Source organism: Rhopalosiphum padi, chromosome 1, assembly GCF_020882245.1.
Source record: "Rhopalosiphum padi isolate XX-2018 chromosome 1, ASM2088224v1, whole genome shotgun sequence".
NCBI classification, from domain to species: domain Eukaryota; kingdom Metazoa; phylum Arthropoda; class Insecta; order Hemiptera; family Aphididae; genus Rhopalosiphum; species Rhopalosiphum padi.
Window position 1 is genome coordinate 80049842 of NC_083597.1, and position 542947 is coordinate 80592788.

Consider the following 542947-nt stretch of genomic DNA (forward strand, 5'->3'; position numbering starts at 1 on the left):
TAATAGTATAATATACCTATATTTAATTTAAAAGTAAAAAAGGGTGGGCAAGTGGACATCGCTCTGCTGTATAGTAAAGATGAAGAGTATGTCACTATAATGGATGTGTTAAATTTGAATGTAATGACAGATATCATTGTATGTGAAAAACAATTCTGAACAGAAATGATTCGTCAATTTGTCAGTCCAAGATGATTATAGTAGGATAATATATTATATTATTAGCTATATTTAAATTGTAATATATCGTTATTTTACACGATTTCGTAAAAAATTTAAATTTCATACGCTCATAATATTTTTTCTATATTGACGCTAGAATTTTTTTTTACAGTTACTTGTAGGAAACCTTGTATTGGGTTTTTTAACCTTAGGTATAAATCACAAACATTTTACGAATTTTCAACTTCAAAATTCCTTGCAAATTTTCGCGATTTTGATATATTTCGTAAACATTTGAACTTTAAATGCTTATAAACAAAAATTGTGACTAACGATTTTTGATTTTTTTTTTTGCTACTATAAGTACAACTTATAATAAACTTTGTATTAAATTTTAAAGATTTTTTGGATTGCCAATTTTTTTATAGGCATTAAAAAAAAAAAAACAGAAAATCAAAAATTTCAATTGTCTATAAATAGATTAAAAAAAAAGTCAAAATATTTTTAAAATTTAATCGTAACTAGATAACGCTAATATAAATATATGGTGAAAATGTCAAATATTTACAATAATTCGTTTTTGAGTTACAGCAAAATAAAATAAAATAAATATATATAAATAAATAATAAATAAAATTTTGTCAAAAACTGATTATGCGTGAAAATTCCCGTTTTTCTGTCACTTTTTTAGGGTTTTTCCTAACACTTTTGAAAACTAAAAATTTTTACTTTTAACCGCCCAAAGTATCAACTAGACGAATTTCCTTTTCAAAGAGGAGCTGAAGTAAAAAATCAAAGCATTATTTCTACTCCATAACGTAATGAGAGACACATAAAAAAACATACACCATTGTAAAATCAATACATTGCTCACTTCGTTTAGAATCTAAAATGAGAGTTGGTCAAAAGGAAGTTATTGCCAGTCCAGGAAATACTAAGATTTTTTTCAACAGAAAAATGTACGAATGATGGCGTTCAATAATTCAATATTATATTTTTATATCTACCTAGCCACATTAAATAATTTAAATATACTAAAAGATGTGTTATTGTAACCCATAATTTATTTTGAACTATAATCAAGAATATCAAAATATTATAATTATTTATCAATATAATATTATTTTGATAATTTTGTTATTTTTCTTCTTTTTTTTTTCTAATTATTCTCATGTTTATTTCGTTTCATGTTAAATTTGAATATTTTAATGCTCACGGATTAAATGTGTGTGGCGTGTGAACATTATTTTTATGGATATTATTTCCGTAAATATTCTTTCGTTGGATATATATAATATATTATATTCTCATATTATAATACAAAACCTATACCTAATATAATATGGAAGCCGTGAGCAGAATTTAATAAATTATTATAAATCTGTTGACGGTTTAGTCATTGAGGTAATTATGGCAGATGAGCCAACCTACTCCCCTTGACAAACTATAAATCTGAAATTAATAATTATATTATACTATGATTGATTCTATTATAGTGGACATAATATTATAAATATGAGTAATTATAAAAATAGGAATATATATAAAACTATATATATTTGTTAATCGTTAAAATAAATCAAATTATTTGGGTTTTAATTATATTTTAAACTGCCGTGCTTTGCTTTCTTTCCGCTTCGATCGAAAATCCCCCTTCAATAATTTTTTTATAAGCTTAGAGTATAGAACCTTAGCTTAATAAAATTTAAATTAAAAATAAATATAAATATTATAAGTTAATAATTTATTAATATTTCTATATATTTAAAAATTTTCAAAAATATACTAATATTCGTTACCACTTTCTTTGGTAATTATTAAAACGGATACAATTAATTTTCAAAATTGTTTTGTGTAATAGTGAGAAATATGATTTGAAACAGTGCGTTATCGGTATTTTTAAACATCGTACCGATCCCGTCCTGTGTGGAGTTAACCTCTTACAGCTGATCGCTTTCACGCTTTTTGTATTTATGCGTAAACAAATAATATTCTGCAGAATGTGTACATCACTACTAACAACTACTTAATTTTTTCCGCCAATCAATATTGCCTATTAATTTGGCATGAATTTATTGTAAATTGATTTAAATTAAATTGACTCTTATCAAGATTATTTTATCTAATATAAAGCTTATCGACTTGTCAAAATAACTTAAATATAATTTTACTAGTTTCTTATAAATGTAATAAATGTAAAATCGGTAGTAATTTTTATGATATTGGAATTATATATTTGTAATTTAAGATATTGTATATTTACATTATTACAATAATTTGTTATACATTGCACGTATGTTGTTGGGTAGTCGGGTGTAGTCGGGTATAATGCATGTATTCTATAAAAGTTTGCGTAGTGTTTACATTAAATTTAAATAGAAGAACGATATTTAAAAATATTTAAAGATTGTTTTAAAGTAGGCGGGTGAGTGGGTACCTACCGTTCTGTTGTACAGTTAGTATCGAATGAGTCACTGTAATCGTAATGGATGTGTTAAGTTTGAATTCGTTGATATAATATTGTGTACGAAAAACGATTCTGAATGTAAAATAACTATCAACCTTTAATATCACTATAAACATATTTCATGTTAACATTTTTGATATTACTTTTAAAGTGGTTTATTTTAGTATTCGTTATATAGTAGGTAGAATTATTTTGTTGTCGAAAAAATTTTATTTGAAATTATCAATATGTGTATAATATACAATATACGTAATATAATAAAATTACATAATTGTATGTAAAAATTTTAGTCCCCATAAATAATTTTTTTGAATTATAAGAAAAAAATAAAAATCGTTTGAAGAGAAATAGTTATTTTGTGATCATAATAAATTAAAATGACTTTCCGGTAGAATTTTATTTTTAACATAGGTTAAACAATTTGTAAAAAATCTCGTATTTCTACAAATATTTTTGGCCGGTTATCATAACCACAACATTTTTACAAAATCAAACCGTTCAATACCACAGATGCTGATTAGTGATTGATATGTATTATTGTATTAATAATATATTTATCTAAAATCACTTTATTGTTTAAATAGTTTGGTACACCAGTTAATCACATATAAACAAAACCACAAAACCACGAGGAATAAAATGTATTTAATAGAATATTTAAAAACACAAGGATATATAAATTTATCCCAATCTAAGCATTATCGCCATTATTTACTATTATTTTGTTATACGTATATTGAATTTTTTTAATTAATATTAAAATTATAAGATCTTATATTATATTGAATTATTTTCAGGACAATTTGTTTAATAACAATAAGTAAGACATTTTTAATTTTTAACTATCAATAAAATGTGAATTATATACAGTTTTGAATTATCAATCTTCCAAATTTTTCTATTTGACAATAAAAAAACGAGTGAGGTAATGAACTTTTCTAGATGTTTTGAAAAGTACTGGAAATATTTTTACTTTTGACCTCAATGTACCAAATATAAACCCTATTTTATACTAAAAACCATCCTCAATGATGAAAATCGAAGAGTTTTTGCTATCCCAAAAGGTAATGACAGGCACAAAAAACACATATCATTGTAAAATCAATACATTCATCACTCCGTTTAGAATCTAAAAAAAAATGTAAATAATAGGTACATAATATTTGACTAAAATAAGATATTATAAATAAACGTATTAAAAAAATGCAAAAAGTGAATAGCCTATTTTTTAAGTAACATATTTATTAATTCATTATGTATATTATAAGAGAATATGTTATTATTAAAATGGTAAATTCATACTAAACAGATTATTTTAAATGTAACCTACGTAAAAAGAAATATATAAAATAATATACCGGTTTTACTTCCGTTTAATTTACATATTTCTCAAACATATAGCGACAGTCAACCAATAACACACAGTATAATGCGTACAATTCTGATATCGAGTATTTTATATTAATAAAAAGTACAACATAATTTAAAAGTTATATCCTTATAAATAAATACTTATATTTACGGTATGGATTAATTTAATGTAAGTTTAATTATATAGATATAGAACATACGACATTCTAATATCTAGTTGTAATCTGAGTTGACCTGATATTATCAATGATAATGTATATTATAATATTAACGTTTATTATTTTTTTACTTAGTTTTGCGCTATTACTATTGCAATGGATTATTTACCACATAATTGTAGAATTATTATTATATAATAATATGATGTAGGTAATGATATTTTAAATTGTACACAAGTACCTAACAATAAATCATGGACAGTCTTAAACTCTCAAATGGCCATAATGATTAACTGGTGCAGTCATTAGCTTGCGTACTGTATAGTAATTTCGAAACTATATTTATATTTGTCTCGAGTAAAACTATAGGCCTACCTATTTTATATTGTATCTGTCAAAAAATGTTAAAATGAGTCATATGAAGGCTTTCGAAAATCCATGTAAATAATATAAGCATTATAAATTAGTCAACATCTAGTTATATGCAGTAATATAATTATTACATTAATTATACAATTTTTAATTGTTTGATAATTGAGCTTTATACGTTGGTACTTACATATATTTTACAAATTACGAATAGGTACACATATAGTACATAGGATTATATTCCGTCATAATTTTCATTGCGGATAATTAAACTCATATTGTGGTAAAAAAAAACCCAGTAAAAATATGTGTATATAATTATTATTATTTATTTATTGTGTATTAGGACATTAGGGTGACGGAAAAAATACCTGCAGTAAATATGACCACAATAAGGAAATCGGTAATTCAAAATTCCACATCTTACTTATATATTCAAACTGAATCTAGTTGAAGAGAACTGTGTATCTGTTTATGAATTTGACGTGGATATAAAATTGTTTTACTTTACCCTTCCTTGCGGATGACTAGTAATAAAATAAATGAACATATTAGTTATTTTCTTAGCGATGCTGTAAATTAGTATATTGTGTTCATTAATTATATTTTAAACAATTTTATTACCCTCATATAAGTAAAAATGTCACTGGAATAGCGACTTCGCGATTTTTTAGCGACAAAATAGTGTCCCTATCCCAAGGCATGTAAATATATTTTAATCATAAATATAAGCCTAATATACCTATCACTATGTCAAAAAATATTGTAAAAGTTACGTTTAAAAAGCTGATCAATTGATATCGTAATTGTTGTTGTAGAATGTAGATAATAAATCATTACAAAAAAATTCAAAGGGGGGATATGACTCCCTGATCCCCCCCGTGAGCACGCTACTAAAATTCAATAATATTTAATTATTATAATAATAATCTATTATTTTCTTGTATTACATAAATTGATTATTGATTTGTATCTTCGTATCATCCGACTTCAGCCAGTAAAATTTTTATTATTTTTATTTCAATTTATTGGACAGATAACACTACTGGTATAGTGGTATATTTCCATTTTCGTATTTCACACGCCTTGACGTCATCTACTCTACAATACAATTCTAATGATATAATATCTACTTATAATACATATAATATTCTACTTTTTCTATTATACATAAAGGCTAAGTTAATAAAAGGAAAAAAGTTGTTTTTGTACTAATATCTAAATTTTAAATTATAATATAATAATTAGATATATACCTAATATATTTATTGTTATTACTTACATATTAAATAATTTATATCCATATAATTATTATATTATATATGTATTCCCATTTTTACAGCTTGTTCATCAAATAAAGTATTATGTTTTAATTTATTGTATTAGTAAATGTAACACTTATAATAAATTATGGTTAGGATGTTTATGATTTTGCATATTTTTTTATTGGTTGTCCAATAGCTTCCATTCATAAAAATGTGTTTCATGGTATCTATATTCAAAATATTAAAATTGTATTTTGTATATAATTACATATTTTACCATTTCAACTTTTTTTTTTTTGGTGCTAAAATTTTTGCAGGTCATTTAAAATCATTACCAGGCCAGTAGGCACCTTTTTTTGGCTGGGAGGGAGGTGGTGAGGGATTGTGTGGTGACTTAAACTATAGGGTATTTGTATAATTTATTGAATATAATGTCACTTATATTATTATGAAAATATAATAATATTTGTTTTAATTAAGTACTAAATAGTATAAAAATTAAACAAAATTAAAAAAACACATCTGGGTATATCGACGCTTATATTTATTGTTGGCAGGTCAAAAAAGGCGTTTTAAAAAAAAGTTGGTGCAAATGTACACCTTACACTCCCCCCCCCCCCCCCAATGATGCCCCTGTTAATAATTCAATATGGTTATACGCAGTTAAGGTACCTACTTAAATATAATTTTCGATAAGTGAAGATAACCCTCGTCAATTTTCACAATCAAAACTTATCTTAAAATTGCAAGTCATTACAATTTTGGGCGGTACTCCTTTCGCCCAAAAATGAAAAAATAGTTTCTTCTTTTCGCCTACAAATAATTGTATTCTTTTCGCCCACGGTTTCACGTTTTACATTTTGGAAACCACTGTCTCAAAATTTCTCGACTTATACTAGTTACTATTAATAATTAAATTTGTCTCTATAAATTTATTGCATTATTTTTGTCCGCAATTCTTTGTTTTTAATGCATATTTTTCAAATTTTTCATGCATATTTAACTGTTTTTTAGTACTACATAAGTGCATACATATTAATTATTCATACATTTTTTAGTGCATAAACATCCTAACTCTACTCATAATATTATATTATAAAGTTAATTATGTATCTATTTTATCGTTATCATTCAAATGAGTGCTTCTTTTTTAACAAAATATTCTTGCTTGTAAATCCGTTAAATTATTAGTGTTTTGTACAACAGCTATCTAACTGAACTGACAACCAAATATAGGAAGGTTTATAAATTATAATAGTTGTGTTGATATATTTTTTTTCATCGTAGTGTTTTGAAAAGCTATAGTTGACTTATTTTACAACTTTTGGTCACTGTACTCACAACTTTATAATATACCTATTACTTTAACAAAAATACCATATAGATAATCAATGAAAATTTTACCTCACCCAAAAAAAAAAAACTAAAATGACGTCCTAGAATGAATTTAAGGTAAAAATATTTTTTAGCTGCGAAGTAAGATTGTACATAAATGCATATTGCATTCATTTATATCAAACATATTATTCAGTTTATTAAAGTATTCGTAAAATGTGATTTTTATTTTTATATAATTAGAGTCAAGTCTCGATAACTCAACTCGAATCTTTAGAAGAATTTGAATACATTCAAATGATATATTGTCTTAGTTCAACATCTTTATTATAATTAACAATTATTTCAGAAAGTAAGAAAAAACTCAGAAATTTACGTTTTATAATGGTTTTTGAGTTATCGTGAATTGATTTAATAATAGTTTTAGATAATAAATTGTAAATTAAATTGGCCTTTTAGAATCAAGTTAATATTGTGTATTTAAAAAAATAATTTTTTCTAAATGGTTAATTAAAAATGCGTGTATAAAGTACTAATTTTATTAGCTTATCTATTTTAACTTAATCCTACTTAAATAGATATTTTACTCAAGAATTAAATAATAGTATTTAGTAAACTTTTTAAAACATCATAAACTATTAAATTAAACTGCAAAACATTGATTTTTTTTTAATAAATGAAATAACTATTTTCAAATGTATAAAAGTATAAAATATAAAGCTAATTAAAATAAATAAATACTTACCCGATGTTAGGTATATAAGTGATACATCCAATGATTAATAATTGATCGATTGATAAAATGATAATGATTTTATTAAATTTAATTCAATATATTCAATTCCAGGGCTTTACATGAGAAGAATTTATTCGAATTTTGAGTTTTTGCAGGTGCTATGTATGTAGTCTTGCTCAATACCTAAATAAAAAAAGCAACAGTAACGTAGTACGTTATGTGTTACTAGATATTTTCTCAGCTGCAAGGAATAATATTAAATCATAAATATGTTTTCAAAATTATGATGAAAAATTAAATGTATTAATATTATAACATTATAGTAAAAAGTCCATTACAATAATGAAAAAAAATGTTGTTTTTAGCCCGAAAACATATCTATGTATGTTAAAATTAAACAAACGTTTAGGTTGTTTAGGGCTGCGCTTCTCAAACTTTGTTGTCACGGGGTCCCTCTAAATCTAATGGAATAAGGCCCTCTTAATCAAAATCATTAATTATTTTATGACCTACCAGGATTAGGTTAGGTATATATTGTATATATTATATATTTCACGGCTCATCAGTCATATAGCAACGGCCCCCAGTTTGAGAAGCACTAGTTTAGGGGACCGTAACTGTTATTATTTGGGTTAATTGTATACAAAAATTAGTTTAAGAAAAACTTAACTTTAACGCTATATAAAGGTACACAATTTTTTTTAGATCATAGGATATATCTTAAAGCATTAATGATGGACAATATAACTTAATTTATGGATGAAAAGAAATATAATATATTAACACATGTTTATAACGATAAATATTTAGTAGTTAATACCAATTGATTGTAAGTTATAATTTTTGTCATAAGTTATTACATAATCAAACTTTTTTTATTTTTTACGTAGAATAATAAGCGAGGAGTATAGTTATAAGTGAAGCTTTTGAGGGAAGAAACCACCCATTAATGACATTATCTTTATTACATTTTAATTTTAATTTTTTGAATTAAGTTAGTTTATTAATTATTTAACAGATCGCGACACTATTTTCTATTAAGCCGTCTTGGCTCAAAATCAAATTAACCACAAAATATACACATAACCATGATATTAAATTTGTAAAATGAAAAATTGATCAGGTTTGAGTTAACTAGTTGCGATTTATTCAGGTTTTGATTTACTTGGGAGTTTTGAAAAAAAAAACATGCCAGTTTTATGGGTTTTGTATTGGATTATCTTTTAGGAGTGATATAAATTTCACGGTTAAGGAATGCGCAAAACAGAGAGTAGGCTGCTGATGCCTGATAGAGTTTATATAATTTTGTTGAGTACCTATAATATTAATATAACCATAAAAGAAAATCCTCGTATTTTCATATTTCATTAAAATATGAATATGTATAATATTCTTAAACTTAAGTAAGTAACAAATTAAAAATGAAATTTAACAGATAAACATAAAATTTTACACCACGCACACTCATCAATAAATTCTGACTTCATCACTGTTAAAACTTATATTTATATTATAATACGATGAATAGTTTTAAGAGCTTTTATTTATATATAATAGTCAATTATCACTCTTATCCAATTATTATTTATAATTAGAAAATTTTGAGTATGAAATAAAAAAAAACATATGAACTTCACCATAAATGAAAGGTACAAAAATAAACATAAATTAAATGAAAATAATTTTACTCACTTTTGGCATTTCTCGATAACAAAAAAAAAATAAAAAAATTGTCATAAACTATATATTCTAAATTGTTTTGATACTTTATTGTTAATTATTTATTTTATTATTAAATATTAGAAAATTATTACTATTTTTTTTTATATTAGACGTATACAAAAGATTCACTAAGGTACCCATTCAAATAAGTATCTATAATTAACGAATTGGTTGCTCAATAATTATTACAGGTTATTTCTTAATTGCCTTCAAAATATTATAATTTATCAGTAATGACTAACGTGTAATGTAGTATAGTAAGTATTATTGGAAATAATTAAGTGCTTTTGTTTACATTATATTGTTTTGTATCAACTGATAGTTATACATTGGTACATCATATTATTATTAAATAGTGTATTCACAATTACAAATTATATATTTTTTTCATAAGTTTGGAAGGTAAATACAATTTTTTGTTTTATTTATTATAATTATGGTATAATTAGAAGAATTAGAAGGTTATTTATTTAAACTGTAAAGTTATTTAAGAGAAAAACTAAAACAAAAGTTGATGATCAATATATTATTCATATAATCTGGTAATATTTATTTGGATATTTTTACTTGTAACGTTTTATTGCTCCAATACATTTTAATTTAATTTTTATATAATATATTGTTATTTTTTAATATATTTTTTTGGCACTTAATAGTTATTATTACTAATTATAGCAACGTTTGAAAAAAATCAGTTGTGTACGACTTAAATTATATAATTTAAGATTTGTATATGATGTACAAATAGAGAGATTAGAGTATTTTTGTGACGTTCATTTATAAATGAAATGATTTTAATATAAAAAAAATAATGAAATATAATATGGATGTACCATTAATGTTATAAAAATATATTTATGATATTAAATTCCATTAGGAAAATTAAACGATGGCACAGCTTAAAATAAACACAAAATTATTAACTACGCATATAATTAACTGAATAAATATCTTATAAATTGCAATAGGGAATTCCTGGCGACTTGTACCACAATTCAATTATGATTAAAAACATTTCTTATTTTAGGTGTGGTACTCAATAAGAAAAAAAGAAACCAATGGTAGACGGCTGACTGGACTGTGGGAAGTACTGAGTACAAAAATACCATACAGGAGAATTTATTACGAATCAGTGGTTAACAAACATAAAAACAAACAAAGGATTTAGGTAAATTTAATTTCAGTTTTTCATTAATTATAAAGGTATTGCTTAAGTTATCCCTCTTTTTATATAATATACTTATATATTATGTATTATAATATATTAAATGCAATTTTAAAAAGTTTAAATTAAATCATTGTTTGTTTGCTTTCTATTGGAATAGAATGATTTTTCTTAATGCATTTTTATGAAGAATATAAACTATTGAAAGAATGAGATAATCAATTATAATTTATAAACATTGTATATGTTGTGTTTAGTATATATGCTATGGATAAGGTACAAAAACGGGTAGTATACAATGTACATATCACTCGGGTAACGTATAATTCATATGAACAGTGTATATATATGTCGACATGTCGTAGGCATACATAGTCAAATCTGGCATTTAACTAAATTCCTAGTCATATATTCAAAGAATTTAATTTTTATGCAATTTCACTATCCGTCTAGACATTTAATTAAATGCCTATTTCAAGCCAGACAGATAATATAAAAATGAAACATTTTGTATTATTTTAAAAATTTAACTATATTTTCTATTAATTATTTATTGCTAATTTATGTATAGAAAAAAAAAACTATGTATTATTTATTAATATTTAAAATACGTAGTAGGTATATGAAATATGTTTAAAATTTTGTGTTTATCGATACTATTGTTTTAAAATTTAAATCATAAATATATATAAGTAATTACTAAATGTGATAGACGTAGACGATAGTACTATATATTATATACCCTATAGTCTATAGTACGAGTAGTGAGTACTATATATTCTTATTAAATAAAAATAAATAATGCAATGTCAAACCATTCGGTGTTTATGTTTAAAAAAAAGTGTTAAATGTTTCAGTAAATGCCACCAAATAACAACATGTAACAATAAGTAATAACTAAAAATTAACAAAAGTTTGTAATTATAATATAACTTTTTATTCATTTTTATATTCGTACTATCACATTTAATTAATAATTACTTATATATATTTATGATTTAAGTTATAAAACAATAGTACCGATGGACATGAAATTAAACACATTTCATATATCTACGTGTTTTACAAAGTAATAAATAATAAACATAGTTTAAAAAAAAATAATTAATAGAAAATAATATAGTTACATTTTTAGAATAATACAAAACGTTCCATTTTCATTATTTGTATGACTTGAAATAATTATAGCATATCATACCATTTAACTAAATGTCTAGGTGGATAGTGAAACTGCATAACAATTAAATTCTTTGACTATATGCCTAGGAATTTAGTAAAATTCCTGATTTGACTATATGTCTACGACATGTCGACATATATATATATATATACATTATCCTGTATATGTATACATTAACCGGTGTTCTGTGGTTAAAGTATTTGTATTACTTAATAATCGAAAACTAACAATGACCAACGCATCACTTGCACACTTCAAATGATTCAATTACAAATTTCATTCTAGTAGTTAATTTATAATATCATAATAATTAGAAAAATAGTTATTAGGTAATTAATTATATGATTACTATTAAATTATTAGATAATTTTAAATGAATTTGAATTTATTCTTTTACTGATATGATAATGTGATAAATCTAATTTATTTCTATATTGCAAAAATTAAATTTTACTGTCTTGGGTATTTGATGGATAAAAAAACCCAACGTATGTACTTGTAGTATGCAATTAATCAATTTAAATCCATGACGTAGAAAGAATTTTGTATCCCCAAGAAAAAAAACACGTTGTTTATCACTTAAAAACTGGATTCAAGGATTTCAAGTTATTTATGAATACCTACAAAAATATTATAAAATGTGCACATCATATTACTGTTGAGCTTATTGTTGATACGGAAACTCAAATCGCAACAAGTAGTTAGGAATTTTATGTGCATAAATAGGATTTTTATACAATTGTTATAAATAATATTATTTATTAGGTGAATACAAACCACATATTGTAGATAATTTTTTGTTTTTGTTACATTATCAGACTATAATAAATACATGCAATTTTTTATTTAATAAATTGCATTAATTATGGTAAGTAAATTGTGAAAAATGTATATAATATAATAAATGTATTAGTATTTACCAGTGTATAGTACCTACTAGTGTTGTATTTTATTTTAATTCATTTAAAAATAATTAGCATATAACAATACCATATTAAATTTAGGATCATTGGATGACTTATACTAAATATAATTATAATATTACAATATTTAAGTCTTTTGAAAAAAAAAACAAAATCTAGACGACTGAAATAATTTAATAACTTTATTTTACATTATTTCCAACTATAATATTATTTTATTACGATTCACAGAATTACATCATGCATATTTTTGGTTTGATTTTTTTTTACTGGAATGGTTTCATCATCAAACATCGTACCAGTACTTATTACACAAACAACAGTGATCGGTTTCTTGGCATCTGAATTGCATTCCGCATCGGGACTCCAGTCAACGACTATTTTGGAGACTTCAACTATAACAGATGAAAATGTTGATGACGATTGTATCTGCACACCTTATTATAATTGTAAAACTTATACACAGGCTGCTGACGGTCACGAGCTTATAGATATAAGGTAAGACCACACTAAATAGCATATTATGTTTTCATCAATAAAACGATATAGATATCTTGTGTTTATACGCTTCTTTGTATAACATTTGAATATATTGTAGTTTTTATTTTTCAATTCATTTTTCTTGTCAATAATTTAAACTATGAAGTATAGTAAACAAGTATGGTGGTTAATTCTTAGTACAGTTCTGTAATCATTAGATATGTTATATAAATATTATATATTTTAGATTATTTTTGATATGTTGATACAGTTTTTGTCAGTTGCATTATACGATTCGTATTACTTTAGAAATAAATGGTGTAATTAAGTGTATTTACAAATTTCTTCTGATAATTAACTTTTGTCATTATTATGTTTTGATAGTAAAAATTAAAAAAAAATAATAATTATTAGCAATCAGCGAGAAACTATAATATGATTATATATAGGTAGTAAAATAGTATAATAGTAAGAACTTACGTCATATGTAATTAATTATCTACGTAATAACTATTAAGTTATAAGCTATACATTTTATTTTAATCAATAATTATATTTATACGAAAAAAGATATTATGTAAGTAGTTAATTACGATTGTCAATTTTTTCTGATACATTCTATAGGTCAACTTTATTATTTAAGATAAAAAATATTTTATTTACTATTAGCTAAATCAAGAGAAGTAATTTTTACGATTAAATATATTTATATCGTTGTATGTCTATATAATCTGCAGTAATCATAAATATACTATTGTCTTTTTTCACATATTATGATTACCTAATTTTGTTAATTTCAATTAGAAATTTATAACTCATTAAATTAGTAATGTTGATTATATTTTATTTTAAATCTATACGTTTAGCAAACTATGGCTAATTTTAAGTCATGATTCACGGGAATGAGTATCGCGGTTTTCTCACTTACTTGTATTTTTAAAACCCTCCAAAACTGTACAATTGATTTATTTATATATACAAAGGTTCTTAAAATTATTTAAACATATCACTTGAAATATAGGCGTACTATATTAATAATGTATAGTTGTTTTCGTATGTCAACTAGATTTTAAATGCATGCATTCAAAAGTAAAAAGTAAATTATCCAAAGTAGCCTATGGCATACTATAGATCTTCCTAGATCTATTATTGAACATATTATAAAAATTGATAAAAAAAACTGTTGATTTGCATAAGAATTAAGAATTATTCATTTTAAGTCCTTGATTTTATATATATTGTAGATATATTTATTAATTTTAGTTGTAATAGATGATGTCATCAGGGTTAAAATTAACTTATCTTTCTATCGTCTTTAATACGACTTTTTTTAAAATAAAAAATGTAATAATTTACTTCGAAGTGCATATATTTGAACATAGGATTGCCTAAATTGCAAATCTGGAATTGCGATATACTTGGTTGTAAATTGTATATAAAAACATATACATAACACAACAATTTATTGTATTTCATTTATAGAAGGTAATATATTTAATAAAAAATATTGCACAATATTTGTTTGTTTATATTAGTTGTACACATTTACCATACTAATATGTATTATATACAATTATTATACATTTAAGTTTCCTAAAATTTTAATGTTATGACACATTTTAAGTGTCTTAAAATTCATTACATTTTTCAATTAAATTTTTATATTTTAGAATAAACATGGCTCCATGTCAAAGTTATCTTGACGTTTGTTGTAATGATACAAAAATAACCGAAAACTATCAGCCAAATAATCCAGATACTACGGAGAGTAACTGTCATTGCCCTAATCCCGAAGATTATAGTAAAGAACCCGATATTGACCAAATACATGTTACTAAAAATCCGTCTTATGGCACAAACGAAGATCATACTAAAGAATCATCTGTTGACCACAATGGAGATTATACTACGAAGCCATTAGATAGTCATACAAGTGATTATAATACTAAAGAACCATATGTTAACCATAATGAATATCACACTAAAAACCCATACGACAGTCAAACAGATAAGTATACTAAGACCTCGGAAGGCCCCAAAGAAGATTATACTACAGAATCGTTTGTAGATCTAGATCATTCGAATAATGGGGACAAATCGTTTACTCCTGAATTTACCATTTCAACCGAACCCGATTACACCTCTAATAATCAACACAAAAAACATAAATGTGGTACTTGGAATAAAAATGGAGCTGGTTTTAGAATTGGAAATGCACTTGATAGCGAATCACAGTTCGGTGAATTCCCCTCAATGGTGGCTATATTCAAAGAAGAATTGGCAAAAGACGGTGAAAAAAAACTTGTCTTGAATTGCGGAGGTTCGTTAATCGAAAAAGACGTAATTTTAACAGCCGCTCATTGTGTGATAAAGTAATTATCTATATTATTATTTATACATTTAAATAATAACTTACTTTTAAATAATTTTGAATGGGATATTCAGATGTGTAAACATTGTATACAAGTTATATACATGATTACCTTCTTAATAGTCTCAATAAAAAAACATAAACATATATAATTACGGTGAGATAAATATTCACGTTTGTAGGCATCTTAAATGATTCTTATGAAATCTGAAATATTTTTGAAACAACAATTTCTGATCAGCTCGTTTATATATTATAAATTTATATTTGAAGATATTACAGTAAAGATTGATGTTTTAATATTAGATTTTTTTTTTTTTTTAAGGAGCGATATTTCAACTGTGGTCGTTCGTGCAGGTGAATGGGATTTAAAAACAGAAAAAGAAATACTTAGTCACCAAGATCGTAGAGTATCAAAAATTGTTACTCATCCTGATTATTACGCAGGAGGACTTTATAATGACGTGGCTTTAATTTTTATCAATGATGCATTTTCTTTACAAGATAATATCCAACTTATATGCTTACCTACACCAAATGATATTTTTATAAATGACATGTGTTATTCGAGCGGTTGGGGTAAAACTGTTTCTTACAATAACTATACTATTGTTAAGAAAACAGAATCGGGAAAAATTAGTATGTCAATAAACTTAATAAGACAAAATAAATAAAAGTAATTAGTATCAATCATATTTTTAATATTTTATTTTGTAGAAGAAACAGGCCAATACCAAGTCAGTATATTGAAAAAGGTTGAACTTCCAATTGTTCCTCGAAGTCAATGCATGGACGCTCTCAGGGCCACTAGACTTGGATCCAAATTTGTATTGCACGACAGTTTTATATGTGCCGGTGGTAAAGAAGGGAAGGACACATGTAAAGTAAGATAATATTTTTTCAGTTTTTTTGAGCAAAGGGACTAATATAAATATTTTTGTAGTCAGTTGAATCATTTCAACTTAATATATATAATACAATTTAAAATTATACATTTATATATTACATATTATACACCTAACCTAACCTGGGTAGCTAATAATAATATTTTATAATAATATAGTATTATAATATTATTCAAGTTATTTTTATATAAAAAAGAAACAAAATCTTATTAATAATAATTAATAAGTTAAACTTAATAATACTGTTTTATTTTCGTTTAAAAATATAACAATATACTTTCTGCTAACTAATTTCACTAATGAAAATATTTTAGTTATGATATTATTTATATTTATCTTAGAGTTATTGACTAGTATTATTCAAAATCTTTTTTTAATGCAATAATTTGGTGGTTGTCGTACGCACATCACTATTATTAATTTGGCCTTTTTTTGTAAGACAGTTGCGTATCGTTCGATTTTTGGGTTATACACCGTTTGCGCATTGGCTGTTTAAAAGAAAAGTACATCATTTGCGTATCAATAATATTTATCAAACAATAGAACTAAAAAAAGGTGAACCCAAAAATGCTAGTTGTTTTTTTAACTTTGATCTTAAAATTAACACATCTCTAAATTTACTATCGTATTCTCGTAATATTAAATTTTAAAATATTACTATATATTATATATTTTATATATTTCTGTTTCAATATATAAATGTACCATAGTTATATTGTATAGTTAATTAGTTAACAACAATACGACGATATTAACAACTAAAATGTACTGACGACCAATCGATATTTATCGCATAAGTATATCAATCTGAATAGTAGATTACTTTAACGGACACTTGTCGAGACGTATGATTGTAAATATTACTATAATGTGCCTTTAATCCAATTTATTTTTAATTTTTTGTACATGTATAATATATTTATTGCATATGAAAATCATTGAATTTTTAATCAAAAATTATTTTTTGTACCGTTCTATTGTTTAGAATATTGATGTGCATTTGATGTACGATAAATAATTTGGTGCAGGTAAAACAGACAGTTCGCAAACGATGTACGATATTTTGGCACGGGTAAACTGACATGCGCAAAGCCGTAAATGATATACGGCTCAATAATTGATCATTACTAGTATAATACCTATATAATTGATAATAAATAGGTACTAATAAAATGAAGACAATTATTGATCGCTTAGTTTCTGTGTTCTGTCCGTACTTTATTATCATCAAACACAAATATTCAACTTTTATTTAAATAAAATTACATCATATTACTTATAAATAAAAATAATAATAATAATCGTTTAAAAATTGATTTTGAATCAAGTTGTTAGAATTATTATGAAGAAATAGGTATACATAATAGATTTAAAAATCTCTGGACTAACAGACTTAATAATATTTTTATGTTCAGGGTGATGGCGGCAGTCCATTAATGTGTCCGTATAAAGATGATCCTGATCATTTAGTTCAAGTTGGAATTGTAGCTTGGGGTATCAATTGCGGTTTGGCAGATATACCCGCGGCTTATGTTAACGTGGCCGGTTTCACGTACTGGATTAAAAACGAAATAGAAAAAAGAGGAACTGAAAATGTATAAATACAGATAGCGTGTAAGAATTTTATTTAAGATATATACATACATACATCCATATACACATATTATAATGTACAAACATTTTCAAATGAAAACTTCTATGAAAAATATATTTATTTATTTTTATATCAGATCTATTTAAACGATTTTATACATTTAATATTGAAAGTTTATAGGTATTTTAGTTTTTATAATTTAAAATTATAAAAATCATCATTCTTATTATAACTATAATTACATGGAATACATACATGTATTAATATTTTCAGTAAGTATATTTATGATTTTATTTTCAAGATTGTAAATTTTGTGTTATTATTACATTTTTGAAGTTTAAATGTTGAATACATGACACAGCATATCTCTGAAATATTTATTATTTTATTAAAGGCTTGCTTATATAAGTTATATTATGTCTTGTATAATATTATAAACAAACCTATGTTTCTTCGTATTTTTTTAAAACATCTGTGCAATATAATTCTTCTTTAAAGTACTTTCATCAGGTACACATAGATGAGTAAATTTTTCCAAAATGATCTGAAATTGGTATTTTGTAATTTATGCAATGGTATGTTAGAAGCAATCAAAGCTGAACAATGTTCTTGGAAAAATACTGATTGATTTTCACTTGAAGTTGACTATTGATTAACGTCAGAGTTTTCGAATATTATTCGTGTGAAAATGACTTAACGTGTTGATCAATTTGAAACTTTTTTCATCTACAATTATTTTATTACAAAACCTACTGACAAAAAACTGAATTATTATTTAAGGTTTTAAAAACTTCACCTGGTTTTTTATGCGATTCAAATCCATTTACTAAGTGATGGTAATTTTGAACATGGAAATTTTGGCATTGTAAAGTAACAAACACAAACAATTTTATATAAAATGAACACGGTTTTATAATATGTTTACTGTTGCCGAATGTACAGTTCGACTACAGTTGTCAGTCTTTCAGTCCGTATTCAATAATATTGATAATAAGCCGATAATGTTAGAAGTAGATAAGATAAAAATATACGATAAGAAAACCAGGTTGCATCCAAAAAATGTTTGGATTTGACCCTAAAAAGGTCTATAGACAAAAACCGCACAGCTTATCGGTCATTTTATAATAAATTACCGCACATTTAGAATTTTAGAATAGGTTAAAACCACACACTATTTTTAGTGAAAATAATGAAAAGATAAGATTATAAGATAAGTACTATACAATAATCAAGTCCTTAGTTGCCACTAAAATTGCCTATTGATTTTTAGGAACATTTTTTTCAATTTTAAAAGAATTTTTACATGATGACGATTGTATAAAATTTTTAAATAACGTTGGCAGTCGGTTTCAACCAATCAAACTTTGAAAGTTTTAAATTTTTTTAAATTCATATTTAAAATTTTTGAATATATAATTTTTTTTGATGAAATATGAGAATAATGAGAATAAATAATTAATTACACATATACATATGCGTTTTTGTTTATCAACCTTTTTGGGGTCAAAATCATAACTGTGCGGTTTTTGAATACAACAATTTTTAAAATTGTGCTGCAGTTTTAATCTACCAAAATTGTGCGGTTTTATCCTGTATTTTATCAAAAGTGTGTGGTTTTTGGAGTCAACGAAAAACCAGTATGTAATGAATTAGGTACTTATATCTACCTACTTACCAACTAATAAGAAATAATGATCTACGAAAACCTAATATTAAATTTTTAAAAATATTTTCGATGTTGTGTTGTGGAACAAATTTATAATATATATAATAATATTGTACCTATATAATATATAGAATTATGAAATAAAATTAAAATGTTTAAATGTATACTTAATACCCAAAATATGCAAAATAATAATTTGTAATATTATTTATTTAGGTATGATAATGATGAAAATTTATATACTACATGTATAATTGCTTGTAAAAATGTGAATATGCTTTATATGCAAAATCCTGTTTTAAATATTATGAGCATAAACATTATTTTGATATTTTTTTTTTATTGAAACTTATAATTAGTCAATAAAGAATCATAATAAATATAATTTATTTATTAATTTGTCGTAAGTCTCAACTATTAAAATTAAAATTCATGAACAATCATAACATCATTTTAAATTAATGTATTATAAATCATATTTATAATATTATGTTTCAGGTATCAACAAGTAAATACTGAATAATGAAACTAATGAAAAACTATGTATTTTATATAACATTTTTCTATTTTTATATACGGCATATTAGCAGGTTACCAATTTCAGCATTATGATTTATTTCTATGATTTAATATAATTATAGATTGAAAAAAGTATATATGTATTTGCCAAATTATGTGGTTTATCTTTTAAGTATATTATACAATGAAATTTTCATAAAATAGAAAAGTATGTATATATTTGCAATTCATGGACAAGATTCGTCTATTTCACATAATTCAATGCTATTATATCCACCTAGGTTTAACAAAATTTACGAATAAATAAATTCAATATTTAAAGCTATATTATAATATATATTATTATATTAATAAATTTATCAAAAAGAAAAAATGTATTGTATAAAGAACTATAAACCATTGAAATACAATAAAAATAACAATATTAGGTAACAAATTTTATGAAAAAAACAATACATATTATGAATGAAAATATACATAAACATATAATTTATATTGCCGTTGTTTTCAACAAATGTAAAATAAATATAAATATAAAATAAAAAAAGTTGAGCAAGTGGGTAAACTGCTTTGCTGTTGATTAGATGTTGAGTGGGTCATTATAAAGGAAGTGTTACATTTTATTCTAAGAAGAGGTATTATATTAGTCTAGACTCTAGATCATTGAAATTATGTATTAAATAATATTGATGAAAAAATGTTTATCATTATTATTTTAAGTATATCTTCAATAACTTATAACGATCGAACAAAATTTTACTAAAAACATTTTCAAAATATTTTGTAGCATACTTTTCTCAAAACTGTAAGAAATTTTTATTTTTTTCGTCCTTTCATTTAAAGGTGAAACCATTATCAAGTTTTGATTAACAAATGTCAACCTATATTTAAAATGTACTTAAATAATAAGAATATATATTTTTTTAATGAATTTTAACATTCAAATTAATATTTTTCATTAGTTTTTAGCGAGATTTTTAGCATATCAAAGTTGGCGGTTATCGTTATTATTTTTTTTATCTAGTTTTTTTTTTCAAAACTGGATAAAAATTATAGTAGGTTATGGGTTTTGTTTTCAAAACCATATAAAAATAGCAATGGGTTAAAGTTTTATTTTCCAAACTGAGTAGGATTGATAATGAGATATGGGTTTTGATTTCAAAACCGGGTAAATAGTCAGTAGGGCATTGGTTTTGTATTCAAAACTGGGTTGGGTTGTGGGTTAGGGTTAGGTAAAGTGTTTGAGGAGTTTAAGCAAAATGACGATTACGTATTTTAGTCTCACGTATTTTATGCATCGCGCGCTCGGGAATAAAAAATGCATATACGTCACCCGGCGGGTAGCAGATTGTCGGGCGCAATAAGTATGTATTTATTATATGTCTAAAAAAGTAAATTAAATCTCCAAACGTATAGAAAATCAAACTCACGTAAACATAGATTTTTTGCCGAAACTTTTGTGTCATATTTAATGTCTAAAAATGCAGTAACATCACCAACGAAGTAACAGCTTTCCTTCTTTATCGTGTTTCGAATTGAAGATATTGTGATATTTCATAAAAATAAGCTGAACGGAACAGCATGAGCGTGTAAAATGTTATGTATATTAAAGTACAATTAAACAATTTGTAAGTCTATTTTTTTTCTCTGTTGAAATTATTACAACCGTCAATCGTCTCCGACAAATAGCGATGATTGACGATTGCCATAGATGATAGATTAATATGATAAACTCATAGACCATAATATACTGTATTATTATATTATTATATTATTATTAGCCACTAGCCACACATTTAAACATTGTGTTATTTATTTTCGCCTGATCTTAATTACTCAGCTTAATCAATTTTCGTTCGATTTAAACTATTTAGTATTTGTTTTAACTGTATATTGTTTGAGTTTAAGAATTTTGGTATTATTAAATTAATGTGCTCAACTAGTATTTATTTATTGATTTTTAAACGGTTTCACTGAATAATTGTTGTTTTCAAGCACCTATATATATTATTGTGGGCAACCGTTATTGCATCATCATCAAGCACGTCAATGATCGCTACGGCGCGGCGGCGATTGTTATTATCGGAATATAAATTCCAGATAGGCAATTACAATTACATATTGACTTAGCGTGTTGTCGGCTTCTAGTGCCGTATATTCACATTGGAGTGTATTTTGTGAAATAGACAACCCTGTTTTCACGGTTGTTGAACGTGACGCGTATCGTTTATTGCTGGTGACAAAACTTAACGCCGTAAAAACTACAGGATATGCAATCGCCATAATGTGTGTCCGTGCCGTTCTGACGTGTTTTCTTGTATAAATACCATGGGATTCGGTGATGTCGACGATGTTTTAGTCGTCACCATCGTTTGTCGTGTCCATGACTTCTTATTTAGCTTTGAGGTAGTTTAGTAGTAGGGATCAGGAGAAGAATAAGAGCCGAAATGACTCACTAAATAAAACTATAGGCTACTATAATAAACGTATTATACTTGTACGTTGGACCTGATTAAGAAAAACTTTGCCTAAAGTCAATGATTTTAATCGTGTTTGAAATATTCACACAGACGATCCTTAACGAGCTTTCTGCTCCTTATTAGAATTGTTTTCCTTATATTGGCCATGGCCATCTATTGATAGTTTAAAAAAAAAACTTATTTTTATGAATGTAGATCGATTGTCAGACTTCTAAAAATAGGTAATATTAGAGACTAATGTTTTAAAATGATAATACTAATTCTTAGTTTCGATAATCTAAACACTTACAACAAAATTTATTAAAAAATCGGTTTTTGAAAATAATTCTACGCATTTTCTGGATAAAGGAATTAGTTTTGACTTTTGATACTTCATACAAATGATTAAGTAGATGATACGCTTCCGTGTGAAATGGACCTATAACATCGTCGTGACATTGAAGGCCGGAAATTTAACAATATATGTTGGAATTAATTATCGTGCGTGTACCTGTCGATGACATTGTGATAATTAATATGTCGATGGACCGTCTTCTGCTCAATAATGTGACATACTGACATGACAAAAATTAAAAATAATATACCTTTAATTTAAATTTAATAAAATCCATTTGCCAATGCGTTTTATTGTGTTTCTGATATCCGACTGATGAACACGACGTACTATGTGAAGGGAAAATGGGCGATTAATATTATGCTGTTTGTTGGCGTCATCCGTCCGCCCACCCGGTAACAGCTAAATTATACAATGGAATAGTCACTATTCAATAGTGTGATGTGATGATAATATAATGAATGAGCAAAAATAATTTTTAGATAACTGAAATGTTAAATTTATACACAAAATATCAAATACGTAGTTGTACACCATTATTTATTAGTTATTACCATTTTTCTGTATTTTCCTTACCGAAAATCGGGAAAATATTATACAACGACCTACTTAGTGTATACCTAATATTTATTATTTTATTTATGATTTGTATGTATTTTCATAATGCACATTTTTATACATGAAATAGGTTTTTATACACTTCCCAGTTTTAAATAATAATAATAATATAATAATAATAACAAAATGTTCAAAATGTTTACATTCACTTATGAAAACAAGACATTTCCGATCATTTTTTAAAATAATGAAACAAACAACATTAACGTGTATTATTATTATTATACATTATTTTGTTGTTACACGTCATCGAGTAACCGAGCGAGACTAACCACCGGCCCGCGGACGTCGTTTACTTAGATGAAGACACTGGTGGCTCGGCGGCTTTGGTCACGAGTGAAATGACGGACGACGGCGGTACGGGGGCTGGCGTTCCCGGGTGCGACGGACCAGCGTGGTAGGACCGATAGTAGTAGATACTGGCGCGGGCAGTGACATACTGACATGTTTCGGTATCGATGATGGTGATGAGTGATGACGAATATTGCAAGCGGTGGAGACGGTTGGAATCAAAATGTCACCGGTGCCGAACTGCCGACCCTGCAACGATTTCCGGATACGGTGCAGGTGTACGGCGTCGGCGGTGACCGGATGCAGACATATTTGACGGGGCAAATATCGATATTATTATAATATTTTTGGTAAATTATTTATTCAGTCCTTCTTTCTAGGCCACAGCTTTGACCGGAAGAGACTACGGCACATTTATTTTTATTTGTGTATACCCGTGATACCAATATTTTATTATCTATAATATTATATTGCAGTTTATTGATGGCCCTTTTTATTATATCTGTTGTCATTAAGGTTATGGTTCTAATATATTTATTTGTGAATATCAATTTTTAGTTTATTGCCTATATACTGTTGTGCGGCACCTACACATTTCATAAATATAATTATTGCCATCTTTAATTTATTGAATGCAATAGAATTATACTATAGTATATTAGTAGAGCTCAGGGCAACTCACATCAACTGAACTAAATGCATTTTAATAAGTCTAAAATATAATTTATTGCGTATATAATTCAATGCTTTACACGCATATACAATACACACAACACACGTTTATAATGCGGTGAATATTGGCATGCACTGTAACCTGGTTAATCGTCAACGAATATTATCCATTTCTAGGTCTAGAAATTAACCTATTATGTGCAATAAGTTTAAATTTCAAACAATTTTCCTTTACCCGCTATACTGTATTTTATCGTTTTTTAATAATATATTTTATGGACATATGCTTCATGAATATTTTTGCTGCACCAGACGTCACCACTGAAATATTTTGTAATAAACCTTAAAGTATTGTCAGAAGACTAGCGAATTCAAAATCATGACTTGTCATGTGGCCGGGATTTTCTCAGCTTTGTAGAAACCAGCTTTAGTGCAGACTCGATATCTTGATTTCTACAGACATCATAACTTCAATATTTAGCATAGATATGTAAAACTACCAAACATGTAAATATGTAAATATGTAACCGATATGTAAAATTAACGAACTAGCGTACTTATATGATATGATTATATAGGTAAATTTTAATATTTTATTATAAATTTAAAAATACAATATATTGTTTGTTGTAATAATAATATTGAAATAACTATATGACAAATAAAAATATTATAATATTTATATTTAAACACAAATACAACCATTTCTATAACGAACATTAAAAAAAAAAAATATCGAAATTATAATATATTTACCTGACCTGTTAAATATACTTAAGCAGCATTATTACAATTTTATAAAAATTCTTATAGTCTACAATTAAGCCAATTAACCTATTGGTGCTTTAAATGATTTATCTTGGTTTTATGATTTACTCATTTTTAAATTTTTTGGCATATATATTTTTAGGTTTAATATTATTATTTTTATTTAAATCACAATGTATTCTCAATACAAAATATATATTAATACTAATCCCCCCAAAATATGTAACATATCACATACCACATATACAATAATATTTATATAATTATTAGATTAGGTGTATTAACGTGTGTATAACCTATAAGTTAATAATAGCGATTTTCAATAATTCAAGAACCAAATACAGGTCTTACACACTTATTAACTGATTCAGTGATCCGTTACCAGTTTAATACGTTTGTACTGTGTAATGATATCGTCAAATACGATAGTAATTTTTTCCTTTTATATAAAAAAAAAATGTATTCTAACGGTTTCTATTTTACGATTATAATTTGCTTGAAATTAGATTGAAATGTGTATGTGATTAAATAATATATATTGAATAATATTAATTTATAGTTTATACCATCTCATAATTAGATACAGCGAATTGAACAATTAAAAAAAAACCTAAATCCATTACAAATCTAGTGGACTATATTAGGTAATTTCACAGTTACGGATGTATTCAAACAGAAGTTTATTTACAACATTTAATTGTTACAATGATAAATGAAATCATAATATATTTTTAAAATAATACATTTTATTCGTATCACAACAACTAATAAATTATAACCTATTTGACAATTGCCAACTGTATTCGACAATTTACGTCATATTTTTCATATAATCGTTGTACGCATACAAATGAGTGTTATATCAAACGCGGTGTCTGTTCTAATAAACTTTTCTATTTTGTAAATATTGCATAATATTTCCAAATTGATAGTTCATTTATAAAATATTAATTATTATGTAATGTACAATATTAAATACCAAGTATAAAAAGTTCCTATATAATATTATATGCTTTATCCATAGTAAGTTTGTTCTAGAAGTTATTATTTGGCATGTCATATTATAGAAACTATATTATCTAAATTCTAAGTTGGACAACCTTTATTCATGATGTAATAAGAAAAGACAAAAATTTAATGTATTATTCGTAATTTAGAGATAATATTAGTCAATATAAACAGTAAATAAACAATTATAGTTTAAAATAAATAAATTATTGATGATTGATAATAAATAGTATAAGTAAGTTATGGTAATTGTTAAGCTTAACTGCGCAAGTAAGTAAAAGATTACTGTTAAAATATGTATTTATAGTATTAGCTGAAAAATAGTTTTTAATAAAAGTAAGGTTTGCATTTGATTCGTACAAGTAATAATCCGAAGATAATGAAATGGTTTCAGAAGCCACGAGCCAATAAAATCAATTTGGTATGTTAACTATTCTAGTTAAAAAAGTCTAATAATATATTAAGATGACGCTACGCATATTATGTTGTCTATTTTTTACAAATGTAAAAAATAGCAAAAACTGTTTACATCGGAAAGAACCGACAAGGTTATAGTAATACAGTCTTTTAAGTTATAACTAAGAAACAAAATTTTCATCACATGAAAAAGAGAACTTTGATTATGAAATATCGTTTTTATTTTTTCATTATTGTAACTACAAAAAAGTGGTTCAAGTTTGTATAACACAAAAATAATAGATTATGAAACAATAAATTTTTGTTCGTACAAGTGATATCAAAAAAATAAAAAAGATATTATTTCACAGATAATGTTTACAACTCATAGAGTAATATTACTCTATGTCACAACTTTATTGTATATCAATTTAGAATCTTAACTTACTATCATTACAGCCTGAGTAGTTATATCCCTAGTAAAACAGTTTTTGTTATGTTTTACATATTTTGAAAGTCAGAGATAACACATGCGGATGTAATGTCCTCTTAAATATTTAATTTTTAATAGATTTTGGAATATCTAATGAATTATAAATCTAGGTAATTTAAAACTGTAATAGGTATACTATTATTAAAAACAAGAGCAGTATTAATATTATTTATGGTTAAATGTACTTAATATACTGTGATTTTATATTTGTATTATATACATTTTCAGTTTATCACCACTAACCAATAAAATTAATTATAGATAATAAGTAATAACCTTAGTTATTGAGGCTTTAATAAATAAATAAAAAAAAACTCATTATAAAAAAATATTATAATTATACTTATAAAATATAACAACATTTTAAAGTTTTTGTTGAAGCTATTAATTATTTTTTTTTTACTTTTTTTCTAAACATTTTTAGTTTATAAATAAGTTTGATAAGTTATATGGCGTTTAATTTACTTCTATAAATATTGACTATTAAACGCTGATATTATATTGTATTATGTATAAAGATACTTTTTAAAACGTTCTAAAAATGATAAAATTAAAAAATAAGCAAATAAATAGTGATTTAAAAAAAAATTGAATATTTGTCTCGCATAGGTACTCAAAATCATTTTTTAAATGTAATAATTGTCTAGTTAATTGGTTAATACTCATATTTAAAATTATTTTTACATAAAATTAAATAAATGGGATAAGTGCTCAACATGGTGATCGCATGTCGGACAACATTTCATGCTCGCAGTAAAGAGTTCGTAATGGTAATTTATTTGATATGGTATATAACGGGTCTGTTTAATTTGTGATACCGGTATTAATTCTTACATACAGCTCCATCCATCAAGTACCTAAGAGTATTATTATATTCAAACAGCAATCATTGGTCTTAAAAAAACAAAATAAACATTAGATTTAAAGCAACACTACATAATTAAATAATTTATCAGTGGTATTACTAAAGATGTCTAATAATCTGATATATTTTCTATTACGTTTTTACGTTTATTACTGTCTATAATGTTAAGACTACTGTAGTACCTATTGTTATTAGTTTATTACATAGTACCTACTACTTAATTATAAATATATTATACATATATCAATGAAAAAATTAAATGGCAATTTTTACTTTAATTGTTTAAATCCTTGCATTTTTTTAATCCTAATTATAACCATGTCATTGGTAAAAAAAATATTGTACTTTTTTCCTACATTTTTATGTACCTACATAATATATTATGTATTTCTGTTTCATTGATGTATACATTATTTTCAATTGTTTACATAATATAAAAGATCCTAAAGTTATTTAAAGGATCAAACGGTAGTATTTTCATTTTATTAGGGTTTAACCTATGAGGTACTTAATATACATTATAATATAAGCTACTTATATATTATATAAATATTATACACGTAATATGTTCAATAGATGGTCGGACAGCTGCTATCAATATCGATTTACATATGAGATAAAGAAAAAGCACGATTTTTCTTCTGTTCACTTTCAAGGACTAATAACGAACTCAGTTTTGGATTTTTGGTGAGTAGCGAATATGAAAACGATATATTAAGAATGTACTTATATATGTATAGCAGCTTCTATAGATTATACCGTATCTCATCAATTTTTGACATACTAATCAATAACCATTTGCATTTTGTTTAATATAAATACTCAGTATTTATTTCAGATCTTCTATCCAGGGGGGGGGGGTATCGTACATTTTCAAGGAGATATGCCATAGGAGTACATAATAATAAAGGGAAGTAAAAATATCGTATACATTTTTTTCCGAGAGTGGAGAGGGTATTACTCTCCTCGTAACTCCCCTGAAATAAATACTGTAAATACACCACTTAACCAATATATTTCCGCGTGTTGTATAATATTTGGTTAGGTGGTCTGGTGGATACAATATGTCCGTACGTGTTACGTAACACGATTATTGTAAAAACTAAAAACACAATTATAGAGGTACCCACATCAAAAGTGCATTTGAAAGGAAAAAACAACCGTCGTCGTATTTGGAAAAATACTCCTCATATCTATATAGTTACACAGGACAAGTTACCAAAACTAGTTTAGTTGTTGTTCCGTTGTGATGATCCGTTTTGTCGTTTGTAATTTTGTGGGCGTATACCTACCTAGTAAATTGACAAGGATCGTAATTAGAAAGCTGAGATGATTAAAACCTCATAAACCCAATATTCTGACGCACTACAGTCGAAGATAAATGCCCTCCGAGATTACTATAATATTATGTTCGTCGGATACTGACGGATTTGGATTGGATACATTTTTTGACTTCCAGTGATAGTTATCCAGCTATATTTCTGAAATAGTAAGTAATAGTATTAGTAGTATTACTATTACATATTTACATCGTTTGCTGAACTCGCAAACGATCTAAAATAAAAAAATAAAATCAACCAAAGCTATATTATTATGGATTTCTTTTCAGTTATTAGAAACTTCAATAATTTTAATCGATACTTTATGCTATTTGAAAAAAATATATTTCATTTGAATTTCACTAATTACATAAAGTTCAATCATAAAAGTTAATTCCACATTCCTGTTTTAATATTTTTTTCCTATAGCCCTATATATATAACCAGAAAACCTTTATAAATTATACCAATATCACTTTGGGTGATTATATTAAGTAAAATATGAATTGTTGAATTTTTTAATAATGATGATACAAATATACAATTTTTTTTTTTTTAATTAATATTTGATTATAACTTATAAGTCACTCTCATCATTTTTACTTATTATAATATACAATTAAGTTCATTTTTACAGTATTCATCATTTAGCTTTAATCTATTATATCACTTTACAGTTTATACTAACTTTAAAGTTTAGTAAAATACGTATAGTATTAATAAAAAAAAAAATGATATTAATACTTATTTAATACATATTTAATTACCTTAAAAAAATATTATAATCATAAATATTAAGTACATATTTCATTGACATATTATATTAATTAATTATAAAAAATCTTTAACTGATGCAATTTGATTAATTTGTATAATATGATCAATTATTTTTTCGTTTCAGTTATTTTAATATAATGTTTTGTACTTAAATAAATATTATTAAACACGGTACAGTACCTGTTAATAGTTGGGATAAACTAACAGTAAAAAATAAAAATAAAAATAATGAAAAACTATTAATTTTGGGGTAACGGATTACACTTAAAAAAATATTGTATTAATAACCTGTTTTGATGATGCCACATCTAATAGTAATAATATATATGTTATAAACTAATATGTATATTAACTATTAAGCGTAGATATGCATATAAAATAACGTGCTGTGTGTTCATCGCGTTGTATTTATATGCATACTCTACGCACATAATACTAACTGTTCAAGTTGTTTCCTCAGTTATAGCCCACAGGCCTTAGCCCTCGTCGAATGACTGCTTAATATATATAGGATCAACATACATTATTATGACCACTTCTCCGGTCTCAGATCTGACTTAGCGACCTACCACTCATACTCATTTCTGAATTCTTTCAACCGGTTAACGCCTCAGATGTATGTCTTATATGCTATATGCATATTATATGTGTGTGTATATATATGTATATTTATAATATTGTAGCCACGCCAAACAAGTTTTGTTGTAGGGTGATTTTTTTCAACCTCTGTATAAGTATACTTATGAAATGTAAACAACATTGACATACAATCTAAGCATAATGTCAAGTTCAGTGACACGGATTATTACGATGGTTATTAAAATATATTTAACGAAAAGCGTACTTAAACTGATTAACAAAAGTTATATTTTATTGCAATGTAAAAATACATACCTATACCTACATTACATTAATTAAAAAAAAAAAATGAGTAATACTGTTTTGATAACACATATTTTTGCAGTGGGCTCTTCAGCTTTGTTTGGCATCCTAGAGGAAGGAAAACAAAGTAATCGAGCCAGCCTATGATAGACCGACCTTATAACAATCGAAAACGGAAGAACAGTAAAATTAAGAAGTATATTTTGACGTAGTGCAGGAATGGCCAGCCTACAGACTTCGGAGTCCTTACACAAAATATCTTCCGCTAATGCCAAGATCAGGACAGAGCCCGAAATCGGGTTTTTTTTTCTCGAGGATAAAGATTAACCAGATTTTGTGCTAAATGAACCGTGTGCGTAAGTGCTTTGACGAAACAATAAGCAAATATTGAGCATTACCGAAGATAAGCCTTCGTTTAAGACGCTATAGCTTTACACGCCTATTAAATTAATGATATTATTATCATTACTATTATTATTGTCATTATTATTAATACGTGTGTCGGTCGTTTTATAATACGTGTTGAAGTCCCTACACGTGATGGTGGAAGAGAAAACCCGTTACGTGTCATGTGTGAACGCTAGCCGGGTCCGTGCCGTGTATCGTTGGTCAGTCCGTTCGGTACGTCTGCCGCAGTCGTACACGTGCGCGAAAACGTATCCGAAATCTCGCCGGACCGCGGTCGTCTGAATATAGTGACATCGTATCGCGTAAAACAATATACTTTATAAATATAATTATTATTATTGTCGTGTTTTAAAACCAATCGGTAGCACTTGTTCACTGCACGTTGTCGTTATTGTTGTACCTAAGGAATTCAAACGATCCACGGGTTAGATACTACGTATTAAACGATCCGGCAATCGTAATATTATACTGAGTGGCGGTAATCATCCCTCACATTACGATAAATTCTAAACTGGACGCACAATAAGACGGGATATACTCATTCTTGAGGTCAGTATATTAACAATTATTGCTTTATGTTAAAACATAAAATTGTTCCTATACTTACATAAATATTTTGTAAAAATAAATACGTATTTTCTTATTAATATGTTCTATATTATTTTAGATTTTGATAACAATACGCAATGTAATATTGTTAGGAATAAAATGCTTTCTATAAAAAAATATACTACCTCTATAATAATAATATAATTTCAGATACATTGAAAAAATCAACTATCGAGCTATTGATTTTAATTATTGTTAGATTTTTCTTAGAATTGTGTACATTGAAATAATACTACCGAAAAACTTGTATGTTAAAGTTAATTATCTACAATATAGAATAATGCTTATACATTCATCGTTTCTAAACAACAAAGAGTAAGAATATTAATTATATTTTTTAACTAAAAAAATAATGTAAATGGTTTTGTTGGTTTTGATTGCAAATAAGTGATATTAAAACAGCGTAATCGTATTGTAACAATGTAAACAGACCTAAAATTTTAAATGAATTAGTTATTATTTATTATATATTTAAACTTACTATTGACAAATATTATTTTCTAAAATCCATTAAAGTAATAACTATAAAATTTAAAAGATATTTATATAATATATAATTATTAAGTCTAACAAAAGTATGTCTATATACTTCAGAATTCTGGTTTAAACCACCTGTATTAAAAACAAATAATTTTAAGCAATAAAAGTTATTAGAAATTTTTATTATATACCTATGTCAAGTTATTTTAAGATTATAGCTCACTTATTTTGTAAGTAAACTTTTTTGTAAAGTATAAATAACAGTATATCATAATTTACGTATAATATTTGTACATATTTGTACAATATATATGTACAAATATTTTTATTTTTTTGAAAAATAAATATTAAGATAAAATTATTTTATGCGTAGATATTTAATATAGATTAAACATTTTTGAAAACAGCAAAATTACCTACTAATAAGTTAACAAAATATAATAGTATAAGAATTTTTAATCATACTAAATGGATAAAAAAAATATTAAATTAGTAAAATATAGTATAAATGAATTTATTATCATAAATCATCATACGTAAATACGTAATATAGGCCTACAAGCTTTATACATTTACAATATAACAAACGAAAATTCTAATATTATACTTAAGTGTATGTGACACAAATGCAACCCGTAATGTATTTATCTATGAAAGTAGTTTTTCATGAAACAAATTTACAGTGGTTATCTATATATCTATAGTATTCACAGTAGTCTTACCAAATTTTTATCTAACATATAATAGAAATATATTATAAACTAGCAATTTTTTTATATATATATATATATATACAATCCAAATTATTCATTCATGTGAATTACCTTTTTTTTCATTTGTTTATTAAAACTAACTAAGTAATAATATACAAACATAAAAATGTTTGACATAAATAAAGTTACTTTTAAAATTTGGTTAATCTACTACAAATAATGTACTCGTAAGTTTACCCTTCTTTTTTAAAAATAATTTCATTATTATAAAACCATAATCACTGATACTGATATATGACCACTTTTAAAATACGCTGAATTAGTACCTACTTTAATATATTTAAGATTAAATATTTCTATTCACCTTAAAATTTCATTAAAATTACTACCTACTTAAATAATGGTAAGAATCCTTTTGATAGAATAATATGTAATTAAAACTTATTAAATAATAATTATTTGAAATTATAAAGTAGAATTGAAAATTTGAAACATTTAAACCTATACTTTTTTAATGGGGTTCAACATATGTAATTTTTCTTTTAATGTGATTCACTACAATATAAACAGCAAAAAAATATTTTAAACACCTTAGTCACGTTAATTAATATCAATAATGCGGAGAGAACTTTCGCCCGGAGTAATGTATATTTCACTTTTGAATTCAACGATTAATAATAACAATGTAACGACGACTACTATACATTTTTCCAATTCGATTTTTATAGTAATTTGAGGTATTAATTTAATCTTGATTACAGTTTGTGTCTGAGAGTGTAAAATATAATAATAATATTATAATGATATTGTAGACCTAAGCCCTATTATATCGTAATTATGGTATATTGTATAGATCGCGATGACATGCGCTATGTAAACAAACTGCTACCATATTTGTACAATATATTTATAACAATCATACGGCAATCTAACAGAAGAAATATATAAATATAATACACATTATGTACCTATAAAAATATCATAACTCTTGTGCTCCATCCGTATTAGTTGATAATGGACTACCATCAATAAACGTAGGTATCCGTATACTTATATTATATATTATTGTACACGTGTATAATGTATATGATGTATATCATACGACCGTTTGTTGGCGGATGCCGAGACCCAAATCGACCGTAAAAACGGCAGTGTCGATTAGCCGGTCGTTGTAGCAGCATCATCAGCGTGACTATTATATAGCTGAAGATTTGGTGATCTGCTGTCTATAATTATACTCGGTTATATATAAATTATATTTGTGTATATGCGGTGGTCAATTTAATAACCTGCTACACTCGCCTCTCAATTGCGAATAAAAAAAATATATTTTTATATTTATACCGTATATGAAGTACTTCTATGTTCAATCACGACGTAATTTTGTTTTTTTTTTATATCATAGTAATTTTTATTTATAAACATTTAAAAATTATATGAGGCGAAGTATCACAGATGTATGCTACACCTAGATCAACGCAACCGAATGGATGTACCTATAATACATATTATAATATAGTCATATCAATATATATGTGAGTTTGTGCAAGTACCTACACGAAATGCTACTTGCTTTCGTCCATTTTCGGTTCACGAGATGAAAACGTGATTTTTACGTCGCGTATGACGTATACAATGTATATTGTATTTCGCTTGTATAAAATAACATTAATAATACGTACGTATAGAATATAATATGTTTTTTTATTATGCGTGCGTGTATTCGATATTCACACACGACAAAGTGACTACAATAATGATAATATGACGATGACCTACGTCTGCACTTCACTAAATATTATGTATACCTTCCTCGTCGGTGACCTTCGATATGCGTATTTATACTTATTATTGTTGGAGACTTCAACGAAAACAGTGTCTAGGTCGTGTTATCATTTAAATACTGTCACCCGAACTCTTAACTCGCGCGGTGTTCATTATAATATGACCTAAATATTATTATTATACACGCGATAACCGCTTTTTTCTCCGACCGCCTTGGTGTTCCGTGTGTGTAGCGCAAAAATTGTTGACATTACCGTTAGCTGTCTGTATACACCGGAATACTTAAAACGTCATTTAAAGTACAGTGGTAGGAAAAAAACCAGTCGCTTAAATTCAAATTGGAGATTTTAAACGATATTGAAAATATAATAAATCATTGACTATAGTTGCATAGGCATACCAATTATTTTGTTGTAATACATTTCGCTGGGTAAAAAAACCTTGCTCAGCAATGATTATTTTCGACTACACATTATTTATAATATGTTTATATTGTTTTTATTAATCTAAATATTACTTATCATAAGATTCTTCTTCTAATCATGTTGAGTTAAAGTTGGGAATGACTCGGGACTCTATAATAATAGAGATGCGCATAAAAAACGAATTGTCTTTAATAGTTACCTATATAGAAATATATACCCATGAGTCGGTGGTAGATCTAAACATTTTTTAGGGAGAGGGCTCAATTTTTTTCATATTGAATATTATATAATTTTGTAAGCACAATATTCAGGATTTGATATTAGGCCTTTCAAATATAATATAACTATCAAGGGAGAGGGCTGATCTCCTCAACCCTCGGGCCTGCCTTGAATCCGCTACTGCCATGGTTCGTAAACTATTTTTTCATTATAATTAACTTAAAATCATTATAGGGTCCAACAGTTTTGATAATTTATTATAAATTGTATTTAAATTATCATACTTAATTTTAATATTGTGAAATTATGAAACAAATCAGTGGATTATCATAAATTAACATTATCTAAGTTAACAATACAAATATCTGAACTCACAAATTTACATTACGTTATATTGTAATGCGCGGTTATAATATATTTAATATAATTAGTAATTTTAAACTAAAGTATTTTTTTTAAAACTATTTTGTCAAATTAGTTACACACATACGACATACTGTCGAGTACATTAAAGTTTAACAATTCATTATTTTCATTTTACCATGTAAAAATATCAATGTGTACCTCTTTTATTATCATAGCGATTATAGGTTTTTTAAATAACATGTTTAATAAATCATTCTATTGCTTATAAAATGTATATTGTAAGATGTAATAATTAATCATTAGAATCAGTTACAAATGCAAAACGATGCATTAAAATAATTTATGTTGGCACTGTAACCAGCGGTGAGAATTCATAGCGAATAGCGATTATGTATTATAATTTATGAATTATAGTTAACACGAACTGATTTAAAGATACATAAATCATAATCTTTAGAAGTAGATTAATGAGTTACCTGCTTAAATAGTTAAGGCTGAATAAAACCGGTAATGTAACGCATTTGCAGGACATTATTAAATAATATGTTTTAAAAATAATACACAAACAATTAAGCACAACAATCTAATAGTTAGTACTTATGACTATAATATACTTATTTATCTATATATAAACACATATAGTACGTAGTAAATATGATAAGATAAAAAAACAAAATGAAAAAATATTTTTAGTTTTTAGTTTAATATTATTATACAATATACATATTCAACATATATCTATATGTATATTTTATATTATATAATAAAATATACGCGAATATATACGCGTTATTCCGTTAGGTATAGGAATTATTATTATCGGAATAATTTTCGATAGGTGCGAAAACCGGATTAACGTATCAATATATATGTATATATTATGATTACGCAGACGAAGATAATTCAAAGAACGTGCATAATATTTATGGTATTCGCGTAGGATACCTATATTGCCATGTAATATATGCATATAATGACAATAACAATCGTAATACATATAAGTATATGTATATATATAATATTAAATAAAACTACAGCCTATAAAAAAAATATATATATAAGCAAGTACAATAAGTAATTGTATAACATATCTAAATTTAATATTAGTATATCATAGTAATTTATACTAGAAAAATATAATATTATATATAGCAATTATTATGATTATCAACGACGCGTCGTTTCCTCATTTTATTATATCAGGCTGACGAGAACCGGTCACAATTATTCGTATATAATATGCGTTATAAAATTTAGGTCGTATTCAGGATACGCGTACATCTTATAATATATTATAATGTTATTATATCAGTTATTAATGCCTTCGACGATGGGGTCGGCCGAGCACCGGTCCACGAGTAAACTTATCGCCGTATAGTCATCTGCATACCCGTCCGAATACAGCGGACGCGTGTGCCGTGTGCGCGTCTATAATTTAATATAATATTATCTTTAATGTGTTATTTGTGTGCGTGTGTGTGTGTGATTTCAGTATTATATACTTACGCGTACACCATTGCGGAGACGTGTTTTTGCGCTGGGAGATTTTAACGCGCCGGCATTCCGTTCGAATAATAGTAATAATAATACTAAAGCGTGTAATATACTACATACACATACGTTATAATATGTTTGACCCCGCTATTAGATTTTATTTCAATTCGTTTATTTATTTTTTTTCAACTTTTCATGAATTACCCATGAAACGTGTTGAATTAATAAATTTCTATTTTCTTAGATACAATTATATTATTATTACTGTTGTTCGTGTTCTTTAAACGTGTTATTAATTTTAATGTATTATTAATTACTTTGTTATACCTTATACATATAATAATTTAATAATTTGATTTTCATAAAAAAATAATTAAAACTGCGTATTCGAAATATTTGAAATATATAGAATTTTATTTTTAATTTAATACATAGATATTGAATACAGGTAATAGCTAAAGGTATATTATACGTGTATAGGTATTACAGGTTTATGTATACGTATTTATTGACCTACGTCTACGCACTACATATGTCTTTATATGACATGAAAAATCGAAATATTTATTAACTAAAACAACAGATATAATAATATATATATGTACTGTAAAAATTTTAAAAATTTAGATAAAAATGTATAATAATAAATTAGAAATAATTTCTTGCGAATAATTTGTCGACAATTAAGGTACTCTTTGTATATATACTGTTAAGACTATCTAACTTTAAGTCCTTGATGTCACGATATCATTACAAAACAGTTTTTAAGATTGATGCCTGTTGCATAGTATCTCTTATATTATATCATCGAATTCGTAACGATTGGAACGTTAAAAGTGTGACTACGTCAGTATGTACTAATTATGTGCCTAAGTACATCTAATGTAATTGTAACATATTGTTATGCTATACAATTATGACCTGCGGGTTGTCTTGGACACACGTCGTTATCTTAAACATTAAAGCGTAACATAATATGCATAGCCGATATGCTACTGCAAACGCAGTGTAATTAATCAAAATGCGTCTAAGTTTTCAAAACTTAACAGCTAACTTTTAACTTTTCTCTACCATTTAGTACAGGAATAATATGTCGACTAATTGTATGATGGTATCCCGTGTAGGTATCATTAATTCTGTTGGTCCGCTAGCTACAGTATATTACCTTGTTCGAAAAATATTTGTGATTTTGGTGGCTCAACATCAGATGAACAACAATTTTTCAAAACTCTTGAAAATTTCTATTTTAATAATGTGTTATGCTATTTTGTGATTCTACTCTACAGAATAATTCACTTGTCAAAAACCTCCTAAATTGTGCTCATGGTGTGTATTCAACAAACAATCATAATTTGTTGTAATTTTTTCTAAAAGCTAAATTTTTATAATCAGTATAATATGATATTAAGTCAATCGTATTTAGCCTTATGCTATATACTGTATATCCGTGTACGGATCGTCAAAGCACCATTCCCATTAATAATAATTCGTGTTGATCGCAAGTCGTATACCTAAGTATATTTTAATTTATTGTAACGTGATGTTTTTTATATTATACTAAAATGTTCATAGGAACGTCAATAATGGGAATGCAGTATTTTATTTTTCCCATCATCAGTGATTGTTAGACACTTTTACAGACGAAAAAACATCAATAAACCGCGATTTCATCCCATTAGAGCGGTTATGACCTGCACTGGTGCGCCACACACACGTCTATATAAGTACATACTACAATATATTATAATATATTATTATATGTACGCATTTTGTTTAACGGCAATGCATAATATTATGTTAAGACGTTAATAATAATCATAATCATTGTATAGACTATACTATAGAGCATACGCTGCGGTCGCACAGTACTTCACACGCACTCGAATTACTGTGTCCGTAAAAATACTTATCAACGATATACCTATATCGGGCTATAATACAACTGACGAATGTAGACCGAGACCAATTATTCAACTCGTACAACTGTTTTTGTCATTGATATTACTATTATAAGATAAATATTATATTATTATTATTATTATTATATATATATACATAACGTTTATTATTTTTTTATCCATTTTTATTCCGTCCTCGGAGACAATGCCCGTAATAACTGCACACAGCACGAAACATTGTATACACATGCACTCTGGTTAAGTATAGGCCATTATCATTTATATATAGTATATTAATATAATATATATAAATGGGATATTTGTCAGATGAAGTATCCGACTGCGAAATTCGTTTATCGACGTCTCCCCCGTAGCTACGGTGCAATTGGATCGATAGTATAAGATAACATCACAATGTAGTATACTATACATAATTATCCAAATCAAATCAAGTACCTAACTGCATCACAAGTCTACACAGTCATCAGCGTAAAAAAAAAAGAATAGCCTACTCATTGAGGTATCTCTGCAGTTTGCTCCCAACACAGATTAATACATCGAAAAACAATACGACAAAATTTGGTTACATATATAACTATGCATGTGACATAATATATAGTATATGGTGTTTTATCGTCGCGTCGTTTAAGATTTGTATTCGTCAGAAAACATTTTAAGAGAGAGGGTTACAGTCATATCCCAGAGACTTTTGTAGATATTATTTTGATTACCGGTCGCATAATCACATGTTGTACGGCCGTGGTGTCAGCTGCAGTAGGTAGACGTAGTTCTTTAAAACAGAATATTTCAGTAATTATATTGGTGTTTGAGAAAATTGAATGTTAATATACAAAAATGTATACAAATATAATATATTATACTATATTGATAAATAGAAATACGTGCTATGATGACATCTTATATCAAATTATTGCAGGTTATTACTTTTCGGTACTAATTATTTTTTGAAGAAATCGAAACGACGATAAGAGTTAACATATACGAAAAAAATATTTTTCACAACTAATATAATATGTCCTAAATAATAATTGCTCTCACGAAAGTTTTAAAAAATCTAAAAACACTTTTAATTGGATACTTAGTTTATTTATTATTTTTTCACAAAAAAAAAATGTTTTTATATTTTTACATAACTATATATATATTATGTGCCAAGTATACGTTTATGTATGATAAAATGTAGGTAATAATATCCACGTATAATTCGACCAATAAAAATTATTGGTATTAAACAGGATTATCTTTTCAGTTTAATCAGAAAATTAAATATTTTATGATCTATGGACACTAACTACCAGACTTGTTCTCACGATTATAACATTTTAATTTTTATGGCATCTTTTTTCACACGATCTAAAAAATATTTTATTGAATGTCTAAAATTTATTTTAAATAAATTAAACATCAATGTAAACATCTTACAGAACATTATATGATTTTCGATTTAAAGTATAAATTTATGATTTAGAAATATGAACATAAATAATATTACTTATAATTATTATAAATGACTTAATATTATTGTTTTATGCCAAATTATATGGTATAGATCACAACAATTTCAGTTTCTTAACAATATTAATAAGCATAATTTCACTATTGTACCTATTTGGTAAATATTTTGGGTAGACAAAATATAACTTTAAAACTTACGAAGTTGACAATGACTACAATGTGTTTTCGTCACCATCACTCATCAGTGTACATCAAATAGGCAGGCTTGCCAGGTTTATATATAATGTTAATGCTTCTGATTAACTTGTGTAATATTCAAAATAGCTAATATAAAATAAAAATTTACGGTTTCATATTTTAATATAAATTAAATAGTTAATATTTTTGAACACCTAATTAAGCTTGCATAATTTATTATTTTTTAATGCAATTATTTGTGTTCTAAAATACTATTGGTTTTCCTACACTATTATTATTATAACGAATTAACCACCACAACTAGTTTGTTGAATAATTATAGTGTAGTTTTATTATTTCGTGACTGAAAGGTGCTCACTTGTTAACCTACTCGTAAACGAACAACTATAATAATAATCACCGCTTATGGTATATGTATTTATGCTTTAGAATTTAGACACTAAAATATGTTATCAATTATTTTTGATAAAATACAATGTAATATATAATTTTCATACATTTTATGAGTTTATGATTGATAATATTTAATTAAATTTGTGCTTAATCCATAAAAAATGTCACATAAACAATTTAAATGAGTCGTTAAAAATGTATCTCTAACCATAGCCATTATTATATTATACTTAATTTTTAACTTAAAACAACTATTATCTACATTTTATTATTATAATCAGTTAGTAATTTAAAAATTATATCAGAAATAAGTTCTATATATTTCTATATCATTAAGAACTTAGGTAATTATTCTAAGTTAACTTGATAAAAAAAAAACCTATTTCATTATTATATTTTTATCAATAGAGCGTCGTTGGCGCTTCCTTAAGCACAAAATTTATCCAAAAATACACGACTTTTTTTTATTCATTATCATTCAGGAACTATAGGTAAAAGTGAACTTTCAATAGGTCCATATACGCAAAATTGTAATTGCATTCATACAATATCGTACAATATATTAGGCAATCATCTAGACCTTAAACACTTATTTTATTTCTAATAAAGTAATAAGCCATTTAAAATACATGTATAATGCACAATACATGAACATTTGATCTATGATTAAATTTTAACAGACATGGTTGGTATAAAAAAAACATGAATACTTAATAAAAAGAAGAATTGTTTAATATTTGATATAGATATTATAGTTTATAAATAGGTAAAGTAACTACCACAAAATATTATACATTAATATTTTTATAAAAATAAATCATAATTTAATGTCCTATAGTATACCATTTTAAATACCTAAAAATTCCACGATACAAAGAATAATAATAAAATAAAATACCTAAGTATTACCTAAGTAGCTGAATGCTTAAAATAAAAGTTAAACAAAATAGAATAATATAAATTATGCATTTTATTGAAATATAGTTTATAGCACTAAATTAATTTCCATAATGATGTATACGATAATCGGCATAAAAAATAAAAAATAAACTGCGTTTCTAGGACCTAGATTTCATAATTTTTTCAGAAAAAAATCAATTAACTGTCGTAATATTATTATGTATTGCTTTTATTTCCAAATATTACATTTAACTCAGTTAATTATTTTTATTTTTACATTCAACACTTATTATTCAAGAGAGTAGAGACAATGATTAGAACGATGCGTATGGCTAATACGGATGCCTCGCCACCTTTTTATAATTATTATTTAAATTTGTTTAATCAATTATAAACTGATTTCTATTTTTACATTATCATATTTTCTTGTTAAACCAATTTGATTATTATTAATTAAATTGTATATTTGCTTTGTTTGTTTTTGTTTTCTGATTTCAACTTATGAAACATTGACGTTCTGAACAAAATGTTTTATGTTATGTTTTAATGATGGTGATTCTAGTGAACACATTAATAGCATATATACTGTAATCGTTCCAGTGTTTGTTCAGAAACGTGGAATGACATCTAATAGCTTCGTGTACATCAGGGAAGGCGTATATTGATAAAGACCTTGCCCTGTTCACCGCTATTGCTTATATATCTATAACCTATAGGTATAGGTACTGATCTTGTATTAAATACGTAAATATACTATATATATATATTTTGTTTTGCAAGAAGATCACATATCATGGCTTTAAATTATAATTTGTTACTGCATTGCATTCATTTTTTACATTTTATCTATGAAACCAAATAAAGATATGTAGTTGTATTAAACGCGAAATGGTCATATCACGTGATGTGCGTTTTCCGTTATAACGATTTATTAATATTAAGTTATTGTTTATTTTCTTTACTTACAGACATGACTTGTGGCATAGAATGCATCGACAAATGGCTGACAAAAGCATTTTACAGACTCGGTCTAGTGGTCGCCAAACATCCCGGGTACTTTCTTATGGTACCTGTATTTTTGACAGCCATCTGTATCACCGGATTTCAGCGAGTAAAATTCGAAATCGATCCCGAATATTTGTTCAGTCCCGAACAAGGACCTGGCAAGACCGAACGGGCGATTGTTGAGAGCCACTTTAAGATGAACTATTCGTCACTTTTTAATCCAACGCGAATCACTAGACCAGGTACGGAAAAGACATAATATTTTACAATTTTTGTATAATAATGTAAGAAACAATAAGAATTTAAATATAAATCATCAGTATATATTTTGTGTGTATATATTGCTTGTTATATTTTAAAATACTTTAAGTAAAGTTGACTCAATCTTAATTTAATGTAATTAAGTACTTGTATATATTTATATTTATAATTTATAGCATTTATTACTTTACATATGAAACATTTCCTATGTCAGTTATTAAAAATAATTGTTTTTAAGTAGATAGAAAGTAATTAAAATAATAATTTAATCAATCAAAACTCATTTAAATCTATGATGTTTGTATAATAAAAACAAAAATTGTATTTTATTAAATCATAATAAACATTTGTAATATAAAATACTAAAATATAAAAGAAGCCTGTTCACAAGGTTCTAAAAGAACGAAATACGTAACAGTTTTGTAAATTATTTTAAATAATAAGTTTAATACAAAGCTTGTGAAATGAAAAATTTGATCTTACTTAGATAAAAAAAGGTCAAATAACAATACATTTTTAAATTAATAACATCTTTTTATATTAAATTATACAGTTATAACGGGACATTTTAATCATGAAAGATATTTATGTGATTCATATCAATCTCGTATAAAGTAAATAATAATAGCTGTTTCACAAACAGAAAATTAATTATTTTTTTTTTTTAATATACGTAATTTCTATTCAATGTATTATATTCTATAGAAATTGTTTATCTTTAATCTAACATTAAAACAACATTATTAAAACAATTTTTAAATTAATTTAGGGATATTTGTTTAAAGCATAAAAAAAATTATACTAAATTATACTACGAGTTTGTTATAATATGATTAAAAGTTTCATTAAAAATGAATTAGATGGAACGTTTGAATAGTTGAAGTTGTTATGTACATTCATTATTATACTTAAATTTATATTTACAATTTATAAGTTACTATTAAAATTTAACATTTATATTAGTAGGTACTTAAAACTTTAAATTTGTAACAAAACTAATAAATATTAAACTGTAAAACGATAAAAAAAAAGCACAGCATAATATAATTTAGTTTTAATTATAATTGTATATAGGAATTTAAAAATAATAAAGTTAAATGAACAATATAATGGTACTTAATATAGAGATTTAAAATCTACAAAAATTTAATATTTTGTTTTTAATCAAAATAAAGTGTATTTCATTAATTTATATAATATCTATAATTTATTATTATATTATATTTCAGGTCGATTTGGTCGAATTATTGTTATACCTAAACAAGGCGACACTATGTTATCAGTTGAAATATGGAAAGAATTACGAATACTTGATGATATTGTCCGAAATGCAACGATCACTTGGGGTCCAGAAAACACTGTATATAAGTATGATGACATATGTGCTCGGTGGATAGACCAGTGTTTTCCGAATGACATCTTAAACCTAGACTACGTGATGAACGATGTAGTCAATGGTAGTTTGAAGCTGACGTTTCCCATCATGTTCAATCCAGTTACGTGGGATGCGCATACGTTTCCTGTTTACTTCGGTGGCACTGAAATAGATGAAGATGGATTGATTACAAGAGTACCGGCGTTACAACTAGTTTACTTCATTACAGCTGATACTAAAGCACAAGATGAAAGGTAATAATGAAATTTATAATTAAAAGTTCAGTTAGTTTTTACCGAGTTCTGACCAAGTACGTATAGCCATACTTTAATGAATATAATAAATATTAATTTCAAGGTTATTAACAAAAACAATCATTAAATCGAACATGTGCAAAACCATAAATTTAATTATTTTACTAGCTTAAATTTACTATATCGTCTAAATCGTTAGTACATATTTATATTCTTTTTAAAGTAATTTAATGATTATACATTTGGAAATTTTAGTGAAATATTGTTTAGCGTTCTATTGTATGATAATATTATTATTTATGATTTGTATTCAATCGCTTTCAAAAACACTTAGACTTAATTGTTCTAACTCTCGTTAGCGAATTATTTTATGATGCTACGATGAGTTTTTTCGATAAGCTTAAATATAAATCTCGATAAACACAGCAAAATTGGTTCATATGATATATTTACATAATATAAATAACATTTATAACGCATGTCAAGTATTATGTAATTTTTAAAACAAAGTATTATTAAATAATTTTGTATATTATGTTAATACATTATGTATATATTATATACAATTTACTGTCTTACTAAATTAACTTGTGTTGAAGAAATAAAAAATTAAAATTTGAAGCTTAAAATAATATTATAATAGGTACTTATAAAATATATCATAGTAACAGCGTGTTTTATGAATTCATAAAACATAAAGACAAATAATTTAATTTTGTACTTTTGTTTTACGCTATTACCTTTACTAAGGTAAAAATCTATAAAACTCTCGCTGGTATATTATGACCTACAAAATCTTAACTTTCGTATTTTAACTTATTATCTATTCTAAAACATCTGTTTTTCTAAATTATTTGAAATTAGAAAGTACATTTTACAACACTACAATTTGCATGAACTTAAATCAGCTTTTTTAATCGCAATTATACTTATATACTTTATAAGTTCTAAAACTGACATCAATCATTCATTCGCGTTTGATAATACATAAATATTGACAAATTTTGACATATCTAGAACAATTTACTGCATCTATAACACATCAAGATAAGAGCTTTAAAATTTTACGATTTCGAAATATTCTAAATAAATAATAGTTTGAGATTACCAACGTACACACGTTAGGTAGGTATACGTACCTATCTAGTATACGTTGATAATTAAAACAGTCGTCGTGGAATTCAATGACAATGGACATGCAATATTATTGTTACATGACGGTAACAAGAAACTTGGATTTTTGACAGGGGTTCGGTGTGGGAAGAGGCGTTCTTGGACGCAGTTGGCGAGGCCGAAGACTCTGGACGATTTCGTTACATATCCACTGCGCGTTTTGGGTCCAGGACGTTGGACATCGAGCTGGAGAACAACACTAGAACGGTGGTGCCATACTTCTCATCCGCGTTCATCTTGATGGCAGTCTTCTCTGTGGTGACGTGCATGATGACCGATTGGGTGCGTAGCAAACCTTTGCTCGGACTCATGGGCAACGTGTCCGCCGCAATGGCCACAATTGCCGCGTTCGGTTTTGCCGTTTATGTCGGAATACCGTTCATTGGCATAAACTTTGTGTCGCCGTTCCTTATGTGCAGTGAGTACGATGAATAATCTCTATTACTCTATTACCAACGACTGTATATTGTTGGACTATTCTTGGTTGTATATCGTTGATTGGTCATGGTATTGATAGTACGCAGCCTGCAATATAGAGGTTTATAGGTCTCAGAGATTACGATTATCAAATTCTAGGATATCCCTAACGAGTTTTCAGGGAGAAAGGGTTGAATCCGTTTTACCTCTATATTACACCATTTTAACGCAATGGTAACAGTGAACAATTATTTTTATTTAAAAAATGAATAAGGAACATCTTGTATATAGTAAAACAAATTCAATCAAATCAATCATTATTATTTTAAGACAAAATATATTTATTTTTTAACTATAAAAATTAGTTATGGATTAAGTTACTTCCCGACTTCACCTTAAGGGACTCGTTTATATCAAACCTAGGTAGTAAGGTATTTAAATTGTGCCCCTAAATGGATAAAATATATGTTTATATGACGATGCATGAGTCTCGTGAGTAACCTACCTATATTTTCCTTCAGTCCTGTATATAATAAGTACAATTATTTACGGCTAGTGTATTATTAAATATATAGAAGTAAGAATGCCAATACATTGGGAAAGAGCTGATTATCTCAAGATAGAAATCCTACCAGTTTTTTTTTTTTATAACTAAAGAAGAAAAAACCGGATATTCAATTATATTCAGCGCAAATCCACAAAATTTCTATCGATTTAAATATACCTATAAGTACAAAATAAAATTGTATATTTGTTTTTTTTTTTCATTTTTATTATTGATTTATGTACGATAAATTGATTTTAAAGTAATTGATGGTTGACTATCATGACATAAATAGATATTAATAATCATATAATATAGAACTGTTTTAATGAGTTGGCATTTTTATCCGTAGAACATTGGGTTAAATTAATACCTATACAATTTAAAACATTATTTTTTAGCTGTACACGTTAATTTAAATAATATAGCTAATGCTTCATAATATACTTAAACGAGTTACGACTTACAAACTAATTTTATTAAATCTCTGCAAATAAAATGTAGTTCAAATAGGTAACGGAGTAGGTATATTTTAATTAGCTTATGTTTGTTTCTGTAATCACTGGGTTAGTCAGAACCATGAAAAGTAGGTAAGAATAAATTTAATCTAATTTTTCCGTGTTCTTAATAAGTGGTAGCAATAGTTAAAAATTCTGCGTTTTTTTCTCGTGTATAATAACTGAATTGTGAAAACTGAATATATTAAGCTACTTTTGATAATTAACGCGTTTCAAGTGAAAAAGTTTTAGAAAACATAATTGTTACCGGATAACAGCTGATTTTCTCATAATATATTTAATAGTAGGGTGCATTTTATGTATTATAAATTTATAACAATATTATAATTATTATGAATGGATTCTATTTTACATTTGATAATATTTATATAATATTAAAGATAAACAGATAATATTCGTTACCAAATCCATTATTTTTAACAATATTTCAAATTTAAATAATTAAATACTGATTTATGTATTACGTACGCATAAGCTATGAAAACAAATTAGTTTAGTAGGGTTCTATTTGTACTAATATTTTTAATCACTGAATTCAAAGAATTCAATGTTCATTACATATAAATAATGTAGATTTACATATTTATTTTTTAAATACCTATATTCTACACTATATTATATTAGGTATAAATGTATAATACCATAATAACTACTTATGTACTGGTTTTCATACACATGTATTATAGATACCTATACTATACCTATAACTTCATTATTTATTATTTGTTTTTAGTGTAACATGATGATATTTTTTCATCTAGTTTTCTAGTAACCTAAAATAGTCCTATATTAGTTATTAGAATTGTTCAAAATTGTTTTACATATCTATTATAGTATGAAAAAATTGAAAATAAAATAAAACTAACTGTCTTCTTATATATTTATATAAACCCATATTAAATTGTATTCCATTACTTCTCGAAAAATAAATGTTTATTATTTTTTAATTGTATTTGATAAAGTTAATAAGCTAACATACCTGCAGAATAATTATATTTTTTTAATAATAAATTTTGCATAAGACTATCATTTTAAATTCTATTAATAAAATATATTAATAACATAAAATAATAAAATTAGATATATACATATAAATAGGTAATAGCTAGAAATAACAATTAGCATACTATAGCAGTATAAAATAGCATTAGTTTATTTTAAATTTGAAATCGGCATTAAGTCCACATTATCCTATTTTATTTTTTATAATTTTATTTTATTATAACAGGATATAAGTTACTTATACCTAAGTTGTAACCTATTTTAATATTATATAAATTGTGTATAGTCGTATAATTGTTGGATTGTACAACAATGTAAAATCAACTAAAAATAATAATGAAAGAAACACGTGACTACAAATAATCCAATATGCGATTATTAGCCATTCCGTTGTCGTTCGTGGCACCGTTTTATTTGACACACATTCGCTGACATGCGCACACATCTAAACAGACAATTTTCACTTTTTACAGAAAGTATAGAATGCATTTTAACAATTAAGATTACATATGGTTTATTTCATTATGATTAATTAAAAATCTTTAATAATATAATCCCAGTTTCCATATGCACTATTTACAAGTATGCTTGTTTTTTTTTTATTTCATAAACTCGTTAGATTTTTATAAACATGCAATATATTTTATGACGTTATATTATTATTGATTTAAAATATTTTAAATAATACTTATAGTTAAATTAACGATGCGCTTAACCGAAAATCTACAATAATTTTTTTCTTAAATTATCTACTAAGCGCAATACGGTATAAGTCATTAACCATTGTAGTACATTTTTGGTGTTATCATAAAAACTAGATAATTATTAATTGTAAGAACAGAAAATTTGTTCATTTTGCCGTAAAAATATTAACTGTACAGTACACGGCTAGTAAGCAGTTAAATCATGTTTAATCCTTAGCGCATAAAGTACATACCCTGATTTATATCACAACGATCATTCAATGCGTGATTATTCTTCCATACCCCGTTCTCTGTTTTTAAGATTAAAATTATGCTCATATTTTTGTTTTTAACATTATGCTTTGAGACGAAGTGTTGTGTTAAAAAGTAAACTGTGTTAATTTAATTCAACAAGATAAAAGTTTCCATATTATGCAATTTGATTTGAATGCTTGTATTATTTTAATTTTTACTACGTTATACGTGCTGCACTGTGCTACACGTGATCCATTAAATGTTTAATTATTATATGTATATATATATACAATTCCGAAGTTTTATCTCAGATAGACATATTGTGGTTAGAACTTGTGCATATTGCTTTCGTGTATAATATACTGATAACTTTAGAGTAGGTATAATTGTTTAAATGTAGTTAAAATGTCAAATTGTCAAACATTTTTTGTTATTTTTATTCAATATTGGTGCACCCTATATATAATTTTAACCATGAGTATAACAGGCTGAGGTGCTTGTAGCAAATGTCCTCCTTAACACGATGGTTCTGATTGGTATGAAGTAGCTGCAGTATAAGTACGTCATATACATATTTTATATAACATATGACGTAGGTAACGTTACCTGTATATTGATATCGTCGTATTATATAGGTCGTGATATTGTATATTAATTGTATTGTATTATGTAAGTACAATACGTGGATAATAATCTTGTCTCACGTGCATTAATATCGTCTGCACTGCGCTTTTCAGGCATTGGAATCGATGACACGTTCGTGATGTTGGCCGCTTGGCGACGTACTCCTGTCACCATGGACGTGCCCGAAAGATTGGCGAGAACGCTGTCCGATGCCGCCGTATCGATTACCATCACTTCGGTCACGGACATAGTGAGCTTCTGCATCGGAAAGTTCAGCCCGTTTCCGGCCATCCAAATATTCTGCCTGTATTCGGGTAGGTACCAATTGTTTACGTATAATATACCTACATATACCTATTTATATAATGACGACATCATAATTATGCGATAATGTGCGTCATACAAACATAATTATTATATTATTATATATTATTATTATACGATTACGTTTTTTCCCTCCGCAGGATTTGCCGTTTGTTTTATATTCGTATGGCACCTGACGTTCTTTTCCGCGTGCATGGCTATCGCCGGATATGCAGAGCACAACAACCGACACTCCATCACGTGCGTTAAAGTCAAACCGGTGTCGATGTCAGGTAAATAAAACGTATATTATGATCGTTATTTAATATTCAGCAATAAAATATTATATAGGAGCGGCGCTGAGTGACACTGCTCTTTCTTTCCAATATAATATATTAAACACGTGTATAGTCTACACTAGGTAGACTAGATTTTGTTCAACTCGCCGTGTCGTAATTTTAAAATATTATTATTCATAAGAAATACAATAATGTAGGGTGATCTATTTAATATTAGATACAGTGTCGTATTTATGGTGGGTGGGGCCAAAGGAACCATTATATTACCATATAAAAATAAAAAAAGTATATTTTTTAGAAAAATGCTATAATTTTTAATGACTTAAAGTTATGTAAAAAAATAATATTTTTAAAAACGTTATTAATTTTTGTACCTACTCGATAAAAATAAAAATAAATATTATTACATACAGCAACGAGCGTGTTAAAGTGAATAAATCAAAATCACTACTTTTCAGGAAACGGCAATAACATGTCATATAATTTCATTTGTTTTCACCGTACCTTCTGATATAATATTAATAAAAGGTTTCGTATTTAATAGAATATAGATTAATCGAACAATTATTATTTATATCCATACACGAATGACAAGTTTTGCGAATTCATAGTTTTAACATTTGTACACACATAGGTACTGGGATTCTTTTTCCTTTTCCTTTTACTTAGTGTCAACTTTCAAACTCCTTTCTCTTTATTTTGTCTATATCCGATACATTATTAATTTACAACCCTATACAGTTCGTATTTCTATTTAACTTTTTTCATAAACGCTCCAAAAATATTATTTATAAGACTATTAAAATTTTTCGATTCACATTTTTAGTAACTATATATATATATATATAACTATAATATATAATTATCCTTTCATATTTTCCAAGATTTTTTTACTATAGCATGATTTCTTTACTGCAATTTATAATAGCATATGGAAAAAACGGAATTTATTAAGAGATTACTAACTATACAATAGAAATTAAAAACAATTGATAAAAAATGTTGTTTATGCATTATGACCTTATTTTTTTTACAGAATGGTCCGAATTTAGGTTCACTAACCTGTTGTTACTAATGGTAGTTAACCGGTTTGATGTCTCTATAGACTATAATATTAGTATATTTCTATTGAAAATTGTTTATCTTTTTATCGTAATTTAAAATTTAAAAAGTAGTATATAAAATTTAAAAGTTTTTAATATTTAAATTAAATAGGTACTGGTATAGTATCCAAATTAACTATTATGATTATAATACGATGTACGTAAAAAATTTACATTCTTCACGTATGGGTAGAACATTTTATATTTATGTGGGCCGTCATTGCGTACTGTAGAGTGTAGGGTGTGTTGTTTGAGGTGTGTATTGAAGCAATTATTATACTACCATAATATAAAAATTATTCTGGATAATTGCCATCGTTTTTTTTTTTTATTAAAAGTTTTCTTAAAATAATTCAGTGATACGTTGATTATCCGTACTTATTGGGACCGAGGAGTGTGGATAATTAAAAATATACAACGAACATAAATTTAAAATATATTTTATATAATTACAAATATAACTAATGTACTATATGTACTATATGTCTAATATGATAAAATAAATATAATGATAATATATATACGTAATATTCATATTATATTATTATGTCAGTAATAAATTGAAATGCAATGATGGATCATAAGAGGATTTGGTACATTCTGTGATTTAAAATGTATACCACTAATACTTCAACTAAAGCAATATTGTACAAATAGTTGTGTATTTTATATTTGCCGGATTAAATAGGAAATATACATGTTAAAGATACATATATTATCTATAATATGGATATACCATGTGCGGCCGTAAAGTCGAGTTAGTTAATAACAATAATTATTATTATATTTACTAAAGCTCAGATGTGTATATAATATATATTTCATTAATTTATCGTATATAGGTATAATATGGTTATACCGTTATATGTATGTTATACCTATTAATTTTGCGACGACTACCTACGCGGGTATACGTTTGGCCTTGAAATGGGCGATACGTGTATACACTATAGTGCGATGACCGAAGAAAGTCGCGGATCGGACGGATAATATATAAACCGATCGATTCTTTGAATTGACGATCACGTAAAAAGAAAATTAAATTAAGAATTAAAAAAAAAAATTATTTTCAGCGTAGTACGGTATAATTTATCATTTAGGAAAATTTAGAGTATTCTCGTGGTAACCTTAGTAGTCATTTTGTTGAACATACTTAATTAATTAACCGACGCGATACTTGTCCGTGCAGTATATTAGTATATAATTCTATATAATTATATAGTATAGTCTTGGACGATGCAAACGTTTTAATTAAACAGTTTTGACTACCGTTATCCATAATGTAAAACCTCGACAATTAAATTAAATAGTGTATTTGGTCCTACAGTGTTATGAAATGTAATGATTCTAAATGAACACTTCAGTACATTATTATATTTTAAGTTTAAGTATATTACATTATTCTTATTTATATAACATGGAAATTAAAATATTATGAAATATATACAATTAATACTAAATTGTGTTTTAATATTTGATATTTCTATACTTACATTATTACAATTTTTCGCAACTTCCAGTATAACGGCAGTAACCATATAACTATATAAGAACAACCATCATAAACAGAATAATATTTGAGATTTATTTAGTCAAGTGACTGGAACCGAATTTAAAATAACCGGTTCTGGAATTCAAAAATCCTTAAAATATTAGGAGTCAAAACCTGGTCGGAATCTATATTTTAAATTAAAAGTATCTGTTTTACAATGATATTAGTTTTATTTTTACTCTGTGATCATTTTTTCGGTTTTAAAAGTTTTTGATAGACCAATATAATATGTTTGTTTCGAGTCTGTTATTTCTCGATAAATTCAATGATTATTCATATAATATTGTTTTGTATACAAAATAAAACAAATATTAAAGTAAGTATAAATAAAAAAAAATTAGAATCTTTTAATACTTATTAATTATTATAAATAGAAATCTAACTCAATTTAATCCTTAATATACATTTTTCTAAAACCAGAACTTTGAAATATTGAAAAAAACAAAGGGCACCGCCGTCCTTGATTTATTCCTTTCAAAATATATTTTAAAATTGTAATTGATTTTTTTTTAATCTTATTTAAATTATATCAATACTACATATTTTAGGAAATAATATCATATTATTATGGCTAATAGTAGTTTCCGATAAATCATAAGGTTTTTTATACCTAGTTAATTGTTTATAATATATTCTGCTGCTCCAGCTCCATGTGTATATTTTAACTTTAAGTCAGAACCAAAGTATTAGATAGCTTACCTACCTATATTATATCATATAATTTATATGCTTTACGATTACACTAGGTGATGATAATTTAGTATATGTATATTATATAATATTATACTGTTGACAAATATCATATTTAGTAAATATCTAGCTGATAATTATTTTAATTAGTATGCAGACACGCTTGGAACTAGAATATATAACTGCGTACTGTTTAAAATATAATATAATAATACGTATATGTAATACATAAGACTTAAACCTCTACCCAGTGATTTTAAATCGTTATTTTACGCAACAGAAATAGTATACTTAGATATACTTACCTAACTACAATTTACAAATAACAATGCCAGAAACCGTTGTAATATATACGTATACAATAGTTTTATACATTTTCGAAAGTTATGTTAAACGATCGTCGTCATTGCTAAAGTTATAATATAGGTAGATACTTATTATGTATACATAGGTAGTATATATTATAATATATGCTTAAATAAAATTGTAACGTCACGTACACTGGACATCCGATAAGCGGTTATGAATTATTTTGAAATGATTCTTGAAAATGTCCAATAATATATTGTTTTTATAAATTTAAATGAGATATAAAATAACGTTTTACTATAAATACATGTTTGAACTTCAATGCATACACGTTTCACTGATAATCATTCATATAGCCATCATACAATATATTATTTCAAAGTTGACCGTCTACAATGAACATATCTATATATAGATAAGTATGGGTGTGAGATGGGCATAGAATGTGTACGCGTGAAAAAATATTAATAATATTATCCATACCACAATAATATATCGTGTGTCACGTATAACATTATACGGTAATTTGAATGCGTTTATATAAGAATGGGATGTCTGTACGACTGTACGTGAAGTTTATAACCACAGAGTGTAGCCGTGTTGGTATTATTGTATAGAATATAATATAGGTAGACCTATTGCAATATGTACGTTTTCGATAGAAGTGGTACCTACCTATAGGTAGGTACGTTACTTGCCATATCTATTTTTTACGTTTTCACTGTGTATTAGTTTGTGCATTCTTCCATGTAGAAATCGTGTAGGTACATATAGATAAACAAATTAAAATGCAAAAACAAATAATTACATTTTATAATAATATAATAGTAGAAATAGTACGAGTATTTTACCTATAGGTGGCTAGGTATTTAATATACCAAATAAAAAGTAATTACTATAATTATATTATTTCACAAAACGACAAAACACTATAAATTTATAAGTGCCTCACAATGCATATTACGCTTGTCGAGAGATCCACATTTAAATACGAATACATCGATGTTCCGCAAATGTCACTGATGTGTGCGGGAATGATAACAGGATTTTTGGCCTTTGGGACACATTAAATATTATAAAATCAATCACTGTAGCGATTGCCCGCGTGTATCCATATATATAAGTATCACACTTACCCTGATATTAAACAGCAGTGTGATTTACATTGTAGACAAAGAATCGTGGCTGTACAGAGTGTTCTGTTCGGGCGGAGTGAACCCCAAAGACCCCGGAAATCCACGGGACAACCCAGACAACGCCATCATGGTTTGGTGCCGGGACAGTCTGGGATGGGCGTTGAACCAGTGGTACGTTAAGTTGATGGTGCTCTTGGTGTTCGCCGGATACCTGGCGGGCGCGCTGTACGGCACCACCACCATCCAAGAAGGATTGCAGAGGAGAAAACTGTCCAGGGCCGACTCGTATTCCATCGAGTTCTACGACAGAGATGATTTTTATTTCAGAGAATTCCCGTACAGAATCCAGGTACGAATAACATACGTAAATTACTATTATTACTATCGATATTACATGATATATTATTATTATTATAGGTATACTTATACCTATAGGTACTAGAATTCAAAATCTAATTAAATTTATTTATAAACTGTAAACATTTTTTTCATTTTCAGTATTTAAATATTATAATGTTTCAGGAGGTACTAAAATTATATATAAAAAAAAAGAAACAAAAAACTATAAATTATTGAAATTTTAAATTATTTGGTCTAGAGAACTCGGGAGTATATATAGACTAATTTAATACCCGAGAGTGCAGTGTACAGATATAGACAATATAGTTATATATTTAAATATTATTATCTTAGAGCATGTATTATGTACAATAAAATAATCAATGGCGATTGATGGTATTATTCTACGTGTTTCCATTTGTCGTCGGAATCTCTTTTTCTAAGAATTTATTGATATAAGTACGTCATATTATAAGAACAATAATGGTCAATGGACTGTGGTTATTGATTAACTGTATTGTCTGTATTATATCCATCCGTTATTAGGTAATACTGAGTGTAATCATATAACCTCATGAACTAATATTATTATTAATATTCAAGGTTCCGGTTGACTAGAATGTATTCATGTGATGGTGATTGATGACGTACTGACGTATATTATTTTATATAGTCACGATGAGGGACAGTTGTATTGATATAATTATAAATTATAATTAAATATTACATGCTTGAATGTATAATAGTCAGAAAACGATCATTTTGTCGAATTGATTATTAGATATAGTTCAATTAACAGTAATAATCATAAATCTTGAAAATGAAAAAAATGCCAGGGTTGAATAAAATGTAATACGACGATTACGACCCCGAAGTAGACACGTATACCATGTTATTATTGTATTAAATAAACGACCAAATTTAGTATAAAATATTAGTATTAAACTTTGATAGTTGGTCGTTATATGACCGTTGCGGCGTTGTATTTGTATAATCTCTAAAAATAAACCGTTCTGCGAGAAGTCGCGAAGCAGCAGTTAAATATAAATATAATTAGTTCATACTTCATACATAATATGTATTCGATGGGAATGCTATAATTTTTTATTTCCGATAAATTAACATAATTAAACTAAAAATATAATTTAATTAGTAAGAAATGGCTTTAGAATACGGATGCGCGTTTTAAAAGTTTTTCCATAATATGGAATTTTATTAGTGCAAAGCTTCCGGTCCCCTCATAAAAGTGTCTGACGAGTTTGATGTGTTGAATATGCAACTGATACAAGTTATAAGTAATACAACCAACATTTTTACAATGAAGGATAGCGCGATAAAAACGAATCTATTGAACTAGTCTTGTTATCAGGTGTTGAAAAATACTAGTTTATCAAACATTTCAAAATTAAAATATTATTTACATAAAATAATATGTACAGCATAAACATAATACTGTTATATTTCTATTCAGGTAATAATTGCCGGCGAATTGGACTATTGGGACGTGGACATACAAAACGAAATAGAAAACTTGACCAAGACTTTTGAGAATTCAACGTTCATATCTAGTCCACTATACACAGAGTCTTGGGTACGATCGTTTGTGAATTATGTGAATCGAAACCAAGAGGAACTCAACGTGACCATCGATACACGTGAAACGTTTTTGCAGACACTAAACGACGTACGTTTAAAACATTTTAGTATATAATAATTTTATATGATTATATGCGGACAGGTGTGGCATAGTGGACGCACCAATTGCCTAAGAGAGCTGGTGTTAAAAGCTAGCGGCTGCTAGTTGCTAGTTTCTGAATGGGTAACCGACCACCTGGGAATTCAGTTACACACACGCCATGTCCTACCTAACCACAATCATCGAGATAAAAAATAATACCTATCTAACTAAAATCTCTTCAAATATATATATAAATAAAAAATATTTCATGATTTTGAATAGTTGACATACTTTTAATAAATTGTTTGCTCGTATACGCTTTTATAGCTGTGGCTGTTCAAACCGAATCCGTTTTCGTTGGATGTTAAGTTTAACGACGACGGTACCAAAATCATCGCTTCTCGATTTATGATACAGGCGGTAAATATTAGCGACGGAAACATGGAAAAAGATATGGTGAGAGAACTGCGGAAAATCGCTCACGAGTCTCCGCTAAATGTTAGCGTTTTCCATCCTTACTTCGTATTTTTTGATCAGGTAAGATTAGTAATTACGCATTACAATGATATTATAAACTAGATATACCTATATACAATATTGTCAATATTATATAATAATGTGTAATATTTTGATATACGAATAATCTAAAATTATATAATATTTTGTTTACTTCGGATAGTCTCTAAATAAACTGTAATTGCCAGTTGGCCTGTACCGAAATCAAGTAGGCGCATAAAACTTAAATGTTTCGTGAAGATCAATAGTTTGAAAATAGTCAGCTGATAACGTCGACATAAATGTCTTGGACTGCACCAAACAGTCGTTATACTATTATACTTGTAAAAAATGTGTGGTTCACAAAATTATTTATCCCCTTAAAAATATATTTTATAATACTTCCCATAAACCATTAATCATTTGATTACCCGATTAGAAATATGACACCAAAACAATATATCGTAGCTCGTAGCATCAAACGTGTATCTACTTTAAAACTAAAACAATAATCGATTTTTTTGATTCAGCGTGATATTTGTTTTTATTTTAAATGATTTCCGGAAGCGTTAAAGTAATATTAACTTCGATGAATTGCTTTGAAATGGCAATAGAAACATACCTATAACGGTAAAAAAGCTTTCGAATACATCCGCATCATCCACATCTACTTGTTTAGGGCCATATACCAGATACCTATAAAGTATACTTATGTATGTAACTAAAAGTGATACATTATTTTTTGTGTTTTCGGCAGTTCGAACTCGTTAGGCCTACGTCGATCCAATCCATGGTGGTGGGCGGGGCGACGATGATGCTGATTTCGTTCCTGTTCATACCGAACGTGCTGTGCTCCCTGTGGGTGGCATTCTCGATCGTGTCCATCGAGTTGGGCGTGGTCGGCTACATGGCCCTATGGGGCGTCAACCTGGACACGATATCGATGGTGAACCTGATCATGTGCATCGGGTTCTCGGTGGACTTCACCGCGCACATATGCTACGCGTACATGTCGTCCACCGCAACGCGTCCCTCAGAACGGGTCCGAGAGAGCCTATACGCGCTAGGCCTGCCGATCATCCAGGGCGCTGTCAGCACGGTGCTGGGCGTGTCGGCCCTGATACTGGCCGGCAGCTACATATTCATGGTGTTCTTCAAGATGATCTTCCTGGTGATCGTGTTCGGCGCCCTGCACGGCATGATCCTACTGCCGGTGCTCCTGTCACTGTTCGGTCCAGGCGCGTGCTGCGGCGGCGGCCAGTCGCGGAAAGCTCGACGCCCGTCCACCGTAGCGGACGATTGTAAGTCGGCGCAGCAGCTGGCAGGTGGCTACAACAACAACGGCGCTGCCCGTGGACCGTACTGCATACCACACCCATCGCTGCTGCAGCAGGACTTTGGCGAAGCGGACAGGCGGTACCGCGGCAACGGGTCTGCCAGCAAGCCGTACGCCGCCAACTCGAGGCAGGACAAGGACATGGGCCTGGGCACGTCGGAGGACTCGAGCGAGAGCAGTTCGTCGAAGTCGCAGCGACGCCGATTGAGGGAGGCGGCTGAAGACGAGGCGCAGCGCCGCAAGTATCTGGACGGTTGGCGGAAGGCCACGGGCCACTCGATGCCGATGGTGCCCACGAAGCCCACGGGTTACGGGGCACCCACCGCCGCCAGTAACGACACCGGTTACGGTCAACGGCATTCCGGTGGCGGCGCCGACGGTTACTACAACGGTCGACCGGCCGGGCCGGGTTATCATCGCGACGATCGGCCGTATAGAAACGACGGCCGATACCATTAGGACTTGTTCACGCCTGCGACCTAGTGTGTGCGGTCCAACGCGTCCGGTATTTCCTAGTAAGACTCCGGAACCAATCGATGTGGGTTTTTCTGCAAAACGCGACGGTTTTGTGTTTCGTGTGTAAATATAAGTTAATAACGTTGTCAGTGATTTCTCTTGCGCATAATATACATTCGTACAACGAGAAAGAAATATTATAATAACGTTCTAAATGAATCTAACAATGGATGATTTTTTTTTGTGAACGACATGTTCTCGTAGTCATTATTGTTTTTCGAATTGCTCAAAAGTAAAATTAAAAAATAATATAGAAACCTATATTGATAGGTTTTTTAGTAGGCGGTATGTACATAAATATAAATGGTATTATAAATTATTATAATGATCATAGTTATTTGTTAAAATTAATTTTTAGGCACATTGTGTGGACGTTACCTACAATTAGCTTAAGTTTGACATATTATATTTTTTATGTTTTATTATTTTATTTTGTAAACATTATTATATATTAAAATAAAAATTGTATTCATGAAAAGTATCTGTTATAAATTATATACCAGTTATAGCAGTGGCCAGTGGTAATCAAACTATGCGTCGCGATCCAATTTTGAGTCACTAAGCTTTAAGATTGGGTCGCGATAAGTCTACTGTTTAAAATTAAAAAAAAAAACATTTTTATATATATTATATAATATTATAATAAATAGGTAATGTATGTTAACCTTTAGGTATGACACAAACAAATTATTTCATATATAATATACAAATAATAACTTATTGGCTAATAAAGCTGAAATGGGTAGCAAAAGATGTATGGTAAGAAAATTGAGTCGCAATTCAAAAAGTTTGAAGAACACTGAGCTATCGTGAGCTTAAATTTATCATATAAGCATTTAAAAAAAAAAATTATTCATTAGTCGTGTACAGTAGTTCCTTGTCGAATTCGGATTTTAATCTTCCAACTATCTAAAATTTATCGTATTAAAAATAATACGAGTAGATAGTAGATACCTCTATATATATTTCGTTCATCTATGATTGTAACTCATGATTTATAATGAATTAATAGTAGAAATAAACCACTCAAATATATTTGTATTTAAAATAATATAATATTAAAAGGCATTCATATTTTTAATATAGAAATTAACATTATGATAACTTATTATCTAGCTACTTAAAACACGTTGAAGCTAAAAAAAAATATTTTTGAAGTAAACAATTCAAAAATATGAAATTTATTTACAAAAACTGTATTTTGATTTACTGTTCTTCTGGTCCGCTATAATTTGGAGATGTCGGAGAATAGCTGGGTGAAGATGGAGAATAATTTGGACTTCCAACACCGGGTGAATATGTTGGTGATGTAGGAGAATATCTAAAATAATTTTTTTTTTTTATAACTAATTAGTATGAAAATGGATTGAAAGTGTAACTTATTGCCGACTTTTATCTTACCTGGGACTTGTTAAAGAAAAGTTAGTAGGCGAGTAAACCGGTGAACTAGGACTGTAAGACTGGTTATATGATGTAGCTCCAGCATTTGGTGTATGTTGTACAGAAGATGGAGAGTATGACGCATTTGATGGCGAATACATTGGACTGGTTGGAGAATAAGTTGGACTAACAGCAAGAGAAGGTGAAGTGGGCGAATATTTATAATTGCTGGCACCAGATGCAGCACTAGGAGTATATGATGGTGAAGATGCTGTGTATTGCGGAGAGCTAGGGCTATAAGATGGTGAAGTTGGGCTATATGATGGCGATGTAGGGCTATACCTATTAAAGTAAAAACAATTTTAATTATTAATGCCAAGTAATTCATATCAGAATAATAAAAACCATATAAATAAACTAATGCCTTAGACTTAGAGTTTAGAAAGATAATTAAAATCAAAATTTATTATTTTTACATTTAAATGAGGTTATTAAAATTTTAAAATAATATATTATAATATTAAGACTACTTACGACGGAGAAGTCGGACTATAAGATGGAGATGTAGGGCTGTATGATGGAGACGTGGGACTGTATGAAGGGCTGGTAGGGCTGTATCTAAAATAAAATAAAGTTTATTAGATAACTTTAAACTTTTGTGTATATAAAATATACAATATACAGAATATAAGTAAAGAATAAAGGATAAAGTAATAATAATAAGTGTTAAGTTACAACACAAACTCAATAATAATTTTAATTGACTTACGAGGGAGATGTAGGGCTGTATGATGGAGAAGTAGGACTGTATGACGGAGATGTTGGGCTATATGAAGGTGATGTTGGACTATATGACGGAGATGTTGGGCTGTACCTAAAAGAAAAAAAAAGTTAGAACTTTTCATTTTGTAAAGTAATTTTAAATACATACGAAGGACTTGTTGGTGAGTATGAAGTATGAGAATAGGATGGACTAGTAGGTGAATATGATGGACTAGTGGGAGAATAGTTGTAGTTAGGTGACATAGAGGAATATTTTGGTGTGTTTTGTTGTGTGGCTGAATATTGTGGACTTGTTGGTGAATAATTAGTAGGAGTCATAGATGGAGACATAGAACCAAATTGTGGACTTGATGGATAATTGTAGTTTGGTGACATAGAACTAGGACTAGGGACATATGGACTGGTGGCCATTCCTGGAGATCCAGGGCTACCCGGAGTTCCTCCACTTGTCATCCAGAATGGAGATGTTCCACTGGCTTCACTAGATCCAGCTGGAGAAAATCCAGGCCCTCCAGGAGTCATACCAGCTTCCAAACCTTTAAATAATGTAATAACAATTTAATAAAAGAAAAATAAGTACTTTTAGGTTTTTAAGTATCTTACTTGATGACCAACTATTTTGATAAACTGGTGTAGAAGTTTGATCCCAAGGTGTCATAGCAGGAGACATTGATGGTGTTCCAGCAGCCATAAACATACCGCCACCACCCATACCCATGTAACCATTATCCATAGGTATTTCTATACCGTCCTTGGCTTTTTCAGAATCCAAAAGTAAATCAAAACAACCTAATGAAAATATTATAATATATTTAATTCTTTATTTTTATTAAATTAAAATAACTAAATAATTTACCTGTTCCCATTCTCGGCAATTGACCCATAATGATATTTTCAGACACTCCTCTCATTGGATCTACTTCTGCATGTGCAGCAGCATCCAATAACACATCAACTGTTTCTTCAAATGAACATCTAAAAAAGAACATTTTATTAATTAAGTTTAAAAACAAAATTATTACATAATTAATTGATATCATTTAAAAGAAAAATTTTACCTCATCAAAGCTCCCGTATCTTGTCTATTAATACCATGTCGAGTAATGGCCATCAAATGACCTTTGGCTGTCATTACATCACACAACAATGCCAAATGACGATAGTTTACATACAAACCATAAAACTGCAATACAGTATTCATTTCTTTTTCTACAGACTTACGTACAGCTTCAATACCCAAGACCTGATATTCAAGAATAGCTTTAATACCAATTTTTTTTTCATTATAAATTTTAATTTAGTAGCTTTAGTTATTATATTTACCGAAAATATTTCACAAATATCATTGGAAAATGTTCTTACAGGATCAACATCTCTTTCACTCAACACCTTCATTAAACTAGTGCCATCAGTTTCCAACAACCAATCAGCAATTGCTTTAAATTCTCCAGTATCAGTAATTATTATTCTTTTTTTTGAGTCTGTTTGAGGCAAATGCATGTATACTTTTGCTATGGCTTCTATGCCCTATGAAGCAGGAAAACAAATATAAATAAATAGTAAGTTAAATATAAAATTATACTAGTACTGTTATTTATATACTTGTAAGGTCATGTCAGACAACATATTTGCTTCAATACATCTAAGGAACATATCATCTTCCATTTTATCAACAGTGTCTTCATCATCACCTCCGTTCATTTTTCCATCTTCACCGTTCATTATGCGTATACGTAATATTAATTTATCAGCATTATCATCATTAAATATACAATTGAGATCATCGCCAAAACCTGCATTGATTTTTTCAGATATTGCTTCCATAGTTAATTTTTTATCTATAAAATAAAAAGTTTATAGATTGATATACTAAGAATTAAAAAATATATAATTATCAATTACCAGTCATTCTTTTTCTGTCTAATTCAATACGCAACAACCACGGTGAAATTCTTGATGGATCGAAGTCAGGCATTTCATAATAAACATTTACAAATTCCTGATCTTCTCTAATAACTGTATTCTGAGGATCAGGATCATAATAAATAGCAGTGTTGGCAGTAACTTTCCTCAATGTAGTATGTTCAAGACGACACAGTACATTTTTAGCTTTTTCTGCATCTCTAGCAGCTGCTCCAGTCAAAAATACAGTTAAAGATGGTGCTTTTGGTTTTTTACTAATGTTAATAATTTCCTAAAATGTATTCAATATTCATTATTTATTGAATATATTTCAAAAATAAAACAATTACCTTCAATCTAGGCACTCCAAGAGTTACATTCTTTGAAGATACACCAGCAAAATGGAAAGTATTCAACGTCATTTGAGTAGCTGGTTCTCCCAAACTTTGAGCAGCCAATGCTCCAACCATTTCTCCAGGTTGTGCCTAAAAAATGTAATATTATATGGAATGGCATAAGTAAGTTTATTTAAAAGGAAACATACTTGAGCTTGTTTAAATCTATTTTCAATTTCTCCAATTAACCACTCAAATGCTTCAGAAGATAAACGAAATCTTTCTGACACAAGCTTTGTGCAAAGTGTGGAACGCACCAAACATTGAAACAATAGTGTGGCATTTTTATTTGCTTTTTTGCTCAACTCATCTTGACCAGCAACAATAACACACTTGTCTAACAACTCTTTAACTCCTATAATAACATAAAATACAAATACAAATTACATGCAGTTTAAAATACATATTCAACACAATCATACCATTTATGACTTTAACTGGGTTCAAGTCTGTTTGCCCTCGTTTGTTAATATGAAAAATTTTTTGAACATTCCAAATCATACGTTTTAAATTACATGGTAATACCACTTTACTTTCTCCAGAAGGAAAAATTTCTCTAAGAGTATCTCTATCATTATTTAATTGTTCCCATTCTTTTTCTAATTCTGATACACTATCATTGCTACCCATCAAGTCTTTTAACACATCTTCAGTAAACATTTTTCTCATATGTCTTTCATTTGAAACATCGAATTTAAACTCATCCTCAAATTTCTTGTGTGATGGCTCTATAGTAGCAATACTCTGGAACTCTACTGCTTCACCGCTAAGACCATCTTCACCATATCGCAACTGAATCAATTGACCAACAGAGTTACGAACGGTTCCATCATAGTGAACCATAACAGACTCCATAGCTTTTATCAAACGTCTTTGAATATAACCTTGTAAAAAATATTATTACTAAAGCATAATGAGACATTTTTATACAAATATAAAAATTTACCAGTTTCAGCAGTTTTTACAGCAGTATCAATAAGACCTTCCCGACCACCCATAGCGTGAAAGTAGAATTCTGATGGTGTTAAACCAGCGAGATATGAATTTTCAACAAACCCTCTAGATTCTGGACCATAATCATCTTTAATGAAATGTGGTAGTGTTCGTTTACGAAAACCAAACGGTATACGTTTGCCTTCTACATTTTGTTGTCCTACACAAGCAATAACCTAAAAACCAACCAAGTTTGTGTAAAATAAAAACAATAATATAATAAGTTAATAATAATATAACATACCTGAGAAATATTAATATTTGAACCTTTAGCTCCTGACACAACCATAGCCTTGAGATTGTTGTATTCAGTCAAAGATTTTTTAGCAGAACCTCCAGTCTTGTCACGAGCATCATTTAAAATTCTATTTACTTGATTTTCAAAAGTTTGACGAAGAGTATTACCAGGTGTTGGTTCGAGATCCATATTATGAGCTTTTTGAATAACTTCAATTACGTCTTCCTTAGCTTTTTTAATAGCTTTTTGAATTTCCAAATAAGTTTGAGGATCAGCAATAGTATCACCAATACCAATAGAATGGCCTAAATTAGTAATAAAAAATGTATTTAAAAACATAATAATAAAAATATATAATATATTTAATATATATTTACCTTCATATAAAAGCCAGTTATTAACTACAGTCTGAATATTACCATAGAACCGTCCACACACTTCATGTCCCAATTCCAACATACAAATATGAAGCAATGACCCAGCTGAAGTACCTAAAGTTTTCTTACACAATATTCCCATCACTAATTCACCATGTTCAACCATTACCTAAAAATTAATTAACTAATTATTTTAAATAACAAATAAACAAAAGTGCAAAATTATAATAAATAATTAAATATATCATAGTATCACGTAAAAATAAATACAAAATAAGGAAACATTTAATTAATGAGAAAGATAACTATATATTTCTAGTGACAATATTATGTGTAAATTATCAAAATAAAATTACAATAAATAATAATTAAACCTTTGTATCACCGGGTGATATCCACTTATAAGGTCCATTATCTTCTTCATCGGGATGAGTAGAATGAGTACGTATCAAGTTGACGTTACCAGGTATAATCAATGAGAAAAGTTGTTTACCAGTCCACATTGGTTTAGGTTTAAGAATACATGGGGTAGGCATTTTTCCATCCCAAATTGGTAGATGCATTAATAAATTCATCATTTGTTCCTAAACAAAATTATTTAATAAAAAAAGTATATTATATGATTTGAAAAATATACAGAATTATATAATATATTATACACTGTTTCCAATAGAGTAACTACACGCGGTGCCCGATTTTTGTCCACAAAACACACCCATTAAATTGGTTTTCATCAACTTTTGTTGCCAGTTTTGATTTCAGAAGCAAAATTTCTTACCGCATTATTCTTATTAAAATATAAACTGGGGGTTGATAGAATAATAAAATTATGTGCTTGAAAGCATGGAACTTAGTATGTGTAACCATAGCAATTACTACTTCTTCCGTGTGTAAATGCTTAATGCCCAAGGCCTCTCTTATTTGAGACAGCGTATATAATTCTTATTACTTAAGCAATAATACTAAAATAAAAGGATTACTTTTTCAAGAAATACATCTCTTTTCGTCATTTTTCTGATGGCTGTCAAAGTGTCTTGCACAATTCCCATAACAGGTTTATTAGCTTGAGGAGTAATAATTTGTCTAGGAGTAATATGAATATTTTCCACTTCTGCTCTTGTTTCCATGGATTGTGGCACATGAAGATTCATTTCATCTCCATCAAAATCAGCATTATAAGGAGAAGTACAACTATTAAAAATAAGTATAAATATTACTTATTAGTAAAATATTATTAATTTATAATAATTTAAAAATATACCTTAAATTCATCCTAAATGTGGACCAAGGTAGAACTCTAACTCTATGACCCATCATACTCATTTTGTGTAAAGTAGGCTGTCTATTGAAAACTACTAAATCACCATCTTTAATATGTCTTTCAACTTTATAGCCACATTGCAAATGCAAATCTGAAGGTTTAGGATGAAAACGTAAATCAATTCTCTCACCATTATCACGTATAATGTACTTAGCACCAGGATATTGAGAATTACCACGGCGAACTAATTCCAACATACTAATAACATTAAATATTAAATATCATAATAAATTTTTTTAAATAAATATTAATAACACTCATGAATATAAAAAATATACTAATTCTACATACTGATCTATGTTAAATGGGGTAACAATTTCAGGAAATGTCATATTTTGAGCAATAGTACGAGGTACACCGACTTCATCAATTCTCAGATTTGGATCAGGTGTAATAACTGTTCGAGCAGAAAAGTCTACGCGTTTACCCATCAAATTTCCTCGAATTCTTCCTTCTTTACCTTTTAACCGTGCTTTAATTGCTTTTAGAGGTTTACCAGACTTTTGCATCGCCCTAAAATGTATGTATAATATTTTAGCTTAATTGTAAATAACAAAGTTTAAAAAAAAAATATATTTTTGCTTCACTATTGTATAAAAATAATAAAAACTATCACACTTATGCATTTAAACTGATAAATATTAACATAGTCACTGTGGATATTTTTTTAATACACGTAAAGGTGTATAGGAGAAAATCAAAATTTTTTTAGACATTCCCACTTCATACAAATTTTTTGATCAAATGTTGTTTGACATCAAATGGCATCACAATTGAAATATATTATACCAAATCATTGCTTTTTAATTCTTTAATTAACCTATTTTATTTTATAATGAATAATTCTTTTGTTTTTTTAAATATTATATTTGTGTAACAAATGAAAATAAAATTTAATGAAATAGTCAAAAAAAAAATTGATAGATCAATGATTGACTTAAAATTGTATTAATATAGTAAATAAAATAATGTCTACAATACAGTGAAAAATGCAGTGTGAATGCAGGCAATTTGTGAATAGGTGAATTATGTTGATTAGGTTACATAATATTATATTTGATATAGGTTTTTTCAGGTATAATATTATGGAAAATAATCTACCTACTGTAATCTCAATAAAGAAGAATATTATTTAATTGATTGCTATGAAGAATTTTCCAAGCTTACCTTGGTAGACCCGGCATATCATTATCTACTAAAGTAGCAACATGGTATTGTAACATTCTTATATTTTCTGCTATAATATGAGTAGCAGCACCAGATTGTTCATTGCGAATTAATTCATTATTACATTTTATAATATCTGATAATTTGTGAGTTAAATCATCCTGTAATATACAAATATTAATAATATAATAGCCAATAGGTAACTTTTTTTTTTTTTAAAGATATTAATTAATTTACTTGATTTCTCATAGATCCAAACATAACAATAGCAGGTCGAACTGGTAAAGGAGGAACAGGTAAGACTGTTAGTACCATCCAATCAGGACGTGCAAATTTAGGATCCATCCCCATGATTACAACTTCTTCGTCAGTTATATGTTTCAAAATTTCATGCACTCGTTCAGCAGTCAAAGGTATTTTTTTTTCTTGGGAATCTTCATTAACATGCTTCCATTCAGCAGTCAAATCCAAACCTACACGCCGTATAGTAGGTTGATAACGACCACAACCACCATGTCCTTGTTTTTTTAGCTAAAAAATCAGTACATATAAATTAATATAATCAGATTATTATTAAATAAATAATCTATCATAAAATAATCCTTTAGTTACAGGCATATTTGGATCATTGACATTATCTTTGTTAATATCTAGTTCATCACCGCCTTCACAAATATTTTTTCCTTTACATAGATCATATATAAATGCTAAACGCTTTCTTTGTTGTCCCTTTGATTTCATAACAATTTCTTTTACTTTGGGATGAGTCTGTAAAAATTAAAAATAAAAATAATATAAATATAATGAGTCTACTTTCAGTATACTTACTGGACTAACTAATAATTTGGAACAGTAAAAACAAACACAACGCAGAATTTTTATGGCCTTAGTTACAAAACCTACATGAAACACAGGTTTAGCTAGCTCAATATGACCAAAATGTCCACAGCATTCAGTCATATTACCTATAAGTACATTAAAAATTAATAAATAATACACATTGAACATGGGCATTCTCACAGAGGGGATATGGGGAAAGATCCACTCCGGCCTTTTTTTAGGTAATATAAAGTTTCCTGTTTACTTAGTAATAGGTAATATATAAATATAAAAATATTTTAATATATGTATTTTCATATCCCCCGCTCCCTCACAGTAAAATTGTTGAGAATACATTTGACATTGAAAACAAGTTACAATTATCTCGCTAACCTGCACATGTCTGACATCTTGAAAAACGATCAATAACACCTTGCCTAGGATCCATAAGTCCACCAAGCTTTGGACGTCCACCTTCCATAGTCTCTGCAAAACGAATGCCACCTTCCGTAACTGACATACGTCGCTATAACCATCAACAATTAATATTAGACATGTTCAACCATGAAAAAATATTAAACTACATTTAAATAGCAATATGTTCATTAAATATATAAATAAAATAGAATAATTAAATAATGTCTAGCAATAAATACAAATTAGGTACTTAGATATATTTTGCTAGATTAAAATGTCTGATCCTTACTGAAAATATAGTTTTTCAAATTTATTTTGTAGTCTTAATAATCAATTAAATTATACATGGTGGAATATATAATTAGTACCACGATGATATCTTAAGGCTAGTAAAAACTCTGATTTATAAGTTGATTTATGGTTCTTTTGATATTAATCAAGTTTTAAAGTTTCTCACATCTCACATTATAGTATGAAACTATTAATACAGACATGTCTATAAAGACTTATAGGTGTTATAAACAAGATTGTAATTGGGTGGAAGATCCTGGGTCCTTTTTAATAGTAGTGGTGAATATAGTTCAAGTATAAAATGTCAGTATTTATATTTAGAAACAATGTGGACACCCCCCCCAATTTTTTTTTCAATTATGGTCTTGTTATAAACCACTAATTGAATATCTGCTTGTTAGTGTTGGACAAAGAATAACTTCTGTTAAGATTTTAAGAATCTGAGACAGCAAATGTACAGAATAAGGTAAATTGTGTGAATATTTTAAAAGTGGAATTATTAATTTCATATGAATATGAATGTAAAATAACAAGTAAATATGTATTTATAAAATAATGAATTTTTGAAACAAAATAAAAACAAAGTTAAAATTTTAAATATTAGAATGAAATTAGTATCAAATTTAAGATGTAAGCTCATTGTCAATGTAGGTATCCTTTGAAAATTACATTAATGTTAGGTAAGTACTTGAAAAAAATTATTAGAAAAAACTAGACAAAAAAATATAAAAATAAATATATATATATATATTAATTTATTAGATTGTTTATTATTTTTAGATTTACTTTTTTTATTTAATAAAATAGTATAATTGAATATTATAAAAAATATTATTTGATTAAGTAATACTCAGTAACACTAAACAAATAATGAATACTTAAATAATTATGTAAAAACTCTTGATAATTTATAAAGGACATTGGACTAACATAGATTAAGGTGACTATATGTTTCATTTAAAATAGGATTATCCTTTTTTGAGCATCATGTCCCATTTTTCAATAAACTTGTGAATAGGATCTTTTTTGTGTCATTATCTCCAAATTATTATTTATGTATAAAAGAAAAAACCTGTACTTGAAATAAATAAAACAGTATTTTTTCTGTTTTATACTTAACTGTTATTGAAATATGCAATGTTTATAGGTATTTATTATAATACTTTAATAACAGTTCTTGTATAATAATCACAGAGAGCTGATTGTCAGCAATATGCATGACCCCATGAGACATGTCATATTGATTGTTGTATATTGCAGAGTATAATTATTATAAACTTGCAAACCTTATTTAACAACTAAATATTATCTCCAAAAAATATTTATTCATTATTTAACAATACATTCATTGAGGTCTTATTAATTATTTAAGCCAAAATTGTTTTTCTTTTTTTTGTATAAAAAGGTTACCTTTTTATAGATAGGTGATAGGTATTATGTAGATGCATATCATTATGTAATATGCATTTCATAAAATAGTCAACTGAATACTTTTTTACTTCACCAATTTATATTAATTCTTAATATCACTAAATCAAGTCTGATCATATTCCTTATTTAATATTTGTTTAAATAGATATTATAAAAATCATTGTCTCCACGACATGCCTATCTTCTGGAGACAATAATTTTGTATCAATATTAAATTTGTATAGAAAAAATAATTGTAATAATGTATATAATATACATTATATATATATATATATATATTTGTATACTGAAGAAATTTCAATGAAAATTTAATTATTGGTATATCTAAGATATACCAATTTTTAAATACACTTATTAGTGTTTTTTTAATGTCTTTCCCTTTAACACTTAGATAATTTTATTCTAATATAAGGGATAAATATTTTAAAACCAAATTGATACAATCAAACTTGAAATTATAAAATATAAAATATGAATAATAGCCGATTGGTAGGTATTTAATTATATAAAATGTGTACCTAATAATAACACAGGTACACAATAAATATTTTATTTTATAGATACACCAGGAACAAACCGAGTGCTTAAAGGTTCAAATTCCACTATTGCATCTAAGTATGAGAATATCCTACAATCATACTCATCATTACGTTGACGAAGTTAAACAGAGAACATCGAAAACACACCAAGTGTACACATGTACTTTCATGGTTAAGTACTTTTAAATCACACAAATAAAAAAAGTACATTTTGGTCGTAGTTTTTTGACTAGATTTGTGACAGGGTCGGTTCACATTGTTATGGTAATAGGTTTTCATTTTTTTTCGATTCCAACAATGTTTCATTAACTTATTATGAAACAATAATATATGTATAGTAATAAATGGTATGTGAATTTGTATGTATGTGTAATATATGCGAAATATGAATGAGGAGTTTCGAATTAAAATAAATTTCAAATTTTCATTATACTAACACATTCGTCCGCAGACAATATACCGAACTGTACTCGTTTGACACTTCGGATTGGAGCCTTTGAGTCACTGGCGGCCATTTTTCAAGTGTTGCGTAGTGCCGTAGCACAGTACTCAATTTTATCGAGTTCACTAGTTCAGTGGTTTAAAGTCGTCAAGTATGTATCAAAATTAAAATAGTTATGTCGTGATTGTCAATAGTAGTAATAATGAATGCGTGCACACAATACTTGCACGGGAACAGTAGATCATTCACACAGTTGAATAAACACTGAATACTGAAAACTGAAACGGCAAAAACGGAATGGCCTAACACTGAAATGGCGCTAAGTTAGAAGAAACAGCGCCTTGCGCGACAATCCAGTGTGACCAAAGCCACAACCACGCGTCCGATGTTTTTCTCTCCACCGCAGAAAACTTGACGATTATGTGATAATAATATTGTATTATCGCCATGAGATGGTTCATACTGGAAGTAATAATTGAAAAGTTTTAAATTATGTGTAAACTGTAAAGTTTACACTGATTAAAGGTAACTGTAAAAGTGTAAACATTTAAATAATAAACAATTAAACATTTAACACCATAAACACTAAAAACACATTTAACCATATTTTTATGAACAGACAATAATTACAAGAAACAAAACAGGTAAAATAATATGATTATCCTTTTTTTAATTTATAACAAAAACATTAGTTATTAGTTTCATGAACATAATATTTTTCTGAAATTTCAAATCATTATAAATAGGTAAAAATGTCTACCAATCCACGGAAACCCAGTCTTTTTGCTTTAAAAATGCAAAAACGAATAAGTCAACAAAACAATTTGTCTCTTGAACCCGAATTCTGCAAAAATTCATTTGGAGATACTAGTGTTATATTGAGTGGCCCTGAAGCAAGTGATATACACAAAGAAAATGTTCAAAAACTTACTAGTATGAGTGATGAAGAGTTATTGAATGCTAAAAATGAATTGATTAATAGCATGGATGGAAAATTAATTGAATTTTTAAAGTCTAAGCGAAACAATGACTGCACGCATGGAAAGTATGATCTCAAACAAAAGGACAGTGATAGAGTGAAATTAGTTAATACTCAAAATAAGATAAAAGAAGATAAAATTAAACATTTATCTTATATGAAAGATCTAGTTAACAATGGTCTAAATATGGATGTAATTGAAGAAGAGAAACTTGGATGGACTGGTGATGTAGTAGTTGAAAATGAAAACAAAGATATCTATACTGCTCGTTTTGGTCTTGATGGCAAATTGCTACCGTACATAATTGAAAATAAAACTACAGTTGATGGTTTACATCATCATGGTGAAGAACATCATCGTCCTGGATATACTATAGATGAACTTTATTCTTTTCTTCGTAAGAATCATGCTCCTCAAAGAATATTAGCCTTAGATGTTTTGTCAAAACTTATTAATAATGCTTGCTCTTATGATTCAGTTTTAGACAAACCACTTTTATGTTCTCTGATGGATTCTGGTATGTTTTTATTGTTGCGAATTGCATTAGATGACACTAACATTGCAATTATTACAAATGCATTGAAAGCTATGGGAAATTTATTTTCAAGAAAATCTGACCGTACAATGTTAACTGGTTTATCAGGGTGTAATTGTAATATTGCTTTACCTGTTTATATAGTTCCAGATGCAGAAATTAAGCAAAATGAATTAGAGAAATCCTCTGATTTTGATTTGATTGTATTAGATCTTGTACAAGGAGCACTGAGAACTGATTTAATTTTAAGATTGCAGTATATTGTTTTCAATATGAATATAGGATCTAGTTGTCTTTTAGACATAACAGAAATTTTAACTGGCATTGCTTCCAGAGGAGAAAAATATGCACTTTTAGTTATTGAGACAAATTTATACAAACATTTGTATTCTTTAGTTTTTACTAACTTACAATCTGACGATTTATCAGAAATCTTTATATTCCTCACTCGTATAATTTGTAGTCAGTCAGTTAAATGTGCTTTAAAACTATTAGAAATGAAAATCTTAGATTCTATATTTAAGTATATAAATAATCCGACAAAGACTCCATTACTATTACAGTGTTTATACTTGTGGCAAACATTTTTTGAATATAAGTTAGCTGGTCAAACAATTGCTGAAGTAGCCAATCTCGTATTAAAGTTTGTTGATCGCTCAGTTGGGCTTAGTGCAGATTTGACAAACACTGATTTGTCTTTAATGTCAGCAAGTTTAAGTCTAATTGACTCAGCTTTGAGAAATTTTGGTCAAATTTATATTGATCCAGTTTATCAACTTACAGAAATTATTTTAGCAAAACTATTAAGTAGCTCTGATCTACCAAATTTTGAAACTTCAAAACTAATTGGTAACTGCTTCTCTGTTCTCAGTTCTAAGAATTTAAAATTTAATTCTGTTTCGTTGAAAGCAGTTGAATATTTAAACAAACATTTTGGAAAAATTTGTGAAATACTGTATGATAAATCATGGTTAATGAGCAATTATGTGAACAATAGTCCAAAATGCTATCCCAGTCTTGGATACATAAATTTATCATTAAATGGAGGAGAGCCTTTATTTATGTTAATTGGACTTATGAAATTCTTATGCAATAATCCTAGTCATTTTAATATCCCTAAACAATTTTGGACATATTTAAATAAACTAATGAAATCATCTATTGAAGTTTCACATTGGTATTGCAGAAATGAAATACATTTTTTAATATATTTACTAAAAGCTTTAAAAAATATTGATTTTGAAGTTGACTCAACCCATAAAATTGCCATAACACTTATGTCATTTATACCAAAATATATGGCTGAAGAATTGTATTATACATTAAATTTGTATTTCAACAGTTATTTCAGAGAAAGTATCGAATACGAAAGCAATTTTGAAATTTTAAAATCATTCTATGAATTAATAATACCCAATATCAAAAGCACTTGTGCAAATATATTAATTACTGAATTAGATCCTATTTTACCAAAGGATTGGTTATTTTTACCAATTTTGAAGATTCACGAAACTGAAAATTTTAAAAGCTCAAAAGAAGGTGAAGCACTTCTTAAAGAAGCATTAGCTAATATATTATTTATGGAAATAAATCATCCAGAGGTTTGTGAACAAACTCCATTGGCTGCACGCTATTGCCGTGTGGCTTGTACATTTATGTGTGGTCGTCGTGGTACAATTTTTCATGAGGTAAAATCAACATTGAATCAGATTTGGCATGTATACGCAGCTCAAAACAACAATTTGGATTTTAAAGATCCTATACAAGGAGTTGAATCTTTCTATGATTTTTACAAAACACTATGTGAACATTATGTAAGTGTATCGTATTCTGACACAGTGTTTGGGGCATATGTATTGCTTCCTTTACAAAGAAAACACAATGTTGAACTAAGAAAACTGGTGTGGTCAGAAATTGAGTTGCCACAGACTATAAATATTGATGAAGAACATCTGAATCGAATACCACTGCATAATTATACTCAGCCAGTTGAAACAAATACAGAACTTCTAAAAATGTATACTCGAGTTATGAGTTTAAGACGAAAATTTATTATGTATCATATAGCTTTATCACATTTAAAACAAATTTAGTTGTTTATTATAATATGAATTTTTATTTTTACTTACTTTATGTTTTATTTCAAAGATCATCATGGGTGACCGATACAACATTCACAGTCAATTGGAGCATCTTCAATCAAAATACATTGGTACAGGTCATGCAGATACGACCAAGTTTGAATGGCAAGTAAATCAACACCGTGACTCGTGTGCTTCATACCTCGGTCATTATGATTTATTGAATTGGTTTGGAATTGCTGAGAACGAAGCTAAAGCAAGGGTTCGATTCAATTTAATGGAAAAAATGTTGCAGCCTTGTGGCCCACCACCAGAGAAACCTGATGAATAATCTTATGTACTAACAATTATTATTTTCCTCATAATGTCTTAATATTTAATTTAGTTAAAAATCTAAAATAATAAATTTATTAAGAATCACTTTTTCCAGTTTATTTGCAATGTTTATAATATTATACAATTTAAGAAATATATTTTGAATTTTTGAACATGTAATATTATGTACCTTATTACAGGGGCAGATAGGCATAATCTAACCGGCCCTCACAATCATATCCAAGATTCAAATATTTTCAATCCAGATATTTTTCATCAATATAAGTAGCGGTCTAACGGGAAAATGCCGGTACGCCTATCTGCCCTTGCCTTATTTAGTAATTTATATCCAGATCAAGTTTCTATATACTTAATTTTAAACAGAAAATGGGTATTACTCCTGTTGTACAGTAGGTGTTGAGCATTAATTATAGAATATTATTCTGTAATCAAAGGTATCGGGTGGGTATCATTGTGATGGATGAGTTAAATTTGAATTCAATGATATTGTATTTGAAAATTGCTTCTGAGTAAAGACTCAATTAGTCTAGTATATCACCAAGTAAATTTTATACTGCTATTACTCTTATTAGTAGGGCTCGGATTTTACAGCACTAAAAATAAATGAAATATGTGCTATAATATGCCCCAAAAATATGAAAAATAACAAATATAAAAATGTATTCTGTTCATAATTAAAAAAAACTTATTTTTATAGACTAAGGTCTAAGGATTATTTATGAATTAATAGATACATTTATAATTAATTAAAAACTAATGTTTGTTTACATTTTTTAATTACTAAAATTACTTGAATTAAGCATAGTGACTATTCAAAATTATCTGGAAATAAGAATAAAATAAAATAAATTATTATTTATTAATTAAATAATATATTAAATTATTTTACCTGAGTTATACTGTATGATTTAATGTTTTGCCAAAATTGAAAACATAAAATAAAACATTATATTATGTAAATTAGCAAAAATAGCACTAAAAACCTAAAATACTTCAAATATACAAAAAATAGCATTATAAAATTTCATATTGCAGTCCCTGGTGCATAAAACAAATTTATAGCTCACATTGATATTTTTATCTGTATTCTATAATAATTAGCAAATGCTATAAAATAAGCCCTGCTTATTAGTAAATAGTAATACAGTAGGTTGAAATGTTGAATTCATTTTTGCCCAAAACATTTAAAATATGATTGTGTGTATGAAATATAACAAATTTGAAATTAGGTAGGTATGTAAAAGAATGTATGTCTCCATGAATAATGTTTTTGAACTATAACAAAATACTGAATATTGTTCTTCTTAGTTTAAATATGCATTTTTTTTAAGAATTTTGAATTATGTTTTATAGACATTTATAAAAAAAAAAACAGAAAATTTCAATCATCTATGAATAACTTAAAAAGAGTCGTAATAATTTGAAAATTGTATCATGTGTAGAAAATGATCATACAAACATTTGGTAAAAACTTCAAGTATTTATGATTAATTGTATTCTAATTATAACATCAAAAATTGATGAGAAATAGTAATTTTACTGAGTAATATGCAATGATGTTAATTGAACTTTAAACACTTAAAAAAATAATCTGACTAGGTAAAATTATTTTTAAATATAAATTGAAAAATGTATTAAGAACTTTATATAACATTTCTTGGATATAAAATGAACATTTTTTTATGAATTTCTAATTATAGAATAATATTTGAGATTTTACTTATTTTTTTGAAATTCTAAATTTAAATGCTCATAAAAAAAATGTTTGATATTTTTTAATTAGCAAATAAAAACTTGGTATAAATGCATTTTAGTTCCCACTTGATGTTTTCGATTTTTTTCTTTCCAAAATATGTATTTTAAAATACTGAATACAAATTTTTCATCAAAACCACTTTAGATAATAATATTACAATAAGAAAAAAAAGTAATTACTAAGAGCCAAGAGGCAATCCAATACGAAAACATAGGAAAGCAAAGTATACAGTGTTTCGCGCATGCATAAAATCATTAACTTTGGAAAGATATAACTTCAAAAATAATGATTTGTGAGAATTTTTGGATTAGACTTTTGTATACAGTGCTTTAAAACACACATTTTGGGAAGAAAAAAATCGAAAAAATTGTGTGGGAACTAAACTGCATTTGATCCAAAAACTTATGAGGAACCTTCTAATACATTTTTGTCAAAAAAAAAAAATTTTTATCGGCATTCATAACAAAAAGGAAGGCAAATATGAAATAAGTACTGCTGCTCTGCTGTATCTATTCATTGCACCTGCTCACATGTCAACTATAACATAACAATATATTATTCTGAATGAGTGATTATAGTCACTAGTCATACATTTATTGATATGCACTGGCTACATAAAATTATTTTTTATATAAAGACACCAACAATTAAAATATACACAACATTTTAATTTAATTGTTGTGATAGTTTTTTAAGTAATAACTTACAATGAGAAAAATAAAATGATGTTTTGTATTTATTAAATTTATTTAAAAAGAAGACATTGTTAAACTTGTTTAAAAACAAGTTTTTAATTTTATTTAAATCAATGGTTATTTAACAAATACCAATGTATAAAATTAGAGATTTGAACTGAATACAATCTTTAAAAAAACATTTTATACTCCTATTATTGAATTTATTGTGTTGAGATTTTTAATCATTCTTTAGTTTCATTTTCAAAATATTCAATAACATCTTTTCTAGCTGCAGAGATCACCATTTTGTATAGTTTACAATTTTGATTAATTAATGTTTGTACATATTCTGGAAACATATTTACATCCATTGAACCATTCTGTGCAAATTCAGTAATTTGTTGCAAATTCTTCATATAAGCTAACATTACAGTGCCTCTGTTTTCTCCATCATCTGTCCTAGATGAGCACAATATTTCCTCATCATAAGTAGGATCCACTAAAATTTTATTTTTGTAAATTCCCTTTAAAAATAAAAAAAAAAGGAAATTTTTTTAATTACTAAAACATTAATAAGAAAAAAAATTTTTAATCATAGGCAAAACTACATTTTTATTACTTTACAACAATATCTTTAATCCTAATGAGTAATGGCTAATAGTTATAATATAAAATTTTAACACATATACTCTTAATCTTCACAATGTCCTTGATGTATAGTGTATAGACTACAATGAGATATCTTTAAAATAAGTTTTATAAATTATAAAAAACTTGTTATCTAGCTAGATAAATAAGTAATAACAATTAAATGGATGCAATTTTTTTTCAAAATATTTACTGTGGATATTTATTTTCTCAGTATTATGAGTAGTATATTAACTTAAACTAGATATTAAATAATTAAATTTTTAAAATCTGAAAATAAGTATTAAGTATAGGCTATTGACTTACAGTTTAAATAATTATTAAAAAAAAAAAATTTATTATCTTAATAATACCATATGGCATATTATGATAAGGTATCAATATATTATATTATAATATGGTATTATTAAAATACTATTAAACTAAAATTGTTCTGTTTATAAACAATATAGTTTAGAATATGTAATGGTTTAGGTAAGGGATAAAATTAGATATTTATAAAAAAGATAGGCAAAAAGTATTTTTATTTAAAACTTTTAAAAAATTCTACATATTATAATTATATTATTATATCTAATAGAATTACAATAATTAGTAATTAATTACTAATTATTGTAATACAAATAAATTATGGATAATATTATCAAATCCTTAGAAAATAGAGAGCTATGTTAATATATAATTTTTAATATGCAATGATTTACCATTGAATTTAAATTTAACATAACCATTACTGTGATCGATCTTAAATAAGATAAGTAATTGAAAAACATACTATCCACAGAGTGATTTTCCTTGGTTTTTAGTTATTTTTATAAAATATATTTTCAAACATGTGACCTTTGAAATAATAACTTAAACATTGTAATAAATATCACTCTACCAATATTTTTTTTTAGGAAAGTGCTATTGCTTGCTACATACATTAGTAATCATTGTATGTTTATTAATAGTATAAAAAAATAACAAACCAATGAAGTAGCAACGATCACATCGTACATAGGTATACATCCATCCATTAATGCAAGTCCTGCAGCTGTAATTGCAGTAGCCAAAACGGATCCATCATTTTCTAATACTAGAACATTAATATGAATTTCAAAATTTGCAAATTCACCCTAAAACATAATAATATTTTAAAATAATTTCACATTAATTTATTTGTTGATGTTTTAAGCATCAATCTTTAGATGTAAAGCAATTAAATACAAATTTATTTGTCTTGAAAACTATCATAAATTTAATATTTCAAGCTACACTTACTCTACAAATAGCAGGTTCTAAAGCTCTACGTAACTCATTGCACAATTGTCGTTCTTCGGAATCTCTTGTATACCCACGTCGTTGTCTACATGAAAATGTGGCAAATTTAAATTCACACTGAAGTTCTCCAGTTTTAGCATATTCTACTTTATTTGGAACTTCTTTTGGGTCAAATACAGAACATATTAATTTTGTACTACCACATTCTAAATAAGCTGATCCTTTAGCTTGTGTAACAATACCAGTTTTAATACCTTGATAAAAAAAAAAAAAAAAATACATTGAGTAAAACATTTAATAACATCATTAAGTATTCAAATCTTACATAAATTTCTATGAGCTGAAATATCTCTGCCATCATATCGCACATCCTTCATTAACGCTGTGGCATTTTCTACAAGTTTATTATTGCTTTTATCGATTAAATACTGCTGGTAAGGTATGGTGCCATCGGGCCCTTGAATTCTATAAATATTTGTGGGCATTCTTGTAAGTATCGCACGAAAGAGCTTAATATAAGTTTAGTAATATTAAAATTAAAAACAACAAAATCATCTATTATTCAACCGCATGGGTAAAATTTTGAATTTCTTATCACGGTAATATGATTATTGTTTGTATATACTTTGATAACAGTTTTCCTTATCTCTGTAAGGAGACCAAACCACCAAACTAATGATCGTCACTACACATTGTCTACACAAGCAAATAATGATAAATGATGATTGTGAAAAATATTACACGACACACAATCACACTGCGATCATGCTAATGCGAGTAATGTGACTGTGTGAGACGTGAGTTACTGAATTGAGACAAAAAAAAAAAAAAAAAATCACAGTTAAAATGACAGAGATTGCTACAAATCTACAATATAGCCATTAGCCTACGACTGCTACTTTTTATTTTTCACTCACCTAATATCCTAATTCCTATATATACCTAATCTATCCCACATTCATACAATCATAATAATAAAAATAAAAATATAAAACACGTGCATGAAATGATGATATTTAGCCATGAATCATGATTACTTTACCAAACATAAAATATGTAAAAACTAATAACAATCATTATTTATTAGCTATTACCTAATATCTACAAAAATATTTTTTGAATAATTAATACCTATCTAATTAGGTATAGTCGTAGTTATAGCTAATACCTATGAATTACGATATTATAATTTTGAGGAGATAATAATATTTGGGTTTGAGAAGTTTTTGCTGTCTCTTAGAAGCTCGATGTTAATTTTGATTCGCCAAAGCCAAGTAAGATATATTTATGATAGGTATCTAAACTCTTAAATAGAATTTAAGATTAAGAGGCCGTTCTAGTAGCGAAAAATCGACCATAAAAACATGCTTTCGTACTTCCCATTTTGATGTTTTATTATTGGTTTCTTGCAATATATATGTAAACATTTTAAATGTGACATATTATAAAATATGTTGTAGGTTTTTTAGTTACGCATGAATGGATGAATGGATAAATACATATAATATATGCATACGCATATTTTTTAGTTTAAAATGTATATTACCTATATTCAATGTATTATTAATATTATAAATAATAAATATTTAAATACTTAATAATATATATATATTGGTAATAATTGATCGTATTAAAAAACTAATCTCAGTATACATGTTATAGGTAAAACTACATTATATGTTTATGAAACAAGCGAATGATTATTAACTAATAACGTTATTGGTGTGTCAAAATAATATAGGATCATATTATTCGCATACAATAAGAAAAAAAAAATTGATTCATTTGATTCATTTTATTCTTCTTTATAAGTCTATAACCTACAATAATGTTTATATAATATAAACTATAGATGTACTCATAAATATATATTTTATTATTATTAATTTTTTTTTTTAGATCTCTTTATTAGTATGGGCCTTACTGAGACAAATTCGTATAGAGATCCAGTCCAGGGTATTCTAGAATATAATATTATAATGAAGTTACTCAAGTTCATCGGTTCCACTATTTCCACCAAATTTGTATCGATTCCGCCGGCAAATGGCAATTGTTTATAATCTATCTATAATCTACTTGGTGTATTTATCGACTCCGCCGGATATTGATTCTTCTAAATACAGTTCATAAACTAAGCACCTATCTATTAAGTATTAATTATACTAATTTTTTTAAATTATAAAAATATAAATTAATTTTTTAACTAGGTACATACTTATCAATGGAATAAATGGCCCAAAATATATTTGTACCTATGTCATTTTAAATAATAATATAGATAAGATACATGTTTAATACAGTTATTTCTTGAACTAATTATTACTTATTTTAAATTATTCATTTTTCGGGTTACCCGGGATTTTAGATTCAGGTTTTTTGGAAAACAAACCATTCTGCCCATTCTGGTTATGTGGGTTTCAAGTGTTTAATTTTTTAATGGGTTTTTAGAGATGTTATGACCGTTATGGCCTATGGGTTATTTCGATTACAAAGTCCTACCTATACTACATAATGTAGTTTTAGATATGAACATACGTCTGTTTGATGTTATAATCATACGTTTCATCAATAACGCCCATTACACAATTGTTGTCTGTTTCACTTATCGAATAACGATTGTCATTGTAAAATAATATATTAATTGTGTTAATGTTAACCTTGCGTTTTTGATCGTTATGCAGATAAAACGGTACCTATTGAGCGTCACGTCGATGATATAAAAAACGCATGTAGGTAATAAACGACACGCTATAGGTGTATAATAGCTGGTGCACATAAATATATTACGATGATAAATAATACCCCTCGTATAGAGCACTTATGATTTCGTTTGTTTTGACAATGTAGTAGCGTGTGGTTCGTTCGCGTCTCGACCATGTTGCATGATAATACCGAACCGGTGTATTTAAAGCGTCGGGATTTTGCCGAGTCCGCGTACGGACAGCAGCAGCCTCAACCAAGTGCGTTGCAGTTAGCTGATTCGGCGTTTAATTCAAAAGACAACACAGAAAAAAATACCAGTAGTTATACCAATTTTTGTATACATTTATGACTATAAATTATTAATTTTATATAGTGCATACAATGTAGGGTAGTCAATTTTAGTTATAATTTTTAAGTAATAAAAGTATTAGGTACCTGCAGGGTTTATCTGCCATTACATACCGTCTGTCTAGTACTGATAATTTGCGATTATGTTATATAAGCAATGTCATAATATATTATTTTTATATTTATTTATGTATATACTATTGTTAGTTACCTGGATTGACGCATTAAATGATTTTAAATAAAATAAAATGTTTAGAATAAGACTTTATGAACATCAGAATTACTTATTATAGTTTTACAGTACCATTTGTTGTTATTACATAAACACAGATTTGTAAATAAAAATAATTATGGTGTTAAGGTGTTAATGCGCTTTGTTAAAGTTAACAATAAATTATTATACTATTCAGTCCCGATAAAGTCTCTCCGGTACATTATACATGAATTCTCTTACCGGTAACGCCTAGGATTTTGACGGATTTAGGCCACAGGAGAGTGCTAGTAGCATAATAATAGTAATGCATCCTGAGGGCTATGTGATTATAACTGATGATGTTCTATGATATTAAAGTACCTCTAACTGCTTTAACTGGTATATTATATTTTATTTTTATTGTTAAAAATTGGCATTTATAATGATATAGTGGGTGGGCAAACGGTGCAAAATTGTGTACAAAATACAAAAAATGGGTATAGCCTCACGGGAAAACCAATGTATCTTATTGTATCTGTTAGTTTTATGTTGCTAGTTGCTACACAAATATTTGAAATATATATACTTAATAGTGTTTCTCTTTTGTCACAGAACTTGAAATACAAGACGAACTTGGCATGCCGGTAAACTACGTAAGAATTAAAGCCTTGGAAGATGATATTCGGATGAACATAATTAGCGATGAAAATTCATTGCACAGAGCCATCACTCCAGTTTTAATTTTAGCGCAAATTTGCGCTCTTCTACCGGTTCAAGGCATTTTAGGAAAAAATACTAGTTATTTAGTGTGAGTAAAACCGTGTAATTAATTATTATTCAATTGTATTTGCCAGTTGTATGGGTGATTTATCATACAACATATATGCTATTTTAAAATATGGTATTTATGATGTAATACATTATTTAGATATATAAAGAAAATATTTCACACTAAGTTATATATAGATAACATATATTATACATCAAGATAAACAGTAATAGAAACAATGAACATATACTTCAATCAATTTATTTCATCATGATATTACTTTTAGACTCTGATAAAAGGTACATATTGGTTTTATTTTTTGTTTTAGTACAGTCATTACTCATCACCATTTGGAGTTGCTTCGATTTTCAAATTTGAGGGGTTTTTTTTGTTTATGTACCAATAATGATGAAATTAATATTTGTAAATAGATAAAAATTTAAAATTAAAAAAATAATTCTTCATACATTTTTCTTACAAAAATAGAAAAAATATCAAAAATTTTGATCTCAAATTTGTCAAAATCAAGAAAATGTGTAAATTATTTGGTAGTCGAAAATTCATGAAAGTTTTAATTAGAACATCTTTAAAGCTTGATATTTTATTACAAAATTGCTCATAAGTTTTTAATTAGAAGTATTTAAAAAATAGTTAAGCATTAATTATTAAATTGTTATACTTTTAGGGTTGTTTGAACTTGAAATTTAGTTGACATTAGATATTCAAATGTTTGATTGATTCGATTAATAGATCAAACGATTTTTGTTATTTTGTTACTACTAAAAAATTCTTAATCGTACAAATTTGGAATATTTCAATATTAGATTAGACTATAAGATTAAGCTATGCTATATCAAGAATCTACATCGTTTTATATGGTACATTTTATTTACTTATGAAGTTATGAGTTAATAATAGCTATAAATTAATTTATAATAACTAATAATATAATATTATACTTATACATAATTTATATTTTTTTAAATAGTTCAACATATCGCACACTATTAATTGGAAAATAAACTACTTATAGTAATATAATGATTAATGATATTTTAATAAAATATTCTTAAAAATAAAGGCATATTTTCTTTGCTTAGAATCGTTTTATGTTTGCAAAATAGGTTATACCTATCTATTTCGTTTTATGTTAATAAATAATATTCTGAAATTGTCTTATTATATTATCACAAATATTTTATGTTCTTTTTTTCTTTTTTAGTTTCAATTGGTTCAGCTGTACAGTTATTTATGTCTTCATTGTGATAGCTGCGTCTCTCTTAATTCTTTCATTTTCTCTCATCAAAATATATATGACTGGACTGACGTATTACAGCACAGGTAATGATTGTGTTTCCAGAAAAAAATTATTATTAATTTTCTTTATATTTATACAATTATTTATATATTAATTCACTTACATATTGGAAGGTAGCGCAAAATCTTAGTGTTATTACTTATTAAATAGTAAGGTGAATGAATAATTATTATTTTCGATACACAAATTAAAACGATACTACAATAGTAATAATATATTCTTTTCGAGTCCTAAATTCTGAGTGCAACTGATAATCGTTTACTTTTGTATTATATTGTTTTACATAATTTTTCTATTAATCAAATCTAATGGTTTTACTATACATATAATGTTATCAATTTATCATATTTAAATTATAAATGTAAGTTTGTAGGTTATAATTTTAATTATGTAAATGTATTTTCTAGATTATTTGAGTTATTTTTAACAACTAATAATTTTATTTTACCGTGTAACTGGAAATGCTTTTTACGTAAATACATGACGAAGCATTGTACTCCTTAATTATTAGAAAATTTACAATGGCTGAAATTAGAATACCTGATGGGCATTCCAGTTTTTTGATTAAAATTTTGGTCTGTTTTTAATATCCATTATTCCGTACCAATTTGGACAACATGTAAGGTTCAATTTATAAAATTCTAAAACCCACCTTCAATATTTATTGATCCTCACTGACCGTACTATAAATGACCTAGATTATAAGTTTACGCAAATTGTAGGGCGCTAAAAAAAGTGTTTCATAAAAAAATTTAATTTTCAGATAAATTGATTAGAATGACGAAGGCCGAAGGGTTACCCTGTAAGGCTGTAAATGTTTGAGCACTATTTAGACCTAAATACTTAAACCTACTTAATTACTCTTTCGAAATTAAATTTATATGTATCGACATACTTACTCCAATAAATATCGTTCTTCGGTACATAAAATATATACGCATACATTCAAACAAATAAAACTTGAAAAATTTAATGATAAAAAATATTTTCAAAAAATTTAAAAATTCGTATAATATCAAATAGTAAAACATCTTTAAATTTATAATATTGTTCATAAAAATTTGTTTATATACCTACTATAATGCTATATTGTATATGTTATTACTGGGATTTCTATCCCAACCGTAATTGTTCTACAAAGAGAATGTCAGTCAGATTTTGCCCTATAACTTTACCTTTTTTGGTATTAACATTGTAGTGATTTACAATATATATATATTATAATATAATAATATTTATTTCATAGGAGAAATTATGTTTTTCGGAAGTTCACTGGTAATTTATATTCTATTTATTCATTTGGCAAGGGAATGGCCAAAAGTTATGGAAAAATGGGAACTAATGGAACGTGAAATGAGACAATTTGGTTATCCTCCCAAAATGGCTTTTAAGTTCAAAATTCTTACAAGTATTGTAATGGTGCTTGCTATAAGTACGTGCAATATTAAAATAATATTTATTAAATTAAATTAAATTAATAATAAAATTAATATGTTATTGAATAGTTACTATTCTACTGTAGACATAAGTTAACAATTATATGATGTTCTTCCCTGTATCAAGTTTACATTTATATTGAAATATTTTGGATTATTAATGATTATGACTTGCTTGGTAAATAGGTATTAGATACTTACAGTCGAGTTTTAACTCATAGGCATTAAGTTTATTCGTATTTATTAATCAATATAATACATGTTTATTAATATTGATTAAATTACATAAAAATGTCAAGAAAAAAATATAAATCAATAATTAATATTTTAAATTATGTTAATGTTATATTACAGTATTACACACTTTTAATAATTGATATAATTTATTATAACAAAAAAAAAAATGTGTAAATACTATTGTATTACATAATACATTTTAAAATAATAATAAAAAAATATATATATACTTAATGAATAATGGTGTATGGTATATTGGTTAGTATATGAAAATCCGATGATTGTGAATTTTGACTAAATAACCTAAAATAGGTTGTGTATATAATATTATAATAATACAATTAAATATTATTATGTTATTCTTTTTTTTTTAACCATATTTTGTCTACAAGTTGATTCACTAAGCATGTATTTTCTACTTATATCATTAAATAATGTGCATTTATTAAATTCGGGTTTTTAAATTTTTTAGTATACTAAAACCATATTTTATGTATATATATTTTAATGAGAATCATCATATTATAGTATTGCAATTGTTGAAGAGTTGATTTTTTTAAAATGTTTATTTACCTTTATAGTTCGAAAATTTAACGAGATGCTCCTGCATTACTAATCTTTATATCTTTAGAATATAATATATGTAATATAGTATATACAATCTAAAAGGTATGTATAGTTTTAAATACCTATTAGACTGTAATGTCAATCTTAAGTTAATTTTGTCTAAGTTGGAACTTATACATAGGTAGTTATTTTATTATTTTAACTATTTTATGGCATGGGCTATTGAATAAACATGATCTTATTATATTTTTTTCATATACATATTTATATACAAATAAAAGAATTAATAGAAATAATACAATTTTTAATTTTGTTTTGCTGTTGATCTGTGATAATTAATATGATAGTGGTACTGTGGTAGAAACTAATCAAATATGGCTAAACGCTAATAACTGTTCCGATATTTTTAAACAAATTACCTACTATACATTTTAATAAATTAATATTTATAATTTACTATAATTTTCATATTGTTGAGCCAATATGTATTATTAAATCTATTGTTACAGTCTTACAGATTATTATTTTAAAAATTTAAACTTTAATTACTCGTTCGAATTTTGATTTATACAGGTACTTTAACATTAAAAAATCATCTTTTCAACAATTGATAATGAAAAATGGCTAGCATGTATTATGTATGAATAGAAGTTTCAACAAATTAAGGACAATTTTAAATGGTATACAATTTAATTATTTTAAAATATAATATTTAATTTTTATACTCGAAAACTCCAAAAGTTAGAATTTAAAAAATGTATTATTTGAGAAAAAAGAACGAGGTTGAGGCATGCAACTATGCTGAATTTTATGTTTTTTATTTTAAATTTTACAGCTGAACACTCTGCTTCCGTTTTAACGGGAATAATGAAAGCAATTCCTTGTTCGACGGGTGGACTTGATATTTTTCGAGCTTATTTCTCCATGTCTTTTCGACAAGTCTTTACATTAATTAATTATTCACTTGTAATAGCAATACCTTTGGGACTTTTTAATTTTATGCTTGCTTGTGCTTGGAATTATATGGATTTATTTATTATCATACTATCAAGTGCTTTGGCCGATAAATTTAAGCAGCTTAATCAAAAACTAGCCAGTGTCAAAGGAAAGGTTAGTTAAAATTGAGTACCTATAGGTATATATTTATACTATTATTTTTATTTATTATATATATAAAATATGTCAGTTCATCGACTTAAAAACTATATGAACAGTTTTAACTAAAAAAGTTAATATATTTTTGATGATTACAATATATGACTTATGAACTACTGTACTGACAATAATAAGTTCCGTTTTTTTAAATTATTTATTTTTGCGGGCAGAGATACGCCGTTTAACTTATGATGTTATTTTACGTAAACCAAAATATACCAAGCATTGTATCCGTTATGTGGTGGATTTCCTACACTTGGTCAGATCTGTTCATGATGTTACTTACAATAAAATTGAGACATGCCTGTGTCTCTGTGAACTGAGATATACTAAGACAAGAATACACTGAGTGCAGTAATTTATAATTGTTCATTATTCTTGGATGAAGTCGTACGGTTATTATTATTTTATAAAATTAACCTTAGTAACATATTAATTATTAATATCATATTTAAGATCAAATTAATGTAGTTATACTATTTTAAAATACGATTTTCAATAAATTAATAAATAATTTTGTATATTCACAACATATAAGCTTTGAACAGATTTTAAATGATATTATGACATGATCGGTAACGAAAATATTGTTCATGGTTGATACTTAGTAGGGATACTTAAATGATTATAATATACAAAAACATTCAAGTCCACAATAATTATTGAAAAATGAAAAGTTTATAATTTTATTGATGTTTCAATATTAATTTAATATCCATTATCATTAATTATTTTGTCACTTTATTTTTATTCAAAAATTGTTTTTTAATTGTCTACAAGTTTAAACAAGCTCTATTATATAATAGTTTATTATAAACGATTTAATATAATATATTGTTTTAGTTTATATAATTAACATATTAGATTTTTTAAATTATCATTTGGAACACTTATGTATATTGTACATGTTTTAATGATTGAAATTTAGGTACTTCCAAGTACGTATTGGCGGAAGTCCAGAGAAACATATAACCTGTTAGCATCGTTAACTAAAGACTTTGATGAGTTTTTGTCACCAGTGATATTATTATCATTTGCTAACAATTTGTACTTTATTTGCTTACAGCTTCTAAACAGTTTGAAGTATGCAAATTACTATTATTTATGTAAATTATATTAAAGCTAAACGTGTTTTCAGACCAATGCACGATGTTTGGGAGGCTATTTACTTCGTGTTTTCATTTACATATTTGGTTGGAAGAACATGTGCTGTATCTTTATACGCCGCTTCCATAAACGATCAAAGCAAAAAACCAAAAGCCATCCTATTTTCTGTGCCGACTGAAAGTTATGGAGTAGAGGTAAATTTAAGTTTAGTTTAAAAGTATAATAAACATTAATTTTAATTATTAAGAATATAATATAATATAACGTATGTTACTACTTACTAATAAAATATAACTGTTGAGTATATTGAAGTAAATATTAAGAAAGTATTTATTATAATTAGTTGTGCAAATAAAAATAACACGAGATGCTTTTTAATAACATTGAAAGAAGAAATATTTTGAAAGGCCTATTAGAATATTTAGGCTGTAAGTTTTTATTTTTAGTGGAATTGTCTACACAAAAACTGTTTAGCTTGCTTAAAATTAAATATGGTACACTGATTTTAATATACAGAAGAGTGAAATATTAACCGTATTTGTCTATAAAAAAGGAAAAATGATAATTCTGTATTTTATTGGTATTTTTGTCATTCTACCACACCATTGTAATTTTGATTTAAATGTAAAAAAAATATAACTTTCAATATGATTAAGAGCTAAGTCGCTAAGATGATAATAGAATGATACACGAAAAATGATCAAATCCTAGTCAGCTTAGACATGTATTTATTTATTTCAAATATAATAAAAAGGTTGTGTCCTGAATTATAAAGGGTAAAAAAAAATAAATTAATAAAAAGAAAAGTATTTTTTTTTATCAATATTTACAGATAAATTATTATTTTTAATTTACAATTATTGACATATTAATATTTTAAATAACTAAAACTTAAAAACAGTATTAATTAATTAAATTAATAATAAAGTATTTTATACATTAAATTTACATATATATATTATATGTATATAAATATTAAAACATTAGTTTTAAAATATGCGATATTACTTTATTGGATAGTTGTATTAAATGTTAAAGAAGAATATTTAAATGATAGTTAAAAGGAAATTTTCTAACAAAAATTAATATTAAGGTTTCTTTTTTAATACCAGGTAGCAAGATTCTTAATGCAAGTGACATCTGATGAATTAGCATTGACTGGATGTAATTTTTTTTCAGTAACTAGAACATTAATGTTGACGGTTAGTTTAATTATGCGTTTTATTCATTTAGTTTTCCTTAAAATTATGTTTACTTATGCTTAAATGCTTTTTTGTTACAAATATTAAGGTTGCTGGGACCATAGTCACATATGAGATCGTATTAATACAATTCAACAGTGTGAATAGTGAAGTTAATGATCAAAATAAAACTATTATTTATTGTCCATAATTATTTTAATTTATATATAATAGCTTTAAATATTCAAGAAAAAAAGTATAAGAACCATAATAACAAGTAGTATTGTTAAAATCTCTTACTTAGTTTTGAACAAATTATCTATAATTTAGTATATGATCGAAAAATAAATAAAAGGTAATATTTAATAATATAACATAATATTATATTGTATTATAATCCTATTATAATCAATAACTATAATTTAAAAAAATTGAATATTATGAAAAAACAAAAAAAAATATCTATTTTTGTAATCTTCTTACATTATTTATTATTTATTAATTTTTTTTCCAAATTTTTTATTTATATAGTAATATAAGGTTTAGTATTTTAAGTTTTAAAATTATTGAAGTAAAGCTTAATAACATGTTATTTTGTGAATCTTAATTAATTGCATATACTCGTCTGTATGAAATATGAATCAATTGTATAATTATTATTATGTGATATTTTTGTTTTACTCAAGAAACAAAACTGAAAATGGTTTATAATTTATTTACGATTCTAATAAAGATTATATTGAATACAATGGTGATTGGTGGTATAAAAAAATACTTTAAATAAGCAGGATTATATTATTGGATATTCAGTGGCGGTCAAATGATTTAGTCATTGGGGAGGGGGGATGTGGCGTAAAAAACAAAACAAAATTTAATACATTAACATTATAGTACAATATGTCAATATAGTAATAAACATAAATTTAATTGTTATAAATATTAAAGAAAAAAATTAATGCGGTAGATCTATCCCCCTTACCCCCCTATTTGACCACCACTGTGGATATTGAACGATTAAGACCTTGGCTAATACAATTACAACGTATCTTAAATAGTATCTATCTTTCTAGTACTTATACTCAATACTGAAAAATAGCTGAAAATACTTGTTATTGTATTGAATAAATTATAGCATTTTGTTTAAAAGCTTTGTTTTTTTAGATTTATATTATGCATACACATGATAAAATAGTTTATTTAGGAACCATAAATTGTGTTATTTTACTCGATTTTATACATATTTTATATTTTACACCTAATGTTTAAATAACGAAGAGAAATATTATTAGTTATAACAAAACTAAAATTATTATTGTTTGACAATTATATGGAATATAGTGCAGTTCGGTAGTTATAATATATATTTGCATGTAAAATGTACGAAATAAAACGAGAATTAAAATTACTCTTGTATTTGTGAATTGATAATAGTAATTTTTATATCCTAAAAACATTTTATGTATATACTAGAAACGTATACTTTTTGAGAGGCGTTATCTAACCTAACATAACCTGTTTGGTAGATAGAACTTAAATTAAGTATTCATGGTGTGGATAAAATTACATTTCAAAACGTCGAAAATTACTATAATCAAGTATTCTAATAACGCGCGTGTTCCGTGTGTCAGATACTCCGATAATATCTCCTGGCACTTTATTTCAGCAATCGAATATATTTAACAACCCCGCACATTCAAAATCGGAAACGGCGTGTGTGATGAGTTTAGTTGTGTTATAGTGACGGCATCAGTTTTAATATTTTTGATTATGTCTAACGAAAACATTTTCCGGCCCGTTTATCTCAAGGACAGGAATTTCATTGAATCTGGATATGAACGGCAGTTTAAACAAAGTTCATTATCCGATTCAGCGGCCCGTTCGAGTTATAACATGTTTAGTTTAAAAGAAAACAAGGGAAATATCGGTAATATTGATTTTTAAACGTATTATTATTTCAACATTTATTATTACAAAAATTTAAATCTCAAGTGAAAAACTCAAATAATTTATATAAAAATGTATATTTATATTTTTACAGCGCTTGAAATACAAGACGATCTTGGGATGCCTGTAAATTACGTGAGAATCAAAGCACTGGAAGACAGTATAAGGAAGGACATAATTAGCGATACAAATTCAATGCACAAAGCCATCACTCCTGTACTTATTTTAGCGCAAATGTTCGCTATTTTACCAGTTCAAGGCATTAGAGGACAAAACACTAGTTATTTAGTGTGAGCAATACTATGTATAGTAAAATTATTCAGTTTAATTTTACTATTAATTGGATTTCCTTAAGGTCCATAATTTACACATTTTTTTTTTTACCTATAACATAACTATACATACTAAGAATTTTATTAAAACATTTTTTTTCACATTTTAAGCCAAGAAGTAGGATGACACTAAAAATATCAGCTTGACGATTTTGAATTTAAATGGGATTGTTAGGAGGTGATTGATGAAACAAAGTACCAAAATAGATTTACAATTTACAATAAATCTATGTATAAAGACATTTTAACCATATTAATTTTATATTTTTAAAGTATTATTTGTACACAGATAAGAGGTAAATAAACACTAATTATGTTTATTAGTTTCTTAAATAACAAAATCTTAATAAAGATATTAATCATTTGTAAATTTTTACAATTTCTTCACCTTACATTTTATTTGTATCTAATTTCACTGTTAAATTTTTTTCAAATGTATATTTTAGTAATCTCTTTCATCCAGAGGCGTTCTCAAGATTTTATATTGGTGGGGGGAATATGAAAATAAAATAAAAATATTTTATATTTACATATTATTACGAAGTTAAACAGGAAACTTTATATTACCTAAAAAAAGGTCATAAGGGGATATATCCCCCATATATCCTTCGTGAGAACGCCCAAGCTTTCATCTCATTTAAGTTCAAGGTTATTCAGCTGAATATTAGGTGGTACCTCTTAGCATGAACATATATAGATGCAAATGTATGTACGAGTATAATTACTACCAATTTAAAATAAATTAATATAAATATACTCATATTTAATTATATAAAATCTGAGATCTGCAGTACAGTAAACACTTTAGTTAACACATTTTCAACTATTTATAATTAATAATTTAATTAATGTATATTTTAGTTTCAATTGGTTAACCTGGTCAGTTATGTATAGCTTTATTGTAATTGGGATGTCTATCTTGATGGTTTCGTTTATAATCTTCGACTTGTATAATAATGGACTGACATACGACATTACTGGTAAAGCTTACAGTTTATTTTTATAATGTAATTTATATTTTATTAAATTTTAAGTTTTAATTTTAAATTCTAGATCATGACTTATAATATATGTTAATCAAAGGTTATACTAACGTAGTAACTATATGTATTTATTGATTATTGTAGATAATCACAAGATATGTTATAAGTTTATAACTGTAAAAAATTTTGTGAATTGTATAAATGTGTTATTTAGAATATGAAAATTTGAATAATAATTATAAATTGTAATACATTTAAAAAAAATTATTTATTTCGTTTAAGAGTATTTTAAATTATAAAATAATCATTAGTACAATTAGCTAAGATCCGCTTTAAATTAATTATTTTAATGCGATAATTTATCATTGTGTTCATTAATAACAATACCACCTTGTACCTACCAAATATTCACTAGATTTCTACTTGACCTAGATATTATATTATTTAAGGATAGAAAAAAGGGTTTTTAACACTCAGTAATAATTAATTAGATGTTTAGTGTTTTTAAGTTAATAATATTATTAATTATAATTTCATTTACACTTATTTTAATAAGTGAATATTCATATAATAATAATATAATCCAATAAAAAAATTATATTATTTTTTTGAAATATTACCAGTATTTTTAAATATTAGGTTATTTTGTTTATAGGTGATATAGTATATTTTGGAGGTTCACTAGCGGTTTATATAGTTTTTATCCATTTGGCAAGGGAATGGCCAAAAGTTATGGGAAGATGGGAACTAATGGAACGTGAAATGAAACAATATGGATACCCACTTAATTTGGCTTTTAAGTTTAAAATTTTAACAAGCATCATTATTTTACTCTCATCAAGTACGTAAATATAACAAGTGAAATAAAATGTTTTTTAATAGCTCAGAGCAATAACAAAACTCTAATACATACGTGCTGTTATGCAAACAACCATCGTATCTACTTTAAATACATGAAATTTATTGATATTGTGTATTATTGTAAGATATTAATAATATTAATATTATACATCTATCTTTTATTTTTACAGTTGAACACTTTGCTAGTATTTTAACGGGAGTATTAAGAGTTATACCTTGCTCATCGGATGGACTAGATATTTTTCGAGCTTACTTATTGACATCGTTTAAAACGGTCTTTACGTCTATAAACTACTCGCTCTTAGTAGCTATACCGTTGATGTTTTTTAATTGTCTGTTTTCTTTTGTTTGGAATTTTATGGATTTATTCATAATCATACTAGCTTGTGCTTTGACCAACAGATTCAAGCAGCTAAATCAAAAATTGGCCAGTGTCAGGGGAAAAGTTAGTTATAACTAATAACACAAAGATACGTAATTTTATTAAATTATAACTTGTTGATATTTTAATAACTAATAAATTATTTATTATTATATAATTACCATTATTATTTATAAGTTATAATGATACCCAATTTAATACAAACATTTATATTAATTTAGTATATTATGATAAATATATATTATATATTATATATAATAATATAATATTCTTAGAAATAAAATTTAAAAAATGTAATATATATAATTTCAGTTTATTGTTGGTTGATTATAAAAATCTAACTAAGTATAGTATAAATCAATATGTGTCTAAAAATATATTAATAATAGCACATATTCAAAAAATTTTAAGTTCATTAAATTACACATAGTTAATTAAATGTTGTAATAGATCTATTCTGGATCGTAAAAAATATAATTTTATTTTTCATTTTAACTGGTAGCTGGTAGGTACACATTAAACTTATTTAATTTTAAGTTTAAATATATGAAAGTCACTTTATAATTTGTTATGATTTAATTTTTAGGTACTTCCAAGTATGTATTGGCGAAAATCTAGAGAAACATATAATATTTTAGCGTCATTAACTCACGACTTTGATGAATTTCTATCACCAGTGATTTTATTATCATTCGGTCATAATTTGTACTTTATTTGCTTACAACTTCTTAATAGTTTGAAGTGTGTGAAATTATATAAATATAATTAAATATAATTAATGTTTTATTAAGGCTAATAAAAATATTTTTAGGCCTATGCACAGTTCTTGGGAAGCTCTATGTTTTGCATTTTTATTTACATATCTAGTTGGAAGAACATGCGCAGTATCTTTGTATGTCGCATCCATTAATGATCAAAGCAAAAAACCAAAAGGTGTATTATTCTCTGTGCCAGCAGAGTGTTATGGAGTCGAGGTGAATTTAAGTTTAGTTTGAAAATATAACGTTTATTTATCATTGAATTTGAATATCAAACTAGTTGTTTTTTTTAAATTGCAGGTAGAAAGATTTTTAACACAAGTGTCTGCTGACGAATTATCATTTACTGGTTGTAATTTTTTTTCTGTCACTAGGACGTTTATGCTAACGGTTGGTTGCAAAAGTTATTTTAATCTTTTTGAATGTTCTTTTAATATAAGTGCTAATTTTTCATTTTATTATGATTGTTTAGGTGGCTGGAACTATAGTCACGTACGAGATTGTATTGATACAATTTAACAATGTGGCTAGCGGAGTCGCTGATCAAAATAATACTCTTATTAATATTTGTCCGTAGTTATTAAATTATGCATAGATTGGCTGGAAAACGAAACGAAGTTAATCAACTCCTTAGTAATTATTAATGACTAAAATGGAAAATTATAATATGTATAGGAACCAATAATTTGTTTGATGCGATTAAATGTATATTAAAGTGTTTGTAAACATCAGGCATATTTCCTTAATTTCATAATTAAAGAAGTCATGTACTTCGTAACATAAATAATCACAAAAATATAACTGTCAGATAAAAATAAAAATATATATCTTTGTTAGTAGGCAATTCGTAATATGCAAATACTAATAAACCTTAGCAGAAAAGAGCATTATGAATTTAGACATTTTAATAATGGAAAGTTCTTCAAACAAATGAGTGCGTTGTGAATAATATCATAATACTTACTGTATTTTTTTTTTTAGTATGAATATATTTTTTTAAGTTACAAAATGTAGTTTTGTTATTAATTGTTACTTTGTTTTCTATTACATTATTTATAATAATTTACATTATACCTATTGGATATATTTTTATTTAATATTAATTCTTAAACATTTTTAATTAGTCACATTTAAGCAATATTATGTATCTTTAACAATTATTTTTTGTATTTTAAAAATAATTAATTAATATTTAATGAATGAAGATGTAGAAATGATGTATTTCTTTTACCAAGGTTTGTCTGAAATATTTCCAAAATTATTTGTTATATCAAGTTTTGGAATGAGCTGACTGGCATTTTGAATATATTCTTCCATTTTTTACGTTTCTAGTTAAAAATATATACTTCAACTTTCAACGTGTAAGACGAGTCAGGTCGGTCAAAACTATTTGATTTAAACCGATTTAAATTATACATATTAAAAATATGTATAAATTATTGTGTCAACATTTTTATATGTATGATTGGAAAAAAAGCCTCGTATCAACTAAATACATTATTCGTTATTTTATTATGATTTACATAATTAAATATAATCAAAACATTTATCAATGTAACACTTTTTTAACATATTTATAAGTATAGCTGCAATCTGCATTTGACATTGTCAATAATTGTCATTTGTCATTTATACCTAAATAGTTAATTTAAAAAATATTTAAAATTATTGTAATTTGTCATTTGTACCTACATAATTTTAAAAATGTTTAAGGGTAAAAATTTAAAATAATTAAAAAATATAAATTAATTTTCATTTGTATATAATATAAATAATTTATTTAACATTTTTTAAATTGTATAATACAAATGACAAATTACAATTATTTTAAATGTTTACCCTTAAATATTTTTTAAATTACCTATGGGCTATGTAGGTACAAAATGACAAATGACAATTATTGACAATGTTAAATACAGATTGCAGCTATACTTCTAAAATATGTTAAAAAAGCGTTACACGGATAATTGTAATGATTATATTTAATTATGTAAATCATAATAAAATAACGAATAATGTATTTAGTTGATACGAGGCTTTTTATTTTCTAGATTCGATAATAATATTATTACCTTATTGGACAGTTATGATTCATATTGTATACTTTGTTACATTTCATCATCAAATTTATAATTTTGTTAATTTATCATTTATAATAATTGCCATGTATGAAGTAATAGTAAATTTATTATGTTATAAACATGGCTTCGTTTATATATCTATTTTATCTAAATAGATAGTACTTATATTATTCTCTGTTGCACACATTAAAATAAATTACGTATGACAACTAAATGTACATGTATCCCTTTTTAAATGTTTGCTTATTTTGGGTAAAATAATACTATGTATCTATTTATAAAGAATTCAAAACTTTAGTTTCAGGTATTTATCGTAAATGACGTATATGTATAAGTTGTTATTTATATTTAAGTCATAATGTTCGTTACTATTTACAATTTATTTCTAGGTTTTATTATAATGAATAAATCATTTGTTTAAATAGTTATTTTTAACAACCACCGATGGTTTTACGTGTTCCACTTGATATTCTAAATATTTGTTGTTAGATATAAATTCAAAATTATTTATAAATGCACAACGGATATTTATTGAATATTAACATAATAATTATAATAATAATATTAATATTAATAATAATAATAATTTCTTAACAGTGTATAATAGTTACAATAACAACATTTTGATAGTTTAAGTTCACAATATTTTTTTTTAATTTTGTTTTTTTAACAGTGATAGACATTATACAAATATAATATTATAGATGCTACTTACAAAATAGTTTACAATAATAATAAATTATATATATATATATATATATATATATATATTAATTGCTAGTTTTTAAATATAAATAAACATAAAAAGGTACGAAAATTGTATTTACAAATTTTGGTAGTTCAATGAATATTTCATACAGTAAAATGCTTGCCTATCTGTCATTACACAATACAGATATTGATCGAGAACATAACAAACACCCAAATATTACATATAATATCAAAATATTAGTTAAATAGTAGCTATTACGTAAGGAATAGGTATCTAGCAAACTAATTTTTCTGAAAGAAAATACGCAATAAGTCATCTTTAAAATTAAAACAATATTCATAAACTTTATCAAATAATAATATTAAAATATTATGCATATCAATTAGTATTCTCGGAATATTGAAAACTACATATTAACTTTTAGTCAAAATCATTTCGACTGTAGAATGATTATTATAATACGAAAAGAAAACACTCGTTAAACTATTAAAGTATTTTAAATTAAAAATGCAATTTATTACACTCAACTTTAAATAATAAAAAAACTAATTTAATTAATATAGGTACAATACACCTATATAATATTGTGTATTATAATTTATAATATAGCGACGCGATTTCCATGTATGTACTTCAATAAATTATGCTCAGACATATTAAAAGTTTTCCGACAGCGTATTTCGCGAAATAATTTCAATATTATTATATTATCGTTCGGTTATCTACAATACGGTTAGCCATCTACCTGTCATAATACAATAAATATCGACAGGTAATGATAATATTATAGTGACACTATAGCAGCGGTTCCCAAACTGTGCACCGCGGTGCCCTAGGGGCACAGCAAGCACTTTCTAAGGGCACCGTGGTCTACGTAAAATTGGTTATCAATGAGTATTTTTTTTGTTCTGTCTTTCGTGTTATTCACAGCAGGTACTGTGGTTAAATTGGGTCGAAAAAAAGGCACCGCGGAAAAAAAAGTTTGGGAACCGCTGCACTATAGTAATACATAGGTAAACGGGGTTTTTTTTTTATTTTAAACTTAGTTCGTTGACACTTTGGGACGAGAACGTCATATTATTTTTGTTTAAGTTTTTATCGGGTTATTATTGTTTCGATTAAATACGTATTTACATAGAATTGGAGTCGATAAGATTATATTGAACAAATATATTTTTATAGTGTTTTGATGGCCGAATTTTAAAACAAAAAATGTAGTAACGTTGCAATAATAATTTATATTATTACACATTTATAATAATACATCGAATCGATTGCATGGATATTTGGAAAAAAAATAATTCAAAATATGTCTTTAAAAATTATTTGTTTAATGATTATAAATAATTACTAATACAAATGTATACGGTTTTCAACTGTTATTGGCTATGAAAGTCGTGATTAATAATGAAAATATAAATTATTAAACATAAAAATATCCAGGTATATTTATGTTGTTATAGTTATTATTACAAGATTTTTTTAGTAATGTAATATTTACACTATACAAATTTATGTACAAAAGTTGGTTATATTTATTACTTAGAGGTAATGTTTCATTACTCAATGGCATGAACTAAATTATTATTTTTTTTCTTAAATATTACCGTATATATTTATATTAAAAACCTAATTACTGCATGATATAATTTCTGAAAAATTCTATAAGTACCAACCACCATATTTTATACTTTTATTTAAAATCAATCAAATTTGTTTTAAATATATATTATTTTTATTTGATTCATAATGATTGTATAATAAAAATAAGAAGATAATATTATGTATATATATATAAATTTCTTTTTTAAAAGATTTTTACGTAAAAAAAATCACTTTAACCTTTCTGTTAAATAAATTATAACAAACTTTTAATACGGTCAAAGTAATAAGAAAAGTTTTTTGTTTTATTATTATGTTTGTAGTTCTAGAGAAAAAAACTTTTATACCGATGGTTCTGTAAAGGAAAAACCATAGGATAACAAGAATATTGTTTTTTTGTTTTCAATTTTACTTGTTCTTCTACATTATGTCATCAATTATCCACCTCCCATTTATTTAATTTTATGTTTTTTTACGAGCTTCAAAAAAAATCTTAAAACATATATACGAATATTCTAAAACGTATCTATAAGCGATAGATTAGTGGAATACGTTATTGAATCTGACTAAAAATTGTTATAATCATAAAATAAATCACTGCTGTAGAGTTTTTTTGGTGATAGTTTGTCGCAAAATTATTATACCTAATCATTGAAAATATTATGGTTTTAGATTTGGGCTCATAATATAATTGACATGTGTCGTGGTTGAATATCTAGTTATTTAATCAAAATAAGGCTAATTGTGTTTCGTGGATGTCGACAAATTCGGATAATGGTTTCCGTGATTCATTTAATTAAAATGTACATATAATTGTACGTGTGATAATAATTCACAATTGTTCAATCAATTAATGAATGTATGCCAAAACGATAAAATTACCTATCTTCCTGTTTAACATTTTATTTTTAGTTTTAGATCACAACGAAAGCAACATTTGTAACCACAAGTTTAACTATCAACAATAAATAATATGATTATTATGTTGTTTTTTGCGCATATACATGTGTATGTGCAAACAATTGTCAATAATTTGCTGTATGGAGCACAAATAAAAATGATTTAGTCATAAATTATTTTTAATTCAATTACAGTGTTCCACGATGAAAAAAATCGTTTAATTTCCGATTGAAATTATCATGATTCAAGTTGATCATAATGATTATAGAGTGCCTATACTATTATTATGATATCGTGAAATATCATAAATTCAAAAAATTATAATTTTTTTTTTACAAAATATGAACATGTACTCGTAGTATACTATTTGCTTAAAAAAACATCAAGATTTATATTCAAAATAAATAGTTATAAAATTAACTAATACGGTCATCACAAAAAAACAATATATAATAATACTAGATACGTATACAATATCGGCAATTTTGTCAATGACTGCTGAAGAATATTCAATTACGTTGATGATGATGACGAAACAAAATAAATAACCATTTATTATTCTGGTATGGCCATCAACAATAATTCATAAATCATAAAAATATAAAATAAAATAATATTAGTATATAATTAACAGAGTAGTAGGTGAAGTGATAAACTATTTGTAAAGTTAATAAGATATATTATTGACTCAGATATTATAGGTCTATGTCTATGTTTTTGATCAAATAGATAGCTTCTGGACTAAATAGCAGGGAATCTCTGACAACTAAAGATCTTTCCTCTTTGGTAGTTGAACTACCAAGCAAAGGAATAATCTTAGATAGCTGAACTATCTTAACTGATCTCTCAGACTCGCAACAGAAACATCAGCAATGAAAACTTGTAATATACTTATAGTATTATGTACCTACAATGAAACAAAATAGCCAGAAATATAATACGGCGCGTGAACTAGTATCCAGATTCAATGCAATTATTCTAATTAATTTTATAATTATTTATTTTTGGAAGTCAAATGGTTAATGTCAGGAGTCCTTCCGTCCGTGTGGCGCAACCGAATAACTCATTAATATAAATTATGTTTTTTTTTATGCTCGCGTTACTCTCGAAGTGAAATATAATAACAATGACGGTAAACATTGTTTTCTGAAAAATCTACTACGATTTGTATACTCGGCGGCGTAAAAAACTAAAATCAAATAATGTGAAGTGAATTGATATTACTTACGCTGTATGTCGATTGACTTTATCCAGTGCGCACTAATTACTACTATAATATAACATGATATTATATTTTAATCTAATAATGGGCCTATAATAATGATTGCGAACATAAGATAAATCGGAATTGTTGAATTAGATTATCTTCTTAAAATACACGCGTTGTTGCAGGCGTGTGTCTACACGTGTATATTATGTAATAATGTTTTTTTTATATATTTTATAGCAGGTATAGGAAGTTTTCTTAGAAATATATGTATAATTTTGACATATATGGAATATAGAGTGCGCCGGAAATGCGTATAGAGCGTGAAACTATAATATTATCTACCTAAAGTATTGATAAAACAGACGTAAACGTAACGGTAGACGAATTAAAGTCACAATAACAAAATATTATTGTTTTCTGTGGTACTGGCGGGTAGTTACAGGTTGTTATAATATTGTATCAGATTTTAACTTAAAATTTTAAATTCAACGTGAAATCAATAAAGTAAATAATACAACAATAGTTAAGACATTTTATTTGTTTACTTAAATATCAATTGAAAGCTATAATAATAAAGTTTAGTTGAATAGTTAAAATAAAGTTTATATTTTTTAAACGGATGTAAATCAGTTACTCTAAAGTTTATATCAACTGTCTATTTAACAATAACAAAAATATATTTTCCATATTTTAGTTCTTCTCGTTTTTTATATTAGCATTAATTATTTGTATTATTAATAAATATGTACTGTTCAAAGAGTTTTGTTATGTCGCATTTGTTGAGCAGCTTTTACTGTTTGATTTGATAGTAGGTACCTACATCAACATAAAATATTATGATGATTTTTTTTACAGCTTAACGATAAACCTACTAGAGTCATAATAAATCTCCTAACAAATGATGAAATCATCGGATTTAGGGGAGTTCTCTACTTCCTCGACATTACATAATATACGATTTAACAAACAACTTTTGTTTACCTATTTGAATTGTCTGCTAGAACTTATATAACACGATCGTTAGAAATCAAATCTTTGTTATCATGATATTTTTGAAAACGCGAATTATAAATAAGTCGAGACATGTTTAAATTGCAGAATAGGTACAAATATTATATCGTATATAATAATATCGTATCTGACGATCGGACTATATTAGCCACCGTCGCTCGTTCGGCATAAAACTCTCGACGTGGACACAAACATATTACAATAGGTAAGAATAAGACTACAAAACCGTTGGGTTTTATAGTTAAACGCGATCGCTCATACTAAATATATTCTATTAGAATAATAACATTATAGTGCTATATTCTATTTAAGACAAACGAAACAATATAATAATAGTACAACACCGTTTTCTATATTATATACGACAGAGACGAATCATCTGCGTAATATGATATTATAATAACGTGTATCGAAATAAACGATTAAATAATATGTGATATAATATTTATATTATTATTTACACGGTAATGATACCACCAACAGAGGTATACGGTATCATAAGAGCTCGCGGTACGAATACGTCATAAGCTCGACACGCGTGTTGACCGGCGAATCGCGTCGGAGGAGGGCCATCCGGAAGTATGTTTGGCCGCGGTATTATTTTTTCAAGCCGGAAGTGTTACGTCATATCTAATGTCAAGTTATTATGATAATCGCACGGTCGACCACAACCGCAACAACGACACGACGATGACGTAGTACAACGACCGCCGTACTTCATAACACACCGCGGACTGTGCTGATAGGCATGCGCAGAAGAAGCGACCTGAGCGACGGTCAGACCCTCATCTCGCTCATGGCGGCCACGGGCATCTTGAGCGTACCGGTTTTGGGCATCTGACCAATGCCCACGCCCTGCTGCACGAGCAGCGGCTGCGACTCCTGCGACTGCACTCCCACCGACGACCTGGGCGGCGGCGGCGGTTTGGGCAGCGTGCCGTGCACCAACGACCCGTTGGGCGGACAGCCGCCCCCGCCGATCATCTGGTGGTCGTGCAAAAGCCTGGACGACGGTTTGGCCGCATTCGGGAACGTCATGTCGTGCCCGGCCGCCGCGCGCACCGCCGCCGTGGCCGCCGACAGCTGCTGTTGTTGCGCCGTCGCCGCGGTAGTTGACGTCGCAGACGCGGTCGTCTGCGGCGGCGGCACGGAGTGTTGTGCGGTCGGCACGTGGTGGTGATGCATGTGGTGGTGCTGATGGTGGCCGCCACCGGTGCCGTGATGGTGGTGATGTCGCTGTTCCATATCCACGGCCACTGCGTCCGCGGCCAGGTGCATCTGCTGCCCCGGTGGATGGTGATGGTGCTGCAGATGATGATGGCGCCCGTCGTAACCGCCCGCCTTGTCCACCGTCACCGCGGCCGACTGTCTGTCGTCCGGCACGGCGGCCGCCTTGTACCTGACCGAGTCCTCCTGGCCGCCGGCCGTCTGCTGGTGCTGGTGCTGCTGGTTGTGTTGTAAGCATTTGAACCTGTCTTTCTGGTAGCATATGATCACCAGCAATAGGCCGTTGAGCACTAGCAGCGACACGCCGAGCGCGATGGTCACGTGCAGCGCCGTCGAGTAGGCCGCGTAACCGGCCGCGCCCAGCGTGGCCAGCGCGTCCTCGGCCGACGTGGACGCGTTAGCCGCGTTTGAGCCGCGCGCCGGTGGCAGGCAGGTGGTCGCTTCGGCAGCTGGCCACTGCGGCCGGCCCGTGGTCGTCAGCGACTGCACCACCTCGGCCACCGTGCCGTTTGCCGTGAATCGGTTTACCGTGGCCCGCTGGGGCGCGCGCCTGGACAGCGGATCCGGCCGCACCACGCCCTCGTACAGTTCTGCGTCGTCGTGGTTCCGGAACAGGTTGTGCCGCAGCATCACGTCCTCCATGCCGGCCCGGTGCAGTTCCGGTATGAGTCGCAGCCACACGGACAGCTGGTGCGCCCGGAAGTGGTTCTTCATCCGGGGCTTCATGCCTGTAATCATTTGCGAATAGCTGCATTAGCATAAACCGAACGTCGTGGTCTACATTGTTATTGTGTAGGTATTATAGCTTTTTATAAACGCACCGGCATATTATGCGGGCAAAATAATTCAATATGATATAATATTTAAAAATTTAAATGAATAACTCTACTCTATCCTTTTAGAATCTAAAAAATAGGTTTATATAATATATTATGTTTGTGTATTTTAAAGTGTATAAGCATTAAAACAATGTATGAATTTTAAATCGCATCATCACCGTTAAATAGGGAAAAAAATCATATAAATAATAAATTATGATACATAATATATTATAATATATTGATAAGTGAAAATAATAATAATAATTAATAAAACTATTCAGTGATTTAAATATTTTATACTGGATAAAATATATTCTAAAAAAAAGACATTAATATAATCTTAAAAAAAAATATAATCCTATTAAATTTATTAGGTAAATATAATAATAACCTATTATTATTATCAAATATAATTGGGTTTTAATCCAAATTTTAAATATTTTGTTTTTTATTATAATTTACTATATAGCTGAATAATTGTTAATATTGGTATATAAAACTTGATATAATTTCTAACGATTATTGTAAATTTATAAAGAATTTTTTGTCTTTAGGTTCTAGACTCGTATCAAAAGTTCATGAACAAAATTATAAAGATTTCTGCTGCTACTGTATCATATGTGGTACTTGCAATATGGACGTGCTATTTTATTTATTCAATGACTGAATGGTGGAAAATGTAATTTATTTAAATGGTATTATATGCTAGACAATATGCGTGTACAATTTATTGACAAACGTCTAAAACGAAACTATGTAGAAAGTCAGTTTGTATTTGTATTGAAAGCTACTCAATGAAACTTTTGAACGTCTTCGTCTACTTCATATAACAATAAAAGGTTTTCTCATTAACAAAACTTTTATATAAAATAAACCACAATCGTCGTTCACATAATTAATTATGCGTAAGTATAATATATTTTTTAAATGCATCAATGTTACATTGTAAAAATATTTATATTCAAATATTAACCTTTGTTTAATACTATCAATATTCAGGCCCTGTAATCAAAATATCATTTAATTAAAAGTTTCGGAGAAAATCATGTATTGTTTCATCGTATTTAACGTAATACTAGTTCTAATTAAATTGAAATTACAAGCGCACGTAGTATTTAGTTAAAATACTTAAATACAATATAGAACTCGATATAATTCCATGCATTCCATCTTGACTAATTGGAAAAAATATTTACACGCCAAAAAATATAATATAAGTTTTGTAATTTATATCCACAGATGGTCTGGTGACGAAATGTTTAAGTTAAAGTAAAATATCAATATTATGACTTTATGTATTTTCATTAGTGTATACGGTTATTGAATAGACATTGCACTAATGTTTAAATATTATTTTGTTAGGGTTTCTATGTGAAATTGGAGCTTAAAAAATATTTATGTGTATATTTTAAAATAAATATATAGCTAAAATATGTACTTCTAAAAATATTATAGTAAATAATATACTTTACATGTACGATGTGTCCCTAGTTAAACTTTAAAGATTCATTTGAACAATTTTTTCAATTTTTCTTCGTGGCATGTTTATTATTACATAAAAAAAAATATCGATAGCAATAAGGTAATACTAACATATTGTTAACAAATTTCATTAAAACAAAATAGATTGAAATAGAAAATGCATTGTATTATCTCGTTATATTTTTTCGGATATTCCCACAATTATATAATAATATATTTATTAAAAAAAAAAGTAAATACAAAATACACAAGGAGTACAATTTTAATGTAAAAAATATATAATTATTATATTTATTATATTTTTATTTACTTTACTCCTTGTGTATTTTTTATTTACTTTTTTTTTTATAAATATATTATTATGTCATTGTGGAAATATCTGAAAAATATAACGAGATAATATAATGCATTTTCTATATATTTTTTTTATTGATGCTCATTGAGGTTTTTTCTTTTAAACCATTCAACATTTAGATTAAATGCTACAGAGTTTAATTTATTGGTTGATATGTTTCAAAAACTTAATTCAAAATTATGTACATATTTAAATAATTTTTGTTATTTGTATTTTTTACCGACTTAATTGGTTATTAGAATACGAAGGCATTATATATGGATTATTTAAATATAACTTCACTAGTCAATGGGATTTAATATACCTATTCTATGGAATATTGTTAATCGGTAGGATAGTTTTTAAAAATGGTTTTGCAATTAAATTTAAATATAAAATATATTATTACAATATAAATTATGCTAAAACTAATAATAATTAACATATTTAAAAAAAAATAAATGTATAGATAAACTAAACAAAAATAGAAACGACAAAAGCAGTGAAATAATAGCTCGACTTGCTAAATAATAAACATAATGTTTCATAATATTTTATAATTAATAACTATATGATAGAATGTAATGAATTTTATCAAGGAAATAGTAAAAATGTCATGTTTACATTAATATATAATTTTGAATAAGAATGGGAAAGAAACTGTCAATTTTAATTTTAGGAAATTGACATTGACGTACACAAAAAATGTTTCTTTAAAATTAATTAACAGAACTATTGACATGGAATTTATTAAGTAGATGAAATATTTAAAAACGTCCAAAGAGTTTATATTTATTGTACGTATCGGGTACCAAATGAAATTTCAAAACTGTCGATATTTACAAACAGCTATAAAGATTATAGGGCACAAGACGTTGAGGATGACAACTAATAATACCTAGTCTCAGTCGAAATAACTTCGTCGATCACACAAACTAATAATACACACCCACTGTTCAACTGACAAACTGTATTCAATTATATATATATTAATAACTGCGTATTCGTCTTTGGGTTGTAGTAGTAAATGGTAAGTTTGAGTTTGGTATCAGGTCTCGGGGCTGCAGGTGCTCTTTTAATGTGTATCGAGGAACTTCAAAATCAATACTTTCGTTCTAGGTACTATATCGTTGTATTTATAGACATGTATGATAATTAAATTTATAAGTTAGCTTTTACGCAATAGTTATACGCGGTTATAGGAGCGTTAGCAATTAATTGTCCTGGTATAACCCAAATATATTATTATAATAGAGATAAAAACAAAATAATTATAATATAAATTGAAAATATGATAAATTATTATGTATTATGTAAAAATAAAAAACGATTTAAGATATGAATATTTAGTTGAGACTATTCTCTGAAAAATCCCCCGTTTAATTCAAATAATAATAAAACATATTATACTACGCATAGCTACATAAGGCGTAAACACGATGAAACAATTCTGTGTGCCTTAATGGTAGTAATCTCACTCGTGTTGGCTTTATAGGTTAGAAATATAGTTGCAGTTAATCGTCTAAACAATTTCGTGCCAGTGGCAATAAATATTAAATCTCTTATTTAACTTACCAAAGCAAGAATTATTTTAGGAAATAATGTTAGCTGAAAACATTAGAGGAAACCAATTACACACTGAAAATTGCGTATAAAAGAGATTTCTGATCTCTGACAACGCTACGTTAGTTCTGTATTAATATATAATAATGTTAGATGCACGGAAAAGCAATAGCGCTGGATTCGTTTTAACGTGAGCTTCACAATTTTGAATGGTATTTCGGTTTGTTATAGTGTAAAATTGATGAGAAAGTGAAATGATAAAATAAATAAATAATTATAGTTTTCTTCAAACACAGTTTTGGGAAAACCAAATGAGAGATGAGTAAATAAGACAAGTATAACTACATTTCAAATTTTCAAATGGTAAGTTAACGAAATAATAATCTTAATGTCTTATAATATCTAATTTTACTCACTTATTTCTAAATACTTTTGATGCACCGGATCATATTCATCCCATGTGACGCTCCGAAACCTGTTCCGCTCTTTGGATCCGGAATCTGGCTTATCATCGTGATCGTTGGGATCCCTGGAGGGAGAAAAAAAATATACAATTTTAAAAATAATCGTGCAAGAAAAACGAATGTCAGGAGACAAATTTATTCACCATGGATATTATTCGTTTACAAAGCACATTTGTCTTTTAGACAACCGATAAGGACATTTTTTCCCATCTATCCTCCCCTACAGCTTTTACTGGAAACAAACAACAAAATCCCAAAAGCGTTTTCTAATTTCAAGGCCTGGGGTATATTTCAGTATTATCCCGATCGTAACCCTTCTACCACTAGCCTCAAGTGCAAGCCGATGTGTCCAGTGTATTAAAAAGAAGTAGGTTGGACACGCCCAAATGAATGAACATTTTATTATGTAAAAGGTCCATTTATCATTCAGTATAACATTTGCAAAGGATCTTCGTATTTTTTACTACACTGTTTTCGTATTAAACACGTACAAGAAGCAAATCGACAATCGGGACGGCTTAAATATGTCCAACGACAATATTAATCGAATTTGATTGAAATCATTCGAGATAATGATATATTTAAAATGCTAACAGCTATACATTTTTATTCAATTAAATTTTAACTATCAAGAAAAGGGATTTCATTTTGAATAACATGAAACATTTTCGGTCTTGAATATTGCTTTTTTTATTGTCTACCAAAATTGAACGCAACTGTTTTCCTCGCACCGGAAATTAATATTTAAAATCTACAGTAAAAGACATCAAACCTTGCTATAATAATATAATAAATATAAGTTATCATTTTAATTTTATTTATTTATTTACTTATATAGGTATATATTGCATGTAATAGTATAAGTATCAATAAAATTGTCGGTTCGTAAACATATATATATATTATATTTTTAGTTCGTGAGACATTTTTTTACTTACAAGTATTTTTGTTAATTTATTATTTTGATAAATGTTATAATTTAATATTTCAGTATCTTAAAAAAACGTATTTGAAAAATGCAATTATAAAATAATTAATTTTTTAATTTTTACATTAGGTCAGTACTTAATGGGTACTTGACGTAAAGTAATTGTTACCTTAAGCTATACCTTTAATGTATCTAATTGTTAATATAAATAGATTCAAAACTTTTGTGAATTGTATACCATTTCAAAACCGTGTACCTATATATAGTATTATGTATAAATAAATATAATTTTTAAAAGTGTATAATTTACTAAAAAAAACTATGGTTTTATCCAATAAAGGATAAACTGCATTATTTAAAGTCAGTGAATTATAGTAAAAAGCCTATTTTTATCATACCAAATGAATTATTTTATAACTGTTTTCAATCATTCCAAATAAAATTATAATTGTCTTAATTCGGTAAAAACAGAAAATACAAGTAAAACCATATTTGTACGTCTAATATTACATACTTTTAAACTGATAGTCTTAATAAATGTATACGTATATAAAAAACTAATAATTAATACCTAAGAATAAAAATTTATATTATTAAATACATTTTTTCAAAGTTAAAAATAATTTTAAGAGCATTTATTTAGCTAAAAAAATGTTCTATTATAAGTGAATTAAATCGTATTTTTTTAAGGTATTTTTCTTGTTTTTTAGATCATTTAAATCCGTTCCCTAAATTTTTAATATAATACGAGTATGTACTACAAATTAATTTACATTAATATGATTACTTCTGACTTCGTAATGGTTGAAAATTAAGTTCGTTTACCTTGTCTAAAAGTTTATTTAATGAAACTAAACGATATTAAAACTGTCAGCGTTGTAGATAGTTCTGAAATAGAATGTATGAAGACGACCATACAAATGTATAGTTAGAAATTAAAATAAAATCTATAATTTATTCAAAATTTAAAATTTTAAAATTAATAAAATGTTTACTTGTTGCCAAACTATTCACCTATTTGATATGATGATAACGTGTCATATAGACTTTAAATTTAGATACTATTGACAGTGAGTATATTCACTACTGTACATAGTACTTATATAACATACCTAGTTGCGTGTCGAAGTAAGCTTTTTTGAGACAATTACCTGAATTACCTCAAATCCAAAATAGATAGGTGGAAAAGTGGGTATTGGGTAATGAATTTAGTGCGATAAAAAGTTTTTAATAACAATATTTATATTATTAAGTAAAAAAAAAAAATGTAGATTAATAACTGTGGTCAAATGGTAGTTTTCCTTAGGTCTAAATTTGTTCAGCACGATACTAACTGATTAAGTCTCTTAGAACCTTAGAAACTAATTATTCATTGTTGACTTTAAACTCAATTGGTCTTTAAAAATGATACTAATAGTCGTTGTTTTGTATAAATTAAATACTGATTTTTTATGTCAATCTGTATGTGTTATTTTAGTTTATATAATTAAAATAATATACTATTTTGATTTATTAATATCGAATAACGAACAGATAATTATTAATTTATAAGAATTTCAAGTTTAAATGAGCAGGGTAGACAAACAAAACTTTTGTTGGTTATCTGCACTTAGCCTTTTACTCCACTTATACAATTATTTTCAATGAAAATCCATTACAGTAAAAAATAATAAGAAATTATATTTCTTTCGTAAAAACTTAGTTTTATAAATATTCTAAATTAAAAAAATAATCTTTATAAAATATAAAAATTTTCATAAAAAATTGGGCAGTTATAAAATATGGACTATTCTGTATAGATTACATACATAGTATACACATTATATTTTCATAAGTTCCCGAGTATTATACACTCGTCGCTGATTGTTATTTTACTCCATTACGTTTTTATTTAAAATTCTTATAAATCCAAATGGTGCGCGAAGTACTTACGATGTGTGACGACCTCGGTACAGCCGCATTGATTAATAAACAGCTTTGGTCGGGAAACTATTTTCAAGGATTGAGAATAGAGTAATATAATATCGATTATTCGTTTTATACGCTTACATTATAATAATTTACAAAAATGATGGAGGTGATGACGTGTAACCGTGCAACGTTTTTGTGTAAATACTAAATACCCACGTGAAAGTGCGCAGTTTTAATTCCATCGTCTTATTCGCGCATGATTTAATTCAATGAAAAATTATTTCATCGCAACATGTCGCGGATTAACAAGCTCATCACGATCGGTGTTACGAGTTTATCTTGTACAATCGCTAATCGCCGTTGACGAAAACAACCGTAAACTAAATTACACGTTTATATAATAATAATAGTCATCATTTACGACGGTGACGATTCCATGGCTGCAGGTTACTTGCGTCCCAAAAAAGGTATGTTTTTCGAGTAGTAAATTTGACCGGTAACCTGCGTCCTGTTTTGGGGACGCAAGTTGGTTGTATAATAATTATCATCGATATTATCTACTAAAATGACTAAAATCGATAGTTCATAAAATATACTGTATAATAAACTTCACTATTTGTGGGATGGGAACAGTTCAGTTTGTAGATACAATTTATCTAAACCAATCGTGGTATATCATAATAATTAGGCACATTATTTAATTAATAGCATTAATACTACAAAAAAATATTATAAAAAAATACATTTAAAATTAGAATAATTAAAAAAACAAATCGAAAGTTCTGTAAAAAAAGAAAACGAAATTTCTCCATTAAATTGTATAATAAACGTTTCATTTAAATGTATATACTATATTTGAATTGAACTGTAATTATTATTATCGTGACAAAATGTAAAACATATGAATTTTGTATATTGATATAAATGATATGACGAAAATATGATGTTATGAAACTTTTATATTATAAATTAAAATAAACATTATTGTATTTTTTTTATTAACATATTATTGATTTCGATATTTTCGGGACTCAAATAGGTTATAAAAAAGGTATATCAGGACATAAATAGGCTATGACCCTTTTTGAATATTTTTGTACTGGATGTAACTGACCTATTATAATAATAATTATTTCAACACAAGTAGTATGCACCGGATTCTATATTATGGAAAGATTATATATCTGCTAGGCATACGCATAGTCGATAAATTCCACGTCATGCCGTAGAAATCAAGTGTAAGTATATCGAATATTATTATCAATCGTGTTGAAGTCACTCGTAAGCGTTTGGTATAATATTATGAGTCGAGACTTATGAATGTCTAATACAGTTATACCTAATACAATGCGCATGTGCATAATACTTTATTCCACCGAATTTTGTCGTCAATTTAATATAGTTCTATATAATATAATGATAATATAAATATATAAATGTATGTGTGTGTGTGTGTATACGACTTGCCTTGTCGCCGCCCCGTTTAAAATAATTATTATACTCGTCGTATACAACCGTCAACTGCACAAAACCCTATTAAATTATTAGTCGTGTTTTATCTCATCAAACCCACCGCCGGCGCGTAATTAAGGTCAGCCTCGATATAGTATTATTTTCTCTGTCCTTAGTTTTTTTATATTTTTCACTTTTATTACAGGTTCGTTTGCCTCCCCTCGCGATATATATACGTATACTAACTATACTATAATATTATTATTAAGTACATATTATAATATATTGAACGAACCGGCGAAGACGGTCTTATAGGGTTCACCCCGTCGGGCAGGGTAATGTACACAGATCGAAATCGTTTTTAATTAACCGCAAAAATTGCCGTTCATTACGACGAGCCACAACTCCCGACCCGTCGTTGGTCGTCCGCTCGGGGGCGATTACGGGCGGCACATCCTGCTGCCGCTGGTCCCAACATTCGCGGACGTTCCGAAACGACTTCACGTACCCCTTATCGACCTCGCCATCACCCTCCACAACCCTCGCACGTCCACCGCAAACAATTGCTCCCGATGCTTTCGACTTGAGCGCTATTTAATATACTTACCGCTGTACAACGAATGCCAATCCATTAAGTTGTAAATTGTAATAATATATTGTAAAACTCAAAAAAAAAAAAAAAAACGTCTACCGTTGTGGTCGTCACATTGCGCCGGTTCCGTGTACGGCCAACATTACACGATGTAATCGTATACGCATACGAATAAGATAAATGCAACGCGTATCGGCCGGTTATAAAATATATCGCATTGGCGTGACTAGGAGATATCGAAAATAACGACGTGGCGAATCCGGGCAGTGGATTGAACGGACGGAGTGGGTGGTGTCCTGGGTCTGCCGTTCAACGGTCAAAATATTCGATCGATATTGTTCGCAGTAGTTGCGGCTTGTAATTTTCGCAAGATATTTTACATATTATATAAATAAGCGACTGTCTATAAAGTTTAATTAGAAATCTAAATAATATTATAATATCCGAGGAATATTTTTACAATGGCAAGGTAGGTACACCGTTCTGAATTTTTAATTTAAATATATTGATCAATCGTTGTATAGCTCATAAATTGCGAGATCTTCCAAATGGTGTGTGACAAAAATTCGGAAAACTCAGTTATTATTATTTTACCAACTTTACTGTAGATAATTGTTTAATCACTGAATTTAAAATGGTTGAATTACAAAATATTTTTTTACATTATTAAATGAATTATAGTTTAAAGAACAATATAATATATATTTTTTAAGTGAGTTAATTATTGAAAAAAAATTATGCAAAAGAATAAAATACTACTAATAAAAAATGTTATATATAAAATACCAGAGAACAATAATATAGGAGACAAGTATTATTCAAAATGAGCTCTGTCCAAATATTTAAGCCTAACCATAATGGAAATATGTTAAATAAAATCACGTCTGTAGGGATTAACGATAATCTCAATTTCTGAGGATTTGTAATGCGTGAAGCCTGACTAGTTTAATGGTTTTAATAAAATCCATAAAGGCCTAATTAAATTTAGTTTATAGATGCTTTGCTTTGCAATATATTATGATATAATCAGTTATAAAATAATATATAATTGCTCATCACTAGTGATAAATCATTATATGAAAGAATGCGAAATATGTGTTAAATATAATGCATGCTTATTAATTGTCAGAAAAAAAGGCCAAATAATTGGAAAATATAATCTTATTATCAAGCATAACTATAAAAATTATTATTTGAGATACCATCTTTCATTAAAAAAAAATAATTAAACTTGTTCACGCATCATAATGAAAATACATTGAGAAATGTTTCATATTATTATATATAAATCAATAATATTTAAAACCAATTTTTATTTATAGTGTTGTAAAAATATAATTTAAATTTTAAATAAAATGTATGTTAAATTTGTTCTATATTGCTTATTTCAATCAACTCATAAACTTTAATTTTCAATTTTTTTTTTATTTTATTCATTTCAGTACGTAAGAAATGAAGTTACAAAAGCATTAAATGTTGTCTCCGTTTTACAAGCGCGTAATATTGCAAATGTATGTTCAGAAGTTTACATTTAATTTTGTTAGTTTAAGTATATTAGAATAAATTGACCTATTATCAAACATAATGGCAACAACATAATTTGTGTTATGATGGAGTCACTGTTATTATATATAAATCTGAAATTAACCAAAAGTGCGTAAAATATTACAATAATTTAAAAATATTCATAATTCAGTTCACAATTAAAATTTATATTATTATATATTATAATATTACCCTAATTATTGAATACTATAATATTATAGAATATAGTAATTATATATTTTCTTTTTGACAAACTTGTTAGATAAAAATATATGATATGATGTTAATATGTTATAAATAATATAATTTATAATAGCTCTGAGATTTTTTTAATTACATCTTTTAGCATAGTATCTTTTACTATTAATTAGTTTTTATTTAATTTAGGATAAGTAAAGAGTTGAAATATCATAAGATGCTAGACAAGCACTGTTAAATAATTTGCAATTAGTATTTTAGTCAAAAAATATTTTAATATTTTTTTTTTTTATTTGTCTGTAAGAAATTTCCAATAATAAAACTTGAACATAATATTATGTATTAATACATGTATATATAAATATATACATGGTAAAACATTAAAAGCGATTCAAATAATTTAAAATCAGATAAAAAATATTTATTTTAATAAAATAAAATTAAAATTATTGTGTAGGCATATGATTAATTGTAACAATATTTCAATGAAGATGATGAATCAAGAATAATTAATATTTCAAAACGATAGTGGAAAACATGCTTTTAAGTTTTTTAATTTCAATAATAATTGCTTTATTAATTTTTACTCGGAATTCTTTTCGAACAGGTCTTAAGATGAAAATACATTTATTTCAAGATCAATTTATTTTGTTTTTTTCCACGAAAATGATGTAAAATTTTTATAAGTGAGTTTAAATTTATTAAAACTTGTGTGAAACATCACAGAGAAAACTTTCCAACCACGTAAGAGTACCACAAAGGATTATTTTTATATACACAAACTACCATAAATATGTCACCTATTCCGTTTATACAATATTTATTGAACATTTATACACAATACATACTTATTTATTTGGTATTATAATAATTATTATATACTTTTGCCAGTTACAACTTATACATATTTATGAATTCTTAGAGTATAATTCAAAAAGTTAAATCATTTCTGATAATTCTTAATGGAAACGTTCCAAGATGGTGTTATATTTTTTTGTCCCTATTTTATTTATTTTCTTTTGTTTTTTTAATCCAAAACGAGGCAGATGTTTTTGAACAAAAATATGATTGGTGTGCTCAGCATCGGTGGTATTGCCTTTGCCGCCGCGAAGGGAGCAAATCTCTTAATTTCCGAACACTCATAACTTTCACGGGTCCATGAAAATAATCTAAAATGTGTTAGTAATTGAATTAAAAAAATAAAATAAAAATACTAACAAAAAATAAAAATAAAGTATATGTAGTGGTGGCAAGACAGTGTATCGAAAGACAGTTTTTTCATTTAATATCCTTTTGGAAATTATGTTAAAAAGAATTCCGGCAAGTGAAGCATTGATTTTTTACCGGAAGGAGGGTGATGCAACGAGGGTATCCGACGTGTATTTATACTTATACTGTATATAGTACATACACATGTATGCATATCACATATTATACACAATATATTATTACATATATACTATATAGTGTATTGCTTTAATATTACAATCACCTGAGGCCTGCAGCTTGCGGAGCGACCGTTTTTCACCTTCTACCGCACAACCGCCACGATTCCACGTGAATCGCTAAACAATGGGAGATAATAATAACATGTTCTACAACAATGAACGATAAATCGCTACTGATGGAGGGACGGCAGGAGAGTCAAATTAATTTACAATGAAACTGTGCTAGGAGACTTGTGAGGCCAGAAAATATTATTGTTAAAAATTAATTTATAATGTGCACTTACAAGTTATACGTATTATACTTATATGGTAGGTTAGTAAATGATAGATGCGGCGGAATCGGTTGTATAGAATGGGCAAGTGTTCATACTTGATTGTGGAGTAATGGATTCAAGACGATACTCAAGTGAGTTAAGGTGTAAATATTTTATCCATCATATTAATACTCAATTAAGAACTCGAATAAATATGTGTTTCATTAGTATAAACATTTATTGCGTTGTATACTATTGTGGTTAATAAAAATAGAATAATTTTTATAAATTATTTATTAAGACTGGGAAATTTCCAGGTAATTGTATTCCTAATCTTAATCATTAGTTGAACACTTTTTTGAATATTTTAATCCGTTTATATTTTTAATTTTAATTTTGTAATAAAATTGAAGATTGCAAAAAGTAAAAAAAAATATTCGTTTCTGACGAAATGTCTATTAAAATGTTAATATTTTTATAATGAAAATCATTTCTATGAATAATTTGAATTTTTATTTCAAGTTAATTCGAATCCAGTTCGAATATTAATTCTGATCGGAAGCCATGTTTATTAGAGGCGTAACAAAGCTAATAAATCAAAATAAATATTTTGAAATCCAAATATTAATATTATGTTAGCATAATATAAATTAAATTATTTAAGAATGATATCAATCCTTATTATCTATTTTTTTCATCACCAATTATTTTTATTGTGTTGAGACTTGAGGTTAATTGTTAATATATAATTTATACTGGTGAAAATTGTTAATCGATTTGCACGAATATTGTAATAATATGAAACAAAGTATTAATTAGTATTTATTTTTTGTGTATAATATAATATTTTATTTACATCGGTTAAATTATTATAATATTTTATTTTATTTTGAAAAATGTTTTTACTAAATGCAATAATACGAATAAAATGTGTTTGTATTATATGTTTATATGTATATTAGACATTAGTACGTGACGAGAAACTTTTTGAGAAATTCTGGGTTGAAACTTCTAATGAAGTTCTCATGATTATATAATATTATGTACTTCAATACTGTTAAATAAACGTTCCTTATTAAAACTTATAGAATCATCGTGTATATCTTATAGCAAGTGATAATATTCTATCCTGTCAAATTATCCGCTTCTCTTAAACCGTTAAATGAAAATTATGGGACATTTTGAGAATACGCCATAACTCCTGATCAAGTTTCAGATGCCTTGTTAGTTGAGCTCGTTACATATATTACAGCTTTTAACTCCTCCGATCGGGTTACACGGTATCTTGTTTTTTTTTTAAGTCTATTAACAACGTCTCTAATATCTTAAATTCCTAAACATGTCATACCATTGAAATAATTTAAAACACATTATTTTCTTTTATGTTTTTGTATTATAAATTATAATTTTATTTGTATCAAATAAAATGAAATAAAAATAATAGTATATATTATTGATTAAAATGAAGCTTTAAAGGAGTTAAATTGTCAACTAAAATTGATCAGTCCTTTATAAAAGTTAATATATTGAATTTATATATTTTACTTGCAGATATATAATTTATAAATTGTCTTATTACCGTCATATCTGTAAATTATTTTATAAATTTAATTCATTCCCAAAGTTATATTATTGTATTTTTTTTACATTTTAAACATGATAATATTTGTGATTTAATATGATTGAAGCTAAAATATTATGATGTATACTAGTATTCGAATAAACCATAAATACGTGTAAAATTTAATAAAATACAGCTAGATTGGAATAAATGAAATGAAATTAAAACGTAAATAATGTAATACGCATTTAAAATGCAATTCGTTAATTATGATAATAACTGATCAAAACGTTTTGTTAAATGCAATTAAAAGTTAAAACATATGACATGAATAAAAAGTTTTCTCATCGGAAATTAAAATTAAATAATTTTAAAATAATTTGAAACTGTTTCAAATTATGCACGTTGTGAAATGAAAAAAATATGTACAATCGTATAACATGTATGTGTACACTGTTATTTAATAATTAACTACCTATAATTTATTGATACTCTATTAACAATTATTAGCTGTCAACTCATAATTAAGGTAAGATGAAAAGGGATGTTGCCATGCCACAATATTAAAGCCTAAAGGTATGATAGATTAAGTCATAAAAACATAACACAGTTATATGATACATGAAACTATTAATAAATCCATTTAAATTCTGGACAAACAATTCTAAAATCTAATAATATATGTTCTTACAGGATTTTCTTTAAACTTTTTACTTAGAAGTAAAAATATTGCCATATTTTACATGGTTTTACCAATGTCATTGTCATAATATTTAGTAACACTTTCATATTTTTATATTTTTTTTTCCGAAGAAATATATATTTCAATTTAAAAGTGTCAGCTGAATTTTTATTTGGAAAAAAAAAAGAAATTCAAATTTCAAAACATAAGAATTTCAATATTCCAACAAACATATTTTGTTCATGAAATTAAAAATGATTTTGATAGGAGATTACAAAGCAAGGGTACTTACCCGGTTCTTGCAAAATTTCCTAAGTAGAGTATCATAGCATCAGACAACAAAGCTTCTGATTTTGTAAAATTTCTGGAAAAATGATTCATGCCATCAGTTACCATTGGAGCACCGAACATATATGGAAGTTCTTCTCCGTGGGCAGTACCTATCCGCTGTAAAGAAAAAAAAAATGAAGTATTAATATTAATATAAGTATTAATCACAATTATTTTACTGAGAAAATTCTTTTCGAAGCATTTAATTTTACTTGTCCTTGTTTACGCGATTATAGTATGTCTAAAATATTAAAGTATATTTTTTTGTTATTTATACTACCTATAATACCAAATATTTTTACTAATATATTAAAAGTTATCTCAAGTTTAGGAATAATGATACATTTTTATTTTTAGAGTACACAAAATTTTATTATAATAGATGTACGTACATGTAATTATGAATTTAGTTATAAATCATAATTTTAAAAGACGTATTAATATCTGAAAAAGTTAATGAATGAAACAAACATAACAGGAAATTGTAATACATAAAACTATTATTATTTAAAACTAAAATATTGTTTTTAAAAAAAATGTAATGGATTTATTCACTACGATGATAAATATCCAAGAGAGTTTACAAAAATATATTCATAATTTAAAATTATATTGGTATTAATTTTAAAAAAAATATTAGAATATAACTTGAAAACAAAAATCTCTACATTTTTAAGTCATTTAAGTATGGTATTATAATCTAAAATACACAACATTGCACTTAGACTTTCCCCATTGCAACACTTATTCTAGTTATTCTTATATATACAAATATATGTAAAAGAAACCAAAATAAGGATTTAAACCACAAAATCCAACGATAAATTAAACTTAGAATGATTAAAATATATTAGAATAAGTACTGAGATGAAAAATTACACAGACGTAAAAGAAAAAACTCCAAATATTCATAAAAAGTAAGATTTGTTTTTATTTAGCATTTAGTTATAGGAAACTTGGGAGAATTTTAGACTATTGGTGTATTTTAATTTCATAAATCATCTTATTTTGTTAAAATATATGATATATATATATCATAACATTATAATGTTATAATATTATATATTATTTGATATTTAATTATATTTATTTTATATGAGAATGAACAAGGTAATCTACCGTAGAAAAATATCTATACACGTATAAAAAATTTTAAAAATTGTTCCACTTTAGGTTTTAAATAATATAATAAGTACTAAATAATTTTTAAAACCTAAGTAATGATAAGCTTTATATATTTTATAAATTTACTATTTATTGAATTTCATAAAAAGAAAAAAAAATGAAAATGAAAATGGTTTATGTTAGGAATGAATGTGAATGAGTCTTTTAAAAATACATAACTACTATTAATTATAATTCATTTGTTTTGTTAGTTTTAAGTTTATAACAAATTTTGATAACCATAATAGAAAATATTGAGTTTTTATAATTTTTTTTTAAAGGAAATTATTTTTTAGTATATATAAAAAGAACAATCAAAAATCTTATCTGCGAAGGAAAAACTCACGTCATTGTAAAATCAATATTTCCATTTCTTTACTTAGAATCGAAAAATTAAATCACTATAATATTATATTACAGCATTTTTAAGATTCTACAGAATATTGAGTATTTTATCGTACACTACACCATACTATAAGTTAATTTATTTATTTTTTTTAAGTTCTACATTAATGAGTTTTCAAATACCTTATATATATATTATAATTTATAATATATTACTTTACATAAACAAATGTATTGTATATTAATTTAATATTTTACCAGATATTAAATAAGTCATAATACAAACAATACGTAAGTTACTTTTTAGTTGTTAATTATTTTGTAGACTACATGACCTTTGTTTTATTTACAAGTATCGATATTATAGTTTTGACAAGAAATAAGAACGGTTTGTAAGCATATTTTAAAATATTAACCTAGATATTCAAATACAAATCAATAATATTAATTTAAATGTGTATAACTTCTAATTTTTAAGAATGTTTTTTCTTTTAGTATTAGTTATTAGTTATTACGTATTTAACACATTGACCATCATGAAATCTAATAAGGTACAAAGGATCATAATAATAATTAATGTAGTTATTATTGCAATATAAAATATAACTTAATATGAAACATTTTTGTTATTATATTAATAAAATCTCATACATAATAATAAACAAAAAATAAAACGTATAATAATTATAACTGTATATTTTCATACAATATAATACTAATAATAAAACATTTTTACTGTAATAATATTATTCATTGGCATATTATCAAACGAAAAATATTCGAATGATGAGTTAAGTAATTCATTTATATTCCTGAAATTCCTTTTATAAGATTAAAAATTAAGAAATACCTTTACTGCACTAACACTTGTAACTCGTGAAGACGATGAATAGCATTGTTATTTTGATGTTTTGGTTAAAATAAAATATAATCTATAATCCGTAATAAGTGATAAAAAACACGAGATAAAAATAATCAAATAAGCTAACGTTAAAAATATTAATATATTATAATAATAATTTTAAACGCATAATGAATATATAAAATGTATGATCCATTGTTTTATTATAAATTAATGCACATTGCAAATAGTGTATCAAGTAAATATATTATTATGTTAAAAAATTATGTATTTAATATTTTAATTAACAAATATTTTATTTTTTTTAATGCTAAAAAGTAAAAATTAATATTTTATAGAACTGATAACGATGTATTAATACACGTAATATATTAATTGCATATTATTTTGAACTTAATACAGTTAATAAATATGCGTAAAGATCTAAAATCTCAGAATATACATCAGTAAATAAATAATTGACCCATTGCTAAGCCGTCTAGAAGGGCTTGATCGACTACTAAATTGACTAACTTGAATCTAAAATTACTTGTCCCTTTCTAGTTTCAACAACAATAACAAACTCTACCAAGCCTGTGGCAGTAGTTATTGGGTAACCCTATTAAAACTCGACGTTGATGCATTTGCATGTTTTTATACCGAATAGTCTAAAAAGTAACTATGTAGATTAGCTACAAACTTAAATAACCAACGTTGACTGACATAGTTCACGTCTCTCATATTTTTTTTATTCGCATAATATTTTGTACTTTGAAGTTGTAAACTATGAAAGTAATCGGATTTGAAAGCATTTTATATATATACATACATATTGATGGTTATATATATATATATTTTTTTTTAATGGAAAAATTATAATACACTTGGTTTATTTTTATATTGAAACTGGCAAATATTCTTTTTACAGTTAATGAAAATGTATTTAACTTGAGTAACAATTTCTAGTAAACAGCAAAAAATATCGTTTGTTCAACTACTTTTGAATTCAGATTAAAAAATAAATCTTAAATTTTTAGAAGCATATAATACGAATAATATTTTTCTGTTGGACTTTAAATCGTGTTATTGGTGTATTGTTAACCCCCGTAACGGCTAACTCAACACGATGTATAACAATACCTAATATTATATAATACTCGTATAATATGTATTTTATTGTGCTCGCCAACGGTTTCAAAAGTCGGTAAGAGAATAATATAATATTATATTGTATGTGGAGGCGTTTGTATGTGCGTTTCGAGTACCTATATAATAATATCATACGTCATAATATTATATGTGTAGGTACAACGTACACACTCGACGGGCCGACTCGAGTGCAAGTCTTGGGCGGCGGTTCGCACGATTTTGTTGCGGCTAATTTCAAACATCCTCCGCCAACCGCGGCGGCGGCGAACCCTACACCCGGCACGACAGTCACAGCCACTCGAAATCGGTCGGCGGACGCGACCAGTTGGAAATCCCGTCGAGAGCGCGTCCCGCCAACGTACAACATCACACTATCATATTACTACAGTGTAATGATATTATATAATATTAAATCATCTGATCTGCGTCATTATTAGCATAAAGCAACGGTTTTACGGGCGCAGTATACATTTTGACACTCGACGTTTTTAATGCCTATTAACCAGACACTGGTGCCACACGCACACACAAACAGATATTTATATCGCCATAAACTATAGGTAGAGGTACCTGCTGGTGAATTATTACGGTGTTTAATTCGGACCCGCCGGTGCTGATTTTAGCAGTTTTCGTGTGAAACGGCCGTGTAAAATTGTTAAGCCCCCGGAAACTTGTTTGTACTATTTTTTTTATTATTTTTTGTTTTTTTTTTTTTTTTTGTTTCAAATACGTATCAGTGGTCGTCGTAATGTACTTGGCACTGTGCAGTGTTATTGTACTTGTATAAACGAGAGTGTCCGTCTCTAATTCGTTGGTCTGCCAGACCGCAACACATAATACGTATATACCTATATATATATATATATGTTATTACACCTATGTATATGAATTGGGCGTCAACGTACATACGCATAGCGATAATAATATAATATAACAGAAATGTTTAAGTACCTATACAACTGACTAACGTGATCCGTATATTTCTCTTTTTATTTAACAGAAAAAAATAAAATATATTTTCAACTCTTAAATATTTTATACGTTGCTGTATTTTATATTTTGTATGCCATATAAATGCTTTTTTTTTATCTTATTTCAGAAACTTTATCCTGGACCGTTAATCATAAAACTAAAAACATCATTTTATTTATTCTTATTCTAAACGTGCGAACTTTATTTTTTTTTAATTTTATTTTTTAACACTAGAAATAAGAATTGTTATAATATTTTCCGTTTGTTTAAAAATGTTGGAGATTATGAACAATGACACTGAATTAACTGTGTAGGATGTTTATACCTAAATTTAAATGTAGATATTAATGTCTAAACACACCATATTTTAATTGTGAGCTAAAATACACCGATTTAAATTCACTAAATTTTATCTTATTACAAGTGAGTAAAAAGAACTACATTTTTTCAAATAATCTACTAAATTGAATTATACAATATATAATAATTATCTAACTTTTGAGTAATAATACTGTATATTATTTAAAATTACATGCTGAAAACCGTATAGGTACAGTACTACAGTTATACTAACCCAATTTTATTATTCACGAATAGAATCAATTGTCTAATCATTTTCGTCATTGTACGCCAGTGGTCTTTTTTATTTGTTTCCTTTACCTTCATGATTTTTATACCCAAGGGCCGCCTTTGTGACAAATGATAATCCTATAGAGAATAGACACATATGCAATTTATTTATACTTAAATGTAATGACGTCAATAATTTTTATTGCGAAGCCTTTTTCTGTAGTTTTTAATTACATTTCATTTATAAAAGCATTAAAGTGTTCATATATATTTCTCATTACTATTTTAAAACCGCACACACACACACACATATATATATATATATAAATATATATCTTTACTATTTTAAAAATCACGTGCATTCAATTATTAATGAATTAAGTCAATGGATATGTGTTTACCGTGAAACGATTTCGTTTGTACGTAACACACATCTTTTATTTACTCATAATGGCAAAGGTTCTACAGTTTAATGTGTAAATATTGAATTTTAATTAGAAAACCATAGAGTTACAAAGTCATTGATCATTTAAATTTTTATTTTGTTTGAGAAATTTCCCAATTGGCCACCTTCAACAAAATTAAAATATATTATTTGATTTGATTTACGAATCGTAAATAAGGAAATATTTTAAAAATTAAATAGAAAATAAATTATTTGTAAGAAGAATTTACCTAAAATTCTATCATATAAATAATTTATCAACTCATCTATTTGTGACTTGTTTTAGATTAAAAAACGAAGTTTTTAATTAATTAAAATTGAACTTATTATATAGATTTCAATTTGTGGGTATATACACATTTCATTTTTAATTGAAAGCTGGTTATACTAGAATGAAATGCGGAATATATTTTGTATATCGTAAATTAATTTAGTTAACGATAGAATTCCATGTCATACCAATATTTTTTTTTTAGATATATTTTGTCGTACATTTTCAATTGAAAGTTAATGAATAATTGAATTGAATTCATTACTAAGTTCAGTTAATTTTATTTATTATTATTATTATTAAATGTGGTCGTTGTGACTTTGATGATGAATATCATTTTCAGATCGTTTTTAATTGTAAACTTTTGTCAAACGAAAAGACAGAAACAATTATTTCAAAAACTATAAAAATTAATTTTTTTTATTTTTGTAGTCTACTTAATATATAATATATATACAAATCTAACACCCACAAATTCAAACTTGGTATACTTACAATTAGTTGGACCAATCATGTTATTTATTTTATTAGTGTATTTTTTTAAGATTTTAAATTTTTATATGCATAAAACAACAAAATAATAAAATAAATAAATAATAATAATTAAATTTATTGTTCGTCTTGAAAATAATAAAAAAATATTAAATATTTGATAAATGTTTGCGTATAGGTAAATAAGTATTTCAGCGTGATTTTTATTTGTTGTTTTAAAAACACGAATTGTTTTAAATTAATTTATTATCACAAGATTTGTTTTGTATAAATCAATTTATATTGTTTAATTATATTTTACTAACTGTCTTGAATTATTATATTATTATTGTAATTTTATAATCAAAATTATTTAAAACATTGGGTATTTTAATATAGTACATTTCGGACTTTATATTGTTTGTATATATTAATTTATATTATTTGTTAAGGTAATTTATTTACTTCACTAAATCTTAAGAAAATAAATTTATAAAATCTAAACGGTATAAGAATTGTTGTAATTTATTTTTAATATAATAAGTAATTTAAAATACATTTCTGGATTAGTTTTATATTCGTTTGTCGCAACTACTACTATTAAGCTATTTATATGTTTCATTAAATTTGGATTAAAAAAAAAAATAATACTTTAAATATATTTATTGCTTGTTTTGCGCTATGAAAAATTACATTTTTGATGAGTTAAATACCTTAAGCGAATTCTCGTCAGTGAAGTTGGATTATACATACTGAGCGTCACAAAGGGCCTATAATGGACGTGCAGTGTAAGTCTCGAGAAATAAATAACCATCGAAAATCTATTCTAATCCATTGCAATGTCAGAGGGTTAAAAACATACGAATAAATCTATCTATAAGGTGTACAAGTGCGCGCGATATATATTATTCCCTTATCACATTTTCTTCTTTCTTTTGACCTGCTCGCACATGTACAAATGGCAATACTTCTTCGGTATTTTTCCCATTCCAATACATTTAATTTCACCATATCAATTACTCGTGGCTTTTCTTCTTTTTTTTCATCTCATTTGACGACACCGGTAAACTATAGGTACGTTGTATTTATTATATACGCTCTCGGAGGCTATCAGAAACCTCGGGCAGTAAAAATTCAGCGAAAATCGTTGTCGAACGGTATTGATGTTTGTTTTCGTATATTGTGTACCATTATTGTACGTAAATCCGGTTATATTTAAATTGGTCCGATGAACAACAACGCGGGTCTCTCGTTTAATTTCACCCGCTATCACACGCACAACATGTCCTATTGCGATTTTTAAAGAAAACTGAACCACACGTACCGACACGATGTTAATCCCTCCGGGTACACTGTTGCGTACACCACACATGCACACCACACATCGTTTTCATTATACACATATACACACATGAGATCGGTCCGTAAGTCAGAAACCTCGTTATAGTTAGACGTATTTTTACTCCTGACTCCCTAGCACGCAGTCACTTGGGCAGAAAATCCAAAAAGCCGTATATATAATATATTATCTAACCGACAGATCTAACGCGCGTATCACGCAGAAAAGCGAAATGATTATTCTTTTCTCTCGTTTTAGTTTTTTTTTTTTTTGTTCACGTCACGGCCACTCCTACCTAACTTAACTGTTCTTTACACGGTTACACAACGATTCCTATACCCCTCTCACCATTCTATATGTTAGTGGATCCATTCGTATAGGTAGGTGGCTACTATCAAAAACGTATACCACACCTATACGCGTAATGGTGCTGTGTTATGAACTTAGCAGCTAGAAAAGTTATTTGATTTTCGTAACTCCAGAAAGTAACCATTGTTTAAATTTTTAGCAAAAAGATGTATAAGGTATCAATAGATACAATATACCAATTTGTATTTTGTATTAACTCAGTAAATACTATATAATTAATTATACGAACATGTAAATTAACGCTTTTAATTAATAAATAAATTTAAAAAAATTGTGATTTGGCTTTGGGGACCTGTATAATTTTACGATTGTGTCATTCAAATTATTTTACTTCAATTTTAAATAATAGACAGTACATCATCTCAATGTTGAATATTTGTAATTACTCGCAGAGCAATTTTATGTGCTTCAGATCGCGAACGATTTAATAGAAACAAAATATTTTATTACACTCGGTTGTATTCATAATAACTAATATAATAGTCATAAACTCAAAAATACAAAAATTATCTAACCAATGTATATCTATAAAGTTATAATGTTAGCCACATTATATTTTAATAATACGTGTATTATACATTATGCTAGCTTTATAATATAGGTGCTACCTACCCGTGTATTTTCTGACATTTTTTCGAAATATTATATTGGCTTGCTCTGTGCCTCGCTATATAAGTGTGTGTAGCACGCGTTTTATACGTACCCTTCATACCCGATGTCATCAATAATAATAATACACGCACCGGTGTCTTCATATATATGCCATATATTACAAAAATATGTGCCACGTGTGTATGCGATTTGTCAACCTATTCATATTCGTATTATTTATACAATATGGTCAGCCGAAACAAAAAAACGTTGTCTTATGCCGTAACAAATCACAATGAGACTTGTCCGTATACGCATAATAATATACGTTACACGATGTTTATATAAAATGTTTGGAATTACAATTTACTATTTGTATTCCGGAGACTATACCAGCAACATAAATACAATACTGTGGTGTGTTGCAAAAAGTTCGATAAAATAATAATACACATAAAAAAATGATGTAGAGTGAAGTTAGTACCAAGTAATTTAACTTAGATGATATTTTTACGATTTTTTTCCTTTTCTATAAATGTAAAAATCTAGTGAATTCGACAGAAATATTCATATGGGTCTAAAGAGAAAATTCAGTGACACTAAACAACAATATTATAATATTATTATCAATTAAAAAATTGTTTATTTTATTAATTTTTAAAACATTATTCTAAAAAGTTGTGGTCTTTGTGATAAGTATGTAATTAGTATTAAGTATTTAACCTATTATTATCCTAATTTCAATCTTTTTAATCTTACACCATTTTTCTGATACTTAATAAATATTTTTTTGTGGGATGTTTAAATAATATATTGATAATCAATAATAATCTAGGGAAATATAATATTACAAAATAGAACTATATTGTGTTAATTGTATTTTCAATATAAATAAACATTTTGATTCATTAACATGATTACATTAAGTAGTAAATAAAATTAAAAAGAAAAAAAAATTAAAATATTAAACTCCTACATATTTATCAATAATATACTTTTTATACATGTTTGTATTATGATACAGTTCTAGTAATAATATTTTTGTTATTTTACATTAATGATCGTTTAAAATGTATTTTTAACTTAAAGTTAAGTCTTAAAACTTTAAGTTACATAGTGTTTGTATTTATGATAACCACAAATTTATATACTTCAAACTTTTGATGAGTTTTCTTAACATCAGTCACTTAAGCTTTAATTTAGGTACTTAATAATATCATATATAATTTTCCAACTTTAAAAGCGTTGTTCAATTTGTTTATAATACGTGTATTGGTTAGGTTACATATTATATAATATTTAACGAATCATGATTTCGAAAAATTGTATTTGTTTTAAATAGTTTTGAAATACAATATTTACACAATATAATCAAATACGTATAAATATATATACATATTTAAATATAATTTGTGTAAAAAAAAAAAACTATTAGGAAACTAAATATTACAATAATATTTTCAAACCATACATTTTTAGTACAATAAAAACTATATTTTCACGCAAATGATTGAGTTATGATTGAGTTTCAATAAATATAACCTTTTAATAAAATCAGATGTTAATATAATATTATTATTTTATTATTGTATTTCAATATTTACTATACAACTTGTATTTTACAATAATAATTTATACTTACAATTTAAAATAAAATTCATTCTAAAAACGATGAGATAAAACAATCTTGTTTTAAAAATAATGTTATTGTTATAGTTACTATATAAACATCTAACTCGTGTAGATTCAGTAAACTTACCAAAGTTGAAATTGGAATTGAAAGTATACACCGATTTGATTAAATTGTTGGAAATTGGTGAATTGAATAGGTAGTAACAATACAGAACACAATCAATTTCAACGAATTCACTAAATCATTTAAAACATTGTTCGAATAAAATTATAAATTTCAATAGAGTACGCATAACCTAGAGGAAATAAAATGTTCTATTTTTTGAATGTAAAACAAATATTTATTGCATTTTTAAACATAACAAAGAATAAGTAATTTTTAAACTGTCTAAAAAGAAACAAAATTAATATATTATAAAACATTTTGGGCATAACTACTTGAGGTGCTGAATTATAAGTTGCACATTTTTATGACAAATCATCTTTTTATATTAAATATTTACTACTACGAGATCTTGTATGCACCTATTTTAAAAGATGTATTCAATCATCATTTATTCAAAATCTAATCGTCTCTTTTCTAGACTTGTTCAATAAGATTGATTAAACCCAAGGGAGTGTAAACTTTCAATGCACCTACGCATTTTAAATTGATTCGTTATTTATTCATTAATTTCTTATTTTAATCGCATGAACAATTTTAAGTCGATTTAATATTGTTGTCTTATTTTATTGTAGTAATTAATTACGACTTAGAGACTAGTGTACAACACATTAATATAGCTTTATTTTTATTGTTGTAATATGGAAAAAATATAACTTATTTAATTTATTTTACTTATACATTTTGAAATTGAATGACTGTTATTGTTATTCATTAATAAAACGTTTAATAAATTAATAAGTTATTTGATTGAGTATTTCGATCATGCATTATAATAGTGATTTTGTTTTTATTTAATTTAATATTAATATTTCAAATCTCCTTTTTCAGTACACTGTATTATTTAATTTCATAATATTATATTCCAAAAATATTTCAAATATTGAGTTGTCAATTTGTTTTATTTGAAAAACTTGTAGTTCGTTTCGATGATTCGCTGTTATGCATTTTAATGGAACATCTGTGTACCGTGTTTCGTTGTCAAACGGCAGATAATGAATAATAATAATTACAACTTTACTTTTATATTGTTATTTAAATAGTAACATATTATTTTAACAATTAAAATAGTATATTATTATATAGTCGCATTTATTCGTGGTAAGTTGATTAAGTGAATTGAAAATTTTAAGTCGCCGAGGTTAGACAGTTACCGAGAGTTAGTATGTGAACATAATTATATTAGATACGTTGTTCTGAAGTTATGGTACGCAAAAATCTCGGAAATGGGCGGCGTATGCTCATTGTAGAATGGTTATTATTTTATCATTGTATTTTTTGAGTACCACTATATGACATTTGATTTCCAATGACGCCAAAACTACTTTCTATTGAAACTATACAATAATGAAAATATTGTGACGTTTGTTCACATTGTATTGTGATATAATTTAGTGCACTAACCTGTGGATAGTCACCGTCCCTGGTCTGATAGTCGAACACGTAGAAAAACGATTTGGTCCTCCGATCCTTGTTGAGGTCGTCGGCGGCCGGTGTCTTCGGCTGGCTGAGCATGTCACCCGTGTGCACCAGTGGTGCAACGTACTGGGCGTCACTGAGCGCCGCAATCGTCGCGTCCCTGGTGTTTATCGGGTGCAGGACAGTCCGCTCCCAGTCCGTGTACTCGTTGACGATGGTGAAGAATATCTCGGACAAGTGATAGCTGTATGCGTTCCGGACATACGTACGCAGGATCTTGTCTCGACGGTCACCCTCGAAGCCAGCCTAGAACGAGAGAGTATTAGATATATATATATATTAAGGAAATTATTGAGAGAGAGAAAAGAGGGAGAAAAGAGAAAGAGAGAGAGAGAGAGTGACAGAGAGTATAAGAGCCAAACAATGACATAGAGTTACAGTGGTGAAAATGGGTGAGAGAGGGAAAAAAAGGACTTTTAAGTTTCTTGTACGACTCGGCGATCCCCCGGGAACGAGAATCGGACGTGACAAAAAAACGTGGAAGGGTATTATACGCGTTAAAACGAAATTTCCCTCCAGAGTCATTTCAGAAACACCTAAAAGAGAAATTAAAGAGACCAAAGTTTTTGGTTGTTGTTCTACTCAAACCTCTGCTGCTTTTCGTTTCTACCATCACAACGTGGTGGTATCAATGATAATGTATTTCGTTTTCGGATTTATACGACATTAATATGCAAAAATAATCGTGGGAACGCTTATCATTAGAAATCGCATTATGCCGTGTAAAATAAAATGGTTTTTTAAATCGTATTCAATACGGGAGATAAACGTAGTTAAGACTACCAGAAAAGTCGTTTTATTCGATGATCAGAATCAAATGTTTAATTTTGAAATACTCAACAAAAGTAAATAAAAATGGAAAAAAACATCGAAACATGAGTTCCATAGGTATTATCTAAAATATTTATACCATACTCGTGATAATAATAATATAACCCGTTTACTATTAATTTTCTATTGATGTATTTCTGTGACATACATTTTAGGTCTTGAAGAATTCGATGAACTGGATACGATTTGTACGTATTCTCAATGTGCAATCAATTTATAGAATTGAATTATTTTATGTCATAGTTCCAGGAAGTCGTATAATATATTATTGCTTTATATAGATTGGAAATAGACAACTAGTTACTAGTGATTCACCGAGACTTTTTGAATAGCCTACTATTCTCTACTCGTATTATTAATTTTAATTTCTGAATAGTTTTTTTTTTAAATTAATTTGGTATATTCTCGATTTTTAACAAAAACAAATATTTAAATCGTGCAATTAATAATTTAAAAGTATATTTGGTTTATAAATGTATTTTATACAAATAACTTAAAATTCATTAGGTACCCAAGTAAATCTAGTAAAAACTATGTCTTAAAAATATAAATAAAATACTTCAAAAAAGCTATTTACATTGATCCAATAAAAAGTTTTGAACTAACATAATGAAAAAAAAAATAGCTTGAAATAAAGCAAAATTAATTTTTATAAGAAAGACACTATATGCAATAACTTTATTTTTTAATATAGTTTATTTAAACCTAAATTTACAAGGAGTAAAAACTGCCAGGAGTTAAAGATCTCTGGTATTCTGATTTTTATTGAGTTTTAAAGTCAAAGAATTTTATAATCTCTATTTTATTTTAAATTTTGAACTTACATTTTATTTTTTGAATTCAAGTCGATCGCGACAACCTTTCGTATTTTCTTGAATTTTTAAATTGTTTTCAGAAAACAAATAAAATATTCTTTTTTTTTGTAAATTTGTGTATCTTTGTATATATCCCACGAATATAAAAATTAGATTTAGAAAAAGGCAATAAATAACTATGAAAAACGAGATCATACACTGATATCGAATAAAAAAAGTGTAAAAGGCATGTACATAATATAATATTTTTTTTGTTTATTGACCTTTTTTTTTTTGTTTTTGGTTGATCGCGACAACCTAAAAAAACTCGAAGGTGGATCACAAGTCCATTAAAGTTGGCCACCCCTACTCTAAATCAATATATTTGGACTAAATTAAAGTTCCTTAATATTTCAAGGTAGGTACAACAATATTTGTATACAACCAACACATAAAATTGTCTTCTTTAACTTTAAGAATATTTTAATTAAGAACTAATTACGTTGTATTCAAATATATCGGAATTGGTCACAATTTTTTGTCAACAATAATTTTTATATAATACTTTTTAATATATTTTTTCACCATTGACGAAAAAACTTCAATTGAACAAAGGTAAGTCGTTAATTAAGTTATGATTAGGTCAAACGGGATGTTGGGACTCCTCGATTGTACTAAATGCAACGATAAAGGAAATAACGGAAATATTGGCGGGGCATGTTACCTGTATGTCATTGGAGCTGAACCTCCAGAGCGCCTCACTCGTGACGACGCCAAACAGCAGGTCATACTTGTTGATGCCACTACCAAATTCGAACTTTTGAAACTTGCGGGCGCCAAAAGCTACGCTGGATCCACTGTACCCGTCAAATTCGGGCAGCAGATTGGTGATAACGTCTTCCTGGTAGTTGCTCTTGACCACTACCCCATCGACGCTGGGACCAAACGCGCTTAGGTATGTAGGTAACGCAACGCCGGCGGACATCAACAGGTCTAGGGGCACTTCCCGCAGACAGTCCACAATTGGTTCCGGGTTGTTTCCGGTCCCGTCAGTTGTACAGTTCACCTGTTTGGCCAGGTCCAATGCGTATGACACGGGGTCCTCGACTAGAGCCCAGCTGCTCAGTGCAGAGCCCGACAGAAGTATCGCTCGACGGAAAAGTCCTATGAAACAAGCACGCAATTATTATTACGTTATTATTTTCAATCTATATATTTTAATAATTTATCTTGTATATTGCATTAAAAGAACGATTCTGAACAGGACAATTGTTAAATTATATATACAAGAGTATAAAAAAAAATTTAATTCACAAGTTTCAAAAGGTTCAATATTTAATTATAAAAATTTAAAACTATAAATATTAACAAAATTAGTCTAAAAAATAAACACGAAACAATTGTTCTGTTTCCTATAATACCAATTTGAAATTAACTAGCTAATTATACTCTAATTAGTTATATTTATATTATTGTAATTCAGATTAAATTTTTCTAAAATAAAATTCTTTATTGAAATATGCCATTAATTTTCACAATCTAATTTTTGGTTGTTTAACATTTTGCCCGTTATTGTTTATGTTTACTAATTATCATCACAGTATGCACTTAATATAAGCTCTATGTACGCCTTTGAAGATGGTGCAATATTTTAGATTGAAGGAATAATTTGATTTATAGAGTTGAGATAAATTATTTTAATTATTCTTGTAAATAAAATAAAACAAAGTAAATTTACGGGAAGTATATTGATTCTGTCGAAATGATAATTTTAGCTTTAAGATGCTTATCGAGTGCACCGATTATCAGCCCTAACATACTATAGGTATATTGATTTTTCTGGCTAATATTGTATTATATTATTACACACATAAACTTTGTAGTGAATTCATACCAAATTAAACATTGTTGAACACTCTAACATAGCATATTATATATATATATATATATATTCCAATTTAAAACACGTATCGCATAGAATTTATATCGTAATCAAGAAACAGATAAATTATACATATACATTAGTACTATGGAAAATTAAAGAATAAGTCTTATTGATTATATTATTTTTTCGTTTAAAGAAGATTCTAATATATTGTTTTCGTATGTGTTGATTTTAAAAATACAAATTTATTTATATAGGTTATAGGTATAAGGGTTCACCAAACCTTAGGAGTACTAAACACAAATAAAGTCAGTAAAAACAAAAATTATAAATTGAAAAAAAAAATTGTTGATGTTTATTTGAATTTTGAATTAAAAAATCTAATAGGTATTTAAATTATATTATTTGTTTATATGATATTTTATTGTATTATAAGCCAGTGGAATTTAAATCATACATTTTAATATAGGTTAAAATCAAACACCTTATAAATTATGGTTAAGTATATTTAAAATCCTATCATTTATTTATAATGAATGTAATTTAGTTTAGTTTAATTTTACAATATATAACTACCTACCTCTTTTAAGATACTGTATAAAGTTGGGATAATCTAGGATTTTAGAGAAGGTTCAAAAGCTTTGAGGTATCTAACTTTACAGTTTATCTTTTACATATTAAATTAACAAAAAAAAAAAAATGTTTTGTAATAGGTACTTGATTTAAGTTAATTTATTAATTATTTATCAAAGATGTTTTTGAAGAGACTAAACTAACCCTAGGGCTTAAATTATTATTATAAATTAATTATATTACTATTAAAATCAATAATTGAACCTATCTAATAATACTCATTTTTACAAAATAAAAATAAAAATATAATTTATAATTTATTTGCAATTAAATTTTTATCGTTAACAAAAACATAGTTTTATTTTTTTAATGATACAAATAATGGTTTTCCGATCAAAGGTAAATTAAACATAAAAATAAACAAAGATTTTACGTAATCTACACATAAAATAATATAATTTTTTACAAATTATGATAGTCGATATTGGATAATTGTATAGGTAATATAAATGTATGGGTTTAAATTAAATAAAAGGTATTTTAATGGTGCATTAAATTAAAATTAAATTAGAAATATTTTGGGTTCATTGCTTAGGAACAACATTGTAAATATAATGAATTAATATTCAAGTGTCGGTCTCAGAAAAGGGTGTTATTCATGAAAGTATAATGAGTACCCTTTGTTTTATTGATCTAGAACACTATTACCAGGAAAGAATATGGCATTATGTTTAAAAGAATTGTAACTCTGGTCCATTAAAATAATTAAATGCTTAATACTAGACAATTTTTCAATGTTTTCTTAAAAACAAACAAATTTGAATTTTAAAAGAAATTAATTTATAAATATATTCTTAAAAAATATGTCAGTAATATTTGTAAAATGTCTCATCCATATTATATTCAAATGTTACGTTTTTTATATATTTTTTTACGCGTCTATTTGTTTATGATTAAATAAACAATTGATTTATTTATAAAATAGTGTTTAATTACCATTTATTTTCTAAAATATACATTTTAATTAGTTTATTTTACCTAAGAAACTATAAAGGAATTTAATTTTAAAGAATTACAATCAAAGTATTATAAATAAAATCATGTCTATATATTACATACTATATATTACAAAAAGAAAATAATATAAATCTAAGTTATAATTAAATAATGAAAAAAATTGTATAAATTAAAACCATAAGTATAAATTATAGGTCCAAAACAATGTTTATACTAATCCTAAAATCATCATTTATAACGAATAATCAAATTAAAGATTTACATATTTTTGTATTTAATTTGAATCTAATTTTTACTAAAATCCTATACCTTTAAAAAATTAAAATATAAGTGTATTTATTATACAGTCATATGCGTATATACGCATGTTAGATATTGTAGATAGTAATAATATTGATTTTTATTGATAGCGTAAATTTAATATTCAATAATATACGTCTTTTACATTATGAAAAAAAAACATTGTCGACGTTTTTATTTATCATAATTTGGTGGAATACAAGAAAAGCTATCCGAAATATCCAAATCAAATACTAACTTAGTTTAGGATATAAATAATAATTATAATATTAATAATATTAATCTTTAACATTATTTTTCTGTAGAAGATGTTTAAAACAACGATACTCTTGAATGGTACGATTATAATATTATTATTAAATCAATGGGATTTAATTATTATTAAATCCATAGTTAATAAGTTTCAATTAGAAAAAGAGATTGAATTAAATCTCGGCCAGGTAATCCTTATAAGAAATAAGGATAAATTTCTTAAATTTCAAAGTAATATTGAAATACCTATGTATATTATGTATTTAAAAAAGTTATACATTAGATTTTGTATATAATGTAGAATATAAATATATACCAAGAAAAATAAAAAAAATTAGATTTATGTAGGACCTAACCCTAACCCTAAGTTGTGTACGTTTTTATCTCTAAGAAGCACAATTTTGAACATAGATGATCGGGCGTACCTACAAATCTTTAGTAAAAATAAATTATGGTAAAACACAATAAAGAAGGTGAAATCTTTTAAACGTAAACGTTTATATAATTTATATACTTGAATGTCTGACAACACGATACGGCACATCTGAAATCTCGATTAGTATTATTTTAAAAATGAAGTGCTCAAATCACGTTTGTCAGAATGCGTTCAGAATTATTAAAATAATAGTTAAACCGATACTTGTTCTAAATAATGAGTTTTACCTTTCAAATCCAGTAGAGCATGGCCGAGTTTATAAACCCGACGGTGTGCATTAAGTATAAGCAATTCAAATTTATTATAACAGACTGTATTATTCAAGGTCTACGAGCGGAATAGCGTGTATTTCCTTTTGTACCTTTGCCCTATAGTGTATATAAACGATTAGCATACGATTAATTATTATTAAATTAGCCCTCATTGAAAAAAGTTATTTAAATTATGTATTCGCGTCATTATTTTTATTTTATTTTCAACTCGATTTAATACAATCCGTACAAATGTACAATCCACATTATATAAATATAATATATACATCAAATGTATATATATATATATATACATCAAATGTATATATATATATACATTATTTAATCTTAGTGCTTTATAGTAAAAGAAAAAAAATATGTACCTACAGAAGGAAAAACATTTAAGAACCTAAAATAAAAATATAAAACAATTATTTTAAAAATTGTTACTTATCCATAATAAATATATTATTTTACATTTTCAAATACGCTAAAAAAGAATATTAATAATTTCATTTTTCTGCGAAGGGAAGCTTTTTTTTATTTCGAATTTTAAAATTTTCAATAATAAGATTGATAACATTTTGAGTATTTTATATTAATATCTTATAGACTGATCCATATACCTTTTTGTACCGGATAATTTTTTTTAAATATACATATAAAATATAATATTTGTATTTTATTAACATTATGGTTAAATTATCAAATATTTTCTTTATTACTTTATAAATTGCTTGATTTGTATTTAATTCATATTATGAAAACCTAATATGATATAAAATAATAATAGTTAATACTAATATAATTTAGTTATTAGCAAAATATAGTATTTATATTTTATCGATTTTCTATAAATATGTTTTCTTGGAGTGATTACCATATTATATTTACTAAAGTAGACGAACTCAGTTTCGAATAAATAACAAGGAATATTTTATTTTGAATCCGAGCTTAGGAAAATAGTTAAACGTTAATCAACTCAATAATTTCAAATACCTATACAATATGAATGTTAAATGAACCCATGTCAAAAATATTGTGTTATGTTAAATAAAAATATTGTTAATATGTCAGTACCTATTGCATTTAATAAGTTATTAATTGTATCAATAATTTGAGTGTGGGAATTTATATTTTAAATAGCCAGTAAAAAAATCGAAAGAAAAATATGAAAAACGGACACCAATTTATTAAAAATCATAAAGTGCCCATAATATATTAAAAAAAATAATAATTAATATAAGTCAGTGTATATTATTTGAACGTGTAGGGCACTTAATTCGGTAAAAAAGTTTTCAATAATTTTTCAAACAAGTAAATTTGGTTTTGATACGTTTTAAATAACGCATAATAAATTCAATCAATCAAAATACTAATTAATATTGTCATTGTACAATGCGAGTTTTATACAGACACGTTTATTTAGGAGTATTATAAAATGAAACGAGTAATAATAATAATAATAATAACAATAAAACACAAAAATAATGACTGGCACAAAAATATGTCAATAAATAAACCATATAATATACGTATCACGGAATATTTTATTTTGCTTTGGGGCAAGAAGTCTATTATACTTGGAAACGCTTAATATGTATTGTATGCGCTTGCTGCATGTAGACACATCTGAAGACACAGACCGTCTCACACACCAATACACACATACACATACACCGGCATTTTATCAACGTTATTAAAAATAACAACTTCGAGATGGGTCGCAGTGCGATTGTGTGCGATTGGCCTGAGCCAGGGCTGATGACGTCTCGCGAATGACGGTGTAGTAAAGTTATAGATGTTGAGACAAACGAAAAGCGTGACAAATTATAGTTAAGCTCCTAGGGGAGGTGGGCGAAGAAAGAGAACAGTCATCCAGACAGATTGGCTGTTTAAAGATAAGCGCGCGGACTTAATGCCCGGTTAAAATATGAGGATTTCATTGACAAGAAAGAGTGAGTGTCACGTCCTCTCGTAGACAGCAATAGACCCACACACATAATCACACACATCTACTAGCATATGCGCACTATATGTGTGTCGAGAAAAATTAAACAGATCCATGTGTGTCCACGAGACTGTCGTCGGATTCTGTGGACCTTGGGCTCACCGCGCTTGTTAGAATACCTGCCACCGCTCGTAATGGATACAAATGCGAAATGGGAAAATCGATACGAGAAACGCATCCTACAGTTTTTATTCGTGCTCAGGTTATATATTATAGTCGAATAATAATAATAGTAATAATATCCCTGGCGTAAGTTATTATTCATAACGTTCGAAAATTGAAACACCGCGAATGAAAATTTATTCGTATCTCACGTATACTGCGGTTGTTCACATTATCTTAGCCACCAAACACACATACACACACAAACACGCACACACACACCCATCATTGCGCGCGCACGTCATTTATATAATTCAAACGACTATTTAATTTAAATATAAAATAAGCTTATTATTATTGTTTTTTTTTCTCTCGTTCTACCGCTAGATTGTGGTACTATAATTATCCAAAAGTACAAAGATATTATATGTTGTGTTACTAAGAAACAATTATTTTCATATAAGTATCAGAACACATATATTTTATTACACCGTTCTTTTCTGAGTTCACTTAGGTTTTGAAATTACACAACAAAGCCATTAGTGATCATTACAGAATAATGTAAAAACACACATTTATCTGCAACGTTTGATTGTCAAATCATTATATGATTGTAATAAACATTTAAGTAATTTATTGAAGAGGAAACAATAACCTAATTAAAAACAAAAAAAGATTATGCAGAAAATAATTTAATTTTTTTTTCTCTAAACATAATTATGAATTTGTACATATATTTTTTTCCTCAAAAATAAAATAAAGTATTTAAGCTATATTATTTTTATATTATAAATTTATAAAATAGTGTTGTAAATATTTATTGACAATACTTATAGATTTCTAGAAATAAAAATAAGAATGAAGTTCATGACAAAAAAGTATTATATTGTTCATATTTCTTTTTAACAATTCTGAATCTTTGTCTAAAGGAATTTAAAAGAATTTTTTTAAAGACATACACATAACGTTTGTACATGGCTGAAGAGAAATACCTACGAGTATAATACGTATATCTATTTTTCTTTGATGTAATTTTAAAGTATGTATAAATGCCAGTGAGTAAGAAAGAAATATATATTTACAAACATTAAGTTATTTATAGATTTCTAATATTCCTTAGTTATAATGATTTAAAATCAGAAAAAAATTACCTAAATAAATGTTATATATAATTTATTTTAATTTTTATTATAATACATCAAACGGTAATAAATTACTTATATAGTTATATAATATATTATAATTATGGTAAAATGATTAAATTGTGTTCTTTAAAAAATATTTTTGTACATTACTACAGTGAAATGAATAAGCATTTTTAAATTATTTTTTAGTAACATTTAAAATAATTTTTCACTTTTTAGCTTATATATTAAATGTACAAAACTTTTAGTTAAAAGGAAACATAACTTTTAATAAAGCGCGACATCATTAAAACTAATACCCAAAGCTAACTTTATTTATAAAAAATAATTTAACGAGAATGTTGTACAATTAGTTTAGATATCTAAGTTCTGGATTGATATGTGTATACTGTATATAATTTAAGTGAATAAGTTAGAATACTATCAATAATTAATGTGTAATAAGACACTATGTAAATGTTTTACAATAAACTAGCTGTCATTAACAATGTTTAATAGAATATATTTAATTTTTTTATTTAATATAATTTATCACAGTACTTCATAAAAAATTAAATAAATAGTTTTTATGATCATAAATTAAAATATTTGTATTTTAAAACAAATTTAATAGCGTCCTAAGATTTTTTTATTGGGGAATTTAAATAAAGTTATTCAATTCATAAAATGTTTGTCGTAAATAAATAAACTGTGGTTTGTTGATCAAAGATGATGCAGAATGTTTATATAATAAAATATTGTTTTGTTTAATTAAAAGTTTTTAAGGAAATTTCAGGGTATAATATAAGACGATTAATGGTTAGCTAATTAGATTTGTTAGTAAATGTTGTGTACTTATATGAAGCCTGTGAGTAAATATTATAATACATTTGTTTTTATTTATAGTAAAAATGAATTCTAATTATTAGATACAGCCATTTTTTTACCACTAAAACCTATGGTTTTTAGAATATTTAATAAAAATTTTACTAGTCACATTGACAGTAGAAGTTTTCTAGCAAAAAAAAATCAACATCAATTTCACTAAAAAATGATTGATAAACAATAATTTACAATATTTCGTTGTTATACAATATATATATATTATGTTATTTAAATTTAAATGAATAATCAGATAATCATGTTAAGCTCTTTAAATAATGTTTATCATCTTATATTATTTATTTTTATAATAACAGTTTGTTTAAAGATAAACTAAACAAATCCTAGTACACACATGATGAACAATGCGGTCTCTACACGGTGCATAATTTTACAACGTCTGATCTTGATCCTTAAATTTTGGAAACGTCCGAATACACGGAAATTATTCGACGCACGTAAATAAAATTACTCAAGTGTACAGGTACTCCGGTTTAAGATGTAATGAATATGTGTATAAAGAATACCTACAGTCAACATCATCTTGTTACGTGGAACAAATAAATAGGTAGCTCGGATAAAACGTACTGTATAATCAACTGAATAAATAGAGAAAATAACTCTTGTGATCGAATTTTTAAATAATAATACGTAAACTGAGTCATCACAGTGACGTGATTATGCTAATGCACTTACGAATATTCTGGTTTGTAGTACACACATATTTACCTTAAGGTAAAAATAATACTCTCTATAAAATGAATATAACTATTAAATGTTTCGTTGAAAATGTGTATCTTTGATGAAGAAATCCAGGTTATTCCCAAACTTGATCAATTTGCTGAGTTAACATTTCCATGGTCATTCTACTGGTAATAATATTCTATGGGGTTTATACCATCGTAGTGGATAGTTAGAAATATATCCAGAGTGTGGTTTACCGTCACAATAATACACGTAATAATATGAATATTTTATAATTTTCGTACCTGGGACCACAGTCGGCGATATCATTAAGAAGTTTATACAAGCGGCTCCGGGCCCGTGACCCATCAGAGAAACATTCTCCGGATCACCGCCGAATAGAGCGATATTCTGCTGCACCCAATGGAGTACAGCTATTTGGTCCATGAGACCGTAGTTGGCCACTCGAGCTCTTGTGTTAGGTGAACCATTAGCATTCAAAAATCCTGAAAAAAATAACAAAAACAAATGATTATATTAACGTATTGACCATAGGTACCTACGCAAAAGAACACTGCTAATACATTTATTTTTTTTCCGTAAAAAATTCTTAAAAATTTAAATAACCTGGTCAGTTGAATTTTCTAGAATAATATGAGAGTAAGTCGGTTTAAAAATACTGATTTTGTCCTTTAAAGTACTTGCTAAACAGTAACTGAAGAAGAATACGGGTAACTGTTGTAGGAAACTAGGAAAGTAAACTAATTTTATGAATATAACCTAACTACCTGATGTTATTATAATATAAGCATGGAAAATTCCACCAATTACATTGTTTATTAATACATTAAATTAATTAATACAATATTATTAATCTACAAAATATGTATTAATTTGTAAAATATATAATTATTATACTAACATTTTTAAAATAAAATTAGTTAAATTTATTATAAATATAATATTAAATTATTATTATTTATAATTTTTGCAATTCATTGGTATTCGCGTCACACAATCAATAGGATGATTAAATTACTCTGTTTTCATTTTTTCGCAAACGAACGTTGTTTTAGAACAATCGTACGGAAATATAAGTAATCAATGGTGTGTAATAACGATGACGCGTGTAACGTGGAATTAATGTTATACGAATAATCATTTTAAACTTAATATTAACTACGGTCATACTCGTAAACCATAATCCGTATCCCGATCGATAACGATGCTTTAATTTAGTCAAAATGTTTTTTCCTGCATTAAGAAAACTTTACTTAACAACACTTATGGTGATTAAAAAACAAAAAATCAACCACAATCTCATAAAATAGATTATTATGATAATATAAAAATCATAATTATAATTTAATATTGAATTGTTATTTCCTAAAATGCAAATTTGGGAAAATAATATTTAATATTATATATTTTATGATTTGCAACTTGGAAAAGCAATAACTAGAAAAATATCAAAAATGATATTTTAATAAAATAATGTTAATTAAATTATTATGTATATAATTATTTAGCTAAAGTAAAACACAGAAAAAACGACTTTAGTGTCTAATAATTGAATTATAAAATGTCGTTTTACAAAAACCGTTTATTTCTTTACAAAAATGCAGTAGATAATGATTTCTACCGTTAAAAGTAGTATGTACACACAGTTTTTGCGTTAACATTTAATGCTTCTACTGAATTTTTTTCTAGTAATATAACAGTTAAGTTGTTTTTATTGTAATATCTACTGATATATAGAATAAGTTCGTTACTATGAAGTAATTTATTACATAATACTTAAGCTATTATTAATGATTTATAAATATATTTATTTATTTTTTTATTCATAGTTTATTTTCTTACTGTAGTTACTGAATTTTCTACTAGAAAGATACATTTTATTTATGATAATACATTTCACAATTGTTTATTAGTATATTTAATATTTGAGTAATGCAAGAGTGAAAATCAATAACTTCTTTCTATTTAAAATATTCAATTTATTTTAGAAAAATTTAAATAACCATTTATAATTAAAAATTAAAAATATTAATAATTATTGCTGCGTTCTCATTTATCTATAATACCTATTGTATTCAGACATTACTTGGTTAAACATATTCATATTCATATTATTATATTCTAATGTAAATCATACCTAAAAAAAAAAAGTGGGAAATGGAATAACTCAAAACGAAATTTTTCCCTTAAAGCCTATAATATATAAGTCTATTTATTAAATCCTCAAGCTTAATAATAGCCTGATAATACAATTAATTATTTTAATATAACTTAATTATATATAAAATAAAATAATCTTTTTTTTGTATTGAATGAAAAGTGGTAGATACTGTGCATCGATTTTGCCTATTCAAGTCGCCGTGTTACCACATTCGAATTTATAATAATAATATTATAACATAAAAACTAAAATATAGTATAATTTTTATCCCATTTAGATATATAAAACATTAAGCATAGACCAAACAAAAGATATCTTATCAAAATTAAATTATTAAGCTTAGGAAATGATATGAGTTATAATATTTTTATTTACTTATAATATTGTATAAGCTATAAGAATGTTTCATTAGATACCATTTATAGTAGACTAATACCAATTATATTATTCAATAATAAATAAGCAATTGTAGTGTTAATTAATTTAACTTATGCAATTTTGATTTAAATATTAGATTTTTTAGTAACATATACTATTCTATAAAAGTTAACATTAAATACTACGATATTTTAATAAAATTGATTATTATAAGATGTTAACCATCATCAGTTTATAAATTATAGTTGAGTAACTATCTTATATTTACAACAAACTTTAGAAACTAATATAAATAATAATATGTATAATATACAATCAATTATACATAAAAGTAAAGTTTTATTTGTGTTTAAACATGCAGCTATTAATATAACAAAATAAATGAATATCCATTATTTGTATTCTTAAAATAAATAATATATTTGACTTGTTTTTGAGTAGAAGGATTTCATTTTTTTGACATGTATTAATAAAAGTAAAACTTGGCTTATTTTATGTTTACAATGTTTATAAATTTAATTAGTATTGTTATTGATATATTTTAAAACAGAATGACAAGAACGGCTTTCAATGGGATTCTTCTGTTAAATTCCAGAAAATGTTATACTATATTAATCCATTTACAAAAAAGTTTTAATGAGATGTACTGAAGAGAAAAGTAATTAAAGCAAAAAATATATGTTTCAATTTTTTAACTTCCAGTTAAATCTTTTAAATTTAATATCAAAGTGCGAGGATTTCAGCTAGGTATTTTTGTCTTTCACAAATCAAATCAAATTTCTGAGTATATGTATATTTTTCATAAATTAACTTATTATTATTTGTATTCTTTTTATTGTGGTGACATTGTTGAATTTACTTATGTTAGAATAATATTAAAATTTGCGAACACGCGTTTGCTATAAATAAAGCAATTATTTTTCTATTGTTATTTAAATTGTTATTTTATATAATGAGTAAAAAATAAATAAAAACGGTTCACTTTAAATTGCAAGATAATAGGGTTTTTTTTTTTGTAAACACTTTTTGGTCACTTTATATCTTTAAATCTTAGAAAACCTCTTTATATTGGATACTGAACTCAGATTGAACTTTAAAAAGGGTATTTATGCAATTTCCAGTAGTTTTTGTGAAATGTAAAAAGCATAAAAAACATTTTCAAAAAAAAATGTATAGGCATATGTAATGGTTTTTGAAATTGACAATTTTTTGACAAAATTACATTATGTAATGGACAATTTTTCTAATTAATAAATGTTCTTAACTTAAATATTATCACTGAAACATCTTGTATCGCCTATTAAACAGTAAACACACATAATTGGCTGTTATAAAGACTTTTTTATGTTGGTGTATAGATTTAGAATATCTATATTTAATATAAAATATAACAAACCATTTGGTTAATAATAGGTAGGTATACAATTTGTCGTTTACTGGCACAAATTAAATATAAATGTAAGTCTATTATTCAATAGCCAAATATAGTGGCATTTATAGAATACATATTTTAGTAAATATCTTATCAGCATTAATATTTAAAGGTCATTCAACATATAGGCACCTGATACGAATATTTGAGTACTATTACATGCGTTTATGTATTAGGAAATACAATCTTCATCATACTAGGAACTAATACAATTTCCAAAGAACAGGGAGTGGTGACGAGTGGACACAACTTTATAACTTTATAAATATTAACAGTAAGTAACGAATACGCACAAGAAAGCGCATTATATAAATCCATACAACTCTTTAGGTTTTTCATACAAAATATTCAAGCCTTAAAAGAAAATATATACTTAATAATAAACCTTATAATGTTTTATGTTGACTTTGACTAGAGAATTTTTATCTTATGTTTAAATAAAAATAATGATTCACATATTTTATTAATAAAAGTCGGTGCTGATGTAAATTGAAATACTTTAAAACGATCTTTTCGATAAAACAAGATAATATTCAATATGAAAAAGGTAAACAAGTGGATACTGTTCTGCTGTACATCAGGTATCGAGTGGATAACTATTATGGTTATGTTAAATTTGGAATCCAAAGTGGAACCCAACGCTTATATGATATATTACATCTTATAGTGACATTGCATATTTTTAATAACTGAAAAACAATGTAAAATAATGGCCATACATTTCAATTTATTAAATTATTTATGTTTTTAGAATTCCTTTTGAATCGTTGAACTTTTATAACTATTTAAAATAACTCAGTGGAACGAAATTATAATTTATATTAAAGTCCAATATCTAAAATTATCCATTACATTTAGCTTATTTCGCAAAATAACATTTATCGGAATGTTTATAATTAACCTTGTAGAATCCTATTTTCTTATTTTTTATTTGAATATAAATTAAATTCAAACAAAAAATAAATACAATTTCATAAGAAATAATGTATGTAATGAAATTGTAATTAATAATAATAATAATATAATTACATAATGGTTTTTATAATTATGTTGTAGAATTCTTACCAGTTCATGGCGAATAAAGCTATAAGTCATAACGCAAAACTTCGACACAGTTTTACGCTTAATGTCAGGAAATTTGTGAGTTAAGAACTCTGTTGGACATACAAGGTCAATATACCTAGTGTAGGTTCTTATATTGTCTGGAGATTTAAAATCCTTCGTGGACAAGTCCCGTTCGCTTTGGCACATTTTAGACGTGTTCTTAGTCAATTTTAGGTACGTGAGTATTTTCACCAATTGTGCAATGTTTTTTGTGGCTTTTAAAGCCCACACGAATTACGCTGTGCTAAGAGATTTTTGATGTTTTTATACTAGTTTTCCGTAAAAACTAAATCCAAGAGCACGTCTCTAAATTTAATTTAATTAATATACAATTAAGACTGATTGAAGATTGATCAATACCACTTAAATATTTGAAACTGCGGGATTGATTATACGAAATAATATTTATCTCCAATAAGTATGTAATAATACTCTAATTTGTATGTGCATAACATATATATATAAATATATTATGTCATTATGAATTCGAAACATATTAAATACAACTAAACGATAGAAATCACAAACGATAATAAACGATTGAAACCAACAATCAACAATATTTTTTATTATTATTTTTGTAATTGATATTATATTGTACATTATATAAATTATGGTGAATGCAACAAGATAAATTTACAGTTGAATAATAATTACAGTGAATTCTATTGTTGTAAAGTCAAAGGTTTTATCCGGTAACCGCAGTCGTTACAAACTTTTGTCATATAAAACATTGATATAACCACTATTAAACAGGCGTATTGTTGCTCGGGAAGCGTAGTACACTATAAGCGTACAGCGTAAACGGAAGTTTGTCATCTTCAAAAGGAATAAATACAACGCAATATAATATGGGCCATATATAAACGGAAGAGAAACAAAAATAAATATAAACGAAGGAAAAATAATTTAAATTAAATGCATAGAAGCCGAACTATAGAAATCACACGATGGAACAAAAGTTGTAAAGATGGTGAGTAATAGTTAATAGAATGAGCAAATATTATGAGACTGAGTAAGTAGTAAATGGATTGACAAACTTAAAAGCTGTTAAAACGAATAATTTTCAAGTATTTGTTTGAACAGTTTGACTTGCAAATAATAATAATAAATATATCATGAATCATGTTTTTGATATTAAAACACTTCAGTATGATTTACACAAGAGCGAGATTAACGTTTTTATTAAATATAATTGAATGAATAATTTATATAGGAAGAAAACATCATTTTGATATGTATAGTAAAATATTTATGAGTGACTTTCACATAAATGACAATTATAGAGTTCAGCAAATTACAATATACCAATATAATCAAAAGCTTTTTTTTTATATAATATTCAGTGTACTACAGAAATATTTTTAATAGCACGATAAAAATCATATCATTTTATAATATATATATTATATATAAATATTTGTGTAAATTTAATATAAATAATACATTTATCTTACAGAATGAATTTATTTTACAAGATAGTATTGTTAAATATTAAGTTGTAAAATAGGCACTATTTAGGTTGTTACCTAGGTATATAATATCGTCTATGAACTAAAATTTAAAAGTTTACTATAAACAAAGAATACTAATTTCTATATGAAGTAAAATAATTTACATTATTTATGATACTTTTAAAAATATCAAAGACGGTATAAGCTAGTAAGTGATATTTCTAGTTCCAAGCTCTGGAGTAAATTAAAATCTTTGACGACCATATTATACTCACACACAATCTATACTGTATTGTTATTAATATAAAATTTATATAATTTTTGTTATTTGTGGTAAATCTAATGTGTGTCTCAATATTTTGAATATTAGATTATACTATATATGTACTATATGTATATAAATACAGAGATGAGCTGCATAAGAAAACAAATGTCTTGCTTTGGCTACAATTTTATTTTTTTATACGCAAACTTGCATAATAAAATATGAATTTGACCTTTAACTTTTCTCACCTCAATTTAAAGTATTTTTATACATTTTGGTTCTTTTTAGAAATTTATGGAAATTTTTGACAACCTAAAAACTTTAACATCGCCATAATATTATTAAACATAATAATAGAGAACATCGTGGGTTAAAACCGTAGGGATATGTATTACTAGTGATGTAAAAAAAAAAAATAGTGCATATTGTATATAACCATGTAATATTATTTATTTCAAAATTCCTTAAATCCTTTTAAGGTAATACATTAAATTTTATACATTTATGTGATGTTTCATAGTAATGGTTATTTTCAATTCCCAAGGATTTGTTTATTATAATAATTGTACAGTTAAGTAAAATATAAATAGTTATTATTATTATTTATTAAAAGTATACTTTGAAAACTTGTTTGTATTATTTAAATAAGTCATACAAAATGAAATCGTCGAATAAACTTTTTGAAACTGCATGTTATAGAAAAATTATAAATTAATAAAATAAATAAGCTGTTTATTATTAAAAAAAAATAAGGAATTTAATTTAAATAAAACGATTGGCTACTCATCGGTCAGTATAGATTAATCATTAGTTATTAAAATGATTGATTTTATTTTTACACGAGAAAAACTTTAGAAGAAATTATAGCTCTAAAAAGAAATCTAAGTTTATGATTATATTGTTCCAATACTAAATTATAAAGTTTAATTAAAAGGTATCTTAGTTAAACTAACACTTGTTCATTTAAAACATTGAATGTTAAAATTTTGAATCAACTTATTAAACTCCATTATATTATTTTTCATAAGCGCTAATAATTTTTTCTATTTTACTAATTTAACTCGTATCTTATATATATCTCTTAAGTCACTCGAAGATATACACTAGGTGTTTTCAAAATATAGTTTGATCTAAAAATCTATGAAATATAATTTAACAAATTATAAAACAAAGGAATACAAACAATGATGTAGCCTTAAAATTTCGCTTCACAAGATAATTAGGCCACTTTTATTCTACGAATGTCACATTTGCTTATACAATTATTAGATTACAAGATTGTAAATTAACGTGACACAAAAGTTTTAACAAACCAACAATTTTTTTTTTTATAATATTAGTGTATAGTATTCTGAAATGTTCATACTTTAATTGTATTATTATATTAATATGTGTTATGTATATAATTAATAGAATTGAGTAGCTAAGTAATTTGTACAGATATATATTTATATATCCAATTAAAAAAAAAAAAAAAAAAAAAACATAAATAATAACAATATTAAAAAATATGCAAAATACAAATAAAAATATAACGATATAAAATTTTAAATTTTAAAGCATACATTTAGTTCTAAAAATGGTAGTAAAAAATTGACTGAAATTGTGTTTGTTAAATTTTAAAGTTTAAATTATTAAATATTTACAAATAAACGTCATGGCAATAAATCTACATGAATAATGAATACAATGTAACATGTTTTATTTTTTCTTCTTTTCTTCTTTTTATTGTTTTTATTCTGTGTCATTATTGATAGATGTTAAATCTAAACCTGAATTGGTGGAAGACAAGTTGATTTGTGTTTGATAAAATGTCAAGAGAAAGATAAGAGAAAAATCTCATAAACACTTGAAGGGTCTTTTTTTCTGTTCATGAATCGAAACTGCCATTGTGAAATAAGAATACTTCAGGTTTATATTCATTGATATTTTGATTTTAGTTTGATTCACTAAATATTATATTAAACATATGAGGTGATATTATGAAACATCAAGGCAATATATTTCGCAATGTATTAATGATAAATGAAATTTTCATGAATTTTTGATTATATTTCTGTTGATGTTATTCAAAATAATAAAAAATATATAATAGGTTAAAGGTATATTATTTAAATGTTTTAACACTATATAATTTATATAATTTATATTATTATAATAAAACTAAATGGTAGGTATAGGTAAAATGTTTAATAAAATATTCCCTAACTTAACAAGTCTATTTAGTTGATAAAATTGCACTATTAATCATTCCTTTTTTTTTCAATGTATATAATATTATACCGGTGTATAATAGTCTTTTATATATTATTTGAAAGTTGTGCTTTTAGTTTGTTTTTCATTTAATGTATTGACTTGTATCTGATGTGAACTGTTCAGCAATAATATAATGATTTTTTATAAAAGAGGGAAAAAGAAGAAAATATATAAACGTCAATCTATGAAAAATTAAAGTGCAGTCAATTCAAAATGTTTACTGAATTAAAGATTTGAATGGCGTTACTTAAACAATACATCTTATATGATGTATGCTATTTAAGAGATCTTATTTAAATACAATTTATGTATGAAAGTAATAATACCTATACCTATATTATATACGTAAAATAAATTATTCGTTTTAAACTATGTTCCTCATTGGTATGCTTAATTGTATAAAAGTTTTATATTATATAAAGACTATTTTATTATTTTAAAAACGGCTATAGATGTTATTTCTAAAGTTAGTTTTCACACTATACGTGTTTACCCATATTATGCAAATTTTAAACTGAATTAATTATAACTAGAAAAAAGTATATGGGAATATATTTTCTACTTGTGAATTTGTTTTACTTGGTAAAATTGAACAAAGCGTATTCATTGTGGCTGATATTTAAAGTAATTTTGAAATTAAAACCACTCGAAATATAAAAGGTAAACAAGGCCAATATGGTTCTATAGAACAATTAAGAGAAAATTAACCTTCCGAAAATGTTTTATGTATTCTTGTGTTTTTTATTTTTATTTTTACCTCCAAATACTGTATCGAAACTTCGGAAAAAGAGTGAATACTCTGAATACATAATATAATTATATTATGCTAATACAGTTTTTAATCCAACAAATTTGAAATGTGTGTTTAAAATTTAAAATGTATACTTATTAGCCGAATAAAAATTTCAACATAAGAATGTTTTCGTAATATATTTTAGTATGTTATATTCTCAATTGTATCTTGTTTTAATTTTATGTAATTTTACTTGTTTTTCAAGCATACTTAGTGCCACAACTTCAAATCACATATCAATATTTTGCTACGAATTCACTACATTTTGCTATACTGTTTTTAGAGTTTTCTATATTCTAATTTAATTCGGTATATTCCGAAAATATATTAAATTTGTGACAAAATACCTATATACGGTTTGAAGTTGTTGCACTTGGTGCCGATATCAACTTGAAGGATTATATTAATTTAACTTATACATACACAATAACTAAAAAAGGAAAAAATAATTCTGAGGTTCTGTTAATGAATGGTTTCCTCTTCACGTGATTCATGTTTGTATATACTTTTTCTTCTATGTTATCATTATTTCTTATTGTTTTATTTTTAAACAAATTGAATATTTAAAAAAAAAAGCATACACAATACCGTATAAAGGTAAATGTTAAATGTAATATTTTATTTACATAAGTATATATCAATATATATCAGTTTTTTTATAGAAGAACATTAAAAAAAAAAAATTATAAAAGTTTTAAGATTAATAAATTTAATATAATTTAAGCAAAATATGATTGAATCAATCAGAAAGTATGCTGAACTTACCAGTAAATTCAATATGGATAAATTTGCTTGTCATAAAATAAATAAAAAATGAGTATATTATTGAGTAATCATATCATTATGTTCAAACATAATTATACATTTCAAATAGTTATCCACTCGGACGCTAAATGTTCAATTTTATAACTTAAAAACAATTACACTTTATGTAATTTTTGAAACCATTCATAACTTAAAAATCACTTTAATATACTTATAAAGTAAAATTAATGGAAATACTAAACGTACCTAATAACAATTTATTTATTTATAATATTTAAAAACCGGATAAGTCCAATTCGCATGATATTTAATTTTTTTTTTTTAATAGACGCGTACACAGCGTATTGTAAGTTGATAAATCATAAATGGTTCATTGTTGATAAAACAAATATAATTGTATATGTATAATATCCATTATAAAGTGAGCGCGTTTTATAGCAGTCACTATTTCAAATGTTTTCATATGAATCATTTCAGATATATTTAAATTATTAAATTGTCAGATGAATTAAACACATATATTAGAATATATTATATTATACTAAACAATTTAGAGCATTCCAAAAAAATATACATATTAAGCTAATCAATAATTACAATAAACCATTGTGTAAGTTTTTTCTCGAAGAACTCGAAACAACTATTTACTAAAAAATATTAATTTTGTTTTGTCTAATGAATAGTAACAACCTGAGTTATAATTATAACGTATGTTTAAAATTTTACTTTACTGAAATATTATTTAGAGTCATAGTACAATATAACATATTTTAAGAAAACATTTTACTTTTTCATTATATATTCATAGATAATTAAATAATATTGTGTTCATTAATAACATCCGTATCAAATAATTGCTTAATTCATACATTTTGGAATAAATAATCATTTATATATATATATATATATATATATATATATAAGTACATCATAAACTTTACATTACAATGGTATACTATTTTTTGTATATATCTTTGATGGTATGTATTTCTCGTATACAGAAAATAAAAATGTACAAACTAAAGAGAAAATTTTTAAAGCGAGTTCTGTAGAGAAAACCATTTTTAGTAAAAGAATTGAATATTTTCAGGAATGCAGTTACGGATGAAGGAAATGAGAATAACAGCTTTAGGCAATTCATCTTCTATACTTTTTAGTTTTTTTTAGTGTTTTACATAAACATAATTAAATGACAAAACTAATTACGTTTAAATTACTATATAAAATGTGTTTTTTTGTTTAGCTTTTATTTCAATTATTAGTTTAGATGAATATTTAATGAATTATTTTTATGGTTATTATGCTAGGAACACACTTAATCAAATGCCAATCTCAGAGCTATTACTATATGTTAATTACACAAAAACTCTGTGAATAAATATAATAATTAATTTTAAAAGTTATACCTTCTAAAATCTAAATAGCTGCTACTGACTAGTCCAGTTACAATAAATGTATAGACTATTTAATAAGTAAATTATTGAATTGAACCAATTTATGTTAAATTATTGTAATTAATCAATTTAATTATTTTGATAAATTTTAACAAAATTATATTATTAAATATTTGTTCATCGTTTTAATTACATTAAATTAATTTGTATAACATAATATAATATAGTTTAATAATTCAAAATTTTACATTTTTGATATCTAGTTTATATTTTGAGAACATTTAATATGATAAATAAATTTTATTATTTATTGAATGTAATAGTTTAATTTTTATCTAATATAAAGAAAAGTTTTATAAATGTATTATTTACTTGTATTATGTACACAAACATATCTAAAGAATTAAATACATGTTATAATATAAGAATACGTCACTCGTGGGTGGTTAAGTACAAAAAATATTTATATGAATATTGAATATTTAAAATAGGTTTTTAATACTATTTTTTAATGTTTAATAATAAAGTAATTTCCAATCACCACTTATGTTTTATTTTAATGCAAACGCAATATTAAATTATTTAAATGGCAATATTCGTCGTGACATATTGTATTATTTTATACATAATAACGATACGTCCGCCTAGACAACATATTATTATTATATTTTACCAGTTTCTAATTACTTTTTTTTTAAACTTACCTAATATACCGAGCCTGTAGTTTAACGTGACGACAACCAATTCCGCGTTGCTGGCTAACACTCGTCCGTCGTACGGGTTTCCGGAATTCCACTCGTACGATTCTCCGTGTATGAAAACCAGTACGGGATACTTGCGGACGATTCTACTCCCTAAAACAAGTAATTAACAAAAAGGTTATTGTGATTTTCTTATTTTTATGCCATAAATAATATTTTTTTACTGACAGTAAAAATAGCTCAACTCCCAGAGGAAGACTTAGCGAGCAATAGACCGCAGCCAAACGACGTTTTGGTCCAACGAGAAATTTACCATAAAACTCACGGTTTTACGATAATACCGGTTACAGCTATCGATCTATCGACGTCCGTCTCAGACGGTGGATGCGTGCGTATTTATTATTTTTCAATTTTACCTTTGGCTCTCTAACGAAAATAAGCTAATCTTAAACTCAATACATATAGATGTTATTTTTTTCTATAAAAAAAATAACTTGTCTAAAACTTTACGTCTATATAATACAGGTATATAATATATATTTACAAATTCATAAACCGTATACGTATTCGCTCAAATATTCTTAGATCGAGCAAAGCCATATTATATTATATATACCTACCCGCAGGTATATATTCATACGTTGAAAAACATAATATGAATAATGGGATGAATAAGTAACAGGCGGCAGACCTGTGAGTTTTGAGATACGGAGACGTATTTTACGATGATGGGTTTTTTCTACTTATACGCGTGTATACAGTGCACACTGCATCTAAGTAAGTCGAAGATGCTGAATATGAACTAGCTTTAAATGAATTCTACTCGAATACGACTCGGGCGTATCTCGCATAAACTCGTATAATATGTAAGATTTGAATATGAACACCCGAGACGAAGCCATCATAAAAGCAAAATTACTGTTTATTTAGGTCAAGTAAAATCCAAATACATTGTAATTCTATATTTTATGCCAATCAATGGTATATGACTGGATTTGGTATGTTAAGTTTTATGTTTGACGCACACAAAATAGTACTGCTGGTATTCATATGCATTGACGAAACGTGAAATAACACGAGTGAAGTCTCATACTCTCATTAAAAATATTTGAACAATTCCAATTACGTACTCAGGTCAGATTTCAAAACAGCCTCGTGTACCTATGTATACACACACGTACACACACACATATATATATATTTATAAGTTTCATATATTTACAGGTGGTTATATTTTGTTTTTCGTAAAGCTTTGACAGCATTATTTCAATAAATTATGAGTGCTAGCAAATTGATATTAACAAAACTTCGAAAGCCAACTGCTATTAATATATAGCAACTCTATTGCTTTTCTATTGCTTCAAGTGTATACCTAGAAACTTTTTTTTTCAATATCGTGTCAAACATAACTCGTATATACCCGTTGTGCACTTTTGCCTACTTCCAAAATTCAATATTGAAGTCATTGGAATAGTTTTCAAAACGTTCAATGACTTGTCCATTATTTATAGGCGTTCAACGAGGTCACGCGACATTAAGAAACTTTTGCCGTTTACGTTTTCAAACTTGTTACGTATTATGTTTAAAAGGATCTGAAACGTTCAAGTAATAATACACTCACATACTTTATAAAGTTTAGGTATAAATCTGTAAAAAAAATACCAAATAATTACATAGAAAAAAATTGCTGAGTTACAATTAAAATCGAATTGCATTAGGCGTTTTATACACACACATACATATATATACATATATAAATATATATATTATATTAAACTTAATCCACGCTATGTTTATATACTATTATATTAATGCAATACGAAATTTCACCAATATCAGGTCTATCGTGCTCAAAACGCGGTATATTACCGTATTTCATAATGTAATGTTTAAGTCTACTTAAACTCGGGCTTAGATCAGACTCGCGAATCTCTTATTCTTCTCCGCGCGCCGTATTTTTAAGTGTGCGGGATTACGACTGGGCGCACTATATACATTATACATATATTTATAGTGTCATATTATATATCATATTACGCGTATAATAATATTTATTATATCGCGCATTTATACACCGAAAACATCCGAAATATACGTAAAAAAAATTTTGCATTCGATCTCAAAGTCGTGATCCTACTATGAGATGATCGCATACGATAAAAATATATATAGATAATATGTAGCATAGTAGAGTTGTAGTGATCTTTCGAATTGTTGTCCGTCAGTCAGCCACCTTCGGGTCGGTCGTAGTCGAAATACGCTATTTACATCGACGTAATACCCGCGGGAAGCTTTTAAAAAAGGATTTTATTTTCGTCCCACCTCGTGGCGTATATAATGTATATATTTTCTATTGTACATAGTAGTTGCACTCGGCCTGCTCCAGACGTACAAGTTACCGGTGGTGGGCGGTAAGGTCTGCCGTCGAGGGTCGTCGAGGAACCACCGGCGAATAGGATTCCATGTCGGTAGGTATATAATATTATACTAGGTAACGGAAAGTTACAAGTGTATATACGTATTATACATATTATATGTATAGGTATACAAACATACGTCTCGGGCGATTTATTAATCAAGGGAAACGCTGGTAGATCGGTCGGTGTTCTCCGAATGCGGACGGGAAAGTGGTCGGAGAAGAGGTGAGATTAAAACTTTACCCAAAACACACTCTTCGCGAATACGGTATATATATACATATTATACACACAGTTTCGGGACGGGCTAGGCCCCGTGTCCATTTAGGATCGCGTTACGGGTGCGGCACACAACAATAGAACATCTGTTGCCGTACACAGCACAACATTAGGTCTGGATTGCGGTGGCAAGCGTGCGCCGCCTTAACCGTTGCGATCCAGTGTTTTGCGTTTTGTTTGGAAAACACTATATACACAATATACATTATACATGTATATATTTAATATGTATATTATATATTATGCTGACGGATTAACATGATACTAAACCGTGAAGACGTGCCCCGTGGACGTACACCGGCGCCGGCCGACGAAACAGTCGAGATTGACCTACGCGCGCGGAGTCCCGTGTGCGAGGGGGCGATCACACTCCCGCGCCGCCACAGTTCGTATAAGCCGCGCGAGGTGTCGGGATCGTGGGAACGAAATTCTGACACAAAGAGCTCAACATTTAAATGAACACCGTGTGGTTTTACCACGCATACGATAGCATGTTGTCGCACACGTTCAGAAATCGTACCGATGTCATAACGACAACCAAAATAATAATAATAATAATATGACATAGAGTATAATAGTAGAAATTACAGCGGTGCGATACGGACATACATATTATTGAGAGTGATTCGTACAAAAACGGATGTATCGATAACGATAATAATATAGTACCTATATAATGGCAGGCACATACACACACAAGACGACATACTATATTATTTTCGAATAACATTTTTATTGTAAACAGCGAACTTAAAGCAACATTAATGACTAATACTAATACATTAATTCGTATTCTATGAGAAAGATTACGTATGCCTCGCCGAAAGAAGTCTAAGCGTGTAACAGTGGGTGGGAAATAGCGTGGCGTCGTGATTACGATTTTCCTGTTAATTCGAATTGCAAACGAAATACGTAATACGTATATTATACTGAATATACGTAATTTGCAATGGAGGAAAAAAAGTATAAGCTTTGTATTATATATTCAGATATTCTGTAACGATAACAAATTTGCGCATTATTATAACGGTATAAATGTACAAACCACGAATGATTTATGTGCGAACGATGATTATGATGAACAGTTAATAATTATATCACAAAAATTACACAAAACAAAAAGATTTAAAAAAATCGTATGACAATAAACAAAAAAAAAAAAATTACTACAAATGGTTATGAAAAGTATTTTTAATATCAATATTTGTGACGCACAAACGATATATTATTATCGGTTTGCAGTAGGTATTTTCTCATAAAATGAATACCCGTATAATAATATAATGTGCAATTACAAATATGTATACGAATATAATATTATGCATGGGGAACGATTTATTTCATAATTATTCATCAGTGATATGTTACCGAGGTTTCTTTTCCTCTTTATCGACTTTATCGACATCCCCTTTTGAATATTCCTCACTTCTCTATTTTCTGGCGACGTCTTATCGACACTCGGGGCTGATTAATGGCTTCAAGAACATATCGCTGTCATTAGGAACCCTTCTCTCACTTTTCTACTGACAACACAATCTCGACATTAACGCGAAGTCTGAGTTTTATCGAAAACCACTCAAAAAGCTGTTAAAAAGTTACATTTTATTCGTATATAAACATGCGTCAACAACATCTTACAAACATTGAAACACTTCTACAAATTTAACAGACAACAATAGTAAAATTGCTGAAATGTTAGTTTTAAAGAATGAAATGTCATGTCTCCTTGGAAAATAATGTGTTATTTAATTAAAAAATGCATTATTATATTGAGTTGATGAGTTATTGTTATAATTTATAAAAACAGTTCTATGTTATTAGACACTGCTAAGGATAATGACGAACTGTTTTTAGTTCCTCAAGAATTAAAATGAAAAATAAAAAGTTTCTAGATGTAATGTCGGCTATATAACACTAAGCAAACAAAAAAAATAATTGTTATTATACATTATATAGTGCAATAATAATTTTAAGTTGAAAATTCACAGTCATAAATACATATTAAAATAAAATATTATATGGAAGGGTGCACGAGTAAGACAAAAACATAAAATATAATAATAAAAAAAAACAATACGAAATTACAACCGTCTTGAAGTAACTGTATTTATTTTTTTGTATAAACTGAGAACAAAAATTCATAATATAAGTAGGTGTAGCTCAATAGCTAATGTCTAAATAATTTTTAAATATTCGAGTAGTTAAAAATAATATTATCTTTTGCTTACATTTTCAAATTGATATAATGTTGTCAGATAACGGTTCGTATTTTGTGCATATGGATATATGGGTGACGGGACTTTGCTTAATGACTCTTGAACGACCGATATCGTTCTATCTACGAGAATAAACTTTTCAAATTGAATAATAATAATGTTTATACACAGAACTCGTAGGTAATATTATTATTATATTACCTATATTTTAACCGACATGAGGTACGTTTCCGGAACAATTATTTTAATGGATACCTATGTTTTTGTTTACTATGGTATACAATTCTTGGCGGATTGTCAATGTGTATACTTAACTAGTGGTTTTATTCACTAGATAGAATTAATTTTAATTTTCAGTCTCGTATAATCGTAACGGTATTTTAACACAACTAGAAATTTATATGACATTATGCATTCGTAGGTAATTTATACGTCAACAATTCCGGTGGAAATACTCGGATTTAATTTCATCGGTATCACTAAGGGGCGTTAAAAACTGAGAACAACGGTTGTGAATCATCCACAAAAACCTGTATGAAGTATAGCTGAAAGGTGTGTTTATATGTTTAGTTTGGAAAGGTCTTAGGTGTAATGAATTTTCCCACACACCATTGCCACTATAATGTATATGTATCATAACATTGCATTGAGTACATTTCTAACCGAAAATACAGAAAAAAATGAAAACGAAATAAAATATATCTTTCAGCCATATAATATAATTATATTCTGTTATATTAAATATAAACGCCGCATAAACGGTAAATCAAAAAAAAAAAATTGCTTATTTTATATTCCTGTTATGATAAATTGTGGATTTCACTTTTTTTTCCACAAGTTGGAAAACATTTAACACCACTAATAATAATACTTTTAAGATTGATGAATAATATTTTTTAACAAAGTACTTTGTAGTAGGAAACTCTGTAATATGTTATTGATATTTAGTTAAATTTTATAATAATAATAATAATTTAATAACTATTGTTATATACCAACAAATAAAAAGAAAGAAAACATTCAATAGGAAAATGTTGTATTTTTATAATGTATATAGAAACAGAGTAAAGTATATTATAATCGAAAATCGTGTTGAAACATACAGCATTTCCTTAAGATTTGAATAAAAATGTGTAATACATAAAAACCGTGGACTGATGCTCATAAATAATATCAAACAGTAAATAAAGCGAGGTGGACAAATAATAATTTCAAGATGAAAGAGAACAAAGAATTTAAATTTGATTTTAAGAGATATTACATGCTTCATTTTGGGACGACAGTATTTATGTGAACAGCAAATGAAACGAACGGATCAAGGTCCCAGCGTACCATACGTATATTGATGGAAAATACGGTAATGTTTTGAGCACGGGGAGCTTATTCGGGTCCGAATACATGCATCACGTTTCTCGTTTTAGCGAGCGGGAAAGAAAAAAAAAAGAAAATAATATGTTTCACCATGCGCGCGCGCGCACGCTTCTATTTATTTTATCTCGTATTTTATGATATATTGCGGTAAGAGTAGTTTTTCAACGGACGACGACCGTTTATTCCGTGTGAGGAGTAGCCCGAAATTCGATCAGCGTATAAAAGTATACGGCGCGGAACGGGGCGGCGGCGGAGAAAGCGCGGCGTGCACGCTGCGAAAACACGAAACGTATATATCGAGCAGAAAAGAGCCAGTTTACTTAAATAATAAAAATAAAAAAAAAAAAAGTGGAAAAAGTAGAAAAATAGAAAAATAGAAAAAAAAATCTAGGGAAAAAGAATAGAGGAAAACTGCCCATAAAACGGCGAACTCCTCCCCGACGTTATTTTTATTTCATTCCCAGGCGTTACGGAGACCGGCGGAATAACCCTCACGACACTTTCGAATTGAAAAATCGGTTTTCACAAAGTGCTCTGTTGAGAATCGTATAACCGGGTCGGCAGCTGCAGTACTGCGGTGGACAAATGAAATGAAAAAAAAAAAAAAAATACTGCGAAGAAGAAGGAAGAAGAAGAAGAAAAACGCCAACGTAATGGTGCCATCGCCCGCGATTCCGCGTGTGCGCGTATACACTACAGTTGTACATGTGTGTACGTGTGTAGGTACCTAACTGTATCGTTTCGGTTATTGGCCGACGTCGGATCGAACGTAATGCAGTCGAGAAAGTGATACCTATACGCATAAACAACTAACCTGAATGGCTGACCCGACTAACAATGACCGATACGAGGATGACTTGATATGGAAAAATGTCGAGATCGAAAACGATTATAACGACACAGAAAAACGTGGAATATGCTATTATTGTTATAAGTTTATAACATATATATATTATTAAAAAAAATATTTAATCCGACGGATGTATAACGATTGTGTCTCGTAGGTACAAAATCGTTAAAACGTTTCTGTCATCACAGCGGTGGAATTGCCGTTGATAAGCTCGAACGTACGATTCAGTTTTATGTATAATGCTTTGGAAACGGTTCCGGTAAAAAAACTGTCGTGCTTAATGCACCCGATACGACGATAATCGATTGTAATAATTATTATTCATTATTGTTTTGCTTCATTATTTTTCGAAAAGATATAAAAAAAATTCTTTCGATCTGTAAACGTACCTACTATAAAAAAAATGTTCATTATTATTTTTATTTTCACAACCAATAAATGTAAAATATACGATAACCAAATCGGAAAATATTAATGAATAAATGATTTATTATTTTATTTTCATTCGGTACTAAAGGGAGGAAAATTAAAAAAATCAAGACTTTGTTGAGTACGACGAAGAAAATGTTTGTTGATTGCGTCTGGGTTTATAGTGTTGACATGACACCAACTTTGTTCGAAATAATCAATTTCGTGGTACAAAAACTTTTAACTAATCGTAAGTACATTTATAAATATAAATATATACATAGATAGTATATATTCACAACACACAAAGTTTTAATTAATTTAAACTGTGCACGTTTATTTTATGCACCAAATTTTATTTCTAGTGATCATGTTAGCACAAAATCAACACCGAACGTATTATTATTAATAATAAATTCGCGTAGACGTTTATTAACCGCGAGAAAATGAAACAATCTGTCTGTCGCTATTATAACCGCGTTTCACGTACGGCGAGCAGCAGCTATCATTGGTTCTTCGAGTAAAATAACAATAAACGTGTATGCATATTGCTCCTGTAGTGCAGAAAGTCAAAATTACACAGGAAATGTGGTTTAATAATATTATTATTATCACACTAAATTGCGTAAGGGAATGGGACTATACGAATCGAGAAAATATTATTATGCCTATAACACGTGGCGGTGTTTGTGAAATAACGTACGATTTATGACAATGGGACCATAAACATATACTGCATATTTCAAAACCGAACATTATGCACACGCGTAAAGTTTTGCGTTTCAAACTACTGACATTTTATTTACTTAGACATATTATTATTATATTATACTAGTTGTATATGGTATTATAACATTATATTTACCTACTTTATACGGTAACCGAACTATTAATAATTTTCGTAGGACTACTCGCGACTACGCAAATCCTAATATTAATTTATAACTAATAATGTTATTAACCGGAATTACATTTATTATATGTATTATTATGTAAATTGAGCAGGTTTAATGCTTGGAATTTGCTAAAAATAAAATGTTATTTACATTCCAATCTCATTAGAATGTCAGTTTCAAACATCTATGTTCTATATAAACTAATAATTAGTAATTAGTATAAATTAAAATTTAAAATATATTAAATAATAACATGAAAGCAAATTTGGCGATGAAAACTGATTAACATTTTAAGTCAAAACAAGAAAGTACTTTTAATCAACTGCTGTATAAATATAAAATATATTTATTAAATTACATTTTCCTTTTATAAATATTTTTACTTCCTTAACGAACTAAAAAGAATATATATATACATTTTTGTATTTTCAAACCGCGTTGTTTTCTGGAAAGTACCTATATAATAATACAATTTCCATTACCATCTGACGGTCGAACAATATCGTATCTAAATCGATTTATTTTGGATAAATAATTTAAGAATTTAAGATAGAAAAATATTATCGATCTTTACATTGAAAAAAAGAAGTTTTTTCTACCGTCATGAACATGATACAAGTATTATATCATATTAAGTAAGCTCGATGAACTGGAGTACATGTCTGATTAAAAGAAACCAGATTTTTTTTTTCTATTATAAAAAAGAATAAACTATTTAAAAAATAAAATAAAAGTGGGTCACGTCCCGTGGGTAAGATGACATATTTATTTTTGACGTCGAGAATTTTTCTATACAAAAAAAAAAAGGATGAAAGAAAAGTTGAAAAATAAAATATTGTCGACCAGATATATAATATAATCGAATACAGTATTATTATAACCATTGTTTTCGAAAAACCGTTTCTATGCTTGCACCACTACAAGTCTACAACTATACTACAGCGATCCCTTCAATTATGAAACTTTTCCCTCGAGACTCGATTATGTATATAATAACAATATACGTATAATGTCGGTATACGGTGTATATATGTTTATACGTTACGATCTGCATTGCCAAATCAAATTTACAATATGGCCACTGCGCGATTTTACGTGTTTTTACGCTGTAGAGATCGATCGTGGCCACGTGGATGAGACGACGCGGTCGATAGAAGAGGAGTGGTAGGCGAGAAAACACCGTGTACAATACATTATAATGTTTAAGAAGAACATCCGTATATCGATATAAATAGTCTCGTATAATAACGTGCACACGACGTTTGGGTACAAATTGGCTTTTAACCGTTGTGCGTTTGTGACGACGACGACGATGACAATGGCTGTGATCATCACCAAAACGGGGTTTTCGGGGAGAAAAATGCTTTCGGTACGCGCAATTTCAGAGCCGTGTGCACGCGAGCTTGTTATAAAAATGTTCAGTACAAAAACGTTTCAAACATGATTTTTTTATCGGCTTAGTTGAGGATTATTTTTCTGAATTTTTTTTTCTTGGAATCTATTTATTCCTTCACATATTTTAGAGTTTTTTTTTTAGAAAAAGAGGATTCTGTATGGCTCATAAATATCGGTACCATAGATAAAACGTTCTGTGTTCCAATTTATAATTAAAACAAAATTCAATGTCTAATAAATCAATAATAGAGATATGAGGAAACACAAAATGCCATCGCAAATAAGTGTATACAATCATACAATAATTGCCATTGTTGTAAAGTACTTCACAAGTGGAATGCTTTTCAATAAAGTAAAATGTTTAATTAGTTGATAACTAAAATTAGTAGTTTTAATATTAATAATATTTCAATTTTATTTTTATTTACAATATTATATAAAGCCACTTTATTTTTATTATTATTATTTTTCTTTAATTTGAAATAAATATGTTTTATCAATAGAACGCTATGTTTTTAAAATATAAAATTGAGAAAAAAAAGTTCCAAGCGTTTTGTTTCGTAACTAGTAATTAATAATAAAAATGTTAGTTATTTAATATTTTGAATACCTTCTAAAATTAATATTTTTGTAATATACTAAATAAAATTAAATCGATGAAATAAAACTTCGTGAATTTTTCGATGCCAAATATTTCAAAATCACTTTGGCGGAAAGCACATTTTTTTTTTAATGTTTAAACCTAAAAAACGTTTGACTGAACAATTCTAATATCGTGGCATGGAACCCTTTGATTTCAAGCCCACGCAATGGCCAAATACACGAGAAAACGAGACGAGAACAGCGCGAGAAACGCTAGAAGAATGTAAAAAAAAAAAAAATTAACTCATATGGTCCGCGGCGAAATCACGCGGAAAAACGGTTGCGACAACCCTCCCCGGCGGTGCACTTGTATTTTATTGCGGCTATACAGTATGGGTTCGTGCTTTGTGTACTATCGTTGTTCGCCACGCCGCCGCCGCCGCCGCCGGACCGAAAACGAATAAGTCTCGAGCGGGCCACCTCGTACCGGTCAGGTACATATATATAGTGCACAAGACGTATAATAACTGGCGGATTATATTATGTTTCGCACGTGCCCGCCGGACGTAATGACTTTGCGAGAACGTTTTCATTTAACTGACGCGCCCCGCACCGGCGTATATTATTATTATTATTATTATTATTATATAATACCTGTGCAGCGGCGGCGTAGGTACGCGCGACGTTAACGACCGAGTGGACGGGTGTGTGTGTGGGGTGTGATATGATGGGTGGTGGTGGTGGGTCGGCAAATCGCGGAATACGCGTCATCATCAATCATCGGCGCGAGTGTAATAATAAGAACGTAGGAATAGGTATTTAAAGAAAAGAAAATATATTATATTAATTTAGAATGTTAAAAAAAAATAACGATTTTTCAATTTCTCGAAATATGAACTCGGGACTTTTGACGTTTTTGTTAGATAATCATAATAATATATTGTTATACGATCGAGTGTGAAATTTATAATATCTCGGAGGACTGCTGCAATGTGCGCACGACGAACGAAATCACAAACGCATTATTACTGCAACCGTCTTAAACAGATAAGAACAATAAACGACGGTAAAGAATTCCACAGAGTATTGCGCCGTACAACCGTAGATAAATATAATAATATATAAGATAAATACGAATACTACTCGGCAAACACAAGTATTGATTTATGTTGTTAACTACGTTCACATATGACTCGATTTGTATTGCTGATTATTATTGAAACTCTTTGACATTTTATAAACGATGCAGGTACGATAAACAGGAATTATATATTATAGGCGTTTTCTTTGGTTTCATACCGTACTTGGAAGTTGCGACTATTCGATTAAATTTTCTAAAATAAAATCGATTATCTGTACTATTTATTAGAACATATACCGTGGAAAAGACCTACAGCCGGTTGGATATCAATAAACGAGTTGAGAATATGTTATTTATAAATTTTAATCATGTATCAAGTACCGTGGATCAAGACGAGTTTTCATATGACTAAATGTTTAACTTAAAAAATGTCAGTGGATATTATTATTACGAGTGTTATCATCGTGTTCCTTATATACGTATTGAGTTCAATACTCCTGTGTTGACCAAACACAAAAATTACACAAATAATAGTTGAGCTTGTGATTCTGTAGAACATTATATGATTAATATATAAGTGCATTACCAGGTGTAGTGTTCACGTTACACCGACTGTTGAATAGTGTTGACTACGAAGAACTCCCTTCGGCAGTTTAAAAGCCTTACTGATCTTGAAAAATATTACTTATTTTCGGCGCCGCTGATATTAATACCATGCCTTGTTGTTTACACTTTTCGGTAGCAAACGATGATAAATATCGTCGAAATAAAATTACTTTGTGTAGTATAAGTTTAATGTAGGAAGTATTTACTGGTGCAATGGCAGATACCCCAGATGATGTAGTATATAGGTTTGACGGTAAAAATTCCGTTGGTTTTTTCGTTAATATTCATGAACTTGAAAATATATACTATATAATATACAAGTAGTCGAAATGCACGAATGCATTACCGGAAGACGGTTTTACAACACCTGCGCCGTCGACGAGCCGAGTTGTGTGCGCGCGATTCTTTTAACCTTTTTGCCAATTTTTTTTTTTTTTATTACTTTTAGTGGGTGGAAAAAAATGTGAACTTTGAAACTGCCACAGCTAATGGTCTGGAAACCCTTTTCTGCTTTTGTCGTTTTCTACTATCCTAGCTACAGGATCCTTTATTTATTTGTTTAAAGTTACAAGCGTAAAAGGGGAGAGACAGAGAAAATGTTAAAATAGATAAAAGAAGAAAAAAAAGTATACCTACCTACATAAAAAAGAAATTTGGATTTCAGTCTGTTCGATAACAACGTCGCGAACTGGTTGATAGTGTCGTTATACGACTTTAAACGATATTTAATATACCTACATCATAATATCACATGCATGCGGCAAGTAGATAATATGACGCGTATAATACAACATATATAGGTATAAGTATATAATATTTACTTTGTATGCATCGTGTGTAACTCTGATATTATTTGTGCGACCATTTAAAAGTTAAAAATAATCATATTATTTCACTTCATCATTATTTTTATTACGAGAATATATTTTATATTATGTATAATAATATATATATTATAATATTTATAAATAAAAAATAATAATATATTTTGGCTTATTCCTATAGTGGTTTTTTATAATATGTATATATCAGATGTACTTCAAAATGAAAAAATAAAGACATAGCAAAGACCTTGTTGTGCAATGAGCGACCAGATCATCTATTTAAGTCGACGTTTTAAATTATTTTTTCATTTATCTTGGAATTCATAAGCAAGCGAGTCAGTGGCGAGTAAAATTTTACGTAATACTGTTGCGCAATAATATTCATTTTATTGTAGCTTGGGTGAAATTGACATTTAATGGATTTAATAATTGTGTTCTTTAAAATTGTATCTATTAATTTATATTTTATTTACTGACTGTGTTTTAAATGCGGAATAACTGAATATAAATTCAGTCGCTCGAGTCTAACAACATGAGTTTGATTCACATTCACCGATTTACATGAAAATAATTAAAATATATTATCGTTCATCGAAATGAAGGGTATTTGTAAACTCCGCGAATTGTTTACTTTAATTTAAATCGAAACCCATACACATATACGTATAATGTACATATATGCATATATATACCTAAGTGATTTGGTTCAAAAATATGTGTATATACCTACGAGGCGCGGTTCATATTATATTGTACGTCGGAGCCCAGACATTATAAAAACAACAAGACAAGTATAAAACGTTCGAGTTTCCAATCATTTGAGACTGTTCTTATATTTTATGATAATATTATACTATTAAAAAAATTGCATTTATGCCAAAACGTTCGACAAACCGAGATGTTTAAAAGTATCCGATGCCGCACCGCCCCGGAAGCATTGGTATGATTATTTTAGATTGACATAGATAGATTGATATTTTCTATGGATAATATAATATTATACAATGAACCATCGTCACTGGAGTATACCACAATACACACAAGCGTACAACATCCCTGTATAGTACAAATAATAATATTGTTATGTTATATCGAGTAAAGTATATTTTTTTTAATAGTTTTTTTTTTTTTATCGGTCTTGAAATAATATAATTTCCCCTTCGGCTACTAAGGCCTATATCATTATATTTTATATGTACGAGTAAATTAAATTTTTTTTTAAAAAAAGAAGAATTTTATATTAAATAATTAGGTATTTATGAACATTGCAATAAAATAAATGTTGACTATATTAGTTTTAATAGATTTAGGTTTGTGAAAGTGAAGACGTTGTGTTGTTTTAGTAGGCGTCGGATTCACATTCAGTCTCTATTTGATTCGAGTTGGCTTCTTTGAAAATTGTATTTGTTAATCGTGCAATATTATTTTTAGTACCCACCAATTTTAATTCAAGTCTTATTAATTATAGAGCTTAGATTGTTAGCATGTCACCGATTCAATATTGTATCATGACTTTCAGTGTGGATGGATGGCCTTGAACATTTTCGATAAGGTATTTAAATCGCTCAAACTTTAATGGTATTTTTTTGTTTTACATGATAATCTTGCTGGTTCATTTATATTTTCGGAAAATTTGCATTTTTTTTTCGTTTGTGTGCCTTAATAATATTATTTGTTTGTCCATGTTTATATTCAGTTGGTGTAGTATTGTTTGTTCTTTCACTACTACTTTGTGAATCATAGATGTGGACTGATGAGTTGGCTTTTCTTTTAAGTCTTTTCCAGTTCTTTACAGGACTTATTACTCTATCACGTTCTTGAATTAATTGTGTATTATCTTGTATGTTGGATGTCTTGGAAATTTGACTGATTGGGATTGTGTCTTATTTATTATCAATAATAATTGATATGTTATTGCTTGTGACAGCATTGACTGTTTGGATATGTATGGTTTATTTCGTGTTTTATTTATTTGAATGATTTGATTAATAATGTGACTTTTTATCATTTAATTTTACTGCACTTTGAGGAGGTATGGTTTTTTCGATAACACGTTCATAAATATTCAATAATTTATGTAATTGTGAATGATTGCTACTAAAGTAGGTAGTTTTTTAAAGTCTTCCGGTATATTTGTCTACGATAACTGAGAATATTCTCGAATCCTACTACATGTATTCCGACTTCTAGATTAGAAATTAAGCCAACAGGTGTTATGTTGGCCTGATTATAATATTTGTAGTGTTATTTAATTGGGAATCGTTGGAAAGAAATTAGAAAATATAATTATTTTGTTTAGGTTAATCTTTGTATTTTGATTGGAGTATTAATTTTAAGAATAATTAAACACGTGAGTAAGTATGTAATAAGAAAGTATTGTAACATTTAAATTTAAATCGGTTATAGTGAAAGTTAAATAAATAGCTTAGTCCCTGAAATTAGAGTAACTTAGAGTTGGGAGAACGTCTACTATTGTTATTATTTAATTAATTAATTAAATAATAGATATGATGATCATATTAATAATAAAAAAGTTAAATTTTGAAATCAAATTTGTTCAATACGCATTTCGGTATCTTTGCGAATTGATCGAACCATTTCATCAGTTAACACTTTTAGAATTACTCAGAATATATGTTTTGATATGCTTACATATAAAATTTAGTATATTTTTAATAATGTTTTAATGTTAAGAAATATATTATGTCAACGAATTTAAAGTGATTCTGTAACACGATATTATAATATTATGTTATACTATAGTCTGTTATAATAATGCATAATAATATATAATATAAATGGTATTTATATAAGTATAGCTCGCTGTGGTTGAATTATACTTGATTTCGATTCATTACGTCGAAGCCACACGAAACAAAGTTGAGATAACAATGAAACGTATACATCGTAAAATTATGTATTATACTCGTACGGGCCGGGTCTTTTGCTTTTGTATCGATACAAAATGGCAAACTATTGAACATTGTAATCAACCGTAGGTACGTACAATACAAATATACCGTACAGATAGAAAGGTAGACACCGTTTAGGTACTTCGGTTCTAGTTACATTATTTAGGGCCTCTGAGTAGTGTAAGCCAAAGAGTGTATTATCCGGCACAGAATATACGCGGCTAACGTCGACATAATAATATAAAAATCCACTAACGATTCCGTGTTATTTCCGTAATACCACGTGTATATCTGTGGTATATGTATGTTATATATGTATATAAACACACGCGTTGTAACTGGAGTACATTTACGTTTGAAATGATAATATATGTTTACCCGATGCGAAAGAAAAGGAAAGGCCGTGCGTTACCGTAAACCCTTAAACCATTCGCAAATCGAGTTATCCATCTTGGAGAGCAAACGAAGAAACAAGGTCAAAAATTAAGTTGGTTTGTTCAAGAGTTCTCGTGTACCTACATACAACGGGCCGATTCTTTATTAGCACTTTTAATAAATGTGTACCCATACGTTTACTAGGGTCGAAATCAGACGTCGTGGTACGCGGGGGAAATGTAATTTCGTAGAGCTTTCGCGAACGGTATAAAAATACATAAACGCGTACCTACCTATACTCGGCTGTATACGTTCGGATGGGTTTTTTTTTTTAAATTTAAAACGTTGATATTTATCAATATCGCGGGAAAAATAAACTAGCAAATAATTACGAGAGCTTATATCGCTTTATTTTATATATTATATTATTTTTAATTTCCGATAAAAAATTCAATCACGTACACCGCGTGCCGCAAAATCCCGTAATAATAAACAAACGAGCACGTTTTGAATACGTAATTTTTGATAACAAAAAAAAAAATGAAAATAAAAAGTAAAAATAGGAAAAATAAAAATCGAAAATAAAAATAAAGTTGAAGAAAGATGAAAAATAAAAATAAAAAGAAGAAAAACAACAGTAGCCGAGTGTATATACTTTGTCGTTCACCCCATTCCATCACCGACTGCTGCCGCCACTGCCGGCTGACTGATGGTTGGCAATCGCATTCCGCCGAGCCTTACATAATTTCTCCGAGCGTGTTCCTCTATCTATATCTCTAACTCACTCGTTCCTCCACCTCACTCATCCGACCATTTCGCATGTACCTTTCGACGTCCATCTCTGTCTGCCCGTCTGCCTGTATATGTGTACGTCTGCAGTCTCTGCCTTCATATCTCTCTCCGGCCCGCCGCTCTCACACAAGCGACGACGACGACGACGACTACGGCGATGACTACGACGACGACGACGACGGCGACGGCGACTTACGCGCTGTTGTTATATTCTAGGCGAGAGATAAATTCACCACCAGGGACATTCCTAACAGACATGCGAAATGACTAGCAAAGTCACGGTAAATACTTTTATGGCGGTGGCCATACATTTTCGGGTGCCGCGCTACGGATGCAGTTTGTCCGTCATTATAGCAGGAACCGACTATTTTTATGCGCGTACATTTTTTTTCTCGTCTGTTTACGTGATTTTGTTGCTGAATAATGTTTTGGGCCGAATTGTATTTTTTTATTTGTTTAAAACATTAGGTACTTACGGATATCCCGACCCGGGTATTGTGAGATGCTACACGCGGTGTAGGTAAAATAATAAAGCACTGGCATGGAGTTCGGGTTAGCCGTACTTGGCCCGTCAGCTGTTTCAGGGAAACCCGTAGAAAATTTCTCCGAAACGCCTAAACTTTCTTCGTGTAATCCGATTATTTCATTTTCGTAAAATGCAATTATAAATCGAAGTTACTTCGAAAATTATTAACTATATTATATAGCTGGTATGATGGTACAATGTTAACGAATTATTAATATTATTTAATCTTATAGCAATCCCTTATATTAAGTTTTTCTAAGAAAAATGCTTAAATCGACCGGATTTCCACGTAAATCTTATGATGTCCAAAAAAAAAATTGATAAATTACGAAAAATATTAAATATAAAATATATTTTTTATCATTTTACATATTATACAGGCTGTCAAGTAATAATATGTAGTTGTATTATTATTTTATTGTTACGGCGAAAAACACGCCGACTTAACTATTTGTGTTTTAATACTTATATTCACAGGTGGTGGAAACGTATGTAACAATGTAATTATTTTAAATCTTTAAATATTATGTACAATACGTTTCGTATGAAGAATGGTTCACAATTTATAGAGATAAAGCTGTTGAATATAATATCATTAGGTACAATAGGGATTAGAATTAAATCGCTAGTTCTCGAGTACTGTAAGCCACTCAATGAAATTAAACAGTTAAAAAAAAAAAACAAAACAAAAACGATTTAACCCTATATAAAAAAATACGCGCGAAAAGAAATATCGAACTCGGCTCTATTTTGAAATATTATTAGTGAAACATGAAATATAATATAGTTTAATACTGCAATTTCTCCGTTCGTAATGTTATTATGGAGCGACGCGTAAAACGAACCGCGGTGAGCCGCATTCTTGCACAGGAAAAACACGTATAACACCGATCGGATTTAGAAAACCACAGTATATTCAGTAGCGCGCAGTAGTACGTGCGTGCGCGGTGTCGGATAAGTCGACGGGGATGGGATTTCGGAAAAACCACTAGAATATAGTATAGGTACTTCGCTTCGATATCGTCGTTGGATGCGAACGGTTTACACGGTTTACCTACGACAATCATCCGTCTGAGCATAAATCCTAATAGAGAGCGGAATTGAGGTCGGATACGGTTTTGGAAATATAATAACGTGTACAATTATGCATAACTACACGCGCGCGGTCCGCAGGCCAAAAAAAAAAACATGATAATATATATAACGATATACCATATTATATGTTATACGAAAAAACCGACCAAAATCTCGGTTAGCCGTCAGCAACGGCCGCTGCGCCACTTGTGTGGTATTCAAATAAATATGGGACAGTTTTTGGTCCCCGTCGACGTGTCCGTGTTTACACGCGCACACACGGTCCGGCATAAACCCTCGACCTCGCCGCCGCCGCCACCCACGCCAACGGTTCGGCGTGCGTGCGACACTCGCATATATTTATATTATACATACATACATATATAATATACGTGATGTGTATCCATTTCATTTATATGATAATGCGAATAACTGACACAGAACACCACTTGGCCATTTGTCCGACACGCGTTATGGCGTCAGGATCAGGAATGCGTTATTAGTTCACTTGTTCAATGTAAATTCCGACTGATTCTCCTCTCCCCGCACACGCACACGCACACACGAACACGCACATTATATTGTGTGCATGTACGAGTAACCGTGTGATTGTGTGTGTAATTTACGTTAGGTAGCTTAAATACACAATGTATATCCCATCCCTTCCACATATACACGCACACCGAACGCGCAATATACACTTACATATGCCAGATGTCATGTTTGATTAATGCAACTCTGCATGCTATTTCGACGACGGCGACGACGACGGCAACGGCGACGAATGACGGACTCGCACACTCCCGCACGCTATTAGTCAGAATGTATTTCCGCTCTAAACCAATATCGGAAACCGGTCGTTCTGTATAAGTATATGTATACGGCCGAGCTATAGTCACTCACAGCGTAATGCGCGCAAATAGACGCGATAGTGCGCCGTTCTCCTCAGGATATTAAAAAATCATTTAACCTAAATCCGTCAAGCAAACGACCCTTAGTCGCAATATGGTTTCAGTTAGGTATTTTTTTTCAAGTCCTATATTACGTTGTCAATATTAACATTTTCGTCAACTAGGAAATTTAATTAATTTTTTTCACTTAAAAATCTGAGTACTTTATAATATACGCATAATTTTCAAATGGATTTTTCTCTTCAAAAACCAATTAGTTTTTTTTATTTTCTGCAAGAAAACTCTGCTGGTAGAATTTATAAGTAATTTAGACGGGATTTTTTTTAAATACATTTATAGTATTTTAATTAAATAAATAGATCCCTTGGTTTCGAGTAAATAATAAACCATGAGTAATATTATTGTTAGTCGTTCTAACAATATATAGAGCTTGGAATGACGAATTTTGTTATCTAAGTACAAAATCGTTATTAAAAAGAGTGACCTATATATTTTGTATTTATGCCGTATTGTCTATTATTATATTCGATCTTAAAAGGATTACTCTTTTATTATAAAACTTTATTTTTTGACAAAATAATAAATCTTATTTATATCTTGAATTTTTTCTAAAGTTTGATTACGTGTTTAAGCTAACTTTTGATGTTTTATAGTTATATTAACTATATTATTACTAGATTACAACATAAAACTATAGCCTGATGAGATTTTGATGATACACTTGCACTGATGTTGCGTGGTTAAATTGCATACGAAGTTCCGATTTACAATCTTAACTATTTTAGAAGAGCTTATACTTTATCATAAATGTACAGATTGACGCTTTGAAACAATATAATATCGTATTGAAATATACGTCATACTATGTGTCTAATACGATACTGACAATAAATTTAATTAATTGTTAGTGTATCAAAATTAAAAAATTAAAACTTCACCGTGCAAGACATGTAGTAATTGATTTTTTGTTTCTCGTATCAGATATAAAAAAAAAAAAATAAGTAACAATAATATGCATCTAATAGGTACTTTATCTTATACCTTGCACCTAAACATAAAATGCGGAAGATATTTATTTTTTTGTAATATTATACGTCAGTTTTAATAAATTTTCCATGTAAAAGCCATTTGTTTTTGTGACGAATTTTAATTTTTCTTTATTTAAAGAACACTCTCAAGAGCCGAAGTTAACACGAATCGAATTACTAGACTTCAATTTGTCTAACACAAAATCTTCTTGGATATATTATATAATAATATACATTGCGTATATTTGTCGTCATAGGTGTGGCATTTAACTCCTCATAAAAAGTACACACATATTATTTAAATAACTTATATAAACATTATAATAAAATGCGATATAAAAAAATTAAGCAAAATCAATGCATATTATATGAATATTATATGCAAGTCGTATTATGGGACACTGCACAGTCGAATCAACGAAAATAAAATACAGGAACAACGCATTGTTTATATATTATTATATATTAAATATATTGTTTGTACTACTATATCTATATAATATAAAATATGCACATATAAACGATGAATTATTATATTTTAATGAATTCGAAAATATTTTAACATATATATGTCTCATTATATTAATATAATAATATTATAACGGCATGACACAAATAGTTTACCAATAGCTTAAACGTCCAATCATTGTCTGGTCGATATCACGTGATTCAATATCCTCTTGTTTTTAGAGCGAACGCTTATTATTATTTTTTTCGGAACCCGGAGCATCCGTATATTGGTCCACCACCACGTACATACTGCAAACGGCCTCATTCTTTAGGACAAAAGTGATAATGGGATCCCCGAGCGTTTCTGATATATTATTACATATACATTATAATCGGTCTCGTTCGACCAAATTCGTTTTAAAGTTATCACATAAAACTATATCTTATCTGTGTGCTGCGCCGCAGGCGGGACTTATATTATTGTTCGCCGACAACAAATTTTAAATCCGGTATCCACCCTCTAACCCTTTCGAGTGCCGCCCAACGGTCGTATTAGAAAACTATTTTTATCGGCCCGGTCGCGTCCTATCATAATAATATATATTATATTTTATACTATACAATAATGACGTAATGCGAAATATAATAGTCACAACCGTTGTCCCGTTTAAAGGGCAGCGGGCAGCACTTTACTGGTTTTTTCGCCCCCACCGCGGTCCGTAGCACCGGAAAAAGTTTCCACCGACGGTCGCACCGACGTCTCGAGGAAAACGATGAAGTTTACTCGCTTCAGCCGGCCGCGATTTACGGCTCTGCACATTGTTCGCAAAGTCCGACGTGCCGACACAATGCGCCGTGACTAGTAGTTACCACACTATACGACTTTCTACTGATTTTAATGATTGTTGCGGCGGAAAAAAAAAATGTGTCAAACTATAGCAAGTATTTTTCCGAAGACTTAGCGTCAGCGGCGTACTTGTAGGTAGAAAAGCACCGGATTTGGCGACAAACGTTATTTAGTGACCAGACGTTTATTACTATCGATAAGCGCTTTGCGACTAAAACACGCGATTCAAGTGGTCTTCACTCGTTTTAATAATTAATACTTTACCCATAGTCTTTGTCGACAACTATAAATGAATCAGAATTGAAAAAAAAAATTTAGTTTCACCGAAAAATGTATTATTATTGTTCAAATTTACGTTAGAACATGCACGTGTGCAATGCATGCAATTAAAAATAATTATCATTATTATTATTTTATATAATACATATATAAACCTAATCATAAATTGCGCTTCAGCTTATTGTAATTAATTTTACTTCATGAAATTGGCTACGTTCTGTGATTTATCTTCGATTCAAGATAATTAATAGTTATGAATTACCTAAGAATTTGATTTCTAAGGAGACATTTACATAGAATAGTGTCAAGACGGTTCTTACGCATTGAAAGCATAGACAAAGATGATGGAAGGGTACATGGGTTTTGCCTTTACGTTTCAGAAAGCTTAAATAATTATACAAACAGTTCACAATAGTATCTAATGCAGTAATGCATAATATTATATACTTAAATTTGATTTCGTACAATTATGAAAAATCAAATAATTTCCATATATTTTTATTCCTCATAAATTTACATTTGTAGTATAAAATATTATTTTGATAGTAATATTGTTAAGTAAAGTTAAAATATTATTTTTCACTATGTTATTTTATTAAAAATAGTTTAACTATTTTATTATAATTATCAGTATGACTATTTTATTTTTTTATCGTGATTACTCAAATCGAAGTAAAGACCGTGAAGCTCAAAAATGGCTTTGAACATGAATACATGAATATACTGTAATATTTATTGATATTATAAACACGTTCTAATTTTTTGTATGAAGGTCATACAATATATTGTTTTTCATCACGTCGTCAACTCTACATTGTTGTTTATTATCATATTATTGTGTATAAAATGAACTATTGTATCAGTAAATTGTATTATTATGATGAACTTATTATGACTTCACGATTTCCGTCTCTATATAGTTTAATATTAAAAAAAAAAAAATCATAATAATTTTACTAACTTCCAATACCACTCAGTTTTGTTATGAATACAAATACTGCAGGAAATAAACCTAATATATTATGTAATGACTTGAAGTGCTCTTATACAATATCCTCTCAAAAAATAATAAGTATCGTGCATATTTGTTTAAATTTTAGTTTAACTAGTAACTACATTATGATTAATATATCAATCATCCTCTAAGTCAATAAAAAATAATAATATCAAAAATGTATTTATTTTTTAAATAACAATATATTATACAAGATTTCATATGTGTATTAAATGATGCAAGTTTCAAGTTAATAAGTTAATACAACTGCCATTATAACTTTATTACCGTCTACTGTATAGGCACTTAATCCCATATATTATTATGTATATGTATGTTTGTGTGTAGCAGTGCACAAACGACATTTTACAAAAATATTACACTGCAATGAAGGATTTTGTTGAGGAATGAACGGTAAAATAAAATAATAATAATAATAAAAATAATATTTTATTTAGTTTCGCTGAAAAATATAAATTTAAGTGCGTACTTACAATGCACGACTAGCGATCTTCCGTGTGTTATAAACTTTACCAACAGTGAAGATAACGAGGATTTGAACCACGTAAAGATTATAAATGGATTTACACATATTATTATAAAAACCCCGTATAGAAAAATATAACTATGTGTTATGGACTTAGCTCGTACAAGAACTAGAGCTATGTAATTATTACATAAATTAAAAGTGTGATAAAACGATGCATTTGTCAAAGCGATCTGGAGTAGTAATTTTTGCATGGGTTTTAACGTTTTTTGAAGTCGTTTAATAATAATGACCTCACTTATAATAATATATTATTATGATGGACCTTCGATCTGTATACAATATAGGAAATTCATCAATTCTATTGTATGATACTATCGTATCTGAAAAACCAAGATAGTCTACACAAAAAAAAAAAAACAATAAATAAATAATTTGTAAACGGTGAAAAATGTGATTTTAGTTAACAAATACATATAATTTAATAAATTATACTTCTACAATAATTATTGAACTTTTTTCATAAATAATGATTGTTACAGTGCATAGTTGAATTAATTATTTTATTTCTTGACATCAACAAGCTGAAGAGATAATTTAACGGACGACATACGCGCTGATTATGATTATACGTATAACTTTTAATTTTTACCGAACAGTAATTTTAAGACAATTACTTACAAAATACAAAATAATTAAATTACAATTGTTGTAACGCGGATATGCTAATAAGAGTTCACAATAGTGTATAAATTATAATGAAACGAGTGTTATAAGTCAGTTACAATTGAATTAAATTAAATTACATCTGCGTTATAGTTTAAAATAAAGGAAAAAAGTGATTTGCACGTGAATACAGTTATGTACCCATATTGCAGATACACACCGCCGTGCAACAAATTTATGATAAGGTAAATTAATATGGGTGTTAGACCATAACCTTGCACTGTTCGCTTAAACAAGGTATAATAATGGTGTACGAGAATTAAAAATGTTTTATCATGACTAAATAAAAATTATATATTATAATTATTATATAGAATAATAAATAATTGATTGATATTTTTCTCAATAATTATTAATTTTTTATTAAAGTTTTTAATTTTTTAAAAAAATGTATTAATTTATAAGGAAATTAGATACTGTAATATGTATATAATAATTATAACGAATTCATCTCTAGGTTAACTGAAAAAACTGTAAAGTTATGTAAAAAGTTTTCCTCGAATTCCGAGTATCCTGAGTGTTATTGCCAAAACTGCGTTTTTTTTTGGTAGTTTTTCACAATTTCCTGATAAACTAAAGCTAATATTATAATTTTGAAATTCTGGCATATCTATGTTTCATTTTTTGGTAACTTTTAGAACATTATATTGTTTTCTCTAAAAAAAAATGCGTATAACATACATCATGCACAAAACAGCAACATATCATATCATATTGTGAGACTTAAACATTCATAAAATTAAATTAAAATAAATACATATTTATTAATTCTATCTTATCGATATTATACTGAAAATATTTTGTAATACAATATTTTTGAATTTATTGTAAATGAGTGACTATTAGTACGTTAGAAAATAAATATAATCTACGAATGAAACTCTAAAAAATGCGTTACAAATTATAATTAATATATCCTTATATATATTATTATTTACAATATATCATTTATAAGGAAAGTTTGTAGGCGTACGTTTATTTTATCTAATTAAAATTCAGTGTATTAACTGGACTGGCTGTCGATAATTTCTACATTAAAATGGATAAGTCTAATGAATATGAGTTTTATTTTTTATTTTAAAATTATCTCTGTGCTGAACATTTGTTCGGATTTAAATTATTATTTTCTTATTGAATTTCACGAGTACTAATTATGAACTTACTAATAGCTTTATTATAATATAAATGTACACCGCCAAACGTAAACTGAATGGTGTGAATACTCGTAATAATATAATCCACTTTTAAAAAATTATTGATTGAATCCGTTGCGAAAACCTAAATATTTGTAAATTTATACTCCGGCTTAAAATACTTTATGTTGTATTATATTCTGAAAACCCTGTAGATATTAAGCACGTGATCGTCTCATGATTCACGGCGAGCGTATAAATCTTTTGAAGACGCCAGCAAAGATCTCGTGGCAAGTATAAAGGCCTTTGCTTACATACACTTACATACACATTTCACACACACACAGAGCAACAATAAAGAAAAAAACAAAAATCGAGACATTTCACATTACCCACCGAAATACATTGCTGGCGGTTCCGGACGGAAATCCACAACAATGTTGGTTTATTACGAAAACATGGAGGGAGAAAAGAAATCGGGGCCAGCGGCAACGGTATTACTTTTTTTTTTTCATCCCCGTCCGACCACCCATTCGAAAACTCTCCCTTACCCGCACACCGAAAGACGTTAGGGCGTGATGTGTGGTGGACCACTGCCGAACGGGCGGTAAACGACAAAACCGTTTTGGCGCCCAAAACCCTGCGCACCTTTACTATATCCAAAAGCTCAGCTACACTCTTATTATGTATACTGTGATAAAATATGCATAATATGCCGCTTCCACCTACCCGTGTCCCGATTCTTCCGCCGTTATTTTCATCGCGCCCCCACAAAAGTGGCCACATTATTATTTCCACCGCTCAAATGATTTACGTCCGAATCACATTAATTGGACGCCCGCAGCACTGCGGGAATTTTATGCGTATTATTCTAGTTCCGCCGTCACCGATGTCACGACACGAATAATTTTAAGGACGTCCTTTAAAAATAAGTACGGACGTCACTATAGTCATCCTCTACACACTATAATATATATATATAGGTATACTGTATTGCGTAAAGTAAACGGTACGGTCAAGTCGAACAAACTGCAGACACAACACGGCAATTTGCGGTGCACGACAGCTCGTCGCGATTGTATGCGCGAGTTACGACGTGAGGCAAGCAACGCAGTGGACGAACGGGCGAGCGGGTAGGAGAGAAAAGGTTTTTTCGACGTCCAATTGAAACGGAAAGCGATTTGTTCGAATCGCACGACGTTTGTTCAACGCGTCCGCGTTTTAATGGCGATTAGAAGGGACGCCCGCACGATATAATGGTCGACAAAATTATATTATGCAACAATAATACCGTCTCATCGCTATTCGCAGCGCGACCGTATTAATCGAACTCCGGTGGCGATGAATTCGAATTAAAATGGAAACTCTGCAGATTGACGAGTGACGTTTGTCTGAAAGTGTGATGTTATTGCAATGCCACGTATTTCGACTCGCGGCAGACATGCCTCAAAAACTAAAAGTAAAACTTTTTAACGAATAATTTTTGTTAAGCGACCTGATTTCGAATCCGAAGATAAAAATTATACTCACTGCATATAAAAGTGACAAATCAAATGAATGAAAAACTTCGGTGTCAGTTTAAACTCTGACAAAATCTTGTATAAATAAATGAATTCATGGTTACTTTTCACAAAGTTTGAAATCAACTGACGTTCTCATAAAAATTAGATTTTAACATCATATTATTATGAAATTTAACAATTATTATATTATTTTTTTTTTCATTTATTCTCTAAAATGGAGAATATTTAATGTATTATTTTAAATACTACGTTTATAAATTATATTTATGTTTATATAATCAGTTTATAGTTTTATTATTTAAATTATATTCACATCCCATTAATATTAATTATTGTTGTGACGTTATAACGTTTTATATTTAATTGGTTCATAATTTATTTTAAGTTCAAATTATTTTCCAGATGCAGATTATTAAAACTAGCACGGAAGTTAATTATTTTGACATTGAGTATCTGTTCAGTTATGTTATACCAAAACAAATCACAATAAATAATAAAATTACATTAATAATATGATGTACCTTTATTAGATGTATGTAAAAATTTTAACTTAACTAATTGAATGGATATTTTTATAATTTTTTAAAATATAATAAATTTAATTTTTCCCATTGTGTAAAAAACAAAAAATACATTGCAATACAGAAAATAGTACTACTAGAGTATACGTCATATACGTTATACAACGGAAAAAAACAAGCGAATGACGATAATTAATAACTGGTACAACTGCAGAAATCGATCATCGCCATCGAATGGCTGCATTTTTTAAACCGTTAACACAAGTGTAGTAAATAATATTATGTTATATTGAAACTATTTATTAGGACATTATCCATTTATTTTTTGATCTAACCGGAGTAAATTTGAATTTATTTAAAATGTATCATACAATTAATTTTAAAATAGAATGATTTAATAATCACTACATTTAAGTACACCATATTATATTATATTTTAATGCTTGGGTTTTCGAAGACTGTGATCAATAGCATCACTCTGTATTTTATATAATGATATGTCTATATAATCTAATATATTTACTTAATAATTCTTGACTCAAATTTCTCACGGGGAACATAAGTAGTTGACCAAAATGGATTAAGACAATATAGTCTGTGGTGAATTAGAGTGGTTTTGGAATTTGACATGAAATGATATTTTCTATTACTATATATTAAGTTCACATTAGGAATTGTTTCAATCATAGGGTAGTGATAACATATATTCCGATGATGTGAGACTTATACAACATACTGGAGGATAGACAATACTAGAAATACACAAAAGTTTCATCGTTGGATGAAGTTAAATAATGATACAGCACGATTAACTGTAAGTTTATAGAAGATTTTTTTTTATTATTGGTAATTAATAGTTGATGAAATTACGTGAGTAATATAAAGAAAAACACTAATAATAGATGCTTATACATAAGCTTATGGTATTATGTTTAATACCGTAAAATATAATAGGTCTCATCTCAATCCATTTATAATATTAAGTTCATCGTTAAGACATTTTATAGATTTCACCTTGTTAACGTTATTAATATTGATGCAAGCATTTAATCTATTTTTTTATTTATTTTTTATTGTATTGTATATTAAAATAAAAAGGATTTTAAAATCATTAAGATGGTATTTAATAATAAACTAATACTTTTAACACTCAATACTAATTATAAAAAACAACGTATTAAAAAAATTAAAATTCTATAAATTGGATAAAAATTATCGTTATTATATTTTGTTAAATATATTACAATCACTATAAAATTATAAAATTATAAAGAATTAGTCATTAAAATATGGTTAATAAAAAGTTGTGAAATTATGCATTAAGTTTTCTCCCTCGTTAGCAAAAAAATCTGGATCTCCCACAGGATTTCGATAAGGTACTATTTCAGGAAATTTTTTATAGTTATTCTAATTTCCATTCCTGATCTAAATATTATAATCATTCCAATTTTAGAAAAAAATAGTTATGACTAATAAATCATTATAATAATATTGTAAAATATATTTTCTGGTGTAATATAAAAACAAATGATAAACTATTTATAATTTATAAACATATATTTAAATAATGAATTGATTTTTTGTTATAGTTATTAATAGTTAAATAGTATATATATACATTATACATTATACCTATATTTGATTATTTAATTATTATTCAAGTAAAATATTTCTTCAGATTATTTTGATTGGATTTACAATTTAAATGTAATAAATAAGCTGTGAAAGAAATAAAACTCAAAAGTTTGATACCTATAATAATGATGATAGTTATCTAAATAATGTATTATTCATTAATTGCTTTTCTTATTAAATTCCGTAATTTTATTTAAATAAATCTACAGTTTAATAATAACATACTTAATAATTGATTAAAATTTAAAAAATTAATTTCAATAAAAAATAAAGTAATGGTATAAAATGCGTTATCGATAACAACGTATCAATATGAATAATATAATCATAACATTTAATAATGTATTACTAATAAATAATAATATCTATAAAGTCAGCAAAATTCATAAAAAAAACTGGTACAAACTACAAATTGAAACAATAAATGTAACATTAATTAATAATACATTTTAACTGTGTGGCAATTACATACATTACATTACATTGTATTACATACATTAGTTGATACTGATAATAAGCTTACAAAAATTTAATTTTAATTGATAAATTTAATATTTAAATATTGATGAGAATTATGAAGTATCTAAATGTATACAATAATTAATTTACTAGTATAGTATATAAAATATTTGCTTGGGTAATATTTACGAAAATAAATAATATTTTTAGTATAATATAACATATGGCCATAAAAGCATAATATTATATTAACACGAAAATATCGTCACATATTTTTATCGTTTTAAAAAAAATGTTATAAATAATATACGATTAATTGTTAAGCTGTACGTTTAAAAAAAGTATATCAATGGTCAAATTGAAGAAGTTAGATTATTAGTTAAGTATATAACTATACTCTATTTTTTCTTTCCACTCTAGCATAATATGCTATTATTACTATGAAAATATAAAACTTAGCTGTGTAAAGTAGCAACAAAATGAAATTTGATATCAAAAAAGTTGTTACAAGAAACTCTCTGAGCACATTTTTCTTAAACAATGGCATTGCAAATTCCGTACCTATATAATCTAAAATTTCAGTTTGGAATTTAAATACCACTTATTTTAAATATATTATACTAATAATAAAATGAATTAAATGTCAAACATTCGACTTAAGTAAAATATTCCATTTATGTCAATATAAAAATTTAAATAGTATTTTAAATTTATAATGTTTAATTTAATAAAATGTTTAAGCGTGTCCTTTTATATATACATTTTTTTTTAAATAAAAATTTAATTTTTATATCTGATATCAGTTTCATAAATAATAAAACGTAAATTTAGTCAAGCTTTTTTTTAGTTTAACCATCGATTAATATTCACTGGTGTCTGAGTAGTAAAGAAATGAAAAAAAGCAAAATACGAATCAATGGTTTTAATTATTAAAAATATAAGCACTAAAATAATGTATTATGAGAAAAAAAATAGTCTCAAATTTTAATAAGAATAAAACAATCAAACCGTCAATTTACATACTAAAAAAGCGATTTAATAGCGATTCGATATTTAAATGTAAAAATAAATAATTAAAATAAATTGCATTTTGTCGAACGTAATGAAACATTATTACATCAAAATCCACATTAGGTATATTCTCTGGTCGACTACCCCTTTTTCGTGCAAAATACAATATAGTTAGTACACTAAATTAAAAATGTACAGTCGGGACGGAAAATACACAGACGTGACATAAATCGTATATAATAGTTTAACAAGCTATAAGTATATGGATGACCTAAAGGTGAAAATAACAACATATCTTATTATTTAATAAAAAAAATTATTGCGGTAACTGTATACGGCAACCAGCCGACAGCCTGGCGGTCGAATTATATAATATAATATATAAGACATCGGTGTGAAAACGGTGGTGAGGAACTCAACGTATAATGCAGTCACGCCATTTCTTGAAAAGTTCCCGTCGAACCTTCCGCCACGCGTGCTTTATTGATAACAACATATTAATATTTATGTAGTATTGGCATCGAAGCTGCAGTAACTCACAATAATTATTAGGAAAAAAGAAGATATTTTAAAAACATTTGATGAAACGGCGTGACGCTCGTAAATTATATCATACTAATTACAGTGTATATTTTAAATCGCTTCTCTGCAATATCGAAATTAATTTTATCATGGCTAGCGGACATTAAAATAATACGTATAATTTAATATTGCAGAACCATATTATTTATATAAACGCATTCGGAGAGCATAATATGTAAACGGTTGGTCGATTTACGTACAATATCTTTCGTAATATAATATAAACATATGTGTTTGTGTGTGTTATCTAGCTATAGCTCTTGATATGCCAGTGTCGTGAAATTTTTCCGGTTTTTTTTTGTGCGTTAACCGTCGTAGTGTCGCAGACCAAAACGACGATTTTTTTTTTCAAATTTTTTTGCAACGTAAAACGTTATAGTTCACGTTTACAATAACGATTTCATGGCGACAATAACGTCGTTGTCGTCTCGCCGTACGTAGTATATATTCAAATTACTCTACCACCTTATGTGCATGTGTGTGTATATATATATATTATATTATGGAGAAAAAAAAACTAATAATAAAAATCACAAGACGCTATACGCCTCGTACGCAGTATATAGCGGTGTTTGGTATGGCGGGGTGTTGACGACGACGGTTTCGGTGCTATAGGGGTCTTATTGTAGGGGTTGAGGAGAAGATAAACAATAATATCACGTTATAAATTTCGTCGGATTTAAAATCGATTCTACTGCAGCGTTATGGCAAAATAATAATGTTTTAATAATTCACCGAGGCTTGGTTTTTATACGCCGAGGGATTATGACGTGATATACCCGGAGCGATGACGACGAAGACAACGACGACGACCACGGTTTTAATATTGAACACGTCGGTGACAATTCGCGATCCCTCGACAAACCGCTTAATATAATACATTGAAACGTTTTTTTTAGAAATATTCTCGAAATCTTGGAGTTCATCGATTTAATACACTATTTATGAAAAGTGATTAAAAATAATATACGACCAGTTCTTTTTCCAATTCGGTTTACGTCACTTGCACCTGTATACGTATATACCTAACATAACAATATGGTACTCAAAGGCTACTTTTTTAAAATTATATTATTTGCAGTGTATATATTAGTGTACGTTAATCTCCCTAAAAAAGAGCAACAGGATACAATTAAAAATAAAATCAAAAACCTTGACATGAAAAACGTTGTTTTGTTACACGTATAATAGGTATTATATTATAGTAATTATAATTCATTGATTCGTACATTGATACGGGTAGTGTGTAATATTATTATATTATTATTTTCACGACAAGTTGAGACATAAATTGTAATGTCCGACCAGCCATATTTATTATTTCGTTATAATAATAATAAATTATTACACCTTATTAGCGAATGCTGTACGGCTCATATCGTACTGACATATTAAAATATTAGGTAAACGTTATATTATACTAATGTAAATTAATAATAATAATTATGTTCTCGAATTTATCCCATCTCGCGTTGTTTATTCTGTTCTCGTGGGATTAGTATAAGAAATAATTAATGTACGAACATTTGAGATAATGTAAAATTAGGTAAGGCAGCTAGGTAACCCGTGTATTATGATCAAAGGGGAAAAAATAAACATTAAAGAGGAAAAAAACCCATTTACCAATAAACAGGTTAATTAATTATTACTGACTTTGCGGCTATAATAATAATATACATTGAAAAAACCACCAACTTACGGAGTTTGCAGCAGAATTATTTAATGATTTTAAATACAATAAAATGCATCGTGTCAAATATTTTGGTTTACTCAAAACGAGTCTCACGTTTTTCATTTTTCCACTTAGCAAAAAACATGGTGTCCTGGAAGTCGGTAATATTATTGTGGTATATATCACATTGCTTAGTAATTTTTCTTTCGGGATAGCCACCAACATGTATATTGTACAATAAAATGTTCCTTTCTAAAAAAATATAAATAATGATATCTTGCTGTAGGTTGTGCAGATGTTTTTTTTAACAGCGTGAGTGGTTGTGGTAGACTATTAAGTACAGAAACGCCGCCATCATGAAGTTATAATTATACAAGGTGATGATCCATTTAAGTATCTACACTCATTATTTTGAAAAGTTCTAACTTAATGAAAAATTTATTTTTATAAAATTTGATGAAATACCAAAACATTTAAAAAAAATTATGTTTTATTTTTTTAACGCTAACATACATTTTTGATTTCATATTTCAAAGCATAATATTTTCGCAGCAATTCAATACACAAAAATCTAAATTTTGTACGAGTTTTTATTTATTTAAATCTTTATAAATACCTATTCAAGTTTATATAAGCGAAATAGTGAATCAATATTTTTCGTAATACCCTTATGTCACTCTACTCCGGTAGTCTAAACTTTAAATAGGTATTTAACAAATTCATAAATTACTTGTATTGAATTCGATTTTTATGTATAGAAATATTACAAAAAAACATTATATTTCGGAATATGAAATAAAAATTAACTCTGTCATCTAAACAAAGGAAAAAAATACTTGAAAAACGATACAAATGTTGCTTTGGAATAAAGAATGTAACAACACTTAAAAGGATCACTACTTTAGATAAAGTCTATTGCATCAACACTCATATATAATTACATAATATATCGACAGCTCTTACATTGAATCGTAAGCGCGCTCTGTATACAATGGTCATTATTGCTGCGTTATATTATGTATATATCATGACCTCAGAACATTTATATATTGTACATTGTATATGATATAAGATCATGACGGTGTACAATAAATGACCGCTAAACTCATAAGCACGTACTATTTCCGGTAGGTGAATACATATATATATATATATATATATATATATATATATAAACATTTCACCTGGTCCTTTGCGTTAGATAAGAAAATGTTTTCGACAAAAGACTTATACGATAGGTGTTCAATCGCAGAGTTGTTTCTTTGTTTGTTTTTTTTTTTGTGTTATATTATTTTTCACGTGTAGAATTCTTCCCTAAAGCAGCGCACGGTGTATTGTGAATATGAAAAAAAATATATTGATTGGTTTAAAAGTCGATCGAAAATAAAAGAGTTTCACGTACTCCACAACGAAGGTTCTGTGTATATTCTCTCGCAGCCCATTCCGTTATCACGGATGTATATAGACTACTATTCGTCGGGTACCAGCTTCGTCTCGTTTTCGCGATTATTTACAATATACATAATATATATGTACCCATATAACGGTAACATGGATTTTACGTGCCTGTAACGGTTAATCGACGTTTGGCAGAAACAATGTTCAAACAAATATCCTTGGAAAGATTTGCGATTAAAATAATAGCATAAATAGTATAATTGATATATACTCTCATAAGAACCGCTTCGTGGTAGTACGAGGCTTAACTTATATACGCGTATACGGCAAACAAATTATTATAATTATTGTTGTAACCAGGGGGGGGGGGGTGTTGTAGGTTATCATCACAATCCGTTTAAAGGACTGTACAAACGCGTTTTCTCTGCACAATTACTTTATCTGAAGAAAATATGTTCTCCCACTCGTTACCGAGACGTTGTTCATCATTATTTATTCGCAAAAGTACGGAGACGTCTGAAATAGCATTTCAAATAATGGTTTTTTCCCCCTCAGAAAGTTCAACAGTAGACGTGACAGGCGGACGAGATTCACGGGGAAATTACTCTCCGTGGAAAAATATTATTGGCCGAACCTTGTACAAATAATGAATGTGCGGTTTTTGTACCTCTGGGCGAAAACAAACGTGGAGAAATGCTATTATTAGTAGTTGTTGTTGTAGTAGTAGTAGTATGCGTATTATAAGCTATAGTTAATCACCACGTGATGCGGAATATTTTTCGTGCGCGGCATAACGAAAAATAAGATTTGACGCAGCCGGATGAATGTTGCAAACAATTTTCACAGTTACGCGAATTTTCATACACAACAATATAATATTATGTGTATTGGTTTTTAAATATGTTTTGTTGTCTATATCATTATATCGTTGGCTGCTGCACTGTACAAATCGTTTTAGTATTCATGAGGTTCGGATAAGACAATTGTATGTGTATGCACCAAACGCTTAGGCTACTGCTGGAATACGTGAAATGAAAACACGAAATGTCCGCTATAAAGCGATGGTTTACGATACACCGGATCTATTAGAAAGAAAACCAATATGTACACACATTTCGGTGACATAACTAGCTAGTTGCTTCAATTATTCCGATATCCGGAATACATAAAATCAAATTGTCCGTGTGAATATTGATTGCAGTGCATAGATACGAGTATAGGTATATGCTTAACATTGTAAAACACACACACAAACTTTTTAAAAGAATATCTCTCAATATCCATAATATGGCGGCGTGTGGCTCTCGGTCATCGTTGCCTCTCACACAAACGAGTCGCACTCGAACGAGTAAATATTTACGCGTACGGTACGTCGGATACGCCGAGAAACGATCGAACTTCTTATTTATATAATCTGGGAAAAGTTCGACATGAAAACACTTATCGCGGAGCAGTATGTATGACATCGGTAGTCGGTACCATATAGAGGTCGGAGAAAATTATTATCATAATAAAATAATATTTCGACGAATATTCGCAGTATAAAACGCGCATTATCCGAGTATATACACGCGTCAACGGTTTACTGCATAATAATTTATTATTATTATTATCCGGTGTATAGGTGTGAGTGTGTGTCGTCGTGTTGTAGGCACGCCGTGTTGAATCCATTGACGTCCGACGGAATTTCATGAAAACATCGTTGGACCGCCACCGTCGATCGATAAACAACAGTTTATAGTGTACAGTAACACTACGACGACGCCGGTGAATGTTTATAATAATAATAATTATTATTATTATAATATATATATATATCAATATCCGAACGAAATTTCGACTATCCCGCACACAATCGAAACGTCCCACTACAGTTATACTGGTGGCAAATGCCATAGTATATATATATATATATATACGTATCATATTATAATGTTATTGTTAATATCTATTTGGACACAGTCATGGTGGCGGCGGCGGCGGCTGTTTCGGCGTCGTCGTCGGTAGCGAGTGTCGATACGGGGCGGGGGGCACGAAGAGCTCACAAAATCGTATTTCGCATTCGACATAAAACGAGAGCGAGCGATACGTCCCCGGCCGGAGGAGAGGGTGAGAAAACGTCGGAGCGGGAGATTAAAGAGAGAAGGTGGAGACTATATAATACATTATATTGTAATGCGGCCGCGGGTCCATCATCGACGACGGCACTTGCGCCGAATTCGTATATAGAGCTGCAGTGGCACGTATTATTTATTACAATATCGTACAGTCCGCATCGATTGGGGTGCGACCACCGCCACCGCCGCCGCCGCATACTTGTACAATTTCATATAATTTATTATGTATATACATTGTAGTGGTAGTTTCTGTGTGGCGATTGTCCCGGGTCAGAAAACACCCACTACAACGTTTCGCAATTAAGTGCATTATACGCGTTCAGCTGCCGCACGGTGGTGACATGTTCTTTTATACACTTGTTATTATTATATGAGTTAAAATTAGCCGCTGCTGCTTGCACAACGATATTTACATAAAATAGATAAAAATCGCGAGACCGGTGCGATTTATTGTCACCAAGTTTGACACATCACGTATATATGAGCTACTTTACTACACTGAACATATTATAATATATATACATATACATGTATACATATGCACTGTACATAAAAATATATATATACACACGAAATAGTATATACCAATATTACAATCATGTCGTATGTAAAAGAAGTACCTACATCGGCAAAATAATTAATCCCGACTTAGCTCAGTCCGTCAAATAAGGTTTTTATTCTCTATTCTTCTTTCCTTTTCCCTTAGGATTTGTCTCAGCAACCCTACATCGCATGGGACACCCTGGGTTTTTCTCATTTGTTTCCTAATACACACACACACACACACACACATAAACATGCCTTGAAATTTAGTTTACAATAATATTAACTCGTTTCATAACCATAAAATTGAACCCAGTTCTAAAATTCATTAATTTTCTTTAAACAAACTACTTTGTACAAGTTTATTTGTAAATTAACTCTAAGCTCATCTTCTTTTTTTATACAAACTGTAGGTTTTCTTCATTTCAATAATTTTATTAAATTTGTTATTATGTGTTGGAACTTATTTTCATTGAATAGGATACTCGAGTAACAACGCTTTAATAAAAACTCAGTGTTGAAATTTAACTCACTTCATTTAACTTGTTGTTGTAATTTTGTTATTGTAACTATAATAAAAAGATAAAAAACTAAATTTTTTTTCATCACTTGTTTCATTATCAGATATTTGTATGGAGCATACAGTCAACATGTTAAAAAATATTTTATTTATACTAAAAATGATAAATTACTATTTTATATTATTTTTTCTCACCATCAATTTTTAGTGAAATGTGATATATGCACTTTGGATCAAAATCAACTTTCATAATGAGGTTTAAGTTTAAACAAATTTTATACTTAGTTTATTTATTTTCGTTCATATATTTTGAACACTGATCAATAAAGTAAAACACATATACACACATACATATACACACATATAAATACATAGTATATTTAAAATTTACTACAGGTTTATATTCAATATATGTGTGCTATGTAATATCGATTCTTGGTCGTGTTATTTTTTTCGGTAAAATTTCCGTGCAGTCCCCAGAGCTATTATAGACGTATACTATATTTTTTCGACCCGCTACCGAACGCAGACTTAGCGTTCGCGACATGACTCATGGAATATCAGTGAAAGTATATGCATACGGTGATTCAACACATGCGAGAAACGATAAGAAAACCCCCCAATTTGTTTCTATGTGAAGTAGAGATAAAATTTGAATTTAAATATCTGCTTTAATTTATTTAACAAACTACGTACTCAAATATTGTGAAATAATGATTTTAGATGACAAACATATAAATTAAATTGCAATAACTAGAGAATGGAATCTGGAATATAAATATTTTTTAATGAAATGTATTTATGGTAGATTACAAAAAAAAAAATAAAAATAGTGATTTTTATATTACATTTATTATTAATTTAATAAACAATTACATTTTTACAAAACGTAAGAAGTCTCTGTTGATTGAAATATAAAATGTGTTGATCTCGAAAATTGTTCTTATGATAGATGGTTTTAGTTACTAAAAATAAAAATTAACATTCACTTCAGTCAAAGGGTACACGTATGGCTAAGAATATTAAATCAGTGTGCATTAAATACAATTATGATAATTACATTAAACACTAATGTAGGCAGGTAAAAAGTTGTCGCATCAGCCGTTCATATTTTCTTCATTATATAGTTGTACCTATTACACCATACATGGACATTTTACGAATTTAATAAATAGTTGTATAGCTGCAACAATTGTAAGTTTATATTAATTACATTTAATTATGTATCTGAACAAATAAATGTTCTCTTCAAATGAAATAAATCATCGAAAACTTTAATCACTCTAAGTTGTACTTATACCTATAAATTATTCTATTAGAAACTTAAATACAGTTTCAGTCATAAAATGAAAATATGAACCTTTTTGTTAAATAACTAAATAATCGCTATGTAAGTTTTACATAAATGTATGTAATACTGTGTTAACTTTATTATTATAATAATTTATAAATATACATATGAAATTATTTTGTAGATTGTTAAAATATAAAAATTATTTTAAATAATGAATTTAACTGTAGGAAATCGTTATTATTTCTCAATAATAATATTGTTTCCAATTAAAACGTAAAGAAATGATTTATTACATTTTAATAAATAATTGAGAATAAATAACAATTATAAATGATCAGTCATTCTGAAATTTTAATTGAGAAGACATCAGTATATTTTTTCAAACCTATAGATCTGCTAACATTTTATATTGTGAATTAATTATAAATATTTACTCTCACGATAAAGATTCATAAAATTATTGGATTAATTTTATTATTATTATTATTAGATATTATTAATGTTTTATTTAAACGTTATAGGTACTTATTGCTAGTCGATTGAAAAAAAATATGTATTAATTAGGTTCAATACGTGTTTGAAAAATATGACTTGGTAATATGTGTATAATATAAATATTAAATTATTCCAAGAAGCCTTTTTAAATTGTATTATTTTGGGTAGTACTATCACTATTATCATGTGTATAAATATATATATTTTTTATTGCAATACACCTAGTATTACAGGTATTGTATTACAATTAAATTTATAAAAATCAAATATCAAATAAACGATTTCAATTATACAAAGCTTGTTATCCGTTGTAATTCAATTACATTTCTGTAAAATATAATAAAATACCATTATATTTTTTTAAAGAATATATTCTTTAGAAATTTACTATAATTGTTTTTATTACTGCTGTAAATTCTGTATAATGTATAACATAATAATAGTGTATTGATAATGTTCTATTTAAATGTATATTATGTAATAATCAAAAGTTGCTGCATAATAATATGTTAATACGTTATGGTTATCATAAAAATTAGTAACAATTACGATATAATGATCACAATATTTTTGCTTTAAAAGAATAAATGATTATTTTTATTAGTTATCTTATGAGTAAGATGTTTATATTTCCATGGGATTTGCAAAATGTAATTAATAGAAACATAATAAAAAGTAATATTAACATATACATATTTTTATTTAAACAACCGAGATACATTATATTTATTTAAATAATTATTAATAGATAAAATAATAAATTTATGTAATATATGTTACATTATTATATATTATAATAAAATAATAAAATATGTGATGTACACGTTGTTTGCACATTATTACAGCTAGGGATATGCAATTTTGGTATAATATAACATAATATAATATAAAAATATTATCTTCAGATAATGACGTATAACTATCCTGTACTATTACAACCGTAGCTTTATATAAGACTTACATTTTGAAATTATTAAAAAATATAAAATAATATAGTTATACTTATTTAAATAATCAAGAATAATAAATAATAAATCAAGAAACGCAAATATTTATGATAATATGTCTACTAAAAAAAAAAAAAAAATTATAGTGTCCTTTCTATTATGTCTTTTTAATTATAACCTTGGCATTTCCAAGAATTTCAAATCCCAGCCTTTTCAGAATTTTTCTCCAGAAATACAAACTCTAGTTACAAAGTTACACATACAGAAAGCTGTACATAATGTGAAATAAAAAATCAACACAGATTTATTGGTCACCTAACCTGAAGGTGATTAGATGTTAGTTTTGTTGAGGTTACTGTATATTATAACATTTAACGCGTTACTATGTATATGGTTGAAACTGAACGTTACCGGCAATACTCGATCATGAATTAATTACAATTTTGAACGGCAGCTTGTGTGTACCATTATTACTATGATACCCGAACCAAGGTCTAAATAATTCTATACCTTTTTACACGCTTGAACATCATAATATTTATGTACACTTTGTTTCTCCATCACATTATTCGCTATAGACGATACTTTGGATACAAAACACGCGATATTTACATAACACCTTTACTGTACTCATAACAATGTTAATTAGCGCAGTTGTAATATATTTTACACACCTAACGCAAATACGCGTTTCCATATATTTATGTGTATTTGCAGTTGGTACTAATATCGTGTTTGGTATAGATGTTAAGATTTATGTTTAAAGTGGAATTTTTTATTATTTTAGGTATATCGCCTACGTATAAATCATATACATATAATATACTTGACACATAGTACGTTTATTAGCAACGAAATGAAAATTATATTATTATATTGAAATATTTTATGGTATATTTTTTATTTTGTATTTGACATAGAATCAGATAAGTGTCCGGTGAGACTTTACACAGGACATCGTCATGGGAAAAAATAGTATTAAGGGTTCACGCCTTGAATTGATAGTGACTGGCAGTAGAGTACAGTGTTTTGGATAGGCCACAAATTACTTTGTTCACGCGAAGTGTGCAAGACAGAGAACCATTGAGGGATAATTTAAATGGATGAGAAGTGAGACGGTAGAATAGTCTACTCGACAGCGAGAAAAGTCGATTACGTCTTTTCTCGAGAGTTTAACGCGTCCGGGACGTTGAAAGCTATTTACAACAAAAATTTAAAAAAAAAGTAAAGTTTTAATGTGATTTAATATTATATACGAGTTTCTTTTAGACCTGACATAAAAAAAGAAAAGAAAAGCTATATACCTACTACCATTTTCTTTGCACAAATATTATATTAACGTAAATCTAAAAAAAAAAAAAAAAATACGTTAAGTCAAATTTAAATTATAGACCGGAAATTTTCTACTTTTTATAATAACAACTGTGTCTATATAATGTAACGGCCAATAAGTATACTTTGTAAAGTTCGGTCAATTACGTGTCAGACTTTTTTAAGTGTATTTACGAAAACCCGCACTACTTCAAATACGCACCTATACCTCTTAAAAATTTAACACAATGCCTTGTATATCATCGAAGCTTTTGAAGACTTTATAATAAATATTATATCATTATATTATGCCGTATTAAAGGGTCAGCGTACAGTTATGAATAATGTATATACAGTTATACATTGTTGTGTGTTCCCGTACAACGCAACATTTCATATTATTTCCATACATACGGCACAAACGACCCGCACGCAGATGACCTTTACTTCAATCAGTATCGACGTATCATTGTGATCGTTGACTGTGCGACATCCGTATAAGACGAGTTCGTAGTATTGCCGAGTACACACTGCATTATGGCCGTTTGATTAAATGACCGTTAGGAATCGAAAAAAAAACGCGATATCTGATGGAAAGAGCAGTAGTTATGTTTTGTTATGAATTTTTCGTATAAATTAAAAATTGATTTTTATCGAAATATTACAATATAAGTAATACAATATTATAAGTATGTATATTATTTACGCATGCAATACGCGTCATATTTTAACAATAATAATATTATAGTTAATGTTGGAAACTATATTTATATTTGAAATACATAATAATTCTTCTAAAACGTTATAATTTAATAATATCTTAGATATTTCTAAGTCGTCTACCTTTGTGCATATAACACATGATTTAAATATATCAGCTTAGCTGTACGAAAACAAAAATATTATGACATAATATTTTAATTACAGTTTGTTTCGTATAAAATATAAAAATAGTAATATTTAATAATAATTAATAGCAATATCATGGAATATCATAGATTATGATTAATTAACGTAAAAACATCTAAGTGACACAATTTCATATCTTAATAAACTATTATTACATTAACCTTAGTACGAATTAAAATTGATAATTATTCTGCGATGACTTCCAAATGGATTGTTAGTTATCAACGTTAACTTCCAGACAATATCATTAAAATTATCGGTATAATTTATATGGCGTTATTGTTTAAATATAAAGTGTATTATAACAATCAAAAACGATTAAAAATACTATTAGGTGGTAATATTATTGCGAAGGTAGCTTTTTATCACGTCGTGTGTTTATTTATCATATTTATTTTAATACTTCAATACTTCAATTTCTTACTTTCTATACATATAAGGTGATTCACCAAGTAGGTACGCTTATCTCTCATAATTTTAATTAATTACTATATAATATAGTAATCGCATACTCTACTTAATTCAAGTTCTGGACGTTCTGGGGTTTGGAATATTTAAAAAAACGTAAATTTATATACCTTGTTCTAGATTGTCCTATCTTAAACTAACTTTTTCTTTAATTGAGAATCATCCTTTTTTCCACGTGTCAAATTTGTTGTACTAAGGGTAAATTAATATATATATATATATATATAAATATATATATTTAAGAATATATGAAGAAAATAATTATTAATTTTAAAATTAAAATTATTATTTTATATGTATCCATTAATATTTTATCTTTTGAAAAAATGATATGACTATAAATATTATAATTTATAATTAATACAATATCTTATACTACATATTAATTATTGTGTACACAATATAAACATCATATTATGTTTTTAATTAATTACTATATTATTGTCCTTGAATTATATTTTTATAACTCAGAAACCGCTAATTCAAATTTTGTTTAGATACATACGATTTGTCAAGAAAAAAAATATCTGTTTATCAATTTACAAAAAAAAAAAAAAATTGGTTTACATTTAAAAAAATTATTTTGCATTACAGCAGTACTATCCTTAAATTATATTAAACAATCTGAATTACTAAAAATATGGCTAGCATGTATATTTAAAAATTTTAAAAATCGGAATTTAATTAATTGAAAAATTAAAATTAAAAAATAAATAAATGGGAATGAGCACGTTTGGAGAATCACTCTGTATATAATACATATAGCTATTATTGCGCATTGTTAAAGCTTTTTTTTTTAACTACCACTAAGAAAAAACGTTTTCCGATGAACTATATAAACAGCACACATCATTGGAAAAGTCAATAAATTTACCAATATACTCAGAATCCAAAAGGGAGAAAAAGTTTTAGTCGTTTTCGCTTTAAAACTTGAATTAGTTTCCCGTCAGCACCACGATGACGGCAATATGTAAAATATATACCATGTATAATATTTCTTTAAATAAAACGATATACATAGTATACGTCATATTACATATTATTATATTTTTTTGCCGATTTCATACAGTACATATATATTATGTTAGTTAATAATTATAACGAACCGTTGGCCGTTTAATCACACTATTAAAATAAATAAATATTTGTGTATTAAACGTTTTTAGTTTTTGAAATATATATATATATATAATAAAAAGTATAGATTAATACTAAAAAAATCTCTTTTCGTCGTTATAAGAAATAGTCTCCAGCATATACAGTACCTATTGGAAAAAAGTATATAAAAACGTTTTACATTAATCTAAAATTATCGTAATGTTATATTGATTACCGTTTTAAACAATTTTAACACGTCAGTAAACTTATAGCACATGACATAATAATAATGCTATAATTCGCTGATCCAACATATTTATTATGCTCATTAAGAATGAACATTGTGTACCTATAAAGTTAGAATTGATAAGAATAATGAATATTATATTTAATTTTATTACATTTATCGAATATTAGAGCAGTTATTTTACTCGACGTGATTTTGATTACGATTTTTTTTTCTTATCAGACATAAATTGCATTTACAGTTAAATATTATTGTCTTTCGCACAATGTTCTAATTTTGACTCGCGACATAAATTTTAATCGAAACTATGTCAAACTAATAGTAATATAATAAATTATTTTTATAAAATACGACACTTGCTTTAAAGATGTTATAGTTGAAGAAGGGATTGATAACTACATTAGTCGACATTCACAATACATCACATAAAAATGGAACGATACAGACAAAATTGTTTATACAATTGTTGTCACAACTGCTTGAAAATATTAGTTAAAAACTTAAAATATATAATATTAGTCATATTTTAGTTATGGAATCGCGTAAGTATATTTTAGCCAACGCTTGTTGACAGACTTACATTTGAATTTTGTCCTTTAACCAGTTTATCCTAAATATTTAACTAAGTTTTTTCACATCATTCGATCCTAAGTGTGTTTTAATGTATATTATTTTTCATTAAACCATATTGTATATATGTCTTAGAAAAAAAAGGTAATTTGTCAGGAATCATTATTGTATTATATTATAATATTATATGCAAATACTACTTTTTTTTATCGTTTAAGATCAGATTTATGTTTATAAAAAATGGGTTCGAAACTACGTTTATGAAAGAGCAAAAATTTGAGCTATAAAAAATTCATTATAATACTTTGGTAAAATTATGAAAATCTACGCAAAAAATAATAAGCGGTTTTAGTGGCTACAATATTAAATATAAGCTATGATTTGCATTTTGTACAGACGTTTTATTGTTATGTTAATAAAGTATATTATTATATATTTATTTAGACAGTTTTTACCTATACGTTTAGCCTCCACCTAACTGTAATTTTACGTATATATATTTGAATATTTTACTATGAAAATAATTATCAATATTTTTGAGTACATTGTATTAATTATTATAAATATTATTAAGTTACGATAAATTATTATTTTATTATTGTATAACATTAAATTATGATTGCCCACTTTTTGATAATGTAAATTTAATTTACATTTAAATTAAATTACATTTGTAAGCTGGTACTATTAAAAAATCGCTAAATTCCTATTTATTTAAATATTATTTTTTACAATTTCATGATACGAATTTGGTATACTAACTAGAACAATTGGTAGGTATAATTTGATTATTAAACCACCACATACAATTTATTCAAAATTATGAAAATAAATGAGTGCACGAAGAGATACACCATCATTATTGCCTTTACACAGAAACAAATTCGTTATTTTTTTTATGGATGATATTTCGGTTGAAAAAAACAATAACAAAGCTCCGATAAAGTATAAAAACGGTAAAATTTAATATTTGATTTTTAAAGGTGAAATAAATAACAATATTATAAAATTAAAAAGCAATAAATTAACTGTCAGTTATCGTGTTTTGGTTGACATAGTTGGTACAACGTGTGTCAGTCACTCAAACTTGTTCATCTTAGGCTTTCTTGGCATCAGCGATTTTAGCCTAAATCATAAAAATAAAACTTTGATTAATTTGTGATCTTAAAAATTATAATTTGATTTGTATGTTTATTTTATTCTACTTACTTGGACGCTTTTAGCTTGTTCCATAAGGAAGTCGATGTTTTTCTTGGTGAATTCCTTGATTTCCTTTTCGATGTCGGTGTTTCCTTGGGCTTTCTTTGTGATTTCAGTGGCATGCTCCACGATGTATTTAAGGGCCTGTTCGGTTTTTTCGTTAAAGTCTTTCAAGCTGACTTCCTTTGGCAAGTTCTTGGTGTATGTGTCGATGGTTGTTTGCCATTGTTTGGTGGCTTCCTTGACAACATCGGAGACGCCAGCTTTGCCTTCAAACTGCAGGTAAAAAAAAAATAGTTTAAAACAAAAATTTCAAAGATGCTAGTAACGAATTATAAGTGTAATGTACAATAACAGACGTTCGTTCATCATACATTATATTATTGATAATATTTAATGTTCAATCATACCGATTTGGAAAGGACTGCGAGTTCGGATTTGAAACCATCGACGAAAGTGTTCAAACTGTTCTTGGCAGCGGCGGTGTATTCGGAGTTATCGCCGACAACGTCGCCAATTTTTTTAGTGATGTTCTTGAGGGCTTCTTCGAACGGTATACCCCATTCAGTGTCGGTTGCGGGTTTACCACTGATCTAAATTGGCATTGTATTATTATTATTATTTTGGATATCATTTTAATTGTTTATTTTAGAAATATGAATAATTGTCCGTGACATCGTACTATGCATTTGTATTGGTGCGCAGTCGACGCGGACATTGTTTAGAGGAAAATACCAAACAATAATAATGTATTACACGTTAACCGTGTTGGTATAATATTTTATACTATAATAATATATGCTTACTTGAACAACAGCTACGGACACGACGGCAATGGCCAAAATCACTTTGCAGGCAACCATGTTGTTGTTGTTGTGTGTATTTGTACGACGGATAGATGAAATATTAAAATATAATATCAATGCGAATATAACGAATTGATATCTGTACCACTGCTGACGGTGTCTCGAACAATACTGATTTAGCAAACCGGCCGGGCCTTATATTTATATCAAAACGAACGGCTACATAGTGCATGGGAGGGACCTTTGATTTTTCCGTTATCGAAGCTACGATAAAATAACTTAACCATTATGATTAATAATTATACACCGTGGCCCGGTGTCCGGAAGGCAATAGATTGATAAGAAAAACAAACACACACATTAAAACGTTTGTCGCAGACTACGTTACATAAACGCGGAATAGTTGTTAAGGATTGCCGACATTCAATGTCGATCAAAGATCACATTTTAACAATCTCAGCCGCAGTAAGAACAAATTGAAACATAATAATAATAATATGTTGTAACATGTTGGCAAATGATCGGCGCTATATTATTACTTAGTACATACTTAGTAATATTACTTTGTATATGTTACTAAGCGTATACTCGATCAATGCCAACCAAGTGCATGCTGCATCTCTATTGCAATATTCAATTATCGCCGACTATTCTTTATATAATTTATTATTGTGAGCAATTTGACGAAATTTAAAATTTATTTGTTAGGAATTTTACGAAATAAACGAAATTATAAAATTAAAATTATCAAACATTCAAACGCTTAGATAAAATAACCGGAAACATATATTTCGTCTCCGACAAAATATATTATAATCGAATTTCCAACAATAAAATATAACAAATACGTAATATAGGCACCTATGTATATTTGTATATGTTTATTCAAACACACGTGTTTGTTGTGATGGAGTCGTTATTTGACATAATATAGTCATTCATCTCACTCACTTGTAAATAATATTAAGTCGTGTATACACAATGTACATTTAGGAGCGGTCGATTTAAAAATAAGTGTTTTCATCATACCTAGCAATCGGAATTTTACACTGTTTGATGAAATAACGATCAGCCGAATCAAAAGCAATTTTTAGGAGCGTATACGTATTTAGTGGAGCTTTTACATTTTGATATTGTTGTTTAACAACGACAATAGCATAATATAAAAAAATGAATTTGCTTTATACGTTTATTATAAACGCACAAGTCACACAAATTGTTAAGTTCCCTAGGTATTCATAAAGAGCTCAATTTTCATTTTGCTTATGCGTGTATTACATATAATATAATACACATAAAGAATATTATTTTTAAACCGCAGTGCAAAATGTCGGATTCATAAATTATCCATTTAAACTATTGTTCGTATTTATACGTTTACTGTGAGTATAATGTGGTACAAACGCCACGGAAATATGGTGATAAATTTCTTAAAAATGCCTGAATTTTTTCAGTGTCATTATAATAAAATATACCTGAAAAAAAAATGGAAAATACACGCGTATATGATTAAAGTTACCGCGCCATAATTCTTCGGTATATCTTATATTTTTCTTCTTATTCTTCGTTTTTTTTTTTTTTTTTACTTAAATGGTTACACATGATCATTATTCATGGATGATTAACGACAATAACTCGGAACACGCGTATATAACAACAAGAGTAGGTGTTATATATATATATGTATTGTCCCACTCACGATACCAAAAATCACGCAAAAATATTATTATATACAAGACCATTTTTCTCCTTTATCCTAAAAAGCGTATTTCAGTAAATCGTTGCATAGATTCCTAATATCATTCGATGCGCGATTAATTCGGATACCTATGGATTTCGTGTCCGTATGACAATGTGTCGTAAACACTGTGTGTCACTGTTTTCGTCAATATTTTCCAGTGTCATATTGTTATGACTACGAATAAAGGGCGAGAAGAGAATGAAGGGAGAGAGTAAATTGGCGACAGTGAACATTTTTGGAAGTGCCAAAATCTTTAACTTTTTTTTTTCTTAAGAAGGAAAACTTTTCTATGCTTAACAAAATCAGTTGAAAACAGAGTCCTCCAAAAAATGTGTCAAACCAAACAATATAATAATATTATAATAATTTTGTTCATGTCTTGTGCGCGTTTACACACGTTCCAAAATTATAATAAACGATATAGTATTACAACAATATAGACGCGTCAACATAATATAATATAATAAAAATAAGTATGTTTGTATATAGCAATAAGTTTCATATTTTATTTTTGACCGTAACACTTTCCGTCTGACGAAGCAATAACATTAAATAGCAATACATTTGACGAATACAATTATTCGTTTTACCGGCATAATAATATGTGGGTCTGGTACATTGACCGTCTGGTTATTTTGTATCGCACACGTTTAATTGACAACACAATGAGACTGTTAAAAAATATTTGCTACTTAAAATATTTGTCATGTGGCTTTTGGACCCTGTGACTGTTTGTGGTGGCCGACGGTCGATTGAGCCGTACACGCCACGAGCTACTATAGGTAATGTATACGGCGGCGTTCTCGTGTTATTATATATTAATATAGCTATTATAAAGACGAGAAACTCAGTGACGTTTCTACGCTGTCGTGGAATTTGATTTAAAAACAAACCTTAAACGTCTAGGATTCCGTGACAGGACATTACAGCGATATAATACATATATCTAATACCCGTAATACTCAAGTGCATATATACACACACACGTGTTGTCTTTCGAACTAACTTTTTATTTGCTCTAGTCGACAGCACAACAAATGTCAGGATATTATTTGTTTCCGTGACCGGTATATTATATTTATATATTATATATATATATGCGTGCGTGTGTGTGTGTGGAGGTAAATATATAGGTATGTATATACTATATATGTGTGTATGCGTGTATGTAAGTATGTACGGGTAATGTGTACGTATGTATACATAGTATATATAGATATATGAGTTTATGTGTGTGTGTACGAGTGCACCTATACAGAGTGGAAAACATTCCGTAGAGCAAAAAAAGTCTTAAGTCGACCGAGATGTTTCGACGGATTATTTTTTGTGGTTTTCTTTCTTTTTTCCTTTCTTTTCTGCCAATTATTATCATTGACATAAAAACAACCGATGCAGGTACACGTCCCGTAGACCCTGTCGGTACGGCGAAAAATAAATACATTCGACGAACCGTAGTCTAACCGTAGTTTAGAAATATTATAAGCTGCATATACCTAGGCACACACACACACACAAACACACATAAATATATAAATAGTATATAGCTAAATTTTTACACGTGTCTACATTCGGGTTGTCAGAATGTGTTGTAGGTACGTGCCGTGTTATACGCCAATATGTTCCATTATTTCATAGTCATTTCGAATCAAGCATCTGAATAAACGGAGAAAAGTTCAAAAACATACTACGCACAATGAAGTTTTTTCACGCAACGTCGTCAAGTTCAACAGCATTATGATATTCCTATTTTATTTGATAACATTTATCGTGTTATTAAGTTCGAATAATCGTACATTGAAAAAAACAAATATAATACATAGTATTTTTATTATTTATTATTATTAATATTATTATGTGTACTTAATCTATGTAAACAAAAACTGTTTACCTTTTGGTAAACAAAATTATTTATTTTTATGACGTTAACATTTTTATTATATACCTAATTATTTATCGAATATAATATTACAATAATATTCTTATTTAATATTAATTAAAATGTAGCAAACATTCAATATATTGAATAATAAGCATAATACAAGACACAATTTTATTGTTTTGATAAAATACGAAAATAATAAAAACATAAAACATTTTATTTTGTACAACATGTTATAAATTATAAAAATTATTTATTTCAGTTATTTTGTAGTTTTATTTTACGTTTCACCGGTATCAAATTAAAATTATTGTAAAGGGGAAGTTCATTTGAATACTTCGATGGTTTGTTTTAACAATCGAGGTTAATTGGACTCACACAAAGCCAAATTGGATGATAGTGAAAATAACAAAAGGTGGGACTGTAGAAAAAATATTTTTATTTTATAATCAATATAAATCATAGCACATTTTGTTTATTTTTTGAAGACTATACATATTTATGTTAAATATTAATATGCGTGATATAAGTGATAACTAGATAATAATAGTAATAATAATATTATGTGAAATGTAAATTTCAATTTAAATGTGATCAAATGTCAAATTTAAAGTAACTTGCATATTGTGAATTGTTTACTAAAAGCAATTTGTCAATATTTGTCATAATAAAAAAACTGTTAACATTTTTTAAAAGTGTTAACTAGTGTAACTCACAACTCACTAAAATACAAGATAGTTGGTAAAATACGTAACATATCAATTTTGTGCGGTTGGGGGTGTCAAAAAGTTTAAAATAACATAAACCACAAAACGTCATTGAAAATATCGAACGTCCCGACGAACATAAAATAATAAAATAAAAAAATAACACGCACACGCAGTATTATATATATATATATATTATGTTATTTTTGAAAAATAAATTGGATCGGAGAGAAATTGCGAATCCAATTAAATGCATGTAATTAATATAGCATAAACATCGTTTTTCCTACTAATTTTGTAGGAATAATGTATACATCAAATGAATAAAAATAATATTGATATATAAACGTAACAATTAAATTTTAAAATTGTCGTTTCATAACTATTCTTAGATTTCTCTCGTAGACAAATAATTATTGGTATCACAATGTTAAAAAAATCGTTTTTTTTATCTCGATCACCATTAGCTCGTTAGATAAAACAAATTATAAATATAATTATCAAAATAAAATTTTGTATTCCACGTTATACATATTTACATCTTTGACGCTTGAGCTATGTCTATCAGATTTATAATGTTTAATCAACAAATACATATTATATTAAGTTTGTGTAAACTGATAATCATTATATTTTGAAAAAAATGTTATTTTGTAATTCGTCTGACTCGGTATAGTACGATTTTCTCTGCATCAGAATTTATTATTATAACATAATAATTGTAATTGCGTATACAGCTTATGTCTTTAAGCGTAATATCAGTGGCTGAAAGTCGTTTTAATTATATGTTGTTTACGCCAATATCATGATTCCCGTTATCATCCACGTCGGCTGAACAAATATTATAGATTTTTCAATAAATTGTTGTTATAATTATTACATCCTACACAGAGATCATGCTTTAATATAGCAATGATGATCATTACTCTAGATTTTAATTATAAATTTTATGACTATTAAAATTTTATTTTAATATGACTATAGGTGACTTGATGATAAGTATTGTGATACCTTTATACTTAATAAACCTATGTAGGTACATATAATACATAGGTCATTATTATCCGACTATACGGGTTAAGCAAACAGAAGAGATATGAAATTTAAAAAATATATTATTATTAATAATTCTCCTTTTATAATATATACATTTCAATTATTTTCCTTATATCACGATTAATTAATAGAGACCGATAGTTGTTAAAAAAAACTTTGTTTGCTTGCATCATGTTACTATAACAAATTCAACTAAACACTATTAAACAGTGATTGATCAATATAATCATCAACATTCATTATAATATTTTGCATGTTATATTATATTTAGGTCAAGCTATTAAAATTATTTTATAATAAAATATAAACCTTTTTAGTTCCTGAAAATAACGTACTATAGGTCTACTTGGACACCTACTTTGTAACACACATTGATAATATACATTATAATTATTAAGCTTACATTTTTTTTCCACTAAAGCAAATACATTTATCTGTTTACAATGAAGAAATATTGTAAAACATACATTAATTTTAGTCCAAAAAAGAAAAATATTATTAAATTATTCATTTAAAAATATGTAACAATTAAGACAATAAGTGTAAAATTATCCAGAAATAAAAATGTTGTGATATAAAATGTATAATTAAATCGCATAATAATAAAATATATTTTTTTCGTTTTAAATTAAATAAAGTCCTATAATAATCAACAGATTGAAAATCGAATATGTTAAAATTTAAATTATATGAATTATATACAGTTTATAATGTTTATATAAACATTTTTGTAAGTTAAAAAAAGGTTATAAATGATTAGCAAAATACAAAGTAATCAAATACTTTTTGATTTTTTATTAATTGAGTTTACTACTGTATAGTTATATAATTGCTATTATAATAAATATATTGTAGTAAATGACTGTATAATTAATTAATTCTGAAAAATTATATTTACCTTATGTTAAATTCTAAATTAAGACGTCTAAAAAAATGGTGATTGTCCCATATCGATTTATGCATAACTATAAATAATAATAATAATAATAAGATTATTTTAGTATCTATTAAAAGGAATCATTTGACAAACTAATTAATTTTATCATCAAAAAATTGAGCAAAATATGTTTAATTCATCATCATACTAATAGAAGTTGTCATTATTTTATTTCGATCATGGACAAACAGTTAAAAACTGCAAAGTATTATACAAAATAACTATTAGAGATATAAATTTAAACGTAAACCTTTACATAGGTATTAACGAATAAATAACTTAAGTATGTTGAAGTAAATATAGTATACTTTTCAAACAAGAAAATTGTTAATAACACAACCTAAATATAAAATACCTATATCAAATACCAAATACGATATCGTAAGTATTGCCATATAGACAAATAAATAAACATCATATGATACTTTAAATGAAATACATAAATGGATAATTGACATTTTTCTAATGTATTCGATTTTTTTTTTTCATAGGAGTTTTCCGATATTTTTATATTTTATATTTAATTATGCCCTATATGGTTGTATTTCTATTTTATATACATTTTTTTTAAATAATAACCTACATATTTGTATAGTAGTAATTGGTCGATAAATAAACCCATCAATATTGCATTTGATTTATTTATTAAAATGTTATTATTAATATATTTACCCAATACACCTATTACATATAATTACAACCGTTCAGATCATTAATAATAATACTGTGGAAAACAATCGTTTTATAAAAATAACGTTGTTTATGTATCCATGGCCTAATCAATTGAGATAAGCTACAAACATTATAAAACCTCTAATAACATGATAATAATTTATATAATGCAGTTGTATTTGTACACAAGAGCCGTTACATAATGAAATATATTTTACAGTTTATTGTGAGATTGATGTAATTTTCTACGACAGTTTTTCTGTTTATGTATTACAACACAATAAGAAGTATGGATATTTTATGGTGGCTGTAGTATTTTTTTTTCCTTTTAAATTTAAATGCAATTTAATATTTGAATGTATTTAGCGTTTAATATTTTCCATGATATTATACCTACTTATAATAATGTTGGTAAATCGTGATTTATTAAATATTAAATTATATTATTATTTAATACTAATTATAATAATAAAAATATTAACGGCGTTAAAAATATTTTTGTTCTTTTATATGTTCAAAGCCCCCATGTCTTCTATGTCTTTTTAGTGTATTAATTTAATATATTATGTCATAACATAACATTATTTAAGTAATTAAAAATACTTAGTTATGTGTGTTATAACTTTATAAGTATTCAAAGTTTAAATAAGCATTGTAGCTATATAATAGATCAACATTTACCAGTATTAATATATACCACTTTACTCCACTCTATACTTAAAAACTAATATACAAATAAGTTACATAATATTATATTAGTATTAGTAATATTTTTGATTAATTTCATATTCAGAAGTAAAAGATTTTTTAGTAATAATTGATCATAAAAACTGATGATAATAAAAATATCGTTAATGTTTATTTAATCAAATAAACGATATTATAAAGAGTAAAAATGTTGTTTTAAATGATTTAAAATTATGTGAAAAAAAATATATTCGAAAAAGTTATTAATTATTATATACTATTAGATAATTATATAGGATATAATATTATTATACAATTTATGTATTATATAAAATATATTATTTATTATTTAAGGTAATGGAACTGTTAAATAGTTTATAACAGTGTATAATGATATGCGTCATGAACTATTTGTACCACATTTAGATTTCAGTGTAATCAGCACTAATCGTAGGTTTTTCGAACTGTTTTCACATTCTTGTATGATATGACATACGCTCGACTTAAGATTTGCGTCATCCACGTATTTCAATTGAACAAATATTTTACGAATGAACATTTATTCTATGTATTATTGAGGTCTCTGAAATTTTATTTTTATTCATATTTTTTGTTAACTTTATTAGCATAGTCATATTCCACCGGTTACAAACGATGAAAACTGCTCATATATTATGATTAGTAGTTAGTAATAACAATATTGACATAATTAAGTTGTACAAAAAAAAAAAAAATCAATAATCGTGCTTGTTGATTTCTATTTTTGAAATGCCTGATGAATTTACAGCTTAACAATAAAATGAATGTTGTCGAAAACAATGAAAAAAAAAACACTATTCATCGTATTGCAACTTATTATTTAATGTTCTTTCAAAATTGAGTAAATTATTTTAACATAAGTACATTTTAGTAAACAATATTAAATATATGATGTATATAATTTAAGAATATTTTAAATATTTCTTTAATTTAACTTAACTAATTGTATACGTAGAAGGTAAATTCAATATTGTACGATTATATTAATATTTTAATAACGATTTATAAACGGAAAATTTGTTATGTCGAATTCAAATACTAGGAAACGAATTATCGTAAACATATTCGAAAAATATAACGTGTATAATTGTATTATTTTATTGCATAATCGATAAATTCTATGTGACAGATGAATTCACTGAACAAAAAATATTACCCAAAAATATATTATTATGTGTCACGCAATTAATATTTATTTTATGCGTTTATTTTTGTTCTTCTCTTTCCTACATAATGTATTCTTAATTCTTGGTTGTTATGTGACTTGAGGTAATGCAATGCAATTACGTGTTTATTTATCAAAACTTTGTGGTTTTCCCTCGTCAAAGTAAATAAATAAGTGATCGGATTCAAACGTGCGTTATAATTCTGATTATTTAAAAACAATTATCAGCAAATATACGTATAGTATACAATGATATGGTAAATAAGGGTATGACACTGTAACAGTCCAAAAAAAATATAACACGACTTTTATATAATTACAAGTTCTAACTAAATTTTTAATAACTATTACTTCAATCACCATAATATATAATACAATATTTTTAGTATGATAAATACTACTATATATAATATTTAGTAGTTATTGTTACTATATACATGTACAGACACACACTCTGAAACGATGGTTAACTGACGGCTGTTCGATATAATTTCGTAAGTGAACCATAATAAATAATAATAGCGTGAAACGCTTACTACATTTTATAAAATTATAATAATATTGGTCATCGCTGTAATAAGTATGCGGTAATGTTTAGTGCGAAATAAAATGCAAGCAATTGAGTAGTATTATGAATAAGTTATACATCAGCTTTCAACCGGAGTTTTGTGAATACCGTGTAAAAATAATAATAAAATAATCACACTAGAAAAGAATTAAAATTGCATTTGAAAGCTATTGAATGGGTAATAAATTGTACATCTTCGCTTCTTATTAAATCGAATTTATCGTTTTGCCAAAATTAGAACCTTAATTACTTTGCTTAATATGCGATAAAAGTGCAAATCGGTCCGCCGTTTGTTTCGAAGCAATTGGTTTTACAATTATGGCAGTGCTTCTATTTTATGGGCTTTTATCGGAAAATGTTTTGTTTTTTTTTTCCGGAATTGTAAAAGCGTTCATAAAATGAAGCTTTATTCATCACTTCTCCGGCGAGTGGAAATTGAAAACAGACGGTAGATTTTCTGAATTTTCCAGTAGTATTTGAGAAAATCACAAACAATGACGACAAACGTTGATGGTGTTGTACCCGTTTTTTTTTTTTTTGACAAATCTCTGGCGTTTGATTATAGTGTTGTAACTCAGCACTACCGCTACATACGCTATTAAATGCGAGAAAAAAATTACAAACTTTTTATTTATTTTTCATCTTACATTTTACATATTATGTCTACGTTATCTAAAAATTAATAGAATTGAACATAGTAGATTCGAGTAAATTATTTTTACAATGACGTCAATGAATAACCAGCAATGAACTCGAAAGATGCGAATGAACTAAAAACATAATTATCAAACGAGTAGTAGGTATGTAACGTAATCATGTACTATTATTAATTGGCATGCTTATCCTTTAGGTTATACATATTATTTCGATTACTCTGCATAAATCGGAGGATTAAAAAAAATACACATATGCAACTTACTATACCACACGTCCACATACCACAGCTCATACCATTCGTTTTAAAAACAATATCGTCAAATTTATATATTATCCATATGAGTAACGAGATGGAGTGAACTAATTGTTAACTGAACGCCGTTAAAAACGAAATGTAAGTACATATTTATTTTATCATTTATAAATTTCCTAGCGGGCTTTTTTTTATTTTTATTTCATATAAGTAATAAGTAATTAAAAATTTACAAATGCCGATAACTAACTTAAAATAAAAACATCATAAATAACTTTCATTTAAATGTGATAATGGGTGTCAGTTATACACTCTAATATACATATATATTATAATATATCAGAGTAAAACGGATTATTCTGAACGTAAAATATTCTATAATATATTATAGACAATCTATATATACAAGTGTAATGTGCTCATGAGCGGTGTAGTTATACCCAAGGCACAGTGACCTAGGATACTACACCATCCATGTATATAATAAACATTGCAATACATTTATTATCGAAATATAAAATATACATATGACGTGTAGCGCGGCGTAACGCGCAAATCAAAAACACAATCTTCGGCGGTGACAGATTTACGGTTATCGTGCAGGACATTGATATTAATGAAATCGTATTTCATCCACGCATACAAACACACACACACACACATATATACACACACATATAAATATATATATTATAAATGTATGTAAGTGCAACATCACATAAATTTTGCAATTGTTATTAGGCATACGGAGCGTTGAATATCGAAAGAAACTGTCGGGTGGACGCGCATATATTATTTATTTTATATATTACGAGGTGTCGTTCGCGGATTTTAGGCATTGTATATACATATACTCATCAGATATATATATATATCTGTGAGTGTATATGTGTGTGTTTTATAGAATAAATAAGAAAATACAATACACACGCTATATGTGTATATTATATGTGTGTGTGTGTGATTGCTAATGCAAGGAAAAATAAATGTTATAAAACATTTGTGTGTGTGTTTAATTCAAGAGATATATATTTTCTTATTATCGCGCCGCCCGGATAGTGATACATATATATATATATATATATTATGTGCCTATCTATATATAAATGTGTTGCTGAAGAGAGTAAAAAAAAAAAAAAAAATAGAAAGAGAAAGAGAAAGAAAAGGAAAGACGAAAAATAACATTATAAATAACCAAAACTGTACTTATAACCGTGTCCTTAACTCAAATTGATCACCGACAAGCGCAACTGCCGTATATCATATTCAATTATATTAATTTTTTTTTTTAAACTCCTCTCTTAAGAATAAAAAAAAAACATTCCTGCCACACGACGGCCGTGTACTAAATCAACCGTTATCTGATATCTCATTTATAATAATACGAACGGCCAGAAAGTTTTGTTCTCGGATATTTTTTAAACACGTTTAAGTGTTATAGGTGTATTACGAGGGCTAATTTAAAATGTCTCGTTGTTCTTATTTTTTTAATCGAGCAATTTATCAAGTTTCTTCATCGCAAGCTTATGAGTCGTTATGAATATCTAACCTACTCAAGGTACTCGGGCTCTTAAGAAAACAAAAAAAGTTTTTTTTTTTTTTTTTAAATTAAATTTTCATTTTCTATTTTCATCCAATTGGTAATAGTATTGTCAGCGTTTACTTGCGTAATGTACGATGATTTTTTTCTATCTAATCAGTAAGTTTTACGAAACGATAAAACCAATTTAAAATAAAAATCAATACTTCAGGTGGATTTTCATCGAATATTAGACGGGTTAACATCTCGGAAAAATGGACGTGAAATTTAATACACAGCGCATACGGACAAGTCACCACAGCGGTCGAGTGTCAAAACCATGGCGATTTCCACCTCACCCCTTTAAGGCTTGGTTTGAATTCTTTTAATATTTTAGTATTAAAAAAATAATAATTTATAGCAATTTTTAACAGAAGTTATTGTAAATATTCTAAACTATAAAAATTATAATAATATGTATAATATGTAAAATACGTTTGTACAAAAGGGTAAAAACTGTTTTTTTCTATTATTTTGTTATACCGTGATACTAAATTCACCACTCTTTTACTCCTTTAAACTATGTAAAACAGACACTGTGTTTGAAAATAGTAATGCTTATAATACATGTTGATTTTTTAGCAAGTAAAATGCATCGGTAAAATATTTTTAAAACTATTTGTCCATTAAACCCTGCAGCCCATTGTCTGATGTCTGCAGTTTCATTCTCATTAATAAGCTTATCCAAACAGCAGGTAAATTTCATTTAATTGTTGTGCCATCGGAATGCTATTACATATAATATCTTATATTTTGTCGATTAGAATTTATTGTAGAGCCGTTATTTTGAACTCATATAGTTACCCAACCGTCGCGTTAAGTCAATTTAAAAAGGTCTAGGTCTAGAAATCAAATTTGTACCGATGTCTGCCGCTACTATACAGTCAGGTTGAAAAAAATATTATTTCATAAATGTCAATCAAAACTGTATTCGACAGAATCGTTTAAAATACTGGCGCTGATATACAATCATTTTTTTTTTTTTTTTTTTTTATCGAATCGAATATTTGTTTTAACTGATTTGTTTGTTGAATGTACATACTTCAACCTAATATTTGTAACTGAAGTGTTACAAGAAATTGAACGAAGGAATTTGAATATTTGAAAAATATTTCTATCCCCGAACGCCAAAGATGACGTGTGGGTGTCCCACTCACCGTCCCTGCGTGGTGCACATTTTGGAAGTTTTCAGCCGTTGACGTTCCAAAGAGTGGGCGGTGAACAAACCAAGTACAATAGTTAGTTACATAGTTCAATGTTAAAACCACATATATCTACACGACTGTACTCAAAATGGGTAGGAGTCGGTTGTATAGTATATTACATATTAATATAATGTACATGTGGGATAGGTTTAGTATTTGACAAACCACTAAAATGAACCTTTTTTTTTTGTTTTGACTGTTGTTCAGCAACTGATAATGTTGCTAAAATTAACCTAAATCTATCTAGCAGTCATATTTATTATAAAACAGTTTATATCTATGATGATGCCATTTTTGTAATTACTAAATTTTATGGTATCTATATATAGTTTACATAATAATATATAATATTAATTTTATTTTTATTATTTATTAATACACATAATTTATTTATAGATGAATTACTTTTGCAAATATCAATTTTTAAAAAAGATTTGTAGACAATATTATTATTGTGCTCTGGTAATTCTACATAATAACTTGAAAAATAAAACAATAATAATTATAAAAGTTAGGTGTTTTTTCAGTATTAGAACTCATGAGAAATTGAATAGCTGTTAAAAATTCTAATAAAACAGAGTAGTACTGTTAGATATAATAGGTATTAAAATGAATACATATTTATTTACATTCAAATAAATAGAGAGTCGAATCGATGAATAGACTACTTCTCTAAAAGAAAGAGGAATGATGGGCTTACAATGTTAAAAAAAAAAAATAGTAATTTTTAAGAACCTATTGAAAACAATAAAGGAATCATGTAAAATATCTCATGGAATTTTTTTTTTTTATGGTCTTAGAAGTTTTTTTTCCAATCTATTTCTTTCGGCTTTTCTATAGACGATATACTATCATCACAATACTTTTAACTCATCAATACCTATAGCACATCTGTGGGAACGCAAACCCTTTGCATATTATTTTGGCGCGTTTATGAATTATAAGTCTACCTACTATATTTTTATCTCTGTACAACGCGTTGTAATATTGTACATGTAACCACGTGCATAGACAAACGTGACAGTCTTCAATTGTTCTACAAATTATTCATGTTACTTATTTGCACATGACGTGTAGGTATAAAGCAAACAACAATGATAATAAACGTCATCGTGTGATATAATACATATAATGTTGTGATTCTGTGAGATACGGGCATATAATAATATAATCCGTTTTATCATTTATTAATTATTATCAATATAATGCGAAATGGACGACAGTCCGCAATCCAAATGCACAATACACCAAAGTAATATTATGTACGAGTGTCTTAGCCTATAGGTATAATATTATATTATACATCAGCTGATGTATTCTACACTGACGAGACGTGTACCTGTACTGACTGGCCAATGTGTTATGTACAGTTCTCAGACGACAGCGTAAACTAAATGCTTAAAATTCTGTACAAATATACAATGGTGACACAATGAACATGCAAAGGACTTCATCATAATATAATAATGTTATTGTCATATTCCAGTCGTATTATATTATACCGTTTTCCATCATCCGAACAACTGTCCACTGTTACAATGACATGTTCACTGTTATACAGGCTTATTATATATTGCTACTACGCTATGATATTTTATTGTAATCGCGAAAAACAAAAAATGAGAAAAACATCATAAACGTACTATTATACTCTCGTGTAGGGCCGTAACATGTATAGTACGACACGACAGCTATACAAATAATTAAATGGTAACAATACAACTACACTCATCTGCACATACTCGCACTATGCACTATCGTTTATTAATATTATATTATTATATCGTTATACATTTTTACCGAACTACGAGAGCGTGATATTTCGAAATTGGCGTGTATCGATAATCCGGGGTATAAGTATTCTGGTCACCATTTCGGCTACACCACCATTTGGACGACAAAATATATTTTTAAAGATAATTCTAAACCTATGTACACTGTGTAAATAATAGTGTTAGTTTTCATGACTTATACACAGGTACCCACCATTCAATCTAAAAATTACGTTATTATTTCAATAAATCGTAACGGGAACTAATAATATTTACATAAATAATTAGCTTTACAATACAATATTGGTGGCCGTGATGGGTGAATTTTTGTTTCGGATGTAGTTTTAAATCAAGTAAATAATATACTCTATAATATACTATGTACTCAATGCATTCTGTTAACTGCAATAGTCTAATAAAGTAATCGTTTTCTAAAAATATTCATGAATGATATTCAATATTATATAAAAATAAAACGTGAATACCATCAATGCTTTATTATATCCAGCGTAATTATTATTTTATGTCATATCTTAGTTATTGAAGGTTAAGTAGTGAATACGTAAGGTATTGAATACTGGTTTGTGGACTGCAGTCGGGTTGAAAGTAAAAACGTAAACTCTATATTAGTATAATGGTCTATGGAAATTTCAATTTCACGCGATCGAAATTGATTTTGATGGATACGACGTGTTGTATTCACACGAAATAAACAAGCCGAGTGAAATCAAAACACTATACGTACGCAATAATATTACTGAACACCCTATGGTCTGCAGATGGTTCTAAGGCATACGAAAAGTTATAACATAATTTTGGTTAAACAAAAGCTGTTTTAACATATTATATTTATATATATATATATATAACAATATTATCCACATGTCACCGTGTGATTACAGCTACAACACAAATACGTTTTGTCCGTGTTTATAAAATTTATATAAATTTATAATGAATTAGGTACCGATACTGTGCATGCTTTTATGTACTGTAATTTACCGAATTTAAAAATGAAAACACACCATTTTTATTTCTCATTTTGTGTTTGAAACAATGGGGACGTTTTAAAGCATTAATACACACTCTACGTGATAATCGCGTAGTCTATACTCTATAGTATTATTGTACGAGTTTCGTTTCGAGCGTATTCATAACAATATACGCAGCATTTGAACAAAGAGAAACGTTACCAGGAAAAGAACTATTACCAGCCTGAGCGATACACTTTGTTCGTTTTAATATTTAAAAAAAGTTTGCGGCGGCGTTCGGGTCTTTATATTATAATGTTGTGTATAATTTGACATTTCGACGTAGGTACCTATAATATAATATTCACATACAGCTTTAAGTTCCTGCACTACAACGGTATCCACACCTTTGCTCGGCCGACGACCGCACATTACACGATTACACAAAACGAATATCTGCCAACATCCATTAAATTTTTTTCATTTATATAGAATCGTAATGTATAAGACATGTTTATAGGCAATACAAATATCGTAATACTTATATACTTATACTAATACGATTCAAACGGGACTGAAGAAGGCAAAAGCCATCTTGCCCTCCCCCCTGAGTTCTTGACGATTGGAAGTGATGGGATACGAAAATGTTTGCATACACATGTACATCTAACTTGTATATCGTTGACGTGGTAGATAAGAAATAATTTTGTGTCATATGTTCACTGTACAGTATGGTATACCTACCCAAACATGAATTATTCTTATTGACCTGTAATAAATTAATTTATATTTTGATGATTATGACTTTTAGAGTTTCCACATATTTTACATATTATTTACACTAGCCAAACGGAGGAGAGATGTACAGGTAGATCGATTTACACGTCACGTTACCTATCATAAAACCACCACACTGATTGGAGAACCGTTACCTTCAAACAATTTTTATAATTACATACTTACAATATCACACATCATAATAATAGTACCTACATCATAATAAGTACATTGAAGGTAAATAAATACTTTTACAATTTAAATATAACCATAATATTTTATGCATTTATTTATCGTAACACGGGATATGATTGTATCTATGAAAATATAATATATTTCAAACTTTAAGTTCAAGATATGTCTAGAATAAAAATAACCATATAATAACAACGTTATGATATCTTTTAGCCATTCCACTACAGACCGATTTTAATTTAATAAATATTTGTATAACTATTGTGTAGTGTAATGATGATATATCTAAACATAATATACTGTATGAAATGTAATAATACATCATTCCCAAAATAATATAATATCATATAAAAATATTATTCTTGAAAATATTAGCTACCTACCTACATATAAATGCGTAGGAAATTCGTAAACAACGAATACTGTTATTATTACTATTATATATTATTCTGTAGACGTCTGTTGAATTTTGCAAACATCTAAAAAAAAAAAGAGAGAAACGACGAATAAAAAATTATTGATCCGTTTATGAAATATGTATTGGGTAAATACAATCGAAAAGAATAAAATAATGACAAACATGACGGGGTCGTGATCGAAATTCCTGAGCTTTTGGCGTAAAAATTGAAATACTATTTTCGAAGACCATTTTCTTTATTTTTGATTTCAACCTTTTGCGGTCGGGGAAGACAAAATTTACGGTGACATCGTTTTTTTGATTTTTTTTTTTTTCTGGCGAAGGAAAAAAAATAAAAATATAATCTCGATTTGACCATATTTTGTATTTGTACAGAAAAAAATAATTTTGTCATGCGAGTTAGGTACGCAATAATATGTAAATATTTGTTTCTTTTTACTATCGCTACATAAGACAGTTGTTTCCTTTTGCAAGTAAACAAATATATAATATTATCATATATATTTGTGTAAAAAACGAATGGTGTCTTACTTCATAAAATATATCAATACATTTTAATAATACCTCCATGTTTCGTTCCTATATAGCGTAATCGTCATTCTTTTTCCGTTCTATTGTCTCGTTATGATCAAATTAATCGAATACGTCATTTGGTCGTAATAACTAACACATAGTTTTGTTCAAACGTAAATACATTAATCAATGACATATCGACAAATCAATAATTTTCAATTGTTATGCATACAAGTTTTGTATCTATTGAAGTACCCGGCGTATTTCGCGCAGGAGTGCATGTGCGTTAGTGATCATCGTTGATGGTCGTATAATTATTATGCCGAAAAAAACTCAGTGTTCGAACCAAATAACATATTAATATTATAATATTGTATTTGTGAAATTTCGCGCACCAACGGAAAGTTGAATCAAGTCACGACCCCACTATAATATACCAGCGCTCCTATTGTATTGAGGCGGCTAAATGATGATAAACAACGCCCGATCAGAACAGTGACGGCAGCACACACACACATATATATATATATATATTATACTATTAATATAGTCTAAGACACCGAGGTAAATAAAACAAAAATAAAAGTGAGATTGGACAGGAAAACTTCTGCTTGTGAGTGGGTAATTAATGAAAAATTACGATTGTTTAACACGGATTATTTTAGCGCAATAATATTCATTAAGATGCTTAAATCGTCAATTTTTTTTCGATAGCCTAAAAGCGCAAATTTGATTTTCGTTTCTTTACCTTTGTAATGGAATAAAAGCTCAAAAATAAATGTTATTAGAGGGTACAATATTTTACCGATTGCACTATAAGTTTCCACTAAAAATTAAATGCTTGTTATATTTAGTAATGGACTGAAGCATATACAATGAATTTTTTATATTTCGAAGACTAAAGTAATCGATTTCGGTTGAGATTTCGATTCATTTTATCGTAAAAAATTGCGATGACGGTTGATATTCGTTAAGATGACTATAATATTACAATTTAATACCACAAAAATGAATATGAAAGTATACTTATTGTATTTTTTCAGATTGGCTTTTTTTCTTTTCCACTGACATTGTATTAATTATTTACTATTTTTTCTGCCAAAGAAAAAACATCAGCATTTTCTGATTCAGTTTTCTTAAATATTATTGAAAATAACAGTAGATATCCACCATTTATCAGGTCACTTTCGAATGATCCAACAAAATGATCAATATTTCATAATCATATCCATCAAACAATTCCCATTATTATTGAGTACTTAAAAAACACTAAGCAAAAATTTTATTAAAACTAAATTGCAGTTCTAGAGTTATAAAAAATATTGATACATAAAACGTACCTATACATAGAAATAAAAAATCCATATTATACTACTTACTTGAAAACTGTGGGCTTCGAAATTAGAATTTAATTTTAAGATATTCATTATAATATCACTGTAAAAGTTCTTTAAACAATAACTATGATTATAATGAAATTAACTTTATTATTATTTTATTAAAATGTATTTGACCTTATAAGTTATATTCGACACTTTAGATCATATTTTGCTTTTATGGATTTCAGCCTTTTTGACGTTGTATAGATTACCTATATAATTATAGATAACCTGAAGGTATTAATAAGATGATAAAGAAAGGGCCGTTTCAAACGCAGAACGTTAGTATATTATTACAAGATATATTTAGTCTATACAAAGTGATTTTTGACAAAGTGATCATATACCACTCGTTGTTTCAAAAACTGTTAATATTTTTGAAAATATTTTTTTTATATAATCATAAAAATATATTTATTATTATTATAAGTTTTTTATTTAACATCACTAATCAGAATATTTTTTGAATATTTCAATATATATAAATCGAAATTTAGATGAACAGTTGTAAGTATTTAAAGTTTATATAAGTGGAGCGAGTGGTACGGTGATACCTTGCAGAATACTGGCCTACTACTCCGCTCACCCAAACTTTAAATACTTATAACTGATATAAACTACTCATCCAAATTTCGATTTGTATGTATAAAAATATTTTGCATCAGAATATAAAATTAAAAATATGTTGTCATTAAAAAAAAGTAAAAACTTAAAACGATGTAACGATAAACATCAAAATGTACAAAAATGTGTTTAATGTTGTTTTATTTTGATTGTAAATTATATACAAAAGAAATATTTTCAAAAATGTTAATGGTTTTTGAAAAAATGATTGGTTCGTGATAAAAAAAAGCCACCTTGCAATTATGTAAAAGTCTTATATCTGACTATTTTGTTAACCGAGACTGGGTAAATTAATAGCATAATATAGTAGACGTAGGTTTTGAAATCTCTCAAAAATGAAACACATATCGATACCGTGGTATAATGTTGTTTAATCGGATAACAGATTTCACGTGCGTTGCGGTTTCTCGACCGAGAATATGACGTGTACTGTGTGTCTCTATATTTATTTTTACGTAGATACACAGTTTATAAACAGAGCGGATTTTATTTAGTGTACTATGTACAGCTATGTAGTTTTTCATCAGTTAGGTGAGCACTAAACTTCTAAGTGAACTGTTATAGTGCGAAATGTATTCCCGACCGTTTGGAGCTACGCTCTTGAAAATAAACGATTAGAAAAAAAAGATCGTTTTTAATCCGTTCACTAACTATACATAATGTTATACTTATATAATACAGCGCGCGTTGTGTATTCGTACACGATGGGGTTGAAGAATTTATATTCTTTCCGTATACAGTTGACACTGACTGAAGGCGTCACCGGAACGACCATTTCGAAATACAAATTGAATTTATATACATACATATTATTATATGTGTAAAAGTTTATTTTTTTATTTATTTCATTTGTTTACGTTCCAATTTATTGCTTTCTCTCTCACTCACTCTATCTCTCTCTCTCTCTCTCTCTCTATGTCTCTTTGTTTTTTCGCGTTTCAACGGCGCCGTATATAGTGTGGGTGGAGAAGGCGGTAAAGCGCGGAGCGATTTATAACGACACACACTGCCACCGATTGATGATGAAAAATTGGCTATACGTATATCGAATTCGCATCAGATATAAAAACGTATCCGGTCGGGGGCGTAAAAAATAAAAATAAAAAAAATAGAGGATATTAATAAAATGAAATTCGAAATCACCAAAGTCGGAAGTACACTCGATGGGCGTAGGTCATAAACGGGTCAAAACGATATTATAATAACACATTTTATTGCGAGCCGTACAGTAGTGCAGTGCATTTCTGCAGCAGTTAGCACTTTAAATAACACGATACGTACGAGCATAATACCCATCTATATATATATATATATATATATATATAGGTACTTTATTATATTATATTGTGTATAGGCAAGTGATAGTTTACAACTTTACAAGTCGTACGACAAATATTCACCATAAAATGTAGATAGAGAATATTAAGCGAATAAAATATTGTTATCATTATTGTCATTATTATTGTATTTTATAGAATGTAAAATGTCAACAGAAAGGTAATTAGTGTACAGTTTTACATTCGACTTCATGACTACACGATTTATAATTTAGAAAATAATAATAAAAATATATTTTATATTTAACTGTTTCAGGTGCACTGTTAATTGGCCATGTCAAATGATTCATTACATCGTTATTATGTGATCTATAATGGTACTTTTATAGTATTGTACCTAACAAACTTACGTCTATACCATGACTACAAGATGCCCATGGGCAAGTGACGGATGAACCGCAATCTGAATTTTAATCACGAAGGGAAAAAGACAAGACAGTCCTAATTATTTATTTAACACTAACATGATCAACAAGTAGTTGATTTAATTTTAATTTCGACATTATTTGTTTAAAATACTAAAAGTTTGAATCGAATGTATTTATTAATTAGTATTATATGTTATTTACAATGCTAATGCTTTATTTTATATGTAATACAACTTGCTATCGCTAACAAATTATTTTCTCCTTGGACCTCAATAATTTTTTTTTTAAGTACCCGGATTTGGATCCCATTAGATATTACTTGCTGACCCGTTTATGACGTTAACTGAGTTATATTATATACTACCGTGCAATGATCGCCGCTTCTGCCTCGTTCATTTTATTGAGTCTATCATTTTTTTTTTCAACGGAAATGTTCATTAACTCTCACGTTGCACACACACACGCATACACATACATACATTCACATGATACACTACTTAAATGCAGTTTCAGTATAGGTACACGCGAACAATTTATAAATCGCTTCAAATTGCCGCGTGTCAGTGACGCATACGTGTTTAATTATTACTAAACAACTTTCATTCACTTCGTATGCTTTAGGATTTTAATCAATTACTTTAATCCATCGCTATTGTATAGGTAATAATATTATATTTTATACGTACACATTAAAAAAATAAAGTATGTAAAAGAAGTTACGTGTACGTTACATCAAAATTTACTGGATATCCGTTTCTGTGCACAATAATAATATATTGAAGAAAGAAAAAAAATACTTTCGCGCAGCGGATCGATCATATAGATGATTGGGGAAGTGATTTTAGAACTGAAACGCACCCGTTATAAAAATGAAAGACAATAATAACATTCTCGAGGGCATCATTTCAGATCCGTAGTTTTTCATTATACCAATAACAATAAAGGTTGATATTTCACGTAAAGAAATTTCATATTTTTTTCACTTTTTTAACGATTGTATTTTTTTTTTAATAAATAAATACGACTCAGAGATCTTCTCAAAGTTTTAGTTTGAAAATCACTTTCTATAATAATAATAATAATAATATTGTCATCGATCTGCAGATAGAATGTATTATTATAATTCACTATTTATTTACACGCGTGAAAACGGATTGTGTAACGATTTCGAAAAACGTTTTAAACATTTATTTGCATTCACAAAAAATAATCGGTATAGATTCTTACACATATATAAATTTAGGTAAAAAAATAACGCCACATCAATTGAAAAATGTGATTTCATTATATCACACAATTGGCTTTTGGTTATTACTTTTTATCATTATTATTATTGTAATTGATATTATTATTTATTATTTGTATTGTGCAACGGATATTACATTGTTATGTTCACAATATTTCATTCAAAATCAGAGGACAAACGCGAAACTATAATTTTGTCGTCGTTTATAAAATGTCCGTTTTTTTTTTCACCAAACTTAATCCCATTGGTTATTCAATTAAATATTATCCACTAATTTGGAATATTTTAATAAGCGATAATAAAATGCTAAATACCTACTAAATTAATGAACAGTTTCAAGGCATGCTTAATATTGGTTATCGCAGAATTCTTATAGGCACGAGAAGCGCGATCCTCTTTTCATAATAACAATAATTTATACTACTACAAAATATAATTATGCATCTAATACAATTCATATAATATTATAATAACATTAAATGTATTTACCGTTTCAACATTAAAACATAATAAGAACATAAAATATATATTTTATAGACTATACACTTAGAACGTTCGATTATTATCGTTTACAAAGAACAGCAGTATTTTGCTTCATAAATAATTTTTTTTTTTAATTAAAACGTATTTTTATTATTACTAATAAGTTATAGCGTGGTAAAAAACACCAACGGTTATATAACGGAAGGTATCATAATTATCATAATTATTATGAAAATAATTAAAATAAAATGACTAACCAAATATTATGGAAAATCAATATACTTAAGAAATAAGTAATACACAGACGCACATTATTTATATGTTTGAACATATTCATATTTATTATGTACATTTATATTGATAAAATATGAACACAAACCACTTTCCATTATTCATATATTGTTTTAAATGAATCACTCCGTATAGATAAAATAAAATATTAAATAAATACATAGTTTTATATTAAATAAACTGAGCAATGTTCTAACAAACAAAATTAGGAATAATACCAAAACACATAAATACTTAATAATATATAAACTACGTATAATGTCAATGTCGTAGCAAACAATTATAACTGTTATTAAAATTTAAATAAATTAAACGTAAAAATATGAATAATTACAGATTAATGATTTTATGATATCTTAAATTGTTTTTTCCTAATAATATAATATTATTTATTTATTTTATTAATAATGCCACCATTATACTTTGGTTATGTAGTCGGACACGTGTGTATGAAGTTAACAGAACATGCAACTATGTAAGACGTGAGTATATTATTCTGTTTAAGGATTCTTTCTTATAATTTATCAAATCCTAAGTTAAAAATAAATTCAAAGCGAATGATAATAAGTCAATATCAATTATCATCAAATGTAAACTACAATAATATTTATACGTACGCATATGGCTTTTGACATTTTAGCAATGAGCTTTTTTTATAACAATATGTAAGCTATTCTGCAATACAATCTTAAAATTGTATTAATGAGAATGAGCCTGGGCGAAAAGAGATTATATAACATGATTACAATATGTATTCATCCGTATATATAATATATATATATATATACATATGCATCATATTATTTGATAATAACGCGATTCTTAACCTGAAATAAATCTTTTGCTAAGTACACTTGATGATAGTTTCAATGGAATTTTCGGCGAAACTCAGTTCATGGGGGGTTCCTCTCTCTCGAAAACACGATTCCAGCTGTAATAACGACCTTCGAAATGGCAAGGTGTAGGAGAGAGAGAGAAAATGAGAAAGTGAGAGGGAGAGTTATAATAATACCCATCATTAATTACTGTGGAGGACTTGTTTTTTTTCCCTTAGGTCGATTGTTGTTTTATGATCACACTCTAATTTTAATTTTGTTACTTTGTGAACTGCTAATTCACAATGCTTGTCAAAACTATATACATATTATTATAATAATTCGCCGAATGTTTACCGTCCAAAGCTCGGTACATGACACGTCAAGACTTAGTACATATATTGTTCGTATCGCGATAATAACATCATATCGACAACGACGGATCGCTGTACAATTAAAATGTTAAAATCAATAATGAGCGTACCAATATAATATCAATATCATCGTAGTAAAGTCTTAACATATGTTTAAATCGTAGTATATACTATTATATTATGTGGGAGGTATTTTGTATATAATATTATTGAATAGTACTCGAACTATGGGAAAAATCGTCGTTGGACTCAATTTGAGTTTTATACACCTCAATAGTCATAATAATATCTATGTAATGATATTAGTATGCTCAATAATTATTGAACGTTTTTATCGAAAAATAATGGTATGGAGACGCACTGTCCTATTTTTGCGCTTGCGTGACCCGGTTTATTCATGATTTCATTAAATTATGATTTATTTTTACTATTATAATTGTTATCATCATAGCGTGTATATAAATTAAAATATTTATTCACAAACAATCTATACAGAGTTTCGATAAAAAAAATATAAATGCGTCCGTCGACCTCGCATCAGCAACGGGTGTAAATACATGCGCTTCTCTTTAATCTTCGTCCGACGTTAACCGCAATCTCGTACAGCTGTTTTTTTGTATGTTATCTGATGCATCGAATTTTGTTTTTCGTATAAAATAATATACTAAATCAAATTTAAAAAATAAATAAACGCTAAGAGTATGAAAAAAAAAAATGTAGGCCTCGCCGTGGCCGCTCTACCAAACGCTTTATCGTATAAACGGATAACATTATAACGTTAAATAATACTTGTATTGTGGCGTGTCAAATGTTACAGGTCAAAATAAAAACAACAAAAATGTACGATATAGGTTATTAAACCAGGCTGGCATAGGGATTCGCAGCGTTATTACGTTATAAGTATTGTTATATTAGTAATTATAATACTATACGAAAAACGACCGATTTAAACCATGCTTCCATCAAGATGCCTTGATGCTTTCTGTTTCATCATCATTATTGAAATTAACCTAATTTTGTATAAATATTGCCATTAATATAACTACAATCTTATTATAATATTGTGTTATGAATATGTTTTTTTTTCAATTTTCTTGTACCTACCTTTTTTTAAATTGAAATTGTTAAAACACAAACTTATGTTGAAAAAATTAAGCAAACAATAAAAAAATAAATAAATCAATAAATTAATTCATATTATTAATATATACTTCCTGATGCAGACATTATCGTTGCTGGTATTAATAAAAAAAGACACCTGTGCCATACGGTATACTAACTGATTAATATTTTAATCGATGGATTAAAAAAATGGATTTTGCTCTTGGGTATAACAGTCAAATATATGGTCAATATACATATATACATATATATGTTAAATAAGTGGTTGAAGTGACTTGAATTAAGTGGAAGGGGTTTAACATTTTGTAAATATATTCTATAGATAATATGTGTTTTTACCTCTTAAAACAAATATATTTGTTTGTAATATTTTTTTACATATTAAATCATGATTTTATGAAATATTTTGAAGTATTTTTTTTTATAAAAACTTAAATAGCAAATACTTTATTTTTTTTTATTATTATAAAAAAGGTAGAAAATAGAGTACATACTTTTGCAATTTTAATTTTAATTTTATTTTAGCGTATTTACTATTATATGTATAAAAAGAAAAAAAGTAGAAAAATGAAAAATATTTATAACTTTAAAAAAGTAGTGGTCTAATATCCTTCTGTATGTAATATTTACATGTCCCATGTTGGGGAGAGCAAATCAATCGTTTTGTATTATATATTTATATGCATACTGTATACTGTATATTATTCCTATCCGTGGATACGACGAAATCATGACTTATATAATATTGTAATAATTTATTATTATTATGGCACATAATATATGTATAAGATGTGTATAACAGTACAGTACAAGGTGTATTATATTATTATGACGGTTGCTGAGTATCATATATATTATTACTCTACTGTATTGTAATATCGGACTTTGCGTTATAGCTTCACGCACACACACAATTTTAAACAATTATATACAATTCTAAATCACTATACTCGTTGACCCGAAACCCAAGAGTTGGAGTGCAATACTATTTGCTTTTTGTTCTTATATTGGTGTCGGTTGACCGTCATAACTCAAGAGATAATACAACGCGTTTCGGTCTGCCAGTAAAATATAATTAAAAAAAAAAAACTAAACGATAACGTATTTAAAATATACGCGTATTACTTATATATATATATATATATATATATTATAGTTTAATTTGTACACATTTTGTTTGTTTGTTTGACTTTTCCCATTTAAAAGTATTTTTTACGTGAAAAAATAAATGCATTCCCTAGTGCCTAGTGTACATAATCATTATTTATATTTATAATAATAAATATATGATACACACAAAATGTAAATATAATTTAATATTACATAATCTTATTATAATATATATATATATTTATTTTACTTATAAAATTGTATAACGTAATATTTTTTTAATAAAAAATCAAAAACATTAGCTTCTGAATAATATGTATAAAGGTTATTATTTAATCCATTAATAAGTGCTTAAAAAGCGGATGCAAAATCTCGCTCATAAATAAAACAATATAAATAAAGCATTCAATTATATTATACCTACTAAACTCTACAATTTATATACCTAATACAATTCTACAAAATATGAGTGTAATAAAATTGCATTTGTAGCAATTCGGTAGCTTTTTGGTTGGATTTATAAAATAGATTTTATTTTATTATACAAATAGTATATATTATGCTATACTAAGTGCGCGCTAACAATATCACTTCAATTTTAAAATAAATGGTGTTGCAGAAATCTGCAAATGTACATCGTCAATCGTCATGATATTTTATAGAGGTATCGTTTTTTTTAAGTAGCTACTAGTATATTATATCCGTTAACTTTGTATAATATACTGCATACTGAAGTTATATTATTTATAATACTCTATCGACGTATTTCGTTTCTTTATTTGACTACTTACTTGCGAACTCAGAATAAAATATTCTCAAATATTATGGTTATAGTGATAAGTGGTGTCAGAGAGTGAAAAATTCACCTTGTATTTTTTTTTTATCAAAATTCTCATAAATGTGGACAATTTGTGGCGTTGAGTATAAAAAAATATGATAATCGCGCTGCAGGCATAATGTAATATCGCAGCAAATGGTTCTGTACTATATATAATATTGTTATAATTATATAACTAATGCGTTGAACGCCAAAAATCAGAATTTAAGCACATTCAAAACATATACATTTAATACGTATAACGACTTAAAATATATTTAAATGTTTCGGAAGTTCGATGAAAATATTTCAATGGTCACGTGCACAATTTTTGAAAAATATAAAATTGTGCTTCCGAAAATGTTATATTTATTTTTATTTATATAATTTTTCTCAGAGATTTGGAAGGAAAACGTATTTTTTTTTTTTTGCTGCCACGTGACATGTGCACATGCAATTATGCACGGGTGAAAAACTTTAGTGATTTTCCACGATACACAGTACCATCATTACTAAGTACTAATATAGTTTGTATATGAATATATATATATATATATATATATATATATATATATAGATTCGTGTGTAAGTTTTTTTCTCTATACGCCACGGGGAGCTTTTTTCATAGTATATCCCCGGATCCTCCATGTGTAAGGTGTATAATTTTATATGCAGCGAGCGTGTTTCGTTAAGGTGATGTTCCCCGGTATTGTATTACAGATGTTTTCACAACTTAACCTACAGTTTAATACTCATACACCTGCATTGTATATAATATACATAATGACCTAACCTAAACATATTCATGCCCATTTTTCATTTAATCACGGGTGTATTAAAATTATTATTATTATTATTATTATTATTATTATTATTATTTGTCATAATAGTTACTAGTCATATTATTTTCAAATACTTATCATTTTTTTTTATTTAAAGAGTACCCCTAACCTGCGAAATTTATTTATTTTTTTCCAATGAAAATCACCCATGTACTTATAAATTATTAATATGACAACTTTTTTTTTAAACAGTTTTATTTATTTAAGTACAGTTTTGAAGTTTTTCGGTATTTAACTTTGTTTACTGAGGATAGTAAGTCTCCAGGATAATATGCTGGATTTAAAATATATAATGGGGCTATGATGTTCGAACATCTTTATTATTTATATGAATCTATCAATATACTATAATTTACAAAAATATTCCTTGTAATACTAGATCTAATATTACATAAGTATTTTTAAATTATGTTTAAGCTGATTATTCTTAGTATATACCATGTTGAGAAGTGTTGCGTTGTGATAAACTTATTATTTTTTTGAATAAATAGTGTTAAGTAATATTTATTGTTATGTCATGGAAATTTATTTTTTTTTGTTAACAAAAATACAATTAAATAAAATTATAGTAATTTTGAAAAAGAAATAAGTGGTTTTCAAATGAATGATATTTTACGAATCTTCTGCAAACCTACAGCAAGGTTTTAGATAAACGACAGCTAAAGTTTTGTTTACTGAGAATTATAATTTTGAAATTTAGGTTCCCTCGATAATTATTCGCGTATCAGAGATTGCGAGATTGGATATCAGTGTATAAGAGAGGACTTCATCGTCACCCGCTTTCTTGTGGCACACATATAAATATTATTAATACGATCCCGAGACGACAACCACACGTCGTCGCAGATTTCCCGGAACCAACCCTATACCTAACTGAATATTTAGATAGTACATGGCACAAGCAAGACACGTGAGGAGTATATTATAATCTATACGTTCGGATTCACAAGTCTAAAATAATATCATTATCGGTATATATGTGTGACGTCAGTAGTTTTATAAAGTAAAAAATAACACCTACCGCTTAACAACTTAACGACTATTAATATTATACAGGCTAATAAATGTAATACGTTAAACAATATAAATTGTAGTTAAATAAATAGTAGTATTATTATTATTTTTATTAAAAGTGCTTAAAAACTATCGAGTAAAATTTTGGCGAGAGATACTCGGTAAATATAAACTTTAAAATGTGTCTGATAATACAAATTATACTCGGTTTTTGATATCAGATATCAATATATTTTTGCTTTTGAAATAATGTAAATTAATCATCATTTAAAAAAAAAACCTGAAAAACAGATGACTGAATTATAAAAAAAATGTATAATAATAGTACTTCAAGCTTCGATTGAATTACAATGACCTACTTCATAACAAATTACTCTCGACACCTATAATGATATACAGACTTCCCTTCTCTGATTTTCTTAATGTTGACTTTAAGAAAACTTTATTTCTTGATTTATCATTACTTTTTTTTTTAAATTAAAATATAACGGTTGTTGAATATTTAATTGTTTTATTATATTTACATTAATACATTTTTCGTGGTCCACATTATTTACTCATATCTACACTACCGTTTATTCGGCATATCACTGAAACACTCTGATATCTGACATAATTTTATTATAATATTATATTATGTATATTATAATTCTCGTCGCTGTCGAAGATTTAACGAAAACGGATTATAGTATTTCAGGCATTTTCCCTCGTCAAAAACTATTACTATACACGAGTCGTTAACAGTTAACACTATTATAGGATCGCTCTCTCGTTTACGTAATTAAATTCATTTTAACTTAACTAAAAATAATTATATTCCGCCTTTACGCACACCAATAGGTTAGGCATCACTTTTCAGCTAGCATACGTGTGCATAAAAAGTTTTAACTTTTTGCGCACACCATTATCGCTTCTTATAAAATAATAATATTATATAACATATATGCATGTATATTATATATTATAATAACGTCCATCTCTTTTAGCATTTGTAGAATTAATTAATACGATGTACACGCGCGTCCTTACCTGACCGTTATCGTAATAACACGCTAATCAAACTAATTCAATCGCATCGCTAATGTGCATTGACGTAAATTAGAATTGTTTATACTCTTTTAGTCTCTTTAAAATCAAAAATACATCCATTATAATAAGTCCTGAAATACGAACAAAGAAAATAAAATTGTACGCAGAAAAAGCACCAACAAAACAGTGGCAACAACATTTATAGCTGTACGGTGTATAATATATAATATAAATTATTTTATATATAGCATATATAGAGGTATCGATAATAATGATAAACTGCGGTCTCGACCGTTTCCTGTGGGTTTTTTTCGTGTTTCTTTTTTTTACACATCATTCCGCGTAAACGGTCCGCCCAACAGATTTTTTAAGCACGACAATATTTCACGACGTACGGTGTCCCGCGCATTGGCTTACATAATATTGATTAATGCGCGCACGTCGTCCTCCGAACAAAGTGTGTGTGTGCGTGCATTGTATGTGTGTGTGTGTGTGTGTGTTTACGGCAACGAAAACTGTTACCGGTAAACAGGTATACACCCCCACACCGCTCGGCGCGTGATTTCGGGATCAGGACATGACCGGAAGTTGAAATTAAATTTCAAAGGGCGGATATGTGCAGGGACGGTTGACCACTACGGTTCAAACTGAACAAATATTTCGCACCGACATCGGACTACCAATGACCGCGGGGTAGGTACACACGGACCTTTATGCACCGTCATATAATAATAATATATACGCCTATATCAGGAAACGCGTACAGACGAAAGACTATAATACGTAGGACCTGTGCGCATCTATAGTTGGCCGTTATTGGGTTTGAAATGGTTTAACTTTCCTGAAACACTTCACGCCAAACTGAATAGATCCGGCGGTAGATTTTTTAAATATGTTTACCATAATATATTAAATGTTAATATGTATAATATAATATTATATTAATTAATAATCATATTATGCATATACAGGCAGATGTGTCCAAATGGCTGACCGAGTAGCGCAAATACATGTGTTACGGTGAAGAGACGCAGTGTGAGGGAATGTTCGGATCATTTTACTTTAACGATATATATTTTATAAGACAATTCATTGCAGTTAACTGTACGCGTACATTATAGTATTCTTCGTCATACCTTTAGGCTTTAATCACAAATCGTGTAAAATTAGAAAATAACATACTGTGAAACGGTTTATTAAATTATTTTAGGTAATATATATAGGTATACATAATGTTTAAGTTTGGGCGGATAAAGTTTTGTTAAGCTTAATGCGTATCCTCAAAAATTCCCTCTGCTCGACATCATAGATACACTCGATCGAACTGTGTGTAATACATAATGCGGGGAATATTCTACACACGTCGAACCGCGTAATTATCACAATATACCAGATAGGCGATAACCATAGATTACGATTGATTCGGATGATCAAACACGGGCTGTTAAAATAAGACGCCGTTTCAATCGTTGGCCGATTATAGACATTACGCGCGGCGGACGTGCGAGAACTCGGCAAAACGAATTTTCCGTTCAGACAAGTGTTCTACAAAATATACTGCTCGTAATACGACGTTGTATCGATATATTATACAATGTGTAGGTAGGCGTTTATCCGATAATTAATCGAAAATATATGAGGGTTGAAAATATAACATTTTAAAATAAAATACAACGTAGCATGTCGTTGAAATGATCTCAAATCTCTTCAGTGATCATATTATCATTAAACATTTCAATGTTTAAATATCGTTTAAAATATGATGATTTTTTAGGTACGCGAGATTTAAAGTGTCTATAATAGTAGTACGTAACCCAACATTTTTTCTTTTACGGGCCATTTTGGTAAGCAATTATCTTCAAGCGGGCCACCAAATATATAAGAACGTATAATCTAAATCTTAATCTAATAAAATTCCTACCAGATTTTTTATTATTAGCAAACGAAACACGAGTTCAAATTCCACATTAAAAATAAGTGTAAAACATTTTTTAGTTTTTTTTTTATTATTATTATTATTATTATTATTGTTGTTGTTGTTGTTGTATTTTTGGAATACCTATATTTTAGAGAACTTATAAAAATTTAAAAAAAAAATCGTATTTTTTAATAACTTTACTTTTTTTTGAATATTTTGTTTTATTTTAAAAATGTTAACGGGTCGCGAGGAATTCTACCTTCACGCGCCGAGGGTCGGGCACCACACTGGTCTGTAGTGCCGTTCGTTAATAGCGTGGAGCAGACCACCACCACCACCACCACCACCACCACCACCACCACAACCACCACCACCACTCTCCCCGCGCATACTTTGTCACGAAGTAATACGCCTCAGACGAAACGATTTGATCGGCGCCCGTACTCGCGCGACCGACGAACATTCTGCGTGGACATCAAACGTGCGCAGCCCCGTCCGAAGGTGTACACAACGACGCGTGTCACCGCCGTCCACAGAGTCTCGTTAATATTACAAACACACGCCCGTCATCTATAAATCAAGGTTATGCTGTACGCATTATGCCTGTACGCGCGCATTATACGGCGGCGCGTTGTGGAACTTTCGGCGCGTGTGTATACAATATAATATAGAAAGTGTATAGGTGTAACGATTACAGCACACGCCGGTCCGCGGTGCGGAAAACGTCGTGAATAATTACGTGGCGAATTTCTGATGAAAACGCCGCGGCGAGACGGTATATAGCCAGGTACACAGGCGACGACCGGATACACAACGACGACGTACATAGGTCTCGACTATATAGCGACGAAGTATTACATAAAACATACACACACACACATATATGCATATATATATATATATATATATATATATATATTATTGTGCGGAACGCGTTATCAAATTTTCAACACGTGCGGCCGTCCGAACGAAAATCGTACACAACTGTACACTGTTTTATACACACACACACACGTATATGTATATATATATATAATACATATTGTATATTATACTTACATGCGAGCACCCACGACCACACACACACACACACACAGTGCCCGCAAACAAACAGCTACACGCACAGCAAACAAACGCGCGCCGGTCGTATGTGTGTGTGTGTATAGGGACCCTTAATTAGCGTGTTCCGCAGCAGATCCCAGTCGGTCCAGCTTTTGTGCGGCCCGAGCTATGGCAGAGCCCGAGTCCAAATGGCGTAAACCTTTGCCGATGGTCCCACGCCGCGTGCGGCGTGTATTGTTCGCGCGCGCCGGTTACCGCGGTTTCCGTCGGTATTATTATTATTATTATTACTATCGCTCTGGCCGAAATTTCGACTTTGGGTCATTTCGAGTACAATGCACATCGCCGGCGCTCGGCTTTTATATACATATAAATGTGTGTTATATGTATATATATATATATTAATGTCCGTATATAGTGTATATAGCGAACACACGCCGCGGCTACAGACCGGCTGCTGCTGCTGCTCTTGCAACGATATAACAGCGACACTTGCACTTATATACAATATATATTATACTGTTATAAATGCGTGTACTGCACATAATATATTACGCGGATATAACGTAAATCCGATGTGTACGTTAAAACGATGTGTACAGCAGTGACGACCGACTGTTTCCGATACACTGCGTTATAATATTATATTATATAATAATTGCGGGAAATTCGTACCGCCGTTTTTTTTTTAATTATTATAATTATTATTATTTAGTTCGAATACACGAGCCTATATATTATATATATTGATCATTGATGATAGTTCACTGTAACTGTAGTATACTTATATTGCTAGAATGTCGTCAGTCGTCACAACTGTCGAGAACAAGACTCTGGGACGATGATAGCCCGTGGTTAAAGTTTTTTTTCTGCTCACGAAGTCACGACTATTAATTTATTGGTTGTACAGCATCATTTTTTATTTTTTGTTTATTTATATCGTGTTTTAACCTTCTCGGATAAGCTAAATATATAATATAAATAAAACGTATCGTAAATGTCGAGTAGGTATAACTAATCAAATATTATTGGTAATTTTAAGAAATATTTCAAACACTATAAAAGAAAACCAAAATTCGAAAATTTCGAATTATTTTCAGATAATATACTACCACCGAAGTGAGAAAATATTATCTCGATAAATATATTGTGTAGATTTGTAACATGTATTTTCAAACACATCAAACGTCAGCGCTATAACCCAACGTATATAGACTACAGAAAGAAAATGCTTCAAATATAAGCTTTTTATAGAACGATTGAAAGGAATAGCGGAAAACTGAAAACGAAAGAATACACTAAACAAAATACGTTTCGGTATATAAAAATTAATACAAATAAAAAATACCTAATAGATCATTATTCGATCATAATTCGAGCTATAACTGAAGATTATCTTAACATACTAATAATACGTATGTCTATTTAATTATAAATTGTATGAAATCGAATAATGTTTACATTTTATCATATTAATAATATTATTTTGTCATCTTTTATCAAAAATTAAAAATTACAAACAACGTATACTTAAGTTAAACATGATATCTCAATTGAATGATATTATAATAAAAATTACAATATAATGCTATATAAAGTTCTGTGGAGTATGGTAATAAGTAAAATAACTTATAATTAATATATATTGGCAACTACTGAATCTTAGTAAAAAAATAACACATAATAATATTCGGCTATTTGGTACAAAAATTATAACATAAAGTTTTTTGAAATGTACCTTTATTTGAAAATGATACATTTTATTTATATTATTTATTTTATAGGGTATATTGTTTTGTTTTTTAATTGATTTTTTATTGAAATGTAATTATTGAAGTGGACCGACTACGAGGTATATATTATTATTTATTATATTTTAAAACACAGCAGACATTGGTATTTTCGTTAAATCGTATGTATACATATGTATATATTTAATTAAAGACTAATAAAAATATACTCAAGTGTTGTTTTGGAAACTGAAACCGTTTTAATATTACTGAAAACGTTTTTGTAATAAATGTACAAAGTTTTCGTTTATTTGAATGCGCTCGTGTTTCGGTTTCGCTTTAATTTATGAAAATCTTCGACAACAGTGTTCATTATTATAGTGTTTAGTGCACTCTTCATTTATCAACTAAAATATCTGTCACGTCATGAGAAAATTTCATATATACCTACATGTGTTATGCATTATTTTTACTCGTGTCTCGAAAATATGACATACGAGACACGAGTGTAGAGAATTATAATTATTTTATTTATACTCTGGAAAAATTAAATAGTTAAACCATTCTAAATGTTAATCAAAAACTATTTTTATATTTTATATTTTTATACCAAATAGTTTCATGAATGTTTTTATTTTAAATATTCTTTTGCCCACACAATGTTCCCTGCACATAAAGGTGAAATAATGTGAAAATTGTATTATAAAAATTCATTTTATGAAAATTGTTAAATACACAAAAGAATGAAATTAAAAAAATATTGATGATTGTATTATACATAGAATTATTAATGAATCACGATGGTATTATGAAAATCAAAATGAAGTGTTTTTAATTTTCTTATTAAAATTTTCAAAACATTATATATAAATAATTTTGTAAATATATTTTAAATTATATTTTAAATCCACTTTTAATCAAATATTAAACTTAATCCTAAAAATAAACAATATATTATATTATTATCCCTTTAATAATTTGATATACAAGATAATAAAAAAATTATAATGCTGCGTTTTTCACTACACATACATTATATTGATATTAATAATTTTACTTTTAACAAATAATTTAATAAAAATAGTTTTGGTTAATTAATTTTTGTTTTTAGTCTTGATTTATATATTATTTTAATATAATTTTTTCTGTAGATTTTTATATCGTCAAATATTTTTTTCTCAATAAATAAATATTGGTGACTGCCTGCAATTTGGTAAATTGGACAGACGACAGCGTAGGTAATAAAAATAAATATGATTCAAATTTAAAGGGAAAAATTGTTTTCATCATATAAAATATTATTTAAAAGGTGTAAAATATTAAATTTATATTGGAAATAAAATTTGTTTATAATGTTAATTATGCATACAAAAATACATACTTTTACCTAAACGTTCGATTAAAAAAAAATATTGTGTTATAATACTAATTGTTATCAAATTTGCGTTGTCAATAATTTTATTATACTACATTATTGGTGCATTTAATTTTCAATAAAAAAGTCATTATTTTTATTTTAACATCCGTTTATATATTATTTTTCTGTAAATGTTAAATAAGCATTTTGAATAAAAAAAACATTAATTTCTTTATTTAAATGTTGATTACTTTTATGTATTTTTTAAACGGAACGTCGTTTTGACATTTTTGGAACTCGATTTATTTTATTCCTTTAACTACGCCGTTAGAATCTTGTACTCGTGTACCATTTTTTTTTTTTTTTAAACCCAACGACTTCGTGCAGCGGCCACGTCGTGTTGTGCTAACACGCGTATTTCAATAACTCAATCCGTTCATATTGTTACATGAAACCCTTGCAGTAAAATATGCGACAGCGGAGAGGAACTGTAGAGCACGATCAGCGTTGAATGACAGTAAGGCAAATGCATCACATAATATATCATAATATAGTAGATGTAGGTACCTTCCTATACAGATAATATGTCATATTGTAATTATTGTTACCCACCTCCATTATCTTATGCTGATAGTCGGTTAATTATTATGTTATATATCCGTGATGTCTACACACTATTATAATTCGGTGAACGATAGCATTTCACTGGATGAAACCCGTGCAATCCGAATATAATCAAAGACTACCGAGCCACTATCGTAATTGCATAACATAATTTCTGGCGATCGAAGATTTCTGCTATTAAGTCAAAGCGTATGGTACAAAAACTGAAATAATTATTGTTTCATAAAATTATTACTACGGTGTAAACAACCGGAAGACGAAAAAATAACACACGGCAATCCATTTTTACACTGTCGAAAACAACCAGCAAATCACCTAAATATATTATATATATATACAAGATACTCGTTTTCGTTGTATACATTATAATATTATGGGCTCTAGTGGCGCGATTTCACACCATTCAACGCGACGTGAATAAACCCAAGACCACATATTGAATTTGGAAAATTATTTAGATTTTTTTCCGACTGCATTTATTCTATTATAACAACAATACTTATGCATACGTATTGCGTATATATAAATATATAATATAATATATAAATATATATATTTATATTTTTCGTTTGATAAACTAATATAAAACTATCATACAAAAGGCTTCAAAATCTTTTTTTTTAAAACGATCAAATTGTATGTTATCTTTTATATCTATTATTATTAGGTTAAGTAGGTATGTACTATGTACATCTATATTTGAACCATTGTTCCTGTATACATATATTGTACATTTTATATCATTTTTATGCGTTGTATTAAAATAAATGTGTATTAATATTGTATTTTAGTTTTAGTTTAGTCAGCAACAAATCAGTGAGAGGCAATCCTGAATAAATTGAAAATTTACCTCTTCACCCTCAAACAAAAGATATTCCGGTGCAACATAAACATATTATATAGAATATAGATGATAAATCGCAATACCTGTTCTATATAATCATAAAACGGCATTATCGATACGCCAACAACGGAATTATAATAACGCACATCCGTTGGTCGGCCGCGGTGGAATGTTTAATTTCGCGGGATGTGCACACGCACGATAGTGGCGGTTAAATATGTCTAGTGAAGTGTACCGTCGCTGTTGCACCGGTTTAGAGCGGCGGATGGCACGTCAAAACGCAATGGGCGCTGCGTCATTTCGGGGGTTGCGTTCCTGCGGCACCACCGCTACCTCCGCAGGTCGAGTTTATTCAATCGGCAGATTTCAATTAAATGGCGTTCAAAAACAGTGTTCGAAGAATTGTCGTCGTCGTGGGTTTATATATTATTATAATTGATTTTGTGACCTCGGATCGGTGTATATATAGAGTGGTCAGAATATCAACTCCCGAAGACTTCTGATCAACTTTGTGACCGGTCGTACAATAATATGCATTATTATTATATATTATGAAGGTACAACTTACACACCTGTGCCGACGACTGGGACGTGATATAAATAAAACGGCGTGTATAGGAAATAATAACTATGGATAGGATTCCAATGTTTTTTGTATTGAAATCCAAAGCTATATCTAAGTGATGTTTGTTCTGCATAATACAATGTGTATTTTTAAATCAGAAGCCTATAATTTGTACTTTTTTTTTACAATTTTCAATTTTTGTTTTATTTATTGCCTAGGACATTCAACAGTAAAATCCGTTTTTTTAAATTTTTCATTAAGTTTTTAACTCTATCAAAGTATTTACCTAATTAAATATTATTTTCATAATTTTTCGTACGAACGCGTACGACGTAAAAATTTAGATTATAAATGCTAATAACAGGAGCATATAAATGTAAATGATTTTTTTTAGATAAAAGTTCACTTAGAAAACTTGAAATTATGCAGTATTGCGGTAGACTTTATTTTAAATTTAATAAACAATATTTTTTGTTCAAAACTTAATTAAAATTTTAAAAAATGCGTAAGTGCATTTGTTTAGAATTTTTAAGGCATTTTTGTTTTTTTTTAAGTTTTTAGCCATTATATTCCCAGCCTTAATAATAATTATACTAGTTTGAAATATTAAAATAAAGCATATATTACTCGACCTACATCATTTCCATCGTCAAAATATATTCCACAACTACATCGGACAACGGTAGAGCGTCTGACCGGAATACTGCAACCACTCTCATAAGTCGACAACTTACCGGTGTCTTCGGCAGTTTACGGATTTTTACGGGGATAGTATTTTAGTTCTTACGGTGAAGTCAAAATTTATACGTATTAGTGTTTACTCAACCCGTAGCAGTTAGGGTCATAGGTGTATATTTGCCATTTGGTACTAACTAACCAATATTGATCTGTCATTTTTTTTAAATTTTTTTTTACTTGACTAAAGATTTAGTAAAACTTTTTTTCAATTCCAACTCCCACAGCGCCATCCAGTTTGTTATATTATATAATGCTGGTTTTATGAACTGAAAATAATCAGATGGAGCTACTAACAGTTATCAGTCTACCTCTCCCGTATAACACACTGGTAGAAATATAATACGCAGCATATTATATGGTGTACCTATGATAGTTAAAATGTAATATGATTTATTAAATTATATGAATTTTTCTATACAAAATTAGAAAATTTTAATCGGTATGTGAAAAAATTCGTGAAAATGGTTGTCTAAAAATGGTTTCAATAATGAATTAAGTGCCCGCGAATTAGGGTATATTAAATAAATATTATTATTTATTATACTTCAAGAAATATACCAATATATACTATATATACATTTATACGCACTCACCGGAGACGAAGTCGTTTTGAATTTCATGATTAAAAAATCTTCGTAAATAATTCATTGTGCATGCTTACCTGAAAGAATAAAAAGTAAACAAAAGAATATTAATATCATGTGTGTATAGAAGAAAATAATTGTAAAACTTTTATTACAAAAGGGATAATCGCTTGAAAATTATTGATATAAATAAAATTGGTATCCTATAACTATTTAAGGCGATTAAAAATAATTAACTTTTTTTTCTCAATTACTACAGAATAGTGATTACACATATGCTTTAAAAATGACCACAACTTTGGTTCCAAAAGTTTTAAGTAATTATGTGGCCAGTTTACCCAATTAACCCTTTTAATAGAGTAATCGAAGAACATTAAACCGTCAGACCTAAAACAAAAGAATACAATGGACACGTAGCTTAAAGGCACAGTTTATAGTTAAACTATACGTTTTTAAACTAATGAAAAAATAATTTACGAAAACCAATAAATCTATAGTAAATCACAAACTAAATGTATAAGTTAGTAGAATTTATACGTATAAATTATGTACACTATCCTTTGCTATATAATAGCTATCACTTTTTTCAACAAACATAACAGGTATGCATATTATATAAAATATATTAACTATTTATTTGATATATTATTGTAAGATTATATGTACATATTCAATAAGAATAATACTGCTACTCTCTTTACCATAATATTTTCTGTACTTATGTAATTTTTTTATTGAATGTCACCACATATTTTATTTTACAATAATAACAAAAACTGTGAATCTTAAAACTAGTAGGCAGTTATATATTTCAAGATAGAATCGATGATTTTAAAGTTTAAATACGTTGTAATGGGAAACATACAGTATATATAAAATTTCAAATATGCAATATGGATTATGAATAACACGTTTTAATACGAAATCGTTTAACTTAAATACATCTACTTTTATTTTCCATATAATATTTACATATTAATTAATGATTTAAGTTATAAAAGTTACGACTATACATATACTTTATCAATGAACAAATAATATGTACGTTTTTATTTTTTACTAATTAATAATTATAACAATATAAGAACTTTAATAACTCTTTAAATACTTTTTTTTTATGAAAACTGAAAAAAAATTGAAGAAATATTTATAATCATATACCTACTCAAAGTTAAAACATTTCATTATTTTATTTATAATCGTTTTCTTAATTCAAACATCAAACATAATATTTTGTTTTAAAAAAAAATGTATAATAGCAAGAGAAATATGCGTTTAGCAGTTTTGTTAACTCTTTAAAAGCTGTGTAAAATTTCTCTGTGAACCAAAGTAAACCTACTCAACTGTCAAGTTTTCGTGGAACGTTACTAATGAAACGTTAGTCATCAGTTAGATGTAATGTCATAATATTATCCGTATAGTATTAATTATTATATTACAATAATATGGCATACATGTTATAATAGAGCTGTACAACTATATAGCTTGGGTGCTTCAGCATAGCTAAGACCAACACAACCTTACCAAAAAATAACTAAGCCATTAAGTGTTTTGTTTTTAATAATTATTATTTAGATGATACTAAATTTACTATTTTAGATAGATCCATGAAAATTACAGAGACATCATTTCTCATTCAGCTTTATAAAATGTCCACAATACTTAGTAGAACACTTTAGACAATCCAAATCATTCATTTGTAAGAATTTTGTTTTCGTATATTTATTACATACTAGTGAGTAGCGAGTATTGATATAAAAAAATGTAAATACAATACGTATCGTACATTGTGATATAGATAATGATTTTTCTGTATTGTAATGTGAACATATTTTATAAATCTGTTGTAAATATACTGTACTTGTAGCTCGTAGGTATCTCCCGCGCGAAACCATTATCAATACAATTTATTTATTGCATATAAAGACCATTGGTGGTACACTGGTACCTAACGACATGAGACTATACTTTTAAGACATTTTGGATTATTCCACATTTATTATTTATTTTATAATTTTAATTATTCACTAAAAGTTATTAAAATTGCCTACATCACAATCATGCCCATTTTTAATAGCGGATGTGTGGCGTCGTCTTGAGCGTAATTCTATACATATTGTATCCTTTGGCCTTTGCAGCAGGTGCCGTAAACACCATTTGCTGCAACGTCCCACAACATTGTATACACGGAATGTATTATTGTTATTGCATAAATGTGTACATTTTATAGATAGGTGTTCGGCTAACAAAATTTAATGGCGTATTTTAAGGGTATCCTTTGTAGTAGAAGCCCGTTTCTGGCGTTTTACGCTCGAAGGCCCCAGGTCAGTCGTACACAGAAGGACAGATCCGAGATAAAACTTAATTGGTTTTTTTCTTGCAACAAAATGGAATTAATTTGTTTTTAATAAACACCCGCTCGCCATCGCTCCAGTAGCTCGCTGTTCATCCGATATCCCGCACGAATGTTGTATACTCTCGTTCTTTCGTTTCAATATATACATTTACACGATAAAAAATAATATTATTTGTGTATTTATATATAAACATTATTGTTGGCGGTCGTCCGGGTCGCGTGCTATCCCCTAATAACCACACAATACCATCTTGTTTTATTATTTACACATGCCGGAAACGTTGCTTTAAAAATAATTCGCATTTTAATACCGTTGGAAATAATAAGGAATTAGAGAATCGGTTAAATTCTAGGCTGAGAGAGATCTCACAAAACAAACGATTCATTGTGCGCCGCCGCTAAAGAGAGAGCAACAGAAAAATAGTTCTGTTTCAAGGGACACTGTTTGCATACCTATGTGTGTACGTGCATGGATGGCTTCAGGTTATGCTCAGCTACATTCGGGACCTAGAAATGACTGCTGCAACGAGAAAATAATCGTGTTTCAGTCAACATCAGAAATAATGTTGTTCAAAGTTTTTACAGCCGATAATGCTCGCGAAGAATGAAAAATCGCCGTAGCCGGTTTCAGCATACAAATATATATATATATATATATATACGTATTACATACATGAATATTTCAACAAGCATATAAAAAAAGTATATACTATAATATATATATATTATATATGTATATATGTATATAGATCAAGAAAGAGAGAGAGTGATAGGAAAATCTCACCGACATTAATTACGTGTTTTACTTTTTTTGGAAACAATTAAAATAGTAATAAAGAAGTATAATAATATAATATAACCTCATAATTGTGTTAGAAGGATGAAAGGTGTTTGAGTAATCAAAAAATAAACTTTTCAATGATTGTAATTGGATTCGGATTTAACGACCCCCCCCCCCCTAAAAAAAAACAAAGGTATTGGTATTGAATAATATTATTGTTGTTCGAATCGATGTCTTTACCGTGGATAAGCGCAAAAAATGTTCTATCTTTTTTACTCGTTCGTTGATTGATAATATATTTAGCCGCCCACTAAAATAAAATACTCAAAATGCAAATTTATATACGATCGATGAAAATATGATAACTCATTATAATCCGAGTGGAATGGAATATCGTATCGAGTTTGTTACAGTCGTTCAAATAACACTGTCACCGCACGTCAATTTTCCATTACACACATTATAATGTCGTTCGTATATTTTTACAAATATTAACACTCTGAAGGATTATGTGTGCTATAATTTTTGAGCACATTAATTAATGTAAGCATATTTGTGATACAAACCAAAATATATATTATTTATATTAAATAATTATTCAAATTATTATCCACATAAATTCCCTTAACATACATATACAGCGATGATTATATTTTATTTCATCCATATATAATTTGCTTTTTTAGTATAATTGTCATATTTTAATCTATTAAATCTTCTGAAACATAAATATAGTTTTTTTCATTTTATTCAAATATTTGATAAATTACGAAAAATTTAAAAAAAATCACTTACCGATTTGTTTTGAAAACAAATCGCAAAATACCTTTTGAATTGATGTAAACAAAACAATACCGAACACATATAGGTAGGTACTCACTATTCGAAAAATTACAAAAGTTTTATCAATTCTTTTCGGATTCCCCATTTATTTATTTTTATAGGTATATATCATTATTTATATAATATGGTTGTTTATATGTTTTGGTATACACTTCCAAAATTAAAACCATTATAAAGCGTTATCTTAAAAACTATATAGTTTTTGAGTAGATTATTACGAGAATCTCTCGAGTACACTCTTACCCCTCAGGTAAGATAATTAAAAGATTATTATTTTAATGAGATACCTTAAAAGCGTAGTATAACTCAATTTCTATTTAGCCATATAATATATTATAATAATATAATATTATAAAATCAATACAATACGGAACAGTTATTACTTTATGTTTATACAATTTCTTTGACTTTAATACACAGTACGGTGGCCATAATATTATCATAACATAATCAAAATACTAAAACCTAATAAAATATAATGGCAAATTAGCTATTATAATATTATTGAATTATAGACATTAATGCAACACGCTTGCAACTATTATTGTACACCGTGCATTACATATTTAATAGTATAAAATAAATGGTATAATAACGTACCAACCGCACTTCCAGCTATATGCCTAAACTTACGTATATGCGAGTACCGCGCCGAATACCTTCGTTCTACATGTATTTAATCCGTTTTACGTCTTGCTGGGTACTTTTGGGTGTTTGGGAAATTAACGACCCCTAAAAGGGTGGTCGTAGATCGTACGTGTAATATACTAACAGTTTTCGCGAGTCAACGTCTGCAGAATTGCTAAAAACAATACCTACGGACGACGACGCTGTAACAAGTCGTCCGTAATTATTTACTACCATAACGCTACTGCGTTTAATTATGTTTAAGCCGTAGCGTCTACGAAGCGTAATTTTAATTTTTCTCTTGCGAAAGCGTACTTAAGAGGACACCATACCCGCATACTGTGTTGTATACGTCTTACGAATATACAAAAATTCAAATTTTCGTTCAGTAGAACCAATTTTGTGATTAAATATTAGAGGGTTATGACACGAGTGATTTCTAGATATAAATTAAACACTAAATTAGTATCTAATTGGTATTTAAGATTTAAATTTTGTTGTGTAATGCACGTGAATTTTTTTTCAATAATCTTTACTCGTTTAATCATTTTGCATTAAATATCTAATATTACCACAATACTATATCTGCATAGTATATATTATTATGACTGTATGAGTACAAAATAATAATAACATTTGCTGGGCTATTTCCCGTAATAATTTGATTCTATGCTATTACGATAATTTTTAGATTACAATATTTTAATATTCGGTAGCAATAGTCGATAAAACACCCGTCTGCCCGTCACGGTCGTATATCGTTACACGTTATAACACCGTGTAGGTACCTGTCCCGTCAATTGGTAAATAATGTGGAAAATACTGAAAATAGTTCTCGTACGGCAATATTGTTATTATTTATATTTGGACGAGTTGCTATGTTATTTTAATTATTTATGTAAAGGAGCAAAATATGTTTAATAAGTTATTAATTTATTGTGCTTATTTTAATTTCTTATTGATATTTTATAATTTATAATTTAATATAATATAAAAGGTTTATGTTTCATTTTTATTTTAAGTTTAAACCTTAAAATATGTGTAGAATAGTAATCAGTATTTATACCTTCTTGAGCGTTCAACCATAATTTTGGGTAAATCTATTTGTCATGTATTGGAATTGGTACGAATTTTTATACGTATATTTATTATTTTTAATTTTGACATAAAATAAGCCTTCTTGATTATGCTTATTCCTCTCGTAATCACATTACTCAGCCAATAATCCAATAGCTTATCAAGCATTAATAAAAATTAACTAATGTAAAATAAATATAAATACAAATTTGATATTCATACCAATCTAGATATTTATTTAGTTAGTTATCTAATATTCAGGTAGATATTACTTTTGCTATCCGATCTCAACACTGGTTAATACCTATTATTAGTAAACTTATAACTATAAGCATTTTATCTGTGTTATTTCGTAGGTTTTTTTACGGTTTATGAGTATGTAAAATATCGATATAACCTAAATTGTCCATGTTGTATGTTTTTAGTAAGACCGATACAATACATACGGTGGTAGCGTTCCCTTCAAACCGTTCCGCGATGGCGTAGAATTTTGAGATAACCGTGACTGTAACAATGTTCATTATTATTTATTTATAATTTTATTTTCGATCGCTCGACAAGCGATCAACCGGCGGCATAATAATATCACATCAAAAATGGTAACGACTTCGGCAGCAATAATAATATTACAATGTTTCACATTTAAATAATATGATTCGCCAAAATAATAATAATATGCAATATCCCTATTTTTGAACGTGGAAATGTCGATCGTTCTCGCGGATTAATTTAGTAATCCAAATGTTGCTGTACGCCGTGGCAAACTATTACAATTTTCGCTATAAACGAGCAGTTGTAGCACAAAATACAATAATACTATTATTATTTATAATCTATTACGCGAGTCGGGAGTGCACTTAGTATACTCATGTATAATAAACGTTTTTTGGTATTGAGTTTGCGTATGATTATATTATTGTGTCATTATAATATAATATTATACCATGTTAATGTGGTGAAAAGGTGGGAACTCGTAGCACGGATAGAACAAACCAACAAACAATACTGTTCGTAGACGAACATTTGCCAAATCTAAATAATTTACCACGTGATCCGTACTTGGTAAATTCAAATTTATTTTAAAAATATTATCTATGCTTTGTTTACAAAAGGGTACCTACTGGCTACTTCAAACTCGAAACAGATGTTGCCCAACATTCGGTATAAACTATAGTAGGCATTAGACATTGGACATATTAATAATATTATTATTATTTTTTATAGATCTATGGTTCTAACTCACCCGGACAGGCTAAGTTACCAAACGAGAACTTACTGGTCGGTGGACTAGATATTATATTTCATTATAGATTGCAGCTATAGACTATTCGTGACTATACATCTCGTCATAACGGTCGATGGCTGATGAGTGATGCATGTGGTAATACCTATACACCCATTGGACATAACAAAAATCCCAAGTATTCTATTCTACAGTCTAAATGCCACATGCGACGGTCACTTAGCAGTTAGCAGGCAGTTCTCCATTTTAACTTTTCGACCATTTTAGATTTAATTATTGTAGCGTTTTCTGTTTTAATGACATAGATGTTTGAAAATATTTTTTTTACCAATAACAATAATGAGCACTTGTTATATTTTTAACTGATTTAACCATAATATTATTTATTACCAATTATAACAATATAATTACGTTACCTATTCCTTATAGTTTAATCTTTCTTAACCTTCATCCGCTCACTAGGACGATAGATTGGTCATCTTTTTGAAATTTTACGGCGCAATTCTTATTACAACGCTGATAGAGTGATAGAGGTAGCATATATGTATTCTCGAGTTACACGCCCTTTCATAAGATGATCATTTAGTTTAATTTTATTAATTTAAAGACTATTTTGTTTTAATTTTTATACTATAAATAATTTACCAAAAATTATCCTAATTTTTTCGAAACATGCTCATTATACTAAAAATAAAATTAATTTAATGACAAAAATAAACTGGCAGCCAAATTTTCGTTTTAGTGGTTGGCAATGTGACTTTTAAAGGTACGATCGGATGCAAGTTAATATATACTCGTATATTATATAATATTTTCTGAATTGTCTGAAATCTTTACGTTGTAGTATTTTACTCGTAAGCTTATTGGTTATTACTCGTAAAATTTTACTTAATTTCATAATCCCAGAAAAACAACAGTTATTACCTATTTACATACATTGGCGGGATTGATGATTTTATACAATAATAATAATTATAATTTTTCATTTAACTATTGTACAATTAATAGTTACGTGTCAAAAAAATCTTTTTATGGCCACAGATCAAATATAAACCATTAAATTTAATTTGTGACACTACAGTGTTACAAAAATTTCGAATAAAATTGTTGTCAAATGAGGTTAGGCTAGGTAATTCGATTCAGAAGCGATTATACAATATGTATACGTTCCAGACACCATCATTAAAACCCAATAATAATTCTTTTGTGGTTTCGATCGCCCATTTTCAATTTAATGATATTCGGCGTTAACCATTAATATCGGTTCAATATACACAGTAATAATAATATGATGCTAAAAAATGTATAGGAGTTTCGATTGTGCCTTTAATCTTTTCGTTATAATAATATACGTTACATTATTATCTCGCCCTATATAGACTCGAATATTTGTTTTGTCTTTTTTACGATCTCGTTTCAATCGAATTCGTTTGCGGTATAAACGAATATTTATCATATTCCACTGTATTCAATAAAATATAATATCATCATCGTTATCGTCGTCGACTGTTGGCCGGCTTGGTACATACGACGTTTTGTGCCGATTTACCGTGACGTTAATATATTATCTAGTCGCGAATTTTATTTAGTTGTCGCGGTCAAATTCCAAACTGGAAACGCAATCACCGCAGTTCGCGTCGACCCTTTTCTTCGGCAAACGACTTCAACTGCAACAACTGCTGCTGAAGTGATAATATTTATATGTTGCTGCTGCCACCACCGATGAATATTCATTGGAACGAAAATATTAATTATCGCGTGAGCCATGACGCGGGCCGATATTTGACTAACGAAAACGCCGTATTTATGTAAAATATAACTATACATTATACACTAAAAGTTCAGAAATATCATTATTATCATATTTTTTAACGTATATAAAATACATCTAAAGAGTTTCTCGGAGATAAGTTGTTTTATAATATTTTTGTTATTATCATTATTATTATTATTTTTTTTTTTTTTGTGAATTATATGCGATTTAATTTGAATGATTAAGCCGAAAGTTTTTAATATTGTAAATATTTGCATTTCGAGATGCTAATTTAATGTCGAGTGTAATGAATCGATTTTCAACCCTATCCCCTCCCTGCGCCTTCGGGACATTGCAACTTTTGAACACGATATAAACATACATACAGTAAGGGTGTTAAACACTACAACACTCGACAATATTTTGCAAAATGATAGAAATAATATGTGCAAAAAAAAATGATAAAAAAAAAAGATTATAAATGTTTATTTCAATGTAACATATGAATTAATTTCATCGAAAATCGTATTGACATACTTATCGCTTTCATGTAATACTAAATAACAGTTAGACGATAATAATAACCCTTCAAAAAAATAATATAATCGTATTAGTGAAAGCTGCAGCAATCACTATATAATCGTTGTAAATTAAATTATACTTGACACATTTTATTTTTGTAATAAAAATGTTCTATTTGTTACTTCAAGTCTTTTAAGTTTTTAATTTTAATCTCTGTAGGTACGATGAATAGGTACAAATATATGGTTTAAATATAATTTATTATTGGATCTGTTCAAGTATTTCCCTTAATGACTTTTTTATAATTTTATAAACATAAATTCAAATAGTTTTAATTATAAACAATATTATTTAAATATACTCGTCATAAACCATAATATAGTTTAAAAAAACTATTATGCATGATAAATTAATACAGTAAAATATAGTATAATCTTGCTTACCAACCTCAAATCGTTAATACCATACTATAATATTACAGACATTACATTTCATAATTACATACTAATGATTAAAATTTTCCTAGCAGACATTAGTTAAATATGTTAAACATTGAACGGTCAGATATTATCAAATTACCTATATAGCATTTTATGTTTATCATATGACTGTATGACTGGAATTACGTTGTTCACGTTAATTAAATACATCATTATGTTCATTATTCGTCGTCGTATAATATTTTGTTTATCCAAACATTTTTAAAAAGTTCTTGGAAACTAATAATATGCTATATAGATAGAAATATATGTATAAATATAGAATATAGGAATTCATTCACACACAAAATATGTATACAAATATATAATATATTATACAAATTAATTAATAAAACATGCTTTATTGTATGCGATTATTTTTTTTATTTAAGGTAATTTTATAATTTCCATACGGCTTATTTTAAAATTTAATATTTTAAATACATAGTAGACGATAAAATACGAATTTAATATTTATAAATACAAAGGTACGGCCGTGCGGGATAAAATATGCAGCAATCACTTTCTAATGATAAATGATGTATTTATTTTTAGGTTGCAACATTTATTTGAATAATGTGCACATACATATTTTATTATTATTATGCATTATATAAATAAAAATATAAACAGAAAAAACAAACCTGAACAAATCGATTGTATTTATAAAGTAAAATGGGAAAATCGCTGGGCATAATCTAATATTTTTCAAAACGATAAGTCATGAAAAATGTACGAATAACCATGCGTTATTATCGTTATATATAGTATTTGAAAATATCCCTTATGGGGCACACAGCATATATTATCCTCGAACGGTCCTTCAGCTTTATTTTTATTATTTGTAATCCCCGACGAAAGTTTAACCCTAATTAAGTGTATTTTTTTATGCATATACAATATTTTAACCAGGACATAACGTTTTGAATTTGCACATCCTGAACAACTAAATAAAATATTATACAATATCGTGTACAGTGTTTCTTATTTAATTATATATTCACGATCGTGTATGGTGCTCGTATCTATTTATTTTCACACGGCGCTCGTTCTGGTTTCGAGTAGTATACGCATATATAGTAAATATGTTATAAAAAAAATAAATAATAAACCCATCCAAAACCTGCAAGGACTGTATCGTTCTTGCCGCTTTAAATTTTTTCGAGGATATAACGACCTTTAATATTATATATTTATATATATATATTATTTTATAATATCTAGACGAACAATAGACGTGCATTCATTTTTTCCAGCACGGCGTAACCACTAGACTTTCAGTGCGGCTGCGATATTATGTATGCGCGTACCCTTTTTTTTTCATTTTTAAAAACATTACATACATTACTCAAAAGAAGTTATCCCAAACGTATATATAGTCCGTAAGCGGGTATGTTAATAATAAAGGAGAAAAAAAAGGAGGGTGTGAACGAACTTTCATTTTATTACTTAAGCCAAGTCGAATGACGCTTTACGACACACTTAAAAGTGAAAAACCAAGAAGGCGTCGCGTCACGATAGTGCTCACCCAATATACCAAGGTTTTTTCTTGCATTAATTTTTCTTAAGTAACTTCGGTGTAGAAACCGCGAACCGACCACATTGTGTAATATCATTACAGCAGCATCACACTATAGGTACCTATGTTCTATACACAAAATAGTATGCTATATTATATACATTGAGTAAACTATGAACACAGTTGTTAAGCAAATATTGAAATATGATTTGAATATTATGTACTGTCCGTCACACTCACGTACTCATGTCGAGACGAGTATATAAGTAAATATTAATACTAAATACTTTGAGATATAATTCGTAATATTAAATACCTATTATGACATTTTACTTTTTTCTGGTAAGTATCATAAAATAATACACTTGTCACAGTAACATAATCAGATTAAAACGAAATTAATGTGCACGAATAAAAGAGACCACATATTCGTTAACCAAATATAATAACCTGGGTAATTGTTGAGAAATACAAGTGTCGTAAACTCAAATCAGGTTGAGTAGAAGGAGAGAGATAAAATGAGAGAGAAAAAGTTTATATTGATTTTCCAACGACATGTGCGAATTTTTTCCGGCAAACACTTTTTGGGGAAGAAAATAAAGCTTAAAAAGTTTTTCACGTAGCACATTTCTATAGATTAGAAATCGAACACGGATTGCGTAATCCACTACTCAATGTTAGGTTGAGTACCTACATATTTACATTTTGAGTTAATAGTTAAAAATATTAACAAACATTAGTTTTTAACAGAATTTGCCCATTTTATATATTTATATTTTAATAAGGTCAGCTATATAAGAGTCAATGTCAAATGTAACGATTTTTAAATCATCATATAAATGTATTATGGTTTTGTTTTATTTGTTGTAAATTAAGTTTTATTTATTTTTTGATTTCTATTCAAATACACATATTTACTTTCAACATGCATAGTATATATTATGGCATTTATAACTTTGAGCACATTATTGAAGTCTAATGCTTTATATGTATACATATATATTAATCTTTATTCAAAGTTATTTACAATCTATACTAGTGTGTATAATGAGTAAATATTGTATTAAGTATAATATAATATATGATATGGCGAAGAAAACTTAAAGTCGTTTCATATTAGAAACGACTGAACATATTATTATATTAAGTAATTACATCAGAAATAGGGATGTTGATATACGTATATTATGTAATGAGAAGATCTCTATTCCACTCACGTTTAAAACATCTGACTGGCTTTTCTGGAATGAAGCTGAGCTATGAGGCTGTAGGATTAATGTTCCGTTCTGGAGTGAAGGCAGCGATAAGTACGTGGAAGCTGTTTGCCTTATGTTAGAGATTCTTAGATCGTTATGCAAAGAGATATTGGTGACATACCAAGGAGCGTTGAAAATAATGCGTAGAAAAATGGCTTGGAATGCTTGAACGGTTCTGGTGTTTGATATAATTTGTCTGAACCCCAAAGGCCGACGACTCAATAGGACCAGATGGGTTGCTGTAGGATTTTGTACAATAGTACGAGTAGATGGCTTAAGTGGTCATACGTGATTTCAGGAGAAGCCTTTGAATTTTCCGGTGCCTGTAAGTTGATTATGCTTGTTTTTTAGGTGGAAACACCAGCAGGTGAGTCTTCTGTTATGCTTGCCTTGGAAGAAATAAAATAATATTTAAATACTATACTCGTACTTTCCATTCGAAATTAAACCTCAAATTCAAATGTGATGTATAATCATTATTGTTATATATATCTATCGGACTATTTGATTTTTGTATAATGTTTATTATGTAAAATATTTATATACAATGTACAGACTAATGTAAATATTCAAGTACAACGTTTTATTGCTGATGTTAAAATGTTATTTTCAAACTATAATAATGTAAATTATAATATAACAATTTATCGGTATTATATTATATATACTTCCCTAATTTAAAATTCCTACTCGCATTTCACCACGCGATGTACTGATGTATAATAAACAACTTGTATTGTTCAGCAATAGTTATTAATTCACATTTATTAAAATATATAATTCTATATAATATTGTATATTTTTATAAACATTATTTAATATCAATTAAATATTATTTATAAATTTACATTATTGTGTGGTATTAATTTCAGACTACTACACATTTAAAATTTAAATTATTTTTTATACTATATTGTATTGTAATTTTTATTTTAATTGGTTTATAAATAATTGTATTGTAAAAATTATTACAAAACTTTGCAATATTATATACGAGTATACATATAACGAGGTATTTGATACATAAAATTATTTTAATTAACACTGTTTTATGAAAGGTTGCAGCATAGTCGCCTGTCGGGCAAAAATGTACAATGTTGCAATACTGAATGCCATGCGTGTATGGTCCACGCGATTGTTTAAAAATTCTCGTGAATTAATATTTGATTGGAAACAAAAGGGGACACGTATTATTATTAACATACTACAGTACTTAAAAAAGTTGATTAATATATATATACATAAGAGATGTACAATAATACATGTGTGGGTACGTACCATAATATATAAAGTAGTTGCTTATATTATTTTATGATGTTATTCCAATTTTATATTAGGTTCGTTCATATATTACACACACGCACGCAAATGAATGGAAAACTTAGATATTTATGATAAAAATAAATAAATAACTTATAATTATTAAAATTTTACACAATATTCTCCGCCCGGTTCAAAAGTCATCAATTTTTCGGGTAGCAAAAATGCTCCATATTTTATAACTATGTGGTGATTTTTGGTAGAAAATTAAATCTAGTTAGTACATTGAATATGATGGGGGGGGGGGTAAAATTAACATCCATAACCTAATTAATAATAAGGTGCACTCGACATCTACTGTTATAATACAGGTATATAACAGAGCGAGTAACCAGTTTACGTTCAATGTATGTATTGAAAACATTTTTTGTTCCTTTGAAAAGCTTGACAATTTAATAGAATATTCCTTATAAGTTTTTTTTACGTTAACAATTACAAAAAAAATAAAAAACAAAAATACATATTATAGCCACAATTGTCACATGCCATAAATTAATTTGTTAATAACGATTTGGAATTTATTAATAATATATCATATAAAAACCAATTAAATTACTTAAAAAAAAAAACATTTATTTATGATAATCAATACAATTTACATTCATGGAGAGAACATTTATTGCAGTCCAGTCTACGGATTAAATATTAAAAAAAAGATAAATATGTATGAATTATTTTAAATGCTAGACATAGTAAGTCCACAACATCAAGTAAGGAATGTACGTGAGGAAGAGCTATGATGATCTGAAAATTAGTAATTATTATTAGGTAATGTTGAGTGTTATAGATTGCACGATTACCCATATCATAAAATGTATGACCATCATTTTATGCTGTCTTACGTACCTACATAACCGTTGCAGATCCTTATGGGACTTATAAAAATCAAAACACTTTTGATTTGATGGCCATTTGCCATTTGCCAATAATCGATTTATTATTTATTTCCCATTTTTTCATCAAAAAAAGATTTGGTTCGTGATGTGAACAGGAAGCAGTGACTCTCGGTGTCGTTGGCGTGGTGTTAAAAATCACGAGACTACACAATAGCTTCTCGTCATTTGATTGTCTGAATCCCCAAAATATTATTTGTAATGCAAAGAAGAACATAATATAATATTATTGTGCGTTTGCGACGGATGATGAGAATCATGAATGTCCGTATTGGGTTCAATAGACGATACCGGGAATGACCCGGTCGCCGATGTCGGAAATATAAATTATAATCGAAATATGCGTTGGTTTGATGGGTGGAGTGGGTGTGGGGTGTTCAAGAGGAAAATTCTCGTACCTATCCTCCCACACAACAACGCTCCGAGCCTTTGTATTGATTTCTTTTTACACTTTTACGACGATATATTTTAATACCTTCAAATAATTTTCGATGCGGACGTCCGATCGACGAAACCTCTCATCGTCGTGGTTCGCGCGTCAAATACTCGTGTGTATCGAGGAGTATCGACCATCTTGATATTTTATTATACAAGGTGTATCTACTTTATAGTTTATATGTCATTATGATATGGAGCTGTTTTTTAAACACGTAGGTATCGTGAAGCGGTAGAAAATGCGTTTAGATATTTTGAATTTTATGCATCGACAACCAATGATGTTCACGTATATGTTTGTAGCATCGTCAACTTTTATAATATTGAAACGATTATGTATATCTAAAGTCTTTACTTTTTTTCTTTTTTTTTTTTTATAAATGGAGGACTCTCTTTACGCCACCAGGTCCACCCTATAAATTGATCCCATATTACAACACGTTATGATGCAATATAATGATAACCATATTATATTATATTATAAATATATACGAGCCGGACTTATACGCTGAAAGTTAATATCCACGTAAAATATGGTTTTGTCGACATGCGTCTTACGTGATATATTTATTATCAACGGACCACAATAATCCAGCCAAAGTTATATTAAGCGAGTTACCTATAATAATATTAAAATGTATGTACGTGTGTGTGCAGTATTATGGCCCACTGTTGCTATAAACTACAAGTAATGCGTTATTAGATACGTACCCTATTTATCGTATATACCCATTCAATACGATGCTGTGCGGTGTAATATTATAATGCTATAATAATTACAATACAAATATAATTGTAACACGTAATCGATTCAACAATTTTAAAAATACATAGACTTAAATTTTATTCTATTATATAATTATAATACACGATTATAATTCATTAAAATATTAAAACATTACTATTATTATATTAGGTACATTATACTGATTATTATCTAAAGCTAAATAATTTTTTTTTTAAAAGTGTCATATTGGTATATGTTTTATAATAATATTAGTAATTACTGTTAGGAGGTATCTACCGATATATTTATAAGATATTGTTGTTAGTTTTTTGATATTAAATTGTATTTCAGGCAATAGTTATGCTACGCTACATATTATGAATGATAATATCAGTACATATTATTATTATTTAAAAGAATATTATATACTAAAAAAATCGTTTTTTCTCATAAATAATATTTGAAACATATTAAATATTTACTATATAAGTTTAATAATGTATTAGTATGAGATATTAAATAAAAACGAAATATTGATGAAAAAATATTTTAATTCACGAAGTAACTGTAAAATACAAAGAAATTTGTAATATATACACATTCTATTTGCCGAATAGGTAAACAGTTGATAGAGTAGTATTATTAAAAAATCATCGAAGACTCAATATATTCAATTTTAATAATACGAGTAGTACCTATATATTCTGCGATGATGCCTAAACATATGCGTATAGTTAAACATGGTCAAAACTATGTAAATATTAATTAATAAATAATATTTCATTATAATTTATTACATCAGCAAATATTTTTTGATTTATTTTGACATACAATTAAATAATATATAAATATAATTTGATGGATAACCTAACCTGCCGGATCTATCTCAACCATAGGTAACTAGTAACTACTATACTTTATTAACGTATATGCATCTGCCATATAATGTGTATTATTTTTACATTATATAAAAATACATAAAAAAAAAAGTTGCGAATACAGTATAAGGTACAAAATATTTTCTCGTTAAACACGTCCACACAGAATTGGTACTGACATATTTAGTACACTGCATAAATTATATAGACTGTTAATATTCCGTATCGTGTTCTCTGGGAACATCTCGAACTTGTTTCTGAAACACAAAATCTGAATTACATAACATGCTTTTTTTGTAAAAATCGTCAGACATAGCAGCACGAATAAATAGCCCACTGGGATTTTACCGAAATATCTTTGAGTGTTCCGATCATCGTATTGGCAATGTCTCTTGTGAATCCGTCTGCGTCTCGTTTCATATTTTCGGTATCCGATTTTTCGTAAATTTCGGCGCCGTTGAGTACCAAATGCTTGTACGCGGTCATGAATTGTTTTCTAAAAGACTCCAACGTGGGTACGCTGGGAAGATCCCAATTGTTCCGCGACAGTGTGTCAATGGCTCTATACCAGCTAGTAACGGCTTTTTTTACTGTTTCGCTTACGTCGGGTTTGTCTTGCAACTATATTTGTTTGAATATATACATAAATATAAACGTCATATTAGCGAACATGCAAATAATATGGATGCACGCTCTGCACAAAGAGTTATATTAATGGCGTATCGTAGCTCACGATGTCACTATAGGACAACGGATATACACGGAGACGCGAAATGGCGGGGAAAGAAACAATTTACTGCCACAAATATATTCTGTTTAATTTTTTATTTCGTTCGGTAATGTTTATTTTTTATTTTATTTTATGTTAATTTGAAAATTTTGTTATTATATTAAACGTCTATATTCGATACCAATCATCCACCCGTCACCCGCCACAAGATAGTTTGTGATAAGAAATATAATAATATATATTATATTTTACTGGTATACCGAATAATGAGGAAATGTTATGCGTAGTGGGTCGTTCTTTTAACTATAGACGTTACGTTATTTTGTACGAATTTCGTGATAATGATAAAAACACAATTTTTTCAAAAGAGTACTGAACTCAATTTGTAATAATTCAAAAACGTGCATCCTGCGCACTATTTCGTTCCGGTGTGTCAAAACGAACAATACAATATCGATAAGAGCTTGTACGCGGCGACCGTTGTTATAATAATATATTATACACTTCGAAGAAAACAAAACACTATACAATATATTATATACGTATGCGGTACACAATATTATTATTATGTATAAACGCAAAACTAATATCGTTCGGTTTAGTCTATTTCGCACTCAGATGTGCGACGGGGCACGGTCGACCAAACAGTATAGAAGTCGACCAGAGTTGAATAATACGTAGTATATATTATATATATGTATAATATTATGCGCGCATTGTGTGTACGCATAGTACCTGCCTATACGCCGTTTTCGTTCTCATCGCCGTGAAAAAGAAAAAAAGAACACCGTCTGTTTAAAGTTTGAATCGGATAACGCGCCAGCGGTTCTACGGTGTAAAACTACCATTATAGAACACGTCTGTGCGCGTTTAAAAGTCCCGGAAACGAGTGATTAATCCTTTTGGTCGGTGTCTGCGCCATGCGACGCTTGAACCATAATATTATACGCGTACGGCGTAAAGGCGTGCGAAACTTATACATTTTGCAGCCGTCTTTACACCTGACGTCGTTTCGGCCAAAAGCAATGGTCGTAAAATACGCGGGCTCTCCCCCCCTTCTCCGCCACAGCATCTGAGAGGACTAACGTATTTGGGTATTGTTCTTTTTTTATTTTTCATTAATTCCTATAATTTATATCGCTATTTGGGCGAGTGTATTTAACTGCACTGATTTTTAGAATTAAAAAAAACCTTTTTTATAGCTATGAACGGCAAAACGTATAATAATATACATACACTGAAGGTACCTATACTTGAAGGGTATACATTCCCTCAAGAGTTGTGTTCCACTACTCCGCTCGTCTAAATTTTAAATGCTATTTGTCTATAAAAAAAGTCATTTGTTCAATATTCTATATTTATATATCAAATACATTTTTTATATAAATATATATTATTAATCGAAAAAATACAATCTGTTCAAGGTGTGCGATAAGTTTTATATGCAGTATTTTATTTTTATTTACAAAATGTACAAAAGCGTAAATCGTATGAATTTAAGCGCGTGGATGAATTGGCCATCTGCAATACTCGTATAAAAAATTTAATGGTTGATTTTTATGTACTAATATTATATAAGTCGCTGTTACTTTTTCGTTTCAGTCGAGACGTTATCGGAGAGCAATATTTATTTTTAAAAAAATGCTTCAGTACCTAGGGAAATTAAAAATGTAAGTTTTCATTAAAAAATCATTACGATAGAAAATGAAACCTACACAGTGTTGATAATACTGCGTGCCCCACGAACAAACCCTGTGATAAACAGTAATAGTAGTTATGTTTGACATATTTTGATCTCAAGCGTGGTATGAATTTTTATTTTTCACACGAATTCCTTGAAAATTAAGCGGAATTCTATACCAAAACTTTATCAAGTTTCGCGTTTGACAATTAGTCCATACACCAAATATCTTCTAAATTATATTATACCATATGGTACTACGGTATACCACGTACAATGTACATAGCCACACTGTGCTGGTTAATAAGTTAGCGAACTGGTGTCTATACCACATATTTTCTCGTTTCAGTTTATACATGGTTATAGCACTGTTGTTATTATTATTATTGTGTATAGTTTTTTTGTTTTGAATCATTGAATCGCGACCCACTCACACATGTACCAATAATATAAGTTCATAGTATTATTTTTTGTTATTTTTTATTTTATATCAGCACGAAAACGCAGAGTGCAATCCAGACGATTTGTGTTCAATAACATCGAGAACGTTGAGCCTTATACGCGTAGGACTTAGGTGTTTTTGGCCAACTGTATTCTTTTTTCGCCTGCCCTCTTCCCCACCAAGGGTTGCGCGGTCCACCGTCTTGAGATATACGATAATATAATATTCTTCGTCAATTTTATTATTTATTGTGTCTCGGTTTGGTAGTCGATGGTCACAACGGCGGTGACGTCAAACGACATAGCGAAAATCGAATTATTGTTGACGATAGTGGCAGCCGCGTAGTTCAGCTTCCGGATTACCACCGCCACGTACGTTGGGGATTTTTTTTTCTTTTGGTTAGAGATCTTCAACGAGAACCTATATATATATATATACACCGACCATTATACGTTTTGAGTACGCGATTCGGGTTCGAAGACGTATTGGCGGCGCGAGATAGTGAAAGGATCGTACGCGCTGTGTAATCGGGGGTTATAATATTATATAGCAAGCCCGCACCGTCCGCACTGCGTAATATATAATATATATATATGTGTGTTTAATAAGTATTGTGCGAGTGCGCGTGTGTAATATACTTACGGACTTAGCCCAAGCGGCTAACTTGGTCTTGAATCGCACGCAATAATTGAGAAATCCGTTTTCGGCGATAATGCCCAGGGGTGCGGCAGACGAACGTACTTCGCCGAATTCGGTCCACGCGGACGTGATGTAGACGATGGCCACCTCGTAATCGGAAGACCAGCCAAACGGAATGTTGTTCGTCTATATATATATATATATATAATATAATATATATACACCACAGACACACACACATATGAGCCATGTTATACGCCACTTAGGGATTAAAGTTATAGCTTATCATTTTCACGACATCTGTGTATAATATACGATGCGTGTGCATATACATATAAATATATAATATATATCGTAAAGATCTATGATTTGTATTAATTATTATGATAACTCGATATCGCGGTATGTTATATATTGGCGTGTGCTTTACAAAATATATACTCGTTAGGCACATAATTAACCGGTATTTGGTTTTTTTGTTTAATTTAAAACGAGCGAAAAAATATAAAACATTTTGACTATTAATTGTAAAAATTACATATTGTTTTCATATTGTAATTAGAAATTGATATAATTCGAGGGAAGCGAGAAAACGAGATTTTCGGTCCATATCATCTCTCCATAATATATCTACGTGAAAAAGGCTTACACCCGCGGTTTATTTTACTAATACACTAACACTACACACACACACACATGTATATTATGCACGTGTGACGTGTTCAGTATATAGTATAACTAGTATAAGTATAGATGTCATAACACGGTGGACAAAAATGCTCGAAAAATCAAAAGTAAAAATCGTACACATCACCAATACAGACTTTAAAATTGTATACAGATGATATATATTATATCAATAATGCCGCGGTGGCGTGCACACCGTCGATTTTCCCACCGTCTTCCGGCGACTGAAAAAAACGCGCGCGGTGCAGCCACCCCGCATATTATAATATATATGTAGGTGCGATATATAATATTATGTTATCGTATGTGCTTGCTGCGCGTAGCATAATATGATATATATAATATTATTATTATTATTATTTGCGTTTTTATCGTCGTCTTCGCGCCGTCAAAATTACTCACCGAGGACATGGTGTCGCCGACCAACGACGACGCCGAAGCTTTTGAACTTTCGACGGGATTCACGTGACCGGCAGACTGGAAAACCGAGAATACATAATATCAAATGAGCGATAATGTGTGTCTGCGAAAAAATCGATTTAACCACACACGCGCATCGTTGTTCCATTACATTATATATACTACATAAATAACCACGAGCTTGTAATAATTTCAGTTTTCGTACCATTATTATTATATAAACGAATATTTTGATATATCACGATAAACGTTATGATGTAATATACGCGGTGACGTATATATTATATGTACGACATTTCGGAAATGGATTTGGACTGCTGCGAACTAAAATAATTGTGTATTTTCTAATTATTATTTCTTTTTGAATCTAATGGAAAAAGTTTTCCAATAACAAAATCCGTCTTACGCCGTGCAAAATAAATTAATTATATAGTCGGATCGTGATATATATATATATATATAATACCTGTACAAAACTTCAAATCGATCGTTAAACGACCTATTGTAAAGATTATATTCTTACGTTTTAACGGAGCATATTACATAATTGCTTTGATCGTTAAATCGCGTCTGAAGGATGTTTCTGATGTTGCGATTTTACTAATTAAAATACAATATATTTATTAGACGCGCCGTTTAGTGCTCGAGTTTGGACCACTGGGAATACGAAGGTTTCAGTAATGCAATTATAATAATATATATATATATAATATATAGTACCAATCACACTGATCACGCATCGAGAATAACTTTATTACCTATACATAACTGCCGTATATTATTATGTCTGTGCGCCAACGGATAATGCAAAAAATTATTAATTCGTTTTTATATTACGCGCGGACCGTTTATAAAAAAAAATAATAATAATAAACAAATACGGTCACGATAACATCTATAATGCGTATTATAATGGCGGATGTTTGCCTTCCAGGTCCTTCGTCCTTCATTCCGGCTAATCCTGCGTAACGTCGCTGCCTGCAGAAAGTGTCATAAAATCAACATGCCTTGCGCGCATAATACGTTTTTAATTACAGCCTTGTAAATTATTTCGTCTCCAACCTTACCCGACTCGTGGCGGTGCGGTATATACGTTGTGTGCGCGCTGTAACGAACGAACGAGCAAAATCCGAAAAAAATAAAAATAAAAATGAAAAATATAACGGTATCGCATATTATTATTATATAAACCGCCGCCGCGTTTACGGCAACAGAAGAAAAGTCGGGCTACACATGTCACGCGTAGTCGTCGTTCCCGCTGCGCGAATTTCTCGTAATTTAAATGGTAGTAATATGGTACAACGCGTTTTCTAGAAAATCTCCTGTTGCCGCGGTCGCAAAGGGTTTTTGCGGCGGTGAATTTCATCAACGCCGATGGCCCCCGGCGATGGCACAAACGACGTCCGAACGACATCGCGGTGGACCGAGACCAACTTTCCCAAAACATGTTTATGTATACAGGACTGTGGTGCCGTATGCTATTATATATTATATTAACCGCCCGTGAACTAAATGGTTTCGCTTGTTTATAATTATTATTATTCTATTATAATGTATGAATACCAATCGCAATAAAACTGAATAGTATTTTATAAAAATTATTTTTTACTATAATATTATATCATTTGATATAGTGGTTCTTGGAAACGTGAATTCATTATTATTTATGATATATTATGCTAAATTTATAGGCATTAGCGTATTGTTAAAAAATTATTACCTTCACTGCCCCTTCCCACAATATGACAATGACAGAGACGTATAGCCAGAGACTCACACAAAATATGTCTCTGTTCACGTGACAACCCAATGTTATATTATTTTTTATAATTGTGTTTTGTTGCGATGTTGATGATAAAAAATAAGTATAAAATAACCTTGGAAAAAAATATAGTAAGTTTTTGCGTTCACGCGCGGTCACAACCCTTTGGAAATTTAAAAACAGGTGTGTTCCAGTAAAGATAATTTTGTCAGTGAAGGGGCGGGATAAAAGCCATTTCGCTCGCCTCGAATTTTCAACACTTAATATTAGTACGACGACCGAGCGTAGAATACGTATTTTTTTCAAAAAAATATGCAAATTATATAAAGCGATTTTTTCCCAAAATAATAATATAGGACTCATAAATAAAAATGAAATCCACGCATTTTTCGCGTATGAATAATACTATTTCGGTTCGTATAATAATTTATCTTATTTATTATCATTATTGTATAAACTAATCGAATAAAGATTTACCAAAATCGTGTCGGGCATTCTCAAATCAGTTGTGCATTGATCAAAACAATCAATACACGTATAACGACCATGCAATATATAGTGTAGGTATACTCAATAATTGTACTGGCAGCAAACTCAACTGCCGAACAAGACATATTATATTATGCACTTACGTCTTAACCATCTTCTTGCAACGAGCCCATACATTGTTATGCTAATTATTACGCGAACACAACTATAGTGTAAGACATGGTCATGTCACACACACACACACAACCCCATTGTATTAACTTACCGCGGTGGTATAGGTCTAACCATTGTTGTTTTGCCTACACATATTACAACACATAATAATACACTATTCGTAAATAAACGAATAATTACCTATTTTGCCGACTCGACCAAAGTTATAGTTGAATCTCGAGAATTTAACTGTCTATACGCCCTGTATAATGCGAATGCTCATAATAATATTATTGTGCGCTATATATGATTATAATGGTCTATGATAGGTAGATAATATCCTCGTTACGTGTTGAATCCTATACGCTATACTTCATGTTATCCTTAAAACTTAATACTGCCGAGATACACGACCTCGGGAACGAATTAAAATCATTGAACCGTTTACGATCTTGCAGACGTTCGCGTTTTACGAGCGCGTATAGAGATGGTATAATATTTTATTTATTCACAAAAGTTCTGCTCTCATCACCCTAAAGCAAATAGTTTGGAGTATGACTTATGTGAGTTGAAGAAATCTATTCCTGCTACAAGGTGACGACAAAATGTCTATCAAATTATGATTTCCATCATACACATTTTTAACGTGAAAGTGTTGAGATCTGATGAGTTTTTATTTGTACCACCATATTATCATCATATTATGAGTACAATGCAATATTAACTGCTGTACTTGGGTTTTTTTCGTTTTACCGAAAATCGAATTGAATGGTATTTTTTTTTTAACGCAACAAAACGATTATCCAAACGACAATTTATTTGTAATAGTGTTTGGAAGAGAAGGAGGATAGTGGTTGTAGAAATTGACCAATCGGTACCAATAAAAAGTTTCAAAACTATTATATCCTCATATATGCCGGGTATTTGCAGTTCAATAAAATACAATTTTTTAACAAACTATACGGACAAATCGTAAAAGCCCAATCGAAACAAACATGGTTAAAACATGTAACAATAAACGTATATTTTTAAATTAAAAACAAACCCACTATACCCATACCTATATTATATACGTTATTTGTAATTAGATTATAAATTATATGATAAGCATATCGTTATAGTCAAAATTATTGTTACGATAAAAAAAAAATATATAATAAATTATTGTGATTCCTTGAAAATAAATAACTCACTAACGCTTAAAAGAAATAGATAATTAATACACTTAGAACGCTAAGTTCATCATTTGGGTACATAAATTATATCTCTATTGTGATATAGAATATGCTACAGAATATATAATAATTTATACTGTGTTTTAAATTGTATAACATTATCCGTGTTCTATTAAAAAAAAAAAGATCAATATTCCGGATATATAGCTTATTAAAATATAGTTTCCGATTTAAATATTATACTGTTTTTGTTCAATCGTTTTTTATTGTATACTTATGAAATATTGATTGTAGACGATTTTTAATAACGTTAATTTTATTACAAAAAAATTAAAAACCAAATAAACAAAGCCTCTTTGAAAACATTATACTATGTATTTTTAATAAATCATAACTGTAATTATTACTTGTATCTGAATCTAGCTGTATTATTATTTATATTGATATAAAAATGTATTTAATATTTTACTTGATTGAAAATTTATTAAATAATATTGTATTTAAATTATAAATATTTTTTAGATATAGCATATTATGTGCGATAGGAGTTTTTTTTATTAATATTAAACCATTAAACAGGTGTATTGATAATAGCTGCGGAAATGAAATATTATGTAATGTTAACCTCACTAATCCAATACACACTCAAAAAAAAAAAAAAAATCATAATATATTTTAACAAAATAATTATGTTCTTTTTTCGTTATTTTAATTCATCCTAGTTTAATAGCTAGCTGTTTAAATTGAATGAAATATTTCATTACATAAAATAAATGATGCAATGATATATTTTTGTCAATTTAATTAATTCAAGTTTTAATGTGCAGCAATAAAATAATATGATAAAGAAAACCAACGTTGTTTGCGCGCAAATTAAATTATATATTTCATTGGCTGGTGTATATACATAAATCGCCAACTGCGTAATACCATTGGGAATTGGACATTTAAATAAAAGTAGTTAGGCTCTATCAACTATTTTTAACCATGTTATTCTTGTAATTAAAGTATTGACTTAAATGTATCAGTAACACTTTTTGTAACAAGACGACCGGTGGTAAGATTATTTATTATTATTTATAATAATACGATACGCTTGATTCGTGAGTAATTTTTAAAACAAAAAAAAAATTGTTATTAAAATTAAAAATAGAAATTGTCAGTACTACGAATATTTATGAGAATTAAATTTATTCGGATACGTCAGACTTGTGAAAGGTCTGAATATAAAATATGATTTATGTATTTTCTCTGATATGTTGATTCCCAAACTCTACACTGACTTGAGCCGAACAAGGGGACAAGGTCGAGTATCTATATAACTATACAAGAACTATTTATACTCCAACTACAAATACATTCATTCAATATAAACTTTTATTTATTATTATATTGATAAACCGTTAGTAAATTAGATGTATGCATATTTTGATTAACAGTCAAAAATAATGTTTTAAAAATTAAAGTTTTGGATCGCCTTTTGAGATAAATTAATATTGTTTTCATTAATCTGTTGCAAGAGGCTCACAATAAAGTTTTCGTATTATGTAAAAAAAAAGTTTAAGAAAAACTTGCCATTTATTTTACGTTCTCGTGATCTAATAGTATTTAGCAGTGAACAAACCCAAAAACGTGGAATAAAATAACCACATATGCGTCAGTCTTGTCGATTTTAACAACGGCAATCGCATTACCTATTTATACTTGAGTAGGTAATTATTAATTAATAAAACTGAAAAAAGTCGTCAGGAAATAGTTCCTATTACCCATATATTATAACGCTTATCAGAACTAGCTGTTTATATCTGCAGAATATTTACCAAACGGTATACTCAAGTATGTATATATTGTATATTATACAGAAGGTCCTCTTGCCGTACAAATGCAAAAATGAGACTGCAATATAATAATAGTGAAAAAAAAAATTAAAAATGAAGTGACGTTCAATAATTAACAAATAAACCATAACGATCATACATTATTAACACGCTCGTGGTTATAATAATATTATAATGTAATAGAAACATTACGCTACGGCTACGTGAAATTAAATTTAAAAAAAAGAAAAAAGAAGCTTACTTGCAGTGGATTGCCGGTCGACAGTGCGACGACGGCAAACAATAACACCGAAGCTCCTCCTAACCTTTGTACCATATTGCGGCGTGACTGTTATATTACTTACGTCAATGCTGTCTGACAGGCATATAATTTTACGTTAAAATGTAATTAATATTGTATTGGATTATGATGATGATAATAATATTGTACTTCGTGAGAGACGCGTTGTCGTTCGGCGGAAAGTCGCACAGCAGTGGCGTGGCCCATCCGCGGTAGTCCGATAATATTGTTATATTATTATCGGATCGGACGTAAAATGAGATTATACAAAAATATGTATATATATGTTATCATAAACTGAGGATGTTTTCGAGTAGTATACACATTATATAAATTGCTGTGCACAGGTACCATCTGTATATGCACGTAATCTCTCGCGGAGAAGCTGTGCGCGTATATATATATATGTATTAATATATTATACTATATATTGTTTGACCGTCGTGGCCCGTGGAGTAGGTACGGCAGTGGGTCGCAAAGTGTTGAAACCCAATTACGGCCCAGACGGTCAATAACTATATTATACATATATATATATATATACACACACACACATATACATATACACCACTGCTGCAATGATCACAATGGCAATAATAGAAATGATAACAGTTATACGTATACGTATTATTACGGTCGTCGACGTCGCGGGAGTGCGTTATGGGCACATAAATGTAAAAGTCACTCGCCCGTTTTCGGGGTCCATAAGGTTTTACGATGAAAATTTCAAAACGTTAAAAATCTACTGAGCGCGATCTCCCGCGGTCCGCTGTCCGACTTCGCGACACGATGACTAATAATCGCTTTTTCCGCAGCTCACGATCTTGTCTTTTTTTTTTTGTGAACACCAAAAACAATACCGCGTTTTCTTTTCTTTTTTTTTGTGTACTCGCTATAATTATATACCGTTAATATATATATATACAATGTAATACCACTACGACTGCAGCTGCGTTTTGGCTATTTGCGTACGCGCCATTATCCTTCCTTCCTTCCCGCCTCGCTCGTGCTATACCTAAATATAATAATATATTATCTACCGTTGAATACAATTTAAACGTCTTCTTGACGAGGTCACGTCCGAACCACATACGGCAAAACGGGGAAAAAAAAATAATAATAATCGCTCGTCGTAAAAACTGGGTTAATATGATGTATACACCCTAATATGTTTACGACAATACCTCAGTGTGATGACTCTTGGAAAAAACGGGTTGTAAAATGATATTCGTTATCTCCTCACGTTGTCCGTCATAACACAGGTAAAGTAATTATATTACTGCGGAACACAGTTTGTGAAAAATTGTTTTGTGAATTATATAAGCAAAGCGTAGCACGCAAATTCTCTGATATTAAACAACGGACTCTGCGGCGTAGGTACATGCGATGTGGAACACGTATTGCACAAGAAGAGCGAATAGCGATAAAATACTGCGAGAGTTTCATTGCATTAGGAAAGGATCGTGTATATTATGACTTGTGGCAAGAGAAATATTTGTTAAATTCGAATTCCGGTCCTCACAGAAATCGATTTTTTTTTAGTTCACATTTTTTTCTTATCGTACCACAGCAAGGGTCTATTAAAATAGTAAATTAGATGTTGATGAAATAACAGCCATTGAAAACCAAAAAATATCATGGTTTTTATTGTTTAAAATCAATATCTATTAAAATCGTGTAACACATAATAATAGTATTATAGAACTGACATACCTATGTGTATTCATATTTAGACGCAATATATAGATAAACTGTACTTGGAGTGTACTTTAGATTTTTCATAAAAAAAATAATATATATGTATATGTACAATTTAATATTCACGACATAACAAAATTGAGAATCCGAAACACGTTCTAAGATGATGGGCTAGTTGCTTTATAAAAAACGTCGATGATTGTTTTGGTAACTTAAAAAATGACCGTACGCTGTGAAAATAATAGGTATCTATACAACATAATTCACACACACACACACACATATATATATATATATATATTTACAACAGTAAAACCAATGGTGTAGCCAAGAGAGAGTTGAAAGGCTAGGGCTATCACTGAAATTTCTGGACATTTAAAAAAAATATATTTAGTGTTCTGTAAATATATTACGTTTAAGACGTAATCGTGTATTAAAATTATAATCTGCTAAAGCCTAAAATGTTATAAACTCACAGCAACAGAATATAAAATTTCTGTGAAATCCTAGTTGGACCCTCCCTTCCTCTCCTATATAACAAATTATTATTCCCCCTAAGTACAATCCTGACTACAGCAATGAGTAAACACACTCTGAAAAGTTCAAAATTCTAGACTTAATTTACCAACAGTTAACTAGTTAAGAGATTATATATATATTTATACACAGTGCAACTTATCTTAATGAATACCTCATAATAGCGGACGTTGTTTTGAGAACCGGAACATTTTCATTACTTTTCAATGGAAAATATCCATAAGCGGACACCTAATTTAATCTTGATTTAAAAATAACGACAAGAAAAAATGCAAAAATGCATTTACACTAGTACAAAGATAACGAACTTGTTCAAAAGGGTTTTCCCCCTATTAGAATTGTATTTATTTATGATTCATTATTTTTTTTATATTTATTTAAATATTTATTATTAAAGTATTCAAATTATCATATCATTAAAATATAAAACAATAATATTATAATGAAATTTAACTTATAGCTCATACTTTTTCCTTTTATATACATTATCCTTTATAAATTCCAAAAAATTACACCTCCCCAATGAATAACGTACATCCCCGAATAGCTTACTAAATATCAGTGACTGAAAGTGTCCACTATTCAGACTATTTATATATATCTATATTAATTTCTAAGTACTTTAGTCTCTAACATAATTTTTGTCAATTGGCAATACCGCCTTTCTTGGTGTGCTACAACAAAGACGGTATTATATTTAATATGCTTTGGGGTGTTTGAGAATATTTAATTCGCGCAAAGAGACATTTGTATAACATAATAGTGGCGCGTGCGTCATGTAAGACGAAAATAATTGTTTGACAAAATGATAAGTTTATTATCGAGAAAAAATTCTTGGAATTGTTAACGGACTTTGTATTTAAAGTTGAAATATTATAATATGTAAACACTGGATAGCATAATATTATATAATATAATGATATGTATATACACATTATCGACAATGAAATTCCACAAATATCAAAATTCTGTTTTCCAAAACTTTAGAACGACATAAACCACTACAACTATAATAACATGGCCACACAAATTTGCAAACACAACATAATTTCAAAACTAAGACTATAACATATTATTATTTAAGTATACACCCAGTAAGATGCATGCGCTTATGACAATAATTTTCTGTGATGATAATATTATGTTATTTCGTGTTACACATTATAGTTGGCGATTAATGATCAACATTTTATTTTAAAAACCGCAATGAAAGTAATATGGATAGAAGGGTTTTATAGCAAAAATAAAAACTTTTGGTAGTTTTTGACAAAAATAAGTATCACATCATAATATATAAATCAGAATCATAATATAATCGATTATATTATGCACTTGATAAAAATGTGTAGCTCGAGTTAACTAAAAAAAAAAAAAACGATTGCAGTTATATGAAAATTATATCATTGGATCAAAATATTTTAACATGGTCACAATATTTATACGAGTTTGTGCCTTGTGGAATGAAAAATATTTAAAAGTATACTAAAGAAAATCATGTTAAGTTCGATAAACTGAATATTCATTTTTTTTTTTTTTTTTTTTTTTAGGGGATTGAGGAGAAAACCATTATTATCCACTGATCATATTAATATACTGTATAGTTTATTACACTGAATTAGGTACCTACAACAAATGTATTGTAAGACGCGTTTAAAAAATGGTTTTAATACAATTATTCATAACTTTGTCGAGTATTGTATAATGGATATTGAAGTTGTTGTTTTGTAATGATTTCAGCAACGGCTGACTGCTAGTCCATAACACTCGGAGTTTTATTATATACTCTACGGATATCATAATGTATGATATAATCACCATTACGACATTGCACAACGACACGTTCACGAGAACCCGAGAGAATCTTAAAAAAAAAACATTCACTATTTTTCACTCCACTCGCTTGCTAGTATACGATATCCGACTGGCGGGGAACTAAGAACTGCTACGACTTTTATCCATCCTCGTCCATATACATTTACTCACCCTCTTTCTATATTCCAGTACAGTGTGTCTCGGTCCTCGGAGGCTGCGACGGCAACGGCAACGACCGACTCCTATATTCGCACGTACGACGGACGAATAATAATTTCGGCCGCCTTCATACCATTATATATATATACACTGTATACACTACACAAAAGACACGCATTTATTACGCGCTTTCCCGTCGCCGTCTATTTATCACACACACACACACAAAAGCTATAAATACAGTTAAGCCCAATCGGATGACCCCGTAGAGGCGACTTGGCGCGGTCGATTTTACTTAAAATCTGAACTCTGACGAAGAACCAAACGTATTAAATATTGCAATCGCTTTTCGAAAAATAAATAAATATAATGATCATAACGTCATCATTGCTCGCGGTGTACATAATGATAATAATAAAATAAACATTATCTCCGCTCGTGTAAACTGTGTAAGTAAACCTCGCTTCGTTGTGATCATCCTTACCCTTTATCAGGTGCTTACCTAGGTTAGGTACCTATACCTATTAAGTACCTATACTTATAGGTGCCTACCCAATAGAATATTTGTAGTTGAAAGTTTTCTTACGAGCAAGATATTTTTCGTTACATATCGGTATAAATGAATTGTCGGTCTGAAGCATGTCTGGAATATATATCGCTGGATGCGTAAAAAAGTTTTTGAAAACTGAGGTCAAGTATCTAGTTATAACTTATAATTCATCGATGATTGGTATAAATCGAACTCAGGTTTTTTTGTAAGTCAAAATGTAGAAAATCGAAAGCCGCGTTTGAGATGTCCAGTTTTCATAATTTAACCCACTAGTATAAATCAGTTCTAAACGTTCCTATCATTAACGTGAATACGAAAGCGCGTTATCACGCTCGATTACCGGTTTTATTTATTTATTTTTTCAACCAGTTAGTATTGTAGTGGGACAGTCGCGTAGTTTAAAACACCCGCGAGACCGATTCCCGTTCGTATGCGCTATTACCGCATAATAATAATAATAATGACAATAATACAACGTGCGCAGTTTTCCGAGCTCTGATCTACATACAATGAATTTATATTTGCGAGTGCGCTATTAGAAACAATTTTCGATTAATATTTAATATCGTTTTTGTATATAGAGACGGGACTCGATGATGAGATTGCATGAGCTTGCAGTAACGCTTAATATATATATTATTATGGTATACACTAATATGGTTGGATTTACGACACGTCGCTGACGAATATATAATTTTATTTAATGAAAGTAATTTTATGTTGTATTTTATTTTAACATTTAATTAGTTTTTAATAAATGGCTGAACCGAGACAAAATGTTGCTCTTCTTTCTTGATTTATGAACATAAAATTGTTATAGTAATTGACATTACTTGTTATCGTGATCTTATTATTACTAATAAAAAATTATAATAGTAAATTAAATATAATTAATTAGTGTTTTTTGAGTTTAACACTAAACGAACCTAGACAAGTATCATAAGAACTATATTATTAGTAATTTAATTTGATCCAAAGATCAAAATTCGGCTACAATGGAATACGCTTCCAGTCAATTTTAATTTTCACATACATATTTCATCCCTCTTTTAATCCTTCTTAAAATATTGTACTTCTACTTTTAATTTGGTACAATTTATTCCTATATTAATTTTTATTACATTAATCTAATCATATCGAGATAAACACTGACAACAAATAGGACTCAATGCATTCTAAATATTATTTTCTCATTCGACTTTTCGCTATTATCAAACATGTTAAAATTAACTTTTTGATACTATTTGTAATTTAATAGTGAATACTAATTTATTTGACAAATATGTAAAATAATATATAGCATTTCAATAAAGTAATATTCATCAAGTTATTGACAAGTCTTCAACGTAATATTTTTTTAATATTATTATAATTCTCATATTTCAGATATTTATATATTTATAATGAAAGTGATTTATTTTATAATTTATAAATAATTGAAAACGTTTTATAAATTCATATAATATTGACAACAAATTAGAAAATAAAAAATAAAAAACTTATCAAGATTGTATAGTTTCTAGTTGGTGCTATAAAGTATATAATAATAACCATGCATATAGATAAATGTTGATGTTTGTTTTATATAATATTGAATAGGTAGGTATGTATTGAAGTTTTCGTCACGGTACAAACTCCGTAGTTGCGTCTACATGCTACGCTTTTTGGAGTGCTTCCAGTTCACTCTGAAATGTAATATAATAGCAACAATATTAACAAGTAACCGGTGGTATTTTTTTTCAATAATTTTATAATGCCCTTAATGTGACACCTAAACGATCAATAGGCAATATTAACTGGTACTTTAACCATTTTATTAGCATATACATTTAAACATTTTTTTTTTTTGTAAGCGTTAATCATGCTAGAAGGATACATTAGTGTTACTAATACAATTTTTAAGGAATGATTGCATAAAAGTTTTATTTTTGCAGAATAAAATAATTATTATTTTGAAATAGAAATGTTTATGTAATACAGTAACATTATTTTATCAATAAATATTACTGACTCGCGTATATTATGTACTTTGATGTGTGAGTGTGACTTCCAATAAAGCACAACCGCATACAAAATAAAATATGGCGTATGTTATGTGATTGAAGCAATTTTTAAATATTTAAACAATGATAAGCCATGGTAAATATTTCATTTATCAGAAAAAAATAATATAATTTATCGCATAGTTTGACGTTCCGGGAAAAAAAAAAAATAGTATAATAATATTTCGTTTACCTTGGCACCGTTTAGATGATCGATTAGACTTTGAATGATTGAGTCTTTCACGTATCCAGAAATTTCCTTTTTGAAGTCGGTATCATTATCCTTGTCCGCCAAAGTCGTGGAACACACTGTTATGTACTTGATGGCGCCTTCGAAGCCCCAGCGCACACTCTTTGCAGTTGGACCGCCACCCATGTGATGGTACTTGAGATCGGCATGGTACTTGGCGGCTTCAGCCCATTCGCCGGCGAACGATTTAGCCTGCTCGTTTACACCAGATTTGTCGGTAACCTGTGCATGATGGACGGAGGCGTGAGGGAATACAAGACGGCAGAATTCATTTTAATAGACATTTATCGTATAAATATAATAAAACGACAAATAAGGCCAAGATTTACACGAGTATTGCAGTATAGCGTTCTCGACAATTGTCTATGATTATACCGCAATATAAATTATATAGGTGTACCTGTTTCACCAGTTTGTCCATTGACGTTTTCAGGTCTGCTTGGAACCCGTCGAGAGCCTTAACGACGATGTCCAGCTTGTTACCGTCGACCACTCCTAAAATGTCAAACACTTCCGAGGCCAATTGTTTAATGGTATTCTCGTATTCGGTCACCCATTCGAAATGAGGGTTGTGCTAAAATAATATTTTTATTTTAATAAAACCATCTTCTCTTCCACGTAATATTAATAATAACAATAATACATTTAGCATAAATAGTATAATAGTTCTAAGACAAGTACAATTGTTAATAGTTATTATTGAAAACTATACATCCTATTATAAATCATAAATGCGGAAAAAACATTTTAGAAAAGTGTGTGTAAAAATAATATTATTATGTGAAATACGAAACCGGATCTTTTTTATTTTACTAGTGAGTAGTGTAAAATCTGGTTGATTTACTCTTGGTAAAAAGACCGAGGACGACGATGATGACTACATTTATTAAAACAAACGTCGTTATTAAGGGAGTATATAATATTATAGACTTTAAACAATTTGAACTTAAACGCATTTCGTGGAAATATCGTAACTTTTTTATAACCTATTCGTCGAATTATATATTTTACGTATACGATGATAGCAATAACAATACTATAGTGTAGTGTTTTATTTTCGAGTATAACTTCAAAAATAAATACGAAAAGCCGTAAAAATGCACATACAATTGTCAATTCATTTTGTAAATCTTGACACATCACAAGAATTTATTATTTGTATCCACGCATCAAAAAACATTATTATAATAGTACCATGGTTAATAATTGTCGAAAAAAAAAATGATATTTAAAACCAGCGAGTATTTTCTGACTTTATCGGCTGTCTCAAAAACTGCAAGTTCCCCATTTTATTACATTGTGGCTTTGTTACAACAATAATAAAACGATTACATGTATTTTCATTTCTGTCTATAGAAAACTCTATTGGACACAATTAGAAAAATATATCCATCATACAATTATAATTATTATAAGTTAATTAGTTTATTTTCATTTAAAAACTAAAAAATCGTCTTAACACCAATAAAATATCAAATATCAATACATTGCAAATCGAAGGTAGTGTTTACTACAGTCGAGAAGTTGGTAATAATTTTAATTAATTATAATTCATGCATCGAAATACGATCTAGAGGTTCCGCCTTCCCACCGTATCTGTATTTCCCACTGTATCTCTAATCACAAAGTCTACTCGGAAAGTTATATCGCATTATCGAAATGTGGTGCAACATACCAACAGTAAATATTTTAAATATTCAGAAAACACGAATACAGAGCGATACAAATAGCAATAACAATTATCTAACCAGTAAAACAGCCTAGTATAAATTAATGAACAAAATATGTCTAAAGAAAATCAACGTTTCCCGTCACTGCGATCTCTCATAATCAAACAAAAAATAAACATTTTTTCGTCAAGTCGTTATATTATATTCAATTCGGTAACTACTTAAACAGAAATAAAGAGGACGCAGAACCATTTATTAATTCTATTACCAATAAATCGAATCACCAATACTCAACCGTTACCACCAACATATTTACCTCAACTGATATTTATTTTATACCAATTAATTTTATAAATAAATTTGACCTACTCTGTAAGGCATTACATTGAATACCTAATGGCGATGATAAATTAATCTGTAAAAGCTCTTTAAACAGAATCAAGTTAACGACTAATGCCTACAGATTAATTATCAAATTCTAACAAGACAGTAAAGCTGAGTACATATTAAATTTAACAAGAAAGAGCATATTTTATAGTTTGTAATGACGTACCTCCATAACACTACGGAAATATAAAATATAAAAATGAATTAGAAGTTATAGATTTTATTATCAGAAACATAAATAATTTACTTAAAAAATATAATCAACAAAAACTACCAATCTTCTTAGTAGATTTTGATTACAATAATAATAATTGTGATATATTCAACATAAATTATATTTGGTTAACAAAAATAAAAAATTAGGAATCTCATGTCTGAAGAAAATTAATGCAAAACCTAAGATGACAGAATTATATCTAGGTACTCAAATTTTTCAAATGTTGTAACCTTAAATTAAGTGAAAAGTTCAATAAACCTCTAATTTAACCAACTACTTACACTCTCTGCAAACGGCTTATTTCAAAGTATATCCTAAATATAAAAGTCAAAATTTGAGTTAAAGTAATATAAATCATTTAAACATATCATATGCACAAGCTGATAAAAAAATTACTCAAAACAATATTCATTATTTAACCAATATATCTACAATCATATTATTATCATAAAAATTAGTTTTCTTTCTAGACGATCTAAAATCTCTTGTTAATCCATTAATCTATCTTTTAACTGCAGTTATCAACAATTTAATTCTTAAAAATAATCAATAACAGTAATAACAATTATTATAATAACTCAGATATTTAGATGACTTACTCTATAATGTTATTATTACTTAATATTTATGTAAGTACCTATATTATTATATTTATTCATTATTCAAATAGAATAATATCAATGTATATTTTATATAATTATGTGAATCATTTATTTTCCTAATCAAATTTATTTATCGTATTAACTAGAGTTGGTTATAAATAAAAATAATTTAATGATAAAAAAAATATTCATAAGAAACAAAGCGTATTTGCGGTACGGCTCTGAGAACACACGACAAAGGGGTATTATGCCAAATAGGAAGGTATAATATGATGTTCTATGCTCGAAACAATGTTTTATATGATAATCCCAATATACTAACTATATTACAATGCTGGTATATTGTAGGTCTAAAAAAAAAACAAATGTCGACTATAATATAGTTGTCTATTATGTATATTTAACAATAGTTATAATATAATCTGCAAAATATGTATTTACTTTGAGTTTAAGCTCTTTTAGCGTGCACTAAATAAAGTACTTATATTATATAAAATTATATATATAGATATATGGTTTCGCCGTGATTCAACCGGACCATCGTGGAATATTTGCTACGACTATATCGTTATACGCATCCCTCTCGTTTTCTCTCACACACAATCTGTATATATACAACAACTACGGTGGACAAAAGGTTTACGGTTTACCGACGAACCCCTGGATGTGCTGTGGTTCTAAAGTGACCCCCGTACCCATATACATTTTCTCTCTACGTTCCTCGCTAAGCCGTGCCGGACGGTGGATATTAATAATCGCAGACCAACGGAAAACCGATTGGGTCGGATATAATAATATATATACTTTCGGATTTGTATTGAACAACTATTATAACAATAGGTATATATATATTTATATGTATATAATTTTTTTAATAATATGTTTATTTAACGTGAATAGGCTGTGGACTCACTATCGGTACGTTTTATATACCATACTGCGTGGGAATCCATATACCTACTCGTTGCATAGAAATCATCGCCCCTCATCTGACTTCAATATATAAATATCCCCCAGTACGACAGTCAACGAAATACGTATTCAAATATTCAAAAGGGACGGGTTCCATATCTGACGTCCAATTATGTGTATTATACGTAGAAATTCTGTCCGAATATTCATTCTACTCTCAGATTTACTAGCCAAGCCCCTTCAAAAAGTAATTGTCCCTCTGTTCGTCTACACATTGAACTCGCACATACATATAATAATTATAATTGCACGATCACACGAATTCAGTATATATTTTACAAAGTTTGAGTCTTTTGTGCATCATACTTAATCACACTGTAGTTTTCGTCTCCGGTCATACTCTTTCTGACTGCTGTTTTTTCTCCCCAAAACGTCAATCATTTTTAACCTCCCTATCCACAAGAAAAGTTAATCCTTCACGGGAATGACTACAATATAAACACCATCAATCCTTAGCTCAAAATATCTCCATCTTTATAAACTTGGACTTTGTAGTTGTCGTTCATAATATTATCTATAATCTAATAATATATAATACACTTAGAAAATATATGACTACGTATATCAATAGTATTTTGGTGATATCCATCGAATCTCAAAACATTTAGATTTAAAATTTAGACTTACAAAATCTTATAAAATATTTTTTAATCAAACTTTGACTGATTTTCTGGGTACACAATCCAGTGCTGAGAGCATAGCATAAAACTAGGTAAAAACGAAATTATCGTGCAACGGCAATGCATATTTACACAAGATGGCTAATTCATAAAATAAACCTGTGTGATTTTACGAAAAACAGGTGGATGAATCAGTATTCTTAACTAATTGACTTGAAATTTACACAGGTATTAGTATTTTATGTAGATGGTACTTTTAAAATATTAAGTTATTAAAAAGATTACAGTCTGTAAATGTAAAATATACGAAAGCATCATTGTATCAAGCAATGCAATTGAACGAAATTATATTTTTTCGGAAATATAGTTTCTATATCAGCCATGGTTTTATATGTCATTGAACGTTTTCGGAAGACGTCGGGTGAAATCGTTATTTAAACAGTACATGTACGATAAAATATATAGATATTTTTTTTCAAATTTATCACGAGTAACGGGAGTGCATCTAAACTCAGAACTCAGAAGCAGCTATTCATTTATATTACGGCTGCCATTTGCGATATGTTATATATTACATATTTTGAGGTGCATATAGTTGATTGAACACATATTCATCATAATACTACTTCTTTACAAAATATTATTATTACACGTGTGTTGTAATACACCATGTTATATGCACATTAATGCTCAAATTAAATTAATAGGTACGTAAACAAAATTACATATTCACCTTCTAAACTTTGGTTCTAAGAAACTTTGTTACCTGGTGGTAGCTTTCATTACTCGATTATTACCAAAATATAGATTTAGTATATTTAAGGATTTTTATAGAAAATGAGCGATATCTTAACAAAAACATTGTGTTGACTATGTGTAAACATATTACAAGTAAAAAATAAAAATGCATTCAAATGAAAGTCAAAAAGTTGAAATATCAAAAATAGTGTAAAACAATATCATAACATAATTAGTATGTATATTTTTATACAGACGTGTATTTACAATTCTTTGTATTTAATAAAATGTGTTTATTTAATAATACTAATTTAATTTTACTTGTATACTATACTAGTATATTAGTATGAGTATTATGATGTATATAAATAGTGTTAAGAATTTAAAATAATATTATACAAGTATAGAATGAGGATGTGAATATTCATGTCGACTTAGATACATATTGTATATTAAGTAAATTAGTTGTAGACCTATAAAAAGTAATTATCGAGCTAAGTTAAATTATTTCTATTAAATAAACACACTTCATTAAAAACTAACAATAATAAATACTTCTATACTAATTAATTTATGAAATTACTTATCCCTTTTTTTATATCAAATTTTTTCAGAATTGAGTAATTTTTTTTTCACTTAGTAATGTTTTACACGGAGTGTTTTTGTAGGGATATTAGTTAAATTAAACGATATTTGTTTTCTCATAAAAACCATCAGGGCGGGACAGCTGCAAGGCCGGGACGTTGGCGCCATGACTGTCAAGGACAATGAAAACGTTGTAGTCTGGCCCAAAAACGAAAACATTGAAAAATTATAAGTATAATATTATAGTAACAGTGTTATATTGAACAAAATGTTTAAAAGAATAAATATTTAATATTTAACATTAATTTGAATTTTAAGAAAAAATAACTGCGGTAAGTCGTTGAAACAAACGCCGGATTGATAAAATTGTTATACCTATACGATTAAAATAAATACGGTTCTCGTGCGTATCTATAATATCTGTGGAGTTATTTTTGTAGTTAATCGACATTGTTAACACTTTGTAATAAAACGTTTCCGATCGACGTGCGTTTCCGGGATTTCGATCATAGAATTGAATTCAATAGTATTTTATAATAACACAATAATAAATAAAACGGATGTTCGCTTATACATGTCTATGGTTGTTTTTGTTGTTATTATTTTTACGTATTTTATATATATATGTATATTGTGTATCTACTAAAAACCAAACATGTTAGTTGTTTATAAATAATCTGTATTTATTAAAAAAAAAAAAAACCACTAAACTCGAAAGTATGCGTCATTGAGTTTCGAGTTCAGTTATCACATAGAACGTACACTACTACACATCGCCCTCGTAATCCATCTCGCTTGCATTTCAAAACAACACAATATTAATTCGTTGAGTGGTGTTAAATGCAATTTTGCGATTTTGATTTTTGATACATAGTGATTAGTGGCTGAACGTATTATACATTACACTGCATTTATTTTATACCACTGTTGACATGCGAGGAGACGGTTCGTTATCGGGCCAGTAGGTAAGTAAATTGTAAGTAGTACTAATACGATAGGTAAAGTATTGGATGCAATAATGATACAAACTACAAAAATATTATGACAAAATAATATACATTATACAGCTACGTATTCGAATGTACTTACTTTTACGACTTCGTAGTCGACTCCATCCAGACACTTGATGCTGTCGGGAACGCAGGCGGCAGACATCGTTTAAACAAAAACGGTTAACAAAATATAAAATTAAAGTAACTCGCTAAAATACAGTAACTTCGGTGCGATTGCGTCGAATGCTGCAATGGATGTACAGCCGGCAATAACACGACTGCGATTGTCGACACGCCGTCGTCGACGAGTATTTTTATTTCAAACAACTAAGCGATGACGTCAGTGCCACCGATCACGGGAAGATATAGCAGCCGTGACCTTCGTACGGCGGCGTCGGCAGCGGCGATGAAAATAAACATATTAATTTACTATTATTTAAAACGAAATGTCGATAATAATAATATTATGATGTGTCAGCGCCGTTACATAATATTCTCTATCGATATCTAACACGATATTAATATCATAGTCGCACGACGATGCTTTACATTCGTTTACAATATTATTGGCCATGCAAAAACCGCGTACACGAATACATAATACATCTGTCGTCTTTAACAATATTACACACTGGACGACTGAATGTTTACATTTGTGTTTTACCTATACACGCTTCGTCGCTCTGTATTTTGGCACCAAGTCCATAACACAAATGTTGGGTTCCGCGCATTGGTTATGGGTGGATGGGCCCATAGGGAAAAGGGTGGTTTTTATGTGGGCCCTCGTCCGTGTTTAGGCCTTTCGGTTTCACATAGTTTTCTTTTAAATAATTAAATAAATTCACCATATAAGTACGATTCAAATTATTAACTATAATTATTTTAATTATTTAATAATATAATGATAACACGAAAAGTCTATATTTCAGCATTTCATTGTGAATCATCAACACAATATTATATAAGTTTAATAGTAGATAATATTATAAATTGTTAATGTTAATTCGATCGCGAACACTGCCCAGTAGTCATACCTAATTCGTAACCAAACGTATCGAAATACGTCATACATTCGAAATAAAATATTTTTTCTAATTTTTTTCTTTTACTTCAAAGCTAAACAAATGTGTATACTGTACTATTTTAATTATTATGTTCTTAGTAAAAAATTAATTTTCTATAGTTATATTTTTATTTTAGCTTTGTTTTAGTTTACTGAGCATATTTAAATATTTCTCTATGACAAAAATAATACTTATCAACACTTAGTTTCGTTTAATTTTATGGTAGTGAGGAAGGTTGTTCCTGTTTTCTGGAAAAAATATTTTTTATTTGCCATCAGTCACGGATACTATTCCGTTTTTAATGCTACAATGAAAGTTTTAATTTAAATTTTTAAATTTAAATTTTAATTAACCCTTATTTATGTAGAGTTAATTAACATTAATTTTTGGTATGACTTTTCATTAAATTAAAATAGTTAGTACTTCAGTAATCAATTTTCTCATTAATAATGATATTACACTAAAACTTTTTAAAATCGCATGTAATTACTAATTAGGTAACACCTACAACAATGATAAAACTTTATACATATGCAATCAATATTCTTAAAGTATTTAAGATATATTGTTAAAAATGCATCGACAGCTTATTGCAGAAAGTGTACCTATAAGTAAATATATTACAAGTCCATATTTTTAAAAATTATACTTTTTTAGTATTTTTTTTTTATATATTATAGACGAGTATATTATTATCTTTGATTTAAAGTAAAGTTAAATTAAATTCAACCTAAAGATGTGAAAATGTATTCTTTTAATTAAACTTAATGTCAATGCTTTAATATTACGTAATAAAAATATTTATTTAACTTCACTTGATATGCCTGAAAAACTTCATAATTTATCTGCGATATGATGAATAAAAAAAATACATTGAAATAACCAATAAAATAATATGATATGTAATACTTCAATTTTTATAATAAATAAACTATAGTAGTCCCTATGTAATTAATTTTTCGTTAACAAAACGCATCCGAGTTAAATTTGGTTTTATAATGTTAACATTTAGAGTAACCCGTGTGAATATTATTATTATATTATATATTTTTGGTTTTCTGATTTCAGATTTGGTGTATAGACATGATATTTACGACGTATCAATTTTAAATTGCTATCCTGCTCATTTTTTTGAACACTTAAAAACAGTATTTTTTAAAAAATCATTCAAAGATGACACGGCGTTATTTTTATAGATTTAGATGCATATTTTCCGATTATTAAAAAAATGAATAACTTGATTTATGTATTATTAACTTATAGAATCGAAAATGGACATAAAACTTTCTCCATCCAATCCAAAACACAGTGCTACTAACATAGTTATTTTTCGGTTTTAATGTACTATTATCAATTCATTGGAAAATTATTATTTTTTTTTTATAATCATCATTTTAAAATTAACCGAAAAAAATTAAAGTTTATAGAATGTTAATAATTTTTGTTATTGTATTAAGCTTAACATTGCAGGGAAAAAGTTTTACCATTTTTGTATTACATTTTTCGCGATACTCAAATCAAACTTTAATAAGTTATGTTAATATTTTGTCTTCTACTAATCATTTCTATATAGTAAAAAAAACATTTTATTTTGATGAATGATATAATAATCAAGTTGATTACTATTTACTATAATCATGAATGGTAGTAGTTTCATAACAAAATAATGCTGTTATGCTGTTACATAACACTTAAACTGTAACATAAATATTTATGTTACATTTTTGTATAATATAATAATTATAATTGATATTTTTCTCTTATATACTCTTGTCTAAAATACAAATAAAATTAGCATATGTACAAACTATTATTAAATTAAAAAAAAATTGTAACATACATTTTATTTTTTTTAAATGAAAAAAAATTCAATTATAATAAACTGATATCAAATCATTATTTTAAAAATAAAAATGTTATTTAATTTTGTAAAAATAATTATCTTCATGAGTATTAGAGATAATTGAGTTATATATCTATATTTTTTTTATATTATATTATATTGTATTTAACAATAGTTTCACATTATGTTTTTAATATGTATTGTAATATTTGTTCTGTTATATTACATATAAAGGGTTCGATAGACGGCTGAATAAACATATTTAAATGTTCAGCAGCATTTATATAAAAAGGACGGATTCAATAAGACCCCGATTACTTGATTGAATGATAAACTCAATTTTAAAATTATTTCTCCAACTGGGTGATAATAATTATTGATGAATATTAAATGCGTTCCTATAATTAAGTTATTATTTTATAAGCTTATTTTATAGAGAGTGCTGACCATATTATTGTGCAATTTATGTTGAATTCCGGTAACGAAGAAATAGGATGTTAAAACTGCAGTTATAGTTGACCATGTCAGAGTGGTACAATTTTCTCCATGAAGATTATAAAACAATATTTGTGCCGACCTAAATAAAAATAAAATTATACAATACTACGTAGTACGTAGTGTACTTGTCCACACCAGTTTTTCGATTTTTTTTTTTATATAGTTAACATAACTAAACATGATAGAATGGAAGTATTAAACAACACGATTCATCTTTAAGCTAAAGGTACGAATTAACTTTAGAATGGAACGATTGACGACGTATAGTTGCTCGAAAATATCCGTTTTGGCAATAGTTTTTTTTATTTTTCATCTCGACGAAACTAAACGCAAGAATCGAAGGATATACCTCGTCGGGAAAACGGTTATTGCGGCAGAATCGATACATGTGCTGACGACTCGGCCGGATAAACGGATAATAGGCAAAAATGCCCCCAAACGTGCCCTGCCGCATTTTACCTTTAACGGTATACGTGGAATATTTTTTTACTGCTTTTGATAAAAGTGACGAGTTGGTTTATTTTTTTTTTTTGTTTGTCGCGAATTTCATTGATTTATCCACGATACTGTAATGATAATGTATTCCTACCTGAGCGGTACGACTACAGTAATTGGCAAACTTGAACATAATAATAATATTGTTATTATTTATAACAATATATAATGTATACGCATAAAAGAGCGGATTAAAATATTTACATGAAATACGGGGGAAATAACAAATTAAACCGTCCAATAACTGACTTATGTACGCACATAAACGTCATTATTCCACTATAGACATTACCAACGCATTATTATAACATCATGTGCATATACAATATATTATGCGCACGCGTTTTCCCACGTTTTACAAAAAGTGTGTTTTCGAATCGTGAATAAGTCGTATACATTATAATTTATAATACAACAATTTAAGTACCTAAGTTGGGTATCTACATTTTCCCCGTTATATATTTTACTCTCAGTGGCGTATATAGAAATTAATTTCAGGGGGGGGGGTTTAAAAAAAATTTCAATTCTTAAATTCTAATTAATTATACAGTCAAAATCAATGCACGTACCAACCATACATTTCAGGAGGGGTTGAACCCCTAAAACCCCCTCTATATACGCCACTGCTTACTCTATATTGACAGCTAATCGAGTCGCCTTAATTTGTTTACTATATATATACCTGCACTTGTTAGGTACATAGACTCGCTTTAATATTATTTTACAAAATATTGAAATTATTAGTATATGTTTGTAACCTTTCCGTTGAAATAATATTAATGATTTAATTTATAAATAAGTACTAGAGAGTAGTGAGCCTATAGAATTTAAAGAGTGGACAATAAAATATAATGCGTTCGGATTGTAGGTTGAGTGTCTTCATTACAAAATTAATTAACCAACGTTTTCTATTCAGAGCAGCATAAATTTGTTCATTGAACATAAACATTGGGAATTGTTTGATAAATTATTCTAATTAATAATTCATTTTTTAAAATTTATAATATAAATTTAGCTAATCTATATAATTTATAATTTATTTTATAATATTGATTGCAATTTGGTAGTCTATCTGTTTGTGGTAATATCAGTTATTCATTCTCTCTTTATGTAACAGTATATATTAGACTTTTTTTAAGTACAAATGTTTTTAATATTTTTAAAATCTTTGATTTTTTGCTTCTTTTTTTGTCATCCTTAAAAATATTTATTATATGCATATTATACTATTATATATTTTTTTTTGTTATACCGTGATAAAATAAAACAAAACTAAATAAACTAAAAAGCTACAGAAGTCTTATAAAGTTTTTATATTCGTTGAAAATATTATAAACTAGGATATAAACGTATATATGTATAATATAGTTGATTATGAATTTGTTCGGGAAAAGGACAGCGTTACAAGTTTAAAATAAAAATAACACGGTAAATGAACAAAAATTCTTTAACGCAAGAAAGCGTAGTCTCATTTAATGCATTTTTTTCATTATTGTATTTTTTTTTCTGCACGCCAGATGCAGTAAGTAACTATTACTGTAAAATTTGTTTCATATATACGCGTGTGTATAGGAAATAAAAAAAAATATATAAAGAAAAAAGAAATCACCGACAAAACATTTGGTTTATTTTTCTCTTTAAGGTCTGTTATATACGAGAGATGTAACAAGGTATGTCTATGGTGTTCTCTGTAAACAATATATTAATTCACCAACTCGATTTGGTCTGCAAGCAAATAATACAATCACATATCGGCACTAAGAACAATATTAGGAATTCCAAATATCCGCAATATCCGCACTTATTTATAATATCATACAAAATAGGTAAATGCTGAATACTTAATAATATAATAAGTTTATATTCCGTATTAATATGTGCGTAAATCCAATTATTTTGTCTAATTGTACACACAATGCAATATTATTGTTTTGTTGTTGTAGTTGGCATTGTATGTTGAAGTAATAATATGTTGAAACATATTATCATGTAAACGTTCTGTCTGCAGGACGCACTATAGATAGGGTGGAATTGACTTTTCGTCATTAGATATGAATGCAAAATAATTAATAAATAAACAAAAAATACATAAAAATAAGTCCTACGTAATGCATCGAACAATTATTGTAATTATTAAATAAAAATCAACTTCAATATATACGTGTATATCCTCATTATACGAATACCCGCACAATATGGCCAGGAGAAAAATAAATTAACCCTATGTAGGACCGTCTCGAGGTCGATAAACAAGAGGGTTCGTATTAAAATATTGAGCAATAATAAAGCTTAAAGCAACATATTTTTACATAATATGTACAATGGACGTAGTAAACCGTTTGAATGTCCAATAATCATCCATATACCTAAAAAAAAAAACCCAGACGTTTCGGATTCGCATGGAAGTTTCGATTATTTAAAGTGCACGGCGGAATATCAGCACTGAATAAAATGATGTATTGTAACGATATTGTACTTACAATCTGCCATAATAACATAAGCGCGTTACGACCAGACCAAAAGAAAACATTCCTCTGATACACTGAAACGATATTGCGGATATAACAATATGATATTCCGTATTTGTTGTGATATGCGTTAGTTCGACATACATGTATATATTATAATATCTCGCGAACGTCCTGTCGAGTTTTGTTTATAATTCGTTACGTGGCGCACACACACTCCCCCCTCACCACATACACACATGATACACATACACACACACACAAACACACACCCGTCCGATCAGACATCAATTTCGACGGATAAAAAATCAATATACACGGATACGGTGAACCGAAAGAGTAGCCGCGGAGAGTCGAGTAAAATAATAATGTTATTCGGTAACACTATACGATTTCGGTGCGTATAGTTACATGTAATACGCGTCTACCTACTCTCGATCACAGCCGCCGTTGCAGTGGAAAACGGTAATCTCGGTACAGCTAATATATAATAATATCGACTGACTGCCGTGCCGTAGCGAGTTACATTTAATACCGTATACATATATATTATAATATAATAACAATATTATGATATTATTTTACATTTTGTTATATCGAATTAACCTCGCGCGCGGCAGTCTTATGCGCTGTATACCGGCGCAAGTAAATTTGATTATATTATATTATTATATATAGGCACATACACACGTGATGTATATGTAGTATACATCTATCTGCGTACATCATAATATTACACGTTTTAGGGTAGGCACACGAGTAGAGTAATAGCATATACAGATATAGAGGGCGACCGTACTGGGTCCTATACATATACACACACATATATATATATATATATATATATATTATACTGTTGTACATTACATATACGCGCGTATATATTTTGTACGATAAAAACGATTCCGCAGACGGTAAACAATTGCATTGAAAAAGGTAACCTCACTTGCTAGCCATACATACTATACATATTATTATATAAACTATCGAAGCTATAATATAATGTACCTGAGTGTATTATTATATTATACAATCGGCCACTCCATCGAACCGCTGAACTCAACAACACTGTGCGGTACTACAATCGTCGCGAGGGTTTTATAGTTTAGCTCTTTCGGTCTCTATGTCTATACTACGGTTTTTGTGAATGAGCTCTTATCAAAATTGATTCAAGCGCGTAATGCGTATACGTCGAACAGTCTTCGTGGGTGTAGTGGTATATAGCGGCGGCAGTGGCGACGGAGAAATATTGAAAATGTTATTGTCGATCCTATCCCGATTGATACACAATATAGTGTCCGTGGTAAAACATTACACGATGTCCTTCAATTATTTTTCAAATCTTTATAAATAACTATTGTTTATATCCATTAAACACACATTAATGTAAACACTTTTGTGTTTTAGTTTTAAATTGTTATATAATGCAAACAAAGGTTTGTTAACCTAAGATGTTTTGGCCTAATAATAATAATAATAAATAAATAATACAAATATGTATTATATTACATATATTTTACAATTTATAAAAAACCATTGATATAGTATATCATCCTTAGTAATTTTAAATATTAATAAATCAGAAACTTTTCATTACAATTTCGATTTAGACGATTCAACATTTTCCTAAAAATCGCCGACTTTATAATTTAAAGTTGAAAAATTTGGTTCTAATTAAAAAAAAAAGTCTTAATTACCATACAAGATACAACACACTCCTTAAAAGATCAAAAAATCAAAAAAATCGAAAAAATGCCCTAATTCGGAATTAAAAAAAAAAAAAAACGTAATTAATAAATAATCACACGGAAGTGACTATCTTTGGTATCTTTGGTAAATTGCTCTGGAAAACAAAAATAAACAAATTGAGCTTCGACAAGAGTTTGTTGAACAAAATTGTTATTAATAACTGTACAGTGAATGTTTTTCCTTCCCTATGTTGACATTTCATAGTTGAAAACTTACGATGGCTAAGTACAAAAACTTGACCCCAAAACGCATTACAATGTTGTAGTTTAGATACTGAAATTCGATAAGGAAAAATTTTATAATATGAGTGCCACCGCAAAGAGAATAATATACTTGTTAGTGTAGAAAAGGAGATCAGATAACGTTACAGCTTTTTGAAAAGAGAAATCTGCTTATTTTTTAATAAGTAGTCAAAGAGTTGGAAGTACGTGGAATTGTTATCAATGTTTGTCTCAAAAGACAAAATAACATTGAAATATTAAATTGATTAACTAATGGCTAATGTATAACATCATGTTACATGATTAACTTAACTTGTGATACGACCAGCGACTATAATGCATTTAATTTAAAAATAGAAAATTACTTATTTGCTTTAGGAAAAATATAAAGCTAAAATATTTTTTTACAAAGATAACATAAAACCATTAATAACCTCTTAAAACAAATATTTAATAGTTAGTGTTATCATAGGAATTATTAATGTATATTAATATTGAAATTACGATGTTTTTTTTTTCATTTTGATAAATAACGACTAAGTGAAATAAACAAATTACTAAATTGTACCGGAAAACACATATTGTACGCCAATATATACAGATTGTCATATTTAACCATACAAACTTAAAATAGGTACCCGGATTGTTGTTTTCATTTTGTTTGTTAAATTGTATTAATGTTTAGACACGTATACAAATTAAAAGAACTTTTAAACTGAGCGCAGCTCAAAAGTAAAAACACAAGAGGCAATTTTCTGCGTAATAAATTAAAAACTTTAAATTAACAATTTATTAAATAATTACGAATTTTATTAAAATTAAAATAGTTTATTTTATTATTTATTTTTATTGATTCAAACTGCAACTAGGTATTTTATTGGTCAATATAACATTTTTATATTGTGTCGAAGGTTTAGAATCTGTAGAGTGGGTACTTGGTTGTTGAAAGTCCGCACGGCAAGGAAATCCGTTAAATATTGTAGTATTCAATTATTTTCTGAAATTACAACAAGCAATGCATAACGATTGGTAATTTTGTATTGTCTGAGGAAAAATAAAAATAAATCGACTTGAGCACGTTCTCCGTCGGCTCATTTCTGACAAATGATTAAAGCCGTGCTCGGGGTCCTGGGAAATGTCCCAGTTGTGAATTTTTCTCTTTCCCTTTTTCACTGCAGACAGTACCTACTACCATGTCTATCATTGCTTCCCCGGAATATTTTGTAAAAATACTGAGTCAGGTACATTTTTAGAATGTATAGATAAATTATAACACGTACAGTGCATGTATCCACTATACTCACACATTAACTATTTATAGATCAATTTGTTCAGTGCGTTTGATCGTTGTTTATTGTTAAGGAACGCATAGGAAATCTGTAACACATTTACAATATTAACAATAACTTTACTATTTACAATAGGATACCGCATATACCACCGTATTACAATCGGGGAATTTGTCTAATGAGTAAGTCTGTAACAGATTGCATTTAAATGTTTAAAATAAAATACAGAAATACACGTACCATTATCCACATCCACATACTAATTCAAAAAGTAAAAATCAAAATATAAATTAGCTATATTAACATTTTGGTGTTTGTAAACAATGCGTAATGAGAGCTAGTGTTACAGTTTCAAAAAAATATAATTATAATTTACTTAATTTAATTTTAGCCATTAACCACTTAAAACATATACTATAATATTAAAACAGCATAATGGATTTATTTTTTTTTATATTAAAAGGACGCCGGCGTGTGTTGTCTCTGTCTTACAAACGTACAACATGGTAAATTTATGTTCAGCAGATCCAATTTTGTGTAGTAAGCTTTAATAATAGAGTGAATTAACCCATTACATAACTTAAAGGTAAGAGCATTATCAGTGTTTTTCGTGGGTTATAAACGCCATTTTAAATTTTCAAACTGTAATATTTTACATACTCATTACTAGATTAAAAATTAAAATCTCGCGAAAAAAAATCCAATAATAAAGCACAAACAATATTCTTATCTTAATAGTTTTGTATTAGGATAATATTCTCTATAATATTGAATTTGTTTTGAGTAGATAAATTAATTATTATAATAAACATGAAATTAACAATTGCAGCAGGGGATGCGTTCGCACCTTTAACAACAGTATTAAAGAGTATAGGGACCTTGTTCTCCATGAAATACTCCAGATAGTAAATCCTCAACTCTCAACGTGGCATATTGTTATTACGCCTGCAATTAAGGAAACAATTAATTTATAAAAACCTACATAGGATTATGGATGGTTTTTAATGCGAATACCAGCTATAACATTTTTTTCGTAACTAACAAGACGGACGCTATGTATATACAATATATTCGGTATGAAAGCCAGCCATTGAAAGTAATTCAGTAGAATTTGCATTGCCATTTAGCAAATTGTATATGATATGGGTACATAATATTATATATATATATATATATATATATATACACACACATTATACACATTATGTAGTATGTAATGTGCATAATATCAGCTACTTTACGCCTCAGCACACATAGCGCGTTAAACATATGTAGCTAAACGACTTGTAAATCATACACCAACGAGTCACTGAAAATTTGCATATTTAACTTTAGACTAAAATTGGATAGGTACCTTATACTGCACATTTTCGATTATTCATGTACGCACGTGCGTCGAGCAAGCGTGTGTTGTATACAATTCTGAATTCGGTGACGCGCAGTCACTATTGATTCAAGCCTGAGTCAAAGTGGGTGTGTAATAATATAATATATATATCTATCACTGCCAGGGAGAAGTTTAATATTTTCAAACCGTCGCTATTCGAGAAACTATAATATTAGCATTTCCAGTAGTTATAAATCCTCAGGCTCAAGATGATTTATTAATCATCAAATAATTGTGCAGTGAAAACTGATTGGATTCAATCGTCGGAGGAGATTTCAATCGTGTGGTATAAAATATATATCATTTTAAAACTTGTAATCATCACGAACAATTTGATAATTATCAATCCCGAATATGTGCGTCTTATCGATAACCCCGACTAACGAATTTATAGTTTTATAAAAGTCGTTTATCAATATAATACCAATAGTAGACACTGAAAACAATTTGGCATCGTTTCAAGCTAAATTGAAGTACTTAAATTTACTTATATTATTCGTTTGCTGTATACAATGCGCAAAAATTAGTTTTTTAGAATTTAAAAATTTTTTAGTAATTTTAAAACAGATAAGTACAGTAAATTATAATGTTCAACAAATATATATTTATACATACATTATTTTTATGTTAGGTAAAATAATATTCTCCAAGATTATATTATTATGTTAATTTACTATTTTTTTAAACGTTGTTTATGTTAAGAACATGCTTTGATGGTAATTATTATTAAACATCTTAACATCTAAAGTGTGATATTATAATAATATGTAAATGTAAAAAAAAACAAACTTTGCAAGCATAATGTATGCCCAACGGACAAATTAAATAACAATATTTTTGGTTTCATATTTTATATACAATTACTTATTCATGAAATTCCAACGAATATTGTTAAAAACCGCACAACAGGTACCGCGAATAAAACGCACTATTGAAATTATATTATTCAAACGACTTTATTTAACGAGCAGATAATAATATATAGTAGGTGCGTACCTACACAATTTTGAATATTTTAAAATTAAATAAAATCTATAATAAATTTAATGTCTAAATTCATAGAAATTTCTTTTAAATAAAAAAATAAATTGTAAGCTACTAAATCATCTGCAAAACCATTGTTACTCACATGGTGATTTTAATTTTGGTGTGAATATTTCATATTTTTTTGTATCGAATACCAATATAATATTTTCTGGTCACAGTAATATGAATAAATTAAAACCCAATTGCAATGAATAATATACTATTGGGCTTCCAATCCAAGCTCGTCGTTAACATGGACTTAACTGAGATCAACAATAACAGTATATAATAATTATTAATTATTGTTTATCTATAACATAAAAATAGATTTTGTTTTCGATTTAGTTTACTTTCCACGATACTCCGCACATTGTGCATCTGATGAATCGTACAGAATCTATAGCCACGTCACGTAAAATTGTATTTATTTTTTAGTTTGTAAATCAAAACCCTTTTAAAACCTGAAATAATGATTGACACAAATATAATATATAATAATATATTATGTTTGATTGAAATACAAATTTACTTATCGTTGAAATAATCATTATAGGTAGGTATAATTATGTGTTTATGTCGAATATAAAAAAGTGAAAATAACATAACAATTGTAATTTTTCAAAGAATCTACTACAATATTGCATGTACTCAAATATATATATATAGATTCATGCATTTTTCACAGAATGTTTGTAGTATCATTTTCTGTTTGTAATAACGTTTTTACAATATTTCAATTATTTTAAAATATTCTAAATATATTCTAATATTTCAAATTTACTACAAAGCTTCTCATAAGTTTGTTCCTTTATTAATTAAAAAATATCGAATTTATAATTATATTATGATCACAATATTTTTTATGAGGGTTTGAAGTTAAAATGCTAATAAAATTCATTAAAATTTGAAAAATGTACAAACTTTCTGTAGTTAGAATAAAAAACTTTCATTTTGAAGTATACAATCTGCAATTATAGTTACAATAAGTATGTGAAAGGAAAAAAAATAAGCATACAGGGCGTGTTGAAAAGAGTAGCTATAACTAGCGGTAACACTCAGGAGTCAGGGGAAATAGAACATAAATATTATGAAATTATATCATTAGCTGTAGTACGAGCGGAGAATCATTTGTTGATGACTATTCATGGCTCGAGGATTATATGAATTTTAATTTTTAAGTTAGAGTTTTCACAAAATTATGTAGTTAGAAAATCATAAAAACTTTTCTTTTTATATTTAAATTTTGAAAATTTAAAACAAGATATCTCATAAGTAGTTCACACTCAGACTATAAAATCAAAATAGGAAATTATTTTTATTGACATTTTAAGTTCAAATTTGTATAAAATGAATTATTCATTTAAACGATTAATAACGATTTTAGTTATTTCGTTATAATTTAAAAACATTATTCATTGAAACATTGCAATTTTATGTATATTATATTAATATTATGAATTTTACAATAAGGAATTTAATTTTTAATTGATTTTAAGTTACTATCTATTTATATTATGATCTATTTTTGGTGTTTTGCGGTGTTAAAAAAAGAAGAAAGATAAAATTTAACTTCAAGTTATATACATGTTTATAATAATATCATTATAATAATTAAATACCAAATTATCTAAAAAAAAAAATCATATCACCCTACTGCAATAATAAAAATAAAATAAATGGCCATATAAAAAAAACAAATCACAAAATATACTTAGTGATATTATAAGTTGACGGACTCGCGTTTCCCTCAGAACCGTTTTTTGTGTACAATGATACATTATTGAATTCAAATTTAATCACACTTATAAGTGACTCACTCGAAACTTAATGTACACCACAGCGCTAATCATTTGCCAATATTTTTAAACATTAAATACACATATTATAGGTATTATTATTAAAATACTAATATGTATTGTATAATGTATAGTATGGAGTAGTATTATACGTATAAAACAACTGATTACCATTGCAACTATTAATACAATATATTATATGTTTATGATTGATGTTGACATATTGTGATTTTATTATTATTAATAATATAAAATAATATACTTTTCAATCGATTAAAATATCATAATATTATGAACGCACTGCATCAGTCAGCTGGTCGTGCATGACATGTAAATGTAATTACAACAACAGTCCATACCTACAGCTGCTGCCACTTATGTTGCGGTTGTTAAATGATGTCCTTATCATAAATTCATAAATGACTACGCCACTATGACCGTTTTAATAATGTTACATAGTTTCTGAATGAAATATTATGGGCTGTGGCTGATAATACAAATTTCCACCCGTTGAAAATCTGATGATGGTATGACGCGAAGGCGAAACGAACAATTCGTTTTGCGATTAATAGTTATTATTTTTTTTTCTCAGCGATCGCAAACATGTGAAAATTATAGTAATCTTAACCAACGCTCACCAGCGTATACATTGGTACAGTTAAACATAAACAACGATGAAATAATATTATTACTTATTAGACTATCTATAATGCGATAGTTGATAACTATTAGTTATTATGTACTTCGACTTTTGTATGATCGGTATTTTATGAGTAAAAATATGAAAACCACACAACCATTCAGGGCGAGGCCTGCATTGTGAACCTGTTATTACATAATAATAAATGGTGGCCATACGGTTGATTCCATCCGCCCTTTATCTGTGGTTGGTCGTAGACAGTATAAACCAGTCGCCACTTGCTCGTACGGCGCCGGTTTTGGAGAATTTTAATATCGACAGCGGGCGACGGTGTAAGTACTTATACCCTTTAAGACTGAAGCTGTTGGACGTCGCTGCACTGATTTCTAAAGAGTTTTTCAAGTGACTCGTGCTTATACGCCAACGACTATATTATGTAATCGTATATATATATATATATATATATTATTATATTATAAGTACACGAAAGAAATCTCACACAAAATGAAAACGGAACCTACGCCTCCTTTGCTATGTATCAAATTATATGCATAATATACGTCCCCATAGAAAGCCATTGTAATATAATAATATTTACGCTTTTGCGAGGATGTTAACGCGGTACTTTCTAATTAGCTAGTATACGCGATGTAATAATGCTCAAATATTATATTATTAGGAAATTAATTTTCGTATATATTATATATACCACAAACGACGACCCTTCGCCAGACAACTATTAATGTAAATAGCAATTAGCTTTTGCGTCTTAATTGTGTGTGTATATATTAAGACCACCACAGATTTGAGTTTACGCTCCGCCCATTGTGATATACATATAGTATAGCGCCCCCGTGCACAGTTCGAGTAGTTCTATGCGAAAATATTTTTACACGGAATGTTATATTATTTGCTGAGCAGCGTAAAATATAATATATTTTGTATAATACGATAACATTTTAGCAATTTTGAGGAAAACTTAAGGTAACATTTATTTTTATTAAAAAAAAACCATCCCTTTCATATTCGGACGACTAAGTTTGTTCTACGAGCATTGTATTTTTATTTATTTTTAATGCGGCTAATTTTATAGGCTATATAGGTGAACGCAATTATAATATGAGGTATTGTGAGTGTGATATCATCTTTACGGGTTCAGATTAATTATCTCAAGACCGAAAACTTTTCATCACAATAATGGAAATAGCCGGGCGGTGAGCGCGTAAAAAAAAAAATGAAAAGAAAAGAAAAATTAGATCAATAAAATATAATGGATGCGTATACAAACGGATAGATATATACTTTAAATAAACTTATCGTCGGACACGGTCTGATAATAAGTTTTCTTAGGAAAAAAGTATATTTTAAAGATGAAAGAAATAATATACAACATTTATATTATATATATATATACAATAAAGGTGCATATTATTGTATATATTAAACATTATTTTGCCGCCCGACGCCTGTCGATCGATTTTGGCGCAAAAGTAATTCCTCCGTACGTCGATTTTCGATGTAAACGTAGCTATTTTCACTTCAAATATTTATGTTGGCGAACGGTTACACCGCACAGTGTCGAATTATTATTACTTGCGCAGCACCGACCACATACACCATATTATATTATATATATAAACAAAAAGTTATTTTTTTCATACAAGAAAAACACACACAACCGTACACCACGTCTGCGGCAGAAGGTATAGTGGTCGACGAAATTAACCCTCTGCCCATACATCATCGCCATCCACACAGCTGAGGTCCATTTCTCTGACACCTACCAAGTTTGGAATTCCCATTTGAAACGTATTACACGCGTATCGTCCTCTTTCGATATTGTATCGCAAGTCTCACGATACGAGTCATAGACTTGCCCCCATTTAACTTTGCACGTCCGTTATAAACCCGCACCCCTTTGCTCCAATAATGCCATTCGAATTTTTTCAAACTTTTAATAATATTCTACAAACTAGTTCTCAGAACTTGTCTACTTAATTCGATTTGTTTAAGTTTGGCTTATGACGTCGACTCCGTCCTACCACTTTCATTGGCAAAAAATTACAATTTTTTTTTTTAGATACTCAATTCACGACAACTGACAAGTACGTAATTTTTATTGAGTAATCGATGCATATAATACATATATATATAAATAACTTGTAATGAATTACTATTATTATTTCAATCGACTGACGGTTGCCGTCACCCTATCGTCGACCATTCAAGCGTTTTCAGATACAGCTGTACATCGCAGTCCTAGTAAAATCGGTGTTACATACGTTGAAACCGTGATTTCTTTATAATGGTATCAGATTATGGTATTGATCTAAAGTATGACATGGACAATCAGTCTATTAAGTCTATTAATAATTGACAGTGTATTCAATGGCATATTATTTATTTACGTTCGAGATCATAAACGAATAAAATAAATTATACATTTGGATTTATATTTTTTTTCAGACATTTAAAACACTTACGTGAATTTAGCACTAAAAAATTAAAACATACATTTAAAACCATTCCAGCTAACTATTCTTCGACCTGTTGGTCGTTGATAGAATTTATTGGAAACTATTTTAAAATTTATTCATCCATAACTTTTCTAGTGTTGACTTCACAACCAGTACTGCATATTGAAGTACAACACTCCAAATGTATCCAATAATATACAGAATACGAGTATATAATATAGTATCGCAAGATGTTAGATATTTGTTGGACAAAGTTTAAGTACACTTTCCGAGCTTATAGATTATTGAGTAAAAAAAGTATATTAAAAATAAACACTTGAATATTTTCAAAATTTGTATAATAAACTTATGAATACTTTTATATTATATTATTTTGTTTTAATAAATATATTATAAAAATTGTATTAATAAAATAAATACAATATTCTTTAATTCTTTCTGGAATATTTTGAAAGTGGACCAATAAACTTATACCTACACACGTCATTCATAAAGTAAAAATTACACCAACAATTTTTCAAAAATGTTAAATCACTTGTTTTACTTTAGACTTACGTAATATGTTCGGTTATTTACATACATTCAATTGTATTTTCATAATATTAGGAATTCAACAATTACCAAACCTAACCAATATAAATATCGTGTTCTCACACTCACTAGGTAGGTACCGATAATTGCTGCTGTTAACGTTTTTCTGCAAATCAACATAATATTTCAACTACACATTTAACTCATTAATTGGAATCATAGAATTAGGATAATTAATTGATTTTTATATAATATATGGACAAAAATGTGTAGAAGGCTACTAATTTATAATTAGATATATTATTATTCATAAAACTACATTACTACATAACTAGTGTTAAATATAGTTATTATATGTATACACGTATAGGTATAATATTCATAAAAAAAATTAGGTTACTGTTCTGCTGTACATTAGGTGTCGACTGGTTACCGTTATGGGTATGTTAAATTTGAATTCAATGATATATTATTGTTTACGAAAAGCGATTCTGAGCGGAAACGGTATATATTATTAGTCTTTATCGCCAAGTTTATTTCATGATATATTTTTTTGACATAGCCATTAAAGTAATTTATTTTACTTTTAGTATTATGGTAGCTTGATATACATTTTTCCGGAAATATTGCATTTATTATATTATTAGTGTAAAATAATTATAATAATATATATTTATACCATATTATATCAACTTATATAATTCAAAATGTAATAAAATTTTTCTGTAAATATCGTTAAAAAGTAAAAATATATTCATAGTATAAATAAATATTATTTGATAATAAATCATAAATATCATTACGGATAGTAAAAATTGAAATAATGTAATATATGTAAAATTTGTAAGTTCCCCAAATAATGTTATAAATTTATAACAAAATAATTAATATCGATATTACATAAAAAAAACCAAATAAAAATTCCCGTTTAGTTTTTATTTTTAATTTTGTTTTTACCAATTACAAAAAAAGTTACAAACATTTTTTACTTTTACCTCCTCAACTATATCCATTTTGTTACCATAAACTATTCTCATTATTGAAACTCAAAGCATTTTTATTGCCTCAAAAGACGATGACAGACAGAAAAAAATCACTCCACTCGGAATCTAAAATAAATCTTGTATGACCTGATTATTATTATGTTTTGTTGACAGCAATGACAGCATAATATGTTTCAAATACTAAGCCGTGATTGTGTTTTTTTTTTAAATTTAATTGGAAGTCATCACTTACTGAATGCCTCATCCGATAGCATTTAGATTTGACCTTAGAGATAAAATACGCATCCCTGTTACTGTAATGTGAATATAACTTCCAAAGCCTGCACTGGAAAATAGAAGATATACGTACAATTAATGTGCAACAATTGTTTGTTTTATTCAAATCTATTTTGATTGAATTACATGTTAACGTAAACGTCGTGTCTCGTTACTGCCGTACAATAAATAGTATTTTTTTTTTTTTACGGTAATAGTGCTATGCGATAATGCTGGAAACAAGTTGAGTTTAATAATATTATTAATAGTCGTATTTATCCACCCGCAGTAAGCAAAATACACAAAGTACGTCCGTCGATTTTGGGCAAATTTCTATTATATGTAAATTATTATGACGTACTGATGATTTATGAAATAGACATCAAACCATATAATTTAAAATTACATCAAAGATTGATTACGACGAATTCGATGTATTTACACACAATGACATATTATATACTAATATGGTTTTTAAATTGTATAGCCATAATTTTTAAATATATTTTCAAAGTTCTATAACGATAAAGGTCACCATTTTTGCGTTCCATGACTAAGAAATGTATTTTATAAATTATGATTACTGACGATGAACTAAATAAAGTTTATTGATTTCCATTCAATTCTTTTAGTTTTGCCGTAATTTTCTTTGGATAAATATGTAGCTAAATTCAATTTTGTGCAATCGCTCTACAATAAACTTCCAGAATTCATAAAGTGGCCCTCGCAAAATAATTAAATTAATTGATGGTATCTAGTCTATTTACTATTATACTACATATAGGTAGGAACGTAGTTTTTTTAACAACATATGACTTATATTACCTATATAATCAAAACGTCGCCAGCCCAGCCAATATACGTACAGGTACCGACCTTGTAATATAGGTACCATATATTCATTACTTCCTATGTTATGATTATTATCACTGCATGTAATGTGGTCGTGTATAAAGATTGTATTATAGTTCAACGTTAACCAGCTCGCGAAATACAATATAATGTAATGATAGGCGACTATATCGCTACTGCGCAGATATTGCTTTCTGGAAAAAGCTTGGCGAGCGTAGATTGTTGTATATTATATTAACTTCCGTAACGATGTTGGCTTCTTATCTAAAATAAGATTTTTTCCGTAGACCATAATCGCCATAAATAAGAACATCGCGAGTGCAAAAAAAAAATGAGTGACTTTGAGCAGTAAAGCCGTTTCCAATTTACGTGTTTTAATCAAACATAATACCTAACGTGTGTAATGTCTAATACAACACTTATTTACCACAGATCAAACAAGTATAAATTACTGACGAGGTTTGCAACATTATTCAACGGAAATCGAAAAATTTAACGAATTAACTCGTAAACGTTCCATCACTCTGTTTGATTTATACTAGTCAAACGTTTCACCGTAAACACTTTTCCTATAAATAAATGCTGTTATCGCATAATATCCTTTTCGGCGCAATATATATTGATACATAAGACAAATCATCTAGTTTGTCTCCACAAACGAATTTTTTTAGATAATTATTGATAAACTTGTTATTTAAAACGTTACAATTATCTATTGTAATTAAATTAATCATTTTAATTTATAAAAAATTGGTATAAAGCAGATTAGTAAAATATTTCTATAGGTAATATAATAATCAAATGTTCTAAACACTTTTTTCGTGTTATAGAAATATCTAAATGAGTTCAAGTAGACAACTTTTAGCTTAGAGTTCTAGACTTTAGTTTCTCTAATATAGCAAACATCGTTTACAGAAATGATTGTATCTAGGGGGTTTTACCTTCTAACTATTACGACTTCGTACAGAGTGTAGAATCTTTCTACACTATTTTAATGTAACGAATTTATTGGTATCATGGTATCAATGTTGTTCACACTGTACATGTAAGTTTAGAAACCAAAGTGAAAAAATCATGCTTACATCACTTCACTGCTTTAGATGTTCTTGAAAGTACCAAGAATCTCTGAAAATGAATTACAATCTCAAGAATACAAGTAGTTATTTAAGAAAGAAAGTTCCTTCTTAAACAACTCATAAAACTTACTTAAACTCAGAATTTACAAATTATTACTTACTCAATTTTAATAATTTATGTTTATTTAGTAATGTGGAATTAAAAATTTAGGCATGTTTAAGGGGAGGCGCACAAGGACAACCACTGCCTATATGATATTATTATTTTTGACCCGATCGTCTAGTCTTGACACATATAGTAGGTTGCCGATACAGTGCTCAATATAATATCCAAACTAGAAAACCTTTTTTTCTCCCTTTGCAGCTTTTTATATACAATATACATATATATATATTATATATTTTTTTTTGATCCGTAAAACCTACCGTGCGTGTCATGTCCGGCTACATTATATTTATATACGGAGAAAATTTTTTTCCAAGTGTCAACCTTGACGTAGGTCACATTTCGAATACTGATGATATTATGTTATGATAAGTATTTATGTATTATGGATAAAAGTATATTTATTTTCGTACGTGCTTCGTATTTCTATTCTACAGTCGCATTTCCTGTTCCGATATCCGTTTTAGGGTTAGACATATCATATTTTAATGCTTGATAATATCGACCACGGAACATACGTGTGTCGGTCTAATTTCGGGTTTAAAATCTATTCAGCACAAGTGAATAACTATAATACGTATAATACGTATAACTACGTAACACACTTCATCGTAAAACTGAATTTATTATTATATGCGCCGTTAGGTATTTGCATAGGTTTTGTTAAAATGAATGTTAACGGAAGTACGGCGATTTGAGATAATGTTTGGCTCTAATAACGGTATGCTAATAGTTTACGTTTAGACCAAACATCTAATAATATTACACAACCTTATTATGTCATGTAAACACAATAATTGTATAATTATTATACATAATAATAATTACGGCGCGACGTCATCTTTCACGATAATCAATCATAATTTATAATAAGTCACATGACAAACTGGTAAAAATAAAATATTTGCATAATATTATCGTAGAAATGTCGTATATTCGAGACAGCTATATTTACGAGATCGCAGCTCTGAGTTTAAATTCCGTGGAAATATTCTAAATGAACCGAGAAGGTGTCGTACAGTTATAGATCGTTATAATAAATAAATGTTGCAGACTGTGAATAACGTAGTCTGTAAAAATGATTTAATATCGTTATCACACATTTATTATTTCATATATTACGCTCGTATACACCTTTTTGCGGTGGTGAAAATGTAATATTATATTTAAATACTATCAAAAAAAAAAAAAAAACGTCATTCGTAAACATCAAACAACAGCGTACACCACAGTGTACATTTTTATTTTTTTATACATCCTTTTTTTTACAGCCCAATAACGAAGGTTTTGCTTTCACTGCTGCAGCGACCGCTGTTATTCAGTTATTCCCTAGTACGCCAATACAAATAATAGATAGAGATAAATGCATTGAAATAAAAGTTGTTTCGAATCTAAAATGATTAATACTCCCAAGTTTTTGACTAGGTAAATTCATCCCATGAGATTTGCAATAAAAATCTAAGGGTGTATGGGCGGGGGACAGTAATCACACGATAAATCTTCTGGAGCCTGGGTACGTTACGCGATTGCGATCTTCGATCGCTCTTCGAATGAAAGAAATACGTCATCCATCAACACTGCTGCAGCGTTAGTGTTTTCGCATTTCTCGTCGATGTCGTCGTCTGCAGCTTCGTCACTGCTGCAACTCTATAGTTACTCGACAGATTTCGGTTAGCAACATCAGAAAGTGAAAACTTTCCATTAACACTTAGATTGATTTTAAAAAAGCAATTTTTTTACTATATTGATTTTTTTGAGTACAAAATGTTTAAAAGGTTTTTCGAGGGTTGGTGGCGGCTGAAAAAAACGTAAAATGTAAATACATTTTACTCCAGATAAGATTTCTATAACAGAATTTCATTAGGAAATCAGGGAAAGTAAGTTTCATATTATCAAAACGCAACACACGTAAAAAATAAAATAATAATAGTACTATTATCACGTCCAAAATCCTACTTCCTATAAACGTATTTTACACTCCTCTTTTTACCGTGTATACGTTTGTACTATATTCGATCAATAAAATAAAATAATTTATACCGTTAATTTACTATTAAGTAAATTCATTATTTTGAAGTATTTTTTGCTCGTTAAAAATTGATAATTCAATAAAAACTGGCTGTCAAAATAAAAAATATAATATCATCTTGTATAATTAAAACTAAATTTTCACTCAATGACGTACAGTATAATCCATACAAGTATCAAAAATATTTTTAAAATTGTTTTGATAATTTCATTCGATCAACACAATTAATTTTAAATTATTCAAATCCTGACCAGGCTAAAACCAATGTACAGAAATAAGAGAAAACAAAAGTTATGCAATATAGAATGTTATTTTTCGTCTGAAAATTAATATAATTTACATAATTTCTGAAATGAACTTTAATCAACAATTATAAGCAAGACGAGTGAATATTAATACTTCATTTTCCATTTAAAATAATTTTTCTGGTATTCTTTTTAACTATTTATTCATTTTAAGTTTCAACTTTTATGGTACAATTACAAATTAATATAAAAAAAAATCAACATTATAATATAGAGAGATGGATCTTTATGGCTATCGCAAATAAATAATAAAATATTTTATGTATTGTATACAAAATATAATTTGTATTAAAATAATTCCTAAAAAAATTCCAAAATCAGTTAAAAATTGTTATAATAAATTAGAGTAAAATAATAAAAATTAATAAGTAATAATAAGTTCACTCTACGTAAATGCTAAAAATTATCGATTTCAGTTTATACATTTAATTTAATTTGTAAATTTATATTTTGACCAATGAATTACAGTTAAGTAAAATTTAATTTTAAAATTATACAAATGGATTGTATATATATTTATGTAATAATATGTATTTTATACTGAGGGATAACTGCATAAAGATGTATAATAATATACGAGTATGTAGGTATATGTCACATAATTTTGTCTATGCAATTATATCTTCAACTTATACCGATAGAATTATTATTATACACATACATATTATATTATATTATATAGTTTATCTGTATTGAGTACTGATATCCGAACAATTTGAGGTTATTTTGATATATTGGTATACATATATTCAAATACTTGCTATACATTCCCATTTTATGAAAAAAGAGCCACTAAGAATATGTCAACATTCATGGAACTGCTACATCTCTAAAATATATTATATTCATAGAATACTGCCGAGGCGTATACAAGAAGCCTGGCAAAAATACGGCATTCACAAACATCTTCACGTCGAACTTGGTTGAACCCATCAAAGACACAATTAAAAAAGTTACATTATTCACTATAAATACATTAATTTGTACAAACTATTTTAAGCTTTTTTAATGTACCGATATAACCTATAGTAAGATAAATAAAAAAAAAATCAATATCATGAATGAAAAAAAAACTAACAAAAACCAAACTATGTTTATATTTTTAGAATTTTTGTTTTTAAATATAAATTGAATTCTTGTATTAATTTAATAAAACCAAACCTATTGATATTATATTCGTTTTTATAGTTTATTTTTACTGTTTTATCGATATTTTTATTCGTCACAACAGTAACGTATCGATAGGCGTAGGACTGCTGGACTGCTGGACAACAACGGAAAATAAGGTATTTACACTAGTGTAAAGGAACATAAAAACTATGATTAATGGCAGTGATTAAAAACATTATATGAAATTAACTAAAAACTGATACGGTCTCATATCATTTTATTATGAACTATTCTTGTGTATACCCAGTGTGGGAGTTTGTAAAATCGATGAATACGTGGTGCAGCTGTTGTTACGGAAATAATAACGGAACCGTATGTCTACGAAAGTTCGAAAATTTAATAAAGGATGCTTTTGACTGATTCTAAAATTATAGTGATAATGTTGTAGATTGTGTATAGTATAATTTTGAATCAAATTCAATGAACTGACTTTATTTGTTGATTAAAAATATTTTATATAATATATGATGTGATGTGTGTAACGAAAGGAATTTAAACGGTTCGAATAATATTAACTATACAATTTAAATCAACCTCACGTTAAACCGTATTCCTAAAGATTTTGTCTAATTAAAATTTTAGATTAATCAGCAATTTATTTAATATGATATAGTACATTACCAGCAAGATATGTTCTAGGTCAGTAGGTTATTTCTCTTATTTTGTTTGTAATAAAACTACGTACTATGCCTAATGCATAACAATTTAATATATTTATAAATTTCATGTTATGCAAGTTCGGCATAATTATATTATAAACAAAAAAATAATTTAAAATATTGCATTAAAAGTACAACCACTCACTTAGTGTTTTAATTTAATTATTATAAACATTATTATGAATTTACTAATAATCAATTGGTGTAATCATACAAGACACACGGTTGAAAATATAATTATATAATAATTTTTCAATCGAAAACGGTTGTATTTCCACTACGTTTAGTGGTGTGTTTGTCGGTTTGCAAAATTAATGTTTGTTGATAGAAAGTTCAAATATTTTGTTTTCATTTAACTTTTTTTTAATTTTTTTAAAAAACATTAATTTTTACTGGTCTAAAGTTTACTGTGATCAAATTATCAATACTTGAAGCATTTTTTTCTTTTTTTACACGTTAAAATTTATTTATTCTAGTAAATAGTTTTTAGATTCTGAGCGGAACGATGAATGTATTGATTATAAAATGATGTGTGTTTTATTATTTTTTGTATTCAAGAAAAACAAATACAAAAAAAAAAAATTAAGAAAAAATGTGAATTTTTATAGTAAACCTGATTTCGAATTAATATTTTTATTGATTGTGTTATAACTTGAAAGGAATAACCAAAGAAACTGAAATTTTTATTTTTTACCAAGTTTTAATATTATTATTCTCTACACATGGAATAACTTTCAAAATATTTTGACTTTTTTTTAGCTATTTATAGAAAATTGAAATTTTCGATTCATTTTAGTTTTTTGTATAAATATCCATGAAAAATTTATGAATTGGTAAAAATACTTGAAAATTGACTTCAAGGTTTCTAATAAGCGGTTTATTTCCAAATTAATAATTAACGACAATTTATAGTTATAATATTTTTTATGAGCATGTAAATTTGTGAAATTTTCGAAAAATACATGTTAATTTGTAATTATAATTAAATATATAAAAAAAATATTTCATACCTACAATTTGAAAATTGAATACAAAGTTAATAGTTTTTTTAATCTGTAAAAAAAACCGTACCAGAAAATCAAATTAATTTTTTATGAGCATTTGAAGCTCAGATTTTTACAACATTGATTATTCACGCGTATAATAACAATGTCTTCCTAAACAATTTTTTGTTTTTTTTGTTGCAATACAAAAAAAGAATTACAATAGATACATGGAATTTTCACAAAATATTTATATTATTATTTTATAACAGAACATTCACAGTGTTTTACATATTTTAAGTTATTTATAAGCATGACAATTTTTCTATTCTTATTTAGTGTTTTTTCTTGTAATGTCGATACCAAATTATTCACTGGGTAAACATTTTTGAAAATTGTATACCAGATTTCACCTAAGTTATCCTTTTATCTGTGTACAATTATTAAAAATATATATACACAATTTTTTTATATGCATTTAAATTAACATTTTGATGCAAATTGTCAAAAACGCAAACAATTTTAAACTATTTTGTAATAAGAATTTCGTAAATACTTTTCTTTTTATATATAAATTTAAAAAAAAAGATTTTTTATTGGTAGTTTATAATCAAACCCTAGAATCTTAAATAAAAAATTCGAATCTATTTTTATTCAGTCAAATACTTACAATTAAATTGATTTTGGACTATTTTGAAAAACTTCAACTGCAATCAAGGTTTTAGTTGTTTAAATTCAATTATTGTATCTATCTTTCATTACAACAATGAATATAATTTTTCATAAAGTTGATTACACCACACTATCACGGGTCTAGTTTAGCAAATCGAGACAAGTTTTTTTTAACTTGCAGGTATCTATATCCGATGGAGTTTTATTTTCTTTTCGGACAATATTCTAAATCATTCTTATTTATTTATAAACGTGTACCTGTATGTACATGCGTAGAATATTTATTTGCGACTGTCAAAGCAAATAGAATACCATAAAGTATAGAAAAAGGTCATTGGTACGCGTTATACCTATACAGTTGTAACAGTATTTGAAGAATAATATACTGCAGTACTCCATCATACGGCTTTTGTTTGATTTTCTAAAAATAATCTTTGTAGTGCGATGTAAAAGTTCCAATAAAAGTCCAATTTAAAATTTGATTGAAATTATTTTGAAAATACCACGTGAAAAGTAAAATAAATGAAAATTGTAAAAAATATTTGGATTTTGTCATTTACTATAATATATTTATGTAGTATACGAGCGGAGCCTAGTGAAAACGTCACACACACACACACAGACAGTGGCGTGCTGAAAATTTTTCAGACTTGAGGTAAACCATAAAATTTGACCACCCACTCCACTGCCATTAGTTTTTTTTCTATTCATTTTTTATTTTTTATTTTTGATTAAAAATATAAATATTTTTATTTAAGTATCTGTACGATAAAATAGGCCATATTCTTATAAAAAAATATCAACCATTATAAGATTATATAACAGTATAACAGGTGCCGAGTTGCACACGACACACCTAATAACTCACCCACCCTGAATTTTTTTCCTTGAGGAAACTGCCTCAAAACATGACTGTTCAGCATGGCACTGAACACAGAGTATATAGACTCAGTACGTAAATGGTGAATTAAAACTACAGGATAATTATAGCTTCTAATAGTTACGTGTAAGACACATTACATGGCATTTTGTATACAAGTTGGAACTCGTGTAGACAATGCTAATAATATTATGTTCTTCCGGCTTTCAAAACATTATTGCGCAGAAACCGCTGATGAGATTTATTAATTTTAATTTTTCGGAGAAAAATAAAATTTGTACACAATGGCACAAAAAGGAAAAAGAGAGTTTGGACGAAATTAATATAAGTTTAAATTTAAATCGATATAATAAACAATTTTTTTTTTTGTGATATCTATTTCATCACTGTCGAGTTGTATACGTTGCCGTGTTAAGCGCGCAAAAATCCCTACAATCAAGTTTGACAACAAAGTTTAACAATATGTTAAAATTAGCAAGTGAATAAAGTATGCCACAATGCGACCATGTTGGAGTTCAAAAAGTGTCAGAGTGCATAGTTCGTTTTCCTGATTTATAATCAAAAAGTTTTGGATTCATTAATGTATAATATTTTTTGTAAATTGTTTGCTCTTTGTTAAAATAAATATTTATACTTTACACAAAAAAAAAAAAATATCATTTACTTTAATTTTGTTTGGAACAACAATTCATTGCCATTAAAAGAATCCCGCGTTAGACTACAGAGAAACCTACAAAATATAACACAATTCATTCAATTATTTTAATATTTTAAACAATCTACAATAACCGCAAATATGAAAAAATGTTCAGGTATTTTTCAATTTGAAGCGAAAAATATTTGTTGGTCAAAAAACAAAAAAATAACCTATTTATATATTAAAATATGATGCACGTGTATACGTAGAAAAACATTTTTATTTTGCGTCTCAGCATTTGTAGTGAACTATTGAAATTTTTTATACATTCAATTGAAACGAAAGACTCCTCTAGAAATATGAATTATTTCGTATGAAAAATAATAGAAAAGAAAAATTTCCATTACACTTCTATATTTTCCGCATCGGTAAAATCATTTTTACATTTCAAATAATCTAAATAAATGACTTTTTTTTCGTTATCTATTTAAACAAAAAGTACATTATGTACTATCATTCACACGTACCCTATGTATTTTATATATAATACATGTATATAGTCCCCAACATCATTTAAATAATTTCTACATTTTACAAAAATCTCCAATTGTTTATAAATAAATGATGGGGATTAAGTTTTGTATTTAATTTTCCAGAAATGACTCACCAGGTTTAGTTTCGTTGTCAGGATTAACAGGACAAAATATAGGAGTCTTAAGTTTAAGATTTTTTAATCCGTCGAGAAAAGAATGTGCAAATGACACAGGTGAATAAAAAAAGGAAAAAAAAATCCATTAAAATAATTGAACGCTATAATATCACTCACACTCGACTTGCCGGGGTGGTACCTAGGTGCTCGTGCACGATTTTTTATGTACATAAAATCACATCATATTAATATGTTCGGTAAATGAAATATAAAATAAGTTATTATGTTTTTAAGTCAAGAGCTGCCGAACAACAATGTTTAACGTACCCAATGGATTGTGTGGAAGGGATAAGGCAGATGGGGACCAAGAATTTTTAAATGGGAGGGGCAAAGCAAAAATACAATAATATACAATATCAACTACCTTATAATATCATGCATACTTTTCAGTTTGATTACTTGATTTAAAATGTATAATACAAATCGTAGTTTATTTTATTTTAATGTTAACGCGCAACCATTAAAAAATTTTATTTTTCCCATACTATTGTACATTTTAAATTCTAAACGATTATATACTCAATTTTATCATGCATTTTGTAGTTTATTTTGGAAGATGGCTTTCTCTCCCCCCCCCTCATTCCGGTATATCTACTCGTGGGTTTATACTACTAATTATTAGATCTTCGAGTAATAAGTGAGTTCGGTCTATTGCATGCTTGCAGGAGTTAGTGTCATATTTGACGAAGAAGTATTATTGAATTATTAGAATTATTGTTATTTAATTATTTGTTTATCATATTTTATAAATTTTGTAATAATATGATATAATTATATAGAAGTATATACATATATGGTAAGCTATGGCTCCATCCGGCTCACAAATTATTGACTTTCAGAATAAATCACTCGTATGCCAATCGGCTTAATTAAATCCATTTGTTACATAATAATTACTATTGGTCTTGCAATGATAAACTTTTCGTGGGGGGTCGGCACGTAACTATACCTATACCTATTAAGTATTAACCTATTTATATATAGGTACACACACCGATAACAATATACAAAGCAGTGTTTTTTTAACTTCTTATCTTCGAATCTCTGAGTGTTGTACTATGTACCATGCTTTTACATAATACTTTATATATTTTTTATCATGATAATTACAGATTTCATTATAGTATTATTGATCTTTTACGATTTCAAATTCACTGTGATTGAAGTATTCAAAAACAACGGGTTAGTCATTGTCGGCTACCTATGTGCTTTCGCATATCATATCTATTATATGCCAAATCACCAAAATCGCACTTGTGTGTAATATACCATATAGAATATTGGCATAATATAATGATAATAGTTATTTATAATACGCCTAATGTAGGTACAAACAATCACGAAATGTTTGCTATAAACAAAACACATCACAAAACACGACAATGAATTTCATGTGTAATTATCAGAATTATTATCTTATATGTTTCGGTTGATTATAAAATATTGTCCGGGAGGAAGTAATGCATTGTTTATAATTAATGCATCATATTATTATATTAAAACTAAATCGACAAAATTATTTGTACAATTATGTGATATGTACTGTGTGAATTTAAAATATTATACATACATAAAATAACATGTCCTGACTCAGTGAGTCACTGATTCGTCATCGCTTAGCCGGAACTGCTGAAACTATGAGTATGAAATTTGATCGAAAATTTTGTTTTACGATGTAGATACACTCAAAAAAATAATTTCCCGAAATGCATCCCTTAAAGGGGTTAAGAGTTGTGATAATATAAAACGTTTATTTATTTTTTAAACTAGGTTTACAGCTCGATATTATACAGGTCCATAATCTTCAGTATTAGTCATTATAATTGTGTACGATTTTAAGACAGAGTAAATCTACTAGCGTTATTTAATTTGTCACGGACAACGCCGTGTGGGATCAGCTATAGTAGTTCGCATGTGCAAACTATGCACTTTTGTATATTATTTTTTCGAAATATCCTGTTCATTTTATTTCATATAATATAATATTAACCTATTAACTAGAAGATAAAAACGTTCAAAAATTGTTTAATTATATTCTAATATCGATTTAATGTTTCACGTTCTTTTGATTCCGTTTTAATGTACGTTTTGCATTTACTCTTGTACACCGATTAACTGTGTTTGATGTGTTCATGTAATGTTATTGCATAATATATATATATATTGCGTATTGTGTCAATGGTGCAAAATACATTTTGCCCAAAATCTGAGTTTTCACTATTTCGCACGTACAATGTCATACTTAATTATTTCGACACATGACCGTGATATTATTTCAAGCAAAAATCAGCTTCGACCGTAATTTGATGCCACCTTTAAATACCCAGTTATATATATATATTTAATTAAGGGGCGCTAATCGTCTATTAGCTAAACGACTTTACTTCAAGCATCTCAAAACGGTATGCAAATTTTGCGCGTGACCCAGCTTTATCTCTGTTACTTTCCAACGATCCCCCGGACCGACCAACTTCATTTTGACCATTATTTCAAACGTAGGTATATATTCCGTAAATAGAAATTTAACGTTTGGAAATACAAACGGAAAACAAAGAAACAACATTGGTGACGAACAAATTAATTAATACGGGACCCAGAATTATGATAAGTATAGCGTTTATTTGGTTTGTCCCTTGCCTCGTTCAAAACGTTTAACATATTATGACCTAATGTTACTCATAATAGCAATAATCATAATGAATTTAATATTGTCATCGAGGATCACTGTCCCCGTGCGATTTTGTATTGGTTGACCCACCGCCGGTACCGCGTTTTCCGTCATCGCGAACAAAGACGAAACCGCGTTATTTATACTGCAGCTGCCAGCTGGCCTTTTTCGTTTTTCGACGACATGTTTTTTTTTCAGATTGTATTCGAAAATCGTCGATCTTAACTTTTTGTCGTCGCCGGAACGCTAGACGGCTATCATATAAGGAAGTTCACCGTAGATTCACTGGAAGCGCCGGAAGCGTGTATACGATTTTCCGTTACACTATAATTTTCGTCGATCCATTTTATGAACGATCGGTGTGCGCTTTTTCCGCGAGGGTACCGAGTCTTTACTTTAAACACTACGGTAGCCCCTCGTCTGCCAAAGTACAGACAGCTGTCTACGCCGCGCTATATAAATTATATATGTTCACGACGAGATGTTCTCGCAACGCCGTGGCCCACGTCGTAGTAGTTGCAGTTTACCGACAGTGCGTCTGCCGTCAACTGTGGCTATATAAACCGTACTCCGGCGTGTTGTGTACACATGTTCGCTTTTCGTCTACGTCGTTAAAGCGTGTATCCCAGACGTTTCCCGTTTTCGTTCATATATATATATATATAATATATATATCGTAATGTACCGCTTTCGCTGTATGTGTCGACATAATAATATGCTCGTTATATCGCCAAAGTCATGGCTTTCGTTTTTTTTTTTTATTGCGCCGCCCGTTAGGTCAATAAATTCCGCTGTTTTTTTTTTTCCGTGACACGTGGCCCGTTCGTTTTTGGCTGTATTTGTTTCGTATTTACCTTGACCGTGTATAGTGATAGTGTCACCGAAATAGCGACCTCCGCACGGTCGCACGTTACTGCCGCCCGAAATGCCGCGCTGTGTCTAGTGCATTCGTATTGTATTGCGTCATACTCCGTCTTCCTCGCAGCACCGTCGTGTAGACGAGTTCACGTCTATCAATTAGTGCGTCGTGTTTGTTTGCGTTCCGTGCCGTATTCGCACCGGGTCGGCTGTGATAGTATTACGTAACAACACACTCGTCAGTCTCCATTCCCGAATACACCCGGCTGCACCTCGTCAGTATTACAGTACGTGATGCTGTCGAGCCGATACACGACCCCGTAAGAATTAATCTTATCGTTGCCATTAACATTTCGAAAAGTAAACGGACCAATGTGGTTACGTATCACCAGGCGGTATTATTTGAGCATCTCCCTGTTTTTTCCCCACACACATTTTCATCAGTTCACGAGCATGACGATTCGTCCACAACAAATGGCTGAGAACGTGTCCACTTATACATCTGGTGGCGACAATGCTTTGTTGTACGTCGGTAGGCTTTTTTTTACACGAATCCATCAATTTTTTTCCATGTTTCGGCGTTTACCACACAGCCTTAGACTTGAATTGCACTTCAGTTCAATACCAAAATAGAATTCCAAGAGCTAGTATGTGTAGCTCATTTATACTGTCAAGTAATACATTTAAAAATAAGTAATAATTTTAATAGCTGTTGATTACTTCCATAACTGTCTAACTGTTCTGTACTAAATTTAGTTATAACCCTAAGGTTTATTCAATTTATTTTATAATAATTTAAGAAACTAAAAAAAAAAACCTTAAACAATTTAAGAATGTTTACTTATTCGACTAATGAATTAATTGAACGGCTTCTGCAAGATTTAACGGGTCAACAAATTACATAGGTAATAATAGTTATAGCGATATATACAAATGTACATATCATATGGCGCTACGTATCAAAATTATTTTAAATATTTTCTTACATAAATTTGTGATTTGAAAAAATTCTCGTATGTTTTATTTTAAAATAGTCAATTCTAGTTTCACACAATGTGTTAGTAATTAATTTCTCTTCACATAACGAATTTTACGTACACGAATTTTGTCATTAAAATATCTCTATGTGAGGTAAAGCACATGAGGTAAATTAAATTAAATTGTACCACAAATTTTAAACATTTTTTACTTTAAAAATATGTATTAAATATTTAATGGTTTGCTTCGTAGTATATATTATCTAAATTTTATTTTAGAGAAAGATTTCATATTTTTTGAAAATTTCTAAGATTATATATTATATATTATAATTTTAAATGGTTTTATGTATTATTATTATTTATCTCGAACTAATTATATCTGTATACATCACAAAAAATACTTATGTTTTGATTTTTAATGTTTTGGGTAAGATTATTTTTCTTATTTTGCCTTTGTTTCTGTCAAAGTAAAATACAGATATAAAATAATATAAAATAGTTACCTAAATTTTACTTTGACTTTTATTTTTGATTCGTTGTTACTACATGCTTACATGAGCTTCATTCCTTCAGAATAATTTTGGATGGAAAGTGACGGAGAAACATTCATGGATTTTTGAGTGTATTTTATTTGGTGTGGTAAGCCTTTGTGACGATATCATACTACATATGATGCATATTCTACTGAATAGCATAATATAATAATAATATGCTGTGGCATACACGTGTTTACATTTGTACCGACGTATACCGCATCAAACCGTTGTATGGAACGCTAGGGCCTTTGCGTCGTATCACCGTTATATAAAAATCTCAGATTAGCGGTATGAATAACGCCTATACTATAGACGACTAGACTTATTGTTTTTGACACGTCATCGATTGAAAAAAATTCCCATAAAATAAAATGCCACCTGCTGTTAACGTATATTACTTAATATAAATCACGGTGCAAAACACAAAATGGTTTTTGGTACCCTGCAGCTCCTCCGTAAACGTCGATACGTCTATTTATACATATATACTGCTGTCTATAGTTATACAACTCTGATAATATTATAATCCAACCGATTTCTACAGCAATGATGCAGTAAATTCAATCTGCAGTGATGTACGCGGCTCTCGTTGACGTTGCGATTTAGATGATATGTGACCGGTTAGGTGTAATCTGAAATAACATATTCGAGGTGTATATAGTATTTTATGACTCATTTTAGCATCAATAACATTTTTCACTTCGCAACTATCATTTTCCAGTGTTATCCATGTGCAGTCTTTGTCATGTCGTAATGTTAGAACTTGTATTCATGAAGTATTATGCTTGAATCATTTGATGTACTATATAAGTTAGTGATTGATAACAGAAAAGTAAAATAAGAATTATATAGTTTATTTACAAAAAAAAAATGACAAAATAACTTTGTGATGAACCAAATATAGGTACCTAATTATTGGAAAATGGTAACTGCTTAAAAGGCCTAGTTTAGAATAATACAAAACAAAGTTTTCAATTTCACCCGACGGTGTGAGTTCATTCTCAAAGTTTTACCGCTAAGACCTAAAACATATAAACTGTAGTATACATTATTATAATTCAATAGTACCGAAATCAACATATATCGGTTACGACGTTATTGAGAAAACTAGAGGGGAAAAATAATTTGAAACGTGCACAAACGTGTAAAACGCAATATTAAAATATAAATAAATAACAACGAAAACACTAATAATAAAAATAAAAAAGTTTGAGCGTTTTTGACATAGGGTAATCACCCGCTGGTAGCAGACAAAAGGCGTTAGGAAAAATGACGTCGTTAAGCACACAGCGTCGCCGAGAAAAACCTGCACGACCACGCGTTATCGTTATAGTTTTGATTTTATTTTTTTTGTTTCTACCTCGCACCAACGATGTAGTCGCAGTTAGTTTTGGATTACGTCATCCTCGAGTTGCCTATGGCGACACTCGGGAGAGCTCGGACCGATATAACAGGTAAGAACAAGCCATTTTTTCCCCCGATACATAGTATATATAATACGTAGAGGACCTATAGATATATAGATATATAAAAAGAGAGAGAGAGAGATATTATGTTTTCAAAGATAGTAAAAAAAAAAATGTACAAATCGATTTCCCGAAAATTTTTTTTTGACCGGTCTTCCACGAGTAAAGGTTAAGAGCTTTTTTTTCGTAGGAGATATAATACAGCTCAGTGGTTAGTGGCGTCATGCTGGTGATCAATACATACGTCGGAAAATGTTAGTTGGATAGATCCCACGGTGGTGAGGATTATGAACATGAAATTAATTTCGTCACAAACCAACATATTATAATCAAAATTTAAAATAATGCTGCACGACTGCACAATATGTATGTATTTATTTGAGTTGATAGTTGTTAAAGCGTATGAATTAACTCTAATCGTTAAATTTGGTAGTCCAATTTTAATTTAATCAACTATTTGTTGTTTATTTTTATTTTTATCCAATAAATAATATTGTCCGTGTTAATATTATTTTTAATAATATTTGTAAAAATAATTTAAATCTAATTGTTTCATAATAACATTATGTTATATTATAATATAACATGTATATGAACCATGGAGAACGAATGAGAGTGAAACAGAATGCTATTCTAATTTGAATAATTTGGGTTTTTTTTTCTTAAGCAATATTTATTTATTTTTTGTCGCAGAGTTTGAAAAGTAGTTTTGTAGGGATATAAGGATAAACACAATACAATTGTTATTTTAAATTGTCTTCAATATCATATTATAGATAACTGTGTGTTTTTGATTGGTTAGATATACAACTCTCAGATAAATCGTGATTTCGTTATTCGTTTTATACTACTGATAGTTTCACACTATTTGCTCAACTATTCTTTTATTTGTAATACTCATTTTGGATGTAGAGATCTTAAGTGAAATTGAACCAAAATCAATTTTGGGAATAAATGTAAGTTTAAAAAAAATTTGACTTAATGAGGTTAGAAATTACATTTTTGGATAAGTCTATTCTATAACAATGTACCAGTCATCCAAAAATCATCAAAAAATAATCTACTGATGATCAAATAATATTGATTTGATCGATAATATAAATTATTATCGAAAAAAAATATATTGGCATGTTACGGCGTGTTCATTCACACCAAAGTAACGAATCAACAATGGAAATTGATGATGGGTATAATAGACAAACCACATTATCGTTCATTGTATTGGCGTTGTTTCGGTGATACGAGAAGAGTAAAATACAATATTTATATGAGCCACCGTTCAAAGTTTCGTTATCAAAAATGTATACATTAAGATAATAAGTTTATTAAGTAAGACGAGATGATTTGTCGTTTTTCATCAAACTATTTAAGATACTACAACTTGCGTTGTTGAGTCAAATTCATTTTTGTGTTAATATTGATTTAAAAATTGATCCTAAAAGAAATTTAAAATAATACTAATACATATTATTATATCGTTTGAAAAATAAATAAATATTTTTGAGATCACCGCGTTATAATTATATCCATATTATTAATATTTATAATACACGCCTGCTGGTTAAAACGAATTTAATTCAACATAAAAACGAATCCGAATGTATCAAAACACCAAGCACATACCTACAATTTCGATGGATATCATACTTGGACATCGTCCCGTAAGTCATGTGCATAATTATATGATAACGTTAATACAGCGTAAGAAAACAATAGTCAGTTTGATGATAAGTTATTAATACATTAGGTATATTTAGCATGTATAAAACTTTAATCTAGTTAGTGTGGCGACCGTATTAACTCAAAAATGTATGATTAAATTGTATAAACTGTTTAAAAAATATTGATTTTAAAATTAAAAAATCAAAGTTCTAAGGTATTTTTAACAAAACAATTTTTTTTTCAACCGCTGTTATTGTAGCAATACATCTATTTCAGTAAAAAATATCATGTTTCTTATAAACTTGGGGGAAGGGTGATGACACGGTGCGGTATGTTCTGGTAACTAGATTTATTTTGAAGCATAAATTTAGCTAAAGCATTATAATATTATATAAATAGCTATACGTCCTATTATACGACATATTATAATAATATTATTTTAATGAATTCACGCATGTTTCCAATGTTGGATCGATGAATGATGTATTAGTCAATACTTGTGTTGTGAGGTGTGGGAAAAATTAAATCGAATGTGCGCCGAATTCAGATACACGATATCTGTGTGAACATCTCTCACGATGCTTTAACGTCAGCCAGTTTAGTATTGCGGGGCTCCTTATAGGCAAAATAGGTACACCGCAGACAAGTGGTTATACTTAATATTATTATTATATTCGGGCGACGGAAGGTCGTGGGTATTCGAGATCACTTCATAATATTTATTGACAATATAATATTATTAATTATAAAAATAAACGATTGGAATTCACGTGAAATCGTAGTAAATATGTGTTATGATATTTTAATTTTAAAGAGTTTTTGTTGTCAACAATAATAATTTACCTCGAAGTTTAGCACAGCACGATATCTCTATCAATATCGTCGATTGTGGTGAGAAATTCACTATTTTGTGTCTTTACAACGAAATTATATGGCACAGGTACTCAGATATTATCAGGTAATTCATATCAGATTATGAAATTGCCAGATAATTTTGGTGGTGCCTGTGAGTCTAACTGTAGTATGTACATCGTGAGCTGGCTTGAAGTTCATCTGAAATTGTTTTTTTTCACTGTGAACTGAATTACAGGTAATGTATATTATTATTATTATTATTATATACACTGACGCATTCTATGGTGGGGTAAAATATTAAATCATTATTATTATAATACGTAGTATATTATGTTAAAAGGGAGTGTTTTGCATAAATATATAGATCACATTTAAACTATATGTTAAACTATATGTTTCCGCGTCATAATGCAATTCAGAGCTACTCACAATTTCAGGAAAAACTTTCAACACTTTTCGCCATCGCGGCTTGACCAGATGGGTTCTATACACCATTTTTAATGTTATGTTATTTTTATTATTTAATGGAGCCGTGTAAATTATATCATGAATTCATGAATACACTATATATACATAATAATATATGTATAATGTATATGTATATAAGGTTTTCCTTTATTTTTTTTTTTATTTATCTTAACTAGATATAAATCAAACGATCTTAAAACGGATCTCATCGCACGGAAAGACTCGACATTTTTTTTCGCTACGTCGATAAACCTCCGAGTTCAAAACAGCCCCGTTAACGAGACATCTGAGGACCTCATCCGTAACAATGACACATATTCTATTTATACAGTATCTAAACGTATATTATAATGACGCTGTTAGTTTTAACCATGTGATATTGCATATTATTGTTGTATATTATATTTAAAAAAAAATCGTGTAAAAATAGTATCACGTCGAGCACGCATATAATACTATACTATTTTAACTAATGTTATTTAATGGCACAGCGATGATCTCGTTTCGATCGTCAGATAAAGTATAAATACATTTATTATATTTTGTATTATAAAAATCCTTTACAAAGTGGCAATACCATCGAGATCGAAAAAAAAGATCATCACTGTTTATTGTCGTCTACCAGACATCCGAAAGAAGGCATACGCAAAACCCTGGCTGTCGGTAACTACCTACATTGCACACTACACTATACAATGGTATTAACACACTCGGAGAAGTTGATAGGCAACGACGACGACCATTCCGGAGGAAACTATAAATTTAACCTACACCTACCGAGAACATCCGTTAAAACGTCAAATCCGCGGCCGCAGTATATTTAGTCGTATAATATAGGTGTTTTATAACATAACAGCTCCGACGTCACGAGTGGTAGGTATATACAATGAGATTTATGTTCTAAAACACAACGAACAATATTTATGTGCGCTCTGTATTCATATACGTGTACGCGTGCATGGAAATATACAATATATAATATACGCTGAGCTATATACTTCAAATCACTGCTTGACGGGTTAAAGGACATAAAGAGGAAAACGTGACAAAACCACAGGTACATCATAACTTTTATTCCTGTTAGTGTGTGTGTGTTTGTGTGTATATGAAATGTGCATGTTGAATTTGTATAATATATTCGATATCTATTATAGTATTATTATGATATATGGAGGTAATATCGTAGTTTATCAAATAGATTAACATACACCCCCTCCCCCACGTGTATCAATATAATTATTATGCTATGGTATTATGATGTTTCGTTTCATGTTTTCTCTAAAAAAAATAATAATATGTTTAAATATATCGTCCCATTTTCAGAAACGCGTGCGCTTCACTGTTTAAGTTGTTTCTCGGGCTAATTTGAATATTTAGTAACGTTTCTTGACGTTTCCTACAACTACAATAACACGGTTTTAAAAATAAAAACAATACGACGAAAATGCATTAGCGCGTAAATTATTATAGTCTACTCTTACATGCATATAATTAAACGTACACAGCACAAACTATAATATGATGATTATAAATTCTATACGTATCGCGTGTACTTGGTTTCGACGAGTTTTCTAAGACATGGATTACAAAAATGAATAAACCCGAGAGTACTATAACCGCAGTTTTTAGGATATTGGCTGAGTGCGGGAAGGGAATACGAGTAGACAAAATCGATTTCAAAAGTGTTTGCGCATATAATATAAAATGTAATCAAAATTGATACTTTGAGCCGAATTTTAAGCACGCCCTTAAATACAACCTTTTTCAGCTATAACATATTGAAACGCTATGGTAATTCAATTTATGTATTTATTATAATTTTAATGCTCCTGTAATATTAAAATATTTTCGCTTTTTGGCTAACCAATCAATCCTAACGATACTTACAAATAGATAATTATTTGATTTTATTGTAGAATACACTTTTATATAAAAACCTATTATAATCTAAACGAATTACTCCGGTTCGATTTTCGAGTCTTCCGCGGTCGATCGTCACGCCACACGTTATGTATATGCAATTTAATATTAATATACATATATGCATATGTTCATTCACAAGGAACACTTTTTTATCAGGCGTTGGGTGACCGTGGTTTTAAAGTTAACACGGAATATAGTGATTTTTGCTAGGGGCTTAATCATTGGACGGAACTAGCAGGTTTCGAGTTCGGATAAATCGTCGGCGAGGGTCGAACGGACACATTTGAACGTGTCCGCTGATCGCGCGTAGTATTTATCGATCTTTACTGCGGCACGTCGCCGCCGAAAACGATAATATATAACTGCCGAAATACAGAGAGAGAGAGTAAAAAAAAAAAAATAAAAATAAAAACGCTTGCCGTTTCTGCCGTCATCGGTCTCGACCAGCTATAGTCAGCCAGCCAGCCAGCCAGTCAAATAACAGTGTAGATCCGCCGAAACGCGCGCGATGGTCACGTCCGTCGATTGAAAACTACGGCAGTGGCGGCGGGTTAAAAATATCTAAATATACACGGCGCGTGCCTCGCGTGTGCGTGTGACAGCTGCTGTATATGCCAGTCACGTATGATACGACACACTTTCGGTGGCGCGCGTTGGCGCCCGTCCGCCGCCGTTTTTCGGTAGATAAATTTCGCCCGATCACACACACACACGCGCGCGCAAGAGAACTCGCTCCTCCACGTCCTAGCCCGACCGCAGCGCACGCGGACGATTCGTAAACGGTCATAACTCAACAACTTTTAAATAAACGCCGCCGCCGCCGCCAATAGACGACACTCGCTGCAGCTGCAGTTTAATGTTTGCGCGTTGTATTATGTATGCATATAATATAAATACAAACACTGGGTGCACCGCCGTACACGATGATACAATAACACGTCGTGTACATGTGCACATACGCGCGTAAAAATAAGTAACGGGTTGTGTGCGCGACGAGGGCGTAATAGTTGTACGGTCGTGTCTGTGTGCGAGCCGGCCGAGGGGCACGACGACGACGATAATATTATATAGTATATAATATAGTTGATAATGTTTCGTATTCTCCTTTTTCGGGGCAGCGCGCGAATACTTGTTAATTAGCGCATTGCTTACGCGCCCGACGTGGCCCCGAAAATGGCGAGGGGGTGGCGGTGCCGGGAAATGTACGCGGCGGAACGGAACACGGGCGGTGGCAAGGATGGTGTTTATATATTGTAGTCGGGCACGGTCGTTGGTTGCATTTAAACCACCGCTGTCGCACGTGCTGTCGACGCTGCCGGCCTATATATAATATAATATACGTGTATATACGTACTACCTATACATAATAATATGTGCATCTATATATACAGCTATACAGCGGCGCACACTAATTAACAATATTTATCTTCTTCGGCAGCGCCATGTACAATCTATATATATGTGTGTGTGTGTGTGTGTTTACGGTAATATGTGTCCTAAACACCGTTCCGCAAACATCTCACCAGGCCGGACGAGCTGCAGTGCGTCTATATTTTATACGATATAATTATACATCACGGCGATGCGCGTGTGCTAGCTGTACATATAGCTATAGGGGACGCCCGTACGACGGCGGCAGCTCTTATAGCCGTCCCTCTTTGATCTACGAGAAATGGTATTTTTCAGATAATTAATATCGAGCTTTACACGATAGGACGCGTCTTCGCCGCCGTCGTGGTAATTAAACTCGCGGGAAACACGTGCGGCCGTGTCAAATTACGCAAAGCTCGACACCGGTGTTTCTGTATATACGTACGTTTATACAACACACGCGCACACACACACACACAGCCAACAACAACTGCAGCACGATTTATGTGTACTCGGTACCTTTTCACTTTTTTTTCTTAATAATATATTAATGTGTATAATGTATTACGATACCGTTAACCGTCTACGAATTGTCGTCGAATCATTTATCTCGAGGAAACATAAAGAGCTATTAATATTAGAGATAGCTTATTTAAAAAAAATAAAAATAACTTAACTTATATTTTTCTTTATAAATTTGACTTTTTTACTTGCTCAGTCTTGCTCGAAAATGTATTAAAATAATAATAAAAACAAAAAATACGAAAATATACGAAGTAGAAAAAAGACTTAAGATATCGATTCCGTTCGAATTATAAATTAATAATTATTATTATTGCTGTATCCATTTTGATTGTGGTTTTTTGCTCGCGTTCAAGTAGTCTCCAGACTAGGTTTTCAAATATTATAACTACAATATATGAACAACGGTAGTTTTAATTTACAATTATATTTCTATAATGTTTCTTTGTATACGGTTTTAAATTAACTTTGTTCATATTGACCGACTTACAATAATATGAAATCATATCACTTTTATTCGTGTAGTGTGCAATACTTACGTATATACCTATACCAGAGGTGGCCAACTTTAATAGTTGTCAATAAACAAAAAAATATATTATATGTACATGCGTGTTAAACTTCTTTTATTCGATAGCTGTGTATAATCTCGTTTTTAATAGTTATTTATTGCTTTTTCTAAATATAATTTTTATATTCGTGGGTCGTGGGATTTACAAAAAAAATATTTTAATTGTTTTCTGAAAATATTCAAAAATATAAGAAAAAGCGAAAGGGTGTCGCGATCGACTCAAATTCATCTCGCGATCGACTGATTCACCACTCCCGACCTATACAATAAACATGATATAGGTTTTTGTGAAATATTAGAGTAATGATCTTTTTTACGATATGTATACCTTATACGGTAAAAACAACCTAACCTGATCAAAAAATTAAACAACTATAATACTTTATTTCAATTAAAATTCACATAATATGTAAATATGTTATATGTGTACACTTAAAATGAAAACATTTTTAGTTGTAAATTTTAAACGAAAATAATATTAATAATATAATACTATATTGGATAATATCTATACACAATTTTCATTATAAATCAAGTAAGTAGTAATTTTAAATTATAACAATATGTTACAAGTATCTATAATTTAATTTTCAGTACTTATCGGAAATCAACAAATAATGATAATATTTTCACTTGTTGTTCTATCACGTATCGATACACGCTGTATAATATTACGTTACAGGTTGTTTGCAAAAAGTTTTTCAACGTAATATAATATACACTAAATGGTAAGTTAAGACTAGAAAAAGTTTTGACAGTTTGTAAACAGTACATATTAATCAATTAACTATTTTACATTATAAAATATAACGAAATCTAAAATACTACGATGTCACGTGACATTTCGAGAAAAAAAAAACGCTAAAAAGTTTTATTTTTCCGGATTATTAATAATTAAATATATTTTTGTAACTTTTAGATTAGGTTTGAAAAAAACTTGCTCAAATCTTATCAGCAAAAAACACACTCCATAAACTAATTAATTAATTTAAATAAAATCATTTTTATTCCTATTATTAAATGATTAGACGACTGCTTAATAATTACTGATAATGAGTTAATCGACGATATAATGATAAAATATTAAAACGTGACACCGAATCTGCAATATAAAATGTTGACTTAAAAATATAATATCTTATACCATTTAGCGATTTCGTACGCCACATGCTCGAAAAAATCCGCACAATAACGGTCATAATTATAAAAGCTGGATATCCAATGAATGATATAAAACAACGAAGTACGCATCTGAAATGTTTTGATTAATGCACGTGGCAATAAAAATGTTTTATGATGAAATTAGAAAACTTTTTGCTGGACAAAATGGGCTTTTAAATTTGTTCATGGTGCGTACAAATGATGACACGCATAGTGATCAAAATAACTTTTTTTGTGTTATTTTATACAAACTTGACGCATACATTTTATTTTTAATTAAAACATTTAAAAATTTTTTAAAAATAATAGACATTTAAAATATCATATAGGTATATTATATTACATTGAGCAAATTACACTCACAACATACATTTTAATAATGTTAATATTAAAAAATCCAGACTTACAGATATGACTGACTATAATAAACAAATTAATACAGGACTAGATAGTGAATTGTAATATTATCACAGTAGATAGAACGTATCGCGTTATTGAGTTTTCGGTAAGTCAGAGTTGTACCCGTGTCGCGGTTGTTGATTGATCGCCGCCGAACTACACATGGCGAGTGTATAATATGGAATAATATGATTTTCGGAGACGTTCTCAACTGTAGAGCAACAATAATAACAATAGTAATATCGTAGTGAGAATACAGTGACGCCGTGAGAGGATGTCAAATCAATCCCCGGGCAGTATAATACACACACGCGCGGTGATGTCTACAAAAATAATACATAGCACCTCGAAAAATTACATTTCGTTTCGGAAAACCAACAAAGTCGAAAACGAATGGTTTTCCAATTTCGATGTATTTTCTTTTCAATCGTGTCCAACTCGGCACGCAAACTTACGACCATTACAATTTTACACACAACGACCGTATATATATGCGTTCAAATACGGATTATCGAGTCGGTATATGTGTAGTATATAATAATAATAATAATAATAATAATATATATATATATATAAATATATTCGTCTTTTACCCAAACGTTTCGCATTGCCTTATTTCCCCCGGTCTGGACCTACAACAAAACTGGAGAGCGCGTTTAATGAACGGCAAGAGTCGCACGCGATACTCGCCTAAGTGGCAAGCTCAACTTCCTCTGCCCGCCCTCCTACCACCGTGTGTTTGACTCTGCCCGCGACCCTTTGACTTCACCGACGTCTGTTTAAACACATCCCTCGCACAAAATACCACCCTCTCACCATATCTGCGAACCGCACACGACCTCTCGACGGTCTCGGTCGCCGGAAGTCTACGGCGGCGCGGTGGTGGCACAGGCGTTTCCGCCGGGCACGCCGTACACTCAGACTACGCTCTATATACACGTATATATATATATATATATATATATGTATATAAACAATATAGTGAATTTATCGGTGAACTCAATGTCTCCCAAAGTCATCATCGTTTCGGCTATCTACAACGCAAACTCGCGCACGCGTTATTCGTAATATAATACGATGATTGCAGCCGCTGAACGGTGCTTATTGTGTCATTGTGCAGCACCAGTGGGCCAGCAGTCAACAGTAACCACCACCTCCTCTACCGCCAGTCGACAAACAAACCTTAATAATGCCGTGACCACGGCTGTGTGTGTATATATATATATATGTGTATTATATATAAATGCATATTTATGAGCTTTGATCCATGTGATGGAGGCAAAGTAGTCCGGTAAAACTTGATTGCGAGTTTACTACACCGCCGGCTAACTACTATGGTATATGCGCCTAATATAAATATAGGACCGCCACTGAAAATGTATACATAGCGCTCTCCCTGCCCATACGGTCGTACCGTATATATATACCCACAAGCGGTGACAATCAATCCATAGAATTGTCCAAAACTCCGCATAATACGGCCACAAAATTGCTCTGGTGCATAATGAAAGTCCAAAGACGTGAATATATTAATGTACAGGTACCGTAAAACCAATTTGACTAAACGTTAAGGGCTGTAAAGATTTACTAAACATTGGTGTACATTAAGACAATTCCTACTCAACAACAGACTGTTATACCAAAATGGCATCCCGATTTGATAATTATTGATGTTCACTCAAAGCGATTAGCTTTTTTAAAATCAATTTGCGTTTCATTTAGGAATATCAGTTCAACCAAATTTGAATAATATTTTGTTACAAATATTTCGAGCAGATCAGTTATTATAACTTCGTATACATCACTGCACTACCCATATAATATTTGGGTACATGGTACTATAGGTACTGTATTTTACGGAAATGCAATTAGATAAATTAACTGCCTATTTGAAACAATATCAATGAACGATTTATTAATATTTATAACACTCGTTCATATTTCAATAATTGAATACCATCAAATCGAGTTCTTAATGAGTAACATTTAGAAGAAATTAAGTTATTAAAATGAATAGTAAATATATGTTTTATAATTAAATCTTAAGTTCAAAGCTGTATATTTAATTATAATATGTGGAGGTAATAATTTATTTAAAATAAATACGCTTATTGTATTAGGCGATAGAATTTAAGTTGAACAATATTTCTACTGAAAGTATAACTATTTGATTATTATTATCACATTTTGTATTTTGTTATAATTATATTAGCTAGCCTAAAGTAAATTTGATTGAAATACGCGTTTATTAAATAATGTGAATTTTATTATGAAATTGATTTTTTCTTCTCGTTGACATCGCATTTCATATTATAACAGCTTACGATGACATGTAATTTATCATATCATTTTTTTTCTAAATGTATTTAGTTTGGCATATATAATTTGAATTACATGTTCAATGAGTAAATTTTATTTTGCAAACACAAAATCAAATTAAATAATATATAATGTTTAAGTATACAAGTATTAGTAATTTCTATTAAAAATAGTTTATAAATTAAATAGGTAATTAAAGTTATTTTTAAATTATATTAATAAAACACAATCAAGTATTAATAATTATAATGATAAAAAGTTAAGGTAAAAATATATCTTTTTTTAGTTGTGACACAACTACATCAGGTGATTAATTTCCATTAAACAATTCCGTGTATATTACGTCTTATTAAATTTGTTTTACATATTGTTATAAAAATAACTGTGAGATCTAATTACAATAGTTCCAAATTAATCGCCATATCGATAAATATAATAAAATGATTGAAAAATTAATGAGTAATATAGTGCACTGTGTGTTTATATATTTTTTGTACATACACAGTTATATCAATATAAATTATAAACTGTATGCATTTTATTATCCCGACACCGTTTTCAATTTTTTATAACAACATAAATAACTATAATGTTCAAGAATATAAACAACATCGTGACATGGCATTAATTAAAGATAAAAATTAAAAAAAATAAATTATTTTCTCAATTATGTGTACGAGGTAATAAAAACCTGCAATCTATGGCTATATTCACTGAACTATGAAAATTTACTGGCACATAAAATTATAAAACAGTATAGGTATTTATATGTGGCATTTTTATATGTATTATGATGTCGTTAAAATTATTTTAACCACGCGAATTGAGGTAGTCGCTCACGTAATTAGTAATAATAAACCATACTCAATACTTTATAAAACCACTGTATAATGTCATGCGTTTAGGTGATGAACAATGAAAAATACTGCTAAGTTTTCATTTTCACCAGCTTATGTATTAACCACTTGCACATTTCATTGTTTCCTAAGATATTCGTTAACACAGTTACGCTGTATATGTATAATATTATTAGCTACACTTACAAGTGTTCTCTAAAAGTGAAGGAGTAAAAAAAAGAGAAGAGAAATACTTAAGTATAAGATGGCTCTCAAAGCTGCAAGGTAAAAGATTTGTCTATGGAAAAATATACGATGGAAGTTCACTATATATACTATGTCACATCGTAGCTTATAAATTTGTATGCTATTGTAATTTCACCATATAAAATAAAAATATTACAGCGATTTTACGCACGTATGTCTATGTAATGTATCTTGTATACATAATACGAATCGCGATAAAATATATCACGAGTTTCCACCCAGCACAGTTCGTTATAACACTATTTATATCTAAACGAGCTTCAGTCGTAAAGTCAGATCATAACCGATTCTAAAACCAAACGATCTTAAAACAGTGAAATATTTTGAGCATAATTTATATTTCAGAATACAGGTGGTCAGTATACAATAGCTGGATACATAATTTATTATAGTACTCAATATGTCGTTTTACATTACACGAGAGAAATATAAATTATTCGAACTCGTCTACTTTACTCGCCCATTACTCTTCTTGTGAATATATTTTTTTTTTAATACTGTCTTAAAGAAAATCTTATTGCATTTCGTTTACAGAAATTTGACCATCGAAATTACAAAACCGCAAAGCTACCAACGTTGCTCGTACGATTTAGTGGCAATGCATATTGTACATTATATATACATACTCGTTTATATAACCAACAACCGCGCCTTTATCGGCTTTAAAACAATAATGTACAGCCACGTTATATACAAACAGTGCATCTCTTGTAGAGTTTGTGCATTATTGCCGATAGGGACCAATAATATATTATTACATGTGTGTGCATATATATTATTTATGTACATATATATATAAATAAATAAATATATAATACATACCACTGTAATGGTAGTTGTTAAAGCATTTTACTTTTTATTTAAGCTACTGCCCACGATTACCAGTGGCAAATAAAATTAAAAGCAACTAGATTAGCATACTATTCTACCGTATATAATATATTATAACGAATGTTTAGTAGTAGTTGCCGAGTAAATTTCCAATATTTTTTATATAGAAGCCCACGCTACATCCATTTCATTTCTGAAGTGTATTTATGAGCACCTATTCATGTATTTGCAATAGCGTATCATACGTGATAGAAGTTGCTGGATCAAACTACTCCTCCGCCAAACAGATCAGTATCTACAGCTTTCCCGACTTTTGGAGTTAGGGAGAGTCTTTTGTTTGTACAACAAAACCAAAATAATAATAAACATATTATATTGGTTTTAGGTTGAGTGATCGGGGTACACCGCACCTTAATGCGGACATTTTAAATTGAATTCACATGAGCTATTTGTACAGCGAAATTTAATGTAAAGGTTAATTTTGGTAGTCTGAAAGTTTTGGGAATTTTTTTTACGTGCAATGTCCATAACCACACAATTTATATAAACGCGTATAGTGTAAATTACTTGTGTTTATTTCATTGATTATAAGTTTACCATTGTATTTAAAGCAGTATAATAAGGTCTGGTAAAATTATGTCAATAAAAATAGTAGTTATGGTAACTTAATTGTAAAGCAATATTATAATATAACTAATTTATAATCAATGTTAAACCCCGGTTTTCAATATTTGATTGCAAATTATGTTATTCTAATAATATTGCAATACACTTACTAAAAACTACATAATTTCTATTTCATGTTACTCGGAATATCAATTTTCGGATTGCTGCCAATATTATTCAACAGTATAAATACTAAATTAGATAAATACTTAATTTTTGTCAAATTAAATCCAAAAACTAATATTAATTAAATAAAAAATGACATATCAAAAATATCAACGCCTGTGCCAGATAATGTATAAATAGTATGCCATCGTTAAATCTTAGTAAATTTTAGTAAAATTATATATATTTATGACATGTGTATAATAAAGATAGTACATAATATGATGTAATATCTGAACATATTTTGATGATTATCTTATATAGTATACTAGATGTAAATTTTCGGATCTCGAATAAGTTTGTATAATATTATGTAAATTCAGTTGAATGTTTAGAGAATGAAAACAGTTATTTTTTATATCCACAGATCAAACGATTTTTCTCTGGCAATAAAATATACGTTAAACGAAAATATAAAGATCATCACGCAGAACAATATTTACGACAATATTTCGTATACAACATTTTTTTTTTTATTACGGATATACTTTAAGCCAAGATTTAAGAGTTAAACTATAACGACTTAATAATACTTTTAATATATACTACAATTTTACTTTTAAATACTGAATAATGGCCACAATTACATATTAAATTACGTAGTAGCAATAGTTATATTTTGTACTTTATAAACGCACGTCTTAAATGAAATTTATAGTTTATTATGCGTAAATAAGCTTCAAATGTCTTCGTTAAGTGTTCGAATGTATGAACATACAGTAATAATGTACTTAATAGTATAATAGAAATGTTAATTTTGAATCGATATAAACGAGAAAGTAAATGCAACCTTTTTTCATACGCACAAAGAAATAATGCGTAATATGTGCCAGGAAAGGCTTCAGTTATACTTTGGGTGGTTTTTTTTTAAGGATTTATTAACATGGCAGTCACCGGCACTTAAAAACTTAAAAATGTACAACGTTTTAACTGAATGAGAGTCAATATTTCTCTTGAGGCTTAAAACTTAAAAGCAATATCCACTGATATGAATTTATACTTAAATACGAACGTTAATAAAACAATTCATTTTATTTCACTACATTATATAATATTATAAACGCTTGATGTAGTTTGTTTTTAAAATACTGCTGGTCATTACATTTTTTAAGTAATATTTGTCATCAATTGTTATTAGTTTTAATGGTACTACTTACGAATTCTACTGTATGTAAGCTACCATATTTTTAAAATAAAAATTCAAAACATAACATCTGTGAGTTTAAAATTTAATGTAAAATTATACATATGGGACATAAACAATACAAATATGCAAAATATTAAATATTAATATTAAATTATAGACATTGTATATAATTATAAGGGTATATTAATATGTATATATTTTAAAGATTCACATGGCTTTAATCAAAAAATACATAATATAATATATATTTATATAGAGATTTAGATAATAATTTAAGAGCAGGTTAAAATATTTTATTAATACATTTTAATATAAAATCGTGTTTTAGTAAGCATATAACATTATGAAACTTAGTAAACTTAAATAACTTAAATTGTTTTAAATCCACATAAATTATGAAAAGTTTGTATGTTTGTAATATTGTTAGAAAAATATAAAACAATTTTATTGGTGATCAAACGAATATTATATTAAATAAGAGATGAATTGTAATAATAACATAGTTACACAAAAATTATTATGAAGGTTATATCTTATACCCAACGGCAATATGCATGGTGATATCGATCCTCGATTAGTTTTCTCATTTAAATGATACAATTTATTAAAATATACTTTGCGTTCTAGCCTATATATATATGTATATGTGTACTCTAATTGTATTATAAAATATATAATATAATAACAACAAAGTTTGTAACAAAAATCCAAAAACCTATCAAGCTAACGCTTTTCTCTCTCACTCACACTCTCTCTCTCTCTCTCTCTCTCTCTCTCTCATTTCAGGATTTAAAATTTAGGGTAAGTGATTTACTTCGATATATAAATATAAGGGATCTGTTTTTAGAGCCCGAGCGTTTCGGCGTTGTGGCCCCCGGGGCGCCTTAGGGTCTAACGGGCGCCGGGCCAAATCGGGAAAGTATATTCTTCCGAAACGCGGTAGTGGTTTTTCGCCGGTGGCGCGATTTATCGGCTCAGACGCGGCATATTTCAAACCCCTCCTTACATCAGTGAAACCACCAGCCGCTTTCGCTAAGGCTTTTGATATCTTTGATACACTAATATCATACGACGATAACGCCCAAGAGTCGACCAAAAACAAGAAAATTAATAACGCGAGAAATTATAAACAACAAATATATATATATATATATATAAACATTTTATATTATTTTTTTTTTGTGCTTAATTCCACCCGTCGCCCGAACAAAGTGGGTAAATATATCAAGGTTATGAAATATATGTTTTCTGTCCCGAAACATTATTATTCATCAAACGCACCACAACTACGAACGTTCCGAAAACGACGTCCAAATGGAAAAATAGATTAGTTTTAGAGGACGTGTAGTATTAGTTGTAACGCCTGTATTTGGAAAGGAATAGTTTCAGACACGTGGTATAAATTAAAACAACTTAAATTGAATGCTGTACCAGATCCTAGATTTTTTTATTTCAATTAATGTTGTCCTTGTGTCTTTTGAATAAGCTATTAATAATAATACAAATTTTAGCCACCACACCTATAGACAACACTCAGTGTATAAACTTTAATATTATACAGCTGATAATACGAATTTCGCACTCTCCAGTTCCGAGATTGACTGACCACATGCATAATGATTAGGTATTTGATAATTATCACGAAAGTCATATATTGTTAAGAATGTCAATATGCAGCTTCAGCATATAAGTTTCCAGTAAAGTTATCGCCAGAGATAATAGTTAGATAATATTCGCATCTTTAATAAGTTGATACTACGAAATATGTAACGAAGTTTTCGTTGATAAAATTAATATTGCAGTCTTTAAGTTAGAAGTTATTGATTACAAGCAATAAATCATGAGCATTGTCCCATAAGAGATAATTCCTGAAAATTTAACGACAAAAACTAATGCATATAAACTAAAGTTATGTTTTGGTATTTAATTTCCTTACGATAATAACTAAATCCTAAAAATATAGTTACATAAATTTATAAGCAATTGCAAAAAAAGATCCACAAACTTGTCTCATTATTTATTAAAAATAATAATTTATAGTCATGGTGTTGAAAAATTGAAAATATACTAGTATTTAATATTCAACTATCATATTTTAAAATAAAATATAAATGGAATATATTTATAGTTTGTACTTTTATATTTATACTAATAATATTAGAAAATTGGAAAAATTGTATAATATCAAATCACATTAATCTCATATCTATTTGATCGATTTCAATAAAATTTGTATTAAAGTAGTCATATTCTAATTCTAAAATAACACGTGAACTAGTACCTTAAACCCATTATCGATAATGATTTTATTAATTTTAGCGTAGGGTAATCGTAAGGTGTATTTTTTATGTAAAATTAATTAAATGAAACCGCAGTCGGATCTATTATACATTATTATTATTACATATGTGATAAATAAAAAAAAACTATTTTATGTTATCAGGTTCGAATAACTAGAAATATGTATTACTAAATATTATTTAATATAATGTCAGTCATAACTGATGCCATTAAGAGTAGGTATATAATATTATTATTGTATTTTGTAAACCACAATATTCGTCAAGATTGCATGTTAGTCATTTGCATTATGAACCAGGTTATCGCACTGTAACTTGCTGCTACACGAGGGATCCATTTAAATTTACGAAAAAAGTAATGTTTCTAAACTAAATTGGACGTTTCGATAAGAATCAGAGATACTGCGAAAAATAACTTTCTCTATAATTCATATTTCATTTTTATTGGGCATTAAAGAAAATCATACAATTATTACTATACATGAATAGTACAACGCGGTACAAAAATAAAGCATTTTTATTATTTTAACGTTGTGGCAGCAAATAAAACACGTTTATATTATATTATATAAGTATATAAATTATACATACCTCATAGCTCTGGAAAGTAATAAGGGTGATTTATACAAATCATTGTGTAATAAGCTTAGTATATTGCTGAACGGTCATTGAGATAAATAGGCCGTAAATAACGGACGGATATATTAAAAAAAAAAATAATAATAAATAAATAAATAACAAAAAACAAAAACAAACAACCTATTTACTCAACGGTTTTCGGAACGTGGTGGGTCAAAAAAAAATCTTTTTTTTTTTAACGAAATTAACATTTAGCCGGTAACGGAAAGAGAACGTTTTAAAAACAGCTCAGCTCCGGTATAACTAAATGTCGGTGTATATTATAAAAATACGCATATTTTTAAATTAAAAAAAAATATAAAATTTTTAATATTCCTTAGTATTTATTTATAATGAAAGATGATTTTTGATGAATAAAAATAATGATCAACAATTTTTTAATAGGACCATTAAAAAGGGTAAAAACTACGATAAATGCTTCTAAATCAAACTTTTTACATTGTTGAGAATGTTATGCTTTAAAAATGTATAAACAGGTATATCAATCATTTCAAATCATTTGTAATTTTTTTTTTAAAATATCAAAATTGGTTAGCTAAGAATCCATATTAATAAAAAACGACTGTATTATTAATAATTATTTAAATATTTTTTTCATGTCAAATCATATTAATCCGAATCGATGAATCAGTCATATTACGTATAAATATATAACTGTTGTATTATTATACTGTTATCATAATCGTATATTATCTAACATATCATTTTTATTGTTTAATTATTTTAAGTTTTTAGATTAAAATTTATTTTACTGGTTTTACATTATATATATATTTTTTTTGATAGCATTTAAATTTTTAATACATTAATCTTAATATCGGTAAAATTTTATAATTTAAGATAAAAACGATATCATTGATTTTTATGTGGTTATAACATCAGTATACAACCAGTATTGAAAATTTATTTGGAAAAAAGGTTTTAAACTGCTGTGGATTGATTATAATAATACTGTTTAAAATACAATATTGGATTTATAATAAACAGCTGCGATAACGCCAATAACACAAGATTGTGGACGGCAAAATTTCACATAAATATTATGACGTATATTCAACAATATCTTCACACGGTTGTTTTACCATGTGACTCTGGCGAGGAAGAACGTTTTGGCGATTTATATGCAAATGCTCGACCGAGTGACGCGACGACAGTAGCAACTAGACTCATCGAACATGTATACATATATAGTCATGTAGGTATATGTAAAGCGTTATGCAATTTACGCGCGGTAGATGTATATATATATTATACTCGTACGCCGAGCAATAAGTGGACGAGGGAGGAAATGGGAAAGAGGACTTCATCAAAACTTACCAGCCCGCGCTGTCACCATAGTACACTATGCGTTATAGTATATCATATTTTATAATAATAATAATAATAATATTATTATAACGCGGTGTCCGGTTTTAACCGGCCGAAAGGCAAGTCATAGCCACCGTTAAATCTTCGCGACGCGTTCTCGCCGCGGGGCACATAACGTATGATAATAAATTATACGTAATATGCACGCTCAGTGTACACGTATGGCCACGAGCACCGGTCTATTTCTGTATAATAATATATAGTGTATTATTATGCACGTGTGTGTGCGCGCCCGGCCCGTGATAACGTGTGTATTATTAGTAAGGACACGTATTATCTACGTGGCCCAGAAGACCAGAAAGTACAAACCAAACGATTTCGGTGATAAATTACCACGGTAATGATGACGAAAATAACACTACTCGCGCAAGTTTATTCTTCCACTATAATAATATGTGCTATTGATATTTGATACGGTAAATATGAGTGTAGAGATTAGTACTTATAATAAAATAGCTATTATGTATTTTAGTTTTCGCGAATTTCGTTTCACGGTGCGACGAGTTATATTAGGTTACCGTCGTTAATGTTTTACATATTCTTGGATAATATTTATATATATGAACATAATATTATTCATTATCTTAACAAAATTTTAAATTATTTATTTTACAAAAATGTGTCATATAACATAATAGAATTTGATATTATTTAATGAAAAAAATCCTTTTATATTTTCCAGTATAAAAAATCTCAACACTGGAGATATTCTATACATATTGTATAGTTTAAATTCATATTTTATATCATCAAAAATGTTAAATCCAAACGACATAAAAGGAATATTTTTGTTTTGAAAAATAATCGCATATTTTAAATAATAATATATAATAATGTACTCTTAATATGCCGGTTGTCAGAAGTTCTCACACAGCTGTCCACCACACCGTACTTATCCGTAAGTTCGTTTTTATACACTGTGTACCTAATAACCTAACACACCTGGCACCTCATTCAGCTCGGACGACACATTAACGGTTTTCTGCGGTGGCGGTCGGCCGGAATAAATGTCGCGGTCAAAACCAAAATCGGCCGACCGTGTTCTAATCAAATCCCCGGGGACGATGGACGGTCAGTCGCCCGCGTCGTGTTTTATTGCTCGTTAAGCTCGTCCGTGGCTAGTCCACCGCCCGTACCCCAACATACATCACCCTTCGTCATACCCTAGACCGTACCGTCAGTTAAGTCACTATACACAACATACACACATACTTATTTGGTTTGAATCCGGGAATGAAAAGGGCCACATACAGGGTGCTCCTCGGGTTCCCATCGTGTCGTTTTATAAGCACTTCAAAACAACCGTGATTAGTGACCGAACAATCGAAATCTTGATGATTTTACCGTAAGTTCGATATAATAATGACATAACGAATTTCCAACGAAACATGGATTTGAAAAAAAGAAAAAGAATCGATCTCATGTAGTCGAACGCCACAACGGAGTGCCTTCTGTATGATCTGTGTGCGTTGTATTTTATATAAATGCCGAACGAAAATTACGGACGCACATTTTGATATCTGTCGCGATCGATTTCCACGGGCGGGGCCGGATGGTGCGGCTGTGGCAGATTCGAGGACGCCGTTAACAACCCTATCTACCTCGCCACCGTTGTCCCCTTCAAACTATCCGACTCTCGTGAATCGGCGGCCCCCGAGAACAATTATAATAATAATAATAATTATTATTATTATTATAAAATCGTTATGACAATGTAAAATATAGTCGCGGTGGATATATGTAATACTATACAAAAATATATTGTATTTTTATAATAATGTTCACGCTTTGTATCTATATAGTATTATATACTGTGGCAGTACTGCGTTGTTTGCGTTCCAAAGAATTAATTCAAAAATGTGAATAGTTTTAATTCATGACCGATTATTACATATTTTTTTATATGCGCACAGCGTATATCGTAGTTGAATATGTATATTATAATATGGATATTATTATCGTGTATATCTAATAATATATTCTAATAATATTATGTTTAGTTGTCGAGAGAGAGAGAGAGAGGGGGGGGAAACATCATGGATATCGACCGACGATGTTATTTGATTTTTTTTCCCATTCGAATTTCGTTCCGTTTTTCCGATGTGTATATTATTATACATATATAGGTACAAGAGTTATTTTGAAAGCGAGAGTTCAATGCGTTACCGGTATTATATAGTTGGGTGGTTACCCAGACGTACACCACTGGATTATAGAGAAATCCGGATAACGGTTCGTATATCCGAAAAGCAGACACGCAACAAAGGCAGACTTAAAGGAGAAGGCGATGATGCTGTCGTCCGGGGGCGTTGTATCTAAATATTCTATAGGATCGCGTACCACAGTATAATACAGATCTCATAATAAAACATTTCCAAAACCGTTTTCGGCAGTCATGTTTTATTTATACGCAGCAAGAGTTGGATGTAATATTTCCGAAACTATGGCGAATGTCATCTGTAATTCTTATCAAACTACAAACCCGGCTTTTCGCCTTTATTTGTTGTAAATAAATAATCGGTTTTATACACCGTTCGCGTGCCTTCATCTCGTGACCGGCAGGCATATTACGAAGAACGCGCACCGCCACGGCGGGGTTTAATTTATTTCCGATATTATTAAATATTATTATTCCGTTGGGAACTCAATGTTGTGTACGTCAAAAAGCATTAACAAAGCTACCGTTGACGTTTAATAAACTATTTATGATATTTCGTACGAGGCGCACGTGCGGATCATATTATATTATTATGATTTAACGACACACGATGCCGATTTTTATATTTCGAATCGAATGTTAACACAGCGCCAAGTTATGAAAGCGATACATTGTAAATTAAAAATAAAAATACTTTATTATCTTTAAAATATGTATGCTTTGAAAGAGATACCATAGATTTAATGTTCCTCACATTTTAAGTCAAAACAATTGGCGATCATTTTAAAAATATGTCAGCTGATAAATATAATATTATGATGAACAATATTTTTTTGATTGTCACTTTACTTAAAAGCAAGTGATAAAAAATAAATAAAAATAAAACCCCTATTTTTTTGTTTTTTTTACAAAAAAACGTGAAATGCATACAAACAAAATTCACTTTAAATTTCGTCTAAGTATTATGACAACTGACAACGCTTATATAGTATCACTCTCACCTTACTCATACGATATACCGTGTAATATCGATCATCAATTATTAAACGGATTATTATTTAAGAGTCGTAAAATCTGTTTGATGTATAAAAGACAACAATTTTGAAAAAATTATTTTCGTATAAAAATAAAAATATACTTTATTGCGTTCACTAGTATCGTTTAATATAACGCGGATAGGTTCGAATTGAGTATGACAAGAAACAAAACAAAAATCGCGTAAAGGCACATTTAAATAGGTCGTAAATATCTATTATAACCAGCCTTTCTATGAAACGTTATGGAAGCAATATAGTTTTCGGTTTGATTATAGCTACTCAGTATTCTGCTTAAAGTAGGGATAAGCTATAATGTGCATTCCTGCGAAGAAAAATGTGACAAATGTGTGCGAGTAGAACTATAGGTCATAACTATTCGACGAATCGCACAAAACGTCATGCCCAATATACAATAGTATATATACGATCCGATAAACATTTCACACCCAATAAGAAACAAAAGGAGTTCACACTAGCTCATAAAACAGTCATGGAAAACGTGACGAACATAAATGTAATCAATGTCAACTTAAAGGATGTTACCGCTTGCTATGCATAATAAAATTCAAGATAACTTTCTATTTACAAATACAAAATAGTATTGATTCTATGTAATAATAAATGCTGTAAAATAGACTTGAAATATCATAATATATATATATATATATATATATATATATAGATAAAATCCAGAGGAGTACTAAGGTAAATAGGGATACTCTATATGTATAGAGGCCTAGTAATATTACTTTTTATATAGGCACAGAATAAACAGAAAAGAATCATATCCCTTCTCTAGAACGGTCCGAAATTATCTATTGAAAATAAATAATAATCCAGATTAACATTGGTGTAAGGATATAATATGTATACCTATATATTTTAATTTACTGTGGTTTTTTGCTATTTAATTCATTTCAACTTACGTACAAACTTAAATAAATAGTATTTGCTGAAATAACAAAAACAAAATCATTTTCCATAAACTGATAAAATATTAATCGCTAATAAACATAATAATTTCATGTAAAGGGGGAGTTACTTAAATTAATAATGTAAATACAATTAATATGTCGATATCGTGGTTGTAAAAACGAAAAATAAGCCATAAGGTTACTCATCTATTATGAGTAATATTCCGTATAGGTGACATTTAACCTTAACGCGACGCATTCGAATCGAAATCATTGAAAAATAGATAATACTACGGACCGGAGCATTTGATGAGGCATAATTACTAATGGTTATAAATACTTTACAAAATCAATGCTAACAAACGTACGTGTATTGTATCAGTTAATATTTGCACATGCAAACTGCAAGAACAGTTTAATTAAGAACCTCGCAGCTAAACGGATGCAAATATGCAAAAAGCCAGTGACGACCGCGTATGTTTGATAAGATAATAGTGCCCACTGCACATATTACACTTTACACGCCTCTTATTAGCCACGTAAAAAGGCCTGATATAGAACCTTTAAAAATCTGATACGTCAATACGCATCATACGTCAACCAAACGATCATAGGATCTTATATTTTATATCAGCTAACCGACGAGTGACTACGGAAAATTTAGATCATGGTTGTCAACTCAAATATGTACTATTACCAGACTATACACTGTGTTTGAGGAAGATTTCATACTACTACCGTGGTCCTAATAATGGACTTCATATACGTTCATGTCATTTCCGAGTAGATAGTCTCGACATTTTACGTTAGTCATTCTTGATGAAAAACAGTGGCGCTATGCTAATCGATTCTCAACGAATTTCGATCAAGTTTTTTTCTCATTACCGTTTATAAATATGCATGAATAAATGTTTTAGTTTTATAAGAAATCTTATTAAAATACGATGTCTTATTTTTTTATTAAATTATAATTAATTTTTTAACTATACGAATATTACAAATGGAAAGTTAATTTTTATTGTTAAAAATATAAACGAATAGTGGAGAAGGAGGTTGAACATTCTAAATATATCTCTGATCGGATAGAAATTTAACACGACATTAATGACATTATGTATATTATATTACCACTTACCAACGTTTGACATTTAAAAGCGATAGTAAACATTTATTTTCGCATAAAAACGACAATGAAAAAAATACAGTCATTGTTTTGTATATAAAATGTAGAACCAAATATTTTAACGAATGATTATTTCATTATAGAATAAATCGAATTTACTTTCCATTTAAGTTAGGAAGAAGATAAAAAAAAAACCAATACACGAATTCCATTTAAACAAATTATTGAAATACATAATAAAATTTGTAAGTAGGTCATGTTCAGTATTTTATTTTATCAATGCATTTAGGCATACTGAAATAGTGAAATATTAAAATATTTGTAAAACCATTAAAGTGACATTCAATTACATAATAAATATTCAGAAGCTTAATGCATACGAATACTGTATATTAAAAATAATAAGAAATAGGTAGCACAAATAAAAAAACAAAATGATATAGAAATATTTTGAATTATTAAATATCTTTAAAATATAATGAGGTTTAAAAAAAATGAGTTCATGTTAAATGAAGTCTATAAGAGTAGGGAACAATTTTCTAAACGATACAACATTTAGTAGCATATACAAAAAAACAATAAATTAATAAATAGATATATTATTTTTTTTTCTGTAGCAATGTATGTTTATGACTATATAAGTATATAACAAATAAATAATTCCTAAAAAAAATATTACGAAACTTGTTAACTTAAAACCATATAAATTTAAAAAAAAAAGTAATTGTATTAGACCAAAGTTAGCCACCGACGCTAGTGCGTTTAAATTTGAAAGTTAATTTGACCTTTGTACAAGGAAAACGATTCTGAGCAGATCTCAATATTACTATTATTTATTATTATTATTTTTTTTTTGAAGTGTACGTACGAGAAATTTTTGTGTAAAAATTCTCGTAACATACAATTAATATAATAATTATATAATGAAGTAAGTAATATGTTGCAAGTTGCTTTATATTTAAACTCAAATTTATAATACTCAATACAAAAATAAAACTAAAATACATCGTTAATTATATGGTTTTGCTTAAGTAATATATATAATTAATATTTCTGGTATTTATAATACTATAATATTATTTAACATAAAAATATCAATATAATATTGTTTATGGTTAAAATATACCCAAAAGAATAACAAATGATTATTTCAAAAATAAACGAGTTATGTATAAATAACTAAATTTTATATTTTATAAAAATATAAACAATCGATTTACAGTCAAATATTTTGTTTTTCTTTTTTGAACTGTGTCAAATATTTAAATTAGTTTTATAAGTCAATAGGAAAATATTTTATTCTCGTTTCAATAGAATACTAAGAACTACTAAATTGTCCGTTCTGCGTGTATCTCATAACTTTTACCTTTGTCATGGTTATATCCTTTAGAGTAGTTTTTTCAATATTATTTCCTGTATAAGTAACTGGAGGAAAATTCCAAAAATGAATTTTCCAATAAAGCAACATCCGTGTTCAATTCCCAATCGTTTGATAGGTATACGAAAAACGTTCAATCATCACTCTTTTAGCTGTCAAAAATATTGGCCACTTACCTAAAGAAAAAAGAAAACAAACACATTTAGGAACCAATATAACAAATCTAAATATAAAATATATATTATACGTGCATATCACTCAGAATTAATTACAAAAAATAAATTATATCAAACGTGTAAAACACAGATTATATATGTATAATGCCAATCATTTTTGTTTTTATCAAAGTAAGTAATATTGTATTTATTGAAAAATCCAAAAATTGAATTAATTAATATAAAATGCAGTAGATATTTTTATAAGAAACACTTAACAATGACTAACGCAATGTGCATCTAGTGTCGACGGTTTTGGGTCACTTTTTTACATAATTTTATGGTTTTGTGTTATCCAGAAATCGTATAAATAAATAGCTATAATATTCGTATTATACTCATTTATAGTTGCATATTTTTCATATTAAAAATAATTCAAATATGTTGATTTGAAATATTGTTATTATCTGGTCTTTTTGATCATAATGAAACATGCTCTCTTAAATTAAAAACTGCATATTATTATCTAAGCACGTATATAGGGGTTATTATGCGTTTTATATTATAAACAATATGTTTTACTGCAGATGGTTTGTTGCATAGCGATATAAGCTGTTCTGTTAGAATGGTAATCTTCTTGCTGTCAAGTAGATACCACAAGAGTTCAAGAGAATTTTAACGATTATACGATGATGTAATAATGAATAATTGTATAAAAAAGGCTATGACAAAAATTTTAGATTTAAAATAAAAAAAAGAATTATAGTAGTCCCTAGAAGAAGGAATAGATATCGGTATAGCTAATGATTATATAATAATATGTGTGTTTATGTGCGAGACCTAACGTTGTAGACGGTTATACTTAAAACTAATCTTCCTTGGTAGTTGGTCGGGTCTGTGTGGCTTACACCATCTGGTAATGTAGACAAAAAAGTATTGGAAAAAAATCTTTTCTGGTTAATATAATTATAGTTAGTAGTTATATCGTGTCATTTGAGGATCTATAGAAAAAATTGTATTTATATAGGTATTTCAGGACTCAGGAGAGAGATGTGTATATTAATATATTATAATATCCTATCTTAAGGTTTCGTGAAGGATAAAAGCGCGACGGCGGCAGTATTTATACAGCTGCGGTTATCGACGCTTTATTATTATCATTATTATCATAATCTTTATTATTATTATTATTATTGTTATGATAATGATTATTCGGTGGTTTTCCACCCTCTTCCAGACGCATAAAAATACTAACTGACAACAAGATTGGAGAAAGAGCCCGCCGTTGACGGTCGGAATAGTTTTCGTTTCTGCAGTGATATGGCTTGTATAGTTATTGTGTGCGCCAAAAGTCTTCTGCTATAAATATTATATTATAATAGGTAAATTACGTCGATATTCAGTTATTTCACAGATATTAAACGGTAATGCACACACCCTTGATCTACCGCTAAGCTGTAATGATCTATACGATATCACAGTGTTTTAATAGTATAAAGATTAAATTATTATTTTTTTTTTTTTAAATACTATTATTTTAAAATTTTTTTACTATTTTATTTTGATACGCTTTTGAGTACAAAGTTTCAAATAGGACATAGCTATTATATTATACCAAGAAAAATATTCAAAATCAGACATATCGATATTTTGATTTCTTATCACTGATAAATTGTTAAATGTATTTCAATAACATAGTTTTGATAATAATATGACATATTCTATGAGAAAAATAGGAACACCTTAACCAAGTTGGTCAAAGGTTAATTTTTCTGATAGCTCACAACGTTATGGTAATATTATTTTTTTCGTTCGTTTATTAAATATATCAAAGTACAATAAATGTATATAAGTACATATAATATTAAGAAGAATGAAAATTAATTGATTTTATTTTTTTATTCTTAAATACACCAGCAACTACTATTAGTAGGTTTATTGACAATTTTTAGTTGTACTATGTTTTTAAATAAAATCATATAATACAGATATTTTAAGAGATTAAATTAAGTTCGTAATATCTTGATGGTTGGATTTCAAGGTGTAAGTAATTTGTTTGAATATGTATAATTGATTTTGGAATTTAATCATCCTGGGGATAAGTGCCTTATTATTAGAAGTACACCACACGTATCATATGTCGGAGATTCTTGTTTGTTCATCAAATACCTGTATGTTAGATGAGAGTGACGTTTTAAAGTGAGGTATTAAACTTATATATGTGTATATTATAACTGATTTCAGTCGTTTTATGTATAAGCAATTATGAGAATTTAGTAATAATGAGTAATAGTTTTTTTATTACATTTAATAATAAATCTAGCTCACATCAATTATTACTCAAATATTATAAGAAAATTAAGTATTTTAAATATTGCAAAGTATCCAGAAAGAGTGAGTAACAAGTGAATGGGTAGTTGGATAAATTAAATTATGCTTTTTGACGAGTACCTATTTAGATATATTTTAATTATAGATAAGATAAGTGGAAAAATGAAAATTTACCGTGTTTATACATTTTTTAAATTTGTTTATGTATTAGTTCTAAACCAAAAAATCAACGAACAAAGGGCCCTGGTGTGGTTAATAATCAAGATTTTATGGTGATTTCATCAGACTATATAGTCTGGAGAACTATTATTATGGTCGTACACTCACTCCGTAAACCATCGCATAAGGTGTTTTTTTTAAATATTTTTATAAAGAAATAATTTGATTAACTTAAGAAAAAAACGATTTATTACATGCTATTATTATTTTTTGGTTGTTTCTTTCCATTTGCAGTAACGAACTAACGCTGAAAATATATTGCGGTCTGTGGGGTGTCATAATAGAAATGTCAAGAACAACGAGTCATATAATAGCCAAACGCTGTTACAGACGCTTAATTTGTTCTTTTTTTAATATTATATAATATAAAAATATTTAAAATTACAAATTATGCAGAAATACAAACACATTAAGAACAGTAAACTGTTAATTATATTCCATGACGTACCTTGAGTTTATTGATTATTCATCTTAAAATATACATGGTTTTAAGTGCAATAATGCTCCCCACAACTAGGGATAATATGATAAACAAGTTCTTAATATTCATAACAATTCATTAACTAATGATTACAGTCATTTCGTTTAGTTTTTTTTTTCAAATATGAATGAAATAAAAAAATATATATATACACATTTTTACAAAAACAACATTATTATACTGTTAACAATTGTACTATTTCACTTATATTGAACATTACTTAGAAGAGTTGCTATTCTGGTTACTAGTCAACCCACGGAATTGATCAACTTTTTAACTGACTTTGGAAATTTAAAAGTTAACAGATTGACCAATGATAAATTGAACATTTTTTTGAATAAAAACAAATCGTTTGTTATAAGTTTTGATTTTCCAAAATGTTGATTAAATATTATATTAGATATATATTTTTTGAACCATAAGGCAATAATTAATGATTATTTAGTACTAAGTCGATTTTTTTCATTATAGGTCTTGTAATTATTTGTTTACAAATGAATTATACAGCAAGTGTTTTATATTTAAAAAACTACAGGAAATTTTTTTATGCTTTACATAACACCATTAAGAAGATTGAAGGTAGTTTGATGACTGACTTCAGCATATTTTGAGGGTATGCCAACATAAAATCAAATTTTACTGGTATAAAAAAGAGTGTCAGAGTTTTTCAGCAATTTCAACAGTAAAAAAGTACGTGTTCGTCATTAAACCGTAGTTGACATATTGCATTAATATAAGACTATCTCATTATTATTTCCTTTCAAACGTCTTTCATTCATGTGTAATATAATTTTTCAAGTGAAAATAACCTGTCATAATTTAATTTATTTTGAATAAGCGACGAGCAAAACGATCGAAATGTTCTTTTAAGTTTTACGAAATGTCTTGAACATTTAATTATATGTCAATTAAATACTTTCGAGACAATACTTCGTTAGCATCATTTCATTTTACAACCCACAGCGTAAAAAATATTTTTTTTTTATTGTTCGACATCGATAAATCCTTAATCATTTTTTTGATCATATAAGACTTATAAACGAACATAATGATCGTAAAAATAGATAATTTTAACTAAAATCTTTCAACTTGCAATGGTACTCAGTAGTAAGTGGTAACCATGACCAGGATAGCTGATTAAATGGTCACCGAACCTGACTAAAATGTAATTTATGTCGTTTACATCACGTACTTGGCTTGTACTAAATAAGGTCAACCATCATCTATTGCTTGACGAAGAAGTGGAGGTCCTACGGGATGATAGAAAATAAAACAGCGATGAAATCTATGACTGCCATCAAGACACTATGAGAGGTATACAGTATACAATATACATGTTGGCCACACAGCAACCGAAAAATGCCAAAATGTCCATCGACTTGGACATAAAATGGTCCCTACGAATAATGTCCACGGACAGATGGTGGTTACGAATCCACTTGTAACCATAGATAAACCAAAGCTTTTGTTGTATTGCGAAAGCCGATATTGCGTTCCTAATCGTTACGCTTACAACCGTCACTGCCCAATGATTAACCCACGCTTCGTTAGACGGTATTCTACCGTCGCTTATACGTCATCGTATTAAAACCTGTTTCACTGTTAGCTGAAAAATTAATTATTCCGGAATAGATTAATTAAAAAATGTAATATCAATTGTAACAAATAACAAGAATTGATAAACTGCATTATAGGTAGGTAAGTATATATATTTTTTTAGGAAACAATTTTCCAGAATATTCTTAATCTGTACTTTTAAATAATTGGGAATTGTAAAATAATAGTATTTCCAATGTTCATATTAATTTACCAACTAAAACTACTACGTCAGTCCTTGAAAAATGGACTAAAAACACATATAGTTGGTTAATGTCAAAACTAGATATTATCAAAAGCTTAAAATGACAAATAATTATACTATAATAATGGAATACTACGCTCGTTATTTATATAATACGAAAGGTTAAAATAATGATCACGAGCTTTGTTATTGGTTATTATTTGATATTTTAAGTTATATTGTAGTTTAAAAATTATATTACAGGCCAACGTTGATAATTTTGAGTATACATTTTTTTCAAACATATGATAAAAAATAATTAAATCATTATTTTTTACGACTTTTTTAAAATTAATATTGAAATTGCAAGTCCTTGAGGAAAAAATTTACTTTTTAGCTAACGTTAGTCTTGAAAATGATTTATTTTTATTATTTTAAAAAGTAACTATTATCTTTTAAACTAATTTAAAAAAGTTATTCAAAGCTTTTTTTTTTCTTAACAATGAAATCATTATCATAAAATAGGTAACGATAGTGATATATTTTCATAATTTAATAAAGCCAACAACGAAAGGGAGGAATAATGAAACTGATATATCTAAGAACTTTGTTTACTTATATGGTTAGGATTTTATATTTTAAAACTTTCATAATAGTACATCAATTATTTAATATTATGTTTTTATTAATTTTTATTTTAATATCCTAGATTTTAGTTGTCTGAAATTAGTTAAATAATTATAATATGTTTGCTTTTTCTTATTAATTATTTTCCTTATTAAAACAAATGTGTTATACGTATATATTATATTGTAGGATCCACATTAATTTGATTATCCCGTTAAACTTAACCTATCTTAACTGGGCCGGTTATTGATTGTTAAATAATATTTTTAAAAACTTCTTAAATATTTTCAGTGCTGTACGAATACTCTGTTAGATTCCTGAAGATTGTACCTTATATAAAACTACTAGAATCAATATTTTATGATATGATGAGTATTTCATAATGTTTAAATCCAAAAAGTATTGATAACAACAACGATATAGTTTTTAATAACGAACCAGTTTATCTTAGTCGAACATCTAAAGCAAGCGTGGATGTTTGCAGGGATGTGTAGCGTTAAATGGTAAAATGTTAGTTTGAATTTTTTGTCCACGAGCAGATTTAAGTATATAGTAAACAATTGAAAGTTAGGTTCTTGAATTGTATTCATCCATCAATGCAGATTGTCAATACTTTTTATACTTTTTACGATTGTTATTACAAAGTTTTTACTCTAGAACTATAGATAAAACGTAATCTATGATAAATTAAATAGTATAATATTATATAGATAGTATTTTTTTTATATCTTTAACAGTTTCATTGTATGTTTTTTTAGGACATTATAAGTCCTTCGTTGTCATAGTCATTATAATATTAATAGTTTTTTCTACGATTCTTAGTCGTAATCAAATAAATAATTACATTTTAATGAAAACATTCAAATTCAATATCGCATGCGATAGTGTGCAATTAGAAAGGAGTTTCTTTATTTTCAAACCAAATTAAAAAATACACAATAATCTGGGTACCCTTTTTAAAATGAATATACTATACTCTAGACGGTTGAACCGATTATAGGTAATATTATCGTATCGTATAGTATCATCGTTGGATATGTGGTACGTTGTACAATTCTAACTAGCGGTCGTAATATACACGTCAATCAAATTATAACGAGTATTGCGTGTACCTAATTATTATCACTCGTATTCAAATCTCACGGGTACTAGCGCACACTCTTAAACTATATCGTATAGCGCAGCATATATATTACCAAGTTTAAGGAACACCATTAATATAAATACTTGTTTAAATGGATAAACTTTCAGTTCAACCAATTACGCGCTGGAACACATTCCACGTCAACCAAGGCAATTCAAAAACAATTGGACGACTCCATGTACACAGCAGTAACTAAATTATTATTATTAGTAGTGGTATAACAGAGTTATATATAATATGTTATGCAGAATAAAATAGACCTTTTTTATGGTTCGATTGAATAGAGATTCAAAAAAATAAAATTTCTAAATCTTGGCATTGGTTTCTGCAATGACGATAGACTGCAGTATTATTATAATGCTACCGCGGAAATAAAACCAAATGCATTATTTATCGTTTTGCACTAGTTTCTATTATTATTATTACCATATAACGGTATAATCGCACACCTTAGTACTATTCTACTCGAGTGGGTTGGTTTGTTGTATACGAGTGAATATCTCTATAAAATAATAACGAGATGTCGTCATATATATGTAAATATAACTCATAATGATCACTATCTGTACCCTGCAAGAATTTCTTTTGAGACAGCTAGTGATTATATGCCGGACATATTATATTATACACAGACAACTATAAAGTAAAATTTAGGTTCTTAATATCCAAACATTAGAAATATTTTATATGTCTTTCTACATAAATAAACAAATTAAATGATTTTTTTTGTTTTTGTTTTTTTAGGCATTATATCTTTAATTTACAACGGTTATATTTCACCTGTAATATATCATGCTGATACGCTACCCGCGTACTTAATGGACACATTAAAGGTTGATGGATAACGGTTTATTAGTCAACCGAGTTTGATGTTTAAATAATTGATAAGTAGACCCCTGAGTAAATTTCAATTATAATGCAATTTTTACGGCTGATATTTTTTTTGCACAACCGATATTAAAACTTTGAATAAAAATGTCCATATACGAATCTAATATATTATATTATAAAATATTTGTAGAAGTTGTACTCAATTTAATGTATATTATACGTAATGCGTGATAATATTAACACAATGTTTGTACCAAAGAGTGACGTAGTTGTACGATATTAAATTACACTTTTACTTTGGTGTAGGTACTTCATGTTAATTGTGAATTCATATTATTGTGATTGTGATATTAGATATGTAAATACCTAATATATAATATATTCTAATCAAAACAAATAATGAACAACAATTTGTTTTTTCGACCATTTGAACATAATATAATATGAGTATAATACTATAATATAACTCCAGACAATAAGATTTTACATTTACAAACTTTGAATTACTCACAACAATTGTACCCATACATAATATAAACTTTTAACTAAGTTTTTGAGTGGTTGGTTTGAATACAAATCATTTACGTCACAGGAATTAATTATCTTGAAATATCACTAATCGAGTGTGAGCCTATAGATTTAAAATATAGATGTATTAGAATACATATATATATATATATATATATATATATATATTAAACTTAATTGTTATTTTAAATAATCGGTTTGTTCGTTCGTGACAGTAGCAGCAGATGCATAAATAAGTGGATAAAATATCTATATGTATTCGGTTATTAAAATTAACGATAAATGGTAATTAATTACGCAGTTGATCGTTATTTAATAATATTTATTATTTCCTCAGAAACAGTTTCGGAGAGATATTCATAGATACATAATAATAATATTTTATTATTATGTATACTGTATATGCATATGTATATATCCGTGGAATTATTCTATACTGAATCAAAAACCCATTGACGTGTTATGAAGTGGAAAATTAATATAATAGGTTTAGATATTCTGAGAGATTTATATCAATTGACGCAAATCACTCGGAAAGAGAATATATATAATATAGGTATAACTATATATATATATATAAATATACGAAATTCGACGTCAAGATCGATAATCACTGCAGTTGATAATATTATCATAATATATTACACAACAATTTTTGAATAACGACGATGACTGGCCACTGGTACGCATTATTAATTATTTCAACCAAGAAAAGATTTGTCAAAATATGAATAAATTATATTAACTTACTCTAACTTTAGATTATTTTAAAACTAAATACAATTTCATAATTTACAACCTTATATGATCTAGTTTTTTTTTTATTAGCTTTCACTGAGTTCAGTAATTTGTGTAATGTTTGCCACTTATGGTTGAGTATTAAATACAAATTCTAGGTAAGTACAACCATGCACATTCTTTCAAACGTATTGATTTTTAAGTACTTTTTTTCGGGCACACCGAGTGGCAAATGAAATTATACTATTATCAATAATATTATAAATCGGTTAAAAAAAGAGGGATAGAAAATATGGGGAGACACGGAAACCGGTCGTTTAGAGCTCATCTCACTTCGATATCACATCGAATTGTGGTTTGTGCGAGAGTGACGATTTAAAAAAAAATGATATAGTGCATACTGCCATTTTTTCGACGTTTGTTGCCTGTTGGTAGTTTTTCCTCACGTTTAGAAAAACTACTGAAGAAATATCAAAAATCGACTTCTCCAAAGTGCTATCTAGACTCAACTTCCGAATAGTGAAAGTTTTTGATCACTTTCTTTAACCCAGAAAGCGTTTGCAGAAAAAATATATAAAACGATAAACCATAGCAAATTCAATTCGTATTATTCGCAATTCGCTAAAAATCTAAAAAAAAATCATTATAAAACACAAAATGAATATGTGGATTTCCACAACAACTACAATATAATATATGCGTTTGAAGACTTTTTGGTTGTAGTTTGAATGTGACTAAACATTTATATTTGTTTTTTTTTCGTAGTTTACGCAACAGTGACGTTCAATCCTGCGTGATACAAGTACACAGCGATATTGGCATTGAACAAAAATCAAATAAATAAAAACATCGTGAACTGACAAAACATGTACTGTAGTCGTTTAAAGATAAAAAAAAAAAAAATTGTTTCATTATGTAACGAAACTACTTTATATCATTCTATCTTAAGTATAAGTTTATATGATTTATTTTAAACATAATAAAGAATGGCTCATTCGCTGACCACAGGGTCCGATACATCTATTAAATGAGTTACTTAAAGTTGACGAAAAGTATAACAAACCGACTAAGTATCGTTATTTTAACAAATAATAAAAAAAAAAAACGGAACGTGTTTTATGGTTTCATATTAAGTATGGTCGCTTACGTTATAATTATGATGTTGCTTTCTACGTATAGTACTGCCCTCGAAGGCATTGTTAGAAAAAAAGGGACTTTCCTCCTAATAGAGAGTCTTTGGAAGCGCAAATCTCTTTCAAACCGTTGCCAGTTTTTTCCATAATTTCCCTAGTACGTGTACACTCACCGCGTGAGTGCGAATCTATTTAGCAAATAAGTTTCAAGCTCGAGTGTATGTAAACCAATAAAGATTGTCAGATGTCCGGTTTGCATGCAATTTAGCCTTGCTCTTTTACCCAGAAATGTTCGTGAATTTGAATCATATTTTCATATACATCTCAAATTTCTGTTTTGAATTTATCTCTATATTAATATCTAATCGAGGGTATAGTTTAATTGTTAATCAATCAAGATAACATAAAGGTAATATTTTCATATTTTATACAAAAACTATAACAGAATTACGTGTACAGCTTTCAACTAAACTGTTCTCTCTTACTGATGGTTATAATTCACTCGACACTCGTGTTACTGAGTCGATGTATTTTTAATCATAAAATATACATCTTTTATTGAACAAATAAAAAAAAGTATCCTGTAATACTATGGTTTGCTTGTAACTACATGGACGGTTAAACGTATTGCATAGTTGACACTTTCAATAGTAAATGACTTTTAAATTATATAAATATTACGAAATGTATTATAATAATCACATCTAATAAAAAATCATTAGTCGATCATTCGTAAGGTCTAAAAGTCTTAAGTGATTAGTATAACAATAGTTTTATACTAGTTCTCTAGCATTATGCACATGCTATTTACTATGTTTTAATTTTGCAAATGGAAACCACAGTACATTCTAAATGTTTATGGGATAACTTTAATAACCGATGAAAAATTTGATATGTATATAACCCGAATTGTTCGATTTAATATAACATATTATTATTGATACGGCTTTTAAATACACCAAGTTCATATGAATGTTTTTATGTGACACGATTTTATAGTATGATATGTATTTATTTATTGCATGTTCCTTTAGTCGGCGATAAAAATACGTAAATTAAATCAAATTATTTGTGTGTAGGTTTTTATTTGAGGGGTCTTGATAGAAGGCATATAGTTTAATTGTTTAATATAAAATTATAAGTAACACTTTGTTCGCCGATATGGTTAAAATATAACTACACTACTGAAACTTAATATATATTGTATTTGTGACGGTATATTGACCAATATAAGGTTTTGTTTGTTGTACAAAGCATTTTCATTTCCAAAGAACAATATATTGTTATCGTTAACTTATTATGAAAATAATTTTCACCCATTTTACGTACTTCACATATTGGTTTAAAAAATATAGACGTACAATTATATACTCTTCAAAATTATCTATTTCATTAATATAAAAACATATTATTATAATCATTCGGATTTTTATGAAGATAACGTTATACCTATATACCACAATACATAATTTTAATATCATTAACTATTAATTAGAACCTTTGAATTTTGCAGAAAAGACGGAACGAGGACATCTTCTTGTGGTATCCATACATGAATACCAATCACGATGATGGAAAGCTATAGGAAATGGGAAAATTGTAGTATTTATTTTATAAAACGTATTGGTGGCATAGATTTCGAAGGGAATGTTTGAAGAAGATATAAAAAGAATATTATCGTATATTTTTTTAGATTATCAATATAATTATTATAGTTCAAAAAATTGTCTAAACGTGTGAATCGTAGAAATGTGTCCTGTACGAAAACTGATACAAATCTCTCTCTCTCTTTCTCTCTCTATTTATATATATATATAGAAACTTCAAGTGTATCAGTTTTCTATCTCTTATTTTTTTGTTCTCACTCGACAAATATACGATCACTCGATGATATCTGTTTTCCGTTTAATCTGTTGGCGGCCAGTTTGGTATCGTCTGGGACGGCGTGTCAGATGAAAGTTTAGAAATTTAGTGGATTCGGATGGTTATCGTGGTTGTATAGTTTTGTTGAAAAACTTTTTTGTAAAGTGCAGAAGGCAGAAAGTGCCTCAGGTATTATATATATATATATATATATATATATATATAACTGCTATCGCATCAATGTTTTGATGTTGTTCTTTTTTTAGTGTATGGTTAACGCATACCAAATGGTTTTTAGTGATAAGGCAGAAAGTTTATTAATTGGTAAGATATAAAGTTAAAGCTAAATTTTAGAAGTGTTCGATTCGTTAATTTTTTGTATCCACATAATAATTATCATTATTCTTCACCCTTTTAATAGTCGGAGGAATTGATTGTTTATAGTGAAAGTTTCTAATGTCACATAATGGTGATACCGAAAGAATTCATACAGCTATAGAAGTGCAATCTTCAAAAGTTTTATTTATGTTAATACATTTGGTGCATATTTTTAATTCTATACATGAACATAAATTTCTACTGAGAACTACAGATACTGATTAGAAGTGAAAAATTGTCCGATGAAATACGGAAGAAGTGTTGAATAATTAATTAATTAATTAACTTTCTTAATTCCAATTGGAAATTGCGATAAAATATTTTAATAAACAGTAAGTATTATAACTGTACAAGTATAAAATATATTTATAATAATATACTTATTATTATTTTGTTCTCTGTATATTAATTATACAGTCAATGACCATTTATAGCAATTTTATATTAATATAATAATAAATAGTGATAAAATAAAAAAAAAATACAATTTAGACAGATAAATTTTAAATAATATGTACACTATATAAATGTACATCAGTTATATATATTATTTAACATCTAACAACTGATTTTTATTGAAACGAAAACTATACGAATATTTGTACATAATTCGATCAAAATTAGTTTAAATTTCAATGCAAATCGCATACACAGGTTCAGTATGCAATTACCCTAGTAAAAGCGTTTAATATGTACCGATTCAATTCTGAAATTATTTTCAGTCTTCGATGTTATGCTATAGGTCACAATATGACCATAAATAGAGGATGGAGTGTCATTGCCACAATTAAAAATTGGGTGAAGGATAAATTTGGTTTATTAGCACCATTTGAAAATCGAATAAATATATGCCCAAATTTAAATTTTATAATTGTAGTACCAATTTATTAATTCATTTTTAATACACTAAAACCTTCTGCAGTGCTCTTCAGTAAGACAAATGCAACAACCAGCATATTGGCCAAGAGAAACCAGGGTCAAAGTCGTGTTTTATAAGCTGAAGTCAACTTCTGTACATGTCTATACATAATATTACGTATTATATTATATTATATTATATAGTGTATTTCATCAATCCCCAAGCATGCTCATTGTGCATTTTTTTACATTTATTCAAATTCTGAGTTTGCAATTTTTAAGTTTTTTAAAAACCACATTTCAAAATAGTCACTTAAATTTGTAAACTATTTAAAAAATATTCCTTTTTTTTATATATAATTTTGTAAGAATATTTTTGAAAAGTTTATGTAGGTATCTAAATCAAATTTTGAATGAATAGTTGTTAAGTTACCTATATGACTTTGAAATATACGTATGAGAGCTGTGATTATTTTAAAATTATAGTTATTAATATAAATAATTAACATTTTATAATTTCTTACAATCATTTGAATTTAATAAGTAATAGATTAAATATTATATCTATTTTATACATTTTAATTTTTAAAGACTATAGAAAATCTCAGAAGAGACCTCAGAGACCTCAGAAATTACTTATATACATTTTTATTTAAATACTTAATTCCAAAAAAATCATCTGCTTTTCAATTTAAAAAAAGTAGTTTTGTATCACTTTAAAAATCAAAAATCGCAATTTGAATAAATTCATGACTAAATGAAAAAAAATGAGGGTGAGCATAATCAAGCGTGTTAAGTCAATCATATTATTATGATCACTATGGTATATTATGACACTCGTCTTGATATTACGAACGGTGCTCAAACAATCATCAAACTCGACGATAATTATATACGTTTTCGTCTTTGATGATGTGCACGTGGATGCTCGCGCTTTTATTACGCTATGTATTTTATTTTTATAACTCATCCCAACAAGTGCTCAGTTGTTTGAAATATCGTCAAAAAGGGCTTATCGACACTATAATCGAAAGTATCACCGGCACGTTAGTTTCCAAAAGGTTGCCGTTGTAGGCACTTTTCCCACTGATTTCTGAAACCAATTTGGAATTTTTTTGCTGCCTATGCCAAAAATCTTTAATGTAGGAAACCACTGACAAGTCTGTGAACTAGATTTTTTAACAAGCTATCGAAAGTTAAAAATATGCCACTCAAATTGATATTTCAATTTTTATTAGTTCAAATGAATTCATATATACATTATTCATTACATAATATAACAGAACTTAGTTTATGATCAAAAAGATTTTAATGAATTAATAAAATATTGAAATTTATTAGGTATCTCAATGAGATTATCTCATTTAAACTGCATTTAAATGATTAAAGCTTTTTTTAATTTAGTAAATATTTCAGTAAAAATAATTTTTAACTAAAGTCGAAAATTAGTTATTTTTTTTTGTATTCATATTATTTAAAGATTTCGAACAATGTAAAATAATAAAATAAAATGTATTATTGTTACAAACAAATAAAAGATACTCCTCATTCGATGATCTGATTTGAATACGATACTATGATTGTTATAACTAGTTACAATTTTGAAATAATTATAAAACACAATCATTAAATGACACTGTATGTGTAAGTAATATATTTACTTTATTTTTCGTTTTAAATATCTAAAACCTAAATATATTTTTACATTTATAAAAAAATAGTCAATGTGTTATTTTTATATTTTACGACAGGCCGATTTTTATAGTCTCAAAAACCTAATTATAATTTCTTCAATGATTAATGACAATTTATTATTATAATATGTACTAACGCAGAGTAGAATAATATTAAATATTTACTAATAAGGTAAAGTTCCCGAAAATCCTAATGGTAAAGTAATTATGAACGTAACCACAAGTAACGTATTTTCATAACAACTAACGGGTTTTTCTTCATAAATTCCGATTATTTGTGTACAACTAACAAAGTAAAACAGAACATTAATTTTTCTTATTGCAGTATAACTACATTACACCCAATCCTAAGTGTCGCATATTATTGTTATAACAAACTACATAAAATTGTTTTTTTTTTTTTTTTTAATATAATGCACATATATATTGTAATTAAATGGTGAATTTCACTCCGATCAAAATGGAATTATTTTAATATGATTTATATGTACATAATATTATTTGTATTATTAACTTCAATGATTATTGGAATGAACTGCATATCTACACTTATATACGAAGTATTATATCAATATTCATATATGAAATAATATCTAAGTTCAATCGTTGGCCTTTGCTTAGAAATAGTTGTTAAGGTTTTTTAACGGACGATGCTAGTGCGGCGTTTTTGTTAAAATTTTGAAATTATGTTTTCATAAGCTAATCTAATACTTTTTGGAATATTGAAATTCAAGGTTTTAAAATAATTAATTTTTTTTGTTTGTTTTTTTATGCCAACTACAAGTTATTCTTCTGATCGCTTTTTTAGTATAAGCCCCTGGGTCGAGTTCCACCATTGGCCAGAATGATCCCCTGAAGGCTTCGCTCCCGTGACCTAAAGGTCGTCCCTCTTTGCACCTAGAAATTTAGTATCTGTAATTTATAAGTGGAAGATAAAATATACAAAACTATTTTTAAATTGTAAAGTTTTAACTTTTGAAGTGTTTAATTAATAATATGAATTATTTATTTATTTTTAGTTGACACAGATATTATTATATGTGGAAGATAAATTATTCTACTTACAAAATTTATTGTCATCGAAAATATAAGAAAAAAATTATATTTATCACAAAGTTAAAATATATAAATCAACCTGAATCTAAAATGTGGAAGTATGGTGAATGCATTTTTCATTGCTTAAATCTAAATTATAATAATTAAAGTAAATTTTATTTATTTTCAATATTTTGTAATACAAATAATAAAATATTATTATATACATATTATATCCGTTAGATGACAATTCATTGGCATATTAAAATGGATTTCAATCGATGGGATATCACGCTGTTTTCAATAAACCTATTTATTAATAATATGTGAAGTCTATCGATAAATTATAAATGAAAATTACGTGTAACTGCCCGCGTGAATTACACCTGACAACTTTTTAATACGAACAATAATATTAATAATAATAATAATTAATTTGTGGATGATTTCAAATAGCAACTGTTATGCTTATATACTAATAAAACATTCAATTTTTCATATTAAATTTGATTATAGAGTTGCATTGATTTAATTTTTATACTCATTGAAACGCAATTTTTAGTTGAGTTAATTGTAATTAAAATAAATTACTTTATTCTTTAATTTATTGTGTAGTTATTGGAGCAGATAATTTTTTCAGCTTACTAAAAATAAAAAAATACTTCTTAGGGGAATCCAAAACAGGTACTTATTCAACCATGAATTATAAGAAAATAATAGATAATGTTTGTATAATTATTACCGTGTTGTAAAAACCTTAAAAAAATAATTCTGGTGTTGTTGTGATCTATCAAATAATTTTATCTACATTTGAACCATAAAGACAATTTATTTTAAACAATATATACTACATGCATTAATGAATAGTAAATTAAATTAAATATTTATACTGAGAAATTTACCAAGTAAATAGTTGTAGTAATAATTATGGTTTACACGAATTTTCCGAAAGTTTCGATAGGTAGTAATATACATTAATTCAAAAATCGTTTGCAGTGCATAGTTTTCTATTGCGTCGACTTATTTATATATAATATATATATTATTATATTTTATGATAAACTTTAATTTAAAATTCTACACTATAGCTAAAATGTATAAAATATAGTATACAATATATATGTATAGATTCGTGACCGAAAACTTTCGACAAAGTCACAGTATACATGCAGCTTTGCGGGGTGCTGTTGCAGTGTTCTCGATTGTGTTTTCTTGAAGTTGAGAAAAACAAACGGTCATTGTATTAGAGCCAACCCGATGATAGATGGGGAAGATTCGGGTCAGTGGGCACTGAGGAGGAGCACACATATTCTGTGGACCAGTTCTAACAGCTCTGACATTTTAATGCGATTACTGAAATTTGCATCATTCGCAATCTCGTGTATAGTTTTGTTTGGACGACGGATTTCCGCTCGGCATCGTGGCCACCGCCACGCGTTTCCGCCGAATAACGGCGACGGTTAAACATGATGATAATAATATTAAAGTTAAACATTTTAAAATAATAAAAACTCTATGTATATAGTAAGTCTTTTGGACTTTCGTCGTCGTTGCCATCGTAAGATATAACCCCACATCCACCTCACCACCGCCACTGAACTTCTAAGAATTAGACTCTAAGGTACATTAAACATAATAATATTATTATGTATAAGCGGTCGTTTGTTCAGCGGTAGCTATTTAGGTTTCTCGATAAATTACCATGTCCGGTTTTATAGCCTACAGTACACTTCATATAAAATAATAAAAAGTTGGAAAAAATTACTGTACTTGGTAAAAAGATGATCGTGCATGAATCTTTCCCCGGGCTTTCTGGGTAGACTATAGAACCGTTTGCGTAAATTTTATAAATCTGAATTGGTGTATACTTGTATGACTGAAAAATTGCTGAGTTATTATGTGAAAAATCAAAGATAAATTTTTTTTAATTATATATATATATATATAATATATGAATTAATTGTATGTTTTTCATGGATCTTTACAGTAATAATTAATGATAATATTTTAATATATAGGTATTAGGTATACCCATTATTTTGGACGTATGTGCCTAAATTTCGAGACTTAACAGTCATATCCACATTTTAACAACTCTTCAGTAGTCTCGCCACCAGACCATTACAATTATTATTTATTACTATCATGATGGTAATATTATGTCTGTCGAATTTCCATATTTTCTATTATTATTATTATGACGCCAACTATTTGCATGAAATTAATTTTCCAGTGACTATTTATGCGGGTATGAGTATTGCAACACAATCTTCAACAAATGGTACAATCGAATGGCATGGTTGAACTCGAAAAGTTCTCATTAGTCCGCATGTTTAATAATATTACAATTGATAGTGATGCGATGTCGAAGAAATGTGAGAATATAAACGTATATAAAGCGTTACCTTCGACGGTTTATTTCGTCAGCAGCCAATACCGCACGTTTTAAGCAACTACTTAGCTGGAAAAACCAACTGGAATATTATTCAAATACTACTACTGAGGTATTATAGTAGGTACGTAAGGGCAAATGTATATACGCGTATAAAATTTATTATATTTGTGATTATCGGGACGAAGTTCTCGCCGCTCCCACGGCGTCGGATCGGAATAATCGCATAAAATCAGCAGCGTTAAAACTGCGGTATCTTCCTACATACGTATTTATATATATATATACATACTATATAGGTATGCAAAAAGAGAGAATTTGAGTAATAACCGTATAACTTTAGTGGGCGCAGGGTGAGCACGACAACAACAACAATAATAATAATAATAAAAATTGTTATTATTATAAGACGTGACGCCATTCCGGGTTTAGGGGAGGGGGGAAAAATCCACTCCTCTTTCCGTCATACTTTCAAAGTGTTATATTTTTCGCTTCTCGGAAAAGTAACGTCAAGTCGTTGTGTATAATTGTTTATTGAGCAGTACGTAATCCAACAATTGGAATTATTTTTATCGGATAAAACGTTAAGTGCTCGTTCGCAATACTATACACACACAGTATATTACAAACGTACACTTTAATTACACAAAAATAGTGTAATAGGTAGGAATATACATCTGCTTAATCGTTTCGTGCAAATTCTATTTTTACCACATTTAAGTAGTCACGGTCATTCACAGATGGGAATATTTGAATTGAGACATCAATTTGTTTCTGTGGTCACGATTTATAACTACGGTAAACTGTCAATTCAACACTACTCTTATATATTATATTAATTAAATGACAATAAATATTTTACGGATATATGAGTTATGACATGAAGGAAAACATATTAAATCGATTAAAATATAATATATTGTATTCATCTGAAAAACGCTGTCATATACGTAATTATTTAAGCTTAGGCACTCCTGGTCCTGATAACCATAATATAACATAGAAACATATTATACTATAGAATTCATTTTTTCTAGTCATTCTATCTCGTTTATGACGAATGCGTTGAATACGATTATTTTTCTACCGTTTACGAATATTATTAGCTGGTAAATTAAACTCGATATTCTACGTGCAATTGCATAACTGATTTTGGTATGAAATTTGATTGCAAACAATGAGAACAACCGCGTGTATACAGTAAATATTAATAAACCATGTACGCATAAATCGTTATTTTATCTTAACATTTAATTATTTAAATGAACTGTTTAACATTAGAAAAAAAAATAAACCGTCTGCAAATATTTTTACACATTTTCGTTACATGTTTTAAAATGCAACCCGTCAGACAATGGACCCCTATTTCCGTGAAATTTCATACATTTATCATACCGCCCTAGACGTCGACAAGAATATAAAATCATATTGTGTAAATCGAGTAGGTGTGTGTGTTTATGAACACGAGTGTATATATGTATATGTATATATATATATATATATATATATATATATAATATATATAGATAGATAGATAGATATATGTGTTGATGTGTGTGTAATATCTACGTTTCGTTCGGAAGGTATACAAATGGTAATAAACGTGTTTTTGACACGACATTAATTAGAAAATGTTTTTGTTAAAAGATAAACAGCTTTCCTTATGTATAAAATTGCATTGAACGTTTTCTTCGCTCATAGAGAAAAGAGATACCTACGTACGTTTAATTAATTTGTTGTAATTCACTTTTCTTCATAAATTTATATTACTTTCTACTAGCCAAAATATCACAAGCCCCCTAGAGTAATAAGTATTTTTACTATTTTGTTGAATAAAATTGAATTCCGTAGAAACAATTTTATAAATGCTACAATAAGTATATATATTATATTACATATGATGATTGTATTACTTATACGTAATATATTATATTATTACATATGGTTGAAAAAATTGTGTATCAGATACAGCTGTGAACTGTGTAATAGTACTCGTGTAAGTGAAGATAAGAACATAGGAATAGTGTTTAACTCTGATAAATTAACGGTTTGACTAATTTATGCGATTATTTTAACACGCCCCGAATGTCGCAATAACGTGTGTGTATGTACAAACAACTACACCGACGTGCGACGTTTAAACAAATGAACAACAAATTAGATTTTTAAAATTAATTCAAAACATAATTTATTAGACATTCACTTTCTGCTATATTTTATAATATTTCACACTTAAAACTTGCCCGTTTGTTTTAGAGAAACTAAATTCAAATTAAAACAGCAGACACAATATAGTAAGTACAACAATATGAACCAATCGATGAAAAACGGCATAAACAGTGAAATAGTTTCAATCCGTATACGACCATACAACTATAATGTGCGCACATTACACAAAGCGAATTTAAATTACAACTCGAATAAGCATAATATTATGGACAAACACGCGTGGTAATAATTTTGATAAAATCTGTTGTTTATAATTGGTAATTTCGTTCCACACAGAGATTTATAGGTGATATTACCTATAATATAGGTTTGTTAGTTCCCACGTAATAGTTAAAATATTGTATTTATTGCCCTCGGGGAGTTGCTAACTTATAAACAAATAATCTATATTTTAATATAATATACACGCATACAGTATATATATTAGTACATATTGCCATAACAACATTAATCCCGTGGTTTTGATTAAATCATATAATTTACCAATAGTCTATATATTATCATGAGGTGCTCAAGGCAATAGTCTATTTAACTATATATCTAATATTAAAAAATGTCAAAAACCACATTGGTTAAAATAAATTTTTTTTATAAATGATATGCAGATAAGGATGTCACCCACAGCATGGTGTCAAGTTTCAGAAACACAATATTTACATAAAATATATAAAATATATTTATACGCGTAGAGTTTGATCGAAGCGGTTGTATGGAATTGGCAAATGGAACGACTCGTTTATCGTGTGCAGTGGGGAGTCGCATTTAAAATGTACACTTTAATTGTATATAAAATGATATCTGTTATTGAACCAATTAGTGTAAATTATTAGTGGCACACCTCAGAATGACCACCAGTAGGCGTTTTGGAGAAATTTGAGGATTTTCTCAGTAGTAGGCGATTTTCAACAATTCTATGGTTAACCGCAAACAAAACAGCTAAGGTGAGTCTGACGAGACTGACGCCGCTGCACTGTAGTGTGCAAAAATGTGGGGTCATCAAAAAAATGCTTAAAAATAAAACGAAAAAATACTATAACTCTGTATTTACATCGTTTTAATATCAATACACATAATTATTGCGTTCGCTTAAATATAAATCAAATACTTGACATACCTCCTAGTAATATATACTTATAAAGATGTTATTATGAAATAATTGTGAGAAAAGATGATATATTATATAGGTAGGTATATGAAAATCGAGCACGTATTTTAATAATATCTACTATATGTATCGATTTAAATTATAATACAAATTTATTATTGTGAATTTGTAATATAATACACTTTAATGAAGGTTGTGCGGCGATAGGACTTTTTGTCAGCTATGTAACGTAGATAGTATAGATCTTACTGCAATCGAATGAAGTCTGAATTTATACAAAAGTTATTAACACTCAGCACATAAAACACAAAAACTATCTGTGTCTATATTCTATGTATCAATACGTTGTCTGATAAATAGGTACCCAGTAAAAAAGCCTACTAAAATCTACCCGATATTTAATTTACTATAAAAAAATATGTAATTATTAGATTAAAAAAATAGTTTATTAAAATAATGTATGATAATTATAATTAAAATAAGTGCATATTATGTATCAAAATTTAACTATTCAAAGTAAAATCTTAATTGCATAAATATAATCATAGAATCAAAAATCAATAAATATATTTTCCATATTATATAAACTTAAGGAAAATATTATAAATAATTGTATTTTATTTTTTATTCATAGTCTATGCATAGTGTATATATTATAAGCGTTTTTCAATAAATGGTACGCATATTACTAGTAGTACGCAGAAAACTCAAAGGTGATACGTGAAGATTACATAACTAAGTAAATAGTTCCTAATCAAACCTAATTAAACGTTCCATACATAACTGATAATGTGTACATTTTTTTATTAGCAAAGCCAGTGTTTACTAAGCTAAGTAACTTTAACTGTGTACGTGGAAATTTTCAAAATTCGTATTGATATTTAGACGTTAAAAGGTTGAGAATTGCTATAATAGTAGACTAATAACCATTTCTGTTGAAATCCTGATAAATAATTAAAAAGTAATATTTTTTAATAAACGTTGACAAAAAAACAACAATAAATGCCTAAGAATTTCTCTGCTATATTTTCGTAGTTTACAAAGACTTGTATATCTTATAATAAATCCATTCCCCGAAACACTCACTTTTTAAACTTACCCAACGACGTTCAAAACCTCAAATTTAAACTAAATTACAAAGTGTAGTGCACTCAATGACCAATATTTAGCACACAATTTCCCGGGAACTGAGTGTATAGTACCCGATTTCATACTTTGCCCATAAAATAATATGGTATATTAATATGGAGTAGTGACCATTCTGCGGTTTGTCACCACTATTTTCAGTTCATGCGTATGCCCGCGGCGCACTAATGATTGGTATAAAACACACGCGGTGGTCGATAGTTGTGCGCCACGTCCTTTTGACAGTAGCTAGTCATAAAATAATGATCTAAAGTCAGTGATTAAACGTAGTTAGATGTTCTAAATAAAAAAGTTCAATTTGTTTATTTTAAATAATTAATTAAAATATATTACAACAATAACTAATATTTTAAGGACGAATTTTAGATATTATAACGGATATGAAATAAGCACAGATAAGAATCAATAAAATCTTAAATAATAAAAAATAATATAATATAACATAGTTTTATTTTTTGCCTCATCGCCACATCTGGTAAGTACAATTTACAAGTTAAAATTAGGTTTATAGGCTTAAAAATGATTTTTAAAATTGCTTTTACATTTGTCTGTTTCATTGGCACCATATTAACATTTATAATTTATTGTATAATTTATATTCAAATTATAAAATAAAGCGTACAAATTATAGTAGTTTTGTAGGTATTGTAAAACTTAAAATTTGTATTTGTAATTGGTATTTTAAAGAATAAGGTAAACTAATAACCTAAGTATCAAATAATATATACATAGATATCACAATATACTTTACACATAAATAAAAGATTTGGTACGTGATTAAAAATGTGTATTAAGAAAATAATTTGTTTTATCGATGTATATAGAAAAAAAGCTCTACTACGTATTTATGTTCAATTACCAATAATAATTATTATTGTACATGCAATAGTTATCCTTCGTGACGTGAATAATTATTGTGATGGTTACATGGCAGTCGAGTCATCGAGTTTCACACAAATGAGTAAATTTGTCATATAAGACTGTATTTTACTTAAGTTTATTTCAAACATAGTGGAGAAAATTAGATTTAAATAGATAAAAGTATCTTAAATGTACAGTTAATATGTATTATTATTACAACAAATAAACAGTATTCGGTATTTCGTTTTCTGCATTTTTTCCGGTACATGGTCTTCGATTTATATTGTTGCGTTTATATGTTAAAAACATTGTGATTGTGGAACGATAATTATAATTTAAATGAAGAATATATTAAACATAACATATATACATATTATACTGCTGACAGAATAAACGCAATAACAATAATGCATATTATTTTTTAATTATTTAAACGTATTTTAATGACATTATTTTGACGCAATTTAATATTATAAATATATATAATTTATTAAGGTATCAATATTCAATGCGTATAAGTGCTCTCTAAATAAACACAAAATTAACTGACAAAGGGACAAGGGTGATGAAATATCAAAATGTGAAATCTGGTGAACAGATATAACGGCGATAATAATTATTTGGTGTTTATTCTTGACACATCAATAGAATACTGAAAGGACAATAAAACCGGAATGTTTTTGAGTTGAACTACAGCGAGTGAGCGACACCGTACGAGTACCTACGACAGTCGCAACAATTAATATTGTATTATATCCACAAGTTGTATTTCGACGGTAAACAATATAGGTGACTAATATTACTTTTATAAATTTGGCACGTGACACGTACAGACTAAAACTACCGTATCGCATTTAGCTTTTGGATGTATCTCCTACGTCGTTGCAATAACATAATAAGATACCTATAATACAACGATATTATTATATACAGTTGTATCGCTGCGAACCAAACAATACACTCTCGTCCGAATTCAATCGTTATTTAATAGTTTTTCTGTCCAAAAAATGCAATCGAATTACCGGAAAGCTCGACCGATATAAAATATTTCTGACAATCGAACAGTTTAGAAGTGTACATCATACTCACAAATCAACGCTCGGCAGCGATATAAATATACATTATGAATGTAATAGCGGTAATAATAATATATACCTGCAAATTATTCTCTTAAAACCGTTGTACATTCCGCGGCTGCCGAGCTAGTTATCGTTACGTCCGACCCTTGGACGGCCATTTGAAATATACATAACGTCATGTGATTTCGGTTCACGTATTTATGTGTAGAGGTACTTTATATCAGAATTAATAACAGTAATATTATACCCGACGTTACCTAACCTCGCCTAGCCGATTGGGTTCAGGACCCACGTAAATACCCATCTACTTCTATTTCGATAATATATGGTGCACAACAGTTGTACTTTTATGACGCAGTTGTTCGTATATATGTATATTATATAAGTTTTACAAACACGCCCGTTCGATATTTAATCTCTTCTCGATTGAAGTTTATTATTACGGCATATAATACTTATACTATATCATTGCTTGTCGTGTAATACCTGTTGTATACGTACTACGTAGGTGCCTAACAACTTCGTTAACGAACAGCTGACAGGTGTAATATTATACTACTATAATAATACTCTCGTCTTAAATGCATTTAGATCTCAAATTGCAAAATAATAATAATAATAACAAAACGTCGATTACAATACTATTATTATGATCGAATTTGCTGAACCGCATGAATATGTCGGGATGACGATAATGTGCTCGGTATAAGAGATACAAATATTCGATGTTTCAATAAAATATATTATACTCCATCATGTTACAATCGTTTTCAAATATTATAATAGAAATAGAGTAGGTTTAATGAATCACGAGCAAAATAAAATAAAATTATTGTATCTATAATCAATATAATAATAATGTATAATGTATTTATTCTGAATCGATACAATTAATATTTAATTAACAGTACAAATTTGTAATCATCATTTTGGACAAGAGGGAGATGTTAACTTGAGAAAAAGGAGCCAATGTGAACTTTTTTCGATACTATATCATTTTTTTTATTTTACAGTGTAGAAATATTTCAAAATAATCAGGGAAAAAACCATAAGAAAAAAAAACCAAAATGATAATATAATCAGAGAATTAGTATCATCTTAAAATATAATATACAATCTATTTACTGTTATCAATATTATAAACTAATTATACATTTAAATATTATAATACTATATTATATTTATTTTGCTCAATTTGTTTCAAAAATATTTGTTTATCTTTCCAATTTACATAGCTACTGCCTACTATAGGTTTTATAATAAGATGGTTATTAATAATTATTATTAAATACTATAATCCATTAATCATAGATTAAGTGTGATAAAAATATACATGAATTATTATATTAAAAAAATATCTGATATATATATTTTTATTGAGAAAAATGTATACAAATGATATTATCACTCTATAAAAATATAATGTAATATAATATTTGTGTGACTATATAAAAAATAGTTTTATTTTCTATAACATGAATTTAAGTTTCACAAATTCCCTGTATAGATATACCATTGATTTCAAAAATTAAAAATAACTCAAAAATATAATCAAACAATATAGTCTGATAAGTTAATCTGTCAAGATTTATTGTTGAAATTGGGGGAATATGATGATTATACAAAAATACACTATTGATCATTTTATAACTTTGTTGTATATAAATTAACATTATTTATTTACAGCTGAAATACTATTAGGTATTATATTCATACTGTTACTTTTTATATTATATTTAAATTAATTTAGATTTATTTTTATTATAACAATTATTTTATATACTAAGCATTTTAACAATTTTACCAGTATATTAAGCTTCATAATATCATAGATTACAATATATATAAAACAGCAAATAGATTGTATAATATTATATTCTGTGATTATTATTTATCATTCATATTTTATTTATTATATTATCATTTTAGTTTTTTTTTCCTTGATTTTTTTTTCGTATACCATTTCAAAAAGTCATTTAATAAGTATAAATTTAAAATTAAACACAGATTATATTCTTTACTTAAGTTGCAAATGAATAATAATAAAATAAAAACAAACAAATATGTGGCCCAAGCACATGGTTTCTAAAAAATCTTGACTTTTTTTAGAAACACTGAAATCTTTTCCAGATTTTAATTTTGAAATGTATTTTTTAAAGAAAACATTTAATAGATGATTAAAAACACCCTACCCTGTGAGTTAGCTTTTTTGGTTTCTCGTCTTGAAACTAAAATTCAGACGACGGACACCTACGGAATTAACCGAAAACTTGTAATTTCTCGTAAAACAATTGTTCTAAAGCTCTTTAATGTAAAATAATAACAATATTATAATATACAAACAAAATTACTTGCAAACCACTTAAACTTTACTAGAATTTCGGCAGTTCACTCTCGCTTATAATAATAGTTACACATAAGTTAGTAGCACGGGCTAAGAACTTTTATGGAGCCTTTGGAGTACATTTTAATCAACCTATATTGTCCGGCAGTCATTGATATGGTTTGGTAATAAAATATATTATTATAGGAATAGTGTAGGAGGTAGTAAAGTATACGTATAAAGGTATAAATGTATGAATAAATGTCTTAACATAATAATGTTTGTAATATTATATATTTTAAAATAATATGAATAACTGTAGTTACGGAATGCACCTTCTTAAATTTTTGTTTCTGATGGCTGGGAGGATAAAAATGTTTAAATATCTTACAGTATTTTCAAATTCTAAGTAAGTATGCAACATTAATAAATAACAGTCAACAATACGAATTTTATTCTTTTTCAGATTGCACGTTATTCTTTTTTTTGTGGTATGTTGTGTATAGTTTCTATCGATTGAATATTTTAAAAGTATTTATTTAGATATTAATTTAATTTTAATTTTCATAATAATTTTTTTATTAAACACTAATAATATAATAAATGCAATATTTTTGGATAAAATTGTATCAACTTAATTTATACTAAAAGTAAAATAAATTGCTTTAATAGCTTTATATGCTATGTTAAAAAAACATATCACGAAATATACTATTAGTTATATTATACAGACTGAAAAACCGTCTCCGTTCAGAATCGTTTTTCGTATACGTTAATATATTAGTGAATTCAAATTGTACACATCCATAATATAGTGACTAACTCGTCGGATAGCGGTAATCACTTGCTTACCTTTTTAATATTTAATTTGTAACATAATATTATATTGTTCTATACGATTTCCACGCGCATCCTATTACATCGTTAAACAACGTAATACGCATATACAATTTGATTCTGATAATATCTCATACGATACTTTATATCGTTATAAGATTCTTGTTCATAAGATCTTGATAATATACTGCAGTTAGTCGGGCATAACAGCACTTATGGTAAGACATTTTGCACCGATGGAATCTTCGTCGTATACCTTAGACGAACCTACTCTGGGGTCCAAAGTAACGGCATTAAGATTTAATTTCGAACTCGAATTAATATATTGTAATTGTCTCGCTGCAGGACGACCCGGGTAAAAGCAATGTATAATAAAAATAAAAATAAAAAACACCTGAAACAAATCCCACTCGCTCCCTTCGTCGCCACGACACGACCAGGATTTACGCGATATTATATATTATATGGGTCAGCTCGGTTCACTGTCGCTCTCATTTCGGCGGCGGTGCGTCATTTCCCCCGAGATATTTAAAGGGCACATTTTACGTTGGCGAAGTTCCCAATAGTGCGATCGAACGCACGAACACGAAAAGTTATAAAGACAAGCCGATTGAAATCGTCCGATTTCGAAATTATTATTATTTACGATAGTGCGGTGTACGAAATATAATATAAAATATTAACTTCGCCGCGCGACAATAGATTATACTGTCGGTGCGCGCGCGTCGATGCTGTTTTAAATTCCGTGCACGCGATTATTTTTACACGGAGCCGGGACGTGTGCGCGCGAAAAAAAAAAACCACAGTAATGCGGCGGCGACGACGGCGACGTTAAACGCGTTAACGTGGCACGTGTCGCACACGGTGTCGTCGCCGTCGTCGTCGTCGTCGTCGTCGATGTGGAAGAAAGCGCGGACGGCGTGTGCATATTATTATTATTATTATTTATTGGTCCGCGTGTAGGCGTACACCGCACACGACGACGACCGCATTTGTGTAATACGTTTATATAACATGTCATAATATATAATTATGTTATGTCTAATATATTATAATACAATCGCGTGATAATTAATAATCACGGGAGCCGTGCGACTCGTCGTTGCAGCAGTATATTATAAACGGAATATAGTTGTGGTGATATCGTCGACAGCGGCGTCGGCGTCGGCGTCGGTTGGGTTAGGGGCAGTGGCGTAGCAAAAGACACTTCGCCAAGGACATAATATTTTAGCAGCCCGGCGGAATCGGCACGTAATTGAAAAAGCTTTTCCGCTGTGTGTGTGTGTGTGTGTGTATAAAATACACGTATAAGCCAATTACGTCCACTCCAGATCAATACGCCGTGCGTGTGTGTGTGCGCGTGTGTGTGCGCGCCGACGCTACGGGCTAGGGCTAATCAGATTACCTAATGAGCTTTCGTTTCACGACGTATTAGTCGTACGCAATACGACAAAATATAATAATATATATATAACGCCGCGGCGTCGTCCCGGGAACGCGAACGGCGATTTTCCGAGACTCCGAGTGCGGAAACGTGTATACGACGGCACATAAGAGCCGCGCGAGATCGTATAGACACTATATACGCGTTTTTACGGTATACGCGGATAGCGCGCGTGCTGCAGCAGCGGTCCGCCGCGATCGATACGCGACATTTGTATATTATTATGATTAATAACCCGTTCGCGGCGCGTAGTTCGCGCGGATATATGCGGCACCGCGAAATATTCGAATTTTAAATTAAGATTCTTTTGTCGGTCGGAATCGTTTAATAATGTCATACGTACAAAGGCGATATACATTTTATCGTGTCTGTATATTATTATATAGTCACAAAAGTTTCAGCATTCGAGCCCGACAAAGGCGTTTCGGTCACATTGTGCATAGCAGCAACAGCAGTGTATATATATATATATGTATATACAGATGACGTGTAATATCGCTATCCGAAAACTTTTTCAATAAATATTGTAAACGACGTATCATCCGTAAAAGAACATCATTTTTATTATACTACAATATTATGATAATCATTTGAGAACAATTCGTACGCGTGTACGACGCGCGCGGCCGGCAATAATGTGTGTGCGTAATACGACGCGTACTGATTTGCGGGGAGCATCATTTTTTCTGTATTCCTATAAAACGCCACGACGCAATGTGATACGACACGGGACTTATGTCGAGGGAAACCTTTTATGGGTTATCGTAATGTCGTCGCCGTATTATATTATTATTTAATCAGTCGTTTGACCTACATTCCGAATGACAGTAGCGAAATATGTTGCATTTGAGTATGAAATAGAATTGATTTTAAAATAAAATGCATTTCTTAAAAATTTATATATAATATATAAAGTACATCGAGTCGCAAATTTCAAGAACAAACTTTGTTCATAACAAAGTAAAGTAAACAACAATATTTTATACTATTTAAATTCAACTCGAACAGTGGTGTATATGTTTATTCAAACAGAATCCTTCTTTGGTTCTACGAAATCCATAACAATTCAAGCGAAATTAGTACGAAATATAAAATACTATACATTTATAAATCCGTATATCATATTAATTTAATGATTTATATTTTTTTCAAAATAAATTGCAATCATTTTTACTTCTGCGATATTATAATTATTCCATGAATCCGCTGTAAAAAGAAAAAAATAATAATTATAACAGTGAAAAACCCGTGCTCATATTTAGGAAATGAACCTTTTACTATATATATTTTTATCATTCAAAGTGTGCACTGTGCACGATGTTTGGATTCCTCCCGGTCCACAATACATGCATAAGATTTTCTAAATGTTATTTTGTTTAAATTCAAAAACCTATCTACATAATTACTCCAAAATGTTAAACCTGCCGCATTATGTATCTGAAAAATTATGAAAACAGTTCAGGGTAATGCTTATAATGTATTCGAATCCATAATGCATACAACCCAGAAGTTATAATAATAATAATAATAATAATAATAACAATAATAATACGTGTTCAATTTTAGGTTTATCGACTCGAGACAAAAAAATAAAATAAAATAGAACTAGGTCGTACGCAAAATGCAATATTAATGAAAAGTTATTTTTACTTATTATTTATGCATCAGCAACTACATTACTACAATACTAGCCAACATTAAGTTCAACTTTATATTAAATCGTCTGATAATTACAATTTTTCAATAAAAATATTAATATTTTTAAAAATAGATAGTTGAGGTATACTATTATTATGCGCTATATTGCGTACTTATAGCACCGTTATCTATGCATACAAAACGAACTATACTATACACATATTATGCCGATGAAATTCGTCGCACAGAGTATTCTACGAACGGATTTCGAGATAACTATTTAATTGTGTGTAGACTACTGCAGAAACCGTTTGAGTTTATTTCGTTATATTTCGTGTCTTTGTACATTGAAGCGGTATTATACCATTCCAGTTGTTTAAAAGCAATGCCAGTGCATAATATACAGCTAGATCGTCTTCGCCCCTGCCCAGTTAGACACACATATTGTAGAAATAGTGAATTAGTACCAAACGTTTATTTCTAGGTTTAACTGTTTACGCTTAATATATTTCAATTACTATATTAAAATATGTGACTAAAAGATACGTCGTACAACGAGTTTTGAGCTACTAAATAGTAATATAATATTATATAACAATAACAAAAATGAGAAAATTTCAATATTATACTAAATATTATTTTCAAATTATGTAGCTATTTATTTAAATTTTTTAAATAGCATAAATTAGTATAAAAAAATAAGTCGATGCATGTTATCGTCAATCGTGGCTTAAAAATTAAAATTAAAATTGCACTCAAACTCGGCCGTTCATTACTGTTAATTATTTTTTACCAAATGTATATTTTTGTTTGAAAAGAGCAGTGGTGGTTAATTAATTTATATTTTTAAATATGTTACAACACTCATACTAATGTTATAAGTTATTATTAATTAAGTGAATTGGAATAAATGTATTGTAATAGGTATACCGTATACCGTATACTTTGTCCTATCAACTTTCACGTAGAAATAATTCAATGAATAAAAATAATAGTATATGCATAGTATAATAATATTATATGTAACCAACTGTGCACGATTCATATTGTACTGTACGATCGTATAGCAAAATAAATGCGTGCATACTTTATAATATAAAGTGTATGTATATATAAAAATATTTTATATTTTAATAAGTGAAAAATAATTATTTTCAATTTTTTCCACGTGGATTAATCAACGTTTTTTAGTTAAATCATAATACTTTGATAACTGACAACCCGAAAGAGTATAGGGTCCAAAATCGTACTTCGCTATGGGAGGTTTTCTCTATTTATTTATTTATCATCTTATTTTTTTATTTATATTGCTTTTAGAATTGATAATCTTGCTTATTACCTACTTAGTATAATTTTTAAAATTTTTCTTTTCAATGCAATTTCTCACTTCACTGTTAAGCCTGAAACGCTTCATGCACATGCCATCGTTAATCTTTATAACTCTATAATATATTATTACATTATTAGGTACACAGCTTTATAACATGTAACATATTATATATAAATACTCGTATATAGAACATTACGCGTGTTTTTCGATATTATAGATTTCATTATTATTATTGAACATAATTATTAATTGCTTACTTATTAACACGAGATTGGTATTTAAACTACATACCAACGGAAAAGGAATGACGATGATGATCAATGAGTCCAATTAGCTTCATTATTTTCATTTTAATTATTAACATAAATTATGGTAATTTATATTACCGTTACAATTGCATACTAGTACAGTACCTACATATTATATTACATCAAAGAACTTTTTAAAAAAAAAATAAAAACTTTTAATTCAAATTTATTTCAACTTTTTTATTTTAAGAGAATTTGTTTGAATTGTTTGATAATTTTTTTTAATTTTAATTAGGTATAATTTAAAAGAATGGATAACATTTATTGAACATTTTTAATTTTTCCATAAACTAACCCACTAAAAAAAAAAAATAATAATATTTATTATTTTTTATTTTTTTTATCAAATGATTTCTACTACGCACCTAATACCTATTATGTTTTTACTTATGTAAAAGACAAAAGTGGTGACGGTAGCTGTACAACGGTCTGACATACCCGAAATTGTCATCACGTGCACGCTGATATACACGAGCATATTTAGGTAGGCCAATTTATTTACGACTTGCAACAATCGAGGTAACATCAAATTATTATGTGGATTAAAATAATTCTAATAGACTTTTGCTTAATCGTTTTTACGACATTACTACATATTTCAGGTATGTTGTTTCAACAATTTCATCCATGCCATAGTTATTACGCATATTATAGCCAGCGCGGTATGTTCGTGTAAAAATGCGAGCGTGTAGTTATTGTTCGTAAATAATTTAATTTATAACTCTGTCGCATCGGGATTTAATGCGGGATGCTTAGCGGTTTTTAAATTAATTACAAACGAACGTGACTCACATTTGTGTTTTTAATTAATTTGCTTGCCTGATTGTTGAAAGTCTTAATATTCAAACGAACTCACAAAAATTAAAGTTTGACTTTTCATGAGTTGCTTTTTACATTTTACAATTTTTTTCCCTGGAAAATTAAATGTTTTAAAAAATGCATTCTTTGTTGAACTTTCGGTTTCCGCGTGTGTATATTGAATACGCAATATGAAATAATCTCGAAACTATGTCAGGACGTACCATACACGCATTCCAAACGGGACATAAAAAAGTAATCGATCTGTTTTGACGACTTCGTACTTGCTAAAATAATAATAATACATTCTTTGCTTCTCTGTTACGGATAAATAAATTGATAACACTGTAATCATCGTCGGTAGGCTTTATGTAGCCATTATTATCATATTTACGACAATACAATTAGTGACACGTTATTGTTATTCCCCGCAATAATTAAATATTTCTGTTATTGTTTAACATTTTTTTTATATCATATAATAAACTATAATACTATTGTTTGCCCACTAAAATTATTTTATACACGAATAGATTGTGATTTTTGTCTAGACATTTTTTTTTCTGATCAGTGTTTATCGAAAAGTGTCTCAAAGACAGTAAATATCGTGCATAATGATATAGTTTTTTAGCATTAAATAATACCCAACACCCGTCGAGCCAAGTTTTAAAAATATTTATTGATATACAACAGCAACGTACATGTTCTATCTCAGTGAATAGGGCCAACGTTTACTTATTTCTCGACATCTTGAGACTGTAAACAGTAAACATTCGGTCACCTAATATTTTCAAGAGAAGACGAATATAATATTTTGTTTTTTCTCCTTAAACGATAAGAATTTCTTAGACTCTTAGTCACTGATATTTTATTTTATATATTTAAATAAGCACTTAGCATATTATAATATAATTTAGTTATCTCTAAACTTATAAAATAATATATTTAGTTTCATATTTAATCGATTGATCCACTCATTGTTTATGAATCCTCGGACAAGTAGCGGACAAAGTAGACGGAATATCAATAAAATATTAATTTTCGCAGAAAGATGCGTGCCATTTGCTCGTCTCGTACATATTATATCGTATTGCTGAACTCTGTTTCCGTAACTTTGTGTCATGCTTAATATTTTTATGAAAACGTGAATTTTATGTATATTTTTGTAACCGCTTTAGATCACTCGGATAGTTTATGATGTATTTCTTCTGTATACCATGATTAAATAAAATAATAAAAAGTTAAAAAGTAATCATAATTGCGTACAATAAACAATATTACATTGCTTCTAGAAAAAATGCTAAAAACCACTGTTGACTCTTCGTCAACGGCATTAAAAGATGGAAAAATATAACGTTCTTAAGCAAACAAATTTCGTTTGTGGATTTGAAAACCTAGTTTTCCTAATTCAACGAAAAATTTGCTCAATGAATTCGGAATTAAATTTCAGTATGCATTTAGCTTATGTAAATATAAAAAAAACCTGTATAACATAGTATGTTTAGTAAAGTTTTTTTGAAAGATCTCTGTTATGACGTTAATTATTTTTTTTCAAAATTATGTACATGATACAAAATCAAACCAGTTATTTATTTTAATGGTCACTCGATTAACGTTTTATGCTCTTAAATACCATAAGTAATGTGTAATACACACTGTATATATTATTCAAGCTCTTCCAAATTTCCTAAGTCGAAATTGACGTAGAAACCAACACAATTACCAGTATTTTTGTCATACGAATTTAAAACGACCTGAGGTACTGTTAAACAACACTAATCAATAATTATCAACAGCGATCGTTTTAGTTATTTAAAATAAATGAGTGCACAACTGCTATTACTATATATCACTGATATATAATGGATCATCACGATCTAACTATAATACAACGTTTAAATGTCATCATATTAAAAAAAAAAAAAAAAAATTATAAATCATACAAAATACCATGAATTATATCATAAAATTATCAATTGATAATTAAAACCTACCCATTATAAAATTATTTTTACATTTTATAAACCAACCGATGACACGATGACTAACAGTGCTCTAGACAGGTAGACATTGTGGTTAATTAATGTGATCAATTAAGTGATTAAAATATGTCAACTAATTAGGGCACATTGCTCGTTATTTTTGCTCTTTTATTATATAGGCTTTAATTTCAGGATTTACGTAGAAGGGGAGGGGGTGAAGTAAGCCCAGTACATTAATATGTCAATTAATGGTGTATAAATATATTGTTGTTTGAAAAATCCACAACGTCTATCAATATAATATATATATATATATATAGAATTATTTTTACTTAAGCTCGAACCGAATCTATACATTAAATAATATAATACCTACAAATTTATATTTAATTTTCTGCTCGAGCACACCATCATATAAAATTCTTTTTTTATCAATTCGATGCATATTAATTTATACCATCATTATAATCAAGTAATAATGTATATCGTCGCATAGTGCATATTTGATTTTGGCGGTTTTCAAAGTCAAAAATCAGAAGAAAAAATCGGAACACTCAAAGAATAAAGCAATAAGTATGCATATAAAATGTATACGTACATACCGCACGTAATAGCTAAGAAAGTATGTAATGCCCATATAATCATTGCACTACTAATACGAATTTATTGTTATGGATTACATTTCTGTGTACTTGGGTACATTTTTGCTGTGTCTAACGTCTATAATAATAATAAGCGTTCTCTTTTATTTATTTATTTTTTTATTTCTTATATTCCACCCGAGAGATAACTACTGCTATTATCGTGAACGACTTGAGTTTAAATACTATTCTCTTGTTACGGTTTGTCTTTGCAAACCATCGAGTCTTAAAGCTACCGTAGAACATTTAAGTCACCGCGGGTTTAGGTGCGGTCGGTTTAAAACATGAATTATGATTACAGAAACTCGCATAACGACCGACCGCGGTAACACGCAGTGGTTGTTGTTGTTGTTGTTAAAGTTTAAGCATAAGTCCCCAATATATTATGTTTTCTATAATTTATTTTTCACCCGGAGCTAACACTAGGTAATATTTTCAGACTAATACATGTGATGTTTAAGTATTATTATAATACACTTTGTCATAAAAACATCATTGTAATGCGCTCAATAATATTCCTACACTACAAACACGCTGAGAATTATTTGTATCGACATTTGACTTATAGAAGGTACCGAGAAAGAATGTTATTATAAACAGATATTTACTGTTTACGGACAAAGGAAATTATACTAATTAAATTATTCCAAAACTTTAAATATAATTAAAATAAATAAGAGACAAAATATTAATGATAATTTTAAAATTACTCCGAAAATCTTTCGAATGATACAAAATATTTGGATAGTTATTATTGCACGAGAACTCAAAGTAATTTTCATCTTCTCGTAGAGAAAATTAAGACTCAGTCGTCTGTAGAAATTGCATAAGATCCTTAATGATTCTATAGGTTTTGACGGGTTCATCGATACGAAGAATGATGGTTTCCATTTCCATAAGAGTGTTGGTTCATAAAGATACTGAAGTGAGATTTCGGACCAGAAAAGATTTTCATTTTTTCTTTTCCGAACGAACATTCTAATAACAATTATTTTGTTTTCAATCCATGTCTGACCAAATGATAGACGGGTATTATCTAATTCTAAGTCCTCTTGTTAATAGGAAAGGGGATTAAAGTATACGGAAGTGTATATTTTTAGTAAACGCTCTGACACATCATGATGTGGACGTAAATATCTCGGGGGAGCGAGCTGCCGGGCGGAGGTGTATGAAACACGTCAGCACTAATCGGGGAATTCTCGCTCACCCGTCCCGCCAAACCCACATACCCACACACATCCCACGTGTCAAAAATGCGACCAGTATACAATGTATACTATATTATATATAAATACTATAGGTCACTGACCTTGGGACGGGGCGTAGATGTTCAGGTACAGGCAATCCTCGGACTGGTTGCGCAGGTACGGCAACAGACGCTTGAGGTAGACGAGCCGTCCTACGGGCATGCGGTTCAGGGCTGCCGTCTCGTTGGACACGTCGGGCAAGCGTTGCGGGCACACTGGGCCGGGAGCGTCGGCCATCCGGACGCCGTCCCAGGGCGACGGGGTGCGAGTGGGTCCGAACCGGTTGGAGCCGACGGGCGGAGTGGCATATGGCACGCCCAGGAACGTGTCGACGGTGGCGGACGGCGTGCCGCCGGCGGCCGCTGACACGGACGCGTCCACGGTGCGCACCACGCCTTGAAGCTTGCCGTATCGGGTCTGCACGACCCGCGTGAGCGTGGCCGCGGATGCGGCGGGTGTCCACAGCGCGACCACGGCCACGATCGCCACGGTCAGCGCCACTGCCGCGGCGTTCGCGGTCGGTTGGCCGATCATTGGCCGCGGCACCGATCACCGTCGGCGTTTCTCACGTCCCATGTCTTCCGGTACCGTGGCCTGCGACGCGTCTCCCGTTTCCGCCGGCGGTTGGCCCGCGTCCGGCGGCGTCGGCCGCGACTGAGTAGGCGCGTGCGTCGGTGGCGGACGCGACGCTGTCCCGGATCCACTGGCTCCTGTTCCCGCGACTGACGTCTCCGACGCTACTGACGCCGACGGCGGTGCCGTGGCCGGTGTCCCGGTGCCGTCCGGCGTTTGCGTGGTCGGTTCGTCAACGGCGTCTTCGACGAATGTGCACAGCACGTATACCGCGACGGTGCACGTCAGGTACACGATAGTGGTCGTTATCACGTCCGCCACACCAAAGTCCAGTGGCGAACTGGATTCGCGGTCACCGTCGTCCAACGTGTTCATTCGACGGCCGATCTGATCGTGGGTGACCGCTGCGAAACGATCTCGTCACGAGCGCCTGCAAACAACCGTAATGATCTTATAATATTTTATAAAATTATAATTTTTTTGTAGTCATAATATTCTCTAAAATGTGACAAAATGTATTTTTCGCTACGTAAGTCGTCTAATATTATTTAGAAAAAAAACTTAGTTTATGGGTGGCTTTTATCGGTATATTATTCAACTCGCGATAAACTTCACGTTTAATGTTTGTCGTATAATATATGTCTGTAAAATAACTGTCTGTATTTTTTCTTTTCTTAAATAATCTCTGTACTACGCTTTTAAGTATTTTTATATAATTTTGTTGATATTACATATATTCATGTAAGTATCGTATTATATACGAAATTAAAATTAATGTTAACTTTGTACTCCGTCAAAAGCCCGGGCTTACATAAATAGTATATTTTATATTTATATATATTATATATATATTATGTGTAAGATACATTCAAAACTTTATTTACCCAAACTCAACTCTATAATATGTATAACGACGAATCTTTTCAAAGAACTATGACATTTTCATCATAAAACGTTTCTATTTAACGAATTAATTTTATATTAGTATCTTTTAATTAATTTAATATTTCTTAAATACTTTATTAATTATATTATTTATTATTTCTGATCAAACAATAATATATTGTTCCGCATAAAAATTCGGTTATTTATGTAAAAAAAATGTATTTATTTTTCACTAAATGTCTACCAAACGAATATTTGTTTCAAAGAACCGTCATTTTTGTTAAATAGAGGTTTGACTACACAATCCTCTATATCTGTCTCGTATAAAAATAACCTCAGACAGTGACAATGGGCGTTGCTAATGCGCGCCAAGTTCAGTGGCTCTTGGGAGCTTCACTTTGTTATTCCAACAACCTCCGAGACAGCATTTTATAAAGGCTAAGACGTTAAAGCAATTACCGTGGCAGCTACCGATCGTTGAAAACGAAAGCTGAAGCTGATGACGGAACTTGATTTAATCGAAGAATGTGGCCCGACCAAACTGGACGGAAATCGCTCTTTGCCCGACGAAATTATTCGCGCGTGTACGAGACAAAGCCGCGTCGATTATTGCATTAAAACGGTCAACGAAAACACAATTACAGTTTAACGCTGGATCAGCATAAGTGACGTCTACAGGTTCAAAGTCCTATAATTTATTATAATGCGCGTATCGACGTTCGAATTATAATAAAATGCAATGTGAGTAGGTATGCGAAACTGTAATAACTGTTCGGTGTGTTAAACGACTTTTTGTTTAGAGTTCGAGACGGCAAACAACTGAATAAAAATTGATTTATAGGCACAAAAAACTTAATTAAATATCGATGTGACATCACAATAATTATTCGTATTATTGCGCTTCACGTAGTAATTTTAATATCGATCGGTTCATTAATGACTGCGAAACGCCACAACATTTATTCGTAATAAAATTAATTTTCATTGTTCTATAATTTTACCTAAAAGTCACAACAGAGTATAAACAACTATAATATTGTTATCGTATAACGTTGTTAACTCGCATTATATTAAAACACATCAGTTGTTCATTTGAACATAATATTATATTCGCCGACAATATATGATTCGAAATTATCATTTTAGTGAACTAACGAGTCGAATTGCACTGCGTGAACATTTTCGTTACGTAGGTAGGAATTATACACTATATCATATCGTTTTATTAAGACTCGCTTTGCGAAAAAGGATTAGTAAAAGTTTTTAAAGTCTGCGCGTTAATCCGCTCAAGCGAGTTACAGTGCGACGACGGCGCTGTCATGTCCTATAGATATATGTTTACGGAGAAAAGACTACGGCGACAACGACGAAGACGCCGTTTTAATATAAATTCACCAAAGTACACATTCGTAGTATTTTATATATATATATATATATATAATATATATGTTATATAATAAAATACACAAGTGCGATTGTGTGCGTATTTGAGAGAGCCTGTAGACGTATTATATTTTCATGTGCATATACAACACATGCTATTTGTCGATTAATTTTAATACCCGTCGCACCCACGGCGACAAAAACTTTGATATTAAAATCCTAGTGCGGGAACGAAACGGTTACCATGGCGGAGACGAGACAGTGAGAGAAAAGGAATGAGGTTTAGGTGAACGGGGCATAAATCGTTTGTGCTGTATGCACGCGGATTTATCGCTGGTATTGCAATTATCGTTTTCGTTTTTTTCTTCTTTTTTATGCAAACGCTCTCCAACTACGAGATTATTACCCCACTTTTTCAAACAAAATTCGTACGCACAAATTGACATTTCGTGATCTAAAAAGCTTACACGTGCTAAAAAAATTCGTAGGTGTTTTCGAGATTATAATATAATATTATACTACCGACGATGACGACGACCGTCATTATTCAGTTGACAGTAGACGAGGGCGTACACAAAATATCATCATATTCCGACAGTCGCTGTCGATCGTGTGCAGCGTCGCTAGCTGGTATAAGTGTGTAACACCAAACTTTGTTGTTATCACAATGTACGTCTCTATACAAATCTAACAATCGAACATAATATTATGCATATTGTGTATGGCGCATATACGTATATATATATATATATATATAAATAATATATATTATGTTTGTATAATGTACGTATAATATGTGTGCAAGGCCAAGTAAATCGACACGACCAAACGTATATTATTACTATTATGTATCTGCGACGAACATACGTTTAAACAATGCGTGATAAATACTGGCCGACATATTATTATTCATATAATATAATGCAATAGTTATTACAATGGAATAGATTAAACGTCAAACAAATAATAAATCATAGAACATTTTTAGGGTTCATAAAATTACCGTTAAATATGATTTTTTTTAAAGAAACCGTATCTCAATCAATTTAGTAGGTGTCTATACTGATCATTTCTATAATGGGCGGACACCTATAACGACGTTTTGGCACTTCGATTTACAGAATACACGCCGTTTTAATTGACATAGTAGCTTTAAGACATCAAAATGTGATATGATGTGTTCGCAAGAAATGAGGGAGAATTTTTCGATATAATAATATTATACGTTTCTTACGAATTATAATCGTTATCGATCATCATTCCGTTAATGAAATTGTGTTCAGCCATTTTTTGATTTACTACAATACACGTCTAATTATTCGTCGAAATAATATTATCTTCTATCGTAAATATTGTCTTTCAATCGTAATTTTAGTTTTAAAATCAATTTCCATTTTTATCGAACAATAAGTAACAAAATAATTCAATAACTTATTTTACAATTGATATTTCTTATTAAAGTTTTATTTTTCATGTTTATCGTCACCTTATTATTACAAATGGTCCAATATCTAAAGGGCTTGCTTATATATATAATAAATAAATAAATATGCGTTTCAACAAATTCATCATACTTTATATTTTATTTTATGGCACATTCCAAAATATATAATAATTTTTGTTTATGACATTTTTACAAAGTTAACAAGCCATATTTTCATTGCTGTTTTTTTTTTACAGCCCGTCATTCTTAAAACGTATTTTTAGCTTTACATTTTTTGCTGAATATAATCAAGTAAAAGGATTTATATATACGATAGGCCGTTATTATCTTGATGATTATTCAAAATCATCTATCGGCGTCACGTTTACGCATGCCTTAGAGCTTTGTTAGTAGTTAATTTATAATATCCTTAAATAAATTAGGATCTACGTTATATAGATAAAATAAAATAATATAATGTTTTAGTACTAAGATAATTTTTTTCCCTCGCAAATTACATAGCTTTACCTTTCATATTTTATGAAAGAAATTTATTTAACATAACATAATAATCGTCTGGATTTTCATATATAATTTAATTTTCTAAATTTTTAGACATTTATATAACTATTTATCAATTATTATATTATCTTATTTTTATTTTGTTAAACCATTTTCTTGTTATTGTTTTATATTATTACGTAAAATATTAAAATGCTCATCATATAATATTAATGTTGTGGTTATATTTATTTCTATGTTGTATGCGCGTGTAGTTTGTTTTGATGAAAAGACATTTTTTTATTATAACTGATAATATAGTAATATCTAATTAGACGTTTATACATATAATTTCAAAGCATTCGTTTACGTTAAACTTATCCTTATCAGTATATACATTATACATGGATACTTTGAAAAGGAAGATTGTCTAACTAGGACGTTATTACTTGACTGACTGATATTTTAGATGGTTCATCATTATAGTAGGTGTGTTAATTAGAAACATCAAATCACGTTAAATTAATGACTTATCAGTGACGAATAAAATAGATCTTGACAAGTATATTTAACACCAAATCCATCCAGTTTTATATACACAGAACCTAGACATTAATATCTGAAATCCATATCATTAGTCACTCATGAATAAAATGATTATATAAATTTAATACTTATAATTAATATATCAATAAGTATTTTAACTGAGAAAAAAATATTCAATACAATAGTTATTATTAAATTTATTTTAAACTATTTCTACTAAAATACACCATAATATGATGAGTATTATAAACAACAAAATCGCTTCATTTTGATGTTAAGATCTAATTATTAGTCAATAATTTATATGTATATAATATACATTACCTAAACTACTTAATTATATTCCTCAATAAACAATTAATAGCTAAAGAAATCATAAAAAAAGGTTTTTGTTTATATTCATTAGAAAATAGTTATATTATTTATATTTTCCGTTAAATTTTTAGTTGACAGATTTTATTAAAAACTATGTTTTTTTTTATTCTTTCAATTAATTAGTTCTTAGTTATTGTGCAAAAAATTAAAACACATTTATGACATCATAAATTGAATTATAAAATTATTATTTAAAAAATATCTAATACTAATACTATAATCACTAGTAGGTATTATAAATAAAACCAAATGAAGGAAACTATAACATAATACCATTTACAGTTTAGGTTACTGTTAAAGATGTAATACGACTATACTAACTCGTATACTATAAAAAATGAATTAAAAATCTTGAAGAAAAAAAATAATTGTTTACTCTCTCTATAACGTGACACTTTTTTTCAATATTTTTACCCCTTCCGTTGTTGCTGCATGTAATTTTCTCCAGTGTCAAACTTTGAATATACCCTTAAACATACATATCGGTTGTGTTTATTTTCGGCTATGTTTATCGAGTGGATAATTTATTGAACAAGAAATAAAATCCAATCGAAATTCACCACAGGTTTAACACATACACACACACACACACAACCACGATACTAAAAAATAAATACTTTATAACGCTTATACAATGTCAACACCAACGCGAAATCAGAAAATAAACGCATAAAGCAAAACGTATTTTATGGAACCAACTATAGCCAGTCTATAGGTAATAGTAATATTATAAGAAAAACATATTATAATTAATAACGCTGATTGGAAATACGAAAATTTGCTATTTATTTTAAGAGACAATAATATTCCAACTCTATGTTATACGTTTACATATTATCATACTATGTATTAAATATTTTGTTCACATAATATTTCGTATTTTTTCGTTAGCAACAGAAATTATTATTCCCCGGCGAAGATACCGCTACACATAAATAACACCTCGTACCCGTTGATTCGATTTGAGAACACGTTGTCTGCGCGATTCGATTATACAGCCCGCTGACTGTAAAATATTATCGTAAACGAAATTGAATAGTCATTGGACGTAGACATTTTAACGGCGTATAGTATGCATATAATATATATTATATATATACATATCATAGAAATATATAACTATACGTATAGGAATATGATAATGACGTGACGACAACGTTTGTTTAGAGTGCCAGGGCATGGCGTGCGGGGTCGACGTTGGGTTGTGACAATATTATTATTATACTTATTGTAATAATATTATACAAACAGTACAAGCTACAACTGACCTGGGGAAATTCGACGGCACTCCGTATAGGCAAAATAGCTACGTTCGTGTCGATAACATAAAAATATGGTGCAGAGAAGATGGCTGGGTAAAGAGTACAATATAATAATATTATAAATATATTATAAATTTATAACAAAGGTAGCTAAACGCGAAGCTCTGAGTCATGTAATATTATTTTTGTTTATTTTTTTTGTTCATGTAATTTTTAGAAATGTAGAAAAAAACGGTTCATCCCGACTAACTCGCAAGCCCAACCGTGACAGTAAAAAATTTGATTATAAAAAGGAAAAACACAATTATCGAATGACTCAAAATGTTACGATAACAATAACATAGTAACATATTATAGACTACAGTCTATATAGTCAACACGGTGTACGTTTTTATAGGTGTTAGGCAGAGTGAAGGTATAATGCCATTTGTGGTGTGCACATTTCTTTTACTATTTCTGTAATAATTATATTATAATTATGTTTAATCGTATCGTTTTTACGGCGAACCGAACGTGACCTTTGTAGTACAGTTAGACCAATTTGGGTATATCCGGCATAAAAAAAAACTAGCCACCGGTACTACTTTAATATACCAAAATATTATGTAATATATAATATGGACTTTGAAAATTGGAAATTGGACCAGATAAATCAGGAACACTGCGCCGGGATTGGTCGCCGGGAGCATAAATGTTTTTCTTATATGACTTTTGATCGAGATCTCGACGTATATAATAACGCGTTTGATCTAATTCTAGAATCGGACATTAAAGGGGTATATAAAAATGAAATATCTTCACTAGCGGTAACACACATCTCCCAGCTAAGGACGGTAAATCATATATTCACATTACATGTACACCTATAATATTATAGTATATTATATATAAAATGTTTTGGGATAAAATATAGGAGTGGTCCGAACGCGGTGCAATTTTCACATTAATTTCGTATAAAACCCGTCGATATAATATATCATATAATATCTGAGCTATAATGGACCCGATAACACTTATATATGAGTACGATTTATGATATTAAATTACTCAGTGATTAGGATTCGCCAAATAAATATTTTATCCCTAGTATCAAAAGAATAAATAGTGTAAGTAGTAATAATTATGCAATAGGTATGCATGTAATATATTATTATTTTTATTGCAATAGATACGTAATCATTTTTGTAAAAGCTTTAATCAAAATAAATGATATGGTAGAAATAAGAGAAATAAAAAGTTCTCAGAGAAATATCATCAATCAATAGAAGATAATCATAATTTATGTTCTATTTTTTTTTTTTTTTTTTTTATCAAAGTGATATTTTGGTTTTGTAAATAATAATATTATGATATATGAATAATATTATCATATTTTATTCAGTATTTGTGAGTTTCGAGTACAATATAATTATTACATTTTGAAGAACATAGTATATTATATTATACATATTTTATCAAACGTTACACTTTAACAAAGTTAAGAACTATTGTCACTACCTAAATGGATATATTTATACAGCTTCAAGTACTGAAAAGAGACTCCAATTAATTCAGTTCCAAAATTCGTGAATATGAATATTATAACTGACAAGGAATAAGAGAAAAAGTTTCAAATATCGGCGTACAAATTCCTGTCTTATTCTAAAGTCTAAACTATAAAATATAGTGATATACGTAGAAGTCGCAAAGGGATTTGAAAATCAATTTATTAAAATCTTAAATTTGTTCTATGACTACATCAAAAACTCAAAATGCACAAATGAACACTATAATATTCAAATTTCTTTAATTTTTTATTATTCCATTATCATAATATCAAAGATGTTCATTTTTGTTGATTTCAAATTTAAACCATAATTAACTCATAAAATTATATAATACTACCAATGTTCAGTGACCAATATAATGTGTGACCAAAAATACATTTAAAAATTATAATACGAAACGACCCTTTTTATACAACATGGTTGAAGAAAGATTTAAAATGAGAAAAAGAAACTACACGAGTGTTTTAGAACGGAAACGCATTTTAATTACAAGTTCATGAAAGACATAAAATCGTTTTTGCTCTCATCCGGTCTTAAAGTTGAATGGTAAAAAATTAACTGTAGTTCAGATAATAAAACTAATCAAATTAGTTTATGGGTATTACTGTAAAATATACCCATTTAAGTTTGAATACATTTAAAAGTAATACAGTCAAGCACTGGGCTTAAGAACTTCAAAATAAAAATGATTAAAGTTTCCAGATATTGTATACTATATTTACATAATGTACATACAAATTATTCTACTAAAATACTTTAACGATTACCTTTAGATTTTTAGTTGGTTAACTACTTTGTTTTTTTTTTTTTTTTTTTTTTTTAAATTGAAAAATAAATAAGGCCAAAGGATCGTTAGTTTTGAATAATTTAGGAAGAGTTATATGAAATACCAAACTAGAACATCATTCAGATAATTTAAAACGCCAGGATAATTACAATCTATTATATAGCGTGGAAGAAACGCCAGGAGCTTGGCGGTCCATTTAATATTATGTAAATAACAATCCTTGTTTTTACTAATCAAATGTTTTCTATATTATTTATATTTAATAATATTTATTTAAAATATATACGGGACATAAAAAATGTACATTTTGCCAGTCAGGCTTGAATAGCCGGTTCGGGTGGTGTTTCTGGGGGGGGGGTGATCCTAATGCTTAAATCGGAAAATTGTTATGCCTATACAAATTTATTCTGAACGGAGAGTCGACTAGAGTCGCAAGCTTGACTATATGGCAACAAAGTGACAAACAAATATCTGGTGGCGGTACTTGAATAAGTGGCCGATAAGACATTATTTTAGGGATGTTTTAATTTCACCGGGAACCCTGCGAATTCGACAACTGTGCCGGTAGTGGTCGATTCGGGCAACGGGCTGCGTCATTGGGTGGTTACGTTGGATAGTTAATCGACAGCTGTGTTGATCGGTAGGAATACTGTTCACCGTAAACCGTGTTTTAAGTTGTACTACGTCGCGTCTGGTTATAGGAACGCTGTGGGGTGCTGTGGTATTTGTCGGACATCGGGAACGCTTTAGGTTATCGATCTTACTTTTCTTCGATAGTAGTGCGTATAGTATATAGAGAAGAAGATTGTTGAAAATTTGTTTTGCCTTACTGAATTGTAAATCTTTAAAAATGTCCATCATTGGCTGGTTCCTTGCAACGATCTAGATGTTCCTTTTTCTTTTCCAATGTACTTCAAATTGCCTTGACTTTAGTATCTACAGATAGGTTAGGTTAAACACAATTATCCTCCTTATTTCTATTTTCCTTAACTCTGATGTATGTGTTTTTTTTTATGTTCAACTCGTTTGTGCTTAATTGCCACATTCTGATTGGCTGTTTTTCGTTATATCTATTGTTATATCTATATTGGTTGTCCAAAATGAATCGTTTAATAACACAGACGTGTTACACCATAATAAGAGTGAGAGACATTCGAGATTTAAAAACCTACAGCAATCAGATAATTCGAAGACAATGGGTCCGAAAAAAAACATTTTATCGAATATTATTGGTTTTTTGTCGTTTCAATTATTTATCAATTATTAATAATAAGATAATTTATTGATATTTACATTTATTTAAAACTATAATTTTGAATTTAATCAATTAACATTTAACTAATGTTATACAAGAGTTTAATTTTTACACTATTTGATTGCATTTTCATAATTTTCATTCAATTAAAATAAATTATAATTATTTTTTTTCTATTTGAACATTATTTTCCTCAAAAAATAGTATATCTATTATACAACAGTACCTACATGATTTAAGTTCAAAAAACAATAAGTTGTCTAATGACTTTTTAAACTTTCGACTCAGTTATATCAAATGGCTTGTTATTATTATTTTGTAATAGTATATTATATACAAATTAAAAGTATTTTAAAATAGCAATGTATTTATATTCAATTGTAGAAATGACTATAACAACATTTTTTTTTTAAATAAATCTGAATTAATGTAAAGATTATAATTTTTATGGTTTATCATCTTAGAATTTTTTGTAACCATTTTTTGCTATACGGGTATGTCAAAAGGTAAAAATAAAATAAATTATTACTAAAAAATGTACAGATAAGGTAAACCTAGTGAATCTAGTAGCAAAAAATACGCTACTGGGTTTTTTATGGAAAAGAAATGGGGTTGTAATGGAATAATTGTATATGCCCTTATATAATGATAAACATAAATACATTACAAGTACGTTTATAAATTCGAAGCTAATCACACAAGCTCAAAATAACCAAATAAGAGATTGAAAATACTGTCAGAAATATCTGACTGAAACTATTTGATGTACTCGTATCTCGTATATCACATATTTTTTTTTTTGTTTTATTTTATAACGTGTTGTTATTTTTAATTATTATTTAATCAATCTTCATACAGGTATGATATTTCATTAATTTTCATTTAAATAGTGCAATTTTATCTTGAAATTAAAAAAATAAAATAATATATTATTTTCAATCGCAATTTAGTTTAATTTGTAGCTGTATCAGTTATATAAAAATATAATACACTTATAATATATTATACCATAACTATTTCAGTATACCGAAATATATCCAATTACCCACAAAACAGAATATGAAGCTTTGGTGTTTATTATTTTTAACCATTTAACGGAGATATAGTTTTTAATAAATAAAAACCATAATCCAAAATGAATCCTGTTAGGTTAGATTAATCGCAAACATTGGTTGGCTAGAAACGGTGTAAGACGTCATCGCTAGACGGAAATGTGTAGACCATAGGGTATAAACCACACAGAAAAATTATATTAAATATAATTCGTGGCCACGAACTGCAGTACTCTTGTGGTTCGATTGTGCAAGTGTTCCTATATTTAAATTATTTACGTTAAAAACGAGCGAGCTTTCAACGTTTAATGAATAATCACTGTACACATATTATGATCATGCATCGTAAAAAGTTTTGTGTGCACACGAAAACGTTTTCCTGACATTCGTATAATACGTATGTACCTGCAGCTGTACATACATTTCGGTTTACGCACTGTGAATTTAAATTTCAACGCGTACCTATGTTTATCGTGTGTGTGTGCTCATGGGGCATTCATATTTTTCCTTTGAAAATACACTTGACTTTATAGGTAGGTTTGTGTTAGTGAAAGTCGTGAGCACTAAACAGGCTTGTCTGTTCTGCTCAGTCTTCTCATACCATATTGTTATGAATACGCGATATACCTTATTGCATATAACAATAATAATAATAATAATATAAATGTATACCAATTCCTACAACCATTTACACATCATACAATTGTATACATACATATATTAAAAATGCCGTGAAATGTGAATACAATGAAATGAAACTGTCTTAAGTATAATAAATATGAACAAATTGTACGATTTAGCTAAATTTAATTAAATATTTTAAAATAATTTGGTATAATATAAAAATGATGATATTTCTTTAATTATAAGTTTAAAGTAAATTACTTTTTATACTGAAGTTAGAAAAATTTTAATAGTATTATTTAATTGATTTATAATTTGGCTTTCGCACAACTCGCGTTCTATTAAGGATTTTTTCATGATTTATAGAGTGTGGAATAATAATTATATCTGACATCTTGTGAAAAATAACTACTAGACAAATATATTACAGAAAAGAAGAGAATATGATCGTTGCACATTGCGCTTTTACGCAGTTTTGTAAAAACGTAATATATCTATCGTTTTTTGAAAAAATAATATCGTCAGTGGATTACAGGACGATCTCTTTATACATTATTTGTATAGGTATAGATTAAAGATCATAAAACAACATCGCCTACGTTACGCTTACCTGAATCGACGATGGTACACCTGTATGTTGTTATTATTATCGTGAACGTATTGCCACAAGGATAAAATTCATGGAGACTAACTAACCAATTCCAGAGAGAAAGAGAGTGTGAGAGAGGGTGAGAGAGAGAAGGGAAAGAAGAAGAAGAGAAAAATCCACCTTAGCAAGAAAATGGCTGCGGAAAAAATTAATCCGCGGCTGCAGCAGGCCACCAAACAGCCAGAGGAAAAATGCGTGTATCGGACATTTTTTTCTTCTCATAAAGAAATTACCGAGTGAAAAGCAGAAAAAAATGATCAATAATTCATAGAATAGGGGGTTTTTTAATAATTTATGACGATACCGGTTATAATATCGATAACGTATAATACAGTATCAACACGACCACGTATCAGATACGCATCGGCGCATAATCAGCTAACTTTATGACTAAATAATAAAATTCAGCATGTCAGCAATAATCGCTAGTGGCTGATTCTACGTACCAAGTACTGTTCGATAGACGCACGACGTTCCTTTTATATTATTATAATAATATTTTTTCTATAAATTTAATATAAAAATGCAATAAGTTATTTTGTTTACATACAATACGAATTTTTATAATTTCTATCACGATCTAATGCCAATACAATTTTATAAAAACAATATAGAAAAATAGTAATATTTCTTGATTAATCGTTCATTTGCACCATTGGATATTATAATTATTTCATTTATTCACTAGGAATTTGCAGCATTACCTTTACACCTTTACACGTCTATCGTTTTAGGAGCTGAAATTATTATTATTTTTTTTTTACACCTCATCATCCCTCTTTCTCATAATACAATTTCATCGACAAAATTACTAAAATCAAAATATAAACAAACTTAACTGATACTTTTTCAATTTAACTGTATATAAAACAAAATGAGAAAACTGCAATTTTAAGTATACATTTTTTTTAGCAAACTATTATTATTAAGACTTTTAAAATTAAACAGAAAACTAAACGATGTAAATTTATAATAAACATATCTTATTTTCTTATGTAGCGATAGAATGACTACATATAAACTTCTTTATATATAAAAAAATATAAGATTATAAATAATTATGATAATATTTGAGTTTTATGAACTTAATTATTTTGATGAGATAATGTAATTTAAATTCAATGCATTCAGATTATTATGTATATTTTTTCATACAGACAAATTTGTGTACAATAATTGTACATTGTAATTATTAGTAAAATTATAAGGATTATATTTAGTGTAGTGTGGTAAGAGGGGTTGTATATTTTTTTCAGATTAAAATTATTTAAATTCTCTCATAACTCTTTTAATTTTTTTTCATCAATTTTGTTTGACATTCCTTTATTTTTATTACATAACCAATAAATATATTTTTTACAATAAGTGTAAGTGTTGAAATATAATTTAGTGGCTTTTAATATATAAATGAGTGAAGAGATCTTTTAATGAAGTTAATTAACTTCGGCAATTTGTTAAAATATTTTTTAATTATAATATCATCGTTATCATCATAAGCATAAATGTCTCAGCTATATTAAACATCGACAATGATTCACCATCTGACATAAATTATGACAATATAATTAAATCGTTTTCTGTGTCACAATCTAGAAAAAATATACATATTTTTTTAATACACAATTTTATTTAATTATATAAAAAATTCTGTGTCTCCTGGGTGAAAAATTCTTAATATTAGGGTCCTGTTAATTAATTAAACATTTATAAATACGGTTTTTTCCCACCACATATTTGATACATTTTTTTCGGTTTTTTTGATGTTAAGATTTTGTTTAAATTCCATTGTCATTATATACCTATTGATTTATACCAAATAGAATTATTTTTTTTTTAAAGTCTAATTTTATGAATAAAAAAATTAATACAATCCTATGGTTTTGTATACATGTTACATAGTGTAAAAATAAATTACATAGAACAACATTGTTGTATGTACTGACCGTTTTAGTATACAATTGCTTATTTTTTCAACGAACCTTTTTTTTCTATAGCCGTTTTATTAACGTGACGTATTTTTATCTGCGGGCCATTTGCTTGCCGATTACTATATTATATTAGTATGTATAGCGCTACTGTGTCAGCAGCATCCGCGCATTTTGTTCAACTAGCTGAAAGGAATATTATAGTAGGACCGTTTCGTTGTCAAATTAAATCCAGACAAATAATGAGGGTTTCCGATACCGCCCGGAACTTTGCGTTTGCTGTATCGGTATCCCGCCGTGGTCTATGAACGATTTTCGCTATATTACACAACGGTGATTTGACCGGCTGAATGAAACCCGAAAAAGGCTGATCGAACGCAATATCCTAAAATCTATAGTCCGTATTATAATATTATATATAGGTACTTGTTATGAAGACGATGCACATAACGGATAAAACCATACAAGACAAGTGTGATAATGAATGTTGTTTTTTTATAAAAATACAATGAATATCAGAACGTTTCATGGACGTTTTAAAAATGGCATTGAAAAAAATTATCGATTCTAGTCACTATTAACGCAGATCATTAATAGTATGAATGTCACGTTACATCACGCGACGGTTAAAGCGGTAGATCAGCAGATTTTGAAAAAAATGTTAGTTAGGTTCGACTCGGTTCAGTGTATGCATGCACTTTTCCTATAACTAAAAATGAATTAAAATTGTAAATATGATAATATATTTTGCTTTCTACCTAGGATAATTTGAAAGTTTTTTTTAAGATCATATACATATAGTAGTGATGCATATTATTGTATTAATACCCGATACACAGATCTATCGTGATGTCTATCAAAATGTCTGCTCGTCCTTTCTTTCCTCTATACATTACGTAGTAATAATAAATCGCTTGTTTTTGGTCTCATTTCTCAAAGCGTGTAAGTTGCACGACGAATTTTATAATAATTATAACAATAATATATAATATGCCCGCGTATTTACACGATCTTTACCAACAGCCGTCCCAATAACTATGATATTCCATGCTTCCCGATACAACCCTCTCTTCTCCTTTCTCCTTCTCGACACAACCCAATGATGGCATAAATTAAACTGATGAACGTGTAAGTACAATTGAAAAAAAAATTCTTCATGACCGAATTCTTTATCATAGTCACTGAGAGGACTAAGCATTTTCATGCAAATACTGCCGAAGAATAAAAAAATGTGGTGAGCACCCCAAATTACGGTACGAACGTAGAGGCTGATATACGAATATAAACACAATAGTATATAGTATATAGTAATAGTATATTATTTTCCTACGCTAAATAAAAACGATTTTACGAATATCGCTCCACTCCTAAGAACACTCAAACGTCACGATTTGTCGTATGGCCTTTTTATTTTACATTAGCCAATATACAATATTATATAATATTATATCGTTGCCCACGGATCAATAGTACAAGCGTGTTAACATGTATACCCACAAATAATTACCCGGTTTACTTAATAAATTTAAGAAAATATGTTACGTAAATATATAAAATACTAAAAAATAAAAATATTGAGTATTTATTCACACACAATGATGACCGAATTAGCGATTTTCTGTCGTTTTTTTTTCGTTTAGCTAACATATAAAAACGGTAAAATATGGTAACCCACTCCCGTATTATAGATATAAAGCATGATTTATCACCTCTATTTTTTTATTTTATAATACATTTATTGAAACTCTGATGTTTGGAATTTTCAAGTACACCTTTAGGACCATATTCTCAAATAGTTATATTGGTTTACATCACTTAAAGAGCATCCTGTGCTGATACAGATTTATTTTTTGTCAAGTTACAATCATCTGTTTTTTCTGTAAACTATGAAAATATTTATGTTGTTTTGATGAAGTTTGAACGAGTAGGTATAGTTTTTGAGTTATAAATTTCTACAATGTACATACTAGGATAATAATATATACTTAAAAATAGTTTTACGAAACTATCAAATGAATGTAATATTAATACAAGTACTAATTATTTTTAAGATTTCAAACAACTTTCATAAAATATAAATAGATTAATATTAATTACTATAATTTTCAAATCATCGTAGAATCCGTACGATCTAAATTAATTATTGTTTATCCTTAGTATACAAAAATAAAAAAAAAAAAACAAAAATTAATCAGTTGAATTTAAATTTGATTTAAACGTGTTCAATAAATTCGTTTCCAAAATATTTATATCAATGTAGTTTTGAAATGTTTGGTTAGTTTTAAAATAAAAACTAAATATATAATCTGAAATAACTAAAAATTCATAATTTGTACGAATTTATAAAAATAGAGGTGTGCATGAAAGGAAACTCATTCGGTTTATACCTTGTATACATTTCTCCGTAGAAAATCGACTTAACATTGCCGGGAACATTACACGACGTGTGTGTAATACGAGCGAGTACTCGTGTACGTAATATGTAATGTATAAGCAGTATATGCTGATGAATTTTTGGTTAATGCTAATGAGTTTTATATGCGATTTTCGGAAACAAAAGTGATATCGCATTACCGATGATTTAATAATGACATGGTATTAGTGTATTAATATAATATACACAGACGGACAGCTATTCGCGCCAGTTTGATCGAATATATTTGTTTCGATAATGAATTATGTCGTAACGCTAAATATTTTTTTTTTTTAATAATATACCATAACCAACCAAAAAAAAATGTTATTTTTGACAACTGTTAATTTAAATACGTATTTATATTGTTTTTATTAAAATAATTACGTGACTGTTATCATTAAAATCTAAGAAAGTTATAGAGTTTCAACTCGTATATTTCACAATAAATAATTGATTTTTTTTTTTTAATTTAATTACCTAGTTAATTAATTCAAACATTGAATGTTTTTACAATGTTCTAGATTTACAATAAATAAAAATAAACATGAAAGACCAAATAAATATTTTCTTTATTAGTTGTTCGGTTAGTTTTCTAGGATGATGTCTTGTAGTATACGATGTTTTAAATGTTTTTTTCAGCAGTACTGTAAAATAATGCTACTAAGATTTAAATTACATGATATTATTTCTTTTGCTATTGTAATTGCTATTCCTACACCAACACCATTGTCACTTTTGAAAGCATCAGTATATATGCCTTGGCTGGTTGGCTGGTTGGCTGATAAGATTGTTTTTGAGTTCGCAGAATGGATTTTTGAAAAGTTCTGGACGAGTTTCGTTTTTTTGTTAGCCAAAAGATTTGTGTTTACTTTGCACTTTGTCGACTAATAGAAGGGATTGAATAATAGTATATTTTATTATGTTTGAAAAATAAAAATCGGTATAAATATTTCGGTGTTATTTTACGGTGAAATTGATTACTATCCGAAGAATACAGATCCTTAGAGGGGTTTTATTGACTATAAAATAGATACTATTTCAACTGAGCTTAATTTAAAGTCACCAATTTCTAGGTGTAAACAGGTTAGGTTAAGTATTTGTATAACTTAAAAATTGTATAATACATAGACATTTTTTTTTTTTTTTTTTTTTTTTTTTTTTTTAATAATCCATTGTAGGTATATAATGTGATTTTAAACACAATTATAAGGTTAAATATTGCTATTGTTTAAAATGTTGATACGTTGACACAATAAAAAAAATAGAAAAATAAGTAACCAAAATAATAGGTAATATAATTGGACTATAATATATTAAATTAAAAAAAAAAAATAAAAAATTGTTACATATCATTATTCAAATATTTATAATTATTTTAATTAAAATATCTATCAATAAATTGTTGTAAAAAAAATATTTCTCTTATGTAGCAGATTGCTTACTAATTTTTTTTTCTAAAATTTTACTATAATCATTAATTTATATAAGTTATAATAAACATTACCTGTTTAGTTAACAAAATATAATTATAACTTTTTATAATATTTGTAAAATTAGTTTATATTTTTTTACAGAATAACTCTAGGTCTTGTAAATTAAAGACAACAACTATATGTATACAGTTTAATCATATAGTACTTGTCGATATTTTATTATTATTTTGTTATTTCATTTTTGTATATGATCATAATATGTAAATACAAACTACATTCTTGTGTGAATTCACAATATGCTAGAAAAAGAAAGATTTCATTGTTATGTTGTGTAAATACAATATTATTTGAACAAAACTATAATTGAAATCGAAAGAATTTCATCAATCAATTTGTAAATAATGGAACAAACAATGGTACTGAATAATTTACATTTGATTGTACTCATTCTATTGTTTTTCGTTTGGTTTTAAATCTCTGGCGTCTGTAGCGTCTAATAACTGTTACACAACTTTAACTTTTATTTTTTTTTTATTTTTTATTTAACTTTCGCACATGGTCTTTTATTTTAAACGTAGAAAAATTTAATAATGTATTTACTAAGAAACCGACGATACGTCGTAATTCTGCAAGTATAAAAAGTAACAATTTAAATATAAAATTTAACAACAAAAACTTAATTATTCTTCAATACGCTCATTTAGTTATTGATATATATATATTATATATAGATAACATTTTACAAATACAAAAATAAAAATAAAAATTCATAACAATAATTATAGATTTGTATTCCATAATAAATTGTTATTTTTTATACGAATATAATATATATATACATATTTATTATTTATGTTTATTTCATGTCATCACTCCGATACTGGAATTGTAAATGTAGAAAATGTTCGTCTTTCATTATGTGTTTGCACTTTACACTTGGCAAAGGTTAGGTTAGGTTAAAGATATGTAAATTTAGAGAAACGGTAAAATTCAAACTAATCACCTGATGTGAAATTTCTCAAACGCAAATACACAAATAAATAAAAATAATATATAATACACTAATTGATTTAGATAATATTATTGCGTTTTTAATGAGGTTAAATACTACAATAATATGTCAATGGAATTAAAATATTTGTAAAATATATTTTTTATTATAAAAAAATATTGTATTTTGTTATTGTTCAACACAGTAAATATAACACATATTTTAAAGTTTGCAATAATATCACATCTATGTATAAAATACCTAATTAAATTATTTTTTTTTTAATTAATGTCATACTAATTTTAAATTACAATTATCGTTTAGCTTAAAAAAACAAATTTGTAAAAATTAAAAGTAATCAGATTTTTAGAAAGTTAATTCAATGGATATTTCGCTAACACAGTCAAATAATCATCTTTGAAATTTTAATTCTAGGTTACTCAGATAATAAACTACACATCTTCATCAAAATAATAAAAGGACGAATAATAATGTTTTACTTTGTTTGTAATTACGCTGTCTACAAGTATTTTGTAAAGTTACTTCTTCAAAAGTTGTTAGCTTGGATAAGCGAAACTAATGTTTAAAAGTTAAAAACTATGTGTCATTTGAAGTAAAAATAACATAAGTTATTTAAATGTATAAAGAATATATTATTATTGTTATATCACATTGGGTATCGCTCTAAATTTACGAAATTACATCAAATGTAAGTTACCAGTTTCCACAATGCCTCGATATTTTATAACATTGAAAATTGTATAACTTTAATAATATTTATTGTATACATATTTGATATAAACATTAGGAATTTATAATACTTGACTTAATTTTACTGACACTGTTCGATAAAATTATCAATTTCTCCTAACCCATTGTTTTTAATTAATGATAATCAAAGTAACTTTTCAGACAGTTCCGCTTGAGACAATATAAACCAAATGAATCAAACTTACGGCACGAAACAAATTTCATCGGTAAAACAATAGATAACGATTTCCGAAGGTTCTTTGGGGGTATTATTAAAGATTTATCAAGAACTGTTCAAGCCCTATATCCCTATGGTTAAAAAATACGTAAAATATGATAACAATAAGAAATATTGTATAGAATACATATTTCAGCGCTATAGTGACTACCATTGAGTAGTGGGTCTGAAGTTTGTTTACAATATTTAAAAACGTATTTCATGCTCTACCCAACATTTTCATTAATTTTAAAATTGTCAACTATTTATTTTGTTAGTCGTAAAAGAAAATGAACAGTAAACGTTTAACTAAAGTATAACTATATATACTTAACGAATATAATATATATTAGTTCTTCTAAGATGTTATAAATTTGCAAAACTAAAAAATAAAACGGCTGAGAGTTTACGAATATAACAAAATCGTGGTTAAATTGATCACTATAATAATATCTAAGGTTATTCGCTTAACTAGCCACTTAAATATTCTCAGTTAATTAACATTTGGGTCTATAATTTAAAATTTACCTACATATAAGTATTTATAATATTATTATTTGTTGCTTAGTTATTAACTATAAAGCTCGATAAAGCTGTAAAAATATATTTCTAAATTTTTATTTCATAAAAATAGCCCTGTATAATCGTACACGCTGAGCCATACGTTATCAAGCTTTCTGATAAAATCAAAAAATGTATTTAATTAAAATATGCAAAACTATTTTAATTTCCATAATCTTTTATTATCATAGGAAGTTTAATGACGGTTAACAGCGGGTTAGTACGTTCCGGACATAGCTATATATTATAATATGCGTTCTGATTGTAGGTGCATTGCAAATAAAATATGCACCTGCTCATAGGTTTATGTTGATATTGTGTAATTTTTATTTTTATTTACGTGTAATTTGTCTAAAAAGTACGCAATAACCGTATACTCAAACATACTTTATTAATATGTATTATGCGATTTTATACAAAATTTTCAGTTACATTCGACAGTCGTTAAGATATACCTCTGTATGTCCCATACAATTGCATTATTATTATTATTATTATTATGATATATAGTTTTTGTAACTTACAAAGCGAATGTAATGCATTTCTTTCGAACCAATGGTTCGGTATTCGTTAATCCACTATACGTTACGCACTTCCGACACTCGTCTAGTCGGATATACACAGTACACACGCACACACAAACATGGTATTACGAGTCCGTACATAAAGGATCGTGGTGTGGCCAGAGTAGGGTCTTATACACAGACTGACGTAGGACCTACTCGTTATTTTAACTACCTATTCCGTGATATCGACCAAATACTTATTATTATTATTCCTTTCCGCGATTTTATAATCTATTCGAACATCTTGATCGTAACATGATAGATACTACGAATATTTATTATAGTATTAATACCTATAGAGGTAATACCTTATAGAGGTTTCCATCAATATATAAACCATAAATCTATAGGTATACAACTCATCAATTATTAAGGGAAATATTTTATTAATTTGAAAAAAAATTCTAACACATGTTGTAATTATTATTATATTTCAAATATTTAAATTGTGTAAATTATCATTATTTCTGACATATATTGCTGTGTACGGTCAAATATAACTTGACTTATCAAATTTTAATTTTTATATTTCAAATAGTAATTAACATTAATTCTATCACACTACTGTTAACCCTTTAATAATGTAGTTTACCTTAACACAATATTATAATTTATAGCACGTAGTAATTACGTTATCCAAAATACAATGAACGCTATTTTCGATAGTTATTACCCTACAATTCAATAATATAACATCAATCAAAAATAATATTTAATAATTGTATAAAAATGATTTATTTATTTAAAAATAATATATACGCAGAAAGTCATAAGTCATAAGTCATAACTAACCTACCCTGTTTCACAGGGTCAAACAATATTTTTTTAAATTACTTCAAAATGTTTAAATTGTTATCAACAATGAATTAAAATATTATGAATCTATTGTCCTCGAGTGTTTATTGACGATCACGCTCAATATCAAATAAATATAATATATTTAAGGGAATCTATAGCTACCCAGTTTTACAGCTAATACCTAGCTGTTCTAAATTATGTTATTAGATAGATTCTACAATTAAATAAATCACCATTCTATGAATCAACATCGCATAAAGGCATACCACTAATCACTCGGTATACAGTATATACAATTATACCTAAATATATAATAACATTAAATACAATAAGAACAGAAAACCGGTCACAAGAAAATTAGTTATAAATAATTACAACCACATTCGAACCCGTTAATCTCTAAATAACGATTAACAACATTCCTGGCAATCCCTTGTTAGTTTAATATATGCGGTTGGTTAAGGGATTTTCTCAATCCTTAGCACATTAATAAATAATTTATAGTTTTGTCAAAATGTACTATTATTATGATACTATATTACAGCCACCGAGCCATTCCACTGCATTTTGATTTCTGAATTATTGTTATTGAGTTTGCAGATTTTAATTATTCAGATCAAGATTGTTTAACAACGTAAATATTATTATATGTTTACCTTTCATTTTTAAATTTGTATGAGCAAGTAAAAAAAATATATATGTAAATTATTTGTGAATTGTAAATATTTTATTCACATACAAGCGTGCAAAATCATACATTAAGTATTTTTTGTCGATAGAAATATTTTTCGAATTTATTAATGTATTACAGAAAAAATTACAACTAAATATACTTAAACGTTATAATAGAATTATAAACCGTTTTGAATACTTCAGCAAAATATGTGCATGGTGGTCCTGCCACGATGGATAGAACATTAAATATTTTACAAGACATGTATGTATTCTATCTATTATTCGTACTTATATGCAAATACACGTCATTATAATAATAATATGTACTAATGAGCGGGACCATAAAGATAAAAAATGGAAAAAAAAATATGGAAAACATATTGTGTGCAAACACAATGAAATCGAAAATGACGGCATATAGCTGCTGTATGATGTACGTATATATTATTATTATTGTTATTATTATTATTATTTTCGTATGCGACGACGATTAGAAGAGGCCAAAGAGTCGCGCTGTTTCAATGCACACCAGTAAGCCGTAGTCACCGCGGTCGCAGTAGGTATTATATAGTACATCTATATTAACGCACGTAATGTGTATATTATAATAGCACACAGTGCAACCATTGCGCCGCCGCCGACGCCGTCATCACTCATCGTCGTTTTCATTATCGTACTCGCCGGGGCGTGTACGTAAATCATCAATTTTTGTTTTTACTATTTTCCCCGGCGAGAAAGGACGTAGCTAGGTGTACATAATGAAAGCCAAAAGCCCAAACAACGAACATGCACGTATTCATCTTACATAATATTGTATGTGTGTACGTATAATATGCGCATGCGTGTGTGCGACGAGCGTATACAAATATATTGTACGGATATACGTATATATATATATATATATATATATACGTGATATATACACGAGGACGTTAGGTAATCCAAAGTACGTATTTTTTCCTCCCTCGCTCGCGTGTTTAATGAGCACGAAATGAGAACCGACCACCGACCCCATCGAAAGAACACTTGACAGAAGGGGATGCGTCGGGATCGCACAGCAAACAAGCACGTCGCGAATATACATATACACGCTCTCCGGTATCCGTGTCTGCGCACATCGCCACGCGCGCATATCTTAATGCATTATATGCTCTCACTCACCACCTCGCGTCACCGAGAAATTCTCGTCACTTGTCGAGCGAATTCATATTATTTTTTTTCCTTTTAATTTTCATTCGCCCCGCCATAATTAGTGTCGACCGTACATAATAAAGTTATAGTAACACATAATAATGAGGCGTACACCGATAATATCCGTCTAAAACGAAAACGCTCTAAGCACTACAGCGCGGTGTCCGCACAGTGATTTGATAAATTATTAAATATTAATATTGAAATAATTCGTGTTATCGTTGTTGCTCCATATTATATATAATGTGGACAATTGGCGGCAAAAATACGGTCTTTTGGGGGTGGAAAACTAGAGTGTGTAATAACGACAGCAAGTACACGTATTTATATATATATACAGACGTTAACGGGTCGGTGGCATAACGCGGCGGCGGAGGTTGCAGTAAAACCGGCCGTCGTCTTCGAACTGACCCCGTCGGCTCGTAAAATTAATGAAGCACGCAATGACCCATTATATAGAACGCGTTATTACTGGCAACAAAACGAAATTGAGATTATTTACCGTGAGTGTTAATATATCATATTATATATATATATATATATATATATGACTGTGTGTGTATTCTGGCATACAGGACGTACGTTCAGTGATCATACGTATATAATAAAAATACGGAACGAATGGATGAATGAGAAGGGGTGAAAGAGGGAGAGAGAGACAGTGATGCATCCATCATGATCTACTAGAAATGCCGCGCAATGTCAATAAAAAATTTTCTGATCTTGTATGCTTCATAATAACTTGAACTCGAAGGATGCAGAAAAACAGCGTTTTAACGTGGCATTGATTTTTGTCTTTTTAACTTTCGTCCAAAATCCGTGCGAATTACAGTTTTGGACCTAAAATTGATCTTTTGGTTTTATGACGATGTTTACGATTTTTTTTTATTTCATCACATAACACACGTCGGTTAAAGAGATTAGGTTGGAAAACGCACTTCTAGATTTTTATTGGGAATTTAACACAGATTATTGTACAAAAAGGTAATTTTCTGAAATCATCTGGCAGAATTCGAGAAAATCTTTAAAAATAGGTGAGATTATTATTATAATCGATTTTCCATCTCCCTGAAATTATCTCATCTTAGTAGACAAACTGCAATTTCTACTGATAAAAAAATAATATACATATTATAAATATTTATAATATAGTGTATTGATATTCTTGAAACAAAATAGTCTTAAGTCATATCGATGATTAACAACTACATTAAAATATTATTTTAAATAGTGAGAACTCTGCAGACAACTTAAAAATAATACCAAATTAAGACGAATAGCTTCAATAGTAGGAAAAGTAGCTGAAGAACGTGTCTTAGGATTGTGAGTTTTCAAATATTTGTTTCTATGCAAATGGTTTTACTTACTAGAAATATTCTTAAATATTCATCATATATTGAGTTCTAGGTAGCATTTTATTATTTTATATAGACAGTCGTATTGATCCCATCGACTACATGTTAAAAGTACATAAGTCTATACCAAAATATACAAACATTTATATTCAATTAACGCCGTGTTAAAGTTGAGTATTACAAAATCACAATACTCAAAATATTCCAGACTCTCGACACGAATAATTATGTAAACCATGACTATACCCACCGCTTGGCCTAATCGAACGACAAATAAAGGTTTACCGCTCATTTTATTCCATTACAATAGCGCTTTTCTAAATCAAAAAACAATCGATTGCAAACACCGGCAAACTACATTTACTGAATAAACTTGTACACCATAAAAGTTGTCAATTTATATGTTCTTTGTCTCCGAAAGGTCCGAAGGTCTGCACATAAAACGTAAACCTTTCGGTCCTCTCTGCGGCGTGGCGATGGAGCGAAAAAAAAACACGAAATACTATGTAAGTGACCTTATTTCTACGGAAAAAAAAAACAAAAAAATACGACGCATCTCCGCCGTCTATATATCTCTTGCGTAACGGTTTTAAGACAGCTAACGACCACCAATCTCGCGGCGTTTGTTCAGCGAACCGCGAAACATCGGGTTTATGTACATCTATAATACACATACAAATATATACATACATATTCCGATCTTAAACCCAACGTGCACACGGTTAACATTGCGAAACTGTTCTTATCGTAAAATGTTTCCTAGTTCGGGCAGGGCAATACGATTGTCGATTATGCCTTACACTGAACATGCGCACGTGTTTGCAGTATTCGTATTGTCCAGTACCTACATGACGTAAATATGCGACACGTTGATCATATCGACGATATAAGTGCAGAGTAGTTAATAGCTCAATGTAACGAACTTGTGTTAAGCTAAATTGGATATTAAATATACATTATAACAATACTGTAAAAACGCAAACAATAAGGGGAAAAAATCGATATGAAAACGCTGTAAACAATTACGAAAACCGAATTTATTTAAATCGAATAGCATTACGAATACAACGATGATAATAAACGTAACAACAGTGTATTGTTTACAAATATAGGTAAGTATAATATTAGAATAACATACGGTATTATACATGGGAATCCCACGAATAACAGCCGCCGGTCGGACACTCGATCGGCTGACTATATAGACCGGAGCGTGGGAGATAATGCTACAACGGAACAACGACCGGTGAAGGCGCGGGAGAGATGGAAGTTTTGACGGTGTGGTGGCGGCGCAGCGTCGTTGGCGGTGGTAGCAGGGGGTGGGAATAGAGACGGTTAAGGCGGGAGAAAACACCCGTTAGTCCAAAACAAGGGTGGGGGTAGATGGTGGGAGAAGAGATGCAAGGAGAGGCTGTATAGAAGGTACTAATAAATTATATCCCCTCACTTCGGTTTGCCCACACTACAAGGACCACCGCCACCACCGGGGTTCCGTATCGTCCTGCGGGAGCTGTGAAACGGGCTCTAAACCCGCTTAATGGACGTTCACTTTACCGATGCGATGACACGCAAAAACAAAGCGATAATTCTTCGTACTACCACCGCTCCCTCCCCTACAGCGCTAAGTCGCATCTCTATGTATAAGAATGCCGCCGCCGGTCAACCCTCAATTAATTTATCTAGGTGCGACTGGTGGTGTGTCGGTGGATCGACGATGGCGAAGGACGAAGAGAAGGAGAAATTATATTTGTATACAGAATTTTTCCTGCCTACTCTGCCATGTCACTTATAACTTAGTATTGTATATATAATTATTACGCGATGATAGTGGGTTATGTAAATATTATTTTATAACCTACATAATTTTAATGCGAGTTCGTTGGCCTCGGTAGTACATTGCAGACCGGTGCGATGATTCGTTTATATTATACAGAATTAATGACTTGATACTCGTAGCTTTTTTTGTGTTTTTGTTCAAACGCGTTTTCTTCATAAGCTGAAGTCTTGTGTTGTGCCAACATCAAGTGACTAGTACCCTTAAGTCTATCGTCCTCATAATCGTTACGACTTATAGATATACTTGGCGTGGTTATGAAAAAAATGTATATGTTAGTTATTAAGAACGTGTTTGGTAATAAATAAATAATTTACGTCATATTATAGCATAATGTACTTAATGGGTTAATAAAAAGTAAAAACTCTATTGACTTAAATATGTGCTATATCACTTACCACATATTCGCAAACATAAAATTATTTTCTAGTATTTCCGTGTTATAAATTAAAATAATTTTTTCCAAAAAATGTACTTACAACATTTTTGAATTAAGCCATCGCATCGGTATATGACCTATGTAGAAATAATATTATTTTCTACGATCCACTTGTGATAAGTTTATGAATGTTTGTGTTACAACTTCATAAAAGTCCATAGATAAAAAAAATCCCATCACTGTTATTACGTAGACAATTAGCATTTAATAATACTAATATTTACAACGATATATTTTAAACATAATGTATTTTATATTTTTATATTATGAACATGCTTAATTTGTTGTAACTAAATACTTTAAAAATGTAAAATCTACGATGGCTATACAAATATTTTTCTACTTGATGTGTTATTGTGTACAAATTCGGTTGACATTGATATGATAGGAGTATTATATGACTGCCATAATTATAATTAGAAAATATAAAAATTGTTTTATATGAAACTTAACGTAGTTATACGTAACAATTATAATATAGTGTATATGTCATGTGTTTCGCATTTTCGTACATAAACTAGAGAAATTCCTGAAGGTTTTATTTTTTCGTTTTGGGGTGTCTCAAATTATATAAATCAAGCTCTGCGTGTCTACGCTCACTACCACTGCTACAACTACACAACAACCGTGCTGTACGTACTATACCACTACCAGTATATTATATAATGCCACTATACATGGCTACGCCGACGGAATACACAATAAAAGGCGAAACAGCGAACGTTATATTTATATATATACAACATAAAACCCGTCGGTGTTATGTACACAGACATTATTATAACTACTGTATAGGAGTCGAAATGTCTACGTGATTTTGTCAAGGCACTAGACGCGGAGAGGAATGCGCCTCTATAGTTGCAGCCCATTGTTTGAAGTGCGTTTACTCACCCCACGCACATACTGCTACTGTGGTGCACCCTACAATCTTATGTAGATACGACAGTATGTATATTGTATATTATGTATTATAATGTATATATACGTATCACCGTGACCTATGTATATAGGTTATAAAGTTTAATGTTGGCTAGGCAGATTTAGAACAAGTGTCCTCCGATGAACGGTTTTTAAAAGCCACACGAATCCATTATTCTATTATAATATCAAAAACATATATTCACCACACAAGATAACAAATAGAAAACTAAAATATTATATAATTTTTAAAACGTGGACAAAAACGAACCACTTACTACATTATTAATATTATGATTATTATTATTATCATCATCATTATTATCATCGTCATCGTTATTGTTCCTGTACAAGACAAGTGATGGCGTGTACATTTACTGAACAGGATTGAAACTCAAGTCAATGAGGCGTATGATTATCAAAAGGTATAAGGTATGCGTACAATAGTCGTGCATAAACAAATACTAAATTATGAACAGCGGAACGAACGAGTAAAATTGAATTGTAATCATAAATAAACATGTATAGGTAGTTTATGTTAATCAATAACAAAAAAACATAACATCTATTAATGTACAATATTGCAACATGACATTTTCAACGACGCTAAAAAGTTGATACTTTAGATTTTTAAGTTTAGAAAAATTTTTGCAAGAAGCCCAGTGTTTATATATTTTCTTTTTTTTATCATCTTCATACATTATTGTATAATATAATAAATAGATAGAATACTAAAATCTAGATATAATATAACATTTAAAATAACAAGGGAAGTTGATTTGATAAATAGTAGGAGTCAACTATAAAGTGTAATTCGTCATAGAGTTGGTGATGGAATTGTGAAATTTGAATTCAGTTATAAATCATTGCATATTATAAATAAATATTCTGAGCGGAAATGGTGTACCAGTTTCTATTTCTAATGATATATTATAATTTACTTACACTACTATTAGTAATAATAAAAGTAAAACAAAAGATATTCTTTTATATTCTTGCTGTTTAGGTCTATCTACCAATATTCAGGATAATATTTAATTATGTACAAAACTATTTAACTTTTTTTTTAATTCCAATAAAAAAAAAACTTATGAAAAATCTTGTATTACATTTTCAAGTTTAGATATTAAAATTAAACATTTATGTTTATACTTATATTTTTTAATCATTGTAAAAATAATTTTTGAGGGACCTTGCAATACGCATTTATAAGAATATTTACTCGTAAACAAAAATGTTATAATTTATAAATTAAAAAAAGTTGAATATTTACAATATTTATTAAATATATCATGTACTAAAATGTTACTATAAATATTAAGTTAAAATTTTATATCCTTACAGTCGTTAATTTTTGAATTTAAAACAAATTAAATTAAATTTTGACGACGGACAAAGAAAAAAAAAACTAAAAGTACCAACTAAATCAAATTTTTTATTAGAAAACACCCTCAAAATTGACCAATGAACCATTTTTCCCAGCTTCAAAAAGTGACTATTGCATAGTCGGTCGAAATAGAAGAAAAAATAAGGATTTAACATATTGCCATGCAATACTTTGTAGTCGAAACTAGTTCTACTATGACAAGGTTTTACAAGAGGATGGGCTGGAGAACGGATTTTCGACGGGTCGTGGTGTGTAAAAGTATAATACCAAAACATTCATCCCTTCATTCAGAACCTAAAATATCAAGAATATTACAAACAATATCGTAAGGCCGTATCGTATATATATATATCAACAAAACACAATTATAAATTTAAATTTTTATAGAAACAATTTCTTGATTTATCATTTATGTACAATTTATTTAAAAATGTACGATAAAAACCACACAATTTTTTTTCTATAAATTTAATGAAAAAAAAATATACACACCGACGTAGATACATTATATTTAACTATTGCTCAGATTATAAACAACACATCGAATGTGAATAATTAATTTAAAATAAGCAGCATAGCAACTTTGTCGATACTACTCACATTTTTTAAAGTTCATTTTAGCTATTATTATATTTAATACAATCTCGTTGGACAAAAATATTATTTTTGTGCTTTATACAGGACATTGATTTCGGTAAAATTGAATTTATCAATAACATAAAGTAGATATTATATACAATTTTCAAATGCAATACAAATTGTATGCTAACTTTTATTATATATTTTTTTTTACTTATTAAACACTATAAATCTAAATTTTTAAGAAAAATCAGCTTTGAAAAATTTTGCAAATACTAAATATTATTATATAATATATTATACATATCATATAATTTATAAATATTATATATATTATGCGGACAGAATTAATACGAATTTAGTAGACACAAATCGTCGAAACCATGCGTTATAGAACATTACATTTCTATTAACGTTGGGCAGTGGCCATCATTATATATAGGCGAGCAGTAGTACTGATTTCACTATAATAATATACGCTTGTATGGACAAATCATACACTTCAACGATGACACAAGTGATTCCGAATGCAACGAATTATATTTCGTTCAAAAAGTTGACGCTGTTTACGGTTCCAAGGTGAACAGATGGACAAAAACTATTGTGTTAGTTTGCCAAACTCGAATTTGTTTTTAATAATAATAAAAAAAAACAAAACAAAACACTGAAAACAAAAACACATCTCGCGCATTAACTTCTGAAGCCACAACATACTACTTAAATATTATAATATAGGGTCTTCCAAGTTTCTTATGACAAAAATGTAGGGAATTATCGGTATTCTGTGATCTTCTTCCTCTCATTTTTTTCACACAAAATTTGGAAGATTCTCATATTTTTGTGAAGAATTTATAATTTCTTCTTATAATAGTAATAATGGTAACGCGTACAACGACAAAAAAGTTGTATTTCGGCAAGTGGAAATCTTTACTTCTAATAACAATAAACGTTTCATATAATATGTTCATGAACGATTATGTTTGTGAAATATTTTAAGCACATGATGAAATTCAGATACCTTACATCGATATAATACGCAGTTAAATCTAATATTAACGAATTGAAAAAATACGTTATGTCACTTGTTCACATTTATTTATTCGTTTTCACAGAATTTTCCACAAATATTATTAAATATTGTGTTATTTGCAATTTATTTATATTTAGGTATACATGCATACACCTTAAAAACCGTATACTAATCAATTAGTTCATATGAATATAAATCGAACTCACTGTCAGAAATAAACGCGGATACGATGTAGTATATATAATACTATATATGGATGGAGTAGGGTCTGCGACACGAAGCGTTTGACCGGAACAACTGCACGACCGCCGCGGCAAAGGCCGGAAAGGATAAGACGTATCGATTGCTCAGGCTGGAATAAAACACCGTTCGATTACAATAATGTTATTATTTAAATAGTAATAATAATGAAAACAAGCTAAACCAGATGGCATGCATACTTTATACATGTTAATATATTTTAATAATATACAATAGATACATTATATTTTAATAACTTTAGGTAAATTATATATTATACGTTTTTCTCTCCCTAACGATTACCAAAAACCAACTTATTGACCGGAATAATACACAACAATAGTTTTTGTTAGCTATAAAATCATTTATAACCAATACATATAGTTATAATTGTATTATATAACATTATGTAATCATATAATATTTGTATTTTTGTATTATAAATGTATAAACAATCTATGATATTATTATATTTTTGTGTTTTAGAAATAGTGTAAGAGATATAATATAATAATATGTAAGAGATTACTTACAATAAAGTAAATGAAAAAAGTAGTATCTGAAAAAAATCAGACTGTAAATATAAGTGTTATTTGATAATTATTGTAGTTTAATAGGTGGATGTTTTTATAGTTAACTTCCTATATAATATATCGAATAAATTGACCATTGTGGTTGATCTACCTAAACGCTGTGCGTGGTATATATTATAATATAGTTTGACAGCTATAGATATATATTTTTATAACGATTTTTTTTTCAAACGCTGCACAATTTCCGAAAGTTAAAAACAATTATTAAACTTTGCACCGTGAATATTTAAAAAAACAAAGAAGAAAAAACACCATTAATTCTAATTCGATTTATCGTGACAAATTAATATAAGATTTAATCTTTTTTTTTGAATTAAAACAAAATAATTCCTATACTTTAATCGTGATTAATTATTTAAAACCCAAATGTTCGCCATGATTTGGGTCGTGTTTAAAAATAAGAGTTAATTTTCACCTTTATATACATACAATATGCCTATAGATAATATAATATAATGAATATTGTATAATACTTGCATAATATTTTTGTACCCGTGCTTAATAGCAATATATTATAATCAAATTCCATTAAAATATACGCAATATACTTAATATTTTTTCGATTCAACCATAAATGTAATATAAAAAACATTAAATTAAAATAATCATCATAAGTGTTATTATATTTTGTATGTATCTAAAAATAAACAAACACATATTATAATATTCTATATATATATATTTATATACATACAAAATTATATAGATTAAAAGAATTTCAATTATGATCAATACACTATATTATGTAAAATAAAATAACAAGATAAATTATCCATTAATTGTGTGAAATATATTTTTAAACGTTTAGCAAGTACGTCATAATTCAATGATATAATATGTTTGGAAAATCATGTTTTGGCGATTAATCTTAATGACTAAACAGACCACCCTATTACAATACTATTATCAGTACTTCACAAATTTCTATTGAGCGCCGCATTAGGGTAAATAATATTGGACTAGAATGGTTAATAGTTTATCTAAAGCACTGATTTTATCAGTTTTGGTAAATGCATAGTGTTCTGATTAAATTTTAGTGAGAGATAAATTGTGATCATTCATTAGTGTATTCACTATTCATATTAAATACAATAAATAGGTACTGTAAGTTTTAATTTTAAGTACTTAACTATAATTGTAAAAATTTAGTTTTTAAGTACCATATAGGGGTTAAGTATAATATAAAAATTAGGTTTTTAATGTTTTTGATTATATTTTTAATAGATTTAAATTTTTTAAAAAGGCAAACCTATTGTTTAGGAAATAACAATAACTTTAACTTAAGAATCTATAGAATAAATAACACCTACTAAAAACCATAACGATTTTATAATTATTTTAAATAAATTGTATAAAATAAAATAATTTTTAAATTCATAATTTTTTTTCAATTTTTTTTTAAATATTTCTTAAGCGATTTTGATAAAATTTTGATAAAAAATGTGAGCACAATTTTTACATTGGAATACAATTTATAAAACCAAAACACTATACACATTTTTATTTAATGAAATAGGTGAACCGTGTTAAATTACGTGCCTTCACAATTATATAATATATGTCAAATATTATGTGTTTAGGATATTACAATGTAAACTGTTGGTGGACCACAAGTGAAACGATGGTTAACCTCTAACCTAACTAATTTCGTTCGGAAAACGTGTTAAATAAACGCATACGTAATATTACTAAACATAGGTACATACTATCAGCAGCCGCACAAAATCGTTTTTCGTCGGACGCCATATTTATACGACGCGTAATATTATTGTCAGAGTCATAAATGTTTATTTATAACTCGTTTGATGTAGAAACAAATTTAATTCCACGATTTGGAAATAACTAAATAACTAAAAGTGTTTACCACCACGCACCGCTTGTTTGTGTTGATAAATAACTGAAAACCTTTCAACTGAAAAAAATTAACTGATAAGAAGGAAAAATAACGAAAAAATAATCATTTCTGCTCAAAAATATCAAAATAATATTTTCATCTTATATTATAGAGCTTAGGAAATCAAAACCCTAACTGTTAATTATATATACGTTTCAGCAGAATATAATCCATTAATCCCATCTATATATATGCATTGGTGCATTGCAATGATTATTATCGTCGTACAACGAACATTGCAACAAGGAATAGTTAATAAATCATACATCAATGTTACTCAAATGGAGACGAAAAATTATATATTTTAGTTAAGACATTAAACAATTCAATTATAGATATAGATTTAATAGGTAAATGTTTTCCTTATTATGAATAAATATATCATGTTGAACTTAAAGGTTTTTATATAATTAAATAATTGAATTCACTTAAACATATCTTATGTATGTGAATTATATCTATATATCTATATATATATCTATAATAGTATTTATATATTACAATATCCAATGATCTTATACATAATTTATGTAATGCTTATGGTAGAAAAATAAAGCCAAAACAAACTTTGTTTACAAAATCTGAATTAATAACAATGATTCCCTTCTACAGTAACTCAATGTATATATCTATTTTGTTTAATATAAAGGATTTAAAGGTTTCATTATATAAAGTGCGTACCCAGTTAAAGATTAAAAAATATATATTTGATTTCTGTTAGTGTCATCTGTCAGTTACCACACAACACTTAGTATTTCAAATATCTAATATAACCAATAAAATGTGGTTGACAAATTTAAATAAAGTATTCTGGATGTTCAAATAAAGACAGCGGGATATTCATAACCCAACAACATGAATTCCATTTATTATCAGAATATGTACAATATAAATATATAATGATATGACTAATAATGATATGCAATCTTATTTTAAAGGTTCTGAATAATACACTTAAACAGATATTGATCAAATATGTGTTTATATTATATGAGTTATATTTATTAAAATATATGGAGCATACCTTTATATTAAATTATTGTGATGCAATTTTAAAAATATGGTTTAATTTTTGAACATGCGACTTACACAATGTATTTGAATATAATTTTTATTACGGATTTAATTACAATTCCATGGAACTATATCAAACGCAATAATATGTTTAGTCAAATGTTAGATATATTAAATTAAATCAATATTTTGAAATCGTGCAAAGAACAGATATTATGGATGGTGATGAATACATATTTCAAATAAATAGAAACTATAATTTATATTGCACAACACAAAATAAATCATTCAATTTAGTGGTAAATCAACATTCATATTTTATAATACTTAAGCAAATAATATAAAATAATCTATGATTTATTTGACACACGGAAATGAATAATTATGCAATTGATTAAACAGTACTATTTAAAATACAATCAAAGGAAAAAATAATGATAATAAAAGGCTAATGAATATAATTTATTAACGTGAAGATAATTTTATTCGATAAATTAACATATCGTTTCAAAAATGATAGTTTTTAAACATTGAATTAACTAGCCGTTCAACAGAATATTATACACCCTAGTTTTGTGTGCCAATTGACACTGTTGCGCTTTCATAAATTTGGCAGTTCATTTAACAAACAAACAAAAAAAAAAAAAAAACAAGAGGAAAAGAATTAAATGAAATAAAACGAATAACTCATGTGCTCGATTCACTAAGTTTTTTTTTTAGTCACTAAGTCTATATTGATGACACTGATTTCCTTCATCGGTGGAGGCGTCAGGGGAAAGGATGGGCGTAAGGGGAGGGTCTAATGATGTTCCCCGATTTCATTGTATTCGATACATCATTAATAATTTACTCTGTATACTTTCCTCCCCACCGGTGGATGGGATGGGTCATTGTCGTGATTTGGATGATGGGCCGTAGCCGTGGGACGCTCGCGGGAATGCCGAGATTGCGACCGTCAAAATTCTCGATTGTGAGCTTATATACACCACCGTCGTTGCCACCTCTGAAATTCTACCGCCGCCGGTATAATCCTTAATGACCCTTAACGAACGTCTGCAGTTGACGATCTAAAAGGGACGACCTGGTTATAGAATAGGAAAAGGGGTAGCTTAATCATCCTCCGCTGGATACAATGGATACAGCACGCATTGACTGTGTACGGATGTGCCGGGTGAATATGGACTATGGGTGATATGGCTGAGTTTTTGGGTGGGTGCGAGGCGGGTGTTGCATCGGTGGTAAGAATATGGTTATCCGGGACAAGAGGAGGGTAGTTATAAGGGGTCATAGATGATGTGGAAGGCAAACAAAGAGGACTCCATTAAAGACACAATCGTAAGCGCATCCTTTCACTCTACTACCTACCATCTCTTCGCTCACTTATATCCAGGAACCATATATCCGCTTTTCGTGTTATGGATCAAACACCTCATCTCTCATTGGGTTTCAATCATGCAGAAACACCACGCGACGGATGACAAAACGATGATGCTAGTTTACGGTTTTTCATGGTCGACTACTGGTGTGTTTGTATGTGTATGGTATTAAGGGACAGTTGGTGGAGGGGTTGTCTGGAATTTTTCGGATTATTTCTTTAATTTTTTTTTTTTTTATGTATAAGGTTTTTGTAAAGAATTTCAATCAGATTTTTATTTTTCACCAAAATCGTCTGGAATGGTTGTGTGCAAATACGATAAGAAGACTCAAGGATAAGTCGGAAAACTGTAAACGGTTGTACGGAAAAGAATAGATTCTCATTATAAAATCTCAAAATACCGTATTTTTTTGTACGAAAATAGGAACCAAATTAACGATGGTCAATTGTTCGTCGACACAAAGAGATACTGATCTTCTTTCTTTCCTTGTTAAATGTATAATTTGTTTAATATTTAACTCAAAACAAACTCCTAAGAACTCATTTAAAATTTGGGTAGAGTAAAAATGTTAATTTTATGTGAATATAATACGTATATTATAATCTATATAAAGAAAGGTCGGAAACCTTTTGCAAATATTATTTATTAAGATTAATTTAAATAAAGTCGATTACTTATTACTTTAGTATTACTCATGTTACTTGTTTTAATATCATTTTAAGCATAAATATATAAATAACAAAAAAAACATTTTAGTAAAACTAAGTATGAAATGTTACTTAATTTTAATTTAACTAAGTAAATTTACATTTTTTACATTCTAAGAAGATAATATTATTGTCAACCAAATTGTAATCAATATTCATGAATAGTACTTAATAATTTGGGTTTAATTAAACTTTATAAATTCCCTATTAATGGTTGGGTAAGTAAATTGGATCAATATAAAGTCTTTAATAAATTATAATAAATCACGCTATGTAGAATTATAATAAGGTGGCGATATTATAAATCATTTTAAAATTTAAACGAATAATTAGACAATAAAACTGATAAGTGAACACTGTTTAAAATTGCTAGTATGAATTCGTTATATTTTAGATTACAATTAGCTAAAACGTCTCTTATTTCAATAAAGATTTAAATGTTTAACCTACAATATGAAAAAAAAAATCAAGAATAATATTTACCAAGATTTATAAACTCAGACATACTGAAGTGAAGGTAGATATGGAGATAAATAAAAACTCATGATTATTATTATTTTAATTTTATTATAACGAGAAAAATATATGCCAAAGTTGTTAAAGGATATCTAGGAATACAGTAAAAATTACAATCAAGAGCATAATAAATACGACAATGGCGATGGAATTATTGCGCATCAGTCGTTAGCTTAATAATTATAAACAATAAAATGCATACAAATTACAGTTTTTCAACCGAATTTCGTCAAGCGAGAGAAAAATCATTATTTTATAAAATTAAAAAAAAAACTTATAATACCAATATTTTTCAATGACAATTTATAAAAATCAGTCATAACATAATCTTTCTCATTAATTAAAATTAAAACCCAAGAAGGCTCGTAAAATCATGTTTTATTTAATTTTATTAATATTATCACATTTTAATTATTTTTGAATTAGTAGTAAATACTATTGTTGCTTTATGATTAATTTTCAATTTTTCTAATTTTATTTGTAGCAATTATAAAGCCTTCAGGATTATATTTTTATAATTAAATAAAATTCATTAAATTCAAAATCAAAATGTTATTATAATAAATAGTTAGATATATTTATTTGTATTAATAATTACAATTTATAATGAACCTATACATTTATAGCTAATCAATTTATTATGAATTTTCACGTAATCATAATGGAGTACATAATTTATTATTTTATCAAATTAATAAATGAACACTGGTCATGTTTTTTTTTTAACACTTGCAATATATAAATTACAATTTTAGTTATCTATAATATATGTAATACATATTATGTATACTAATGAAAATAGTTAAATAATATAAACTATAAAATATAAGTATCTCGTATACTCTCTTTTATGCTGAATACTATACGTAAAAATAAATATTTATACTGACATAAAAACAAATTTACTTCATACAATACACACTACTTAGTATCAGTGTTATTATGTTGTTATGGTTATTTTGACGTAACTTTAGATTGAATCTTAATAATTTCTAATTTGTATGGCATGAAGTCATAAGAAATGTCGTAATTCTAAAACACGTAATAGATGTTTTTGTATTATGGGGTTTTATTCAATTTACATTTCAATGCTTGACATTTTATAGCTTCATGTTACCTACACGAAACATGTTAACATTTTACTATATTGTTATTAAATACCTTATGGTTGTCTCAGTGGAAGAGTTGTACCATTTCGTTAGGTATACCTATTATTTTTATATTTTTAATTTTATCAAGCAAGTCATAATAAATGCATATTATTTAGCTACCACATTTATTTAAATTAATGTATTTTTCAAATAATTTACAATTAATTTGATTTACAACATATAAAATTATTAAGTATTAGTGTTAAATTAATATTTTATTTTTATAAATAACTATATTATTGTCTTTATCTATAACTTTTAACATGTAAAATAAACTTTTGTATGGTAATAATATATAATAGAACACTAATGATATGAGTTATTTTAATTTGTAACAATTGCGTAATACAACTGCTAATATCTATTTAAATATGTTTATAGTGAAATGTATATAATAGTATAAATTACGTTATTCAAGAACAATTACAAGAGTTGTAAAAAGTCAAAACTTACGCCCTAATTTATTATCATAATGATAATATAATATATCCCATGCCCTTATACTAAAATATAGAATCATCTGTTATAGCAGTATATGATAAAAAACATTTTAAGTTTATAATAATATATTTGTAAAGTCCTAAAACTAAAACCATGCACAAACTTTAGTCAATGAATATAATAGATACTCATATTATATAATATATAATATGTATATATATATACATATGTATGTATATATACATATGTATGTATATATACATATGTATGTATAGAACGATTGATACAAATAATTAAAACAATAATATAAATTTCTTCATCTTTAAATTATATACTTATTTGATTCAAGTTGTTGTAATGTTGTGATATATCTCCTAACAGTGTCAAAACTTTTTAATACACATAAAAAAAAAATCAAATGTACAATTGTTTTAAGTTTTAATACCTTATAATTGAATAGTTGGAGTAATTTATTCGCTATTTTTTTAATTACTATAACTTCAGACTTAAATGATACATAGTGATGTGAATATAACGCTAGTTAATTTGTTTATATGAGTGTACGAATTTATACTCCAAACAGTAATAGAGAGAAATTTCGTAAAAGAGTTTTCACATAGCCGTCCTATTTGGTTACACAATACATTATATTAATATATGATGATTTTAATTACAATCAAAAATGCTGTACCGTTAAAGAGTATTTGTGAAATTATGATACCTTTCCATATTGTAGGTGTTTATTTTGACTGTTAATTATAGACTATAGTATTACAAATGTTAATAAAGTTCTTTTTAAAATTAAAAATAATTATTACTGTATTTGTATATCATGAGGTTATAACATATTTAAGTAAACTGTTATTACTGTTATACATCAAAAAATATTTATAAGATATAACATAGGCATTCAAAGAATTATATAATATAGTTATACAGTAATAGTTCCTTAATTTGTATATAATAATATACTTAAGCATTCTGATAATAAATACAATTTATATTATACATACTACCAAATAAATTTAACGTATATAATTAATATTTTATTAATTATGCATAAACAGTAAATTTTTTTTTCAATGGTTGCATTCTTAATCTAAAAATATAAATAATATTATTTATTACCTATAAGTACTTTAACATCAATTAAATATATAGTAATAAATTCTTCTCTTTAGTCATATTCTGTTATTTTAATTTGTATTATGCGTACCATATTATAAAATTAATTATACACATTTTTGTAAAAATATTTGAAAACAAATAACAATTTATCAGTCCGTATAATAATATATAAACCATGTGCTCGATTTTTTTTTATAACTTTCCAATAACACGCGAAATATTCAAACGTTTTACTATCAAAGAACTAGCGAACATTATTAAAACACCTATAGTAACATAATAAATATATAACGTTGATGGCTTGTTAACACATTTAATGAATTACACTACATTCCTAAAATAACCAATTAAATAACACCTGTCACAACATTCTTAATAAAATATGAAATACACAAACAAAACTATAGAATCATTTCATTAACTCATAAATTCATTATTTACCAATAATAATTTAATTTTACATTTAAAGGACTTGAAAATCATTCATTTATTTGTATTAAAAAATGGTGAGACAAATTAAAATGTATTCGTAATCAATGATAGAGTAGGTACATACGTTTAGATTTATAAAACACACAGTACAATATTTTAAATCTAATATAAATCCAAATAACAAAATCCATGATCTAAAACTTAACCAAATTACCAATAAAAAATAGTGATCACGTATAACTATTTATAATGAACAATACATAACTTACTATCAAACACATTAAACCACAGGCAATAATCATCAATGAATTGTAATGCAATGATATTATTAAACAGTCAACATTAAATGATAAACACTAAAATAAATATGTTTCGTAAATAGTATGTAATTACAAAAATTCTTTCATAAGAAAAAAATATAAAAGTTAAATATAATTATGACGTATTAAAACCTATACGAATTATGCACATCATAAAGTTAAAAAAAAATACCAAAATATTATTATTAATGGTTTTATCAGTGATGGCAAATCAATTCATTAAACAACAATATAATATATATATATATATATAAACTGTCAGTCATAATGTATAGTAAGGTTTTCTATTTTATTATATTTTCATATGGAACTAAATTCATACAAATCCAGAAAAACCTTAAAAATGTATTAGCTTTCAATTAATTTTTAGACTGTCATGGTGTATACTATATAGCAGTTATATTAAATGTAATAAGTACGCTTTTTATAGACATTAACATAGGCAATATTTTAATCATATACTCTTGATCGTGACTTATTAGTATATAAAAAATATACATTGAACCTCTTAAGTGAATAACCTAGAGCAACAATTAATAACGTATACATCATGTGCCGTGAATATGTGAAATAAATATTAAGTAATAACCAATAGAAAGACAAAATTTCATCAGGGTTTATGTTTCAATGATATGTACTTACAATGAATTACATCATTAGTAATAATTTCATATATAAGTCGACTGTGAAATTCTGTCTACTTAAACAAGCAGAAAAAATAATTTAAATTAGATGTTTGGAAAAAATGTAAATTAATCATCTATGTCTTGGTTTTATTATCGAAGAAAAACATTTTTTTTTTGTTTTTTAGATATTGTTATCATATTATTATAAATTTCACTATTAAGACCTATTAAAATTAAAATTTAATGTTCAAAAACTAACAAATTCTAAAAAATGGTTATGGGTATGGTAAAAAAAAATATTTATTTTTAAAAATTTAGAAAATTTTAGTAAATGAATTATGAAAATAATTAAAAAAACAATTATATTATAATATCATGAAATGGATACAATATTATGATTATACATATAAAAACATTAAAAGAAAAAATAATATAAACATAATTATTAACTGTAAAATAATAATTTTGTAAGGAACTACAAATTTGAAACATTTTTATCCTCATAACATTATAATTAAACAATCAATCTTTTATGTAGTGATGTATTGCTTTTATTAATCATGACTAACTTATATTTATAATGGCTATAAAATATATCGAACTACTATAAAAAGCATCAGAGGTACATACATCCAAAAGCTTTTTAACTTTTTCGTATATCCTAAAAATCTAACAATATGCAAGCTAAAACTAATATCACTTTGTCTTTATTGAAAATTACTTTTTGATTAAATTTCAAAATAATAATAAAGTTGTTTAATAAAATAAAATTATTGCAACCTATTAAATCATTCAATAATACTTAAAAAAAAATATTCTATTTATTTTATTCAATTTAGAAAAGAATATAATATAATACCCACATTACTCAACATTAATATAAAATAATAATAATAAGTTAAAAAATAAAATAAAACATATCAAATAAATGATAACATTATAGTTGAAGAAAACAAAATAATTTAAATCAATGAAAAATCTATCAAAATAGTTTACATTACCTAATAAATAAAAAGCATAATACTAAATATCATAAATAACGTAATATTGAAAGGAAAAATTATATCAATTTCTTTTACAATCTTATGTGGGTATTACATATAGGGTAAAGACATTTTGGAACAAATCCAATGAGAAACTACTGGAATTATATGTTATTAATTTATGTTCATAATGTGAACTATGATTCATACGTAATTTGTTATTATTGCCAAAAAAAAAAAACACTAAGTTTCAGTCACCTAATTTAAAGATTTTATTAAATTAAATTATATAATAGTGGAATCTGCTTAATGGGGACAAACAAGCAGAGTCTCGAACAAATGTATTCGTTACATTAGACATCGGTTTATTGGGACAGATGTATAATGGAGACACATGGATCATTGCCCGATGTGTCCCAATTAAGCGGATTTGACTGTATATATTTTAAATTAATGATATTACAAAAACGTTAAGAGGTGATAAATACAAGTTTTTTTTAAAATTATTATTTGATATATTTTAATTAAAAATGCATTACAAGTTAATAAACTTTTCATTTGATATTATTTAATATAAGTTTATAGATTGTATAGTTTGGGTGTAATAATTAAATAATATTTAATATAAAATATTATAAAGTATTAAATTATATTATGTTTACATACTGATTTTTATTTATAAACTATATAGAAATAGATTATAACGGTAGGATCAATATAACAATTATATTTTATCAAACATTTGTATGTACTGACTAGTAACTACTGAAAGGAATTCAAGTTGATAAAGGCTAATAAAAAAAAAATAATAATAACATAATTAGAAGAATTTGTGAAGTTACAATGTACGTGCTGAATATAAATGCAAGTTATTGTGCCCCAGTTTTTTTTTCACATTTTTCTGAATTATTTTCAGTGATAGTAAATAAAAATGATGACCACGTAACGTCAACACAAAGGTAAGAAATTTCTCAAATCACGACTTTCGTCGGTACGCTTTTTGTGAAATCCAAAGTGCCGGAAGTACGATGCACGTAATTACTAGAGGATTGGGAAATCAGGAAAATCCTAGATTTTGAAAAGGCAAGTAGAAAAAATAAATCTAAGCTTAATTCCTTCATTGTATTCTACTGTTCAGAATCATTACTTATACCCTATATCTTAAGCTCAAAGACTTATAGTCCAGTGTAAATTGTATAATACTGTATTAAGTATATCAATAAAGATATTGTACCACTAACCAATTTTGGTAAAGATATAATGATTATAAAGTACTGCATAGACAATATTATAACAAATTGTCTCAAACTTGTAAACACAATAGTATTGTATTTTTTTTATAGTCGAACTAATCAAACTATGTTCGATACAAAAAAAAATTTAAAAAAACAATAAAAACTATTTCACTCAACATCAATACAATTTGACAATTTGAATCCGATTGTAAATGAACTTCGTAAAAAAATTTTACTACATCGAATTTCTGAACGATGCAAGTACATAAAAAAAAATACAAAAAAAAACCCGGCTATCCAATATATATATATACATAGCTTAATAGCTACCATACTGTATGATTATGCTAAGAGCACTTTATCATTTACGGTATAACAACTTAACAATATAATGCGCGTATATAATATATAAACATATTATACGTATATATCTATATATAATAGCATACAGAATAATTGCGATAGGACTTATTGTGGCTAGCCCGTGGTCCAGGTTGACATTTCGAAATTGTGTTATAATCCGGTGAAAAACATTCGTTTTCATTAGACCTAATCTGGCAATATTGTTAGACGGCGTAGGTTTATTAACTCGGCATAAAATGCGGTGGTAGTGGAACGATGCGGCACTCTGTCATTAGTCGACCGCGTCCATTTTTCCGAGCTCCAATCCTTTGCTGCAGACGGGTCATGGGTTATTTGGTCATAATTTCGTCTCAGTTGTCTTAACGATTTTGGGCGAATGACTGGCGCCGGTAAAACTATACAATATTATGTTATAATAATAATTTTGCAATAATAATAAAAATAAAAATAGTATATCTGGAAAGACAAAAAAAAAATAATAATAATAAGGTCTTAAAAACAAGCTAGGGCATTTCATTATTAAAATAATCTGCCAAAATAATAATTATTCAAATACCATTAAAATATACAGGAGTTCGTTTCCTGAAATATTCGTGTGTGTATTTTCGACTTCCGAAAACAGCTAGAGAAGAATTTAGATTAATTCGTGACCTATGTTTTTAGTTTTTTACGTGTTTTTTTGACATTAAAAAAGCAACGAGAATTGAACACAGATTATCAGATTACTATATTTTGAGAAAACCGTAAAAAAATAATAAAAAATGAAAACGATGATGGTGGTTCTTTTGGTTTTTGTTGTTGGTGTTGTTTTTGTTGTTTGTCTGGTGAATAGGTAAAATTCGGGTGAATCTATTATAATTCAACAATAGGTTTGTCATAAAAACTTTTCTTCAAATTCACCAACTTGTCATTATCTTGGTAAATCTAAATTTACCATGATAATAAAAATTTTAATTTGGCTCTGATGACATTTCGATTTTCAACTATGAAAATATCGTTCTAAACTCCAAGATAATAACACATAGTCCCTACAGGAGTCTTAAAAACATAAATTCATTAATATTTAAAATGCAAATTACAAAGTTTTTGGATTGGATACGTCAACCATTTTGTTTTCGATCGCTGATTTTGGACAAGTCTATAATGTCTGTATATTCCCTATCGTTTTGTATAGTGCGTGCATTTGCCTATAACCACGACTGTCTTTCGATCGCGTTGGGTCTCAATCACCACTACCATTGCGACAATCGGCTATACAGAACGCGATGCAAAATGTATTATTATCAAACACACGCTACACGCGTAGCAATAATCGCGTGATCGAAAGCGTTATTATATGACATTAAAATACTATTATTTCACCACAATGTCGTCGCAGGTTGTCGTCGTCCGATACACAATAATATAATATCGTTAAACGCATGCCCATTATATGTATATTATGATATCGCTCAACGCGATTTCGATTTTCCGTCGATTATTCAGTACGGTAAACGTGTACATATAAGAAAAAAAACGGCGGCACGAACCTCCAAAAAAACGGCGAAACGAAATATAAATGGCTTCGTAATAATATGTGCATGTACCTACCTAAAAGAATAAAAATCGTGCTAACGGGGTGATGCGACTGCGGGGTGGTCGGAAAATCGTACGCTTGCATTGTGTATACAATAATAATATGCATTACGCTATGCATATTATAAATAAATGCGTGCGGCGTACGTTTGGTAAATAGCCGTTATTCGCGGGCAACTAGCGGTTTTTCCTTTTATCGATTTTTGGGCAACCGGAGAAATAGTGTACACAGCACACAAGCGCGCGTGTACTTACAATACCTACATATATAGGTATAAGTATAAAAATGTACATTGAAAAGGGAGATATGGTGCGGTATTTGATTAAGCGTTCGAAATGCACAAATAATATATATATATACACTGTGTACACTGCGTGAACAACTATATCGTACGTCGGCGTGTACCGTAAATTAACACAACCACGATAACGCATATATAGTTTTAACAGTATACCTACAGTGTGGTCAGGTAATGGGAGATCTCTATTTTTGAACGATCTAACTTGGGTCTAAATGAGTTCGTGCGGCGTTGGTAGAGAAACTATAGTTGGTAACTAAGTCAGTTTGATCATTTTACTATAACCAAACTAGATTTTTGGCACGATTTGTGATTCATCACAAAATTAATTAAACAGCAAAGTCTTATGCATATTGTCATTGTGCCGGAAAATAATAATAGACTATATTGCAGCAATAATAGTATATTATGTATTCCATGGTTGGATTCACCGATACATTCCTCTATGTTATATTTATAATACATAGTTATATCATACGTCGTTTTCTAAGAAAATGCTCGTCTTCTGTCTATTGATATTTAATAATATTAAAGTATACAAGATTTAGCAATCTTGGAGGTAGACCATGACTAATCACATACTTTGAAATAATACCCTAAATTTCTTGAAATACACGAAAACAACTCACGTAAAAAGTAAATAACTGTAACAACGAATGATAAAATTATTAGGTAAATAAAACTATATCCATCGATCGAAACCAACGATTTTTTCAATTAAAAAACTTGTTTTTTTGGTTAGACTTGACGTAATTTTAATTAATTTACAATTTTTTTTTACGCTTAACGATTTTTATACAAAACATATCATTATATCGACGCATAAGAGTCATCACGACCATTCTAAAACTAAATCCTAAATGAAAATTAAGTTTTGGCAAAAATTTCAAGACTTATTTAAAATTGAAATATTACACTATCAATTTTAAAGGCCATTCTTATGTATTTTTAATAAAAGTCCGCTTTTGGTAAAAAATGTGTTTTAAAAAAAACACAGTACACGTTCTAGAATTAATAATTGTTCAGAAGCATACCAACTTTTAAATTCTTAGCATTGAAATAGTTTTTTGTTTTTCTTGAAAAGTTGGGAAAAGTGAGATTGACTAAGATGGTTCCTAAGTGACGATATTATACATATATAATAAGTCTTGGTACTTTAAGTTTAGTTTCTCACGTTCTGGTACCTAATTGTGTTATTGAACACTGTAATAATAGTAGTACACAAATGTCTGTTGAAGATTTTATAGATTTCTATTTGAAGAAATACTTGAACAAACTTTATATATTTACTATTTTTAATTATTTTAATTTTTTACCTTTTTTACAATTATAATTAACCTAACCTAACCTAAGTAGCAATCTGAAAATATTAAATAATTTGTATAATATATTTAGTTATAATATTTAATAAATTACACACGGGTATGTACAATAAATGGAACTATCGCTGTTAGAAACATATTAAAAAATATATTAAAATTTGTAAATATTATGTATAACCATTGAAAATTTGACATTGTGTTGTAGATTTATATAATAAAATGAATTCATATGTGTATTAATACGATTTACTGAAGCTACATTGTCCCACGCGCTGCATGATTATATTTGGTGGTGGGCGGTCGGGTATATAAGGTATTTTTTTTTTATTTTAGGTAGTATCACATCAATTCAAATTTAATTTGGCAACACTGTCCAAATCCATATAAATGAATACATTTTCAATGTAAATTTGATTATACCTACGTTTTGAAAATCATTCTATTGAGAAACGCTTGGGAACCCACATTTGAATATATCAAACTTCAATTATATTTGAAATATTTTAAGTATTCGTGTTTTTACGTTTATTCTCTTTTGTAAAATAATTTTGTTCGAGTTTTCATTATTATTCCCGTTTTATAATTGCATGTATTATTATTATTGTTCGTTAAATATTAATGGACTGGTTAAAATTTAATCAAATCAAAATTATATTGAAAAATGAGATATTATATTGACAAAACTATAAACAATTAAAAAATACAATAGATTATAAAATTTAAATCGGTACTTTAAATCTGTGTTAAATAATTTATAAATAAAAATTATGAATAAAAACATTATGTTTCTTTTCAAATTTATTTTCTACATTTACATAAACATGCATAATAATATTACATACAGTTTTAATTTGCACATATATTTGCATATATAAGAACGTAACATGTAATTAATTATGAATGAATAGATAATAAATAATAACATAGTAGTTGTCTTATGAATTATAAAAAATGAGCAATTAATAGGTACTTGAGAACACTGTTTTTGAAATGATTTTAGCTAGATACTATTTTTATCTCGACGACTATAGTTAGGTAGGAAATGGCATGTGTGTTGTTATTTTGTTAAAATGTCCTATTTACCCACTTTTTTATTTAATATGTTATATTATATAATTATTGTTAGTTTTTATAAATGTCTAAACAAGAAATGTATTGTTGAAAAAAAAACAAAAGTTGTTACATACTTAGTTCGTTAATTAAATTGTTTCATTCCTTACAAACATTTATAGGTGGTGATATGTATTGTTAACCTTTAAGCAATTTCACACTTTCAATGTAAAAAAAAAAATAACAGACCTGTATAGTATGCATTTTCTGAAATGCTGAACTTCGTAAATCGTAACTACTATATTAGAGTTTTTTTTTTTTTTTTAATGATATTTTAACCTTTATAAATGCAATAATATATGGGAAAATAAAAGCCTAGTAAACAATTAGATTTAAATAACTTCCATATTTATTATACAAATAAAATAAAAGCAATTTTTCAATACAAAAAGTTTGTTTTTTTAATGCGATAAGTTTCTTGTTCCTGGGTGATGTTATTCTTAAATGAAATGTTAAATTTTTTTCATGTTTGATTTTAGGATCACTTAAGTTTTTGTTTTTGGTTCAATCTTTAAGATTTAATATTATGATCAATTAATTATTCCAAACTTTTTTTAGTTACAGGTTTACTTAAGGAAAAATTATGCAAAGAACTCACTTCACATTTCTCAATATTTTTTAATTATTTATCACAAAATTATTAAAAAGCTAAACAATTAAAATATGTACACGCTATTAATAATTTTTTTATAATTGAAAATTCCTTAAAAATTTTTAATTTTTATTATTTTTATCGAACATATCAATTAAAATAATATTATATAATACTAGTTTTATATTTTTAAAATGTAAAATAATATTACAATATTTTAATTGTTATAATTAACAAATAACAGTATTCATAGTTAATGGAGTATATAATTTTCAATGTCAATGTTAAATTTACATTACTTTTCTATTGTTTTGGAGAAATGTAACAAAATAGTGGACAATTAAATTGTGTAACAAACGATTAAAAAACAAACATTCACGATACGATAAAATATTAAATAACAAATGTTATGATAATGGAGTAAATACATTTTCGTTTAAAAATCGTATTCCCTGAACACTTTATTTGCCATATGAGCCCGCATTGCAGCGTAGAAATGTCATTCCCGATAACGTCAAGCAACAGACACGTATATACTATATATTAACCTTATCAGAAAACAGGAGTAAAACAGTGATGGTTATACAGTTACTACTATCGCTTTTACTTCCATTATCAGAACTCCGTCCACTACCATAATGTTTACCACTATTTCTGTGATCCCAGCATTAGACAAAAACACGGGATACATAGCTGACCAAAAGTTGAAAGATTTATAAAAAGCAAGTGTGGCAGTGGACACGTACTCGACGTTTTCAATGGCGGCTTTGAACCATTTACGAGTAAGAGTGACAAATCGTTTACCGATCTAGGTTTAAAGAATACCAGATGTTAGCGAGTTGCGAGTTATGAATCCACGGTTGACTTTTCCCTACCAATATCCACTCAGTACCTTTTAAACTACGACAACGGTGACGAATATGAACATATGGTACATGGGTAAAATACAATTTCGGAAATAATGTGAATATGAGCATTGGTCAAAGTTTTTGGGCTTACCCTTAATCTCAACTCAACCCTTTTCCACTGTTTCCATCGTATAATTTAATTGTAAAGCGAATATTATATCTTCTGTGGTCACGCATATCCGGGTAGACATGCCTAAAAAGCACATTTCGCTCGATATTTAGCAACGATAGGATGGGTAGTTCTCCTTTTACTTCTCCTAAAATATGTGCCTAAGTAATTAGACGGAAGCGATCTGGAGAGAGATTTTATATAACAACACTAGTTAACCACTTCGGTAGTTGCAAAAGTCTACTAGTTTATCATTCGTGTCACTTCTCCCCATGATAATATAACCCCTCAATACTAAAGGCACTTCCTTATTCCTTAAACAAAAACATACTCCCAAATGATGGTTAATTAATCAAAATTTCATTTAATTTTATTAAATTTAATGAAAAATTGATTTGCATATTATAAAAATATATTATCATTAACACTAATTTTAATCATATCACAATTAAAATAAATAATAATAACTAAATATTTGTGTCACATTAGACATTATTTCCTTTACTTTTATTTGCAAAGAATTAATATCTCATAATGCCAAGATAAAATAAGAGAGATAGCTGAGAAATTCAGATTTACATAAATAAATTACAAAATAATTATTTTAATCCAACACGGATATTAAGTAAGTATATAATAATAAACATATAATGAATTTAATTGAAAAGAAATATCTTATAATTTAACATAGGTATATTAAAATATCAAATTAAATTAATATTTTATAGACTAGCCAAGGAACAGTAAAATAAAAATGCCACATAAATAATATAATCATTTACCAAATAATACAATTTTCAATTTAAAAATAAATATGGACTTCACAACAATTATAAAACTAATAATACTCTATTATATGTTTATACGTAATATAATATACATATATAACAAAACAAAAATAATTCGATGCATGTGTAATCATTTCGGCAGTAAATGCGTCAATAATATCTTTCTCGAATCTACGTACTTGGATACATTTTATCTAATACACATTCGATACAAAATGTATTATCTCCTTCGCATTTTATGCTTAATCATAATTAATAAAATACGATTATAAATAAACTATAAATGTAATTATTATAGTGTAGATTGAAGATAACGGCAGTCAAAATGTCGATTAAAACGGTTTATCATTAGGTGATATGATATCGGCTGCAAAAGTGGTGTTTTGTGTATAATGACAAAAGACTAAATACAATAAATGGTTTTTGGACACCAACCAACGCTATGTTCACTCTCGTATATTGCCTATGGGTAGTAAAATAAAACCTTGAAAATCACAAATCAAGATTTTTGTCCTAATACTTTGACAATAGAGAAAAGATGAAAAATAAAATACAAACAAGTAGATAACATTCGTTTAAGAACTAAAAAATATGTTCAAAAAAACAAGCATGATACTGAATACAGAAAATTTGCTTGAGTTTGCTTGCATTGGAATAAAAAGTATTTTAGGCTCTGAGTGAAGCAATGGATGTATTGATTTTATCCATAATGTGTTTGAGCGTGTGTGTGCGTGTGTGTGTGTGTGTGTGTGTGTGTGTGTGTGTGTGTGTGTGTGTGTGTGAGAGAGAGAGAGAGTACCTACATGATACGTTGTCAATAAAATTCTTCGATTTTCAAAAATGGGAGTGGTTTTGAATATCAAATTGAATCTTATTTGTTCTATACAGAAGCTGTATAATTTTCAATTAAACAATATCGAACATCTATCTTCACAATATTTTTTTATAAATATTTAAAGTTAGGACTTTGACAAACTTCAAAAAATTGCAAAAATCAATAAATTAATTTTATAGTTAGAAATTCGTACATTTTTTTACCCTGATATTTAAAAATTTAATAAAAGGTTCTTCATTAGTTTTCAACCTATTTATGAAAAAAAAAATAATTACTAAAAATCAAATCATTTTTTGAGAGTATTCAAGTTCAAATATTTACGAAAATCGATATTCACCCGTAAGATAATTATTTCTCTTTAAACTATTTTTTATTTTTGATAATGTAGTGCATTTAAAAAAAATAATAGCAATAGATACTCAATATTTTTACCAAATTTTTATAATTTCATTTTAATTACACAACCTTCCACATTTTTAACTTATTTTTAATTATTTATAAGGATAAGAAATTTTCAATTTTTAGTTACTATTTAAAAAATGTCAATAAAAAATTATTCGCTGGATAAAAATACTTTAAAATTTAATAAAAGATCCTAAAAATGTATTCTTATATTTAAATAAAAATTAATTATTTTAAATATATAGCCATACATTGTTTTATATGCTTTTAAATTTATAATTTTGATGAAATTCGTCAAAATTGGCAAAAATTACTAACTATCTTGTAGTTAAAAATGTATAAAATCTTTTTTTCTAGTATCTAAGTTTTGAAAACGTAATACTGAATATGAATCTATTTTAAGTGTTTTACGGTATTTATAGAAAAATATTATTACATATTGAGTTATATAAATTAATATAGTAAAGTATAAATTTATATTATTATAATAATATAATAAATGCAATAATTTCGGAAAAAAATATATTTACCAACTATTATAGTAGTACTATAATACTAAAAATAAAATAAATTACTCTTATAACTATATCAAACAATATTATCATTTGGTAATACAAGCTGATAGATAATTTCTGCTCAGAATCGTTTTTATATACAATGATGTATGATTGAATAATTCAAATTTACAAGTAAATTAAATTATTTAACTCACCTATAATAATCACTATTCGACACTTAATGTACATAACAGCGGTACTCACATAACTACTCTTTTATTATTTATTATTTTAAAAATTAAAATAAAATACAGTGAAGAATAATAATATTCTGAAAATAACAATTTATTAAATTATAAAAACTAATTAAAGATGGTGATTTTTATTATATTTAAGTTTTAATAGGATATTTTATAAATTAAAAGTTTCTTAGCCTCAAATTATTAATTTCAGAGTAATAGGATAAAAATAAAATAAATCGAAAAATGCTTATTTCGATTTAATTATACATTTTTAAATACTTCTATTACATTTAAATGTTTTAAATAATTATTATAATGTCTGTAAAATCAGTGATTTTTATTTTTATCAATCATATTTTTTTTAAATTATCTTTATACTTTTATTTTTTAGTCAGTTATTTCACAATATTTATTTAAAAATAATGTTACATATAACAGAAGAATATAATTGTACAGTTAATTTTATATCATTAGGGCTTCTATTAATTTTATTTGATCGAATAACAAATAGGAACTATTATTATTAAGTCGATCAGGTAAATATGTAATTAATATTAATACACTATAGCCGTACCTTATAATATAATTATCACACATTAACGGTTTGACTATGTAATAAAAAGAATTCATTAATGTTAAAAATTGATTTATAGTTTCGATTTGTTTATTAAGTGCATAATAATAAATATAAAGAATATAGTTGCCACAACTTGAATTGTGGAACCTTCAAGTTTCAAACAGTAAAGGAAATAGAATAAGTTTTCGACACAGTTGATCAAAAGTCTCTAAGTAAACATAAAAAATCGTTTACAAATATTGTTATCATCAGTTATGTTAAAATTGTAATATATAGTCGACAGAGTTTATTCTTAATGTTTTTATATTCAAGCAAAATTCAACATTCCACTGTAAAACGCAATCTTTCGCACACAACGATGACATTAGGATAGGCTATTTTACATTTACACATGAATTACAACTTCATTATGATGCGTGTTTATTACAAATAATCGTCACTTTTAATTTGGTTTACCAACTCAATTTAACTTGAGACAGTATACAAGAATAGACATATATTTTCCTCCCAACTCTCTTTTTCCGTTCTAACCCCTTATACTTTCTGTATCTAATTATCATTCTGAATGCGTATATTTGTATATTTTGTAACGTTTCTTGTTGTCGGACAGTACAATGACAAACAAAAATAAATTGTCCTCAGAATACAAAAGTAAAAAAGTGATCAAAGAAAAAATGTAACGTTTAGGCGCATGAGAGTAAATACTATAAATGTATATCAACATATTATTTTGTTCGAATTCATCGAATGTGCAAACTTATAAGTTATAGCGTTTTGTGAAGTTATACAATACATATAATATGTATGAACACCTCTTACCAATATTAGCATCATTATCGATAATAATATATTACTTTAAAAAAAAAAACTTATTTTTTAAAAGGTTTTTTTTTATTATGTTAAAATCTAAAATAATATATCAAAACATATTTTATTAATAAATATTGTATTTTTACAATATAACTAGAAAATAAGTAAGTATACTATTCTATAGTCTAGAAATTATAAAATAAAATTGATTTAATAACCCATTGATTCTATAATATTGTGTTTTTTTATGTAAACATATAATATGAATAATTGATTATATGTTAATTATTCAATCATAAAAAGTAGGTATACTTTCTAACATTCTAACAGAATATATAATTTTGATCAAATTAACTCCGACAACGATTATAGTTATCAATATCGACTAAACTTTTGTAATATTTTTATTGTTTTTAAAAGTTGTATGAATTATAAATAGGTATCAAATGAAGCAAAAAATGTATTTTTACTTCAAACCAAAATAGTCTATTAAGTGTTTAATTATTCAAATCACAGATTTAAGTTTAATTAATTTAATAAGATTTATAATTAAAAATAGAAATATGATACTTACGTATATACTATTTCCTTAACCTTTTCTTTTGTTGAAACAATGAACCCAACGTCATAAGAATAATATTCATTCAAATTACTTATTTTATCTGTAAAAAAACAACAGAAATAATTAGAATAATACTAATTTATTATACAATTATTAATTATAATATATTGTACGTTTTCAATTCTATTATTCAATATACAATTATATTTTAATTAATTTATATTATATTATAATATAATAATTCGAATTCCTCTGTCTTTTATTAGCCGTTTATATTCTGTTACAATATACATAGATTTTTAATGCAAGTAAGTATAATTAGAAAACAAATATGTATTAAGTTTTTCTAAATGTGTAAGATACTGTATTTTACTTTAAACTATATTGTTTTAACTTAAATATACAACAATTGTATTTGAATTTTAATATATGAAGTATAATTAAATGTGTGATCTATGAGTTGTGAAATAAATAAATAATAAATTACCTATATTTCAAATATTTTTTTGAAATAACAAACAAATGCAAAACATAAAATATACTAAATTTAAACTAGAGCAAAAACCGAATAAATATTTAATAATGAAGTAGAAATAATATTAACATATTTCATCCAAAATCTGACATTTTAATTATACATACTATTTTATAAATATCAAAACTTAAGTCCTGTTCAAAATTTCAAAATAATATAATATTATTATATCAAATATTTATTGAATTAAGTTAGTAGATATTTGCAATTTAACTAAATATTTAACATAAATAGACAAACGGTGTATTTGATATTATATAAACATTTAATACATAACATAATATATTGGTCACACTGGAGATTTTGAATTCATTTAATTTAACCATGTTTCACATAGTTTGTATAGGTATTCACAAACTTTAAAATTCTAAAAGCGCCTTTGCTAGTTTCATAATATTACGAAAATTCCATAATAATCGTAATAATTCTCATATTTTTACCAACACTCTCCTTGAAAATCTATCTCAACGGTCTAAGCTTAAACGGCCCAAAGACCTTCATAATAAATCCTTGCTAGATAAATAAAAACATTTTAGAACAATTTTAAGTAGTATATAGGGACATACCCTTTACTTATATTTTCATTGTATTTTTTTATATATATATTGTATTATATATATAGAATTAATTATAGTTTTAAATATTTAATTTCAAAAACTAAAAATTAAATATTTTATGTAAAAAATCAATTAGATAAGTAAAGGAACTGAAAAATAATTAAATTTTACGAAACGTCATACCATTAAGTATTCAGTTTTATTTTCTATTATTTTTTGGAAATTTTCCTAATAGTTAAAAATAAAAACTTTAACAGTTTATTTTTTCAATATTCACGTACCTACCAAAAATCATAATTCTTTTTTAAATAAAAATTTAAAATTTAAAAAAAAACTTTATAAAATTATAAGTAATAAATGAGAATAAACTCATAAACTATTTGCTTCATTTTATACATCAGATTATAACATAACAAAATGAATCATTATCATCATGATATGATACGAGTATATCGTTAAATTGTATTACATTGCCAGATATTAATTTAAGAACAAACCATTTATTGTGTATGATATAATTTTTAAATTAAAATTTTTTTTTTTAAATAATTTTTATATTAAAACAAATAATCTATGCAGTAATACAATTTTATTCTAGATAGTCAAATGACATAAAACTGTTTAATATGTGAACAAACAGTTCTTAAAAATAGACTTAATTTAGCTTCTTTTTTTTATATATAGCATACATTAACAAATAGTATACTTATATGTCCTAGTTAAAATAAATTCATATTATATTATAATATATGTGCTGAAATATGTTATCGCTATAATTAATTCATATACCTACCATATTATTTTATTATATTTGTTTTAGTTTTAAAAATTATAATAGACACAGAATACATATTTTTAATTAATAAATATTATTGATATAATATGTTCAATTGTTAATAATACTGTATAAATATTCATGTTCTAAATTTCATTTTGAATTTTGATAAATTATTATTTAAAATTAAGTCAATATAACGTATAGCAAATAATAGTTAAAACGTTTTTAAAATTAAAATATACATATAGCATTTGTTAATTTATACGTGATTCGTGCGAATTAAAAAAAATATATGTATAGAAATATATGAAATTAATTTAAAATCATTTCTGATCAATGGACTATCATTAGGTTATTAATGAAAATCGATCTGTTATTTATACCTACAATATTTTTAAATTACACAAAGAATATAAAAATTTACAGAATCATTAGAACGGTTATTATACATAATAAACGTTATTTTTATAAAGCAAATTATTCCATGTATTACATAAAATAATATTATTAAACAAATGTTGTTCTATGATTATTTATAATATTTATACATTTAAAATTAATAATTGTTTATTTTTTCTATATAGTTTTATATTTTTCTAAAAACGTCAGCAAATTTTATTATACAGGAAATATTATTCACGTATACATCAATAATTTTAATATTTAATTTTCAGTTTTTATTATTGTTGTCATCACATAATATTTGGCTACTATCAGTTTTTTTTATTTTTTTTTTTCATTTAGCTTGGTTGTTATTGATGTACATTAATATTCCATATATTTTATTTATTTAATAAACCTTACCAATATTAATCAAATAAATAACATTTTACCACAACTATTTTAATTACATTGTAATTAAGGAAACACGAAAAAATTTTGAATTTTAAATAGAACAAATAAGCAATTTTATGCAGGCATATTACGAAATTAATATGTTTTTTAAATTTCAAATTCTTTATTAATTAACGTGTTTTTGATAAACTATATTTCTATTCTCTGTGACATTTGGAAAATGTAATACAGTTAGTGATTTAAAATGGCTTTATTATCAAAAAAATTAAATTAATAAATTCTTTACTTCTCTTATGAATTTAAAGTTTTTTATGACATTTTATTTAAATAAATGCAATTTATATGCTAGGGTTATATTATTAGTACATAGCTTGTATTCGTAATATACTTTAAATATTAAAAGTCAATCTTCTATTACTTTACCAGTGTTGTGAATACTTATAATGTTAATGAATATAATAAATGCCAATAATGACAATGTAATTTAATGACTAAATTATAGTGTGCAAAAATATGTGTATAGAACGTATGTATATATATAAATATATATCTAAGGAATTATATGAAAAATATTTTTTTTTTTGTATTTTAAATTCTTATTTTTATAATCATCATAATATAATTAGTTTATATATATATACATAATTATAATAATAATTAACACATTTGAACAATAAACGGATTAAACAAATAATTCATAGTTATGATATAACTATTATTTTTTAAATTTATTTTTCATTTTATCGTCATTTTATTTGTTTATATAATCTCTTACCAGATAGTACAAATGCTCAATTTAATTATGAAAGTAACATAATTTTAGTCTGTAGCTTAATAACATTGATAACAACAATTTATATGAAAAGTTACATTATAATTATATATTCTTGAAACAAAATAAGAAATAAAATATAATTCTCTTACACTAATTCATAAGCTAGATTTTATATAATGGAACATTTTCCATTGCAACTGTTATAAATGTTATAATATGTTTGTTTATGTATTTAATATATTCTTCTGAGATATACATTTTTTATGGTAAAGTATTAAACAAAACTAACTACATACGGGTATTTAAATTAAATTAATCTATTTAGTCTATAAAAAAGTTTACACTGAAACTATGATTTTTTTTTTTCAATACCTATATTCAAAATACTACGGTAAATACTTTCCATACTAAGCTAAAATTATTCTATGTTTAACTTAAATAAATAAAGAATAAATGAAACCAATTTTTCGGTACAAATCAAAATACAATTAATATGAACTCAAAAATGCAAATCATACATTGATTATATTCTGCTTTTAGAAAAACAACATAATCTCAACCATTGTTTATAATTTTAATAATATTTTGATGACATTATACATAAGAATTTTAATTTATTAAAATTTGTTTTACATTATTTAGATATTAACTATCCGTTAAAATAATTTGATTAATTTGAATTACAATAAAAACATGTCTTATAAAAAAAAAATCAAAAATTAAGGTAAACAAAATATAAATTAGTAACAAAATTGTATTGCTAAGTAAATAATATAATTTATAATATATATACAATGGTTTAATGGAGTATTTTTTACTATCACTTTTTTTAATGGCATTTTAATTAACATTAAAATCTTAGAAAGTAATAAAATAATTTAAACTACTAGGTATTTACATTTTTTTGTTTACAATCAAACATTAAAGTACCTATTTAATAACATTTTTTAATAAATATTGAAAAAAATCTAAAAATGTCATAATTATAAAATTAATGATAAATGATTAGATACATTCATTGTTAATTGTTATATTCGTTTTTCCGTACCTAGTTATATATTATAATATGCAATAGTAATTTCCCCATTTGAAAAAAAAATTAAAATATTGTAAATAAAACGCTCAATAGCAATAGAAAAACATGTTATTTAAAAAGTCATTATTTAATGAATTCTAAAATTATAAATTCATTTTTTTTTTTTTGTAGATTTATTGATATATTAAAATAGTATTAAATTTAATTGATAAATCAAATTGAATAAAGAATAAATCACTTGGTAAATAAAAATCAAACCTTAATAAGGATTTGTCAATTAATAGAAATACGACGTCTTTATAAGTAGACAAATAATATTGTAAAGAAATTCTAGTTTATTATTTTATATTTATTATATCTCAAAGGAATTGGCAATGTACATCGAATCTCCACACGTATGCCATTAGTTTGCCTATACGGGACGCCGTCCAATTTTAGGCATGTAAAAAATATAGTGAATTCCTAACAAAGTTTTTAAGTTACGTATACACTAATACAATTTTATTATATAAATAACTATTGAATAATCATATAAAGAAAAGTAAAAATACGTGTAAGCCATTGAGAAAAAATGTCTTGCAAATAAAATAAAATATAAATTAATTTTATTGCATTGCCTGTAAAACATGCCACAGTGATAAAAAAATAAAAATGAATTAATTGCGATGTCTATTCCAACTACACTTCTAGAATTTATAATACCTATAAATATATATCTATATATATATATATATATATATATATATATATATATATATATATTAATAATGAATCCGTATTGTCTTATATTTGTCATGTATGGAACATAGAACAACCTTTCATTAAAAGCAAGAGCAACTATAAAATTCTTCAATAAAATGTATACAGTTAAACAGTTTAACGACAAAATAAACATAATTTATGAAAACTTTAATCTTGAATATAATACAAAGGCTATATTGTGCAATATTATGAACGCTAACCACGAATATTTTGTAATAAATATTGTTAAAGTATAGAATCCATATTATAATATACAACGCAATAGCTGAAATAAATACGTAATAGGTAGGTACATTTAATACATACCAAATTTACTCATAAATCAGAGTCCTACTCAATCTAGTATTCCACTTTTAGACTTTAGCATACCTACAAATATAAATGTTGACTTACAATTATAGTCTATCTAATCATCGGTAATATAGTAATAAAATAACACTGATAATTGTATGTATTCTAGAAATAGCTGATTTTTTCCGACACTTAAGATTTAGTATATCTGTTAAAAGTAGTATACAAAATGCCAAACAGTTATAATACTATAAATTAAAATGTATTAAAATTAAATTTTACAAAACTAAAATAATTTTTAGACTTTTACTGTGCTGTTTATTTTGTTTCTCATTGACAGATAGGATTTATTTTATAACAATGTGCAGGCGAGGACGTGTTTTAACAATTTTAATTATCATATTATTATGCTCTGTATTTTCCTTAAGATGAGTATGAAAATTTACGTAATTACTCAAGAGAATTAAAATGTATGCATATTAACGTTTACGCCAGTACATAAATACATAATATATATATTAAATTTGTACATAACACCTTAAAACCTATTATCAAATATTAGGCCATAGCCTAAATGTAAATGTATCCACATAATATTATTTAGTGTTCATTGAACCAAAAAAGAGTGTAAATGTACACAGTGCGCACTCAATTATGAAAACAAGTACTATTATTATTAAAGCTAAAAAAATATTCATAAATCTACGATACGATTGCATGTATAAATTCCAATAATAATAATTATTATTATTTTTTACGTATGCCGAATGTGAAAATTAAACAAACAAACTAAAAAATATTCCTTTGACTCTATGGGCTTACAATTACAAGTCACTATATTGTATTTTTATTATTTTTATTATTGTTATTATTAACATTAATATTATACATAGGTAGTTATATATTCATAACCTATTTGAAAGTTTGTATATTAAAAAATGTTAATCCCATTATCGATGATATTTTTTTTTCAAATAAACACATTGATGAAACGAATTGAAATACGACAATAAGCAAAAAAAAAACTATTAAAAAAACAAAATACAATAGATTGAATTAAATGAGGTAAATTTATTTTTACATGGCTGATAATTTATATAACATATTTCAATTAGTTTTTAAGACCTTTTTTTTATTATTATTATTTTTGTTAACAGCGTCGTCTTTATTTCTGTTGTAGATAAAATATTTATACATATATATTAAATCGTATTATGTATTAATTTAGTTTCTTAGAATACGCTGTGTAATACTTGTTCAAATGACCATTTCTAGTTGTAAATAAATGTACTATATTTTCAATTCGTAATATTTTCTAAAAAGAAAGAAAAGAAAACATATACAATTTATACACTAATAAAAAATAATACGTAATAACTTATGTATATATAATAATATAATAGTTTTTGAATAATATTTTATATAACTAGTAACTACACTCTGTACCATTTTGTTTGGAAGTGCATATTCTATCAATGTATATATATACATAAATTGTGTAAGTTAATTTATATTATGTTTATTTCCCTAACAATGACCAGTTTACGATCATTTTTATCATTTAAAATTACTACATGGTACCAAATAGCTTTTCGTAAAATAAAAGCTATCACAGTTAGCACTTCAAAGGTGAAGAAAAAAAATATATTTATAATATGTCTTGTTTTATATAATAAGCACCATGCATTAGCAGATATATTATGTGTGATGTGATTTAAACATATATTTTTTTCCTATATAAGCGTTCATTTATAACACAAATTTAAATTTCAGAATATCAGAACATAAAGTAACGTAATTGATTTTTGTGTAGCTAAGAGTTGGTGTGTGAATTTATACAAAGTAAATGTGTTTAATAATAATATTATTAATTTAAATGAAATTTTTAATATAAAAAAGTCCTACCATTGACATAATTTAATATTTTTTTTTTTTTTTTAAGTATTATCATATGTAATTCCATAACTTATTTTTATTATTACTTTAATGAGAAAAGTTAATTACAAAAAAAATTTAAAACAATTAGGTACTAGTCATTATAAACAGGTTAAATACGTTATTATTTATTCATACATTAAGTAAATTCATACTCCATGAACAATTTGAAATAAAATAAAGTAAATTATTTAAGATTCTTAACCACACGTTATATTTGTTTGAAAAAATGTAAAAGTTAAAACCAATAAATACATGTTTTATGTAATCCTGTTGTCATATATAACATTTAATGATTAATTAATAGGATTTCTAAGTTATATACTTAAATTTAAAAGTCGTATAACTTATTTTATAATTGAATAGAGTATGGTGTTTACATTTTTGTTCATATGAAAAAAATATAACTTATTCTTAAAGGTACTTGGGACTATTAATATTTTCCATTAAAGTAATAGCATTTACATTTTATTTTTACTAGGTAAAAGGATAATATTATATTATACAATCCTAGGATTAGTATAGCTTCTGTCAGAAAGATTAAAATGAACCATGAACAGAAAACAAAAGAAATAACTCTAAAGGGTTGAAACTACCCGATTCTTTATAATATATAAACATAATGTGTATATATATATGTATATAAATACGTTTTTTTTTTATATAAAAGCAAAAGAAAAGAAAAATATCTCAAGAAAAATAGTAGTATTGTGATATTTTACTTTATTTTCATTAAAAACATTGTACGAACAATATGGTTTAAACTATAATGTGTACATGTGTCTATTATATTTAACAATCAAAATGTAATATTATATAAATCTTGATACCATAATATATTATATATTATATGGGTTAGTATAGATGTATTACGAGCATGTCCTGTGTTGAATAAGGTATTTTATAATAGTAGGTTTCGTATCGAGTATGACATTAGGTTAAGTTGACTAGTTACTAGTTAGTATACAAACTAAAGATTACACTGTTAACATAGGTATTGAATATTTATATATTTATTTAAATATGTGTTTAATCTAACTTAAATAAATCAGCAACAGTGCTATTATAACATATTATCCATTTAATTATAATTATGTAATCATAATATATATTTCGTTTATTACTTAAAGTATTGTTTTACATCTTCTCTGCATACAGACATTATAACACATTATATTATGACTTTCTGCGGTGCATTGAAAAAATATCTTAACAATAATTACGAATTGGCTCCGTTTTAGATACTTTGCCTGAAAAAAAACTTTATTTAATGAACACTAGTCTTTCTGTTACACCATTAAAACATCATTATCATCAAACTTTTCGTAAAATAAATTCAATTTATATTATTTGTAGGAAAGTTTCAATACATTATGATTTTTAACAATGCACAAATTAATTTGTATTAATAATTCCAAATAATTCAATCATAATGATTAGTAATCAACTTTAAAAAAATATATTTTGTATATAAATAAATTAAATTATACAATCTATATTAAAAACTATCATCGTTAAAAAAATTATACAAGTTATATTAAATGTATTGTTTGCATGTATAGCTTATTATATTAAAATGTATAATCTAAGAATTTCCAAAATATTCATTGAGTTTACTAGGAAGTAGGATCTCATTAACTCAAAGGTTAGATTACTGTTTAAGTAATTCAATTTTTATCTTTCCTTTTGATATAATTTGAAATAAGTCTAAATTAGTAATTTCATGCAATGAGCAAGTAAGTTAATAAATAACAAGTTATCTAATTCTTTATGTCTTTACTAAACAATTGGATTTATATTATTAACTTGTAGTTTAATTTAAATTTGAATTTAAAATTAATTCAACGTCATGAAATTCGATTATTACTCTTCAACCTAAAAAAAATATAGAGTCTATTGTATTTTATGTAATCCAGAATGTTTTTAGTGGATTACTACTTGATTTGTACATATGGGCTCAGGTATTTACTCCAGAAACGCATTCTTCAACAGTAGGAAAATCCTGTCCTGGTTGGCAACTATAAATAACTAAATGTCCATTATTCAAGTCTTTAATACTAAAAATAGAGAGACACAAACGTTCAACTTGGTTTAACTATCGTCGTTGATTACACCAAACTCTACTAACAAGTTCAAAAAACCATTTATAGTTTACTAAGAAATGGATAAATATCGAAAATATGAATATAATAAGTAATTACAATAAACATTTAATGTGAATAATGAAAATCGTATGGAATTAGTATGAAATGCATTATATATATAGTATAAAATGGTAAAAGTAGATGAAAATGATTTGACCAAAGATAAGTACTTGCGTTATTTAAAAAATAATTTAAGTAATTTGCAGTACGTCAGAAAAAAATGTTTAAAAAAAGTAGTAATGATGATACTTACCAATCAAAATATAAAAAACGCACAGGATTTCGACGTTATTTAATCCAATAATAACTTTTGAATGAATTTAATTTTTTTTAGTCGAATTACAGTTATTGAAATTCCATTATAATATTTAAATGGGTAAATATAAACATCTATACTTATATTACTATAATATTATAATGTCGTTTAATGCCGCTATGACAACCTAGCATTCTAGCACCCCGTCAAAAGTCAAATATTTATCATACAAAACAATTTTACCATATATACTGACACGGATTGTCTGCCTGTCACAGATAACCTTTTATGATTTTTGATTTTCAAGTTATAATAAAATTCAATTCTATCTACATTGTTCGTGCAATTGAGTTATTGCGGTAATAACACGTGTAAATCGAAAATGCCTAATGGTTTATTTCTATTATTTATTTATTATTATTATTTTTACATTGCCGGATAAGTGACTTTTTGAGTTCAACCGTAATTGCTGATGTTTTGAATTTACGCGTTTGAAATGTTTAGAGCATACCACGAATATACAATATACATACAGCCAAGAGTTTCTCGGGCCAGGGCGTCTCAACATTGCAACCATTCGATATATATTGTATTGTGCACCCCCGACCATTTTCGAGAGACCGTTCGACAAAAATCCATTAGACTGGCCGTGTTTGGAATACGTTTTATTGGCGTTGAAATCTATCGCCAGCAAGTGTTGATTTGATGCCAAAATGTGGTTCTAAATTTACCGTTCAGGCTGTACAGCTCTAAAAAGTAAATCAAGTATATTTACCAAAAAATTTACGAATATGATAATAAAATCATATTTCTTTTCAATTTAATCACAATAAATATTTATTCTATATTTATATAGAACATTAATTTTTTTAAATTAAATTAAAAAATAATAAAAACCAATCCAAATCATAAATTACATAATACATTATTAAAATGTTCAGCAATAAGTTTTTATACATACATGGTATATTTTTAAATATATGTTGACTCTTTTTAAACTATTTATAGAAATCGGAAATTGAAAAATTATAAATAGTTATAGCTATTTTTATTAAATAGTAATGAAAATATTATTTATGATCAATCAAAAAAGCATAAAAATGTAAAACAAGGTTTCTCAAAAGTTGTTCATATTATATTAATCAAAAAATTTAAAGATACAAAAGCATAATTTTTTTTCACGAGCACTTGAATTTAAAGTAACATAATAACTAACGTTTACAAACGACAAGTATTTTTTACCAAAAAAATTATAAAATGTTGAATTTGTTTAGCTTAAACTAATTTAATACAAATCATAATGAATTCATACTAGGACTAAAAAATCTAACTAATATATGATTAAAATTATTTTTTAATAGATATTTGAAGTAAAGTTTTATTAATGATATTAAATCTTTTGTTATAATTCAAAAACATTATTTGTGGTGATTCTTATAACTAATACGTACGAGTATATTATGAAATTTTCTATTTGCAATCATATTTTCAAAATGTGTACACGATTTTTAAGATATTATTTATTAATACTTTGAATATTTTCACATGTTTTTTTACAATATTAACAGTATAAAAGTAAAAGTTAATAAAAATAATATTACTTTAAATACTACACATACATTGAAAGTTACGGTTGTTTTTAATAATTTAGTAGTTAACGAGAAAACAGTTTTATTCGTGTTAAGTACAGTAGCTAATTTAATATAATCCCACGAACATTGGGACTAGGAGATTTTATTTTGAAAGACCACCGCTAATAAAATAGAAACCAAAATTTTATATAATAGAAACCCTTCGAGGCACTTGTTTGAGATAGGATAGGACCCTCTCATTAGTTCTATTTGCTGTTGCTTCCTAAAAGTGCCTATGGGTCACATTGTTTTAAATTGATATAAGCCGACTCTAGACAACTTTTATTAGTATATATTTATATATGAACGTAAACGTGACTTCTGTGTCCTAAAGAGCTCTACTTGTGTAGTCACATACAAGAAAGAGCTATGATAGTGATTAAAAAAAAAAAAATGATAGAAGCTACTAATAAACACGCAGAGTTCGTTAGAGTAGTTTACGAGGGTTTCGTGTATGCAATTATAGCCAACATAGTCAGACGTGCTATTTGTCATGTGCGTCAATGATTTTAACTTTTGAGAGGAAACTAAAATTGTTCTGTGTCACTTAATGGACCAAATCTTATATTTAACCAATACCAGGAAATTTCACTGTTACACATATTTTTATGATTTTTTTTTCTACTAATCGTTATATGCACATAATTTTGTAATATAGTATTGAGTACAAAGAAAATATGCATATTTTAATACCTAATTATATCTGGTTTGAACTACAAATCAAGAACATCTTAATTATATGTAACTCTATTTAAAAAGCAATGAAGTATACAGAAGTCTTAAACACTAGTTGCATCAATATGATATAATTTTTTAATTAGATAAATAAATATAATAATACATTAAATAAAAATGTTGTTCGTTTTAATAACGAGGCTAATAAGTTATATACTTTTTTACATCTGGAATAATATTATACTAAAGCATATATTTTGTATTTTGTATGAAAGTTACAATATAATATAGTAGCTCGCTACTATGATAAGCAAAAAACAACCAAAATACTGGAACATTAAGTTTTAACGGGAATAAAAATAATTAGTTCTCTCATGAGGTATAGTAAAATTAATGCAATATGCAGATGACAAAAGTTTTCCAAGTGTCTAGATGAAAAATAGTCAAAACAAAAACATTGGTATGAAAAAAATTAAATAAAACCCCAGCATAATATTTACGAACGGCTTTAGTTAATAATAAAGCAAAATAACAAATAGAAATATATTTCATAGTAAATACAATAAATATACATTATAATACATTTTATTTTTTTAATTTGGTGAAGACTGCGTACATATGTAAAAATGCATACGTGCAGTACAATAATTCCTATAATAATCATGAAAATATCGAAAAATATTTGAATGTAAGTTCTTTAATTTAATTTACATCTAGAAGTAAGAAATAAAAAATGGTACAGGATTTGAATTTAACACAAAGATGGACCAAGGATAAACAGAAGTACCATAAATATGAAATACCGATGCACAGAAATGTATCTATTTATTATTTATATAATATACGCGTATAGGTAATAAATGTGGGTTTCCTATTTGAGTTTATTTTAGCAATGATTTAAAGCCCATCCTTAATTAAGTTTTTTCGCAATCCATATGCAATAAAATTATATTACGGTACGTTTTGTAGGTGATCTTTAAAAAAATTGTAAACAAAAATATAATATTTTAAACTAGATAAATAAATATTGATAATGACTTTATTTTAAATAAAATACAATTTTTGAATTTTATGTTTGGATAATTATGTTAAAAACAAATTACGTATAATAATTTGTATGATATGTTTAGTTATTTATATAATTAGTAATTACCTATATATAATATTATCATACATATGCTTCAGCATTATTCGTTCAAAAATAATAATTATAATATAAACTTAATAAACATAAATAGATATTCTTAAAGCAGACAGTTATTGGAATATTCTAGAACATAAAATACGAACTAAATAAAAATAAAAATGAATCTACTCACTTACATAAATTTTCTATTTTTATAAGTTACTATAAATTTATAATTTAACATTATTATTAATTAATTGCTAAAATTAAAACTAATTTTTCAATAATACTTTAAATAAAAGGATTTATTTTTACAAAGGTATTTGTATATTTTTATGACTATAAAATATACTAAGTAAATAGCACACTTCGATATACTTTATAGCTCTTTGTGTTTGATATTATATTAGTACACATCAACGGTTTTATAAAACATCAGATTATAAATTTATAATTTTAAATATTTACATTTAAAAATAAAAAGCTACTCCAATTTAATTATAATATCTATATATAAATAAGGTAAAGCTTAAAAATTAAAATTAATTAGGTATTTGTAAAAAGCGCCAGAACATAAATTGAAAAATTACATTTTTAACCTAACTTAACCTGCAGTGTCCCAAGTTTTATTTTATTTTTTTCAATTGGATGTCAGTGTGTTTTAGAACATACATAAGTATAGCATTCCTTTACTTAATTTTAAAATCTCAAAATTAAATGATTTATAACAACATTTTCTTTAGGATTAAAGTATATACGTTTTATAAAATATGTACCTAAATATAATTTGCATAATTCTGTCGTTTATGTATGCATATATATTTTTCTTTCTATGTGTTAACAATTTTATTTATTTCGAATTCGTTTCTAACCAAAAAATACCCTAAACACATTGTATAAATGAAAGGAAAACAGTGAGTGTATACGTGGACATTTGGGAAAAACCGTATGTTTTTTGGTGCTTTTGTTGGCGTACATTGTGTCAGAATAATGAATGTAGTTTGGGACAAACGGGCTGAGGGATTAGAAACTCGCGGTGGAGCTGTAAAAATATACCCTCTCGTGTTGTTTTTCTACTGTGCAGAGATAAATACGTGTTTTTTTCGGGGGTCAAATAATAAAGCGACTGTAATATTTCGAAATATTTTTATGGCCACGGCATCACTCTGGGATATATTGAAATAACAAAAATGTTTTGAAAACTGTTGGTTATAACCGAACTAATATTTAGCGAGAAAATTATAAAGGTAATCGCATTTATTTTCTTAGTTTCTTACAGTAGTAACAAGTTTATATTCGTGTATAAAAAAGTATGATTTATGATTTAAATGAAAAAAAATAATACAAGCATTATTATAATTTGTTTATTGATTTTTAAATATGTTTTATTTCAATTATAGGCATTAGAAGTTAAACATTTTAAGTTTAAATATTATAAGCATACAAATTACATAGAAAAATTAATATATATTTGATTACTAAATAAATACATTAAACATAATGTATGGGTAATAATGTAATATGTAAGTTATAATAATTATACCTAATAATTTTTTTTGATATTTTTGATTTTTTTTTCTGGATATACATACTTAATGTCTTAATACAATATTTTTGTTAAATACTACTCAGGACGAATAGCTTTACTGTTTAATCTTAATTCTATTGGAATATCGATTGTAATTTAAGGCCGGTATTCGTATTACTGATTATCTGGTTCTTGATGTTATTCACAGAAAGCCTTTTGGTTTTGAACTTTATCGCATATCAACATATGAAGAGCCTTTAAAAATTATGTCTACTTTCGTATCGGAAAGACTAATTTGATGTTATTAAGATCAAAAGCCAACTGTCACTCTTTAATACACCCATACCCATTATACCCATTATACTGACTCAGATCGTATAAGATACCTTAGGGGTTCCATGAAAAAGCTTTTCAAATAAAAGACCTTCGTTAATGTAATGAATAAAATGGCTTGATCATATTAATATCGACTGTGATGTCGTATACCTGAAGTTAGAACATTTTTACGTATCTTCGTTATTTATTACTTTATTAGTTATATGTATCATATCGATTACATTTATTCTCCATAATTTGGTTTAAATTTTAAATTTTATTTGTATTTGTATTTGTATTTATTTTTTTACTAGAGATTTATTTTAATACAACATAGCAATATTATAGATTTTAATATTTATGTTTTCTCATTTGAAAATTAATCTCAAATAAAATATAATAATAAATAGTTTTAAGTTAAAATGTATATATATACATTTAAAAGGTACAGTGAAAACTCTTTATAACGAATCTGGAAGGATCAAGAGATTTCTTTCGTTAAAGAGAGTTTTAGTAACTAATGAAAAGCTAATGAAAGAATGTAATCGTTCTTGGAAATTTCGATAATTTGGCCGATTATTTTTATAATTTATAATACTTAACAGGTAAATTGTGTTATGAAACATAAATTATTTTTTCGTTATTGAGAGTGACTATACGTTATAAAGAATGAATTGACTAATGGGTTATAAAGCAAACCAACCATTATTATGTAATGTTTACGTTATATAGAGTTTTTCGTTGTAAAGAGTTTCGTTACAAAGAGTTTTCACTGTACTTTTATATTGTCCATTGTAACTATCATATGTGTTTGAATTAGTTTACCGTGATGGATCATAAAATATTTAAAAAAAATCAAAATAACTAAATGCAGTATTAAAACTAAATCTAGGTATATGATTTCTAAAATGTAAGATGTTGTACTCGTATTATTATATTCGTTTTATTCTTGTTTTATTGTTCGTTCAGATATTCTGTATTCTACCTTATTTATTTAGAAAGATTTGTCTTCCTAATTTGTTATACCGCAATACAAAAATATGACATTGGTTTATATTTTCTTAGAGTAGTATTAACCATAAGCTAACAAAGTCATCTAGACATATAACATATATTATTAAATATAATATATAGCTACATTAGAGTAATAAATGATTGTATATCATACCAATTATGTATTTATTCTTATTATATAGATTATAGATTATCTGTTTATTATTTAACTATATTTTATTTTATATAACTTATGTATTTATAATTATCTGACGAGTCTAAAAACAATGTCGTAAATATAATATTACAGACTGATATTTATTGTATAGTACAGAATAACAGATTTTTTTTTGGATATAGAAATAAGTTTTTTTTAATACAATATTTTTTTATTTATTAATTCGGTAAGATTTTTATAATAATTTATTTTCAATTAAAAACGAATTTGAATTAATTAAATATTTCGAAAAATTACTAGGTAACAATAAAAAATATATTGAAAATATTGAATTATTATATTCAAATTTAATAAACATTATTTTAAAACTTGTTTGAAAAACAATGTACACAAGTCTGAATACAAAATAATTTTTTAAATGATTAAAGTAAAATAAAAATAACATATTTAATTATTAAATATCTTAGGTTTGAGTGAATTTGTTTTAAATTATTTACTGCATTATTTGTCTTTTTATTCAAAAATCTACATTTATTAAAACTTCTTGATAATATTTGCATGCATAATATTTTATCATACAATATTTGCATTGGGCAATCTCTAATAGATTCAATTTTTTTCAAAGTTTTTACATATCATAATTAAATGATTAGTATAAAGGAAACTACGTCATTAAAATAATTAATCACAATAATGAAAAATAATTATAATAACAAGATCACAACATAATTATATAAATTAATTTTATGGATACTTTTTTCATATTGAATTTATCATAAACATGAAACCATACATTGTTTTCAAATTACAGTTTATTTAAGTATAATAGTATAAAGTAATATAGTATACACTAATATTATCAATGTATACACTAAATTGTATATACATATTTTGTTTTTGTTAACTTCTTTATATTTCATTACTACGTTGTTTACCGTCATATTCCAACCATATTTCAAAAAAAAAAAATTTATTCTATAAACATAAGATGATTATATTTACTTGTAATTATTACATATTAATTTGGTTGAATTAACTAACTAATTTGTCGTATTTTGCTTTTAAAAATAGTAATTAAATCTTATCATTAATAACTATTAACATTTACAATTTAAATTAATTAGAACACTTATCAAACTGCACTAGTTATTGCTAACAAAACAAGCAAGGGTCTTTCGACTAGTTTATTTTAATCTAAAACCTATTAAAATGTATATGATTTATGGAGAGAATTACTAAATTATTATTTATTATTATCAATAACGAATTGATTATTATTAAAAGCTATAAACAACTAATGAAGGTAAGTATTTTAAATTTATATATTTAATCAGTGAAAGTCATAAAATCAACCGTATAATATCAGGTCTATCAGCAGTACGTTTACTATAAGTGTCGTGACTGCGTTTATTGAGGAAAAAAGGGAAAAATATCTATAATTATTTCAAAACGACTAAGCACAAACAAATAAGGTAGTGTTAACTACTAACATTGATTCACTTCGGTATGCCTTAAACAATGTTAAGCATCAATTAAAAATATATTTTAATTCAAAAATTAAAACTATATCGTAGTTTATACCTAATTATGCACCAGAAATTGTATGCTGGAGTATAAATTATTTTGTAACATATTTTTATTACAGTATACTTGTTGGAAATAGTCATTTATTCATTCAAAAAATCGTTTAATTATTATTACTTCAAAAGCGCAAAAGTGATCAATGCTATTTAGTTCAACAAAAAATTAAATTACTTATCATCATTATCGTTTATATGAAAATTTATAATACTGTAGGTATAACTGTATTAATATATTTCATTTAAATTTAATGTACAAAAACTTAAATTAACTAAATTGATAGCAAATCTTAAGGGGATTCGATACCGTGATTTTCTGTTTTTGTCTAACGCACGCACGACATAGGATTTTAGACGGATCCTTTGTCAATCACACCAATTAATTCAATGAAGCGATAAGAATTTTAAAAACACATTTAAATTTATCATCGAGTCTACTTGAAATGGACTATCCCAGATTTTTGACTTTTTGATTTTAACTTCTCCAAAAATTGAAATACGGAAATTTTTAATTACTCTTTTTTAACATAATTTTATTTAGGAATTTGGAGGAATTTGTCAAAGCTGTGAGAAAGTGGATTCCAAATACACTTGACGATAAATTCAAATCTGTATTCAGAATTCTTATCGCTTGATTAGATCAATTGGAAAGTTTGGCAAAAAACATGTTTAAAATACTATATCACGCGTGTGTTAGACAAAGCCAGAAAATCACGGTATGGAATGCCCTTAAATAAAACAAGATACTCATATCAATAATTAAAAAGTATTAGTAGTCAATAACATAATTAAATATCATGTGTAATTAAGAAGTTCAAATGATAATATTTCATTTATTGCTTTAATGACATTGAAAAATCCTAAAGAATATGTACAAAATAATCAATATTAAAAAATAATAATAACATATTATATTATAATAAAATACAAATAGGTAGTCCTTTGTTTTCAATTACAAATGAAAAAATTTCACCGATTTTAATGTCCTTAAATAAAAAGAAAAAACCTTAAAAAACAAAGATCCTCATAGACCTAACCCAGCTCGGAGCTTCAAAACTTCTATAATTTAAAATATTCACTAGCATATAGTTTTTGCTTGATTTGTCTTTTTATCATATAAACGAGCTACGGAAAAGTCAAACACACGACAACGATAATTCCCAAGTGAATTTATCAGACTATTATATTGTCTAAAACAATATATATTTTGGCTGTATATGTTTTTGTTCAAAAAGTTTCAAGTCTTGGATAGTTGATAATTTATATTGAAAGTAAAAATATTAAGTTTAAAATGTTTATTAAATCAAAATGTGAAGTAACTTATTTTCAAACCTTTAAAAATGGCTAAATCGTCTTAATAATATAAATTACAATCATGCCGAAATATAAATCTTTAACACGTCATAATTTTAGTACTGCAGAATGAAAGAATTGAATGAGAAAAATATTTGGCGCTTTAATGAATAAGCGTATTTATAGTTATCTATTTTACAAACACTTCAAACTTTTAAAAACCAAGAGATATTTATCTATGTTTAAAAAAAAATGTATTTTATCTATCTGTATATTTTGCTAGGTACATTAAAGTACCTATTATATTAATTTTATCTATTTTCACCAAATATTTTTTTTTAACATCAATTACATAAGATGTTAAGATAAAATACACATAAATTGTAGTTCTCTTTAATAAAATTAATAGATTTATCAATATAAATTGTATGGTCAAATAACTTCACAAACTATGAAATAATATAACATATTTTTAAATAAAGTTATTAATGATCACGCCTTTATTTATCTATTTAATTTACTTAATATTAATTATGTAAATTTAAAAAAATAGAATTTTCTTTTTGTGCAACTTTAACTACTTACTAGAAATTTAAAAAAAAACTCAATTTAGTATAACTTTCACCTTTTTCAGAATATTTCAAATAAAAATTTGTTATAACAATTTTGAACTTCGATGTATTTTATATCTTCGTATGTAAATATTAATTATTGATTTTGTATTTGAATTTGTTCTAGATAAACTAAATGTAAAAAACGATATTGTAAAAAAAAGTAAAAAATAAAGTTCTACGGATAGACATTTTGAATGCGAATGTATATTTTTTTTTTTTTAATTTAAATGTATGTTTCCCAAGTGAAAACAAAAAACGATATGTCGTGATATTTAAACCAAAATTGTATTTTGCTATTTTTATAAATAGAATTTTTTTATATAAATTAATTTACGATTAATAATATTGTCCTATAATATGTATGGTATATGATTGATACATATACATAATGAATAAGAGTTACTATTATTTGGTTATCTATAATTTATTTTATTTTATTATTAATAAAACCTATTGGTTTTAATGCTATAACCTAAAAGTTTTATTTACATCCGTGGAAGCTTTACGTACATTTTTACAAATTTTGAGACTTTCCGTTTGTGTATAAAATTATAAATATATTCAGGTATGGTTTAAATATTATATCTATCTAGTGTTGGGCAACGATATAATATTGTGTATCGTTATCGTTCGGATTTTCCCAATATTGTATCGCGATATCGTATCGAATTATATTTTTATAAATTTATTAATAAAATTTAGTATTTGATATTTATTATTGGTACACCAAAATAATATAAATAATATAATAATTCACAATTCCCGGGGACACGTGTACAAACTTTATCAGCTGATAAATATTAGTACTTATTAGTTATTAGGTAATGGTTTATTACACAACACACATGATTTAATTTACTAAAGCTTAGAATCTAAAAATAAAATGTATTTCTAAAAAAAATTATTAAATTTGATATCACGATATATCATACAAATATAGAACGATATCGGTGTCGAAAGTGTGTTACAATATCAATATCGTTGCTTATCACTAATTACATCCATAGGTAAACAGGGAGTGCCAGGTGTACATCCTGGTTGGCATTTATTATATTGTTTAAGTTTTTATTACTAATATATTGTTAAGAATATATAATGTTATTGATTCTAAATTTTATGTTGTTTTTTGAAAAAAATAAAGTAAATAATAAATAGTGCATGTATCATGACTACTATTATTCGCAAATGTGTGTATAATCGTGTTATATTTAATGTAGATTTGCGGAAGTGGTTATAATAATTTAGATCACTGTTAAATTCCTAATAAATTTGTAAATTGTTTTTATGAAAAACCAATTATATGTCGATAACTTTTTAAATAATATACATAAACGATATTTTGTGAATATCAAATAATTAAACTTATATATATGTCTAAATCAAAATTAAATAATCAAAAAGATCAATTTAGTACTAGTAGTAATTCTGCACTCACGTATTAAACTTTATTATACTTTATCAATATACCTAATCTAAGATATTTAAAAAAAAAATAATTTATTTACTATAAAGTTTTAAATTATAATGAATAATTTACTTGACACCATAACGAACTTCATCTACATTAATTTATATATAAATATTATACAATTTGTGCATCCTAAAAATGCGTTGCGGGCTTGGGGGTGAGTTTATCATCTACCACTGATGGATCACCGGAGGTCATCAATAGATGGTCATCAATCAAATCCCACAAATCCCGTCTAGGGACGTAATGCTGACCGACAATTTCATTAACTTTTATTCTTCAACCATCCGACAATATAACCGATAATAAATAATAATGATAATAATAATCCAATTTTGAAGGGAAACCCCTCCAAAGGAAATTATCATTACAAAAAATGCAAAAGCACAATGCACATTATATATATTATTATATATCTTAAAGGTTGATTACGTTAATATATATATATATATATATATATATGTGTGTGTGTGTGTGTGTGTGTGTGACTTTATTATGTAAGACAAACAATGTTTTTAAATTGATATGTTAGTGAAAATAATAGAACTTTACATGCGTATTAAAAACATCTTTCACAGGTTGTATCAGAATATTTTTTTCATATAATTTTAATATGTTTTTATTTTTAAAATGTTGACGTATATATAATTAAATCAATAGTGTATAACTTATAAGTATTACTTGTAAGTTTTAAATTTTTATACGAAAAAGGGATAATTATTCAAATATTTGCATGATATATAACAAAAAATAATTTATTTATTAGACATATTGTTATTTTATGTATAAAAATTAAAAATTATTATTTTTTTTTTTTTGCATACACAAAGCTTCAGTTTTATAATTTATATACGAAAGTAATCTTAAGATAATCACCTAATTGGAATATATTTTTAAAAAATGGCATTGCGCTGTTCATTGAATAATTATTATAAAATAAACTGATGTAACATGTTATAAGCAATCAAATGTTTCAATTAAAAAATTATATTATGAAAAACCTAGCAATATCCAAAAGCCCAAATTTATAAACATTTTTTGTTTATTTATTTTTATATTTAAAGTATTTTTATTGATACTTGCATGGCTTATTTCTTGATGTCATTAAATTGTGTTTTATCAGTAAATATCTGATAAATAAATATATATATATTATATTGTGATCAGTATCGAAAATCTTATTTCACTGTCCGGCGAATCCGTTATGAATTCTATGGTAGTAAAAAAAAATGTAGAAAAATAACATTTGGTTTGACCCTAAAGGGAATAGTAACATCATATGGCTGTAGTAATATTTAGCGCGATACAGAATGGAATATAAAACATCAAGTACGTGACAATACGAAAAGGTCCAAAAAAGACTGCAATAACACGTATAAACATATATTTTCAAAACCCGATAATCCAAAGCTCTAAGCGTTTCTATGTTAGGTATACAAAAAGCAAGCTTCCTGTATAGCTTCAATAAAAGTGACAAAAAAACTTTACACCAGGAGATTTTGGAGAAAAAATATGTATATAAAACCCATCACAACCAGCTCAATATGGTGGAACGTATAATTTGTATTTTACCATTTCCTTTCAATCCAACAGACAATTTGAGGAGATTTTCATTTTATGAGCGTTTAAATTCAAATAGTTGAATCGTTGAAAATAATAACAATAAAAATAGAATAAAAATTATTATTAAGTGAAATTAATTAGCATTTATTCATCGTAATCGAGTTTTAATGATTTATTAACTTACGATTGTAGATTTTGAATATTTTTGTTTTCATATACAAAGTTTCGATTCATCTTTGGTAAATAATGTATTTATTATTTTATATTATTATAGTTTAAATAAGTTTTAAATTCATAAAATGTTTAAATCAACTATACTTAGATAATAATAACAATAAATAGTTGCTATATATATATATGACTATAAATAAAAGTACTTACACTGATATACTACATGATATGTAATTACCTATACTAATGTATACTTAAATACATATAAATATGTATTATATACCTTTTTATATATTTCAAAATGTTTTAAGAACTTATGTCTAATCTCACCATATAAAATCTAAAACAACCAATCCCATAAAATAAAAAAATAAAAACAGAATTTTCGTCCTCTTAGGTTAGGTTATTTTTTAGTAAATAATTGTTCAAAGGAAAAGAAAATTCACATTTTCCAACTAACATTTTCTTCAGTGTGACCATAAGTTTGGTTCTTTGATTTCTACGTATTCTATATAATAATATAACTAATCCCAAGGGATGAAAAACTACATCATGAAGTGATGCGTGTAGGTAAATCGATTGCATTCATGACACCACGTAGATACATATATTTATTTGTATATATATTTAATAACATGTTACCATAATGCTAATTCTAATTTATTACATTTTCATGTATGATTTTTTTTTTTCTAAAATTACTCATTTGGTATTTTATTACGCTTCGCTCTATAGAATCTAGTATAATACAATGTAAATTCACAGCTCATTCTATTATTATTCTATATAACAGCAAAAATATTTCTTTCTTTACACCACAAATTATCAAGCTTTTTATGATACTATAACATTTTATATAATCACTTTATTCTTATACTGTTTATGAGAGCACTACAGACCTCTACAAGTTATTATTTTTAATAATATACTGAAAATGTATTTTTAATTAAATTACTAATTATATATGATGTAACTTGTCTATATTTTACTAAATCAATAACCTATATAAATGATTTTATACATAACAAAAATATCAATAGCCTATTTTTGTTATTGAATAAAACTTGAACAAACAGTTCTTTTAAAACTCTAATATTTTAAAAGCTTTTCAAATTTTCAAATCGTCAAGCAATTTAATAATAAGTATACATACGCAATGAATCATTAGAATTATTAAATGTATAATAAAAAGGTATATTAATTAAAATCATTAAAATTATACAAGTTAAATTAAAAATATATTTATCAAGAAAATAAACAAATTTATGTTAAGTAATATAATATGTAGTAGTTAGGTTCCTCAAAATGGAATAATGGTGAATAATGACAGTAATTTATTATTAAATAAAACAATAAATTATCAGTCACGATTAGTCAAGGTAATTAGATTAAAATATTCAGAATAATCACATTTAAATGTTAAAAGAAAACTACTAGATAAGTACATTTTTTTCCAGTATATGTGAATAAGTATATTAGGATTATTATTAAAATATATAGTGTTATTTAGTTAACAAATATGATTGAATACCTATGCTATGTTTGAATATAAAAATATAATTTTCTACCTCAGTTTCTTATTCTGAGTTCAATTTTATCGTGTAAACGTGTGATTTAAAAATCTGTAAATACAAATGGAGGAAGCTTACTATAGGTTACGAGAACGAATTTAACTTTGCAACTTCTCAATACATTATTGTAAATAAAACAAACTCGGTGTACAACGAAAGAAAAATACAAGCAACTTAAAGGAACGATTGGCTTTTTGACTCGTTTTCGCTTTACTCCTAAACCGACTCTGCAGCTGAGTTCATTTTAGCTTTTGTCGTAAGTCTGATAATTTCCTGTTCGGCGACCGGTCGTCGTGGACGTTTTGACAAATATTCTGTAGGAGGCAAACTATAGACGACACCATTGCAACCGGAATTGAATAAACAACAGAATAAATCAACGTCTTTATGTGCTACAGCCGTAGCGGGGCGTAAGAGTAAAAGAGTACACGATGACTTCGGTGTTTCCACGGGTAAACGACGTCTTTTGTGCACAGTCGTCTTTTTCCCCTCCCAATAGTGTAGAAATAGTAATAGTAGTTGTAACAGCACTATAAGGAGTTATGGTAGTAGTCGTCTTTCGGGTAATTTGTAGGCAAACTAACCGCATTTCAATTCCCTCTGAAGAAACCTACTAGAGCGTTGGCGAAAACGGTGCTTCACTTGAATGCATGAGAAACGAAACGAGACAAAAGGAGATGGCCATCCAACGACAGACGATGGGACATATTTTTATTATGTATTTATAATTTTTTTTAAATAAAAAATGTTGCAATTACCGTATACACAGTCTGCAAATTATTTATTCACAATATTAACTTAATTTTATAGCATAGCATTGGTGATTATGTTTTTACCAAAGATCATTTGAGCTTAAAAAAAAATAAAACATATAACATTGTGTTATATTATATATATTATAATCAAATATACCACAAATAAAAACATAGACATATAATTTAGAATATTTAGAAATGTTAATACCTATAGTATAGTCCATTCTTACAAAATATAAGACATAGGTATTTATATTATCTACTAGACTAAAAGAAATATTAATTTTAAACCCAAATTGTTAAGTTTATGGATATACTTTGAATATTCTTATCACTTTAAGTCTTGGAACAAAATTAATTTATTTGGTTATTGCATCATTTACGACATCAACTTTCCCAAGTGATGCACACAATTAATAAGATTTTTTTTATTCAATAGATTTCCATTTTTAGAATTTGCACATCTTATTTACTTTAGAAGCAATCAACTATAAATAGTTATAAATAAATAATAATAATTCCGTATAGGTTAGATTTATTTTCAATTGTTGACAAACAAAAACCTACTCTAATTATATTTTAAACAAATGATAGCTATGCATCTAAAATGCATGAACTTATATGCAATACATAAATATACTGATATTTAAATCATTTAATATACTGATATGAAATGCATATAAGAAATATTTTGTATAACTATTGCAAGTTCCCGATTCGTATTTACACAAAATTAAACAAACTACTTTAGTGCTATCTTTTTTAAGGAAATGTAAAAATAAAATTTTTTTATTTTTCAACACATTAAAATTAAATTTATAATATTTATAATTTACTATAATATAATATATATTTTAATATGATTTATATTAAACGGGCATTAATTAATAATAAATAAATATAATTGGACATATTTTTGAGTGATACGAATTTACTAAATTAAATTAATAGAAGGTATGCACACTTACGATATTTTCAAGCTTTTTTTTTGCTTTTAAGATGTTCTATAATTAAAAAAAAAACTACAGTACGGTGGTCAAATATATATTTGATGGGTATAAATAATACAGGAAAACAAGAAAATGTAGAATTTTTTTATAAGAAATCAAGTATAAATAAATTATTATAAAAAAAAAAAAGAAGAAGGAGGAGGGATTAGTAAAAGGGAAGAAAAAAGAAATATATTTCTGGATAAAGTGTATTAGAGATAAATTAAGTGACAGTTAAAAATTATTTAGAGTAGTTAAGGAGAGTACTATCTATATACATACGTACTAACTATATATTACTAGTAATACTAGTAATATGTACTTCTATAATCTACAGTATAATCATATCATTATTAAAAATTTAATTTAATTTGTATGTAAATGATTTTAATAAATATACCTAATAGAATTGTAAAAATGATTACTTCAAACATTAAGTACCTATAGAATTTTTTCTTGATTCTTAAAATGATATTTGAACTAACCTACAATACTCTACATTTTAAGCCATATATTTGAGTATCTAAGTAGTTTTAGCGTTCAACTGCAAAATATAGCACACAAATAGCAGATAAGTTAACAAACACCAAGCATATAATTATAAACAATATAAAAACTTATAATAACTAATTAATCGTACAATTATTTAATTATTTTATAGTTATTGATTCAAAAACATACAATTGGGAATAAAAGTTACATGATATATAGAGTTATCCAACATATTAAATGTTAACTAGTTAAAATGGTGGCAAGTTGGTACCACTCTGCTGTACATCAAGTTTTAAATAGATCACTGAAATAGATATGTTAAATTTCAATTCAATGATTTATTATTGTACACAAAAAATATTCTGAACAGACGATCTGTCAACCTTTATAACAAGAACATTTTGTGATATGCTTTTTGATATTCCTATTAAAGGAATTAATTTTACTATTAGTAATACCGTAGCTTGATTTAATTTTTATCAAAAACTTTGCATTTATTATATGATAATAATATTAGGTATATACTTAAACAATATTTTTATTTTTATTAAATTTAGAGTAACTAACCTAACCTTAATGTAAACACCGTAAAACAATGTGAAAAGATTTATAGTATAAATAGATAATATCTTAAAAATAATGTTATATTCATATTCATATTATTTTTAAAATGAAATTACGAATAGTAAAATTCATAATATCCAAAAGTTTTAATCGTCTCTACAAATAATGTATTTTAATTAAACGAGTAACAAAAGAGTATTAACATCGTTATTCACCAATAAAATATGTAACTTTTGACAACATTTTGAACTTCATACACCTATACAAAAATAATTGTGATTGTATATTTTTTATGTTTTTTAGTTACACTATGAACTACTTAAAAGAAGCATAATACTAATTTTCAAACTTAAACTATAAAAATTGAAGATTTTATTATACATTTTTACTACAACATACTTGTAGTTTATACATTTTTGTGATTTTGACGAAATTTGTCAAAATTTAAACTTAAAATATAAATAAAATAAAATTGTGTTTATATATTATATTTAATACATGTATAATAAAAATTTAAATCAAATTTTTAAAAATATTGATCCAGTAAATAATTTTTATAGACATAAATAGTAAAAAAACTGATTATTTAAAATATCTATAAATAGTTCAAAAGAATAAAAATTATTCTATACATAGGAAATCAATATCTAAACATTTCGTAAAAATGTCTTCAGTTATTAGTTTTTTAATTATAACAAAATATAAATAAAATTTATTTTGTCGAATAGGGTTTGATTCCTGTATTCAATAAAAAATTTACTAAAGTTTCATCTAAAACAATGTTTTGTATCTACGTTATTAAAGTAAAGAATAATATTGATTAAGAATTTTTTAAGTGTTAATAAAATATGTAGTATGAATGTTAAAATTTAAAATGTTATTAAATTCCAAAATATACGAACAATATACAAAAACTAAGTGTTAAACGGTGTATCTTACACAAGCAATTCTTTACCATGCTTTTTATAAATTATATTATTATTTAAAAATTAAATAAATTACAAAAAATAATTCTGAGCCGGATTTAATTTACAAATAATGTGCATATAATATTTTTTAAATTTTGAGCACCTAATCAAAAATAAAAATATAGGTAAGTAGGTATCACTCTGCTGTATATTAAGTATTGAATAAAACTCGTTATTGAGTAAATCGCTATGATGGATTTTGTTAAACTTGAATTCAACGATAACCCATTGGATACAATGAAAAACAATTCCGATCGAAAATTGTCTAAATTTTAGTAATAATGGTTACAAAATAATTATTTTAATAATAATATTGGACTTTTGTTTGTTTTTAACAATTATAAACAAAAAGTACTAGGAATTTATAATTTTGACCTCTTTAAAGTCCAAAAAAAAAAACCAATCGCCTATCTAAAACGACTAAAACCACCCTCGAAATGAAAATTGAAGTACCTATTTTATTGATTACTAATCGTCGACCCAGATACAAATAAAAAACACATATCATTGTAAAAGCAATACATTCATCGTTCTACTCAGAATCTAAAATACCTATTGTATAAGTAACCATTTTCAATATAGTATCTACCATCTACATTCTACATACTTACTACCCAATGAATAATTTATAATATGTATAAGTTATATGTTAAATGTAGTATTTACATACAAATTCTTGGTAACCAAAATTTGAAACTATGTTTAATTAAATTATATCTAAAAGTAATGTATTTATAAAATTAAAAGAAAAAAAAATAAGTATAGAATATAATTAATAGAAAGAGTAGGTATTATGATGATAACTGATCATTTATTTTATCATAATATACCCATATCAATCGATTTAGAATTAAATTTAAATTACTTTAATTGAATTCTACTTAACAGTAAGTTTACCTTCAATAAAACTAATTATATTGTAAAATAAAAATTCATGAAAAAATTTTAATTATTAGTGTATATACAAAATAAAATAGATGATTACTATCTCATCAATTATACAGATAATACCTCGGATAATATTTACCATCTGTATTTACCCTTGACATTTCTAAACGTGTTATAAGATATCATTATGTTTTATATATTTGTAGTTTTACTCTCTTATCTTTTATTAAAAATAAAAAAATTTAGTATAAATTAGTATAACCAAACGTGTATGATTTTATTGATTTTCGATCGGTATAAGAATATTTTTACGGAAGCTAGTAGGTATAGTATGAAGTTATAAGAAGAAAACATAAATAATTATTGAATGACTAGAGCATTCATAGAGCATTTGGGCTAATACTTTAACTACTTATTGCATACATTGTTTAAAACACAGTATATACCTACAGAACTCAATAAATATATAAACTTGACTATTGATATTATTTCATGACATTTTCTATAGTTCAAAATTTGAAAATAAAATAGCTATCAAAATAAAACTTATTCAGAAAATAATGATGCGATAACGATAAACCTCAATGCTAAGTGTAAATCCCTATCGTTATTCATCGTAAAGAAAGTTTGAAACTTATCAGATCAATAGCTTTATCTTTTCACCAACACATATATAAACTTTAAAAACTGATCATTAATCTCCCATTAAATAATAATCAAACAAAACACTTGTATACTTTTTTAATTTAATATTGAAATCGATTTAATATAAAATATAGATACCTACGTATGGAATTATAAGATTATAATAATAATTAAAATAAATATAATTTTTAATAACGTAATATTTATATGATCGTACTTGAAAATTCAAAACAACTTCTAATTATTAAATGGTCAGACCGTATCACTTGTGAAGATCATTGTTTTATTTTTATGTAACTTACATTTATTTAATATGACGATATATGTTAATTTTAAGATATTTACTTAATTTATAACAATTAGTAATTACTATGAGATGTGGTAGATAAGCATTAAATTATAATATCAATAATATTTATTAATTTTTTTTTTATAATTGTAGACAATAGACATTAACTACGAGATTATTAACCAATGTCCAATACAATTATATAATTTACGTTATTTAAGATTATTTAGAAAAATATTATAACTTAGATATTCTGTATAACTATTATTTATAAATAACAATAAAACAAAAAATACAAAGTTGTAGCTTATTTTAAAATGAACAAATAAACACGGAACTACCTCATTTGAAACAACACAATAAGGCCTCTTCGAGATTCAGAGTTTCCAAGAAACTAATGTCTAAACTTTTCATCTTGTTTTCAAGAAATCGTAAACATAGCCCACTAAAAGTGAGCAACTCGAATAACATCATGAACAACACTTATTAAACTTCAAGTAATTTTAGTGGTCCAGATGAGTGTGGAATTATCCTTCATAATACTGTAGCTGGTGTTTAAAATGTAAATAGTGTTATTAACTATTTTACCACAAATCTAAACATAATATTATGTATTACACATACCTTTTAATAATTTATAGATTATATTCAGTGCTAAGTAAATTATACTAATTATATTCGAGATAAAATAATATTATATACATTTAATTAGTCACATTGTCTTAATATGATTAAGAACAATAAAAGTAAAATTATATATATATAATATATATTTATTCTAAATTTAATAATAACAATAACATAATGATTAGTAACGCCATAATTATTTATTTATTTTTTAGTTTGTAAAAACAATAAGTATCAATTGTATTGTACGAAATAACTTTTTTTGATTAAAAAAAAAATGTTGAGGTGATTATTATTACATAACAAGCAATATAATTCATTAGAGCAAAATAAAACTTAAAGAAAAATCCAATAGTAAGTATAGATACTAGGTATATGTATCTCCAACAAAAATGGCAGTGACTAGGTTTTTTCTTTTTTATTTACCAATTGGACTTTTTGGTTTTATGCTACTATTTACGTACAATAGATTATCTACTTTGGGGGTTTCACTGTAATTTTACACCTTACACTGTACACTCGTCTAATTGCAAGCTATCTAAAAGGATAGAACCTTAACCTATACACAATAAAATAGCAATTTCAATTAGGTCTTATGTTACTTTGACCAAATGACAGTAATTACTAAAACAACCAACCTCTCGAAGTTTTGTAGATCGAACAAAACTGGACTAACATTTAATCGCTAAGTTTAGGAATACCGGAACATATAATAATACATAGGATTATATTTCCAAAATATTTCTTTCAATCCATTGTATCGGGCAAAACTTAGATGCAAAGGAATACATTAAATTTTTATTTGGGAAGGAGGGGTATTAAATTTTAAATAAAAATAATATTTTGATTAAAGTATGCCTTAACAAAAATAGAGCTACACACAAAGAATACAACACAAAGACTAATAATGATAAGCAATATATAATATATAAGCAAAGTAAATTGATATTAATAACAAAAACATCTATTTTTATACTTCCTCGAGCGGAAAATTAATGTTTTTGGGGTTACGTCTGAATTAACAAATACTCAATTTTAAACACAATGAAATTTTCATGACGTGTATATTTTTCATTCTATTTCAAAACCGAATTATTTTATTTTTGTTCTTGGAATAATTTATCCTGAATCCTTCACACCATGATAATTTTTACGCCATGGTTTATGATTTTAAATTTGTTGAAGTCGTTGATGAATCTGTGCAATTTTTTGGACGCACAATTTAAGAAAATTATATGAAGAATACAATACCCCATTCGTATTCCGTAAACTATTTTACTACACGAATGATTATACGAATTACGATTATGAAAAATGTGTAGCACATTTTCAAAATATTGTATCATGACGAAGCTCGGGAGCATATATTTATAGAACATAATATCATATACTCATATTTATATATTATATATATATATATATATATATATATCCATTTTTGTGTATTATTGATGACAAATCCTTATATCAAATAAACCGATAATGGTGGTGACTGATGTACATACATAATTTACGAATTATTGTGGGAAGGAGAGCGAAGCATGCAGAATACAATACATAAGTCTTCTCTTGAAAATCGTGCAGGAAATGTAAATATACCAATGTATGAAGAAAATTTAAAATTTAAGCCATCAATACATTGTAGTATAAATTGTTGCAACGTTATTTGTTTACAAACAAATTGAGAATATATTGCACTTATACGTGTAAAAGACGATATAATCTCATTTAAACAAATCATTATCGAAACCATTGTACCAAAATTATATACATGTACAATATAATAGATACGTGACCAACGCTAATTGCGCTATTAATCAATTAGAAATACGATCGGTAATTGAACCGCTTGTATGTATTGTTTGTATTATATATATATATATATGAATAATCTATTGGAGCGTTACTTATGTGGTCGTTTATATGGTATGGTCCAGGGAAGTACGAAGTGTCTAATGAAGCAAACGAAGAGAACAGAGTGAATATTTGTAACGTTAATACACGCGCAAACTATGAATAATTAATGTCAATAAGGTTCCAACTATTAAAACTATCCAATCGGATGCTATTGGACTTAAAACGCACCTCAGTATGTATAATATAGTAGAAATAGCAACATTCAAAATCTATTTACGCAGGTACTCACTGACTACTGTTTTTCATAGGTTTACATCACACAGACAGAAAGCTTTTACAAATAAAATCATTGAAGCGTAATTTTTCGATCACCATGTCATCTTTCACCAACAAAATCTATACCAACGAAACCTAAAAAAAAACTCAGATTCGCAGTATTCATTATTGCTTATAACAGTTTTAAGCAAAATCAATTTATACTCAGTTTTTATTTTTAACACATGGTATCATCAATAAATCTAAATGTTCAATTATCCCAATTGTATTTTGTTGTGAGATACGTAAATAACAGGAATCAAAGAATTTTTTTAACATGTGTATACACTATACAGTATGATATTGTCCATCAATCCTATATTAACCATTTCTACCATCCTCGTGGCTTGTTTATATTGCATATAACTAAAATTTAAGGCTCATGACGAAAATGTTTCTTGACATAATTGTTTCTAACACTTACGCACGATATTTGTTTGAAATAAACATAGAAACTTTTATAATTAGGTGCTTAATTAATAATTATCATCCTAATAATAATAAAATATTTAAACATAATTTAAAAAATAATGATTGAGTTTATAAATACATAATTAAATAAAAACAGTAAAATGTAGGAATACATAAATCATACATAATATGTATCTATAATAAATTTAATCAAATATCAAAGTTCTCCAGATTTGTATAGGATTATTTCTGTACATTTAGAAATTATAATTGATATATTTTTAGAAACGTTAAATTTTATTCAAAAACTAATTTAATACTTAAATTCATTCTTAATAGTGGAAAAATAAACAACATTATATATTATAACTTAATTTAAAATGCTATTGTTATTTTAATAACAATATAATAATATGCATTATGTACATTGTACATAATGTATAATGTTATATCATTATCGTTCACAAACATTTTTTATTTAAATTATTTTTTTTATCAAAAATTAATTTTTCGAAATTATTTTGTAATTAAAATATAAATAAGTGCATAGTTGATAAATCACCATGTTTTTACGAATATTAAATTTAAAAAAAATATTTTATGAATAGAAATTTGAATTTCTAAAATATTTATTTTTTATTTGTTGTTAATGCTCATACATTATTCTATTTTTCCTTTTTGTGAACACAAGAAAATCATAGAAACACAGTTACCACGTAGGAGTTTTTAAAATGAAGTAAACTATTGAATGTTCTTCCAAGACGTAATCAAAATCATATTAGCACACATAACGAACGTAGACAGATGGTGTGGAATTTAAAATGACGCCAGCAAGTGTTTACAGACTTTGATCGAAGTGTTTGGTATGTTTGGTATGTTGTAGTAATGATTTTCGAAGATACGTGTAAATCAAATGTAAACATAAGTGAACAAATTTGAAAAGTATTAATGTAATATTTTTATTAAAAATAATTGTAATAATTAAACAACTAGTAACGACACCGCCGTACATTTACGACTATATTATACAGAGTGATCCACCAAAAATATTCACTTCAATTTATTCAAATTCTAATTTTTTGAATAATGTCCTTAAAAAGGTTTTACAAAAATGTAAATTGGATTAATAATATATAATTTATTTTTTATTATACTTGACCCGTTTTTGTAAGTTATAAATAATATAAATAGTAAAATAAATTAATAGTAATTATAACATTTTCAAATCACTCAGATAACTTCTTATCATTATCATATTCTTCTTAGTATACAGAATTTAAAAAAACTCAAAAACTTATCATTTAAATTTTGATTTTGTTATGTTAAAAACTTTAGAAAAATTATCCACTAAAAAATTTACATCGTAAAAAATAATTTCCTAATTTAAAAAAAAAATTGTACCTTCATATGACATATTACATCTCTGTAGTATGAAAAATATCAAGAATTTTAAAATATGAACGTTCATTTATTATAAATACAAATTTCGAAAATCGGATTTTGAATAACTGCATAAAAAGCATTCTTGAAGAATAACTCTGTATATAAATTTAAAACACAAAAAAAAAATTCAAAAAAATAAATCATATTAATTTAACCGAATATTGTTACAACTTTCAAAACTTGAGAAAGTTATCAAGTAGGTACATAATGTTTCTTGTAATTTATAGTTTTACTCCAGCATTATTGTTTTTATTATACCAATTGTATATAAATCAGCTATTTTAATAATAAAAAGATATTTATTTTATCTTAAATTATGTATAACAAACATTATGTATTGTAATTATTATTCTTATCAGAATAATCGATTAGTTTATAAATTAGTGTATTTTTAAATTTCTTACATGAATATGTTTGAATTGTATTTAAAAATATATTAATATTTAGAATTTAGACCAACAAGGCAATACCTAAATGTGATAATATGTAAGTGGTTGTAGAATGTAGATATTATTATAATTCGATTTTTTAGTTATTTTATGACATTAAGAATTATAATAAGTATTTCTTTATACTTGTACGATACATATAGATATATAATATAATGGGTATATGACATTTATTAACCAATATTTTCTAACAAATTAATTAATAAAAAACATTGAAAATATACTATTTACTTCATCTATAGTGCAAAATGATCCACCCCCCCCCCCCCCCCAAAAAAAAAAAAAAGAGCCTGAATGATACTCATAATATAATAAATCAGTTAAATAATGTACCTATTATATTTATAATTAAGTTAATAAAATCATTACTTCAATTATATTTTTAATCAAGCATTTATTTATATAAATATATTTTATTAATCTTAATAAAAAAAAAATGATACAGTATTTCTGAGTTTCAGTTTTTTTTTTCTAATACTACATAATACAAAATATTATTTAACATTTACATACAAGTTAGTAAATATGAATTATTATATTCTTCAAACCAATATTGGTCGATGAAAAATTGAAAAGCATTATTTGTATTTTTTCGGAAACTAATGAGTTACATATATAAACAGAATATTAAATGTAGACGGATTTTTAAAGATAATATTATCATACACACTTGTTTTATGATAAAATTGAGGAAGATTGGTTTTCTAGAAACAAAATGGCGTCAACTATAATAATAAGACAGCTGATAATATATTGAATTTATTCCAATCACATTATCCAAACAATACGGGTATCAGTACGCATACATTTACTATCATCGTATGTATTATATTAAAAAGAGGCGAAAAGTGTGAAAGACAAACATTATCGTTTATGAACCACAATTTAGGTTAGTTCCGTGGAGCAATTTCCAATTTAGCTTTATCCAGATAGTCTGGCTAGTGTCCTTACTCACTAACCATTTAAGATATTTTGCAAACAAAAGGAACTCTCTGTATATGTATGTAATGTTTTTTATCAGATTTTCCTAAGCACAATATATTGTTTATTCTAACGAATTGTTGTAAAAATAACTCATCCGAATATATTTTAAGCATATGCTGGAGTATGATATTCTAAAGTATCTACCATATAAGACACTGGGGCATTATTTAAAACAAATTTTTATATTAATATCCTATGTATTTTACATTATACATAATACAATATGTATAATGTATATGTAAAAAACCAATTTTTTTTTAAATTTGTAAATTGTAAAAACGTAACATAATGCTTTTATAAAAACTGTCTAAATTTAGTTTCAGATAATATTGCTCCGAGTTACCAGTACAATGTTGCTAATTAAAATTATTGTACTTTAATAATTCATTATTTATTATATTACTATATATTATAAAATCATAAAAATAAATTACAAAATAGGTATTTCACTTGGAATGGTTTAAAAAAATCAAAAAAAATCAAAAAAATCTTATACACTCAAGGCATATATACTTTTTGATTCCAAGTAAACTACATTAATATGTAATTGGTACCTACGTTAATTTATAATAAAGCAATGATTATTCTATGACAATTAATGATGGTCTCATCATAATAAATGTCATTAAAAACACTTAACAAACAATTTCTATAAAATAGAAGATGTTTATGGCATTTAAATTTATAATAAAGAAACTCATTTACTTAACTCTAATTAAAACACTTGGAAATTATTCTTTAATTAAACTTGCTATTTAACGAAGAATTGGTAAATCCCGTTAACTAAAACACTAATCTAATTAAATATTGTACTAAATTGTCCATGTTTTAATTGTCGTGTTGGTATTAAAAGAAAAAGGAGCGTGGTTAATATTATAGCCAACAGAATTTCAGTTAAAAATGAACACCGCAGGTCGTGAGATCGTAAGTAAAGTAAAATAACAATAATCTCTTTTTAAGATACTATAAAACCCACCAGATTAAGATAGTTATAAATGTCCCCTTCCCTTGTTTTCTCCTGTTTTATATTTTCAGTCTCTAAAGGATTGGGTCCATTATGAAACTATAATATTTACGCCATTCTAATATGTAGTGATCAAAAGTAATCCTTGAAAAGTGTCCATACAAACTACAAAATACACATCATTTTCACATACCTACGCCTTCAAAAACATTAGAAATAAACTGTTAATTATTATTTTACGCATACTAACATATTTTTTACTTGATAATCATATATTTTTTATTTTTGACAAAAGGATTCATGACATAATTTCCAGTTAAGTAATGGTTAGTTTTATTTTTTTTTATAATTTTTATTACCACTTTACCAGCAAATTATTTTTAGTAACATCACAAAACACAATCTATAAAATAAGTTTACTACACAGTGAGTAGTATTGTTTCAAATTACATCAGTTATTTATAAATAAAAAGAGGCACTTATTCGTATCACTTGCGTAACTTGGAATTTAAAGAAAAAAATATTAAAAATGAAAATAATATATTATAGAAATACCTAAATACTATTTAGGAAATGGGTATCAGGATTCAAGGGAATCACATACAAAATGTATATAATTGAAAATTAAAAAAATACATTATTTATGATGATGACCTAAGTATGTTTTTACAAAACTTCAAAGTAGCAATATAGTTCAACTAAGTAACAATATATGTACAGTAAAACCTCTGAATAGAGTATACTCACGGTAACCGAAATTTTGTCCACTATTTGGAGATGTCCGCTATTCGGAGAGGTAAATTTTTGAAATTCATTGTTAATTCTTTAAAAGAAAAAATATGAACTGTTAACGTTTAAAATATAATATAATATAAATATAACATCCAGTTTTCTTTTAAAGAAATCAAAAAATAAAAAAAGGTGAGCAAGTGTTGATTGGACTATTTTAATGGATGTGTTCAATTTAAATTCATTGTTATATCATTTGATATAACATTTTGGTAAATTAACAACTTATAAGGAATCTTATATTCAATTTTCAAGTATCTAGCCAAAAAAATGTTATCAACATAAGAAAAATTATAGAAAATCCCAAATGTTTTTAAATAGTTCAAATATAAAATATTTATAAAATTATATTTAAAAATAATAAAATTGATTTCGTCAAATACTGTATTTTATGTAAAAATTCCCGTTATTCCTGATTTTTATTAAAAAAAAAAAAAAAATAGGCGTCCGTTATTTAAAAAGACCGCTATTCGGAGGTTTTACATTGAAAATTAATGAAAATGTCCACTATTGAAAGGTGTCCGTTAGAGGAGGTTTCACTGTAATTTAATATATTTTTAAAACATTAAAATATGAGTGACAACTCATAAAAAATTTAATTCAAAAGAAATACAATTAGAATCATAAAATTACTGTTTAAGATCAGTATCGTATTATTTTACTTTTAATTAATACTTCCGCTATAGTTTTCTTCAATAAATTAAAATATTAACAAATTATACTATACGTTATATTTGGTGATAAAAACATATGAAAACAAGATAAATTACAAATGGCATTTGATATGCAGCTAGGACTGTCGAAAGTACAAATTTGTATACTTGTTCGCTTGTCTTTATTCTGAATTTATTCAATTGTTATTAGTAATGGTAATGGTCTGCATTGGTACGTTGGCTTCTAAGAAACGAATGAAAATAGAATAACAGTAGAGATGATGGTCTTGAACATTGGATGTAGGCTTCTTTGTTTATATTAGTATATAACTAAAGGTAGTTAAACGCTTTCACTTGTCAAAAGCTCCCAAGATTGTAGTCTATGCTCAGGTATACGAACACGCGTACATACAAATAATATATATACACAGAAATCCTTTGCCGTTATTGTAAAATTATCCACGAAATATAGAACAGACAAACCGGATTCAAACCCTTATTGTGGCTGGCTATTACCTAGGTTTCTGTAATTAACAGAAATTATTATATTTTCCTTCGTTCGGCATTGGATTTCCACGAAACTCATTGGTATAGTATATTATATTGTTTAAACCAACGCTCCCCTCACCGACTACCATTGATCACAGGGTTATATTATAGAACACCCTAAACGTTTTTGGCAAAGTTAATCCTGGAACATTTTAACGACCGATTTAATTGGTGGCACGTGTCTACTAAGTAATCAAAACACATGGATAACTTCCGTCATCCACAAACAATAAAAATAATAATTTACCGAATCGAAAAAATAATAAATTGTAATGTTTTATAAAAATTATAAATAATTCAGGAGTATATAGTTTCAAGTACATCTATAGAATTATTACAATATATTATATATAAATATATATATATATATATTACTTTTATTTATAACTATATACCATAACTTTCTATAATATAAAAATTACTTAGCCAAAGCCATTAACCAATGTCAACTATACATTATTCAATAACATAGAAAGTTAAAATATTTTGAAATTTAAGAATAAAATAAATGTACATATAACCATACTTAATCACTTAATTAAGTACAGTTTTAATGATTTATGACGTACAAATCAGATAATAAATATAATTCCTTAGCAGTCTAAAATAACTAACAATCTTCATGTATACTAGAAAAACATTGATTTTTATAGTATATCACCTTATACTCCAATCTCGAAACATTCATAATTGTCTTTTAATTGCATAGTTATGGTGACTTAGCGATATAACTAAAAACATATACTATATTATTATACCGTAGGTTATAGCTAAATAGCTAAATCATATTAAAAAACAATTTGTCAAGTATTAATTAGTGTAATAACTTAATACTTAAAATGTAATACAAATATTTCAATACTTGTTTATTTTTAAAGTAATAGTTCTACAATTGTTATAAAAACAACAAATCAATAGTTAAAGATAATTAAATCTATAAAGTATTAAATTTAATAAGCTAAAATATATAACCACATGTCATATATAGGTACATCAAAAAGTGAATTATATAACATTTAATTGTATTTTTAACTTTCATTATATTTACTGTAAAAAATTAAATAGGGATACAATGAAATGATAAAATATTTACGTTAGGTTAGGATAACTTTAAAGTACAATATAACGTGTACACATTATGTTCATAAAACTGGACTCATTATAATTAATAACTGTGATTACGAATCAGAAATCTAAATTTCTTTTTGTCAGCTAGGCAATATAAAATATAATTAACTAAAAAATCCAATATTTTATCATTTTCACTGTCTACTGGAAAATTTTAACAGTTATGTGATTAAGCAACTAAACAGTGATCAAAAAATATTCTGGAATAATTTAAAAAATATTTCAAACTTATTCATACATTTTAAAATGATCTTTAAGATAACTAATTAATACGACCAACAATAATAATACATAATACGTATAATTTATTATTCGCCTTTTATAGTTAATTTACATGGTTTATTCCTAAACATGTACAATAAAACACCATAAGTATTACCTAAATAAGAAATATAACATACAATTCAAATTCAAGTGAATATTATTTCATAGATAATAAAATTTGCTTAAATAAAAATAATTAAATAAATATACAAATACATAAAAACATTATATCATAATTAGTAGACGTTCTAAGAAATTAAAAAAAAATAAAATAAACTCTAAAATTGTATAAGTTTAAAATTAATTAAAATTTATAATGATTATGATAATAATCAACTACTTTAAAATATTCTATATTATTATAAATAAAAATAAAGGAACATTTTTATTTTATGAGATATTAGCATGTAACCTATATCGTTTTTATAAGTATATACTATATACAATAAGAGTTACTCTGTATGTTACATTTCATACGCAACATAAAAATAAAAACGTCCATAGTTTATATTAAAAACGAAATATAGTCAAGAAGTTAATACAACTTTCGACCTGTCGCCAGTTATGTATATCTACCTAATCTTGAAATCGATACGGTGTAATACCATATAACATTTACGTATTGTATAATCCAATTAAATAATACAAATATTCTAAGAGCTAATGTCATATTTAATTCTGGTTATTCAAAAATCAAGAGCCTTTTAAATCCACTTTTCGCACTTTAAAATGTCAAAATACACGGAAAAAAATTAAACATCATTTAATTCTTCTTTTAATTTATAAAATATTTCAGATATTTTTTATTTATATTTTTTTTACTGCTCATGCATTATGGCAACCTACTTTAATCATTTGACTGCAAATGGCTATTATATGTGTTCATGTCATCAAGATTGTTTGTAGATGTTGTCACACAGCCGGAAAGGAGTAATTGCCACTTAAAACTCACTAAGATTATGACGATAACATCACATATATATAGTCACTGAACCACCCTTCCACCATTCAAATATTTAACACCAAGACTCTCATCAAACTCTCAAGTTGTACGTTATTATTAAAACAAATACTCCCAAACCTAATTATACCTTAAACTCGTGATAAAGTTTCAAGGATTTTGTCTAATCGAAGCATTTGTATCAAAGTGTTCGTTAAAACCCGATCAATATACTACTTCAGCACCTCAGTTCAAACGTCGACTGCGATTTTACAATGCATGTATATTGTTTAATGTGCATTAACAGTTATATGTTTTTATTAATTTAAATACACGAAACACGTAGTATTTATTATAAGTTACAACCAATATACATTTCTTTCTGATCTCGAAGTCTAAACACATGCTTATAGATTTTTAATAACATTTTACTATCACAATTTTAATGTTGGAGTGTTTTTGAAAAGAAATGTAATGGCTGTTTCGTGCATAATTACTTATAAAGGTTACGTGCATTTACAATAGTAGAGTGTAGCTAAGCATTAAAAAATTCCAATGTAAAAGTGAAGGAGAAACCCTATATGTATAATGCACAGTTTCAGATAGAAACCTGTCATTACTTCAAGATTAAACGTTTCGTTGCGTACAATGAAAGCCACTCGACTTGGATGAGGGCCATTAGCAAGAAATGGATATTGAATGAATTCAAAAGTCACCTTTTAATGGTAAATGAACACCCATGGAACACAAGTTTAAAGTTATTGTAAAGTAAAAACAAATTTGCATGGACAAGTATTTTAGAATGTTTCAAATATATAATATTATTGTCTATATTATAATACCTACACTAGGTCTTTAGTGCATCATAGAACTATTGAAATTGTGATTTAATTTTTAATTTCAATGATTTTCAATAATTTTTTTTCATATAAAATGTAATCTTATATTCCTATATGCAGCTATTTACTTCATAAGTATATTTCTAAAAAATTCCATAACACTTAACACTAAATTAGAAATGTCGTGCCCAATCTGATATATAACTATTAAGAATAAATGTTTTAACTTAAATAGTTAAATGTGTTAAAAAATAGTCAACATCTTTGTTAATATAAAACGTGCAACTGATATCAAAATATAATACATACATACCTATAACTGCGTAATTGCATCACAATTATACAAATTAAATTAATTTTATGAATTTATTATAAAATATTTAATACCAACATAATACTACATATTAAAGTTTATAACATCAAAATTTTCATATCATCCCTACGTCCTACATTTTATTTGTTAGCGTAAAATATTAATAAGGTACACATTTAAATATTAAAATACACGAGTTAAATTGAAATGTATAAGTGTATAAATTTATATTACATAAAATATATATAATATGTATATAGCATGTCACCATGTCTGCCAATAATTACTTTAATATCTTACTTAAAAAATATTAATAAAATGAATTGCTTGAACACATAAAACAATAATATAAATTTTTTTCATATGAACACAAACCTTAATCACTCAAGAGTGCTACATTGTTATATACTTTTACCTTTATTAATTATCTAACGGTTTGGAATTTTTTTTTAACAACTACTATTTCATTATTCGAGGGATACAAATTAAAGTATAAGTATAACCTCCCTCTATAGTTTACACAGGTAAAGTTAAGCAAAAGTTAAAAGTTTTAGATTCTGTAACCACAACACTATAATAAATGCCATCAGCGTAGTGTAGGATTTCAATTTTAGACAGTCGCCACTGTAATTAAACTGTAATTTTACAAAATAAAATCCTAGAATTCAATTTCAATGAAGTCTTAAATATACCTAAAAACTATTAATATTGTATAACTTTTTTATTTTAACATCTAACATTTTAAGATAAAAACTTAACCTAATCTAACATCTGATACAAATAAAATAGTGTTTTGATTACTGGACTTTAAAAAAGTTTAACGTAATAAAGCTTATTAACGAAATATATTTTGATGTTCATACTTCATAGGTTAAATTTTTAAGCGATTTTTGTTATTTTATTATAATTAATAAAATATTAAACATAGATCATACATGCAAATCCAATCATTATTATTCATTTAAAAGGCAAATATTCAATAAGAACAATCAAATCTAAGTTTTTAAGATCAATAAAGAATAAAATCCTAATCATTTATCCATACAATTATTATGAAATTAACATATTATAAAACTCTTTACAAAATTATATAAATAGAACCGTTAAAATATTTCATCGCACCATACACCTTTATTAGAGCCTAGAAGTGTAAAAGTCAGAAAGTGAAAAGGTTTTATACTCTGCTCTATTTTATTTATGCAATAAATAATTATTATTTTTATAACTTAATTGCTGCTGCTGTCATCGATTTTCATAACGTGACATAAAATAATGAAATCCAGCTTTAATATGTATATTATTATATTATATTTATAGAATTATTACTAAATTCATATAATATATATAATAAATATATATATGTATACTTAGTTTATTAAATCGTTCAATATAAAATAAAACAATGATTTATTTAAATAAATTATAAAAAATTATAAAGCATAATATTATGGTTCGAAACTTGCTAAAATGTTTTGTTTGATATCAATATAATAATTTACGTCTGTATAATTGTTTTGTATTTCATACTAGCATGGTTACCCATAGGTATTATAATGTTTAGTTACTTTCTGATAAAAGCTTTTGTAATTCTTAACTATTAATATTTATAGGAGCTAAATTGAGTTTATAATAATAATAATAATGAATTTCGTGTAAATTATATTTTAAAAATAGATTTTTCTCAAAAAAAAATATAAAGATAAACTAACATAACACTATGATTATACATTTGAATTATTTAAAGTATATTTACTCTAAAATAATATATTACTATTTGTTATCTACATTGCTAATAATACTTATGGAATTTATCGATAAGTTTCTGAGAATTTATAAAAACGTAACACAATGTATATTATATTTTTGTTAGATTATGTATTATGGATTAAATACCTACACATAATTCAACAATTGATGTAAAACTCCGTGTAAAACTATGTAGTTGATGTAACTATATCTTGTTCAAAAATGTTTACATCGGTGTATATTAAATGAATCGCAAAATTAGTTTAAGAGTTTTTTATAGTAGGAATTCACAATTGATACGAGTATTTTGAAAAAGTTTTTGAAAGTATTCGTATTTCAAAATTATTTAAATTACTTTCTTTCGAAGTATATTCGAAAATGTGTACATGTAAAATGTATATTTCACAATAAAATAGCCTTTAGAAGTATTTTTATAACACCAAAAATCGTTATTATATACAATATATATATATCGTATTATCGATATTATATATTACGCCTTATTATTAATAATAAATAACTAATAATCGTATGCAAATACACGATTTTTTGTCCATCCGTTCAAGATTAGGTACCTATAAGCTAACTTAAGACTTAGATACCTACCTAAAAGATCTTATCTTAACCCCGTAATTTCATGTAAAAGCACATTTTAATAAATAAATTGTGTATATACTATAGTATTTAGGTATTATTAAATCGTAATAAATCGTTTTTGGATTAAAAATCACTTACGGATGACGAATAGTTTATCCAAAGTTCACGACGACGAATTTCGATAACGCTTGAAAAATACACCCTCAATATTTCTCGTCAAAATATATATATATATAGTTAATTTTATTGAAACCGACAATTTCCGATAACCCGTAAACGTCTAACACGATGTCAAAACAAAAAAATATACAAAAATCCGGACCGATCTGGTCAGCATTCAAGAATCGGCTATCAGAAATATCACTGCGAAACGCGTTCTCCGCGGAGGCGGCGAAAACGATTTAACAACAAATGAAACGGAACACGCGAAATATTATATCGTTATCATTGATGTTGTGATATCCATAGAGGTTCGATGGACTACAATATTCGCGTCGGGCGGTAGACGATTGGAACGCGAAACGAACGACACGCGACCGCACACAAGACTGAAATCGGTCCACGAAACTATATCGGCGGCGGCCCGACGTGACGCCTTCAACCCCGCACGAAAAATTCCGACAGTGGTGCCAGGCGGCTACCCCAAAAACTATTATTCGTGGCACACACACACACACACACACACACATACACGTAGATATTAAATATATATACGCGTGTACATAATATAAAATATATACGTATATATTATTATTATATTGTATAGATTATGAGTTTACAGCTGTGTGTGTGTTCGTGTGTGTGTGTGTGTGTGCAGGCGCGAAAATGACTAAAAAAAAAAAAAAATTAATGGAAAAAAAGAGTATCCGCGCACCAATGTCAACACCTGTACTCGTAAAGTACGCTAAAAAAGTGTATTATTATTATTACGATATTATGTTGTATAATATTATATATTATATTGTATATATATTATTATTTTATCTAATTTTTTTCGAGCCTTCTAACTATATACGTTATTACACCGCGAGCCATCTCTGCTGCGCGGCGCGTACCGGTACCTGTTCTCGAACGCTAAAAGTTATACCGGCGCTGTCGGCGTGTTCCTTTTTATGTAAAAATAATTTTTTTTTTTTTTTATGGTTAATTCGTTTTTTTCTTTTCTTTTAAAAGCCTCCCGCCACGTACTTTACAATGAAATGTGTGTATATGCAGTCGACGTACGTCTTATGTAAAATAGGTTGTTATATATATATATATATATTATATAGGTACATCACATTATATTATGTTATGGTCCTAATAAATAACGCTAAAACTTTTTTTAATAAACGATAAATGTATTTTTAAGTTTTTTCAAAATTTATATTATAATACAATATGTATTTCATATGTATTATTATTATTATATATATACATAGTATAAACTAAACTATATAGCTATAGGTACTATAGGTTTAGTGGTACACACTGTACTACTCAAAACACAACAATCAATTACTAAAACAACTTTTTTTTAACGTAACTTATTTTATCTATAAAATTCTTCTAAATATAATATATACTATACACATAATTTAATGTATTTATTATTTAACTATTATTATATTATTACCTTGAAGTTTTCAAACTTACTATTTTCATAGATTTTATATTATAAAATCAATTATAATGTTGATTAAATTATACCATTATTTTAAACAAAAAATTAAACGATACAATATGCACTTACTCATAATAAGTTTTAAAATCCAAACGATCTTAGTAGACATTTACTAATTTCATACTACTTCAGCTTAATTGAAATTTCCGATAATTTTGTTAAAAGTTTTTATTCTTTATATATAGGACTCTATATAAAGTATCTAATTGACTATTAATTAAATTATGATAATATTTTAAAATTTCTCAAAGTAATATCACTTATAATTTTAATTTCTCATTGTCATTAAACTAAAATTCACTTAATCAATACTACAATTATTAAATAAAATTTAATCACTTCATGAATTTTACGTAAAAAATGTTGTAATATATTTTTTTATGTTCAAAAATAATAATAATATAGGTAAATAATAAAAACAAAATACATTTAATTATCAATATTCTTAATTTTATTACAATTTTCAAAAGTTTGTGAACGTTCAATAATTATCCGTACAAAAAATATTAACACCAAAGTTATAAAAAAATATATGTTGGTACCTTTACTTATTTAATTTAGTGCAAATTTTGGCTTTGAAATTTTAGAATGTTCCAATAATGCTTTTAAGAATTTTAAATATATATATATTTTTTTTTATGATATTCATAAAGTAGATAAATATACGATACTACTTCTCAGCTGTATGTCTCCATCATTGATCTTCGAACAACTAGAATAAAATGAAGAAATAATATATGTAAATTTTCAATTTACATATTATATTATATATTCTATAATAATAATCGAAAATCGCACGTACCATTTATGACTGTGTACGCAATCGTTCTTCTATAAACTCAACATAATATTTAAGAACAAAACAATAACATGAAAACAATTAACGGCTTACTTAAAAGTATCGCAATCAATTATGTATATTGTCAATCGCACGCAAAGATGCAGGGACACGAATCTCGCTTAGCGTACTATTACAACGACTACGGTACAAAAAGTATTCTTCCAGAATTCTGCAATAGCTAAACGACAGAAATACAAAATTGTATTATACATAATTTGTTTCAAAAGAACCATATTCATCTCATAATACATCGTCGTTATAATAATATAGTGATAGTCGACTAAAACTATAAGTAATGTACAATTAAATTATATTTTAAGAATAATATGGAAAAAACTTTCGTCTTCGATCAAATTACTTTTGTTGAAGTCATATCAAAAACTCAACATGAAATCGTTTTTAAAATTTACAAAATTGATCTTAAAAATTGCTAAAAAAAGCGTAATATTATTTATATTAATTAATATTATATTGTAGTACAATATTGTATAAAGTATATTTATTTATGTGTACTAGTACCAAATTAAATACGTCGACAAAATTCCAACAACATATTTATATAAAACATAAGAAATATACTTATATATATAAATATAAAATTACATACAATTTTATTACATATTCCGATATTCGCCGAAAAAAAATGTTAATAAAGTTCTATGATAACGTTTAACGACCACTACGATATTAATTATATAATATATTTCTCCCCACTTCCTCATAATCGTCACACAACCAAAAACCGGTATCTTAGTCGTCACCGATCTGCTCTCCGCGACGTGCATACGTTATACGCATTACGCACTATGATGCAGTGTTTGACAACGCGTCTTGCAGACAGCTGACTGTAATGTTCTTTAAACTACTATAATACAAACCGACTTTTGAGATGCTTTTGGAGTTATTTTTTTCTTAATAGTGTTTATTTTTTTCAATAGTACATAACCGACTCGAATACGGTCAAACTGTGTAATGAATATATCATAATATACAACTGTATACAATATAAAACAGTTACGAATCATCGCTCCGTAGTGGAAACACAAATAAACAATACCTACATATTTTTCAGTACTATGTAATATCAGTGAGTCTAGGGTACTTATTTAATTACAGTAATTTTATATAATATCTAATTATATTTCAATAATTATTGCATAATATATCGGTACTATATTGCTGTAGTATAGTATACCTATATATTGTAAATATACATCAATTTGGTGTATTTGCTTCTGGGAATGAGTCGTTTGTCAAACATCATTAATGTGATATTATTTTTTATAATATGAAAGAATAATATTTTTGTTTTATAATATCAGTAATATTTATTCACAAAAAATATAATATCATCAATATTTTATATGATACATATACAAGGTGGTAGATATAATATAAAATAATTCTCAACTGAGTAGTGGATGTAGTCCTATTTATATATATTATATGCTTTGGTTTGGCTTGTGGTACGTCATCGCGTGTCACAATAACGTGTATTTAAGTATTAAGTAAGTACTTCACGTATAGTCGTATAGGTGTGTGAATAATATATTATAAAATGTCAACTGTAGCGCTGCATACAATATTAGGATCCTAAAAATATCTTTGAACATTGAATGAGTATAATACTTAATTTAGTGAGAATTAAGTCCTGAATATTACAAACGAATTATTATGCGAATAGAATATATATATTTTTAAGAATTTTAATTATGTAATTATAATACTACCTACATAATATTATTATATAGTATGTATCACATGCACCCAGCTTAGTATATTATACGTATTGTAATATTGTGTAATATATTTTAATTTTTAATATTTGTAATAGATAATCATAGTTAATAACTAGGTAACCATACGGATTATTGTAGTTAAAATATACTGTTGAATGTATAATTGCGGATTAGTTGACTAGAAATTATATATGTAAATATTAACAACAACATGTCATAAATGTAAATAATAATATATATTTACTACCTATTTACTAGTATTTTCTTTTTGAGTTATTAAATTACAAAGTATTTGTAATTTGTATATTTTTTTATTTTACTGGTCTAATAATACTATATTATATTTATGCCACACTGTTGTAAAATATGTATTAACATATTTTTTTCCGATTTTATAAGTTTTAAGTTGTCTTAAATGTATTATTTTGTACATCATAGCTATTGACTATTCATCTATTTTCGATATTTTTTTTTGAAACTTGTTAACCTTGAACATGCATTATGTCAATACATTTAAAAACTAGTTTATAAATTTAAATACGCTATACTATAAATTTTGTATAGAAATACACTGGTAGCGCCATCTGTCCAGTGAAATAAAATTTAAGAAATGCATAACTTTTTCAAAACAACTAAATATGAAATGAGATTTTATAAACTGATAATCTCAAAAATTACTGGCCCATTTCAATGAAAGTTGTATCAATATAGAAATTTATATACCTACCTATATAATTTATATTGAAATCTAGAGGGTGTTTTTAGCATATTTTATCAGCCACTATAAAAGGTTGCTGATGTGGTGGCTCACACATGAATTTCGTTTTGGCTAACGAGAATCAAAGTTTTTCTTATAAAAAAATATTTAATTATCATTATTTGTTATTCAAATTTTTATAAAAATACAATATCCGTATATTCTATAACTCATAAGCTCGACTTATTTTAATGTGCAGATTTAATGCACCCAAATTGTGCAATGGAACGAGATTGAGAGAACCTATACTATTTTTAAATAGAAACTACAAAATCGAAATTTTCACTGTCTCTGCCAATCGCCAGTAGTCAAATTATTTATTTTACAAGAATACCTATAGTTATAAATGAGTGTCTGATACATATGACTATACGAGTTATAAGAATCGTTTATGTTTATGCATCTGATAAAATATAACTAATAATACTCGTATTGTTTATAATGAAATATTAGAAAGTAAATTTAATACATTTAAATGATTAATAATTAAAAAAATATATGGCCCAATACTGATAAAACTGCGTAAAAATATTTAAAATATTTAAATTTTTATTCAAACTGCTATTATTTATAGTAAGCATTTTTCAATTTTAAACAAATGAATTAAGATATATTATTATTTATATGATGGCAATAAGTATGTATTCTTCCTTTAAAAGTATAATCTCTCGATAAACAACCTTAATGATCAGTCTATCATAATGATATTTTTTTTATTGAAACGGTCAATGCTACAACTACATGATTTTAACCGGCTGCTTATTGTTACGAATAATTTACAATATGTTTAACCTTAAAAACGAAAGATCTGTATTTATTTAGTTTACTATAGAAATACTAATCAATATTTTATATACTTGAGCTTACAAACTTACAGAATTACACTTTTTGGAAACAAATTTAGCACATTTATCTATAGCGCAACCACATTCCAGAGTAAAAAAGTTTTAAAAGTGTCTTGGTGTTTTCACGTTTGTCGAAATTCATTACCAGTGGGCATCATTCGGGGAATAGACAAACTTGGTAAAATGCTTTACCCTAAAAAATTTGTAAAAAACGGAAAATCTTTATTTATTGAATAATCATTATGGTGAAAATCAGTGAAAAATATTTTTGTATAAATATTTATTAATATAAATAATTTATTAGTGTATGAATATATTAAATATACATATACATTATACGTATAAAATTTATAATTTGTGATAAATTGTCAAATTTGGTACCTAATATTTTTCACTTTTTACAGAAATCATAAATAATACTCCTGTTTTGCACAGTCTATGTAATCTATGAGTACCATTCACCATCCTTCTTTATTAATTATGTATCTATAGAGTTTGAATATTATTCACTATTATACGCAATGTTCATTATTAGATACATTAGATATATATTCTATAATATTTATTTATAAATATATGCTCAAACTCAAAAAAAAAAAATTATTTAAAAGATCTAAATTTTAGTTTTACTAAACATTGCACATCTTTCTCGCCTTTTATATTTATGGTTGAGTTTCAAAAATTGTAATTATTGTTTTCATTTTACACAAAAAAAGTCTCATATAAGTAGCATAATATAACAAATCCTTAATGCTGGGTATTCTACGTATTTAAATATTTTATAATTTAATTTAACGAATTTCAATTTAATATGTTATTTATAAATAATAAATAAATAAATTGTATATTATATGTAATATATAATTTAGTAAATGTATAAGTATTGAGTTTATGATTACTGATTAATATATCGTTTTTAGAATACATAATTCTAATTTGATATTTTACATCAATAATAACAAATAATTAACATTAACATAAATCAGAAATATCATAGCGTAATATAGGTAATATCAATTTTCTCATGCTGAGCTGACAGGCTGCTGTTAGTACTTTAAAATTATCGTATTATAAAACCTACATTGACATAATGAGATATGCAATATCAAATAGTGCAATGTATGCAACTATTCAAATTCAAAAGTACTTGATAAATACACAATATAATAATATATACCAGCAATGCCTCAAAAGGGTATATTTAAATTTCTAACAAAATAATACCTTCATTTCTTGGCATGCGAGAACCCCAAATAATTATTTAAACATCTACATAGCAAAATAATTATTAACACTACATTAAATTAAGTATAGAAATCAATATAACAGTTGTAGATAACTGTTGTAGCCTTGTAGGATTTTAGTAATATTAGTCATCTGTTGTATTTATGGCTGAATTTCATAAATCAAATGCTCGTTATCTTAATAGGAGTACCTACACATTAACATGTAAAATGGGTCATTTTAAAAGCCAATTTTATTTTATAATAATATCTAATTTAGATTACAATATTGGTATATTTATAATTATGTAAAATAGGCTAGATTATTTTAAATTCAATTATCAAGTATTTAATTACCAGTCGCCACCAACTACATATAATATAAAAACTATAAATTACAAATATTAAAACTAAATACTATAGTTAAAAATACATATAACAATAATTATTAATAATATTTTTTAAACCATTAATATGTGTTATTACTTATTGAATTATTAGTTATTTAGAAATCATTATTAAATTAAACGTAAAAGAAAAAAAGAAAACTATTAACTATTAATTGAATTAAACGAGTAATAAATAATAATAACCTTCAATTAGTTAAAATACAATTTTTAATAATTAAATTATACTTAAAGTCAACATGCTAAACTCAACTATGAAATAAATTATATTTTACTCAGTCATAGTTCTTGGTTTTTTAAGAGCATTCATTATATACTATAATTTTGAAAAAATATCTATATTATCAGTTTATATGGATATTATACATAATTATTATAAAAGGTCGTTCAATGTCTAGAGTCCGTATACCAATTGAGTATTTGATAGTACCCTACACATTGTGATTTATTTATTATAGATAAGTCCTTTTTGAAAAATGTAACGTCAATATTGATTTTATAAGAAAATATTATTTGGCCATATGCATTAACCTGACACGCGTATGGACGTACAATTAATTGTTTCACTTCCATTATATTATAGCAATAAGTCAATAGTACTAGTGCCGCAGTACTATGTCATTGTATTAATGTTATATTCAACAGCAATTATGTATCACATGTTGTTTAGATGTATATTGTATACATCATTTTATAATTATAATAATAATAATTTTAATTATCAACACGTTGAAATTGATTGGCCACGACAATATTATTACCTAATTGTTGGAAATGTTTATGCATTTTTGTAAACAGGGTATGACGTACCAAACAAGCAACTATGTTTAGTTCAGCAAGATTATAATTATTGAAGTATGATCACATAAAAATGACAAAATTAATAATTATTTTCATGATACATCGTATGAATACTCTAATAACTTGTGTGATTGTCGATCGTATCATATTTAACTATACATAATTTGTATTATTCACACATTTAACTGTAAACAGTATTTTTGTTAATTATTAAAATTGCCTATGTTTTTTTTTTCATAGATAAAAATTAACTATTTGTGTACAATATTACTATAAGCGTAATCCATATGTATACTTATGGTAATTCAATACGATTCAATTGGCATTTACTACACAAATCCGCGTAAATAAATGAACTTATTATTGTTTGGACGAGATGAGTGGCCTCAAATTAACGACACATGCGATCACTCAAAATATAACGATTAAAATGATTATGGAAATGTGATTCACTTCAATTAATTTTCTTATCTACAACGAACATGTCAAAACAATAATAATATATGGTACATATTATACACATAATATCATATTATATTCATCATCACCGCCACCGAACCATAACGTTGTTTAATGCGAACACGTTTTGATAAAAAAAATTTTCAACGCTTTTATGACCGATGATTACTACGAGATCGAGAGCATAGTACTAGAGCATCACAACAACAACAATAACAAAAACCACTATACAACATCACCGCTATCAGACATCGAAATAACAGTTCAGTCGATCCGCTGACACGCACTCGACCGGTCTGGTACGTACACGTGTGATATTATCCACACGCGATCGAATAGCACGTTTAACCAGCGACATATTGTTTTATTCACACGACAATGTCGGACACGCCTAACGTGTAACGACAACAGCGACGGTAAATACATCGATCGTCACCGCTCCAAGACACTCGCGGTATAGCCCCGATGGCCATGTCATTCGTCCGCGGTATGGCGGCCCGCGTGTCCGTAGAGCCCGTGCTGATGTTCTATTTCGTCGCGATGGTGTTCTCGGGTTGCCTGAGCACCAACCTGCTGCTGTACAAAGCGTGCGATCCGACGGGCGTGATGGCCGGCCGGGTGGGCTCCAAGTGCCCGGACGAGGCGACGGCGCAGCACGTGGTGGCTCCAATCAACGGCTGGAAGGCGCTCGTCCAACAACTGGTGCCCATCGCGCTGGCCATGGCCGCGGGCACGTGGAGCGACAGGCACGGCCGCCGCCGACCGCTGATCGTGCTGCCGATCGCTGGCCAGATATTGGCGGACTCGCTGTCGTTGTACTGCACCGTCGTGTGGTCGGTGTCGCCTGCGCTGACAGCCACCGTGCAGGCGGCCGCGCTGTCGCTGACCGGCGGACCGCCGATGCTGTTCAACGGCATCAACTCGTACGTGGCGGACACGACCACGGACGAGTGGCGGACCGTCAAGTACGGTATGGTCGGCGGCACGATTGCCGTGGGCGGCATACTGGGAATGATCGTCTACGGGTTCGTAGTGGTCAACGTGGGTTTCGCTGTCGCGTACATGGTGTCCATCGCCCTAGGGGTGGCCGCGCTCGCTCTCACGTTTGTGTTCATCGACGACGACGCTGCCCGCCAGAGGGCAAAAGAAGCCGGTGACCAGGTGCCGTTGTACCAGGACGTCGTCCGGGCCGTCAACCCGTTGGACGTGCTCCGCAACTGTTACCGCGTGTTGACCAAGCATCGTTTTGGCCACGGCAAGCTGATCCTGTGCCTAGTCGTGTTCGTATGCGCACCGCTTACGTGCGTGCCGCTTGAGGGTGAGTCAATCGCCATTTAACGTACATGAATACACTATTATAATTGTTTACCTTCATAGTTGATTAACATTATTTCTAGTCACCAAAATTTGAACTTTTTTTTCACTTTTAAGCGCAATTTTTAAGAATTTAATAAATACTATAGTAGATTATATAATACAAGCCTATACACGTATCTTGTAATACAATTTTATTCAAGTCTGTAAAAATCTTAAATAACATCTTTTTATACGTATATCAATATTTTTCCTATATATATTCTGTTCCAAAATTAAAAACCAACTTCGCACTCGAAAAATTTAAAATTCCATTAAATATGCACTTTGAATCATTGAAATATAATATTTTTTAATAACTTTCAAATTAATGTATCTACGTGTACAATAGACAATGTACATGGTAACTTATTTCAATTATTGACATTATCCAAACATTATCTAATACAATTGTCCCATAAAACTTATTACACATTTTTTTCGTATTTTTTTAGCTTTTTTTACCACAAACAAAAATTAAAACCTAAATAAATCTAAAAAAATGTATAAAAATGTATAAAATGTATATTCAACAATTTTAAAAATTAAAAACATGTATAGAATCTAGATTGATAATATTATAAATAATTTAAAGAAATTTAAGTCTCTATAAAACTATTTATTTTTAATCAAAAAACAAAATTCCTATATCAATTTATCAAAAAATATTTATGCATTTAAACTCCTGTTTTTACACTAATTTATTTTGTTATTTCTCCCGATTACTTTGAAAACTATTAGACATCTACTTTTGACTACCCACACTACCAATTATATTCAATTTTTAAAAATTAAAAATTTAATCATTTTTTTTTTTTTTGCTCCAAAAAGTGTTGATTGAAATAAAAATATAATAGAAATAGAAAATATTATACCGTATTGAAAAATCGATACATTTATCACTCAAATCCAAAGGAATGATAAAACTATTATAAACATTGGTAAAAATTTCATTTTATAATGATATATTTCAATTTTAAATAAACAATATAATTCATATTCCATTTAATTTGCTATATAGTAATGTATTCAATATATATTGACAGGTTTAAAAAAAAATGAGTGCATATTTATTAATCCCTACTAATAAGTTATACAACACAGAATTTATTATAAAGTGCTACTATAGATATAGAACTGTGTATTATATCTTTGATTTCATCATCAATTTTCTGAGTACCCTAATGCAATACTATTAATTCATCTTATATTATGTATATGATTACACTTAATAATAATAAATAATTAATTTGATATCCATATACATCAACGTATAAAATAAATATTTAATTACTTTCATAATGACTAAAAATATGTGCGAGTAATCTATAAAAAAAAATACGAAGGCAATTTATTATTATACATGTATATGAATTGTACATACGTGAATCTAACTAAAGAATATTTGGATGAATCATAAAAATAAATTCAACGTAATAAAAATGGGTAGGTATATCGTTTAAGTTAAGGTTGTTTTAAAAGAATGTACTTATAGTTTTATAAGGTAGATTGAATTTTCGATCAAAAATTTGTTACATAAAACTTATGTCATTTATTCACTTGTTGTCCACGTTATAGATAGAAAGGTATATATCTACAAATTTATAAATCAATTATAATATTGTGTATAAAAATATAAATTGTATTAATAAATATATATATATATATATATATATATATAGATAGATATTAATAACATTGCTTCTAAATTCCATTGATTTTAATTAGGTTTAGGTTTAAAGTTTATGGATAACCTATAGGTAAAGAACTTTTCATTTTGAAACAGTGATAGCCGTTAGGTAATTAAATCAATAGTATAGTACCATACGTCTGTAAAATTCCATCTAATAATATGAGGAACCGTGTTGCTATTTCTTTTATTGTTAGAATTCTAACCAATATTTACGAGTATAAATTGAATTATATAACTTTAATAAATACGAAAATGTATACGACTTATTTTTTTTGTCATACAAACTATTGTTATATATTACGAGTATTTGTATTAAAAATGATTTTAAAATCGTCGACATTTAAAAAATAGTATAAATTGTAATATTTGCCAATCCTTTTGATCACAATGTACTCGTATAATTGCTCAGTGGTTTATTATAAAAGATAAAAAAATCATTTAAAATTATTAATAGATATAAAACATTTTATAAAATACAAGAGCTTTTATATTATGACAAATATGATATGACAATGTAAGTCATAAGAATTAGGTATCATCGTTGTTATTTAATCGTATATAAAAACTGTATTGTATAAAAAATTTATATTGTCATATAAATCTAATAAGTTTTGTCTCTTATTTTTCTTCTTTAAATTAATTTCTCAGTATACAAAATCAATAAATAATTGATATTTAATTGAAAATTAAAAATTGTTTATTGTAATACACATTAAGAATCAAACATATTTAGTATAAGCGTGTTGAATTTTTAATTACAATACGAAAATTAATAAAAATATATGCAACAATCATATATTATTTTGTTCATCATTATACTTGATTATTCAAAATTTGTTTGAATACTTATTATTCGGAAATATAAGTGCCTTTTGTCAATAAATTTAACAATACAAATCAATTTTATTTTTAGGAGAAATGTCAGTATTATATCTATATTTGAGATATAAATTCCAATGGAATGAAGTAGACTTCAGTATTTTCAATGCTTACCAGCTGTCTGTTGTATTAATAGGTAAGATCGAGTTCAAAAATAATATCTACATATTTGAAAACTTTAAATTTAATAATTACCATATAATAATAAAAATATATTATTCAGTAAAAATCAATTTCCAAGGGTAAATAAACAAAGACAACTTTAAATTGTATTATTAAAATAATAAATTTAAATTTATTGTTCTTTTATTTATTCAATACCTACTTTACAGATAATAATTATTTATAAAAATTAAAAAGTTTGTTTAACTATTGTCTGTAATCTGTTTCTTTATTTTAATTTTTTTTTTTTTAATTACACTATTATTGTCATTATTTTTTTAAAACATATGTTTTTTTAGGCACATTGTTTGCATTAGGTATTTTAAGCTACAAGTTTAAAATGAACGATGCGTTAATTGGTACTATTGCTTCAGTATTTGATCTTTTGGCTGCAGTCGCTTTCTTTTTAGTTTCCGAATCATGGCAACTGTATTTAGGTAATTATTATCGCAATAATGTAATGACTGTTTTAGAATAATAAAATATTATTATTAAATTTTACAGTGCCACCGTTAGAACTTTTTCGAGGTGCAGCTTTGGCGTTAACTAGTTCTATAGCTTCAAAATGCGTTGGATCCGATGAATTAGGTGATTATAAGAACTTATTAAAATAATTATATACATGTTAGGGTTTTCAGTATTTCGACTTTAATACCTTTTTTGATTTTTACGTTATGTCAGGTTCTATGAATGCAGTGAAACTTTTAACGGAAAGTATAATGAAAAGTGGATTTCTACCATTATACAATTTTATATACAACCATACATTCGAATCTATGCCTAGTGCATTTTTTTTAATCAGTATTGTTCTAACAACTCCACTTATATTCGTTTTTTAGTAAGTATATTGTTTAATCTGTAAAATAATTTTTTATTTCAAAGATATAAAATAATTTGTATCTACGATAGAATATAATGTAGTATATAAGTACGAGTTTATTATAACCTAAATATAGATACGTTCTATTAAAGTCATGATTACTCTATTTGCAAAATCTATTGTTAAAAAATTATTTTATGGGTTAATATATTATTGGTATACTTTTTTAGTTTGATTTATTACTTTAACGAAAATCAAAAATCGAATACTGTTGAAAGCATCAACGGTCAAAATAAAAAACAAGACACCGAAGTCGCTCCAATCAACGATCGTAACGTAATTAGTTACCATATTTAGTAAGATAATACTACACAATGGTCAATGACAATACGTTTGTAAGATTTAAGATGTATAAATGTATATTTATATTTGTATTTTCAATATTTTAATACATTATAATAATAATGTTATCTAAAGACTGCAGTTATAGCTAATTATTCATGTATACACTACGACTATTACAAGTACTATTAAAATATATCTATAACGCATTTCATAATAAGCATTGTTATAAAATCTTTAAGAATAGTCCTGTATATAATATAATAATCAACTTAAAATAAAACAGAACATTTGTATTTAAATAATTGCATTGAAACTAGTGCATCATATATTCCTTGCTAATCATTGCATCACTTCTCGAGACTATAGTATTGATTGAGATTTAAAATTTAAATGTATAGAGTATAAATAAAAACTACAGAGCCTAATGATTTCTATCAAAATACTTATTAACTATTAACCTATTGGCTATAGACTATAATATTATACATGGCTATATAACACATTAATTTACAAATACTATGGTGCTTCGTGTAAAAGATTTTGTAAAATAATTGTGTAACAGTAGTTAACTCAAATAAATTTTAAAAACTAGTACCTAAGTGGTTAAATTGGTAAGAATAAAAAAAGACAAAAATAAATCGAATGGAAAACTGCATTATTCCAAAACAGTTGACCTAATTGCGTGAATGATTTGATAAGCCATGCTGTAGTTTTGTAAATAGATCAGTAGCGGTATGATAGGATATTTCACGAGGCCATTGGTTTTTCGTGATTAAATTTACAATTTACAATTATTTAAGTGGGTTGTATTTTACCTACTAGACACTAGTGTTACTCTTATTTATTTATTTATTTATTGTTCTTATTCTTTATTTTTTTCTCTTTATTCTTGGTTATAAACTCATAAATAATAATAAAAGAAATAGGCTTTAGCACATTAATGTATCTAAATCTAACCTACTTATTATGGTATAGCATTCATATTCACCGACCATCAATAGAATACCTACCACCCTAATCTCATAAACTCTTAATAACTGAATATAGTACGTAATATCTTCAGGCTATAAATCTACAATAGGTACACAATTTGGTTACTCAATAAACGACATGAACAATTATTGAGATATTATATACTTGTTATATCTGGTATAGGTATATTATACAGTTGGTTAACAAAAAAAAAAAAAAAGAAATATATTGTTACATCAAATGTTATGGTGTTTTATTTAAAATGTGCGCACGTGTTAAAAAAAAATATTGGTTAGAATATTATAAAACTCAACTTTTTTAAATCACTGTAATTTTTATATTTGTATTTTATTAGAAATAATAAAATATTCAATTTATATCAATTTAGGTGGTTTGTAAATTAAAAACTATCAGTAAGACAACTTTACAGAGATCTAAATGTTACCTTACATGATACAATTTTAGCATTAATTGATTTAATGTTACTGACTAGTAATAAAAAATAAAATAGCCTTTTTATTGGAGATAAAATTGCTAGTTATTTATCTATTCTTTATCTAAATGATTAAATGAACTATAATCATAGACCTTAATACTATACTAAGGCTATGATTGAAATGTGTCTATTATTTTCATAAAGATAATATTATTCTACTAATAAATTATCTCTTATCTGCATCTATATAATTATATTAAAATTATTATTAATACAATTCTGTCAGTGAACGATAATATTTAGACAAAGCAAAACATCTTTTTATATTATAATAAAAGTATATTGTACAGTGTTATCTAGCGGCTAATAAACCTCGATTCTACGTGGTTTCGTTATACATGTTTAAAAGACAGCGACAGATAGAGCTGCTGTTATTACCTCAATAGAAATTGTCACTAGCACTATTATTGGCACAACACGGTCTACATAATCAGACAAAAATCGCATCATGATAATAAAATGGTATTATAAATAAATAAAAAATTATTTTGTTCAATGCATTCCAAAAGAAAAAAAACAATGAAATATTATAATAAATAATTGTATTAAAACATTATATTTATTATTAGATACTTCTTATAAAGTATACTTGTCTGTTATATTTCAAAATCTTGACTTTAAATAAACACAATCTTTATCCAGTTCGATTTAGAACTGAACAAATGCGGTGCATGTATCTACACATTTTTAAGTTTATTTAATATAAACACCGCGTATATAACGATATACGAAATGATAAAGAATTTTGAAAAATGTCACCATGTCGATTGTAATATTATTTTCCCCACACGAAATTGTATAACAAGGTATTCGTGATATATCAGAAAGTCAAAAAGTGTGATATTTGTCAACGTCGTGAATTTTAGCGCGGGCGTGTCTAATATATTAGTTTGATTTGAATGGAATATATTGTTGAAAAGATTTAGACTTGATTTGCGTTTGTCTCGTTGACGGAGTACTCTATAAAATGACAAGAATAATATTGGTACATATTATAATAAGTATTGAAATATCTACACTTGACAATTATTGTTAAATTGAAACGTCAACTAGGTAATTCTATTAATTTTCTTATCTCGTACAGTATAACGTATACTCTTCCATACTAGTTACATGCATAGCATATAATGATGATATATTCACCACCGCCAAACGATAACGCGTAACCATTGTGACGTGTAAAGCGCGGCAGCAATAAATCGACAGTAGCCGGTACGCGCCCACGCTAATTATTGCAGTTACCAGCCATGACGTTTGTACGCGGCGTGGCGGCCCTGCACCTGTCTGCAGAACCGGTGGTGCTGTTCTACATCGTCGAGATGATGTTCTCGATGTGCCTGAGTACCAACCTGCTGCTGTACAAAGCGTGCGACCCGACGGGCACAATGGCCGGCCAGGTGGGCTCCAAGTGCCCGGACGAGGCGGCGGCGCAGCACGTAGTGGCGCCGATCAACGGCTGGAAGGCGCTCGTCCAACAACTGATGCCCATCGCGCTGGCCATAGTCGCGGGCACGTGGAGCGACAGGCACGGCCGCCGCCGACCGCTGATCATGCTGCCGATCGCCGGCCAGATATTGGCGGACACGCTGTCGCTGTACTGCACTGTCGTGTGGTCGGTGTCGCCAGCGCTGACGGCCACCATGCAGGCGGCCGCGCTGTCGCTGACCGGCGGACCGCCGATGCTGTTCAACGGCATCAACTCGTACGTGGCGGACACGACCACGGACGAGTGGAGGACCGTCAAGTACGGCATGGTTTACAGCACCGTGGCTATGGGTGGCATACTGGGAATGCTAGTCTACGGGTTCGTAGTGGTCAACATGGGTTTCGTCGTCGCTTACGCGATGTCCATCGTCCTGGGCCTAATCGCGATCGCGTTCACGTTTATGTTGATCCGCGACAACGACACCCAACAGCAGTTAAACCGGAACGTCGTCAGTCCGATGGACATGCTCCGCAACTGTTACCTCGTGCTGACTAAACGACGTACGGGCCGCGGCAAGCTGATCCTGTGTCTAATCTTGTTCGTGTGTGCGCCGCTCACGTGCGTGCCAATAGAAGGTGAGTTGCACTGTCCTTCCACTATAATATATTACTTTAAATATGTGCATGACGTCTACCTTTACAGTTATTTGGTAATTGAATTCTTAAATGATAAGAACAAATTTCTCATATACCTTGTTAATATTTGAACAAATAGTTTTTTGTTTCTCTTCAATTTTTTAACTTTTTAATGTTTAAATTTATAAATAAAGTTCATATAATACTATAGTAGACTTTAGTGCAAGTCTACACTATAAACATGTTTCATGACCTAAAACTGTATTTAAGTCGAAATTTTTAAATATCTATTAATAGTACCAAAAGAGCTAATATATTTTGAGAATTACATTATGTCTTGACCAATATTTTAACATTAATATTTAGTAAAACATTCAACACTTAAGTTTATATTGTTGTTCATTTTTGAACCGTGACTTGAAACAAAACAAAATAAATTTCGAATACTGGTAATTTTTAAAAATTATTTTTTCCTATTACTTAGAAAAATATTAAGAATTTTTTAATTTCACTATACAAACTGCTTACTAGAATCAATTTTAAATTTTTATAATGTTGAAATCGAAGCATTTTTACTGCTCCGAAAGGTTAATGATTGAAATACAAATAAAATAAATAGTAAATATAAAATCATTATGAAACCAATTACATTCATTAGGGCGATAGATCAATGAGGCATTCAGAATCTAAACTCTAAAGGAATGTTACAACTTATAAACAAAACATTGATTAGAATGTCATAAAATAATTAATTTTAATTTTAAACAAACAGTATAGTCCATATTCATCCAACTTACTATATATAAATTTATTTAATACGAATATTTGGTTTAAAATAATATGTGCATGTTTTTTATCTACTCATAAATGAGTTATAGGTACATTTTATCAAAATATATATTATAGTGCTGCCGCAGCTCAAATACAACACAATGTCATAATCTTCAAGTGCATCACAAACTATTTGGGTACCATAGTGTTATACAATAAGTTCCACTTATCTTATTTATATACTTATATATAATTTATAATAATAAATAATTAATTTAATATTCATAAATATCAAAGTTTAAAGATAAGTATTTGATCACTTTTAAAATGACTAAAACTATGGTTATCTTTAAAAAGAAGTGAAAAAGTAAGTACTGTTCTGCTGTACAGTAAGAGTGAAATAGGTCACTACAATGAGTGTGTTAAATTTTAATTCAATGATATATCAATTAAATCATTGTATACGAATTACAATAATTCTAAACGGATACGGTTTGTCAGCCTACATAAATTAGTATGATATTGCTATTAAAATAATTTATTTTGCTATTATTATTGCGGTAGGTTGATCTAATTTTTTCCAAAAACATTGCATTTATTATATTATTAACATTTAAGTATTATAATAATATAAATTTGTACAATATTATACAATTTGTATTAACTCTTAAGTCAATATTTTAGTTTACGTAAAACACTGTGTATAAGTCCCTAATATAAATAGGTAATATATTCAAATTAATCTACATATTTTGAAAATACTATTGCGTAGAGTAAAATCATAAAAGGTACACATAAAAGTTTTTAATCTCTAAGAATAATATTTTTGAATTATAACAAAATAGTTAACACCATTATTCATTATTAAAATAATTAATTTCATCAAAATTCTAATGACTATAAAAAATATGTTTGTATTATATTATTTAGATTTTTTAGTTTCAGAATTAATTAATTATGAGGAAACTCGCATTAAATATTCAGAACTTAACTATAAAATTTCAATATTACAGTTTCTGAGGAGCGATGAATATATTTATTTTACAATCATGTGTTTTTTTAGTTAGTCGTATCTGTCATCATCTTTAGAGCAGTAAAAGTGCTTCAATTTTTAACTATGAAAGTAGTATTGATAGTAAATTATATCTGTTTTGATATTTGGAAGGAAGGGAATCAAAACTCAAAATTACTCAAAATTTTTTCTTAATAATCGAGAAAAACGATTAAAAAATTAAGGAAAAATGAGAATTTTTACATATAACCAGTTATTTTCTAAACATTATATAATTTTAACTATTTTTGAACTATTTATAGGCAAGAATAAATTATTTTAATTTTTTTCTAATTGTCAATAATTTTTATTAATAAACATTTAAAATTTTAAACATAAACATTTTTATAAGCATTTGAAGTTATATTTTAACAATTTCATTATAATCACGAAAATTATCAAATTATATTAGAAATTCATACAATTTTTAATATTTATTCCAAAGATTTAAAAATGTATTACAAGGTTTTTTTTTATAAATTTTAAAACCTTTAAAAAAAAATCTAACACAAAACCAAATTGATTTTTTTATAACTGTACGAAGTTTAAATTTTCACAACATAAAATTTTTACCCGTAATTATAATTATTTCTTCTAAAGGAAATACATTTTACTACCTGTTAATATTTTCTATACGTACTATAATTTTAAAAACAAATTCATCTTTTTGAACTATTTATAGGAATGAAGATTTTAATTTTTTTTTTTATAAATGTAAATGTAAATGTTTTTCACTAAGTAAATAAGCTTAACAACTAAATACAAGGCTCTTCATGCGTTTTTAACATTAATAAAATAAAATAAATATATTTTATTATTTGTTTAGCTTCTTATTTACAGAATAATATGTGATTTATTATTATGTCTATAAAAATAATATTATTAAATTCTTGATAACATCTTATAAAATTGTAAACAATTTACTTAAGATATATGAAAAAAGAGCCTTTTTGGTATGGCAAGTTGAATTTATATTGGGTATTATCTCTAATTTCTATTTCTAATCACTAATTTATTTTTGAAATTGACTGCTTATGATAAGGGAGTAGTAAATATAAATATTTTATGTTTGATTATTAGATTATTTTATAATCTTATGCATTCTGTATAATATCAGATAAATTACATGAAAAATAATTAATAACCCAACCTAATAAGTGTTTTAAAAAATCTATTGTGTTTTTAATGTTTTTATGTTGTAATTCAAAAACTAAACACCACCATGAATACTTAAAGTTATTTCATAACGTTTATATTAGCATTTTCTATACACAATAAACTTTTAAAAATATTTTAATTACATTAGAACTATTAATAGTAACGAGAAAATTTCTATTTTTTTTTTAAAGTTTTTTTTATAAACTATTTACTAGGTAGGTCAACATTTTTAAAAATTAAATAGAATATCCAATTTAAGTTTTTCTTGTAATTGTATATAAAAATTAAAAATACTTATATTTATGTTTATTTTAAGTTCGAATTTTGAAAAAATTCATCAAATTCACAAAACTGTAAAAATTATTTTCTAGTAAAAATGTATAAAGTCTTTAATTTTTATAGCAAAGCTAAAGTTTGAAAATGTAACACAAAATGTCTAATAAGTAGTTAATAATGGATTCAGTAAAATCAAAAAGGCATATTAGCAATAATTAGCACAATTTATTTTATAAATACCTAATATTATCGTATTATCAGATAAATTAAAATCTGGATGAAATTCCATATTTTAACGATAAATAACAATATTAACTATTACTCAATTTCTCATGATACAAGTATATTATTCGTGGGAACTTTAAATTTTAACTTATACTATACGCAATGACGTTATAACCTATTAACTGAGCTATCATTATATTTACAAAAAGCTAATAAAAGAAAAAACCCTATAGGCTATTATACTTTAAGTCTATAAACGTATGTAAGTATGTTCATCATATTAGTTGATTATTCAAAACTTGTTTGAATCTTATTATTCAGATATGTAAGTGCTTTTGTAAATAAATTTAATAATACAAATCAATTTTATTTTTAGGAGAAATATCAGTAATATATCTATATTTGAGGTATAAATTCCAATGGAATGAAATAGACTTCAGTATTTTCAATACTTACCAGATGTCCGTTATATTAATAGGTAAAATTGAGTTAAATAAATAATATCTACATAATTAAAAACTATACATCTAATGATTACCATATTTTGGTATCTTATTTGTATTTAATTATTACTTTGTATCTATTTCATTTATTTTTTTTAATTACACTATTATTGTCATTATTTTTTTAAAACATATATTGTTTTTTTAGGCACATTGTTTGCATTAGGTATTTTAAGCTACAAGTTTAAAATTAACGATGCGTTAATTGGTACGATTGCTTCAGTATTTGATCTTTTGGCTGCAGTCGCTTTCTTTTTAGTTTCCGAATCATGGCAACTGTATTTAGGTAATTATTATCGCAATAATGTAATGACTGTTTTAGAATAATAAAATATTATTATTAAATTTTACAGTGCCACCGTTAGAACTTTTTCGAGGTGCAGCTTTGGCGTTAACTAGTTCTATAGCTTCAAAATGCGTTGGATCCGATGAATTAGGTGATTATAAGAACTTATTAAAATAATTATATACATGTTTAGGGTTTTCAGTATTTTGATTTTAATACATTTTTTGATTTTTACGTTATGTCAGGTTCTATGAATGCAGTGAAAATATTAGCGGAAAGTATAATGAAAAGTGGATTTCTACCATTATACAATTTTATGTACAACCATACATTTGAATCTATGCCCAGTGCATTTTTTTTAATTAGTATTGTTCTAGCAACTCCACTTATATTCGTTTTTTAGTAAGTATATGGCTTAATCTGTAAATTCATTTTTTGTTTCAAAATATTTTCAAGTATAAAATAAATTATTTTTGTGATATATGTAGCCAGTGTAGATACCTATGTTGTCATACTCGTGATTTCTCTATATGCTTAAATATATAATTAATAAATTATTAATAATAGATTAAAGGTTAGGTTATTAGTAATTAATAATAATATTATTATAAAAATAAGTTTACTTTATTTTTGATATACTTTTTCAGTTTGATATACTACTTAAACAGAGATCAAAATTTGAGTACTGTTGCAGTAAACAACAACGTCGTTCATTGTGAAAATGAAAAAAAAATCACCGAAATCGCACAAATCAGCAACTCTGAAGTAATTACTTACCATATGTAATTCATTAATATTTAATAATGACAACGTAAGATGTTTGCAAGATTTATTATGTATAATTTAATAATAATATAATAATAATATTATAAGAACGTTGTTCAATCCCTCATTTTTATAACTGCTGTGTATTATTGAAGGACAATTATAACTTATTGTTTAGGTATTAATAAGCATTATTACTATTATCATTATTACTAATAGTTCATTATTTTTTTTCACTACGATTATTGCATTGTGTAAATATTATAATTAAATTCATAATATTTTAGTTTATTATCATGATTCTTAGTAAATTATAATGGTTTTGATTATTTTCAGTCGTAGTTTATAAAAAAAATAATTGTTGAGTTTCTTTACTTATTGTTATAATGATATATTATAATATTAAATTCAATATTTTTAAATATTTTATCAAATACTATTGACATATTATTATATAAGTACTCCATTACCATATTTCATAAGCAATTTAAATTCATTCATAACAAATTGAACTACATTGTTTTGTCATAAACTTCTTCAAGACTAGTCCTCTACATAAGATAATAGTCGATCTTAAATAAAAATAAGTATTTGTATTAAAACGATTAAAATAAAACGAGTGTAACGTATTATATTCCTTGCTAGTTTCTATTCATTACACCACTTCTTGAGATTAGTCTTTGAAATTAAGATTTAGGATTTAAATATATAGAGTATTAATAAAATTCTACAGAGTCCCAATAATTTGTATCAAAATACGTTCATCCATGATGGTCGCAATAGTGTATTTTGCCTCATAAGTTGGTCAGACAAATATTCTTAGGTTAATGGTGATCGTAAACGTTTAGAATAACATTTTATTTAACACGATTTTAACATTCCAAACAATGTAAAATGTATTAATTAACCTGTTAGCTAAAATAAGCTATATCTTACATTGCTAAATATAAAACATTAACTTACAAATATCATGCTACTCCTCTACTTTTATTTATTCGAAAGTATTTGAGTATAATAACCAAAATATATTTAACGAACTGTTGACTTATATGGGTAAGAAAAAAACCCATCTGGCCATCTAACAATCATTCAAATAGTTACATTAGTCCAAAACATATTACCAAATTATGTGAATGATTTTATGAGCCATATATTTTGTATAATGTATCTATATTCTATGTATTGTATTCTACGAGAGGACACACCGATTCAACGCATCTTCACGTGACACCCTAACATCGAGATCCCTTGAATATAATATTGTATTACATATGTATTAATGCAAACAGTTTTGTGTACTACAATAAATTAAGGTTATGGTAGTGGCGGTGGTAGTGGTTTTGGGTTAGCCTCCAACATCTAAATTTGCTTTATTAAATTAAAAAACTTAACGCTACCACTGATATGTATACTGTATAGATATGTTTTTTTTTAACTTTTATTTGATCCAGATAAATGAGAAATAATTTATCCAAGCCTTTATCTGCGATGATGAAGTGTACGTCACGAGCAGCCAGTATCGAAAGCGGTGTATTCCCGTACACTTATAGTTGCCTATCTAAAACCCTTTGTCATAAATTATAGTCTGATTATTAATTTTCTCATGTTTATATATTATAAAAATTATTAATTAATAATATACTGTTAATAACAAAACATATACTTTAAACATAATATATGCAACATTTCATTATTTAATTCAGTATGGTTAATTTAATAAAGTGAAAAGTAATATATCTAATTCGACTTAAAGGGGTCAAGATTTTTACAAGCCCTTTTCCAAAAATGTAGTGCCTGTTTTAACCATGGTCTTTGCTATCTACAGTACCAAGTAATTTTTGTATCATAATTCTGGGTCCATTGTTAATTACAAAAAAATTCGTTATCTATCAAAGAACTCTTGACAAAATATAGTCTATTTAAATATAAACCTTAATGCTTAAGGATTTTTAAGCCTTTAATAAAATCAAGATTTATCTAAGAACTTTTTATTACCAATTATAAACTAATAACAAGAATAAGAAAAAATATAGTACACAAATGTTTTTTTTTGTTATTTAATTATATGTGTCCAAACAAAACCACATAAAAACATAAGACATAGTTAAGTTAAAAAAAACATATGATTCAAACTAGATGTATTTGATATTTGTCCTGTTCTAGCCTTGTACTACAACTTCATATAATTTCATATTATGATCATAGTATGTAACAAATATACTTAAAATATGTAAACAATATTGAACATTGATCGGACAAACATCAATTCTAACTAAATAGACAATAAATAAAATAAAAATTTAATGTAAATAACTTTTGAACATGGTTCATTCAGTTTAACGTACAACAGTAATTTTATTTTTAATAGATAACGTACTATACTCTATTAATCTGTTCAACTTAAAATATTATGTTCTAGGCAGCTGACTTTTAATTTTCATACAATGGAATGGCTCACTATACACGGCAGACTTACTGATGGTTGACTTGGTGATGACTGATGACAAACGGGAGTTGCTTGACCGCCACACCCAACCAAAACTAATCACAGCCTAGATACGTTTTTTAAATTGAACAGAATATATATAGTGTCGTTATTAGATATTTCTCACCCATATTGACCAAATATTTATAAAATTAGTGATATGCCAACAAATGTTAATGTTAAATATTATAATACCTTGAACAACTGTCATCAATAGTACAATCTAAAGAAATTTTCTTTTATACTGGTCAAAACATATTAAATTATACTTATACATAATACAGTTCTATTAAAACTTTTTTTTCCTTTAGGTTACTCGATAACATAATTTATTAAGTAATTGAGTATATATAAGTTCTACCTATAACACCTAACCTAATCATGACATTTAAAATATAAAAATGTGTAGGTATAGGTTATAGGTTTTTTTTAATGTTAACTTCTTTTTTTACAAAATGATTTCTATGTTATAAATGTGGTTAAGTACTTTGTGGAAATATATAACATTTGATTCTGCGAGTTGTGTAGTATATAATATAATATGTAAGTAACTACATTAAATTTAAGAGGAAATTAACCCAGTAAAATATAATAAATTGCTTTATTTTATTATTTTAATATTGTTGAATACATAATTATAGTGCATAATATTCAAGAATTCAATAATATATACCTACAGTTTACATAAAAACTCAATCTCTTTCAATATAGATATTTTGACTTATTGTATTATTCTTATAGGGAGCCAACTAAGAAAGTCAATTCCCAAAAAATTCCAAGCTTTTCAGTCTATTTGTTTGTCAGTGCATCATCACAAAAATCCCTTGGTTTGTGAGTTTGTGACAAAAAAATCATTCTGCAACAAATTGAAACTATCCAAGAAATTCGGAGTCTATCAACTTTTACGAAAGGTTTCTCGCGGTCATCGCAGTAAACTCCAATCAAACATTAAAACATCAATACTGCCTCATGACACAGCTAACCTCGTAACCACTCTCATTTTAAGCAATTAGTTAAGACCACTCAAACACATTTAATGCAACTGATATAATCGGAGTAGATATTTACTAAACTTGTAATTATATTTTTTTGATAATTTTTATAACATAATTAAATGTATCTAACCATTCTAACCAGTATAAAAAAGGAGGAAGACTCGGCACAGAGTCTTGATCCGTGGTATTCATTACAATCATTTATACCTTATACTTCGATTACATGTAATTATTGTACTTATGTATAGATTGTAAATATTTAATTAACGTTTTTTAAAACATAAAATAAAAACAATCATGATGACCTTATTCTTGATGCAAGTTGTAATTTTTATACGAGCCTCACGTACGGCGGGATATTACACCGGGTATTTTGACCCGGACTATCTGGTAGCACTGGGCCATCCGTCTCGGTGCATGTGCGAAAACGGCGGGAAAATCTGACTTTATCATCGAGCATTTGTTTACAATGTTTACATTAACTATTTTTTTTCTTCTTATGACTCTTACGTTGTTACTTGTTAAATATACATCACCATCTCCACTATTTATTTGACCGGACGTAATTCTTTTCCGTCGTTATTGTTTTCTGAATTTGTATTCTTTTTTTTTCGTTTCGTTACACCCACAAGACGTAAGACATTTGACGATCGGTTTTCCATTCAATTGACCGATTTTGAACGACGTCATCGATTGTGCTACAAATACTCGATTTTCAGTACTTCCTGTGCCTATCCCTATATACCGACTTTCTCACGTCGGCCGACGAGACATGCAGGTATGTAATGTGACGTGTACGGTAGTAATAATTTATTATTCTTAGATAATTTTTCATATTTATACCTATCCTGTTATCTACCTATAAGTGTGAGCTTGTACACTCGTGTCACGTCTTGCGAATATTTTTGTAGAGCGCTGTGAAGAGTAGACAGTTTGTGAAAGAAGGTCCAACGAAAAATGTCAGCATCAACGTCAACTATGACAAGTTGGAGCAGATTGGCGAAGGAACATATGGGGTTGTGTACAAAGCGTTAGACAAGCAAACCGGCAAGTTTGTTGCTCTGAAAAAAGTCAGGATGGAATCGTAAGTTTTTGTTCAATGACTTCCCAGTTAGACTTGGGTTTTTTTTTTGCCAGAAATGCAAGTCACCACTTAGCACTTTGGATATCTCCCACTAGTCACAAAATGATTTTGTCTACTTGATTGGTTGTAACGTCTTTCTATGTATGTATGTATGTATGTTGTAATTGTTTTTAATTAATTATACAGAAGTGCAGAAGGTGTACCTTCTACAGCCATGAGGGAGATTTCATTGTTGAAGGAAATAAACCACGAAAATGTTGTTAAACTTCATGATGTCATAATGTCTGACAAGAAATTGTTTTTAGTATTTGAATTTATGGACTATGATTTAAAAAAAGTATTAGAATTGCGCAGAAAAGAATTTGGATTTGGATTACCTGAACCTCAAATTAAGGTAAGATTTAATTATAAAAGAAAATATTTATAGATATTATTATAGTATTAAACCATTAACCTCATTTAATAGTCATGTTATTAATAGTTCTTATCCAATTTATAATTGCATATTAATAAAATATATATTTTCTAGACTTAGTAAAAATTAAACTAAAATCAAAATCATTTTTGTGTACTTTGTTAAGAAATTTAAATTCTTGATTTTAAATGTATTAAAAAATACCATAAGTAAGTAGCTAGTGCGTATCCCATATTCTTAAATAATAATTAATGATTTATATATTATAAGAATATTTGCATAAACGCATAACAACGTTATAAAAAGTATTAAAATGAGTTGATAAATCATGAGTATTTTTTTTTCACAATAATAACACTTTTTTTTGATTTTAGAGATTAAAAAGCAGAAGGCTATATTAAAAATAATATATTCATTTTACTATAATATTAATTTTTTCATTTTTGTGCTTGATTAAGATTTATAGTAGAAATAAATGATTCCATTTTCTTTCAACATTGAAGGTTTTGGTAGTACATTTTCATGATACAAACTTATCACTTCTGTCTCCAAGTACCCATATTAATTCTATTTATTCATTTATACATTTTATCATATTTTTAAATGTATCCTTAGTCAATTATACTTGCTTAGTTTTATATTCATGAAACATAATTTTATGCAATATTTATGATAAAATTTAATTCATTTTATTTTAACTTTATTTACTTATTTTTAATATTTCTGAAAGTACTTTTATAAAATTATTTTCAATTTTCAGAGTTACTTATACCAAATACTAAATGCATTAGCATATTGTCATATCCATCGCATTGTTCATCGGGATCTGAAGCCACAAAACCTTTTGGTAAATACTGCTGGTGGTATAATCAAATTGGCAGATTTTGGATTGGCTAGAGCTTTTTCTTTTCCCCTGCGTAACTATACACATGAAGTAATAACTTTATGGTATAGAGCTCCAGAAATATTGTTGGGAGCCAAGGTATATACCATGGCTGTAGATCTTTGGAGCCTTGGGTGTATATTTACAGAAATGGTGAGTTTTTAAAATGCATATTTATTTTTTACTGTACCATTTTAAAAATGTTTTAAAAAATAATAAACACTATTATTCCAACTTTTATATTTTTATTGTGTTGTTTTATTTAAATAGATGACTTTAAGACCATTGTTTCCGGGTGATTCAGAAATTGACCAGTTATTTAGAATCTTTCGGACTCTTGGAACTCCAACAGATGTCACATGGCCTGGAGTACATAAATTACCAGATTTTAAGCCATTGTTTCCATTATGGGAAGCACGTCTTATCGAAGAATTCTTACCTGAACTCTCTGATAAAAATCAACAAAATGTTTTTTATGTGAGTAAAAGTGTTTATTAACAGAATAATAAAAACACTAACAATATTTGAATTAAAATCAAAATAAAATAACTACAGTCACATAAAAAAAAAAATGTGCTAAGTATTAGTTGATAGTTGACAATAAAATAAATATTATTAATTTTATTTTTAAACCTCAATGTATAATAGTAATTTTAATTTAAAAAAAATATTTTTTTATTAATGTATACCACCCCTGATTAGTGGTTGTTAAAACATTGAATTTGATCACTTATAGATATAAAATATTTATTCAAAAGAATATTAAATGTTTCATTTATACAAGATTACATTTCTTTCTATCATTTATTTTAAAATATAATAGTGGTATCCATTAAAATTGAAATTACTTAAAGAAGTAATAGTAACAAAATCTCTTCATACATCAAATTTTTATATTACATATTAACTGTTATTTCTTATAAATAGGTACAAGTGAAACTAAGAAAGTATTTAATTAAAAAGTCTAAGATTTATTTCCTAAGTTACATGTTTTGTAAAAAAAATTTGAATATTATGTATTTTAAAATAATCACAAATCTCAGATTGGAAATTACCATTTATTAGATACAAATTTATGGAAATAGTTTTATGTTAATATCATAATTATGAATGAATTATCTTAAATATTTTTTTTTTAATCCCACATTTTCAATAATGTGAAAATTAAATTGATAATTTAAGCTTATTTTTACATATAAGGAAATGTAAGTAACTATAATGTTAATATTATAACTAATATATTTTTCTTTAACAACAGGCAATGTGTACCTACAATCCGGCAAACAGAATGTCCGCTGAAAAAATATTGGAAATGGAGTATTTTCATAGTTTTAGACTGGAATCTCTACCGGAAACACCTTAAATAATATCAATAATTTTTAACTTTTTTTTTAGTGAGTTATGAATATCTGGTTTATTTTTGGAGTGTTGAAAACATTCTAGTTGTACCAAAATTAAATTTTAAATTTTAAAGTGTAAATAGTTAGTGAAATACTACCATTGACCAAAAGTTAAAATTTAAGTTAATATTATGACTTGCTTTGGGCCAAAAACATATGTATAAAAAATAATCGACACCAGTTCAAACCTGTAACAAGATTAATGTATTCAATTTATTTTCCCTTTTTGTTGAAAATTTTACTTTATTATATAATGAATTTTGTTTTGATTTTTTTTTTCTTATTAATTTTTGTTTAGTTAAATATGCAATTTATCCCATAATCACTCTTGTACTTACTGTATTATAATTTGATTTTGTATCAGTATTTGAATTAAGTCATTTATTAATTATTATTATTACCATCACACAAATGTGGATGTTGTACCATATATCTATAACATTAAATTCCAATGTCTCAATTATGCTACTAATATCAGGAACTGTACATGTAGTAACCTCATGCTACACCTGGAATGTTTTTATGAAAACACTGTACGATTGATGGAAAAACACATAATTCTTAAATTATTATTAAATCTTATCATTTTTTTGTTTTAACTGCCTCTTCTGGTATTACTATGTCATTGTGTAGTGAAGGTGATCGAATATAAGCTGATCTCCTAGATCCTCCTTTGTTGTTGTCTGTTGCTATTTTATTGTACAAATCTTCATCGCTTGTTGGTGTAACAACAATTTTCACATGACTTTTAGGTCGTTCGTCGGGGCTATTTAACTTCATACTTAATGGACTTTTCAAACTAGAACTCCTCCGGAGCTATGCAACAATGAAACGGAATAACGACAATATTGTTGTAGTGTCAAAAAAGAGATAATAAAATTGTATTTTAAAATCGATAAAACTTAATACAAAATGATGCTTTTTACATTTGATTATTATTAATACGTACATGTACCAGCAAATGTTTTATGGTTGTGCAAACATATTATTTAGTAATAATCAATACATAATAATATGTGCTCTGGCTTTAATAGAGCCTTATCAAAAGCATTAATACTATATATTATTATTATATAATGTGTACTTCAGGTATGAAATACGTAATAACAAAATAACACTTATGAAGTGATGAAGATGGTAGTCTAAATTTCTTGTTCAGCTACATTGCCAGCTTGCGATGATCTCGAGCTCTGTAAATAATCATTAAAGCTGTGCGATTTATACAAACATTGTGTTTTGTTTAATATCTACGTTTAGTGTCTAATAAAGCCCTCGTCATGAGGTTTAAGCATAAATATAGTGGTTATAAATACATTTTATAAATAATATAAATTTGTACTTATAACTATGAACATTAAACAATTAATAATAATAATAAAATAATGTATAGACATTTAGTAGCTAGAGGTGTTACTTATGAAAACTTGTTAAAATTAAATGTTGAAAGTTCTTTTTTAATAGATATTTATAGATTATTATAAAGGTCTATCTAGGTTAAAGGTAATGCGAACAAATATCGAAAACTATTTTGAAGACAAAAATTGAACTAATCAACATATCTACCACTTCCAGATTAGGTTTATTATTTTCATAGGCATTATAGATTATTATTTTATCTATGATTTTTTTCTATAAGTAGGTAGTTTTAAGTTTTTTGTATATTATAATAGGTACTGTATATTTAGAAATAAAATCTAATTTATTCTATGTTTCTGACAATTTTACATTTTTATTTTTAAGTAATTAAGTAGGTTGTAGGTGTTAACATTTGAAAATAAAGTTATGATGTATAGCCAAACATATTGTTGTACTTTTTCAGCTCATCTAAATATCTATAATTGTGAATGATCATAAAGACAATTTTTTTATTAATACAAAGAATATAGTGTGATGAGTGATAGTACAAAAAATAAATTTATTTTTTAGAAAACATTAACATTGACCGCCAGCCTAGGTAGGTTCCAATTTTATTCTGTATTAGGACAATCACCATATATCTTAATAGGTACCTAAGTGCCTCATCTACCGTTAACTTATAGTTTATACATTACCTACATACGAACGTTAATAAATGTAGAGAATAAATAATAATAACATATTGTACCTGTGTTTTTGTCGGCGTTCCGATCTGTCCCGCAGTTGTTTGTTTTATGTAACTCTTGTCGTCAAATATTTTCACCTCTCCTCCGCCCGGTCTATGTTTCACGTTGTCCAACGATCCGACTTTACTTTGAGCTTTTATATCCAATTTTTGATCCTCAATCTAAAATATATTTATATAATACGAGATTAATAATATTATAAGTAATTATAATAAGTATATATTGTTATAAATGCGGTTTAAATGTGCACGTAAAACGGGAACAGCGTTGGTAGTTTTTATAGCGCAGCAATCCGTTATTGCAAATATTATAGTTTCATTTTATGTGTATGAATGTATGAATTGCCAATGAAGATTTTTTAATATACCTACTTATAGTTAATCTATAAGCACGCTTATCATTATTATTACTTAATAACGAATGCAAATCTTATACGGATATACGGATATACCCACTTATGGACCAGACTTTCAAACACTTATTTAGATTTGAACACCATTTAAGTCAAATATCTCGGTCTACTATTCGATAGAAGACTCAACTGGGGCCCCCACCTCAAAACCAAACGTAAACACTAAATAGCCGCATCCTAGCTACACATCCTTAGGCCTCTCCTGAAATCTAATATACACATCTCTAACCAACTACTATACTCTACAAATCCCTACTGCAACCTATCTGGTCATACAGAATCGCTCTCTGGGGTAGGTAGGTACCGCTAAACCATCGAACGCAAAAACCATACAAGCATTCTAAGCCATCTGCCTCCTCAGTTCTTAGTCATGTTTTTATTTTCCTCATAGCAGAAAAACTTCTTTCGCACGTAGCAGAACAAGCAAGTTGTATCATTTTATAAAGATTAGGAAATACTTGAGGTCAAATATTCTTTTTAATATCTTCAATATCACCAATAATAACGTCTTAATTGTTCAGTATGTTACCGTAAATAATAAATTGGTAAATAGTATGTATGTAATGTACTAGGACACTAGGTAGGCACATTTATATAATTGTGGATATAAGAATATAAAGAATGATAAAAATTCTACAAACTGTACAAAATTACGGTATTGTTTGTTTAATATTTTTAGGAGGCTTTAACTTCAAATTTTTTTTTTTTTTGGGGGGGGGGGCTAAGCCCCCCTCCCGAATCTCCGCCTATCAATCATCGCTCTACTTCATATCCATGATCTTTCGAACAACCCAGCCAGACGTCTGAAACGCGAATGGCCCAGAGATCTTCTCAAAGTACATCACACTTAACGTGTCCATTATTATTTCTTTCTAAAATTACCAGGAGTTTCTAATGTGAAACTCCTATCCATTGTTTTTTTCTCATCGTATCATTATATTCATTCTTCACGTTTACTTATTGTACCATTTATTGTATAGATTGTACATTTTCATAAAATAAACAATATATAAGAAAAAAAACACCATTTAAGGAGTTAACGATATTTTTCAAAACCTAGATGGTACCTAATATAAGTTTAACAATTTGGGATTTTGATAATTTTAAAATAGTAATTACTGCTTAATTAATATTAATCTATTAACATTTTATGGTTTGTAAAAAAACATCTAAGCATTATTAATATACTTGGGTATATTAAATTTAATGTTACTTTATACTTAATAGGTACTTTATATTTTTGAAAAACCATCTTTTAGAACTATTAATCTTATAATACACTACTCGTATTATACTAGCTATTTATTCTAAGTACTCTACTCATTAGAATTTTTATTTTGTTATGAGGGTTATCTTTTATTTATTTCTATAACATATTTATATCTATAGGTAATCATTTTTAGAACAATAGAAAAATTTGAGGGGCAGTAATATGTTTGGCAAATTACCTTACATACAATGTACGTAGTTAGAATGTAGGTATATAGTTAATATATATATTTTATGATTGGATTTCTTTAAAAACGTGTGAATAATCAGTGCCACTCCAGGCTTACAATTTGTGGTTCTTCTCAAAAAGTCTAAACTTTTATTGAATTATCATAAGAGGTCCCATCTAACTTTTAATTTTTATGTAAATTGTAATCTAACAAATAATTATAGAAAACATTGTAATGAAAATATTTACTTATTTGTTTTAGCAAGTAAGTAGGAACATTATATTTCGACTAGGCATAGGTAGGTAGGTAGATACGTCATTTACGGCATTCAAAACATTCACACATAATATTATGATATAAAATTATTATACTACCGTATAGCCGTATAGGTTGGCTGATTTATGATTAGATATTCGTATAAGTAATAAAAATCATATCTATCTAACGTTTTCTCTAAAACGAATTTTTTCAGTCGTTCAGTATATTATAATTTAAAACGGATTGCTGTATTTTTTATATAACAAATAACACACTTAAAACGATATAGGTATGTAATATGTAAAAATATTTGCAGAGACAAAAATGAACACAGAACAATCAGTGTATAATATAATATAAAGACAGTGGAAACGGTGTAGGTACTGCATAATATATGTATAATATAAATATAATACCTATAGTATTGCAGTGTAAAATATGAACACGCACACTCGTTTATACAAACAGTTTTGCATAACAGTTTTACAGTTTTGTAGGTATAATATTTTACCTACTTAAGTATATGTATATGTATTAAGCGTTGTGACTTGGTGAATATATATTATTATATTACGAGGAAATACCTCGTCTATATCTATACATATATACACACACACACACACACACACATATATATATATATATATATGTGTGTGTGTGTGTGTGTGTGTGCGTACAGATATATACGCATTTTGCGACCTAATTATTTATTTACTCACGTCGTGCGATTCCTTTTCTAATAATTGTATGGATTGGCTCTAAAAAATTAAAATATGGTTTTCCATAACAAATAGCACAGCCTTATTGATAATCTATATGACGATGTAATTTTAACTATTATTAGGATCGTGCCTGAAGTGAAGTTTTAAAAATATAAAAACAAAAGTTTAGATAAAACTTTAAAAAAAAAGTAAGTTGTTGTATATCAATATGTATATGAACGCTTTGAATTTATTTAATTAACTATATCGGGATACCTATAATATTTTTTGACCAATATCGTAAAATATCATAAAATAAATATGTACCTATTACTTATTACTTTATTAGTCCTATTATACCTAATACCCATAATATATCTATACCATTGATTGTACACACAAGTATTTATAATAAATGCTAATATAATAACTACGTAATATAATTAATTATTATATGCATATATTTGTTTGCAGGGTCCTCTGTTGATAAAATTATCAATAAAATATTATTTATAAATTTATAACATATCATCATATAATGTAATTCCTGTTTAGTACAGGTACAAGCTATGTATGTGTAGTTCATATTAGGCGGTAATTTAATCAAATTTTGTTAAGTGATGTATAATATTTCTTTTTTACTAAATCTTTCATTTATATTCATATTTGGATACCAAATATAATATTTCTCTTACAAAAAAAAAAATTATCTTTATATTCTTATAAAATATTAAAAATAAATAAATAAAAAATAAATTGTTTAATCATCAACGGGATGAAACAGGTCAGGGCGTCAGGCCAAAGATAAAATTTACCAAAATAGAATCCAACTTATAAATAGTAATTTTAAAATAATAAAATGTTGTTATAAGTAAAATAATATTTAAAATTTTTGTATTTTGGGAGGGGGGTTGAGAGTTATTTGAGTGGATTTAATACTAGTAAATTCCTTCCCCACCGCCATCATGCCATCCATAACATACCTGTTTAATATTTATTCGTAATGACACTAATGAGTAATGAGTAATGACTGATGAAACAATTATATATCAATAAGTGAAGTACAATAATTGATATACTAATATTCGTATACGGTAGGGTACTATATAATTTATTATGGCATAATATAGCTGATCATGTACAGTGTTGCCTATGACAAATTAAACGTTCGTGGATTTACCGTGCCTTAAACTCCGTTAAATAAAAAATACACAGATTTTTAACACAAAAATGTTGGTGGTTTTGACAAACATGAATTATAGGTTTAAAATTAAATAAAATTTTAATAACTATTTTATTTTCTGTAACCAATAGCAAATAGCACTAACCTTATTTATACATTATACACAAAAAATATTTGTTTTTCGCGGGCCAACTAATTTCCATGTATTTCACATATTATATATTTAAACTATCTATCATCCATATTATTATCATGGGAAAAATGTTTTTTTTTTATTTATTCGATGGAATTTTCCCAGGCACATACAATAATTTATTATAATATTAGTAATACTTACTATCTGGGTATAGGCTGTATTATAATAGCCAGTTATTTCACCGAAATATAATTATGTTTTTGATTTTAAGAATGAATCGTATACAGCTTAATAATTATTTTTCAATTTTAAAAATACTATAAATATACGAAGATTGATAGAATAACAAATAATGAATTAAGGATTTTTTTTTATTGTGAAATTTTTATTCTTATATTTAGTCGTGTTCTTAGTAACCATAATACATCATAGTATTTTTATATTTTTATTTTATTTTGTAATTGAACAAACTAATTAGAAATCAATAAGTTTTTAATGCAAAAAATTAAATATAAAATAAGATTAATCCTTACACGTCAATACGTTATGATAATTAGAACAATTTAATTTATGTTATGGTATTATAATTCAGATTACACTATAGTGTACGAATATATAACACATATAATGCACGATAATTAGATGATATAATCAAACGAAGATTATAGATGATTGATTTAATAAAAATAAAACATGTTGATTTTTATTTTTTTACCACCGTGATATTATTATAATATTACCTTTACAGCTCCTCCGCCGGGAGTGTGTTTAATGTTGTCTTTAGACCCAATTTTCGGTTTTGCCTTGTCTTTGAAGTCGAGCTTAACGGTTTCGATTTTTTTGTCACCGCCTCCAGGCTTGTGTGTTTTGTTGTCCAATGAACCTACTTTAGGTTTAGCGTTCCATTGGAGCTTAACACTTTGAATCTGTAAAAATAAACATTATAGGTTGAAGTGCAAAAGGTCTACTAATTGCAATATAATTTAAATTAAATAAACAATAACAAAAATAATGTAACTATAATAATAAGTAATAACATAAAATAATATATAATAATATACTGGTCAAACCAGCGCCTAATTAAATAGTTCAGTACTTATGATTTTCTAGTTAATCAACTAGATACTCAATACTTAAACAACAATTTTATTTCTAATTTAGATTTCCATAATATTTTTTAAACTCATGATCTATAGTGCCACTATACCAGTGTCCAGTAGTTGACAAAATTAAAATTAATCGCATGTTAGTTAGGCTTTTTTAAGCGATTTTAGTAATTATAAGAAAATGCATTTATATATATTGAACTTTAAAATGTCATTTAATGATAATTACAAGGCATAGCAATAATAATAATTATTATTAATTACGTAAAGGCGATGTCAAATTTACAAAAGTATAAGGATTAGGTTAATGTAGATAAAGATACATAGAATTCAGGCGTATTTCGTTCCTTTTACTATAATTATACACCCATTATATTTTTACAATATACGAGCGTAAATATTATTACCTTTTTATCACCACCACCAGGAACATATGCGTCGTTTTTGGCCTCGACTCTCGTACCAGCTTTCCATTCGAGTTTTCTGTTTTCGATTTTCACTTGTCCACCACCAGGTTTGTGACTGGTGTTCTGTAGTGATCCGACTTTTGATCGGACTACCTTGAGATTTGGAGATGGTGCAGATCCTACTTGCACTTTATTCATTGGCAACCCTATGACCACAATGATAGAAAATATATAAAATAGTAATTAAGAATCAATGTAATTTTTCATTTAATTCCTCTAAACCCCGTTTCATCAATTCATTAATTCCTCTAAGCTTCGATGTCATCAATTTATTACTCACTCTTTTGTCCAATTGACATCAAGCTCTCGGGAGACTTAGGCGTTACGGCTCGAGTGGGCGTTTTCAATTCTGACCGGTCTTTTTTCGGGATTTTGCTCGGCGACTTGCCCACGTCGTTTTCATTTTGACGATCGACCTGTACATCGATAACAGTAATAAACTTATTACTTTTATAGTCGTAGGTATAATCAATTATAATTTATAATGATGATTCTGCAGTATACCTACAAACGATGATATTCTCCTAGAATAGGAATTAAATATATAGATATAGACATTAGACACATACTACCTACTAATGGGTAAGAAATTAAAAATAAACATGTTGTAGATTGCTTACTTTTGAGTTTGACGAATCTTTGAGGGGTTCATTGTCTGAAAAATACAATCAGACAAAAACAAATGTATTAATATTTTTTATAATTTATATACATAAATATATAAAACATTATTATAAATATTATTATTATAAAGGCGTGTAATTTAAATTATTGTTGGTATAATATATCTATGGTAATACGTATATAATATTCTATATGTAGATACTTTTAATAATTTGCTTATACGCTGTTATTATTTAAGTTATTTCTCAAACTTGAATCATTAATTAAAGATGATTAAATTTATACCGATAATAGAATATAAGTAGGTATATTTAAACGTACAAACGTATATTATAACTATATTATATTATGTTATAATATACTAATATATTTATATGCTGTTTCTGTACCTATAACGTAATAATATGATATATTCATCTGATAATATTGAGTGCAAAATATAATATTTTAATATTAAACTTAATAATTCAACGATTTAGTATTCGTGCGCAATGGTGCCAAATGTGCATCTCTCAAGTGATATTGGTAAACATCCTTACAGTAGTTTTAGTGGGAGACCGTATGATTTTCATAATAAGGTGAACAATTATATTTTTGTACTATTGATTAACGATGAGGGTGGAGGTATAGGTAAGGAAGCATTCAGAGCTATATATTATATAATATTATGGTACTTCATACTGGTTAAATCGACACTTCAACGTTCAGTATCACTGTATATTTCCGATGTATCTAAACGATAAATTTTACATTAACAAGTGTCAAGTACAAAAGTAGATGTAATATAATATACATTATATTATACAATAACATGTCGTATGCCCTCAAAGGTGTGGTATAAAAATACTGCTAGGTAGTCATAAATTATTTAATATTTTGAATATAATACAAATATTCTATATTTAGTACTTTTAAAAGTGAACTTTAATATTGCTACGTCACATTTTATCTATCATTATAATATTTTTGTCAATGTAATTAATCCATATAATTATTCAAAGGGATTTGGCCCGTAAGGTTAATTAATAAATATTATGCAATATGTATAAAGTGACTATTATAGTGCATGTAATAATCGACCTACTGGAAAAATTATAATACCTTTAATTATTTTTAAAGTATCGGGCCTGGAGTTTTTACTCATCTGCGGCACGGCCTCATCATTTCCACTTCCAGTAATATCTGCCGCTCTGTACCGTTCGTTTGACTGGTTTCCGTCACCGGTCGACCTCACCGCCGCGGCCGCATAATCCCTAGCCCTCGTCTCATCCACCGGTGGCACCACCCTACCTCGCGCTGCGGTTACCTTACTGTCATCGTTAGCCACGTTCTGTTGCTCTCTGACCGGTTTTAAATGAGTGGCTTCGAAGTGCATCTTTCTTAGTTCCGACGCTCGATTGCCGTGTTCCACCGCTGCAGCTCTGGGGGCCGGTTGATCTTTTTCTAGTGACGCTTTGCGCTCGTTTCGTGGTTGTTCATAATCTCTGATAGACTGTTTGTCGTACGGTCTATCATCTGGTCGGGCCGCGGCATTCATCTGTCTGCCAGCCGCTGCCCCATAGTCGGCGGCAGCACCAGCTTCTGGTCTGCTGTTTTTGAAATCCGTCAAACGTTTACCACTTGTATCTTCCTGCTCCGTTTTCTTATACTCGGCCAGTGGCCGCTTTCCGTCCTGCTCTTGCACAGAGTCCTGCATGGGCGGTGGTCTCCGGCCACCACCGATAAGATCCGGCTGCCATCTACTGCCACTATCATCCTGCAAGTCCGACACCGGTCTCCTTCCGTACTCGGCCATCCCGTCGTTTCTGCGTGACATCATGTCTATACTGTTGACTTTCGCAGTATTTGCGTCCAACACGCTATCCCGTCTCATCAGCGAATGTTGCTGTTGCTGTTTCTGTTGCTGTTGCTGTTGTTGTTGCTGCACATCTCTGACCTTTTGCATGCCATTTTGTGCCTGCACTGGTTGTCTATTACCCTCGTCTTCCTGGGTTACCGCTAGTCTGCTACTATTATACACACCAGCTGCAGCCTGGACTGGAAAACGTGTCTGCTCTTGGCCCTCAGGCATCACTAACGATTGTCGACCGTATTGTTGTTCTTGTAGCTGCGGTTTTCCATACGGCATAACTCCTTGCGCTGCCTGTTTCGGCTGCCACTGCTTGTTTGGGTCACTCGTTCCGTCAGCAGCTCGACCACCTGCAAATACCGTCGAATCTCTTCGGCTTAGAGCGGGTTGTTGCTGTTGCTGTTGCTGCAACTGTTGATTTATCGTAGAGTTGACTATGACTTCTTCGTCGTCATCGGCACCGCCTTCAACGGGTCTCACTTGTCTACCATTATCCGATCTAAACTGTGGCAACGATCTTTCCTCGGGCACCCGAGACGCAGGGCCACGGCGTTCCTGCATGGGCATCTGTTGTCTATACTGCTGCTGTTCTTGTTGTAATGGTGGTCTCTGTTGTATGCTGTTGTTGTTAATGTTGTTATAGTTCTGGGATGGTGGCCCACGCTGTTGTTGCAACTGTACCGGACTACGTACCCCGACATCCGGTGGTAGAGTTTGTCTGATAATATTCCAGGGGCTAGCCTTATTGTCACCGGACATTCTCGGCGGTGGAAGCCGTTGCTGTTGTCCCTGTGGCCTATTTGTTGTGCCGTAAGGGCCTTGTTGATAGAATTCTGGTCGCGATGGTCTCGAACCAAATTCAGGCGCCCGTTGTAATGGCTTGGGTTGTACCGTTGTCTGACAATGAAAAAAATACAAACGTACATTTATTACAAACATGCGCGTGCGCTCTTTGCAATAAATTAGCTTCTTGTTGAAAATTGACTTAGACAAAAAATATTAATGTTTTTACGTTTAAAATGCTGTTATGAGTTCCATTTTATTAATTATTCTATTACTTTAACTTTAATTTTCCTCCATTGTAAAATATACAAAATCTATATATAAGTATTCATACTCTTCAAAAAAAATTCTACGTTAATGAAGAGTAAAGCTAGACTCTCAAACTTATTATTTTTAATTTTTTCAAATTATAATTCTATTATCCAAGGAATAAACTTTTCGTTACTAATAATTATTATATTTGTGTGCGTAGTGCAGCTTTATTGGGTCCGCCAACTGTCTATAAGTATAAGTCTCAGACGACTGTATAATATGAAACCAAAATGTTACGTAAGATATCGCATAAAATTTAAGTCTAACAGGTATACTATAAACTATTATAATTCGTTAAAAAGTATAGGTACTTTCAATACTATATAAAAGTTACTGTGTTTTTTTTCGTTCATCTGACTGTTGTTTATGTACACAATAGTGTATATAATAATATATTATGTTATATATAATTTTTATAATATTGCTCTAATAACTGAAGGCAATAAAATGGTATAAAAAGCTAATCGAGTTAAACATTAACAACCCAACGCCGAAACTGTTCTATACAAGTAAATCTAATTCCAATGATTATTAAATAGAGTACACATAGTATAATTATATTTTCTGTGGTTTTCCCTGGCTCAGTGGATCCATGTATGGTTTATAATACTGTATTATAATAATTGTATATACCTGTGTTATACCTCAAGCAGTGCAATACTATGAAAATATTCGTCTCTTACCGTATTCAATTGACTTCTTGTATCCGGTACGTAACCGCCGCCCGTGGGTTCTACAATGCTACTCCGACGATGGCTGTCCATATTATTTTTTTATCGTTAATAAATTTCGTTAATATTCACAATGTATATCGCAGTTATACGATGCCATGTATGTATTAATTAAAATTATATTATTTACGCGCTATATATGTATGTTTGTATTTAAAAGAGTATATTATTATAATTTAAATATACGTTTGTTGTTTAAAACGATAATATATGCTATATTTTACAGCGAACAATATTATGTTATGCATACATTTTTAAATAGGTATTTTATACATCCATTTCTTGCGAATACCTAAAAATGATAATCACAACATTTAGGTACATCGTTTTACACACAATATACACTGCTGGCGAATCGTAACTGTATTGAATCGCGCATCGGACACTTATAAATACATAAATATATTTGTATATACATACTATATACATATTATAATAATATACTAACTGACATCGTGCCTACACACACAAACCATAAATATAAATATATATATATATATATATATATATATATTCATCATATTATAATGCACGAACAAAATGGGGCAGAATCGATTATTCAGTATGTTTCGAGTACGGTGAGGGAAGAGGGGTAGACAACGGAAAACTACTATATTTTACCAAAAGCCACATTGCACGTCATCCATCGATTTCCGGAGTAATACATGTATAAACTAAACGACTGTGTATATTATTTTATAGAGACCCCAAAAAGGAACTAAACATACCTGTATATACTTATAACTATTATAATATGCTGTTTATTTTATAATTTATATGCCATTATTTCATAACCGAAAATCGAGTGTATAGGTAATACACATTTTTTTTTTTTTAATTCAATTTCGACAGCAATAATTTCTTACAATTATTGTAAATATCTTTAGAATTATGATTGGTTGTACAAATGAATATTATATAATGTGTCTATAGATACATAATAATATAATATATTTGAAAAGTTAATATGTTTCACCTACTCGGTTTTCACTGTGTATTAACTTATTACTACTCTGCATCTGATTAATAGAATTCATATACATCGATATTAAATTTGTAAAATTAAAAATATAATTAATATTTACGCAGTTACTTTTTAATAATACAATTTTAATATATTTTGTAATCAAGTAAGCTAAGCCCTAAGGAGTAATTATCGAATAAAAATCAAAAATAAATTGTTTGTCCTAGCCGTTATCTTACGAGGATTATTATTGTCTATATAATATATAAAAATATATAATGAATATTAAAAAATTCATTTAGATATGTAAAATGTGTAAATACTGTGTACACGCAAAATATTATATAATTTACTCGCTTTATACTTTTTTGCTTTACTATTAATATATAATATAACATACCTTTTATACGAGTATAATAATAATTCTACGAAAATGAGTGAAAACATGTGTCAAAGCTCGATAAGTTCTTGTGCTTTACTGAGCTCGGCGAGTACAGCTCTAAACTTCAGCGTGATCAAAATTCGCGTGCTTATACACGCGCTAATAAAACACTATATACGGCACGAACAACTCCCGATTTCCCTGTAGCTAGGCTAGGTTGGTGGTGGGACAGCTTTCAGGGGTGACAGAGACTCTTCCCTCCGTAACTTTATATATATAAATACATAATATATTTTCCACCAATAAAAACACTATACGCATAGTAAATTCCAACAATCATAATAATGCATATGATGTTTTTTATGACTAAGTACACATTTTAGTAATTCATATATTTGGTATGATGTTCATTAATACAAAATTGATATATCTATATACTATAATAGTATAATACAATAAACACCAAGTCATCATATCATGTTAAGTTATTAATTACAGTTAACCATTCCAATTGTAGTTTTATACAGAATGGAGTTATTAAGTTTGCAATATTTAATTTATAAGATACCTATCTATACAAAATAAAAAAATTAAATAAATATTGCATATTGATAATAAAATTGTAACTTTCATAAAAATAGTAGTTTAATGGTCACAAAGAGGACCAATTTTCTGAGGAAACAATATTATGTTATTTTTTTTTTTATACATATATAATATATAAATAACTCAAATATTTTATGTTTTAAAATATTATTAGACAACTGGGTGTTTCTATAAATTAGACTGTTTTAACACCAGTAAATGAAATCTGTACACCTACAAATAAATACATGTATTTTGTATATAATATATTAATATAATACAAATACGTTCGATATAATAGTACAATATTTTAGTCTCAGTAATTTAGTTACACTACAATTTGACATAGATTTTATAATGTTAGGTAATTTTGAACAAGTAGGTTAAAACTTAACATGTTGGTACATGTTCTAGTTTAACTGACGACGAGGGCTGTCTTTATATTTTTATACCAAAAAATATAAATAAAAATACGAGTATAAAGTGAAAGGCGCTGCCTAGGTAATAAAATATTGACATGCAATCCTGTAATAACGGCGTAATCTGCTGTTTAATAAATATCTACCCTCCTATGTTGCCGTATTATTATTATTAGCTTCTGGAAGAATATACCTACCACAAGACACTGTGAATATTATAATAACAATAAATTGGGTTTTATATGTAGGTAAGCAGCGTACATTTTAACGACTGTGTACAGTGAAATAAGACTATTATATAGCATTGTATACCTTATGATTATACTTTGTTCAGTTCCTTTAAGAAATATAACAATTGAATTGAATAAAAAGTACGTACGTCGCACATGCAATAGTAACAATTATTAACTTTTAATATAGTAAACCTATATAATATTTTATGTTAATATTTTCTAATTTTTAGTACAATAATAAGTTAGATAATATATCGCATAACCTAACACCAATTGGCTACTTAAAATTATATTGGTTATCCTCATTGGATTATTTTGGTATGTAATTTTATTTTTAAATATTAGTTCTAGGTATACGTAAAATATACTCATGTATATTAGATATATTTAATTACAATTAAAAAACAGACCAACAAAAACTTTATAACATTGACATAATATTTCACAATTTGGTTACACTATATTTAATATTTATGTACAACTTGTATGAGTATATTCATAAAAATGTTTAAAAATCATGAGTTATTATTGTTATTATAATTGCTTAATTACATTTGAGGTTTTTTTTCCGTGTCTTATTACTCGTACTATTTTTACAGTAAATTATTCTATTATTATTATATTTTAAAAGCTATTAAATTTGCGTACTTAATATAATTATTAATAAAGAAGGGTTGTATAATTATTATTAAAAAAAAAAAAACTATATCATGCATTTAAAATCTGAATATAATATAGACATATTATGCCTGCATACATTTTATAAAAAATATTACGTGACGTTGCTATAATAGATTAACTATCAACGACATATTTATTATTTTGATGATTAAATGCAAGATAAATAACAGATTTAGATTTGATTTTACTTTTTCTTATAGAATTATATTGTTATTTATTAAACTGTATAGTATACGTGCAAATACATAAAAACATATTACCTTCCAAACCTGCGTAATGATACTTAATACTCATTTTTACAGAATCAATTTAATTTTTTTTTATTTTTTATTACGATATTATTTATCACAATCAAGGCTTGAAACCGAAAAAAAATTTTCCTATTTTGATTTCAGTTTCGGATATTGGTATTTATTTTTTCCGTTTTCGGTTTCAGTTTTGGTTACCGTTATTGATTTTTTTCGATTTTTATATCGATTTCGGTTTTTAACGGTTTTAACTGGTATTCAAAATCCAATATTATCGGTTTCAATACATGTGAGGAAAAGGGAGACAATAGTCAGTGGTGTTACCATCATATATAGAATATACATAATACATACGCATTACTTAAGATATAATATGTATTAAGTAGAATAAGTAAACACCTGACACACTCACTATTTTGCCAAGCGCAAGGTCTGTTTAAATTTCCATTTGTAGCAACAGGCGAGATCTCATTTTCAAACTGAATAGTTGATACTTGCTCGGGCGTCTGAAAGATGTAATTTTTGACAGGGCTGGTATTTTCTAAAATAAAAAAAAAATTATTATTAATTTTATCTAATTATAAAATATAAACCTATTATGTACGAAAATTAAAATATAGTTTATTTTTATGAACCCATGTTTATTATTATACAGTAATTATTGTTATTATAAATACTATGACATATAGAAAATTTATCAATTTATATGTTAATTTATTAAATATGACCATCATATTATTAATAAATAGAAAATAAATATAATTAAAAAAATTCATTGTAAATATAATTATTTTGAAAATAACTTAATTTAAGGCTAGTCAAAAATAAGAATATTTTTATTTATATTAGAATAATATGTATATCGTATAAAAGTAAAGGTGATTTTATTCATTATCTAAGTTACTATTCATGAGCGTTAACGACTTTTAATATCTAGTATAATATATTATAATACATCTCGAGTCAATTGCATATATAAAATACAATATACATAATATACTAATATACATTTGAGTTATTATTGAACTGCATAATTATTTTTTAACACGTTTAAGGTTCATAATTATTTTGTATAATTTGTTTTTACTTTTTAATGCTCTATTATTATAATTGTGCATAAGTATTCTAATTTATTAATATATATAGTGTAATTTTCAATTAGAAAATTAAAAATATAAAATTATGATAGACATTTTTTGATATTTTTTTCATGTTATTTAAGTATTATCTCACTAATTTATTAAAATAATATCTTCTATACATAAACAGCAAACATATTATGGGAACATTTAACATTAAGTAAGCTTATATATAAATCTGCGGGTGTCTAAAATGTAAATTAAATATAATTCAATGTTATATATATATATATATATATAAATATGACATTGTCCCTAATACGACCGGTTGTATTGTATGGATCGGAAACATGGCCACTTAGAAAAATGGACGAACATAGATTCATGGTCTTTGAAAGAAAAGTGTTGCAGAAAATATATTGTCCGGTCAAAGATGAAATAACTAGTGAGTGAAGACGATGAAAGAATATAGAGCTGGAAATATTGTATGGTAGTTCGGACATACTGGAAGTCATCAGTAACAGAAGACTATGGTGGGTTGGCCATGCTTGGAGGAGCCAAAGTCCACTATTACATGCAGTGATTGAATAAAATCCTGTAGGTAAAAGGCCTCTGTGAAGATCAAGATGAGATGGGTAGATATTATAAAAAAGGATGTTGAACGTTTAGGAGATTTTACCAATTGGAGAAAATATAGCATTAGATAGAGAAGGATGGAAGCTCGGTTGTGAGATGGGATGGTTTTAAAGGCCCAATACCCCCCCCCCCCCCGCAAAAAAAAACTATTGTTAAATTAAAAATATATTATATATACATATCATATATAATATTATATAATTATTATTATTATTATTATTATATATATTATATGTAATATTATTTTCCATATTTTGTCTATTTTATTGATTTTTATACACATATAAAATTATTAAATATATTAAATATTTTCAAAAAAATTTATTTTATTTTTTTCTTAACTTATATAACTTAAATAATATTAAATACAAAACTCAGTGTTATTTTACATAGGTGGTAGGTATTAATTATTATCGTCGAAGTCAAAAATTAATTTGATGCGATGTGTATTTGATTTATACTGCGCTAATATGACAAAATATTATTTTATCGTCGATAAGTTATAGACTTAACTTATTGTAAATCTATTTATTGTTTATTTGTTAGTAAATTTGTTGTACACAATTGTTATTATTACAGTATTTTTTAAAAATATTTTCAATTTAAGAATATGTTAAAATACAAATCAGTTTTTTGTCATATTTATTAAATGTTGACTATAAGTATAAATTTATTTTTCCATGTATTTATGCATTTTATTAACAATATTAAAATTGTTTTTTTTTTTCGAAATGTAGAATAATTATTTTTGCATATTTAACAATTTTTCATGCATATTTTCTATATTTTAGCTCCTATAACTTCCAAACTCGAAACTCTAGTAATTCTTTATTTCTGCACTATTACCTAAAAAAATCATAAATTCACATCGCCATTCAATAACTACATACTAAATTAATGAATTCGTCATTTAATTAAGTGGAAATTTGTTTTCATTTTTCTTTTTTATATAATCAAATTTACAGTTTTTAATTTACAACAAACTAAGTCTAGCCAGTCTAGGTACTTCTGATGTTAAGTCCATCACTGCATATGGTATGTGATTATTTGAGTATATTTGTATCGTTTATATATAAAGTATTTTGTTGGATATAAGCTAGTAGCAACGATGCTATAGTTACGTGGAGTAAATATCCATTTAGCGGAAAGAGTATAAAAATTAAATTAAAAATCACGCGACGATAATGAGCATTTGTGTGTTAGTACTTCGAAGAGTACATATTATACATAAATACGTAAACCTGAGCTACAACTGCTGCAACTAGGCACGAGTATACATGATAATAATAATAATGATGATGATGATAAAGGCGGTGCGTATATTACACGGAGAAACCCGAAAAGTCCCGGAGTTAATTGTCCAACATCACGCGGCGTTCATATTGTTATTATAATATAAACGCGCGACCAAGCAGGATATACTTATATATACTTATACATATATATATATATACATATAATTGTAATATAGTTAAACGGGAAACAACGTATTATTATAGTAGTTGTTTTAATTTACGTCGCCACCAAATTACGTGTTATATTGTCATCAGCAAATAAACAACCACGCTGATCATTATGGTACGTCATATTATTATTGTATAGACTATAATATAAGTACATAAAGTTCAACGTGTTATGCATGCAATAATTACTTAGTTTAAACTTGTTGAAATAACACCTTGTAATGTTTAATGATATAATCATATACAATATACATTATACATATGCATAGACTATATATATTATATCTTATACAGAATTAAGTATTTGTATAAATACAATAATACGAGTATATAGTAAATATTTTAATTAAGCATTTTTTTCTCCAAATAAACGATTTGTAAATATTTTTTTTACAATTATTATATATGGTGAATAATCATAAATCATTGGATTATATAAATGTATACCTAAACATTAATAGATATTATAAAAACAATAAAAAAGTCTTAAAGTGGCCACACTTTATATTTTTATTTTTATTTTTTTATCGTTTCTAAAATTAATTATTTAACACCATTTTAGTTCAAGTCTCTTTAGTGGGTTATCGAGGTATGGTGTTAAAGTTTAATTAGGGTATTAAAGGAATTGAATAATTTACCAGTCGCGAGCGAAGACATCTTACCTATATAATGGACAAAAGTATAAAACTTTAAAAATTAATATTCGATTAAAATAAGTTGTAGTGAAATTGTAAAGATTGACATAAATTCAATTAAAAGTTATACACAAAATCTAAGTAATATTATATTTTGTAGATAGCGTGTTAAAATAAATTGTTCTTGATTTTTCGTAAAATATAGTAAATGATTATAAATTATAATAAATTGTCTTATCTTCTTAAATAAAAAATAGTGTTTCTTAAAAATATATTTGTATTATATAAAATGTATTAATATACTATAGACATAAACATAACTTAGCTTTACCATTTAACTGTCTCTTTAGTATAAATTACGATAATTTAAAGGCTATAAATATTATTTAAAAAATAATGATAAAATATTTTAACTAATGAGGATTATAAATATTCATAGCCTATGGGTTGCACCTAACGATTATAAATTATTCAACAACTTAATAGTTCATTGATATATGCAAAGCACCAATTGACATATGTTATCGTGATTTCTTAAGTCTGAGAGATTATTAAATATTTAAAGCCATTAAACTCAATGATAATGAAAATTTGTGTGACCTGACACTGCAGAATTTATATCTTCACTTTCCAAATCATTTTAACGTACAATTTTAAATTATGTTTAATTTGCAAAGATTTGATACAAAATAGGGTGTATAATTACAAACCCCAGTAACCCATATGAAATACTACTGTATAATTACTAAATAATCGTTATTTATCATCATCTGCAACTAACCATCGATAATTTGCATTTCAATGCATTTTTACAACCGTTAACTTATATCAGATATAGTGATATATACGTTGAATTTTTACGTAAATATAAGAGAGTTTCTTATATTATATTATATAATATATATTATACTAAATTGTATTCCTCCCTCTACCCTTTATTATGTGATAATCGTACACGTGTATATTTAAAAACTGTGTTTCACAAAAATCTTATTTTACATCGTGATAATGTCAATATTATAATATTTTATATCGTGGGTGTAAATACATACAAAATTTAAATACGAAAAAAAATCAAGAAATGAATTGTACGTGAAAATAAATATGAAATTACATTATATTAATTATAGGCATAAATCATAGAATAAAATATATATAGTTTACAGAGTAAATAAAAACCAGCTATAACAACTTTGCAACAGCTCCAGCGGTTTCTACACGTACTTATGTATGATAAACGTAGAATGAAGGGAGATAGATATTATTTAAAACTATCTATGATGTTTATATAATTAGATAATATTTGATTAATCCCATGACTATTATTATAATAATCCATATAGTCTAATAATTGTTTAAATTTTTGGATTAATACTTGATGATCCAATAAAACAATATAAGCGCGGGAGTATATTAGATAGCAAAGAATGACTAACACAATTAGAAAGTTTCTAGTGAAATCCACGATGTCATATACTTTTTGTAAAAAAGATTTCATTCAAATATGTTACACATAATTTGTTCAAAACATTTACACGACGGACAAGATTTTGTTTTAAGCTTTGTTTTATACTTAACTACAATAACTAAGCCTTTTCGTAAAATACATTGGTTAATAACTTACTATAAATTGTTTTATTTTACGTAAATAATTTATACAATCATATAATACCATTTATAACTTAGAAAAATGTATATTTTTGTACAATCCATATCTCATTGTAGCTATTGTTAATTGCACAAAATAAAAATGAATTTATTTTAGGTAAAGTATTACGAGTTACAAAATAAAAGTTTAGACTTTTTTAGTTTCCCCTAATAGATATTATATTTAAATATATTAAATATTAATAATGATAATTTTGATTTATACGTAATATAATAACCAGGATCTATAAAACTGACAAAATTAACAAAAACAATTATTTAAGATTCATTTTTTTCTAGTTTTCATTACTAAAATTAGTAAAAGTGAAATATTATACTTAAAAAAAAATAAAACTTGGCGAGATTTTCTTCTAAACGTTTGGTTATACTTACATATTTATAATATTATAAGTACTATACTTAAACTAATATGATAATAAATTTATAAATGTCTAAACCTACCATACATAATAAAATTACACGATATTCAGATTAAATATTTATATAATATACTATTAAAATATAAAATGTGATACTTTTAAAGTAAATACTAATAATTTATAAGGTTTTTATAAAACTTTCTTTTACATGATTGAGTCATAACAAAACCATATTGATTTTTTTATAATTATTATTTGTTAATTTATATGTATTTTATATCGTAATTCTATAAGTTTTTTACTTTTTTAAAGTATTAATAAGTGGAGCAACATAGAACTAAATTTAAAAACATTGGTCCATACTTATAACAGTTTTAAATACTTATGTGTTACAACTAATTACCTATTCATTTAAAATTCTATTTATAAGTATAGACATATTCAGAAAAGATAAAAATATATTTTTTTAATAGTTTATCGGGAAAATGAGAATTTAGTTTTTACCTTTAAAATAATTATTGTATATAAATAATTGATATATTATGTAAATCCTAGAAAATCAAAATATTTTATTTATTTAAATATTAAATGTATTTTGTGGATGTTAGTTATAATATAATCTATCTAATAATTTTAGATATGAAAGTGAATATTTATTTTATTTTAAACAACTTATTTCATCGAAAACTTCTTATATGTCAAGTCATTATCGTCACAATTGTCTAATGAGATGGACAGTATCAAGATACATACTATATATTTTTTTTTTTAATTAAACAGTTTAAAGCTTTTAAACTTTGCCTTGAACATTAATAATATATACGACGGGTGATTTTTAAGTAGAATAATAAATATTATTTTTGTATAGGCCAAGGAAAATAAAAATCTAGGATCACTATACCTATACATTTTTATCGATGTTATAAACATTACCTTGACACGTCAAAAAAGTATACCACCTACGTCTTACATCTAAAGTTATATAATCAGTTTAAACAAAAGACATCTAATAATATATACACTTGCAATAAATTGGAACGAAATACTCGTATGTATTCTAACCATCACAAAATGACTGTTTAAAAAATATTTTTTGGTATGCACGGCCCTAAGTATTATTGACCATATTGGAGGCTAGCCAGCAGGATTTGTACTATATATATAATATAATTATTCATCAATTAGAAAACTTTTTTAGCTAAATAGCTTTTAATTATATTTAATAATAATATTTTTTTAAATTATATCGAAATAACTTCGATATGACGAAATACCTTTTCTTTTCAAGCTAACAACTAACAAGTACCTACCTCAGGTATTTTTCATACCCATATTACTAATTGCTAACTCAAAACAATTGTATAAAAAATATCTTTATATTCGTAAAAATATGTAATATTTATTATTATTGCATCTATTCTGATATTTTAATGACAATAGTCAATCATGGTGTATATGACTGTAGGTTACAAAAGAATTTAAATCAAAACTTTTTGTGTGTATAATAACAATAAGCTATATACATAATTGATGATAAATTAATTTAATTTAAGAGACTAACTATACTGTTATCGTTCATGTATCTATATATATATATATAAATAAAATGTAAATATATACAGTCAAATCTGGGTAACTCGATGTTAAAAGGTAGAAAAATTTTAACTTATTAAAAATGTCAAAATATTAAAACTCATTAAAAAATATAAACCTTATTATTTATAATTAATTGTATTTTTGAATAGCTTACATATAAATCCCTTTACAGAATTTTTGTAGGTTCAATTTGTTTTATTTAATACAATTTGTCAATTATATTTTTTAAACAACCAAGTGTACAGCGTACTCACTGGACTTATAAATATTGTTAAAATTTTTAACACTATATTGTAAACGCAAAAATGTAATTTTTTACTAATACGATATACATTTGGCACTTAATAAAAATATAAATACCAAATTACCTTAATTCAACATAAATGATTAAAATCATACCGGTTATAATATTAAATCAGTTTATTCTATCATAAACTATTAACGGATCCAAAAGTGATTTATGAAGTAGCAAGAGAGGGAGGTCGATTTTGTGTTTAAAATTTTAAAATTATCTAAACTTTATTATTAGCGCCAAAAATGTAAATTGACTCGGCTAAAACAAGATATTCCTATCACCTCCCCTTGTTTCCCCCACTATTATCAACACATAAATGCTCCAAATGGAGTGTTACTGTACTATTATTGTTAGTAATTACAGTTTTCATAATTAAGATTTAATCATAAACAACGTATATAACTATAAAAATGCACAATTAAACGTTGCACAGAAAAATCACTCTAATTATATATAATGACGCTTTTACAAATTATTATTACTATTGAGGCAAATAAATCGATTTATTGCAGCTGTATACAAAAAAAGGCATATCAATCAATGGACACTGATACGAGTTTATAATATTGTATATAATACGCATTATATTATATATTATTATCACAATATATTTATATTATACTCGTATATATACAATAATTTTATCGGTAAATGTGTAAAGCGTGTTTGTGTTTGTTTGCGGATCGTCGACGGCTGACGAATAAAATATAAGTCCTAATGTTTTTGGCCTCACCTCGGTCGACAGTCGTAGGCTCCGCCACCCGCTGCGACGGTGTCGTTGGTACGTTGTCAACCTCATCGTCGCAGACCGTTTTCAACGTCGGCGGCGTGGCTTCTTCAGACATATTATTTTTTGCACGGTCGTATATTATATATTAGTACTCAGATGATATTAGATTACAATGAAACTATGCGACAGCGGTGGGGTAGATAGAAAAAGACTGCGGTCGTCAACGCGACGATGAAAACACTCGTCGAACGATTCACTCGCGACAAACAGAGCCGTTAATAGACGCAGTGGACGTACGCTTATATTATGTTTTCTGTGTGTGTATATTGGGTAAAACAAATGACTATTCTATCATTTAAACATGGTTTATAATATTATTACGGATTTACGAGATTATAATAGTAACAACTGCAGATACATGACGTCGTTGAGGGGACCAGTAAACACTCTGTATACTGCACGTGCGTACGGTTGTGTGCGTGCGTGAGTATACCGCGGTCGATGGGCGGCACGCAGAATCTCGCTAACGACAAGGACTGCATAAATCGCTGCAGCGGTGGCGTCGGTGGCCAGCCGCTGTAGGTGCGCGCGCGAGTGTCGCCGACTTAGCGTTCGTTGTACACACACGCGCAAACTCGACACCGCGCCACCACCGCCACTGCATTGACCGCGCGCCCGATCAATTTCAAAGACTCTCTAGAGGAACTCTGTGTGTGTGTGGGGGGGGGAAGTCCACGAGCCGCCCGCGCCTCTCTGGCCTGTAGACTCCATAGTGAGGATTCATGTTATAGGGGTGGAGAAGGCAAGTACTCGATAGGCAGATAGGTGGAGTATGGAAATGACTGATTCATATAATATGCCAGACTATATATATTTTTTTTTTTTTTTATAAAATGAGAAAAAAATGGATGAAATATGGATCTATACAATCTACCATAGTCATGATGCTGTAGCTTAATAAAATCATGTAAGTATAAGCGCTTATGGAAATACCCACAATTTGTTGAATCATATAATATTGTGTGTTCATCACTTAAAATACACGTAAAATATGTTCAAACAATGACGACCGAAATTAAACATATTAGCTATATAAGTGAGTTAAAACTTCAACTTGTTCTTGTTCTTTGAATTTATTAGTAAAAATCGTTTGACATTAATGTTCAAATTTAAAATCAAAATAAAACGATTGACTTTTTGCACGCTTTTAAAGATACCTTCTAGTGTAAAGATTTAAATTTTTCAAGGAACTTGTCACCATTTCTAATAAAACAACAACAATCACACTTCCAAATTAATCGGCCGGTATAAATAAATTTATTTTTGCCATACCAGTGTGTATTATAAATTAATACCAACCTAGATATAAAACATATACTATTTATATTTTTTTTTAAAAATAAGCACATTTTAATTTAAAATGCAAATATTTAAACTACATTTATGATGCACACGTTATGTAAAAGTGGCATATTATCATGAAGCGTACACATTGTATATTCTATGATAATGAAGGCGGAATAATACTAAACGTGTGGAATGGTAGGTACTATTATAATACACGTCGTTTATGAAGAACGCGATTAAGAACCACACGCGTGTCGACCGCGAATTTACTACCGTTTAATATAATATATCATACTAAGTCACACGGCTACTACACATTATTATTTATATTATCAAATCGCAACTGTTGCTACGCTGCTTTACGATCGCATCACACGCGTAGTATTAAATGTTAGTATAAATATTGTACATAATATGCGTTTATTTTTGCTAGTTAATAAATCACAGTAGATTAGAAAACTAATACTGATAACGTTGTTGACCCGTATGTAGCTATAAAACCCCTTTTAAGAGAACTTTTATGTATATTACTGTACTTTTTGTTAACTATTATACTTTGTACTACGAAAAAAAATTAAGAAAACTAATAATAATTTAAAGTATGAAGATGTATACGTGAAAAACATTAGTACATATAAAGTTATAACCTATATATGAACATTTCATAAATATAATATAATATATTAAACATTATTTTATTAATCAAGTTAAATTTAATATCGTCCCAGTGATTCACTAAAATGTATTTTTATATACACATGCGTAAATACACTGCAATACAAAATGTAATCATATGTTCCTATACGTGCTCTTAATCAAATTAATTGAACCAATTATTATAAATATTTATCTAATTTTATAATCATAAAATACTAAAAAATGTGTACAATATATATATGCTATCACTACACGCATGGAGATTCAAATTAATATAATTGTTGAATTTTTTCAATAAATAAAAATAAATGATATTATTAGCACTACAATACGGCTCGATCATCTACGCAATAGCATCACATATTTTACTTAAAAGTTTTAGGTTTAAACACTAGGCCTTATTATCCATATTCCAGCTCTAAGAATTTCAATCGGAGCTTTCAAAAGCAGCCCTGTTCTAGGTATTATAAATTTATAAATGTAACAGGCTCAATGATACTAGAAAAAAGAAGAATACGACACACATCAGAATACTCACAACAACACAGTAAAATATAAAAACTTAATCAACCAAAAACAAAATAACAACCTATGCCTCACTAAGCTGGAATTTAAAACTTAAAAGGACATTAGTTTTTTTTTTTGGCATATAGACACAATAATATTAGTGGTAATTAAATAGCTAAAAAGGCAACTAAATAATCTACGTTGCTATGGACTATCCTAACATATCAAGATACAAAATATCTAATAAACCTAAACTTACATAAATTATGACAGAAATAATATAGTCTACTTGAAAACAACAAACTTAGAAAAATAAAACCAACTACCCTCCTATAGAAATATGGCAAATCGCCCCGGGTAAATTACAAATAATAATGAACAAACTTAAAGTAGACCAACCTAACATACACAAATCTGATGCATGAACAAGATCAACCTCTCTAAAACTCATGCGCTACACCAAATACAATCGAGCACATTTTCACCGAATGTCGCAAATAACAAAGATACCGAGATGAGCTCAACACCCCATACAACTTCTATACATTTCTTGCACCGATTCCAGAAACCATCATTCTGTTCACAATTTTTCTACATCTGTTGAAATTAAACTATTTAATTTAAGCTATCATTATTTATCATACTTTTACATTTATTTTATACCTGTCAGTGAGTAAACATGAATAAAAGAAAAAAAATGTTTTTATAAATAAGACTCATTAATATCTCACCCCCACTAAATCTTCTGCATTGGAAATTGGAAGTGTATGTGCCACAGTATGCTGTTTGAATAATTGAGTAATAAGTCTTCAATTATCACAATTCACAATGTTAAGTTTTATTTAAACAGTTAACATGCATGCTACATTGATATCTAATGATTCATTTTTAATAATTTGTAAATAATTTATATTGATATTATATTATAATGAACATCATTGCAATAACCAATTAATTAAAAATCTAAAAAACGTTATTCGATCAAAAACATTAACATGCATAATTAAAAGTTTCAATCTTTCATAAACTAATTCAGAATATTGTTTAAGTCGTGGGACTCACTCAAAGTTCCTATTGGCTCTGTAAACGATTTAAGGACATTACCAAAAGATATATTGAAACTCCCAAATCTGACTTTAAATAATTGTCATTTGTTTTATTATCTTAATTTATACTTATCATAGTATTTTTTAAACTATAAATAACTACCTATATTTCATAAAAATATATATTAATCGAAAAACATAAAAATCGTATTAAGTCATATAATATATTAACTACCTATTGAAAAAGTAATAGACAACATAAATAGAAAATGAGATATAATTAACCATTTATTTGCACGCCCTGAAGAATAGACATTATTGGATGAAAATCGTGCGCTAAACTAGCACGGCGATATTTTTATGACAATATAATGCTCGTTACTGTGATATTTAAATTGTACACGAAACACTACCATATAAGTGCGGTACTTTTTTATACATTCAGTGAAATAGAAAATATAACACAAAAATAAATCTATTGTATTATTGTCCATTTTTAGTACTTAAGGCTGATTAGAAAATATAATATTATTATACAGGTTGTAACAGGACTATTTAACAATTATAGTAACATTTGTAATAGAAGTTTGTTAAATACTTAAATAGTCTTGTTACACCTTATATAGTACCTCTATCTATTGACCGATAGTTATTAGTTTTACAATAGTTACTTTCTATATGTTAGTATATTCAAATCATAATAACAATCGCGTTGAATAGTTTATTGAAACCTTGTATTAACATGTAACGTTAGAACATCATTATGTTAATAAATCATTGTATTATATAATATACATATATATTATTTGATCAATCAATCAATTGCAGGTTTTATTATTATTAAGAAATCTACACAGACTTCGTCGCTATTTAAACCATAATGACCAGATTATGTTTTGTTTTAAATGATAACAAATATTTTGATCCAACATAATAAAAGTAATGCTGGTATAATATAAACTTTCTACTATATTATCATTTATAATTTTATACTATAAAGTTATAAATGATAATGTTCCAAGGTGATTATAGTAGTGAATAATTTTGA

At 27.6% G+C, this 542947-nt stretch overlaps 14 protein-coding genes and 1 long non-coding RNA gene across 27 annotated transcripts; 8 read left to right on the forward strand and 7 right to left on the reverse strand.

The window, feature by feature from the left end:
* Positions 1 to 12592: 12592 nt before the first annotated feature.
* LOC132929265 (phenoloxidase-activating factor 2-like) lies at positions 12593 to 18333 on the forward strand. The gene is made up of 6 exons (XM_060994503.1): positions 12593 to 12798; positions 13085 to 13351; positions 15004 to 15705; positions 16030 to 16343; positions 16422 to 16588; positions 18025 to 18333. Exons 2-6 carry the CDS (start codon positions 13128 to 13130, stop codon positions 18208 to 18210), a joined length of 1593 nt encoding a protein of 530 aa, XP_060850486.1. The 5' UTR covers positions 12593 to 12798; positions 13085 to 13127; the 3' UTR covers positions 18211 to 18333.
* Positions 18334 to 31890: 13557 nt separating this feature from the next.
* LOC132927930 (patched domain-containing protein 3) lies at positions 31891 to 61000 on the forward strand. Its single transcript, XM_060992500.1, has 10 exons — positions 31891 to 32248; positions 43624 to 43902; positions 45151 to 45550; positions 46798 to 47141; positions 50880 to 51080; positions 51231 to 51362; positions 56194 to 56507; positions 57969 to 58181; positions 58503 to 58712; positions 59428 to 61000. The coding sequence occupies exons 2-10, from the start codon at positions 43626 to 43628 to the stop codon at positions 60463 to 60465; spliced, it is 3129 nt and encodes a 1042-aa protein (XP_060848483.1). The 5' UTR covers positions 31891 to 32248; positions 43624 to 43625; the 3' UTR covers positions 60466 to 61000.
* Positions 61001 to 61555: 555 nt separating this feature from the next.
* LOC132918732 (DNA-directed RNA polymerase II subunit RPB1-like) lies at positions 61556 to 73153 on the reverse strand. 2 transcript variants are annotated; one of them, XM_060980178.1, is made up of 28 exons: positions 73013 to 73153; positions 70291 to 70423; positions 69907 to 70043; positions 69691 to 69846; positions 69316 to 69609; positions 69079 to 69239; positions 68203 to 68424; positions 67852 to 68109; positions 67571 to 67781; positions 66965 to 67174; positions 66591 to 66759; positions 66220 to 66518; positions 65929 to 66151; positions 65405 to 65866; positions 65132 to 65337; positions 64938 to 65072; positions 64588 to 64879; positions 64288 to 64523; positions 64009 to 64212; positions 63744 to 63928; positions 63542 to 63660; positions 63289 to 63474; positions 62834 to 63221; positions 62747 to 62776; positions 62672 to 62704; positions 62437 to 62520; positions 61924 to 62244; positions 61556 to 61843 (listed from the first exon to the last, which is right to left on the reverse strand). In XM_060980178.1, the coding sequence occupies exons 1-28, from the start codon at positions 73088 to 73090 to the stop codon at positions 61729 to 61731; spliced, it is 5547 nt and encodes a 1848-aa protein (XP_060836161.1). In that variant the 5' UTR covers positions 73091 to 73153; the 3' UTR covers positions 61556 to 61728. The 2 variants fall into 2 exon arrangements, with proteins under 2 accessions (XP_060836161.1, XP_060836153.1); XM_060980170.1 differs by having other exon boundaries at positions 62672 to 62776.
* Positions 73154 to 73489: 336 nt separating this feature from the next.
* LOC132918750 (splicing factor 3B subunit 5) lies at positions 73490 to 77108 on the forward strand. 2 transcript variants are annotated; one of them, XM_060980182.1, is made up of 2 exons: positions 73490 to 73661; positions 76681 to 77108. In XM_060980182.1, the coding sequence occupies exon 2, from the start codon at positions 76687 to 76689 to the stop codon at positions 76942 to 76944; it is 258 nt and encodes an 85-aa protein (XP_060836165.1). In that variant the 5' UTR covers positions 73490 to 73661; positions 76681 to 76686; the 3' UTR covers positions 76945 to 77108. The 2 variants fall into 2 exon arrangements, with proteins under 2 accessions (XP_060836165.1, XP_060836164.1); XM_060980181.1 differs by lacking the exon at positions 76681 to 77108 and adding an exon at positions 73764 to 76638.
* Positions 77109 to 79423: 2315 nt separating this feature from the next.
* On the reverse strand, positions 79424 to 81889 carry LOC132918018 (exosome complex component MTR3). Its single transcript, XM_060979069.1, has 4 exons — positions 81619 to 81889; positions 81294 to 81547; positions 81002 to 81148; positions 79424 to 79906 (listed from the first exon to the last, which is right to left on the reverse strand). The coding sequence occupies exons 1-4, from the start codon at positions 81776 to 81778 to the stop codon at positions 79625 to 79627; spliced, it is 843 nt and encodes a 280-aa protein (XP_060835052.1). The 5' UTR covers positions 81779 to 81889; the 3' UTR covers positions 79424 to 79624.
* A 2221-nt stretch (positions 81890 to 84110) lies between these two features.
* Positions 84111 to 98175, forward strand: LOC132926991 (uncharacterized). The gene is made up of 19 exons (XM_060991434.1): positions 84111 to 84313; positions 85150 to 85345; positions 86529 to 86647; positions 87871 to 88056; positions 89700 to 89974; positions 90948 to 91102; positions 91158 to 91320; positions 92239 to 92328; positions 92417 to 92510; positions 93272 to 93349; positions 93989 to 94231; positions 94346 to 94541; positions 95445 to 95563; positions 96222 to 96407; positions 96598 to 96872; positions 97396 to 97550; positions 97621 to 97783; positions 97868 to 97957; positions 98040 to 98175. The coding sequence occupies exons 1-19, from the start codon at positions 84169 to 84171 to the stop codon at positions 98142 to 98144; spliced, it is 3033 nt and encodes a 1010-aa protein (XP_060847417.1). The 5' UTR covers positions 84111 to 84168; the 3' UTR covers positions 98145 to 98175.
* A 2053-nt stretch (positions 98176 to 100228) lies between these two features.
* On the reverse strand, positions 100229 to 485021 carry LOC132918123 (neuroligin-4, Y-linked-like). 3 transcript variants are annotated; one of them, XM_060979226.1, is made up of 11 exons: positions 484592 to 485021; positions 439438 to 439525; positions 415985 to 416130; positions 383914 to 384854; positions 157546 to 157695; positions 145124 to 145324; positions 136026 to 136465; positions 133602 to 133922; positions 121838 to 121992; positions 110927 to 111039; positions 100229 to 107038 (listed from the first exon to the last, which is right to left on the reverse strand). In XM_060979226.1, exons 4-11 carry the CDS (start codon positions 384383 to 384385, stop codon positions 105861 to 105863), a joined length of 3030 nt encoding a protein of 1009 aa, XP_060835209.1. In that variant the 5' UTR covers positions 384386 to 384854; positions 415985 to 416130; positions 439438 to 439525; positions 484592 to 485021; the 3' UTR covers positions 100229 to 105860. The 3 variants fall into 3 exon arrangements, with proteins under 3 accessions (XP_060835209.1, XP_060835211.1, XP_060835210.1); XM_060979228.1 differs by lacking the exon at positions 415985 to 416130; XM_060979227.1 differs by lacking the exons at positions 439438 to 439525; positions 484592 to 485021 and adding an exon at positions 434225 to 434235.
* Positions 203263 to 204510, reverse strand: LOC132932385 (uncharacterized). The gene is made up of 4 exons (XM_060998744.1): positions 204328 to 204510; positions 203932 to 204114; positions 203531 to 203797; positions 203263 to 203447 (listed from the first exon to the last, which is right to left on the reverse strand). Exons 1-4 carry the CDS (start codon positions 204382 to 204384, stop codon positions 203418 to 203420), a joined length of 537 nt encoding a protein of 178 aa, XP_060854727.1. The 5' UTR covers positions 204385 to 204510; the 3' UTR covers positions 203263 to 203417.
* Positions 214311 to 226102, forward strand: LOC132917740 (uncharacterized). 2 transcript variants are annotated; one of them, XR_009660324.1, is made up of 3 exons: positions 214333 to 214829; positions 216440 to 216580; positions 225715 to 226102. It is a non-coding gene; the product is annotated as an uncharacterized LOC132917740 (long non-coding RNA). The 2 variants fall into 2 exon arrangements; XR_009660323.1 differs by lacking the exon at positions 216440 to 216580 and having other exon boundaries at positions 214311 to 214829.
* Positions 260754 to 271620, reverse strand: LOC132918124 (uncharacterized). Its single transcript, XM_060979229.1, has 5 exons — positions 271358 to 271620; positions 265682 to 265756; positions 264596 to 264778; positions 261449 to 261721; positions 260754 to 261357 (listed from the first exon to the last, which is right to left on the reverse strand). Exons 1-5 carry the CDS (start codon positions 271430 to 271432, stop codon positions 261313 to 261315), a joined length of 651 nt encoding a protein of 216 aa, XP_060835212.1. The 5' UTR covers positions 271433 to 271620; the 3' UTR covers positions 260754 to 261312.
* On the reverse strand, positions 277493 to 285528 carry LOC132932307 (uncharacterized). Its single transcript, XM_060998619.1, has 4 exons — positions 285325 to 285528; positions 278845 to 279018; positions 278388 to 278666; positions 277493 to 277837 (listed from the first exon to the last, which is right to left on the reverse strand). Exons 1-4 carry the CDS (start codon positions 285388 to 285390, stop codon positions 277808 to 277810), a joined length of 549 nt encoding a protein of 182 aa, XP_060854602.1. The 5' UTR covers positions 285391 to 285528; the 3' UTR covers positions 277493 to 277807.
* A 2702-nt stretch (positions 485022 to 487723) lies between the features above and the next one.
* Positions 487724 to 498657, forward strand: LOC132916898 (probable peptidoglycan muropeptide transporter SLC46). 3 transcript variants are annotated; one of them, XM_060977331.1, is made up of 7 exons: positions 487724 to 488055; positions 492970 to 494506; positions 497148 to 497249; positions 497575 to 497712; positions 497780 to 497863; positions 497957 to 498113; positions 498326 to 498657. In XM_060977331.1, exons 2-7 carry the CDS (start codon positions 493654 to 493656, stop codon positions 498450 to 498452), a joined length of 1461 nt encoding a protein of 486 aa, XP_060833314.1. In that variant the 5' UTR covers positions 487724 to 488055; positions 492970 to 493653; the 3' UTR covers positions 498453 to 498657. The 3 variants fall into 3 exon arrangements, with proteins under 3 accessions (XP_060833314.1, XP_060833313.1, XP_060833315.1); XM_060977330.1 differs by having other exon boundaries at positions 487724 to 488044; XM_060977332.1 differs by having other exon boundaries at positions 487724 to 488035.
* A 2329-nt stretch (positions 498658 to 500986) lies between these two features.
* On the forward strand, positions 500987 to 509768 carry LOC132917619 (probable peptidoglycan muropeptide transporter SLC46). Of its 2 annotated transcripts, none has more exons than XM_060978449.1 (7): positions 500987 to 501969; positions 505827 to 505928; positions 506102 to 506239; positions 506307 to 506390; positions 506485 to 506641; positions 506887 to 507050; positions 509424 to 509768. In XM_060978449.1, exons 1-6 carry the CDS (start codon positions 501156 to 501158, stop codon positions 507023 to 507025), a joined length of 1434 nt encoding a protein of 477 aa, XP_060834432.1. In that variant the 5' UTR covers positions 500987 to 501155; the 3' UTR covers positions 507026 to 507050; positions 509424 to 509768. The 2 variants fall into 2 exon arrangements, with proteins under 2 accessions (XP_060834432.1, XP_060834436.1); XM_060978453.1 differs by having other exon boundaries at positions 500988 to 501969; positions 506887 to 507004.
* Positions 509769 to 510933: 1165 nt separating this feature from the next.
* On the forward strand, positions 510934 to 514632 carry LOC132917630 (cyclin-dependent kinase 2-like). The gene is made up of 6 exons (XM_060978462.1): positions 510934 to 511262; positions 511396 to 511568; positions 511755 to 511962; positions 512744 to 513019; positions 513137 to 513343; positions 514125 to 514632. Exons 1-6 carry the CDS (start codon positions 511257 to 511259, stop codon positions 514227 to 514229), a joined length of 975 nt encoding a protein of 324 aa, XP_060834445.1. The 5' UTR covers positions 510934 to 511256; the 3' UTR covers positions 514230 to 514632.
* On the reverse strand, positions 514125 to 527797 carry LOC132917593 (microtubule-associated protein 4-like). Of its 5 annotated transcripts, none has more exons than XM_060978412.1 (10): positions 527734 to 527797; positions 526322 to 526661; positions 523796 to 525440; positions 522691 to 522725; positions 522351 to 522486; positions 522011 to 522216; positions 521238 to 521423; positions 519197 to 519235; positions 516371 to 516529; positions 514125 to 515082 (listed from the first exon to the last, which is right to left on the reverse strand). In XM_060978412.1, exons 2-10 carry the CDS (start codon positions 526400 to 526402, stop codon positions 514849 to 514851), a joined length of 2721 nt encoding a protein of 906 aa, XP_060834395.1. In that variant the 5' UTR covers positions 526403 to 526661; positions 527734 to 527797; the 3' UTR covers positions 514125 to 514848. The 5 variants fall into 5 exon arrangements, with proteins under 5 accessions (XP_060834395.1, XP_060834385.1, XP_060834403.1 ...); XM_060978402.1 differs by having other exon boundaries at positions 526322 to 526394; positions 527734 to 527795; XM_060978429.1 differs by lacking the exon at positions 514125 to 515082 and adding an exon at positions 515115 to 515456 and having other exon boundaries at positions 526322 to 526394; positions 527734 to 527795.
* Positions 527798 to 542947: the final 15150 nt, after the last annotated feature.

What these genes read in the sequence shown, in the direction of transcription:
- LOC132932385 (XM_060998744.1), bottom strand. Translation starts at nt 204,384, where the DNA reads ATGGTTGCCTGCAAAGTGATTTTGGCCATTGCCGTCGTGTCCGTAGCT. An exon ending in TGTCCGTAGCTGTTGTTCAA is followed by an intron (nt 204,115 to 204,327) that starts GTAAGCATATAT and finishes ATGCCAATTTAG; the next exon opens with ATCAGTGGTAAACCCGCAAC. An exon ending in AACAAGCTAAAAGCGTCCAA is followed by an intron (nt 203,448 to 203,530) that starts GTAAGTAGAATA and finishes TTTATGATTTAG; the next exon opens with GCTAAAATCGCTGATGCCAA.
- LOC132926991 (XM_060991434.1), top strand. Translation starts at nt 84,169, where the DNA reads ATGTTGCATGATAATACCGAACCGGTGTATTTAAAGCGTCGGGATTTT. An exon ending in CAAAACACTAGTTATTTAGT is followed by an intron (nt 94,542 to 95,444) that starts GTGAGCAATACT and finishes TGTATATTTTAG; the next exon opens with TTTCAATTGGTTAACCTGGT. An exon ending in ACTGACATACGACATTACTG is followed by an intron (nt 95,564 to 96,221) that starts GTAAAGCTTACA and finishes TTTTGTTTATAG; the next exon opens with GTGATATAGTATATTTTGGA.
- LOC132917593 (XM_060978402.1), bottom strand. Translation starts at nt 527,780, where the DNA reads ATGTTTTCACTCATTTTCGTAGAATTATTATTATACTCGTATAAAAG. An exon ending in CCGGCGGAGGAGCTGTAAAG is followed by an intron (nt 519,236 to 521,237) that starts GTAATATTATAA and finishes TTAATTTTTTAG; the next exon opens with AGCCAATCCATACAATTATT. An exon ending in TAGAAAAGGAATCGCACGAC is followed by an intron (nt 516,530 to 519,196) that starts GTGAGTAAATAA and finishes AATATATTTTAG; the next exon opens with ATTGAGGATCAAAAATTGGA.
- LOC132918732 (XM_060980170.1), bottom strand. Translation starts at nt 73,090, where the DNA reads ATGGCCGCCAGTGACTCAAAGGCTCCAATCCGAAGTGTCAAACGAGTA. An exon ending in TTGGATCTATGAGAAATCAA is followed by an intron (nt 69,240 to 69,315) that starts GTAAATTAATTA and finishes TGTATATTACAG; the next exon opens with GATGATTTAACTCACAAATT. An exon ending in CCCAGTTAAAGTCATAAATG is followed by an intron (nt 65,338 to 65,404) that starts GTATGATTGTGT and finishes ATGTTATTATAG; the next exon opens with GAGTTAAAGAGTTGTTAGAC.
- LOC132916898 (XM_060977331.1), top strand. Translation starts at nt 493,654, where the DNA reads ATGGCCATGTCATTCGTCCGCGGTATGGCGGCCCGCGTGTCCGTAGAG. An exon ending in GCTGTCTGTTGTATTAATAG is followed by an intron (nt 497,250 to 497,574) that starts GTAAGATCGAGT and finishes ATGTTTTTTTAG; the next exon opens with GCACATTGTTTGCATTAGGT. An exon ending in CGTTGGATCCGATGAATTAG is followed by an intron (nt 497,864 to 497,956) that starts GTGATTATAAGA and finishes ACGTTATGTCAG; the next exon opens with GTTCTATGAATGCAGTGAAA.
- LOC132918018 (XM_060979069.1), bottom strand. Translation starts at nt 81,778, where the DNA reads ATGCCCACAAATATTTATAGAATTCAAGGGCCCGATGGCACCATACCT. An exon ending in TTCAGCTCATAGAAATTTAT is followed by an intron (nt 81,548 to 81,618) that starts GTAAGATTTGAA and finishes TTTTTTATCAAG; the next exon opens with GTATTAAAACTGGTATTGTT. An exon ending in TGATCGTTGCTACTTCATTG is followed by an intron (nt 79,907 to 81,001) that starts GTTTGTTATTTT and finishes TTATTTTTAAAG; the next exon opens with GGAATTTACAAAAATAAAAT.
- LOC132918750 (XM_060980181.1), top strand. Translation starts at nt 73,770, where the DNA reads ATGTCTACCAATCCACGGAAACCCAGTCTTTTTGCTTTAAAAATGCAA.
- LOC132927930 (XM_060992500.1), top strand. Translation starts at nt 43,626, where the DNA reads ATGACTTGTGGCATAGAATGCATCGACAAATGGCTGACAAAAGCATTT. An exon ending in ACTAAAGCACAAGATGAAAG is followed by an intron (nt 45,551 to 46,797) that starts GTAATAATGAAA and finishes GATTTTTGACAG; the next exon opens with GGGTTCGGTGTGGGAAGAGG. An exon ending in CAAACCGGTGTCGATGTCAG is followed by an intron (nt 51,363 to 56,193) that starts GTAAATAAAACG and finishes TTTACATTGTAG; the next exon opens with ACAAAGAATCGTGGCTGTAC.
- LOC132932307 (XM_060998619.1), bottom strand. Translation starts at nt 285,390, where the DNA reads ATGTCTGCCGCCTGCGTTCCCGACAGCATCAAGTGTCTGGATGGAGTC. An exon ending in TGGACAAACTGGTGAAACAG is followed by an intron (nt 278,667 to 278,844) that starts GTACACCTATAT and finishes CATCATGCACAG; the next exon opens with GTTACCGACAAATCTGGTGT. An exon ending in ATCATCTAAACGGTGCCAAG is followed by an intron (nt 277,838 to 278,387) that starts GTAAACGAAATA and finishes ATTACATTTCAG; the next exon opens with AGTGAACTGGAAGCACTCCA.
- LOC132918124 (XM_060979229.1), bottom strand. Translation starts at nt 271,432, where the DNA reads ATGGTACAAAGGTTAGGAGGAGCTTCGGTGTTATTGTTTGCCGTCGTC. An exon ending in CGACCGGCAATCCACTGCAA is followed by an intron (nt 265,757 to 271,357) that starts GTAAGCTTCTTT and finishes TCGGTTTTCCAG; the next exon opens with TCTGCCGGTCACGTGAATCC. An exon ending in TCGGCGACACCATGTCCTCG is followed by an intron (nt 264,779 to 265,681) that starts GTGAGTAATTTT and finishes ATATATATATAG; the next exon opens with ACGAACAACATTCCGTTTGG.
- LOC132917619 (XM_060978449.1), top strand. Translation starts at nt 501,156, where the DNA reads ATGACGTTTGTACGCGGCGTGGCGGCCCTGCACCTGTCTGCAGAACCG. An exon ending in GATGTCCGTTATATTAATAG is followed by an intron (nt 505,929 to 506,101) that starts GTAAAATTGAGT and finishes TTGTTTTTTTAG; the next exon opens with GCACATTGTTTGCATTAGGT. An exon ending in CCACTTATATTCGTTTTTTA is followed by an intron (nt 506,642 to 506,886) that starts GTAAGTATATGG and finishes ATACTTTTTCAG; the next exon opens with TTTGATATACTACTTAAACA.
- LOC132929265 (XM_060994503.1), top strand. Translation starts at nt 13,128, where the DNA reads ATGGTTTCATCATCAAACATCGTACCAGTACTTATTACACAAACAACA. An exon ending in GCCGCTCATTGTGTGATAAA is followed by an intron (nt 15,706 to 16,029) that starts GTAATTATCTAT and finishes TTTTTTTTTAAG; the next exon opens with GAGCGATATTTCAACTGTGG. An exon ending in AAGGGAAGGACACATGTAAA is followed by an intron (nt 16,589 to 18,024) that starts GTAAGATAATAT and finishes TTTTATGTTCAG; the next exon opens with GGTGATGGCGGCAGTCCATT.
- LOC132917630 (XM_060978462.1), top strand. An exon ending in AAAAAAGTCAGGATGGAATC is followed by an intron (nt 511,569 to 511,754) that starts GTAAGTTTTTGT and finishes TTAATTATACAG; the next exon opens with AAGTGCAGAAGGTGTACCTT. An exon ending in GGTGTATATTTACAGAAATG is followed by an intron (nt 513,020 to 513,136) that starts GTGAGTTTTTAA and finishes TTATTTAAATAG; the next exon opens with ATGACTTTAAGACCATTGTT.
- LOC132918123 (XM_060979228.1), bottom strand. Translation starts at nt 384,385, where the DNA reads ATGATCGGCCAACCGACCGCGAACGCCGCGGCAGTGGCGCTGACCGTG. An exon ending in ATCGCCGACTGTGGTCCCAG is followed by an intron (nt 136,466 to 145,123) that starts GTACGAAAATTA and finishes CTTGTTTCATAG; the next exon opens with GACTTTTCCGTCGAGCGATA. An exon ending in GGAAATTTTGCAAGAACCGG is followed by an intron (nt 111,040 to 121,837) that starts GTAAGTACCCTT and finishes TTCTCCCTCCAG; the next exon opens with GGATCCCAACGATCACGATG.